General features: G+C 44.6%; 8 protein-coding genes, 8 long non-coding RNA genes and 1 other non-coding gene across 42 annotated transcripts in view; 7 read left to right on the top strand and 10 right to left on the bottom strand.

The window, feature by feature from the left end:
- TP23 (basic proline-rich protein) overlaps window positions 1–1,263 on the bottom strand; it is a 5,775-nt gene extending 4,512 nt beyond the window's left edge. The window contains 1 exon segment of the mRNA NM_001098580.1: window positions 1,183–1,263. Within this exon segment, the coding sequence (NP_001092050.1) occupies window positions 1,183–1,246 (64 nt within the window). The 5' untranslated portion in view covers window positions 1,247–1,263.
- Window positions 1,264–2,381: 1,118 nt separating this feature from the next.
- LOC110260742 (uncharacterized) lies at window positions 2,382–32,794 on the bottom strand. 9 transcript variants are annotated; one of them, XM_084956766.1, is made up of 4 exons: window positions 23,131–32,794; window positions 22,253–22,989; window positions 3,999–4,160; window positions 2,382–3,699 (listed from the first exon to the last, which is right to left on the bottom strand). In XM_084956766.1, exon 1 carries the CDS (start codon window positions 24,416–24,418, stop codon window positions 23,780–23,782), a length of 639 nt encoding a protein of 212 aa, XP_084812892.1. In that variant the 5' UTR covers window positions 24,419–32,794; the 3' UTR covers window positions 2,382–3,699; window positions 3,999–4,160; window positions 22,253–22,989; window positions 23,131–23,779. The 9 variants fall into 9 exon arrangements, with proteins under 9 accessions (XP_084812892.1, XP_084812888.1, XP_084812891.1 ...); XM_084956765.1 differs by lacking the exons at window positions 2,382–3,699; window positions 3,999–4,160 and adding an exon at window positions 18,549–20,101 and having other exon boundaries at window positions 23,131–23,259; window positions 23,536–32,794; XM_084956767.1 differs by lacking the exons at window positions 2,382–3,699; window positions 3,999–4,160 and adding an exon at window positions 18,549–19,990 and having other exon boundaries at window positions 23,131–23,259; window positions 23,536–32,794.
- Window positions 12,001–17,221, top strand: LOC146403418 (uncharacterized). The gene is made up of 4 exons (XM_084957819.1): window positions 12,001–12,213; window positions 14,077–15,732; window positions 16,502–16,658; window positions 17,143–17,221. The coding sequence occupies exons 1-4, from the start codon at window positions 12,150–12,152 to the stop codon at window positions 17,219–17,221; spliced, it is 1,956 nt and encodes a 651-aa protein (XP_084813945.1). The 5' UTR covers window positions 12,001–12,149.
- Window positions 32,795–35,597: 2,803 nt separating the features above from the next.
- On the bottom strand, window positions 35,598–43,462 carry SL44-1 (basic proline-rich protein). Its single transcript, XM_084957818.1, has 4 exons — window positions 43,355–43,462; window positions 41,327–41,426; window positions 36,943–39,391; window positions 35,598–35,692 (listed from the first exon to the last, which is right to left on the bottom strand). The coding sequence occupies exons 1-4, from the start codon at window positions 43,460–43,462 to the stop codon at window positions 35,686–35,688; spliced, it is 2,664 nt and encodes an 887-aa protein (XP_084813944.1). The 3' UTR covers window positions 35,598–35,685.
- A 6,760-nt stretch (window positions 43,463–50,222) lies between these two features.
- On the top strand, window positions 50,223–57,154 carry LOC110259110 (uncharacterized). Its single transcript, XM_085024877.1, has 4 exons — window positions 50,223–50,330; window positions 52,252–52,351; window positions 54,286–55,813; window positions 57,060–57,154. Exons 1-4 carry the CDS (start codon window positions 50,223–50,225, stop codon window positions 57,064–57,066), a joined length of 1,743 nt encoding a protein of 580 aa, XP_084881003.1. The 3' UTR covers window positions 57,067–57,154.
- Window positions 57,155–60,729: 3,575 nt separating this feature from the next.
- Window positions 60,730–68,872, bottom strand: LOC110260586 (uncharacterized). The gene is made up of 2 exons (XR_014803846.1): window positions 68,514–68,872; window positions 60,730–65,538 (listed from the first exon to the last, which is right to left on the bottom strand). It is a non-coding gene; the product is annotated as an uncharacterized LOC110260586 (long non-coding RNA).
- Window positions 68,873–68,926: 54 nt separating this feature from the next.
- On the top strand, window positions 68,927–216,323 carry LOC110260739 (uncharacterized). 13 transcript variants are annotated; one of them, XR_014803843.1, is made up of 13 exons: window positions 68,927–69,620; window positions 69,762–70,056; window positions 70,371–70,498; window positions 74,401–74,483; window positions 74,845–75,269; window positions 75,960–76,043; window positions 76,408–76,496; window positions 77,004–77,118; window positions 79,112–79,233; window positions 80,159–80,191; window positions 81,111–82,762; window positions 83,067–83,113; window positions 83,848–83,949. XR_014803843.1 is itself a non-coding variant. In XM_084956751.1 (12 exons), exons 11-12 carry the CDS (start codon window positions 81,132–81,134, stop codon window positions 83,852–83,854), a joined length of 1,638 nt encoding a protein of 545 aa, XP_084812877.1. In that variant the 5' UTR covers window positions 68,927–69,215; window positions 69,492–69,620; window positions 69,762–70,498; window positions 74,401–74,483; window positions 74,845–75,269; window positions 75,960–76,043; window positions 76,408–76,496; window positions 77,004–77,380; window positions 79,112–79,233; window positions 80,159–80,191; window positions 81,111–81,131; the 3' UTR covers window positions 83,855–83,949. The 13 variants fall into 13 exon arrangements, 10 of the variants coding, with proteins under 10 accessions (XP_084812877.1, XP_084812879.1, XP_084812878.1 ...); XM_084956751.1 differs by lacking the exon at window positions 83,067–83,113 and having other exon boundaries at window positions 68,927–69,215; window positions 69,492–69,620; window positions 69,762–70,498; window positions 77,004–77,380; XM_084956753.1 differs by lacking the exon at window positions 83,067–83,113 and having other exon boundaries at window positions 77,004–77,380.
- On the bottom strand, window positions 111,787–118,143 carry LOC146403417 (uncharacterized). Its single transcript, XM_085025124.1, has 4 exons — window positions 117,955–118,143; window positions 115,798–116,571; window positions 115,584–115,645; window positions 111,787–114,389 (listed from the first exon to the last, which is right to left on the bottom strand). Exons 1-3 carry the CDS (start codon window positions 118,022–118,024, stop codon window positions 115,623–115,625), a joined length of 867 nt encoding a protein of 288 aa, XP_084881250.1. The 5' UTR covers window positions 118,025–118,143; the 3' UTR covers window positions 111,787–114,389; window positions 115,584–115,622.
- On the bottom strand, window positions 151,410–151,543 carry LOC146403416 (small nucleolar RNA SNORA22). Its single transcript, XR_014804677.1, has one exon. It is a non-coding gene; the product is annotated as a small nucleolar RNA SNORA22 (small nucleolar RNA).
- A 56,631-nt stretch (window positions 216,324–272,954) lies between the features above and the next one.
- Window positions 272,955–526,905, top strand: ETV6 (ETS variant transcription factor 6). Of its 6 annotated transcripts, none has more exons than XM_005652587.4 (8): window positions 272,955–273,223; window positions 381,309–381,435; window positions 471,029–471,193; window positions 484,796–484,930; window positions 502,333–502,878; window positions 516,099–516,241; window positions 518,391–518,491; window positions 522,748–526,905. In XM_005652587.4, exons 1-8 carry the CDS (start codon window positions 273,191–273,193, stop codon window positions 522,851–522,853), a joined length of 1,356 nt encoding a protein of 451 aa, XP_005652644.1. In that variant the 5' UTR covers window positions 272,955–273,190; the 3' UTR covers window positions 522,854–526,905. The 6 variants fall into 6 exon arrangements, 4 of the variants coding, with proteins under 4 accessions (XP_005652644.1, XP_001924633.3, XP_084812869.1 ...); XM_001924598.7 differs by having other exon boundaries at window positions 381,306–381,435; XM_084956743.1 differs by having other exon boundaries at window positions 381,306–381,761.
- Window positions 303,128–310,272, bottom strand: LOC146403414 (uncharacterized). Its single transcript, XR_014803840.1, has 2 exons — window positions 306,742–310,272; window positions 303,128–303,252 (listed from the first exon to the last, which is right to left on the bottom strand). It is a non-coding gene; the product is annotated as an uncharacterized LOC146403414 (long non-coding RNA).
- LOC146403415 (uncharacterized) lies at window positions 303,239–308,460 on the top strand. The gene is made up of 2 exons (XR_014803838.1): window positions 303,239–304,424; window positions 306,755–308,460. It is a non-coding gene; the product is annotated as an uncharacterized LOC146403415 (long non-coding RNA).
- LOC146403413 (uncharacterized) lies at window positions 314,079–319,852 on the bottom strand. The gene is made up of 3 exons (XR_014803837.1): window positions 316,533–319,852; window positions 314,929–316,144; window positions 314,079–314,260 (listed from the first exon to the last, which is right to left on the bottom strand). It is a non-coding gene; the product is annotated as an uncharacterized LOC146403413 (long non-coding RNA).
- LOC146403412 (uncharacterized) lies at window positions 337,649–345,001 on the bottom strand. Its single transcript, XR_014803839.1, has 2 exons — window positions 344,937–345,001; window positions 337,649–341,605 (listed from the first exon to the last, which is right to left on the bottom strand). It is a non-coding gene; the product is annotated as an uncharacterized LOC146403412 (long non-coding RNA).
- On the top strand, window positions 388,532–393,503 carry LOC146403411 (uncharacterized). Its single transcript, XR_014803835.1, has 2 exons — window positions 388,532–390,453; window positions 390,908–393,503. It is a non-coding gene; the product is annotated as an uncharacterized LOC146403411 (long non-coding RNA).
- Window positions 391,099–397,506, bottom strand: LOC146403410 (uncharacterized). Its single transcript, XR_014803836.1, has 2 exons — window positions 393,724–397,506; window positions 391,099–393,611 (listed from the first exon to the last, which is right to left on the bottom strand). It is a non-coding gene; the product is annotated as an uncharacterized LOC146403410 (long non-coding RNA).
- LOC146403409 (uncharacterized) lies at window positions 433,923–438,595 on the top strand. The gene is made up of 2 exons (XR_014803841.1): window positions 433,923–435,397; window positions 435,971–438,595. It is a non-coding gene; the product is annotated as an uncharacterized LOC146403409 (long non-coding RNA).
- Window positions 526,906–576,716: the final 49,811 nt, after the last annotated feature.

Below are 576,716 nucleotides of genomic sequence, written 5' to 3'. Positions count from 1 at the left end.
TGAGGGAGCAGGCCACATACTCTGTGGCATCCAAGCTACACATCTCTGTTATGCACCTTAGGGCCCTGCTCGTGGGTCCCTGAGTCGCGGCTGGTAAAGAATGGCCTATAGCCTCTGGGATACTAACATTCATCCAGTCGTGACAAGACAGTGAAAACGACAAGACACTCTAGAACAGAGCAGTTGCTAAAGATAAAAACAGAAAGGAAGTCGATGGAGGATTTGAGGTGACCTATCTGGTAGGAGGCTGGGAAATCCTGCACTGTTGCCTTCAAGGAAGAAAAGCACAAGATAAAGCGCAAAATGCATGCCAGATGCCTTGGAAGATGCCCCAAGTACCTCGTCCACACACCCTTTGCAAGATGCCGTTGCAAAGGGAGGACGACGTGAAGGGGTGACGGGGTGGTTCTTATGCTGAGGGTCCACCACAGACTCCAAAGAGAGGAGGCCCTGGGTTTTCGTTTTGGTTTGGTTTTCCTGTCCCCCTGGTTTCCGGTCTACCCTCATGCTGGTTCAGGTAAAGTGCTGGGTGTTTCTGTGTCTTATTTTCCTGTCCTTCTGCTCTCCCTCCACATGAGACACTTGACCTACATTAACATGGCCTCACCCAGGTGGGGTGACCGGGAGTCAACACGCGGGTACCACCTTCCACAGCACTATGGAATGGGGCGTGTGAATGGGAGCAAATTGCAACCCCTGGGCCCTGGGATCTCTGTGTCTCTGTGGAGAGTGAGCTAGAGAGATTGAGGGTCCTGATCCCTTTCGCTTCAGTAAAAAGTCTGACCCGGGCGTCCCCTCCTGCGTGTGTGTGACCCCCTCTCGCGAGGCCACCTTCTCCCCCTGCCTGCTCTGATGACTGTAATGCCTTCCTGAGGACACTTCTCTGTATTGGTCGGGCCTCCCTGCAGTGCATCCCTCACAGTCGAGTCAGTGAGACGTGTGCAGAAATGCCAGTCTTCCCTTGTCAGTCTGTGGTTCAAGACTCTGTACGGGGTTCCAGGTACACTTTATGTAGCGTCAGCCAGGGTGTGAGGGGCCTTATCCTTGCCTTAAGCACCTGCAGCCCAGGCTTTCCACCTCCCCCGCCCCCTTCTCTACCAGCACCCTCACTCCCGTGGCATCTAACGAACCCCACGCAGAGTCTCAGCAACGCCCCCCCCCCCCCCGCTTCTTGGTGCTTACCAAAAAACGGGCTCCGAGCTGAGCTCAGGGCCAGCAAGGCCACTGAGAGCAGGATCGGCAGCATCTTGGAGGAAGTGCTGCGGTTGTTCTCAGCTCCGTCCTGGGAGAATCCAGGCAGCTTCCTTTATAAAGACCAGCAGGACAATGGTATCTTTGAGCTCCGTGCTGGGCGGACCTCATCACTGGATGGAAAGGTTAGAGCTGAGCTTTAGCCCAGCAGGATGGAGGGGGTAAGAGGGTGTCCGTGTGTCATTTCTCAAAGGTGCAGCATGTGACTTGAGCCCGAGTTGTGAAGGAACGGTGTCCAAGCCATCGGCGCAGACGTCAAAGATGTTCTGTCATCCTTTGACTGCCATCTGTTCCCTGAGACTGTTGCTCTGTCCTTCGTGGAGCTGTTGGTGTGTGGGCTGTGCATGTGTCTGTGTGTCTGTGTGTTGGCCGTGATCCTGTAGCCCAGACGACGCTGGTCAATATCTCTGGCCATGATCGTGGCCCAGGCTCCATCACTCATGGCCTGTCTGTCCATATGTATATGCTAGGTAGCAAAACGTCTTGCTGATACACACATCCTCTCTGTCTGTCTTTGAAACGTATGTGGAAAAGTGCTGTCGTGCACACACGGGTGGCGGAAGGCTGAGCCTCACTCAGCCTGCCCGGGCCCCCAGAGGTCGTCCGGGAGGCTCTCCCTCCACTTGGTGGTGTGGAACAAAGGTGACCCGATACTCTTCCTTCGTATAAACAGCCTTCGGTGTGCTGGTATTTACCGAAGGCAAAGGTAGACACAGAACACTCCGGGGACCTTCTGGGACAGCACCAAATGCATACACAGTTCCTTGAATGGATCATGTCATTGCATGTGTACAAGACTTTGTGCCGCTTCTTTTGTAAGAGTCCATGTCCCTCCTTCCTGCTAAGCAGTGTTTTCAACTCTTGTTCCCCACTGACTGTTCAGTGGCCATGCTTATGCCATCCTGCTGGACAAAGGGCTATTCCCTTCAAAACCTCCATGGCACTGTCTTGCCCTTCTCTTCTTCCGTCAGTTTCCTTGTTAGCAACTGTGTTCTCGGATCGTTGTTCATCACGGGGAATTTTCTCTGCAAAGTTCTGCCACTCGTTTCTCCCCATCCCCTATCTGAAACTTATTTGTTGATGTTACATCTCCTTCATCAGTCCTCCTGGTTTTAAGTCTCATATCTAAGTTTTTTGTTTTTTGTTTTGTTTTTTTTTTTTGCTATGCTTTTGGGAAGAGTTTTTAAATAGAGCATCCAAACTAGATCGAGGGTTTACTAGGTTTGTTGGCATTTCATTCTAAAATTTGGCAACTAGGTAAGTTTTCCTCGGCAAATGTTCTTCTGTGTTCTTGCTTTTGATGGCCGCACCTGAGGCATATGGAAGTTCCGAGGCTAGGGGTCGAATTGGAGCTGCAGCTGCTGGCCTACTCCACAGCCACAGCAACACCAGGCCTGGCCTGCAACCTTTCCCACAGCCTGCGACAGGGCCAGATCCTTAGCCCACTGAGAGAGGCCAGGGATCGAACCCACATCCTCAAGGACACTGTGTGGGTTTCTCAACTCAATGAGCCACCGCGGGAATGCCCCCTTAATTCTCTTCCTTACCTGCCTGCCTCTTCTCCATTGCTGGCTATTCTCCTCTTCCCAATATTATCCTCCTCAGCTTTTTTCCTTGGATCCTTGCGACTATACGTAGCCTCGGCTACCCGTTATTTCAGAACCGTGTAGGGCTTGTGTTAGTGGTCGGTTTGCAGCCGAGACAAGGGTCATTTTAGGGCAGAGTGTGTGTGTGTATGTGTGGGGGGAGGGTATCAGATGGAGGGCCATGTGGCTGGAAATGCTACACACTGTCCTGCTGGGCCAGTGTTACATGAGTGGGTCCTGGTCTCTGCATGTGCGTGTCAGAATGTGGGCCTTGCTGAAGGGCTGCCAGTAACATTTCAGGACGGCTTCCTCCAGATACCATTGCCCTGGCAAGGTGACCGGGCACATTGCTTCCTTCTCCTGGCGTAGCTACAGCTGTCGTCCCGAAAAGGGACAGCCGTTGGCAGTGTGGGAAAGCAGCATGGCCCCCGCTGGGCTTGTGCGAGGAAAGGAGTAGCTTCTTGGGCTTCACAGGTCCCATTACCGTTTTGGGAGGACTGTCTCTGGTTTCCTGAGACAGTTTTGTGGAAGAGGATGTGGAGAGGCCCCATCCTGCCCAGGTGGCTTCTGGTCACCCTTCAAGTGGGAAAGGAGGGTCAGCGGGAAGGAAGGGAAGGGAGTGGAGTGGCAGCAGACGTGGGTGGGGGCTGTGGAGGGGGCGGTCCTGCTGGAAGGCAGGCTTCCCTTTGGCGTGGTGAGGACTGGAAGACAGCAGAAAAGTCTTCAAAATATCACTCAGCTCAGGACCTTTCACTCCCCTTCTCCGATGTCAGCAGTGCAGGAAAGAGATTAGTGAGGTGCGACGGGATAAATATCAGCTCTGAACTCGGCAGGCACAACAAAAGCAGAGGAAATGGAAGAGCTGGAAGAGAAGGGTGTCAGTCAGGAAGGGTGGGGTGGATGCCGAGAGCAAGACTTGCAGCAGGAGCTTAGGCACCTGCCGATGAGCAGAAGCCCCCAGGCAGTGCCCTTGTCCTCTTGGAGGTGTGCTTGAGGTAGCGTGTCCCCATGAGAAATCCTGACTTCCTGTCTCTTTTAACACCTGCCCTCCCTCACTCTTTTCTCAGTTAACAACTGTTCATTCAGCTACTCTTTTCACAATCTGGGAGTCTCATCCCCACTCTCTCCTGCCCTTTGGCAAACCCAGTTGTTCAAATATACCCCAAATTTGAAACAAGTCCTTTCACAACGTCTTCCAGAAGAATCTGGTCCTGGTGATGACTCTTTCTCTCCTGAAGGACCATAGTGGCCGCCTAGTGAGTCTTGACCATGTTACGCCTCTACCTCATCCCATTCAGTCCTCTTCTCACAATCAGAATGATCCTTTAAAAAGATAAATTAGATCATATGACTTTTCTGCCAAAATACAGCATAGTTCTCCCCACTATACTTATGGCTCAATGTTTGTTTGTTTGTTTTTGCCTTTTAGGGCCACACCAGCAGCATATGGCAGCTCCCAGGCTAGGGACCACATGTGAGCGGTGGCTTCCGGCCTTCGCCACAGCCACAGCCACATTCACACAGGATTCTTAACCCCCTGAGCAAGGCCAGGGATGGATGCCGCGTCCTCACGGATGCTAGTCAGATTCATTGACCACTGAGTCACGACGGGAACTCCTTGATGTGTTTTACCTACTTCAGCTCTTTCAACAACGATTCTCCTTTTCTTTCTAAAGGAATCTTAAGTTCTCTGTGTGTGACAGTATGGGAAATCTTTTTAAACCTTATTATGCTCAAGTTTGCCAGGAACCCCCAAGGGGTAGGTATGTAAAAAAGGAGGAATGTTGAGAGATGGGATAAACTTGTGCTGAGAGAGTGAGTGAATTATACTTGATCTCTCTGGTCTAGGAAGTGTTCATGGGAACTGAAGGAACTGATGTGTCTGGTACATTAGTAACTAAGCACTCTGATGATGTAATGAGCAAATTAAAAGAGCAGTGGACTGTGTTATAAATTGTGTTAAGATGCATTTAATTAAGCTTTGATTGGATTTTGCTAAAATTTCTGGCTGCATTATTATAGTGGTGAATATACTTTATTTCTACTGCACAGCAGAAATTGTTAGAACATGGTACGTCAAGTATAATAAAAAGGTTTTTTTTAATTGTACAACAACTACAACTAATTGGGTGTCATGTTGATTGGCATCTAGTAAATAGATTAGGGCAGAAATCCTAGGAACTGATTGTGACATTATGTTTCCAAAAGATGGACACCTCCACCCCAGCTGTGCTCTCTCGTTCTCTCCAGCATAGCTGCTTTGGGGGAAGCCAGCTTCCTGTCAGTGGGAAGTCCAGGGAAAGGAAACCTAGCTGGTGTGTTGTGAGAACATTCGGCCTATAAAGAGGTCCATGCGCTGAGGAACTGAGGCACCACTAGCACCTGTGAGTGAGCATGGAAGCAGATCTCTCCCTGGATCTTGGGAGGACTACGGCCCTATGTGACAGGCTGGCTGCCACCTCCCGAGAGACCCTGAGCCATAACCACCCAGCCAAGTCACTCCTAGGAACGTAAGCCACAGAAACCATGAACCAGTAGATGCCGATTGGTTTAAGCTGCTCAATTTGGGGCAATTTATTGCACAGCAACAAATGAGCAGATCACCTTCTATAAATTAATATCTCACCTCTTTGAGAGGAACAACTCTTGCAGGAGACTCAAAGATACCAGTCTTTAAGGAAAACATACCCTTTCCTCAGCCTGGCTTATATTCTTAGAATCACCGTACAGGAGGAAGTTTTATTGTTCTTGTTTTAGTTTGAACTCTGATAGATGTTGCCAGCTCAGGAATGGATTATGTTTTATTTCTTCTACTGAATGAAAGGATATTGGGCTTCCAGCTCATTCTAGCACCAATATTTTCCATCAGGAGATTCCCATGATGGAGTTGCCTTGTGGCACAGCAGATTAAGTGTCTGGTATTGTTCTTGTAGCCCGAGAGTTGCTTATGTGGCACGGATTTGATCACTAGCCTGGGAATGCACCTGGAAGTCCCTAAAGTGTAGGCAAACATCTCATAGAAGAACATGTGATCCAATGTGCATAATCAGAAAGTAGGAGAACCCGTAACACTTGTCAACTATATTCAAGTTCCCAGAATCAGATGAATTGCACCTTTGGGGATAGGAAACTTGTAGATGTGAGCTGAAAGACAGAGCGTTTTGAGATAAGGCAGTTCCAGGAAAGATGGGATCATAAGGAGAAGAGTTTAGAATTCCTGCCCCATCCAAAATGGAATAAGATAACAATAGACGGGAAAAAAAAAAAAAAGAAAAAGCGGGGTGGTGATCAGTGCTTAAACTGTAGGAAAGGTGTCAATATGTCGGCCAGCCGGCCAACATCCTCATCTTGGTGGAAACTCCTTCAATACTTGTGGTCCCATGAAAGATTCTTGTCATAGTTTCCCTAACCCCAGGCAACTGGGGCTCATGTATTTCTGGGCCAATCACAATACTTAGCTTTTATCATAGTGATTGGCTATGGAATTGGCATATGATTAAACATATGTAGTCCTTGCTTTCCCAGTGGAAGTCTTCCATAGGAAAATATATGAATGGGTTGCTCAGATGAGGGACTGCATATGGAGTTGCTGGCAGTCCTTTTGGCAGCCATGTGGAAAGAACTAGAGGTGGATTAAAGCCTTTTGATAACATTTTTGAGCCACCAGTCCAGTCGTATTTGAGGTGCCTGTTATTTACATATTTCATTTCCCCTCTGTACTGAAGGAAATTTTAGTAGGGTTTCCTGCACACGGAGTCAGAGAATCTTGGAGGAAAAAAAAAAAAAAAAAAGAACACTGATTGGATAACACAAAATTTGAACTATTTCTGCCAGAAACAAATAGTATCAAACTTCCCAAAAAAGAAAGCAGCAGATTTTTGTTTTTATTTTCTTTTTTGTCTTTTCTAGGGCCGCTCCCATGGCATATGGAGGTTCCCAGGCTAGGGGTCAAATCGGAGCTGTAGCCACCGGCCTACACCAGAGCCACAGCAAGGCAGGATCCGAGCCCCATCTGCAACCTACACCACAGCTCACGGTAACGCCGGGTCCTTAACCCACTGAGCAAGGCCAGGGATCCAACCCGCAACCTGATGGTTCCTGGTCGGATTTGTTAACCACTGCGCCACAACGGGAACTCCAAGCAGCAGATATTTTGTGAAACAACTAAAATCATTCTGTCAAAATGCTGTTACTCTGTCACTGTACGCAGACGACATGATACTATACATAGAAAACGCTAAGGACTCAACCCCCAAACTACTTGAACTGATTAATAAATTCAGCAAAGTAGCAGGCTATAAGATTAACATTCAGAAGTCAGTCGCATTTCCGTATACCAGCAATGAAATCTCAGAAAAAGAATATCAAATACCTCGGAATACACCTGACCAAGGAGGTAAAGGACTTATATGCTGAGAACTATAAAACTATAATCAAAGAAATCAAAGAAGATGTAAAGAAATGGAAAGATATTCCATGTTCCTGGATTGGAAAAATCAATATTGTAAAAACGGCCATACTACCCAAAGCAATCTACAGATTCAATGCAATCTACAGATTCAATGCAATCCCTACCAAATTACCCATGACATTTTTCACAGAACTAGAACAAACAATCCAGAAACTTATGTGGAACAGCAAAAGACCCAGAATCGCCAAAGCAATCCTGAGAAACAGAAACCAAGCAGGAGGCATAACTCTCCCAGACGTCAAAAAATATCACAAAGCCACAGTCATCAAAACAGTGTGGTGCTGGTATCAAAACACACAGACCAGTGCAACAGAATATAGAACCTGGAAATAAACCCTGATGCCTATGGTCAATTAATCTTTGACAAGGGAGGCAAGAACATAAAATGGGAAAAAGAAAGTCTATTCAGCAAGCATTGCTGGGAAACCTGGACAGCTGCATGCAAAGCAATGAAACTAGAACACACCCTCACACCATGCACAAAAATAAACTCCAAATGGCTGAAAGACTTAAATATACGACAGGACACCATCAAACTCCTAGAAGAAAACATAGGCAAAACACTCTCGGACATCAACCTCATGAATATTTTCTCAGGTCAGTCTCCCAAAGCAATCGAAATAAGAGCAAAAATAAACCCATGAGACCTCATCAAACTGAAAAGCTTTTGCACAGCAAAGGAAACCCAAAAGAAAACAAAAAGACAACTTACAGAATGGGAGAAAATAGTTTCAAATGCTGCAATGGACAAGGGCTTAATCTCTAGAATATATAAGCAACTTATACAACTCAACAGCAAAAAAGCCAATCAACCAATGGAAAAATGGGCAAAAGACCTGAATAGGCTGTTCCCTAAGGAAGATATACAGACGGCCAGCAAACACATGAAAAAATGCTCAGCATCGCTGATTATAAGAGAAATGCAAAGCAAAACAACCATGAGATACCACCTCACACCAGTCAGAATGGCCATCATTAATAAGTCCACAAATAACAAGTGCTGGAGGGGTTGTGGAGAAAAGGGAACCCTCCTGCACTGTTGGTGGGAATGTCAACTGGTACAGCCACTATGGAGAACAGTTTGGAGATACCTTAGAAATCTATACATAGCACTTCCATATGACCCCACAATCCCACTCTTGGGCATCTATCCGGACAAAACTCGACTTAAAAGAGACACATGCACCCGCATGTTCATTGCAGCACTATTCACAATAGCCAGGACATGGAAACAACGCAAATGTCCATCAACAGATGATTGGATTAGGAAGATGTGGTGTATATATACACAATGGAATACTGCTCAGCCATAAAAAAGAATGACATAATGCCATTTGCAGCAACATGGATGGCACTAGAGAATCTCATACTGAGTGAAATGAGTCAGAAAGAGAAAGACAAATACCATATGATATCACTTATAACTGGAATCTAATATCCAGCACAAATGAACATCTCCACAGAAAAGAAAATCATGGACTTAGAGAAGAGACTTGTGGCTGCCTGATGGGAGGGGGAGGGAGTGGGAGGGATCGGGAGCTTGGGCTTATCAGACACAACTTAGAACAGATTTACAAGGAGATCCTGCTGAGTAGCATTGAGAACTATGTCTAGAAACTCATGCTGCAACAGAAGAAAGGGTGGGGGAAAAATGTATACATGAAAGGATAACTTGATCCCCTTGCTGTACAGTGGGGAAAAACAATAAATTTTGAAAAATGCTGTTACTTTCTTTTCTTGAAGCTGGACCATTGAATGCAAAAAGACATCCTCTTCTGCCTCTTTTTCTGTCACAAACCAATGTGAGTGATGAAAGCTAGGTATGAAATGTACATCTGACTACAAGTGTAAGGGGAAAACATAGGGGATCTTAAGCAAGAAGGTGATAAGACCTAATTTATAATTTTAAAGACGATTCTTGCAGTTCAGTGAAGAAATGATCTCGGATGTGGTAGAGGCAAGAACATTACCAGGACCAGCTGGAGGCGGTTACACTCCAACCAGGAGAAGAAGAACCATCTCCTGGACCAGATTGTTGTAGGAGAGGTTGCGGAAGGATTGATATTTGAGGTACATTTGAAGGTCCAGCCAACTTGACCTGCTAATGGAGGAGGGCAGTGGGGATGAGAGCACAAGAAAGACTCCCAGATTGTGAAAAGAGTAGCTGAATGAACAGTTGTTAACTGAGAAAAGAGTGAGGGAGGGCAGGTGTTAAAACAGACAGGAAGTCAGGATTTCTCATGGGGACACGCTACCTCAAGCACACCTCCAAGAGGGCAAGGGCACTGCCTGGGGGCTTCTGCTCATCGGCAGGTGCCTAAGCTCCTGCTGCAAGTCTTGCTCTCGGCATCCACCCCACCCTTCCTGACTGACACCCTTCTCTTCCAGCTCCTCCATTTCCTCTGCTTTTGTTGTGCCTGCCGAGTTCAGAGCTGATATTTATCCCGTCGCACCTCACTAATCTCTTTCCTGCACTGCTGACATCGGAGAAGGGGAGTGAAAGGTCCTGAGCTGAGTGATATTTTGAAGACTTTTCTGCTGTCTTCCAGTCCTCACCACGCCAAAGGGAAGCCTGCCTTCCAGCAGGACCGCCCCCTCCACAGCCCCCACCCACGTCTGCTGCCACTCCACTCCCTTCCCTTCCTTCCCGCTGACCCTCCTTTCCCACTTGAAGGGTGACCAGAAGCCACCTGGGCAGGATGGGGCCTCTCCACATCCTCTTCCACAAAACTGTCTCAGGAAACCAGAGACAGTCCTCCCAAAACGGTAATGGGACCTGTGAAGCCCAAGAAGCTACTCCTTTCCTCGCACAAGCCCAGCGGGGGCCATGCTGCTTTCCCACACTGCCAACGGCTGTCCCTTTTCGGGACGACAGCTGTAGCTACGCCAGGAGAAGGAAGCAATGTGCCCGGTCACCTTGCCAGGGCAATGGTATCTGGAGGAAGCCGTCCTGAAATGTTACTGGCAGCCCTTCAGCAAGGCCCACATTCTGACACGCACATGCAGAGACCAGGACCCACTCATGTAACACTGGCCCAGCAGGACAGTGTGTAGCATTTCCAGCCACATGGCCCTCCATCTGATACCCTCCCCCCACACATACACACACACACTCTGCCCTAAAATGACCCTTGTCTCGGCTGCAAACCGACCACTAACACAAGCCCTACACGGTTCTGAAATAACGGGTAGCCGAGGCTACGTATAGTCGCAAGGATCCAAGGAAAAAAGCTGAGGAGGATAATATTGGGAAGAGGAGAATAGCCAGCAATGGAGAAGAGGCAGGCAGGTAAGGAAGAGAATTAAGGGGGCATTCCCGCGGTGGCTCATTGAGTTGAGAAACCCACACAGTGTCCTTGAGGATGTGGGTTCGATCCCTGGCCTCTCTCAGTGGGCTAAGGATCTGGCCCTGTCGCAGGCTGTGGGAAAGGTTGCAGGCCAGGCCTGGTGTTGCTGTGGCTGTGGAGTAGGCCAGCAGCTGCAGCTCCAATTCGACCCCTAGCCTCGGAACTTCCATATGCCTCAGGTGCGGCCATCAAAAGCAAGAACACAGAAGAACATTTGCCGAGGAAAACTTACCTAGTTGCCAAATTTTAGAATGAAATGCCAACAAACCTAGTAAACCCTCGATCTAGTTTGGATGCTCTATTTAAAAACTCTTCCCAAAAGCATAGCAAAAAAAAAAAACAAAACAAAAAACAAAAAACTTAGATATGAGACTTAAAACCAGGAGGACTGATGAAGGAGATGTAACATCAACAAATAAGTTTCAGATAGGGGATGGGGAGAAACGAGTGGCAGAACTTTGCAGAGAAAATTCCCCGTGATGAACAACGATCCGAGAACACAGTTGCTAACAAGGAAACTGACGGAAGAAGAGAAGGGCAAGACAGTGCCATGGAGGTTTTGAAGGGAATAGCCCTTTGTCCAGCAGGATGGCATAAGCATGGCCACTGAAGAGTCAGTGGGGAACAAGAGTTGAAAACACTGCTTAGCAGGAAGGAGGGACATGGACTCTTACAAAAGAAGCGGCACAAAGTCTTGTACACATGCAATGACATGATCCATTCAAGGAACTGTGTATGCATTTGGTGCTGTCCCAGAAGGTCCCCGGAGTGTTCTGTGTCTACCTTTGCCTTCGGTAAATACCAGCACACCGAAGGCTGTTTATACGAAGGAAGAGTATCGGGTCACCTTTGTTCCACACCACCAAGTGGAGGGAGAGCCTCCCGGACGACCTCTGGGGGCCCGGGCAGGCTGAGTGAGGCTCAGCCTTCCGCCACCCGTGTGTGCACGACAGCACTTTTCCACATACGTTTCAAAGACAGACAGAGAGGATGTGTGTATCAGCAAGACGTTTTGCTACCTAGCATATACATATGGACAGACAGGCCATGAGTGATGGAGCCTGGGCCACGATCATGGCCAGAGATATTGACCAGCGTCGTCTGGGCTACAGGATCACGGCCAACACACAGACACACAGACACATGCACAGCCCACACACCAACAGCTCCACGAAGGACAGAGCAACAGTCTCAGGGAACAGATGGCAGTCAAAGGATGACAGAACAACTTTGACGTCTGCGCCGATGGCTTGGACACCGTTCCTTCACAACTCGGGCTCAAGTCACATGCTGCACCTTTGAGAAATGACACACGGACACCCTCTTACCCCCTCCATCCTGCTGGGCTAAAGCTCAGCTCTAACCTTTCCATCCAGTGATGAGGTCCGCCCAGCACGGAGCTCAAAGATACCATTGTCCTGCTGGTCTTTATAAAGGAAGCTGCCTGGATTCTCCCAGGACGGAGCTGAGAACAACCGCAGCACTTCCTCCAAGATGCTGCCGATCCTGCTCTCAGTGGCCTTGCTGGCCCTGAGCTCAGCTCGGAGCCCGTTTTTTGGTAAGCACCAAGAAGCGGGGGGGGGGGGGGGCGTTGCTGAGACTCTGCGTGGGGTTCGTTAGATGCCACGGGAGTGAGGGTGCTGGTAGAGAAGGGGGCGGGGGAGGTGGAAAGCCTGGGCTGCAGGTGCTTAAGGCAAGGATAAGGCCCCTCACACCCTGGCTGACGCTACATAAAGTGTACCTGGAACCCCGTACAGAGTCTTGAACCACAGACTGACAAGGGAAGACTGGCATTTCTGCACACGTCTCACTGACTCGACTGTGAGGGATGCACTGCAGGGAGGCCCGACCAATACAGAGAAGTGTCCTCAGGAAGGCATTACAGTCATCAGAGCAGGCAGGGGGAGAAGGTGGCCTCGCGAGAGGGGGTCACACACACGCAGGAGGGGACGCCCGGGTCAGACTTTTTACTGAAGCGAAAGGGATCAGGACCCTCAATCTCTCTAGCTCACTCTCCACAGAGACACAGAGATCCCAGGGCCCAGGGGTTGCAATTTGCTCCCATTCACACGCCCCATTCCATAGTGCTGTGGAAGGTGGTACCCGCGTGTTGACTCCCGGTCACCCCACCTGGGTGAGGCCATGTTAATGTAGGTCAAGTGTCTCATGTGGAGGGAGAGCAGAAGGACAGGAAAATAAGACACAGAAACACCCAGCACTTTACCTGAACCAGCATGAGGGTAGACCGGAAACCAGGGGGACAGGAAAACCAAACCAAAACGAAAACCCAGGGCCTCCTCTCTTTGGAGTCTGTGGTGGACCCTCAGCATAAGAACCACCCCGTCACCCCTTCACGTCGTCCTCCCTTTGCAACGGCATCTTGCAAAGGGTGTGTGGACGAGGTACTTGGGGCATCTTCCAAGGCATCTGGCATGCATTTTGCGCTTTATCTTGTGCTTTTCTTCCTTGAAGGCAACAGTGCAGGATTTCCCAGCCTCCTACCAGATAGGTCACCTCAAATCCTCCATCGACTTCCTTTCTGTTTTTATCTTTAGCAACTGCTCTGTTCTAGAGTGTCTTGTCGTTTTCACTGTCTTGTCACGACTGGATGAATGTTAGTATCCCAGAGGCTATAGGCCATTCTTTACCAGCCGCGACTCAGGGACCCACGAGCAGGGCCCTAAGGTGCATAACAGAGATGTGTAGCTTGGATGCCACAGAGTATGTGGCCTGCTCCCTCAGGCCAGAAATGACAGCTGAGGGAGGAGAGCAGAGGGAAGCAGCTCAAATTCTGCCTCCTCCAGTCTACTGAGCACCAAGCCTTCCAGTGTTCTCGTTGTCCCCAATGCCCCTCGGTGTACGTATATGGTTTATGGAAAAATGCAAAGAACTGGGGTCTGGGTGGCTTTTCTCTCTGCCTCTCCATTCAACTGTGTCCTTGTGCCAATGAAAATTGGCCACGGTTATTCAGCAAATCCTGTGTGGGCCGTCACGTTGTCTTTCGTTCTCTCTCTCAGTATTTGATCCACCTCGGCTTGGAGTATGAGGCTTCCACACAGGCACTCAAGTGACCAGGGTTGGAATCACAGTTGGCAGGCTATGTCCGTGACTCAACAAGTAACTGCCAATGTTTCACTGCGTTAGCTTTTCTTCTGTCCTTGGAGACCTCCCCTGGGAATTCTGAGACCTCCAACATCTCGCTTGCCCAATTTAAGGGACACGCTCTTTGCCAGAGCAAAGCTCTATTAAGACTCACTAAAGTAGTGTCTGCAGAGGATGGAGGCAGTGAGGAGGAAGGTTGTTGGTAGAAGAGAGGCAGGCTCAGCAGAAATGGACTAGCTGACAAGGTGTTCAGGGTTCAAAATGTGAGGGGGCGTGTACCACCTACAATGTGCCCTATTCCTGTGTCCGGTCTCTACAGATTTAGAGGATGCAAACTCAAACTCCGCTGAGAAGTTTCTGAGACCACCTCCTGGAGGCGGACCACCCAGACCCCCTCCTCCTGAGGAAAGCCAAGGTGAGGGACATCAGAAGAGACCACGACCACCTGGTGACGGACCGGAGCAGGGACCAGCCCCACCTGGTGCCAGACCCCCGCCCGGACCGCCCCCACCCGGACCACCGCCACCCGGACCAGCCCCACCTGGTGCCAGACCACCGCCCGGACCGCCCCCACCCGGACCACCCCCACCGGGACCAGCCCCACCTGGTGCCAGACCCCCGCCCGGACCACCGCCACCCGCTGGCGGACTCCAGCAGGGACCAGCCCCATCCCATGTTGGACCAAAGAAGAAACCACCTCCACCCGGTGCCGGACACCCTCCCAGACCACCCCCACCTGCTAACGAATCCCAGCCGGGACCCAGACCACCGCCGGGACCACCATCACCACCCGCTAACGATAGCCAGGAGGGATCACCCCCACCCGCTGACGGACCCCAGCAAGGACCAGCCCCATCCGGTGACAAACCAAAGAAGAAACCACCCCCACCCGCTGGCCCACCCCCACCACCACCACCCCAACCCGGACCACCGCCTCCTGGACCAGCCCCACCTGGTGCCAGACCCCCGCCCGGACCGCCCCCACCCGGACCACCGCCATCCGGACCAGCCCCACCTGGCGCCAGACCCCCGCCCGGACCGCCCCCACCCGGACCACCGCCACCCGGACCAGCCCCACCTGGTGCCAGACCCCCGCCGGGACCTCCACCACCAGGACCACCGCCACCCGGACCAGCCCCACCGGGTGCCAGACCCCCGCCCGGACCGCCCCCACCCGGACCACCGCCACCCGGACCAGCCCCACCTGGTGCCAGACCCCCGCCGGGACCTCCACCACCCGGACCACCGCCACCCGGACCTGCCCCACCTGGTGCCAGACCCCCGCCCGGACCGCCCCCACCCGGACCACCGCCACCCGGACCAGCCCCACCTGGCGCCAGACCCCCGCCCGGACCGCCCCCACCCGGACCACCGCCACCCGGACCAGCCCCACCTGGCGCTAGACCCCCGCCCGGACCGCCCCCACCCGGACCACCGCCACCTGGACCAGCCCCACCTGGTGCCAGACCCCCGCCGGGACCTCCACCACCCGGACCACCGCCACCCGGACCAGCCCCACCGGGTGCCAGACCCCCGCCCGGACCGCCCCCACCCGGACCACCGCCACCCGGACCAGCCCCACCTGGTGCCAGACCCCCGCCGGGACCTCCACCACCCGGACCAGCCCCACCGGGTGCCAGACCCCCGCCCGGACCGCCCCCACCAGGACCACCTCCACCCGGACCAGCCCCACCTGGTGCCAGACCCCCGCCGGGACCTCCACCACCCGGACCACCGCCACCCGGACCAGCCCCACCTGGCGCCAGACCCCCGCCCGGACCGCCCCCACCCGGACCACCGCCACCCGGACCCGCCCCACCTGGCGCCAGACCCCCGCCCGGACCGCCCCCACCCGGACCACCGCCACCCGGACCCGCCCCACCTGGTGCCAGACCCCCGCCACCCCCACCCCCACCCCCACCCCCACCCCCACCCCCACCCGCTGACGAACCCCAGCAGGGACCAGCCCCATCCGGTGACAAACCAAAGAAGAAACCACCCCGACCCGCTGGCCCACCCCCGCCACCACCACCCCCACCCGGACCACCGCCACCCGGACCAGCCCCACCTGGTGCCAGACCCCCGCCGGGACCTCCACCACCCGGACCACCGCCACCCGGACCCGCCCCACCTGGTGCCAGACCCCCGCCCGGACCGCCCCCACCCGGACCACCGCCACCCGGACCTGCCCCACCTGGTGCCAGACCCCCGCCCGGACCGCCCCCACCCGGACCGCCGCCACCCGGACCGGCCCCACCTGGTGCCAGACCCCCGCCGGGACCTCCACCACCCGGACCACCGCCACCCGGACCCGCCCCACCTGGTGCCAGACCCCCGCCCGGACCGCCCCCACCCGGACCACCCCCACCGGGACCAGCCCCACCTGGCGCCAGACCCCCGCCCGGACCGCCCCCACCCGGACCACCGCCACCCGGACCCGCCCCACCTGGTGCCAGACCCCCGCCACCCCCACCCCCACCCGCTGACGAACCCCAGCAGGGACCAGCCCCATCCGGTGACAAACCAAAGAAGAAACCACCCCCACCCGCTGGCCCACCCCCGCCACCACCACCCCCACCCGGACCACCGCCACCTGGACCAGCCCCACCTGGTGCCAGACCCCCGCCGGGACCTCCACCACCCGGACCACCGCCACCCGGACCCGCCCCACCTGGTGCCAGACCCCCGCCCGGACCGCCCCCACCCGGACCACCGCCACCCGGACCTGCCCCACCTGGCGCCAGACCCCCGCCCGGACCGCCCCCACCCGGACCGCCGCCACCCGGACCAGCCCCACCTGGTGCCAGACCTCCGCCCGGACCTCCCCCACCACCCCCAGGTCCCAGCCCACCAAGACCTCCACCAGGCCCGCCACCCCAGTGACCCGGAATTCAAGGACAGGTATGATCCAGTTCCCTTTCCTCCCCTGGCCCGAAGCCCTGCAGGTGCAGAACTCTTCAGTGTTTGTCTTGTTTTGGTCATGCCCATGGCATGTGGACGTTCCCTGTCCAGGCATTGAACCTGCCCTGGCAGCGGTCACCACAGCCACCGCACGGACATTGCTGGGTCTTTTACCTGCTAAGCCCGCAGGAAGCGCCTCAAACTTTTGGGTGTCCCTGAAGCAACTGGAACCACGCTGAACCTGCCTAGCCCCAGGCCCGAGTTTTCAGGATTTCCAGTCAGACATCCCGGCATAGAGTAGCAAGCCTTGGCAGGTTTCACATCCTATCCGAGGTGATTCTCCACGCTCAGAAGCAGACAAAAAGTGCCTTTCCCCAGTCATGACCTGTCTTACTCAAGTGCGCTGGGAACGAGCAAGGAGAGCTGTGCTCTGCCTTGGACCTCTCGTCCCCTCGTCCTCAGGCACACTGTCTTTCTGTCTCAGGTTTCACCTGACCAGGCCTCTCCGGTCCACTGTCACTGCGAAGCAATACTGGAAATACATACGGCTGGATGCTACCTAGTTTAAAAACCTTTCCAGCATGTGCTCAAGTTAAAACTAGTAAAGAGAAAGGCAAGAGGCCACCTCTCAGAGGCATAGCACATCCTCCCTCCCCACTTCCTTCCCGAAAGGGTACTCCGGTTCACGCTGTGGGACACCTCCCTGGACACATTTCTACCTATTTAAGTGCACACGCTTCTTTAGCCACACAGGAGAGCATACGTCTCCATTGCTAATTTCAAATAACGCATTTCTTAGAACTCTGCCAGGCAAGCTCATGGACCTCGGTGGAGCTATCGGGACCCTTGTTTTTGTTGTTGCGGTTTTGTTTTAGCACGGCACACCATCCATTACCTGGCTGTGCCGTGGTTCCTTTACACACCACCCCTACCAGGCTGGATTCATTGCTCGGCTCTTCTGGAATATACGGCAGGAACTGTTTTGTTCACACACCACACACGTATGCACATTATAGACAGCAATTCAGAGAGAGGCAGCCTAAGAAGGATCTGGCCAACAACAATGCAGAGCCCATTATCTGCTGGGTACCTTCAGGCCAGGAACGAAAAGGAACGAGGCAGGGAAGAGGAGGAGGAGGAAGAAGAGAAGGACAAATGTCGGGCTCTCGCCCGCTTCCCTTTAGTGAGTGGCCGGCGTTAGAAACCACCTGCCACACCTCTATGACCTTGCTTTTCTGTGTTCCAGAAAATGAGCGTGAAAACACCCGTCCTTCGGAGAGCCATGACATTGGAATGTGACGGTTGAGCTTCGATTACCAATAAAATCATCTGCATCCAGTTTCTAAGTGCCCCGTGTCATTCTGGGTGTTTGGGAGGCTGACATTCGAGGGCCAGGATCGTGGCATAGGAGCATCCAAGACCCCGTGTCACTCTTGCGTCCAGCAGGTTTCCTCCCGGACCGCATGTCTACAAAGCATTTCTGCTTCGTCCTTTGCTTGCGGAAAAGAATGTTTCTGTCCTTTTCTACCTGCCAGGGCCTCCTCCTCCTCCCCACTGACCACCGTATTCACAAGCCAGGGGCCTGTCCCTGCCCTTCCCTGGGTTCTGCAGCACCAGTGTACCTACGGTGTTATGACTTTCACACCTTTGACTGAGATTCTAGGAATTTTAGGGAAACAAGGAGAATAAGCCAACGTGAAGGAGCTGCACAGGCTGAGGAAATCCTTAAACTTGCTAAAGTAATTCACCCTGCCGCGAGGGGCACAAACGTGACGCGAGGTCCCGTTCCCTCCAGCCCACCGTACCCATCCCCCCTTTTGATCATGGCTGAGTGTTCACCCTCCCTCGTTTTCTCCCTCCCCGCTCTTTGGCAATCCTGAGTGCGTTTCATAAAGGAGGCACTTTTTGTATTCGAAAAAGCGAGGTGTCTGGATCAATCACAGCGGGCTAACCTGCTGTAAGAACAGACAGGGCAGACAGTCAGAAGGCCTCGTGGAGGGATCAGCACCATTAGCCACGACAGTGGCGCTGCAAGGGTCGGAGCCCCTCCCCGAAGGCCGCTCCAGTGTGTTGGCGGCTAGGGGTGCCGAGTCTGAATCAGTGAGGTTCTGAAATCCTGGAAGAGGGGAACCGCCCTCTCCGGATTCCGCAGTTCACCAGGCAGGCCGCGGTTAAAGGCCACTGGGGATTGATGCCATGCACGCCTCAGATGACCCCAGGGCCACCATCCACCTCAGAGCTTCGTAATTTTCACGATGACTAGGCAGTAAAGCAGCATACACCCAGACACCAGCCTGACTTTCACCCTTGGGCCTTCAGCCTTGTCTTGCCTGGTCCAGTACATTCCCGGACATGGAGCTGTCGGCTTGAGAAGATGATCAAGAAGCCAGATGCCACTGGGAAGCACGCTGACCGTCTCTCACAGCAGCCAGAGTGCCTGCTCTGTAGTCACCCTTATTCATTTTCACGTTGGTTACTGCGTAGTTCCCCTGGTGTCTGCTTTGCTTGTGTGCTCTGGCTATCACTCCTGTGTACCGCACATCTGAGAAACGTCTATCTTCTTCTGAATCTTGAACGTCTTTCACCTGAATCTCTACCTCTCACTCTGACTCTGCTGAATTCTAGTCAACTGAGGCTACACTTAGGCATTTCAGGGTCCTTCCTCCTCACGTGGCAGGTAATGTCCCTGAAGACACCAGGGCGGGTGGGTGTGCCTGGTTATGAGTCATCTGCTGCTCTGTCTTTATCTCCCCACGGGTCTCCAGTGGTTGGCCCCACAATGGCACCGAAGATGACTTTTGAGGCTCTAGCTGGTTCTGCTTGTCAGGCAACCTGTCACCATCCCATGGTGTGCCTCTGTCCAGTCTCTCTGCTTCGGCCATTTTCCAGGCCAGTTCATACCTCTCTCGTTCACCTGGGAAAAGACTGTGCCAACGGGGGCAGAGAGGGACCGTTGGTCCAATCGTCTTTGTTCAGTCATTTCCCATCCACTGCACAGCTTCTGGCTGGGCAAGCAGGTTCCTGCACAGGGTTTCAGCTGAAGGCCATCCACAGATAGCCTTGGCGTCATTCTTCCAAGCGTCTTGGACAGACTGATATTTCCTCTGGCAAACCTCAAAATCCTATAGGTGTGGGGTGTGGGCCAGGTGTAGTGGGAGCTTAACAGAGCCTAAAATGCATTTCTCTCCATCGCTTTCCCCTGAGGCATTCTTCTCTGTCCCTAGGCCCAGGGAATTTCTTTGTGACCGGAAACCCTTGCTCTTCAAGTATTTCTGAAGCTTCCAGGCCAAAAATAAACGTCCTCCTCTGTGTATTTTTGCAGCTTCGAATACCTTTGATCGTAAGAGAATTATGGTTGTAGCCGGTGAGTCCATAGTTCAGCTAAAAATGTGGAGCCGGTTGCCACGTCTGAATTACCAAGTGAGATGCACATGGGAGTTTCCCTAAGGAATGGAAAAAACTGGGCTCATCAGGACTGGGTGAGGCTACGGAACAAGGAGGAACCCAGGCCAGGATGGAGGGACTAAGAATTCCGATGACACAACAGGGAAAGGATGTTTGAAACTCAGATTACCTGCAATGCTCACAAGGAGCAAGTGCATCTGAGGAGGATCACATTCTGCACAGGGATTATGGAAGGGAAAAGTGACAAGCAGAGGTGTTATGGGAGCGCTCAGCTCTCAGGAAAAGGACAGCGCAAGTGGGGGACTGACGACAACAACAACAACTACTAAAATAAGAAGTTAGGTAAACTAAAGAGGCAGGAATGTTCTTCTCAGAAAAATATCCTCCTTTACCACACTCTTCTATCCTGGCAGCCTCCAGTCAGGTTCAGAGCTTTTGCGCCTATGGCCTGAACCCATCAGCTCACAGAAACTAGCAGTGCTTCTCAGATGTGTGGAAAACCCGTTGGAAGTGGGTTTTCTCCCAAATTCCGTCACAAGACTCCTGACTGAGACCATAAAGAAAAGGCACATGCCTCATGAGCTCTTCTTAGAGGCAGCATAGGTTAAAAGTAGAATATTTTAGAACGGAGGGCTTTCTCACGGACAGTCTCATACATGGGACGTACACGGAGTTGTTGTTGTTGTTGTTGTTGTTGTTGTTTTTTTAGGTCCACACCCGAGGCCTATGGAGGTTCCCAGGCTAGGGGTCAAACGGGAACTGTAGCTGCCGGCCTACACCACAGCCACAGCAACGCTGGATTCTCAACCCACTGAGCCAGGCCGGGGTCGAACCCGCGCCCCCATGAACGTTAGTCAGATTCGTTAACTGCAGAGCCACGACGGGAACGCCGGCGTGTACAGAGATTTTAACTGGAATTTGATTAGCAGTCTTAGGGCTTTGTCAGTATGTTCCCCGACAAGAACTACATTCCATCTTCCCCCTCCATGTCATCTCCTCTCCCCAGGGTCCCCAAGATCCCATGTTCTTCACTTTTCCTTTTAGGAGAGTCCATCTTTCCCCGACAGAAGTGAGCTGTGCTGCTCCGAGTCTTGTTATGACTCTTAAAGGGGAAACCTTAAGCTTTCGCGGGCTGCTAAGGCGGGCTGTCTGGGTCGTGAGGGCCATACCAAGCGGAGGGACAAGGTCCACGTCCAGGAATGTGGGTGCTCAAGGGACTTTTCTGAATCTTTCCTAAGGTTCACTGTGGCTACAGCTTCACTTTTGGAAAAATAATCTTGGATGCCGATAATGTGACTAACGACTTTTATCACAGACCCATAGGGTGATTCCACATGAAGGAACTCAAAAGCCTCCTGCCCTGGTTTTACAGATATGCCCCCAAACTACTGCACACTCCTCCTGTCAAGTGAGGGAACCTGATTTCCCTTTCCATTAATGCGGACTGGACTGGCTTCTATGGTTACCACAGGCCCAAAAGTACTGGGATGTGCTTTGTGACACACGGTTACGGAAAGATGGTGACTTCCATTTCTGCTTTGCTCTCTCACTCTGTCCCAGCATGGCTTGCTCCGGGGGGCAGCCAGCCCTGTGAGCCGGAAGCTCGCTGGTGTGCTGTGAGGGCATCGGGCCTATGAAGAGGTCCACGTGGTGAGGAACTGAGGACCACGCGCCACCGTGAGGGAGTGTGGAAGCAGGTCTTCCTCTGGCGGAACCTGAGAGGACAGCCCTAGAGGACGGCCTGACTGCCACCTCCTGCAAACCCTGAGCCACAGTCACCCATCCAATCCATTCCTGGACAGGGAACCCACCGAAATCATGAACCAATGGATGCTGATGGCTCAAGCTGCTAAATGTGGGGGTAGTTGCTGTACCGCAACAGACAAGCAAATCTCCCCTCGTTACTCTCTTGTCCTTTTCAAGGCAACACCACTTGGGAGAAACTCAAAGGGGAGAACTCCCTAAGGACAACGCATCTATTTCCGGAGGTTGGCCTCTACTCTTAGAGTCACCACATAGGATGTCAGGTGCTAGCGTTGTTGTTATCTATGATAGTTGTTGCCAACTCAGGAATGGATTATTTTTTTTACCCTCTTCTGACAAATGAAGGGTTATTTGGCTTCCCAGTTCACCCTACCACCAATGCTATCCGTCAAGAGGAGTCCATGGTCTGCAGAAATATACTTTACCGAACGAAGAACTTAAAATCCAAAGCTCCCAATCGGGAAGTAGGAGACCTCCTGTAATTTCAAGCACGCTCAAGTTCCCAGAAGCAGATGAATTGCATCCTTGCTCATAGGGAACTTGTAGATAGGATCTGAAAGACAGAACATTTTGAGTTAAACGAGTTCCAGGAAAGAAGGGCGCATGAGGAGAAGGGTTTAGAATCCTGGCTCCATCCAAAGTGGAACAAAATAATACAAGAGAGAACGGCAACAACAACAACAAGTGAAAGCGTGGGGGACTGTCAGTGCTGAAACCATAGGACATGTTGATTTGGGGGGCAGCCTGCCCACATCCTTGTCTCCGGGGAAAGTACTTCAAGATGTGGCATCCCATTAAAGCTCCCCATCATAGATGCCCAAACCCCAGGCCACCGAGCTTGGTATAGGTCTGGGCCCACCATAATACTTAGCTTTACTCCCAGGCATCGGCTGAGCAGCTGGCATTGACTGGAGCCTCCCTGGTCAGTGTCTTCCAGAGATTTCATATCTGAGTGAGCCGTGAAGATGCGGGGACGGCATACGGAGCTCATACGCAGTCATCCTGGTAGCCGCACGGGAAGACGGAGGCGTTAAAGCCTTCTCATAACACGGAGCCATTAAATCCACACATATTGGACCTCTCTGTTATGTGCATGTTCCCTTTCCCCTTTTCCGCATCAGCGAATTTTCGTTGGGGTTCTTGCCTCTGGAACCAAAATGTTCTGGGGGCAAGAAAAGATACAAATTGTGACCCACAACATTTGAGACACTCCTGCCAGACCCACAGAGTTTTGGACTTCCTTTGATAAGAAAGCACAGATTTTTGTCCACCAACTGATGGTCCTTCTGCCAAATTCTGTTACCTTGACTTTCTGAAGCTGGAGGAGGGGCTGCAACAGGAGTCCCCTTCTGCCCCTTTGGGAGCCTCTTTTTCTGTCACAGACCAATTGGACTGGAGCTGCTCTGAGTGGGTGCGGTTGGGGGTAGGAGGGCTGCAAAGGAGGGTAGATATCTCAGGCCATTTTCTTGCAAGCCGGCTTAGGGGGCACTTGGTGCTTTCTGCCACTTTCAGCGAGCAGAACGCACGAGGGTCTCCTGGTCAGAGCTTGGGAGCACCACTGACAACAGGTCCTAAGACCACGTAGGTGTATGATTCACTTTGCTGTAAACCCGCGAAGCTAGGGCGACACTGTAAATCACTCTTCCCCAATAAAGCAGTTTCAAAAAGTAATACGTCTTGAGGAAGAACAAAACGCAGAAACACTTGCCGGTTGTAGTAGGACGTGGGGAGGCCCGGCTCTCCCGGGCCGGGCCTAAAACGCGCCAGAAGAGGCATGGACACGGCTGGCTGGCGAGAGGGTCGGCCCTTCGGGTTCCGCCCCGGGGCTCGCGCCTCTGCCGCCGGCCGGGCGGTGGTGTGTGGCAGGCGGGGGTGCGCAACGTGTGCCGCCCTGCTTCTCCCGCCGGTGCCCCACGGGTCCAGCGGCCTCGGCCCTCCCCAAGGGGCAAGCCTCAGGCCTGGCCGCCTGGGCGCGCGGCTCGCCGGAGGCCCGCCCCGCGGCCCGGGCGGGGGAGGGGGCTTCGCGCGCCGCCCCGCGCCGCGCTCGGGGCGGGAGCGCGCCTTGCCCGTCCCAGGGCGGTTTCCCCCGCCGGGCTCGAGGGCCCTGCCTCAGGCGCCTGCCCGCTGGCGCCGTTTCCCGCTCCTGCGAGCGCCGGGGGATCCCCCTCACGGTGCGGGGGCTCCGCGGGCCGCGCTCTGGGGGTGGAGAGGGGAAGGGTGACCCTGGGGGTGGAGGCGGGGGTTGCCTCGTCGTGCTCCTTCGCGCGGCGTGTCGGGGGCACCGACTTGGCTGCGCCCGCGCCCTGGGTTCCCTTCACCGGGTTCGCGGGCGCGCGCACGAGGGATGGCGGCGGCGGCGGCGGCCCGGCGACGGGAAGGAGGCTCTGTGCGCCTCCAGGAAAGTGCCCAGGTGAGGCGGGCGGGTGTCCCTGAGGCTGCGCAAGCGTTTCCCCGTTGCCCACAAAGGCGAACGTTGGCCCCACTGGTACCCGAACTGCAGGCCACGGCCCAGCCACGAACTGGCATCTCCGGAAGTGCCTTGGTGGACCCGCTGGGGAGACGCTGTGTGGGGCGCGAGGCGCCTTTCTCATGAGAAAGCCTCCTCTAGCGAGCAGAGAGGGAGCCTTGGGTGTGGGACCCCCCAGCCGCTGCTCCTCTCAGGGGTGCGGTTGCCATGCGGACCACAGCCACAGCCTGTGCCCAGAACCCCTCACGTCTGCCCGAGGGGCACGGCGCCGAGACAGAAGTTAGAGAAAGAAAGTAGAAAGCGGAAAAGAATTTCTTTACAAAAAGACTTGTCCAAATTAGGCGAAGTGCATTTGTATCTCTAGAGGAAAGGGAGACCAGAGGGAGCAGTTTGAGGACAGAAAGCTGAAATTTCTTGTTTCACTTGGTGGATACCAAAGTCAGGCTTGGAAGTCTCTCAGTTCAAAGCGACAGTCAACAGCGTATGAAGTTTTGAACTAGATTTAAACATGCACTACTGGAGAATCAAGTTTAAGGGCAGTCTCTTTGGTGCAGTTAACTTTGTTTCGGCCACCTGCTGGCTCAGTTGGAGTTAGTTGTGTGACATAGTGTGTAAGAAGTTAAAATCATTCAAGGGAAGAGCACTGACTGACAAGCCCTGGAGGGAGGATGGTTCTAGCTCTGAAGGAGTGTTCCTCAGATCCCTTCCTGCCAGGCTATGCGGGTTGTCAGAGTTTCCCAGGGATGCTTGGGGATGGGCTCTGTGCCACCATGGAGGTGTCCCAGAGGAGATTTTCATCGCTGGCGGAGTGTCGGGGGCAGGGACCCGGCTGCGCCCGCGCCCTGTGTTCCCTTCACCGGGTTCGCGGGCGCGAAGACAGATGGAAGTGCCAGGTGCAACCCAAATATACTTTTGCTCCCCATGTTAACAACCTCCCTGGCAGGTTTCTTTTTAAATGCTGATTTCCTCGTGTCCATTGTAAATGTGTCTGTTAAGCCAGGAACTCTTCCCAAGTTTGTGAGAAAAGGGAGGGAGGAGTTAGCAGTGTGTCGTGATGGAGCAAGTATTGCCCCAGGAAACAAAGACACCAGAAGATGCTCTTAAAAAACAAACAAACAAACAAACAAACAAACAAACAAATAGACAGAGTGACTGTTTTCCCTTTCTTTTTAAAACTTGTAAGACGCATTGTCAGAGAATATTGTTGTCTGATATTTTGGGAATGCAGTCTGAACAGTTTTCATTTAGGAGCCTTTAATTTCTTAGCAATGTTATGTCTATGGTTCTTCCCTGTCGTCATAATTAGGAAGTGCTGAAGGCGATCTCTGCAGGGTTTTTCTGTATGCTACCTCAATACTCTTTGTCTTCTAGGGTAGATATTATTATTATGAATATCCTCATTTTATGGGTGAGGAACCTGAGGCTCTGAGAGTCGAAGGAGCTTGCTAAAAATGCAGTGCGAACAAAAAACAGAGAGGCTAGAAGCTGATGTCTGAAGGACTCCAAATTCCTGCTGGCTTTTTAACATATGGCATGCTGCCTCGTTCATGAAGTATGCTCAGGTTTTGTTCGAGAGTGGTGGGGGATCTAGGCAGGGAGAGACTTGGGCAGTGAATCAGAAACAGAAAATGGGGATGAGTGGGTTTGAGGGAGAAGGAACCTAGAAGCAAGCTTCCTTCCCTAGCAAAGAGGATCAGTTATTTTGGCCATCTTAAGGATTCTTCCCTTGGGTTGAGCACCTGCTTCACCTTTGCAGTCTTTCCTTGTTTCCCTCACATTTTCAGACTCTCAGGAAAAGGTCTGAAAATGATGAAAAGCACTGCGTTCTTGGTGTGGAATCCAGGGGAGGTGAGAAACAATGGAGCTTTTTGACTCGCAGCTGGCTTGTGCATGAAGATGTCATTGGCAAGGAGGTAGACAGCCTGGAGAGATCTGTTCCTGTCCCCGAATCAAAAAGCAAAGCAGAAACGTTTTCCAGGAAAGTGTTCCTGGAGGAAGCCTGCTAGAAGCATCCATGAGAAGGGGTCTCGGACGTTCCTGTGCTGTGTTCGTGGCCCTCACATCCCAGACTCGCAAACACCCAGAACGACACATGACGCTTAGAAACGGGAGGCTGGCTGATTGTTTTATTGGTAAATTGAAGATAGCTTGCCTCGTTCCAATGTCATGGCCTTCTGAAGGACAGGTGTCTCCCTACTCATTGTCTGAAACAAACAAAAAAGGAAGTTCAGAGCGGTTTGGCCGGTGGTTCCTTGTCCCTACCGGTAATTGGCAATTGAAGGGAGGTCGGTGAGAGCCCATCTTCTCTCTCTCTTCTTCTTCCTCCTCTCCATTCCTCCCTAATTCCTCTTTGTGTATGGTTTGTATGCAGCTAACAGAGAGTGGGCTCAAAATTGTTGCTTGCAAGATGAATGAAAAAGATTCTTCTGAAGTTCTTTAGCTCTTGAGTGCTGTGGATGATTCTTAGTACGTCTTTACAGAACTATTCACTGGAACCTATCCTATAGCAGCAAAAGCCTGCATCCAGCCTAAGTGTCCACTGATGGCGGTTTGCTTAAAGGGATCATGGCACAGCCAGGCGATGGGCTGGGGTAGACTTGAAAAGAAAAGGGAGAGGGGCCAACTTGATCCCTGTGGCTCTGGGATCACACGACATGGACGTGTTCTGCGAAATAAGTAATTTGAAGTGAGCAGCGTATAGGGCTGCATATGAAGTATGAGAGCACTTGTGGATCAAAGAGGAGGGTAGGTATTTATAGAGGCCTAAGCGCTTCCAAGGGTTGTTCACAAGACTTGACTGTGGTGGCTTTGGGGGAAGCTTGTGGGGAGGGAAGATGTGATCTGCCTTTGCAATTTGGCCTCATATCTTTGTTTTTGGTTCTCTTTTCTGTTCCCTTGAATGTAAATGAATGTAATAGGAAATATTTAAAAGACCTGGAAAACACCGACCAGGATGAAAGCTAAGGTGTCATTGGCAGCACCGCTGGACCTGATAGGCCTGGTCAGCTGGAAACCTGAGATGGGAAGGCACTGAGCCTGAGGAGGAGGAGGAGGAGGAGGAGGAGGAGAGGAGAGGACGAAAGGCAGACACTGCTCTACTTGCTCATTACCAGCCCACATGAAGAAGGTAGTCATCGGGGAAGAGGCAGTTTGGGGGCCATGGTTCTTACAGTCAGAATCGCCCTGGCCGGTCTGTCAAAAATATGCAGGCTTGCTCCTCTCTAGCAGGGAACGGAATAGAAGTCATTAGAACTGGTATCCAGGCCTGTGCAGTTTCAAGCTGTTTCTGGTTGATTCCGTGACACATTAAAGTTTCAGACCTGTAAGGCTTAGGGCCCTCGATCCTCCCTGTCACTGAGTTCCAGATTACCGGGGTGGCTGTCCTGGGCGGGCCTTTATGGTTTCCCCCCTGGGTGGGGGTGGTCTGTGGTGTTCTCAGGAGGAGGTGGAGGAGGATGGTGATGCTGATGATGGTGTGCTGGTGGGGTGGTCTCTGCTGAGCTCCATCACCTTGTGGGGGTGGTCCCTACGTTGGTCCATCACCTTGGTCTTCACCATTAGGTGGAGGTCTCTGCGGTGGTCCTCCAGGTCCTCCGGGAGGTGGGCTGGGAAACTGCTCCTGGGAGCTCTGATTTGAGTTGTGTACATCTGTTGTAAGGTATGGCACAGGAATAGAGGAACTAGGGGAAGGAAAGGGTGCCTCTCATTTTGGTCTCTGGTCACCCCATCAGGCAGTCTCTTCCTTTCGAACCTGCCTCTCCACTATCAACTTCCCTCCCACCCACAGCATTATTTGGCAGTACTCCTATTCATTCAGACACTAGAAATGTTGCATCTTAGTTCTTTGCTCTAGAGACAAACGAAATTGCCTTAAATTGGGCAAAAAAAGAAGTCATGGAATTCTTAGCTTTCCTAGAGGTTGTTTCCAAGGAAAGAAGAAAAGCAAAGAGATTATCAGTGTCAGTTATGATGGCCCTTACATTTGGAGACAGTGGCAGTGCTTGCCAACTATGACTCCAAGTCTGGCCACTTGAGTGCATCAGGGGAGCCCTCATGCTCCAAGACCGGATGAAGAAATACTAAGAGCAAGTGATGGCCTACACAGGATTCACTAAATAACTGTGGCCAGTGTTAATTAGATATGAGGACACATTTGAATGGAGCAGCACAAAAGAGGGAACCAGACCCCAGTTCTTTGCATTTTTCCATAAACCATATACGTATACCGAGGGGCATTGGGGACAACGAGAACACTGGAAGGCTTGGTGCTCAGTAGACTGGAGGAGGCAGAATTTGAGCTGCTTCCCTCTGCTCTCCTCCCTCAGCTGTCATTTCTGGCCTGAGGGAGCAGGCCACATACTCTGTGGCATCCAAGCCACACATCTCTGTTATGCACCTTAGGGCCCTGCTCGTGGGTCCCTGAGTCGCGGCTGGTAAAGAATGGCCTATAGCCTCTGGGATACTAACATTCATCCAGTCGTGACAAGACAGTGAAAACGACAAGACACTCTAGAACAGAGCAGTTGCTAAAGATAAAAACAGAAAGGAAGTCGATGGAGGATTTGAGGTGACCTATCTGGTAGGAGGCTGGGAAATCCTGCACTGTTGCCTTCAAGGAAGAAAAGCACAAGATAAAGCGCAAAATGCATGCCAGATGCCTTGGAAGATGCCCCAAGTACCTCGTCCACACACCCTTTGCAAGATGCCGTTGCAAAGGGAGGACGACGTGAAGGGGTGACGGGGTGGTTCTTATGCTGAGGGTCCACCACAGACTCCAAAGAGAGGAGGCCCTGGGTTTTCGTTTTGGTTTGGTTTTCCTGTCCCCCTGGTTTCCGGTCTACCCTCATGCTGGTTCAGGTAAAGTGCTGGGTGTTTCTGTGTCTTATTTTCCTGTCCTTCTGCTCTCCCTCCACATGAGACACTTGACCTACATTAACATGGCCTCACCCAGGTGGGGTGACCGGGAGTCAACACACGGGTACCACCTTCCACAGCACTATGGAATGGGGCGTGTGAATGGGAGCAAATTGCAACCCCTGGGCCCTGGGATCTCTGTGTCTCTGTGGAGAGTGAGCTAGAGAGATTGAGGGTCCTGATCCCTTTCGCTTCAGTAAAAAGTCTGACCCGGGCGTCCCCTCCTGCGTGTGTGTGACCCCCTCTCGCGAGGCCACCTTCTCCCCCTGCCTGCTCTGATGACTGTAATGCCTTCCTGAGGACACTTCTCTGTATTGGTCGGGCCTCCCTGCAGTGCATCCCTCACAGTCGAGTCAGTGAGACGTGTGCAGAAATGCCAGTCTTCCCTTGTCAGTCTGTGGTTCAAGACTCTGTACGGGGTTCCAGGTACACTTTATGTAGCGTCAGCCAGGGTGTGAGGGGCCTTATCCTTGCCTTAAGCACCTGCAGCCCAGGCTTTCCACCTCCCCCGCCCCCTTCTCTACCAGCACCCTCACTCCCGTGGCATCTAACGAACCCCACGCAGAGTCTCAGCAACGCCCCCCCCCCCCCCCGCTTCTTGGTGCTTACCAAAAAACGGGCTCCGAGCTGAGCTCAGGGCCAGCAAGGCCACTGAGAGCAGGATCGGCAGCATCTTGGAGGAAGTGCTGCGGTTGTTCTCAGCTCCGTCCTGGGAGAATCCAGGCAGCTTCCTTTATAAAGACCAGCAGGACAATGGTATCTTTGAGCTCCGTGCTGGGCGGACCTCATCACTGGATGGAAAGGTTAGAGCTGAGCTTTAGCCCAGCAGGATGGAGGGGGTAAGAGGGTGTCCGTGTGTCATTTCTCAAAGGTGCAGCATGTGACTTGAGCCCGAGTTGTGAAGGAACGGTGTCCAAGCCATCGGCGCAGACGTCAAAGTTGTTCTGTCATCCTTTGACTGCCATCTGTTCCCTGAGACTGTTGCTCTGTCCTTCGTGGAGCTGTTGGTGTGTGGGCTGTGCATGTGTCTGTGTGTCTGTGTGTTGGCCGTGATCCTGTAGCCCAGACGACGCTGGTCAATATCTCTGGCCATGATCGTGGCCCAGGCTCCATCACTCATGGCCTGTCTGTCCATATGTATATGCTAGGTAGCAAAACGTCTTGCTGATACACACATCCTCTCTGTCTGTCTTTGAAACGTATGTGGAAAAGTGCTGTCGTGCACACACGGGTGGCGGAAGGCTGAGCCTCACTCAGCCTGCCCGGGCCCCCAGAGGTCGTCCGGGAGGCTCTCCCTCCACTTGGTGGTGTGGAACAAAGGTGACCCGATACTCTTCCTTCGTATAAACAGCCTTCGGTGTGCTGGTATTTACCGAAGGCAAAGGTAGACACAGAACACTCCGGGGACCTTCTGGGACAGCACCAAATGCATACACAGTTCCTTGAATGGATCATGTCATTGCATGTGTACAAGACTTTGTGCCGCTTCTTTTGTAAGAGTCCATGTCCCTCCTTCCTGCTGGACAAAGGGCTATTCCCTTCAAAACCTCCATGGCATCGTCTTGCCCTTCTCTTCTTCCGTCAGTTTCCTTGTTAGCAACTGTGTTCTCGGATCGTTGTTCACCACGGGGAATTTTCTCTGCAAAGTTCTGCCACTCGTTTCTCCCCATCCCCTATCTGAAACTTATTTGCTGATGTTATATCACCTTCTCAACCCTCTCTGATTTAATGTAGAGTTTCATTTCCGTTTGGTTTGTGCTGTGCATTTTGGGAGGAGGTTTTTGGGGGGCGGGACTTGTTTTGTTTTGTATTTATGTGTTTTGTTTTGTTTTTGTCTTTTGTCTTTTTAGGGCTGCACCCAAGGCATATGGAGGAATCCCAGGCTAGGGATGGAATCAGAGCTCTAGCTGCCAGCCTACCCCATAGCCACAGCAATGCGGGATCCTAGCTGCGTCTGTGACCTACACCACAGCTCCCGGAAACGAGGGATCCTTAATCCACTGAGCAAGGCCATGCATCAATCCCACGTCCTCATGGATCCTGCTCAGGTTCGCTAACCACTGAGCCACGACGGGAACTCCTTTTTGGTGTTTTATGGCCACACCTGAGGCATAATAAATTTCCCAGCCTAGGGTTTGAATTGGAGGTGCAGCCACGGACACAGCAACACCAGATCCAAGCCGCCTCTGTGACCTACACCACAGCTCACAGCAACACCAGATCCTTAACCGAAATTATTCCAAAAAATCACAGAGGAAGGGACACTCCCAAACTCAGTCTATGAAGCCACCATCACCCTGATACCAAAACCAGACAAAGATACCACACCAAAAGAAAATTAATTACAGGCCAATGTCACTGAAGAACATAGGTGCAAAAATCCTCAACAAAATACTAGCAAACTACATCCAACAATACATTAAAAGGATTGTACATCATGATCAAGTGGGATTTATCCCAGGGATGCAAGGATTCTTCAATATTTGCCAATCAATCAGTGTGATACACCACATCAACAAATTGAAGAATAAAAACCATATGATCCTCTCAGTAGACGTGGAAAAAGCCTTTGACAAAATCCAACACCTATTTCTGATAAAAACCCTTCAGAGAGTGGGCATAGAGGGAACCTACCTCAACATATTAAAGGCCATATATAACAGTCCTAGGGCTACCATCATTCTCAAGGGTGCAAAGCTGAAAGAATTCCTGCTGAGATCAGGAACAGGACAAGGATGTCCGCTCTCACCACTACTATTCAACATGGTTTTGGAAGTCCTAACCATGGCAATCAGAGAAGTAAAAGAAATAAAAGGAATCCAAATTGGAAAGGAAGAAGTAAAACTATCGCTATTTGCCAATGACATGATACTATACCTAGAGAATCCTAAAGACTCTACCAGAAAACTGTTAGAGCTCATCAATGAATCTGGCAAAGTTGCAGGATACAAAATTAATACATGGAAATCAACTGCATTTCTATATGCTAATAATGAAAGATCAGAGAGAGAAATTAGGGAAGCCATCTCGTTTACCATCACATCCAAAAGAATAAAATACCGAGGAGTAAACCTACCTAAAGAGACAAAAGACCTGTGTTCTGAAAACTATAAGATACTGATGAAAGAAATCAAAGACGACACAAATAGATGGAAAGACATACCATCTCTTGGACTGGAAGAATCAATGTTATCAAAAGGACTATACTACCCAAGGCCATCTACAGATTCAGTGCAATTCCTATCACACTACCAAGGACATTTTTCACAGAACTCGAACAAAATCTTTTAAAATTTGTTTGGAAGCACAAAAAACCAAGACTAGCCAAAGACATCCTGAAAAAGAAACCTGGAGGTGGAGGCATCAGCCTCCCTGACGTCAGACTATGCTACAAAGCAAGAGTCATCAAAACCGTATGGGAAGGGTACAAAGACAGAAATACAGGTCAGTGGAACAGGATAGAAAGCCCAGAATTAAACCCACGCACCTACAGTCAACTAACCTATGACAAAAGAGGCAAGAATATGCAAATGGAGAAAAGACAGCCTATGCAATAAGTGGTGCTGGGAAACCTGGACAACCACAAGAAAAAGAGTGAAATTAGAACACTTCCTAACACCATACATAAAAATAAACTCAAAATTGATTAAACACCTAGCTATGACAAGTTACTATAAAACTCTTAGAGAAAGCCCTCCGTTCTAAAATATTCTACTTTTAACCTATGCTGCCTCTAAGAAGAGCTCATGAGGCATGTGCCTTTTCTTTATGGTCTCAGTCAGGAGTCTTGTGACGGAATTTGGGAGAAAACCCACTTCCAACGGGTTTTCCACACATCTGAGAAGCACTGCTAGTTTCTGTGAGCTGATGGGTTCAGGCCATAGGCGCAAAAGCTCTGAACCTGACTGGAGGCTGCCAGGATAGAAGAGTGTGGTAAAGGAGGATATTTTTCTGAGAAGAACGTTCCTGCCTCTTTAGTTTACTTTACTTTTTATTTTAGTAGTTGTTGTTGTTGTCGTCAGTCCCCCACTTGCGCTGTCCTTTTCCTGAGAGCTGAGCGCTCCCATAACACCTCTGCTTGTCACTTTTCCCTTCCATAATCCCTGTGCAGAATGTGATCCTCCTCAGATGCACTTGCTCCTTGTGAGCATTGCAGGTAATCTGAGTTTCAAACATCCTTTCCCTGTTGTGTCATCGGAATTCTTAGTCCCTCCATCCTGGCCTGGGTTCCTCCTTGTTCCGTAGCCTCACCCAGTCCTGATGAGCCCAGTTTTTTCCATTCCTTAGGGAAACTCCCATGTGCATCTCACTTGGTAATTCAGACGTGGCAACCGGCTCCACATTTTTAGCTGAACTATGGACTCACCGGCTACAACCATAATTCTCTTACGATCAAAGGTATTCGAAGCTGCAAAAATACACAGAGGAGGACGTTTATTTTTGGCCTGGAAGCTTCAGAAATACTTGAAGAGCAAGGGTTTCCGGTCACAAAGAAATTCCCTGGGCCTAGGGACAGAGAAGAATGCCTCAGGGGAAAGCGATGGAGAGAAATGCATTTTAGGCTCTGTTAAGCTCCCACTACACCTGGCCCACACCCCACACCTATAGGATTTTGAGGTTTGCCAGAGGAAATATCAGTCTGTCCAAGACGCTTGGAAGAATGACGCCAAGGCTATCTGTGGATGGCCTTCAGCTGAAACCCTGTGCAGGAACCTGCTTGCCCAGCCAGAAGCTGTGCAGTGGATGGGAAATGACTGAACAAAGACGATTGGACCAACGGTCCCTCTCTGCCCCCGTTGGCACAGTCTTTTCCCAGGTGAACGAGAGAGGTATGAACTGGCCTGGAAAATGGCCGAAGCAGAGAGACTGGACAGAGGCACACCATGGGATGGTGACAGGTTGCCTGACAAGCAGAACCAGCTAGAGCCTCAAAAGTCATCTTCGGTGCCATTGTGGGGCCAACCACTGGAGACCCGTGGGGAGATAAAGACAGAGCAGCAGATGACTCATAACCGGGCACACCCACCCGCCCTGGTGTCTTCAGGGACATTACCTGCCACGTGAGGAGGAAGGACCCTGAAATGCCTAAGTGTAGCCTCAGTTGACTAGAATTCAGCAGAGTCAGAGCGAGAGGTAGAGATTCAGGTGAAAGACGTTCAAGATTCAGAAGAAGATAGACGTTTCTCAGATGTGCGGTACACAGGAGTGATAGCCAGAGCACACAAGCAAAGCAGACACCAGGGGAACTACGCAGTAACCAACGTGAAAATGAATAAGGGTGACTACAGAGCAGGCACTCTGGCTGCTGTGAGAGACGGTCAGCGTGCTTCCCAGTGGCATCTGGCTTCTTGATCATCTTCTCAAGCCGACAGCTCCATGTCCGGGAATGTACTGGACCAGGCAAGACAAGGCTGAAGGCCCAAGGGTGAAAGTCAGGCTGGTGTCTGGGTGTATGCTGCTTTACTGCCTAGTCATCGTGAAAATTACGAAGCTCTGAGGTGGATGGTGGCCCTGGGGTCATCTGAGGCGTGCATGGCATCAATCCCCAGTGGCCTTTAACCGCGGCCTGCCTGGTGAACTGCGGAATCCGGAGAGGGCGGTTCCCCTCTTCCAGGATTTCAGAACCTCACTGATTCAGACTCGGCACCCCTAGCCGCCAACACACTGGAGCGGCCTTCGGGGAGGGGCTCCGACCCTTGCAGCGCCACTGTCGTGGCTAATGGTGCTGATCCCTCCACGAGGCCTTCTGACTGTCTGCCCTGTCTGTTCTTACAGCAGGTTAGCCCGCTGTGATTGATCCAGACACCTCGCTTTTTCGAATACAAAAAGTGCCTCCTTTATGAAACGCACTCAGGATTGCCAAAGAGTGGGGAGGGAGAAAACGAGGGAGGGTGAACACTCAGCCATGATCAAAAGGGGGGATGGGTACGGTGGGCTGGAGGGAACGGGACCTCGCGTCACGTTTGTGCCCCTCGCGGCAGGGTGAATTACTTTAGCAAGTTTAAGGATTTCCTCAGCCTGTGCAGCTCCTTCACGTTGGCTTATTCTCCTTGTTTCCCTAAAATTCCTAGAATCTCAGTCAAAGGTGTGAAAGTCATAACACCGTAGGTACACTGGTGCTGCAGAACCCAGGGAAGGGCAGGGACAGGCCCCTGGCTTGTGAATACGGTGGTCAGTGGGGAGGAGGAGGAGGCCCTGGCAGGTAGAAAAGGACAGAAACATTCTTTTCCGCAAGCAAAGGACGAAGCAGAAATGCTTTGTAGACATGCGGTCCGGGAGGAAACCTGCTGGACGCAAGAGTGACACGGGGTCTTGGATGCTCCTATGCCACGATCCTGGCCCTCGAATGTCAGCCTCCCAAACACCCAGAATGACACGGGGCACTTAGAAACTGGATGCAGATGATTTTATTGGTAATCGAAGCTCAACCGTCACATTCCAATGTCATGGCTCTCCGAAGGACGGGTGTTTTCACGCTCATTTTCTGGAACACAGAAAAGCAAGGTCATAGAGGTGTGGCAGGTGGTTTCTAACGCCGGCCACTCACTAAAGGGAAGCGGGCGAGAGCCCGACATTTGTCCTTCTCTTCTTCCTCCTCCTCCTCTTCCCTGCCTCGTTCCTTTTCGTTCCTGGCCTGAAGGTACCTAGCAGATAATGGGCTCTGCATTGTTGTTGGCCAGATCCTTCTTAGGCTGCCTCTCTCTGAATTGCTGTCTATAATGTGCATACGTGTGTGGTGTGTGAACAAAACAGTTCCTGCCGTATATTCCAGAAGAGCCGAGCAATGAATCCAGCCTGGTAGGGGTGGTGTGTAAAGGAACCACGGCACAGCCAGGTAATGGATGGTGTGCCGTGCTAAAACAAAACCGCAACAACAAAAACAAGGGTCCCGATAGCTCCACCGAGGTCCATGAGCTTGCCTGGCAGAGTTCTAAGAAATGCGTTATTTGAAATTAGCAATGGAGACGTATGCTCTCCTGTGTGGCTAAAGAAGCGTGTGCACTTAAATAGGTAGAAATGTGTCCAGGGAGGTGTCCCACAGCGTGAACCGGAGTACCCTTTCGGGAAGGAAGTGGGGAGGGAGGATGTGCTATGCCTCTGAGAGGTGGCCTCTTGCCTTTCTCTTTACTAGTTTTAACTTGAGCACATGCTGGAAAGGTTTTTAAACTAGCCGTTTTAAATCCAGCCGTATGTATTTCCAGTATTGCTTCGCAGTGACAGTGGACCGGAGAGGCCTGGTCAGGTGAAACCTGAGACAGAAAGACAGTGTGCCTGAGGACGAGGGGACGAGAGGTCCAAGGCAGAGCACAGCTCTCCTTGCTCGTTCCCAGCGCACTTGAGTAAGACAGGTCATGACTGGGGAAAGGCACTTTTTGTCTGCTTCTGAGCGTGGAGAATCACCTCGGATAGGATGTGAAACCTGCCAAGGCTTGCTACTCTATGCCGGGATGTCTGACTGGAAATCCTGAAAACTCGGGCCTGGGGCTAGGCAGGTTCAGCGTGGTTCCAGTTGCTTCAGGGACACCCAAAAGTTTGAGGCGCTTCCTGCGGGCTTAGCAGGTAAAAGACCCAGCAATGTCCGTGCGGTGGCTGTGGTGACCGCTGCCAGGGCAGGTTCAATGCCTGGACAGGGAACGTCCACATGCCATGGGCATGACCAAAACAAGACAAACACTGAAGAGTTCTGCACCTGCAGGGCTTCGGGCCAGGGGAGGAAAGGGAACTGGATCATACCTGTCCTTGAATTCCGGGTCACTGGGGTGGCGGGCCTGGTGGAGGTCTTGGTGGGCTGGGACCTGGGGGTGGTGGGGGAGGTCCGGGCGGAGGTCTGGCACCAGGTGGGGCTGGTCCGGGTGGCGGCGGTCCGGGTGGGGGCGGTCCGGGCGGGGGTCTGGCACCAGGTGGGGCAGGTCCGGGTGGCGGTGGTCCGGGTGGGGGCGGTCCGGGCGGGGGTCTGGCACCAGGTGGGGCGGGTCCGGGTGGCGGTGGTCCGGGTGGGGGTGGTGGTGGCGGGGGTGGGCCAGCGGGTGGGGGTGGTTTCTTCTTTGGTTTGTCACCGGATGGGGCTGGTCCCTGCTGGGGTTCGTCAGCGGGTGGGGGTGGGGGTGGCGGGGGTCTGGCACCAGGTGGGGCGGGTCCGGGTGGCGGTGGTCCGGGTGGGGGCGGTCCGGGCGGGGGTCTGGCGCCAGGTGGGGCGGGTCCGGGTGGCGGTGGTCCGGGTGGGGGCGGTCCGGGCGGGGGTCTGGCACCAGGTGGGGCGGGTCCGGGTGGCGGTGGTCCGGGTGGTGGAGGTCCCGGCGGGGGTCTGGCACCAGGTGGGGCCGGTCCGGGTGGCGGCGGTCCGGGTGGGGGCGGTCCGGGCGGGGGTCTGGCACCAGGTGGGGCAGGTCCGGGTGGCGGTGGTCCGGGTGGGGGCGGTCCGGGCGGGGGTCTGGCACCAGGTGGGGCGGGTCCGGGTGGCGGTGGTCCGGGTGGTGGAGGTCCCGGCGGGGGTCTGGCACCAGGTGGGGCTGGTCCGGGTGGCGGTGGTCCGGGTGGGGGTGGTGGTGGCGGGGGTGGGCCAGCGGGTGGGGGTGGTTTCTTCTTTGGTTTGTCACCGGATGGGGCTGGTCCCTGCTGGGGTTCGTCAGCGGGTGGGGGTGGGGGTGGGGGTGGGGGTGGGGGTGGGGGTGGCGGGGGTCTGGCACCAGGTGGGGCGGGTCCGGGTGGCGGTGGTCCGGGTGGGGGCGGTCCGGGCGGGGGTCTGGCGCCAGGTGGGGCGGGTCCGGGTGGCGGTGGTCCGGGTGGGGGCGGTCCGGGCGGGGGTCTGGCGCCAGGTGGGGCTGGTCCGGGTGGCGGTGGTCCGGGTGGTGGAGGTCCCGGCGGGGGTCTGGCACCAGGTGGGGCTGGTCCGGGTGGAGGTGGTCCTGGTGGGGGCGGTCCGGGCGGGGGTCTGGCACCCGGTGGGGCTGGTCCGGGTGGTGGAGGTCCCGGCGGGGGTCTGGCACCAGGTGGGGCTGGTCCGGGTGGCGGTGGTCCGGGTGGGGGCGGTCCGGGCGGGGGTCTGGCACCCGGTGGGGCTGGTCCGGGTGGCGGTGGTCCGGGTGGTGGAGGTCCCGGCGGGGGTCTGGCACCAGGTGGGGCTGGTCCAGGTGGCGGTGGTCCGGGTGGGGGCGGTCCGGGCGGGGGTCTAGCGCCAGGTGGGGCTGGTCCGGGTGGCGGTGGTCCGGGTGGGGGCGGTCCGGGCGGGGGTCTGGCGCCAGGTGGGGCTGGTCCGGGTGGCGGTGGTCCGGGTGGGGGCGGTCCGGGCGGGGGTCTGGCACCCGGTGGAGCTGGTCCGGGTGGCGGTGGTCCGGGTGGTGGAGGTCCCGGCGGGGGTCTGGCACCAGGTGGGGCTGGTCCGGGTGGCGGTGGTCCGGGTGGGGGCGGTCCGGGCGGGGGTCTGGCACCCGGTGGGGCTGGTCCGGGTGGCGGTGGTCCTGGTGGTGGAGGTCCCGGCGGGGGTCTGGCACCAGGTGGGGCTGGTCCGGGTGGCGGTGGTCCGGGTGGGGGCGGTCCGGGCGGGGGTCTGGCGCCAGGTGGGGCTGGTCCGGATGGCGGTGGTCCGGGTGGGGGCGGTCCGGGCGGGGGTCTGGCACCAGGTGGGGCTGGTCCAGGAGGCGGTGGTCCGGGTTGGGGTGGTGGTGGTGGGGGTGGGCCAGCGGGTGGGGGTGGTTTCTTCTTTGGTTTGTCACCGGATGGGGCTGGTCCTTGCTGGGGTCCGTCAGCGGGTGGGGGTGATCCCTCCTGGCTATCGTTAGCGGGTGGTGATGGTGGTCCCGGCGGTGGTCTGGGTCCCGGCTGGGATTCGTTAGCAGGTGGGGGTGGTCTGGGAGGGTGTCCGGCACCGGGTGGAGGTGGTTTCTTCTTTGGTCCAACATGGGATGGGGCTGGTCCCTGCTGGAGTCCGCCAGCGGGTGGCGGTGGTCCGGGCGGGGGTCTGGCACCAGGTGGGGCTGGTCCCGGTGGGGGTGGTCCGGGTGGGGGCGGTCCGGGCGGTGGTCTGGCACCAGGTGGGGCTGGTCCGGGTGGCGGTGGTCCGGGTGGGGGCGGTCCGGGCGGGGGTCTGGCACCAGGTGGGGCTGGTCCCTGCTCCGGTCCGTCACCAGGTGGTCGTGGTCTCTTCTGATGTCCCTCACCTTGGCTTTCCTCAGGAGGAGGGGGTCTGGGTGGTCCGCCTCCAGGAGGTGGTCTCAGAAACTTCTCAGCGGAGTTTGAGTTTGCATCCTCTAAATCTGTAGAGACCGGACACAGGAATAGGGCACATTGTAGGTGGTACACGCCCCCTCACATTTTGAACCCTGAACACCTTGTCAGCTAGTCCATTTCTGCTGAGCCTGCCTCTCTTCTACCAACAACCTTCCTCCTCACTGCCTCCATCCTCTGCAGACACTACTTTAGTGAGTCTTAATAGAGCTTTGCTCTGGCAAAGAGCGTGTCCCTTAAATTGGGCAAGCGAGATGTTGGAGGTCTCAGAATTCCCAGGGGAGGTCTCCAAGGACAGAAGAAAAGCTAACGCAGTGAAACATTGGCAGTTACTTGTTGAGTCACGGACATAGCCTGCCAACTGTGATTCCAACCCTGGTCACTTGAGTGCCTGTGTGGAAGCCTCATACTCCAAGCCGAGGTGGATCAAATACTGAGAGAGAGAACGAAAGACAACGTGACGGCCCACACAGGATTTGCTGAATAACCGTGGCCAATTTTCATTGGCACAAGGACACAGTTGAATGGAGAGGCAGAGAGAAAAGCCACCCAGACCCCAGTTCTTTGCATTTTTCCATAAACCATATACGTACACCGAGGGGCATTGGGGACAACGAGAACACTGGAAGGCTTGGTGCTCAGTAGACTGGAGGAGGCAGAATTTGAGCTGCTTCCCTCTGCTCTCCTCCCTCAGCTGTCATTTCTGGCCTGAGGGAGCAGGCCACATACTCTGTGGCATCCAAGCCACACATCTCTGTTATGCACCTTAGGGCCCTGCTCGTGGGTCCCTGAGTCGCGGCTGGTAAAGAATGGCCTATAGCCTCTGGGATACTAACATTCATCCAGTCGTGACAAGACAGTGAAAACGACAAGACACTCTAGAACAGAGCAGTTGCTAAAGATAAAAACAGAAAGGAAGTCGATGGAGGATTTGAGGTGACCTATCTGGTAGGAGGCTGGGAAATCCTGCACTGTTGCCTTCAAGGAAGAAAAGCACAAGATAAAGCGCAAAATGCATGCCAGATGCCTTGGAAGATGCCCCAAGTACCTCGTCCACACACCCTTTGCAAGATGCCGTTGCAAAGGGAGGACGACGTGAAGGGGTGACGGGGTGGTTCTTATGCTGAGGGTCCACCACAGACTCCAAAGAGAGGAGGCCCTGGGTTTTCGTTTTGGTTTGGTTTTCCTGTCCCCCTGGTTTCCGGTCTACCCTCATGCTGGTTCAGGTAAAGTGCTGGGTGTTTCTGTGTCTTATTTTCCTGTCCTTCTGCTCTCCCTCCACATGAGACACTTGACCTACATTAACATGGCCTCACCCAGGTGGGGTGACCGGGAGTCAACACGCGGGTACCACCTTCCACAGCACTATGGAATGGGGCGTGTGAATGGGAGCAAATTGCAACCCCTGGGCCCTGGGATCTCTGTGTCTCTGTGGAGAGTGAGCTAGAGAGATTGAGGGTCCTGATCCCTTTCGCTTCAGTAAAAAGTCTGACCCGGGCGTCCCCTCCTGCGTGTGTGTGACCCCCTCTCGCGAGGCCACCTTCTCCCCCTGCCTGCTCTGATGACTGTAATGCCTTCCTGAGGACACTTCTCTGTATTGGTCGGGCCTCCCTGCAGTGCATCCCTCACAGTCGAGTCAGTGAGACGTGTGCAGAAATGCCAGTCTTCCCTTGTCAGTCTGTGGTTCAAGACTCTGTACGGGGTTCCAGGTACACTTTATGTAGCGTCAGCCAGGGTGTGAGGGGCCTTATCCTTGCCTTAAGCACCTGCAGCCCAGGCTTTCCACCTCCCCCGCCCCCTTCTCTACCAGCACCCTCACTCCCGTGGCATCTAACGAACCCCACGCAGAGTCTCAGCAACGCCCCCCCCCCCCCCCCCGCTTCTTGGTGCTTACCAAAAAACGGGCTCCGAGCTGAGCTCAGGGCCAGCAAGGCCACTGAGAGCAGGATCGGCAGCATCTTGGAGGAAGTGCTGCGGTTGTTCTCAGCTCCGTCCTGGGAGAATCCAGGCAGCTTCCTTTATAAAGACCAGCAGGACAATGGTATCTTTGAGCTCCGTGCTGGGCGGACCTCATCACTGGATGGAAAGGTTAGAGCTGAGCTTTAGCCCAGCAGGATGGAGGGGGTAAGAGGGTGTCCGTGTGTCATTTCTCAAAGGTGCAGCATGTGACTTGAGCCCGAGTTGTGAAGGAACAGTGTCCAAGCCATCGGCGCAGACGTCAAAGTTGTTCTGTCATCCTTTGACTGCCATCTGTTCCCTGAGACTGTTGCTCTGTCCTTCGTGGAGCTGTTGGTGTGTGGGCTGTGCATGTGTCTGTGTGTCTGTGTGTTGGCCGTGATCCTGTAGCCCAGACGACGCTGGTCAATATCTCTGGCCATGATCGTGGCCCAGGCTCCATCACTCATGGCCTGTCTGTCCATATGTATATGCTAGGTAGCAAAACGTCTTGCTGATACACACATCCTCTCTGTCTGTCTTTGAAACGTATGTGGAAAAGTGCTGTCGTGCACACACGGGTGGCGGAAGGCTGAGCCTCACTCAGCCTGCCCGGGCCCCCAGAGGTCGTCCGGGAGGCTCTCCCTCCACTTGGTGGTGTGGAACAAAGGTGACCCGATACTCTTCCTTCGTATAAACAGCCTTCGGTGTGCTGGTATTTACCGAAGGCAAAGGTAGACACAGAACACTCCGGGGACCTTCTGGGACAGCACCAAATGCATACACAGTTCCTTGAATGGATCATGTCATTGCATGTGTACAAGACTTTGTGCCGCTTCTTTTGTAAGAGTCCATGTCCCTCCTTCCTGCTAAGCAGTGTTTTCAACTCTTGTTCCCCACTGACTGTTCAGTGGCCATGCTTATGCCATCCTGCTGGACAAAGGGCTATTCCCTTCAAAACCTCCATGGCACTGTCTTGCCCTTCTCTTCTTCCGTCAGTTTCCTTGTTAGCAACTGTGTTCTCGGATCGTTGTTCATCACGGGGAATTTTCTCTGCAAAGTTCTGCCACTCGTTTCTCCCCATCCCCTATCTGAAACTTATTTGTTGATGTTACATCTCCTTCATCAGTCCTCCTGGTTTTAAGTCTCATATCTAAGTTTTTTGTTTTTTGTTTTGTTTTTTTTTTTTGCTATGCTTTTGGGAAGAGTTTTTAAATAGAGCATCCAAACTAGATCGAGGGTTTACTAGGTTTGTTGGCATTTCATTCTAAAATTTGGCAACTAGGTAAGTTTTCCTCGGCAAATGTTCTTCTGTGTTCTTGCTTTTGATGGCCGCACCTGAGGCATATGGAAGTTCCGAGGCTAGGGGTCGAATTGGAGCTGCAGCTGCTGGCCTACTCCACAGCCACAGCAACACCAGGCCTGGCCTGCAACCTTTCCCACAGCCTGCGACAGGGCCAGATCCTTAGCCCACTGAGAGAGGCCAGGGATCGAACCCACATCCTCAAGGACACTGTGTGGGTTTCTCAACTCAATGAGCCACCGCGGGAATGCCCCCTTAATTCTCTTCCTTACCTGCCTGCCTCTTCTCCATTGCTGGCTATTCTCCTCTTCCCAATATTATCCTCCTCAGCTTTTTTCCTTGGATCCTTGCGACTATACGTAGCCTCGGCTACCCGTTATTTCAGAACCGTGTAGGGCTTGTGTTAGTGGTCGGTTTGCAGCCGAGACAAGGGTCATTTTAGGGCAGAGTGTGTGTGTGTATGTGTGGGGGGAGGGTATCAGATGGAGGGCCATGTGGCTGGAAATGCTACACACTGTCCTGCTGGGCCAGTGTTACATGAGTGGGTCCTGGTCTCTGCATGTGCGTGTCAGAATGTGGGCCTTGCTGAAGGGCTGCCAGTAACATTTCAGGACGGCTTCCTCCAGATACCATTGCCCTGGCAAGGTGACCGGGCACATTGCTTCCTTCTCCTGGCGTAGCTACAGCTGTCGTCCCGAAAAGGGACAGCCGTTGGCAGTGTGGGAAAGCAGCATGGCCCCCGCTGGGCTTGTGCGAGGAAAGGAGTAGCTTCTTGGGCTTCACAGGTCCCATTACCGTTTTGGGAGGACTGTCTCTGGTTTCCTGAGACAGTTTTGTGGAAGAGGATGTGGAGAGGCCCCATCCTGCCCAGGTGGCTTCTGGTCACCCTTCAAGTGGGAAAGGAGGGTCAGCGGGAAGGAAGGGAAGGGAGTGGAGTGGCAGCAGACGTGGGTGGGGGCTGTGGAGGGGGCGGTCCTGCTGGAAGGCAGGCTTCCCTTTGGCGTGGTGAGGACTGGAAGACAGCAGAAAAGTCTTCAAAATATCACTCAGCTCAGGACCTTTCACTCCCCTTCTCCGATGTCAGCAGTGCAGGAAAGAGATTAGTGAGGTGCGACGGGATAAATATCAGCTCTGAACTCGGCAGGCACAACAAAAGCAGAGGAAATGGAAGAGCTGGAAGAGAAGGGTGTCAGTCAGGAAGGGTGGGGTGGATGCCGAGAGCAAGACTTGCAGCAGGAGCTTAGGCACCTGCCGATGAGCAGAAGCCCCCAGGCAGTGCCCTTGTCCTCTTGGAGGTGTGCTTGAGGTAGCGTGTCCCCATGAGAAATCCTGACTTCCTGTCTCTTTTAACACCTGCCCTCCCTCACTCTTTTCTCAGTTAACAACTGTTCATTCAGCTACTCTTTTCACAATCTGGGAGTCTCATCCCCACTCTCTCCTGCCCTTTGGCAAACCCAGTTGTTCAAATATACCCCAAATTTGAAACAAGTCCTTTCACAACGTCTTCCAGAAGAATCTGGTCCTGGTGATGACTCTTTCTCTCCTGAAGGACCATAGTGGCCGCCTAGTGAGTCTTGACCATGTTACGCCTCTACCTCATCCCATTCAGTCCTCTTCTCACAATCAGAATGATCCTTTAAAAAGATAAATTAGATCATATGACTTTTCTGCCAAAATACAGCATAGTTCTCCCCACTATACTTATGGCTCAATGTTTGTTTGTTTGTTTTTGCCTTTTAGGGCCACACCAGCAGCATATGGCAGCTCCCAGGCTAGGGACCACATGTGAGCGGTGGCTTCCGGCCTTCGCCACAGCCACAGCCACATTCACACAGGATTCTTAACCCCCTGAGCAAGGCCAGGGATGGATGCCGCGTCCTCACGGATGCTAGTCAGATTCATTGACCACTGAGTCACGACGGGAACTCCTTGATGTGTTTTACCTACTTCAGCTCTTTCAACAACGATTCTCCTTTTCTTTCTAAAGGAATCTTAAGTTCTCTGTGTGTGACAGTATGGGAAATCTTTTTAAACCTTATTATGCTCAAGTTTGCCAGGAACCCCCAAGGGGTAGGTATGTAAAAAAGGAGGAATGTTGAGAGATGGGATAAACTTGTGCTGAGAGAGTGAGTGAATTATACTTGATCTCTCTGGTCTAGGAAGTGTTCATGGGAACTGAAGGAACTGATGTGTCTGGTACATTAGTAACTAAGCACTCTGATGATGTAATGAGCAAATTAAAAGAGCAGTGGACTGTGTTATAAATTGTGTTAAGATGCATTTAATTAAGCTTTGATTGGATTTTGCTAAAATTTCTGGCTGCATTATTATAGTGGTGAATATACTTTATTTCTACTGCACAGCAGAAATTGTTAGAACATGGTACGTCAAGTATAATAAAAAGGTTTTTTTTAATTGTACAACAACTACAACTAATTGGGTGTCATGTTGATTGGCATCTAGTAAATAGATTAGGGCAGAAATCCTAGGAACTGATTGTGACATTATGTTTCCAAAAGATGGACACCTCCACCCCAGCTGTGCTCTCTCGTTCTCTCCAGCATAGCTGCTTTGGGGGAAGCCAGCTTCCTGTCAGTGGGAAGTCCAGGGAAAGGAAACCTAGCTGGTGTGTTGTGAGAACATTCGGCCTATAAAGAGGTCCATGCGCTGAGGAACTGAGGCACCACTAGCACCTGTGAGTGAGCATGGAAGCAGATCTCTCCCTGGATCTTGGGAGGACTACGGCCCTATGTGACAGGCTGGCTGCCACCTCCCGAGAGACCCTGAGCCATAACCACCCAGCCAAGTCACTCCTAGGAACGTAAGCCACAGAAACCATGAACCAGTAGATGCCGATTGGTTTAAGCTGCTCAATTTGGGGCAATTTATTGCACAGCAACAAATGAGCAGATCACCTTCTATAAATTAATATCTCACCTCTTTGAGAGGAACAACTCTTGCAGGAGACTCAAAGATACCAGTCTTTAAGGAAAACATACCCTTTCCTCAGCCTGGCTTATATTCTTAGAATCACCGTACAGGAGGAAGTTTTATTGTTCTTGTTTTAGTTTGAACTCTGATAGATGTTGCCAGCTCAGGAATGGATTATGTTTTATTTCTTCTACTGAATGAAAGGATATTGGGCTTCCAGCTCATTCTAGCACCAATATTTTCCATCAGGAGATTCCCATGATGGAGTTGCCTTGTGGCACAGCAGATTAAGTGTCTGGTATTGTTCTTGTAGCCCGAGAGTTGCTTATGTGGCACGGATTTGATCACTAGCCTGGGAATGCACCTGGAAGTCCCTAAAGTGTAGGCAAACATCTCATAGAAGAACGTGTGATCCAATGTGCATAATCAGAAAGTAGGAGAACCCGTAACACTTGTCAACTATATTCAAGTTCCCAGAATCAGATGAATTGCACCTTTGGGGATAGGAAACTTGTAGATGTGAGCTGAAAGACAGAGCGTTTTGAGATAAGGCAGTTCCAGGAAAGATGGGATCATAAGGAGAAGAGTTTAGAATTCCTGCCCCATCCAAAATGGAATAAGATAACAATAGACGGGAAAAAAAAAAAAAAGAAAAAGCGGGGTGGTGATCAGTGCTTAAACTGTAGGAAAGGTGTCAATATGTCGGCCAGCCGGCCAACATCCTCATCTTGGTGGAAACTCCTTCAATACTTGTGGTCCCATGAAAGATTCTTGTCATAGTTTCCCTAACCCCAGGCAACTGGGGCTCATGTATTTCTGGGCCAATCACAATACTTAGCTTTTATCATAGTGATTGGCTATGGAATTGGCATATGATTAAACATATGTAGTCCTTGCTTTCCCAGTGGAAGTCTTCCATAGGAAAATATATGAATGGGTTGCTCAGATGAGGGACTGCATATGGAGTTGCTGGCAGTCCTTTTGGCAGCCACGTGGAAAGAACTAGAGGTGGATTAAAGCCTTTTGATAACATTTTTGAGCCACCAGTCCAGTCGTATTTGAGGTGCCTGTTATTTACATATTTCATTTCCCCTCTGTACTGAAGGAAATTTTAGTAGGGTTTCCTGCACACGGAGTCAGAGAATCTTGGAGGAAAAAAAAAAAAAAAAAAAGAACACTGATTGGATAACACAAAATTTGAAATATTTCTGCCAGAAACAAATAGTATCAAACTTCCCAAAAAAGAAAGCAGCAGATTTTTGTTTTTATTTTCTTTTTTGTCTTTTCTAGGGCCGCTCCCATGGCATATGGAGGTTCCCAGGCTAGGGGTCAAATCGGAGCTGTAGCCACCGGCCTACACCAGAGCCACAGCAAGGCAGGATCCGAGCCCCATCTGCAACCTACACCACAGCTCACGGTAACGCCGGGTCCTTAACCCACTGAGCAAGGCCAGGGATCCAACCCGCAACCTGATGGTTCCTGGTCGGATTTGTTAACCACTGCGCCACAACGGGAACTCCAAGCAGCAGATATTTTGTGAAACAACTAAAATCATTCTGTCAAAATGCTGTTACTCTGTCACTGTACGCAGACGACATGATACTATACATAGAAAACGCTAAGGACTCAACCCCCAAACTACTTGAACTGATTAATAAATTCAGCAAAGTAGCAGGCTATAAGATTAACATTCAGAAGTCAGTCGCATTTCCGTATACCAGCAATGAAATCTCAGAAAAAGAATATCAAATACCTCGGAATACACCTGACCAAGGAGGTAAAGGACTTATATGCTGAGAACTATAAAACTATAATCAAAGAAATCAAAGAAGATGTAAAGAAATGGAAAGATATTCCATGTTCCTGGATTGGAAAAATCAATATTGTAAAAACGGCCATACTACCCAAAGCAATCTACAGATTCAATGCAATCTACAGATTCAATGCAATCCCTACCAAATTACCCATGACATTTTTCATAGAACTAGAACAAACAATCCAGAAACTTATGTGGAACAGCAAAAGACCCAGAATCGCCAAAGCAATCCTGAGAAACAGAAACCAAGCAGGAGGCATAACTCTCCCAGACGTCAAAAAATATCACAAAGCCACAGTCATCAAAACAGTGTGGTGCTGGTATCAAAACACACAGACCAGTGCAACAGAATATAGAACCTGGAAATAAACCCTGATGCCTATGGTCAATTAATCTTTGACAAGGGAGGCAAGAACATAAAATGGGAAAAAGAAAGTCTATTCAGCAAGCATTGCTGGGAAACCTGGACAGCTGCATGCAAAGCAATGAAACTAGAACACACCCTCACACCATGCACAAAAATAAACTCCAAATGGCTGAAAGACTTAAATATACGACAGGACACCATCAAACTCCTAGAAGAAAACATAGGCAAAACACTCTCGGACATCAACCTCATGAATATTTTCTCAGGTCAGTCTCCCAAAGCAATCGAAATAAGAGCAAAAATAAACCCATGAGACCTCATCAAACTGAAAATCTTTTGCACAGCAAAGGAAACCCAAAAGAAAACAAAAAGACAACTTACAGAATGGGAGAAAATAGTTTCAAATGCTGCAATGGACAAGGGCTTAATCTCTAGAATATATAAGCAACTTATACAACTCAACAGCAAAAAAGCCAATCAACCAATGGAAAAATGGGCAAAAGACCTGAATAGGCTGTTCCCTAAGGAAGATATACAGACGGCCAGCAAACACATGAAAAAATGCTCAGCATCGCTGATTATAAGAGAAATGCAAAGCAAAACAACCATGAGATACCACCTCACACCAGTCAGAATGGCCATCATTAATAAGTCCACAAATAACAAGTGCTGGAGGGGTTGTGGAGAAAAGGGAACCCTCCTGCACTGTTGGTGGGAATGTCAACTGGTACAGCCACTATGGAGAACAGTTTGGAGATACCTTAGAAATCTATACATAGCACTTCCATATGACCCCACAATCCCACTCTTGGGCATCTATCCGGACAAAACTCGACTTAAAAGAGACACATGCACCCGCATGTTCATTGCAGCACTATTCACAATAGCCAGGACATGGAAACAACGCAAATGTCCATCAACAGATGATTGGATTAGGAAGATGTGGTGTATATATACACAATGGAATACTGCTCAGCCATAAAAAAGAATGACATAATGCCATTTGCAGCAACATGGATGGCACTAGAGAATCTCATACTGAGTGAAATGAGTCAGAAAGAGAAAGACAAATACCATATGATATCACTTATAACTGGAATCTAATATCCAGCACAAATGAACATCTCCACAGAAAAGAAAATCATGGACTTGGAGAAGAGACTTGTGGCTGCCTGATGGGAGGGGGAGGGAGTGGGAGGGATCGGGAGCTTGGGCTTATCAGACACAACTTAGAACAGATTTACAAGGAGATCCTGCTGAGTAGCATTGAGAACTATGTCTAGAAACTCATGCTGCAACAGAAGAAAGGGTGGGGGAAAAATGTATACATGAAAGGATAACTTGATCCCCTTGCTGTACAGTGGGGAAAAACAATAAATTTTGAAAAATGCTGTTACTTTCTTTTCTTGAAGCTGGACCATTGAATGCAAAAAGACATCCTCTTCTGCCTCTTTTTCTGTCACAAACCAATGTGAGTGATGAAAGCTAGGTATGAAATGTACATCTGACTACAAGTGTAAGGGGAAAACATAGGGGATCTTAAGCAAGAAGGTGATAAGACCTAATTTATAATTTTAAAGACGATTCTTGCAGTTCAGTGAAGAAATGATCTCGGATGTGGTAGAGGCAAGAACATTACCAGGACCAGCTGGAGGCGGTTACACTCCAACCAGGAGAAGAAGAACCATCTCCTGGACCAGATTGTTGTAGGAGAGGTTGCGGAAGGATTGATATTTGAGGTACATTTGAAGGTCCAGCCAACTTGACCTGCTAATGGAGGAGGGCAGTGGGGATGAGAGCACAAGAAAGACTCCCAGATTGTGAAAAGAGTAGCTGAATGAACAGTTGTTAACTGAGAAAAGAGTGAGGGAGGGCAGGTGTTAAAACAGACAGGAAGTCAGGATTTCTCATGGGGACACGCTACCTCAAGCACACCTCCAAGAGGGCAAGGGCACTGCCTGGGGGCTTCTGCTCATCGGCAGGTGCCTAAGCTCCTGCTGCAAGTCTTGCTCTCGGCATCCACCCCACCCTTCCTGACTGACACCCTTCTCTTCCAGCTCCTCCATTTCCTCTGCTTTTGTTGTGCCTGCCGAGTTCAGAGCTGATATTTATCCCGTCGCACCTCACTAATCTCTTTCCTGCACTGCTGACATCGGAGAAGGGGAGTGAAAGGTCCTGAGCTGAGTGATATTTTGAAGACTTTTCTGCTGTCTTCCAGTCCTCACCACACCAAAGGGAAGCCTGCCTTCCAGCAGGACCGCCCCCTCCACAGCCCCCACCCACGTCTGCTGCCACTCCACTCCCTTCCCTTCCTTCCCGCTGACCCTCCTTTCCCACTTGAAGGGTGACCAGAAGCCACCTGGGCAGGATGGGGCCTCTCCACATCCTCTTCCACAAAACTGTCTCAGGAAACCAAAGACAGTCCTCCCAAAACGGTAATGGGACCTGTGAAGCCCAAGAAGCTACTCCTTTCCTCGCACAAGCCCAGCTGGGGCCATGCTGCTTTCCCACACTGCCAACGGCTGTCCCTTTTCGGGACGACAGCCGTAGCTACGCCAGGAGAAGGAAGCAATGTGCCCGGTCACCTTGCCAGGGCAATGGTATCTGGAGGAAACCCCACCGTATCAGGAAGCCGTCCTGAAATGTTACTGGCAGCCCTTCAGCAAGGCCCACATTCTGACACGCACATGCAGAGACCAGGACCCACTCATGTAACACTGGCCCAGCAGGACAGTGTGTGGCATTTCCAGCCACATGGCCCTCCATCTGATACCCTCCCCCCACACATACACACACACACTCTGCCCTAAAATGACCCTTGTCTCGGCTGCAAACCGACCACTAACACAAGCCCTACACGGTTCTGAAATAACGGGTAGCCGAGGCTACGTATAGTCGCAAGGATCCAAGGAAAAAAGCTGAGGAGGATAATATTGGGAAGAGGAGAATAGCCAGCAATGGAGAAGAGGCAGGCAGGTAAGGAAGAGAATTAAGGGGGCATTCCCACGGTGGCTCATTGAGTTGAGAAACCCACACAGTGTCCTTGAGGATGTGGGTTCGATCCCTGGCCTCTCTCAGTGGGCTAAGGATCTGGCCCTGTCGCAGGCTGTGGGAAAGGTTGCAGATGCAGGCCAGGCCTGGTGTTGCTGTGGCTGTGGAGTAGGCCTCGGAACTTCCATATGCCTCAGGTGCGGCCATCAAAAGCAAGAACACAGAAGAACATTTGCCGAGGAAAACTTACCTAGTTGCCAAATTTTAGAATGAAATGTCAACAAACCTAGTAAACACTCGACCTAGTTTGGATGCTCTATTTAAAAACTCTTCCCAAAAGCATAGCAAAAAAAAAAAACAAAACAAAAAACAAAAAACTTAGATATGAGACTTAAAACCAGGAGGACTGATGAAGGAGATGTAACATCAACAAATAAGTTTCAGATAGGGGATGGGGAGAAACGAGTGGCAGAACTTTGCAGAGAAAATTCCCCGTGATGAACAACGATCCGAGAACACAGTTGCTAACAAGGAAACTGACGGAAGAAGAGAAGGGCAAGACAGTGCCATGGAGGTTTTGAAGGGAATAGCCCTTTGTCCAGCAGGATGGCATAAGCATGGCCACTGAACAGTCAGTGGGGAACAAGAGTTGAAAACACTGCTTAGCAGGAAGGAGGGACATGGACTCTTACAAAAGAAGCGGCACAAAGTCTTGTACACATGCAATGACATGATCCATTCAAGGAACTGTGTATGCATTTGGTGCTGTCCCAGAAGGTCCCCGGAGTGTTCTGTGTCTACCTTTGCCTTCGGTAAATACCAGCACACCGAAGGCTGTTTATACGAAGGAAGAGTATCGGGTCACCTTTGTTCCACACCACCAAGTGGAGGGAGAGCCTCCCGGACGACCTCTGGGGGCCCGGGCAGGCTGAGTGAGGCTCAGCCTTCCGCCACCCGTGTGTGCACGACAGCACTTTTCCACATACGTTTCAAAGACAGACAGAGAGGATGTGTGTATCAGCAAGACGTTTTGCTACCTAGCATATACATATGGACAGACAGGCCATGAGTGATGGAGCCTGGGCCACGATCATGGCCAGAGATATTGACCAGCGTCGTCTGGGCTACAGGATCACGGCCAACACACAGACACACAGACACATGCACAGCCCACACACCAACAGCTCCACGAAGGACAGAGCAACAGTCTCAGGGAACAGATGGCAGTCAAAGGATGACAGAACAACTTTGACGTCTGCGCCGATGGCTTGGACACTGTTCCTTCACAACTCGGGCTCAAGTCACATGCTGCACCTTTGAGAAATGACACACGGACACCCTCTTACCCCCTCCATCCTGCTGGGCTAAAGCTCAGCTCTAACCTTTCCATCCAGTGATGAGGTCCGCCCAGCACGGAGCTCAAAGATACCATTGTCCTGCTGGTCTTTATAAAGGAAGCTGCCTGGATTCTCCCAGGACGGAGCTGAGAACAACCGCAGCACTTCCTCCAAGATGCTGCCGATCCTGCTCTCAGTGGCCTTGCTGGCCCTGAGCTCAGCTCGGAGCCCGTTTTTTGGTAAGCACCAAGAAGCGGGGGGGGGGGGGGGGCGTTGCTGAGACTCTGCGTGGGGTTCGTTAGATGCCACGGGAGTGAGGGTGCTGGTAGAGAAGGGGGCGGGGGAGGTGGAAAGCCTGGGCTGCAGGTGCTTAAGGCAAGGATAAGGCCCCTCACACCCTGGCTGACGCTACATAAAGTGTACCTGGAACCCCGTACAGAGTCTTGAACCACAGACTGACAAGGGAAGACTGGCATTTCTGCACACGTCTCACTGACTCGACTGTGAGGGATGCACTGCAGGGAGGCCCGACCAATACAGAGAAGTGTCCTCAGGAAGGCATTACAGTCATCAGAGCAGGCAGGGGGAGAAGGTGGCCTCGCGAGAGGGGGTCACACACACGCAGGAGGGGACGCCCGGGTCAGACTTTTTACTGAAGCGAAAGGGATCAGGACCCTCAATCTCTCTAGCTCACTCTCCACAGAGACACAGAGATCCCAGGGCCCAGGGGTTGCAATTTGCTCCCATTCACACGCCCCATTCCATAGTGCTGTGGAAGGTGGTACCCGCGTGTTGACTCCCGGTCACCCCACCTGGGTGAGGCCATGTTAATGTAGGTCAAGTGTCTCATGTGGAGGGAGAGCAGAAGGACAGGAAAATAAGACACAGAAACACCCAGCACTTTACCTGAACCAGCATGAGGGTAGACCGGAAACCAGGGGGACAGGAAAACCAAACCAAAACGAAAACCCAGGGCCTCCTCTCTTTGGAGTCTGTGGTGGACCCTCAGCATAAGAACCACCCCGTCACCCCTTCACGTCGTCCTCCCTTTGCAACGGCATCTTGCAAAGGGTGTGTGGACGAGGTACTTGGGGCATCTTCCAAGGCATCTGGCATGCATTTTGCGCTTTATCTTGTGCTTTTCTTCCTTGAAGGCAACAGTGCAGGATTTCCCAGCCTCCTACCAGATAGGTCACCTCAAATCCTCCATCGACTTCCTTTCTGTTTTTATCTTTAGCAACTGCTCTGTTCTAGAGTGTCTTGTCGTTTTCACTGTCTTGTCACGACTGGATGAATGTTAGTATCCCAGAGGCTATAGGCCATTCTTTACCAGCCGCGACTCAGGGACCCACGAGCAGGGCCCTAAGGTGCATAACAGAGATGTGTAGCTTGGATGCCACAGAGTATGTGGCCTGCTCCCTCAGGCCAGAAATGACAGCTGAGGGAGGAGAGCAGAGGGAAGCAGCTCAAATTCTGCCTCCTCCAGTCTACTGAGCACCAAGCCTTCCAGTGTTCTCGTTGTCCCCAATGCCCCTCGGTGTACGTATATGGTTTATGGAAAAATGCAAAGAACTGGGGTCTGGGTGGCTTTTCTCTCTGCCTCTCCATTCAACTGTGTCCTTGTGCCAATGAAAATTGGCCACGGTTATTCAGCAAATCCTGTGTGGGCCGTCACGTTGTCTTTCGTTCTCTCTCTCAGTATTTGATCCACCTCGGCTTGGAGTATGAGGCTTCCACACAGGCACTCAAGTGACCAGGGTTGGAATCACAGTTGGCAGGCTATGTCCGTGACTCAACAAGTAACTGCCAATGTTTCACTGCGTTAGCTTTTCTTCTGTCCTTGGAGACCTCCCCTGGGAATTCTGAGACCTCCAACATCTCGCTTGCCCAATTTAAGGGACACGCTCTTTGCCAGAGCAAAGCTCTATTAAGACTCACTAAAGTAGTGTCTGCAGAGGATGGAGGCAGTGAGGAGGAAGGTTGTTGGTAGAAGAGAGGCAGGCTCAGCAGAAATGGACTAGCTGACAAGGTGTTCAGGGTTCAAAATGTGAGGGGGCGTGTACCACCTACAATGTGCCCTATTCCTGTGTCCGGTCTCTACAGATTTAGAGGATGCAAACTCAAACTCCGCTGAGAAGTTTCTGAGACCACCTCCTGGAGGCGGACCACCCAGACCCGCTCCTCCTGAGGAAAGCCAAGGTGAGGGACATCAGAAGAGACCACGACCGCCTGGTGACGGACCCGAGCAGGGACCAGCCCCACCTGGTGCCAGACCCCCGCCCGGACCGCCCCCACCCGGACCGCCGCCACCCGGACCCGCCCCACCTGGTGCCAGACCCCCGCCGGGACCTCCACCACCCGGACCACCGCCACCCGGACCAGCCCCACCGGGTGCCAGACCCCCGCCCGGACCACCCCCACCCGGACCACCGCCACCCGGACCAGCCCCACCTGGCGCTAGACCTCCACCCGGACCGCACCCACCCGGGCCACCGCCACCCGGACCAGCCCCACCTGGTGCCAGACCCCCGCCGGGACCTCCACCACCCGGACCAGCCCCACCGGGTGCCAGACCCCCGCCCGGACCGCCCCCACCCGGACCACCGCCTCCCGGACCAGCCCCACCTGGTGCCAGACCCCCGCCGGGACCTCCACCACCAGGACCACCGCCACCGGGACCCGCCCCATCTGGTGCCAGACCCCCGCCCGGACCGCCCCCACCCGGACCACCGCCACCCGGACCCGCCCCACCTGGCGCCAGACCCCCGCCCGGACCGCCCCCACCCGGACCACCGCCACCCGGACCCGCCCCACCTGGTGCCAGACCCCCGCCACCCCCACCCCCACCCCCACCCGCTGACGAACCCCAGCAGGGACCAGCCCCATCCGGTGACAAACCAAAGAAGAAACCACCCCCACCCGCTGGCCCACCCCCGCCACCACCACCCCCACCCGGACCACCGCCACCCGGACCAGCCCCACCTGGTGCCAGACCCCCGCCCGGACCGCCCCCACCCGGACCACCGCCACCCGGACCCGCCCCACCTGGTGCCAGACCCCCGCCCGGACCGCCCCCACCCGGACCACCGCCACCCGGACCGTCCCCACCTGGTGCCAGACCCCCGCCGGGACCTCCACCACCCGGACCACCGCCACCCGGACCCGCCCCACCTGGTGCCAGACCCCCGCCCGGACCGCCCCCACCCGAACCACCGCCACCCGGACCCGCCCCACCTGGTGCCAGACCCCCGCCACCCCCACCCCCACCCCCACCCCCACCCGCTGACGAACCCCAGCAGGGACCAGCCCCATCCGGTGACAAACCAAAGAAGAAACCACCCCCACCCGCTGGCCCACCCCCGCCACCACCACCCCCACCCGGACCACCGCCACCCGGACCAGCCCCACCTGGTGCCAGACCCCCGCCGGGACCTCCACCACCCGGACCACCGCCACCCGGACCCGCCCCACCTGGTGCCAGACCCCCGCCCGGACCGCCCCCACCCGGACCACCGCCACCCGGACCTGCCCCACCTGGCGCCAGACCCCCGCCCGGACCGCCCCCACCCGGACCGCCGCCACCCGGACCAGCCCCACCTGGTGCCAGACCTCCGCCCGGACCTCCCCCACCACCCCCAGGTCCCAGCCCACCAAGACCTCCACCAGGCCCGCCACCCCAGTGACCCGGAATTCAAGGACAGGTATGATCCAGTTCCCTTTCCTCCCCTGGCCCGAAGCCCTGCAGGTGCAGAACTCTTCAGTGTTTGTCTTGTTTTGGTCATGCCCATGGCATGTGGACGTTCCCTGTCCAGGCATTGAACCTGCCCTGGCAGCGGTCACCACAGCCACCGCACGGACATTGCTGGGTCTTTTACCTGCTAAGCCCGCAGGAAGCGCCTCAAACTTTTGGGTGTCCCTGAAGCAACTGGAACCACGCTGAACCTGCCTAGCCCCAGGCCCGAGTTTTCAGGATTTCCAGTCAGACATCCCGGCATAGAGTAGCAAGCCTTGGCAGGTTTCACATCCTATCCGAGGTGATTCTCCACGCTCAGAAGCAGACAAAAAGTGCCTTTCCCCAGTCATGACCTGTCTTACTCAAGTGCGCTGGGAACGAGCAAGGAGAGCTGTGCTCTGCCTTGGACCTCTCGTCCCCTCGTCCTCAGGCACACTGTCTTTCTGTCTCAGGTTTCACCTGACCAGGCCTCTCCGGTCCACTGTCACTGCGAAGCAATACTGGAAATACATACGGCTGGATGCTACCTAGTTTAAAAACCTTTCCAGCATGTGCTCAAGTTAAAACTAGTAAAGAGAAAGGCAAGAGGCCACCTCTCAGAGGCATAGCACATCCTCCCTCCCCACTTCCTTCCCGAAAGGGTACTCCGGTTCACGCTGTGGGACACCTCCCTGGACACATTTCTACCTATTTAAGTGCACACGCTTCTTTAGCCACACAGGAGAGCATACGTCTCCATTGCTAATTTCAAATAACGCATTTCTTAGAACTCTGCCAGGCAAGCTCATGGACCTCGGTGGAGCTATCGGGACCCTTGTTTTTGTTGTTGCGGTTTTGTTTTAGCACGGCACACCATCCATTACCTGGCTGTGCCGTGGTTCCTTTACACACCACCCCTACCAGGCTGGATTCATTGCTCGGCTCTTCTGGAATATACGGCAGGAACTGTTTTGTTCACACACCACACACGTATGCACATTATAGACAGCAATTCAGAGAGAGGCAGCCTAAGAAGGATCTGGCCAACAACAATGCAGAGCCCATTATCTGCTAGGTACCTTCAGGCCAGGAACGAAAAGGAACGAGGCAGGGAAGAGGAGGAGGAGGAAGAAGAGAAGGACAAATGTCGGGCTCTCGCCCGCTTCCCTTTAGTGAGTGGCCGGCGTTAGAAACCACCTGCCACACCTCTATGACCTTGCTTTTCTGTGTTCCAGAAAATGAGCGTGAAAACACCCGTCCTTCGGAGAGCCATGACATTGGAATGTGACGGTTGAGCTTCGATTACCAATAAAATCATCTGCATCCAGTTTCTAAGTGCCCCGTGTCATTCTGGGTGTTTGGGAGGCTGACATTCGAGGGCCAGGATCGTGGCATAGGAGCATCCAAGACCCCGTGTCACTCTTGCGTCCAGCAGGTTTCCTCCCGGACCGCATGTCTACAAAGCATTTCTGCTTCGTCCTTTGCTTGCGGAAAAGAATGTTTCTGTCCTTTTCTACCTGCCAGGGCCTCCTCCTCCTCCCCACTGACCACCGTATTCACAAGCCAGGGGCCTGTCCCTGCCCTTCCCTGGGTTCTGCAGCACCAGTGTACCTACGGTGTTATGACTTTCACACCTTTGACTGAGATTCTAGGAATTTTAGGGAAACAAGGAGAATAAGCCAACGTGAAGGAGCTGCACAGGCTGAGGAAATCCTTAAACTTGCTAAAGTAATTCACCCTGCCGCGAGGGGCACAAACGTGACGCGAGGTCCCGTTCCCTCCAGCCCACCGTACCCATCCCCCCTTTTGATCATGGCTGAGTGTTCACCCTCCCTCGTTTTCTCCCTCCCCACTCTTTGGCAATCCTGAGTGCGTTTCATAAAGGAGGCACTTTTTGTATTCGAAAAAGCGAGGTGTCTGGATCAATCACAGCGGGCTAACCTGCTGTAAGAACAGACAGGGCAGACAGTCAGAAGGCCTCGTGGAGGGATCAGCACCATTAGCCACGACAGTGGCGCTGCAAGGGTCGGAGCCCCTCCCCGAAGGCCGCTCCAGTGTGTTGGCGGCTAGGGGTGCCGAGTCTGAATCAGTGAGGTTCTGAAATCCTGGAAGAGGGGAACCGCCCTCTCCGGATTCCGCAGTTCACCAGGCAGGCCGCGGTTAAAGGCCACTGGGGATTGATGCCATGCACGCCTCAGATGACCCCAGGGCCACCATCCACCTCAGAGCTTCGTAATTTTCACGATGACTAGGCAGTAAAGCAGCATACACCCAGACACCAGCCTGACTTTCACCCTTGGGCCTTCAGCCTTGTCTTGCCTGGTCCAGTACATTCCCGGACATGGAGCTGTCGGCTTGAGAAGATGATCAAGAAGCCAGATGCCACTGGGAAGCACGCTGACCGTCTCTCACAGCAGCCAGAGTGCCTGCTCTGTAGTCACCCTTATTCATTTTCACGTTGGTTACTGCGTAGTTCCCCTGGTGTCTGCTTTGCTTGTGTGCTCTGGCTATCACTCCTGTGTACCGCACATCTGAGAAACGTCTATCTTCTTCTGAATCTTGAACGTCTTTCACCTGAATCTCTACCTCTCGCTCTGACTCTGCTGAATTCTAGTCAACTGAGGCTACACTTAGGCATTTCAGGGTCCTTCCTCCTCACGTGGCAGGTAATGTCCCTGAAGACACCAGGGCGGGTGGGTGTGCCCGGTTATGAGTCATCTGCTGCTCTGTCTTTATCTCCCCACGGGTCTCCAGTGGTTGGCCCCACAATGGCACCGAAGATGACTTTTGAGGCTCTAGCTGGTTCTGCTTGTCAGGCAACCTGTCACCATCCCATGGTGTGCCTCTGTCCAGTCTCTCTGCTTCGGCCATTTTCCAGGCCAGTTCATACCTCTCTCGTTCACCTGGGAAAAGACTGTGCCAACGGGGGCAGAGAGGGACCGTTGGTCCAATCGTCTTTGTTCAGTCATTTCCCATCCACTGCACAGCTTCTGGCTGGGCAAGCAGGTTCCTGCACAGGGTTTCAGCTGAAGGCCATCCACAGATAGCCTTGGCGTCATTCTTCCAAGCGTCTTGGACAGACTGATATTTCCTCTGGCAAACCTCAAAATCCTATAGGTGTGGGGTGTGGGCCAGGTGTAGTGGGAGCTTAACAGAGCCTAAAATGCATTTCTCTCCATCGCTTTCCCCTGAGGCATTCTTCTCTGTCCCTAGGCCCAGGGAATTTCTTTGTGACCGGAAACCCTTGCTCTTCAAGTATTTCTGAAGCTTCCAGGCCAAAAATAAACGTCCTCCTCTGTGTATTTTTGCAGCTTCGAATACCTTTGATCGTAAGAGAATTATGGTTGTAGCCGGTGAGTCCATAGTTCAGCTAAAAATGTGGAGCCGGTTGCCACGTCTGAATTACCAAGTGAGATGCACATGGGAGTTTCCCTAAGGAATGGAAAAAACTGGGCTCATCAGGACTGGGTGAGGCTACGGAACAAGGAGGAACCCAGGCCAGGATGGAGGGACTAAGAATTCCGATGACACAACAGGGAAAGGATGTTTGAAACTCAGATTACCTGCAATGCTCACAAGGAGCAAGTGCATCTGAGGAGGATCACATTCTGCACAGGGATTATGGAAGGGAAAAGTGACAAGCAGAGGTGTTATGGGAGCGCTCAGCTCTCAGGAAAAGGACAGCGCAAGTGGGGGACTGACGACAACAACAACAACTACTAAAATAAAAAGTAAAGTAAACTAAAGAGGCAGGAACGTTCTTCTCAGAAAAATATCCTCCTTTACCACACTCTTCTATCCTGGCAGCCTCCAGTCAGGTTCAGAGCTTTTGCGCCTATGGCCTGAACCCATCAGCTCACAGAAACTAGCAGTGCTTCTCAGATGTGTGGAAAACCCGTTGGAAGTGGGTTTTCTCCCAAATTCCGTCACAAGACTCCTGACTGAGACCATAAAGAAAAGGCACATGCCTCATGAGCTCTTCTTAGAGGCAGCATAGGTTAAAAGTAGAATATTTTAGAACGGAGGGCTTTCTCTAAGAGTTTTATAGTAACTTGTCATAGCTAGGTGTTTAATCAATTTTGAGTTTATTTTTATGTATGGTGTTAGGAAGTGTTCTAATTTCACTCTTTTTCTTGTGGTTGTCCAGGTTTCCCAGCACCACTTATTGCATAGGCTGTCTTTTCTCCATTTGCATATTCTTGCCTCTTTTGTCATAGGTTAGTTGACTGTAGGTGCGTGGGTTTAATTCTGGGCTTTCTATCCTGTTCCACTGACCTGTATTTCTGTCTTTGTACCCTTCCCATACGGTTTTGATGACTCTTGCTTTGTAGCATAGTCTGACGTCAGGGAGGCTGATGCCTCCACCTCCAGGTTTCTTTTTCAGGATGTCTTTGGCTAGTCTTGGTTTTTTGTGCTTCCAAACAAATTTTAAAAGATTTTGTTCGAGTTCTGTGAAAAATGTCCTTGGTAGTGTGATAGGAATTGCACTGAATCTGTAGATGGCCTTGGGTAGTATAGTCCTTTTGATAACATTGATTCTTCCAGTCCAAGAGATGGTATGTCTTTCCATCTATTTGTGTCGTCTTTGATTTCTTTCATCAGTATCTTATAGTTTTCAGAACACAGGTCTTTTGTCTCTTTAGGTAGGTTTACTCCTCGGTATTTTATTCTTTTGGATGTGATGGTAAACGAGATGGCTTCCCTAATTTCTCTCTCTGATCTTTCATTATTAGCATATAGAAATGCAGTTGATTTCCATGTATTAATTTTGTATCCTGCAACTTTGCCAGATTCATTGATGAGCTCTAACAGTTTTCTGGTAGAGTCTTTAGGATTCTCTAGGTATAGTATCATGTCATTGGCAAATAGCGATAGTTTTACTTCTTCCTTTCCAATTTGGATTCCTTTTATTTCTTTTACTTCTCTGATTGCCATGGTTAGGACTTCCAAAACCATGTTGAATAGTAGTGGTGAGAGCGGACATCCTTGTCCTGTTCCTGATCTCAGCAGGAATTCTTTCAGCTTTGCACCCTTGAGAATGATGGTAGCCCTAGGACTGTTATATATGGCCTTTAATATGTTGAGGTAGGTTCCCTCTATGCCCACTCTCTGAAGGGTTTTTATCAGAAATAGGTGTTGGATTTTGTCAAAGGCTTTTTCCACGTCTACTGAGAGGATCATATGGTTTTTATTCTTCAATTTGTTGATGTGGTGTATCACACTGATTGATTGGCAAATATTGAAGAATCCTTGCATCCCTGGGATAAATCCCACTTGATCATGATGTACAATCCTTTTAATGTATTGTTGGATGTAGTTTGCTAGTATTTTGTTGAGGATTTTTGCACCTATGTTCTTCAGTGACATTGGCCTGTAATTAATTTTCTTTTGGTGTGGTATCTTTGTCTGGTTTTGGTATCAGGGTGATGGTGGCTTCATAGACTGAGTTTGGGAGTGTCCCTTCCTCTGTGATTTTTTGGAATAATTTCGGTTAAGGATCTGGTGTTGCTGTGAGCTGTGGTGTAGGTCACAGAGGCGGCTTGGATCTGGTGTTGCTGTGTCCGTGGCTGCACCTCCAATTCAAACCCTAGGCTGGGAAATTTATTATGCCTCAGGTGTGGCCATAAAACACCAAAAAGGAGTTCCCGTCGTGGCTCAGTGGTTAGCGAACCTGAGCAGGATCCATGAGGACGTGGGATTGATGCATGGCCTTGCTCAGTGGATTAAGGATCCCTCGTTTCCGGGAGCTGTGGTGTAGGTCACAGACGCAGCTAGGATCCCGCATTGCTGTGGCTATGGGGTAGGCTGGCAGCTAGAGCTCTGATTCCATCCCTAGCCTGGGATTCCTCCATATGCCTTGGGTGCAGCCCTAAAAAGACAAAAGACAAAAACAAAACAAAACACATAAATACAAAACAAAACAAGTCCCGCCCCCCAAAAACCTCCTCCCAAAATGCACAGCACAAACCAAACGGAAATGAAACTCTACATTAAATCAGAGAGGGTTGAGAAGGTGATATAACATCAGCAAATAAGTTTCAGATAGGGGATGGGGAGAAACGAGTGGCAGAACTTTGCAGAGAAAATTCCCCGTGGTGAACAACGATCCGAGAACACAGTTGCTAACAAGGAAACTGACGGAAGAAGAGAAGGGCAAGACGATGCCATGGAGGTTTTGAAGGGAATAGCCCTTTGTCCAGCAGGAAGGAGGGACATGGACTCTTACAAAAGAAGCGGCACAAAGTCTTGTACACATGCAATGACATGATCCATTCAAGGAACTGTGTATGCATTTGGTGCTGTCCCAGAAGGTCCCCGGAGTGTTCTGTGTCTACCTTTGCCTTCGGTAAATACCAGCACACCGAAGGCTGTTTATACGAAGGAAGAGTATCGGGTCACCTTTGTTCCACACCACCAAGTGGAGGGAGAGCCTCCCGGACGACCTCTGGGGGCCCGGGCAGGCTGAGTGAGGCTCAGCCTTCCGCCACCCGTGTGTGCACGACAGCACTTTTCCACATACGTTTCAAAGACAGACAGAGAGGATGTGTGTATCAGCAAGACGTTTTGCTACCTAGCATATACATATGGACAGACAGGCCATGAGTGATGGAGCCTGGGCCACGATCATGGCCAGAGATATTGACCAGCGTCGTCTGGGCTACAGGATCACGGCCAACACACAGACACACAGACACATGCACAGCCCACACACCAACAGCTCCACGAAGGACAGAGCAACAGTCTCAGGGAACAGATGGCAGTCAAAGGATGACAGAACAACTTTGACGTCTGCGCCGATGGCTTGGACACCGTTCCTTCACAACTCGGGCTCAAGTCACATGCTGCACCTTTGAGAAATGACACACGGACACCCTCTTACCCCCTCCATCCTGCTGGGCTAAAGCTCAGCTCTAACCTTTCCATCCAGTGATGAGGTCCGCCCAGCACGGAGCTCAAAGATACCATTGTCCTGCTGGTCTTTATAAAGGAAGCTGCCTGGATTCTCCCAGGACGGAGCTGAGAACAACCGCAGCACTTCCTCCAAGATGCTGCCGATCCTGCTCTCAGTGGCCTTGCTGGCCCTGAGCTCAGCTCGGAGCCCGTTTTTTGGTAAGCACCAAGAAGCGGGGGGGGGGGGGGCGTTGCTGAGACTCTGCGTGGGGTTCGTTAGATGCCACGGGAGTGAGGGTGCTGGTAGAGAAGGGGGCGGGGGAGGTGGAAAGCCTGGGCTGCAGGTGCTTAAGGCAAGGATAAGGCCCCTCACACCCTGGCTGACGCTACATAAAGTGTACCTGGAACCCCGTACAGAGTCTTGAACCACAGACTGACAAGGGAAGACTGGCATTTCTGCACACGTCTCACTGACTCGACTGTGAGGGATGCACTGCAGGGAGGCCCGACCAATACAGAGAAGTGTCCTCAGGAAGGCATTACAGTCATCAGAGCAGGCAGGGGGAGAAGGTGGCCTCGCGAGAGGGGGTCACACACACGCAGGAGGGGACGCCCGGGTCAGACTTTTTACTGAAGCGAAAGGGATCAGGACCCTCAATCTCTCTAGCTCACTCTCCACAGAGACACAGAGATCCCAGGGCCCAGGGGTTGCAATTTGCTCCCATTCACACGCCCCATTCCATAGTGCTGTGGAAGGTGGTACCCGTGTGTTGACTCCCGGTCACCCCACCTGGGTGAGGCCATGTTAATGTAGGTCAAGTGTCTCATGTGGAGGGAGAGCAGAAGGACAGGAAAATAAGACACAGAAACACCCAGCACTTTACCTGAACCAGCATGAGGGTAGACCGGAAACCAGGGGGACAGGAAAACCAAACCAAAACGAAAACCCAGGGCCTCCTCTCTTTGGAGTCTGTGGTGGACCCTCAGCATAAGAACCACCCCGTCACCCCTTCACGTCGTCCTCCCTTTGCAACGGCATCTTGCAAAGGGTGTGTGGACGAGGTACTTGGGGCATCTTCCAAGGCATCTGGCATGCATTTTGCGCTTTATCTTGTGCTTTTCTTCCTTGAAGGCAACAGTGCAGGATTTCCCAGCCTCCTACCAGATAGGTCACCTCAAATCCTCCATCGACTTCCTTTCTGTTTTTATCTTTAGCAACTGCTCTGTTCTAGAGTGTCTTGTCGTTTTCACTGTCTTGTCACGACTGGATGAATGTTAGTATCCCAGAGGCTATAGGCCATTCTTTACCAGCCGCGACTCAGGGACCCACGAGCAGGGCCCTAAGGTGCATAACAGAGATGTGTGGCTTGGATGCCACAGAGTATGTGGCCTGCTCCCTCAGGCCAGAAATGACAGCTGAGGGAGGAGAGCAGAGGGAAGCAGCTCAAATTCTGCCTCCTCCAGTCTACTGAGCACCAAGCCTTCCAGTGTTCTCGTTGTCCCCAATGCCCCTCGGTATACGTATATGGTTTATGGAAAAATGCAAAGAACTGGGGTCTGGTTCCCTCTTTTGTGCTGCTCCATTCAAATGTGTCCTCATATCTAATTAACACTGGCCACAGTTATTTAGTGAATCCTGTGTAGGCCATCACTTGCTCTTAGTATTTCTTCATCCGGTCTTGGAGCATGAGGGCTCCCCTGATGCACTCAAGTGGCCAGACTTGGAGTCATAGTTGGCAAGCACTGCCACTGTCTCCAAATGTAAGGGCCATCATAACTGACACTGATAATCTCTTTGCTTTTCTTCTTTCCTTGGAAACAACCTCTAGGAAAGCTAAGAATTCCATGACTTCTTTTTTTGCCCAATTTAAGGCAATTTCGTTTGTCTCTAGAGCAAAGAACTAAGATGCAACATTTCTAGTGTCTGAATGAATAGGAGTACTGCCAAATAATGCTGTGGGTGGGAGGGAAGTTGATAGTGGAGAGGCAGGTTCGAAAGGAAGAGACTGCCTGATGGGGTGACCAGAGACCAAAATGAGAGGCACCCTTTCCTTCCCCTAGTTCCTCTATTCCTGTGCCATACCTTACAACAGATGTACACAACTCAAATCAGAGCTCCCAGGAGCAGTTTCCCAGCCCACCTCCCGGAGGACCTGGAGGACCACCGCAGAGACCTCCACCTAATGGTGAAGACCAAGGTGATGGACCAACGTAGGGACCACCCCCACAAGGTGATGGAGCTCAGCAGAGACCACCCCACCAGCACACCATCATCAGCATCACCATCCTCCTCCACCTCCTCCTGAGAACACCACAGACCACCCCCACCCAGGGGGGAAACCATAAAGGCCCGCCCAGGACAGCCACCCCGGTAATCTGGAACTCAGTGACAGGGAGGATCGAGGGCCCTAAGCCTTACAGGTCTGAAACTTTAATGTGTCACGGAATCAACCAGAAACAGCTTGAAACTGCACAGGCCTGGATACCAGTTCTAATGACTTCTATTCCGTTCCCTGCTAGAGAGGAGCAAGCCTGCATATTTTTGACAGACCGGCCAGGGCGATTCTGACTGTAAGAACCATGGCCCCCAAACTGCCTCTTCCCCGATGACTACCTTCTTCATGTGGGCTGGTAATGAGCAAGTAGAGCAGTGTCTGCCTTTCGTCCTCTCCTCTCCTCCTCCTCCTCCTCCTCCTCCTCCTCAGGCTCAGTGCCTTCCCATCTCAGGTTTCCAGCTGACCAGGCCTATCAGGTCCAGCGGTGCTGCCAATGACACCTTAGCTTTCATCCTGGTCGGTGTTTTCCAGGTCTTTTAAATATTTCCTATTACATTCATTTACATTCAAGGGAACAGAAAAGAGAACCAAAAACAAAGATATGAGGCCAAATTGCAAAGGCAGATCACATCTTCCCTCCCCACAAGCTTCCCCCAAAGCCACCACAGTCAAGTCTTGTGAACAACCCTTGGAAGCGCTTAGGCCTCTATAAATACCTACCCTCCTCTTTGATCCACAAGTGCTCTCATACTTCATATGCAGCCCTATACGCTGCTCACTTCAAATTACTTATTTCGCAGAACACGTCCATGTCGTGTGATCCCAGAGCCACAGGGATCAAGTTGGCCCCTCTCCCTTTTCTTTTCAAGTCTACCCCAGCCCATCGCCTGGCTGTGCCATGATCCCTTTAAGCAAACCGCCATCAGTGGACACTTAGGCTGGATGCAGGCTTTTGCTGCTATAGGATAGGTTCCAGTGAATAGTTCTGTAAAGACGTACTAAGAATCATCCACAGCACTCAAGAGCTAAAGAACTTCAGAAGAATCTTTTTCATTCATCTTGCAAGCAACAATTTTGAGCCCACTCTCTGTTAGCTGCATACAAACCATACACAAAGAGGAATTAGGGAGGAATGGAGAGGAGGAAGAAGAAGAGAGAGAGAAGATGGGCTCTCACCGACCTCCCTTCAATTGCCAATTACCGGTAGGGACAAGGAACCACCGGCCAAACCGCTCTGAACTTCCTTTTTTGTTTGTTTCAGACAATGAGTAGGGAGACACCTGTCCTTCAGAAGGCCATGACATTGGAACGAGGCAAGCTATCTTCAATTTACCAATAAAACAATCAGCCAGCCTCCCGTTTCTAAGCGTCATGTGTCGTTCTGGGTGTTTGCGAGTCTGGGATGTGAGGGCCACGAACACAGCACAGGAACGTCCGAGACCCCTTCTCATGGATGCTTCTAGCAGGCTTCCTCCAGGAACACTTTCCTGGAAAACGTTTCTGCTTTGCTTTTTGATTCGGGGACAGGAACAGATCTCTCCAGGCTGTCTACCTCCTTGCCAATGACATCTTTATGCACAAGCCAGCTGCGAGTCAAAAAGCTCCATTGTTTCTCACCTCCCCTGGATTCCACACCAAGAACGCAGTGCTTTTCATCATTTTCAGACCTTTTCCTGAGAGTCTGAAAATGTGAGGGAAACAAGGAAAGACTGCAAAGGTGAAGCAGGTGCTCAACCCAAGGGAAGAATCCTTAAGATGGCCAAAATAACTGATCCTCTTTGCTAGGGAAGGAAGCTTGCTTCTAGGTTCCTTCTCCCTCAAACCCACTCATCCCCATTTTCTGTTTCTGATTCACTGCCCAAGTCTCTCCCTGCCTAGATCCCCCACCACTCTCGAACAAAACCTGAGCATACTTCATGAACGAGGCAGCATGCCATATGTTAAAAAGCCAGCAGGAATTTGGAGTCCTTCAGACATCAGCTTCTAGCCTCTCTGTTTTTTGTTCGCACTGCATTTTTAGCAAGCTCCTTCGACTCTCAGAGCCTCAGGTTCCTCACCCATAAAATGAGGATATTCATAATAATAATATCTACCCTAGAAGACAAAGAGTATTGAGGTAGCATACAGAAAAACCCTGCAGAGATCGCCTTCAGCACTTCCTAATTATGACGACAGGGAAGAACCATAGACATAACATTGCTAAGAAATTAAAGGCTCCTAAATGAAAACTGTTCAGACTGCATTCCCAAAATATCAGACAACAATATTCTCTGACAATGCGTCTTACAAGTTTTAAAAAGAAAGGGAAAACAGTCACTCTGTCTATTTGTTTGTTTGTTTGTTTGTTTGTTTGTTTGTTTTTTAAGAGCATCTTCTGGTGTCTTTGTTTCCTGGGGCAATACTTGCTCCATCACGACACACTGCTAACTCCTCCCTCCCTTTTCTCACAAACTTGGGAAGAGTTCCTGGCTTAACAGACACATTTACAATGGACACGAGGAAATCAGCATTTAAAAAGAAACCTGCCAGGGAGGTTGTTAACATGGGGAGCAAAAGTATATTTGGGTTGCACCTGGCACTTCCATCTGTCTTCGCGCCCGCGAACCCGGTGAAGGGAACACAGGGCGCGGGCGCAGCCGGGTCCCTGCCCCCGACACTCCGCCAGCGATGAAAATCTCCTCTGGGACACCTCCATGGTGGCACAGAGCCCATCCCCAAGCATCCCTGGGAAACTCTGACAACCCGCATAGCCTGGCAGGAAGGGATCTGAGGAACACTCCTTCAGAGCTAGAACCATCCTCCCTCCAGGGCTTGTCAGTCAGTGCTCTTCCCTTGAATGATTTTAACTTCTTACACACTATGTCACACAACTAACTCCAACTGAGCCAGCAGGTGGCCGAAACAAAGTTAACTGCACCAAAGAGACTGCCCTTAAACTTGATTCTCCAGTAGTGCATGTTTAAATCTAGTTCAAAACTTCATACGCTGTTGACTGTCGCTTTGAACTGAGAGACTTCCAAGCCTGACTTTGGTATCCACCAAGTGAAACAAGAAATTTCAGCTTTCTGTCCTCAAACTGCTCCCTCTGGTCTCCCTTTCCTCTAGAGATACAAATGCACTTCGCCTAATTTGGACAAGTCTTTTTGTAAAGAAATTCTTTTCCGCTTTCTACTTTCTTTCTCTAACTTCTGTCTCGGCGCCGTGCCCCTCGGGCAGACGTGAGGGGTTCTGGGCACAGGCTGTGGCTGTGGTCCGCATGGCAACCGCACCCCTGAGAGGAGCAGCGGCTGGGGGGTCCCACACCCAAGGCTCCCTCTCTGCTCGCTAGAGGAGGCTTTCTCATGAGAAAGGCGCCTCGCGCCCCACACAGCGTCTCCCCAGCGGGTCCACCAAGGCACTTCCGGAGATGCCAGTTCGTGGCTGGGCCGTGGCCTGCAGTTCGGGTACCAGTGGGGCCAACGTTCGCCTTTGTGGGCAACGGGGAAACGCTTGCGCAGCCTCAGGGACACCCGCCCGCCTCACCTGGGCACTTTCCTGGAGGCGCACAGAGCCTCCTTCCCGTCGCCGGGCCGCCGCCGCCGCCGCCATCCCTCGTGCGCGCGCCCGCGAACCCGGTGAAGGGAACCCAGGGCGCGGGCGCAGCCAAGTCGGTGCCCCCGACACGCCGCGCGAAGGAGCACGACGAGGCAACCCCCGCCTCCACCCCCAGGGTCACCCTTCCCCTCTCCACCCCCAGAGCGCGGCCCGCGGAGCCCCCGCACCGTGAGGGGGATCCCCCGGCGCTCGCAGGAGCGGGAAACGGCGCCAGCGGGCAGGCGCCTGAGGCAGGGCCCTCGAGCCCGGCGGGGGAAACCGCCCTGGGACGGGCAAGGCGCGCTCCCGCCCCGAGCGCGGCGCGGGGCGGCGCGCGAAGCCCCCTCCCCCGCCCGGGCCGCGGGGCGGGCCTCCGGCGAGCCGCGCGCCCAGGCGGCCAGGCCTGAGGCTTGCCCCTTGGGGAGGGCCGAGGCCGCTGGACCCGTGGGGCACCGGCGGGAGAAGCAGGGCGGCACACGTTGCGCACCCCCGCCTGCCACACACCACCGCCCGGCCGGCGGCAGAGGCGCGAGCCCCGGGGCGGAACCCGAAGGGCCGACCCTCTCGCCAGCCAGCCGTGTCCATGCCTCTTCTGGCGCGTTTTAGGCCCGGCCCGGGAGAGCCGGGCCTCCCCACGTCCTACTACAACCGGCAAGTGTTTCTGCGTTTTGTTCTTCCTCAAGACGTATTACTTTTTGAAACTGCTTTATTGGGGAAGAGTGATTTACAGTGTCGCCCTAGCTTCGCGGGTTTACAGCAAAGTGAATCATACACCTACGTGGTCTTAGGACCTGTTGTCAGTGGTGCTCCCAAGCTCTGACCAGGAGACCCTCGTGCGTTCTGCTCGCTGAAAGTGGCAGAAAGCACCAAGTGCCCCCTAAGCCGGCTTGCAAGAAAATGGCCTGAGATATCTACCCTCCTTTGCAGCCCTCCTACCCCCAACCGCACCCACTCAGAGCAGCTCCAGTCCAATTGGTCTGTGACAGAAAAAGAGGCTCCCAAAGGGGCAGAAGGGGACTCCTGTTGCAGCCCCTCCTCCAGCTTCAGAAAGTCAAGGTAACAGAATTTGGCAGAAGGACCATCAGTTGGTGGACAAAAATCTGTGCTTTCTTATCAAAGGAAGTCCAAAACTCTGTGGGTCTGGCAGGAGTGTCTCAAATGTTGTGGGTCACAATTTGTATCTTTTCTTGCCCCCAGAACATTTTGGTTCCAGAGGCAAGAACCCCAACGAAAATTCGCTGATGCGGAAAAGGGGAAAGGGAACATGCACATAACAGAGAGGTCCAATATGTGTGGATTTAATGGCTCCGTGTTATGAGAAGGCTTTAACGCCTCCGTCTTCCCGTGCGGCTACCAGGATGACTGCGTATGAGCTCCGTATGCCGTCCCCGCATCTTCACGGCTCACTCAGATATGAAATCTCTGGAAGACACTGACCAGGGAGGCTCCAGTCAATGCCAGCTGCTCAGCCGATGCCTGGGAGTAAAGCTAAGTATTATGGTGGGCCCAGACCTATACCAAGCTCGGTGGCCTGGGGTTTGGGCATCTATGATGGGGAGCTTTAATGGGATGCCACATCTTGAAGTACTTTCCCCGGAGACAAGGATGTGGGCAGGCTGCCCCCCAAATCAACATGTCCTATGGTTTCAGCACTGACAGTCCCCCACGCTTTCACTTGTTGTTGTTGTTGCCGTTCTCTCTTGTATTATTTTGTTCCACTTTGGATGGAGCCAGGATTCTAAACCCTTCTCCTCATGCGCCCTTCTTTCCTGGAACTCGTTTAACTCAAAATGTTCTGTCTTTCAGATCCTATCTACAAGTTCCCTATGAGCAAGGATGCAATTCATCTGCTTCTGGGAACTTGAGCGTGCTTGAAATTACAGGAGGTCTCCTACTTCCCGATTGGGAGCTTTGGATTTTAAGTTCTTCGTTCGGTAAAGTATATTTCTGCAGACCATGGACTCCTCTTGACGGATAGCATTGGTGGTAGGGTGAACTGGGAAGCCAAATAACCCTTCATTTGTCAGAAGAGGGTAAAAAAAATAATCCATTCCTGAGTTGGCAACAACTATCATAGATAACAACAACGCTAGCACCTGACATCCTATGTGGTGACTCTAAGAGTAGAGGCCAACCTCCGGAAATAGATGCGTTGTCCTTAGGGAGTTCTCCCCTTTGAGTTTCTCCCAAGTGGTGTTGCCTTGAAAAGGACAAGAGAGTAACGAGGGGAGATTTGCTTGTCTGTTGCGGTACAGCAACTACCCCCACATTTAGCAGCTTGAGCCATCAGCATCCATTGGTTCATGATTTCGGTGGGTTCCCTGTCCAGGAATGGATTGGATGGGTGACTGTGGCTCAGGGTTTGCAGGAGGTGGCAGTCAGGCCGTCCTCTAGGGCTGTCCTCTCAGGTTCCGCCAGAGGAAGACCTGCTTCCACACTCCCTCACGGTGGCGCGTGGTCCTCAGTTCCTCACCACGTGGACCTCTTCATAGGCCCGATGCCCTCACAGCACACCAGCGAGCTTCCGGCTCACAGGGCCGGCTGCCCCCCGGAGCAAGCCATGCTGGGACAGAGTGAGAGAGCAAAGCAGAAATGGAAGTCACCATCTTTCCGTAACCGTGTGTCACAAAGCACATCCCAGTACTTTTGGGCCTGGGGTAACCATAGAAGCCAGTCCAGTCCGCATTAATGGAAAGGGAAATCAGGTTCCCTCACTTGACAGGAGGAGTGTGCAGTAGTTTGGGGGCATATCTGTAAAACCAGGGCAGGAGGCTTTTGAGTTCCTTCATGTGGAATCACCCTATGGGTCTGTGATAAAAGTCGTTAGTCACATTATCGGCATCCAAGATTATTTTTCCAAAAGTGAAGCTGTAGCCACAGTGAACCTTAGGAAAGATTCAGAAAAGTCCCTTGAGCACCCACATTCCTGGACGTGGACCTTGTCCCTCCGCTTGGTATGGCCCTCACGACCCAGACAGCCCGCCTTAGCAGCCCGCGAAAGCTTAAGGTTTCCCCTTTAAGAGTCATAACAAGACTCGGAGCAGCACAGCTCACTTCTGTCGGGGAAAGATGGACTCTCCTAAAAGGAAAAGTGAAGAACATGGGATCTTGGGGACCCTGTGGAGAGGAGATGACATGGAGGGGGAAGATGGAATGTAGTTCTTGTCGGGGAACATACTGACAAAGCCCTAAGACTGCTAATCAAATTCCAGTTAAAATCTCTGTACACGCCGGCGTTCCCGTCGTGGCTCTGCAGTTAACGAATCTGACTAACGTTCATGGGGGCGCGGGTTCGACCCCGGCCTGGCTCAGTGGGTTGAGAATCCAGCGTTGCTGTGGCTGTGGTGTAGGCCGGCAGCTACAGTTCCCGTTTGACCCCTAGCCTGGGAACCTCCATAGGCCTCGGGTGTGGACCTAAAAAAACAACAACAACAACAACAACAACAACAACTCCGTGTACGTCCCATGTATGAGACTGTCCGTGAGAAAGCCCTCCGTTCTAAAATATTCTACTTTTAACCTATGCTGCCTCTAAGAAGAGCTCATGAGGCATGTGCCTTTTCTTTATGGTCTCAGTCAGGAGTCTTGTGACGGAATTTGGGAGAAAACCCACTTCCAACGGGTTTTCCACACATTTGAGAAGCACTGCTAGTTTCTGTGAGGTGATAGGTTCAGGCCATAGGCGCAAAAGCTCTGAACCTGACTGGAGGCTGCCAGGATAGAAGAGTGTGGTAAAGGAGGATATTTTTCTGAGAAGAACGTTCCTGCCTCTTTAGTTTACTTTACTTTTTATTTTAGTAGTTGTTGTTGTTGTCGTCAGTCCCCCACTTGCGCTGTCCTTTTCCTGAGAGCTGAGCGCTCCCATAACACCTCTGCCTGTCACTTTTCCCTTCCATAATCCCTGTGCAGAATGTGATCCTCCTCAGATGCACTTGCTCCTTGTGAGCATTGCAGGTAATCTGAGTTTCAAACATCCTTTCCCTGTTGTGTCATCGGAATTCTCAGAATTTTTAAATAGAGCATCCAAATTAGGTTGACTGTTACATTTAATTCTAAAATTTGGCAACTAGCTAAGTTTTCCAACATAAATTTTCTTCTGTTTTGTTACTTTTGATGGCCGCACCTGAGGCATATGGAAGTTCCGAGGCCAAGGGTCGAATTGGAGCTGCAGCTGCTGGCCTACTCCACAGCCACAGCAACACCAGGCCTGGCCTGCATCTGCAACCTCTCCTGCAGCCTGGGGCAAGGCCAGATCCTTAGCCCACTGAGAGAGGCCAGGGATCGAACCCACATCCTCAAGGACACTGTGTGGGTTTCTCAACTCAATGAGCCACCGCGGGAATGCGCCCTTAATTCTCTTCCTTACCTGCCTGCCTCTTCTCTATTGCTGGCTATTTTCCTCTTCCCAGTATTATCCTCCTCAGCTTTTTTCGTTGGATCCTTGGGACTATACGTAGCCTCGGCTACCCGTTATTTCAGAACCGTGTAGGGCTTGTGTTAGTGGTCGGTTTGCAGCCGAGACAAGGGTCATTTTAGGGCAGAGTGTGTGTGTGTATGTGTGGGGGGAGGGTATCAGATGGAGGGCCATGTGGCTGGAAATGCCACACACTGTCCTGCTGGGCCAGTGTTACATGAGTGGGTCCTGGTCTCTGCATGTGCGTGTCAGAATGTGGGCCTTGCTGAAGGGCTGCCAGTAACATTTCAGGACGGCTTCCTGATACGGTGGGGTTTCCTCCAGATACCATTGCCCTGGCAAGGTGACCGGGCACATTGCTTCCTTCTCCTGGCGTAGCTACGGCTGTCGTCCCGAAAAGGGACAGCCGTTGGCAGTGTGGGAAAGCAGCATGGCCCCCGCTGGGCTTGTGCGAGGAAAGGAGTAGCTTCTTGGGCTTCACAGGTCCCATTACCGTTTTGGGAGGACTGTCTCTGGTTTCCTGAGACAGTTTTGTGGAAGAGGATGTGGAGAGGCCCCATCCTGCCCAGGTGGCTTCTGGTCGCCCTTCAAGTGGGAAAGGTGGGTCAGCGAGAAGGAAGGGAAGGGAGTGGAGTGGCAGCAGACGTGGGTGGGGCTGTGGAGGGGGCGGTCCTGCCTCAAGGCAGGCTTCCCTTTGGCGTGGTGAGGACTGGAAGACAGCAGAAAAGCCTTCACGATATCACTCAGCTCAGGACCTTTCACTCCCCTTCTCCGATGTCAGCAGTGCAGGAAAGAGATTAGTGAGCTGCAGTGGGATAAACATCAGCTCTGAACTCGGCAGGCACAACAAAAGCAGAGGAAATGGAGGAGCTGGAAGAGAAGGGTGTCAGTCAGGAAGGGTGGGGTGGATGCCGAGAGCAAGACTTGCAGCAGGAGCTTAGGCACCTGCCGATGAGCAGAAGCCCCCAGGCAGTGCCCTTGCCCTCTTGGAGGTGTGCTTGACGTAGCATGTCCCCATGAGAAATCCTGACTTCCTGTCTGTTTTAACACCTGCCCTCCCTCACTCTTTTCTCAGTTAACAACAGTTGGTTCAGTCTTAGTTCCAAGACAGGAAATTGTCCTTGAGCTCTCACCCCCACTGCCCCATGGCCATAGGCAGGTCCAGGTGTCTGGACCTTCAGAATTTACCCCAAATATGATATGAGTCCTTCTGCCATGTCTCCCACACCAATCTTCTCCGCTGGTCCTGGTAATGTTCTTGCCTCTACCTCATCCCATGTCAGATCTCATCTCAACAACCAGAATGATCTTTAAAAATATAAATTTACCTAAAGTACACCATATTTTTCCCCTTAAACTCGTGGCTCAATATAAATTTCATACCTCATCTCTTTAATAACCCGATCTCCTTTTCTTCGTGAGGAGTGTTTAAGCTCCATGAGTGCGACAAACTGTTGGATCTCCCTAAACCCTGTTATGCAGAAGTTTGCCAGAAAGCCCAAGAGGTCAGTATAAGATGAATATTGACATATTGGATAAACTTGTGCTGAGAGAGCAAGTGAATTATACTTGATCTCTCTGGTCTGGGAAGTGTTCATGTAAATTGAAAGAACTGATGTGTCTTTTGAATTAAATAAGTGCTTTGATGATGTAATGAGCAAATAAAAATAGTGATGTGTTATGTCATAAATTGTGTTAATACACAAACTCGATTAGCATTATTACAGTGGTCAAAATATTTTAATTTCATGTTGACTGGGTTCTAGTAAATACTTTGTGCAGAAATACTAAGGAAGTCATTTGTGACATTAGGTTACAATAAGATGGTGACTTCCATCCCAGCTTTGCTTTCTCACTCTGTTAAAGCATAGTTTACTCTATGGAAACCAGCTTCCTGTCATAAGGCAGCCCAGAGAGAAGGAACATAGTTATGTGTTGTGAAGACACTCAGCCTATCAAGAGGTCCATGTGATGAGGAACTGAGGACCACTAGCAACTTTGAGGGAGTGTGGAAACAGATCTTCCCCTGTCAACCTTGAGAGGACTACAGCCCTATGTAACAGTCTGACTGCTACCTCTTGAGAGACCCTGAGGCATAACCACCCAGCCAAGCCACTCCCGGACACTTAATCCACAGAAACCATGAACCAATAGATGTTGATTGGTTTAAGCTGCTAAACTTGGAACAATTTATTGCACAGCAACAAAAGAGCAGATCACCTGCTGTTAATTTCTTGCAATTTTGAAAGCAACAATTCCCTGCAAGACATTAAAAGAAACAACTCTTTAAGGTAACTCTTTTCCTCAACCTGGCTTATATGATTAGAGTCACAGTACTGGATGAAGTTTTAATGTTGTTATTTTTAACTATGATAAATGTTGCCGACTCAGGAGTTGATTATTTTTTATTTCTTCTAATAAATAAAAAAATATTGGGTTTCCAGTTCATTCTACCTCCAATATTATGCATCAAGAGGAGCCCATGATACGCTTATAAACATTTTTCAGAAGAACTTAAAACCCAAAGATCCTAGTCTGTAAGTAGTAAAATCCACACAATTTCCAATGAATTCAGGTTTCCAGAGTCCTTTAGTTATAGAGAACTGTAGATGCAATCTGAGAGATGTGACATTTTGAGATAAGGAAGTTCTAGGAAAGGAAAGGAACATAAGGAGAAATGTTTAGAATTCCTGCCCCATCCAAAATGGAATACAATAACGATAGAGAAAAAAAGTGGAGAGATGATCAGTGCTGAAACTATAGGACAGGTGTCAATATGTTGGCCAGCCTGCCAACATCCTCCTCTTGGTGGAAACTCCTTCAATACTTGTGGTCCCATAAAAACATGTAATCATAGTTACCCTAACCCCTGGCAACTGGGGTTGGTATATTTCTGGGCCAATCATAATACTTAGCTTTTATCATAGTAATTGGCTGAGGAATCGGTGTGTGATTAAACATAAGTAGTCCTTGTTTTTCAGGTGGAAGTCTTCCATAGGAAAATATAGAATGAGTTGCTCAGAGGAGGGGACAGCAGATGGAGCTGCTGGCAGTCATTTCAGCAGGTACATACAAGGAGCTACGGATGGATTAGAGTCTTTTGATAACATTTTTGAATGACTGATTCAGTCATATTTGAGGTCCCTGTTATTTGCACATTCCATGAACCATTTCTACTGAAGGAAATTTTTGTTGGCTTTCCTGAACATAGAACCAAAGGATCTTGGTAGAAAAAAAGAATGCTAATTTGAAAACAAAATTTGAGATATTTCTGCCAGAAACAAAGAATATTGAACTTCCCTCAACAAGAAAGCAATGCATATTTTGGAAACAACTGAGGGTTAATCTGTCAAATTGTGTTACTTGTACTGCTTTAAGCAGGAGGATTAGATGCAACAAAAATCATATTATGCCTTTTATCTGTCACAGATCAATGGGGTTGTTGAAAGCTGAGTTATGAAAAGAGCATTGAACCACAAGTGTAAGAAGAAAACATGGGAAATCTTAAGCAAAAAATGGTAGGATCCAATTTATATTTTTAAAGATCATTCTGGTTGTTGAGATGAGAACTGACATGGGATGAGGTAGAGGCAAGAATATTACCAGGACCAGCGGGGTAGGTGCTATAGTCCTCCAGGAAAGAAAAAATCATCACCTGGAGAAGATTGGTGTGGGAGACATGGCAGAGGGACTCATATCATATTTGGGGTAAATTCTGAAGGTCCAGACACCTGGACCTGCCTATGGCCATGGGGCAGTGGGGGTGAGAGCTCAAGGACAATTTCCTGTCTTGGAACAAGACTGAACCAACTGTTGTTAACTGAGAAAAGAGTGAGGGAGGGCAGGTGTTAAAACAGACAGGAAGTCAGGATTTCTCATGGGGACATGCTACGTCAAGCACACCTCCAAGAGGGCAAGGGCACTGCCTGGGGGCTTCTGCTCATCGGCAGGTGCCTAAGCTCCTGCTGCAAGTCTTGCTCTCGGCATCCACCCCACCCTTCCTGACTGACACCCTTCTCTTCCAGCTCCTCCATTTCCTCTGCTTTTGTTGTGCCTGCCGAGTTCAGAGCTGATGTTTATCCCACTGCAGCTCACTAATCTCTTTCCTGCACTGCTGACATCGGAGAAGGGGAGTGAAAGGTCCTGAGCTGAGTGATATCGTGAAGGCTTTTCTGCTGTCTTCCAGTCCTCACCACGCCAAAGGGAAGCCTGCCTTGAGGCAGGACCGCCCCCTCCACAGCCCCACCCACGTCTGCTGCCACTCCACTCCCTTCCCTTCCTTCTCGCTGACCCACCTTTCCCACTTGAAGGGCGACCAGAAGCCACCTGGGCAGGATGGGGCCTCTCCACATCCTCTTCCACAAAACTGTCTCAGGAAACCAGAGACAGTCCTCCCAAAACGGTAATGGGACCTGTGAAGCCCAAGAAGCTACTCCTTTCCTCGCACAAGCCCAGCGGGGGCCATGCTGCTTTCCCACACTGCCAACGGCTGTCCCTTTTCGGGATGACAGCCGTAGCTATGCCAGGAGAAGGAAGCAATGTGCCCGGTCACCTTGCCAGGGCAATGGTATCTGGAGGAAACCCCACCGTATCAGGAAGCCTTCCTGTTATATTACTGGCAACACTTCAGCAAGGCCCAGACCCTGACACTCGTATGCCTAGACCAGAATCCACTCACCAACACTGTCTTCAGCATTTCCAGCTACATGGCCTTCCCTCTGATACCCGAAACACACCACCCTAAAATTACCATTACCCTGTTCAAAGGTGCAATAGCACAAACCCTACACTAGTTCTAAAACAGTGGCAGCTGAGGCTATTGACTAGTCACAGTCTTCCCTTTAAAAGATGAGCAGGAAATTGCTAAATATAACAGAATAATCACCAACTGTAAAGTGGAAGGTAGGTGGCTAAGAAAGTGTTTGGAATCACAATATCTTGCTGCTAAATTTTAAAAATAAATGTCAGCAAAGCTAGTGAAGTGTACATAGGTCCTAATTAAATTGTCAAAGTTCCCCCCAAATGCATAGCAAAAAATTACATATAAAAGTTAGGGTTGACTGATTCAGGAGGAATGATTAAGGAGAGAAAAAATCCACAAATATGTTTAAGATAGAGAATGGGGAGCAATGAGTGTCAGAACATTGCTGACACAATTCCCAGTGATGAACACCAATCTGAGAAAACATTTTCTAACATGGGACTGGATTAAAAAAATAGAAGATCGAGTCAATATTGAAGAGACTTTCAGACTGTATCTTGGCTTACATAATAGTGGCCACTAAATTATAAGTGAGGGCGGGGTAGTTAAAAATAGTTCCTCGAAGAAATAAATCAAATGGAATGTTACAAAACATTCTAGAATAGAGAAACAGCATGGAAGAAATCATAGATACATAAAATATCATGATTCTTTCAAGTAACTCTATATTCATTTTATTCTGTCCTAGAAATTCCGTGGTAGATTCTGTGTCTACCTTTGCTTTTCACTAAATATTGTAATTCCTAAGGCTATTAATTAGAATAGAAAATTTTATTCTACAATACCAAGACTTCTCTATTAGAGCCAGAGAATCTTGGATGACTTCTGGGAGTCTGAGCAGCTGAGGCTCAACCTTCTGCCATCCATTGATACCCAGGTATGAGTTTTCCACATACATTTCAAAGATAGAGATGACATGTACATCATCAAGTATTTTACTACATATCATGTACGTGGGCATACAAATACCATGAATGATGGAGTTTAAGCCATAATCATGGCCTAAGATAATAACCACTTCACTTTGGCCTAGAGGAGCACTACACACACACACACACACACACACACACACACATGCAGAAATACGTAAACACATGAACACACAATTGAAAGCACAGAGAAACTCTCTCGGAACAAACTGAAAATCAAATGACGACAGAATAATTCTGATATCTGTGCTGGTTGCTTGGACACTGCCTTCAAAACTTTTGCCCAAGTCACATGCTGTACCTTTTAGAAATTACACACTAACAACATCTTATCCACTCCATCCTGTTGGGCAAAGTCCCAACTCTAAACTTGTCTATCAGGTGAGGAGGTCTGTCCTGTATGGAGCTCAAAGATACCATTGTTCTGCTGGTCTTTATAAAGGAAGCTGCCTGGATTCTCCCAGGACGGAGCTGAGAACAACTGCAGCGCTTCCTCCAAGATGCTGCCGATCCTGCTCTCAGTGGCCTTGCTGGCCCTGAGCTCAGCGCAGGGCCCTTTTTTTGGTAAGAACCAAGAAGGTAGAGGTTGCTGAGACTCTGCTTGGCATTTGTTAGATGCCACAGCAGTGAGGGTGCTGATAGAGAAGCAGGGGAAAGATGGAAAGCCTGGGCTGCAGATGCTTAAGACAAGGATAAGTTCATTTATATAATTTATGTGAGGGCCTCATACTTTATTTAAAGTATAACTGCAACACAGTAAAGAATTTTTAAACCACAATATTGACAGGGTAAGATTGGCATTTTTATAAAAGCCTCACTAACTACGTTATGAAGGATGCACTGCCGGGAGGCCAGACAAATACAGAGAAGTGTCCTCAGGAAGGCATTACAGTCATCAAAGCAGGCAGGGGGAGAAAGTGGCCTCACGAGAGGGGGTTGCACACATGCAGGAGGGGACGTCCAGGTCAGACTTTTTACTGAAGTGAAAGGGATCAGGACCCTCAATCTCTCTAGCTCACTCTCCATAGAGACACAGAGATCCCAGGGCCCAGTGGTTCATTTTGCTCCCACTTATTATTTCAAAGTGCTGTGGAAGGTGGTATCTGCTTGTTTATATCTGGTCACCTCCACCTTGAGAAACCATATTAATATAAAGTATATAATGAAGAAAGAGGGCAGAAGTACACAGAAATGTGACAGAGAAATACCCCAGCACTTTACCTAAGCTAGTAGGATTTGAGAGACACTAGGGAGGAAAAAAAAGGCCCTCCTCTCTTTTGAGTCTGTGGTGGACCCTCAGCATAGGAACCACCCCATCACCGCTTCACGTCGTCCTCCCTTTGCAATGGCATCACAGGCTGTGCGGACAAGGTACTTGGGGCAAAGACAGGGTGTGGTTAGAAGGCTCCCTGTCGCTGTCGAACAGTTGTGAGCCCTGAAAGACCTGGAACTTACTTTGCGCTTCATCTTGTGCTTCTTTTCCTTGAAGGCAGCAATGAAGGACCTCCCTACCCCCTATCAGGTAAGTCTCATTTAACTCTCCATCAACTTTCTTTCTTTTTAATCCTTAGCAACTTCTCTGTTCTCCAGTGTCTTATTATCATCACAGTCTTGTCAAGAAATGATTAATGTTAGTGCCCCCAAGATATAGGCAATCCTTTACCAACCTTGATTCTGGGAACCATGAGCAGGGCCCTAACGTGAATAACAGAGATGTGTAGCTTGGATGACACAGAGAATGCTGCCTGTTCCCTCAGGCCAGAAATGACAGCTGGAAGAGGGTGGCAGAGGGAAGTTGTCCTAATTCTGACTCCTCCAGCCTACTGAGCATCATCCCCTCAACTGTTTCATTCTTCCTCAGTATTCCTTTCTTTAATACATAGTTTGGAAAAATGGAAATAAACTTAATTCCGATTACATTTTCTCTGTGTTTCTCCACTCAACTTGTTCTTGTACCTAATTAAAATTGGCCACAATTATTTAGTGAACCCTGTGTGGGCCATCACTTTGTCTTTATTTTTCTCTCTTAGTATTTCTCACCTGGTCCCAGAGCCAAAGGGTCCTGCTTATGCACTCAAGTGTCCAGACTTGGAATCACGTTAGCAGGCTGTGTCAGTGTCCCAAAATATAACTGCCAACATAACTAATGCTGATTATCCCTTTGGTATTCTGTACTTGGAGACATCCTCTGGGAACTCTAAGATGTACAACATCTTTTTTCCCCAATTTAAGGTGCATGTTTGTCTCAAGAGCAAAGAACTGAGACTCACTATCACTAGTATATAGACTAGGAGGAGTACTGCAAAGGGAGCAGAGAGTTGGAAGGAAGTTGGCAATTGAGTGGCAGGTTCTAGAGGAAGGGACAGTCTGATATCAGAAATAAGAATGAAAAGGGAGTCTTCCATAATCAAGTTCCTCTGTTACTGTGCCATGCATTACAGATTTAGACAACTCAAACTCAGATGAGGTGTTTCCAAGACCACCTCCTGGAGGACCACCACCCAGACCCCCTCCTAATGGTGAAAACCAGAGTGATGAATCTCAGCAAAGACCTCCCCCACAAGGTGATGGACCCCAGCAGAGACCACCCCCACAAGGTGACAAACTTCAGCAAGGACCACCGCCACAAGGTGGCAGACCCCAGCAGAGGCCACCCCCACAAGGTGACGAATCTCAGCAAAGACCATCCTCACAAGGTGACGGACCTCAGCAAGGACCACCCCCACAAGGTGACAGACCTCAGCAAGGACCACCCCCACAAGGCAACGGACCTCAGCAAGGACCACCCCCACAAGGTGGCAGACCCCAGCAGAGGCCACCCCCACAAGGTGACAAACCTCAGCAAGGACCACCCTCACAAGGTGACGAACCTCAGCAAGGACCACCCTCACAAGGTGACGAACCTCAGCAAGGACCACCCTCACAAGGTGACGAACCTCAGCAAAGACCATCCTCACAAGGCGACGGACCTCAGCAAGGACCACCCTCACAAGGTGACGAACCTCAGCAAGGACCACCCTCACAAGGTGAAGAACCTCAGCAAAGACCATCCTCACAAGGCGACGGACCTCAGCAAGGACCACCCTCACAAGGCGACGAACCTCAGCAAGGACCACCCTCACAAGGCGACGAACCTCAGCAAGGACCACCCTCACAAGGTGGCAGACCCCAGCAGAGGCCACCCCCACAAGGTGACAAACCTCAGCAAGGACCACCCTCACAAGGTGACGAACCTCAGCAAGGACCACCCTCACAAGGTGACGAACCTCAGCAAGGACCACCCTCACAAGGTGACGAATCTCAGCAAAGACCATCCTCACAAGGCGACGGACCTCAGCAAGGACCACCCCCACAAGGCGACGAACCTCAGCAAGGACCACCCCCACAAGGCGACGAACCTCAGCAAGGACCACCGCCACAAGGTGGCAGACCCCAGCAAGGACCACCGCCACAAGGTGGCAGACCCCAGCAAGGACCACCCTCACAAGGTGACGAACCTCAGCAAGGACCACCCTCACAAGGTGACGAACCTCAGCAAGGACCATCCTCACAAGGCGACGGACCTCAGCAAGGACCATCCTCACAGGGTGATGGACCTCAGCAAGGACCGCCCCCACAAGGCGACGGACCCCAGCAAGGACCATCCTCACAGGGTGACGGACCCCAGCAGAGACCGCCCTCACAGGGTGACGGACCCCAGCAAGGACCGCCCCCACAGGGTGACGGACCCCAGCAGAGACCGCCCTCACAGGGTGATGGACCCCAGCAAGGACCGCCCCCACAGGGTGACGGACCCCAGCAAGGACCGCCCCCACAGGGTGACGGACCCCAGCGGAGACCACCCCCAAAAGGTGACGGACCCCAGCGGAGACCACCCCCACAAGGTGACGGACCCCAGCGGAGACCGCCCCCACAAGGTGACGGACCCCAGCGGAGACCACCCCCTCCAAGAGGACATCGTGTTCGCCGTTCTCCCCCACCTCCTCCTGGAGAACCCCAGGGACCACCGCCTCCAGGCCGGAGACCACAAAGACCTCCCCAAGGCCCACCTCCCCAGGGCCCACCACCCCAGTAATCTGGAATTCAATGACAGGTATGATCAAGCTCATCTTCTCTCAAAGGTCCTAAGTAGTACAGGTCTCAAACTTCAGTGTACTACTGATTCACCTGGAAATGATGAAATTGCACAATCTTGGACCCCAGTTCTAAAGATTTCTATTCAGATATTCTGAAATAGAGTCGCAATACCTTGTATTTTTAATATGCTATCCAAGGTGATTCTTCATTTTGAGAAACATAGCCCCCACCTTGTTCTCAATATTACCTGTCTTAAAGTGGGCTGTTAATGAGCAAGTAGAGTAGTGCTCTGCCTTGGTTTCTCCTCTCCTCCTCTTCAGGCACAGTGACTTCCTATCTCAAGTTTCTGCTTGACCAGGCCTTTCAGGTCAGTGTCGGTGCTAAATGATACTTTAACTTTTATGCTGCTAAATTTATCTTGCTTTTAAAATAGTGACTTTTGAATTAATATATGCTCCAAGAGGGAAAATAGCTAAAGTGAAAAGTATGAGGCTAACTTATAGGCATTCACATCCCACCTCCCCAGTTCCTTCCCCCAAAGCCACCACAGTTAACACTTTTGAACATCCTTTGGAAACATTTATGCCTTTATAAGTGTATAAATTCTTTTTTATCCACAAGTGATACTTTATTTGCAGATCTATGTATTTCTCATTTCAAATAACTTATTTCTTACCACAGAGGATCTATGTAGATCTAAATGGTCCTAGCTTTGTTTTCTTTTTAATTGTATCCTATTCCATTGTCTGGCTGTGCTGTATCAATGGACATTTAGGATGGTTTCAGTTTTCTGCTATTATGAAATAGATTGCAGTAACCATGTTTGTATATTTTTCTTTGAACACTTTAAATAACTGTGAGATAAACAACCTAAGAAGGATCTTTTTTATTCATCTTGTAAGCAACAATTTAGAAACCCATTATCTATAAAGTTCATAAAAATTATAAACCAAAAAAATTTGGAATGGAACAGGACAGAGAGGAGGAAGAGAGGGAGAAAAAATGGGCTCTCACCTGCTTCCATTCAGGAAGATTCTGTTATCTGCTGGGAAGAGATAACCACCTGCCAAGCCTCTCCATACTTTCTTTTTTATTTTTCAGAAAATGAATATGAAGATACCAGTTCTTCAGAAAGCCCTGACATTGGACCATGGCAGTCTATCTTCAATTTACCAATAAAATAATTTGCAAATTTGCATCCAATTTCTAAGTGCCATGTGCCATGCTGGGTGTTTGTGAGTCTAAAATTTGAGGGTCAATAACATAGCATAGGAGTACCCAAGACCCATTCTCATTGATGCCTCCAGCAGGCATCCTCCTGAACCACATTTCTAGAAAACATTTTTGCTTTGTTCTTTGCTTGGAAACAGGAATGTTGATCTCATTTTCTACCTGCTATTGCCTCCTCCTTCCCCCTGACATCTTTATTCACAAGCCAGATGCCTGTGCCTCCCCTTCCCTGGATTGTACAGCACTAATGCAAGGCTTTATAATTTTCATACCTTTTACTGAGATTCTAGTAATTTTAGAAAAATGAGGGAAATATGCAAATGTGAAGAAGTTGCTCAACACAAGGAAATCCTTAAAATTTCCAAAATAATTGATCCTGTTGCTAGAGAAATAAATGTGGTTCTAGGTGCCCCTTCCCTTGAACCCACTGTACCCATTTCCCATTTTTGATCATTGTTTGATTTCCCCCCTCCCAAGATCCCTCACTATTTTTTTAAATGGCCACACCTGCAGCAGATGGACGTTCCCAGGCTAGGGGACAAATCAGAGCTACAGGTGCAGGCCTAAGCCACAGCCACAGCAGTGCCAGATCTGAGCCACATTTGCAACCTGTGCGGCAGCGTGCAGCAATGCCAGATCCTCACTCTACTGGGCGAGGCCAGGGGTCAAAACCACATCCTCACAAACACTATGTCAGGTTCTTAACCCCCTGAGCCACAATGGGAACTCCTCCCTCACCATTCTTTAAGAATCCTGAGTGTATCTCATAAAGGAGGTAGCATGCTGTATTCTGAAAAATTTGGGAGTCCTTCAGACATGTTTAATTCCTAACTCTTTTTTTGTTGTTGTTACCTCTGGACTTTGAACACACGATTTTAACTCCCAAAGCCATAGTTTCCTCATCCATAAAATAAGGATAATAATAATACCTACCCTAAAGGACAAAAAGTAATGATTGTCACACATAAAACCTAGCAGAGATAGCCTTCGCCACTTTATAATAGTTATTCTAGAGAAGAACAGTAGACATGAAATTATAAGAAATTAATTGTTCCCATTTCAAAACTGTTCAGGAGTTCCTGCTGTGGCGCAGTGGGATCAGTGGTGTGTTGGGAGTGCTGGGCTGCAGTTTCAGTCCCTGGCCCAGCACGGTGGGTTAAGGATCCAGCATTGCCACAGCTGTGGCTTAGGTCATGACCACAGCTCAGATCTGATCCCAGGCCCAAGAACTCCATATGCTGTGGGGCAGCCAAAAATGAAAATACATAAAATGGTTCATATTTTTGTCAAAAGATGAAATTGCAATATTCTCTGACTATGTGTCTTCCAAATTTTAAAAAGAAGGGAAAAAAATCACATTGTAAATTTTTCAACATTTTCTGTCTTTCTAGTCTATTTACAAAAGCCTTATTATTTTTTCCTTTAAAGTGTGCCCAATATTCTGTTGTATACTATATACATTTACTGTTGAACTTTGTGAAATTTCAAATGCAAATCTTCTTAAACATCTACCAGATCAGAAATGTGCTAGTTAATATAATAAATCTTTTCCACATAATGCTAAAATTTGTCCACCACTCAAATTAAAGTATTTAGAATGAGAAAACAAGGGAAAACAACTAATTTATATATCAATTTCAGTAGCTGGATCTTGGACTAAAACAAATGAGACAAACTTCTGATAATTATAATCAAGAAAAAAACAAAAAACAATGCAAAATTAGGAAATGAAATGGTTAAATTAACCATAAATGCTTAGTTTTTTGTTTTTTTGTTTTTTTAGGAAGAGGGGATGGGCAGTCTCATCATGGCACAGCTGAAGTGAATCTGACTAGGAACTATGAGGTTGTGGGTTTGATCCCTGACCTCACTCAGTGGGTTAAGGATCCAGCATTGCCATGAGCTGTAGGTCACAGACGTGACTCAGATCTGATGTTGCTGTGGCTGTGGCGTAGGCCAGCAGCTATAGCTCCGATTGGACCCCTATCCTGGGAATCTCCATGTCCTGAGAATGTGACTCTAAAAAGCAAAAAAAAAGGGGGGGGATGAAGAGGGAAAATTGGAGAAAAGTAGTCAAAAATACAAACTTCCAGTTGAAGATAAATAAGTACTAGAGACGTAATCTAAACATAGTTAACCCTGCTATATGTAGAAAAGTTGTTAAAAGAGTAAATCTTAAGGGTTCTCACTACAAATGGCCACAAAGCAAGCCTCAGTAAACTGAAGAAAGCTGAAATTGTACAAGACATCTTTTCCAAGCACAATGCTATGAGACTAGAAATCAACTACAAGGGAAAATGTGCAAAAAACACAAACATGTGGAGGCTACATAATATGCTATTAAACAACCAGTGGATCACTGAAGAAATCAAAGAGGAAATAAAAAATACCTAGAGACAAATGAAAACAAAAACACTATGATCCAAAGCCTACAGAATGTAGCAAAAGCAGTTCTATGAGGGAAGCTTATAGCAATACAAGCATATCTCAGGAAGCAGGACGAATCTTTAATAAACTTAACATTGCACCCAAAGCAACTAGAGAAAAAAGAACAAACAAAGCTGAAAGTTAGCAGAAGGAAAGAAATCATGAAGATCAGAGCAGAACTAAGTGAAATAGAAACTAAAAAACAATAGAAATGATTAATGAAACTAAAAGCTGATTCTTTGAAAAGATAGACAAAACTGATAAACCTTTGCCAGACTCATCAAGAATAAAAGGAAAATTTCCCGTTGTAGCTCAGTGGAAATGAACCTGAATAGAATTCACGAGGATGTGGGTTCAGTCCCTGGCCTCACTCAATGGGTTAAGGATCTGGCATTGCTGTGAACTGCAGGTGGTTCTCAGATGCAGCTTAGATCTGGCATTGCTATGGCTGTGGTGTAGGCCAGCAGCTGCAGCTCCAATTCAACCCCTAGCCTGGGAACTTCATATGCCACGGATGCAGCCTAAAGGAAAAGAATAAAAGGTAAAGGGACCAAATCAATAAAATTAGAAATGAAAAGAAGTTACAACCAACACCACAGAGATACAGAGAACCATAAGGATTACTACAACCAACTATATGCCAATAAAATGGACAACATAGAAGAAATGGACAAATTCTTAGAAAGCTATAGTCTTCCAAGAGGAACCAGGAAGAAATAGAAAATATGAATGGACCAATAGCAAGTAGTGAAATTGGAACTGTGATTTAAAAACTTCCAGTAAACAAAAGTCAATGAGATCCTGCTGTATAGTGCTGGAAACTATATCTAGCCACTTATGATGGAGCATGATAATGAGAGAAAAACAATTTATATATGTATGCGTTACTGGGTCACCTTGCTGTACAATAGAAAATTGATGGAACACTGTAAACCAGCTATAATGGAAAAAATAAAAATCGTTATAAAAAAAAAAAAGTCAGGAGTTCCTGTCATGGTGCAGTGGAAACAAATCCGACTAGGAACCATGAGGTTGCAGGTTCGATCCCTGGCCTCTCTCAGTGGGTTAAGGATCCAGTGTTGCTGTGAGCTGTGGTGTAGGTCACAGATGCAGCTCGGATCTGGCATTGCTGTGGTTCTGGCATAGGCTGGAGGCTACAGCTCCGCTTAGACCCGTAGCCTGGGAACCTCCATGTGCCATGGGCGCAGCCCTAAAAAGACAAAAGGCAAAAAAAAAGTCAAGGACTGGATGGCTTCACAAGCAAATTCTATCAAACATTTTTAAGAGTTAACACTTATCCTTCTGAAGCTATTCCAAAAAATTGCGGAGGAAGGAACACACCCAGACTCATTCTATTTGTCTACCATCACCCTGATACAAAAACCAGACAAAGATACCACAAAAAAAGAGAAAATTATAGGCAAATATCACTGATGAACATAGATGCAAAAATCCTCAACAAAATACTAGCAAACTGAATGCAAAATATAATAAATGGATCATACACCATGATCCCCATGATCATGTGGGATTTATCCCAGGGATACAAGGATTTTTCAATATCCACAAATCAATCTGTGTGACACACCACATTAACAAATTGAAGAATAAAAACTGTGTGACCATCTCAATATATACAGAAAAAGCTGTTGACAAAATTCAACCATCCATTTATGATTTTTTAAAAAAGACTCTAGAAAGTAAGCATAGGAGTTCCTCTGTGGTGTAGTGGGTTAAGGATCCAGCATTGTCTCTGTCGCAGCACAGGTTCTATCCCCAGTCCACTGCAGGGGCTTAAGGATCCAGCATTGCCACAACTGTGGCTTGGATTCAGTCCCTAGCCCAGGAACTTCCATATGCCACAGGTGTGACCCCTCCCCCCGAAAAAAAAGAAGTGAGCATAGAGGGAACCTACCTCAACAGAATAAAAGCCATATGTGACAAACAATAGCTAATACTATATTCAGTGGTGAAAAGGTGAAAACATTTCCTCTAAGATCAGGAACAAGACAAGGATGTCCACTCTCATCACTTTTATTTAGCATAGTTTTGGAAGTCCTAGTCACAGCAATCAGAGAAGAAAAAGAAAAAAAGAATCCAAGTTGGAAAAGAAGTAAAACTGTCACTGTTTGCAGATTACACTTTTCTATACTTAGAAAATCCTAAAGACACTACCAGAAAGTTACTAGAGGTCATCAATGAATTTAGTAAAGTTGCAGGATACAAAGTTAATACACAGAAATCTGTTGCATTTCTGTACACTAACAATGAAAGATCAGAAAGAGAAATTAGGGAAACAATCCCATTTTCCCTCACATCAAAAAGAATAAAATACCTAGGAATAAATCTACTTGAAGAGGCAAAAGACCTATACTCTAAAAACTGTAAGATGCTGTTGAAAGAAATAGAAATGACACAAACAAATGGAAAGATATACCATGTTCTTGTATTGGAAGAATCAATATTGTCAAAATGACTATACTACCCTAGGCAATCTACAGATTCAATGCAATTCCAACCAAACTACCAATGGCATTTTTCACAGAACTAGAATTAAAAAAAATTAATTTGTACAGAAACGCAAAAGACCCCAAAGAGCTAAAGGAATCATGAGAAAGAAAAATGGAGCTGGAAGAATCAGGTTCTCTGACTTCAGACTATAATACAAAGCTATAGTAATCAAAACAGTGTGGTACTGGCACAAAAAACAGGAAATATAGATCAATGGTACATGATAGATAGTTCAGAAAGAAACCTATACACCTAAGATTTACTAATCTATGAAAAGGAGGCACTAGTATACAATGGAGAAAAGGCACTCTCTTCAATAAGCGGTTCTGGGAATACTGGACAGCTTGCATGTAAAAGAAGGAAATTAGAACATTCTCTAACACCATACACAAAAATAAACTCAAAATGGATTAAAGACCTAAATATAAGATTGGATACTATGAAACTCTTAGAAGAAAACATAGGCAAAACAGTCTTTGACATGAATTGCAGCAGTATTTCTCCTACAGTATTGGAAATAAAAACAAAAATAAATAAGTAGAACCTAATTAAACTTAAAGGATCTTGCACAGCAAAAGAAGCCATAAACAAAACAAAAAGACAACCTACAGAATGGAGAAAATATTTGCAAACAATGCGACTGACAAGGAATTAATCTCCAAAATGTACAAACAGCTCATACAGATCAACATCAAAAAAAAACAAAAAACAAAAAACTGATCCCCAAAATGGAGAGAAGATCTAAAAAGAAATTTCTCCAAAGACATACAGATGGCCAAAAAGGCACATGAAAAGATGTTCATCATTGCTAATTACTAGAGAAATGCAAATCAAAACTACAATAAAGTGTTACCTCAACACCTGTCAGAATAAGCATCATCAAAAAGGCTACAAACAATAAATGCTAGAGAGGGTGTAGAGAAAAAGTAATTAGAGAAAAAGTAATCCTGATACACTGTTAGTAAGAATGTAAATTCGTACAAGCCACTATGGAGAATGGTATGGAGCTTCCTTAAAAAACTGAAAATGGGAGTTCCTGTCATGGCTCAGCAGAAACAAACCCCATTAGTATCCAAGAGGATGTGGGTTTCATCCTCAGCCTTGCTCATTGGGTTAAGGGTCCAGCATTGCCATGAGCTTGATGTAGGTTACAGATGTGGCTTGGAACTGGCATTGCTGTGGCTGTGGTGGAGGCCAGAAGCTGCAGCTCCAATTCAACCCCTAGTCCAGGAATTTCCATATGCCATGGGTGTGGCCCTAAAAAGCAAAAACAGAAAACAAAAAACAAAAACCCTAAAAATAGAGAGTTATGGCTCAGTGGGTTAAGGATCTGGCATTTTCACTGCAGTGGCTCAGGTCACTGCTGTGGCATGGGTTTGATCCCTGGCGTGGGAACTTCCACATGCCAAAAAAAAAAAAAAAAAACCCTAAAAATAGCACTACCATATGAAACTTCAGTCCCACTCCTGGGCATATATCCAGAGAAAAACAGTTCGAAATGATACATGTACCCCAATGTTCATGGCAAGCACTATTCACAATAGCCAAGACATGGAAGTAACCTAAATGTCCATTAACAGAAGAATGGATAAAGATTTGATTTATAGATACAACGGAATATTATTCAGCCATAAAAATAATGAAATAATGTCATTTGTAGCAACATGGGTAGATCTAGTGATTATCATACTAAGTGAAGTAAGCCAGACAGAGAAAGACAAATATATTTCACTTGTATATGGAATTTAAAAACAGAAATAGATTCACAAACATAGAAAACAAACTTATAGTTACCAAAGGGGAGGGAGGAAAGGGATAAATTAGGAGATTGGGATTAAAATAAACATACTACTCTATATAAAATAGATAACCAACAAGCACCTATTGTATAGCACAAGGAACTATATACTCAATATCTTATAATAACCTATAATGGAAGAGAATGTAAAAATAGACTACATATATGTGTCTGTATGTTTAACTTAATCACTCACTGTACACATAAAACTAACAATATTGTGAATCAACTATATTTCAATTTTAAAACTTTAAAGTACAAACTTCCAGTGAAAGTTAAATAAGTGCTAGAGATATAATGTACAACATGGTGAGACTATAGTTACACTGCTGTATGATATACAGGAAAGTTGTTAAGAGTAAATCCTGAGAGTTCTCACCAGAAGGGTAAAAAATATTTTTTGTTTACCTTTTTATTGTGTCTATATGAAACGATGAATGCTAATTAAACTTATTGTGTTAATCATTTCATAATATATGTAAGTCAAACCATCATGCTGTACACCTTAAACTTAGGCAATGCTGGGGACAGGGTGAGAGTAAACCATACAATTAGCTAAATTTTGACAAAGGCAGTTACATGGAAAATTGATAGTCTTTTCATCAAATGGTGCTGAAACGAATGGAGATCCACATACTAAAAAGGAACACTGACACATCTTACAGTTTATACAAATAAATCAAAATAGGCTGTACACCTAAATGTAAAATATAAAACTGTGAAACTTCTTGAAAACTGTACAGATCTGTGTGACCTTGAATTAGACAAATATTTCTTACATGTAATACCAAAAGCATAATGAATTTTTAAAAATTAATAAACTGGTCTTTATTAACATTTAAAAAACTGAATGCCAAGAAGGACACTGTGCAAGAGAATAAAACAAGTCTTAGACTGAGAGAAAACATCTATAATTTCTGACAGAGGAATTATACCCAGAATGTATTTTAAAACTATCAAATTCAACAGTAAGGAAAAAAAAAACATAAAAAATCAGCAAAATTTCTGAATAGACACTTCACCAAAGAAGGCACTGAAAATTAAATAGCATGTAAAAATATGCTCAACATGATCAATCATTAGGGAAATGCAAATTAAAACCATAGTGAAATACCACTACACATCTATTACTATATATTTTTTTTGCTTTTTTTTTTTTTTTTTTTTTTTTTGCTTTTTAGGGCTACACCCACAGCATATGGCAGTTCCCAGGCTAGGGGTCAAATAGGAGCTACAGCTGCTGGCCTACACCACAGCTCATGGCAACACAAGATCCTTAACCCACTGAGCGAGGCCAGGGATCAAACCCGAAACCTCATGGTTCCTACTCGGATTCGTTTCTGCAGCTCCACGACAGGAACTCTGATTACAATATTTTTTTTAACTGTACTGGTAAGGTTGCAGAACTGGATCCTCTCATGCATTGCTGGTGGGAATGTAAAATGGTTAAAGCCATTTTGGAAAACAGTTGGACAGTTTCTTAGAAAGTTAAGTGTATACCAATCATATGACCCAGAGATTCCGTCTACCCTCAATATCAAACCCAGGAGAAAGGAAACTTACATTCACATAAAAATATCTACACAAATGTTTAGAGCAACTTTATTCCTAATTGCCCCAAACTGGAAGCAACCCAGGCATCTTTTAACTGATCAGTGGATAAAAAGCTATTGCACCTCCCTACCACAGAATACTACTCAGCAATAGACAGGAATGAACTGTTGAATCACATAACAACATGGATGACCTTTCATGTGTTTTGCTTAGTGAAAGAAGACAGACTCTCAAAGCTACCTATAGTATAATTTCTTTCATATGACACTTTGGAAAAGGCAAAACTATAGGAAGGAAAAGATCAATAGTTACCAGGGGTTGGTTGGGCAGGGGAAGCCATGTCTATAAAGGAGTGGCACCAGGGAGTTTTGGGACAGTGGCACTATTCTGTATGGAACTGTGGCAGTACATATCATTCTATGTGTCAAACACAGAACTGTACATCATGAAGTGAATTTTATTGTATGTAAATAAAAGCATAATCGACCAGGATGTGGACGGAATCTAAGATTAAATGCAAGTTGAGACAGATGAACCCTAGCTGAGTACAAGTGAATGACATAACACCAGGCTGATAGGGACAGGAACAAAGGTCCTGACCTAGGTAACCCTGACAGAGTTTTGAGCAGACAATGTGGAGGAAAAAGACAAAAGGTGTTACTACAAACATTGGACTGAAATTGAATATTTTCACAAGTGAGTCAGGATCTCTGAAACTAGTTTATTGGTATAGTAGAGTTGAACAAATATGCAAACATATTTTAGATGAGAACCAGGTTTCTCACTGTAGGTGAAAGAAAAAGGAAATGGAGAAGGCTAGAAAAATTTGAGGTGATGGACTGGAATTGGAGTTATCAATATGGACTCATGTTCTCACTTTGTGTATGTATATGTGTGTGTGTGTTGTCCTATGCTTATACAAATAGATATAGAAATAAACACAGTTGTGTTTATGCATGAGTTAGCACACATACATATATTTCCTAGCTCTATCCAGTAAGAGGGGCTAGAATCAGGAACAGGTTAATAGCCTTGAATACACCACTTGGTTTCTGAATGCCATTCTCTAGTAAGGGGAGCCAAGGGTCCTTGGAGAAATGGTTGATTTTGGATGTCAGAAAGTAAGAAACTGCTTAAAGGAAAAAGATATGGGGACTTTCAAAGGTACCTCAAGAATTCTCAATGGCCAATGAGACTTTAAACTACACAAAAGATAATGATAGTATTGGATTATAACTCAAAGAATAAAATACAATTTTTTTTTCCTTTTTGGGGCCACACCCACATATGGAAGTTCACAGGCTAGGGATAGAATCAGAGCTACAGCTACCAACCTACACTACAGCCACAGCAACTTGGGATCTGAGACATGTCTGCAAACTACACCACAGCTCACAGCAATGCCAGATCCCTGACCCACTGAACAAAGCCAGGGATCACACCTCATCCTCATGGTTACTAGTCATATTCATTTCCACTGCGCCACAACGGGAACTCCAAAAACATATTCTTGAGTCCATGCTGAGATAAATGAATGGATGAGTGAGCTACTAGAGAAACAGTCACTTTTCCTTGCAGAAAAATTCCAGTTAATAAATTAGAACACCATATTAGCACTTAACCATAGACAAAAATCCATCAATGTATAAATAGGATATATGCATAATCTCAAAGTATCTCCCATAAATACTTGATACTTATGACAGGAACAGCAGCAAGTTTAGAAAGTACTGGTAGACATCACCTTAGCTGAGTAATGAAGGTTAACATGACCAATAATACATATTGATATAAAGATCCCCTGATGTGATGCACTAAGAAAAGCACATCACCAAATGGAAGCTTCCCAATAATGCACAACCTCAATCCAATCATAAGCATACATCAGAAAACCCAAAACTGAGAAACGTTCTACAACCTGATCATTACTCTGTTATGTCAAGGTCATGAAAGACAAGAAAGACTGAGTGATGCATTGGAAGAACCTAACTGAGGAGCCACGATGACTAAATGCAGTGTGGAATCCTGGAAGAGATCCTGGAACAGAAAAAGGACATCAGTGGAAAAACCTGATGAAATCCAAGTAAGTTCTGTACTCTAGCTAGTAACACTGAGCTTAGGTTAATATCTTAGTGTTAGCAAATTATCTGCAGTTATGTAAGATACTATCCTGAGGGGAAGCTGGGTGAAGAGTGTACAAGAACTCTCTATACTGATTTTGCAACTTTTCTGTAAGACTAAAATAATCTTTTCAAAGTGACATTTAAAAAAAAACTACAACAAAAAAATGAATAACATTATGTAAAGTGCTATTTTGATATAAAATTTTCAATTAAATACATTATTGTATGATAATATAAATTACCAAATTTAAATCAAGAAGCTTAGAAAAAGTTAAATAGAAAATAACCATGAAAGAAATGGAAGTTATAGGAAAATAATGGCAACAACCTATCACTGTAACCTCTAACATCAATGGACATAGCACAATTTTTTTGGCTGCACCTGCAGCATGTGGAAGTTCCTGGGCTAGGGATTAAACCCACACCACAGCAGTGACCCAAGCTGCTGCAGTGACAATGCTGGATCCTTAACCTTCTGTGCCACAAGGGAACTCCAGCAAATTTTAATATCTAACTTTTTGTATCATTAAAAACAATTCTTATTTAAATTGTTCTAAAATGCAGATAAGACTCACAAGTTTCTAAGTTCATTCTGTGAGGGTCACAAAACAAAACATTTAGACCTGCAAAGATATTTCATTAGGAAAAATTCTCAGGAACATCTAAGTTCGTCAACACTGTTAAAAGAATAGTACATCATGTCGAGAGAGAATTGCAGGGATGATTCAGTATTAGGATACAATTCCTATTAGGAAATACGAGTATCGGGAAATATTCCTCTCCCCCTATTCCTGGTCCCATAATTTTTGCTGAGAAGTTCAAGGAAATAAGAAAAGAACTGCCTCACCTTAACAGCCACCATGTTGACTAACCCACAAGCTTCTCTAGACCTAGTCTCTGGTTTCTTTCCCATTGCAGTTGAAGCCTCCTTCCTCCTTTTACTTCTACTATGAATTCCAACCCATTTTGGCTAGTCAAGGATTTTGCTGCTGCAATTATGTCCTTGTTCTCCTGCTGCATCTTTGGTTTATTCTTCTCTACAAGATCAGTCCATTCAGCACAAACCCACTGTAATATCTCCCATTTTTACAAATCTCTCCCTAGACCCTTAATTTAGCCTCCTCTTCTACCACACTCTATGTCTGCCATCTTTATTGCAAAAATCCTTCAAAAATATAATTATTGCTTCCTATCATCTCACCTCCCATTTTCTCTTCCACACATTCCATAGAGGCTTTTGTACCCACCATTCCACTTTTTTAAAGAGTCATCCATGACCTCCATTCTACTAAATTCAGTGGTCAGTTCTCAGTCCTCATCTCACCCGACTCAGCAATTTGGCAACATTCATTAAACCCTTTTTTAGGGAACACTATTTTAACAGCTTCCGTGACCTCATGGTCTCTTCTAGGTTTTCTCCTGCAACCACAACCTTACCTCTATTTCAGTAAATGGGGTCTCTATTCATCTATTTGCTCGAATCAACTAGGAGTCATTCTTGACTCCTCTCTTCTTCACATATCACATTACATTTAGTCTAATAGTAAATTCTACTATTTTGAAATTCTACCTTCAAAATAAATCTGAAACACAACCATTTCTCATCACTTTCATTTCTACCTGCCCATCTAAGCAAGTTTAGTCCCTTAGTGATCCCACTCTTGCTCTAACGGTCAATTTCCCACCACAGTTGTTTTAAGACCACATTCCTCCTTCATTCCAAAATTTCCAGTGGATTACCACCATTTTTTTCCATCAGAAGAAGACCCAAATTTGTTACTATGGCCAACACCCTGCATGACTGGCTATATCTGAACTTACTGACTTTTCTACCTCATCCTATACTCCACTCTAGACTCTCTGACCTTCCTGGTATTGCTCCAATAGACCAAGCTTGTTGCTACCTTTTTCAATCATGCTTCCTCACTTTATTCAAATCCGCTCAAATTTCACTACTCTGAAGCCTTCTTTGAATACATAAATACTATCCATCTCCACCCGCTTAAAAATTTTTTTTCTTGTGATTGCCTTTTAAAAAGACACTTTTTAAGAGGAATTCTAGGTTTATGACAATACTAAGAGGAAGGTACAGAGATTTCCCATGTACTCCTGTCCCCACATATGCATAGCTTTTCCCATTATCAATATCACTCAGAGAGAGTACATTTATTACAACTGATGAACCCACATTGACACATCAAAATCATCCAAAGTCCATACTTTACCTTTAGGTTCACTCTTGGTTTTGTACATTCTGTGGGTTTGAACAAACGGATGATATACATCCATCCATCATTATAACATCGTACAGAGTATTTTCACTATCTTTGTGCTCTGCCTATTAACCTCCCTCTCTACCCTCGCATCCCTGGAAACCATTAATCTTTTTATTGTCTCCATAATTTTTCCTTTTTTAGAATATTATATAATTGGAATCATACAGTATAGAGCCTTTTCAAATTGACTTCTTTTACTTAAGCTGAATAAAACTGTTATAAAAGTCCATAATTGCCAAAACTTGGCAGCAACCAAGATGTCCCTCAGCAGGTGAGTGGCTAAACAAAATGTGGTATATCCAGACAAAGAAATATTATTCAGTGCTAAAAAGAAATTAGTTTTTAGGGAGTTCCCATTGTGGCGCAGTGGTTAACGAATCTGACTAGGAACCATGAGGTTTTGGGGTCAATCCCTGGCCTTGATCCTGGTCGAGGATCCAGGGTTGCCGTGAGCTGTGGTGTAGGTCGCAGACACGGCTCGGATCCCGCGTTGCTGTGGCTCTGGCGTAGGCCGGCGGCTACAGCTCCGATTCGACCCCTAGCCTGGGAACCTCCATATGCTGTGAGAGCAGCCCAAGAAATCACAAAAAGACAAAAAAAAAAAAAAAAAAGAGAGAGAGAGAAATTAGTTTTTAAGCCATGAAAATACATGGAGGAAATTTAAATGCATATTATTATGTAAAAGATTTTGTTTAGAGGTGAATCTTATAATCACCAAGGTCAGCACTACTCTGGTATCTAAAATCACCTGTTAATTACACTTAAATCTCCTTCCTTAAAAACCTTTTGTTTTTCTGGAGTTAATAATTATCTTTTTCTTTGTTTGTTTTGTTTTTTTTAAGCATCTAAGTCTTCCTGCAATATCCAACAGACCTGTAAAATCCCTCTCATTACAATTTTCGTCACCCTCAAACCTGTCAGATAATCTACTTTTGTCCTCGAATTCCCTTTTCTCCTTCTTAAGTAGGATGATGTACATCTTGGTTAAAATCTTTCTCTTTCTTGTTTTTCTTGTTTGTTGAAGTATATCCTACCACATCTTCTTACAAATGAGTGCATGAGAGGCAAAATATTTTAAGATCTTTCATGTGTGAAGATGATTTTAGTCTAGCTTCATGCTTAATTCATAGGTTAAAATTATTTTTACTCAGGATTTTTACAACCTGGTTTTTTACTTTCACTATTGCTCCACTGGCATCTTGATTCTCAGTTCTTTGCATATGACTGCTTTTCTCATTGAAACTTTAGGATAGTCTTTTTATCTTTAACATTTAATTGGATATATGTTGAGTGGGTCTTTTTTGCATCTATTGTACTGGGCACTCAGTATTCCAAGAAGAGTTCCTGTCATGAGTCCTGCACTTTAGAAGAAGCCCCACACAGGAGTTTCCACTGTGGTGCAGTGAATTAAGGATCCAGTGTTGTCACAGGCTGTGGCATAGGTCACAGGTGTGGGTTGGATTTGATCCCTGGCCTGGGAACTTCCATATGTTGTGGGTGCAGCTGAAAAAGAAAAAGAAAAAAGAAGAAGAAGAAACCCCACACAAACACAAAAACTAAAGGCTTTTTTTTCCCCTTTCGCTCTCATTATAAAATATTTTTAGGAAGATGGCAAAGTAGCAGGATGTAAGGCTATCTACTCCCACAAATACAATGAAAATACGATTGTATGTGGGACTATTCACACAGAAAATTTGCAAAAAACTGACAAAAGAACTCAAGGTTATGATAGAACAAGAAAAACATTACAAAGCCAGAAAGGACATAAGAAAGAAGAACAAGAGAAAAAAGAAACTAAAGGAAATGAGATGGGACCTGCTGTCCCAGGAGGGAGCTGGAAAGAGGAAGAGCTCCGGCACCCTGGGAAGTTCCCCCACTAGTGATGAGACCAGCCAAAATTAGAGGAGGAACTCTAGACAAATGATCTGAAGTGGTTAAGAAGAGACAGTCCTCCACAAACAGTCAATGCTACAGGCAATGAATGGGCAGCTGTAGGTGGGTGCAACCAGGTGTTGGAACTACAACTTTGGCCCTAGAGATCAGACCCAAAAAAGTAGCTGGGACTGGCTATGTGGGGAAAACACTGGGACTGGCCGTGTAGAAACAGCCTGGAGGAACTAGAGTATAAGGCGACCACAATGGAGAGCATTTAGGGGAGGCAACTCAGTCAGACTTAGAGGCTAGACACCATTGTTTGGGATGCTGGAAGAAAGGGATGGGATTCACCACTACAGCCTTGTTCCCTCCACCTTCTGCGGGCTTTTTCAAGCTGCAGGACACTGCCTGCCTCAGCTCGGGAACCACTTGGCTGTAGTGGCTGCCTAGCAATGACTGGGAAGTAGCCCCATGCTTAGGGTACAGACTTCTTGGAGCAGGTGGAGTAACCACCTGGCGGAATAACACAAGTTCCTGGTTCCTGCCAGTGGGGGCCCTGCGCCAGTGGAGCCCAACCTGCACAGAAGTTGCTGGCGGTGGTGGTGCTCAGCCCCTGAGCGATCAGGGAAAAAACAGGTGCTTTGGCTCCACCCAGAGGATCTGCACGGGCTCTGACCAGCAGGGCAGCACCAGAAAATCTGCTGGTGGCAGCACCCACTTCCTGCAAGTACAACGACCTGCTTGAGCAGGGAAAACACAGGAATCTCAGCTTCGCCCAGAGAGGCTGTGCCCTTTAGTGCCCATTCACTGCAGATCAGGGAGAACACAAGAACCTTGGCTCTGCTCAGAGAATCTACAGAGGCTCACATCAGCAGTGCAGTGCCAGAAAAACTGCTGGTGGCAGTGCCCACTTCCTGCAAAAGTCGTGACCTGCTTGAGCAGGGAAAACAGGCAAACACAGGTGTCTCAGCTCTGCCCAGAGAATCTGCAGAGGCTCGTGCCAGTATGGCAGCACCCATTCCCATGAGAGGGTTGCCAGTGCCCTCTCCTTGTTGATCAGGGAATATACAGGCACCTTGGCTCCACCCAGAGAATCTGCAGAAGCTCGGGCCAGCAAAGCAGTGCCAGAAAAGCTGCCAGCAGCAGCACTCATTTTCACAAGAGGGCTGCCAGTGCCCACTCTCTGATGGAGCTGTGGGCTGCCTAACCGCTGAAAAGCACAAGATACAGGACCCCTGCCAGTGGCCCTGTAAAGGCTCCCATTAGTGGCACTATTTCCTCAACAAGGGAACCAGGGGAGGCCCATTAACCCACATTTCAATCTGCAGGGCTACAGAGAACACTCCTACCAGCAGCAAGGCAGGGGGAGGGACCGTCAGAAACACACACCCTGCAGGTACAGAGAGAGTCTGTGAGCAACAATTAGGGAGAAGCCCCCAGCCCCTGAGGTTTTAGAGAGAGATCCCTAGAGTGGCCAAGCAAGGAGAGTGCTGGCAGAACAGTGGAACCTGCTCTTCTATCTACAGAGAATAGTCCCTAGAGCCTACCCAGCAAAGAGGTACACATGAACCACAACCACTCCTGAGAACTCCAGGACTGGGCACCTGCTTCAGCATCTACATACCAACTGACAAGGGGACAATAAACAGAAAGGTAGACACTATGAGACATCAAAGAAGCATCTTTCAGACAAAGGAACAAGACAAAAACACACAAAACCCACTAAATAATGAGGAGATAGGCAATTTACATGAAAAAGAATTCAGAGCGACAATGGTAAAGATGATCCAAGATCTTGGGAAAAGAGTGGAGACACAGATTGAGAACTTTAAAAAATGTTTAACAAAGAGCTAGAGGATTTGAAGAGCAAAGTGAATAGTGCAATAGCTGAAATGAAAAATAATCTAGAAGGAACCAATAGGAGGTTAACAGAAGCAGAAGAACGAATAAATGAGGTGGAAGACATAGTGGTAGAAATCACTGCTACAGAAAATAACAAAGAAAAAAGAATGAAAAAAACTGAGGAGAGTCTAAGAGACATCTGGGACAACATTAAATGTACCAGCATTTGCATTATAGGGGCTCTAGAAGGAGAAGAGTGAGAAAAAGGGCCAGAGAAAAATATTTGAAGAGATTGTAACTCAAAATTTCCCAAATATTGGAAAGGAAACACTCACTCAAGTGGAAGAAGCACAGAGAATTCCATACAAAATAAACCCCAGAAGAAATACAGCAAGACAAACTGACAAAAATTATGTTCAAAGAAAAAATTAAGAGCCACAAGGGATAAGCAACAAATCACACATAAGGGAATTCCCATAAGGATAACAGCTGATCTCTCAGGAGAAACTCTACAAGCCAGAAGGGAGTGGCAAAATGTATTTGAAGAGGAAGAACCTAGAACCAAGAATACTCTACCCAGCAAAGCTCTCATTCAGATTTGATGGAGAGATCAAAAGCTTCACAGACAAGCAAAAGCTAAGAGAATTCAGCACCTCCAAACCAGCTCTACATCAACTACTAAAGGAACTCCTCTAAGCAGAAAAGGAAAAGCCACAATTAGAAACAAGAATATTAAAAATGAAGAAGCTCACTGGTAAAGGCAAAGATAATTTAAAAGTAGGACATCACCCACTGACAAATATGATATCAAAACTAGCAAACAAGAGAACAGGAGAGGACAAATGCAGAACATTGAAAATGCACTTGAAATTAAGGAGACCAGCAAGACGAAACAATTCTGCATACATATAGATGGATATATCAAAATATAAGGGGAACCACTAGTCAAAATGACTGTAATGGTCACTTACATAAAAAAGAAAAACCTAGCCAAACATAACACTAAACATGGTGAGCAAATCACAAGAAAAGACAACAAAAAGGAGAAGGGGAAAAAAAAGACCCAAAATAGCAATCCAAAAAATTTTAAGTATATGACAAAAAATACATACTTATCCATAATAACATTGAATGTAAACAGGTTAAATGCTCCAACTAAAAGAAAAAGACTAGCTGAATGGATTTGAAAGCAAGACCCATATATATGCTGTCTACAGGAGACTTGCTGCAGATCTAAGAACACATACAAACACATACAAACTTAAAGTGAGGGGATGGAATGAGATATCACATGCAAATGGAAATTATAGAAAAGCAAGAGTAGCAATAATCATATCAGACAAAATAGATTTTAAAATAAAGAAGGTCACATGAGAGAAAGAAGGACATTACATAATGATCAAAGGATCAATACAAGAAGAAGAAATAACAATTTTAAATATATATGCACCAAACATAGGAGCAGCACAATACATAAGGCAACTACTAACAGCCATAAAAGGGGAAATTGACAGTAACACAATAAGAGTGGGGGACTTTAAAACCCACTTACAGCAATGGACAGATCATCCAGACATAAAATCAGCAAGGAAATACAGGCGTTAAATGATAAACTAGACCCAACAGACTTAACTGATATCTATAGACCTTTTCACCCCAAAGCAGCAGAATATACTTTCCTTTCAAGTGCACGTGGAACATTCTCCAGGACAGATCACATCTTGGGCCACAGATCAAGCCTTAATAAATTTTTAAAAATTGAAATTATTTCAAGCATTTTCTCCCATCACAATGTTATGCGACTAGAAATAAATTACAAGGGAAAAAAAGAAAAAAATACAAACTCCTGGAAGCTAAACAATATGCTACTAAACAATCAATGGATCATTGAAGAAATCAAAGAGAAAATTAAAAGATACATAGAGACAAATGACAATGAAGATACAACAATCTAAAACCTATGGAATGCAGCAAAAGCCATTCTGAGAGGGAGGTTTATAGCATTAAAATGTTATCTAAGGAAAGAAGGAAAAATGCAAATAAATAACCTAAACTTATACCTTAAACATCTAGAGAAGGAAGAACAAAGCCCAAAATTAGTAGAAGGAAAGAAATCATAAAGATTAGATCAGAAATTAATAACTTAGAGACAAAGAAAACAATAGAGATCAATGAACCCAAAAGTTGGTTCTTTGAAAAGATCAACGAAATCGATAAACCATTAGCCAGACTCATCAAGAAAAAAAAGGAGAGGGTTCAAATCAATAAAAATAGAAATGAAAAAGGAAAAGTTACAATTGACACTGCAGAAATACAAAGGATCATGAGACACTACTATGATCAACTGTATGCCAATAAAATTAACAACTTAAAAGAAATGGACAGATTCTTACAAAGGTACAACCTACCAGGACTGAACCATTAAGAAATAGAAAATATGAATAGATCAATCACAAGTACTTAAATTGAAAATGTGATTTTAAAACATCCAAAAAACAAAAGTCTAGGACCTGATGCCTTCACAATTGAGTTCTACCAAGCATTCCGAGAAGAGTTAAGACCTCTTCTTCTGAAACTTTTCCAGAAAATTGCAGAGGAAGGAGTACTCCCAAGGTCATTCTATGAAGCTACCATTACGCTGATACCAAAACCAGACAAAGATTCCACAAAAAAAGAAAATTATAGGCCAATACCACTGATGAGCATAGAAGCAAAAGACCTCAACAAAATATTAGCAAACCGCATACAAATATACATTAAAAAGATCATACAACATGATCAAGTAGGATTTATCTCAGGGATGCAAGGATTCTTCAATATCCACAAATCTATCAATGTGATACACCACATCAACAAACTGAAAATTAAAAACCGCATGATCATCTCAATATATGCAGGAAAAACTTTTGACAAAATTCAACACCCATTCCTGATAAAAACTCTCCAGAGAGTGGGCCTAGAGAGGAACTACCTCAATATAATAAAAGCTATTTATGACAAATCCACAGCTAACATCAGTCTCAGTGGTGAAAAACTGAAAGCATTTCCACTAAGATCAGGAACATGATAAGGATGTCCTCTTTCACCAATGTTATTCAACATAGTCTTGAAAGTCCTAGCCATGGCAATCAGAGAAGAAAAAGAAATAAAAGGAATCCAGATTGGAAAAGAGGACGTAAAACTATCACTGTTTGCAGATGACAAGATTCTATACCTAGAAAATCCTAAAGACACTACCAGAAAAGTGTTAGAGCTCATCGATGAATTTGGTAAAGTTGCAGGATACAAAATTAATACACAGAAATTGATTGCATTTCTATATACTAACATTGAAAGATCAGAAAGAGAAATTAGAGAAACGATCCTATTTACCATTGCATCAAAAAGGATAAAATATCTAAGAATGAATCTATCTAAAGAGAAAAAAAGACCTGTACTCTGAAAACTATAAGACACTGATGAAAGAAATCAAATTAGACACAAACAGATGTCAACAAATAACAAATTCTGGAGAGGATGTGGAGAAAAGGGAACCCTCCTACACTGTTGGTGGGAATGTAAATTGATACAAGCACTGCGGAAAACAGGATGTGGAAATACCTCAGAAAACTAAATACAGAACTACCATATGACACAACAATCCCACTCCTGGCCATATATCCAGACAAAAATTTCACTAAAAAAGATACATTCACCCATATGTTCATTGCAGCAATATTCACAATAGCCAAGACATGGAAACAACCTAAATGCCCGCTGACAGATGAATGGGTTAGAAAGATGTGGTACATATATACAATGGAATACTACTAGGCCATAAAGAGGACAGAATAATGCCATTTGCAGCAACATGGATGGAACTAGAGACTCTCATACTGAGTGAAGTAAGTCAGAAAAAGTCAGACACCATATGCTGTCATTTACATGTGGAGTCTAAAATATGGCACAAATGATCAATCTACAAAACAGAAAAGATCATGGACAGGTAGGACAAACTTGTGTTTGCCAGGGAGGAGGGAGAGGGATTGGGATGGATTGGGAATCTGGGGTTAGTAGATGAAAACTCTTGCATTTGGAGTGAATGGGCAATGAGATCCAGCTGTATAGCACAGAGAACTATATATTTAATCACTTGTAATGGAACATGATGGAAGATAATGTGAGAAAAAGAATATATATATATACATGTAAGACTGGGTCACTTTGCCATACAACAGAAATTGACAGAAAAGTATAAGTCAATCATAATAAAAAATGTTTAAATAAAAAATAAATACATTAAAAAAGGGAAAAAATATTTTTAGGAGTGCCTGTTGTGGCTCAGTGGTAATGAAACCAACTAGTATCCATGAGGACGTGGGTTCAATCCCTGACCTTGCCAAGGGGGTTAAGAATCTGCTGTTGCTGTTGCTGTGAGATGTGGTGTAGGTCACAGATATGGCTTGGATCCTGCATTCCTATAGCTGTTGTGTAGGCCAGCAGCTGCAGCTCTGATTTGACACCTAGCTTGGAAACTTCCATATGCCATAGGTTCAGCCCTAAAAAGAGGAAAGAAAGAAAGAAAGAAAGAAAGAAAGAAAGAAAGAAAGAAAGAAAGAAAGAAAGAAAGAAAGAAAGAAAGAAAGAAAGAAAGAAAGAAAGAAAGAGGAAGGAAGGAAGGAAGGAGAAAGAGAGAGAGAAAAGGAAGAAAGAAAATATTTTTAAAGTTCAGCAAGTAAATGAAGTTAATGAGGGGGGAACAGATTGTACCTGGGGCCCCCAAGGCCTGAGTATGCAGGATTGAGAAAAGTGTAAAGGTAAGAATAAGTTCACAGCTTCTGCCCTGGGGCACCAGACCAAAAAATGGCCACTTTCGCTTAAATTTAGTCACCCGAATGCAACCAAAAGCACATCTAGGCAGACAACTTCTCCCATCCCCCGCTGAAACTACACTCTCAGTCACTCCTATGCTAGTTTGGGGAGATGCACACAAATTCTGGAAATTCTATATCTGAATTGATACATGAGACAGGAGAACTTGCCCTGCAGGTGCCCACAGGAGCTCAACCAGGTCAATCCTGGTTCCAACCAGCTTCTAACCTACTGTTCCAGCAGTAAGCCTGCCCCTTCCCTCCTCCCAGCTTACAGGGACAAGGCCTGTCCAGGGGAACACATGACTCCCTTGGTCTCTATAGTCAAAAGAGTGATCTTCTGATGATACCATATATAGAAAACCCTAAGGACTCCACACAAAAACCACTTGAACTGATAAATGAATTCAGCAAAGTAGCAGGATACAATATTAACATTCAGAAATTGGTTGCATTTCTGTGTACTAACAATGAAATATTAGAAAAGGAATATGAAAAAATACCTTTTAAAATTTCGCTCCCCCAAAAAAATTAAATACCTAGGAATAAACCTAACCAAGGAGATGAAAAACTTATGTGATGAGAACTATAAAACATTAATCAGTGAAGTTAAAGAGGATTCAAAGAAATGGAAAGCTATTTCATGCTCCTGGATTGGAAGAATTAATATTGTTAAAATAGACAAACTGGAGTTCCCATCGTGGCGCAGTGGTTAACGAATCCGACTAGGAACCATGAGGTTGCGGGTTCGGTCCCTGCCCTTGCTCAGTGGGTTGACGATCCGGTGTTTCCGTGAGCTGTGGTGTAGGTCGCAGATGAGGGTCGGATCCTGCGTTGCTGTGGCTCTGGCGTAGGCCGGAGGCTATAGCTCCGATTTGACCCCTAGCCTGGGAACCTCCATTTGCCGCGGGAGCGGCCCAAAGAAATAGCAAAAAGACAATAAAATAAAATAGCCAAACTACCCAAAGCAATCTACAGATTCAATGCAATCCTTATCAAACTACCCATGACATTCTTCACAGAACTAGGACAAATAACCCAAAAATTTATATGGAACCATAAAAGAGCCAGAATTGCCAAAGCAATCCTGAGGGGGAAAAAAAGAAAAAACAAAGAGGGAGTTCCCATTGCAGTGTAACAGTTAACAAACCTGACTAGTGTCCATGAAGATGCAGGTTTGATCCCTGGCCTCGTTCAGTGGATTAAGGATCTGGCATTGCTGTGAGCTGTGGTGTAGCTCACAAACGAGGCTTGGATCTGGCACTTCTGTGACTGGGGTGTAGATCAGCAGCTACAGCTCCAATTTGACCCCTAGCCTGGAAACCTCCATATGCCATGGGTGCATCCCTAAAAAGACAAAAAACAAAAAACAAAAACCAGGGAGGAGGCATAACTCTCCCAGACTTCAGACAATATTACAAAGCTACAGTAATTGACAGCATAGTACTAGTACAAAAACAGACATATAGATCACTGGGACAGAATAGAGAGCCCAGAAATAAACCCAGATACCTATGATCAATTAATCTTTGACAAAGGTGGCAAGAATATAAAGTGGGAAAAAGTTCTTCAGCAAGTGGTGCTGGGAAACCTGGACAGCTGCATGTAAATCAGTGAATCTAGAACACACCCTCACATCATGCACAAAAATAAACTCAAAATGGCTTAAAGACTTAAATGTAAGACAAGACACCATAAAACTCCAAGAAGAGAACATAGGCGAAATATTCTCTGACATAACCCATACAAATGTCTTCTTAGGTCAGTTTTCCAAGGCAATATAAATAAAAACAAAAATAAATCAATGGGACCTAATCAAATTTACAAGCTTTTGCACAGCAAAGGAAACAAACAAACAAAAACAACCTACGGAATGGGAGAAAATAGTTGTAAGCAATGCAACTGACAAGAGCCTAATCTCCAAAATATGCAAACAACTCATACAACTCAACAACAACAATAACAAACACAATCAGAAAATTGGCAGAAGACCTTAATAGACATTTTTCCAAAGAAGACATACAGATGGTCAGTAGGCACATGAAAAATTCTCAACATTACTAAGTATTAGAGAATGCAAATCAAAGCTCTCAGGAGAACCCACCTCACACTGGTCAGAATGGCCATCATTAATAAGTCTACAAATATCAAATGCTGGAGAGGATGTGGAGAAAAGGGAACCCTCCTACACTGCTGTTGGGAATGTAAATTGGTACAGCCACTATGGAAAACAGAATGAAGATTCCTCAGAAAAGTGAATATAGAACTGCTATATGATCCAGCAATCCCACTCCTGGGTGTATAGCTGGATAAAAGTACAATTCAAAAAGATACGTGTACCTATATGTTCATTGCAGCACTATTCACAATAGCCAAACATGGAAACAACATAAATGTCCATCAACAGATGAATGGATTAGAAAGATGTGGTACATAGATACAATGGAATACTACTCAGCAATAAAAAAAATGGAATAATGCCATTTGCAGCAACATGGATGCAACAAGAGATTATCACACTAAGAGAAGTTAGGAAGAAAAAGACAAATACCATATGATATAACACTTATATGTGGAATTTAAAATATGGTTCAAATGAAACTAGCTACAAAATGGAAAAAGACTCATATAGAGAATAGACTTGTGGTTGCCAAGGGAGAGAGGGGAGAGTGGGAAGGACTGAGAGTTTGCATTTAGTAGATGTAAACTACCACATTTAGAATGGATAAGCAATGAGGTCCTACTGTATGGCATAGAGAACTACATCCAGTTTCTTGAGATAGACCATGATGGAAGATAATATGAGAAAGGGAATGTATGTGTGTGTGTGTGTGTGTGTGTGTGTGTGTGTGTGTAGGTATATATGTATATACACACATTCATATATATAAATATATGAATATAGTTGGGTCGCTTTGCTGTATAGCAGAAATTGGCACAACATTGTAAATCAACTATACTCTAATAAAAAATTTTTTAGGAATTCCCGTCATGGCTCAGCAGTAATGAACACAAGTAGTATCCACGAGAATGCAGGTTCAGTCCCTGACCTTGCTCAGTGGGTTAAGGATCCAGTGTTGCCAGTGAGCTATGGTGTAGGTCACAGACAAGGCTCAGATCTTGAGTTGCTGTGGCTGTGGTGTAGGCCGGCAACTGTAGCTCCCATCCAACCCCTAGCCTGGGAACTTCCATGTGTTGTGGGTGCGGCCCTAAAAAAAACACAAACAAACTAATAATTTAAAAAGGGCAATCTCCAGGAGTTCCCGTCATGGCTCAATGGTTAACGAATCTGACTAGGAACCATGAGGTTGCAGGTTTGATCCTTGGCCTTGCTCAGTGGGTTAAGGATCTGGTGTTGCCGTGAGCTGTGATGTACGTTGCAGACACAGCTCAGATCCCAAGTTCCTGTGGCTCTGGTGTAGGCCGGCGGCTACAGCTCGGATTAGACCCCTAGCCTGGGATCCATATGCCACGAGAGCAGCCCAAGAAATGGCAAAAAGACCAAAAAAAAAAAAAAATTTAAAAAGGGCAATCTCCAAGGAACACATTTCAGGAGTTGGGCAACATGGGAAACATGACCTGAACCTAGGGTCCAGCTCAGTTTGTAGCTTGTGAGTATTTAGAGCTGTGTATACAGGCTTCTCTTTTTCTTGCATTGGATGGGCCCTGCAAATGTTAAGTATGAGCTTATGGATAATAATTGGACACTTGCAACATGGAAAATCATCCTTAAGTTCTGGAAAATGTATCATAGTGTTTCACTGATAATTTCTTTCCGAATGTATTCTGTTTTCTTTGGAACTTGTGTTTGTTGATTTTTTTTCCTCGTCCATTGACCATCTCTCCACCTTTTTGTTCTGTTTTACAGGGGAGTTCCTTAACTTCATCTTCTAGTGAACTTATTATCAACTGAATTTACAATGGCTAATGCTTCTTTTTAGTTTCTGGTTGCCTCTTTATTTAACAGAATCCCATTCTTGTTTCAAGGATACAATATGCATTCTTATCCCTCAAAATATATTAATACAGTTGCTTGAAGGTTTCTTCTACTTCTCACATTGTCTGTTTCTTCTGAATTCTCCTCTTACTGTTTCTTTACCTGAGTCTTATTTGATAGAGAATTTCCTATCTCTACCTTGCTTTCTGTTCATACACCAGAGTTAGGCTCCAAGATGTTCAGAAAACTATATGGGTTTCAAGAATTTTATAGATTCATGTGCCTCACGTTTAATGGCTGACTGTTCTGGTAGCTATTTTGTTGACACCCATCTCCAGGTGCTATCTCTGAGATAGTTCTGAGTCTTCAGAAGAATCGTCCCACCTTCTGCTGGGCAAGCATAATCCTTGCTGCTGGCGGTTTGGAGCTGGCCGGGGTAAGAGGTTGGGCATCTCTCCATTTATTTTATAGGCTTTCACGTGATTGTCCTGTTTTTTTAAATTAGCATCTCGCTCATTTCTTCTTCTGTAACAGTTGTCCCTAGGTGCAGTACCTCTCTAGTTCAATTTTTCTAGAGAGTAAACCTGATCTCTGCTGCTGCAATAAGGGAGGATATGAACCTGTTTCCTATCACCTGTCATCACTCCTCCTATAATCTATAGTTCTTGAACCTTGCTAGGGTTCTTTAAGATCAACCGGCTTACTTCTATTTGGTGCCATTGTCCCTATCCCTAGACCATAGCTACTGGAGTATTATCTTTCTCCTCTGTTAGGTCAATAACAGTTCTGGCAGTTTTCAGTCTTTATATATTATGGCTTTTAATTGTACGATAAGTTTTATCAAAGATGATGTTTGCATTTCTGTTTCTTTTCTTACTGTTTTTGTTGGACGTTGGGAAGAAAGGGATAGATGTTTTTACTGTTAACCTCTAAGTCACTCTCAGTTATATTTTGGGAAAACAATTTACCAATAGGCTAAGAAATCAAAACAAAGACTGCAAAGGCTTATAAATCAAGGCTTCTGTTCCCATCATTCCACTAGGTACCACGGTACAAAGCTCTACGTCTTGCCAAGACCTCTACTGAGCTTCACACCTTTATCTATATGACATCTTCATTTAAATAATGTTAACTCAATATTTCCAAAACAAAATTAAGCTGGTGATCCTAACTCTCAAGACTACCATCCAACTACTCATGCAATACAAAATCTGTAGCTTTAGCTCTGTGTCATTCCATATAATATCTACCACCAATTTTTGTTCCCCTTGCCAATTTTCTTTTCTTTTCTTTCTGTCTTTTTAGGGATACACCCATGGCATATGGAAGTTCCCAGGCTAGAGGTCAAGTCAGAGCTATAGCTGCTGGCCTATGCCACAGCCACAGCCATGTGGGATCTGAGCTGCAATCTGCGACCTACCTACACCACAGCTCATGGCAACACGGGATCCTTAACACACTGAGCGAGGCCAGGGATCGAACCCACATCCTCAAGGATACTAGTTGGGTTCTTTACCACTGAACCACGACAGGAGCTCCCCTTTTTGCTAATTTTCTAAATATTTCTCAACTCCATCCACTTTTGTCTATCTCTAGCACCACCTTCATTCACCTGCACTCTACACTATCCTCCCTACTAGGTGACCCGTAACCATTTTCACTTTTCCTCCAAATCTTTTTACAAGCTCTAGTCTGCAGCCAGAGTAAGATTTCAAACTATATATATGATAATGTAATGTCTGCCCCAATAAAAACCTATTCTCTCTAGCCAAAGGATTAGAAAACAGCCTAGCAAGGCAAAAAACATTTAGCCAATAATCATTCTTCTACAGTCAAATGCCACAGAAAAAAGCTATGAGCCAGGTGGGGAGCCTAGACTTCCACACAAACCAGCCTGTAACAAGGCACCCAAACCTGTGCCTTGTTTGTAACATCAGAGATGGCTGGGAAGGAACTAGAACTTTCATCCCCTCATAGCAGTTTGAGGCACTTATTTTCTCCCCATGTCATAGTGTCAGTGGAGACAGATGAGAAGCCTCGATTTCCTCCCCCATCCAGCACCAAAGAAGCATCCCCTCCCTTCCACACTGGGGTGGTATCAATGGAGAATGCATGGAGAGAAATAACGAGCCACCCTTTTTCCTCCCTGACAGAGTGGTATCAGTGAAGGCCTAATGAAGACCAGAATGGAGCCAGAATTCCACCCCTTACCAGGCAATAATGGGGAACCCCTTCCCTGCTTGGGAGTTAACAGATGTTAAGGGAGAAACCTTTACTTTTATCCCCACCTGGCAGTAATTGAGTACCTCTACTTTTTACCTGCTGGAGTAGTGTCAGAAAAATCCAAGACAGAAGGTTTAAGTAAGCTCCAGGATCTCATAATACCTTAAAAAACCTGTCTCATTTGAAAATTATTCATCACACTAAGAATCAGGAAAATCTCAACTTGATCGAAAAAGACGATCAATAGATGCCAGAATAAAAAGTACAGAGACGTAAGAATTATCTGACAAAGAATTTCAAGCAGTCATAAAAAGGCCTCAATTAGCGATTACAAACATGCTTAAAACAACTGAAACAAATCTCAGCAACTTATATTTACATATAAATTACACACTTTATGTTAAATATTGTTTACTATTTTGTATAATTAATTTTGGATTCAAATTAACTTTGTACAATTAGTGATAGCATATAAAACATGAATGGAAATAACTCAGGTAAAGCACTCAGCTCCGTCCATGCCTGGCACAGACAAGCCTTCAGTGGTTAGCTGTTGTTACAGAGACAGAGACTAGGGGGAAGGGCTCCTTGGCATTTGCAGTGTGATACTCTCTTCAGTCCCCAATCAGCTGTATGATCACGAGGTAAACAACTGATACACTTTACAGTCATTCTGTTTTTCACTTTCAGAACAGTATTCAATAAATTACATAATATTCAACACTTTATTATAAAATAAGTTTTGTGTTAGACGATTTTGCCCAACTGTAGGCTAATGTAAGTGTTCTGAGTATGTTTAAGGGAGGGTAGGCTAAGCTATGATGTTTGATAGGTGAGGTGTATTAGATGTATTTTTGATTTAGAATATTTTTAACTTAAAATGGGTTTATTGGGACTGCAACTTCATTGTAAGTTGAGAAAGATCTGTATATACGATGCCTAAGTGACCTCATCTAAACATATAGCTTAAACTGCCACTTCCACCAGGATCAGTAGATACTAAGCAGACATGCTACAAAGTCCCCCTTCAAGCAATCCTGGGTTTGGCTGTACGCATCTCTGTTCTCAAAGCAGCCACTTAAACTGTACAGCTGATATTTGAAATGAAGTCTTTTTTCACTCTGGATAGATATTAATGACTGTCTCTTTTGAGCCCACTAACACTTTTTCTTGGCTAAATTTCACAAATCATTTCAGTGGTTCATAATAAAATTATGGGCTGAAATCTGCTTAAATTTTTTTAAAAAATGAGAAGAGAGATTGGAAAAATAGTCATTGGCAGAACAGAAAGTTTTACAGTCTTAAAAGTGATTAGTGGAGACCTTGAAACTAATTTCCTATTTAGAAGAAAAGCCCTAACTATTACATTTTAAATGGATAAGCAATGAGGTCCTACTGTTATAGCACAGGGAACTATATCCGTCTCCTGAGATAGACCCTGATGGAAGATAACATAGAACACACACACACACACACACACATGTGAATGACTAGGTCACTGCTGTACAGCAGAAAATGGTACAACATTTTACATCAACTATATTCAATAAAGCTTTAAAAAAAATTGGGAAAAAAAAAAAGAATAGAAGCCCTAAGACAAGTGACTTGATGGAGGTCAGGCTAAGAAACCTTCAAACCTGATGTGCTGTGGTACAAGCTCATCATAAGAGTAAGGGATTTATTGCATGTTGTATAAAAATCATTGAGAAACATGGAATATTTCTCCCTGAGACAAACTAATAAGTTAATAATTCTTTACATTAATGATCCTAAACATTTGTGTATTATTTGTTGAAATACATTAAGAAAAAAAGGAAATTTCAATTGATTTGGTATAAGTGACTCAGTTAATAAGAGGAAGCTGGGGTTCACAAGGTGCAGAGACACAAGGAGTAGAATCTATATCTCCTCACTCCCAAGTCTACACACTCCTCTAAATTTGTGCCATTTTAGTTTGTCATTTACACTATGGTACATACACACTGTGAAGTACAAGCATGTGAAACCAACAAATTTACATAAACTCATACATACCCTTTTGCAAAAAAAAAAAAAAAAATCTAGTGTAAATATAAAGAAAAAATGGGTAATTGTCTCCATTCGCCACGGAACCAAACCAGTTCTAGAGTAAGATGTCCTCTCCTGTGTGTGGTGTGGCTTCCCAAAGATGTTCACTTACTAATTCCCAGCGCCATTGAATACATTAAATTCCACAGCAAAGAGGGAATTAAAGTCATTAATCAATTGACCTTGAAATAGAGATTATGGTAGCTTATCCAGGTGGGGCTTGATGTGTCCTTAAATGTAAAAGAGGGAGGCAGTACTGTCAGTGTTGGTGACCTTTCGATGTAGTGTGATAATCAGTCACCATAGTTAGCTTTCAAGATGAAGAGGGCCAAGGAAATTGGGCAAGAAAATAGATTCTTCCAGAGAGCCTCAAGAAAGGAACCCAGCCCTGCCAATGCATCATTTTCAACATGGTGAGATGCCTCTTAGACTTCTGAGCCACAAAACTGTAAAAATAATAGGTTTATGACATTTTAAGCTACTAAGTTTGTGCTAATTTGTTACACCAGGAAAAGGCAAATCATAGGCTCATTACATGTTTTCCTAGTGGCTGTAAAATGTTGCTGCCTCATTATAAAGTATGTATCAGAAAAGAATAAAATGCTTATTGGTACTAAAACAAGGCAACTAAGCAACATGTTGCCTCATAAAATTAAAAAACCCTCTAAAAATTCAGTACAAATGAATATTTATTGAGCTCATAATTAAATGGGACATAGTTAAGAAATGCCCCTCTTCTGTCTGTGTATAATTCCTGCCACTCTGTTTTATCCTCAGGCACCTACATCCTATGTCTCACTAGTCTTTTACAATTATGTAACCTCCTATAAGGAAGTGGAAGGCTTGTTCAGAGTCTCAGAATCTTCTTAGAAAGTTGTGGTTAGTAGAGTGATGGTCACAGGTGATGAAGAATCTGCTTCATTTTCTAAACTAAAAAACAAACAAACCAAAAAAAAAATAAAACAAAAAACATGAGTTACTAAGAGAAAGAAAAGAACCTACAGGTGAAAAGATCAGGCTTATCTTTCCCATTTCCCACTGTGACCATGGGCCTGTGACTTAATTTAAGGTGTAAATTCCTAATTCTCCCTCCCTCTCTTGTGCATTAAGATATCTGCACACTGTCCAAGTATCCATTTTACTGCATGAAGAAATCGCTTTAAAAGTTTCCAAAAAAGCTAGGAGTGAGGCAGAATATTAAAACTGGGACCTCCTGATTCAGAGATCCAAGGCTTTAGTACTTAGGTAGAACTTCATTTTGCAAATGAGGTATATTCTTCAAAGAAGATATTTAGTGGAAAAAGAAGAATTTAAAGCCAGAGAGCCAACCTTTTCTTTTTTCTTAACAGGCCCTTCAGTCTCCACTAAAATACAGTTTATATTCTTCCAAATACTATCTGCAGTCCATCAATACATTTAGATGGTGCTGGAATACTGTAGATCTCAATAAATGTTAGCTATTATTTGTAAACATAAGAATCAGATTGTTTAGAAATTTGCTTTTGTAAATAAAGCCCAAGGGTCTTTCTTAGCAAAAAAATCCCAGGCATCCCCAAAACTATTGGGGTTTATAGGAAGAAAAGGCATTGAAATCTTATGACCTCTTGGCTAAGTAGCAGACAGAAAATTGAAAAATGACTGAGGCTTGAGAGAGGGATGGGCAAAGGTAGAGCCACTGCTTAATTCATTAAGTTTTTTAATCTCTTTACCTTCTGTTCAGTCTATATTCAAGTAAGATTTACACTTACCCTAGTCTTTATTCCAAAAGTTCTGTTTGAAATAAATAGTAATCAACTGGAAAAGGAAATTGTTAACCTCTTTCTTGCCAACCCATCCATCAACCCTACAGAGAGACGAAGGGATTTGTCCTCCTTAGAGAAGCCAAGTAGGCAGGACCCAGAGATCAGATTGGAGCAGACCTTGGGGCTGGAGCTATGAAGTTCTAGGAGATGCATCACTTTTCCACAAACTTCAAAGAACTTTTGACATAGTTTACTCAACCTCAGAGAATAAATCAGTGAAAGTATCCCCAAATGAATAAGTTACTATAGGGCATTCCTATGCAAAGAGCTATAAGCTAGTAAAGGGAGCAATTTGTGCATTTTTGAAGAGAGGAATCCTCACCTGAGACCTAAGTGGCTTCTTCCTTGGAGCTGAGGGCATTTAATTCCACATTATAGGCAACTCTAGGGAAACAAAATGGAGGACAGATGTGGTCACAAGCTTATGCTGGGAATCTAGTACACTGGAAAAAAGCAGGCTTTCCCTCAGAAATGCAAAAGATGGAGCCCATCAATTCCTGCCCAGGCCTCCTCTGAAGCTGGAAACCCTCACTTACCAGAAGTCTGTGTGTTCCCAAGATACATATCAGTGGTTGTTTCTGCATCTTCAATGAGGTCTTGTCCACTGGTCAAGTCTGATAGGTCAGTGGTTGACTCTAGACCAGTGGTCGAGTCTGATAGGTCAGTGGTCGACTCTAGACCAGTGGTCGAGTCTGATAGGTCAGTGGTCAAGTTTGATAAGTCAGTAGTCAACTCTAGACCAGTGGTCAAATCTGATAGGTTGGTGGTCGACTCTAGACCAGTGGTCAAGCCTGATAGGTCAGTGGTCGACTCTAGACCAGTGGTCAAGTCTGATAGGTCAGTGGTCAACTCTAGACCAGTGGTCAAGCCTGATAGGTCAGTGGCTGACTCTAGACCAGTGGTCAAGTCTGATAGGTCAGTGGTTGACTCTAGACCAGTGGTCGAGTCTGATAGGTCAGTGGTCAATTCTGATAAGTCAGTGGTCAACTCTAGACCAGTGGTCAAGTCTGATAGGTCAGTGGTTGACTCTAGACCAGTGGTCGAGTCTGATAGGTCAGTGGTCAATTCTGATAAGTCAGTGGTCGACTCTAGACCAGTGGTCAAGCCTGATAGGTCAGTGGTCAACTCTAGACCAGTGGTCAAGCCTGATAGGTCAGTGGTCGACTCTAGACCAGTGGTCAAGTCTAATAGGTCAGTGGTTGACTGTGGGTCAGTGGTCAACTCTGGATCAGTTGTAAATTCTAGGTTAGTGGTCAACTCTGGATCATTGGGCTCTAGGACAGTGGTCGACTCTAAGTCAGCGATGAATTCTAGAGGAGCCAAAAAACAAAAATCAGTTCAAGTACTTTCAAGTGAAAATATTTCCACTATCTTCACACCCTTCCATTCTCAGCTAGATCTTTTTACATGAAACAGAAAAGGGTATATTGAATTAAACTGGCCTCACCAAAAATCTCTATCCTACCAAGTGCTAGAATGTCCAGAAGACTAACTGCCCCCAACAGTATACTCACTGTCCTCTACGCCACCCTCCTTTGAGTGGAAGGAAAGTTTAGGAAGAAGCATTAGATATTATGCCTCTGAATGTGAGTCAGTCAGACTGCAATAGAATAAAAATTCCAAAAACTCCCCTCTATAATTCTTTCAGTTTCCTAAAAACTAAAAAAAAAAAAAAAGTAAGAGAGGGCAAGGAGCAATGAAAACAGCTATTTCCAAGGTGCATAAGCAAGAATGGGGAATCCTACAATTTTCATTTAATGGGCTCTGCCTAGCACTTCATTTTCCAGTCTGTCCCAGAGAATGCATAGTCCAGACATTTGGGGGCTTGTTAACCACAAAAGCATCCTAACCATTTAGGCAAAATGAGCCTACAACCTGGGTTTCCTTTAGCTGGAGACCCACAGTTCTTGTGGCTGCCTAGTTCAGTAGGCTGTGGGCACCCTGCCAATGAGGCCCTAATCTTTAGCTTTCTATGCTTTTGCTTTATCATTCATTCATATGCAGTAAAGAACCCAAACCCAGCATGTGGATGGACAGAGAGCTACCAGAGGCAAGCTGGGAGGAAGTGGAGGGAAAAGCCACCAGTTGAATGAAAATGAATGAACACCCCACCTCCTGAGAAATATGAGTTCTGGAAGGACTAGAAGAGAAAGAGCTTTGGGGGGAAACACCCCCTTTCTCAGGTTCGGGAGACACTGATTCCTTCCTCTCTCACTGTGCCACCCAAGTTTCCACTCAGACCCCCTGAGTCATCCTGTAGGTGACTGAGCCAGCTGTGAAAGCACTTTGAATCTTACTCTCCTGTCAAGTCAGCATACACCCAAGGACTGTTTTAACCTGAATCAGAGTCAAGCCTCTCTGGTCCGGATAGTGAAGGGGAGGGGACCAAAGGGGAACTTTAGGAGCCCTCTCATCCTCAACACTAATCCAGTCTGGCCCCTCCCGACCACCTATATGAAGTGGATTCAAGCACACAGCTCCTGTCTTAGCTGAGTCACTCAACTTCCTCAGAGCTCGGCCGCCCAAACCCACTTGAAGACCAATTGGATTTCCCCCATTTCACCTTATAACTCCTGTTTCTGTCTCTCTGCACGGGCCCACACACCACACCACACACGCGCACACACACACACACACACACACAGAATAGATTTTAGCCCTCTTCTCCAAAATACTTCCCCACATCCACTCACCCTGACGCAGTGCAGGGTAAGTCACAGTCAGGACGAAGCAGGTGGAGAGGAGCAGCGCCTTTCCAAGCATGATGCTGATGCTGGGGCTGGGAACACGGGAGGTTCGAAGAGGTGGGGAACTGGAGAGTGCTGGCCCCAGGCTCCGTTGGCCTTTTATGCAACCTCAGGCCCAGGTCCCTGAGGTCAGCATCCTAGAGGGTTGGAGGGAGAGAGAAAAAAAAAAAAAAAAAAAACAGATTCCCGCCCATAAGCCACAAGCACTGAGACTGGCCTGGGGCGAAGGAGGGAAAAGGGGAAAGGAGAGGGGTGGGGAAGCTGAAAGTTTGATGGAAACTTCGGATGAGGTCCTTGGCCACGTTAGAGGCCCTTGCCCCAGTACCTGTAGGGGCAGGGCTTATATATAGTTTCACCAGATCGCAGACACTCCCCTCCAGACCCAAAGCTGCAAATTTGTCCTCTAGGCTGGAGCCAAATAATCCTTTACTGAGCCCCTGAAATGCCACTGTGTGTCAGGATGCAGAACTGAGAATCCTGGTCGGAGCCTGCGGGCTACTTTGACAGTGAGGGAGAGAGAGCCCTACAGTATTCTAACTCCAGCTGGTCCCTGGAAGAGAATTGTACATCAGAATGATAATAACTAGTGCAGCTACTATCTCATTTGATTTTCACCACGATCCTATGCGGGAATTACTCCTATCCTCATTTTTCTGATGAAAACCTAGAGGCTAAAAGACTAAATGACCAGATTCACCTGAAGGTACTCACGCTCTGCAGGAATGCCCTTAACAGCAGGACCCCTTGGCTGTGTGGACCCGGACTTTCCCGGTCCTCTTGGCAGTGGTGTGAAGCTGCCATGCATCCTTGGCAAAAGCAGTGACTGAACCCTCCCAATAGATGCAAAGAAGGCTGTGAAGCTGGCTTACCTAAGTCGGCCTCGGCCCTCAATTAATAGTAGAGACCATTACCTGGAAAGGAGGTCTTTATCGCATGTAGACAACTCCCATCACAGGGTCAAACTCTCCTGAGGCCTTTAGATGTCAGTTTTCTTTATTTAAAAGGTCACAGCTGATTCCCGCTTCTCAGAAACTACAGGGTTTCACAATACCATTGAGAGAAACCTCTCAGTAATAGTAACAGCCAATATTTACTGAGTGCTTAATTATGTGCCATAGTTATATCTTTATCCTAATACAAAACCTAAGGCAATTGTATTATTCTCCTTTTCCAGATGAAGAAACCATGGCACAGAGAGGTTAGGGAACTTATGGAAGGTCACACAGTAAATGTTATTGAATCAGGAAGCAAACCTGTGGGAAGTCTGATCCTGGGGCCTATGCTATCAACCAACTATATCAGTTATGCCCCCCAGCCCTATTATCTCCCTGATGGGTTGGCTTTTTCCTTGGAAGTGTTGCACCACACAGGCTTCACCTTAAAGGCAGAGGAAACACACACACACACACATACAAATTTTGTTTTTCTAGAAACTAAACCTCCTGGGCAAGCCCTGAGCAATGAAGTATAACCAAACACAAAAGTCAGGAGCTTAGGAAGCAAGAAGCTTATGAAAAACACACAGGCAAATAACACCAGAAAACTATAGTCTCAAATCAGACAATAATGCAACGTCACCAGCGAGTGGAAAAAGGCGGGGGGGGGTGGTTATCTGCATCAGTGAGAGAATGTGAGAATATTATCATCAATGTGAGACTATTTCTTGTCCTGAAAAAAATGTGGGAATTAACTTCCAAATGTGCAAAGTAGAATCTCTACCTGGTCCCTGAGGTGAACAGGACTTAGGACTTAGTACTGAGGGGACAGAAATGACCGATTTTCTCTAGAAGCTTTTTTTCATACCTCTACCACCTAAAAATATAGACACTGCTTCTTTTTTTTTTTTTTTTTTTTTTTTTTTGCCTTTTTGCCTTTTTGCCTTTTCTAGGGCCGCTCCCATAGCATATGGAGGTTCCCAGGCTAGGGGTCTAATCCGAGCTGTAGACACCAGCCTACGCTAGAGCCACAGCAACACGGGATCTGAGCCGCATCTGCAACCTACATCACAGCTCACGGCAACGCCAGATCCTTAACCCACTGAGCAAGGCCAGGGATTGAACCCGCAACCTCATGGTTCCTAGTTGGATTCATTAACCACTGAGCCACGACAGGAACTCCTAGACACTGCTTTAGATGTTCTTCCAAACATCATGGTACCATTTTTATGTGCCTCAGTTTCCCCCAGAGTCAGTGAAAGATCAGCTGCCTGGGGACCACTATGTTGAAATATGTGAGCAGCATGGTCTCCCTTCATGAAAATATGTTATTCTTTCACTTGAATATAGTTAGGTCATTAATAACAGCAAGTCCCAAAGAGGAACTGAGTCTCTGCTAAGATGAGATCTAATAAAATTGTCAGGTTATAATTAATTACAGTGTCTTTTTTATTAATATGGGTTATTGTTCTTTTTTATATTATTAAAATATTTTGGCTTCTTAAAATTTTACATACACATCAAATGTCATAGAGTTCTAATCTCAAGGCTTGAAGATATATATATCAAATTGTATCCAACTCAATCAGATATCCAATGTCTTCTGTTAAAAACATAAGAGTAGGGGCTTCACATTGTGGCTCAGTGGTAACGAATCCAACTAGTAACCATGAGGATGCAAGTTCAATCCCTGGCCTTGATCAGTGGGTTAAGTGTCTGGTGTTGTCATGATCCATGGTGTATGTCACAGAAGCAGCTTGGATCCAGGGTTGCTGTGGCTGCGGCAGCTGCAGCTCCGATTCAGCTGGTAGCCTGGGAACTTTTCTATGCCACATGTGCAGCCCTAATTAAAAAAAAAAAAAAAAAAATATATATATATATATATATATATATAAATGTATACATATACGAGTAGTTTTTTCCTTAGATAACATCCCTAGTAAAGGGGAATTCACTTCACTGAGAAGAATAGTTCATCTCTGGACAGTTTTTCCTTTCAATAGAGTAAATGTCTTCCTGTGATTTCAAACTATTTGCCCCAGTTTTATTCTTGGGAGTCATATATATATATATAATTAGATCCCTTTTTCTCTCTTCGGAGGTCAAAAATAGTTATTGTTTTACTTTCAAATTTCCTCACTCTCCTAAAAAAAAAAATATTTTTTTCCTATATCATTCCCTCAAATTTCTCCAAAATTTAGCAGTGTTTGGCACATAGGAGATGATAAAAATATTTGTTAATATATTAATGATAGATGACTCCTAATCCTTAGTCTCTGATCTCATTTGTATATGGTCTTCTGAAAAGGAAATACTGTAATTGAAACAAATTATCACAGATTTGACTAAAGAAGGAAAAAAAGCCTATCACTATCTTCCTTCTGGAAAATATGATTATATTAAATTGATTTGTACATTAAATGCTAAATTAAATCCTAAAAGGTAAACCTGGCAGAAAGTTTAGGGAAAGCATACTGAAAGCATTTATTAAATGCAAAAGCCTTTGCATTTACTGTCTCCAGAATGAGATCAGTTTCTAGCAAATGAGTAGCATTTGGAGTGATATCCTGTCTCTGTCTCTCCCTAATTCCCACCCCCAACAGACAGGAGCCCTGAAGCACCTGAGCTGGAGCCAGGAAATTGACCCAGGGCAAGGTGTTTCTCCCATTTTTCATTCCAAACCCCAACAGTCATTTTTCCCTTAGGGGGCAATTTCCAGAGACCAAGACAAGTTTCTCCCTTGAGGAACAGAGTGCCCAGAATAGGATAAAGGTATTGTGACCTGGGCCACCTGACCTCACAGATCAGATACTGATAAGGGTTAGCCTCACCTTTTAGGGTCAGTCAAGCATTTTTCCGTCACTTGGTCAGAGAACCAGCAATCACACTAAGTACCTTGGACAATTCAAAAGAAACTTCAAAACTGATTCCTTCTTAAAAGTTATAACCATGGAGTAAGTTCATTCATTCATTTGTATTACAAAAGCTGTTTATAACAGGATACTTAAAAAAATCAATCCAGTGCCAGAGATGCAAAAACGCTATGTACTTAACACATGCTTGCAGAGTGACTGTGAAATGCAGTGACTAAAGCAGAAGAGGCACTAGATAAGAGGGCAAAATCACAGGATATCCACCAACAGCCGGGTGTATATCCTGGTTCTGCAATCAGGGGCAAGTTACTTAACTCACAATGACTCAGTTTTCTTTTTATGTAATGGAGGTGGAAATAGCTTTTACTTTGTTGGATTGCTGTAAGGATTAAATTAACGTATTCATGTAAAATGCCTAGACTAAGGAAAATCATAATAGAAATTAGCTATTATTATTATTAGGTGCTGAAGGTGAAAAAGGTCAAGGTCTCCAAAGAGATGATAATATTGTTTTAGGGTGGGAACATGAAGGAACATTACTCTGGAAATTTCCATGGGGATGATGGAACAAGTTGAAGTAAGAGTAAGATTCACCTGATTTAATAAACATATTTATGGGTTTATAGAAATAAAAAAAGGTAAACAGAAGTGACTCTAGGCAAAAGAAAGTAATGCTGAACTGGAAGAGACAAAAATATGCATAAAGAGCAATGTTTAAGGTGTCATGTCATGTGAACTATAATCAATTTGGGAACATAAAGAAAAAACATGTTAATTCCTAGATTATAAACCATTGAGGGCTGGAGCCATCTTAATCAACTTTGCATTTCCCACTCCTATGAACTATGTTATAGTTGCATAGCAGTTGCCAAATAAAAGATGATTCATCTGTATTGAACTGTAACAGGGTAGGTGGGAAAGCATCATCAAGTCTATCATTCAAGCATAGAATAGTGGCCAAAGACTTGAGTCTGAACTGTAAATCCAGGTTCTTGTGAAAACTCCATCTTGCCCAAGTTTCTTTAGCCTTCAAAATACAGGTGATGATAGTAATTATTTCATGGGGTCATTGGGAAAACTAAATGAACTCATCCAGGAGTTCTCTTGTGGTACAGCAAGTTAAGGATCACTGCAGTGGCTTGGGTCACTGCTCTGGCACAGGTTCGATCCCTAGCCTGGGAACTTCCACATGCTGTGGGTACAGCCAAAAAGAAAAAAACTCATCCATGTAAACTTGTGACTAGTGTATAGCAAATGACCAACAATTGGCAGCTGTCATTAATATAACTTGAAATCGACTTTGAAGAATGAATTAAAACTGTAAGAGTACCTACTCTCATTAAAGAGAAGTTCATGACGGTTGAACATAGAGTGTGAGAGGAACAGGATTGTAGGAGAGGAGAATGTGAGAAACCATCTGAAATGGCATTGGAGACCAGACCAAGGAAAGCTTCAAAAGAGCTGAGTCATTATTCTGCCAACAAAACGGAGTCATTAAGGTTGTTAAATCAAGAATGGTTCTGACAGAGTCATTCTTTAGGAAGACAAACCAAACCTGCACAGAAAGAAAGCAAGTCAGCTATGGCAAAGCACAGGCCAGAGCTACTGCTGGTTGAGGAGTGTGGAGGGCCTAGGCATGAAAGAAAGGGCACAGACACTAAAGACATTAAAAGATACAATTAAAGGGACTTGGGGGCTGATTGGTAGCACCTCCATCATGAAGTGTAGGCTTTCTAGGCTTTTAGTTCCTCTAGGACATGTATCCCCAGAGTCAGAATTCAATGCCAAAAATGAAAAGGAGACAGAAGAGGAGGATGAGAAAGATAATTCCTGAGACTTGGGTGGGAGTCTTGCCTGGTAGTGAACAAGCAAGGAAGAAAACATGCTATGGTGTGCCAACAGTGCATCACACTGGGCTTGAATGAAGTTTTGGGGCTCGTGTTTTCTCTGGCACAAGTATACATCCCCATGGAAAATTATGAGACTGACTGCAGTGTCTTCATCTATTAAAAATTTTGCCTCAAGATTAGACCCCTTGAAGTCTCTGGGGGGAGGGGGTGGTTCCATAGCTAATTGATAAGAATTAAAATAGTTATAACAATGATATATCACCTCATACAAATTAGGATTATCAAAAAACAAAACAAACAACGAGTGTTGCAAAGGATGTCAAGAAATCAGAGCTCATACGCAATACTGTGGGAATGTACAAGAGTGTAGCCATTATGGAAAACAGCGTGGAGATGCCTCCCAAAATTAAAAATGTAATTTCCATGTAATCTAGCAATCCCACTTCTGGGTGTATATCCAAAAGAATTCAAAGCAGGATCTCAAAGAGACATTTGCACACCCATTTTCATAGCAGCATTATTCATAATAGGTAAGAGATTGAAGCAAACATCCATCAACAGATGAATGGATAAAAAAATGTGGTTTAAAAATACAATGGAGGAGTTCCCGTCGTGGCGCAGTGGTTAACGAATCCGACTAGGAACCATGAGGTTGCGGGTTCGATCCCTGCCCTTGCTCAGTGGGTTAACGATCTGGCGTTGCCGTGAGCTGTGGTGTAGGTTGCAGACACGGCTCGGATCCCGCATTGCTGTGGCTCTGGTGTAGGCCGGTGGCTACAGCTCCGATTGGACCCCTAGCCTGGGAACCTCCATATGCCGTGGGAGCGGCCCAAGAAATAGCAACAACAACAACAACAACAACAACAAATACAAAAGACAAAAAAATAAAATAAAAAATAAATAAAAATAAAAATAAATAAATAAATAATAAAAATAAAAAACACTTATTAAAAAAAAAATACAATGGAATATTATTCAGCCTTAAAAAGGGAAGGAAATCCTGTTACAAGCTATAAACAAGGCCATATGGTTGAACAAGCAATGTCATGTGGATAAACCTTGATAGCATTATGCAAAATTAAATAAGCCAGTGACAGAAAGGCCAGTACTAAATGATTACACTTATGTGAAGTATCTGAAGTAGTCAAACTCAGAATTCCCATTGTGCCTGAGCAGGTTAGGAACCTGACTAGTATCCATGAGGATGTGAGTTTGCTCCCTGGCCTCACTCAGTGGGTTAATGATCCGGCATTGATGAAAGCTGAGATGGTCACAGATGCGGCTTGGATCTGGTGTTGCTGTGGCTGTGGTGTAGGCTGGCAGCTGCAGCTCCGATTCCACCCCTAACCCAGGAACTTCCATGTGCCACAGGCATAGCCCTAAAAAATAACAATAATAATAATGGCTAAATGACAATTACTATGTACCAGATACAATATAAAATATTTTACAAATTCTAAGTACTTTACAAATATTTACTTTTTCTTTTTTTTCCTTCTTAGGGCCACTCCTGCATCATATATAAGTGCCCAGGCTAGGGGTTGAATCAGAGCTGCAGCTGCCAGCCACAGACACAGACACAGCTGTAACAATGCCACAGCTTATAGCAACGCCAGATCCTTAATCAACTGAGCAGAATCAGGGATCAAACCCACATCCTCATGGATACTAGTTGGTTTCTTAACCTGCTGAGCCACAATGGGAACTCCAAAATTTACTCATCTTAATTCTCATAAAAATCACTGCATCCAATTTACAGATGTGGAAACTGAGGCACAGAGAATATAAGTAACTTGCCCAAAGCTACAGAGCTAGTAAAAGATTTAGGCAAGATTCAATCCAGGCAGTATGGCTCAGAGTTGGTTCCCATCTTTTCTCTATATAGGCTTGTCTTGGTGGCAAGGGTAATTACTCTGATAGTTCAGAATTAGTTCCTTCCTTATATCTCTGTCCCAACTATTTTGAAAGGTTCAGACAGCAGGGGCCAGACTTATACAACTTCATGACATTATGTTCCCTAATAATACCTAGTTAGGTGCTTTGCCCATTATTGTTGGAACTAATTGGTTCATACATTTAAAAAAAAACAGACATTGAAGCTTAGTAGAAACCTATCCATGTAAGACTTGAACCAGGAGATTTCATCCACTCTCCTCAATGACCTATATCTAAATAGTTGCTTTGGAGTTCCCACTGTGGTGCAGTGGGTTAAGGATCTGGCATCTCTGCAGCAGTGCATGGGTTAGATCCCTGGCCTGGGCACATCTATACAAGTGCAGCTAAATAAATGAATGAATGAATGAATGCATAGCTACTTCTTTACTAACACCAGACTGGGGCAGGTGCACCTGCAAAAAGTTGAAAAATGTAAATGAAAGAATTTAAATTTCCCCTCTTACATTTTGAGTTCCATAGGGAAAGTGCGGAAAAGGGTTTGAGTGTCTTTTTCTGACCTCTCCAAGAGACTTAATAGAAATGCACTATGGAATTTTATTCACCACTATTTTCCTTAAAGTTAGCCTCCTCTTAACCACCCCAAGACTCATGTAGGTAAAGCTGAATGGAGGTTAAATGATGGATAAAGAATGGAAGAGCCCATTATTAAATTTGAAAAATGTGAAGTCAGTCTGAAACAAAGTCAAAATCTTTTCCTTTAATCTAACTTTTTTTTTCATTTTTGGCTTTCCCGTGGCATGCGGAGCCAGGGATGAGATCCAATCCACAATTGCAACCTAAGCCACAGCTGCAGCAATGCTGGGTCCTTAACCCACTGTTCTGGGCTGGAGATCAAACACATGTCCCAGTGCTCCCAAGATGCCACCAAACCCATTGCATCCCAGCAGGAGCTCCTCAAAATCTTTTATATACAAAATTTTCTTTTCTCTGTTGATTACTGGAATTCCCTCCATCAGTATTGCCTCCTACCCTTTCCTTGTAAGAAGCACATTTAGAGACTTTCTCTTAAGAACGTGAGTATGTTCTATGAGGAAGAGCCTGAAATGATTGCTTCTCTCAATAGTGCTACAGACCCATTGACCACCTGACCTATCCACTACTTCTCCCTTAGAAAATCATACCACTGAATCCGACTAGGAACCATGAGGTTTCGGGTTCGATCCCTGGCCTTGCTCAGTGGGTTAAGGATCCGGCATTGCCATGAGCTGCGTTGTAGGTCACAGAAGCAGCTTGGATCCCGCATTTCTGTGGCTGTGGCATTGGCTGGCAATTACAGCTTCGATTCAACCCCTAGCCTGGGAACCTCCACATGCTGCAGGTGTGGCCCTGAAAAGACAAAAGACAAAAAAACAACAACAAAAAAAGCACACCACTGATGCTCCACCATCACTGCCATTAGTCAAACACTTCTGTTGAACCAACATTTAATTGAGTGAATATTAAGTACCAGAAGATGTACTGGGCATAGAGTTTGAAGGACCCTGTCTCCACCAGTCTTTTTTTAAGCCTTATATTTTTTGAATTTTTAACATATTTATTCAAATAAAAATAAGCACAAGAACATAATAAAGGAGTTCCCATCATGGCTCAGTGGTTAACGAATCCGACTAGGAACCATGAGGTGGTGAGTTCGATCCCTGGCCTTGCTCAGTGGATTAAGGATCCGACGTTGCCGTGAGCTGTGGTGTAGGTTGCAGACACGGCTTGGATCCTGCGTTGCTGTGGCTCTGGCGTAGGCCGGTGGCTATGGCTCCAATTGGACCCCTGGCCTGGGAATCTCCATATGCCGCAAGAGCGGCCCAAGAATTGGCAAAAAGACAACAACAACAACAAAAAAAAAAACCATAATAAAAATCTCCAACAATTCTTAAAAGTATCAAATTGAAAAGGAAAAATACCTCTGCTTCCTAACCCTGAAGCCAGGATTAACAGTTTCTTCTACATATTTCTTTTTTTAAAAAATTATTCTCAGCCATAAAAAAGGATGACATCATGCCATTTGCAGCAACATGGATGGAACTAGAGAATCTCATACTGAGTGAAATGAGCCAGAAAGACAAAGACAAATACCATATGATATCACTTATAACTGGAATCTAATATCCAGCACAAATGAACATCTCCTCAGAAAAGAAAATCATGGACTTGGAGAAGAGACTTGTGGCTGCCTGATGGGAGGGGGAGGGAGTGGGAGGGATCGGGAGCTTGGGCTTATCAGACACAACCTAGAATAGATTTACAAGCAGATCCTGCTGAATAGCATTGAGAACTATGTCTAGATACTCATGTCGCAACAGAAGAAAGGGTGGGGGAAAAAATTGTAACTGCAATGTAAACATGTAAGGATAACCTGACCCCCTTGCTGTACAGTGGGAAAATTAAAAAAAAAAATTATTGATTATTCTTGGTGCACAATACTCCTAGAGGATTAGTCCATTCACTTTTCGAGATATTCTAAATTCTATTTTTGGATCCAGTCATTTGACATGAATTTGATTCTTACTGTATTCCAGGCACTGCTTTTATTTTTAATTGAATGAAAGATTCTTTAAATCCTATAATGCTGAATTTTCAAAAGTTTTGCACACATGATTTTATATAGTCCCATAATATCCCTTTTTCTCTCTACCCCCATATTGCTCCTTCTACCTCCCCTTCTCCATTGGTAATCGCTAATTTGTTCTCTGTATCCGTGAGTCTGCTTCTTTCTTTTTCTTTTTCTTTTTCTTTTTTTTTGGGGGTGTGTGTGTGTGTGTGTGTGTGTTTATCTTTTTAGGGCACACCCAAGGCATATGGAGGTTCCCAGGCTAGGGGTCCAATTGGAACTGTAGCCACCGGCCTACACCACAGCCACAGCAATGCGAGATTGGAGCCACATCTGCAACCTACATCACAGCTCATGGCAACACCAGATCCTTAACCCACTGAGTGAGACCATGTTCCGAACCGGCATCCCCATGGAGCCACAACGGGAACGCCTCTGCTTCTTTCTTATTATGTTCACTAGTTTGTTATATTTTTTAATTCCATACATAAGTGATATCATACAGTATTTGTCTTTCTCTGTCTGACTTATTTCGCTAAGCGTAATGCCCTCCAAGTCCATCTACATTGCTGCAGATGGCAAAATTTCATTTCTTTTTATAGCTGAGTAGCAGTCCATTGTATGTATATATACCACAACTTCTTTATCCATTCATTTGTTGATGGACGATTCAGTTGCTTCAGTACTTGGCAATTGTTATGAACATTGGGGTGCATGTATCTTTTAGAATTAGTGTTTTCTTTTCCTTCAAATATAACCCAGGAGTGGAATTGCCAGGTCATGTGGTGGTTTTATTTTCAGTTTTTTGAGAAACCTCCATACTCTTTCCCTCAGTGGCTTAATCAATTTACTTTCCCTCCAACAGTGTAGCAGGATTCCCTTTTCTCCTCAGCACCAGATTTTAACCATTTGAGCAAACTTTCTGATTAACAATCCAGCATCCAGCATCCTCCCTACTTTAATACCTCCTGGAGTTTATTCATTTAACACACACTGATGAGTCATCTGTTCTTTGCAAAAAATTCTTTACTATTCAAAGGGCTCAAAACTATAGATACAAATAAATGAAGTATAAAGTATAATATGACAAGAGCCCTAAGAGAAATACAAGGTATTCTGGTGATACAGAGAAGATAACTCACTCAACTAATAATTGTTCATTAAGTCAACAGTTGTTGAGCAACTCAGTGAGTCAGGAACTATGCTAGATACAAGTGACACAAAGTCAGTAGTTACTGTGTCTGACTCTGAAGATATCTGTCTAATAGAAGTTCAGGAAGCCTTCCTAAAAGACATTGCATTTTAACTGGATCTTAAAAGATGAATAAGATTTCATCAAGGGGAAATGACGGGTACAACAGAGAGGATTATCAGAAAGAAAGAACAAGCCAAGTAAATACACATAGGGGAAGAGATAGAGTTGAGGATACATTCTGGGAACAGCAATTAGTCTAATTTGTCTGAGAGGTATGTTGCAGAAAATGTAGGTATTTGAGCCCACAGAATGGGTTGCCTACCTTGGCACAGTAAACCAAAGAGATATGACTCATTGATTGATAATAGTTAGTTATTGTAGGCTTTTTAGTACATTAAGCTGATCCATCTTATATTGTATGAAGATAGGCAGTGGGGAGGGGGAGTGTAAAGGAAAGAAGAGAAGAGGAGCATCACAGTAGCACAGGCAAGATACTGAGTAACAAGAATACCGTATGATCAGCAATTTATGTTTACATGGATGACATGAGGAGTGAGGGTCCAGGGAGGGGGAAAGACGACTCCAGATTGTAAAGGGTGAATTACTCCAGTGACATAGACAGGGGGTCAAACCAAGAGCCAGTTTCTGAGTGTTGTTAGGAGAGAAAGTTGGTGAGGAGAGGATTTGTGGGGAGGGGACAAGATGAGTTTGGCTAGTGGAAGTGGTGGTGTTTTAAGAGAATGATGAAAATATCCCTTAGGCAGCAAAAAACATGAGGCTGAAGTTCATGAGATTTGGGGTTATGATCGATCATGATTTTGCTTTCTGCATAGAGAAGTGTGATTCATTTGCTCTGAAGCGATGACTGTGACCAAATAGTGGATACAATTCCAAGATGGGTGGGGAAAGACAGGAGGACTAGAAGGAGTTAGGAACTAGGAAGTTCTTTCACTTGGGACAATGGAGGAAAAGCCAGCAAAGGAAGCAGAGAAGTAGAAAACCAGAATGTTACAGGGACACAGATGACAAGGAAGGAGAGTATTTCAAGGAGACAGCAAATGGCATCAGATACAGCCATGACAGGTCAAGAATAAAGGAAAATAAGGGAGTAAGCAGAGGAGCAAAAAGACCAAAAGAAAGTGAGGTAGTTTGGGGGGAAGGGCAGTTATCTGGGATTTAGGTAAGGAGTATTAAAAACAAAACAAGCCCCCAAAGGTGTTATTTACACTAATCCTCACATTACCAGACTAGTACGTAACTAAATTAACAGTTTCAGCTCTCCTAGAAATGGAATCTTTTTTTGGGGGGGGGGGGGCAGTTCCCGCGGCATATGGAGGTTCCCAGGCTAGGGGTCAGATCGGAGCTGTAGCCACCGGCCTACACCACAGCCACAGCAACACCAAATCTGGGCCGAATCTGTGACCTACATGCAGCTTAAATCATCGCCAGAACATTTAACCCACTGAGCAAGGCCAGGGATCAAACCCACATCTTCATGGATACTAGTCGGATTCTTAACCCACTGAGCCACAACAGGAACTCCCTCAATTCCTTTTTTTAATATCCTCACTCATGTTCTTCGTATGGTGGGAGATCAATAAAATAAATACTTACTGAGTCAATTAGTGAATAAATGAAGAAACTGACCTTTTCAAGCCAACTTTTTTTATATTCTCTGTTTTCAATGCAGTGAGCCCTCCTATAACAGCCACTCAGTGTGATTCAGCAGTAGGTGCCTCCAAACAAGAAAAGTGTATGTAGCAGAAGCCCAAAGGTCCAGGAAGCCAGAGTGAGAAAGGAAAAAAAAAAAAAAGAGCCCAGGAAATTCTAAAAAGTAACCTACTTTTCCATGCAAGAAAATATAGGTAGGTGATATGGATGGGGGTGAGAGGCCTGAATTCAAGCAGAAATCTAAAGTCACAACTCAAGCCACATTTTATTTGATTTTTTTTTTAAACATAAGGGATAGTCTCTATCTTTATTTTTTTATATTTTTTATACTTTTATAGAAGTATAGTTGATTCGAGCTGCATTTTAGATGAAACCTGCAGGAATTTTGCCTTGCCAACACTTTCTGTTTTTCACTAGTTAGGGAAATTTAATGGGAAATGGAGCAGCATGTTGCCTCTGGGAACTCTGACTAGTGATGAAACATCCTAGATGTTTGTTTATAGAAGTTGTTGTGTCTTGACCCTAGAAAAGCAAAAGCCAAGCTGGAGCATCCTGCCCTTTAATCAGCACAGACACTTATTTGAGCAGGCACAATGTGCGTTCCAGCTTCCCAAATGCACATGTAGAAAAACCATCCAAGAAAACTATCCAGTTTCTAACCCCTGAGTCAGTGTTATATGGCAATTCTAATAGTTCCTGCATTTATGTAGAATTTGACAAGTTATAGAAGAGTTCCCAAGCATTAACTTATTTGAGTCTCACAACAGCCCTGTGGGTGGGTGTTATTCCAATTTTATTGAATATCGTCAGGACTTGATACTGATTCTTTGGATGTGAGAAAAATGGGATTGATTCATGCTTCCTTTTAAAGAAGAGATATTGACTCTTTTGTCTCAATTAACGCCAACTTAATGTCCCGAAAACAGCAACCAAAACCAAAATAATAGGAAGTCAGAAAGGAAGGTTCTTGCAGTCAAGATAAAAGCAGCTATCTAGACCATCCAACCTTAATTTTTAAGATTGCTACATGAACCAAAACACCCTGCAGTTGTCATAATGGGGTCCCCATCTGTAAAACCTCATAGACCTGTAGAGTTTTAGAGTAGAAATAAACTTAGAGATCATTTGGCCCAATACCTTCATTTTAATGAGAGGAAACACAGATTCAGAAGGATTAGATAAGATTGTCTGGCTTCCAATTACAACACTGCCTCTTAGCAAATTCCTTAATATATCTATGCCTCAGTCTCCCCTTGTGTAAAATGGGAATAATAATACCTACCTCATAGGATTGTGGTGAAAATTTGGATAGTGCCTACACTTGGTAAGTACTGAATACTTAGTAAGCACTCAATAAACAGCCAATACTACAATCACCATATCTACCAAGCACACAGGAAAGAACTGGGACTAAAATCTGACTCTAAATTCGGTATTCTTTCCCCCACAGGACATTACTTCTGTGGGAGGAGATCTTCTGCCCCCTTTGAGGTGCCAAAGGCATTAAAAGTAAATTCTTGTTTAAATGCATAGTAGAAACTGAATTCAGAGAAAATGGATTCAGAGGCAGTGGACATCTAAGAAATTTGATATTAGATAGATATCCACTATCAACTTGAAGAAAGGCACAATCGGTTGATCTGGAATCTATTTGGATAGAGAGTTTCAGACAAATGAGCTACAGGAAAAAAAAAATGGTAACTTCAGTAATAGAGCTGGAGAATATATAATTTTCCCTCCTCTTTTCTAGTGGCTGGTTTCTCATTGTCCTTTATGTGAAAAGGGAGTGGAAGAGAGTATTTTTTTTAATTAAAAAGTCTGATATTTGAGAGTTATTACAAGCAAAGGAAAATAAACTTGCCCAGGGGTTAGAAGGAAGGGAGGGAGAAACAGGCAGAGCACAGAGGATTTTCAGGGCAATAAAACCACTCTCTATGATACAACAATGGTGAACATGTGTCATTATAAATTTGTCCAAATCCATAGAATGTGCACCACCAAGAGTGAGCCCTAATGTAGACTATAGACTCTGGATGATGATGTCTCAGTGTAGGTTCATGACTTATAACCAATGTACTGTTCTGATGGGACATGTTGATCATAGGAAAAGCTATACATATGCAGGAAAAGGGGGTTATGGGAAATTCTGTACCTTTTGCTCAATATGTCTGTGAACCCAAAACCTCTTTAAAAAGTAAAGTGTACTTACAGACAAAGACAAATACTGTATGATGATATTACTTATATCTGATATCTAAAAAAATACAGCAAACTAGTGAATATAACAAAAAAGAAACATATTCACAGATAGAGAGAGCAAACTAGTGGTTACCAGTGGGGAGAGGGAGAAAGAAATAGGGGTGGGGGGAAAGAGAGTTATTATGGGATTACATGAAATCATGTGCATGTGGAGTTCCCATTGTAGATCAGTGGAAACAAGCCAGACTGGTATCCAGGAGGATGGAGGTTCGATCCCTGGCCTCACTCAGTGGGTTAATAATCCAGCGTCACAGACACAGCTCAGATCCTGCATTGCTGTGGCTGTGGCTAGGGTGGCTTCTGCAGCTCCAATTCGACCCTTAGCCTGGGAACCTCCACATGCCACAGGTATGGCCCTAAAAAGCAAAAAAAGAAAGAAAAAGAAAAGAAAAGAAATCACATCTGTGAAACTTTTGAAAATGGTAAAGCATTATGGAATTTAAAGAATCTTTCATTCAATAATTTTTTTTAATTTTAAATAAAGTCTATTTAAATAAATAAGCAAACTTACATGTCTAAGTAAAGCATCGGCTGATTCCATCTCAAGGCTAAATGTCCCTGAGATAATGCATATGACCAAATAGGGTTGTTTCACTTGAGGGAGCCAGAGCAGCTAGACCCATTACTAGAGACCATTTCATCAGAGGATAAATCAGTCATGGCATTCCGGAAATTCTCTGCTACAGACACCTGTGAGATAGAATCACAGAATGTTAGATTATAAGAACGTGCTCCAGCTAAATCCTCTTTCTGTTCCCCAGAGCCTACCCATAGGCCTGGAAAAGAGTAGGTTTTCAAAGCTTAGTAAAGAACAGGGAGAAACATTCTGAGATAGAATATTCATGAGATTGGAGTCGCTGCTGTGGTGCAGTGGAAATGAATCCGACTAGCATCCATGAGGATGCAGGTTCGATCCTTGGCCTGGCTCAGTAGGTTAAGGATCCAGCGTTGCCATGAGCTGTGGTGTGTGGTGTAGGTGCAGATGAGACTTGGGTCTTGTGTTGCTGTGGCTGTGGTGTAGGCCTGCAGCTGTAGCTCCAATTGGACCCCTAGCCTGGGAATGTCCATGTGCTGTGGGTGCAGCCCTAAAAAGAAAAAAGAAAAAAAAGAATATTCATGAGATTAATATTGGTGTGATCATAAGATCCCATTTGTCCACTGTGGCTTTGGGGTCCTCTATGACTAACAGTCCAAGAGAATGAAATCAGATTCTGGAGCCTGCTGATCACAGATGCCAGTCAACTCCACCCACCCCAGGAAGTACTGGGCCTTGGTATCCATAGCCATTCCCCACATCCTGGGACTGCAAAAGATAGCAGGATAAAGGTCAAATTTTCCAGTTGTCCTCTGATCATAAAATGAATATTAGGACCAGAACCCAAGGGCACAAGGCTGCTGCTATAATCCCACTAAAGGAAAAATCTTACTGGAAGAAGAGGAAGAGCAGACTCCTTTAAACCAGTATTCGAACATGAAATTTACTTGCTAGTTTTTCTGTTGTTATTTTTTTTTTTCACTTCCTTGTCCATTGGATTCTCAAACAGGCTGTTGGTCATTCTCCCACTTATAATCGGAATTACCTTTCCATCTGTACTCCTCACTGGAGTGGACTTGAGACTCTTCTGACTGCTTCTCTTTGGATTTCTCAGTGGGTTCTTCCCTGAATTCTTTGCTACCTGGTTCAATGACTCTTCAATGAATTCCCAACTGAAATCTTGTTCCCATAGGTCACTGAATTCTCCACTAGTATGTCTCAATCTGTGGGTGGTATTTCATGCAGAAGACATTAAATAAAAAACAATCAAGCAAATGCAAGCAAGAGACCAAGCATTTCAGCAGTCAAAGACTAGGGTAGGTCTCTCTCCCATGCTCTCTCACTCTGAGAGAGGAGCAGAGGGCACGTCTGTGGTTCTCTACCGTCTGGACATGCTCTCTGTCTGCACTGTCCAACAATACCATAGCCATTAGTCACATGCGACTTTTGAGCGCTTGCATTTTTTTTTTTCTCCTTTCCTTTTTCGGCCTCACTGAGGCATATAGAAGTTCTCAGGCCAGGGATGAAACCTGAGCCGTAGCTGCAACCTTTGCCACAACTGCGGCAACACTGGATCCTTAACCCACTGTGCTATAGCAGGAACTCCTGAGCACTTGCATTTTTAATTTTATTTAGTTTTAATTATTTTAATTTATAAAGTTAACTACTGCTAATGGCTGCTGTACCAAACAGCACAGCCTTTGCCACATTGCTTATGTGGCAGAGAGATTTAATTCTTCTCAATTAAGGAACAGATGCCTTTCTCTGTTATTTATCCAGTCTCATTTTCCTTGTTAGGAATGGGAAGTTCCTCAGAAATAACTGAGAAGTTTGGATTTTACCAGCACAAACACACTCTGAATCACTCCCCTAAAACCATTCTCATGGTTCTGCTCGATCCACAGACCACACTGATTGCCATTTGTCCAAAATTCTTCTTCTTATTGTTGATACTAAAAAAGAATACCATGGAAGTACTCATGCCTAGTGCTGGAATAGAACATTTAACTTTATTCTGTTTCCCGATATTCTCACCATGTTATCTCATCAAGAGGAACAAAACTCATTAAAATTTATTAAAGGTGGCATGGGAGTTCTCTTGTGGTTCAGTGTGTTGAGGATCTGGCATTGTCATTGCTGTGGCTCAGGTTCCATCCCTGGCCTGGGAATCTCCATGTGCCATGCATACAGCCAATATATATATATATATATATATATATATATATATATTAAGGGTGGCAGATGAGTGATATGGGTATATGGGTATTTCTCACAGAGGCTTTACCTCCATCACAGCTGGATCTGGCTCTCAGCTCTCCTTCACCACCCAAGGCTAAGGTCAGAGACCCTCACTCACAAAGGAGTCTGGAACTCACCAACAACCAGAGTAAATTCAACCTCGGACGCCATCCCTGATTTTGCAACTTACTAACTATGACATTAAGCTTGTCTCCACAGGGGAAAAGAAGCACCTCTTTAAAGAGATGCTGTGCTGATTTCTAGAAAAAAAAGATGCAAATGTTACTTTCATTATTATTTTTTTTCAGAGCCCCAAACAGCCTCAGTGTGGAAGGCAAAAAATATCCTCACAGCTTCCCCTGCTGCAACTTCAATGACAGATTAAACGGTAATGTGTTCTAATCAAATTGTTACCTACATGCTCTTTTTCCAAGAGTTTTTTCTTTGTAACATACCCAAAGTGATCCTGGCAGGCTTTGTTTAATCAGAGTAGTCTGTGTCTAATGCATTAGAAATGCTCAAAAAAATAATTTCTTATAAGAATTAAATAATTGATAAGTTGAGAAACAAATCATAAATTTTAGCCAGACCCAGGTGAGGTAGGATTCATGCAGGTTTCCTTAAGGCAGGTAAGAAAGCTAGCAACCAGGAAACTGGACTGTACCTGGGACTTCCTGTTAACTTGATTCAAACACTTTGGAAATAAAACCAAGCATTACTGAAATGTTTAAAGTTGGTAGCAAGTTGACTGGCAGCAGAGGGCACCGTGAAAAGGCAGGGTTTGCAGGGCCTAGAGAAACTGAGTTACCTGGAGTTGGAACTGGACTCCTTTAGAGCAGAAGCAGGCATAAGATGGCCAGGGTCACCCTCTTTTTGGTGCACAGTCTTTGGTTTTCAGTGAGAAAACCATCATGAAACAAAGCAGAGAAGTACACAGAGGTCAGCTGTGCTAAGGTAAGGCAAAACCCAGGCCAGTCTCCCACTTTCTGGTCTCCTTAGGGTAGAAAGAGAATTGATAGATGATCCACTAAAATTCATTGGGACACACAGAACTAGAACAAACAATCCAAACATTTATATGGAACAGCAAAAGACCCAGAATCGCCAAAGCAATCCTGAGAAACAAAAACCAAGCAGGAGGCATAACTCTCCCAGACGTCAAGAAATACTACAAAGCCACAGTCATCAAAACAGCATGGTGCTGGTATCAAAACAGACAGACAGACCAATGGAACAGAATAGAGAATCCGGAAATAAACCCTGACACCTATGGTCAATTAATCTTTGACAAGGGAGGCAAGAACATAAAATGGGAAAAAGAAAGTCTATTCAGCAAGCATTGCTGGGAAACCTGGACAGCTGCATGCAAAGCAATGAAACTAGAACACACCCTCACACCATGCACAAAGATAAACTCCAAATGGCTGAAAGACTTAAATATACGACAGGACACCATCAAACTCCTAGAAGAAAACATAGGCAAAACACTCTCTGACATCAACCTCATGAATATTTTCTCAGGTCAGTCTCCCAAAGCAATCGAAATAAGAGCAAAAATAAACCCATGGGACCTCATCAAACTGAAAATCTTTTGCACAGCAAAGGAAACCCAAAAGAAAACAAAAAGACAACTTACAGAATGGGAGAAAATAGTTTCAAATGCTGCAATGGACAAGGGCTTAATCTCTAGAATATATAAGCAACTTATACAACCCAACAGCAAAAAAACCAATCAATCAATGGAAAAATGGGCAAAAGACCTGAATAGACATTTCTCCAAAGAAGATATACAGATGGCCAACAAACACATGAAAAAATGCTCAACATCGCTGATCATAAGAGAAATGCAAATCAAAACAACCATGAGATACCACCTCACACCAGTCAGAATGGCCCTCATTAATAAGTCCACAAATAACAAGTGCTGGAGGGGCTGTGGAGAAAAGGGAACCCTCCTGCACTGTTGGTGGGAATGTCAACTGGTACAGCCACTATGGAGAACAGTTTGGAGATACCTTAGAAATCTATACATAGAACTTCCATATGACCCCGCAGTCCCACTCTTGGGCATCTATCCGGACAAAACTCTACTTAAAAGAGACACATGCACCCGCATGTTCATTGCAGCACTATTCACAATAGCCAGGACATGGAAACAACCCAAATGTCCATCGACAGATGATTGGATTCGGAAGAGGTGGTATATATACACAATGGAATACTACTCAGCCATAAAAAAGAATGACATAATGCCATTTGCAGCAACATGGATGGAACTAGAGACTCTCATACTGAGTGAAATGAGCCAGAAAGACAAAGACAAATATCATATGATATCACTTATAACTGGAATCTAATATCCAGCACAAATGAACATCTCCTCAGAAAAGAAAATCATGGACTTGGAGAAGAGACTTGTGGCTGCCTGATGGGAGGGGGAGGGAGTGGGAGGGATCGGGAGCTTGGGCTTATCAGACACAACTTAGAATAGATTTACAAGGAGATCCTGCTGAATAGCATTGAGAACTATGTCTAGAAACTCATGTTGCAACAGAAGAAAGGGTGGGGGAAAAATGTAATTATAATGTATACATGTAAGGATAACCTGACCCCCTTGCTGTACAGTGGGCAAATAAAAAAATATATATTAAAAAAAAAATTCATTGGGACAGCCCCAGGGGCTGAATGAACAGGAGTCATTGAATATCGGGGACCAATCAAAGATTTCAAAACAGGTCAAGTATAATGACTTTTTATTAAAGTATTGACTGAAAGAAACACATACAACCTAAAAGCTGTGAGTTGAGTTTTTGATGGGAACTTACTGAGTACTACAGCCCAAAAGACAGCCTCTCAAATAGCTCCGAGGAACTGCTCTGAAGAGGAAAGGGAGGACCCAGGAGATATATAATATTAATATATATAAATTTTTTTGCTGGGAAAAAAAAAAGTGTGGTTGAGCATCAAAAGAGTACTGCTAATTGCAAAGAATAGTTAATGATTTTCGTGCTTTTCTGTAGGGGAAGATGTAGGAACATAGGGTCATCTAAAATTTTCCATAAAGGAGTTCCTGGCATGGCACAGTGGAAACAAATCCAACTAGGAACGATGTGGTTGCGGGTTCGATCCCTGGCCTCGCTTGGTGGGTTAAGGATCCAGCATTGCCATGAGTTGTGGTGTATGTCACAGATGCAGCTCGGGTCCTGGGTTTGCTGTGGCTGTGGCATAGGCTGGCAGCTGTCAGTCGGATTAGACCCCTAGCCTGGGAACGTCCATATGCCGCGGGTGCAGCCCTAAAATGACCAAAGACAAAAAAAAAAAAAAAAAAAAAAAAATCCGTAGAAGTGGATCCTAGCTATCTTGAGCTACTATATCCAAAGCACAGGATGCTTCCTATTTTTCTCCGTCTGGAAGTCCTCAGGGTGAATTGTTCTGGGTGACCTCAGTGGCTGATGTTTGCTTCTTGTAGAACTGGAATGGCGGGCAACATTCATTTCTTTACAAAAGGGGAAAGATTACAAGTTACTTAGAATTACATTAAATATAGCTTCACTTAATAAAAATGTTTTAAGTGTCTGCTGGGAATTAAGCAGAGATAACTGGTTTAGTAATTCAATGGAAGGATTTTTAAGAAAGGCAAGCACAAAACATCAGAGAAGAATGATGGAAACCAGAAGGAAAAAACCCAGTTATGGAAAAACATGAAATATATTCTGCAACTGCAAAGTATACTCTGAACACCTATAAGTGTTAGCAAAATCCAACTAGCTGTTTAGGTTATGTTTTGGCTTTAAAATTCATTTTCCTCCATTAAAAATAAACTAAGGGATGGAGGAGGTGAAGATGAGAGGAAGGTTGGAATGTTCATTCAGTAAAATCTAATGGAAGGAAAGGAAGAAGGGAAAAGAGAAAATCAGTGATAAACTAAGTCTCAGGGGAAAGACAGGATGCAAAGTAGCGAGTATGAAGAAACTCATGAGAAGTAACCAAACAAAGGAAATGTTCACATGTCCCTGTGCAACCCAGGCAGGATGAGGAAGCTAAGGTTAAGTAACTTATCTGAGGACACAGAGCTAGTCAATAGTAATTTCAAGGGCTAATGAAATACTCATTAACAACTTTGTTGTGTATTGGGGTTTTGTTGTTGTTTTTGTTTTTGTCTTTTGTCTTTTTAGGGCTGCACCCGAGGCATATGGAGATTCCCAAGCTAGGGGTCTAATCGGAGCTGTTACTGCCGGCCTACACCAGAGCCACAGCAACACCAGATCCGAGCCGCACCTGTGACCTCCACCACAGCTCACTGCAACACCGGATCCTTAACACACTGAGCAAGGCCAGGGATCGAACCCACAACTTCATGGTTCCTAGTTGGATTTGTTTCAACTGTGCCACGACAGGAACTCCTATTGTGTATTGTTTTGATAGGATTTCAAATCCACTTGTTTATGACTTAAGTGAACTGGTTTTAATCCACTTGTTTATGGCAAAGATAAAAAAAAAAGGGGGAGTTGATTTTAGGGGCAAAGTTGTTTTGCTCTAAGAGTGAAGTGAGCTGCATCAGGATGTCACTATCTCATCAATTCGTGATAAGTACTCAGAGCTCAGCTGCTGGGGGGCTGCCTTAGGGGCTTATCAATAAAAACACATGAAGCAACTCTGTAGAGGGGACATTTAGGCTACAAATATGGGGATTTTTTTTTTTTTTTTTTTTTGAGGACTGCATGAGAGTGTCCATCTGGGCAAAGCTACCTTTGATGATCTAGTCTTCAAACACCTTGAGGCATTAACTTCTGCCTTAGCAGAGGCAACTCTTTTACTGGCAGTGGCCGAAGCCATGCAGCAGCAGCCTGAGAAGATCACCTTGGCCACTAATATCAGTGTACTTTTTGTTCATTAGCAGCTGCTCTAACAACATGGGACTTTTCACTTGAGTTTCGCTGGCTACTGGATACCAGCTTGTGTTCAACTCGCCTGAAAACCAACCTTATAAAAAGTGTACACCTCATATAAATGTGGACTTTATTTCTATCACCTCCCCTAGCCTGGAATAGTAGTGTAATTAATCTACCATTTGTTTGGAGTATGTTATTTCTTTGTTGGCTTATGAAGAGATGTGATCCTATATGCCATTGGCTTACAAAACTATTGTAATTCCCACAATCAACCTGCGTTCAATAAACTGTTGGCCAAGGCCATTTCAGTCTGAGCATAATTTATTGCTCCACAAAACAAAACAAATTTCAGCAGATGGACTTATCAAAAGCTGACTCACAGCTCGTAAACCAGACGTGAGCCCAGCGTTCAACCTTCCAACAACTTTTCTTTACCCCAAATTCTTCCAACCAGTACTAAGGGAACTTAATGATGAATTTTCAGGAGAGAAAGAGAGAAAACCCACATAAACAAGTACATGACCCCAGTGATAAGAAGCAAGGCAGGGTCCTTGAGCATTCTCCCTTCATTTTCCACAAGTGCATCAATGAATAGGAGCAAGGAAAAAGAAAAGAAGTAGGAGAAGCCCAGGACTGCAACAGCGTCCTTGGCCAGGGGCCTTTAGGAACGTCATCTCCCTTAACTGAGCCAGGCCCACAAGGCTCAGACTAGATGCTACAGTCTTCTTATTCACTGAAACCAAACACAGGTATGGAATTTAAAAAAAAAAAAAAAAATGCATGTGATCCGAAACCGGAAAGCACATTTAAATAGCAAGAGCCTCTGGACATTCCTGGACACATGCACTGCACCCAAGTCATTGGGAGAGTAAGTGGGAAATGGACAACAAGAAGCAGAGAAGACCAACCGCCTCTCCCACAGATTATATTGGTCACTGCACATGCCCCAAGCTTCTTGGGGACTATTGGGACCTCTTCATGGTTTTCATTGCCCAGGTCTCACCTGACAGGTCCTTTGCTCCTGGACCTCGGCTAAGAGGCTCAGAAGCCTCCACACAGGCTCTGGGAGAGACTTGCAATCCTTCCCTTAGATTGTGCACAGGCACAGAGCACTCCCACCAGTTAAGGGAATCCAGGGAGTCACAGCGGCCATGGCCAACTGTTCCAACTACCTCACAGGTCCCCTCAATCCATTTCTCCTCCTGTTCCTTCAGCCATTCCACCCTGAGCAGAAGCACTTCCCAGGGGCTTCTCAAGCCTCTCTTGAGTGTAACCTGAGCCCAGACCACTTGCTCAGCACCTGCTGGTCACAGAGCCAACCCCTGGATCAGCAGTGTAGCTCAACTCTGGGCCCAGGGCCTCACCACCCCAGCTCCCACATGCCCCCTTCAAAGGCCAAGAAGCTGCTTCCAACCCGTCCAACCCACAATCTGTTCATCCTAGAGAACTTGGGGTTGGCATCATGAATTTGGCACACAGCTTGTCATTTATCTTTTTTATTGTTGTTATGTTTCTAAGACTAAATTCATAATCTCTATCAGGGGAGGGGAGGAGCACACTGTTACCCCTGTTTGTGTGTCCAGAGCTGTGAAGAATATATTGATGGTGATAATGAGGAGATGGAGGAGAAAAAAGAAGAGAAGATGCATTCCTTAGAATTTCTGGATACATTCCCACACCACCAGTTGAGTCAGGCTCTGTCCTAAGTACCAAAGAGACAAGATTCTCCTCTTTGATCCTCAGTGAGCTCCTGACCCAATGGGACAAGACTACAGTGTAGGACTGTGCATCTTAAGCTTAAAATGTCGAAGAAGAGGAGGAAAACACTTCAAGCAAGGACAGACAAAGACATGAAACCCTACATGTCCCTGGTGGTCTTTCATTCATTTGTTTAACAAAGAGCACCTTGTGTGCCTCATAGTCCAGGCCCCGTGGAAAGCACAGAGCCTACAGTGGTGCATAAGACATGATCACCGCCATTAGGGAGCATACAGTTGAGAAAGGAAGAGAAACAAGCAGGCAGTGAACTATAGTGCCATTTGTTTAAGGGGGAACCTGCACAAGGGACACCCTCCGTGACCTTGGAAGGATGCAAGGAAAGCATGAAGTCATGACAGCCCAAGGATGTGTGCTGCCCTGTGAAGGGGGTGGGTGTTATAAGGAGAAGTTCCTGGTAGAAGGAAAAGAAGGCAATCCTTTTTTCTCAATCTTTTTTTTTTTTCAAGAACTTTTGTCAAGGGATAAAATAGAATTTAAATTCATGAAGGAGTGACAGAGAAGACACAGAGGAAATAAAGAATTTTTTAAGTTGTGCTTTAAGGTTGCACTGGCAATACGTCATCCTGATTTTAAGAGCCATGTGGGCAACACCTATAATACAATAATCTGTAATGGGGGTGGAGGGACAGGGAAGCAAATGCAAAATGATGTATATAACTTGCCAAAGGCTATAAAGAAACAGTACCAAATTCCTCTTGTGTGACTCTACCTGTATACTAAGGGTTGTATAAAGAAGCCTTACAGGTAGTACTGGTGTAACAGGCCTGGAAGAAGTTAGTGGATATGCTATTTTATATATGGGCTCTTAGAAGATCTCTCTCAGAAAGGTTTTCAACAAAGTGAGGGAAGGAGATGTATGCATTCTGGAGAAAGTATTCTAGGCAGCAGGGACAGTAAGTACAAAGGCCCTCAGGTGACATGGGAGTGGACTTGGTTAATTGTTTTCACACTGTTGCCTGGTCTTCTCCCAATAAAGTACGAGTAAAATTAATAAACACTAGAGAGAAACTTGCATTAACACAAATGTATACACCAGACTTCGTGTATTCAAAAAATATTCATTGAGTACTTGTAAGAAACCAAGGCCTGTTCTAGGTGCTAGGGACGAAGCAAAGTCCAAAACAAAGTTTCTGGCCCTAAAGAAGCATTATCCTATAGAGGAGACAACTGACAAGTAAAAGGAATAGAAAGAAAAAAATGTATATACTTCATATGCTGTACCACACAAGTGCTAAGGAGAAAAGTGAGGCAGAGAAGTGAGACAGGACTCTGTGTGTTGGGGAAAGAGCCACAGACCTAGATGGATTCTGAAAGGGACATAGGTGAATCGAAAAGATACAGGGACACATCACTGATTTTCCTATTCTGGAACTTCTGCTTCAATATGGCTTGATCATGAGAAATAAAGATCATATCTCAGGGAGTTCCCTGGTGGCCTCATGATGAAGGATCTCATGTTGTCACTGCTGTGGCTCAGTCACTGCCATGGCTCGGGTTTGATCACTGGCCAGGGGAACTTCCACATATAGCAAGCACAGCCAAAAAAAAAAAAAAAAAAAAAAAAAAAAAAAAAAAAAAAAAAATCATCATTGCAAAACAGCAACATTTTTCAAATGGATTTAAGGTATGTTCCATGTTATTCCCTGATTTTCCATGGAGCCTCTGCCATGGACTCAAGGAAGGTCACTGCTGAAGTTTAGCTTAAGCAAAACAGAATTTAGGAATCAATCTGCTAGAAAAACGGCTAATATCTATGCTAACATCTGTTAAACACTTTCCTCTGTGCCAATCACTGTTCCAAGGGCTAGTATGAGTATATTTAATTCAAATCAACAAAACATATTTATCTACACAGCAGTTCCATAAAGTGGGTGATATTATTCCCAATGTATGAACACAATGAATGAAGAAAATGAAAAGCTCAACTACTTATTTGAGGCCACATAGTTAATGAGTAGCTGAGCCTGGAACACACAGACCCATGGGACTTGCCATCCAGGAGCAAGCTTGAGCCACCGTAACATTTGTCCTGCTTCCACAGACAGAACAGAGGAAATCCATACATAATGGATGGCACAGGAAAACAGGGATGATTTAGAATCACATGTTGTTAGGACTTGAAATTACTTCCAAAATCGTGTCAGATTAGAGACCCAAAAAGAAGGGTCCAGAGCCAGGTGTCAAGTGTTCAAATTCCTCAGCTGTCTTTTCAGTGCAACGTGTTTGTGTGTGCTGTTGTTCATGGCTATATATCTAGATCTACAAATCATTTATTTATTTAAAGAGCACACATAAACAAAATTCCTAGCAGGGTGTGCCTTGCCTTGAGTACCTAGGAAGCCAGATTTTTATAGACTGCATACTCATAAAAGCTCATTGTGTTACTGTTCTAATCTGGTGGATTGTTCCTCAAGGCCTCCAGCCCCGCTGCTCCTAGGTATCTGCAGTAGCACAGTTCAAATGCATCTGCTTAGGAGCAGAATCAAGGCAATGGAGTATCCTGGAAGCTCATCCTGCCAAGGCCTAGCTCCAAGGCACATGTACCCAGAACCGCCCACCCAGAAGAGTTCTGTCCTTTCCTTCTCCCCCAGTACAAGTATTTATTTTGAATTCTGTGCTAGGCTGGGTATGGTAGAGACGGGAAAGAAGAGTCAGACACGATCCTTGGAGAGGAAGGAAGCAGTTAAATGTTAACACAAAGGAGTAAGACCCAGAGTGATTAGAGCAAAGGGGGATCGAATACTCATGCAGTTATTGATGGATTTATTCAGTAACTATTTTTGAAGTAAGCTAAAGAAGGCGGCTAAGTGAAGCTGGTGGAAAAACTAGGACTCAGGGGAGTGACGAGGAGATGAAGGGAGCCGGGAGAAAGAAGAGTCAGAAAGGGTTGTGCAAGAACCTCACCAAGAAGCACCAAAAAGCTGAAACAAAGATAAGAAGAGACAGGAGAGACCCTGAAGAAACCGTGTTCCAGAAAGACTGAAGAAGCTGCAGAGGGTAAGAATGATGCTAAGCTTACACCATGGGTATCGTTATTCACAAAGACCCATTAGTGGCAGGAATCATCTCCATTTGACATTATTTCAAGTATTGATTTCCACTGGCTCACTACCAGCATTCACTGGTAACTCGTTCCTAGGTCTAGTAAGTCTCTATAGTCAAAACAGTAATACCTAAACCATTAATATGGCTGCTCTTCTATAGCTTGATTCAGCAACAAGTCCACTTTCACAAAATATTAATCATTCCTAAGGCTGGAAGCAGGGAAATAGAACACTAAATACTGCTCATCATTTTTTTCCCTCAACAAATATGCATTGGGCACTTACATTGTGCAAAATTAAGAAGAAAGAGTAATCTCTCTTCTTACCTTCTCCATCCTCATTTGAGAGGAAAAAAAAAAAAGGGAAGAGAAGAGCAGAGGACCCTAGGCCTTGATTTTGCAATCTAGTTTAGGAGGCAGATACCTATCGAAGCAGGAAAACGAAGAGAAAACAATGCTGAAAGTTCAGAAGGACAAGTGATTGAAATCAGGGATTGAGAAGCCTGTACTGGAGACAGTGGCATTTGGTATGAACATTGACAACTAGGAAATTAAAACAGAGAAAGGACCTTCTAGCCTGGAGCCATGTTGCACCAGACGGCTATTGTCAACCACTAAGAAAAGATTAAGCAAAGAGCCTTTGGGTGGGAGGGGTCTGAAGTGATATTTTACCCCAGGGGATTCCACTGGAAGGATAAGAAATCCTTATTCTTCCTTGAGGCCCTGCAATAGGAATTCTTTATGTAATTGCTTCCACTAACAGAAAGGAACAGTTTTGTTCTGGTTCTTCTGTCTACAATAAGGAAATTAGATTTTTTCGTTTTTTCTTTTAACTGTCTGACTCCAGGTCTCACCCTGACCCCACAATCCCCACTCAACCATCTTTTTCTGAGCATCTACTTCGTGCCAGGCAGGATGATGAACGATGCTCAGAAAAAGATGAAAATTACACACATTCTCCCTCTCCAGATTTCAAAGACTCATAAGAGGCATACAAAGAAATCACGGTACCTAAGATGCATGTCTGAGTTAAATCCATGGAGATAGAGTGTAAACTTAAGTAACCATACCTTGGGGGAAGGAAGATCTTGAGGCCAGCCTGGCCTGAGACACATCACAGACAGGGGATTTGCCAGTAAGGGGTGGGATAAACATTAAAGAGCAATTGGGGGGAATATTTGAAGCATATTAAAGGCCAAATGAGTTTAAAACAAAGTGGTGAGTTTGGTGAGTCGATAGCACACCTCTCAGGACTGGAGATTTGCTGAGAAGCTAGAGGGAGATGGGGTACCTTGAATGTCATGTTAGGGAGCCTGGGCTCCATCCTGTAATTGGGGGGCAAATCCTCCTTCCTTCAGATCCGCAGTGTGACTTGCTAAATAGGAATTTCTGGTCCCTACTTCAGAGTGTAGAATTAAACTGAGATTTACTCTATTTTAATTACTAAAGCAGAGAACAAAGAGATGTTACTACTCAAGAAATCATATTAATTCTAAATAAAAATTATGCAAAAGCACACATTGAAAAGTCAGCATTTAATAACTTACATCTAATAATTTTATTTTCAGCTTAAATCAGGATTTCTCAACCTTAGCATTATTGGTATTTGGGGAAAATTCTTTTGTTGTGGGGGCTCCTGTGACTACAGGATATATTATTCCTGGCTTCTACCAGCTCCATGCCGGCAGCCCCTCCCTAAATTGTGATGGCCAAAGATGATTTCAGACACAGACAAATGTCCCTGGGGGAGAAAACTTCCTTGACTGAGAACCAGTAGTTTAAATGGGAAAACTCATGTTTTAAAAACTGAACAGTAAAAATTTCTATATTGATTTGTGTTGAAGGAAAAGTGATAGTTCTGATATTACAAATTTGCTTCTAAAAACATAACATTTTCATGAGGAGCTAAAATAGAAAACAATTATATGTTTCAAAGTTAGCTATTGCTTATTCTTTCTGAATCGATTTCCCCAAATGAAAAAAAAATGGAAATGATAATACCCTTTACAACACTATGATGTCAAGTAAGATAACAAAACCTAATACATATCAAAAGGCTGAAATACATAACAGGTGCACAAAAAAAAAAAAAAAAAAAAAAAAAAGGTAGTTCAATTTTTTTCTTTCCTCATGGACCTATGGTGGCTTTTTCTGTTTTGTTTTCTTTGGTTGTCTCATGTTTTTTTCTTGTATGTCTCAGCATAACTTTGGTTCCATAGATTTATATTAAGACTATGTAAAGTGATATTCATGTCTAAAACAAACCAGAATCTAGATTTGGCTGTTTGTGGAAATTTCTTGCTTTTAATTTTAAGGGATACCTAAAGAGAGAGAGAAAAAGGGTGAGGGGTGAGGGCACACTAGGAAGGAGAGCATTTCTAGCTCCTGCTGCGGCCCTGACAGATAATTTTTTTAGAGAAGTTAGAAAAGAAACTAGAGGAACCACCTTCAGAAAAGACTGTAAAAGACTCAGGGTATGGGAGGTCCCATTGTGGCGCAGCGGAAACGAACCCAACTAGTATCCACGAGGATTAGGGTTCCATCCCTGGCCTTGCTCAGTGGGTTGGGGATCTGGCATTGCCGTGAGCTGTGGTATAGGTCACAGATGTGGCTCAGATCCCATGTTGCTGTGACTGTGGTATAGGCCGGCAGCTGTAGCTCAGATTCCACCTCTAGCTTGGAAATTTCCATATGCTGTTGGTTCTGCCCTAAAAAGCAAAAGGAAAAAAAAAAAAAAAAAAAAAAAAAAAGACTCAGGGTATAAAAAATGCTAAACTGACACCATGGATGACATTTTTCAAAAAGATCTTCCCACACTCTTCATTGGTAGAGGGACTTCCCTGCATGCAATGTAATTTGGAGTATAGCTTTCCCCCTGGGACACTGCTTACCTTCACTGGTCACTCATTCCCGGGTGCTATAAGCTTTCATAACTCTCCCACCCAAAATATTAATAACTAAACTTTAAGGATAAAAGGGCCCCACTATCCAAGGGAAAAAGGGTCCCAGTTTGGTTCAGTAACAAAGTCATGCTGTAATGGAGCTTTTATGTCTTTAGATCCAATCAATCTTCAAACGCCAGACTGACATATTAACTGTCTAGTGGGTTTTTCTACAAGGGCCTCAAATCTAGTAAGTTCAAAACAGGGCTCACCTTCTCTCCCCAGAACCTGGTCCACCTCCCGAGTCACCCATCTCAGTGATGATTCTAATTTCTCCTACTCCCTACTCATCTCTGCCACTCATCTCTACTCTGACCCCAAACTTGTCAAGTGTTACCTCTCCCTTTTTTCCCTTATCCCACAGATTGAATAAATTAAACTCTGTTGATTCTGTTTCTCAAGTGTCTTTTACATCTGTGTCTTCCTTCCATTCCCCTTTGACATGTTGTCATGTTTAACTAGCAGTACCCTCCTAGTTGCTTTCTTGCCTTCAATCCTGCCCCCTCCAATTTAGTGAACACAGTATAGATCTTTTTTCTAAAGACCACACATTCTTTTGCCTCCTTGTCCCACTTAAAACTTTTCCCTGGTTTCCCCATTGCCTTTGAATAAAGTCCATACTTTTAATGAAAATGCCTTGGCTACTTCCCCAGATGGATTTCTTGGCACCAACAGTCTTAAACCCTCTTGCACCAGGGTCACTGCACCTACCACCCATAAACGCACAAAGTAAACATCGGTCACATGGAAGTACTTTAAGTTCTCCCAAACACTACACTCTCCTTGCTTCTGCTCCTCCCCACCCCTAACCTTCCTGCAGCTTATTCTCTCCTGCTCTGTTAAGTTCGGTTTGGATAGCATTCCTGTTTATTGGGTAAAAATGGCCTGTCTATGTGCATATACTTCAGTACAATTAGTAAAATGCTAGAATTCATTTCTGTTTTTTCATATTCTAATAACACACTGCATATGAAGATGTATGCAATTTCTGCTCTGTTCTTTCATATTAGGATGAAATTAAGTTTGAAACAAGACTTCTGATTAAGTTTGTGTCAGTCCCAGATTTATGTTTCATCTCCATAATCTCAACTATAAATAAAGAGATTAACTTAAAACATTAAATCGACCAGTGATTTTACCAGCAAAATGGGTTGACTCAGGTGCAGCAAAGAAGTGCAATTTGGGACATGCAGCATGGTGACCCCATGCAAGCCCAGCAAAACGAAAGAGAAGAAATTATTTTATAGAGAAAGGGAATTTGGGAGTGTTATAAACACAAGGTTCATTGGAGGAAACTTTGAAGTAGAGTGGCTTTTCATTGGCTGAGTTGTGAGTGTCTCTCATCAGCGGCACTGTTGCCAGAAAAGGAGAAAATCTTCCTCCTTTTGGCAGTAGTAGTGTCACTTCCTGCCAGAGATTCGAGGTATATCTCTTCACTTGGGATTTGTATTGACCTTAAGTAGTATATGTATGACAGCTCTTTCTTTTGGCTTTCTGACTCTTTTTTTATTTATTTAGTTTTTATTTTATATTGGAGTATAGTTGATTTAGAATATTGTGTTAGGGAGTTCCCGTCGTGGTGCAGTGGTTAACGAATCCGACTAGGAACCATGAGGTTGTGGTTCAGTCCCTGCCCTTGCTCAGTAGGTTAATGATCTGGCGTTGCCGTGAGCTGTGGTGTAGGTTGCAGACACGGCTCGGATCCTGCGTTGCTGTGGCTCTGGCCTAGGCCAGAGGCTATAGCTCCGATTGGACCCCTAGCCTGGGAACCTCCATATGCCGCGGGAGCGGCCCAAGAAATAGCAAAAAGACAAAAAAAAAAAAAAAAGAATATTGTGCTACTTTCAAGTGTACAGCAATATATATCCATTCTTTTTCAGATTATTTTCCCATACAGGTTACCATAGAATGTTGAGTAGAGTTCCCTGTGCTATACAGTAGGTTCTTGTTGATTAACCATCTTATATATAGTCGTGTATGTATGTTAATCCCAAACTCCTAATTTACCCCCCATCACCTTTTTCCTTTGGTAACCATAAGTTTGTTTTCAAAGTCTGAGTTTGTACCATATAAATTAGTTCATTTGTATTATTTTTAGATGCCATATATAAGTGATATCATTTGTCCTGACTTCATTTTAATGTTTCCCTTTATTAATTCACAAAGTCAATAGGTTCATATTACTTTTTTTTAATTTTTTTTTTTTTTCATTTTCAGCCACACCTGCAGAATATGGAAGTTCCCAGGCCAGGGATCAAATACAAGCTGGAACTGTGACCTATACCACAGCTGTAGCAACACCAGATCCTTAACCCACTGCACCACAATTGGAACACCTGTATTTTTTTTCTTAAGTGGCCTAAAAGGAGTCCACAATAGCCTCTATTAGGACATCAGCAAGTTTTTAGTACAAATAGACAGTTCTGGCCACATCTATAAGTGTTTCCTTGTCCATTTCTTCACTACTTTTTACTTGTTCCACAAAAACTGAAGTGCCTTTTCCTTTGCAATTTTCAGTCCTCCTGTTATTCTTCTGGGATGAAGACCCTAATAATAAACACACAATCACAAAACTACCTCAGCACTAGAGTTCTTCAATTAGGTACAACTATAATTCATGACAAAGTAAAAAAAAAAAAAAATTAAGGGATACTCTGGATCAATCATACCCTTTAATATAGGTAAATATAATGTGCTAACTTTCTGAATACATTTAAAGAGGATGAAAATTCCCTTCAGTGCATGGGAAAAGAACAGAAATTGCTTTAGCACAGTGTCAAAGCCAAGGAAACTATAAAGCCATCTTAACCATTTTTAAACATAGATTTCAGTCGTGTTAAGTATACTCACATTGCTGTGCTATGGATCTCTAGAACTTTTTCATCCTACAACACTGAAACTGTATACCCACTAAGTATTAATCCCCCTCCCTCTCCCTAGCCCTTGGCAACTGTCTTTCTACTTTTTTTTCTGTGAGTTTGACAACTTTATGTACTTCCTTGTAAGTGAAATCGTATCACATTTGTCCTTTTGTGAATGTTTTATTTTAGCACAATGTCCTCAAGGTTCGTCCATACTGTACTATGTGACATAATTTCCTTCTTTTTAAGGTGGCATAATATTCCATTGAATGTATATACCACATTTTCTTTATCTACTCACCTGTCAGTGAACCTTTAGGTGCTTCCACCTCTTGGCTATTGTGAATAGTGCTGCAATGAACATGGGTGTGAAATATCGCTTTGAGATCCAACTTTGAATTGTTCTGGACATTGAGGGTTTTCAACTTTATATGTGTATTAGTTGGGCTTTTCTCTTTTCACTTAATGTTATATTTGTGCAATACAACCATATTGTTTTGATATAGCTTTAGATTATTCAGTTCCTTTGCTCTATGCTGTATGATATTTTATATTTTTTCCAAAATTCATTTTCCTATTGTAGTATTATAGGTATAAGATTTTTTTCCAGTTTGGGACTATTACAAACAGCCCACTAAGTACCTTCTTATTCAGTTTTCTTAGTGAATATGTGCAAGAGTTTTTCTAAGACAGATACCCTAGAGTAGAATTGCTGGGCCATCAATATGTATATATTCAATTGTACTAAATAATTAAAATTTAATTTTCAAAGAGATTGTACCAACTTAAGTTCTTACCACAAGTATATGAGAGTTTGCAGTGCTGCACACCCTCACCAGTATTTGGTGTGACCCCCTGTTAAATTTTTACTGACCTTGTGGGTGTGTGATAGTAACTTATTTTGCATTGTCCATTTTGCCTAGGAATCTCACAAGTCAAGAAAGGCCATCAGTCACTTCCATCTTGCCTATGATGTTTTTTAAAAAAATTTAGAAATGCCAAGCACAAAAATATTGTATCATGCTATTTACATAATTACATTTTTTTAAAAAAATAATCATTTTTTAATTTGTAAATAAATTGTCATTTACATTACAAGCAGTGTGATCCTCCAGGAATGGAATGCAAGTTTAAGGTCTTACAGGCAGTTCCTTGGTTGGCTAGCCAGTTAAGGATCCAGCTCAGTTTCAATCCTTGGCCCAGGAACTTCTGAATACACAAGCATGGCCAAAAGAAAACAAATAAATTAAGTAAGTCTTACAATGAACATCTTCAACCCCATTAGTGTATACCTATAACTATATGTATAAACCTCATTTAGAGATAACATCAAAAATCCTCTTAAAGCCCCGAGCTAAACCATCATACTGACCCTATCTATCTACCCCCTGACTCACCCACCATCCTGCTGGCCCCACCTTCACCTCCACTCCCAACTCTTTTGCTTGAGAAAACCATCTTTAATATCTGCTGGACTCATCAGCAGTTTAACACAGAGGAGGGATAGGATCTTATTTGCATTTCCCAAAGATAATTCTTGTGGCAGTGCAAAAGATGATTTGGAAAAGGAGAAGGAACAGACTCTCTCATCTATATATTAAAAAAAGAACATTCACAGAGGAACATGGGTGCATGTAGGGTGGGAACTGGCGGGGATGGACATGTTATGGGCTGATTATATCCCCGTAAGACCCAGATTTTTTCTTGTGCCATCTGCTGCTTTTCTGAGTCACTTGCCCTATAAATGTTACCCTGGAACCACCGCCCAAATTAGTCTCAGAGCAAGCGTCTGTTTCCTGGGGCAATCACTGTGTCACTTGGTCACCCTGGCTATGCCTGTTCCATAGAATGTGAGGACTAGATCGCTAAAAGGCATCCTAGAACCTAATCCAGTACTCACAGGAAGAAATTTAGGTCCAGAGAAGTTAAGTAACTCATCCAAGGCCAAAATAACTAATCACTGGCTGAGTTAGGACTCATATGCATCCCAGAACTCTGGGGCTCCTGGTTTATCACATAGTAACATAATGGCAGACCCCAAACTCAAGGGCCCCTGCTTCCCACTTCTGTTGTTTTTCTGACTGAGTCACACCAAAATTCATTAGTAGAAATGTGTATGGGATCACTGGTGGATACTGTTGGGTAATGTCCTAGTACTTTCAGTGCTTGCACAACAGCCAAGGCACAACACCCAGTTCTCAAACACAAACTAGATAAGTTATGCCCTGTGGACATCTACTCACCTGGGCAGTTCAGTCTGAGTTCACCTTTGTTCTTTTCTGCACAAAAGGACAGGAGGTCCAAGAATGTGTAGGCAAGCCTTAGTGAAAGCTTGTGTAATTGCACACAGCAACAAGCATGGGGTGAGGGGGGGAATAAAGTCAGTAGGTAGTGATAGAAAAAGAATAGTGGATTGTGAGGTTTTCAGAGAGGCTGACTTAAAGAAAGGAAATTCAATAGCAGATAGGTGCCCTTTCTGACTTAACTCTTTTTTTTTTTTTTTTTTTTGGTCTTTTTAGGGCCGCATCCGCAGCATATGGAGGTTCCCAGGCTAGAGGTCGAATCAGAGCTACAGCTGCTGGCCTGCACCACAGCCACAGCAACCCCAGATCCTTAACCCACTGAGCAAGGCCAAGGATCAAACCTGCATCCTCATGGATGCTATTCAGATTTGTTTTCGCTGAGCCACAGTGGGAACTCCTCTAACTTAATACTTTAAACAAAATAGATGTAGCCTGTCTGATGCAGAATTAGGTGGGTAACTAATGTTGGCTATGTGATGAGATAGCCCTGGCCAAAACCACATGCTTATCACACTTCCTAAGTTCCCAGAATTTACCACCATTATAAACAGTTTTTTGAGTGGGAAACCATTATCTCTAGAAACACCGATCTTTCCTTTCTATTAAAATGATGTGATACATTAATTAATTCATTAATATCCATGATTGTACTGCCTATTCATATGTGGATGCTGTGTGTTTGAGATAAATGACCATTAGTGCAACGTTTGGTTTAAGAATTTTATCAGACTTTATCTCTGTTGATCTCCAAATCAGCCCTTGAACCTGGATAACATCTTCCTCATTTTAAGATGAGAAAAGTGGAGTTCCCGTCGTGGCGCAGTGGTTAATGAATCCGACTAGGAACCATCAGGTTGCAGGTTCAATCCCTGGCCTTGCTCAGTGGGTTAAAGATCCGGCGTTGCCGTGAGCTGTGGTGTAGGTTGCAGACGCGCTCGGATCCTGTGGCTCTGGTGTAGGCCAGCAGCTACAGCTCCAATTCGACCCCTAGCCTGGGAACCTCCATGTGCCAGGGGAACGGCCCTGAAAAGGCAAAAAGACAAAAAAAAAAAAAAAAAAAAAAAAAAAAGATGAGAAAAGTGAGACTTAGAGAGATTAAGGGAATAGCCACAAGTCACACAGCCAGGAAACGGCAGAACTGTGATTTTAATCTATGTCTCCTGATCTCAAATAACATATTCTTTCCATTGCAAGTATTTGGTTTATCAGTGAAAACCTCTAAGATAAATGGGGCTCACATCTCAAAAAAAGAGACTAATACAAGATGTAACAGAGTATGAGACAAATAACAAACCCAGATTTAAAATACTTTTTTTTATTATTTTTTTCTTTCTTCTTTTTAGGGCCACACATGGAGCACATTCCCAGGCTAGGGGTCAAGTTGGAACTGCAGCTACGGGCTTACACCACAGCCACAGCAACAGCAGATCCAAGCCGCATCTGTGACCTACGCTGCAGCTTGCAGAAACACTGGATCTTTAACCCACAGAGTGAGGCCAGGGATGGAACCCGCATCCTCATGGATACTAGTTGGGTTCTTAACCCACTGAGCCACAAAGAGAACTCCCAGATTTAAAATACTTTAAAAAAAAAAATAACTCTTGTTTCAACGGCTGCCTAAATGTCACTGAGTGCACACTGTGCCTGTGGATTAAGCACTGTTTCTGGGAAATACAAACCCATAGCTCCATTTTTTAAAAAAAACCTATTAGTTTTAGGTTACAACACAGTGAGTTGATATTTTTGTACATTGTGAAATGATCACTACTATGAGTATAGCAACCTCTATCACCATACAAAATTACTACAATATTATTGACTATTCCCTATGCTGTACATTACATCCCTGTGAACTGTTTATTTTATAACTGGAAGAGTATACTTCTTAATCCCTTTCATCTATTTTACCCATCCTCCCTCCTCCTCTCCCCTCTGGCAACCACCAGTTTGTTCTCTGTGTCTATGAGTCTTTTTCTGTTTTGCTACGTTTGTTCATTAGCTTTGTTTTATTTTTTTAGATTCCACACATAATTGAAATCATAGAGTATTTGTCTTTCTCTGTCCAACTTATTTCACATAGCATATTCTCTAGGTCCATCCACATTGTCCCAAATGGCAAGATTTTATTTTTTAGGGCTGAGTAATATCCCATTGTTTATATCTACATATACTACATTTTCTTTATCCATATAGATCATTTATTAATGTTTAGCTAGTCTGCTTCCATATCTTGGCTACTGTGAATAATGCTGCAGTGAACACTGGGGTGCATATAACTTTCCAAATTAGTGTTTTTGTTCATTCCTGATAAATACTCAAAAGTGGAATTGCTGGATCATATGGTAATTCTATCTGTAATTTTTTGAGGAACCTCCATACTTTTTTACATAATGGCTACTCTGTTTACATTACCACTAACAGCACACGAGGTTTCCCTTTTCTCGACAGCCTCACCAACCCTTGTTATTTCTTGTCTTTTTGATAATAGCCATTCCGATAGGTATGAGGTGATATTTCATTGTGGTTTTAATTTGCATCTCCCTGATGATTAGTGATGTTGAGCATCTTATCATGTGACTGTTGGCTGTGGCTCCATATATTATGATATACCATGCATAGTATTTTAATTTTTTGTGGGGGGGGCTGCACCTGCTGCATATGGAAGTTTCCAGTCTAGGGGTTAAATCGGAGCTACAGCTGCCAGCCTACACCACAGCCGCAGCAACGCCATATCCGAGCTGTGTCTACAACCTACACCACAGCTCATGGCAACGCCAGATCCTTAACCCACTGCGCGAGGCCAGGGATCAAATCTGAAATCTCATGGTTACTAGTCGGGTTCACTACCGCTGAGCCACAATGAGAACTCCCCAGTGTAGTATTTTCAAAAGCCACAGTGGGGGGAGTTCCCGTCATGGCTCAGTGGTTAACAAACCTGACTAGTATCCATAAGGACACGAGTTCGATCCCTGGCCTTGCTCAGTGGGTTGGGAATCTAGTGTTGCCACGAGGCTGTGGTGTAGGTCACAGAAGCAGCTCAGACCCCACATTGCTGCGGCCGTGGCATAGACTGGAAACCACAGCTCCGATTCAACCCCTAGCTTGGGAACCTCCATATGCTGCAGGTATGCCCCCAAAAAGACAAAAATAAAAATAAATTTAAAAAAATAAAATACCACAGCAGGGGGTTTAAAAAGTTATTTAAGTGAATTCAGCAGTGTTTTTTCCCCCATTACTCAAAAAACCCATCCATCCCTTGCAGGTAGTTCTGTCTAAAACAAAACTGAAGAATTTCTTAATGAAGCAGAGGCTTGAATCCAAATCTTCCTTGTATTCTGTTGGTTTTAATACTAACTAGATAAATTTCAGCTAAAAATGAAAGGAAAAGAAACTGTTCTTTAAAGCTTAAACATTCAGTTTGCACTCACTCTTTCAAAGAGAATGAGGTAATGCCCTGAGAACAACACATTTCCGACTTCACCGACTTCTCTATCTGAAGGAAGCACAGGATCATCAAGACATCGTGGTAAAGTGCAGATCCTGATTCTGGGACTGGTGTGCGTGCCGAGGCATTTTAACAAACCCTACATTTTGCGTAGCAAAACCCTAGAGAACAACTGAATGCTCAGGTTTATATATACTGACAAATATTCCCCCCACCGCTACCAATAAAACAAATTGTGGGTTTTTTTGTTTGTTTGTTTGTTTTACTGTGGATCCAATCTGCATCTTTGACCTACACCACAGCTCATGGCAAAGCTGGATCCTTAACCCACTGAGTGAGGCCAGGGATCGAACTCGAGTCCTCATGGATACTAGTCAGGTTCATTAACTACTGAGCCACGACAGGAACTCCAAAACAAATAGTTAATCAGGCAAAGTTGAATTGATTTGCTCATAGCCACAAAGGACACACATAACTAGCTAGATTAAGTCCTATTTGTAGCTCAAAGCCAGGGGCAAATATTTATTTATGAAATATTTATGATGTTTTGGGGTTTGGTACAAGGTGAGTCTTTCAGTGTAAAGACTTGATTAGGATTTGGTGAAGATTATAATAATAATTAAGGATCAGTGGACAGCAAGGATTTCATAGAGGCCTGCGGAGTAAACAGCTGTTTGATGCCATCTACTGGAAAGCTGAAGAGTCTGATTTTGCAACTTTTATCTTCCTTGGGCAAGAGTTTCCTAGAACAGCAAAGACTTGGTGAAGACAGTGAATGGTAAAGTCTTATTAATAGTAAACTATGGGGAGTTATCACTGTGGCTTAGCAGGTTAAGAACCCGACATAGTATCCATGAGGATGCAGGTTCCATCCCTGGCCTTGCTCAGTGGGTTAAGGATCCCGCATTGCTGCAAGCTGTGCAAGTAGGTCACAGATGCATTGCTGTGGCTGTGGCCTAGGCCAGCAGAGCTCTAGCTCCAATTCTCCCCCTAGCCCAGGAACTTCCATATGCCCCAGGTGTAGCCCTAAAAAGAAAAAGAAAAACTTTAAAAAATAGTAAACTGTATGCGTAGATGGTTTCAATTTCTAGTAGAGATGTGCATATGCATATATTATGATACAATACACTGCCTCCACAATTTCTTGCAAGGAGCCAGGATGGGAATAAAGGAAGCAGGGACTCTCAGTGAGCAAGAGCTTTTGTGTCAGAGAATGCCATCTGCTGGCTCACGTGGATCTGGAAAAACATTCTAGGAGTGCCATGATTGGTTTTAACAGAATGACTAGGCTGCCACCTACTGACTCATTTTTTAACTTTTCAGGAGTTCCCGCTGGGGGGCAGCAGAAACGAATCCAACTAGGAACCGTTCGATCCTTGGCCTTCCTCAGTGGGTTAAGGATCCTGCGTTGCTGTGGCTGTGGTGTAGGCTGGCCTCTGTACCTCAGATTTGCCCCCCTAGCCTGGGAACCTCCATATGCCTTGGGTGTGGCCCTAAAAAAAAAAAAGCAAAAGAACTTTTCAAATATTTTACAGGATAATAGTTTACTTTCACACAACGCATGTATATCAAGCCCCACAGATATGAAGATGCTAGAAATAGAAAACTAGATAACACAAGATGAGGAAGGCATTCTTGAAGACAGGTGAGCACACAGAAGGGATCCTGGTGAGGTTAAGAAAAGTGCACTGTGCAGCTGAAAGGACGGAGATGGCAATTGACCAGGGGTGACTGGCATAGGGGGCAGTTAGGAAAGATTTATGGGGGCAAGGAACCCTAAGGTATCTCTTACATGGGAAGTGATGAGCAGGTATGAGGAGGGGCTGGGAGTCCCAAGCAGAAGGGTAGGGGAGGTGCAGACACTGACTGCCAAGTGATTAGTATGGCTGAACTGTGACGTGTAGAGACAGGAGCAAGAGAGAAAACTGGGGAGGGAGGCTGCACCAGATCCTGGAAGGCTTCCTTACTGTGGAGGTCATCCTGCCAGAAATGGCTGAAGAACCCCTGTTGTGTATTCAGCAGAGAAAATGCAGGGTAAGACTTCTGTTTACAAATACAACACAGGCATCAGTGCCCTTTCTTTAGAAGAAAGTGAAATTGGAATGCAGTGCATCAATTTGGAATTTTGGTTTTTTGTTGCAAGCCACATAAACCTATTCTACTCACATAAAGAAAAAGAGGGAATCTATTGGGAAGATATCAGGAGTTCACCAAGTTATCAAGAGGCTGGAAGAGCAGGCTTGGAAACTACTGCAAAGGCAGTTTGCAGGAAGCACAGTAATTGTCTCAGAGTTGGAACAGTTTGACCAAGAAGATTTGGCTGTGGTAGGACATCATGGCCATTGCTGACCTGAAATTAGCCCCAATCACCCCAGCTGAAGCACAGGATGGTCAGCCCTCAGCCATCTGCCTTGATTGCTCAGTCACTATGAAGGATAGCTGGCCTCTTTGACTTCATCAACAGAGTATTAGTTAGAGTATCTGTTCGGCTGAAGCAACAAAGACCAAATTCAACAGTGACTTGAAACAAGGCTGACATTTTTTCTCCTTCATATAAAGGTCCAGATTGGTTTGGCAGCTCTCCTCTGTGAACCCAGAACTGTTCTAAGCCTCCCTCAGTATTTTTCCTCTGCAATCCTCCACACATAGTTTCTATTTCATAACCCAAGATAGTTGCCGCAGTTCCCATCATCACTTTTTTCCATTCCAGCCACAGGAGGAAGAAAAAAAAAAAGAGAGAGAGAGATGGTATGCTTTTTCCTTTTAAGAGCCCAACCTGGATGTTGTGTATCTCACTTCCACTTAAAAGCCATCGTCCATAGCTTGGTGACATGGCCACATCTAGTTGCAGAAGAAGCTGACAAATGTCATCAGGATTCTGTGTGGCCATGGGGTCAGTGATTCCCAAAATAGGAAGAGAGGAGCCAGATCCTGGAAAAGTCAGATGTCCAACACAGGCAGGTAGATTAGGTGGAAGGACAAGGAAGTATACATGAGGATGAGAGCACGTGCTGTAAAATACGAAGCAGTTCAGTTCTTTAGGATGTGGAGCCTGACTGAATGCAGGGGCAAGAGAAGGGGAGGAGCAACAGAGGCATCTCAATTTTCTGACTTGGAGGATGGCATTGATCTTCGAGCCATCACTCAAATAAGGACTATAACACAAAGTATACATGTTAACATCAGAGTCTGTGTGACATCCCAGCAGAGATGCCAATAGTTGGTTGGGCTTATGGTTCTTGACCCAAAAGAGATGAATTTGATAACTGTCAGCATAGTGGTAGTAGTAGAAGTTGTGGAAGAGAATTACATCACCAGGGGAGATCATGAAGCTTGAAACTAAAGAACAGCTAAGGCAGAACCTTAAATTAACCCATGAGCACAGATCCAAACTAAAGCAAACTCATTAACCAGCCCCAGAGCTGTAAGGAAAGTTTTCAAATTATAGTGCCCATGACAACAGCTAGATGAGGCACCTTCCAGTCTATCCCTGGCTCCTAACCCATATTTCAAAGCTACACATTTAACAACCACTCACGGGATGTTAATCCAAAATGTTCTCTAAATGATGGCTGGAGTGAGCGTGTCAGCAGAGTAGGTTATTATGGACAAAATGCAATTCAAGGTGTCAATGGGGAGCCTGGGCCATTTTTTTCTCCCACCGAAATGACAAACCATTATTAACTAGAAACTTCTTTGTTTGATAGGCATTTCCTTCTTTGAGTTCCCACCCTTTTTAAATTATTGAAGTATAGTTGATTTACAGTGCTGCATTAGTTTCAGGTGTACAGCAAATATATATATATTCTTTTCAGAATCTTTTCCATTATAAGTTATTACAAGATATTGAGTAGAGTTCCTTATGCACTACAGTAGGTCATTGTTGGTTATCTATTTTATATAGAGTAGTATGTATCCATTATAACCAAACTCCTAATTTATCCCTCTTCCCCTTTCCCTTTTGGCAACCATAAGTTTATTTTTCTATGTCTGTGAGTCCATTTCTGTTTTGTAAATAAGTTTATTTGTATCATATTTTAGATTCCATACATTAGTGATATGCAATATTTGTCTTTGTCTGCCTTACTTCACTTAATATGGTAAATCTCAAGGTCCATCCATGTAGCTGCAAATAGCATTATTTCATTCTTTGTTATGGCTTAATAATATTCCATTGTATATATACATATACGTGTGTGTGTATGTATGTATGTATGTGTGACATCTTTTTTTTTTTTAATTTTTGGCCACACCAGATCCTTAACCTGCTGAGCCACAAGGGAATTCCTATATAACATCTTCTTAAACCAATTGTCTGTCAGTGGACACTTAGGTTGACTCTATGTCTTTGCTGCTGTTAACAGTGCTCCTAGGAAGAGGGCCCTACCTTCTCAGAGAAATATCCCATGAATCTCCCAATGTCTCAGCAGGTGCATTTTCCAAACCCTTTCCTATCCAAGAGGAAAGGAAGAGGGAGTCCCAAAGGAGAGATGAGGGTTATAGATAAAATTATCCTGTAAGAACTCACTGCTTTACAATTTACAGTTTATTCAGCTACTTCTGTCTAAAACTCTCTGTGGAATCTGAGAAACTTGTATACAGTGGTCATCACAGTGAACTGGAACAATTTTGCTTCTTAAATATTTAATCAGCAACATGTGGGGTCCTCATAAGTTTCACCATCATGAAGGTTGTTCAACAGGTCAGAGTCCTTTTGTGTGACTAAAATGAACTGTTCCCATTTTTTATTTCCAAATATCCAGCCTGAGCATGTTTCTCATCTTTTCTCTCTGCTTCCTTTTCTTCTTCTTGTAAAACTATAGCTACAGTCTCAATGAAACACTACAGAGAGACATAGTTTTTAGCCATATGAAGAGTAATTAGCATATAAATTGACTATCCCAGTAAAGCTTTGGGAGAATACAGAATTTCTGTGCTCTGATCCACCCTATTCATTAATTTTTAAAGACAAGTTTATTGAGTTATAATTTCTTTTTTTTTTTTTTTTGTCTTTTTTTTTCCAGCTATTTCTTGGGCCGCTCCCGCGGCATATGGAGGTTCCCAGGCTAGGGGTCAAATCGGAGCTGTAGCCACCGGCCTACGCCAGAGCCACAACAACGCGGGATCCGAGCCGCGTCTGCAACCTACACCACAGCTCACGGCAACGCCGGATCGTTAACCCACTGAGCAAGGGCAGGGACCGAACCCGCAACCTCATGGTTCCTAGTCAGATTCGTTAACCACTGCGCCACGATGGGAACTCCTATAATTTCTATACAATAACATTTACCTTTTTAAAGTATGCAGCTTGCTGAGTTTGGGCATTTTAATACAGTTGTTTAATCACCATTACCATTAAGATATAGAACAATTTGGAGTTTCTGCTGTGGCACAGTGGGTTAAGAATTCAACTGCAGCTGCTCAGGTCACCACAGAGATACAGGTTTGATCCCCAACCTCAGCACAGCTGCTATGTAGCTCACAGCTGTGGCTCAGATTCAATCCCTGGCCTGGAAACTTCTATGTGCCCTGGGTGCAGCCATTTAAAAAAAAAAAAAAAAAAAAAAAAAAAAAGATGCGAAAAAATTGGATCACCCCAAAGAGTTTCCTTGTTTTCAAAGTCAGTCCCCACCACCCACTCCCAACTCCTGGCTCCCATTCATCTGATTTCTGTGTTTAGTTTTGCCTTTTCTGGAATGTCACAGAACTGGAATCAGCAGTACTTAGTCTCTGTGCCTGACTGCTTTCCCTTAAGGAAATGCTCTTGAGAGTTATCCGTGTTGTTGCAGAGCTCTGCCATTGTTCCTTTTTATTTCCGAGCGGTGTGCCACTGTATGGATATACCACAATTTGTTCATCCTTTGATCGATGGGCCATCCAGGTTGTTCCGAGTTGGGGGCTGTTATGAATGAATCTGCTGTAAACATTTTCATGTGGGCCTTGCTGTCCATTTATGTTTTATTTCCTTTGGGAATGGTGTTGTTGGGTCATGTGAACAATTTTATGCTTAACTTTATAAGTAACAACAAAACTGTTTTCCAAACTGTCTCTACCATTTTGTATTCTCCCGAGAAATCCGTAAAAGCTGCAGTTTCTCCACTTCCTCTGCAGCCCTTGGTATTGTCTTCTTTATTGTAGTCATTCTAGTGAGGATATAATGGCATCTCCTCTGGCTTGAACTTTTTTTTTTTTTTTTTTTTTTTTTTTTGTCATTTGTCTTTTTAGGGCCGCACTCGTGGCATATAGAGGTTCCCAGGCTAGGGGTCCAATCAGAGCTATAGCCACAGCAATGCCAGATCCAAGCCACGTCTGTGATCTACACCACAGCTCACGACAACACAAGATCCTTAACCCCTTGAGCTAGGCCAGGGATCAAAGCCACAACCTCATGGTTCCTAGTTGAATTTGTTTCGACATCCGCTGCGCCATGATGGAACTCCATGGCTTTAACTTTTATGTCCTTGGTGACTAATAACCCCTGTATCTTTTCATGTACTTATTTATGACTTTTATATAAGTGCCTGCTCAAAATTTTTCCCCACTTTTTTAATTAGATTGTTTGTCTTATTAAGTTGTAAGAGTTCTTCATATATTATGGATAGTAGTCCTTTTTTTCAGATATGTGTTTTACAGATATTTTTTCCCAGTCTATAACATCTTTTCCTTTGTCTCAATAATGGCATTCCAAGTTTTTATTTTGATGAAGTCTGATTATCTTTTTTTTCTTTTGTAGTTCATGGTTTATTTTTCGTACTCCATTTAAGAATTTAAAGGGTGGGCATTCCTGTCGTGGCTCAGAGGAAACAAATCTGACTAGGAACCATGAGGTTTCGGGTTTGATCCCTGGCCTCACTCAGTGAGTTGAAGATCCAGCACTGCCACGAACTGTGGTGTAGGTCGAAGACAAGCCTTGGATCTGACATTGCTATGGCTGCGGCATAGGCTGGTGGCTACAGCTCCGATTTGGTCCCTAGTCTGGGAAGTTCCATATGCTGCAAGTGCAGCCCCAAAAAGCAAAAAAAAAAAAAAAAAAAAGAATTTAAAGGAGAACTTAAATCTTTTGTGTTTGTTGTTAAATAAAGCTGGGGAGTTGAATTCGTGGCCTAGTGGTTACAACTCTGGTCTTGGAACTGAGATGCCACATCAAAGCCACTGTATGCCATGGCCCAAGTAAGTTAATTAATTAATCAGTAATAATAAAATAAAATAAAACTAGGAGTTCCCTTGTGGTACAGTGCGTTAAGGATCCAGCATTGTCACTGCAGTGGCTCAGGTTGCTGCTATGGTGTGTTTCATTCCTGGCCTGGGAACTTTCACATGCTGCAGGCACAGCCAAAAAAAATTTTTTAATTAAAAAATAAAATAAAGCTATAGTAATCAATATAGTATAGTGTTGACATAAGTGTAAAAATATAGATCAATTAAACAGAATAAAGTCCATTTGATTTTTGCTGTTATCACATCTAAAATATTAATCATTGTTCAGTCTCTTTACACAGTCAGTGTTCACATTTCTCCAATTCTCTTAAGATATTTTCTCTGGAGTTCCTGTCATGGCTCAGAGGAAACAAATCTGACTATGAGGCATGAGGTTGCAGGTTTGATCCCTGGCCTTGCTCAGTGGGTTAAGGATCTGGTGTTGCCGTGAGCTGTGGTGTAGGTCACAGATGCAGCTCGGATCTGGTGTTGTTGTGGCTCTGGCATAGGCCAGCAGCTATAGTTCTCATAAAGCCTCTAGCCTGGGAACCTCCATGTGCTGTGGGTGCAGCCCTAAAGACAAAAGACAAAAAAAAAAAAAATTAAAATTAAAAAAAGATATTTTTTTCTACTTGTTTGTTTGAATTGTGATCAGAATAAGATCCAGACTTTGTGATGAAATGATACATCTCCCAAGTCTTTTTTTAACTATAGCCCCTGCCTCTTCATCTGTTTTTTCTTGCTTCTTAATTTCGGTTGAAGAAGCTGGTTGCCTGTCCTGTAGAATTGCCCCATAGTCTGGATATTACTGAGCTACATCCCTGCACTGCCATTTAATGCATTCTTCTATCCAATTTCCTGGGAATTGGTGGTTATATCCAGAGGCTTGATTGGGTTCTGGGTCGATTTTTTGTTTGTTTGTTTTGCAAGACTACATCATAGGCAGCAGTGCATTCTTGTTTCAAGAGCCACTTAAAGTCTGTTTTTCTCTCTGTTTTGATGTTATCAGTCTGTGGGAACCATGACCTGGACCCTTAAGGGTGCACTCTCATGCCAATTCCTTCATTGTGCTTGCTCACCAGACCATCACAGGGTAATGAGCATCTACCGTAGAGGTGGGAGTCGAAGATGTGGAAATAGGTAACGCAGAGATTAGCCCAGTAGTTTGCCAATCAGCTGGGGAGCAAACTAGGGTGGGAGATTCAAGAAAGCTATTATGGTTCCACCTAAGTGTTGAAATCGAAGAATCTCAATGTAGTTTGAAACCAAAGAGGGAAGGGGTCACTAGCCTTCTTCACCTGGCCATGTATTAGTACAAGAAAACCTTTGACATTATTTCATATCCATGATTTTTCCAATAAATCAATAGAGCAATAAAGCACCAAGTGAGCTACTAAATATCTCAGCTGCAGATAGTTTGGTTGCAATATGGTTTAGAAGAAGGACATGAAGAAAAGAAAGGAGCATTTTAATAGACAGCAAACTCAATATTGTCAATAATCAACATCTTTTTACCTTCTGTACCTGTTTCTTGCCACAATAGCTAGTGTAATCCTAGGCTATCTTAGCAGAATTACCATGTCTAGACATTAAAAGATAATGATTCTGCTGTGTTGTGCACTGGTCAAGTCATTCCATGAGAACAAGAGGGAGATACAGGAGTTCCTGTTGTGGCTCAGCAGCTTATGAACTCAACCAGAATCCATAAGGATTCTGGTTTGATCCCTGGCCTCACTCAGTGGTTTTTACATTTTTAAGGGTTGTTAAGGAAAAAAGACTTAAACAAAAATGAATATGCAGCAAAGACTATATAGGACCTTGAAAGTCTAAAATATTTACTTCCTGACCTCTTATTGAAAAAGTGTGTGGACTGCTGCTTTATATAGTTCATCTTGCTTTATGAGATAATGAATACATGTTCCTAAAATTGAATTTTATACTTGAAAACAAGATATTCTCCACAGAATTTAAAATTGTAAAGTAAAAATAACATATAAGGAAGCAGAAGTTTCATATATAGAAAAACAGAGAGAGAGAAATGTATATTTTGAAACTTCAGATAAAATGGAGAATTTCCTGTTGACTTAGTCAGTCAATAAAAATTCATTGGGAAGAATTTGTGAGAACTTGAAAGTTCACCTTGGGTGGTCTAACTGAAAGAATCCAAGCAGTCTTGAATTTTTGTGGCAAAATAAACATATGTTTAAACTTGCAAAATTGTACACTGTAAATTATAAATCATATTCTCCTAAACATCAAGCTTTATTGCTCATAAATTTTTCAGTTTCGCTTTACTTCCCTTTATGATAACTAGAGAAAAATACTCTTTAAACTGAATGTTAGTAGTGGAGCAGATAATGGCTCAACAATTTAGTAAATGTGAAGCCACGTTCCATCATCTTGTTAACAATTAAAGTTACATTTATACAGAACCCGGTAATTTCTCCATGTAGAAACAATTGCTTCACCTCCTCTACAGACCCCCCCTAGAGTTTACATTGTGCCATGTTCTGTAATCTTTACCAAGAATTAAGGCTTGGATATTTTTGCAGTTGATTTCCTTTGGTAATTAACTTTATTGTGTCTAGTTTTCTTAAGAGGCAAGGTTACAGGAATTGCCATGTAAATGAATATGTAAGTTGGTAACTTGAGCTTAGTCAAGGATACTATGTTTTTAATAGGACAGCAGTCAAGTTGATTGGTTATATACAGGTGGTTATAAGCAAAATATATTAGTCATGGAGAAGGAAGTAAAATTGATTTAAAAAAAAAAAAAAAAGGCAGAGACCCTGCTTTATCCCTTCCATCCAAGGAATTTGGCTTTAAACACTCATGTTAATGAAGACTTCCTTTATGAGGCATTTCCTTACCTCTCTGCCATCTGTTTTTGAAGTTAGAATTAATTGCTTCTTTTCTTATACCCCATTATACCTAGTTCAAGTGTCTGTTCTAAAACAAATCCAGGCAGTTGTTTTACGTCTCTGCTTCTGTCTGCTAGACTGTAGGCTTTTTAGGAAAAGACTATACCTCATCTATCTTTCTGGTCCCCTTGTCAAATACAGTGCCATCTACAGAGCACTTTCAACAAACATTTATAGATGAATAAATACAGGAATGATTTAGATTCTTGGGCAATGGCAAAGTCTAGTGGGAGTGGCCAGGAGTCTTTTAGGACAAGAAAAAATGAAGAGAAATAAGAGGATGCTGGATATTGAAAGTCCAGGACTCACCCCTCTTCCTCAATTGTTTCTCAATATTGAGAGACTCAATATCCAAGACTCACTAGCCAAGTGGAAGGGGGAGCAAAGATGGCTTTCTGTTCTCAATATCCATTCTCCTCGCCTTCCAAGATCATGGAGTCCTCAATTCTTTGCCTGGATCTATGGCCACCCAGAAGGGAGACTGCATTTCTCAGTCTCCTTTGCAGTTGTGTGTAGTCATGTGACTGATGTCTGGTCAATGGGGTGCAGGCATAAGCAGTTTCCTGGTCTCTTGGTTTTCCCTCATTATCTGGCCTAGATCCAAAGGTTGAGGGCTACAGCATAGGGATGGTGGGGCAGGGAGTCCAAAGGAGGCTGAGATCCTGAGGACTTTGTGGCTCAGAGCAGCCACAGGAGCCTTGGGCTATATGTAAACCCTGAACTACTGCCCGAGGAAGAAATAAACGTCTGTTCCTTGAAGCCACTGTTGCTTTAGGTTTTCTACTTGATATTGGTCTCAGCCAAAGCTATTCCTAAACAGTACAGGGCTCAGTGTTGATAATCTAGAGAGCCTACTCTCCTGCAGGTATTCCAGTATACTGTCTTAAAAACAAACAAGGTGGTATTTTAAGGAGTTCTACCTCTTCTCCTACCCTGACCTAGGCGTCAGGACTCACTGGGTAAAGCTGGGTCTGCAGCATTCATTATGAGGAAACTTTCCCAGTTTTCCAGAACAATAGGAGAGAGAGTTGGGGGTGGGAAAGTAGAGAGAAAGGAAAGAGAGAGGACAAAACGGAGAGACCGAGAATAATGATGATTACTATCAGGCTTCTCTCCACTGCCTTACTCTCCTCCAACGTGAGAGCAGACTGCAAAGAAGGGGGGAAGGCTGAGACTTTGACCATAACTGAGGAAAACTGCAAAACAATAAGAGCTCAAAGGAACAGTAAAAAAAAAAAAAAAAAAAAAAAAAAAAAAAAGAGGGGACAGTCTCGTAATTTTACAGATGAAGTGAGGTCCTGGAAGAAGAAATCACATCTGACCACACAGCTCTAAAGATCAAAGCCAACACTGGATCCTCAGACATTGTTTACTGCTCTACACTGTGTTCCCGTCAGTTCTTCATAGATTGTTAAATATGGAAGAATGCTTAGTCCAACTTCCTCACTTTAAAAGTGAGGAAAAGATATATGAGAGAGGACAAATAATTTGCCCATGGTCATAGAATTAGCTTTTTACTAACTCAAGACCCTCTTCCCTAGTCATTGCATCACATACAGCAAGGGTGGGATAAGCTCAAATATTAATCCAGCATAAATGTGCATATTCAGGGGAGCAGTGAAGGTAAGAAACACAGCAAACATGAAAACACCCTCCCAGGGAGGACTCAGTTTATGTTGGTCCATGAACGGTTAACAGTTTTTAATATCTAACACTTTTCTTCCTGCTCTAACTAGCAGCCAAAGTTATTTTGCAAAACTATCTCCAAATCCCCAAGAGGGATACATGTGTAATTATGTTTTCAATTTGCAAATGTTTTATCTTTGAACTCCTAAACGGTAACAGCGTTAATCTTTGTCTTTAAACTGCTCCGTTGAGTGAGTTATGGTAAGTTTCTGCATAGGTCCCTCTCCTTCTGTGACTACACAGAACTTCTGTTAGCAGGTCATATGGCTCCTAGGACTGAACCCTTCAAGGAACTATCAATTTCCTTATGTAAATAACAGGGACTTTCATTCTTGATGGAAACAGGGTAGAAGGAACCAAGATCAAGAAATACTTTTGGAAAAGATGAAGTCATTCTAACCCTGTGAATAAAATCCAGTGACATTTTTAGTAACTTGTACAGGCACAGGGGGAGTCATAGAGAAGGGGGCTCATAGTGGGGTGCGAGGGGGAGAGCAGGAGTGGGAGGCAAGAGTGAGGTGAGGTGTGGGTCGGCACCAGGATGCACACAAGGTAGTCTGGGAAGCGCTGAGGACAAGGCCACGCTGTGACTCAGCATGTGCTCTCACCCTGGGGTACATTCACCTGGTAGCTCTCATCTGTCGGAACAGTGCCCGCCGATGCCCTTGAAAACATCCCCATGTGCCTACCGCATTCTTAATGAGGCCAAACACATCGGTCATGCAGCTCACAGACAAACCAGAATGTCTATAGCTCTGGACACAGTCACAAACTCATTGTACTTTGCACAGGAAGCTCAGCACAAATGCTCAAATGTCATCCTCTGAAGGTCAGCCTCAAGTACACAGGAGCAGGCTAGGAACACAGACAGCTCAGCTGAGCACAGGAATATCAAAGAAGAAAGCCACACAGTGGCTTCCCTCTATTCTGAGTCAGCAGCTTTGGCCCTGTGCAGACTGCTCTTGATAAGAAATGGAGTCACTTCAGACCTTCCTGTTGGAAGTAGGGTCTGGGATTGAGGAGAGTAAAGGAGGTCAAAGGAATCCTTCATGATGCAAACTAGACCAGCCTGGACTCTGAGATCCTCTGCCTCCCAAGCACCTTTCCTCCAGGCACATGGAAATGCTCATAAGCCCCCACACGCCTCCCTGCTCCCAAAGTAGTCCTTTTGCCTGGAGCATACTTTCCCATACCACACACAGCCACATATTCAGCAGTAAAGGTTGGAATGGTTTTAGAGATCCTGGGCTCCAAGCCCTCCTGTCCTTCCATCAAAGCCCACTCCAAACACCACCTCCTCTGAAAAGAATTTGAGGTCCCTCTGTCTCAAGACATTGGCACTTTGGCGCTCCCTTATGGTATTTGTTGCATGCTGTCTTGTGTTACAGTCATTCTAGTGCGTATTTTTCACACTACAAGATCAGGTCAAAAACTACAAACCTTAAAATATTTGGGTGTCCTCCAAATTAAACAATAACATTTGTAGTTTCTACAGTTAAAGCTTTTGTGCATTGGAAGGAAAACATATCATTCTTTTAAACAAAACGAAACAAAACAAAACTTTGTTTCTCTGCTTTTCTGGTTTCCCAAGTGTCTGCTTCACCTGTCCAGTGGGTATTTACACAGCCAAACTTGATCCAGAGCACATGGCAGACTGAGCATTTTCAGGAAAGAGACACACCTACTCCTGTCTGTAAGCCCTCAAAAATTAATCAGGGAGCTCAGAACATAGTAAGAACACAGTAAATGCATGGTGAGATGAAGAGAACCAGCATTATGTCAATGATGAGAGAGAAATAAGTTTAAAGGGTCCCATCCAAGTCTTCCTAGCGCCCCACAGAGATCACAAAGCTTCCCTAACACAGGAAATAGCATGACTCGATAAACCAGCACGCACAATACACAGCCTCCTACCCTTCCTCTCTCTGAAGTTCTTGGTGTCTTTGGCAGGGAGCCACCTGCCTCCAGCCCTCTTTGGGAAAGTGTTCATGTGACAATGACATTAATGTTGCACAGACTAACACATCTTTGGATTTTTCTGGAGGCCACTGCTGCTGCTACTGCTGCTGCTTCTGCTGGAATCCACTTAGCGAAAGCCTTGGGAATGCAGTTTCTTAAATGACTTGCATCACTTTCCACATCCTCCATCAGAAATCAGAAGGTATTCAGCTCTGTTTCCTGTGCTCATGACAGCAGTAAGAGCAGGGAGCGGTATGCTCCTAGGTGGCTGCTAGGCTGGGGCTGCTGCGGCTGCAGGGATCCAGAGCAGCAGCAGCAGCAGCAGCAGGAGGGAAGCCTTGCCTCCTCCCCAGCTCCTTCCTGCCCTGTCCCCACAGCAGCAACACCTGGACAGCCTTCTACTAGTTGGTAACAGATTTCTGCTTCTTAAGGCTGCAGCCCGAGAGACTAAAAACCATTGTCTGGGATTTGAGATTAAAGTGCCCACAGAAGACAAAACATGCTAAGGGAGTTCAGCTGAGCCAGTCTTTCAAGGTCATGGGACCACGAGGGCATGGTTGTTTGCAGTGCATGGCATTCTCTGTGACTTCGGAACTCAGGGGTATGCTACCTGGCTGAGTCAGTTGCAAAAATATTGGATCCTAGTGTCTGAACATATCATTTAAGGATATTAACTTACTCAATTGCTTTAAGAGCTTCCCATCTGGCTTCAAGTTTGCTACCTTCCCTGAGGCCGTATGTAATCCCCACTTACTCCTAAAACATTCACTGTTGCAGATGAGTGGGGCTGCTGGTTCCTTTAGGCACTCACTTAAAAGAAACATTTTTTATGACCTTATGATCATATTTAATCATTGACAAATGATTCTCAAAACTTGTTTTTTAAAGTGCTCTTTTGGAGTTTCCTGGTGGCTTAGCAGTTAAGGATCTGGAATTGTCACTGTTGTGACAGGAATTGATCCCTGGCCCAGGAACCTCTGCATGCCATGGGCTGGACCAAAAATAAATAAAGTGCTCTATTCTGTGAGAGAAGCTAGGAAGTGATGATTAGGGCCATGACGTTTTCAATGACAAGGGTGGGCCTGATGTGTACAGTGAGCATGGCAGGCACCCTGAGTAAATGCACAGTAGCCACTGTCCTCAGTTATAGGTGAAGCTACCAGACTGAATAGAGTCCCCCCGGACTGCACCTGGAATCTGTGGCTGTGATTTTAATTGGGGATGAGGTCTTTGCAGATGTAATCAAGGCAAGATGAGTCACACTGGGAGAATATCTGTGGCAGCGGAGGCAGAGGCTGGAGTGGTGCATCTGCCTGCCCAGGAACCGAGGACTGGCAAACACCAGAACAGGGAGCAAGGCAATGGAACTGTTTCTGACTCAGGCCCCAGAGGGAACAGCCCTGCCAACACCTTGATCTCAGACTTCTAGCCTCTAGAGCCATGAGGGAATACATTTCTGCTGTTTTAAGCCACCCCATTGGTGGCATAGAAGCAGTCCCAGCAGACTAAAACAGCATGGCTTGGGGAATTCAGTTGCTGCCCATTCCATGAGGCCCGTTCAAAGAACCATTGATTTCATCAGCCCCCATTTCCCTGGTCACCTCTAGTGTGACAGTGTCCATCACAAACTACTGATTCTACTTAGTGTTTGAAATCAGTCTTACCAGCATCATACCAAAATGCATACCTGTATCTTCAAGGGCATCTTCTAATCGATCTGGTCAAAAGTTTTCAAAATACAACTTCAATCTCTGAATCCCTTAAAGGTGTCTGAAGGAAGGAGGAAGCTAAAGGATGCCCGCCGTGAGAGAGAACGGAGCGGGCAATGAGTCGAACATTGACACGCAGAAACTCTTCCCTATGTGTCTTATTTTATGAAACAGATTTTAACTTCGATTTTTTATTATTAAAATTTCCAAAAATACATGAAAATAGAGAGTACCCAATACATGTACCCAATACATGCCAAATTTAAATGAATTAACCCTGAGGGTTTTGCCTTACTTGTTTGCGTTTTATTTTTCTTATTTTTTTTTTCTTTTTAGGGCCTCACCTGCAGCATATGGAGGTTCCCAGGCTAGAGGCCCAACTGGAGCTATAACCGCCAGCCTACGCCACAGCCACAGCAACGCCAGACTGGAGCCGCATCTGTGACCTACACCAAGGCTCACAGCAATGCCAGATCCTTAATCTGCTGAGCAAGGCCAGAGATTGAACCCGAGTCCTCATGGATACTAGTCAGGGGTTGTTAACCGCTGAGCCACGATAGGAACTCGTATTTTTCTTACAGCAATCTATTTGAAATAAGACTTCCACTACTCATTCTTTAAAAATGCTGGATTAGATAACTCACTTCCAATATAGATTACAGTATTCTAGCTCCAACTGCCTCATTATGAATTTAATCTATTGAAAGGAAATTGTCAGGTCTGGGCACCAGTCTTTGTATTATCAGAGATTCCATTGTTTTTGACCCAAGGTAACTCTCTTTTCAAGTGATTGCATTGAGTTCCTATCTCATTATTTTCTCACATTTAATATCCTCCTCCTCAGAAATTCAGTGCCCTTTATTATGATGCTCAAAATGATGTAACATCTCCCCATAGTAGGCTGCTACTTGATGTCCCCAAGAAACCACCCACACTGTGATGCCCTTGTGTGGTCCCCTCTCAAGGTCACAGTAAGCTTCACCAAGTAATTGGTTTTGGCAACTGGACGCTAGCATGCATGATGCAATGGATTTTTGATAAGCTTGCATGTGGGACTTGTCCCTTGGAACTCTCCTTGTTGAAACCCAGCCCTCAGCTGGGAGGAAGCCCAAGCAGCCACATAAAGAGCCCCTTGTTGAAGAAGGCTGTGAGCCATGACTGACATCATCAGCTAAGCTCCAAGCCAACAACAAGCACCAACCCCCAGCCACAGAAACAAATCCATTTACATCTTCCAGTGACCCCAGTGCTCTAACTGATACCACATGAAGCAGTACTGCCCAGTCAACCTCCAAGATCATGTGATGTTTTAAGCCACTACCTTGTTATACTGCTATTTTGTTAGTAGTAATAGATAATTAAAAAACACCCTAACTTCTTTGCCACATCATCCTCTTCACTCTTCCTAAACCCCCCAAAAAACACAAAAATCTCTTATAGTTCAAAACACATTTATTAAGTGTCTAGCACATGGCAGAAACTATTCTAGATACTGGAACCACAATGGCAAATAAGTCTATTCCTGTCTTCTGGATGGGTTACTTGGTAGGAGAGACAGGCATGTAAATAAATAAAGCAGAGAGTCACACATGTGGTAATAAATGTGTATACAAGAAATAGGACCGGTAGAAAGAAGTAATTAACTACTGAGAAAGGGTGTCAAGAGGGTTCCCTGGTGGCCTAGTGATTAGGACTTTGCACTTTCAACACTGCAGCACAGGATTAATCTCTGGTCTGGGAACTGAGATCCCACATCAAGATGATTTGAGGTGTGACCACTAGATGGAACCCATAAACCCTTGTCCATGCTTATGCTTTACAGGGAGAGGCAGTGCTGCAAAGAAATGCCACTAAGCATAGGTGCAGTCAATATTTTTTTATTCTCCTCTTTATTAAATCCCAAGGGCAATTCTGTGTGATTTTCTGTGTTACCTGAAGCAAAACTTATTTATTTATTTTGCTTTTTCAGGGCTGCACCTGCAGCATGTGGAAGTTCCCAGGCTAGGAATTGAATCGGAGCTACAGCTGCTGGCCTACGCCACAGCCACAGCAATGCAGATCCAAGCTGAGTCTACAATCCATGCTGCGCTCTCCGCAACACCAGATCCTTAACCCACTAAGTGAGGCTGGCGATCAAACCCACATCCCCATGGACACTAGTGAGGTTCGTCACCCCTGAGCCACAACGGGAACTCCCTGAGGTGAAGCTCATTTAGAGTTTTACATATTTTTAGCCAAATGTGTTCAAATGAATATTGTTTTGAGAGGAAGGGGGTATTAGTCACTGATGTCAAAGGCATTCAAGGATGTTAAAGAGAAATAGTTTTTTAGAATCTGAAGATAAAGTTTCTATAAGATTGATCAAAATTGATCAAAATCTTTATTGATTGATAAGGATTAAAAAAATCAAGCTATAAGCAAGATAGAAAAAGTATCATTTTTGCATCATTTTGTATGCTAATAGAAAATGCTCTATGTTCTGTTAATACTTGAACACAGACGTATCAAATGCTATAGTATAACTGATTCCTTATTAAGTGTTTACAAGTCACATGTATAAGAAGTGACATACAATGTGCTCCCGGAATAATCCCTTTCTTTTACCCCTGACCTTTCCGCTGAATATTTCTAAACTCTTTATAAACTGACTTCAGCCCCCGTGGGAGATGGGTAATTCCCTTCTACTGTGAACCTTTAGCAGTCAGACACGCTGTCTTTGGAAAGAACACATCTAGATACTTAAGAATGTTGACTAATAATGATGAGATTCAGGTGCAAAGTCATTCAGCTGCAACACACACTTAATGAGAAAATGGCATTTGGCAGGAATTTTCATTCCTTTATTCCTCCCAACTTCTTTTTCAGTAGCCATTTTTGATGATATTTCATAGATAGTAAAACAGAATCTTAGAGATGTTAAGTGATTTATACTAATAACACAAGTGGCAAAGCCAGAAATCATACCTCGGTCTTGATTTCAAGCCCAGTTCTGTCCAATGTGGGAAGTGAAGGGGCTAAATACCTCTCAACACAGAAGGCAGAGCCTTCACACATGAGTAATCAGGAAGCTGTGAAAGTTTCCTCCGTCCTGGTTCCCCCTTCTCACAATCATTATTCTTTCTTCACCAGCAAAGAAGAGCACACACAGTTGTTTGTCAGCCTCAAAGGAGGAAGAAATTGTGTAAAAGCATTGATGAATAGCAACGCAAGGAAGGGACCACAATTGCTGAAAGGTACATTCAGTATCCCCAACCCAAACCAAAGAAGGGAAAAATGTCAGTGATGACAGTGTTTTAAAGGAACGGTGCAGACAGTGAAATCTCTGAGTTACATGGGGTAAGAATTTTCTTTAAGTTGTTTTCTTCTTGCCCACAAACTAGTGCAGGTTGTCCAATTCAGCCAATCCTTATTGAGGCAGCTAGATCTGACACTTGCTTAGGAAGCTCTCCCTTCACTTAAGAGAGCCAAGCACAGGGACATGAAGGTCAAGAAGAATATCTGAATTTTTCTTAAAAGCCGCATAAGGTGGACATCTTTCTTCCTTCCTTCCTGCAGCTCAGGAAACATAACTGAAGTAAGAACTCCACCTGTCAGCCCATCTAACTTTCCTAGAAAACTCAGGGTGTTGTCCTCTAAGTACAAGTCTCTCATGAGTTCCTGTAAGTAATAGGCAAGTTTGGTTCAAGCTTCCCATCTGCTGACCTGGAGGTAGAAGAGAGAGTTGGGTTGTTACACGCCACTTTCCTAATAACCTCCCAGCCCCATCCACTTCCAAGGATGGCAGATAAGACCCAGTCTTGGCAGGTGCTTTTATTGTGGCAAGTCTGAACCAAAAGAGAAGCTTTGTTGCAATATTTCCTTTCTTTCCCTGTGATGGCTCTGCTCAGAACAATGGGTGCAGCCTGTTGCAGAAAGCAGCCATCCCCTCCCTCAGTGCTTCTGGCCTACTGGGTTTACTGCTGGCTCAGTGGGAGGAAATTCCTTCCTGACAATTGCCATATGCCTCTAGAGACCCAGGAGGCTTCACCCTGGTTTGCAGTGTCACTGTAGAGGCCATTCTTATCCAGAGCAGGGCTGAAAGCTTGCTTTGTTGTTGTTGTTTTGTTACAAGCTACATTCACTCTGTAACAGTGAATTGCACCAGTTAATTATATCCTCCATTTAAAAAAGATGCCCTCTAAAACATTTAAAGCATGTTGCTTTATTGCTGGCCTGAGATGATTGGCATAGGTAGCTAGGCTGAATTTAATTTAAGGATTTTCCTGTGTCAACAGCTGAGAATAACAGTCTCACTTCTCTAACTCAGGAGGAGACTTTAATTAAAGTGAGAAACAGCCATTACCCCAAGGAGCCCGCCTTTTCTCCTGTCTTTACCCCCGGGTCCTTTGCACCTCTCCCTTCCCCTGCACTCCCCTAGGAAGAAGGGGGACAGAAAGGAAATGTTATGTTGCAGAAGGACAGAGAAGACCTGCTCAGGCAAACAGAAAGATGGGTTCCAGGCTTTACAAAACACTTATACAGGGCTTACGTGGTTTCCCTTTAAAAGCAGTGACATTTAGAAAGTTAGCAAGGCAATCTATATTTTTCCAATTTTATTTATTTACTAAGTTACCTACAAGGATTTGCTTGTTTAATTTTTGTCGAATTACTTTGTGCATTTAGTAAAAGGATACAGGGTGGAATCTTCCAGCCACCTCGGTCCACCAGCCACCAGCTCCAGTTTTCTTGAACACCCTTCCAGAGATATGGTTGTGTGTGTGTACTCATTGTTTATATGAAATTCAAATTTAATTGAGAATTCTGTATTTTATCTGGCAATCTTACACTGAGTGTCACTGCTTCTAGCCCTCTCTGGAACAGAGCTAGAATAAATACATATAATTTAAAAATTATATCACATAGAAATGTAATAGACACACAATATACAAATAGCATAATATATAATTTATAAATAATACATATAAGACATTAACTCATGTTTGTATGCATATTATTTCTATATTCTGTTATACAGATATAGATACATCTGTTTTTATATTATAATGTATATATAACATTATAATATATAAACTGTATTGACCCATGCTTATATACATATCTATTATTTTTCCATATCTATGTGATTATATATATATTATACATAGGTATGAACTCATATTTAGCTTTAAATATATTTTAATGTATTTAAAATTAAACACGAGTTCCTACTGATATGCTATATATATTTATAACTTAAATATAAACAAGCATATGAAATGTTAAATATGAGTTCATGCTGATGTCCCTGGCTTTAATCCAGTATCATAGTGTTCCTTCTAGTGTTCCCCCTGGCTTATCTGTAACTTTCCTCTCAGAGAGTGAAAAACCTGGCCCCACTGTCCACCATCCATTTACTCACATGTCCATTACGACTTATTTTACATGTAAAGCAGTTTCAGAACTGCTCACTCATAACCCCATGAGAAACAGATTTCCCAACTGGAGTACAATTTACATACAGCTCCTTTTGCCTTTAGCCTCACAATTCCAAGTCCAAACAGCAGTTTCCAAAGCCGCTTAGATGAGCTCCTTCTCCCCACCCTCTTCATGGCTTTATGTCATCCACTTGTAATACAGTTAGATTCATCCCCCAAAGTCTGCTTTCCATGCTGGGATCTCTACATAAAGAGTCACTCTGTGATGTGCAGTTCTCTGGATTTTTGATAAATGCAGAGTCATTTATGCACCATCCCAGAATCACACAGAACAGTTCCATCACCTGAAAACTCCCTCCCATGAATCCTCTTTGTGATCAACCACTGTCCCCCTCTAGCAACCCCTGACATCTGATTTCCATTCCTATGGTGTCGTCTTTTCTAAAATGTCATATTAATGGAATCATACAATATGTAGCCTTTGGGGTCTGGCTTCCCTCGCTTAGCAAAATGAATTTAAAATCCATCCACGTTGTTGTATGAATCTATAAATACCTCATTCTTTTCCATAGCTGAATGGTATTCCATTATATGGAGGTACCATAACTTGTTTATCCATTCACCTGTTGAAGGCCATCATGGTTGCTTCCTGGTTTGGAGATTATGATTACAGCTGCAGTAAACACTTGCATATGGTTTTTTGTGTGAATATAAGTTTTCAGGTCCCTTGGGTAAATCTCTAGAAATGGGATTGCTGGGAATTTGTGTGTTTTTGCCCTGTTACAGTGACAAAGGTGCCAGGACAGTCTGAAGATGTAATGTTGAGTGTGTAAGGCACCACTTAGGCACAGGAGGAGAGAGCAGATCTTGCATGTTTGGAAAATCCAGGCCTCAACAAGCTTCCTTAAACAGAAGAGGGCGATGAGCAAGCTTTTTGTTTAAGGGTCAAAAAAAGAATCTCCCAGGTGAGCAGCAGTGTATTAAAGACAATCCATAAGCAAAGTCATGAATCCTGAATCATTTTAGTACCACTCTATAGGAAATATAATAATTCAATTTGGTTTTATTCATTCTGGTTCCCTTTACAAACCCCTGCCTCCTAATCAGTGGGGATAGTCGAGTAAGAGTCTGGTTTAAAGCTCAGTTTACTAGTTACATAATCCCTTTAGAAAATTCTCCGTTATAAATAGTTCTGGGAGAGGGGCAAAGAGCCCCTGGTCTCCTAGCAGTCCTTGACTTGTGCTGGCTGATATCAGCTTCTGTCCAGGGCATTGACCCTTGTCCCTTTGGTCACTGAATACCCTGCATCTGTCAGGTGCTGAGATCTGTGCCTATCAAACTTGTGACCTGTGTTCTTTTGGCTTGATTAATTCTACCTGTGTCTGATCCACACTGCAGGGGGATTTAGGGCAGTGCAGGGAAATGAAACCTCAGGATCTCCCTCTGCCTGATCATGCTGGATCAACAAGTCTGCTTTGCATGGCGGTACCTCAGCTCAGCACAGGGCAGCTTGGAAAGCAGCATCCTCAAACAGGAGGAAGTGAGGATGGGAGAAGTGAAAATGGGCAAGTGGCTGATGATGGGAGGCTGGAGACCACCCTACTTTGGTGACATCATTCTATGCAATTGCGTCCCACCTCTGTGGACCAAAGCTAGGAAAGAGGAAACCAAACTACAACTGCTGCTCTCATGCAACTCCCCAACCCTACTGGTCTTCCCCTAATCCCAACAGAGTAGGAAAAGATCTGGCTTTCCCCTTCCTTTTATTGCCAGACCATCCGTAGGTAAAACTCAGTGGTTTATTCCAGGGTAGACAATTAGGGCTCCAAATGTCACACTTTGAAGATGCGCTGGAGTGAGGATTATTTTGTTCTCATGTTAGATGGCAAAGCCCTGTGTTTCGGATGACATTATAGCTGTGCTGAAAGAATATTACTATACATTGACATGATCAGACTAAGCTCTCATCACAGTTTATTTCCAATGCACAGAAAAGCAGTGGCCAAAAAGAAATTAAAATTTTGAAATGAAATGTCTTATCTAACAGAATTCTATCACACACACAAAGGTCCCTGAAGCTGGGACTGCCATCAAAGTAAGATTCTGAGTGACACATTTGTTAACCAAGGAAGGAAAGCCATTCACCAACAGCAAATTAATTAAATCATGTTTGTTTGTAAAAGCCAAAGAAATGTGTCCAGAGAAAATAAACTTCTCAAGACTATTAGCCTTTTGGTGACAACAGTTGCTGGCAGAGTTGAGGATGTTGGAAGCAACATCAATAGTCAATTTTAAAACAAGGCGAACAATCTGAGTGCTTTTCCTTGGCCCTGGATGAGTCAACAGATGTTACAAATACTGCTCAGTTATTTATTTGAGGAGTCAATGCGGGGGATGGAAACACTGAGAATTACTCTCTGTGAATAGTCTGCATAGAAGAAGTCACACAAGGTGCCCTATGGCCCTGTGCTGCTTCTCCTCTAACATGCACACAAGTCAACCAATGGTGATGCAGATTTTGATTCAGCAGATCGGAGGTTCTGCTTTCCTAACAAAAGGGCCACAGGATGTCAGTAGATTTCCTCTCCTGGACCACATTTCCATGCACCAAGCTGGAGCGTTATTAAATTAGGACTTTTGCAGCTTAAAGCTATGCCCATGGCTCGGGCTAAGAAACACAGGGAAGTAAAAAGTAAGTCTATCACCTAATGCCTAAAGGCACTTTGCATATGATTCTAACTTCTCTTTTTTAATTGAAGTACAGTTGACTGCAGTATTTTGTTAGTTCAGGTGGACAACACATTGATTCAGCATTTAAATATATTATGGAATGATCACCCAATAAGTCTAGTAATGATCACCATACAAAGTTGATACAATTTTTTTTTTTGTCTTTTTGCCTTTTCTAGGGCCACTCCCTAGGCACATGGAGGTTCCCAGGCTAGGGGTCTAATCGGAGCTAGACCACAGCCACAGCAACATGGGATCCGAGCCGCATCTGCGACCTACACCACAGCTCACTGGCAACCCCCGATCCTTAACCCACTGAGCAAGGCCAGGGATTGAACCCGCAACCTCATGGTTCCTAGTCAGATTCATTAACCACTGAGCCACGATGGGAACTCCAAAGTTATTATAATTTTATTGACTGTATTCCTTATGCAGAATATTACTTCCCTGTGACTTATTTTATAACTGAGAGTTAGTACCTCTTAATCCCCTTCACCTGTTTCACCCATCGCCCCACTCCTCTCCCCTCTTCCCACCACCTGCTTGCTCAACTCTGTATCTATGAGTGTTACTGCCTTATTTGTTCATTTTTTTTGTTTTTTAGATTCCACGTATAAGTGAAAATCATACAATATTTGTCTTTGATTTATTTCACTTAGCATAATACCCTCTAGATCTGTCCATGTTGTCACAAATGGTAAGATTTCACTCTTTTTTTATGGCTGAGTAATAGTCTCATACCTTCTCACCTATTTGCCTATCAACAATGATTTGTTTCCGTATCTTGGCTGTTATAAACAATGCTGGGTTCTAACTTTAAATGAGTGGAGATATTACAATGTGTTAAGGTTTTAGGGGAGTCATACACAACATATCTTTTCCCTGTCTGAATTCAAAACTAAGATATAAGAGCAAGGCATATAGAGATCAGAATACCACATTTAATACTGATAAAGCTATTTAAGGAAGTTGCCTAGTGTGCATGCTAATGGGCTTCTGAATTGAATGAAATTAATTAAGTTTCTAAAGTAACAGGCAAGACCCAAAGAGACAGAGCCTGGGCCACAGGCTGACTGAATGGCCAAGAGTTGGTGAGAACACATACTCTGCAGACAGCACATCCCCCAAAGAGAGGGAGAGCTACTCAATCCTTAGTGATTTAGAGAGAACTTCGCAGGAGGTGAAGAATTAGAACACTTGTTTGCTATCACAAGATAATGCCCTCATCTATTAATACTCTTAACCTGAGGTTTTGCTAACATATCTTCTACAAAGAGATTTGCTTAAAAAAAAAAAAGTACAAATAGAGCAGGGCCAGCTAGAGACCCCTTGCCCAGTCCACCTTTATGGCCAGACTCTGGAGCCCCTCCCTCTTTTTCACTCTTCCAGTGCCTCATTGGAGAGTGCCCTCCACTGTCTCTTTATCTGGAGAGAGCTATGTGCATCCTCATGAAATCCCCATGCATCATATTCCTTTCACCCACCACCCCAGGGACAATTCGATTTACAACAATCGGGAGAATTTCCCAATTCTCCTTCAGGTGAGTCACTTCTTTGAAAAGGTAGAAGTCCTCAAATTGACAGAACATTGTAAATCAACTATAATCATAAAAATTTTTTAAATAAAAAAATTAAAGAAAAATAAAAACAAACAGAAAAAAAGGTAGGAGTTCCCGTTATGGCTCAGCGGCAACAAACCCAACTAGTATTCATGAGGATGCAGGTTCAATCTCTGGCCTCAGTCAGGGGTTCAGAATCTGGTGTTGCCATGAGCTGTGGTGTTGTTGCAGACGTGGCTCAGATCCTGCGTTGCTGTGACTGTGGTATAGGATTCAACACCTAGACTTGGAACTTCCATATGCCACAAATACGGTCCTAAAAAACAGAAGAGAAAAAAAATTGAAGAAAAAAAGAAAAGGTAGTTCACTGCATGTGAATACATCACTGAACCAATCTAGAGTTGAGCTCTCTTTTCTATACAACACGGAGGTGCCAAGTAAATGCTTCTTACACATTCCCTTCAACTTCTGAAGTTCAGTGATTGACTTACTGTGGTTTTAAATACTTAAGAAAAAGCAGAGCTGTTGTGTTAATGACCTTAGCAAGCTTTCTTAATTTGTTTAATCATTTAATCCAAATGATTGACAGATTATTTAATCTAAATCAAAACATCATACAAAGGTCTGTACACAAAATCAGTGGAATAATAACTCAACTATTTAAAATTGAAAATTTGATGGGTGGTTGTATTGTTTTGAGCTACAAATGGCTTTACTAAATGAGACAACATTCAAATCTATTTAATTTAGAGCTCCAGTGTAGTAGCATATAAAAAAAGAGCTTAGAGCAAGTCAACCATAATCATTTCTTTGTTAATTTGAATGCTGAATAGCCAGTTCTATTCTAATAGCATGCAGCTGGGGTTTTTTTAGGACAAAGATGCTTAATCACAACCATTAATATGTGCTTACTGACATAATTTATCTGCAATCATTCCTCAATTACTATATTTTATTTAAATATCCACAGTGTCTCCAAGATTTTCGTAAGACACTGGGGAGACACATTCTTAGAATTTAGTTGGAGTCCTGTGCTCTAACCTTGTGTTTGCTGCTTTTTTGCAGTTCTACAAGGATTTGTTGGATTGCATGCCTATTATATGCCTTTCTATTCCAGTTTGTTTTTGTTTTGTTTTTTTTTTTGTAGGGCCGCACCCATGCATATGGAAGTTCCCGGGCTAGGGGTTGAATCAGAGCTACAGTTGCTGACCTACACCACAGCCACAGCAATGCGCGATCTGAGCTTATGGCAACGCTAGATCCCTGACCCACTGAGCAAGGCCAGGGATCAAACTCGAATCCTCATGGATACTAGTTGGATTCATTTCCACTGCACCATAGCAAAAACTCCCCCAGTTTTATTTATCTGTTTATTTTGGTGGAACCCAGCTAGATAGAGGTTTAACTCCAGAGGTTAAGTTGATGCAGCTAAATATATGCATTCAGAAAAAGGAAGTTAAAATCTTGTTACTGGATAATATCTCTTTTCTTGGGGAAGTAGGAACCAAGTTTACTTGCTGAGATTGTCAGAGTTGTGAGAAACATGAAAATTATCTAGCATTCCAGTATTTTATAGATGAAGATACTACAGACCAGAAAGCGTCAGAGATAATAGAACCAGAGAACTCAGGATATTTCTTAAGAAAAATAGTAGTTGGTATGGGAAGAGGCAAGAATAACACGTTTCTGTAAGATAAGTAAGAAGAGCAGAGATGAACAAAAGAAGATGGATAATTGATTGGCTCACGATAGAATGTCCTAGACCTAGAAGGATTGGTAAATGTCAACTAATTCAAATACTTTAACAGGTGAAGAAACAGGGCCAGAAGTTTAAGTGCTTTATCTAGGGTCACACAGGTAGTCAATGTCAAGAGAGCTCTTAGAATCTCAGTGTATCCCACTCATAGCACCCCATTTTATTCATTTCTCACTATGAAATTATCTCAAAGAATCTGCCTTTATTTAAAAAGAAGTGAGCATGTGTAGAATCTCAGAAAATATTAGCACATGAAGCAGATAGAGGATCAATTTCCCCTCTGATAGTGATTTCCTGAAGAGAATTGAGAGGATTTTGGTTCTGTTAAAATTACCTGTTCCTGGAGTTCCTGTTGTGGCTCAGTGGAAACGAATCCAACTAGTATCCATGAGGACGTGGGTTCAATCCCTGGCCTCACTCAGTAGGTTAAAGATCCGGTGTTGCCATGAGCTGTGGTGTAGGTCACAGTTGCTGCTGGGGTCTGGTGATGCTGTGGCTGGCAGCTGTAGCTCCGATTCAAACCCTAGCCTGGGAACATTCACATATTTTGGGTGCAGCCCTAAAAAGCAAAAAAAATTTATTAGATCCTGATATTAAAATTATATTGCTAAAAATTTATATTCTTAATGAAGATTTCATCACTTGGAAAGAATGAAAAAGATTGAGGAGTATTCTAATTAAAATGAAAAGTAAGTCTAGGATAGAGTTACTGCTGTGGCAAATGAAATCGGCAGCATCTTTAAAGCACTAGGACACAGATTCAATCCCCAGCCTGGTACGGTGGATTAAGGATCCAGCATTGCAACTGATCCCTGGCCCAGGAACTCCAATGCTGCAAGGCAGCCAAAATAAAAGGAAAAAAAAAGTAAGTCTAGGAGTTCCATGGTGGCATAGCCAATTAAGGATCCGGCATTGTCACTGGCTCAGGTATTGCCAAAAAGAAAAAAAATATGTATTTTTAATTAAAAAAAAAGTCTGTCTAACATATTCTTTTAAGATAGATTAGCTAATTGTGGCCAAAGGAATTTATTTCTACCCAGTACTGCTGATACAATGTGGTTTTGTTTCATGCCTGTGGTCAGTCTTTGAAGTGTATAGTTTACCCACACCTACCTCTATGGTTTTTCTTGAGAACTATTTTAGCTTCCTGAGAAGGCATTTTTCATATCTTGCTTCAACCAGTATGGTAACTTTAGATAATCATTAGTTGAATCATCACCAAAGTGGTACAGCAGGCCCTAAAACATTTGAGGATAAAAGACTGTGGTCTCAAATTTGAGAAATATAAAATAATGAATGCATCCACTAACTGTATGTTTTGCCTTCCCTCTACCAGCCAACATTCAGTGAAAAAATATTGGGGGCAACATATTATGCTAGAAATTGAAAATACAGGAATAATAGAGCTTAGCATCTACTAAGAAAGACAGAGAAAGAAATATAGTAGGCTGTGATACGTGATAAGAAACATGGTCAAGTCTGGGTTGGAAGTCAGAGAATGCTTTTTAAAGGAGCCAGCAGTGGAGGGTAGGGGGATGCACTAAGGGTTTGGGATGGAAATGCTATAAAATTTGGTTGTGATGATTGTTTTACAACTATAAGTGTAATAAAATTCATTGAGTAATTAAAATAAATAAATAAATAAATAAATAAAGGAGCCAAAAAAAGAGTTAAACCTTGAGTTAACATTCATCTTGTGTGACTTCCAAGATCCAATGGCTTTTTGTCACTAAACACATATTTACTTAGTAACTGTAGACACTATTTGGATCATTAAGAAAAGTGAAGAAAATATGGAGGTAGCATGTTTTGGTTTAAGATTATGAAGCACATCTCAGAACATAAACCTCTTTTCCTCATTCACTATTTATTGCTCTACTCAACAAACTTTAATGAGCAGATGAGAGTCACTGAAAACTAGCAATTAATGACTATATAAACACTTGAGAGTGCAGTTACAGTATTTAAAAATCCTTAAGAGCCCTTTATAGGTCAGACATGTCCCAAGTCATCTTGTTTACATTATGAATTCGCCTGGCAAACTTTGTTTTCATAGGCAATGCAGTGGTGAGGTTCAGGTCAGCCTATGAGAAAACAATTACAAATGAATGGGACTGAATGAGGTTGTACTTTAAACGGAAAGACACTAACAGCATTTGGCCTTGCATTTTTGGTCATATTTGGCCTCATATGCTGCACATTATAGAAAATGTGTAATTAGTTAATTTTTTTTTGTTTGGTCATAAACACTCTGATCTTTGGTTACTCAAAAAACAGAATCCCCCTCCCCCAATCATATTAGAGGAGAAAAGGAATAAAAATTATTCCAGGTAAAAGGGCCCTAAAAAAATGCCAAATTGTGAATAATGATTTTCTTGGGATTGTGGGTCATTTTATTCTGTTGTATATTTATATGTGTTGTTGTTGTTGATTTGCAATGTTATATTAGTTTCAGATATACAGCAAAGTGATTCAGATATATATATTCCAGATTCTTTTTCCTTACAGGTTATTACAAAATATTGAGTGTAGTTCTCTGTCCTCTATCCGCACCTGCGGCATAGGGAAGGTCCCAGGCTAGGGGTCTAATCGGAGCTGTAGCCGCCAGCCTACGCCAGGGCCACAGCAACGCCAGATCCAAGCCATGTCTTCGACCTACAGCACAGCTCAGGGCAACACTGGATCCTTACTCGCTGAGGGAGGCCAGGGATCAAACCTGAAACCTCATGGTTCCTAGTCTGATTTGTTAGCCACTGAGCCACAATGGGAACTCCCAACGGGCCCTCGTTGATCATCTATTTTATGTAGAATAGTGTGTATCTGTTAATCCCAACTCCTAATTTATCTTTACCCCCCCTTTCCTTTTGGTAATGATAGTTTGTTTTCTCTATCTGTGGGTATATTTCTGTTTTGTATGTAAATTCATTTGTATCTCTTTTTTTAGATTCCACTTTTAAGTATATCATATGGCATTTGTCTTTCTCTGTCTGACTTCACTTACTATGATGATTACTAGGTCAGTCTGTACAGCTGCAAATGGCATTTCTTCTTATGGCTGAGTAACATTCCATTGTATATATGTACCACATCTTCTTTATCCACGCACCTGTCAATGGACATTTCCGTTGTTTCCATATCTTGACCATGGTAAATATTGCTGCAATGAACATTAGCATGCATTTATCTTTTCAAGTTATGTTTTTCTACAGATATATGCTCACGAGTGGAATTACAAGATCATATGGTAGCTCTATTTTTTAGTTTTCTGAGGAATCTGCATACCATTTTCCATGATGGCTGCACCAGTTTACCTTCCCACCAACAATGTAGAGGGATTCCTTTTTCTCCACACCCTCTGCAGCATGTGTTATTTGTAGACTTTTTAATGATGGCCGTTTGAACTAGTATGAGGTGATACTTCATTCTAACTGGTAGTTTTGATTTACATTTCTCTAATAGTTTGTGATGTTGAGCATCTTTTCATGTACCTTTTGTCTATCTGGATGTCTTCTTTGGAGAACTGTTGCCTATTTTTTGGTATTTCCAAGTGCTGTATAATTAGCACGCCATGTGTAGAACTAAACAAAGTGGAGTCACTTATGTCAAGGAAGAAATGGAGAAAGTCAGTGCAGGCACATAAAGGAAACCTAACCTAGCTTTAGAGGAATTTACAGTTCTTCTCAGAAATCAATAGGGGACATCAACCAGTCCCCAAGTGCCAAATCTGTTTATGCCATCTCTGAACTTCCCTGTTCCCTTGACTCAGCTACCCTGACCCAAATAAAAAAGAAGGCCACTAGGAAACCAACAAGCTGAAAATGCCAAATAACTGCCATAGTTATCCCTTAAAAATCCTTTAGTCTGTGAGCAACTCAGAACTGCCTTCCAGCCTGGAGTTTCCTGGCTTTCTGGTCAAAAGCTTTCAATAAAATCACCTTTTTACTTTGGTTTGCTCATTATGCAGTTTGGTGTTTGATGCTTGCCTCTTTAAAAACTTGAAATAAAATTATTAAAGACAGTAGCATAAAATCTGAGCTGGACTTCCAAGAGTGTTAATAATACTTACAGAGCAAAGGCTTTTATAAGCAGCTTGGCATGGACCATATTTCATTTCAATTTCTTCATTATGCTGGCTGCACTTAGCCCTGAATCAGAGTGCCTAATAACCAAAATCAGGAGACTAAAAAGCAAGAGTAAGCAGAGACCAATGAGATAGACAGGGTCATAGAGAACTAATAATGGGTCTAGAAACTCTGAGTTAGATGGCAGTGGAAAGGGAAGTGGGAGCAGAGAGAAGCTGAATTACCATAATGTTAGGGTATTGTATAAAGAACTACAGACAATATAGCAAGATTGATAGAGCGGCTTATCAGAGTAGATTTTTATTGCTTATTGAGGCCTTTGCGTCCTGTTCCCCGGTTCCGTGGCCAATGAGATTATTTTGTTCTTTGCTTTTTATATGTCCTTACAATACAGACCTTCAACTGAGACAACCCTAAGATCCATCTGCTTGCAACCTACAACAAGTTAATGGCATAGACAAACATTTAGTTTGTATCCAATAAAGAAACAAATAAAATTCTGATAAGCAGCCTAGAAGATCAATCTCTGTGTTTAACATTATTTCCTTAAGGACTGAGCCCTAGAGTGAAAACTGGCAGGTCAAAGCGTAAAGAACTTTTCGAATACTACCAAACAGTTTTTCACTGATTACCTTAATTACTATTAGGTTGATTATTTTTATATTATTTTTCTATCTTGTAATTTCTTACTATGCATTTTCTGTTTCTATTTTGGGTCTCCACGGCTGACACTCTCTTTTGGCAGACTCAACTTTCATTTGCATCGTGTTTCTCCCTCACTTGACTCTACCATTAGAGTACTTACAAAGCAAAAGCTAAATTTTGATTTCCACTCTCCCTTGTTGATGTGAGAATTCCTCTAGTGCATTCTCCCAATTTTGCCTTCTTCTTACTCAAACTGCCAGGAAATGCAGTAGTCATATTGAAAACAAAAAGATAAAAGCCACAGGCTAAGAATGTATAAGCCAAAAGGCTTATGCTTTGGACATTGGTGATGTTTGGAGCCAATATATGAGCTCTGAACTTATTCCCATGGGACTTCTTGTTACTTGACTAAAACACTTGTTTTACTTGTTAAGCCAGTGTAGTAGGTTTTTCTGTTTCTTATAGCTAAAATAATTTTGACTATTATACCTATTTTTTTCATGACTGCTTTCATATTGCAGATGTCTGTCATATTTGCTGTAAATATTTTTCCTATTAGTTGTTTGTCTTTTAGTTTGTTGTTGTTGTTTGGCTGCACCCAAGACATGTGGAAGTTCCTGGGCCAGGGGTCAAACCCATGCCACAGCAGTGACGCGAGCTGCTGCAGTGACCACACCAGATCCTTAATCCACTACACCACAAGAGAATTCCTCCTTTACTTTGTTTTTAATATTTCTCAATGAACATATGTTTTTATGTTTATGCTATAAACGTACCCATTTTTCTGTGACTTATTCAGTTGAAAGTTGAGAAATGTAGTTAATGATTTTGAAAATTATTGAAGAAATAAAACAACATATAGTCTATCGACTATAGAACAGAAAACAATAAATAAAAATGACATGTACATAACATAGTATACAACATGTATATTAATAATAATGAAAATGGGTTCTAATTGTGGCTCAGCAGGTTAAGAATCCAGCATTGCCATAAGCTGCGATGTAGGTTGCAGCTGCGGCTCACATCCAGTGTTGCTACGACTGTGGTGTAGGGATGGGAAACTGTATATGCCACGGGTGTGGCTATTAAAAAAAAAAAAAAAAAAGGAGGAGGAGTTCCCGTCGTGGTGCAGTGGTTAACAAATCCAACTAGGAACCATGAGGTTGCCAGTTTGATCCCTGGCCTTGCTCAGTGGGTTAAGGATCTGGTTGTGAGCTGTGGTGCAGGTCACAGACGTGGCTTGGATGTGGCGTTGCTGTGACTGTGGTGTAGGCTGGTGGCTATGGCTCTGGTTAGACCCCTACCCCTCCATATGCCTCGGGAAGTGGCCCTAGAAAAGGAAAAAAGACAGAAAAAAAAAAAGGAAAGAAAGAAAATGCATTCAACTTCTTTTATTTTTGGCTATGTCCATTACATATGGAAGTTCCTAAGCCAGGGATTGAATCCAAGCCGCAGCTGTGACCTATGCCACGGCTGCAGCAATGACAAATCCTTAACCTGCTGCATCACAGAGGGAAATCTGCATTCAACTTCTTAAACTTACCTGTAAAAAGACAGTTGTTCTCAAATCTGTTAAACACACACCCATATATATATACCCATATATTCACAATCATGCTGTTCATAAACATACTCAGGCCAAAATGACTAAAAATTTGAAAGCAAAAAGATAGGCAAAGATATACTAAGAAATCAAAATAAAAAGGAAAACAAGGATTGATCTTGGCCAAATATAACTTGAAGTAAAAAATAATAAGTAGATTCAAATCCACCATTTTATAGATAAACGTGCATCATGATATGAATCATGTGGTTTTACTCATAAACATTACATAGTCATACAGAGAGCAAAACACAATAGGAACACAAGAAGAAAATTACAGAAACAAATATACTGGGGTGGTTAACATAATTTACTCTGACATTAAAATAAGCAATACATAAATATTAAGAGAGCTGCAATATAATTAACATGTTTGATTTAATCAATACTTACAAAATTATTTATGCTCCATAACAGTATGCCCTCTTTTTTGGAGTGCCTGAAATATTTATAATCATTTAATATGTTGCCAGAAGATAAGTTGGAGAAATCATGCATTGAACAGAATGTTGCATGTTCTCTCAGTATAAAGCAAGATAAATTTATTTTAAAATTTAAATGTTCCATAAACTATCTTTCAAGTGAAAGAGGAAATCCATTGCATGTATATTTCACATTTTGCATATTCATTCATCACTTGATGGACATTTGGGTTATTTCCACTTTGGTGCTTGAAAAAAATTATGTGTAATGCTGCTATGAACATTTGTGCTCAAGTTTTTGTGTGAACATGTGTTTTCATCTCTCTTGGGTACCCATTCAGGATTGGAATTACTGCGTCATATGGTAACTGTATGTTTAATTTTTTGAGGAACAGGCAAACAGTTTTCCAAAGCAACTGCACCATTTTACATGCCAACTAGGAAAGTATGAGAGTTCCAATTCCTCTATCTCCTCCCCAACACTTGTTATTGGCCATCTTTTTAATTATACAGGTATCCTGGGGGGGGGGGGTGAAGTGATATCTCATTTCCTTCATGACTAATGATGTTGAGCTCTTTTCATATACTTATTGGTGATTTATATATCTTTGGAGAAATGTCTATTTAAATTTGTTGCCTATTTTTACTTGGATTATCTACCTTTTTATTATTGAGCTTTGAGTTTTTATATATTCTGGATACAAGTCTCATCATATTTGTAAATGCTTTCTCCCATCATGTGGGTTTTTTTTTTTTTTTCACTTTCTTGATGGTGTCCTCTGAAGGATGAGAGTTTTTTTTAATTTATTTTCTTGAAGTACAATTGATTTACAATGTTGTGGTTTTTTCCTGCTGTAAAGTTCAGTTATACATATGTGTATCTATATAGTCTTTTTCATATTCTTTTCTATAATGGTTTATCACAGGATATTGAAATGTTGAATATAGTTCCCTGTGCTATGCAGTAGGACCTTGTTGTTTATCTATTCTGTATATAATAGTCTGCATCTGCTAATCCTAAACTCCCAATCCTTCCCTTCCCCACCTCTTTTCCCTTGGCAATCATGGTCTGTTCTCTATGTCTGTAAGTCTGGTTTTGTTTCATAGATAAGTTCATTTGTATCATTTTAGATTCCACATGTAAGTGTTATCATATGGTATTTGTCTTTCTCTTTCTGGCTTACTCTACTTGGTATAATAATCTCTAGGCCCATCCATGTTGCTGCAAATGGCATTATTTCATTCCTTTTTTATGGTACATTTTATATATGTACCACATCTTTGTCCATTTATCTGTTGGTGGACATTTAGGTTGTTTCTATGTCTTGGCTATTATAAATAGTGCTGTAATTATAGTTCTTTGGTGGCCTAGCATTTATGAATCTGGTATTGTCACTGCTGTGGCTCAGGTCACTGCTGTGGTGTGGGTTTGATCCCTGGCCTGGGAATTTATGTATGCCATGGGTGTGGCCAAAAAATAATGCTGCGATTAATATTGGGGTGCATGTATCTTATCAAACTATGGTTTTCTCTGGATATATGCCCAGGAATGGGATTGCAGGATCATATGGTAGCTCTATTTTTAGTTTTCTGAGGAACCTCCATACTATCTTCCATTGTGGCTACACCAATTTGCATTCCTGCCAACAGTATAGGAGGATTCCTTTTTCTCCACATCCTCTCCAGCATTTATTATTTGTAGACTTTTTGATGATGACCATTCTGACCAGTGTAAGGTGATACCTCACTGCAGTTGTGATTTGTATTTCTCTAATAATTTGTGATGTTGAGCACCTTTTCATGTGCCATCTGTATGTCCAGAAACATTTTTATTGTATTTATTTTTTTATTTTTATTTATGTAAGTATATTTTTATTTTTATTTATTTATTTATTTATATTTTTTATTTATATATAGATAGATAGTTTTGCTTTGTTTTGTTTTTTGCTATTTAGGCCCACACTCTCGGGATATGGAGGCTCCCAGGCTAGCGGTCATACCAGAGCTACAGCTGCCAGCCTACACCACAGCAACAGCAACTCAGATCTAAGCTGTATCTGTGACCTACAACACAGCTCAAGGCAATGCTGGATCTTTAACCCATTAAGCGAGGCCAGGGATTCAACCCACAACCTCATGGTTCCTAGTAGGATTCGTTTCCATTGCACCACGATGGGAACTCCTATAAATGTTTTTATTTTTAATGAGTTCAACTGTGTTGCTGTTGTCGCTTGCACTTTTGGTGTCATATCTAAGAAGGCTTTCTATTACCAAGGGTACAAATATTTACCACTATGTTTCCTCCTGAGAATTTTATAGTTTTATCTTTTTTTTATATAGCCCACACCTGTGGCATATGGAAATGCTAGGAGTCTAATCGGAGCTGCAGCTGCAGACCTATGCCACAGCCATGGCAACACCAGATCCGAGCTGCATTTGTGACCTATGCCACAGCTTGCAGCAATGCCAGATCCTTAACCCAGTGAGTGAGACCAGGACCCAAACCTACACCCTCAGTTTTAATTATTATACTTATGTTTATGTTCCATTTTGAGTCAATTTTTATATATAGTGTGAGGTGAGTCCAACTTGATTCTTTTGTTTTGTTTTGTTTTGTTTTGTTTTGTTTTGTTTTGTTTTGTTTTTTGTCTTTTTAGGGCTGCACCGGTAGCCATGTGGAAGTTCCCAGGCTAGGGATTGAATCAGAACTACAGCAGCCAGCCTACACCACAGACACAGCCACACAGAATCCACATCTGCAACCTCCTCCACAGCTCATGGCAATGCCAGATCCTTAATCCACTGAGCAAGGCCAGGGATCGAACCCACAACCTCATGATTCCTAGTCGGATTCATTTTTGCTGTGCTGCAACAGGAACTCAGAAATATATATATATATATATATATATATATATATATATATATATTTACCACAACTTCTTTATCCATTCATCAGTCAATGGACCCTTAGGTTTTTTTCATGTATTGGCTATTGTGAATAATGCTGCAGTGAACACAGGGATAGAGATATCTCTGAGATCGTTTTTATTTCCTTTGTATATATATACAGAAGTATAATTTCTGGATCACATAGTAGTTCTATTTTAATTTTTTGAGGAATCTCCATACTGTTTGATGGCGACTGTATTACCAGTTTACATTCCCACCATGGTGCAAAAACGTTTCCATGTATCTACATCCTGGTCAACTCTTGTCTTTATGATGATAGCCATTCTAACAGGCATGAGGTAATATCTCGTTGTGATTTTGATTTGCATTGAGTAGGATCTTTTCTGTCCTGCAGAGTGGAAAGTGACCAAGGATGTCCCAGAAGAGTTGTACAAAATAGGCATTAGGACAAATATTGTCTTATTCTTGCTCCATTCCTTGCAAATCTCTGCTTTTATTTTAAATCATAAGTATGGCCTTTCACTCATCAAAGTAGTAAGATCTTCAATTGTTTTGATAAAATTATATAGAAGAGTATCAAAGTAGTAAGTGTTCGGTCTTTGGGATAGAATTAGAATTGTCCTCTTGACTTGCTTTGGGTTTAGATCAAAAACTGTCAAATATCTCCACCATAATCCATTCTCAAGCCCATGACACACATTCTTACTATTACGTGACACTCTGTCCCACTGAGTTCTCCTTCAGTCTGAGAATCCTTGATGGTATAGAACTTCAAGAAGCCACTACCAATTGATTAGAACTGGAGAATAGAGAAATCTATTTGCCACCCTTGTTCTAAGAGCTATTCAAGTCAACCTAGTTTAGGTAAAGGATATTCTTCTTAGAACTCAAACTAGCTCACCATAGTTCTGAACTAGTGTTAGAAGTTGAAATCATAGCCTTTTAAAAAGTGTTACTTGCTGAGTTCCTTGGGGCACAGGGGGTTAAGGACTCAGTATCGTCACTGTAGCACCTTGGGTCACTGCTGTGGTACAAGTTCAAAAACTGGACTGGGAACTTCCACGTGCTGCAGGTGTGGCCAAAAAAAAAAAAAAAAGGTTTTGCTTGTTTTACTTGTTTTCACTTTGCTTTCAAGACTCATAGGCTGGGAAGTGATTGTTCCAAGGCAGCATTTGGGTTTTAGCAGGAGATTTGAAAAATTACGACCTTTATTCTTCCCATCTTCCAACAGAGAAAAAAATAAATGAACAAAAGGAAAGGAGGCAAAAAGCAGAGTAAATACCAAAGGAATAATTAATAAATTAAGAAAGAATAAAAGAGTTAATGTATGAATCTTTGAAATCTGTGGCTAGTTCTTTTAAAGACTAAGAAATTAGGTAAATTTCCGGTGACCTTTTTCATAAAAGTAAGAACATGCCAATATAAAATATTAGGAACAAGAAAAAAGTGTAACCAAGATAAGGACATTTTAACATTATAAATGAATTCAATGTATAAATTTAATAATTTGAAAGGACGATTAAAGTAGATGATTTTCAAGGATAATATGAATGACTAAAATCAACTTATGAATAAACTACAAAGATCAAAATAAATCAGTAACACTTAAAAAATGAGCATCTCTAAGGATATCTCAGAAAATGTTGTGACGCACAATACAGGTCATGAATGTTCTACAACCAAACAAATCCAATACCATACATTAGGAATGTAAGGGTAGTTGAGCACTTGAAAATGTTCAAATATAATTGATCAGTTCCACAAATCAAAGGAGAAAATTTATATAATCATTGTTACAGGTGATGAAAATTCATTTGACAAAATTCAACTTATATTACTGATAAGCAATTCTCCCAAGTTTCTATCTTGAAAGTTTTCAAGTCTTGAGAAGTTAAAAAGGAAAAGTATAATGCATATCCACATGTTCCACACCTAAATTCATATATTGTGATATTTTTCATGTTTGATTATCCTCTCTATGTATATAATCATTACAGATATATATAAATCTAAAAATGAAAGATGTATAGATATATACATTTTCTATTTGCTAAGTAATTTGAAATTATCTTCAACATTGTGACACTTCACCTCTAAATACTTCAGCATATATATCCTAAGAATAAGGACTTTTCTAGTAAAGCCAATACTGTGACCACACCCAAGAAAAATTATTCATGCCATAAAGTTTTTAATCATCAATTCATATTCAAATTTTCTGCCCAACTATGAGTCCATCAAGATTCAAGTATCCTATTTGGTTATTTTTTAGGTGCCTCCTAATAAACACTTAAGTAACCACTAAAATAAGCATCTGTTTTCTAATTTTAACAATTGCTATCTCAAACCAAGAGCCAACATCATTCAGATGGATTAAGAATTTAAGAATAAATAATCCATTCATAAATACTGGAGGAACTATGAGTGAAGATGTACAGAAAACCCATAAAATCCCAGAATAGGGAAAGATTTTCTTTCTTTTTACAGCTACACCTTTGCATATATGGAAGTTTCTGGCTAGGGGCTGAATCTGAGCTGCAGCTGCCGGCCTATACCACAGCCACAACAACTACAGGTATGAACCATATCTTTGAGCTGCACCGGCAGCTTGCAGCAACTCTGGATCTTTAACCCACTGAATGAGGCCAAGGATTGAACCCACATCCTCACAGATACTTGTCAGGTTCTTAACACACTGAGCTACAACAGGAACTCCTATTCTATTTTTTAAGCTTTGTTTTTACCAGCTTGTTTTAGAAAAATATGAGGTAGAGTACATGCAGAGAGAAAGAAGGTGGTGTTTAAAGGGCCTTGAAGGAGTTCCTGCCATGGCTCAGCGGTAATGAACCCAACTAGTATCTATGCGGATGCAGGTTCGATCCTTGGCCTTGCCCAGTGGGTTAAGGATCTGGTATTGCCGTGAGCTGTGGTGTAGGTTGCAGACACTTCTTGGATCCTGAGTTGCCGTGGCTGTGGCGTAGGCTGGCAGCTGCAGCCTCAATTCAACCCCTAGCCTAGGAACTTCATATGCCGCATGTGTGGCCCTAAAAAGCAAAAAAAGAAAAAGAAAGAAAGAAAAAGAAAAAGGCTTTGTAGTTTGTTGTCCACGTGGAGATTGCCTTATGGGAAAAGACAGGGCATCTCTAAGGATGTCTCAGAAAATGTTGTGACACACAATACAGATCATCCCTGATATAAAAAAGGATCCTATGTGTAACTTTGACAGAAATTGACCCAGTGCCTGCAGCTACCTTAAAACTGACCAACAGTTTCATAAGGATACAAAAGCATGATATAGGAAAATATTTACCGTCAGGTCAGGGAATAGATAACATGATTAATCAGAGTCTAGTTAACTTGAGTTGCCATCAACAGCAATATGGTATATCCATTATTTATTTTTATAAGATCCTGAAAAAGTAAAATGTGCACATAGTAAAATTTTAAACTGTCTTATATTTCACCTTAGATTTAATGAAACACAATATTATCCTGATATCCATGGTTAAATAACCTTAGAGGGAATACGGTTTTTTATCCAGAGGTTGGTATGTCTTCTAAAAGGATGAGGGAAGAGAGTCAGACTCTGGCTCTGATGAAACTGCCACCTTACTGATCCATTTCGTAGAGACGTACCTGGCCCACGCTGTAGGAAGGCTGATAGTATCTGATTAACTTTCTCTTGACTGGCTTCACCCTTTAATTATGTTTTCTGCACACTCTCCCTCCTGCCAAGTTAGACAGTAGAATGGAAGGAATCTGGATTTTAGAGTTAGAAGGACTGGGTTAAATTTCTGGGTTTGACAGTTTCTACGTGGTGTTGGCAAGCTACTTCCTTGAGCTTTTGTGCCCTCCTCCATAAAAATGGAGATAACAATGGCCCCTTTGCAGGTTTGTGGTAACCATTAAAGCTTCTGGCACTGTAAACACCATAGAATGAATTCCCTCCCTCCCTTCTTTCCCTTCCTATCTGTCTATCGATCAATCGATTGATTGATCAATCTATTTATTTTATGTATCTATTGGTCTATTTGTCTATCCCTCTCCCAGATATCAGCCCTTGGATGTACCCAAGTCCTCCAGGTTTGTAATGTCATTTTGCCTCTTAGGATTTAATAAGAATTGGAATACTACTCAGCCATAAAAAAGAATGAAATAATGCCACTTGCAGCAACATGGATGAAACTAGAGATTCTCATACTAAATGAAGTAAGTCAGAAAGAGAGATAAATACCATATGAAATATACCGAATCTAAAATGTGGCACAAATGAACCTATCTACAAAACAGAAACAGACCCAAGGACAAGGAGAACAGACTTGTGCTTGCCAAGGGAGAAGGGGGCAGGAGTGGGAAGGACTAGGAATTTGGGCTAGTAGATGCAAACTATGACATTAAGAATGAATAGTCAACAAGGTCCTATTGCATAGCACAGGGAACTATATCCAATGTCTTGGGATAAACCATAAAGGAAAGGAATACTAGTTCACTTAGTTGTACAACAGATATTAGCACAACATTGTAAATCAACTATACTTTAATTTTTTAAAAAAGGTTTAATAAGAATTGATTCGCAGCCCAGTGGCATTCATGTGGGATGCTTTACAGCCCTCCCGGTATCTCTGGAAGCCTTTGTTGAACCTGTTTCCTGATCCCACTGAATTCTTACTCTCCACTCTGCATTTCACCTTCTGGGCTATGTGTTCTTCCTTTGAGACAATTTGTCACTCTAATACACAGCACCACAAACCCCTCTCCTCCAAAATACTCCTGGTTAAAGCTGTGTGTGCATCAGAGTTCCCACTGTGGCTCAGTGGAAACAAATCTGACTAGTAGTATCCATGAGGATGCAGGTTTGATGCCTGGCCTTGCTCAGTGGGTTAAGGGTCTGGCATTGCCGTAAGCTGTAGTATAGGTCACAGATGCAGCTTGGATTTGACGTGGCTATGGCTGTGGCATAGGCCGGCAGCTACAGCTCCGATTCAACCCCTATCCTGGGAACCTCCATGTGTGGCAGGTGGGGCCCTAAAAAGACAAAAAAAAGAAAGAGAGAGAGAAAGAAAGGGAGAGGAAGGGAGGGAGGAAGGAAGGAAAAGAAAAAAAAAAGAAAAGCTGTATGTGCATCTCACAAAGTCTTGTGGCCTACACCACAGCTCACAGCAATGTCAGCTCGTCACCCCCCTGAGCAAGGCCAGGGATCAAACCTGCATCCTCATGGATACAAGTCAGATTTGTTTCCACTGAGCCATCTTCACAAAGTCTTATGGCACAAAAGAGGAGCTCACTAGCCCAACAACCTGTACAATGAATGCCGAGGCTAGGCCTCTGTGTAGTATGACTACAGGTCATAGGGAATGTGGACTGTGAGCCAAACTCGAAACTCTAGTTTGTCACTCATCAGCTTCGACCTTGGTGTTGAGAGGGTCAGGTCGCCTTGTCTTGGCTGAGTGTGCCAAATCATAGCACTTCCTGATCCTCTGACCCTGAACTGTTCCATAGCCAGTCACATAGCGGTGAACTAGATCAAGGCACCCACAGAGTGGCTACTTGAGTGAGTTGGGGAGAAGGGCTGGCCTGTTTGCTGCTGGCTATAAAAGGTCCTGAGGCTTTGCCCGTTGGTTCCTCACAGGCTGCATAACCTACTGTGTGCGCAGCTGGGTAGCTGCATCCCTTGGGACTTAGGGGAGGGGCATTGAGCTGGTGGAGCCCATGAGTCAGCTGCTTACTGTGCTATAAGTAATGGGCCACCTTGCTTGTTCCCTTCAGTCTGTCTACTTTCCCTCCAGGGAAGTGATGGTGGGTCCATTCGGCTGAGGCTTAAGTTACTCTTTGCCATTCGCTTTTCCCTGATACCTAGTTAAATTACTTTAACTTCCCTGTGCCTCAGTTTTTAGATTTTTAAATGGGGAAAATAATACTAGTACTTCTTCACTCTTAGTCCTTAGCTGCAGAGATCTATGTATGCGGGGCCAAAATATATTTTTTAATATAAAATGTTAGAGTGTTTTTTTCCTTTCTTGTCTCTAAGGGGCTGATTGGCTATCAGCTAAGGGATCTTGTTGACCTAATTTGAGAGGAGGGGTAAATATTCTGGGTGTACATGAAGAATTAAAGAAGCCTTGAGGATTTCCCGCCATGGTGCAACAGGATCGATGATGTCTCTGCAGTGACAGGGACTCAAGTTTGATCCCAGCCCAGCTCAGTGGGTGAAGGATCCAGTGTGACTGCAACTGTGGGCGTGGCTGTGGCATACACCGAAATTTCGGCTCAGGTTCAGTCCCTGGCCAGGGAACTTCATATGCTGCAGGGTGGCCAAAAAAGAAAAAAAATAAAAATAAAAAAAGAAGAAGAAAAGAAGCTTTCAGTAGGGAGGGGTATATCTACACAAGATAGGAACTACTTGCAGGGGTGGAAGGTGTTGCAGAAGCTGCTGGAGGCCAGTGGGGCAGTTGAGGAGAAGGAAGTCGACAGAGGAAAGCAAGTGGGGACTAGCGTTCCTGGAGGGAAGAGACCAAGAAATTCAAGTTGCTTACAAGGTGCAGGAAACTTTGGGGAGAGGAGGTGCCTAAAGAGGGATTTTTCGAAGTTTTGACATGTGTCATGCGTGCATTTCTCCAGTTCCTGCGTCTGAGAAAAACTTCCATAAAAACACTAATTTTGAAAGGCGTTTTGGAGTGAAATTTGAATTTCTTTTGTCTGTGTTTGTGTTTTTGTCCAGGACTGTCACATGTGGAGCTCCCAAGCCAGGGATCAAACCCAAGCCACAACAGTGACATTGCCGGATCCCTAACCACTAGGCCACAGGGGAACTCCCAATTTGTATTTCTTTTGAATGCTGAGGATGGCATTAATGAGAGCCAGTTAATGTCCACGTTACGTATTATTTATAACTATAATTATTGAAAGATTTTTGTACATGTGCATAATATTTAAAACTCACCCATATACATACAGATGTAATATATAATATCTGGGGATGCATTGACCATATATCATTTGAGACATGTGACATATAATTTGAATCATGTTATATTTAACAAAAACGTGTGTGTGCATGTGTGTGTATATAAAAGCATTACACTCAAGGTAGGTCAAACACATGTGCAACCTCCCATGTGAAAGTGAAACAATGACTCTTGGAGAGAAATTAAATGGGTTTTGGGGGGTTTTTAAAGCAAGTCTAGAATCAGGTTTGTGGATGTGTAAAGCTCTCTGGGGCTCCTTTGATGCCAAGGAAGAAAGATCTCTTTATAAAGATAAGAAAACATAGCATCTCCACAGGTAAAGTAGGCGCAAGGGGAGATGGATGATATTAAATAATGGGGGAGTTCCCTTCATGGCTCAGCAGGGAGGATGCACATTTGTTCCCTGGCCTTGCTCAGTGGGTTAAGGATCTGGCGTTGCCGAGAACTTCGTAGGCCAGAGGCTACAGCTCTGATTCAGCCCCTAGCCTGGGAACCTCCTTATGCTGTGGGTACGGCCCTAAAAAGACAATAAAGAATAATGGGGGGAGTTCCCGTCGTGGCACAGTGGTTAACGAATCTGACTAGGAACTATGAGGTTGTGGGTTCGGTCCCTGCCCTTGCTCAGTGGGTTCGGTCCCTGCCCTTGCTCAGTGGGTTAACGATCCGGTGTTGCCGTGATCTGTGGTGTAGGTTGCAGACACGGCTCGGATCCCGCGTTGCTGTGGCTCTGGCGTAGGCCAGTGGCTGCGGCTCCGATTCAACCCCTAGCCTGGGAACCTCCATATGCCGCAGGAGCGGCCCAAAGAAATAGCAAAAAGACAAAAAAAATAAATAAATAAAAATTAAAAATAAATTAAAAAATTAAAAAAAAAAAAGAATAATGGGGAAGAGCCAGTAAGTTGCCCAGTAACAGAGAGGGCTGTGTGTGGACCAGGCTTTACATTTTCCAGTAACTGGACACTATCTGATTGAATTGGTTTTGTTAGCTCTGCATCACCCTGCATGGAGAATTCAGCTGTTCACTTAGACTAAATATTTTTCTCATAGCTTAGTGAAATTAGACTAGAGAGTTAGACCTCAGAGACTATGTCACATTTTGCAATATGCATCATCTCACCATCTTGCCTTCTGTCTCCTTCAACTTCCTCTTCTCCTTAACCTCCCTGCTCTTTCCCTGGTACAAATTCCTCCCTTTGTTTTATGTGTAGTAGTTTGGACACAGATTTTTGTAGTAATATGGCCCTGGGATCTCAGTCCTTGCCCTGGGGCAATTCAAGCGTTTTCTTCCAGTCAAATTCCTCCCCTCACATGGGATTCTTGCGAATTAAAGTTTTCTTGTTAACCTCACGCAATTGATTGTGCAGTAAATTCTTCTAGTGGCATAATATTTTGATATTTAACTGTGGGTTTTTTTTTAATTCCTTTTACTTATCTCTTTTCCCCCTACTATTAAAGGAGTGTTAGGACTTTTTAAAGAAACAGTGGATGCAAACTATCACAGTTAGAATGGATAAGTAACGCGGTCCTACTGTACAGCGCAGGGAACAATATCCAATCTCTTGTGATAGAACGTGGTGGAAGATAGTATGGGAAAAAGAAAGTCTATGTATGTATGACTGGTCACTTTACTGCACAGCAGAAATTGGCACAACACGGTAAATCAACTATATTTTAATAAAATTTTTTAATAAAAAATATATTGTTTCTTTAAAAAAGTCCTTATCACTTTTTCCCCTATCATTTAAGGAGTGTTAGGACTTTTTAAAGATACAGAGATGATACAGAGAAAACAATTACCTCCTTAACAGCTATGATCTTAAATATTATTTTGTAAAGTCTATAGCAGAGAAGTTTCGTAAAAGCCATGCTTTCAATTACAGAAGCTGTAACTGAAAGAGAAACATAGTTTTTTGTTTTTTTTTTTTAATTCCCAAATTCTGGCTTTAGGTATCCAGAGCCAACACCTGGGAGACCAACAAATTTATACCATAACCACAAAGAAGTATGTGCAGTCAGAGGAGTCAGAAGGAGATAAGAGCTTGATCAGAGGCAGGAAAGCCAGGATTGTGGGGATGTGCTCAGGGCTCCTTGTGGCGCCTCGGGCTGCTACTCCCTCCTCCAAGGTCAGGTCTCTGCAGAAAAGCAAAATACTTAGATAAGAATGCGGCATTTGAGAGCAAATAGGACCATTGCCTGTTTCATAGATAACCTCAGTGACTATAAACCTCAGGGCTTTCCTTGGCAGGAGAAGGATGGCAGTGATCAGGGCAAGCATCAGGGCAGGACAGTTCTCCCAGGGTCTCCTCTACCCACCTGGCACAAGAAAGAGCCAGAGCAGGATTCACCAGGCTCCCTGAGAGCGTGGGGGCCAAGCTGAGTACACCAGGTACATCTTTATGATTAGGACAAGGAAGACACAGAATGTAGATGTGACAACTGGGGGCCATGGCAGGGCTCAGCAGGAACAGAGAGCAACGCTCAAGGCCCAAAGGAATGAGTTACCGACGTCAGCACAGGCAGAGACACGATGGTCCAAACTCACACGCCTCTGCTGCCACAATTTCCCACGAGCATCCCCCAAACTTAGAGGCCAGCCAGGAACAAAAGAACTAGAACAGTAGGGTTGATTGGGTTAATTTGAGTTACTCATAAGAATCTGGGTTTTAAACTGAGTCAATTATCAGGATACCAGTGAAGGCAAAGGCTAAGCTGGGTTGTGTTATAGAGAAATCATTGCATTTTTAATGTAAGCCATCTTGTGATAATACAAAGTTTGTACTCCCAAATTATTTGGGAAAAGTCTCTGGCAGCAGCCATTAAAACAAAAACACACAGACCTTTTGATTCAGAAATCCAAGTTTTAAGAATCTATCCTTTAAAAGTAAAAGAACCAGGATGTAAAGACATGCATATAAAGATTTTTAATTTATTTTTTTATTTTTGTTATGGCAGCGTTCGCGGCATATGGAAGTTCTAGGGCCAGGGACTGAATATGAGCCACATCTGCAACCTACACTGGTAGCAGCTGCAGCAGGGCTGGATCCTTTTAACCCACTGAGCTCAGTCAGAGATTGAACCCTCATCTGCCTAGCAACCAGAGCCGCTGCAGTCAGATTCCCAACCCACTGTGCTACTGTGGGAACTCCTGTAAAAAGATTTTTATTTTGACAATATCTGTAGTGCCAAAATACTGGAAATAGCTTGAATATGTATCAGTAGAGGATGCGGTAAATAAAGAACTGTATATCCATTGTCTGAAATATTAAGTTGAAATATATGCTGAAATATTAATATGCTGATGTATTATTAAATGAAAAAGCAAGTTACAGTATGAATGTATACATTAATCTCATTTTTGCAAAAAGAGAGAGAGGTCCTTATATGTGTTATTATAAAAAGGTAGGAGATACATCAAACTGTTACCATTAGCTCTTTAAAGGATAGTGTTGGAAGGAGGAAAGAGCACTCATTTTTTATGTACTTCAGTATTGTTTGACTTGAAGCAAGGAGCATGTTCTAATTTTATAATTATTTCAAACAATAAAATTAAAACATGGCAAAATGGATATGAGAAGTAAAAAAAAAAAAATTCCCTCAGTTTAGCAATGTTTCAAATGATCCTCTTGAAAACCTCTATTAAAAAAAAAGAGTACGATTTTGAAAGATCAGACTTTCACTTCTCTCTTGCCTGTCTTCCCTTTTAACTCTGCCATGAAATATGGTGAAATGGGGGAGGGTTGTCTTAAAATAAATCATTCGCATTGTGAAATATACTGAAGAATTAAGATGATCTGGTCTGCTTCTGAGTTCTAATTTCCACGGTCTGCTTTAGGTTTGGAGATTCCCCCTTTCCCTGCTAACATCCCTCACCTGTGACATTCTCGCCTCCACTCTCTCCGTGCCTTAAGGCCCACGTCTTCCTGGTTCCCGTCCTACCCTCATTCCATCCTCAGACCCCTTTCCCTCTAACCTTTATGGCCACCCCTCTCCAGGCTTCCTCATCCCTTTACTCGCTGGACGCAGGAAACAGCGTCACTTCATTTTGAGAAGCCGTAGTCTATCGGCCGAGCACCAGTGGGAGCACCTGGAATCCATACCAAGTTATACGATGTTTTTCAGGAAAATCATTTCATCCCCAGAAATGGGGCGAAGGAAGTAATTTTAGCAAGGAGGGAAAGGAAAGAAGAACATGAATTAGAATTAGAATTTTTTTTTCCAAAAAATCGTGGTCCTTTATTAAAACACGGAGGGAGGAGCTTGAGTACAGGTGCTTCCTAGTGATGGAAGAGAGAGGGCAGGGCTCCGCCATTCACTTCCGGGAGAGGGGACCGCCCCCCTCTTCCCCGCCCCCACCCCAGAGAGGGCACCTAGCAGGCGATGGAGTCCAAAGCCCTGGGGGTCCTGCCGGACAAAGTCGTCCTTCCTTCAGGGGATAGAAGCCCTCTCTCTCCAGCTTCAGGACCAAAGAGAAGCAGTAGCCGGTAAGCATGAGAAAGGATCAGAATGGGGAGAGGAGCTGATGGAAGAGTCTGTGAAGCTAGAAGGAGAAAGAAGAAACAAGACTACCAGAAAAAAAGGAGTTCCTGGTGGCTCAGGGAGTTAAGGATCCTGTGTTGTCACTGCAGTGGCTCGGATGCTGCTGTGGCACAAGTTCCATCCCTGGCCTGGCAGATTCCGTGTGGGTAGATGTGTAAAGAGAGGAAGGAAGGAAAGAAAAGAGATTGGTGACTATGATTAATTTGTTCACTACTCTGTCCACCTCTGGCCTTCTTTCTTGTGTTAAAGTGCACCTCACTGAGCTCAGGATGTGGTCTTCAAGTTTCATAACCGTGGAAAATAAACCTGGGGTTCCTAAATTGGAGCTTTTGGGGGATGGGAGGGTCCATCAGATAGAAATAAATATATTTTCCACTTCATGATGCATAGTTCATATTCAAACAGTCATTCTTACCTAGCTAATTTTTATTTTTTTTTATTTATTTATTTTTTTTTTTTGCCTTTTTTCAGGGCCACACCCGCGGTTGGCATGTGGAGGTTCCCAGGCTAGGGGTCCAATCCGAGCTACAGCTGCCGGCCTACACCAGGGCCACAGCAACATCAGAACCGAGTTGCATCTGTAATCTACACCACAGCTCACAGCAAGGCCGGATCCTTAACGCACTGAGTAAGACCAGGGATCGAAACCGGAATCTCATGGCTCCTAGTCAGATTCATTTCCACTACGCCATGATAGGAACTCCCAGAATATTTTTTGATGTAATGACAAGCAATGGAAGAAGGAGGTCTCCCTGATTTTGTGCCCAACCAAGTAATCTCATAACCAAGTAAATGTTGGTAAATGTTTTCTGGCAAAATATTAGCAGTTTGTGGGAAGCCTTGGCTTGAACCAGGGCCAAATGAGGCAGGCAGTCTTACAGTCAACGGTGGGCTTGGTACTACTATTGGGATCCTTTTTCATGGTGAAACTATCCCTGGAGGTGTTCGACTCCCTTCAAGAACTGATGATGTAAAGCAAATGACCTATTTAATGCTTCATCCTCTGACTCCTGCTCAGATTCTGAAGCAGCCCCTAGGACCTGAACCAGACAACTCATGAGGAAGTAAGTAAACCACTCCCACTGGCCACCCTACTCCCCTAGACAGAAGTGAGAGTAAGTTCAAAATTGTGTGGAAGTATTTGCTGCAAAGGCCTTTGGCCTCTTCCTGCCCATGTTAGGCAACTCAGGCACACATTCTCAGTGTCCCGGCAAGAAACTCTCATAAGAGCGGGAAGAAGGCCAGAGAAGGCCAAAGCCTACAGACAGAGGCTTTGTAGCAAAGCTCCGGGGGAGGGAGAGAAATGAAGCAATTGCCCTGGGCATACTGGGCAAGTGACTCAGCACGCCTGCAGGAGAGAAGCAGCTTGCAATTCCAGAGGAGTTAAGGTTGGTGCTACCATGGGGTTGGTGAAGAGGAAAAAGGAAGGTTCACTTCTCAAGAAAAAGCACATGGTCTGGTGTGCAAAGATGGAATTGGGGCCTTCTCCATCCAGGAATTTCCGGTTTCTCTGTACACGCCTAGGGTTAAAGTCTGTGAAAAAGCAAATGCCCAGCAGGTGGCAGCACCAGATAACAGCAGTGAAAACAAGGCTGTAAGTCAGTTCCTTTGGCATACTTTGCCCTGTAACTTTCTTGGGTGGGATTCCATTTAGCTATCAGTGGGTTTATCTTTGCACTCCCAGCACCTAACACTGTGCCTGGCACATGCTGGATGTATTTGTTGATTGAGTGGATCAATTAATGAATGGATGAATTTTTCAAAATTTTCTAATTCCCGTAAATTAGAAAAAAGTCATCAAAGTGGTCCTATTCCCTTCTTCTTATTCCATCACTACTATTGTTATGTTAATTAAAAACTTAATTAGTTTTAGTAATAATAATAAAGCACCATACTAGATTAATTCTCTACTCACCCTTATGCCAACCTACCTCCTTATTCTCTACTTAATTAAATTTTCCCTCTTTCGGAAGCTTTAAATGATCATGACGTTTAAAAAAAAGAAAAAAGAAAAAAAAAAAAAACTGAGGCATTCCTGCCATGGCACGGTGGGTTAAATATCCGACTGCAGCAGCTTGGGTCACTGCAGAGGTGTAGGTTCAATATCCAGCCCGGTGCAGTGGGTTGCAAGAATCTGGCATCACCACAGCTGCAGGTAGGTCACAGATATGGTGTAGGTGGAAGCTGCAGCTTGGATTCAATCCCTGGCCCAGCAGTTTCCATATGGTGCAGGTGCAGCCATAAAAACAACAAACAAACCAAACCTGAGATTAGAGACATAGCTAAAATTCCAGGTTTAAAAGAACTCATTCTTTGATTAGCTGTATTTTTTTAAGCCAATCACCTGTTTGCCAGTTGTGCTTGCTTTTTGTTTGTTTGTTTGTTTGTCTTTTGTCTTTTAGGGCCCAACCCACGGCATAGGGAGGTTCCCAGGCTAGGGGTGGAATTGGAGCTGTAGCTGCTGGCCTATACCAGAGTCACAGCAGTGTGGGATTTGAGCTGCATCTGGGATCTACACCACAGCTCAAGGCAATGCCAGATCCTTAACCCACAGGGCAAGGCTGGGAATCGAACCTGCATCCTCATGGATACTCGGCCAGTTCATTAACCACTGAGCCACAATCGGAACGCCACTTACTTTAAGTTTTACTCTTAAAAACCTTTCCTTTCATTGGCCCTCTCCAAAATACGATATTGTGCTCTGTGACCTGTGCTTTCCTAGAATCCTTGCTTACTAATAATAATTTGAAGTAATAAAAATAAGGATTAAATAATCTATAGTGAGACCCCTCTGTGCTGTATTGGGTTAGGGTGATGACTGTGTGTCACCCCGAGATAGAATAAAAAATATTCTCACCTTTTTCTTTGCCAGGTACACAAAATGGTCACATTGGGCACCAAAAGAAAAACTTGCATGCCTACCTCTCAGAATGAGAGGGCTAACCAAACTTTCTCTAAAAGCTAATAAGGAGTTCCTGTTGTGACTCACTGGTAATGAACCCAACTAGTATCCATGAGGACACATGTTCAATCCCTGGCCTCACTCAGTGGGTTAAGAATATGACGTTGCCATGAGCTGTGGTGTAGGTCACAGATGCAGGTCGGATCCCATGTGGCTGTGGCTCTGGCCTAGGCCTGCAGCTGTAGCTCTGATTCGACCCCTGGTCTAGGAACCTCCATATGCCATGGGTGCAGCCCTAAAAAGCAAAGAAAAAAAGAACACTAATGACAAAATCTTTGCTAATAAAATAGTGACAGCAACAGTGAGGGACAGTTTATGCATTTATCTGAGTGTTATGTTGTTTATTTTCATACCCCGGCACCTCACGCAGCGTCTGGCCTATACTAAGGCCTCAATAAATATTTACTGCATGTGTGGAGACTATCAGGACATATCTCCCTGAGCAAAGGTGCTTGAATCAGGGCCATGTTCTCAGCAGAAGAAAAAAATAGTAGCACAGATCATGGGAGCCATCATTCAACAGACTCGAAAGAGTGGGCCCAGCACCAAAAACGTCAGATAACATCATCTGGAAATGATGACACTCTTGCTTATCTCTCTCATCGTAGGAACTCCTATCCTCACCCTGTTCAACTTTGTTACACCTAATTATCTGGCTGTTGCTTTCATACCTTTATTATATATTAAATGCATCTTCCCTGAGCTCAAAGAGCCCATTTAAGTCCTTTCTATCTGTAGGGGGTGAGTTCTAAGATAGCATTAGTCTCCCTAACTCTAGAGGAATAATACTGTACCCTAAAGACAATTATCTTAAATAGTGATGGTCGCCAGGGTCAGGCTCCTATTCTCTTCCCATCCTGCAAGCTCTCCCTAGGCAGTCTCATCCCCACCCATTACTTCTATACCAGGAATCCAGATCTTTACCTTTAATTTCGGTTTGTCTCTTGAACGCCAGGTTCAGACATACAGCTAATTCACACATACATACTCTAAATCTCTATCTAGACGCACCATAGCTACCTTAAATACATCATATCGGAGCTCAAATTCAGGAATTTCTGGTTGAAGATGGTAGATTGAGTGTATCCATTTATCCTTTTTCAGAAAAATCATTCAAATCAAAGTAAAGAAATAATGGCGTTCCCGTCGTGGCTCAGCGGTTAAGGAACCTGACTAGCATCCATGAGGACGCAGGTTTGATCCCTAGTCTCACTCAGTGGGTTAAAGATTCGGCATTGCTGTGGTGTAGGTTGCAGGTGTCGCTGTGGCTGTGGCGTAGGCCGGTGGCTACAGCTCCGATTGGACCCCTAGCCTGGGAACCTCTATATGCCGCGGGTGCGGCCCTAAAAAGACAAAAAGACTAAATAAATAAATAAAATTATAGGAAAGAAATAAGAAAGCATGACCCTCCCAACCCCACCCAACAAGAGCATGGGAGAGAAGTAGAAGAGTGAAGATTTCAACAAAGTTCTGGAAGCAGGAGGTAGATGGAGAGGGAAGTATGCTCAGGAAGAACATTGCAGCCTAGGACACCTGAGATGGAGACCACAGCCAAGGACAGGCTTAATGCATCTGCCTGAAAGAAACCCAGTCTCCTCACAGACTCCAAACTCTACAGAAGGCAAGGGAATTTGAAAGGAAAACAAACGCAAGTACTTCAGTATCTTCAGAAATATATCGGGACGGTGATTGCTCCATAAAACAAAAGCAGGGGCAAAGATGAGGGCCAACCCTTTCTCCACCAACTCCTACCTCAGTGAATGCCACCATCAGCCACCCAATTTCCTAAAGGCAGGAAGTGGGAAAGTGATTCTTTATTCTTCTCTGCTCCTTAACCCTCATCCCATAAACTAAGGGTTGATTCTGTCTCCTAAATAGTTCTCTTCTCCCACAGCCATGGTCTCTCATAGATTTTTCTTGTGTCTTCCCTGGATTCTCTCACTAGCTTTATTTTTGTTCTTCCTAACTCTGGTTTGAAGTCTTCTCAAATGCTTCTCCAGAAATTCAGAATTCCTAATCAGCCAGCATCTAGGCTACTGCCCTTCCACCACTGAGTGCTCTATGGTTATCTTGAGTAATTTCTAACTATCTGCCAGCCCCACATTTTCACAACTTCGTGCTTTGTTCGCTGTCTCCCACTCATGTGAACTTACTTTTGGTTCTTCCTCCAGACAAGTCTCGTCTTTAAAATGTGCTGTTCTTCCGGTTGGAACCCCTGTTCTCTTGATGGCGTGGGAACTCCGTTCAGGCTCAGCTCAAGTGTTACTTCCCCTAAGGAAGTCCCCTCACTTCCCTGGACTGATGTGTGAATCTAGTCCTTCTCTGTCCTGTGTATCTCATCTGCCTCCACTACAGACATTTTGTGTTAAATTGTAATTGTGTGTTTCCTGTTTCCCCAGCAGACGGTAGGCTCTTTGGAGGCAGGAACCAATCCTGCTAAAAAGGATTCCTTGCACACGTGTCACATGACTGATCATAATCACAGCAGAAGGAAACTCAAGAAATCACCCATATAGTCCCTGCCCTTGGGACCAATGAGGTATGGTCATTTTTGTTTTATTAGTTGAGGCAACTGAATCACAGAGATTAAGTGATTTTATTTAAGGTTGTAAGGCTGGAGCATACTGCTTTGTAGGTGTGATGGAATAGAGGTGGGAGGACAGTGGTGGTCTCTCAGTTTCCTACCATCTTGTGGAGTGATTCTCCTGCCACGTAATGACACCGCTTACCAATCTATTATCACTTGCTAAAGAAATTTAATTGGAAAAAAGAAAATGTAAATAAAAGCCATTGCCCAAACTAAAGGGATTGCTTTCTTTAAAATAATTGGCATTCCGTGTCGTGGCACAGGGGAAATGAATCCAACTAGGAACCATGAGGTTTCGGGTTTGATCTCTGACCTCGCTCAGTGGGTTAAGGATCCAGCGTTGCCGTGAGCTGTGGTGTAGGTGGCAGAGGAGGCTCGGGTCTGACGTAGTTGTGGCTGTGGGGTAGGCCGGCAGCTATAGCTCCAATTAGATCCCTAGCCTAGGAACCTCCATATGCCACAGGTGTGGCCCTAAAAAGCAAAAATAACTAACTAAATAAATATTAAAGAAATAAGATAATGACAATTATTAAATGATTTTTTAACATTTTATTGAAGTATAGCTGATTTATAGCATTGTGAACATATTATATGATGTTTTCAAGCCTAGCCTCTTTGAGACAGGAAGGTAATTACCCTTTGATATCACCTATTTAGTCATTAGGCATTATGTCCCATATGTAATTTTCCATTACAACCAACTAACAAGCAAATGCTTCCCCTAGTTCTGTTCTTCCCGTAGTTGTCTTACTGCAACATCTGGCATATATGCCAAAGGCGGCAGATGGGCCAAATATTAGCCATGTGCCAGCCAGCCAAAGCTGTTCTGGTCCTTACCTGAGTGCATGCTTAAGTGACCTGCCATCGCCTTACCCTATTCTTGGGAGTTTGCAAGTTTCTTCGCTCCAGGAAAAGGTCTGTTTTCTCCTTCTTTTCTGTCTCCCTTGGTGCCCTGTCAAAGTGGTGCAATCCTGATACATACTCCAGAGAGACTTGCTGATTTGATAAAGAAGATAAAAAGGAACCTGCAACACTCTCAGTGAGTTTTAGACATTTTCTTACCCATTTCCTCCTCTTAGATATTGTTATTTGGTCACAATAATTCCTTCTCAGTCTACGTTGTTTTATCCTTTTAGGCCTCCATTCAAATGATGGAAATTTCCTAGATTCTGCCTCCCAACCTCCTCTCTGAATTCATCTTCTCTGAGCAATCTTATCCATTTAGTTTCATCATGACCTCAATGCTGATGACTCCCAAATCTACAGGGTTTTTTTGTTTTGTTTTGTCTTGTTTTGTTTTGTTTTGGTCTTTTTGTCTTTTTAGGGCTGCACCCGAGGCATATGGAGGTTCCCAGGCTAGGGGTCCAATCGGAGCTGTAGCTGCCAGCCTACGCCACAGCCACAGCAACGAGGGATCCGAGCTGCATCTGTGACCTACATCACAGCTCACAGCAATGCCAGATCCTTAACCCACTGAACGAGGCCAGGGATCAAACCTGCGTCCTCATGGATGCTAGTCAGGTTCAGTAACCATTGAGCCATGACAGGAACTCCCAAATTTACAGTTTTTAAATCGACTTCTCCTAAGAACAAAAGACCCCAGTTTCTTAGGACCTCTTGTACAATGCCACACAGACATCCTGATACACCTTAAAAAAATAAGATGTCTAAACTAAAATTCATCGCTTTGCCCAAACCCATTTCTCCATCTGTTAAAGGCATCACCAATCCTCTAGCCCAGAACTTTGTCACAACTGATATTCCTCAGTCTTCCTTGGGAAAGCTAAGAGGGTGCCATGATGCACAAGGAGTTCCCCCTGGCCGTGTCTGTAATACCTTTTTTTACCGCCGACCATGATTTTTTAGTGGGATCCTCCAAAAACAGCACCCCATATGTAAGGTCCAATGATTGGTCCAGGAAAAAGATATGTGACTCAAGTTCCTCCATCAGTGTCCATCTCTGGAAAAGTTCAAACTGACCCAGGAAAACCCTATTCTTCTTCAGCCCCTTAGCTAGAAGAACCAGCTATTGTGAGGCTCCTCAAGCATGGAAGTGCTGCTCATAGTAGAAAAGAATAAAGACTATCTTCAAAGAGAGGATATGGAGGAAAAATGACAGCTGAGGCCTTGACTCAGTTGACCCTCCCTGGCTCTATGTCTGTGCTTCCTAAAGTTATGTAGTAAATCGAATTTTACAAATAAATTCCCCTATTTTTTTCTGTTTTTGTTTCTTTTTTTTTACTTTTTAGATAAATCGAGTCTTTATCATTTACAAAACCCAAACATAAATCTTTTCATGCGATCCTTCTTCCCCTGAGCACACAGGAAAGCATTTAATCAAGCATTTAATCAGTTGCCAAATCATGTGGGTTCTACCTCTTAACACCCTTGAGATGTATCTCATTTTCTTCACCTGGTTCAGATCTTAGGTTACATAATGGCTTCTTTACTATATTCCCAGACTGCAGTCTCACCTCCTCTAAACATCTTCCAATTTCTGTCAAAGAACTTTCTAGAAAAAAGTTCTAAGAGAACGCTCATACCAAATGGGCCAGCCTTCTCCTCAACAACCTTCAGTGGCTCCCTAGGATGCACAGAATAAAAAAGAAGCTGCTCAAACAGGCTCAAATACCCTGTGATTTGGCAATGTCTTTCTTTTCTGCTTCATCTCTCCTAGTAGACCCTTCCACCAAACATGACCACTCACCTACTGCTAAATATTTTCTGAACTTTCCTGCCTCTGTTCTTGTCATTTTCTCTCCATTAATCGGAGATAGAAATCCTACCTAGTCTTAAAATGTCGCCTTCTTCATAAAATCTAAAACCTCTCAGATGCAGAAAACTCTATTTTCTTGGCTTCTACAGGACTTATATCTCTACCAAAGAACGTTTGCTTTGTGCTATAATTTTCATACATATTATTTTCATTTTTAGATTATAAGGTTCCTCAAGGACAGGAACTTTTCTGTGTTAACCATTAGTACTAAAAGATTCCAGAACCATCCTAAAATGTGCATTTTTGGCATATGGATTATTTTGAGCAAAAGGCAATTGAAAACCAGTCGATGAAGGAAAAGCTTTCTACTTTCTCCCAGCTGCCTAGAAGTAGAGTCCATTTTTTCCCCTTTCATAAAGGAAATTTCCATTTGTAAAGGTGTCTTATATGAGGAAGAGAGCTACTCCCAGAGACGGCTCATCACCTGAGAGCCTCTTGCGTGTTAACAAGGTAACCCTTGTTTACCAGACATTTCTTCCCCTCACCTTTCTACAGCTTGCCTCCTCCATCCAGAAGCTCAAAACCCCCTTTCCTTTGTTTAGCCTAAGATGATATGTATACAAGCCTCAATCGTCTGGCCTCCTCCTTGAGCTTTTATTTCTTTGGAAACTCCTGTGCATAGGTACATAATGAAGCCTGCTTTTCTTGTTCTCTTGTTAATCTGTTTCTTATCAATTTGGTGGGAGCAGTGAGCAGCCAGTAAACCTAGGAGGGTAGAGGAAAAAAAGTCTCTCCTCCCTTGTATTACTCAACAAAGTATTTTGTACCTGGTATTCACCAAACAACTGCGATGCTCTAGATATGACATGTAGATTTGGCCAGAGGGATTGTTTCTCCTCGAACCATTTCCAGTTTTAATTCAGTATTGGAATGAATGCTTCCCATGGAATCTGAGAGACAGTTATTATGACAGTCTAGATAATTACATCAATTTCTATTCCACCATTCTCATGGATGCCTTCTGTAAGTTTAAATTAAGTTCCGTAAGGACACTAGATATCTGAGCGTATCCTATTAAGAAAAAACAAATTTTTATCTTCCTGTTTCCTTCCTCCTTCCTTCTTCTCTTCCTTTCTTTTCCTCTTCTTTCTTTCTGGGACAATCAAAATGCAAGCTATGGCTTGGGTGTAATTATAGGTGCTAAACCAAAGTCAGCTTTTATTTACAACTCCTTTGCCAAGTCAGCAGTCCATCTCCTCTTCTCTGATGTGTGCAGACTGCGCCCAAACCAGTCTGAGTCATGTTATTTGTAAGCCATTAAAATGGGGCATCTGATAGCATCTGCTCCCTTTCTCTGGTTCAAATCATGAATGGAGCTCCTCTCCCTTCCCTTAGTCACCAGCTTTTGAATATTTACAATCTGTGAGAATACAAAGAAATGGATTTTGAACTCTAAATGGTCTATAGTTGAAGCGAGGAAGCCACAAGGGAAAAACTGGAGTGGACCCCTAATAATAATGAATTTTCTGTGAGTGAGAGTGAGCTATGAAAGGTGAGAGGGCAGAAGAATGAGGATGAATGACTAAAAGCCAAGAAAGCTTACAAAGAAAGCTAAACATTTGCTTTCGGATGAATAGGAAGGAAAGAAAGAGCCTTGTGCCTTTCACATAGTAGGTACTCAACAGCTGCTTGTATAAGGATCTGCACAAGGCTTAAAAGAGGGCTTTTTTCCTTTGAGTTGAGAAAAAATAAGAAAATTATTCTTTTGAACAGGCCACAGTAATTTTTTTTTTTTTTTTTTTTGTCTTTTTGCCTTTTCTAGGGCCGCTCCCTCGGCATATGGAGGTTCCTAGACTAGGGGTCTAATCGGAGCTGTAGCCACCAGCCTATGCCAAAGCCACAGTCAGGATCTGAGCTGCATCTGTGACCTACTCCACAGTTCACGGCAATGCCGGATCTTTAACCCACTGAGCAAGGCCAGGAATCGAACTCTCAACCTCATGGTTCCTAGTCAGATTCGTTTCCGCTGCGCCACAATGGGAACTCCAGGCCACACTAATTTTAAGACCATGGGATGATAAATGTAAATGATTTGACCGGCACTTGGCTCTCTGCATGTAAGTCTATACAAACTGAGTTTTACAGAGTCTTTGTTTCCCCGTATTTACAGCCTGCATCTTGATCTACATTTTTGCAGGGGAGCTGTATTGAGAACACTTGTTTTCACACTACCTAATCCTGGTTTTTCAACCAGGCAGTGCCACGAGTCAGCCCCAGTTTTGCTCGGTTAGCACAGTTAGCAAGAACCAAAACAAACCTGATCAACTGGATTGTAAGTCCTGAGCCTGGTTGGCCAAGAAGAATAGGCAGATGTTGCTGATACAGAATCGAAGAGTATGCAGGCAGCTGATCCAACACAGAATCAAAGAGTTGGGATGTTGTACTGGAAATTGCATCAGATTTGCTGTCAAGACATGAGTCTGAATCTCCATTCTCTAGTGTGGACTTTGAGCAAATCACTCAATTTCCCTATGATGCTGTTTCCTGTGACCTCAAACAGAAGACTCTATTTCTCTCAGATTCAAGTTCCTGTGAAAAAATTGAAATATAAAGGTATTGTGAGGATAAAATGAGATCACGTATGTCAAAGTCTTTTATAATGTGTTATATAATTGTAAAGTATTATGAATTTTAGGTTACGGTCTTAAAAACATGATTAAGCAATTGTTTCTATTAGTTTCCAAAAGCAGGTGAGTCATATACAGTTTATGTGTAGATAAGATGCGCCATTCACTAATTCAACACTAATTCAAATGTTTATTAATGGCGTACTCTGCGCCAAGAGTGTTTTAAGTGCTGGAGTTGTAAAAAGAACAAGTAAAAATTCCTGTCCCCATGGGCAAAAAGATAATAAACAAACTAGTGAAAACAAAGGAGGGCTGCAAAAATTCACTTGTGGAGTTGCTGTCGTGGCTCAGTGGTTAACAAATCTGACTAGGAACCGTGGGCCATGAGTTTGCAGGTTCGATCCCTGGCCTCGCTCAGTGGGTTAAGGATCTGGCATTGCCGTGAGCTGTAGTGTAAGTTGAAGATGCGGCTCAGATCCCTTGTTGCTGTGGCTGTGATGTAGGCCATCGGCTACAGCTCCAATTAGACCCCTAGCCTGGGAACCTCCATGTGCTGCAGGTGTGGCTCTAAAAAGTCCCAAAAAAAAAAATTTGCTTGTGTAAGATTTGGGGTCCCAGAGTTCCCGTTGTGGCGCAGCAGAGACGAATCCGACTAGGAACCATGAGGTTGAGTGTTTGATCCCTGCTGTCCTTCAGTGGCTTAAGGATCCTGCGTTGCTGTGGCTGTGGCATAGGCCGGCGACTGCAACTCCAATTAGACCCCTAGCCTGGGAACCTCCATATGCCATGGGTGCGCCCCTGAAAAAGCAAAAAAGAAAAGATTTGGGGTTCCATTATTGTGAAGTTAATGTAAACTAATATTTTTCAGTTGATAATATAATGAAACAAACTATATACACAATCGATAGACAATGAACTGAGAAAATCCCAATTATCAGGAGGAGGTCTCTTCTAAATTCCTCCCTCCCTCCACTCTGCCCCTAAGAATTTCAGCTGGTTAGCAACTGAGAACGGAGCCTGGGAGCCAAGTGCTTTATAGCTGAGGTTAATATACGTAGCACGATAGGATGTGTCAGAGAGAAACGTAAGACGGGAGGGAAATGGAGAGGACCATGGTTGGTGGGCACAGAGGATGGTCAGGAAGACTCACCAGGAAGGTAACATCTGAGCACAGGCCTGAAGGAGATGAGGGAACCACGGTGGGGAGAGCTGGGGGGATCACAGGCTCATCAGAAGGAACAATGAATGCAAGATCCTGAGTTGGGAGCACACCTGGTGTGCCCCAGAGATGGCACGTAAGGTCGTAGTGGAGCAAATGGGGTGTGGAAGGGGGGCAAGTCAAAGGTAGGATCAGAGGGAACTGAGCCACATATTTGGAGCTGTGAAAGACACTGGATTTTTTTTTCTTTCTTTCTGTTTTTCTTTTTAGGGCTGTACCTGGGCTTATGGAAGTTCCCAGGCCAGGGGCCAAATCAGAGCTGCAGCTGAATTTTATACCACAGCCACAGAAACTCGGCATCCAAGCCTCATCTGCGACCTACACCGCAGCTTGTGACAACCCTGGATCCTTAACCCACTGAGCAATGCCAGGGGTCAAAACCACATCCTCACGGACACTATGTAAGGTCCTTAGCCCACGGAGCCACAACAGGAACTCCCACATGGGATTTTATTTTGGGTGAGATAGTAAACCATTGAAAGATGTTGAGCAGAAGAGTAACATGATCTGAATGTTCAAATGGGAGCACACAGGCCACTGTGTTGAGAACAGATTACAGGAACTAAAGGAAGAGGCAGAGAGAGCAGTGGAAAACTATTGAAATAACCCAGAAGAGAGATACAATGACCTGGACCAGAGTGGAACCAATGCTCATTGGAAGTGGTTGAACTCGGGATGTATTTTTGGAGGTAAAACCAATAGGATTTGCTGACAAATTGGATATGGATATAAGAGAAAGGCGGGTATACAGAAAGATTAAAGTTTTTAGCCTGAACAAAACTGACTTTTACTGAAATAGGGATAGTGGGGATGAGTGGGCTTAGTTTGAGAAATCAACCATCATTTATGTCCTCTTCTGATTCTAAGTGAGGGAGTTAGGATTTTTGTTGTTTCTTTTTTGGCCCCACCCAAGGCATATGGAAGTTCCCACCAGGGATCAAATCGAAGCCAGAGCTGTGACCTAGGCCTCAGCTGCAGCAATACTGGATCCTTAACCCACTGCACCAGGCCAGGGATCCAGCCCGCACCACCCCAGAAACAATGCTGGATCTTAACCCGCTGTGCCATAACAGGAACTCTGGGAGTTACGATTTAGTAAGTAAAGATGGAGAAAGAATATGGCCAATTAAAATGAACATGGTCAGCAAGAATTGACACAACATTGTAAATCAACTATAATTTTTAAAAATTAAAAAAAAAAAAGAATCAAAAATGAAAATGGCATTCCAAGAGTAGGTTGAAGCTACAGGTGCAAAACCAGGAGAGCAGGTGATGGGCCCATCTAGCAAGCTTGCCAGAAAGGGACAGAGAGGAGGAATGGGTTGAGGAGTTGAGAGGGGCCAGGGAGATGGGGTCACACAAGGCAATTGCTTGCGTCTGGCTACTGGTAGGAGTGACAGGTGAAAAATTGGTGGTGGGCAGTACCATTTTGTTAATAGTCATAAGATGTGTGAGGGAAGAGCAAGCAAGAATCCAGGTAAAAAGAGAATTAAATCTGTAGTTCAGGGATGGGGAGGAACTGACTTCACATCTTGGGATAAAGGAGTAGATTTTGAGCTATCATCCCCGTAGCATGAAAATCAATATATTTTTTAGGTGAGCTTTCTTTTGGCTCACTGCCCCATCCTGTCTATTTTTTTTTTTTTTTTTTTTTTTGTAGTTCTGTCGGTTCTGCTTCCAAAGTATTTCTTGGATCTGTCCACTTCTGCCGGTTTTCACTGCTAATGCTCTATTCCAGATCGCTAAAATCTCATTGCATTATGATTGCAACAGCCTCCTAAATGTTTCTCCACTTTTATCCTTGTCCCTCTTTAATCTATTTACCACCTGAGATCCAGGGGAACTTACTTACTAAAATGTCAATCGGATCACAATAGTCACCTTAAGAGTCCTCAGTGACTCCCCATTGCACTTAGAATAAATTAGAATAATAAACCTAGCACATTTGTGACACCATGGATGCCAGGCACCCCACGAAGAGCATTACATATAGTAATTTGCTTAACACTCACCCGTCTGAGGCAGGTACTGTTATTATAGTTTATATTTATCAAACAAGGAAACTGAAGCACTGAGAGGTAATTTTTTCAAAAGGCCTGTCTTAACCTGTTTTCCCAGAAAGCAAAGGCTGCAGTAAATGCATATGTACCACAACTTAATTAGGGAGTGCAATCACAGGAAGCAGGAGTGAGTCAGGTAAGGAGGGACAGCTAATACAATGTGACACGTTACCTCTGTGGGTGCCACTGCAGGGTATCAAGTCCAACAGATTGCTTGATCTTGCCTGATCCACTCTGAGAAACTGTATGAATAAAGGTATGTCAGGACACTCCATCAGGGTGGAAGAGGGGAAGGATGTTTTCACTGGCACCTCTATCTCTTGGGTCAGACATTTACCCCATGGGACATTAATTAGCTCCGTCGCACTCATGCCTACAAGCCAGTCTTAGCACTAACAGGAAAGCACCTGATTACAAGATGGAAGGTGCTCAGTGTGGGCACAGGAAAGATGCTATCAGATTGGTGTACCTGAAGTCTCTCAAGGCCCAGGCAGAGCTGCCTGCCACATTTGTGGCTGGAGCAAAACAAGCACCCGATGGGTACCAGAATATTCCACCTGAAAATATGCCTCTTTGGCATAAGGATTATTTTGAGCTAAAGGCAACTGAGAAGGAGCAGATGCGGGAAAAGCGCTTTACTTCCTGCAAACTGCCTAAAAATAGAGGATACATTTCCCTTTTCATAAAGGAAATTTACATATGTAAGGAAATTTCCATTTATAAAAGTGTCTCAAATCTGAAAAAGAGTTACTTCCAGGGACAACTCTAATCTGCATAACAAGACGTCCCTTATTTACCCAACATGTCTTCCTCTCATTTTCCCATAACCTGTCTCTCCTCCTCAGAAGCCTCAAACCCCTTTTCCTTTGCTCAGCCTAGGATACTATATAGCCTCAATCATATGGCTCTTTCCTTGAGTTTTCCTTTCTTTTTGAATTCTGCTGCATATGTGTGTATTTAATAAACCTGGGTGGGTTTTTCTTCTTCTTCTTCTTGCTTATCTAGTTCTTATCAGTTTGATTCAGAGGTCTAACCCTTGAATCTAGAAGAGTAGAGAGAAAAAAGTTTTTCCTCCTGTATAGTTTTGGCAACCACAAAGATACCTGGGAAACCCCGCTTGCATAGAGTCTGAAGCTGAGGTCTTGGGCCTTCTGACAAAGCTGGGAAAAGGTAAAAATTCTTAGAAAAGTCATCTTCCCTGATTTCTGTCTACAGGGTCTAGTTAATGGGAAGTGGTAAAAGTCTGGTTTCTTTTTTCACATTTAGATTAGTAGGAGAAAAATCATTGTAAGAATTAGCTCTTTGGTTTATGACTCTTGTAAATTTGGTTTGGAGTACTCATTGTTTATTGATCCTTAGCCTCCCAGGAAGAGTCATTATTTTCCTTTGTTTCTGTCTTTTGCATTGTTTGTCAGGAGGAGGAAAATCATAAAATATTCTCCTTCCATTTCCTTCTGTGGCTTGAGAGCTTGACTTGCAACCTGTAGAGGGTACTCTTATTCATCTCAACAGCTTATGGGGAGGGAGGGGGAGTAGAGGTTGTCAGATCTGCATCTGGTGACAGTTGTCAGGTTAAGAAACCTGACACACAAATGCATAAGGAACACTGTTTGTCTGACCATACCAGCTCTCATGGGAGTTTGTCTCGGTGAGAAGTCTCGGTCCATAAGGGGTCTTTTCATTTTCTTGTTCAGGGAAAAGCCCCATCCCAATATAACCTATCTAGTGTGACAGATTAGCATCTCTGTCATGGAAGGCAGCTCGCTTTTGGGGGAGACCAGAATTTCCTTAAGGCTGGGACAATGAAGGTCTCTGATTTCTTAAGCTATCTTTGCGAGTAATTCTTGATCCCGGAGGCATAGGAATGGCAATGGGCGTTGTCACCTGCCTCTTTTTCACCCTCTTTGGGGATGCCTTTTGTATTCATTCGTGTTAATGTCTTAAAAAAGATTATTGGTTTAGAATCATATTGGAATAGGTATACCTTTGGAATTTGAACTTTATATCTAAAAAGTTTTGTTTTGTTTTGTTTTAAAGGGCTGCACCTGAGGCATATGGAAGTTCCCAGGCTAGGAGGCGAAATCGGGAACTATAGCTGCCGGCCTACACCACAGCCACAGCCACACGGGATCCAAGCCACGTCTGTGACCTACACCACAGCTCACGGCAACACTGGATCCTTAATCCACTGATCAAGGCCAGGGATCAAACCCGCATCCTCATGGATCCTAGTTGGAATCATTAACTGCTGAGCCATGGAGGGAACTCCCTCTAAAAGGATTTTTTAGTTGAAATACAATATTTAGTTTTCTGAGAAACCTCCACGTTGTTTTCCATAGTGGTTGCACCAGTGTACATTCCCACCAAAAGTGTAAGAAGACTCCTTTTCTCTATACCCTCTCTAGAATTTATTATTTGTAGACTTTTGGATAATGGCTATTCTGGCTGGTATAAGGTGGTACCTCACAGTAGTTTTGATTTGTAGTTCTCAAATAATTAGTGATCTTGGTCATCTTTTCATGTGTTCTTTGGACATCTGTATGTCTTCTTTGGAAAAATGTCCATTTAGATCTGCCCATTTTTTTTATTGGATTGTTTGATATTGAGCTGCAGGAGGTATTTGTATATTTTGGAGATTAATCCCTTGTCAGTTGTTTCATTTGCAAATATTTTCTCCCATTCTGTAGGTTGTCTTTTTGTTTTGTTTATGGTTTCCTTTGCTGTGCAAAAACTTTTAATTAGGTGCCATTTGTTTGTTTGTTTGTTTATTTTGTCATTACTCTAGGAGGTAAAAAATAGATCAAAATAGAACTAAAAATAGAACTACCATACAATCCAGCAATCCCACTCCTGGGCATCTATTCAGAGAAAACCAAGTTCAAAAACATACATGCACCCCTATGTTCACTGCAACACTATTTACAGTAGCCAAGACATGGAAGTGACCTAAATGTCCATCAACAGAGGAATGGATAAAGAAGATGTGGTATATATATACAATGGAATATTATTCAGCCATAGAAAGAACAAAATAATGCCATTTTCAGCAACATGGATGAACCTAGAAACTATCATACTAAGTGAATTAGACAGTGAAAGACAAATATATGATATCATCTATATGTGGAATCTAAAAAAAACAAAAAAGAATACAAATGAACTTATTTGCGGAACAGAAGCAGACTCACAGACTTTGAAAAACTTATGGTTACCAAAGGGGACAGGTTGGGGGCGTGGGAGGGATGGAGTGTGGGTTTGGGATTGGCACACATGCACACTGAGATATATGGAACAGTTGGCCAAAGGGGACCTGCTGTATAGCACAGAGAACTCTGCCCAGCATTCTGTGATAATTTATGTGGGAAAGAATCAGAACAGATAGGTTTATATGTATGACTGGGTCACTTTGTTGTATAGCAGAAATTATCACAGCCTTGTAAATTAACTATACTGCAATAAAACTTAAAAAAAAGAAACAGATTCTTGCTGTGGCTCAATGGAAACAAATCTGACTAATATCCATGAGGAAGCAGGTTCGATCCCTGGCCTCCCTCTGTGGCTTAAGGATCCGGCGATACTGTGAGCTGTGGTGTAGGTTGCAGATGCAGCTTGGATCTGGCATTGCTGTGTCTGTGGTGCAGGCCAGCAGCTATAGCTCCAATTCACCCTCTAGCTTGGGAACCTCCCTGTGCTGCAAGTGCAGCCTTAAAAAGACCAAAAAAGAAAGAAAGAAATACAATTAACTTACAACCCTGCATTATTTTTTGTTGTAAAACAGTCATCTGATATATGTATATAAGGCAAAGTGCTTCCCACAGTAAGTTTAGTTAAAATCCATTACCACACAGTTAGAATTTTTTCTTCTTGTGATGAGAACTTTTAAGATATATTCTTTTATCAAGTTTCGAATATGCAATATATATTGTTAACTATAGTCACTGTGCTGTACATTGCATTCTCCAGGCCTTACTTATCTTCTACGTGTAAGTTTGTACCTTTTAACCACATGCATCCATTTTACCCCCTCTCTCTACTTTCCACCTCTGGCAGCCATCACTCTGTTCTGTGTATCTTTGAGGTCTTTTAACATTTTTGATTTTTTTTTTTTTAAGATTTCACATTTAAGTAAAATCATACAATATTTTAGTTGGCTAAAAGCCAAAAAGTCTTAGTTGAATAGGTACCCTTAACTTGTTTACCTGCCGGGAACACAGATCCAAATATCATATATAAACTAGTAAGTTTTGTATTATTGTGTTTAACTCACAGATAAAATTTTTAAATGGATGCTATAAGATCTCTATATGTCTGTCTGAATATTTATCTGTGTCTATGTATGTTTTGTTTATGTGATATTTTTCTACCTCTGGATGGTATTGCCAAAATTCATAAACGAGCTCTATTTTAATTCGTTTAGAAAGAAACCCTTGTATAAGTATTCCTAAAACTGTCAGAAAAAAATAGGAACTAACCCCAATTTTTCTTTCTTTCTTTTTTCTTTTTATGGCCCCACCTGTGGCATATGGAAGTTCCCAGGCCAGAAGTGAAATTGGAGCTGAAGCTGAGACCTACACCAAAGCCACAGCAATGCTGGATCTGAGCCACATTAGCATCCTACACCACAACTTGCAGCAATGCCAGACAGATCCTTAACCTACTGAGCTAGGCCAGGGATCAAACCTGCATCCTTACAGAGACTATGTCGGGTTCTTAACTTGCTGAGCCACAATGAGAACTCCATTTTCAGGTATTTAAAACTTTACAGTTATACTAAGTTAAATGATGGACTTTCATTGAATATGTGTATCATTTCTGAATAAGATGAAACACCAAAAACATTAATTGTTAAACTTAAGTTTAATTTTATCTTCTTTGGCCTCATTACAGACACAGTAAAGATTTTTGGGTCTGTTAATAAACATATTATTTTATCATATTGAAAAATTTTACTGTGAAGAAACAGATACTTCTAAAATTATAAAATTGGTACATTAATAGATTTTCTAATCCATCTACAGAATGCTGATATATATATAACACACAGTTCACAATTGCTTATTTCCTTGTTTTCACTGGAAATTAGTTACCAAAAGGGTTAAGAATTCTAATCAACATGTAAATGAGCTATTAGGAATGATAAAAATGAAGGAAAAAAATTCCTCTTGTAGAGTAATACAAGAAAAATCAGGGAAGATGTGAGAGATGAAGGATGCCTTTTTGAGAAAGAAAAGAGGAGAGTAATTTTGTTCTAAAGTAGTTTAAGGTTATTTAATGGTAGTTTCAGATGGGAAAGAGGAAAAGAAAGGAAATTGTGCAAGGAAAAGAGAAAATCTTTTCTCATGTGGTCAAACTGGCTAAAATGAAACATATTCATCATAAGGTTTTTTTAAGGAATTTTAAGGATTTTTCTGGTGGTGCAGTATGTTTTCATTGCTGTGGCTTAGGTTTATCCCTGGCTCAGGAACTTGCCCATGCCTCTGGTGAGGCCAAAAAATAAGTAAAATAAATTATAATATTAATAGTGATCAAGACAGTGTGGTATTGGTACCAAAACAGACATACAGACCAATGGAATAGAAGAAAGAACACAGAAATAAACCCAGACACCTATGGTCAATTAATTTTTGACACAGGAGGCAAGAACATAAAATGGGGAAAAGACAGTCTTTTCATCAAGTATTGCTGGGAAAGCTGGACAGCTGCATGCAAATCAATGAAGCTGGAACACACCATCACACCATGCACAAAAATAAACTCAAAATGGCTTAAATATAAAAGACAACATCAAAGTCCTGGAAGAGAACATAGACAAAACATTCTCTGACATCAACCTTACAAATGTTTTCTCAGGTCAGACTCCCAAAGCAATAGAAATAAAAGCAAAAATAAACCAATGGGACCTAATCAAACTGACAAGCTTTTGCACAGCAAAGGAAACCAAAAAGAAAACAAAAAGACAACTTACAGAATGGGAGAAAATAGTTTCAAATGATGCATCTCACAAGTGCTGAATCTCTAAAATATACAAACAGCTTATACAATTCAACAGCAAAAAAGCCAATCAATCAATGGAAAAATGGGCAAAAGACCTGAATAGATATTTCTCCAAGGAAGATATACAGATTGTCAACAAGCACTTGAAACAATGCTCAACATCCCTAATTATCAGAGAAATGCAAATCAAGACTACCATGAGAGACCACCTCACACCAGTCAGAATGGCCATCATTAATAAGTGCACAAATAACAAATGCTGGAGAAGCTGTGGAGAAGAGGGAACCCTCTTGCATTGTTGGTGGGAATGTAAGCTGGTACAACCACTATGGAGAACAGTATGGAGGTACCTTAGAAAACTATACATAGAACTACCATATGACCCCACAATCCCACTCTTGGGCATATATCCGGACAAAACTTCCTTTAAAACAGACACATGCACCCACATGTTTACTGCAGCTCTATTCACAATAGCCAAGACATGGAAACAACCCAAATGTCCATCGACAGATAATTGGATGAGGAAGATGTGGTATATATACACAATGGAATACTACTCAGCCATAAAAAAGAACAAAATAATGCCATTTGTGGTAACATGGATGGAACTAGAGACTCTCATGCTGAGTGAAGTAAGTCAGAAAGAGAAAGACAAATACCATATGATATCACTCATATCTGGAATCTAATATAGGGCATAAATGAACCTTTCCACAGAGAAGAAAATCATGGACTTGGAGAATGGACTTGTGGTTGCCAAGGGGGGGAGGGGTGGCATGGATTGGGAACTTGGGGTTAATAGATGTAGACTATTGCCTCTGGAATGGATTAGCAATGAGATCCTGCTGTGTAGCACTGGGAACCATGTCTAGTCACTTACGATGGAGCATGATAATGTGAGGAAAAAATGTATACATGTATGTGTAACTGGATCACCTTGCTGTACAGTAGAAAATTGACAAAACACTGTAAACCAGCTATAATGGAAAAAAATAAAAATCGTCATATTAAAAATAAATAAATAAGTAAATAATAGTCCATTAGTTCCCACCCCCCAAAAAATATTAATAGTGTACTAATATAGAACTAAAGTTTGGATTACTGGTCTCTTCTTAAGAAGATTATTGTAAAAAGTTTTTCTTTACATGTTGAGTAATCTGCCTAGAAAACAAAGATTCTGCAAATAATCTCCTGTGCTTTGTGTTGTCTTTATTATGTTTTTAATTACTTAAGAATTAAACCTAGCGACTAGTATCCATGAGGATGCAAGTTTGATCCCTGGCTTTGTTCAATGGGTTAAGGATCTGGCATTGTGGAAAGCTGTGGTATAGGTGACAGACACGGTTGGGATCCTGCCTTGTTGTGGCTGTGACGTAGGCCTAGAAACTGCCATACATCATGGGAGTGGCTCTATAAGACCAAAAAAAAAAAAAAAAAAAAAAAAAAAAAAAAAAAAAGAGTCTTCTTAATATTGAAAGTGCTAAGGTTTGGTTTTTTTTTTTTTTACATTCATGTGACCTGTAATTGCCTTTGAAATCTTTTATTGTCGCTTTGGTTAAATAGATAACTAAGTATTATTTCACAGTGACTTGTGATTTTGTTTCATTAGGTGTTCAAACCTTTTGATATTTTTGAAAAATTTCCCCAAATCAAATTCTAAATGGAGTCTTTTTTGCCTTAAGGAAACTTCAAGTTTCCCCAGAGGGCACCTGGAAAAATCTCAAAGGATTTGTTCTCTCACTTGGTAAGACAGAGATCTTAAACTAATTAGGTTTGTTGGAAATGTTAAACTTCATCTGAAACAGTGTCAATGAAAAAGTGATTCTGAACCTTCTTTAGGTTGTAGTTGTATGGATGTATGTTCTTAATATAAATGTTTCAAAAATTGTATAAAGTTCCTAAAAATTTGTATTTTTGCTCTCCATGATTTGTCCTTGTTTAATGTTATCAGTCATAATTCCAGTTATTATAAAAGGTTGAGTCACACACAGCCTATATGCATGTCACACACATATTATAAAATGTTGTATGTCACAGCTTACACGTCTGAAGCAACCAAATTGACGGGTCAGTTGTGCTATAATGAACTTGCATCACATTTTTAACCATGGCTGTGGTAAAGTGTGTCATTCACACAAGTGTTAATGTTTCACACTTATTTAACTTTCTGAAAGCAGTTGCAATCAACTACAGGTGAAAATGCTTCAGGTCAGCATTTTTGCTGATTCGCCGAAACGACTCTGACAGATACTCTAGAGTACAGGTTTTATAAAACATATACCCTTAAAAATCGTGCCACTGGATTGGGCCAAACCTCCCAAAACTCTAGTGGAGATTGCACTGATGGTGGCTGTTAACTTGCTCTCCAGGGCTTGAAGGATGCCGGCTTCACCTACACCCTACTCACCTAACAGACCTTCCTACATTCTTGCCCCAGGCCCCAGCTAGTGATTATTCTTTTCGACGGGGCTGTGAGGGGCGTGCCCATCTGCTGGTTTCCGTGGTAACTAATGAGCCAACCTGAGGTCAGTTCCCCCTATAACTGGCAATCTTCCCTTCCCCACCAGGAGTAAAGACGCTGCCTTGTCCTGCTTGCTGTCTGCTGTGCCGTGGGGGTGTTGCTTGACCTTGCTCCAGGACCTTGCTTCAGACGTGTAAGCTCCCTCTATCCTTTAAACCATGTCTTTGCTGCTGACTAGGCTGTTGATTCAGTCTTAAAGCTGGGCGAGTACAGGCCTTGTAGGCCTGCAGGGTGCAGCCCAATAGAGAACCTGATGAATTTACAGAATTGCTAACCCCAAAGCAAGCAACGTAGGAATTAACTTCATGGGACTGAATGAACTGATAAGGGTGATTCTAATTTTTATGGCCTTTTTGTTTGAAACATCGCTAGCTCTTATAATGTTTTATTTTTCAGATTTAAGGAACCCTTTTTCTCTTTTAAGCTGTTTGTAACTTATAGAAATATGTTAACATATACTTTTGTGAATAAAGATGAAATATTTACTTCTCTACCTAATTCCTCTAGAATTTAGAAGATCTTATTGAGTATTCTTAGTTTCATGGTAATGTAATTGGTTGCATAAGTTCAATAAGAATCTGTGGTCCTTGTTAACAGGACACAGTTTGAAACATTGGTTATATAACTAAGGTTTTGACTGGAAGGTCATATCTGAGAATGATGTTCATAAAATCGGGTGTGACCAGAGAGTTTTAAGGAACTAAAGTTCACTGTATGGAGCCAACGCTTACAAAGCCCTCTTGGAATATCCACCTGATGCTTGGCTTACAGGGTTCCTGGCTTTATAGGTGAATGAGATTTCTTTCTGACAGAGCCCAGCAACCTTAAAATATACTGCGAACCTCGAGAAAGGAGGAATCCGCCCTATAGATATTGCAGGTAAAGACTGATGGTCAGTCCTTGGCTTGGCTTCTTCACCCTCAAGGGGCTTTTAAAAATCTAATCTGAGTTTCCTTATTTAAAGTTCCAGTAAAGCAAACTTGAAAGACCTAAATGACCAATTACTTATTTTTGCTGCACTTGTGTAAATAATCAGGCCAAGTTCAATGAGACTCAGTTTATTTTGAAAATTAGTCTGACTTTGATTATCTTTGAAATCGGAGTGATTTTTAGAGGGAAAAATCCAGTTTCAATGAAAAAATATAGCACCATTCCTATAGATTGTTGAATTCTAGCCCTGTTTTCTCTTTGTGCTTTTTCACCTCTTAGTAAATCGACTCCTGCTGTTTTGTACCTTTTGTCAGTAATTAACATTTCCAGTTTTTCTCTCAACGTTCTGACTTGACACTACTGAGAACTAAAACCGGACTGCCCAGATTCTCAGGAGGACTATCCAAATGGGCTCTACAAGTTAATGCAGAATGTTTCCATGCTTTGCTCCAAAAAATATCCCTCGCTAGGACACTGACATATGCACCGTCACCAAAGACATTTGAACTGCAAACCCGGAAAGGGAAGTGAGGTTGTCAAAGCCATCTTCTCTCTATCATCTAAAGATGCTTTCAGTCCTACATCTAGTAATCTTTTTGACCAACTTTCCTCTGGTCCCCCAAACTGGGTTTATAATTCGCTCCACCCATGAACTTCTGTCTTTTTGCTCATTTTGTTTCACAGAAATGCCTTTTCTTGGAGGAAAAAAAAAAGACTTCAAAGGGCAGAATGAGGGATACCAGAATATACCATCTCAGAATATGCCTGTTTGGCATATAAATTATTTTGAGCTAAATGTGGTTAAGAACCAGCTAATGCAGGAAAAGCTCTTCACCTCCCCCTAATTACCTAAAAATAGAGGATACATTTTCACTTTTGTAAAGGAAATTCACATTTAAAAAGGAAACTTCCACTTGTAAAAGTGTCTCGCAACAGAGACAAAGCTATAGCCAGAGACAGCTCTTTTCACCTGAGAGGTTCTTATCTGCATAATGAGATAACCCTTACTTACCTATAGTTCCTCCCTCCCCCTTGCCTCCTCCACCCAGAAGCCCAGCCTCTTTCCTTTTGTTTAGCCTAAAATGATACATTAGCCTTAATCTGGCTGCCTCTTTGGGTGTTCATTTTATTGCAAATCTCTATGTCTGTGTATGTTACCAAATCTGTGTTTTAATTCTCTTTCTAATCTGTTTCTTATAACTTTAATTGGAAAGCCCAGCGAGGGAACCTAGAAAGGTAGAGGAGAAAAGAGATTTTCCTTCCTTTCATAGCCCAAGACCCTGGAGATAAATGAAGCCAGGGGATCTGAAGTGGTTCACAAGAAATGGTGGATGAATAGAAATAGTCAGTAATAAACCTGGGATTCTAGCTCTGGCAGCCTGGCCTCAAAAAGCCATCCATTTCATTGAACTTGAAGTAATTTTATTAATTTTTTGGTAACTTCGTTCTTTGTCAGTCTCTCAGAAATCCTCTTGAGGAAAGGACAATCTCTCTCTAATCCACCATTATATCCTCAACATGGAAGCATGTCATTGTAACATTACGGAGTTACTACTGAGTTTCTAAATGGCAAAATGATAAGTACTGATATGTGAAGGTAATAGACAGAAAGGAAATGAGATGGATGAGCTAGCTTGCTCAAAATTTTTCATAGCTCTAGGAGTCTGAACAATGGAGGAAACCATTAAGGAGAAGGGAAGGAAGTGAAATCGGAAATTCTTAGGAAGGTCAAGAAAGGAAGTGTAGAGCATCTGGCACATTGTATGACATACAGAAAGTTATGTAAAGTGGGTTTTTAAAACTGTGACTCTATAAATGGGTTATAAAAATCCAGGAATCTCACACAATTTTATATAAAAACATGTTTCTTTATATTCACGTGCTAATTTCTAGGCAGTGGTTTCTCTCATATTTGGAAATGAATCCAAACCCTCCACATGGGTAGAAAACACTGATTGATTAAAGCAACTATAGATAATCTAGATGCCCTTCCTCAGTTTTCTTTCTTTCTTTCTTTTTTGTGGCCCTCACTCGCAGCACACGGAAGTTCCCAGGCTAGGGGTCGAATTGGAGCTGCAGCTGTGGGCCTATGCCACAACCACAGCAAGGCAGGATCCACGCTGTGTCTGTGACCTACACCACAGCTCATGGCAACACCAGATCCCCAACCCAATGAGCAGAGGCCAGGGATCAAATCCACATCCTCATGGATACTGGTCGGATTCATTTCTACTGTGCCACAATGGGAACTCTGTTCCTCAGTTTTAAAATGAAGAAATCAAGGCCCCAGTGTGTTTTAGGACCTACTGAAGTTCAAACAATAAATTAGGTGACAAGAGGGGCTGGGGCTCTTGTCTCTCAATTTCCAACTCTGTATTCTTTGCTGTGCCTCCAAATATTGTGTGAAGGGGGAAAAAAAAAAGAAAAGTTTAATTGCTTGGAAAAAAGAAGAGGAAATCCAAAAAGATCCATCACAAGTTAAAAGCAATAGACCTATAAGGCTGGAGGAGCCTCAGGGTACACCTAACATTTCCCTGATTTTAGGAAAAACACCTCCAAATATTCTGGAATGTTGATTTTTTTTCAACATAGCTAAAGAAAGTGAAAGAAAGGACCTGATTAATCATTTAGCCATTCAGTTGAGAAACAAGAAAAACTAGATTATGCAAAACATAAGTATGAATATATATCAAAGATGTCCACGAAAACATTTTTTTTTAAAGGCTAATAAAGGCAGGAGTTCTCTGGTGGCACAGAGGGTTAAGGATCAGGTATTGTCATGGCTGTGGCTCTGGTTACTGCTGTGCACAAGTTTGATCCCTGGTCCGTGGACTTCTGCATGCCACAGGTGTGGCAAAAAAAAAAGATGGGGGAAAAAGAATAATAAAGATTCAAACTGACTATCTGTCAAAGCCTCGTGCTCGTCTGTGACACAAAGTGAAAGAGCAACAGGTTGTGCTTTCTCACACTAAGATAACAAAGCCTTATGAAAGTTTGATCATCTTTCCCAATGTGATCTCAGGATAAATTCAGTAAATGAAATCCATGTTCCTCAGTCCTCCTGGTAGGCAGTTAATCAACTTTTGCTCAGAGAACATCAGACCGTTTGGAGACCTGAGTTCAAATCTTGGATTTGCCACTAATTCATGGACTTAGACAAGTCAACTTCTCTGGTTCTTAATATTTTTGATTGTGAGAGTGAGAAAAAAAAGTTGATCTTGGACAGTGTTTTTCTGACTTTTTTAATATGATTTTTTGATTAATACAGTAAGATATGTTTTGTTATCTGCATGAATAAAATATAGGCCTATAACTGAAACGAAAGTTCAGAATACTGACTCTTAGTATATTCAAGGCACGCTGATATTTTCTATTAGATTAGGTCCTATTTCTTTTTTTAAAATTTAGGTTATGACCCATTAAATTGATTTCATGACGTACACATGGGTCACAAACTACAATTTAAAAAACGTGAAAAACATTAAGGTCACTAGAAGCATATTTATATTCTAATAAACTCTCTACAAGAACCACAAGTCAGGAGCTCCCGTTGTGGCTCAGCAGAAACAAATCTGACTAGTATCCATGAGGATGCAGGTTCGATCCCTGGCTTCACTCAGTGGGTTAAGGATCTGGTGTTGCCAGTGAGTTGTGGTATGGATTGCAGATGTGGCTTGGATCCCCAGTTGCTATGGCTCTGGAATAGGCCAGTGGCTACAGCTCTGACTCAACCCCTAGCCTGGGAACCTCCATATGCTGCACATGCAGCCCTAAAAACAAACAAAAAACACCATAGATCAATAATAAAGTTGATTTACTTAAATTTTCTATTTCTCCTTCCCCCTATGTTGGAAGTGATAATGGATAGTAATAAAGAATTACAGGGAGCAAAGGGAAAGTAGATTTGAACATCCATGAAAGGAAATTTACCAAAAAATAATTTAACATCGACCATTGAGAAAAAGAGATTTACAACTCAATTGATATTTTCAAAAGACTTGCCATGAACTGCTTAAATTTTAAGAGGGCCTTAAGAGAATGTCTGAAAGACAGAGGGGGTAGAAAAGAGGGGAAAGAGGAGGAAAAGGGGAAAATGTCCTGAGGCCTCTGATCTTTACTTTGGTCCTAGGCTCAGCACATGTGAGAAACACCCTCTACACATGTGAAAAATGATCTTCTGAGCTGTGTTCGGGGCCCCCACTGCTAGAACACTCCTTTTAAGTTTCAAATCTGATCATAAGACTGCTTAAAATTCTCCAGGGATGGAGGTCCTTCAGGATAACATGCTCTCCTCCACATGGCACACAAGTCATTGCTAATCTGATCTTCCCCCCTTTTCCTAATACCATCCACACCCCCAGTGCGAGCACACCATCACCAGTTACATCAAGTCCTTGGGGTTCTCCAACGTCCTTTTCAAGCCTCTCTCTCCAGCTCTTATCTCTTTCTAGAACACCCTTCCCTCTGCTTATCTCCTCAGGCCCTTCAGGTCTCAACTTATGTATCTTCTCTGCTGCTGCCCACCTGGTCTGTCCTCTAAGTCACTGTTTACCCCAATCGCAGATGCTAACACCATGTGTTAACACACAATTGATCATCTTCCCCCTGGGCCATGGTTTCCTTGAGAAACAAGGGTCATGTCTATTCTACTCATGGGTGAACAGTGCCCAACACATAGAAATTTCATAAATATTTGTTAGTTTAATGAACATGAATGTTGAAGGACTTTCCTATATTCCATTTCTTCCAGATGCTGAGAGTAACTGAAAGTTCTGAAATTCAGTTATCATGCTTGCCAGTCAAGTGTAATCAGATTAAGTAGTTCATCTATCAGTCTTGCAACAAATCTTTAGCTAAATCTTCAAGTTAAGTGTGAGTGTTCTCCGGTTAAAAAAAGATGATAGCGATTAAGCAGAATGGGAACATAAGCAACCAGTCAAGAGAATGGTGTGGTCCAATTTTTTGGAATTAAAAGTGGAAAGAACTCAAAGCCACAGTGTAGAGTTATCAGATTCTATAAATTTTAATATTTCAACTGCATTCCCTTTGTTAGTGGAAGACAGATAAACATGACTAGTGGCAAAAATCTTATGTGTGAAAGAAAGCAAAACACCTCTAAAGCTCTTAGCTTTATTCCTACTTTGGTATAGGAATAGGATTTTTACTAAGATAACAGTTCTTTGGTGTGAGGAGTAGGTAACTTGAGATCAGGAGAATTCATTGTTAAATATGCTCAATAAAACAAGACAGGAAAACAAGAGGAACAAAGATTATGAATGTTAGCCCGAAGTGGGAAAAGAAAAATATCTGACCTTAGAAAACGAACAGAGCTGAGCCCAATGGAAGCTCAAAATAAAGAGATAAAAAATATCATGATTTTAGAGCGGCCAGGCAGATCCTTCTGGAATTGAGGTCGTTTTATTATTTTTTTTTTTCCTTTTATAATAGCTGTACCTGTGGCATATGGAAGTTCCCAGGCCAGGGGCCAAATTGGAACTGCAGCTGCTGGCCTGTACTACAGCCACAGCCATGCAGGATCTGAGCCACATCTGCGACCTGTGCTGCAGTTTGCAGCAATGCCAGATCCTTAACACACTGAGCAAGGCCAGGGATGGAACCTGCATCCTCATGGCCACTATGTCAGATTCTTAACCCACTTAGCCACAGTGGGAACTCCTGAAGTCATTTTAGATTTGGTGTTTTAACAGGAAACACAAATAGGCAGCTGGGAAGTAAATAAATAAAATTGCTAATAAAAAGCAGGTAAGGGAATATAAGGGCCCAGGGAAATGGTTTAAATCTCCTTGCTTCTATGACACATGGGATATCTCAATTAGATGATGATTTCATTTCCTAAAGAACAAAGGAAATGAATAAATTAAATGCATTTATTGCTCATTGGGCATCAGACTTTTTTTTTTCTTTTTCTTCAAAGTATTTCTCAGTGATTCAAATTCTGGTTCTTGGGAAACTCTTTGGGAAAGTCTATGAGTACATGAAGAAATATAACCAGTAAAATTACATGAATTCATGAGGATAATTCAAGATACTGATATGATTAAACTTTCATTTTTGTGTGTTTTTATCCTAAAAATTACTGATTGTTGTCTGTTAATGGTAAAACTGCGATTTTTTAATTTTTTTCTTTTCTTTCTTTTTTTTTTTTTTTTTGTCTTTTTGCCATTTCTTGGGCCGCTCTCGCGGCATATGGAGGTTCCCAGGCTAGGGGTCTAATCGGAGCTGTAGCCACCAGCCTACGCCAGAGCCACAGCAACGCAGGACCCAAGCCGTGTCTGCAACCTACACCACAGCTCACGGCAACGCCGGATCGTTAACTCACTGAGCAAGGGCAGGGACCGAACCCGCAACCTCATGGTTCCTAGTCGGATTCGTTAACCACTGCGCCACGATGGGAACTCCTATTTTTTTATTTTCTTTACTTATTTATATTATCAAAAGCTTCCACAGGGAATTCCTGTGGCTCAGCTGGTTAAGGATCTGGCATTATCACTGCAGTTGCTCGGGGTGCTGCTGACCTGCAGCTTCTATCCCTGGCCTAGGAACTTCTGAATGTTTTAGGTAAAGCCAAAGCAAAAAAAAAAAAAAAAAAAAAAAAAACCAAAAACAAAAAAGCTTCTACAATGATAATTTCTCTATTGTAATGGAGAAAAATTCCCCTTCCATTCCACCCGTCTCCCCAGTTCCCCCCAAATTCTGAATAGGATAGCATTTTAAAATTTGGTTTATTTGATCAGTTGTGGTAGAAATATGAAAATTTTGATCTCATTAACTCAAATCACTACTAAAATAATCTCTAGGAAATTAGACAATTTAGCAGAACATCAAATCCAGACTCAGAACCAGAACCTAGGGCCCTGTTTCAGTAATAGAGGTGGCTTTTATAACCTTTCCTTCTGGACAGGGGTAAACTTTTAGTTTGACAATAAGTGATCAAGGATGGTTAGGAGATTTTTATTTTAATGGATTTAGTCGTTGATTTTATTCTTAGCAATTTCTTTGACTGAAAGAGCAGAAACTAACTCAGCTCAGATTTTTGTTGTTGTTGTTGTTGTTGTTGTCTTTTTGTGGTCACACCAGCGGCATATGGAGGTTCCCAGGTTAGGGGTATAATCAGAGCTGTTGCTCCTGGCCTACACCACAGCCACGCCAGATCCTTAAACCACTGAGCAAGGCCAGGGGTTGAACCTACAATCTCATGGTTCCTAGTCAGATTCAGTTCCGCTGAGCCATGACAGGAACTCTTTTTTTTTTTTTTTTAAGGTGAATTTATTTCTATGGACAGAACTCCGAAAACACCATTTAGTCCAGCTCATGAGGGCTGAAGATGGTAACTGGCAAACTGCCAGTCTGAGAGTCCTAGAACCCTATAGCCTCTCTTCTTTGCTCTTTTCTGAATATCTGCTCTATTCTTATCTTTGCAAACCAGATCCTTTCACTTATTCAGTATTTCAGCTTTTCTATGATTTTGGCCTGCACATGACTTTTTGTAGGTCATAAAACTGACTCCTAGTACAACACAACATAACAGATGGGCTCCCCTCAGCTAACACAAACTCTGAGAGAGACAATTCCAGGGTGATTCCAAGAGGAGCTGCTGATTGTCTCAGTTTGGGTGAGGTGAACCTGCCTCCCTGTTCCAACCTGCCAAGGAAGAGGAACCAGGATGCATTGTATCAATATGTCCACCTAGGCTCACCTCTTTCACTGAGGTTTTTCTGGGGGTCATTTCCAAAGAATGGGACTTTGTGCTACCATGTATCCAAAATATATTTATTATACTTTACTAAGCAACTTCGTTTTTTCGGTTTTTTGTTTTGTTTTTTGACATTTACATGAATAAAGATATCTTAAAGTAAAAAATATAACATTAGAAATATTCGCAAGGTGAAAATAAATTAACACTAGATATATCCAAATTAAGAAACTCTGTAGGAGTTCCCGTCGTGGCGCAGTGGTTAACGAATCCGACTAGGAACCATCAGGTTGCGGGTTCGGTCCCTGCCCTTGCTCAGTGGGTTAACGATCCGGCGTTGCTGTGAGCTGTGGTGTAGGTTGCAAACGCGGCTCGGATCCCGCGTTGCTGTGGCTCTGGCGTAGGCCGGTGGCTACAGCTCCGATTCGACCCCTAGCCTGGGAACCTCCATATGCCGCGGGAGCGGCCCAAGAAATAGCAACAAAAACAAAACAAAACAAAAAAAAAAAGACAAAAAAAAGAAAGTCTGTAGATCTGATTCTCAGGATATTGAAGATCTTATTATATTTTTAATTAGGTAATTTGTAGATCTGATTCTCAAGATATTTAAGATCTTACTATATTTTTAATTAAAAGTTAAAATTCTGGGCATTTGAATAAACGTTTTCGCTCTTCTGATTGTGTTACTGTGAATTTTAAAATAGCTCTGAATGTTTTTTTCCTCAAAATATAATTCCTTGGTGTAGAGATGTGAAATACTAAGCAACTTTGGATGAATCATTATATTTAGTAATGGCATGGAGAAGTTACTGTAGAGTTCTTCCTTGCCTCTCCCAACCTGGTCACCAAGTGTCCCATTGTTCCTTGCTTTGACGGCCAAGAGCCCCAACCCCAGGCTTTCCCTCACAAGTAATAACCCAACTCCAAAAGCCTCTGCACTCTTTATCCCCATCCGCAGTCTCATTTCTATTTCAGCCTGCTCTTTCCTTGCTAAAACACAACTAATTCATACTAAAGTACTTATGACTGATAAAGTGACTTTACAGGAGACCATTCATCCTCTCAGTGACTTCATTTACTTATCTCTCAAGTGGCAGAGGTTTGATTAAATGACTCAAGTTTTTTTCTATCATAACTTTCTAACTTCCTAAGATAAAAGTTGAAGATCACCCCTCCAAAGTTATTTGCATATTTAAAGAGCATTCTAAATAGTAATGTAGTTATCATCCATTTAGTGTTACATGCCAGACACTCTTCTAAGAGCTTTACCTATAATAATTATCTTTAATCCTTACAGCAACACAGGTAAAAGAGTGTGTTACTTGGGTTATATTAAGAGGAGTAACAAATGAAAGCTGAAAATATATACCTTAAACAAAATCAAAGCTTATTTCTCACTCATAGCTTTCTTCAACTTGGTGATTCAAGAAACTAGCCTTTTTTTTTTTTTTTTTTTTTTTCTTTTTGGCTCTGCTGTTTCCTAGATCCTGTCTGATTTCAGCTGTGGAAGGTAAAAAGAGTACAGACAAGTCACCCACATCTTAAAAGAGTCTGGCCCAGAAGTGACATGCCTTACTCCCACTTGTACTATATTGGTGAGAACTTTTCTCAAGGCAACAGCTGGATGAAAAGAAATTGAGAAATATTGTCTCAAATGGGACAATCAGTTCTCAAAAATACTAATGTTTTTCATCACTCCTGCATACACATTTTTTTCATACTTTAACATCTCTTTGATAGAAATACATTGTTCAATCAGAACAAGAACAAATCTTCAACATAAATTTATATTAAGCATTTTTTTTCTGTCTTAGTAGTACATAAAATTGTATATTTGACAACCAGTGAAATCTTAGGTTAGATGAAATTTGGTGTATAATATGGGAGAGGGAACAGATAGCTTGGCCCTTCCTCCATCTGCCATTCTTTTCACCAATTATCCATGAATACCCATCCTTCTTTTACTCAAGAACACATACAGTGGAATCCAGTTCAAGCATACAGCTCAAAGTCCAGCATCTCTTTGGTGATGTGAGGTCTTCCAGTCTAAAGCTCTTCTTAGAATAGCTTTATACACACATGTAGAGAAGTTATTTGTATTTCTCCTTTTATGATGATAAAACAGAGTCAAGATGATCATAATAAAAACTCATTAAAAGGAGAATTGGGAATATATAGCATTCACTGGTCTCTTGTAGTAATGGATTGTGCTTTTTAAGTTATCATAGACATAATTTTAAAAATACTTGGCCAATGCATAGCATGGGTCTCTGTCTTTCCAGCACCCAGCATTTGTTTCTTTGCCATCTGCTGCCAAAATCTTCAGCCAAATATGCTACTTTAGGTTTTTATTACAGCAGTATCTCCTTTAAAGCACCAATTCCTACAGTAAATAATAGACTCCAGAATGTGTGCATTAATGTAATAGAGCTTTATTTATCATTCATTTAACCACCTACAGTAATAGTTCCCAGTTGGTGGGCAGCTTTCCTCCATACTGTAATTCAAGGAACTAGTCCTCTTCCATCTTGTGGTTCAGTCTTCCCCTAGGGCCTCATCTTCAAATGAATCCATCTAGTGGAAGGAGAAAGATGACAGAGAGAGTACATCTGCTTATTAAACCTTGACCCCAGAATGCCACATATTGCTTCTGCTCCCATTCCAGTAGTTGATATTAGAAGGAAGGCCATGCCAGGTGCAGGAGGAATGCAGAAATAGAGTACTTGTCTGGGTAGCTGCTTCCAGTGACAACTCAAATTCTCTGAAGGGCAAGCATAAACTTTGACAGACAGCTAATTTATTCTGACATAGGGGATAACATTCAATCTTGAATCACAGCAATTTTTTAGCAGGAGAAAAATTTAAATATTATTGTGGAGTTCCTCACAGGGTACCTCAGATCATAACATATCACCACCTTCTCTGTCTTCTAAGTCTGTGTCTGTGTGTTATTTTAAAATAGTAGGTGAAATATCTACGGACACACAGACTAAAAATAAGAGATGGAAAAAGATATTCCATGCAAATGGAAACCGAAAGAAAGCTGGAGTAGCTATATTTGTATCAGACAAAATACGCTTTTAAAACAAAGGCTGTAATAAGAGACAATGGTGTTATATAATGATAAGAGACAATGGTGTTATATAATGATAAAGGGGCTAATCCCAAAAGAAGATATAATATTTGTGTACCCAACATTGGAGCACTTAGATATATAAAGCAAATATTAAGAAACCTAAAGGGAGAAATAATAACACAATAATAGTAGGGGACTTTAATATCCTGCTTACATCAATGGATAGATTATGAAAGGGAAAATCAATCAATTATCATTGGCCATAAAGAACACATTTTAACAGATGAACTTAACAGATATTTACTCAACATTCCATCCAAAAGCAATAGAAGACACAGTCTCAAGTGTATATGAAACATTTTCCAAGAAAGACTACATGTTAGGCCACATAACAATAGAGGATCAAAACCATATCAAGTATCTTTTCCAAACCACAGTTGTATGAAACCAGAAATAAATTACACAATTAAAACTGGAAAATTTACAAATGTGAAGATTAAACAACACACTATTGAGCAACAAATGGGTCAAAGAAGAAATCAAAATAATCAAAATGTATCTTGAGATAAATGGAAATTGAATGCAATATACCAAAATGTATGGGCTACAATTCTAAGAGGCAGTTCTAAGAGGAACATTCATAGCAGTATATGCCCACCTCAAGAAACAAAAGTCTCAAATAGTAACTGTACTCCTCAAGGAATGCAGAAAAAAAAAAAAAAATGAAACCAGTTAATAAAAGAAGGAAACAACCAAGATTAGAGCTAGAATAAAGGAAATAGTAAGAAGACAATAGAAAAAAGTTAGTGAAACTAAGAATTGATTCTTTGTAAAGATAAACAAAATTGACAAACCTTTAGCTAGACTTACTGAGAAAAATAGTTAAAATCATAAATGAAAGAGGAGATATTACATCTGATATCACAGAAATACAAAGAATGAAACAAGACTACTTTAGTCCTATGCCAACAAATTTGAAAACCTAGAAGAAATGGATAAATTCCTAGAAACATACAACCTACCAAGGTTGAATTGTGATAAAATAGAAAATCTAAACAGACTGATTACTAGTAAAATTGAATCAGTAATCAAAAACCTTCCAAGAGACAAAATTCCAGGACCAGATAGCTTCACTCTGAATTCTACCAAGCGAAGAATTAATATCAATCCTTCTCCAATTCTTCCAAAAATAAAAGAGGGATGAACTCTTCAAAACTCATTTTACAAGGCCAGCATTACCCTGATACCAAAACCAGACGAGGATGTCAGAAAAAGGAGAAAATTACAGTCCAGAATCACCAATGAATTTGGATGCAAAAATCCTCAACAAACTATTAGAAAACTGAATTCAACAATACTTTCAGGGGATCATACACCATAATTGAGAGGGATCTTTTCCAGTGATGCCATTACGGTTCAACATCCACAAATCAGTCAATGTGATATACCATATTAATGAAATTAAGTATAAAAATCATATAATTTCAATAGATGCAGAAAAAGCATTTGACAAAATTTAACAAGGATTTATGATAAAACCTCTCAGCAAAATGGGTATAAAGGGAACATAACTCAGCATAATAAAGGCCATGTATAGCAAATCCACAGACAAGATTATATTCAATGGTGAAAAGCAGAAAGCTTTCCCTCTGAGATCAGGGACATGACAAGGAGCCTGTTCAGTTCCTTCAGTGTGACAAAATATTGGAAGTCCTAGCCAAAGCAATTAAGAAAAAGTTATCCAATTGAAAAGGAAGAAATAAAACATTATTTGCAGATGACATATTGCATATAGAAAACCCTAAAAACACCTTAAAAAACTGTTAGAACTAATAAATTCAGTAAAATTGCAGGATACCAAGAATTTGTTGGATTTCTACACACTAATAACAAACTATCAGAGAAATTAAGAAAACCTATTTATAGTTGCATCAAAAGAATAAAATACTTAAGAATAAATTAAACCAAGGAGATGAAAGACCTATATATTGAAAACTGCAAGACATTAATGAAAGACATTGAAGGAGACAAAAATAAAAGATATTCTGTGTTCATAGATTGGAAGAATTAATACTGTTAAAATTTCATTGCTACCCAAAGCAATCCAAAAACTCAATGCAATCCCTATCAAAATTCCAATGGCATTTTTCACAGAAATAGAACAAACAATCCTAAAATTAGTATGGAATCACAAAAGACCCCAAATAGGCAAAGCAATCTTGAGAAAGAAGAACAAAGCTGAAGGCTTCCCACGCCTTCTTTTCAAACTATATTACAAAGCATTAGTAATTAAAGCAGTATGGTGTTGGTATAAAAACAGACACATAGATCAGTGGAACAGAATAGAGGGCCAAGAGTTCATGTCATGGCTCAGTGATTAACAAACCTGACTTGCAACCATGAGGTTGCAGGTTTGATCCCTGGCCTCACTCAGTGGGTTCAGAATCTGGTGTTGCTGTGAGCTGTGGTGTAGGTTGCAGATGTGGCTTGGATTCTGTGTTCCTGTGGCTCTGGCATAGGCTGGTGGCTACAGCTCCGATTAGACTCCCTAGCCTGGGAACCTCCATATGCCATGTGTGCGGCCCTAGAAATGACAAAAAACCACAAAAAATAAATAAACAAAAATAAAAGCAGAATAGCCCAGAAATAATCGTCCACCTATATGGTCAATTAATTTGCAATGAAGGAACTAAGAATATAGAGTGGGGAAAGGACAGTCTCTTCAGTAAATAGTTTTGCAAAAACTGGACCACATGTTAAACAGTACACAAAAATCAGCTCAAAATGGATTAAAGACTTGAATGTAAGACCTGAAACTATAAAACTGATAGAAGAAAATATAGGTGGTAATCTCCTTAGCATAATTCTTGGTGATAAGTTTTTGAATCTGACCCCAAAAACAAAGGCAATAAAGTAAAAATGAATAAATTGGGCTACATCAAACTAAAAATCTGCATAGCAAAGAAATCCATTTTTAAAAAAATGAAAAGGCAACCTACTGAATAGGAGAAGCTATTTGGAAATCATATATTTAATAAGGTACAAATATCCAAAATATATAAAGAATTCATACAACTCAATCACAGAAAAAAGCCCAAACAATTTGATTAAAAATGTGCAGAGGATCTGAATAGATATTTTTCTAAAAAAGACATAGATGGCCAACACATACATGAAAAGATGTTCAATGTCATTAATCAGGGAAATGCAAATCAAAACTACAGTGAGATATCACCTCATACCTCTTAGAATGGAAACTAACAAAAAGACAAATAGGTAGCAAATGTTGGTGAGATCTGGACAAAAGGAACTCCTCATTTATGTAAATTGGTACAGCCACTATGGAAAACTGTATGGAGAGTCCTCAAAATATTAAAAATAGAACTACCATACAATCTAGCTATTCTATTTCCGGATTTTTGCTTTTTAGGGCTGCACCTAGGCATATGGAGTTTCCCAGGCTAGGGGTCAAATCGGAGCTACAGCTGCCACCTATACCACAGCCACAGCAATGCCAGATCCGAGCCAAGTCTGCAACCTATACCACAGCTCATGGCAACACTGGATCCTTAACCCCCTGAGTTAGGCCAGGGATCAAACCCACAACCTCATGGATCCTCGTCAGATTCATTAACTGCTGTGCCACCACAGGAGCTCCTACTTCTGGATTTTTGTTGTTGTTGTTGTTGTTGCTATTTCTTGGGCCGCTCCCACGGCATATGGAGATTCCCAGGCTAGGGGTCCAATCGGAGCTGTAGCCACCGGCCTACACCAAAGCCACAGCAACGCGGGATCCGAGCCACGTCTGCAACCTACACCACAGCTCACGGCAACGCCAGATCGTTAACCCACTGAGCAAGGGCAGGGACTGAACCCGCAACCTCATGGTTCCTAGTCGGATTCGTTAACCACCGTGCCATGACGGGAACTCCTGGATATTTATTTTAAGAAAACTAAAATACTAACTCAAAAAAATACATGTGCCCCCATTTTCTTTGTGGTATTATTTGTAATAGCCAAGATATGGAAATAACCCATGTGTCCACTGATGGATGAATGGTTAAAGATGATGTGGTATATATACAATGGAATATTATTCAGCCATAAAAAATGATTTTTTACTCTTTGCAACAATATGGATGGACCTCAAGGGCATTCTGCTAAGTGAGATAAGTCAGATAAGATAAACACCATATGATCTGTCTAATCTATGGAATATAAAAACAAGGAGTTCCCATCATAGCTCAACAGTAACGAACCCAACTAGTATCCATGAGGATGCCGGTTGGATCCCTGGCCTTGCTCAGTGGGTTAAGGATGTGGCATTGCTATGAGCTGTGGTGTAGGTCCGCAGTTGCAGCTAGCCTGGGAACTTCCATATGCTGCAGATGTGGCCCTAAAAAGCAAGGAAACAATCAAAACACACCAAGAACATAGATAGAGATTACAGATTGGTGATTGCCAGAGGCATGGGTGGGGTTTGACAGAAACTAATGAATTGTTTTTCTTTTTTAGTGTGGCTTAAATGAATTTAATTTAAAAATTATAAATTTTTTTCTTTTGTCTTTTTAGGGCCGCACCTGTGGCATATGGAAGTTCCCAGTCTAGGAGTTGAATCGGAGCTGTAGCTGCTGGCCTACACCACAGCTGTAGCAACATGGGATCCAACCCAAATCTGTGACCTATACCACAGCTCACAGCAACACCAATCCTTAACCCACTTAGCAAGGCCAGGGATCGAACCCATGTCCTCATGGATCCTAGTCGGGCTCATTAACCACTGAGCCATGATGGGCGCTCCTAAAAATTTTAAAATTTAAAAAGCTAGGCTTTGTGGGAAGCGAGAATTGATGAAAGATTTTTTTTCACCCAGGATGAGAAAGTTAGATAGATGATAGATAGATAGAATGAATTACTAAGGAGTTCATCACAGGGTGCCTCAGATCATGTCACTAATCATGAACTCCATTTTTTAAGTCTATGCTTATGTGTTATTTCGAAATATTAGATGAAATATCTATGATAAAGGTGGAATCAAAAGCAACAATAGGTGGTATAATTTTTTGAAGTAGCCAGCAGTGGTAAAAATAACCATTTAGTAGGAGTTCTCTTGTGGCACAGTGGGTTAAGGATCTCACGTCTTCACTGCAGTGGCTTAAGTTGCTGCTATGGTACGTATTCCCTGGCCTGGGAATTTCCATATGCCATGAGCACAACCAAAAAAAATAACTGTATATTAGAAGTAGTCAGCGGAGTTCCTGTCGTGGTGCAGTGGTTAACGAATCCGACTAGGAACCATGAGGTTGCGGGTTCGATCCCTGACCTTGCTCAGTGTGTTAAGGATCCGGCATTGCCGTGAGTTGTGGTGTAGCTCGCAGACACGGCTCGGATCCCGTGTTGCTGTGGCTCTGGTGTAGGCCAGTGGCTACAGCTCTGGTTAGACCCCTAGCCTGGGAACCTCCATATGTCGTGGGAGCGGCCCTAGAAAAGACAAAAAAAAAAAAAGAAATAGTCAGCTTTTTTTTTTTTTTTCAGTCGTTCTATATGCCAGTCACTGTGTTGAATACTTTTCAAGCATATTTTAACTCAGCAGATGTTTAACCTCCCTGAGCTTCTAAACCCAACATGATTAAACACCTGCTGAATTATATAACACCCATACATGCCTCATTCCAAGGCCTTATTCTTAACCAGACACCAATTATTTTTCCCTGTTGTAATTTACAAACCCTTAAGATTCCTTGAAGAGATACTTGAGAAGTATTGAATTAGATGTTGATGATGACTGTTGGTAACAATATAATCATAAAAATAAATGAATTATCTGAATCTACATGCCAGTTCTTGATTAAAAGTTTATCAAATGATTCAGAACATTCAAACCATGGTACATATGTTTTATGCAGTCAAAAATTTTAAAGTTAAAGATACATACAGAGAACTTGCACTTTGAGCATTTCCCAGGTCTATAATGTGTATACTTTCTGCTGCAGAAATTCTAACTTGCTAAGTGCTTTTCCTCCTTATTAAAATCATTGGCCCTTGAGCCTTATTTTCTTTCTAATCTTATGGGTCATTTAAAGCATCATAGTTCCACTGAAACACCAAAAGATGAAGATTTTCAAGGTCCAGTTATGGGGTGGATTTCAGGGATCCTACTCTTAAAGGACCAAAGGGGGACAAGAGAAAGAATGCCAGCCAGCTAGGGTTTAAGCAAATAAAAGGTGACAGTTCGTGGATGCAAGACAGAGAGAAACTCTGACGGAAAAGTCCCAGACCAAGGAAGGCTGGCCCGCGGGAAAGGGCCAAAGGCTTTCTGTGCAGGAAATCTCTAAGGAAGATGTGAAATGCAATAAAGCAGGATCTCCTGAATATTGTTCAGCTCTACTATCTTGAGGCAATGCTTCCATTTTTTTTTTCTTAACTGCTAGTTTCCATTCCGTTCCTGTGCTTCCGAACCTCAAATCTGTCTTTGATTGTTCAGCTTCCTCCTTGTTAGAGTAGTCTGTAACATGACATTACATAGAATATATAGAAGGACCAAAATGTTGCCTCCAGACAAAGAAACAGAGGAGGGAACCTTATGTTGCACAGAGGCTTCCTATTCCAAGACCGGTCTGCACAGCACAGGGTCAGCTGCCATAGTACAGTATGTGTGCTCAGCTGATTGATGCTGAGTCTGGGAGTAAAATGTGGTCACTTTATGGTAGAAGCAGGGGAAGACATTGTACCTTCTTCTGACAACAAACTCCAGAGTGTTCACTTGGGAGACTAATAGCCATTTAACCAAATACAAATGGCAGGGAAACCATTTAGGGATCTCACATGAAGCTCTAGTTTGTTTTAAAACATTATTACTGAAGGGTCATGAAGTTTTAGACTTGCAAGGGACTTAAGAATCCCATCTCATCTCCAGGTCACAAATAGACAGCCTAAGGCCAAATCTGGCACACAGATGGAATGTGTTTTATGTGGTTCATAATTTGAATTAGTTGCCAACATTTAAAATAAGGAGGGTTCAGGATTAAAAAAAAAAATCTAGATTCCTAATCACCCTTGAAAAATCAGAAGATTTAGCAACACTGAATGGCCAGTATTTCCCCATGACTGTGACTAGGGTTCATGGCAATTATGTCCTTGGGACATGGCTGGCAGTTCTGAGTTTGCAACCCTTGCAAGACCATCCTGTTCATTTATTTCTTTTTCTTTTTCTTTTTTCTTTTGGCTTAGAAAGCAGCATGAGGAAGAACCTGCACCCCACCAGTGACAATGCTGGATCCTTAACTTCTAGGCAACCGGGAAGCTCCCAATCAGTTCTTTTCTTACAGCTAAGGAAGTGAGGCCAGGAGAAGTCAAGTAACTCATCCGTCCACGCTACTTTTTCTACCGTAATACTTATGTTGATGCTCTTTCTATATACTCTATCCCTAAGATTTTTCCCAGAGAGGTTTGGCAAGTGAGCATACAGTCTGAGGGGGAGACAAAGATGATATCAGCCAGAGGATAAGTTAGGGGCTCACTAACTGGAACTCAAGAGACATGCAAAGGAAGTGATCAGTGGGAGTGAAGGGAGAGCAAGGTGGGGAATACGCACAAATAAGAACATACCTGAAGAGATGAGGGAGAGTGAGGAGAAAGAGCAAAGGAGGCAAAGAATTCATCTGCTCCTACAAAGATGTTCACATTCCCAGAAAAGGAGCACTTGACAGAAGAAAGGAGGCTGCCGCAAACCAATGCCAAAGTCAAAACTCATCAGAAAAAAAGAATTAGAAATTATAAGAGTTCTCCTCCAGATTTATTTGAAAAAAAAAAAAGTGTGAAGAAAAACAGAGGAGCCTTCTCAGGGTTGCCTGAGAAATTAACAGAAGGAGATCAAAACAATTATCTGAAAGACTAAAGCTCTGCAAGGAAAAAAAAAAAAAAAGAGTTGATATTTAAGGTCAGCAAAATTTTGCTTAGGAGAAAAATGAACCAAGGCTGTCTCCCAGGGCTCTTGTCCTTAAAAGGCTGGAAGATCTCAGGACTGGTACTTCCGCAAGACTACAGAAGTTGTACCAAATGGTACTGTGTGAATTCACTGTGAAGATTAAGAGAGAGAAGTAGCAGAATGATATTTGAGCTGCTGACATAGGCAGCTGATAAACATTAAAAAGAAATAATAGGATATGCGTGTAATTAGCATGTGAAAGTCAGAAGGCTTCAGTGGTGGTCTTGGCCCTGCCACTCATGGGCTGGGTCAGTTTGTGCCAAGTGCTTCAATTGTCTAAGGCTCAATTTCCCCTGTTATGAAGTGAGGGGCTCAGGCTGATTCTCAAAGCCTTATCCCTAGATCAGCAGCATGGAAGGACTTGTGAGGAAGACAAACTCTTAGGTCTTATCCCAGACTTATTGAGGCTCTGCCATCTGTGTTGGAACAAGCCCTCTGACTGAGAAACCTGTAAAGTTTGACATCCCCTGAGAAAGCCACCACCAGATGATCTCTATATGCCTTATAGCTGTAAACAGACTAATTCTAAGGGAAAGAGGAAAGAGCTAGGTTACCCAGTAGCTGGCATAAAAAATTATTTTAGGAATTCCCATCATGGCTCAGTGGTAACAAACCCAACTAGTATCCATAAGGATGCAGGTTCGATCCCTGGCCTCACTCAGTGGGTTAAGGATTGGACTTTGCTGTGAGCTCTGTTGTAGGTCACAAATGTGGCTTGGATCCCATGTTGCCGTGGCTGTGGCCGGCAACTGCAGTTCTGATTCGACTTGTAGCCTGGGAACTTCCATAGGCAGTGGGTGCAGCCTTAAAAAGACCTCCCCCCCCCCAAAAAAAAAAAGATTTGTTTTTTTCTTTTTTTTAAGATATTCAATAGGACAGGATGTTATTTGTTTGCAATGAGGCAAGTGTTTTGTTAACCATTCCGTTTTATGAGATGTGAGTACACCATGCACAGGCCAGGAGCTTTCCAACCATGAAACAAAGTGAGCTGAAGCAAAATGGGAGACCATGGATGGCAAGACCAGGACAGTCACATGCATCAGCAGTATGCCCCCTAGGAGGGTACATACATCTATACACAGACTCAGTGTTCCGACAATGAGGAAAGACAGATTCCTCCCTTTCAATGTTGAAGTTCTCCATTAAACATATACACTTAATGAACTACTTTATAATGAGTAATTTTATGTTAATGGTGCTTATGCCTGCAAAAATGAAATTGTAAGGCTCATTAGAAGTTTTAGTGGTGTCAGGGCTCAAAGGTTTTGAGCTGTACCAAAAAGCAAAACAAAAGCCAAGAACACACACAAGGAAAGAAAAGCAAAATAAACAAGAAAGCCAATCCCATAATCAGCTTCTCTCTGACCAGCACGGTTGAAGATGAACAAGATGGTGCAACTAAGTTTGGCTCACTTTCCATAGCATCCTGGTTTGGTCTTTCTTCTTTGCTTTCAAGGACCTGCTCTTTAATTGCTTTTCTTTTCAATTATTTATGTATGTTAATTCATTGACTCTTAATGCTTATGTGTGAATAAACTTCATGATGTGCTATGTCAGTCAGGCATTTTCATTGTGTTTTTTTCATAATGAATTCTAGAATAAAAGGTTCTGGCATCTGTGCAGGGAGCTACAAGTGTCCCCTAGTAAGTAGGGAAATTTTTGAATGGAGCAGAAAACCTCCAAAGTCAGTAAGGAGAGCTCTGAAAAGGGATCTAATTTAGTGATTGTCTTTGTGAAATTTGGGAGCAGTGGTGGGAGCGGGGGAGGTAGAGTGGTGATCAGATCAGGAACCTGTAGCAAAAAGAATAGGGACTCCATTGGCCTCTTTGCCAAAGAACTTTCTCCCACAGGGAGGAAAATCTGCAGGTTGGCTACGCAAGAAGACTTCCATCAGTAGTCAAGAAATTTGTATGGCGTCTCTTCCAGGACTGGAGACTTCTTGCTCTACAGGTGAGACCTTTTCCATCCTTTCTGCTTCTCTGCCCCCAGATCTTTGTGTGCATGAGTAGAGATCAGCTCCTTTCCCATTCCCCTAAATCATAATCCATTTTCTGTCCCAGGAGCCAGGGTTGTTGTGTTGATTGTGTGAGTTGTACCCTATACAAAAGGGCTCACTTAAGTGGCAGCATGCAGAAGGGGTGGATAGAGGTTGAAATCTAGCTCAGGCTCCCCTCACCAAATCCTGTGTTGGGGGAAGGTGCCTTTTCCTAACTCACACAAAGGTACCGTATGAGCTAGCCACAGCCATGCCACATCTGACACTATAATATTCTTTTTTTTTTTTGTCTTTTTTTTTGCTATTTCTTTGGGCCGCTCCCGCGGCATATGGAGGTTCCCAGGCTAGGGGTCAAATCGGAGCTGTAGCCCATGGCCTACGCCAGAGCCACAGCAACGTGGGATCCGAGCTGCATCTGCAACCTACACCACAGCTCACGGCAATGCCAGATCGTTAACCCACTGAGCAAGGGCAGGGACCGAACCCGCAACCTCATGGTTCCTAGTCAGATTCATTAACCACTGCGCCACGACGGGAACTCCTGACACTATAATATTATTATTATTTTTTTTGTCTTTTTTTTTGTTGTTGTTATTGTTGTTGTTGTTGTTGTTGCTATTTCTTGGGCCGCTCCCGCGGCATATGGAGGTTCCCAGGCTAGGGGTCTAATTGGAGCTGTAGCCACTGGCCTATGCCAGAGCCACAGCAACGCGGGATCCAAGCCGTGTCTGCAACCTACACCACAGCTCACGGCAACGCCGGATTGCTAACCCACTGAGCAAGGGCAGGGACCGAACCCGCAACCTCATGGTTCCTAGTCGGATTCGTTAACCACTGCGCTACAACGGGAACTCCTACTATAATATTCTTAAAGAAAGTCCTCTTAGACTCCATAGATGAAGCCAGGCTTCTGATTCCCTTGGTAAAACATACTGACCAGTGTCCATGGCACACTCATGTCAGCAGCTGGCAGACCCACTATACTGGATACTTCACACCCTCCACTTATGTTATATATATATCGAACATCACTATTGACTGGTTTCTACCAGTATTACTTGTTTTAACTATCTAAATTATTTAAAAACTGGAAAAGAAAAAACTAATGACAATGTGAAAAAGCAGAGAGTTGTGGTTTTTGTGAAAACTAAGTGCAATACTTTGCAAAGATTGGAAAGGGTCGAATATTAGAAATAGCTGTTGATTTAGTTGTGGGGAGGCAGTTATAAAAAGTTGAAAAAGGAAAATGTGAAATCCACCATTCTGCATTTGAGTTACTTTATATGGGATTTGCAATTCTTGATTCACTTTAAAGAAACTCAAGCACGAAATTATAGAACATGAATTATGGGTATAGTTCATGAGAGAAGGATATCACTGCAACCTTCAGACCCATATTACCAAAAAAATAATAATAACAATTTTTTTCTAAACTTTGCCCTTATATTGAAAAACTTATATTTATGTGGTTTTTTTAATTGAAGTATACTTGGTCTACAATATTATATTAGGTTTGGGTGTATAACATAGTGATTCAGTACTTTTACATTTTATGCTATATTAAAAGTTATTACAAGATAATGGCTATAAGTCCCTGTGTTATACAATATATACTTGTTGCTTATCTATTTCATACATAGTCATTTGTTTCTCTTAATCCAAATACCCTAAGGCCTCCCTTTCCCTCTTCCTACTCATAATCACTAGTTTGTTCTCTGTATCTGTGAGTCTATTTCTGTCATGCTATAGACTTTGATTTGTATTATTTTTTAGATTCCATATATAAGTAATAGCATTCAGTATTTGTCTTTAAATGATTTCACTAAGCATAATATTCTCTATCCATCCACGTTGCATCAAATGACAGAAATTCACACTTGTTTTATGGCCGAGTAATAGATCATTGCATGTATACCATATATTCTTTTTAAATTTTTTTTCATTGATGTATAGTTGATATACACTGTCATGTTAGTTTCAAGTATACAATACAGTGATTCAGATATATATATATATATATGTATATATATATTTTTTTCAGGTTATTTTCCCTTTTTGGTTACTACAAAACATTGAGTATATTTCTCTGTGCTATGTAGTAGGTTCTTGTTGGTTATATATTTTATATATAGTAGTGTGTATATGTTCATCCCAAACTCCTAATTTGTCCCTCTCCTCCCCCTTTTCCTTTTTTGTAACTGTAAGTTTGTTTTCTATGTCTGTATACCACATCTTCTTTATCCATTTGTCTGTTAATGGACACTCAGGTTGCTTCCATGTCTTGATTATTGTAGTTTTCTGGTATATTCTGAAGACTGGGAGGGTGATACTTCCAGCTTTTTTCTTTAGATTGCTTTGGCAATTTAGGGTCTTTTGTGATTTCACATAAATTTTAGGATTGTTTTTTCTGGTTCTTTGAGAAAAGATGTCATGGATAGAGATTTCATTAAAACTGTAGATTGCTTTGGATGGTATGGCCATTTTAACAGTATTAATTCTCTCCAATGCAAGAAAACAGGATATCTTTACATTTCTTTGCATAGTCCTCAATTTCCATCATCAATGTGGTTTTTTTTTTTTTTTTTTTTTTTTTTTTTCCCACTGTACAGCAAGGGGGTCAGGTTATCCTTACATGTATACATTGCAGTTACAGTTTTTTCCCCCACCCTTTCTTCTGTTGCGACATGAGTATCTAGACATAGTTCTCAATGCTATTCAGCAGGATCTCCTTGTAAATCTATTCTAGGTTGTGTCTGATAAGCCCAAGCTCCCGATCCCTCCCACTTCCTCCCCCTCCCATCAGGCAACCACAAGTCTCTTCTCCAAGTCCATGATTTTCTTTTCTGAGGAGATGTTCATTTGTGCTGGATATTAGATTCCAGTTATAAGTGATATCATATGGTATTTGCCTTTGTCTTTCTGGCTCATTTCACTCAGGATGAGATTCTCTAGTTCCATCCATGTTGCTGCAAATGGCATTATGTCGTTCTTTTTTATGGCTGAGTAATATTCCATTGTGTATATATACACCACATCTTCCGAATCCAATCCTCTGTCGATGGACATTTGGATTGTTTCCATGTCCTGGCTATTGTGAATAGTGCTGCAATGAACATGCGGGTGCATGTGTCTCTTTTAAGTAGAGCTTTGTCCGGATAGATGCCCAAGAGTGGGATTGCAGGGTCATATGGAAGTTCTATGTATAGATTTCTAAGGTATCTCCAAACTGTTCTCCATAGTGGCTGTACCAGTTTACATTCCCACCAGCAGTGCAGGAGGGTTCCCTTTTCTCCACAGCCCCTCCAGCACTTGCCATTTCCATCATCAATGTTTTATAGTTTTCAGTGTATAGGTCTTTCACCTCCTTGATTAAGTTTATTCCTAAGTATTTTATTCTTTTTGATGCCATTTTAAACAAGATTTTAAAGTATTTTCACTTCTCTGTTAATTCATTATTAGTTTATAGAAAAGTAGCAGACTTGTGTATATTAATCTTGTACCCTGATCCTTTTTATATATTGCTGGATTCAGTTTGTTAACATTTTGCTGAGGATTTGTACAATTATAGTCATCAACGATATTGGTCTGTAATTTTGTTGGTTTTTTTTAACAGTGTTTATGCCTGATTTTGGTATCAGAATAATGATGGCCTTGTAGAATGAATTTACGAATGTTCTATGCTCTTCAATTTTTTGAAATAATTTGAGAAGGATAGGTACTAGTTCTTCTTTATATGTTTGGTAGAATTCCCCTGTAAAGCTGTCTGGTTCTAGATTTTTGTTTGCTAGGAGTTTGGTTTTTTTTTTTTCCCAATTACAAATTCAATTTCACTACTAGTGATCAGTCTCTTCAAATTGTCTGTTTTTTGTTTGTTTGTTTGTTTGTTTGTTTAGGACCACACCCGCAGGATATGGGGTTGAATCAGAGCTGTAGTCATTGGCCTATGCCATAGCAATGCCAGATCCAAGCTGCATCTGAGACCTATACCACAGCTCATGGCAAAGTCAGATCCTTAACCCACCGAGCAAGGACAGGGATCAAACCTGCATCTTCATGGATACTAGTCAGATTTGTTTCCGCTGAGCCACGATGGGAACTCCTGTCTGTTTTTTCTTCATTCAGGTGTGGCTGGTTGTATGTGTCTAGAAATTTGGCCATTTCTTCCAGGTTGTCCAATTTGTTGGCATATAACTATTCATAGAATTGTCTTATAATTGTTTGTATCTGTGTGGTATTGGTTGTTACTTCTCTTTCGTTTCTTATTTTGTTTATTTGATTCCTCTCTTCTCTTCTTGGTGAGCCTGGCTAAAATTTTATCAGTGTTGCTTGTCTTTTCAAAAAACTAGCTCTTGGAGTTCCTGTTGTGGCACAGTGGTTAACGAATCCGACTAGGAACCATGAGGTTGCAGGTTCGATCCCTGGCCTTGCTCAGTGGGTTAAAGATCCGGCATTGCCATGACCTGTGCTATAGCTCGCAGATGCGGCTCGGATCCCACGTTGCTGTGGCTCTGGTGTAGGCCAGTGGCAACAGCTCCGATTAGACCTCTAGCCTGGAAACCTCCATATGCTGTGAGAGTGGCCCTAGAAAAGGCAAAAAGACAAAACAAACAAACAAAAAGCAATAATAATAATAAAAAAAAAACCTAGCTCTTGGTTTCACTAATCTTTTCTATTGTTTTCTTGATTTCTATTTTATTTATTTCCTTTCTGATCTTTATTTTTGCCTTCATTCTGTTGACTTTAGGCTTCGTTTGTTCTTCTAATCCTTTAGGTGGTAGGTTAGGTTGTTTATTTGAGATTTTTCTAGTTTCTTGAGGAAGGTTTATATCACTGTAAACCTCCCTCTTAGAACTGCTTTTGCTGCATAGCATGGAATTTGTGATATTGTATTTGCATTTTCACTTGTCTCAAGGTATTTTCTGATTTCCTCTTAGATTTTTCATTCACCCATTTGTTTTTCAGTAGTATGCTGTTTAGTCTCCACATATTTGTGTTTTTCCCAATTTTCATTCCATAATTCATTTCCAATTTCACACTGTTGTAGTCAGAAAAATTTTGATTTAATTTCTTAAATATGTTGAGACTCCCTTTGTGGCCTAGCATGTGATATACCCTGGAGAACATTCCATGTGAACTTGAATGTGTATTCTGCTGTGTTTAGATATAATTTTATGTAGACATCTATTAAGTTCAGGTGGTCTGTTGTGTCATTGAATACCACTGTTGCCATATTCTGTCTGGATGATTTGTCCATTGATGTAAGTGGGGTATTAAACTATTACTGTATTACTGTTAATTTCTCCTTTTGTCTGTTAGTATTTGCTTTGTATATTTAGGCACTCCTATATTGTGTGCATATATGTTAACAATTGTTACAGCCTCTTCTCATATTGATCCCTTTATCCTTATATAATGCCCTTCTTTGTCTTTTGTTATAGTGTGTTTTAAGGTGTATATTGTCTGATATGAATACTGCTTTCTTGTCATTTTCATTTGCTGGAAATATCTTTCCATTACCTCACTTTCAGTCTGCATTGCATCTTTACCTCTGAAGTGCATCTCTTGTAGGCGTATGTAGAAGGGTCCATTGGCATTTAAAGCAATTAATTATTGCTGGGTATCTACTTACTGCCATTTTATTACTTGTTTTCTAGTTGTTTTGTAGTTCTTCCCTGTTTATTTCTTTTTGTTTCTTCTTATGTAGTTTGATGATTGTCTTTAGTAGTATGCTTGTGTTTCATTTTTGTGTGGCAATTGTAGGTTTTTGATTGTGGTTACAGTGAATTTCATATATGTTGACCTATACATCCACTTGTTTTAAACTGGTAGTTATTTAAGTTCAAATGCATTCTAAAAGACCTACATTTTTTTTCCTCCCCTCTACCCCAATTTGTGGGTTTGATGTCATATTTTATATCTTCATGCTTATCACAACTGTTTATTGTAATTATAGTTGCTTTTACAATTTTTTGTCTTTAATATTTGTACTGGCTTATTTAAGTGGTTGATCTTTAGTCCTTACTGTATATTTGCCTTTCATAGTGGGATTTTTCCTTTCCTATAGATTCTTACTTCTGTTCCACTTGCAGAAGATTCTTTAACATTTCTTTTAGGGTGAGTTTAGTATTGATGAACTCTTAGTTTTTGCTCATCTGAGAAGTTCCTTATCGCTCCTATTTTAAATGATCATTTTGCTGGGTAGAGTAGCTTAAGTTGCAGGTCTTTCCCTTTTACTACTTTGAATATATCATGCCACTCCCTTCTGGCCTGAAATGTTTCTGCAGAGAAATTAGCTGATAGCCTTATGGGGATTCCATTGTATATGATTTTTTGTTTTCTCTTGCTGACTTTACAATACTCTCTTTATCTTTAACTTTGCCATTTTGATTATGGTATGTCTTGGTCTGGGTCTGTTTGGGTTCATCTGGATTGCTGGCCTCTGTGTTTCCTGGATAACTGTTTCTTTCTTCAGATTTGGGAAGTTTTCAGCCATAATTTCCTCAAATACATTTTTTAACTCCTTTTTTTTTTTTTTTTTTTTGTCTTTTGTTGTTGTTGTTGTTGCTATTTCTTGGGCCGCTCCCGCGGCATATGGAGGTTCCCAGGCTAGGGGTTGAATCGGAGCTGTAGCCACCGGCCTACACCAGAGCCACAGCAATACGGGATCCGAGCCGCGTCTGCAACCTACACCACAGCTCATGGCAACGCCGGATCGTTAACCCACTGAGCAAGGGCAGGGACCGAACCCACAACCTCATGGTTCCTAGTCGGATTCGTTAACCACTGCGCCACGACGGGAACTCCCTTTTTTTTTTTTTGTCTTAACTCCTTTTTTTCTCTCTCTCTCTCTCTTCTCCTACTAGGTCTCCCTAATACAAAGTTGGAAAACCTAATGTTTTTCAGAGATCACTTAAATTTTTTCACTTTTTAAATTTGTTTTTCTTTTTTTCTGATTGGGTGATTTCCATTATTCTATCTTCCAGATCACTTATGCATTATCCTTTGCCACTTAGTCTGCTATTCATTCCTTCTAGAGTGTTTTTTATTTCAACTATTGAATTTTTCATTTCTGATTGGATATTTTAAAATACTTTCTAGATCCTTATTGAAGTGTTCACTATGTACTGTAATTATTTGCCCTAATTCATTTAACATTTTTATTATGAATGCTTTGAATTCTTTACTGGGTAAGTTTTTTTATTTCTCTTTATTTCTCTTTCATTATTTACTTTTTCAGGGCTTTTCTGTTGCTCTTTCAATTCCTCTGCCTTTTCTTTTTTCTTTTTTTTTTTTTTTTATAATTTTTTTTATTTTCCCACTGTACAGCAAGGGGGTCAGGTTATCCTTACATGTATACATTACAATTACATTTTCCCCCCACCATTTGTTCTGTTGCAACATGAGTTGCCTTTTCATTTTGCTTAACTTTCTCTGTTTCAGTGAATTTAGGTGAAACAGTTACCTCTTATGGTCTTGGTGGGGTGATCCTATGTGGGAGCTTCCCCATTCAGACTGCATGTGCCCAGTGCCTTTGGTGGGAGAGCTGGATTTGCCATAGATACAAGTCATGTTTTTTTCCTTAGTGTGTGCTGGCAGCTTTCATCCTGGTAGGGGGTGGGCCTGTAGATGGAGGGGCTAGAGCTGGTGCCAAGTGTGAGGTAGGACTTCCTCTCTGCTCTGTGGCTGTCACTGCCCTAATGGAGGTGGGAGTCTGGTTCCAAGTTGCTAGAGCAGAAAGTTCCTGAAGTTTGGGCCAAACTGGCTCTGATCCCTGTAAGTGTGTTTTTCCCTTTCCCCACACCTGGACACTTGCCCCAGAGGGGAGGAATGCTGAAGCAAGTGGGGCCCATGTGGGATCTTGGCTCCCGCTGTCCACAGAGGTCTAAGGTTCTGCCTGTGCAGGTGCCCATTTGCTGCACAAATACAGCCTCAGGTATAAGTCTCCTTTGTCTCTCACAGCTGATCATGCCCTCAGCCTCCACCTCCCCTGCCCAGCTGAAGAATCACTTCATAGAGCCGGTGAGGCCTACATGGATTCTCGGCATGTTTTGTGAGGTGGGCTGTGGTGGACGGGCTGTTATCTGAGATCTGGGCTGCTTCTGAGGCACTGCCAGTGTTAGCACCAAGAATGGGTGTCACTGCCCCACTCAGGCTCCTCCTCAGGACTAGGTTGCTTTCATGTCCCACAGTTGAGTCTTTTCCCCGGTGCCCCAAATCCATTGCCATGCTGTGACATGGAATGAGTTGGGCCAGAGCATTTGCTCAGCTTGGATGGGGTGCACCATGAGGAGGTTATGGGAAACCCAGTAGTCACCAGAGAAGAACTTTCTACACCCTGTTTTGGGGCAAGCCAGCACATGAGCACTCCTTGCAAGTGGAATCCAGGCTTCTCACTGCCTTTTGTTAATCTCAGTGGTTCTCCAATCAGATAAGCAGACTGTCTCCCCTGGGTAAGACCCCAGGACTATGGCATCCAATCTAATACCCAGGTTGGGTGTCCTCACATGTAGTCTACCTTTTCCTCTCAATCCCCTCCCAGGGGCACAGGTCCTGACTTGATCACTTCTTTCTTTCCTTCTTTATTACAGTCTTGCTTATAAAGAAGTCCTTCTACCAGTTTTCAGTTATTTTTTGATGAGAATTATTCCACATGTAGATGTATTTTTGATGTGTTCATGTGGGGAGGTGAGCTTCCCATCCTTTTACTCCACAATCTTGATCTGAACCCCATATATATATGTACATATAGTGTTTGTTTTTTTTTTTTTTTTGGCCTTTTTGTCTTTTTGGGCCACACCCATGGCATATGGAGGTCCCCAGGCTAGGGGTCAAATTGGAGCTGTCAGCCTATTCCACAGCCACAGCAATGCGGAATCCGAGCCACATCTGTGACCTACACCACAGCTCATGGCAACACTGGATCCTTAACCCACTGAACGAGGCCAGGGATCAAACCTGCATCCTCATGCATGCTAGTCGGGTTTGTTACCCACTGAGCCGTGACGGGAACTCATATTTTAAGGTAAACCATATGCTTAAGAAATCTATGTGCCATTTTAATCATTATTTCCTATTAATCAAACATCAACCAATACCAAGTTCAAATCATGTCACATAAGAAGGCATCTATAGGATTATTTTAGTGTTTAATGAGATTTGTATATAGTAGCTCTTCACCCTTTGAGCTGCCTTTCCATGAAATTTTAAGTATACAGTACGATATCTATCTTTGCTAACAGTATTTTTAAATTTAAAAAAAATTTTAAATTGCTAACAGTGTTTTTGACAACACAGCAGTAATGTATCACATGAGAAAAGAGGCATCTTCAATAACAGCCTTACAATCACATCTATACCAATCTGAAATATAGGCATTCTTTTGAATCTAATTTAAGTTTATGAAATATGCTTTACCACAGATTAGAACAAGACACACATTTTATCTGGCAACCACAAATCAATTTTGGTATCTCTGCTGGGAATTTTATAAAAATTGCCCTTTAGGTTCAAACTGACTAAAAGACAGCTGGGCATTACAAACTCTGAACTTTTTCTTAGGAGGATGATTTAATGTGAGTTTAATTTTTCATTAAGGGAGGAAGGAAGAAGACTGGAAAATAAGTTTTATCTCACCATTTCCCAACCATTTGGAATCAAAGAATCATGCAATTTGGAACTAAGGGGAAACTTAGAGGTCATCAGGTTATGCTTTTATCTCATGGCGGAAATATTTTCTTCACATCATATGGTCCCTCTTCTCTTTTATTACAATAAAAAATGAGATGTTCCCCACACTAGGAAGGAATATGCTTCTTTATTGAAAAATTCAATCTAGGAATTTCTTTCTTATTGTGAGTTTTATTCTGTCATTTTATTGCCTCCAATATTGGCTATTAGTTCTGAAATTTGCAATTTGAACATTTTTATCTTTGCAAAGTTTGAGGGAACTGGGTACATTTATCCTGGAGAAAATAAAATGTGTGTGTGTGTGTGTGTGTGTGTGTGTGTGTGTCCTAGATGAATTGTGGATAAAAGTAATAAGCTCAATATAGAGAAAAACTACCTATGTATTAGTTTAGCAGTTAAGCAATGTGGAGGCTTACCTTAAATAATAATAAACTTTGGAGTTCTCTTGTGGAGCAACAGATTAAGGATCGAATGTTTTCACTGCAGCTGCTTGGGTTACTGCTGTGATGCAGGTTCAGTCCTTGGCCCTGGAACTTCCACATGCTATGGGCATGGCCAAAAAGAAAAAAACAAAACAAAACAAAAAAACAGTAAACTCACCTGTTCCAGAAGAGAGCAGTGGTTATCTATTGGAAAGTCTTCAGGGTGGGTTTCTCAGATAGAAGGTCAGGATAAGAGACCTCTAAAATTTCTTCTGAAATTCTATAAGTCTTTAATGTTCTTGACATCGTCCATGACTTTTTAATGCCATAAAATACTTGGTTTCTTCAAATATCCTTAATATGCTAGAGCTGCCTTTACACTGTTTTAAGTTGACTCACTATGAAAGCATATTGATGTAATAAATATCCTTGCAATTTTGTATCCCAGATTTGTATATTTATCATTTTCCTATACACCCGAATGTACTACAACATTGTAAAGCAACTATACTTAAGTTAAAAAATAATTTTAAAAAATTTAGTGGCAGAATCTGGAAGCCATTTGAATATCTGTATTTACCATATTTCTTCCAAATAGTTACATGTTTGGCTGCTGAATTATTTAAATGTTTGATTTAGATAGCACTAAATGCACTAATTGCAATGCATCAAAAAGACCAAATATGTTTATATCCCTGAGTTTAAATACTTGAGAAAAAAACTAGAAGGTCACCTTGGGAAGATGATAGCGAATCACTAATTATGTTGCGAACTGGTAAATAAAGAGAAAGAATCAAGCATTTATCATGCCTTTCCAACATGGACTGTACCAGTGAGCAATCAATAATTCATCAACTGGAAATACTGGCACAGGTGGACAAGTTGAAGCTTGCAGGGAAACCCAAGAGGCCAATCATATCCTGATGCCCAAATGAGGCTGCTTCAAAGGGATCTGGTAAAGGTGACCTCTGCATCTAAACATCACCATCTCTGACTGCAACAAATTTCGGAAAGCAGTGGTCACTACTTCACTTCTGCCTTCCAGATTTCATTCAGGCTTTCTTACTGCCAGCTCTAACTCAGAACCACAGGGGAAAAGGAATTAGGAAAATAGCAGCACAATTTAGTGTAGTCCACTTATTCCCAATTTGGCAGCTATACATCTTCTTTTCACCACTTCCAAATACATGTAATAGGAAAATCATGCTTCTGCTTAAGATGTAACTAACTGCCCCTCGTACAGCTCAAAAGGCACTGATCTTCTCCCCCAAAAGGATCCACACATGAGATCCATCTTTCCATGATGTCCATTTATCTTACTGCTGGATCTTGCTCAGCCTTTAATATCCTGTAACTTAAGTTCTAATAAGGTTAATATTTTTATGTTAGATGGGAGAGGAATAGGAGAGGAAAGAAAGAAATTGGTGTGTGTGCGTATGTGTGTGTGTGCGTGTGTGTGCACGTGTTGCAAACAGTGGCAATACCTTTCCTCCCCCCCCAAATGTATATATTCACATCAAAGAGAAAATACACCCAAGACTACCACCATCTTCATTTCTGCAATTGGTGACCTGGTCATAGTTGGTATTTATTAACCTCCTTTTCCCATTATGCAGTCAGTATTCTCTGCTCTTAGGAAGCACCTCAGCTCACCTGGAGGGTTACCCAAACCTCCCATTCCTGAAGGATCTGTACAGTCTTGCTGTATTGGGTTGTTGTAGTTTTCTATCGACTTTGTCATAGTACATAGGAATATAAAGAGGGGTCCCCGAGGATCTGTTGAATTCCAGAGTTACTAATCATGCTCCCATCGTATAGAAGCAACCTGGTTTTCCCTTGAGGATCAGGATCAATCATGCTAGCTAATATATTAAGCCATTTTTTTTTCCCCCTGATTGGTTCAGTGGCGTGAGAAGCTCCAAATGGCCAGGTTACAGTCTCAGCTTCCAGTTTGTGGTGTCCCCAGTGAAAACACACTTCCTTTGGCAACTAAGATCTCTAAATCAGGAGAGCACACAGTTCAGGGGATGGGAAAAAGTTCTTCCTAGTGGACCACTGAAATTAGAAATAAGAGGAGCCAGTCCCATTTTCACCCCTTGATTTTCGGAAATGAGAGAAGAGACACCATATGGTGGCTGCTTGCTCAATGTATATACTGTATTCTGGGAGAATTTACTTCAGCCCTGCAAAGTGTTGACACCCAGCTGGCACCACAACTGAGTCTTCAAAGGGCCGTCCCACTCTCCTGTCAGGCCAATGGCTTCAAAATGATGGGGAACATGATAAGCCCAGTGAATTGCATGAGCTCGAGTGTATCACTGTCATTTATTTGGTAGGAAATCAGTTTCCAGTACAGAAACAATGCTGTATGGAATACTCTGAGGAGGAATAGAGTCTTTTGTAAATCCACAAACAGTGATTTTTTTTCCCAGAAGTATTGCAGACCAAAAAAAGGCAAATCCATATTCAGTTCTGACCACTGGAGTGATTTATCATAGTCACTGTCCTTTAAGGCTACTCCTGAGAGGGGCAGTATTGCCACAGTTGTCCACTCTCAAGTCATGCCAGCCTGACTTGATCAGGCCTAAACTTTTTCTTCTTGAGTGTAGTGGACATAAAGAATTTCCTACGAGGCTGTAGATGTGGGCTGAGAGAAAAGAAGCAGTTTAACAGGAATGAGAGCCAGAGCACTCTGAGCCAGTGGCTTATAACTTGCTTGTGCCTTTAGGACCTGCTTGTGCCCGAACTCATATATGTTGCTTCCACTCGTGTTGGAGGACTGCTCTGCATGCCCAATATAATGGCTTATTGGATCAAACAACACCTAGTTCAAAATGGGCAGTTCAGCTTCTGTGACAACTTGGTGGCCCAAAGTCAAGCTTTTAGTTGCTTCTAGGGTCCAGGAGCAAACAAGAAACTTTTTTTGTTTTGTTTTGTTTTGTTTTGTTTTGTTTGGCTTTTTAGGGCTGCACTTATGGCATATGGAGGTTCCCAGGCTAGGGGTCAAATTGGAGCTACAGATGCCAGCCTACACCACAGCCACAGCAACGCCAGATGCGAGCCGTGTCTGCAACCTACACCACAGCTCACAACAACGCCAGATCCTTAGCCCACTGAGTGAGGCCAGGGATCCAACCTTGCAACTTCATGATTACTAGTCTGGATTCGTTTCTGCTGAGTCACCACGGGAACTCCAAGAAGCTATTTCTTAAAAGGAGAGTGTTTATCTTTAGATGATGGCATAGCTTTGTTGCCAAATCTTAAAGGTCTGCAGTGTAATTCACATATAAGATTCTGGTGAGGGCCCCCTACCACATCTCTTTCTGTCATGGGCATTTCAAATATCATTGGATCTTCTGAATCAAGGGGTTCAAGGGACAGAGGAGTGATCACATAGCTTGGACCTGTTGTAGAGTCTTCTCTTATACCAGGTCCCCCTGAAAAATGGAGGCCACCAGAAGTCACGCATCTTTCTCTGGAGTGGGAAAGGCTAGGTCCAGCAACTTATTCTTCATCTTAAAAGAGATGTCTTGACCATGTGCCAGATCAGAGGAGGCAGACACTAAGGTGGAGTACCATTAAGGTTTTGTGAAATTTATTTCTCACCCTGTGGATAATTGCTCTTTCCTGCTCATGTCCAGTCAACATGCCATCATTTCTGTAATGGACCAAAACAGTATTTTGTTTAATGGAGAAGTAATCAATGTTTTTTTAGACTAGACGATGATAGAAGGCAGTAGAGTTGATAAAGGCTTGAGACTGGGCAGTAAAGTGTATTGCCAGTCTTATCATTTGAAAGCTGCTTTTTGTAGTCTTTACTATGAGAGATGAGAGATAAGAGAAAATGTATTCACCAGATCAAGAGCTGCATACTAGCTATCAAGGATGTATTGATTTGCTCTAATAAAGAAACCTCATTTGGAATAGTAGATGCATTTGGAATCATGACCGGATTAAGTTCACCATCACCGGCCATTGTTCTCCAACACTTTGACCTTATTCACAGGCCAGCAGGTGAAGTGAATGGGAATGTATCAGAAATCACCTCTTCTCCATCCTTTAAGGTTTCTGATGGTGGCAGTATGCTCTGTAATTCCTCCAAGAATGCTATATCCTTTGGTTTACTATTTTGGCAAGTAGAAGTTATGTTATGGACTTCTTTCTTGGAGTTCCCGTCGTGGCTAAGTGGAACTGAATCTGACTAGCATCCATGAGGATGCAGGTTTGATCCCTGGCCTCGCTCAGTGGGTTAAGGATCTGGCATTGCCCTGAGCTGTGGTGTAGGTCGAAGACCTGGCTTGGATCCCACGTTGCTATGGCTGTGGCGTAAGCCAGCAGCTACAGCTCCGACTGGACCCGTAGCCTGGGAACCTCCATATGCCGAGGGCATGGCCCTAAAAAGACAAAAAATAAAATAAAATAAAGGAACTTTTTTCTGGGCCTTTCAATCAAGAATCCCTCACATCATAATTTGGGGAACAATGTGGATTTTCTGCCATTTGCTGAATATGTAAATTCCAACTCTGCATTTCAGAATTGGGAAAACAATCATGAAGTAGTTTTGATTATCCACCAAGCACACTATGAATTGGGCCCAAGCCAAAACTCCACCTATTGGGTTTCTAGGAATCGTCAATTCCAAGCCAGTGTGCAGTAATTGTGCCCAATTCTGGTTGTTTCCCCTTCCCTGATGTACAGCCACACTGGTATGTAGTCACAGCAGCCTTGAGAAAGGGTAGGTAGAAGATTTACACGACACATTTTTGGCTGCATAACAGCTTTCTTTGTCAAGGAGACCTGCCTCCCCTTAAGGGGTTCTGCATTTTACATAATCTGGACTGAATTAAATTTAGTAATCATTGAGGATCCAGAACTGTCTGTTATTGAGATTCAAGTCAGAATCTTTTATTCTAGACCTAGAGTTTTTGTTGTGCATGCAAATCAAGTAAGACTTTAATAGGATGTCTATTTATTTTGGTCCTAGGGAGATCACAACAAATTAGCCAGTACCAAAGATTAAACCATTCTGATTATCACTTTACCTCTGCTCTCCCTTATGACAACTACCTTTTCCTTGTCTCTCGTAGTTAAGATAGTTAAGTGATGTCACTTGACACCTGTTCCTCTACAATCCCATTATCCCCAAATAATTCTATGAGCACAGTCTAATAGCAACATTACTGGCTTGTATAGAATGTCTGCTACAGAACTCTATAGGGATGCTGGTGTGTGATTCATCAATGCATTTCTTAAAGCCTTGTTGAAGGGAGTGTCTTCTGAAATCCTCCAGGTCATAATTAGAGGACAGCTGCACAGTTCTTACATAAGAAATCCACTCCAGCATTACAGTTCCTTGTCTTTTAGATACCTTTCATTTATACAGTGTGAGATGGATTTATGAAAGGTGATTTCCAGGTAGTACTTGACAGAAAACAAACAGTTTCACAGTTTACGTGGGTGGGTCAAGTTTTGAGTAATATAGGACAAAGCCCAAGGATAGAAATGGGAGTGATGAAGTAAGGGATTTGAGCCAAGACTTAGTAGTGATTATAGAGGTACTATAGTAGTTTGGTAGTGGAAAAAGGGAGGTGGCAATAATCCAAGTTGAAGCACTGCTACTTGTGGAAAGATAAAGCAGAACTTGTGAACAAAACAAAAAAGATTTGTGAAAAGGCAATATATATGGCATAAAAGAGAACAGCATGTCAAAAATTATTTTGAGGTTCATTAACTTGGAGCTTGGTAATATGGTGGCATTAGTAAGAGACATGGGGAAGCCATAGGGAGAAGGCATATGGAATACAATAGTTTGAAGGTCTTATGGGAAAAGGTGTGATAGAGAATTAAAAAATTCTAAAACTATAATGCCTCGAGGGGGCTATGGGAAGCTAATCATTTTGTGTAGTGACTTTGTAACGTGGCAACTGGAACTACACTCCCAGAACTCCCTTCTCTGTATTTTTCCAGTTAGGGTGGGCCACCGGAGAGTCTGGTGTGATTTGGAAGGTAGAAATGAAGCAACAGACATTTCGTAGCTCGCCCAGGTTGTCATTCATCTGTTGCTTCACTCATTGGTGTATGGCAGTGGCTGAGCCAGCATCTGCTTCACCTTTGCCATAATCCTCCTTCAGCTTCTGCAGCTCCTGAGTCAGAGCATGTGTGTGTGTGTGTTTAGTTCCATGACAAAGGGCCCTGGCTTGTGAGGACACCCAGGCCATCAAGGTTAGAGGCGATAAGAACTGACATGGGTTTTCGTTCATCCTCATGGGCTCATGCTTTTGAGTTCTACATTTTTCTTGATTTCATCCACTTGACATACACCTGCTCTTCCTGACTGCCTGCCATATATATTTCCTTTTCTAATTACCATTTAGAGCCACAGAATCACTGGATGCATATACACCATGCACACCACACACACACACACACACACACACACGCGCGCGCGCGCACACGCGCACACACACACGATTCTGCTTTGTTGATTGCACCCTGACTGATATAATAAAGACAATATATAGTTTAAAGCAGTGACTCAAGATTTTAAAACCTGTGTCTTATTTGGATAAACATAAACATTTTTCCTCTTTTTTCCCCACCCCACTAGTTATGACAGACCCCTTTTAAAGAAACATGGCCAGGGGAGTTCCTGTCGTGGCTCAGTGGTTAACAAATCTGACTAGGAACCATGAGGTTGCAGCTTCAATCCCTGGCCTCGCTCAGTGGGTTAAGGATCCGGTGTTGCCATGAGCTGCGGTGTAGGTTATAGACGTGGCTTGGATCCTGCGTTGCTGTGGCTCTGGTGTAGGCCGGCAGCTACCTCTCTGATTAGACCCCTAGCCTGGGAACCTCCATATGCCGTGAGTGCGGCCCTAGAAATGGCAAAAAGACAAAATAAATAAATAAAAGAAGCATGACCATTAGGTCAAGGAATTCTGTTATGGCAGAGATAACATGGATAGTGTTTTTGCAGTTTATATTTTTCAAATATTATTATTTTCATTGTAAAAACATAACATTATACTTTGATTATCACTATATGCTTTTTAATTCAGCAGTGAACTTCCACATGTTCTTAACTGTTCATTCTTCCCTACTTCTTGCCCCTCCTCATCACTCTTTTGGAGGATAAAGACTAGACATTCAGGTTCCTCTTCCAGTTTGTGCGTAGAAGGTCACAAGAGACCATAATTCATTCCCTAATGCCTAAGACAAACTAAATAATCTACATAATTATAGCAAAAAAGATGAGAGTACAAAGAATGAATTAAATTTCAGAAAATCACAATTCTTAAGTTTGCTGATAGAGCACTAGGCTAAGGATCCAGTGTTGTCACTGCTGTGGTGCAAGTTCAGTTCCTGGCCCAGGAAATTTTATATATCATGGGTGGAGCTGAAAAAAAAAAAAAAAGGAAAGAAAGAAAAAAGAAAATAATAATCCAAATGAAAGAAAAAATCCATGGTGGTTCTCACCCCTGGCTGAAGTGTATACACTTCAGTCCTTTTCCTATGGAAAAGGACTTTACCATAGATATCAGAAAGGAGATATCGGCCTAACTTTTAATAAATTATAATGACATCATGTGGACTGATGTGACAGATTGGAATCCAGAGGAATCACAGGCACAGAGCAAAACTATACCACCTCACGATTCTTTCCCACTGACATTCATTAACTACTAGAATAGAGCCAAAAACAGAAGGTCAGTGAAGAAGAGCTCAGATACATTTTCAGAGATACATTGGGCTTTCAGTAAGAAAGACCATAGAGGGTGGGAGGGCTGATAGGAAACCCATGGCACTCCAGGCATTCAGCTAAGAAAAACAGAGGATCGGAGCAGGAGAGAAAGGAGAGCCCACTCCAAGGTTAGAAACTAATAAAGGCATCAAGCAAGTCATAACATCTGAGATTAACCAGGACAATACTTGCTTGTAGGAAAAGTTCTGATTCTGCCTTCAATATATTTGAAGCCCATGTTGAATTAAATCAAACAAAAAAATTACAACAAAGCCCACACCTAGCTCAACTATAGATTATATCAACTCCATTGTAATTCTAGTGGCTTTATAGGAGAATGTGTGTGGCCCATTTTGGAGAAAAAGATCATTCAACTCATCATCTACTGTATTTTTACATAAAATATACCTATCTTTACAAAAAATATCCAGCACACAGTAAAAAATAACAAGACACATACAGAAAAGAGCAAGAAAATGTAACCCATGGTCAAGAAAGAAAATCAATTGAAGTTAACAAAGAACACCCCCCCCTTTTTTTGCTTCTTAGGGCTGCACCTTTGGCATGTGGAGGTTTCCAGGCTAGGGACTGAATTGGAGCTACGGCCATAGCCATGCCAGGTCCAAGCAAAGTCTGAGACCTATGCCACAGCTCACAGCAATGCTGGATCCTCAACCCACTGAATGATTCCAGGGGTCGAACCCCCAACCTCATGGTTACTATTCACATTTATTTCTGCTGCACCACAATGGGAACTCCAAGAAAACTCCATATTTTAGAATTATCACAGTATAAGAAAAATGGTAAAGGACTTAAAAGGTAAAACCCATGTATAACCCATGATATGGGCTACTTCAGAAAAGGGATGGAGAATATTAAAAAAAAGTGGAAATACTAAAAATTAAAAAATACAGTATCAAAAGAACTAGATGGACTTAACATTACGTTGGATAATGCAGAGGAAAAAAACTTGGAAAAGATATAAATAGAAATTATCCAAATTGAAAGTCAAAAAGAAAAAAAGACAAATAGAACAGGCTATTTGGGATCTATGGAACAATGCCATGTCGTCTAACACTTGTATCTTTGGAGTTAAAAAAAAAGAGAGAGAGAATGGGCAGCAATAATATTCAAAGATAAAATAGATGAGAATTTTCCCAAAATAATGAAAGATACCAACTTCTAGGTCCAGGAACTATATAGTCAACATCAAGGATAAATACAAAAAAATAATTTTTTTGCATAAATACAAAGAAACTAACCAACCAAAACCACATCCTAGTCACACACACAAAAATTCTTTTTTGCCATGCCCATAGAATATGGAAGATCCTGGGCCAGTGATTGACTGTGACATAGCAGTGATCCCAAGCCACTGCAGTGACAGCATTGCATCTTTAACCCACTGCACCACAAGGGAACTCCCTAGTCAAAATTTTGAAAAATAAATTCAGAGAGCCGATCTTAAAGGTAGCCAGGGCAGGGGGCGGGGGGTGGGGGAGACATTACACACAGGGAGCTAACATATGAACTACAAATGACTTTTAATCGAAAGTAATGGAGACAGAGATGGAAGGACATGTTGAGAATGCCAAAAGAAAAAAAAAATCTGTCAACCTAAAATTCTATATACAGTGAAAATTATCCTTCAAAAATGGATGTGAAATAAAGACATTCTGACACAAAGTTGAGAGAGTTTATCTCCAACAAATGCCAAAGAAGTTCTTGAGGCCAAAGAGGAAATGATACTAGATCTGCAAGAAGGAATAAAATGTACCAGAAAGGATAAATAGTGGGGCAGATTAAAAAGAGACCTATGTTTCTGTGCCTTCATTATACGCATATTTTTACAATTTTTAAAATATCAACCCCCTTTATAATGTATAGGGGTTTTATAACATATGTAGTAATAAAATATAGGACAATATTACAAAGGATGGGAGAGAGATAAATGAAGTTATGCTGTTTTAAGTTTCTTGTCTATTTATAAGATAGAATAATATTATTTGCAGATAGACTGTGATAATGAAAGATGCAAATTGTCATTTCTAGAGCAACCACTACATTTAACATAAGAAGAAATACTAGAAAGAGCACCTAGGAATTGAAATGGAAATAAAAACAAAACAAAACAAAATGATATTACTGCAAAGAAGTCAGGAAACAAGGAATGGAGAAACAATAGATAAATAGGCATGAATGAATGAAAATAACTTCCTTCAACCACTATTACTGAGTGGTTTTCAAAATTAGTTTTGCTTCAGATTTATTATTTTTTATGAATTCAGCATACAACAATAAGGTAAAATATATAGCTATATGTGAAGCTTATACTGCAGTTAAATCATTTTGACATAATTAACACTGGATCATGAATAATATCAAGCTGCTTTATATACTTCCCATGCTGTCAAAAGTGACAAGAAGCTGGGTTTCCATTCTAACACAAATTCGCAGCAGTTATATTTTTCTGAACTCCAAATACAGTTCCAACAGTGGTTTTTGGATTTTGATGCAAGTGAATCCATTTCATGTTTAAAATACACTTCACTGTGCCACTGAGGCACTTCCACCTAACTTCCACTTGGAAGTGTTTAAAGTGCAATATAATGGCAAGCTAAAGGGGAAATATCAAGAGAATTTATAGAATTCTAATATAATTGTATAAATGCCTTATAAGTGATAAATGTGCTCAAGTAAAACCATATGCTCATGAATTGATATATTTGGCAGCATCCTATCTGTTTGAAAAGATATTTCCCAATGAACCATGTAAAATCTCGTGACAGATCAGCAGTAACAAATAACCATTTACAATCAATTTTGATGATAGAAACTGTGTACTTTAACCTGGGGTTTAAGTAAGTGAAATGATATCCTTCTGTAAGAGTTCCATTCCTCTCATTGTTAGTCTGGCATTACAACTGTTATTGTTACACCTTACATTTTATTAAGAAAAAAATTGTGAATATTTGTTTTCTCTCCAGTTATGTCAGTATCTACATACTGTGCTCAGTTTTGTCGTAGAACACAAAGCCTAAAATATTTACTATCCACCGCTGGCTAAATGCAACTTTTGCCACAGCTGCTACCGTGTGTTTTGTTTTAGAACCACATACACTCTCATTTAAACCACTTTTGAGGGTTACTTGGAGAAAGTACAAATGAGATAGAAGGGAAGTTGAGAGTTAATTCCGTCCTGAGGTTAAATAATCGTAGCTAACTTTAATTGAAAAGGTAGTATATGTAGCAAGCACTCTGATAATTAAGCACTTTGAATATATTGGCACATTTTCAATACTCAGGAGAATCTCATGAGAAAGGTACTTTCCCCCACGCCACCCCACCCCCATTTTACCGAAGCTGAGAGAGCACGTTGCCAGAGATCATATTGATAAGGGATACAGAGATTTATAAGGGCTTAACCTAGCAATGGGACATCAGAACCAATGCTTCCAACATCAGTGTAAGGACCAAAGGCAGATAAATGTGTGTGGGGGTTGGGCTGGGGGACAGCAGGTGGTCCAAGGCTGAGTGTTGGTTTGGACACGAGCTTTCTGGGAAAGGATAGGACTACGACGTGGCAAGGACTGCCCAGGTCCTTGGAAACTCACGAATCCCATTATGCCAAACTTCCCAGCTACTGGACTCTTCTATTCCAACCCTTTAGTAAATTCTGGTTTAAAGTGTTCTTCGAATGAGCGTGTGAAAAATTCTGAACACAATTTATTATGTGGAGAGAGGAAGGGAAGTTGGTAGGAAAGGTCCGTAGGATGGGGCAGCTTGGGAAATCTGTCCTGGTATACCTGTATATATACTACATAACACGCATTATATTTATACAGATGTACTTACCTATCTGTAATTTAATACACATCCATACATCAAACCTATACGTATGATAAGGGTTTAGAATTTAGGCATAATGCTCTCAACTTTCTGCAGTGGACGCTTGCAAACATTTTCAGAGACTATAAATAACAATAGAAACAGTAGAGTGATCAGAGTACGTGCACTCAAGGCTAGAACCCTCAGCCCGACTGGCTCGAAACCTCCTCTAAGTGTTTTTTGTTGTTTCTTTTTTTTCCACCAAATATTCCTCCCCCGGCAGGATCCCGGGGGCATCCTATCCGCCAATGACGGTTTCAGAGCTGTGGTCCCGGGGAGGGGTATTATCTCCAGGCACGCGTCCTGTCAACTCTGTAGTCGAGTCACCTATTTCGGTTGGTAGCGGCCGCTATTTCTTTAAAAGGACAGCGGATTTCGAAACCGGGAGGAAGGGGGGGGTGGTCAGGAAAAGGAACTCAACTGCCTTTGATAACTGCCCGGCAGCCTTCCCTTCTCCACAACGCATGCGGGGCTGGGGCAGCGCCCGCGGCGGCCGCATCCCCGGCAAGCGCGCCTCCCCTTTTCGGGGCGCCCACCTTCGCGGGGATTCCCCGGCCCACGGGGCTCGGCGTCTGCGGGCGGCCTCCCGGCTTTGTCTCCAGCGTCGCGCTCCGGCGCTCGCTCGCTAGCCCCTTTTCCCCGGTGCGGGCTGTAACCCGATCTCCCATTTCCTGGTGGATTCTCTTAAAGAGGCCGCGGTCGAGAAGCAGAACAAAGGCTATTGTTTTATTTCCTCCTTCGGATTCCGCGTCCTTACCGGAATGCCCTTTCCTATATAATTATTTTCATTGCGTCTCCGCTCGGCGGGGAAAAAATACAAAAAAACCCTTGTGCCTTCCAAAGTATCCGAGAGACGGAGCTCGGGGAGGGGGGGCGCTTAATAAAACCTGTTTTGAGGTTTCTGGGGCCCCGATGGAACCTTTCTTGGCGTGTCTTCCACGAGCCTGGCGCGGCCCGGCCCAGCCTGGGAAGCCCAGCGCTGGCCGGAGGGGGCTGCGCCGCCCGCCTCGTTAGCCACCGCGGCCTCACGCGGCCCCGCTCCCCCGGGATCCTCCGCCCGCGCCCCCGCCGCCGCCGCCGCCCCTCCCCCAGCGCGGCTTTTATTTCCCCGATGCCGGCCTGTAACCCGAGCTTTTATTTCCTGGTGGCTCCTTTAAGAGGCAGAGCTCAGTGCTGGGAATTCACGTCAGTTTCTGCACTGAAACTCTCAAGATCAATGAGCAAAGAGCTTTCTCAGTTCTGCCTTTCAGTTTCTCTCTTCCAGGAAGGAAAACATTCGAGAGAACTAGCGAGGGAGAGCGGCGGGAGGGCGGGGGGCGGGGGCGCCGGCCCGGGTGGGAGGAGAGAGCGGGAGGCCGGCCGGGCTGCGCCCCGGGTCGCCGTGCCGCGCCGCGACCTGCAGACCCCGCCGCCGCGCCGCCCGGCTCCCACGCCCCCGCCGCCCCGCGCGGCGACTCCGCCGGCGCCCCGCCCCGCCCCGCGCGCTCGCGGCCCCCCGGGGCGGCCGCCGGGAGAGATGCTGCAAGAAACTTCTTAAATGACCGCGTCCGGCTGGCCGTGGAGCGTTTCTGGGTTGGGGAGAGGAAAGGAAAGTGGAAAAAAACTGAGAACTTCCTGATCTCTCTCGCTGTGAGACATGTCTGAGACTCCTGCTCAGTGTAGCATTAAGGTAAAGATCTTCTCCCCCTCCCTCTCCGGGGTGGAAAACCTTGAGCTGCACTGGCCCGGCCAGTCCTGCTGGGCTCTCCAGTTCCGAGGGGGCTGCTGCAGTCGCTCTGTTCGCAGGAAATTATTTGGGGCGCCGGGGAAGGAGATGCAGCTCGCGGCGGCTGCCGTACCCTTTAGCGTAACCTTGCTACTCCCCCCTCCCGCCGAGCCCCCTGCCGGCTCCTGCGCCCCCACCCCACCCCCTTTCTTTTTGACGGTGAAATGCCCGTCACCATCGGTCAGGAGGATCCCGAGTGGTGTCTAGGACCGTAAAACAGCCCCGTAATTAGTGCTCTTTTTAAAAAACCTGCTCCCTGCTCCTACTCCCAACATGTGACCAAAATGTAACTTTTGTTCCCGAGGGGTGGTCTCCTTAGAAAAAAAGTTCTCCAGCCCCATTGGGGTTGGAATCATTTCTTTAAAAAAAAAAGAAAGAAAGAAAGGCTCCCGGAGTCTGATCAGACAGATTCCTCCCCCCACCCCCAACCCCGATTGTAATTGCAAGCGCTTGTGGAAGAGACAGTCGTGGTGTCAGCTTTTCCTGGGCATTGCACAATGAATTTCTTTCTTTTTGTTTGTTTGTTTGTTTCTTTTTTTAAACCAAGGTGAATAAAGTTGCTGAATGGTTGTTTTACTCGGATGCATCTGAAAGTTGAGCAATCCCAAAGTAAAAAACTCCTGCGATGCAGGGAGAGAGAATTATTTAAGTGACCAGGAAAAATGACCTTCCCGGTTTGACAGTGCAGAGAGGATATCTAAGCGTAGAAATCTCCCGGCTTTCTGGCCATGGTTTGCAGTATTGTAAGTGCAGGAGGGTGGAGGATGTTTGCAAACACAGTACTTAGCTTCCAAGTGGTTGTATTTGTGCATTTATATATGTGTATGTGTGTGTCTATAAAGGCTAGTGGTGCTGCGGTTTGTTGCTTCTAAAAAGTTGCCGTAAAGTTTGCCACCGTGAGGAGGCAGAATGATTTATCCATCTCCCCCAGTTATTTTTGCCATTGCTGCTTTTGTTGTACACTTTCATTTCACTGTCCCATGTACCCAGATGGAAAAGCCTTGCTGCTTCTGTGAGAGGCTGAAGCTGCTGAAGTTTGTTTGTTTGTGGCTTGGCCCATTTAAGATGCATTTATTGAGTGGACCCTGCAGCAACAAGGAACAAATAACTGGTTTTCTTCATTGGTGGGGAATTCGAGAAACCTGTCCTGTTTTAACATTGCTTTTCTGCAGAATCTGTTTAGCGGGAACACAGTATTTTATCATATTTGCTTATTAGGCTTTCACAATTATACTCAGGTTTTAGTGGGTTTTTTTTAATCAGGGAGGATTCTCATGGGTTTGAAGTAGGGTTAATGTGAACTTGAAAAGGTGGGTTGGGTTTAATTGTTTTTACCTGGCAAAAAACACCCAGGGGAACTTTCGGGTTTCTGTGTTTGTACCTATCTGGGGGGAGGCAGCAGTTAAGTCTGTGGTAGAGGGGGTGTTGGGGTAAAAAACTTAAGTAGGTTGATACTTCAATTTCTTTTGCTGTGTAAACTCTATTCTAGGAGTCTGGGAAAGTTCAAGAAAGTCCTACCATACAGCCAAGCTAGTTTATCTGATAAGTCATAACCCAAGCAGTGGTAACTAAGTGATGGGGTATTAAATCAGTAAATTTTATATGGTTCGATGGCAGTAAACTTGAGCTCCGGAGAACTTGGACCAGCTATAGGACAGTAATTTTAGGGTGAAAAACAACAAAAAGCAAGCCTGTGACTTTTCTTGATACCTCTTCTAAAGCAATTGCGTGTGCCTGCCTTTCTGAGGGGCTTATGTGTGGGTGCTGCAGGCACCCCGCCGTGGAAGAAGATTCCAGCAGCCCTTCCCTTGCACACGTGGATGGAACCAGTCCCAAATGGCGCACTCTTTTAAATGTGACATAAGCATTGCCGCCATAGTTGGCATATCTTTTTTTTTCCCCTTATTTACCCTCTCACTTCTTTTCAGGAGCCTCTTTCCTTGACTGTGTATTTCTCTGCAATTAGAATAGACTTAATGTTCTTTACCAGTAATGGAAGTATTGCTTTTATTTGGGATTGTTCTTTACGGAACCAGCACGTGACTGTTTGCTTAGACTGTGTTGAGGTTTAAATGCACATATGGGAAGTGCATTTCTCCGCCGAGTTTGTTTAGTTTGCAGTGTTCCAATAAGAAGTGCTGGAGATCAAGGACTGGGATTATTTTAGCTGGTCTGAAAATGTTCTGGTGGTGTGTGCAGTGTCTCTCTTGTCCTTGGATGTGGTACAGTGACTGCGTAATAAAAGATGTTTGCTGGGGGCCCACAAGCAAGTACTGGAATTGCTTCTTGAGTCCAGTAAACAAGAAACTTTCCTGTGGAGCAGGGAATGAATGTCAGGAGCTTTCAAGGATGAGCGGATAGGTCTGACATCCTGAAGAAGTGTGACATGGAAGGAGATTTCTTGGGGTAGCAGGGTTTCAGCCCAGTCCTGAAACCTTCCTCCCTGGCTTTCATGGCTTACGAGCAGCTGGTCAGCAGGCAGTAAATTCCTCCACAGCTGGTGTGATGGAGCACAGAGGAGTCTGACCAGAGGCAGCCACCGAGGGAAGTACTTTGTTTACTTCTGAGCAGCGTCAGTGCTGCCAGAAGAGAGAAGTGGACGAGTTAGGTGGAATTTCCAGGGCGAAAGTTTCTGAATCAGTCAGTCAGTGACACCTTCGCAGGTATCACTTGTGTGGTGGTGGTTGACGCTGAATGCCTGATGTTGGTCTTTATATTTCTTTTGCACTTTATAAGTGTGTTCCCGTTACTGCAGGGAAGTTAATATTGGGCACAGGTTGCCAGCAGGAGATAGGTTGACTAGCCCAGGGTCACCCAACTTATGGCTGAGCCCCACTGTCTGTCTGCCCTGGACACTCTCATCAGGAGAGATGAAATGCTTCGATTCCTGACCATTTGGGGTTGTTTGAATGTAAGGTCAGGGTCCCCTAACTGTGTACAAAGTCAAATTATTTCTTTTTTAGAGGATTGCATGGCTGACTGCTGGCCGTGGGAGGAAGGAAGAGGCTGTCTTTTCCATCAGCAGCCTTCACCTTCAAGTCACCTGTTCAGTTTTAAGTTCAGCCAAGTCGCAGTGGAAAGTAGTTATGGCCCAGCAGACTGAGTCCTTTGGGAGGCTTGGTGGGCGAGGGCTAGCCATGGTACTACAGAAAATAGTCACATGATCTTTCTGGTCCTCCTTCCTCTGTCCTCCGTCCTGGTTGACTTTCTTAGCGGAACGAAATCTCTTCCTATTTTTAAAAATTTTTTTTATTATAGTTGATTTACAGTGTTCTGTCAATTTCTTCTATACAGCAAAGTGACCAAGTCATATATACGTACATGTATATGCATACACACACACACACACACACATACACATTCTTTTTCTCCTGTTATCTTCTGTCATGTGCTATCAGATGAATGGATTTAGAAGAAATGTCTTATTTTGCTGCTCTCTGGGACACTCTGGGTGTCCCCTCTTGGATTCTGAGCTCGTTGCATTAGGTGGTCATTCCCTTTGTGTCCTTGTCCCCACCCTGGCACCTGGCTCAGAAATGCGTCTCCTTGATGTTTGCCGATGTGCCGTGAGGCACGAGTGGTGGTCAGTGCCCTTTCCTCTCTCTGACCTGGGTGCTCAGAGCATCCACAGGCCCAAGAGAAGTGGTTAATACGGAGGCCTGAAGCATTCCCTTGGGTGTCTGTCCAAAATTACTATCAGTAGAGCTTTGGGCCAATAATAATGTTTTATTATTTTGATACTGCATTTGTGTCTAAACAAAAGGAACTGAGTTGAAAATACGAGAAAGGGGCTTGAGGGATCCCCAGGCTCACGAGTAGTTGCATCAGAGGACTTTGAGACTTTCACAGCCGACAGACCACCTGGGCCAGCATCTGGTCTTGAGCAAGAGGCCGCCCAGACAGCTTAGTGGTTTGCTTCAGCTGACCGGTGACCGAGCCAGGTTAGAGCAACACAACCGTCCTGGTTCTCGGGGCCCCTGCCCCACACTGGCTGGGTTCATGGTGCAGCCCTATAAAAGGCCAAGGAAATTTGATACAATAGATTGCACTCTCTGGCGCTTCCTAGCCTGGTCCATTTTAATCTCAAGCCAGCTGGTCTGAGGGCATGGAGGTATGTGCCAAGGAAGATGGTATGTGGGGGCGCCCTGGGTCGAGAGGGTGTATTGTTAGATGAGAAGAGGAAGTTGGAGGAGGAGGGGTGAGGGGAGAAGGGCTTGGTGGACTTGTAATTTGCACCACTTTCCACAGCAACAGCAATCTTTTTTTTTTTTTAATTGTGATTAAAAGCATGTAGCATTAAATTTACCATCTTACCCATTTTTAAGTTGAGTGATGTTGAGTCACACTGTTGAGCAGCTGATCTCTAACACTTTTTCGTCTTGCTAACACTGAAACTCTGTACTCACTAAACACTAATTTCCCCTCTCCCCTCCTCCCAGCCCTCAGTCACCACCTTTCTATTTTCTGTTTCTGTGATTTTCACTACTTTAAATAGTTCCTATGAGTAGAATCATACTATCTTTATTTTGCTCAGTATCATAGCCTGGAGGCTTATTCGTGTTGTAGCATGTGACAGGATTCTCCCCTTTTCAAGGCTGCATACTATTCCATTTTTGGTATGTGCCACCTTATCTGTTCAACTGTTGGCAGCTCTCTGGGTTACTTCCATCTCACAGCTGTTGTGAATAATGCTGTGGTGAACATGGGTGTGCAGATATCTCTTTGAGATCCTGCTTTGTGTTCTTTGGATATGTCCCCAAAAGTGGGAAGGAGGGGAGCAGCAGTACATTTTTATAGTGTGTGAGCGCCTCGTACTTCTGCTTTAGGCTAAGGGCACTGGGCCTGTTATCAGAATGTTTTCTGAGGAATTCTTGAGGGAACCCTTCCTTGGCTATTTTATCCAGGGGCATCAAACACCTTCATTTATACTTGGTAGGCTCCCTGTTTCAAATGACATCAGCTGAAAACATGGCAGCTGGTCCTAGAGAAATAGTTGCCCTCTTCAGCACAGGTGAGTCAAGGGAAAAAAAAAATACCCCAGACATGGGCACCAGGGGAAGATGGAACTCAAATTCTATGAATCTGAGCTGAGCTGCAGTTGCTCACACTGAGGAAGGCTGGGGGTGGCAGGGGGTGGTGGGTTGGTGTTGGGACTCAGTTGCAGAGCAGGTGCTTTGTGTTTCAGACTTTGAAAAGCTGCCCTTTGGTGTGGATTTGAATCCGTATCAAATGAAGCCCCCTAGGGTGTGGGGTATACAAATGACATATCTGTATGAATGCTACTTTAGGAGAAGCACTGGCATTTGTTTTCTGGCAGAGTCCTACCCTGCCGTATTTGTTGTGAGACATGGGGAAGAAACCAGTCTCTATGTGTGTTTGTTGAATAGAAGGCGTGAGTCGACGCAGGGTTCCTACGCCCAAAGGAGCCCCACTTAGAGACTGTTTGCTGCCAAACCTAGTATCTGGGGATAGAAAGACTAAAGTAGTGAGAAGTCAATATTATGTAGCCGATTAAAATCAACACGTTTTCATTGATTTCTGAACACACCACCAGCCTAAGAACGTATGGCTTTCTGGGGTGTTACAGGCTGAGCCTCGGTGAACAGGCAGAAGTGGCTTGAGTCCACACCACAGGTTGGCTAGGCAGTGCCTGTGATGGTGCAAAATGGTACCAGATGTATCTTATTTGCCCTGTTAATTTGCTTCGACAAGCTTTTCTTCTGAAATAGTGGAAACGTACAGTTCACCCTGGTCTTTGTCTATATGACCTGGGACCGAGGGAAGCAGGGAGGGGAAGGCTATAGCCTGCGTTTGTTAGCACCCCCCCCCCGCCCCCCAGCATGGGCTCCCCCAGTCCGGTGGACTAAGTGGCTGGAAAACTGTGGAACAGCTGCCGTTTGGGAGCTTTACTGAGTCTGCGGAATTCACGGGGCTTGAGTGCCGCTTTGATGATGGTCGTGGCTTCTGCATTTCTTTCTCCTCCTACATCATAACCACCATGGTTTATTGACTTGCGCCTTGTGCTGGTCCTCGAGCCACAAGTTTGACCCACCTTATCTTTTTTTTTTTTTTTTTGTCTTTTTTTTGCCATTTCTTGGGCCGCTCCCGCCGCATATGGAGGTTCCCAGGCTAGGGGTCCAATCGAAGCTGTAGCCACCGGCCTACGCCAGAGCCACAGTAACGCGGGATCCGAGCCGCGTCTGCAACCTACACCACAGCTCACAGCAACGCCAGATCCTTAACCCACTGAGCAAGGGCAGGGACTGAACCCGCAACCTCATGGTTCCTAGTCAGATTCGTGAACCACTGCGCCACAACGGGAACTCCAACCCACCTTATCTTATGTGCTCTTAACAAGTCCCTCAGGGAGGTGGGTTTTCTCCCCATTTTACACACGAGCCTAAAGCCCAGAGCAGTTAAGCCATGTGTTGGCCGAAGATCCCACGGGCCTGAGTCCGCATCTCGGACCACCGTTCTAAGGCATTTTCCCTGGGGCCGGTCTTAAGGGTGGTCACCCCTGTGAAGACGGCTAGGAAGCCGAGAGCGCGGGGGCGCTGGTGGAGCTTCACATGGGCTAAGACGAGAGGCAGGAGTGGAGCTGGCAGAGATGTTCCTCTCCGCCCTGGTCCCCTCCCAGGGTGGGTGGTTCCCGACCATCCCTCTCGTGGCGGGTCACCAGAGGGCCACGCTGCACCACTCATCTCTGGATGGATGGCCAGATCTTCCCTTTTCACACCAATGCCTGATGTTCTCTGGTGATATTTGGTGTCTCAGTGGGTTTCATTTGGGCCCTTTTCATGTTTTTCTCAGACACCTTCCTTTTCCGCCAGTGCCTCCTTCCACATCATCAGGTGGGCAACAGGCCTGGGCCGTGATCTCTCATCCTGCCCACACCTGGGTCACAACCTGGTCAGTCTCTTCTCCTTCCATGGCTTTTTCCAAAAAAAATTTTTTCCCGCATTTAAAATGTTTTACGCAATCCACGACCATACTGCTTTTTTTTGTCTTTATTTAGGTCCACACCTGCGGCATATAGACATTCCCAGGCTAGGGGTAGAATCAGAGCTGCAACTGCCGGCCTACACCACAGCAATGCAGGATCCGAGCCACGTGTGTGACCTGTACCACAGCTCATGACAATGCTGGATCCTTAACCCACTGTGCGAGGCCAGAGATTGAATCTGCTTCCGCATGGATGCGAGTCAGATTCGTTTCTGCTGATATGCGACGGGAACTCCCCACGCTGCTTTTTAAAAACCATGCCTCGTGACCGTCTTTAATACCATGTGATGTCTAGGAATCTGTTTGGTGCCTTTTCAGGTATTGCCTGATTGTCTCCCTGCCACCAAAAGGACTCACTTTGTTCCCTTGTGCTCTCCTGCTAGCCTGACCCGACAGGCCTTGTTCTCATTTCCTTGGGGCCCTCTGACTTTATAAAGGTCTGGATGTGAACGGCTTTAAGGAAGCATGACTTTAGGACAGATAGAAGGAAGGAGGCAGACTGGGAGATGAAAGGAGAGAAAGCGTGACCCTAAATTCTCCCGAGCAGCTGAGGAAACTGAGTCCCGTGACATTTAAAGAGCCTATCTGAGAGCACAGTGTTCTTCGTTAGCTGCGTCAGCGTCAGGTATTTTGTCCCAGGGCCATGTCCCCTAACAGGGCGGCCCAGGAAAGGGGGTGAAAATCAGCCAAGAACCCAGAAAGCATAGCTGCATCACGAGAACTCACATGAAGAGTGTGAAACCCCTTTGTCTGGCACCACCCAATGACTGACAATATTAAGGACTGTCTCCATGACCTTCAAGACAAACTTTATTTATTTTTCTTTGGAGGGCCACACCTGTGGCAAATGGAAGTTCCCAGCCTCAGGGCGGATTCAGAGCTACAGCTGCCAGCCAACGCCACAGCCTCAGCCACGCCAGATCCGAGCTGCATCTGCGACTTGCACCGCAGCGCATGGCAACGCCAGATCCTTAACCCACTTAGTGAAGCCAGGGAGCAAACCTGCGTCCTCATGGATACCAGTGGGGTTCTTAACCTGCTGAGCCACAACGGGAATGCCTCAAGACAGACCTTAAGTTAGGAGATTTAGGAAGTGAGGAAATAATGTGCTGCAGTTTGAAATGCTTGTTCAACAAAAATGGTTTACATAGAAATAAAGTTCTGGAGTTCCCGTCGTGGCGCAGTGGTTAACAAATCTGACTAGGAACCATGAGGTTGCGGGTTCGGTCCTTGCCCTTGCTCAGTGGGTTAACGATCCGGCGTTGCCGTGAGCTGTGGTGTAGGTTGCAGACACGGCTCGGATCCTGCGTTGCTGTGGCTCTGGCGTAGGCCGGTGGCTACAGCTCCGATTCAACCCCTAGCCTGGGAACCTCCATATGCCGTGGGAGCGGCCCAAGAAATAGCAACAATAACAACAACAACAACAAAAGACAAAAAGACCAAAAAAAAAAAAAAAAAATTCTTATGTTTTAAAAAGGCCACACTTCAGTTATCTGTACATATGACTTATGACAATAATGCTCTGCTCCCCAGGGAGGCCAGGAAGGAGCTACCCCATGAATCTGCATGCTCACCAGACCTCGTGAGCTCCTCGGGGGTATTTTCCCTTTGTCTGTGGGTGTCAGACACATGGAAAACAATCTTTTTTTCCTGAATGACCTGAGAAGGACCTACGGCCCCGTGGGTGTGAGCACCGTGGGTGCACGTGCTCAGTGATGCAATGTTGCCACCGTGTTGTTCCAGTCGTTGCAGCTGCAGAGTTTGATGTGGGTTTTATTCTGCCTGATGCTGGTCTTTGGTTCTTATCTGTCAAGTTGATTTCCCTAAAGGGAATCGAAAGTTCCTGGGAAGAGGGGCCTGGTCATTGCTACACTGTGGAGTGCCTCTAGGCGCAGGACAGACCCTGGGGCATACAGACCTGAGTGTGAAGCCTGCTCTTGAACTTGAACTTCTTCGTCTTAAGCTTGAACCTGTTAAGTCATCTGAGGTGGTAGTAAAAAAACTTGTCTCTGGGGCTGTTGGAATATGTCAGTTTTCCTAGTGCAGTGCCTTTTATCGTTAAAAACAAACAAACCCAAAACACTTAGTTCGCCCTTGTAAAAATCCACCCATCACAGGCACCTAGAGGGGTTAGGGATTTTCTAGTCCTGTGCCTACATTATACAGTCAAGAAAGCAGAGGCCAGAGATGTTACAGACTTGCTCCAGCGCCCGTGGCTGGTTGAAGGCACCGCCTGAACTAAACTTCAGGCCTCCCAAGCTGGCCGACTCCCAGCCAGGGCTCTTGTCACTGTCCCCTTGAGTTTCTCACAGGCCTGGGATCGCTCAGGCAGCTCTCAGCAAAGCTCTGACTTTGACTTTCATTGAATGCAAGCCTCAACAACAGGAGAGACGGGCCAACTGCAATTACATGGTGGAAACAGATGCCTTTTGCGTCTTGAACTTGAGGGAAGAGCTCAGACGGTTCTGAATAAGTTTCCAGAGATGAAAGAAGAGAGAAAAAAAACCCTAAGCCTGGAAGTACTGTGCAGGGACTCTGACGAGCATTATTACTCAGCCCTCAAGTATTCGAACCTCTTCAGGGATCTGCTTGTTCATACAGTCGCTTATTATTTGTGACCGGGGCGAGCCTTGAGAGGGAGCATCAGTTCTTCCGTCTGCTTTTGTGTAACCGGCAGCTCCATGTCTGTCTGATCACACAGGAGACACTGTTTGCTGTGGGTGGTGAATTTCCAGTTTCAGGAGTCAGGAGTAGATGGCTCTTCATGGATGTTTGTACGGAAGAGTTCGAAAAAGCCACATGTGTTGCTGTGGGGTGTGAGGGAACCTTCGTTTTTAGTAGATGTTAAAGGGCTGAAGTATCTGTTTGCAGCAACTGTAATTCGCTTTGCTGTTAAATGTTAAGTGAGAAGATGAAACGGAGCCTGGATAATGACCCCCCCCTTCCATTTGTTTAAAGTTTTATGGAAGAATGGTTGATTTACAGTGCTATGATAATTTCTCCTGTGCCAGAAAGTGATTCAGTTACACATATACACACACATCCTTTCTTTTCTTTTTTTTCCTTTTTTTTTTTTTTTTTTTTAATAGTGCCGCACCTGTGGCATATGGAAGTTCCCGGGCTAGGGGTTGAATAGGAGCTACAGCTGCCAGCTACACCACAGTCCACAGCAACACCGGATTCTTAACCCACTGAACAAGGTCAGGGATCAAACCCATGTCGTCATGGATGCTAGTGGGGTTCCTTACCACTGAGCCACGATGGGAACTCCCCACATCCTTTCTTTTCCAGATTCTTTTCCTATATAGATGATCCCAGACTACTGGGTAGAGTTCCCTGTGCTATACAGCAGGTCCCTATTGGCCAACCCTTCCATATACCACAGTGCGCGTGTGCTAATCCCAAACCCCCAGTCCTCCCCCCTACCTGTCCCCGTTGGTAATCATAAGTTTGTTCTCAAAGTCTGTGAGTCTGTTTCTGTTTGGCAGATAAGTTCATTTGTATTCTTTTTTTTTAAGATTCCACACATAAGTGATAACATATGATGTCTGTCTTTCACTAACTTCACTTAACATGATAATCTTTAGGTCCATCCATGTTGCTGAAAATGGCATTATTTTGTTCTTCTTTGTGGCTGAGTGATAGTCCATTGTATATAAGTACCACATCTTCTTTATCCATTTATCTGTTGATGGACGTTGAGGTTGCTTCCATGTCTCGGCTATTGTAAAAATAGCCCGTTTGAGGAACGGTGGAGAGAAAGCGGCTTCCTCCGCCAACCCCTGGAAGCAGGTGTGGGCACTTTTTCAGGCTGGTGAGGCATCTAGGTTTAGGGATAGACCGTTCCTCTGCCTTCACTGTGGAAAACACATGAAAGTTGGTGATTTTCTTCTTGGCAGTCTGGTACCCTCTTATGTGGCCAGGTGTCTTTATCTTTGTGAAGATGTCTCTTTATCATGAGGTCAGTAATCCCTGCTTCCGTCACATCCCCTGTGCGTCAGGAAGGGGAGATGCCAACTCTCAAGTATTTCCCGGAAGAAACGAACTACAGATAGAAATCAGCCTTGTAATGAAAAACAGAATCAATCCCCAAAGGACAGCCTGTTTGTCTCTGAAGTCACCCATGTCCCTCACACTTCCCCTGGGTCCCTGGGGAGAGCATGGGCTAGGTGCGCAGTGGTGGCCTCAGTGTGCCCGCCCTGCTGTGATGTGGCCAGGGCCCTGCTGGGGTCCCCGATGGAGGATCCAGGTCAGGAGACAATCTGGAATCAGTGTGGTCTGGAGCGTAATAATTCATATTTGGATAAACAGATCCGCTGCTGGTGTGGGCAGGAGGAGCTGTAGCAGAGGCTTTATAAAAGGGAGCGAGTGTTGGCTAAGCCCTTTTCTGGACTGCTTGGGGGAGCACAGACATGAGAAGGCAACTTTTTTCCATGTTACTGCCTTCATTCATTATTGCTTCTAGACCATATATCTTTCCCAGACACTCTCCTGGAGCATCACATTGGCCTCTGGCCAGAGCAAGCCACACAGTAGCGTCCGTCTCTGGACTTGGACACCTGATCCAGCTCTATCTTTTCATATATAAAATCGTGATCACAGGCTGGGCACCCCAAGGAATGGCAGGGAGTTGTCTTTTTTTTTTTCTTTTTTGTCTTTCTAGGGCTGCATCTGCGGCTTACGGAAGTTCCTAGGCTAGGGGTCGAATCAGAGCGATAGCTGCTGGCCTACACCAGAGCCATAGCAACACAGGATTCGAGCCGTGTCTGCAACCTACACCACAGCTTACGGCAATGCCGGATCCTTAACCCACTGAGCAAGGCCAGGGATCAAACCTGCAACCTCACGGATGCTCGTCAGATTTGTTAATCACGACTGGAATTCCGTATTGTCTTTCTTTGGGTTTCTGTGTGTGCTCTGGCGTCCATCGTCATGCCCCAGAGTTGGCACATCTGGTTTTGGGAAATAGGTAATCTGAAGGACTTGGAAGCCTGGTGCATTTTGTAGTTGCGTTTTGACTTGAGATCTGGGAGATCTAAAAAATCTCATGTCATGACTGGTGTTACTTGACTGGTGTTTTGCAGGGTTGAGACTGTGGCTCTCCTCACGGTTTTGACAATCAGGGCCCATGACGGGTGGGGACGGAAGGTCACTGTGCACCTTTTGATCTGGCCTGTATTTGCAGCGAGGTGACCTGGGTGGGAGCGTTGTCCTTCAGGGATGAAATCTGAGTGCCGTCGATCCCAGGTCTTCGTGTGTCTCCTCTTCTCCCGGACTGAAGACCTGAGTGACCCGGTCTGGCTGACTCCATCTCAAATCCCCTGGACAGCTGCCAGCTCCGCACTTGACTTTGTGCCCCTGAGCCTGCCCTTGGTCTGCTGACTCGCACACTTCAGCGTGAGGTGGAAGGAGAGACTGTACCCGTGGGCAAAAGTTGGAGTCTTTGCCCTCAGCAGAGAAACAAAGGCTCCCTTTCTGCAGTTGGCATTCTGCTTTTTTTTTTTTTTTTTTTTTTGTATCTCTGAGGCTCTGTGCTCTTGGCGAGGCCGTGGGTTAGTGGTGAGGGCACACTGCTTGGCGGCTGAAGTCAGCTGCAGGTCAGACACGGTTTCTGAACACAGTGGAATTCAGGGGGAATGTTGGCACACAGGAAGGCCGGAGTGATGATCCCCCAATCTTTTTCAGCTTTGCTGCCAGGGCATCTTTAACGATCACCCAGGCCAGGGGAGAGCTGGGCACAGCAACCTGGGTGTTTGGTTACCTCTCAAGTAGGGCACCTATTAGAACCACCCATCTTCCATGCTCCCACCCTCCCTGGCACCGTGGCTTTGCTAAGCTCCGTCCCCTAGAGCATGAGCAAAGAACCGCTGACATCAACGGCAGGAACTATCTTTCCCCGTTTTCTGGGTGTAAGGTCGTGGGCTCTGTTTGGAGATATGTGGGCCAAGGCCTCCGAGGGAAAAGAACCTTAAAAACACAAGAGAGGAAAACAGGCAGGAAGCCATGCAGCCCCCACTGAAAAGGCCTTGTTCCTCCAGCAGAGGGAGGAGGTGGGTCCCCGCACCCAAGTCACTGTTAACCTCAGCCGGCTCTTCTGAGAATTTGTCTGTCTTGAACAATTTGGTAAAATGGCCAGATGGAGCTCCTGTAAGCTAGGGGGAATGCCTGCGTGTGCGTTCGTGGTCAGCCCCGGTGTTGAACAGTCTGATTTCAGGGAAAGATGGTTCCATGTACATTTCCATTTCAGCTGTGGTATTTCAAGGTTTACTGTGGATGGGGTGTGGGTGGATGAGAAGGTAATCCTCTTGCCTCTTGGTTAATTTTATCTAGGTTATGGGTGAAAGTGGGTTCACAGCATCTCCTGTTTATTACTTAGGTACGTTTTAGGATGACCTGCAAAGCCTAGTCTGGGCAAATCTCGTTGTCCTGCCCTGATGCACATGGTCGTGGACTCAGGCTTAATGCCAAATGGATGATTAGAATCTGTGTCACAGCTCCGGCTGTGATTTTTCTTGGGGTCTTGTACACGTAAGTTTCTCCTCTCGCAGTCCTCTGGGACTCCGCGTGGGGCTGCGCTGACAGGGTTGTGCCACCCTGGGGAAGTTCTGGCTGCGCACCTCCCCAGGCAGGTGAGGTGAGTGCTAGCGCAGCTGGCCACACCTTGGGCAGGTGACAGTACTTAGCACCTCAGGGGTTTCTGTTACACCATTTGCCAGAAAGGTAATCTCTCTGCTGGTCGTCTGTCCCCAGGACACACATGTCAGGCTTTGGGGGAGAAGTCACCATTTCAAGTTCACTCTTTGTTGCTTCTGCATGCATGAATGGCCTCATAATTGAAGTGCATTGAACTCTTGCTCCACAATCCAAAGCCTGGAAAGTAGCTTCTTTGGGTCAAGGAAACGTTCCGAGGTAAAATAATTGAAGGCTCAAGCTTAAAAACCAACACTGGAGGTTAGAATTAGCAGGTTTTAGAGGGAAGAAGTGAGAGGCTGGCTGACACCAGACCTTTTTACACTATTTTTAGTTCTGGTCAGGATGGTATGGTGTGGCTTATGCTTTTTGAGGCATCATTCTGCTTTTATTCAAGGGATTTGTTCTTGTGACTGTGTTTGCATCTATGTACAGGTATCGCATGCTCATGGGATAGTATGTTACAGAAATTATGGGGGAATCTGCTTTTCAGCTTATGGAGTGAAAGATTGCATGAAACCCAGCCTCATGGCAAAGAGACCTTACATATAGATATAAAATATGTCTCCTTGGAGGGTTGGCTGTCTGATGGGCTATAAACAGATTGTTAAACAATAATGTGAGGGGTTGTTAACAAGCTGTTTCTAAGAGCATCTCCCTGGTCTGGTGTGAAAAGGTAACGTGTACATATTGCAGCTATGAAACAGTTTGCCTGTGGTGTTTATATGTTGGTATTGTGTGTGTGTGCGCATGCATTTTCAGCGGTGAATGAGCTGAAAAGATAATTTTTTCAGCTGAAGTATAGTTGATTCACAATACTGTGTTTCGGGTATACAGCAAAGTGATTGGGTCATACATATGTATGTATATATCTATGGTTTTGTTTTTTTTACTTCTTTTCCATTATAGTTAATTACAAGATAGTGACTATAGTTCCCTGGGCTATACAGTAAATCCTTGTCATTTATCTACTTTGTAGGTGGTGATGGGTCCGTTAATCACCCCACCCGCGTTCCCCTTTGGTAACCATGTTTGTTTTCTATGTCTGAGAGTCTCTTTCTGTTTTGTAAATACGTTTTTGTGCCGTGTTTTAGATTCCACCTATAAGTGATAGTATAACATTTGTCTTTGTCTTAACTTTACTTAGTAGGACAATCTCTAGGTCCATCTATGTTGCTGCAAATGGCATTATTTCATTCTTTTTTATGGCTGAGTAATTGTATATTGTGTATTTATATAGCACATTTTCTTTAGACATTCATCTGTTGATGGGCATTTAGCTTGCTTCCATGTCTTGGTTATTATAAATAGTGCTGTGTTGGACCCTGGGGTGCATGTATCTTGAAAAGATAATTTTAAATGTTGGTTTATTTGCTCTTATGCCAGTGTCCGCATTCTATGCTGGGCTATGTTCTTACTGTTTTTTTAAGCGGACATAAATGAAGAGATGTTTGATCTGCATAGGGTATGAATCAACCAAACTTCAGAAAGCCTTAGGAGTTGCTGCTGTGGTGCAGTGGGTTAAGAATCCGGCTGAAGCAGCTTGGGTCGCTGTGGAGGTGCAGGTTTGATCCTCGCCCTGTCACAGTGGGTTGAAGGTTCTGGCATTGCTACAGCTGTGGCTCTGATTCAGTCCCCGGCCTGGGAACTTACATATGCCACAGGTGTAGCCATTAAAAAAAAAAAAGGCTTTAATATGTTTGTGATAATACCCTAAGTATATAATAACTGCTTTAAGGAATTAGAATACTTGGATAAATAGGGAAATCACTTCCCTTAAGCAAACTGGCATTCAGGTTCTTAGGTTCAGTGAAGCAGGGTTCCTCTCATGTGTCCAATCTTATTTGAACTTCTTGTCACGTTCAGGTGACATAGCTGAAAATTGGTCCATGCCAGTTTTGGCCACTCTTGGATTTTAATGAGGACTCTATCTTGTTACTGGGATGCCACGCTGCTACTGTGTTCGCAGCTGCTGTGTTGAAAACAGGTGTCTCTTCTAATCCCCCGACTGGATCGGTTTGCTAGCCTGGCACAGCCTTATTATTATTGTTATTTATTTATTTATTCTTGTCTCACGTAGGTCAGATAACTGCCAGGAGCTGCTGGCGAGCAGGATTAATGGGAGAGAAGATGGCAGCTTTTCTTGGTGGAGGTTTCTGTTAAAAGAATCCACCTGAGAGTCTTAGACCATAAAGACAGAGCTACGCGGAACTGTCTGGGATCCGAATCACAGGGGAGAGCAGCCAGAAGCAGGATAGTAATCATAGTTCTGCCAAATCACCTCTCGCTCCTTCTTCAAAGGCCGACGTGGCCACAGGAGCCGTCCAAGGCAGGGCAGCGAGCGGTGACCCTTCTCTGGTCCACGGCACATGCACGGGCTCATCCGCCGTTGCTTCTTCAGGCCACTGTATCCTGAGCTCCTGGAGGGTGGGTGTGCGGTATTGTCAGCCTGCCTGGCTGTCTGGTGCAGAGTCCACACCCCGTGACCCTCTCACTGTCCTTTCTTTTCCATTCTGACCAGCACTGCCTTCCCCCTGGCCCCAGAAATTGAGCACACCTGGCCCTTTTTTTTTCTTTTCTTTTTTTTTTTTTTTTTTTTTGGCTTTTTGCCTTTTCTCGGGCCGCTCCTCAGCAAGTCGGTATCCGAGCCGCGTCGGCGACCTACACCACAGCTCACGGCAACACCGGATCCTTAACCCACTGAGGAAGGCCAGGGATTGAACCCACAACCTCATGGTTCCTAGTTGGATTCGTTAACCACTGAGCCACGACGGGAACTCCTTTTTCTCTCCCCCCCCCCCCGCCCCGGCTCTTTCTGACACTGCCATTCAGGGTGAAACCCAGCTCTTTATTGCAGCATCGAGGCCCTGGACAGGCTGCCTTTCTGAAATCTTCACCCTCCCACGCCCCTTTGTATTCCAACCAATACCTTCTCTTCTCGCCAACCACAGAATGAACTTTCGTGCCTGAAATCTTGCCCCGATCCGTTTTCTGCCCAGTAGCCAACTTGTCATCTGAAGCCAGTTTCTTAAGCCTTCTCTGGTGCTGTTGGGCACAGCGTCCTATAATACCATTGAACATGCCCCCGTTACTGGCAGTGATCCTGTTATAGCTTAATTGTGTGCCATCCTCTAGCTAGAGTGAAAGTACGCTGAGAGCAAGCGGTTGATGGATTGGTTTTATATTTCCAGTGCCCAGGGCAGGGCCTGGCACAGAGAAGATCCAGTATGTTAGTTGAATCAAATTTTTTTAAAATCAGCAAGTATTTTAAAAAAAATTTTATTGAAATATAGTTAGTTGATGTATACGGTTGTGTTTTAGGTGTACAGCTAAGTGATTCAGTTGTACATACGTATGTATGTATTTTTTTATTTTAAAATTTATTTCCATTTTTTCTTCTTTTTAGGGCTGTACCTGCTGCAAATGGATGTTCCCAGACTAGGGGTCACATGGGAGCTGCAGCTGCTGGCCTTCCTCATGGCCGCAGCAACTCGGGATCCAAGCCGCATCTGCGACCTCCATTACAGCTTGTGGCAACACCACTGAGTGAGGCCAAGGATTGAACCCACATGCTCATGGATACTAGTCGGGCTTTTAATCCACCAGGCCACAACAGGAACTCCTATATGTGTATATATCTTCTTTTGCAGATTCTTCTCCATTATATGTTATTACAAATTATTAAGTGGAGTTCCTTGTGCTGTGGAGTAGGTCCTTGCTAGTTATCTATTTTATGTATAGTAGTGTATATATTTTAATGCCAAACTCGTAAAATTTATCCCTCCCCCCGGCCTTTCTCTCTTAGTAACGGTAAGTTTGTTTTCTATGTCTGCGAGTCTGTTTCTGTTTTGTAAATAAGTTCATTTGTATCATTTTTTTTAGATTGCACATGTAAGTGTAGGTCAGCAAGTATTTATTAGGATTCTATTATGAGCTCGGTGGATATTGGGCCCTGTGCTGTGTAAGAGAGTATAAGTTGAAAACTTCACCCACTTTTGAAGTCCTGAGCAAATACCCCTTGAAGACAGAGGAAGGAAGGAAGGAAGGAAGGAAGGTAGGTAGAGACCTCATGTCTCTTGCAGCGTCAGGACCGCATAGCAGGGCCAAGTGATACCCAAGCTCCCCTAAGAGATCTAAGGCCCCCCCCCCCGCCCCCGGTGACCTAAGGCCCATCCATAAGTCCTAAGGCCCACCCATGAGACCAGAGGGCCCCCCCCCATGAGACTAAGGACCCCCACGAGACCTAAGGCCCCCATGTGACCTAAGTTCCCCCATGAGACAAGAGCCCCCACCACAAGACCTAAGCCCCCCCCATATAACCTAAGGCCCCCCACGAGACCTAAATCCTGCCTATGAGACCTAAGCCTCTTCCATGAGACCAAGACCCCCCCACGAGACCTGAATCTTGAACAGACACGTGCATACACGGCGCCTGCTCGCTCTTTCCCTCTTGATTGCCCATCTTGCAGCGAGGAACAGAGGCAGCTGGAGACTAGAGAACCTCTAGGCCGGGCTGCAGAAGGGAGCCTGGACAGCTCCGTCCTCTTTTCTTGGCCCAGGATGCATCCCGGGTCATCAGCTGGTGGCTGTTTGCTGTGGCCATAGGCAGTCCTGAGATTGCTGGGTGCGATCCTTTGGGAGCCAGTGGTCTGTCACCACGGTGTGGGGCTGGCCGCTCCTCACCTCACCCATCTGCTCCCTGGCTGGTGGAGGTGACCCAAGAGCAGAGCAGTACCTGAGCCTTCTGCGAAGGCTGGGATTGCCTTTCCAGGAGCAGGGAGGCATCTGACCTTTCCCCTGGTCAGCTCTCCAATCTTCTGTTCCAGATCCCATGCTGTCTTCCACACTTGTCTCAGGGCTGAGCTCTATTTAACTCCCAGAAGGTTGCCCAGGGTCTAAGCCTGAGTGTACCTCCAGGACTAGAAAACTGGCCCCAAGTCCCGACTTAGAACAGTCTGACAGTCTCAGCCTTCCTTCCTTCCTCCCTCCCTCCCTTCCTTCCTTTGTTATCTTTTTAGGGCCACACCCACAGCATATGGAGGTTCCCAGGCTAGGGGTCCAATTGGAGCTGTAGCCTGCAGCCTACACCACAGCCAGAGCAACACCAGATCCTTAATCCTCTGAATGCGGCCAAGGATCAGACCCGTGTCCTCATGGATGCTAGTTGGGTTCTTCACCCGCTGAGTCACAACGGGAACTCCAGCCTCAGCATTTCTGTTTACAGTGGACATCTCAATGCTCTGTGCTTAAAGAGGAGACTGTTAGGAGAGTGTAGAGTTAGGAACAATCTGACGAGTGTGAGAGGGACCCATCTGGAGAAGCCAGGTATTTTCAGGTACAGACAGACACACCTGAGCCTTCCATGCAAGCCCAGGTATTCATTTTCTGCCTTTGCTTATTGCCTTTGACGTATAGCTGGGATTCAGGGCTTTCCAGGGGCAACGTTCAACTTCTCCAGCCCAGCCAGACCTCAGCAAGTGTTCTTTCACAGTTCCCCCAAACTGTCACCTGCCAGGTTTTCCTGACCCCCTGCCTTTCCCCGAGCTGCCTTGCAGCATCCTGTCCGCCTTCCTGATCTTGGTCTCTTCCTGGCTGCAGGTGGGGCTGTCTCTCTGCTGCTTTGCCCTAGGCCCTTCTGTCCCCGCAGGGCACCCAGGATTGGTTTCCCTTGCCTCCCAGGCAGGCTTACCAGCAGTTGTGTGGCAAGTCAGCAGCTGTTAACAGGAATGCCCAGCGAAGCCACACTGGGGAGCAGCAGAGCATAGGTCCGTGTGCATCCAGTGAAAAGGCACGTTTATGAAGCTGCCGAGGTGGGGGTGGCCACAAAGGGTGTGCCTTTTTCAGAACACTCAGCGCATACGCCTCAAACTTGGACCACGTGGTGCTGTCCTGTTTCCTTCCTCCCACCGTTGCTACCCTTGCTCACCTCTCCACGGCCAAGGCTGTTGATGGAAAGGCCATTTCCTTCTCGTCCACTTCCTTTCTCTTCCCTCCAGTCTGACAAGACCCAAGGGTAAGCTTACTCTTCGGGAACACGGGAACCTGGGCTTAGCACTGGTGGGAGCTTGGGTTCCTGAAAATCAGTGGGAACAATCTAATCTTGGGACTGTCTCCCTTTCAGTCCTGCGAGGAATTTCAATCCTAGTTCTAGCCACCTGCTTAAGGACAAACTTTAGAACCTCTGTGACTATTTTAGGGCAGTCATTGTTTTCACTTGAAGTTGCTGAAAGATTGACCTGCCCAGGAGGAAAATTTCAGGACTCGTTCTTTAATGGGCTGTTGAAATAGAAATGAGATAACAAATATCCATGCAATGGCGTGGGGTGGGCAACCCCCCTCTCCCCGCCGCCCCAAGCAGGAGTTGTCATCTTTTCCAAACCCTAAAAATTGTGACATTGAAGGACTTCTCGTTGTTTGTCGCGTATGTGGCAAGTCTTACAAAAGGGTACGCTGTTCGTTTTTTCAACAAACTAGCTCTTGTCAAAAATAAAATTGCACGAGATCAGGCCTGTTGAGGAGTAGCCTTCGTCCCAGCGAGCGTTCCAGGGTGGCCAAGGTGACACTCCGTGACCAAAGACACCAGACTGTGGGTCTTCGCTGTACTTCCTCCAGTTTTAGGACCCTTGGCTGGTCTTGAGGAGTAGTGAGTATGTTTGTCTTTTTTCTGGATGAACGTTGCAGGGACAATTAAGCCTTCTTCTGCCTCAGGGCAGAATCCGATCCCACGCTGAGATCAGGAAGAAGCTTTCCCCATAGGATCAGATTGCACGGTTGCCCAGCCAGGTGTGCTACCTCTGCTAAATACAGAGAACCCGCACAGGCCTCCTTACTGGCCATCTCAGAGCAGGAAGTTGGATCCTTGGCCAGCAGCCTGATTCCCTTGGCACATCCTGCTCTCGAAGATGGCAGGCAGCCGCCCTGGTGCTCTTGGACTTGGCTTTCCTCCAGCTGTGCTGTGCTGGGTCTTTAGACCCCTACAACCCTTTGCAATTCTCACTTTGCAGGAGGTTTGAACGTGTGTCTCAGCATCCACCCACCCACCCAATGCATACACGTGGACGCACGTACCCTCATCTTTAAAAGAGTTTTGCATGAATTTGCTTCCCCTTTCCTGGGCTTTGCTTTGGTCCGACACCACATCCAACCCATATGCATTCCCGGAACATCAAAATGCCATTCGCAGCGCACAGTCGAATTTTTTAAGGCTTGCAGGTGCCAGTCTCAAGCTTGTGTTGTACATGACTTTGAAGTCTGATCTAAAGAAGGTGGGAGCTGGGGAGAGATGGCCTTTTTTTTTTTCGGTCAGGTCCCAGCTGAGGCCCTCTAGTGAGGCAGGATAGTGACCCTCACTTCCCAGGCTGGCCTGCCTGCATTTTTTCCCCTTTGCATCCCTATCTTCCGTGGTGCAGCACTTCCTTCCGTCTCTATTATTGGCTTACTTAGCTCTGCCGTTCAGTCTCCCGGCTCCCTCCTCCTCTTCCCTCAGTCTTTCTTTTCCCTGTTATTTTGGGGGAGTGCTTCCCATGTTCTATTCAAAGGGGAACCTTCTTTATTCTAAAGTAAATTTGTTTCTCCTTCCATTTCGTCATGCATTCATTCATATTCCCAGAGTAGAAACCCTCGCCCTCCAGCCTGTAACGTCTGGCTCGTCACCCTTTACAACAGGATATGCTGACCCGGACGTGCTGAGGCGAGAGCTCCAAAAACAGGTTTGCTCCATCCTGAGACTGGGGGCTCAGATGCCCTGATGGCCACTCGCTCATCTTAATAGCATCTCTTGCCCTATTTTAGCTTTTTGATGATTCTGCCCCAAACGTGTTCTTTCCCCCAATTACTTAGTTATTATTTTTAAAAATTGAAGTACAGTTAATGTACAGTTGTATATGTTACAGATGCACGGTACAGTGATGCACCATTTTCTTTTTTGTTTTTGCTTTTTAGGGCCACACCCACGGCATATGGAAATTCCCAGGCCAAATTGGAGCCACACCATATCCGAGCTGTGTCTGCGACCTACGCCACAGCTCACAGCAATGCCAGCTCCCTGACCCACTGAGCGAGGCCAGGGATCCAAACCCCCTCCTCATGGATCCTGGTCGGATTCACTTCTGCTGCGCCACAATGCGGAACTCCCTGATTCACCATTTTTAAAAGTTATATTCCATCTATAGCTGTTATAAAATATTTGCTGTATTCCCCATGTTGTACAGTATATCCTTGTTGCTTATTTTATAGCCTAATAGCTTACATCTCTATCTCTGTCTTGCCCCTCCCCTCATTCCTTTCCCCACTGGGAACTGCTCATTTGTTCTCTCTCTGTGAGCCTACTTTTTTTGTTGTATTCACTAGTTTGTTGTATTTTTTAGATTTCACGTACAAGCAACAACATATGGCATTGGTCTTTCTCTGTCTTGACATATTTCATTTAGCATAAGGCCCTCCAAGTCCATCCCTGCTGTTGCAAATGGCAAAATTTCATTCCTTTTTTATGGCTTTGTAGTATTCCATTGTATATCTGTACCAAATTTTCTTTATCCATTCATCTCTTGATGGACATTTAGGTGGCTTCCATGTCTTGCTTATTGTGAATAGTCCTATGCTATGAACATTGGGCTGCACGTGTCCTTTTGAATGAGTGTTTTTGTTTTTTTCAGATATATACCCACGAGTGGAATTGCAGGGTCCTATGGTAGTTCTATTTTTAGTATTTTGAGAAACCTCTATACTTTTTTTTTTTTTTTTTTTTTTTTGCATAGTGGCTGCATCAAACTTACATTCGCCCCAATGGGGTAGGAGGATTCCCTTTTCTCCACACCTTCTCCAGCATTTGTTATTTGTGTTCTTTTTAGTGGTGGCCATTCTGACAGCTGTGAGGCGATAGCTCATTGGCTCAAATTATTATTTTTGTACCTAATTGTTCACCTTGATTTGTTTTGTAGCTTATTGTTTCCTTGTTCCCTTTTAAAAGTTTTCTTGTTCTTTGGGGTACACTGGTATTCCTTCCTGTTAAAGGTTATTATACCAGTTTTCATCACTTAAATTTGCTAAATGCATAATAGTGCGTATTTGGTACTTACACCAGGCATGCGCTTTGAAAATAGGGGGAAAAAGGAGATTTTTGGTAGCTTTTGATACAGTGATAGTTCCAAATTTATAATAATTGAGTTCATGTGATTCTTACGGCATAGAAGCTTGAAAATTACTCTTTTTGTAATTTGTGTGGCTCCCATTCAGTTTGGATAAGAAAGCCAGTTTAAATGTACATGTGTTCAGAGAATGGCTTTAGAAGTGAGAATTATTGCCTTAATTTCAGTAACTCATAATTTCTGTATATTAAACATTTTAATGTCAGTGATACATTACTCTGGTGTTAGCCTATTGGAAATCATTTTCTCATTTTATAGTAGAGTTTATAGTGTGTGATGTATATATAAGTAGTGAAACTGCATTTCCTCAAATAGGCTTTCCTAGTTAGGCTTTTACTGGAGTAGCCATAGTCTTTGACATTTTATTACTGCCTGTTTGTAAGGTTTTTCGGCATAAGGGTAGTTTCAACATACCCTGTTCTGGGAATAGAGAGAAAAAGTTAAGGGAATTCTGTTTGAGTCATACCCAACCAAAGAGCAGCATCATTTTAGGAATTCAAGCAGAGAAGTTCTCACTCTTCTAAAAATAGTGGGGGGAAGATTTAGGAGGTGGCTTATGGGATCACTTTTAAGACCAGGCCAGATATACATACTAATTCCCTCTTTGTAACTGAGAAGTCAAGCTTGCATATATGGTTTGGTGAGGAGGTGAAATTTCAGTTCACCTAAAGCAGGACACTGCCATAAGTATTACCTGTTGAAACTTGCCTTGTAGGGTTTAAACATGTCCTCTTCAGGATTTTAGTCATTTCTAATAAAGCCACTGGCATTTTATTAAAAAATCATGTATATTTTTGGAGAGGGCAAGGTGAGGGAGTGGGAATTGTGGATTGTTTTTGCTTTTCCTTATCTGTCTTCTAAGAAGTGATGGGAAAGGGCGTTCCCATTGTGGCTCAGTGGTAATGAACCCAACTAGTGTCCATGAGGATGCAGGTTCGATCCCTGGCCTCACTCAGTGGGTTAAGGATCTGGCGTTGCTGTGAGCCGCAGGGTAGGTCACAGACGTGGCTCAGATCTAGTCTATATTGCTGTGGCCTATTGGTGTAGGCCGGCAGCTGTAGCTCCCATTCAATCCCTAGCCAGGGAGCTTCCATATGCCGCAGGTGCAGCCCTAAAAAAAAAGAGAAGTGATGGGAATGGAAGGACCGAAACCTCAAAAGTTATTGTGGCTTTCTCCTCAGGACAGGGGTTCCCTCGTCCACCCCGAACACTTGCATCTCCGTGGTCCTAAAAAAGAGGAGAGGAAAAAGGCGATGGTTCTTTTCAAACTTGGTTTTAGCCTCTGCTGCAATTCCAAAACAATGAAGACTCACCAAGACTTGGGAGTCCACTGGGGTTTAGTGGGTGGGGCAGAAAACAGGGATTCTGGCTCAAGACGGCTGCTATAGCGTGAGCGCTGATGAAGAGAGTGTGGGTTGGAAGTTACTTATTAGACCCGTTCGTTATACCTTGGCTGGTATTCAGAGCTTGGGTCTCCCTGTCACCATGACGAAGGATGGGAGCCAGCAGCATCGTGGCCTGTCCAATCCATTCTGACTGCCGAGCCCTTGTTATTTAGAAGATTGTCATTGGAATCAGAGTTTAGACCCTCAGAGCCATGGCTTGGAGGAGATTCAGGCAAGGCTCAAACTAGAACCCCAGACTTCTGACGCCCTGCCAGCTTACTGACCTCCAGCTTGTGTTTGGTTTTCTTTCTGGCGTGTTTTCACAATAACAGAAACGTTCAAGTCAAATCACTCTACTAAGTGGGAAAATTTTTTTTTTAGGTCAACCAGGGGAATGGAGTGAATAGATTTACTTTTCAGTTGGGTGTGTTTGGTCATGTGAAGAAAACCACACACTCAGAAAGTCTTCGTGTTAGGATTTTTTTTAACTCAAAATGATTAAAGGGCGGTGGAGTAGGGAACAGACCTTCTACATAGCACACTGTCTACACCTCCGTTCGGTTACCTGCACTCCTGTTGGGTGTTTTGGGGCTCATTTGAAGGTGAGAGGTTGGTTCTGGCCCCCTGACCACCCCGTCTCCTTCTGCTAAGGAAATATCCTCATGAGTTTTTTTTTTTTTTCTTTTACAATGTGCTTAGACTGTGAAAAGGCACCAACTTCCAGCCCAAACTGAATCGCCTCCGAGATCCTATTAAACAGCGAATGCCCCGCACACCACTGTATGAAAATGTTTTTCTAGGATGAGCTCAAAGCATTTCATCCTCCAAATGAAATCTATCTGCTCGCACTTAGATTGTTCGAAGGCAGATGGTAGGCAATTGAAACAGAGAGGCAAGCTGGCAAAAGGAAAAAGTAAAACCACAAATATCTGTACATGAAGGTGATCTACGCGCTTGCCAAACCCCCTCCTAACTTCGTTAACACGGCAGTATAGCAATTAAGTAACATGGGAACTCAGACTCAGATGGCTAATACGATTGTCCTCCGTTAATGGGGTGAGACAAAGCTGGCCTGTGACTTACAGTGCTGTTCACCCAAAGGCAGAGCTCCCGGCGAGTTTAAGAGGAGTCAGCAGAATAGCCCATAAACTGTGCTGCCCAGGGCCCCCTTACTGAAACCTCACTGATGCTCACCCCATGTGATGGGCATCACCAGTGTGAAATGTGTGCTTTTCCACGTCACCATGTCTTAAGGAAAGGGACCCCCCCGCTCCCCCGCCCAGCCGCCGCAGTATGGAGCTTCAGACTGGAGGTGAAATGCCCTTGTGGGGAGGGATGGAAGGTGCTAAGCAGAATCGCCCAGAACAGCGGAAGCCCCCGTGGTGTTTGCTTTGTGGGAAACCCCAGGTTTCCCCGGGGATGAATGTCATTGCCATCTCACTGCTGGGGAAGGCCACGAAGGACAGGACGCCTTTGCGAAACGCTCTCGCTTTGCTCTAACCTTGAACTTGAACATTTGGGGACAGCCGGGAAGGGAGAGTGTTTGAACTGCGGAAGCTGGGTTCTTGTGTTTGGTTGTCCTACAGGGTGTTCCGTGTTCTGGGGGTGGCAGGCCTGAGTGTTCTGAGGGTGAGGGGACGAAAGGGGCCATCCAGACCTTGAAGGGGCAGCTCTCCAAGAAGGGGGGGCGGGGAGAGCTGCGTGGGGGTGGAGGAGGGGGGCGCAGGATGCGAGGAGAGTTCCCTCTGCCAGAAGCAGTCTGGGGATGTCTGCAAGGAGGAAACTAGATGGCTCTGGAGAGAGCGGGCTGCTGTAGGAGGGTGGAGGGACGAGGTCATTGCCAAAGAGATTAAAGAAAGGCTGTTCTGAGCGTCCAAAGGAAACCAGTGTCAGGACCGTAAACCTTTCTCAACCTCAGTCACTGAGGGATGACCCAGAAGAGTTCTATGTCTGAAAACGCAGCAAAGCCGGGTCCAAACCTTGACCCTTGTAGTCGTACAAAGTTCCCCTAGGAGGTGTTCAGGGAGCACGATGAGGGGCAAAGTATGCTGGATAAACCAACAAATGCATTCCCTCACAGGTCAGCACTTCGTCCTCCCAAGCCCTCCACCTGTTATTATAGCTGTCGGTGTTCTGGGTATGTCGGTGAATCTCTTACACAAGGGCGCTGGTCTCCTTTTATTACTGGATTACCTTTTCAGGTGTTTTCGTGCCTAATAGTCTAACATTTGATGCAGGCCCACAATGGCCAGTGCCTGTTGTTAGAACCTTTCCTTTCCCTGTAGCCCAGGCAGACTCTGCCCCGTGGTCTCCAGACCAAGGTTTGGCAGTGATTCTCGGCTGTTGTGGGCGCAGTTCACTAATAAAACCCAGGGCCGGAGTGGCTGTGTCATTGGAATTTGGTGGGAGCAGGTGTTGGTTTTTATTCCTCCGCCCATGCACATGTATCCCAGAGAATTTTTTCTCAGAAACAGTGCCCCCTGCCCACCCCCTCCCCCATACCCCATTCCTCCCCAGGGTACAAGGTAACAGAAGCACACGGGTGATGCGTTACCTGGTGTGCACCTTGAGGCCAGCAGACCACCCAGCCGGGACAATGTGTGGAATCCAGCACACAATCCAACAAAAAATAAAAGGCCTGAGCTCGCGTGGCCAGATCGTTAGCTTCCTTCCTTTTTTCGCCTAGATTTTTGGGAAGTCCTCGCTTGCAAGTTGCCTAGGCCCTGGGACACATCGATATAAAATGCCAGAGGATGTCAGATGGGCGTGGGGAGGCAGAGGGAAAGCGGGAATTCTGGGCCAGAGAGCAGCTGGCCGGCCAGTGACCCAGGAAGAAAAGCTCAGGCTTTTCAAGGGGAGGGGGCGAGGAGGAATATTTTCTTTCATGAGCAATTTTCATTAAGTCGCACCATAGCTCCACATTGGAGAATTCCAGAAGCCTTTGGTCATGGTGGTGCCTGTCTTCACAGGTTTACAGTCTAAAGAGGTGACAGTGTTTTTCATGTCATGAAGATGTGCAGAAAACAGCCAGATAGGATGGAAACACCCTTGGCTCGGCACCATCTATGTGCCCTGTGGCTCAGGGCTTAGGGGATTTTGGGGGTTTTGTTTTTGGTGTTTTCCCCACAATGACCCGGTTGTGCAACCCGGCATTTGGAAGCCAGCTGCTTCCTGCTCCTCTTTTCCAGGAGAGCATGAATGTTCATCTTGGGGAGTGACGATGGAGGCGACGGGGCGGGCCGGGTTGCGGCTCGGGCCACTGCCCTCTCAGTGCTCCCGTGACCTCCGGGGGGCCAGGAATGGGGCCCTGGGCCTCAGAGGCTTGTGGCAGTGCCCTTGCCTCACTGAGGGTGACAGAGAGCCTGATGATCCCACAAGAGCCACAGCCCTCCTAATGTTGGAGAGAAGCTGCAGCCCCTCGATCGCCACTTACTGAAGTCATTGAATGCATTCTGGGCTGTTTAGGTTCCGCCGGGCCTCCTCCAGTTCCTGGGGCGGGCCTCGCCTCTCTGTGTGCACGTATTTATAGTTACAGACCTAGCAAGTAGCCGCCTCCAACCTGTGGAAGTTTATGATCACAAGGAACAAGAACTCAGGAATGCTTTCTTCAGGGCTCCTGTTACCCCAAAGCACCTATAGCTCCTGAGTGTTTGTTTATTTGCTCTGTGTGTGTGTGTGTGTGTGTGTGTGTGTGTGTGTGTTTAATTATAGTTGATTTACAGTGTTTTGTCAATTTCTGCTGTACGGCAAGGTGATCCAGTTATACATATATACATTCTTTTTCTCACGTTATCTTCCATCATGTTCCATCACGTTCCATCGCATGTTCCCTGTGCTGTACAGCAGGACCTCATTGCTTGTCCACTCCAGATGCAAGTGTTTGCCTCTACTAACCCCACAGTCCCAGTCCCTCCCACTCCTTCCCCTCCCGATCCTGCGTGTTTTTACCTTGATCTCGAATTACCCAGGAAGCGTGCAGAAAGGACCTGGTGGAGATAGACCACCATGTCGGTGTACTTCTGCTACAAAGGGCAAAAATAATGCGAGCGATCAAACAAACAAACAAAAAAACATTGGAAGTCCTTTAGTCAGAATCATATATATATTTGAAAACTATCACGTGTCCCTGAGCTGGGGCATCGATACAGTTCAGTCCTCTAAAGTAAGTGCCTATGGTACATTCAGAGCAAATGTTTAAGTTCAGACATGGGCTCCTCCTCCCCCTCCCTCCTCCCCTCGAGAAAAAAGTAGTTAAGGGGGAGCTACAGATACTTAGAAATTGTTAACTGCGGCTCTACTGTAAAGAAGAAGCCATTGAAGGCAAGTCGAAGGTTCCCACCTCATTCCTTGCCCTGTGTTTCTGGCCACACAGTCTGTGGGCACCTTGTGATTGTTCACGTCACTCCTGTCCCGTGTTAGTGACGGAGCTGCCCAGTGAAGTGACGGAGCACACAAGCTTTCTGTCTTTTTCTTGGTCTGCTCTCAGCTTGGCAATGCAGGGAGCACTGCCCTGCCTGCCTCTCCCTGCCCCCCCGATCCCCCATGGTCCTGCTTTCCTCAACTCAGTCCCTCCCGACGCCCTTGGGTGAATGCCCAGCTGACCCTGAGAAGGCTCCCACTCCCACCCCCACCCCCACCCACCACGATGGGGCTCTGCCTGCCTCCTGGCCCGGCCCCGGCCTCTTTTCCAGAGACTTGCTTTACCCACGCCGGTTCCTCAGAGGTCTCTGCAGGTACCACCCACCCCTCTCCTGGCCTTTGCACATGCCATTCCTTTTCCGGAAACACTCCTTCCAAACTTCTTCTCCCGACTGACTGTGCATCCTCTGATCTGATTTTCCTGGCCACCCCCACCCTCTGAGTCTGGATGCGACGTCCCTCCCAGGTACTTCATGTACCCATTTTGAAACTTCCATCACCTGGTCTAATAATTGCCTATTTATATCCATCACATGACAGGAAGCCTGTGGAATCAGGGCCCGCCCTCATTTTTGTGTCTGTGACCACAGTGTTGGGCCTTGAGTTGGTGCCCTTTATGTGTTTGGTGACTGACGGGAGGTGTGGAAAACATCAGGGTCTTTGATTAATACTGCGCGTGGTTCAGGGTCTGATGCTGCACCAACCCCACCCCTTCCTGTCCATCAGGCTCAGCAGGACTGTTGACTGAGCGCATCTCCAGTGTTGTCAGAGGTAGTCAGGTTGTTACCAGTTGGCTTAAGCAGAAAACACCATGGAGTTTTTTATTTTATCTATTTTTATTTTACAGCCTCACTGGAGGCACATGGAAGCTCCCTGGCCAGGGTTCAAATATGAGCTGCTGCAACCGTGGCAGTGCCGGATCCCTTAACCCACTGCGCTGGCCTGGGGATGGAACTCACATCTCCAAAGTAACCGGAGCCACTACAGTTGGATTCTTAACCCACGGTGCCACAGCAGCAACTCCATGATGGAGTTTTTTATTTTTAGTTGTAAATTCCGAATCTTGAGTTACACATGAGCTGCAGGGGTTTGGTTTTTTTTTTTTTTTTTTTTTTTTTTTTTTTTTTTTTGCTATTTCTTTGGGCCACTCCCACGGCATATGGAGGTTCCCAGGCTAGGGGTCCAATCGGAGCTGCAGCCACCAGCCTAAGCCAGAGCCATAGCAACACAGGATCTGAGCCGCGTCTGCAACCTACACCACAGCTCACGGCAACGCCGGATCGTTAACCCACTGAGCAAGGGCAAGGACCGAACCCGCAACCTCGTGGTTCCTAGTCGGATTCGTTAACCACTGCGCCACGACGGGAACTCCGGGTTTGGTTTTTAAGTTGACTTTCTGCTTACTGTAAAATCCAAACCAAATCAACGGAAGGACGGTCTCCCTTATCATTTACTCCTTCCTGCAAAGACGCGGCGGTTCTCCGGACGTTCCTGTAAGACAGGAAAAGCCATCACAGATCAATTCTAGTGGCTGCCTCTGGAAAAAGAGAGGCAGATAGATGGGTCTGGCTTTTGAGGAACTTTGCCTCTCGCTCTTCCCTCCTCCTCCCTCTGCCAGTAATTACAAAGCTGAGCTGAACTGCTGCTGAGAATCCAAATTCTTTCCTGGCTCCGAATAAGAGAAGAGAGCACAAGCAGCCAGACTCTTTGGAGGTGCACACACATGCACACGTACACACATGCATATACATGCACATACACACACACACTCTATCATTGGCCTGAAATGATGGCCCTACATGAAGGCCTGTTTTTGTTTTCTACGCAGTTGGACAGCTCTGTGCCATTTATCTGAATCTTTCTTGGTTTATTGGGAGGTAGCTAAGATAACATGGGCTAGAGTCCGATAACTTGGCTTAAGTGGACAAGTATACCTGAGCTGGATGTTCTGGATCCTATTGGAATGACCGTGACAGGGGAGACAGGCCTCTGGTCAACAGGCTGCTGTGTAATGGGGTCAAGTTAGTGCTGCTTACTCTGTAACATTAGGGGACAAATCATTTATCCTCTTTAAACTTGCAATTTCTCACTGTAAAGGCACCTACCTAAGGCTTCTCAGAGTATCTCCTGAGCTAGGGTTTGTCAAGTCTCACCTGTTCATCCTTGAGGTCTCAGATGTAGGTTCCCCTACCGCCCCGGCAGAGGTTTGTGCCCCATCTCTCCACAGTCCCTTGTACAGGCGGCTGTGACACTTGGCTCCTCGCCATGGCATCCTTTGCTTTAGCACCTCACCTGTGCCAGACTCTTCCGGGTGAAGAGTACCCATCTCTGTAATCCAGGGCCTACAGGGTGTCCAGCACACAGCACTTGATGTGTGTTTGCTGCTGCATAAATTAAAGAACAAGGCTTGAAGTTGCCCTTGTGGCTCAGCAGGTTAAGAATGTGACTAGTATCCATGAGAATGTGGGTTCGATCCCTGGCCTCGCTCAGTGGGTTAAGGATCCAGCATTGCCATTGAGCTGCTATGTAGCTTGAAGATGCGGCTCAGATCTGGTGTTGCTGTGGTGTGGGCCAGCAGCTGCAGCACCGATTTGACCCCTAGCCTGGGAACTTCCATATGCCGTGGGTGTGGCCCTAAAAAGATGAAACAAACAAACAAAAAAACCAAGACTTATGCATGACCAAGTATCACACATATCATATTATGATTATAAGAACTTTGGGCAAGAAAGTCAAACAAAGTGGGAAAGTGCTTTGAGGCCCTAAAAGACTGAAGGAGAGCTTGGGTATCCAGGTTTACAATTATAAGGCTGCAGATGTATGACTTTACTCTGGATGCTGAAGTTTGATCAGACATCAAGGTAAAGAAACCCCTTGAGGTCAGGGAGGAAGAGTACCTTTGTGTTTAATCTGGAGGCTAGCACATGGTTTCATGCACCAACAGAACTCACAGATACAGGGCACTGGCAAGGAGAGGCTCATCTTGGCTTTTGATGCCATGGTCTACACAACTCACACGCTGGCATCTTCTTCCTCTGGTTTCCTCTCATCGCACAGAAAGAAGTATGTTTCTCTTCTTGGAGTGCCTTTTTTCTGCTCTGACCACAACTCTTTTTTTGTTGTCCATGTAAGCTAGAGAATTAATAAGAGTTATTAATACCATTTGAGCTGAACGTGTTCTTGTCCACTGCGGGGTGTGTAGGTGTGCGCGGTTGTGTATGTAAAATCGTCAACATAGTCTGGATGTGCGGGGGAAAAAAGGGGTAAGCCCTTTTGGGGAAAGCTCGTGTCTCGAAGGATTACTTAGTCTCTCTACCCGCCTCTTTGGCTCTCAGCATTGAAGTCATAGTAAGGCCAGATAGTGGTTTGAAAAGAACAGCCGATCAGCAGTGTGTACAGTGTTCTAGGTAGAGTACGTTCTTAGTGCTTGGATGGATGGATGGATGGTTGGATGGATGGATGGTTGCATTTTTAAGGGCATTCCTTTTTGAAGAAAGCTTGGCAGTTCTCCCCAGAGCTCCCTTCCGTTCCTCCCCCAGTTTCCGCCATAGAACGAGTTCCTCTTCTCTTTGCGGGGCTGCTTCACAGTTCACTTGGGGCTCGTTAAACGATCTTGATGTCTGTCCGGTCTATCAATAAATCCTTTTTTAAGTGGGGCCATTATGGTATTTGACTGTATTTATTTTTGTTGTTCTCTCATTCTCCTGTCCTCTCACGGGGAACTGGCACATGTAGGAAGAATTTCCCTCCTTGTGACGTTCTGTGATTTGTGTCTTTCGTAGACCATTGTCTGTCTCCGGGTATCAGAGCCAGAGGAACGCACAGTCCCTTACTTTCAAACAGGCTTGTTCTAGGGTCCATGCACGATCTTGGGGAGGGACCACGCTCCCTGGCATCCGTCATTGTGACATCCTCTGGGTCTCACACAGCTTCTCCTCTTACACCTCTTCTCACATTTACAAATCTCTTCTCATTGATTTCGTTTGCCTTTGACATCATCCTGGTGTCGTGGGATGAGCCCTTGGCTGGCAAAGAATTTGAGCTGAGTCTTTGGGTAAGACGCTCCACATTTCTGGTTGGGAGTTTTCTCCTCTGTAAAAGTTGATCGTTCTCCGGCTCTAAGGGTGCTTTGACCTCTGAACACCTCAGGGATGCAGGATTTCAATCTTTCATATCTTACGCTTTCTGGGAGCATTTTGTTCAGCTATGTGAGTGATTCAAAAAACGCTGTGTTCCAGACTTTGAAAAACTTAGAGTTTCCAAAGGAGAGAGGTTGGGGGGTGGGGGATGGAAATACTGTAAAACTGGATTGTGATGATCATTGTACAGCTATAAATGTAATAAATTCATTGAATAATTTAAAAACTATGTGGGAGGGAAAAACATAAAAAATAACTAGTGTCATAGTAAAAAAAAAAACAAACCTGTGTTCCTGTGAGAAACAAAGGAAACTACCCTCACCCCTCTGTGTGGTTGCTGCTAGAAATAAAAACCAGTGTATTTCAGCTCTATTGATAAAAATCTAGACGCCAGCTTGCAAAGTGGGTCCATGCCTATTATTTGTCATCATCAGTGATTACATTTTTCTTCTTTTTTTTTTTTGTTTTGTTTTTTGTCTTTTTCTTTTGAGGGCTGCACCTGAGGCATATGGAGGTTCCCAGGCTAGGGGTCCAATTGGAGTCCCAGCCGCCGGCCTACGCTGGAACCACAGCAACGCCAGATCCGAGCCGCATCTGCGACCTATACCACAGCTCATGGCAACACCGGATCCTTAACCCACTGATCAAGGCCAGGGATCAAACCTGCAACCTCATGGTTCCTAGTCGGATTCGTTAACCACTGCACCACGACGGGAGCTCCCCATTTTTTCTTATTTCTAAACCACTTCTGATGCTGCAATATCTTCCTTTGTTGTTGTTATTTTGGCCTCACATTTGTGCCTTATTTATTTATTTATTTGTTTATTTTCTTTTTGATCGCACCGGAGGCATACAGATGTTCCCGGGCTAGGGACTGAGACCTCATCACAGCTGTAACCAGAGCCATAGCAGTGACAATGCCAGGTCCTTAACCCTGCTGAGCCACAAGGGAACTCTGTTTTCCTTTGCTTTTGATCATGAAGCCCTCTGCCCCTTAGTGATGATGCTATAGCTACCTTCATCCCCAAAGGTCCATGTTCCATGGCCAGCTAGGACAGGGACTGCATCGGGCCAAGCACCTCTCATACATATCATTTGACTCTGCTGAGCACATTGATTTTCTTGCAGCCAGGGTTTAACTCCCTCCATTGAAGACTCATGGGCGGGGGAAGAACAGAGAGCAGAGTGTGTCTTAACGTGGTGGACTGTCCTTATTTCACCTTCCGGCAGCAAAGCTCTCCACGTGGAAACTAATTAGAGCATTTCCCCAAGGGTGTCGCTGATCTACTTCTCCTCCTGGCTGTCCTCTGAACACTCCCGTGATCTCCTAGACAGTCGTGCCGCGTGGCAGGACCTGGCTGTCCAGCGGCCACCCGCTCTCGCCATCTTTCTGCCTGTTTCCCTACCGAGAAGATAGAGTCACCTGTTCCTTCAAGTGACTCGCAGACTTTTTCTTTCGGGCTTGTTGTTCAAGAAGGTTTTTTTCTGCCTCTGTGATGCTCCTTACGTTCCGCTTTTCAAACTCTTTCCTTTTGGATCCCAGGGTGAAGGAGGAAAATGGGCAGCATCTCTAATACCATATATAGGTGATCAGGAGGTTTCCAGGTCTTCCAGCTCTGATCCACATTTGCTCGTGGCCCAGGGATGAGCTGACCTTTTCTCTGGAAGCCTGCCAGCTCCAGCTTTTCTTCTCTGCATCCCACTGAGTTTAGACGTAATGTATTTATAATGTGGCCGGTGTGCTCGCCACGTGGATGGAGGTTCAGGATGGTCTTTGTCACTCCAAGGCGCCCTAAGCCACGCGCATCTGGGTTCCATAGCAGCCGAAGCACCCTCCAGTCCATTGGGTTCTTTTGGTTTTGAGGATAATTTTGTCTGGCTCCTGTATTGAGTAGCAGACCCAGTTCTCCCTTTTCTTTGTGTTACAGTGTGGGTTCTATGGCCTGAGATAGTAACTTACATAGTTAAGGTGAGCTGTTAATACTTTGTAGCTTGTTTTATGCCCCTTTCTGTGTGGTGGGTTTCTGGTATTTTTTTCTTTTCACACATCATAAACCACAAAGTCCAGTGGCTTGCAGGGGGATGATGCAGAAAATCAAAAGATAAGACTGAAGTTCATAGCAAAGCTCCCCACTCTCTAAGTATGATGTACATTTTCATCCCTGGCTACAGCCTTCAGACCACAGTTCAGTGAGCAAATCTATACAGCAGTTTTTTTTTTTTTTACATGTTGATTATCAAGGCTAGCAATTGTAATGTAAAGATGCTGCCTTGATGAGATTCAGTAATCCCGACTAGACATAAACTCATGAAATTTGTTTGAATTTCTACCAGACCACTTTCATTTCATGTTTCACAAATAACAGACTTAGCCCCACGTTTCGTATTGATGCCTCCATTGTAAATAAGATGTTTAAATTATAATGCAACTAAAGTAAAATAAATATGTCAAAGGAACACTAAAAAATGAATATACTCATCCTTTCTTGAGAAAATCATTTATTAGTTCATGTATTGATCCATTTTTAGCCATGGTGTATCTACCACTAGATTGTATTACTTTCTAATTTATATATAGGTTCAGAATACTCAGAATAGAAAGAGGCAAGTGAGCAGGAACTTTCATTTCAGACTTCTTTTTAAGTCTGGCTATTACTTTCCGTAACGCTCATGTCTCAAAGAACCGAGGGCAAACCGTGAGCCTGAGTGTAAAGTTTGTCTTCCTAGAAATGTCATCAGAATGTAAACTCAGACTGCCCAGAGGAAAATTCCCTCAAGAATTGTTACTTTTTTTTTTTTCTTGAGGTTACTGGTTTTCTTGTGGGATTCTATATCACAGAATGTACTTTGCAAAGCTGCCTCCCAAACGTCTGTGCTTCGTTCCTCTTTTGGAAGAGGCATTTCATTAATTGCTGTGCAAACATGTGCCTAAAGAATGCCTGACCTTCCTAAACACTGTGTTGCCAAATTAATTGATAATTAATTCCACGGATGCATATTGCCACATGCACAGAGGATAAGGATGCTCATTTGTCACAGACATTGACAGCTGAGTCAGAGTGCTTCAAGGGAGTTGCCCCTACGTTTTAGGACTAGCCTGACCAATTCATTTTATTTATTTTCTTTTTCATATTTGCCCAAGATGAATGTAACCATCATGTATATATCTAAAGTTCTTCCAGTAAGTACAAAATAATTGTAAATGATAAAATTTGTTTTTCTTTAGTGGTAGATAAATCAGTGCGTCATAAGTGGTTTCATGCTTTGACTCATTGCTAATTTGATAAACTAAATGAGCATCTAATTTTATTTGGCTTCAAAAAATTCTTTGTGGTTTTTTTTTTTTTCCCCCTTTGTTATTTTACTCAGGCGTTCTCCACCCCAAGGTCAAATGAGTATTCGGTTAAATATAGGGAAGACTACCTGTTTCATTTTTCCATTTAAGATTTTTATTAGAGAAATTGTCACACATATTCTGAAGTATAAAGGACAGTATAATGAGTTTTGTTTTGTTTTGTTTTGTTTTTTGCTTTTTTAGGGCTGTATCCATGGCATGTGGAGATTGCCAGGCTAGAGGTCAAATCAGAGCTACAGCTACCGGCCTACACCACAGCCACAGCAACACGGGAGCCAAGCCACATGTGCGACCTACACCACAGCTCACAGCAACGCAGGATCCTTAACCCACTGAGTGAGGCCAGGGATCGAACCCGCAACCTTATGGTTCCTAGTCAGGTTTGTTTCCGCTGAGCCACAACAGGAACTCCAGTATAATGAATTATATCTGCGCATCACTGGGTTTCAGCACTGATCAATACATGACTAATCTCGTCAACTTATCTCCTACCAGACTCTTCTCACCTCTTTCCCTCCCTATTATTTTGAAGTACAAATTCTCCCATATTGCCATCCATAAATACTGAAGTATGTATCTTTAAGTGACTTAAAAAAATGTCATTATCACACCTGCCAAAGCTAACGGCAATTCTTTCATGTTATCTAATTGATAGCTATAGTTCAAATATGATACCCAATATTTTAGACAGTGAGGATACAGCCTAGAAAAGTAAGGCCTGGAAGTTGCCGTTGTAGCTCCAATTTGACCCCTAGCCTGGGCACTTTCATATGCTGGGGATGAAGCCCTAAAAAGAAAAAAAAGGAAAAAAGAAAAAGGGCCTAGAAGGTTTGAATACCTGGGAGTCAAGATTCTAGTGTGAGAAGATGGACATGAAATGGGTAAAATGAAAACGAGATATTTCTGCAAGTGCTGGGTGGGGGATGGGACAGAGAGTGGCTCAGGCGGAAGGGGGACTGCTCCAGGTGGGTGGTGGTGGCAATTGGGGGGTTCAGGGGGAGTGCGGTGGAGGCGTCCTGGGAACTGAGACCTATGGGGAACAGAAGCTAGGAACAGCTTTCAGGCAGAGGGTTTGCCAGTCAGTGCACTAGGAGTCTGTTGGGCCTGTGGCCTGTCATTCAACCACGTGGACTTTTTCACCATGAATGCTGGCTTTAGTCACTATCTTCTGTAATGTGTAACTTTTCAGTGCCTCACTTCCCAGCAAGGCAAATAGAAAGAACCATCCAGGCTACACTGGTAATGAACTTTGTGATAATTTTTGGCTGGTTTGTCAGTTATGCTTAATTGCCTCTGGACATTCTAAGAAAAAAAAGGAAACTGAAAATTCAGGCTACTGAAAGACCCTTTGAAAGATAGAAGCTCCTAAGGACACGGATCCTTATCTCTAATAATAGAGCTCTAATTTCTGCAGGGCAGGTTCCCTCTTGAGATTTTGGGCACTTCCTGATTCTGGGTAAAATAAAAGTGACAACTTTTTTTTTTTCTTGTGACTTTTTAATACTTCTCCTTCTTCTTTGGGTAAAAACCAGGAAGTGGGAAATGCATGTATAGAAACCGACAATACACACACACACACACACACACACACACACACACACACACACACACGTACACACGTACACACGTATTTTCATGTGCATGGGAATATATATGTAGTTACCAGGAGGGAAGGAATGCATAGAGAAATGGTTTTTGTCGAATTTGATTTAAATGTCATAGCAAGTTAGAGTACATTCTTGTCTTAATTGTTTCTGTAATAAAGATACAATGGGGTATTATGTTTATATGATTGAACAAAAGGGGATGATTCTAGCGTTTTTATTCTCGGCTATTAAAAGAAGAGTTTGAAAGAAGCATTCTTTACATATACATACAAAGAGTTTGCCAGCCTTTCTTCAAACACAGCCAACCACAGTCAGACTAAACATTGGTAGACATTTCATTTAGTCCACAGAGGAGACATTTGTTGATTCACATAGTTTCTTTGCACAAGGAAAGCTTCAAGGTTAGTACTCATCACTGAATTTAACCCAAAGTAAAATTCCATTGTGTGGTAAAATAGCGTAAAATGTTAAAATGTTACCTTCGATTGAACCTAGAAAATTCTATCACCTTCACTCCTGAGAAAGGTTCTGGTATTTTTGGTTTAACCGTCAGCTACATTAAAGTCTGGGGCTAGTTTTGCAGTGTATGGAATTATTACTCCTCCTCATGTATCTTCTTCATCTCCCAGACACCAGTTGGCCTTATGTTCCCCGGGCATGGTTCCATGTTCCTTTCCAGGAGGTAGGGTACAGGAGGTGGGTTAGAGAGTTTATGGTAGATTCCGTTTGTCTTTATTTACTCAGCCACTCTTCCAGGGCCTGGAGCTGTTACAGCAAAGCAGGAAATTATTGTTTACCTCTGTCAAGAATTCACCATTCTCTCTTCTGTGAACTCACATGCCCTTCGGAGACCGTTCTGCACACCTCGATTGTCCGGAGGGGCCTGGGTTCTCTTTGGAGTGGTACGGAGGTTGCATGACAACAGCTTAGCCTGCTGTGACTCTTGGTGCTCTGCAGTATCTGTTTTCTTAAAATTTAAGTTTGCTTGGCAATTTTTTTCTTCTACATAAGAAACTGGGTAGACACATCCCTGGGAGTTCGACATTCATTTAGTCAAGTTCATGGAGTACGAGAAATCAACAGATTAAGTGAGCTAATAATGCATGTGAAGGACTTGGCACAGTTACAGTCAAAGTAGGGCTTCGTGAGCATTGGTGTGTTATTGTTAAATAGCCATCATTTATTAGGTTCCTGCCTTTAAGACACGTTTGGAGTTCTCTTCTGGTACAGTTGGTTAAGGATCTGGTGTTGTCTGAGTTCCCATCGTGGCTCAGTGATGAATGAATCTGACTAGGAACCATGAGGTTGCGGGTTCAATCCCTGCCCTTGCTCAGTGGGTTAAGGATCCGGCGTTGCCCTGAGCTGTGGTGTAGGTTGCAGATGTGGCTCGGATCTGGCGTGGCTGTGGCTGTGGCTGTGGTGTAGGCCGGCGGCTATGGCTCTGATTAGACCCCCAGCATGGGAACCTCCATATGCCGCAGGTGCGGCCTCAGGAAAGGCAAAAAGACAAAAAAAAAAAAAAAAAAGGATCTGGTGTTGTCACTACAGTGGCTTGGGCTGTTGCTGTGGCGTGGGTTTGATCTCTGGCCCAGGAACTTTTGCATGCCGTGGGCGTGGCCAAAAAAAAAGACACTTTCAAGCCTTGTAGGTAAAGGAAAGCACATGAGGGAGTTCCCATTGTGGCTCAGAGGGTAAAGAACCTGACATAGTGTCTCTGAGAATGGGGGTTCGATTCCTGGCCTCACTCAGTGGGTTAAGGATCTGTAGTTGCCGCAAGCTGCAGGGTAGTCCACAGATGTGGCTCAGATCTGGTGTTGCTATGGTGTAGGCCTCGGTTGCAGCTCCAGTTCAACTGCTAGCCTGGCAACTTCCATATGCTGCAGATGCAGCCATAAAAAGAAGAAAGAAAGAAAGAAAAGCACAGGAGCTGCAGTCTTTACCTTCAAGGAATTTGTAGCTTAATTGAGATAAGACATATGTACCTGAAGATTTAACTAGCATCAAAAAGTAGTATGTAATCGGAGTTCCCGTCGTGGCGCAGTGGAAACGAATCCGCCTAGGAACCATAAGGTTGCGGGTTCGATCCCTGGCCTCACTCAACAGGTTAAGGATATGGTGTTGCCGTGAGCTGTGGTATAGGTCGCAGACGTGGCTTGGATCCCGCATTGCTGTGGCTCTGGCAAAGGCTGGTGGCAACAGCTCCGATTAGACCCCTAACCTGGGAACCTTCATATGCCTTGGGTGCGGCCCTAAAAAAAAAAAAAAAAGGACAAAACAAAAAAGTAGTATGTAATCAATGCCAAGTACAAATGTCTGCTAAAGGAGTTCGGGAGAAGGAGTTCATTGCAGTAGAACTAGAATAATTTTCATGATGACAGCAGGCAGTAGTGAGTACGTACCATGTACTCGCTACTGTTCAAGTGTTTTACAGGTATTCACTTGCTTAGTCTTCATGTGAGATGGGCATTTCTCTTATTCCTGTTTGACACATCAGGAAACTGAGGCAAGGTTTGCTGACTGGCTCAGGGTCATGGGCCAAGGAGATGGTGGAGCCCCGGCTAGATTCTGGGCTGCCTGACTCCAGACCCACAGCCTTATCCATCCCGGGGGTCCTTATCCCCCCTGAGGAAGGGGCAGCTTTTGGGCAAAGGACAAGGAAGAGGGCAAGAGGAGGTTTCCGGGACATTTTTAAAAGGACTTCAGGGCCAGTTAAATTAAAGGTCTTTGGACTTTAGGAAAAGCAGTTGGAGAACCAGTGCATGGACTTATCAAGACTGTAACACAATCCCCCTGCACCCTGGCAGGGCAGATCTCACTGTGGACATGGGGTGTGTTGCATGGCAACTACGGCGATTTGTGTCTGGTGTTCTGATAGTTTCAGCCTCAGTCTTGTGGCTGTCCAGTGCTTTGTTTGGTTTCCCATCAGCCCTTTTTCCCTTGACCTTGATGGATCCGTAACTACCAGTTCTCATCATCAGGCCGTCTGAGCTCACTGTCCCACTTGTCTTCCCGACAATGGGCACAGGGCCTACGTGGCGGAGGGCACCCTGCCCTCAGACGTGGCAGAAGGGAATGCCAGGTGGTGTCAGTCCCCTCTGGGACCCCCTGACTCTTCTCTGGATTTGGGGCCAAAGAAGACAAAACTGCATTTCAGAGCAACCTTGGAAACTCAGGAGGAGATGGTGGTGCCTGTAGAACCTTCCAGAATAAGTGCAGCCCCAGCTGCTCCTCCAGCCTGGCTCTGGGCCCCCAGGGGCTAGTTCGAAGTGTTCTTTTGATCACCTGGTCAGCACCACGTGTACTTAGGGAGAAAGGTTAGGGGGAGTGGCCACACTTTCTCCTCCATGCTGATGAATCTAGGATTTCAGTACAGGCTCCAAAGAAAGTCTCAGTGGGCGTAGCACAAAGAAGCAAACCAGCTTAACATGAGGTGACATGGGGCTCCTGGAAATGTGGGAAGGCCCGGGAGCTGGGAGCAAAGGTTGCTTACCTCATCTATAACTCGTTAGACAAAGAAGATAGGTGTTTAAGAAATGTTTTGGCACGATCTCACCAAGATTATTTCCTGGGAAGGAGGCCCAGGACTCAGACAGGCAGGGAAAGGGGGGGGGGGTTGGCTGGGGGGGCTGTGGACGACCATTCTAAAGTATGGAAGCTTGGGAGTTCCTGTCGTGGCGCAGTGGTTAACGAATCCGACTAGGAACCATGAGGTTGCGGGTTCGGTCCCTGCCCTTGCTCAGTGGGTTAACGATCTGGCGTTGCCATGAGCTGTGGTGTAGGTTGCAGACGTGGCTCGGATCCCGCGTTGCTGTGGCTCTGGCGTAGGCTAGTGGCTACAGCTCCGATTGGACCCCTAGCCTGGGAACCTCCATATGCCGCGGGAGCGGCCCAAGAAATAGCAAAAAGACAAAAAAAAAAAAAAAAAAAAAGAAAGTATGGAAGCTTGGTATGGACATTTGGCAAGTACCATCATACAGTTTGGGGCTGTTAAAGGTCCTGCCCCCCAAAAACCAAAATAAATAGAGGCCGGGACCTGCCTGAAACTGAGAGACCAACCGGCTGCGGTGGGAGCCAGAGGGTACAAACATTGACTCTGCTCATTGGCCATACATTTTACTTTCCTGTTGTATTTGATTTTAAATCATGGCTATCTCTTCTCCAGTCTCCTCCCGGAAGATAACTTGATTGTTTGCAGTCATCCTGGCATAAAAATGTCCACAGTCATGCTAACGGGCAGGCTTAGGTGAGCAGAGAAAATCTGCTTTTCCGATGTCTCGCTGCCTAGTGTTTTAGAAAAGAAGGACATTAACTGCCAGCAACTGCCCTTTCAGGGTAGGGGTTTGGTTGGAGGGAGTTTGGAGGAGCAGGCGTTCTCTGCCATGTCTTTGTGGACATTGGATGCATTTCAGGGTCCTGGCTTGACCGTGTTTCCCCCTGGGCGCGTCCTCTCCAGAATCATGTGTCTCCCACTGGGAGACTCTTTCCTCTCCTCCGTCTATTTCTCAGACATCTGCTGTGCCCTTTCTCCAGGGCACACGGTCCCAGCGATCCCAGGAGAGCTTCGTCTGCTTCGTCTAAACTTCTGGCAGATGATAGAACTGCTCGATTTTCATCCACACCCACTGTGATGTTCTTGCCAGAAGCCCCTCGTCCTCAAGGTCACAAGCAGGAGTTCATGATGCTGTTTAAAAACGGTCAGGATAGGCGGCGATGAGATGAGTGCCGGGCCCCGAGGGCTGCATGGTGCCCAGGTAACAGAGTGTATCTGATGTTCTTGGGAGCCTGAGTTTCTCCCACAAGTGCCAGCCCCGTGGCGTGACACTGGGAGATGTGCGGAGGCAGATTTCTTGCCTCTTTTCTGTGGGTGAGCTAGAACAGGCCGGCTGATGGGTGTCAGCTCGTGCAGAAGGGGCGTGAGCTGGCCTCTCAACCCCTCCTCACTCCTTTCCAGGATACCCGTGCATGTTGCAGTGGTTCGACTGCCCTGTTAGGATGTTCCTGTAATTTCATTTTTTTTTTGTTTTGGTAATGGACTTTATATGCGAAGAATTGAATTAATCGTAATCCTTACGTCATGATACACTATCTCTTTTTTTCTTTTCCACTGTAGTGTGTCCTAGGACATTGACTAATTCTCTGTGCCATACCATAGGACCTTGTTGATGATTCCCTCCCTATATAACAGCTGACATCTGCTAACCTCAGCCTTCCTCCCCCAACCCCCTCCCCCTTGGCAACCCCAAGTTTGTTCCCTATGTCTGTGAGGCTGTTTCTGTTTCATAGATAGATTCTTTTGTATGACACATTATCATTACATTTTGTTTGTTTGTTTACTTATTTATTTTTGTCTTGGTAGGGCTGCACCCATGGCATATGGAGGTTCCCAGGCTAGGGGTCTAATCAGAGCTGTAGCCGCCCGCCTGCACCACAGCCACAGCCATGCCAGATCCAAGCCGTGTCTGCCACCTACACCACAGCTCACGGCAGTGCCGGATCCTTAACCCGAGCTCAGGGATCGAACCTGTGGATGCTAGTCAGGCTCGTTAACCACTGAGCCACGACGAGAACTCCCTGTCTTTATATTTTAACTTGTTTAAAGTAATATAATAAGTCACCATCACCCCATTTCCCCCAAACAAAAGCCAGAACCTTGAAAATAACTTACCTGGGACTGGATGCCGATCCTGCCACATCTTAGTCCCTTTTTCCTCCTCTCCCCCAAGGTAACCCATCACCTGGATCCCATGCGCATCACTCCATCACTTTCTCTATGCTCTCTCTCACCTGAGTCCCAAAATGGACCACTAACAACACATACACCTAAAAGTATGTATCGCTACAGACGTGTATTCCATTTTAGGCGCCTTTTAAATTTATGAAAAGGGTATCCCACCGTATCTAATCTTCGAGGACCTGTTACTTAATATTTTTGCCACCGTTCACATACATTGCTCCATTGTCACTGTCGTTCACTTGCTTTGTCTGTTACATAATGTTCTGTTGTGTGATGATACACTGTTTACTCACTAACTCCCCCCTTGATGGGCAGTCAGGTTAGGGCTGGGATTTTGGCTACTGCAAACGTGATTATTTTTGTACGTATAATTAGTTGTCCATGTGGAGGGGATTACTTCGTGTATCTGACTTCATTTCTTGGAAGCCAGCAGTGCTCTGAGCTGGAGGAACATCTGTGGGAAGAGAAATCACCAGTGCTTTTTATTTCTGTTTGCTATGGAGAAGTAGCACGCAAACTTCGTGTGAGACAAGACGCCGTCTTATTTTTACGTTCTTCTTCCTACCATCTTCCCAGTCCTACCTGGTGCCCAGAATGATTCTGGGCACCCTACAAATGCTTTCTTGACAAGTGGCTTTGACACAGTCAATGCTTGCTGACTTTGTCTTATTTTAAACTCTTTGAAGATGAAAGCCTGTCCCCTCTGAGACTACTTTTTTTGTGTGTTTTGTGTGTGTGCTGCCATGTATCTAATCAAGGCCATTCTTTGCATTATTTTATTCAGCACCTATCATGTACCAGGCAGGCACCACCTTACTAGGGCATGGTCCTTGCTGGTAAAGAACATCCTATCTCATGGGGAGAGGATGTGTCCACACTGAGAATTTTCATGCGTTTTGATGTGTGCTGTCACACGTAGGTCATAGAGGAAAGGGGCTTTTCTCTCCTTGGGAGAGGAGACTTCTGGGGGCGGGAGGGGGAGAACACACTGGATCTGATGTTTGGAAAATGAGCTCACAGGATAGATCAGGGAGCGGGGTGGGGCAGGCTTTCAGAGAAGTCCAAGGGAGGCCTGGAGAGAGCATGGCACCCTCTGGCCCCGGCAACAGTTGGTGTTGACTGGAACCTGCACTGCCTGCAGTGAGGTGGAGGCGGGTGAGAAATGAAACGTGCTCGTGTTTGGGGAGTCTCTTCAGTTTCGAGGATTGCAGACAAAGTCATTTTTCACCCACTCCCAACCTCAAGCCCCCAGTCATCTGGGTCTTTGGTCCTCACTGGCATCCCTCACCTTTTCCCGTCATGGCCTGTCCAGTTGGCTAAGAGGGCAGTCCTGACCACGTGTCTGAAGCGGAGATGATTCCAATGACCTCTGGGTCCTGCTCAGCTAGTTTGCTTGGACCATTACCTGGGATTGAGGACCATTCTCAGGTCACGGGGTAGCCTTTCTCTCCAGGGACTAGACCAAGATAACTCCATCAGAGAGGGGGCAAGTATATGCTTGGGGGTCAGCCTCCTCCTTCTGGTGTCTTCGGGCCCCAGGACGCTTTCCCTGCCCTGTCCCTGGCAGCTTTCACATGCTTGCTTTCTAGTGATGAAGCCCTGGGCTTCCTTGCAGACACCCCGAGCATCTGTTCTCAGAGATGCTGGCTAGCAGAGGGAGCGGTGATGACACAACACCTTTGGCTGTGCCAAGGCATAAAATAGTGTTAAATTTTGGACGATCTGGGAGGAGGCTTTCTTTTTAGGTTTGCCTAATTAGAGATCTGATTTCTTTGTATTCCGGTACTTACCTAGCACAGTGGTTAAGAGCCCAGATTTTTTTAAGAAATGATTTTTATTTTTTTCCATTATAGTTGGTTTACAGTGTTCTGTCAGGTTTCTACGGTACAGCAAAGTGGCCCAGTCACATCTACATACACACATTCTTTTTCTCACATTATCCTCCATCATGCTCCATCAGAAGTGACTAGATAGAGTTCCCAGAGCTATCTAGCAGGATCTCATTGTTTATCTATTCCAAAGGCGATAGAAGAACACAGATTTTCCTGTTTGATGGATCTGCCTCTGTTTGAACTTCACCTCTGCCCCTTTTCAGCTCTGTGACCTCTGGCATCTTATTTGACCTCTGAGGCTCCGTTTCCGCAGCTGAAAAATGGGCCACTAATATTTAGCTCCCACACTGGGTTATCGTGAGGATTATGTGAGATGCAGTGCCCTTAAGTGATTGGACAGTGTTTTGTTTTGTTTTTTTATGGAGTGATTTGAATTTTGGAGCTGTATGTTCCTTTACTAAGACTCAGTCCATCCTTTAAGCTGTGTGAGTTAGTTGGCCATCTTGAAACCAAATGGACTGTTTTCTGTAATGCGTGATAGATTTTTAATATCCCTCACTGCTGAGGACAATCACATACAGACCATGCGGGCACGTTTGCCTGAACGTGGCTGTCTCTCACTTTCTAAACAGTGCTTGAAACTTTCCCGGTGAAAACTCTGTTTTCCACCTGGTTATTGTCTCTGTGTTTGTGACAGCCTTCTCTCTGCTCTCATCTATTTAGACGTGCAGCGTCGTGATCATTTATCCACATGTACTTTGGTGTGTGTTTGTCCCATCTCTCTCTTTGGAAGATATATTCCGGCTGGTCCACAGAATAAGACGTTCTTTTCCTTCCCTGCAGCAAATGCTCTCTTTCCCTCTCCTCAAGAACCTAGGAGACAGTTCTGCCCGCCATTCACTTTGTGTCCCTGTATCACTGTGCTTTACTTCCCTGGGGTTAAAAAAATAAAATGGGAGGAGGGGGAGTGCCCATCGTGGCACAGCGGAAACGAATCCGACTGGTAACCATGAGGTTGCGGGTTCAATCCCTGGCCTCTCTCAGTGGGTGAAGGATCCCACGTTTCCGTGAGCTGTGGTGTAGGTCACAGACGCATCTCGGATCCTGCATGGCTGTGGCTGTAGCTAGGCCGGCAGCTGTAGCTCCGATTCAATGCCTAGCCTAGGAACCTCCCTATGCTGCGGGTATGGCCCTAAAAAAAAAAAAAAAAAAAAAGGGCAAAACAAATAGTAAATAAGGATCTAAAAAAAAAAAAAAGATAAAAATGGGGAGATGGTTATGTAAAGATGGGGAATAGCCTGTAGCATACAGCATCGGTAACCTCTGTGTACTGGATTTCACTGAACTGTATCAAAAGATACTGAAGACAGGCCCATTTGAGACATTTCATTTTCTGGTGTTTTCCTACATGTCCAACTGACCCATCGTGAGCTGAAGGTACAGTGTCCTCTCTTTTCAGGATGTTACCGAATCCCACCCCAATTCAAAGGAAGGTCTTGTGATCAGAACTCATTCTGATAAAGGGAGATGGGGGTTTCTCCACCATATGGGAGTTAAGTATGGAAGTGGGGGATGTGGACGCCAGGGGTGGAAGCGTGGAGAGAGGCACCTGAGGACTAGTGATGAGAGGAGGAGAAGAGCAGCCGAAGGGGCCCTGCTCTTTCAAGCCACTCGGTCTCCTTCATGGAACTGGAGCATTCTTTCTGTGGACACTGGGGTTGCCCTGCTTCTCTCTGCTTTCAGAAGCACGTTTAGGTTAAAGGCAACGCTAGGACCAGACTTGGCCTCTGGAAGGCTCATCCAGGGCGTTTCATTCCATGTCACCCTCTTTCTCTTGCACTCTGCATTGGCTGACTTGCCCACTCGTCCATGGGTATTAGCCAGTGAACCTCAAGCCTCCAGTAAGAATAGATGTTTCTGTGAAAACCTCTTTTTAAAAAAATGTGTAGTTGATTTACAGTGTTGTGTTAGTTTCGGGCGTACAGTAAAGTGATTTGGTTATATATATATTCTTTTTCAGATTCTTTTCTCTTATAGGTTATTGCAAAATAGTATAGTTCTCTGTGCTCTATAGTAGGTCCTTGTTGGTTATCTGTTTTATATTCTGTAGTGTGTATTGTTAACGCCAACCGCCTGATTTATCCTGATTTTCCCCTCTCTGGTAACCGCAAGTTTTTTTTTTTTTTCCTATGTCTGCCGGGCTATTTCTGTTTTGTATATAAGTACCTCTGTATCTTTTTTCTTTTTTCCTTTTGTAGCCACACCTGTGGCATATGGATGTTCCCAAGCCAGGGGTGGAATCTGAGCCGCAGCTGTGGCAGCGTTGGATCCTTTAATGCACTGTTCCAGGCTGGGGATTGAACCTGTGCCTCTGCTGTGACCTGAGCCCTCTTAACCCACTGTGCCACAGCGGGAACTCTTATCTTTTTCTTAACCCGCTGTGCCACAGCAGGAGCTCTTATCTTTTTCTCTTTTAGATTTCACATGAAAATGCACTTTTAACCCCCCCCCTTTTTTTTCAATAAGGGCACATTACTTTTATAATCAGAAGAGAAAAAAAGCTCTCTTTTAAGGAGTTGACTAGAAGGGAAGTCAGAGCTCTCTCCCTAGCCCTTTTTGCACTGCATGTGGTGGTGGGCCACTAAGTATTGGGGTCCAGCACGACCACCTGCCCACCTAACTCTGCTGCTTGGGGACCCCTCAGGCCAACCTTTTTAAAATAGTACCTAAAACCCTTCCAGGCCAACCTTTTTAAAATAGTACCTACCCAACCCCCTCCACCCAACACCCTCCACACAACCCTTTGGTTCCCCTTCCTGCTTCGTTTTTCTGTTTAGCACCTGTCACTCTCAGACATTGATTCTTGTTATTTTTTACTTAATATTTTTCTCTTTCCACGAATCCCTAGGCTCCAGGGGAACAGGGGTTTTCATCTCTTTTGTTCACTGCTGTATCCCTTGCACCCAGAGCAGTGCCTAGAACACAGTAGGCAAATATTTGTTGAAACAATGAAGGTATGAACTTTGGGCAACCTTCTGTGCCTTCGTTTGTTGGTGAATTAGGGATTTAAAATAAAGGCTACCTCATTGAGTTGCATTGAGCATTAAGGGAATTCACCCACAGAGAACACTCAGAACCAGTCTGGCACACAGTAAATGCTCAGTCAAGAGTCTCTGTTAGTATAGTACTTGCTAAATGTTTGACTTCTTCACAAGACTGCAAACTCCCTGAGGACAGAGACTGTTTTTAACATTATCTTTTAATTCCTTGTAGCGATATGGAAAACACATGATTGCTATTGTAAGACAGATAAATAAATTATAGAGAAATTGTAGGCAATACTCAAGGTACCTGTTTGTTACCTTTGAGTACTCAAGGTACCTGTTTGTTACCTTTGAACAAGTAGGTTTGCATGCTGTCTCTGCCCCCCACCCCTCAGCTGCAGTTGGTGAATTTGGGTGGAAGCGTATGATTACAATCTGCCTTAGCTCATCACTTGAGAGGTGGAGCCAGTAATTTAATTTCACTGCCGTGACTTGGCTGAAATTTCTTGGGGATTGACAGCCCCCAAGAAGCCGTGGCAGAAACTTGGTGGTGAATGTCACCCCACCCTGTAAGATCCACAGCAGTTACTTGAGATCTTGTCCGTTCAGAGTTGGGACTTCACAGAAATGCCTCCTTGGCAAGGGGGATGCTGAGCCGAGGCTGCAGGCCATTGAACAGGCAGATGCAGGAAAGATGAAAGGGAAGGTTGAGAGAAATCAATCCCTCCTGTCTGTTCTCTAGAAAGAGCTTGAAGTTGGTGCAAAAATTCTGCTTTTAAACTCGAGCCCGTCATCTGAATTCTGTGGGCCATGCGGTTTAGACTAGATCATCTCCAAGGAACCACCTTACTGGTTCAATGACTTGATTCCTGTGCAGATTGTTTTAGAAGGCTCCTGGCTACCAAAGATTTTAAGGGCAGAGGTTTAAATGGAAGTACTGATCAAATGGGAGGGATGTTACCATAGGAACATCAGGTAAGTGGCTTGATGGCAGACAGTGTCCTTTTGAAAAGGACCCGGGAAATTCTGGTATTTAACTAGAAAATGAACTCAGACCCCAGATCTTTTACACAAGGTTCTTCTGATCTCCCGGCTCGGGTCCGTTTATTTAACATGAACCCAGTCGCGTTTGGCTGGCCAACCTGGGCATCTGATCTGTGGGCCTTTCCCATAATTAGGTCCCCAGAGATTTCAATCATGCCCATAAGGTAATGCAATTTGGCAAGAGGACTGGGACCTTGACAGAATCTCTTGCCCAATTTGGTTTCCAGAAAGGCTGCCTTACCTAATTTGAAAATAAATTGAAAACAAAACCTGTGGTTGTTACTTGTTTGGTGCAGTGCCACAGGAAACTGTAAATTTTTTTTCCATCTCCCCCGCCCCCGCCCTGTGGAGAAAGTCGTTGGTACCATTCACTTCTAAGTGTCTTGGTTTATTGTCCCCTCCCGCCTTAGTGTTCTTAAAAACTACATCACCCCAGCAATGGTTAAATCATAGGAATCTGTGTGTATCTTTATGTGTGTGCGTGTGCGTTTTGTACTATGTGTATCTGCCAGCATTCCCAAGCTCCCTGTGAATACTAGTTTTCTATTGTTGCATAATGCAGTAGCTTTTTTAGGGCTGCACCCATGGCATGTGGAGGTTCCCAGGCTAGAGGTCAAATTGGAGCTGCGGCTGCCGGCCTACACCACAGCCACAGCAACGCCAGATCCGAGCTGCATCTGCGACCTACATGGCAGCCCACGGCAATGCCAGGTCCTTAACCCCAGGATCGAACCCGCATCCTCGTGGATACTAGTTGAGTTCGTTACCACTGAGCCACAACAAGAACTCCACAACACACTTTTTCTATCTCTCAGTTTTTGCAGGTCAGGAATCTGGACGCAGCTTATCTGGGTCATCTGCTCAGAGTATCACAAGGCTGCCATTCATGTGTCAGCCTGGGCTGTGGTCTCATCTGAGGCTTGACCTGGGAAGAATCTGCTTTTGTTGGCCAGTTTTTACCTTGTGGTTGTAGGACAGCGGGTGTCAGCTTCTTGTTAGCTGTTGGCTAGAGGTTGCCCTCAGCTCCTTATCGTGTGGGCTGCCTCACAGCCGTACCCCACACGTGGCAACTTGTCCCTTCAAAACAAGCAAAGGAGGAGTTTAATGTTTCCCTGTACTTGAAATTTCTTGATAGATGTAACCTCAGTTTTTCCCCTCCTATCCTTGTAAGGGATAGAACCAAGTAGGAAGAACCAGAAAGCTCCTGAAAGTTGCAGAGCAGCCAGTGGTTGCATTGCAATGAGTACCATTTGATGAATAATAAAGACTAACATTTACTAAGCACTTACCACAAACCAAATATGTGCAGAGCTTCACCCCACTGCGTGCTCGTTCAGTTCTCAGCACAACCTTCTGAGTTAGGTGGTACCATTACTAAACTATTTGACAGGTAGGGAACTTGAGGGTTAGGAGTTCTCCAACCTGCCCGAGGTTGACAGACAGAAAGTTCCCAGGTGTGAACATAGGCAGGCAGATTCCAGAAGCCCACTACCATCCGACTCTGAAGATCCTTCCAGTAGAACATAATGCTACCTATGCTCAGAATGCTTCCTCTCCTTTATCAGGTACTTAAATCACTGCAGTGTTGCAAAGGGATACTTATAATAGGTTGTTTCTTTAGAAATGCACTCATTAAGTGGAGGGACAATGTCCTTGCTTTTCTACTTGAACTAGGCCTTCTCATTTTCCTGAAGACATATGGAACAAATCGAAGGAAACCAGAATTTAGTGGGATTTGCATGTATTAATAACACTTCTGCTGCATACACCAAAAAAACCAAACCCTACAGACAGATTCCTTGAGTTGGTAGAACACAGCTTGTTCATATTAATTCATCTAAAACATTCTTTCTAATTCAGCATTTTGTACTTTATTATTCCCATAAAATACCAATAATCTGGAAAAGGCAGAGTAGGTCTACATGTTTCACTCTGTAGAACCATTTATGTGGATGGCTCTTGTTGGGAGAAGGGCAAAAATTGACTGGAGTATTAGAAACTGAAGTTTTAGAGCAAAAATATGTAGTTGTGTGTATGTGTTTTTTCTGTATTTCTAGAAACCTAGAGCATTATCCTGCAAGATATCATACAAGGTATAAATACTGAGGGGAAATAAAATACAAAGGTTTTGTTGATGATTGAGTTTTTTTTTTTTTTTTTTTTTTTTTTTGAGTGGCAGAATGTAGCAGCTTCAGATAGGGGTCAAGAGGAGAGAAAAGTGTTTACTGGGTCAGATCCAGCCAAATATCCAAAATATTGTGGCTCCCCTCCGCACTTCCATGTCATATAGCATGCATTGTGTGTGTGTGTGTGTACATTTAATATAATATAATATATTATAATATAATATATATTATATATTTAATATTTAATGTAACACGGAGGGTGGCAGAGTCCTCCAGCTGGAAGGACCTGGGACATCCCGAGTGTCCCGTCTTCACTTGCTGCTGGGGACGTACAGGGGTAGATGGACCAAGGTCAGCATCCTTCCTCCATTCAGTGTTTCTGAATTTGCCTTCCCAGAACTCTTCTTGGAAAGCTTCCTTGAACCGACCGTTACTCTTTTTCCTAGCCTGCATTTGTATCTCTTTTTATAAACCTCAACCCGGTGCTGTGGCTGTTTGAGTAGATGTCTCATTCTTCCTAGGATGCTCCAGGCTGTTTTTCATCAACTTTGATATATTTCAGCACCTACCTAGCGTGCGCCCTGGAACAGTGAAGGTGCTCACTATGTACTGATTGCATTGAGTGAAAGGTGTTGAATACATTCTGTATATTCTTTCCTACTGTAGGAGTCAGGGCTTCTAAGCACTAGTGCTAAAATTTCCATTTTAAGGCTCCAGGGACAATCCCCTCATTCCTGTAATCTGAGAGTGGGTCAGCAAATTCAAATTGACTGCCTGAGTCTCCTTCATGTGCCTGTGTTTAAGTTTTAATTATTTTGGCTTTTAGCCACTGTGTCCCCCCACCCCCTTAAAAATGTGGTAAAATATAATAACATAAAATTTACCACTTTAACCATTTTTATGTGTACAATTCAGCATCACTAGCTACATTCATATTGTTATGCAACAGTGTCCACTCTTCATCTCCAGAATTTTTTTTGTCTTCTCCAACTGAAACTTGGTACCCAGCTGAATAGGAATTCTCCTTGCATGCGCACACGAGTGCGCGCTCATGCGCGTGCGCGCGCGCGCGCACACACACACACACACACACACACACACACACACACACACAAAGACCACTCAGCCATAAAAAAGAATGAAATAATGCCATTTACAGCATTAAATGGCTGGACCTAGAAATTATCATACTAAATGAAGTAAGTCAGAGAAAGACAAATACCATATGATATCACTTATAGGTAGAATTTAAACTATGATGCAAATGAACTTATTTACAAAACAGAAAGACTCACAGACATAGAAAACAAACTTATGTTTGCCAAAGGGGAAAGGGGCTAGAGGAGATAAATTAAGAATTGGGGATTAACCGATACAAATTGCTATACAGAGAAAAGATAAGTGGTAAAGTCCTACCGTAGAGCACGGGGAACTATATTCAATATCCTGCAATAAACCATAATGGAAAAAATACGAAAAAGAATATGTATATATAACTGAATCACTTTGCTAAACACCAGAGACTAACACATTATAAATCAACTATACTTTAATAAAAATACAACATACATACATAAATAAAAATAATGCCCCCCAACTCTCTAGTAACCACCATTCTATTTTTTGTCTTTAAGAATTTAACCACTCCGGGTACCGCATACAATATTTGTCCTTTTGTGACTGACTTATTTCACTTAGCATTATGTTTCAAGGTTCATCTATGTCGTATCAGAATTTCATTCATTTAAGGCAGCTATTGTCTTTTAAGACTCAAGAGTTCCACTCTTTCTAGGTTTTGTAGCCAGCGGTGGATTTTTCTTTCAGAACCATACTTGGCCTTTTCCTGGAATGACATTTCCAAGGGCAAGCCCTGTTCTTCCTGGGTGGTATTCTTCTGGGGAGCAGAGTAGCAGAGCCGAGGCAATTAATATTAGAGCAACACGTGAACATCTCCTGTGTGTCAGAGGCTCTACTTCTGACCAGTGGATGAGGCCAAAGATAGCTCAGTCTTTTGAAGGAGACAATTGTATACTCTGCTAACTATATCGTACTGTGTGCTAGAGCTAGAAAAGGGACCAGAAGGGATCTTCTCATCTGTTGAAGACTGTGATTGAAATTTAAGAAAGCTTCCAAGAAGAGGGGGTATTTCAGATGGGCCTTGAAGGATGAATAGGTGTTCAAGGTAGAGAAAGAAGGGAGGGCATTCCACAAACAGCCTGAACTAAGGCGCATGAAAACTCGGGGTTTGTTGGAAGGGTAGCAGTGGGCTGTGGATATGGAAAGCAGAGGGTGGCGAATGATGGGGGCTTAGAGGAGTTGGAACACCGTGCTGAGGAGTTCATGGGAACAGATCACTTGGAGGTGTCATGCAGTGAGACTGACCCAAATCGATTTGTGGGTTGACTGGGTGATGGCTAGATCAGAGGAAGAGAGATGGGATTGGAAAGCAGCATGTATGGCGGAGAGTGGGAGGCAAAGTGGTTGCACCGTCTTTGGCAGGAGGTGCTGAGGGTGTGAGCCAGGGCAGCCAGACAAGAGTTTGCTCATGGTCAGTAGTGTTCACTGGGTTTGTTGACGTCAGAGATCATGGGCCCACCCCCACCTGGCTTGCTTTCTTAATATTCTGAAGTTCTTATTTCAATTCCAGTTTTGTGTCTGTATTTTCTATCAGATCTTTTGTTAGTGTAACCAGAGTGGCAGGAAGGGATTGGTGTGTAAAGGACAACTGGACAGGTTCCTACCTTCAGGCTTTCCACTCAGTCATGCACGTTTGGGGGTAGTTTTCCGTAGTTTTCCACGTGCTGAGTGATGTGGTTCCAATACATCTTTCATGTGGAAAGATACGGTTGTTAAGATTGTATATGATAGACATAGACGAGTCGGAATATAATTGCGGTTAGAGCAGATCAGCCACGCTACATTAGGAACGCACTCTCCTCTCCCGGTGATCTCTTGGTAGCAGAAGAACTCGCTTTCTTAAAATGAGTAAAACACGTTGAAGAACAAAGCTGAGAAATCCTTGGGGCAGCCATCAGCATGTCTCCATGGTCCACAGAGAACTCAGCTCTGGGAGTTCCCTGGTGGCCTAGAGGTTAAGGATCCAGCATTGTCACTGCTGTGGCGTGGGTTCGATTCCTGGCCTGGGAACTTCAGGCATGCCATGGGCTCGGCCAAAAAAAAAAAAAAGAAAGAAAGAAAGAAAAAGAACTCAGCTCTTCCCAAGTGTTTTGACAGGCAGCTTAACAGAAAAAGACGTCATTCTTGCCCAAAGGTAGTTTGTATACTGTGTTGTAAGATGTTTAGAAATTACTGTGGAGCATTAGAAAAAACAGAATTCAGTTGGTCCTCTTAACGAGTGCGCTGTAAGGAGGGCCCCACACATTCAGAAAGGGAAACTACTACTTGGTACAAGTTATTCAAAGAAGAGCATCTCCAGAAGTCATTAGTTGACGAAAAGCTGATTGAGGAAAAAGTGCTGAAATATACTAAAAATAAGATGAGTTTCAAGGAAAATAACCCTTTTGCTAACCTTTGCATTAGTCAGTTCCTTTTTAGAGTATTTTTTCCTGTTTTAGTCACCGCTTTAAAAGTGTGTATAAATATAGAAGACCAAGAGGAGTATGATTAACATAATTTAAGATGTAGGGCATGGGTTTTAAAAGGAAAGGTTAGAGAAATTTGGGGACTACAATGGGCTGACTTAGTTATCTTCAATATAAAAAGAGTAAGAGACTACTTATGGGCAAGCCAGTGGGAATGATACCAAGAAGTTTGTTTTTTTCACTTTTAGAAACTTTATTGGACGTTCCTGGTGTGGCTCAGTGGTTAACGAATCCAACTAGGAACGATGAGGTGGCGGGTTTGATCCCTGGCCTTGCTCAGTGGGTTAAGGATCCAGCGTTGCCGTGAGCTGTGGTGTAGGTTGCAGACGCGGCTCGGATCCCGAGTTGCTGTGGCTCTGGCGTGGGCTGGTGGCTACAGCTCTGATTCAACCCCTGGCCTGGAAACTTCCATATGTGTGGGAGCGGCCCTAGAAAAGGCAAAAAGACCAAACAAACAAACAAAAACAAAAACAAAAAACTTTATTGAACTGTGGTTGATTTGCAAGGTTGTGCTAATTACCATTGTACAACCAAGTGATTCAGTTATACATATATACACATCTATTCTCTTTCAGATTCTTTTCCCATTTAGATTATCACAGAATATTAGATACCAAGAAGTTGAAAATACACCCTCTGCCCTCGTGAGGATTTAACCAGTGGCCAGGTTTTCACTGTGCAGTTGACTATTGGATTTTTTTTTTTTAATTCCCAATATGAAGCATGAAGGGGAAGGAGGACACGCATGTTAATTATGGGAGTTATTTTGAATGGTTCACAGAGCCCAGCAGAACGCCTCGTAACCACCCACTGGGAGATGTGGAGTTTCCTTCCTGGAGGCTAAGGAGGCTGAGCTGGAGAGCTTCCTGAGGGATCTGGCGAGTATGTAATTCCTTTCCATTTTAAGACTGGAAGGAAAGTGTAGGGAGAGATGGGTCATTGACTGCCCTGTGAGTATAAGTGTCAACACCCAAAGTAAATGGGTGTTTCGAAGGTGTTGAACGTGAGAAAAGAAAGGCTCTCCTGTTCATCCCAGAGGATAGCCAGGCTTTCCTTAGTTTTTCCTCAGTCTTTTTGTGTCCTTCTTTTTTCTTTCTTTCTTTTCTTTTTCTTTTTTTTTTTTTCTTTTTAGGACTGCAGCTGCAGCATATGGAGGTTCCCAGGCTAGGGGGTCAAATCAAAGCTAAAGCTGCTGGCCTACAGCACAGCCGAAGCAATGTGGGATCTGAGCCTCCTCTGCAACCCACACCACAGCTCACGGCAACGCCAGATCCTTAACCCACTGAGCGAGGCCCGGGATCGAACCTGTGTCCTCATGGATACTAGTCAGATTCATTTCCTCTATGCCACCACGGGAACTCCTGTGTCCTTCTTAATGATGATTACACCTTGCAAATATTCCTTCCCCCCTCCCCCATTCTTTTGTCTGTTTCTCTCTTACAAGGGAGGTACCAGGAGGACAGGGACTCTGTTTTGTTCTTTTCTGTTTTTCTAGCCTCAAGCACAAAGTTGGCACATAGTAGGTACTTAAGAATAGCTGTTGAACGAACGAACGAGTGAGGCCGCCAGGGGGAGAAGTGGGGTACCAAGGGTGAGAAAAGTGCACAAAACCGGTCAGTGGGTAATGGACTCCTGGAAGGGATGCTTGCCTGGGGTTCAAGAGAAGGGGGGGAGGTGAGAGTGGAAGGAAAGGGAATTCTCAGGGCCTTTCCTCCTGTTGTTTGTTGCCTCTGCTTTAGGTAAGAGTGTGCTAAAAACAGGAGACACAGAGTGTCCTAAAAAGCACTTGGGCTCGTTCTCAGACACGCTAAGTCTGGGAAGCCGTCGACAGTGCCCTGCTGCTGCATAAAGTTTGTTCTTTTTTTTTTTTTTTCTAAAACAGCCAAAGGCTCTCTAAAAACCTAGTTTTCCCTGTTTGTAAGTCATCTGGGAGAGAGAGAGAGAGAGAGAGAGAGAGAGAGAGAGAGAGAGGGAGAGAGGGAGAGAGAGAGAGAGAGAGTGTGTGTGTGTGTGTGTGTGTGTGTGTGTGTGTGTGTGTCAAGCATCTGACTCCTGTATTTACATTCTCTGCCCCGGCCTTCAGATTTTTTTCTGAGCGACTCCAGATTAGATTATCGGTGTTGGGCTAATGGAGCAATTTTGCGGCAAACAGCCTCTGTGCCTTGGACTGTTTGACTCGTCTCGCCTTGTGTAACCAAAAACGTATCTTGATTTGGTCTGGTCTGGTCTGTCATAGTCTGACTTAAGGACATGAGGTCCCAGACCTTAGGAGGGCTCACTTCAAACATTTGCCTATTAACAGAAGGGCGAAACAATAAAATTAAACAAAACAAGAAAAAATCATCTCTTCAAAAACAAAAGTCCCACCCACACCCAAATAATTCACTTTACAAAGTGTCCTGGGATGATGGCTGTTTCCCCAGGAAATTTTTTTTGAACCACTGGGTTCTGCTAGAAGCATATTCCACGGGGAACATTAGAGGCCACAGAGACAATTCTCACCCCCGTCAGCCCATCACACCCTCATCATCTCTGTACTCGATTCAGCCCAGAAGTCAGACTGCAGGTCAGCTTAGCTGCCTGCGTTTAAGTGCTTTAAAAATTTTTTTAGGAGTTCCCATTGTGGTGCAGAGGAAACGAGTCCAACTAGGAACCATGACGTTGTGGGTTCGAGCCCTGGTCTCACTCAGTGGGTTAAGGATCCGGAGTTACCGTAAACTGTGGTGTAGGTCACAGATACAGCTCGGATCTGGTGGTGGTGTGCCTGTGGCGTAAGCTGGCAGCTGTAGCTCCGACTGGACCCCTAGCCTGGAAACCTCCATATGCCATGGGTGAGGCACTAAAAAGACAAAAAAAAAAAAAAATTTTTTTTTTATTTTAACTGCAGTTGATAAACAGTATTGTCTTTCAGGTGTACAGCTTCAGATTCTTTTCCATTATAGACTATGACAAGATACTGACTATAGCTCCCTGTGCTATGCAGTAAATCCTTAAATCCTTGTTTTTTATCTATTTTTATATATAGTGGTATGTATCTGTTAATCCCAGACTCCTAATATGTCCCCCTCCCCTTTGGTTACCTTAACTTAGTTTTCTATGTCTGTGAGTCTGTTTCTATTTTGTAAATAAGTGATTTGTGTATATTTTTTTCAGATTCCACATATAACTGATAGCATAATATTTGTCTTCTCTCTTTCTGACTTAATATGATAATCTCTAGGTCCATCCATGTTGCTGGCAGAATGGCAATATTTCATTCTTTTTTATGGCTGAGTAATATTCCATTGGGTACATATACCACCTCTTCTTTATCCATTCATCTGTCAGTGGACATTTAGGTTGCTTCCGTGTCTTGGCTATTGTGAATAGGGCTGCTATGGACATTGGGTGCGTGTATCTTCTTAAATTAGATATCTTTTCATCTTTTCCAGATAAATGCTCAGGAGTGGGATGGCCGGATCATAGGATGGTTCTGTTTTTAGTTTTTGGAGAAAACTCCATACTGTTTTCCATAGTGGTTGCACCAATTTATGTTACCACCAACAGTGAATGAGGGTTCCCTTTTCTCCACACCCTCTCCAGCATCTATTATTTGCTTTCTTTTGGATAAGGGCCATTCTGACTGGTGTCAAGTGCTTTTAATAACCACAGAAGCACAGTGGAATGACTACATGCCTATGGGTTTTTCCAGAATCATTCTGAGAGCTTTACGTAGCGCAGGGGATCCCATGTTTTGGAGCCATCCCTGAGCGGCTGTGGCTTTACCCATCTTGGAGGGCCTTGGGCTGCAGTGGCTCGGAGGTCCACTGCCAAGCCCTCTTTAGGACAGTATGATAAGGAGCAAATGTTCCTTCTGCCGATTGGCCTGTGTCTGAGCTCTTGGAAAGAGAATAACAGTGCCTTTCATTTGTCAAGCAGCTTCTAAAATATTTGCTTTTGTTATCTCGTTCCATCCTGATAATAACCGTGTGAGAAAAGCAGGGTGGCGTTCTTATTGTCCTTGTACACAGGCGGGGAAGCTCATGCCCCAGGAGCTGAAGTCTCGCCCGGTTTGGTAATGGGCAGAGCAGGGACCAGACTCCCTGTCTTTTCCCCGTGAAAGTGGATGTAGTGCAAGAAGGGCCCTTGTGAAGGGTCGAGAAGACAAAGAGTAGAGAGACTGATGGTGTTGAACTTTAGCTTTTAGAGGCTAATGAATATTCATTCTTCCCATGAGTGAAATAGGGAATCAGAGCCACCTGGTTTTTCTCCCTATTGGGTGGAGAGGCCTTCTTATCCTCAAGGCTCCCTGGGTCTCACCTCCATGGGCACCGTTTTCTGATGACTTAAAGTTAAGAGCTGGGGAAGCAGCAGGGCCAACTGGATTGTCTTTTGAGGGCAGGACAGATGAGAGCATGTCTTCGGTGAACCGAGCTCAGAGGAGTTCTTCAATTGACAGGTGGTGAGGATGGGCAGCAGGGGGTGGGGGGGGTGCGTCCCTAGAAGGCCTGTTCCCTGCAGCCCAGCTGCCCTCAGGGCTGGACCATTCTGAGCCAGGGGTCTCGAGAACCACTGTGGCCCTGGCTGCATCTCTTTGCTTTCTGATGGGGCGCGTGTTTTACCTCTCGAATTCTATCAGTGGAATCGGGTGAAGTCTTGACTTCGTTGGACACGGGGGCCTGCACGTTGGTATCTCTTGTTTGGGGAACTCTTTGCGCTACCATGTCAGGTAGGCTGGACCGGCTCCTGTGTGTGTTTGCAAAGGAAGACAAACCTGTGTTTTGTAGAAAGGGCCTATTGTTCCCTGGTAATCGCTGGTGGCCAACTTCTCCGGGCTCCACTGGCTGCCTCTGCAGAGGGAGCCAGGGTCAGAATGCTAATCAGCGCCTTGCACATACAGCAGCGATCCAGCCTCAGGGACTGTCAGAAAGTAAACAAAAGTGTGCAGTTTTAGATTCCAGAAGAAGAGCGGGAGTGGAAAAGAGGCCAGAGTGGAAAAAAGAATGCACGGACGAGGAAAAGCAGAAATTCTCATTCCTGGCTTCTCGAAACAAAATCAAGAAACCCTCTGGTGGGCTGGCTTTCTCCCCAGGGGTGCCGTGGTGGGCAGCTCACCCCCTAGCACTGGTCTCCTGGGCTCCAAGCCTCGATATTGCCCTGGGTGAGCTGGACAGAGGCGTTTTGATTCCATGTATGCTGTGCATTTCCAACAGTCCCTTTCCTGCCCTCCGTTTATTCTCTCAAGTTCCAAACGGCAGGCTGGTGTTGGGAATCCTGCCGTCTTGAAGGAGCACTTTCTTCCAAATGGGAGAAACGAGGCGATTGTTGGAACCAGCGCGTAGGTCTTGGTGGTGGGTATGCATGATGGTCGCAGTTCGGCTTCACCCCTGACCGTGGATGTTCCTTCCCTGAGTGTGAGGAGAGAATTATTTTCCACTCCTGGACTGCCTTCTGGCCTCCTTCCTGTAAATGTATAGAGTCTAATCTGGACCTTTCTTTGATTCAGTGCCTGTGTTCGTAAACTCTGTGGCCATACATGGCAGGTGCACAAAATTGCATCTCCTAGAGGGCATCGTGGTGGAAACCGCATCGGCCGTGGAGTAAGGAGGGACCCGGTTCTAGTTCTCACCCTGCCAGTGACCTGACATGTCCCCTTACGGGGCCATAGTCGCCTGTTTCACAGATGAGGTTGGACTAGATTGGGGCTACGGGAATTTTCATCTCAGCCTTCTCTCCTAAATTATAGCCCATTAAGTGACCTTTGAGCAGGAGCTGTCTATAAGCTATTTGAAGTCTCTGCAGTCCTCGCTCAGCAGCTGTGTTTATGATTCTCCCTGCCTGATCCTCTAGAGTTTGGCGAGTAGAGAAATCATCTCCATCCAGCTCTGTGGTGAGCAGAGACCCAATCTGCACTCCTTCTCCAGAGTTAAGTCTTGGCTCCACTGGGAGAGAGAGCGCCCATCACCACACACAGCCTTGATCTCCTTTAACCGGAACTGGAATGAGCCAGACCTGGGGTTCATGAGACAAAGGGGGGACAGGCTGCGTTCAGGGTTGAGGAGTCCTGATGGGAAAAATTAACAGTGTGTGGACTTAGGGAATCGAAGACACGTAAAGCACACCTGCTGCTGGCTCTCTGGGGGAGGCTTGGTGCCTTCCTAGTACCGACTGGACTCGGAGGAAACTGGCCGAAAGACTGGACATTGGGAAGTTCCCCTCGTGGCGCAGTGGTCATGAACCACAGTATCCATGAGGTCACGGGTTCAATCCCTGGCCTCGCTTGGTGGGTGAAGGATCCAGCGTTGCTGCGAGCTGTGCTGTAGGTTGCAGACATGGCTTGGATCTGGTGTGGCTGTGGTTGTGGCCAGCAGCCACAGCTCCGATTCAACTCCTAGCCTGGGAACTTCCATGTGCCACAGGTGTGGCCCTAAAAAGACAAAAAAAAAAAAAAAGAGAGAGAGAGAGAGACTGGACATTGGCTTGGGAACTTGGCTAGAAGCGCCACAGTGCCACAGTATGTTTCGTTAAGGACACTTGGGGCTGAGTGTCCCACGTGCCTGGGAAGTGTGCTCCCAGTCTGGGCATCTCAGCTGATCAGGGCTCCCCGCTCGCTGGTGTGCACTGCCGTCCACAAGCCTTGCTGTGTTATCCTTACTGACACAGGTACTATTTGTAGCAGACCACCAAGTGGGATGGGCATTGTTTCCTTGCAGGCACGTAAAAATCCCACACGTGCCCCTGCTCGCCTTCTGATCCCTCAAGCCGGTTACGGAGCTATTCATGCCTTCCGTGCAGCTGAAGCCCAGCGCCACCCAAGCAGTTCTGCTGTTCCGCTGGTTTATTTTTCTTACCCTTGCCCCCACCCACCTTGGTGTTCTGTCTTCGGTGTTTATTGAGTTACTCATTCAGCCAGACCTGTGGGGATAATGAAGAGATGTAAGAAACTGCCCCAGGACTTCGGGGACTTAAAACCCATTTGAGAAGAAAGGGCTAAGCACATGAAGGAGTCATCTAGCAACACGAGCCCTTGGACGGAGGAGATAAAAATGAGCCAAGAAGGGGATTTCTGTGCAGGAGTGGTCAGTAGGCTGGACTGAGTTGGCAGTCTCACTACATGGCCTAGACGCTTAGTCTCTCCCCTTATTATTATTATTTTTTAATTTTTTTGGCTCTTTCCACAGCTGTGGCATGCAGAAGTTCTCAGGCCAGGGATCGAATCCATGCCACAGCAGTGACCTGAGCCACAGCAGTGACAATGCCAGATCCTTAATTGCTAGACCACTAGGGAACTCCTTTATTTTATATAATATTCGATATATACACAAGAAGATATGCGTTACAAAGCATAGTGATAAAATGAATCTCGCTGTCTTCCCACCTGAGTTAGCCACCATCTTGAATTTGGTGGGTTTTATTCCTTTGCCACCTCTGTGTTTTGTTTTGTTTTGTTTTTTAACTTTTTCAAACATCTCCGTAGAACTCATGTGTTTTCATTGGCAGTCTCATAATTTTCTGTGAAACGGCACCTCTGGAGGCAACAAGGACTTACATTATGGTTAATTTTATGTGTCAACCTGGCTGAGATATTGGCCAAACATTATTCTGGATGTTTCTGTGAAGGTGTTTATGGATGAGATTAACATTTGAAATCATGGACTTGAGTAGAGCAGGTTGCCCTTCAGGATGGGGGTGGGCCTCTTCCAATCAGTTGAAGGCCTGACGAGCACAAAAGACTAACCTCTCCCCTCCTGGGAGGAAGGAATGCAGCAGCCAGCCTTTGGCCTTGAATTCTAGCCTCGGCTCCTGTCTGGGTCTCCAGCCCTCTTTGTAGATTTTGGACTCGTCAGCCTCTGAACCTATGACCCAGTGCCTCAGAAGAAGTCTCTTCCTGTGTCTCTACACACGTCACTGGCTTGGTTTCTCTGGAAAGCCCTGACGAAGACAGCACATCACATTTCACATGCCACCTAGGTAGCTGTACAGAATTGAGCAGCGTGCTCTTAGGTCAAGAGATCAGCAGTGTGTTAGTCACAGGCTGGGAAAGCGTGTGGCTAATTCTGGTCTAGGCTGTGGGAGAGAAACCTGGCTTTTCTGTAGAAACAAAGCTAACCGTCTCTTTGAGGAGTACTCCTTTCTCCCTTTCAGTCCTGTACCTCCTTTCGAGGTGCTCTGGCTTTTTCTGGTCACTCAGCTACTTTCTCCTCCGCACCTCCGTCCCCTTAGAGCCATCCTTCCCAGCGCATGTGCAGTCCTACCTGTGTGTTCCCATGCATTCCATGAGGAATCTTGTTCTGCTTGTCACCAGGAAAGACACCCGCCCAAGGGTGGGGGCTGTGGTCAGTCTGTATTTCTCATGTGTGTCCAGTGCCAGATTATCAGTCGAGGTGCCTCTCAACCTGTTGAGCCCACGTTATCCTCTCCCAACAGCAGCGCCAGGCGGTAGCTGCGGTCATCGTGCTGCTTGCCCTGCAGGGGGAAATGGCAAAGAAAGTTGTTGAAATGGGTTTGGATCCAGATAGTGTGGTCTCAGAGGTCCCGTTCTTCACCCTTTTTATTTATGGGTTGATGTTAACATTCTTTTAATTACAGTTGATTTACAGTGTTTTGTCAATTTCTGCTGTATAGCAAAGTGACCCCGTTATACATATATGTACATTCTTTTTCTCACATTATCTCCCGTCCTGTTCCATCACAAGTCCTCACACCTTTTAAACACATTGTAAACTGGGAAGTGCTCTGCAGATGTGATACGGCTGTGGTCAAAACATGCCCACTGCCTTGGAGCCCTGTGGTCTGCAGGCTGAGGGCTTGGGTGTGGGAAGAGCTGATCCAGGCTCATGAGGTCCTTGGGAGGAATGTATTTCTCTTCCTGGAAAAGCTCTGGTTCTTTAACAGGAGCCTTCCCGTGGCCTCAATTCCTGAGCCCCAAGGAAGAGGCCTTTAGGAAGGATGGTTAGGGGCGAGGAGGTTTTGAGCCTCCTCGAGGTCACACCAAGAAAGCCACTCCTACTTGGTGTTTGAACAGGTCCCGAGGGAGTACCTGTTGTGGCTCAGTGGTAATGAACCCGACTAGTATCCATGAGGACACAGGTTCGATCTCTGGCCTTGCTCAGTGGGTTAAGGATCCTGCATGGCTGCAAGCTGCAGTGTAGGTCGCAGACAAGGCTCGGATCCTGTGTTGCTATGACTGTGGTGTAGGCTGGCAGCTGTAGCTCTGATTCGACCCCTAGCCTGGGAACTTCCACGTGCCGTAGGTGCAACTCTAAAAAGAAAAAAAAAAAAAAAAAACCACCCCTCCTTTTTTCTGCATCTCTCCTGGTTCCCTCTCTGTTGTACTCTCTTGTTGACCCTGGGATATAGAGATACTATTTCTGGTCCCAGATTCCTTTTTCAAAGGAAAGAGAATGTTTGTGTACACCTCTGTTTTCTGCGGGAGATCCGTGCTGCTCCCTCTGCTTCCCAAACATTTCTCCTGAAAGCGTTTTCAAATCATCAATCATGCAAGGTAACAATGGTTTCTGGATCTTTTTAGGGGCATGTTCTTAAGTACTCAAAATGAGTAAAAGTCATGATTTATATGTCATTTCCTTGTTTTCTTCAACAGCATTATGCTTGAATCAGTAAGTATTTCGGTCAACATTTTTTGAGGAAGACTTGTGTGATGTTTCCCAACCTACCCCTCCCCCGAGGGTGGACTTGCATCACTGAATCACTTTTCTCTACCTTTTTTTTTTTTTTTTTCCGCTTTCTGTCTCCTGTTTTGTCAAGGCTCCAGCAAACTCCAGCCCTTTTGCGGTGTTTTTCAGTCCTGAAATTTTAGCGTGGCTTCTGTGATTGTGTTAATTTCCCAGCATTATTTCCCAGCCCGTCAAGGAAGCCTCGTAAAAACAAAGCACTTTGTTAAATCCTCAGGTGGAGGTTTAAGCCCTGGTAAACACAGACGCCACTATCTCACTTTTCAGTAATCCCAGAAGTCAGAGGACAGAGATGTTATCAGCTGTAGGCAAAGTGAAGTGCATTCCTTTTACTGCCTTTGTTCCCTGTTTCATCTACCCAGTCTGTTTTAAGGGACAACAGTGCTGCAAAAGCATGCCATACGTGGTTAGAGTTTGAGCATTTTAACCTGCTCTGAAACTTGAGATGAAACGCCAACTGTACGAGTGGCCTGTGTGGCGTAAAGGACCTCAGTATCCACCCTTTGGCTTCCTAGAAAGGTGACCTCTCGGAGGTGTATCACCTCATCATTGATGGAGAGAACATCACGAGTGGTGCCATCTATGTGGGTCAAGGGCTCTCCAGAGAGACAGAACCAATAGGGTGTGTGTGTGAGTTCGGGGGCGGGGCTTGGGGAGAGCATCTATGAATATGTATTTGTGTTCAGGAAGTGGCCTTGAAGAGGTGGGGGCTGGAAAGACCAAAATCTCTAGGGCCAGACCAGGAGAAGCATTGCTGTTGCAGCTCAAGTCCGAAGGCAGTATGAAGGCAGAATTCCCTCTTCCTGGAGGACCTCAGTCTGTTTGCAATTAAGGGCTTCAACTGATGAGATGAGACCCACCACAGTTTAGAGGATAATCTGCTTTGCTCAGGGTCCACTGACGTCAATATCAAGCTCATCGAACACGTCACCACGGCATCTAGACTGGTATTTGACCACATATTTGGGTTCCATGGCCTGGCCATGTTATACGTGAAAGTCACCCTCTCACCCAGCTCGCAGGGCTTTTGTAGGCGTCAGCTATGAACCGGCACGTCCTGAAGGTGTGTGTGCGGAGGCGGCAGCTGAGCTTCCATGCTGCTTGCACTCACTCTGCTTGCATTTATCTCCTGCGTTTTTCTTCCCTCCCCTCCCTCTTATACTTTCGCTCCTGTTTCGGACCCTTCTCTTCCCCCCACCCCCCTGCCATCCCTCCACCCAGGTGAGGCCACTTGTGAAGTGAGAGAAACCTGGTAATGAGAACAACCCAGGGTGGGATGAATTGATGATGGAGAGAGAACAGATCCTCAGAAGTCATTCAGACTGGAGTCCGTCTCACCTTTTTATAATCGCAAGTGAACATACCTCTGAGCCTCTGGTCCCTTATTTCTAAGATGAGGATCCAAAGATGTATTGGATGCAGTTCTTTTGATGATTAAATGACCGCACGGATCCAGGGGCATTTCCCGCGCTTTCGCATGTTTGCCCATCTCAGAGTGTCTTTTCTAGATTGAAAACATTCCTCATTTTGAACTCCTCCAGGCCTCGTGTGCCTAGACTTCCTGTTCAGGGTAACTGTTTTACAAGGATTGTGAACCATTATTTCCATGAAATCTCCTAGTGCATGTTGCGGTTTGTTAGTCTCCTTTGCTGTTTCTCAAATGTGCCGACCATCCTCTGACCTCAGGGCCTTTTCACATGCTGCTTCCCCACTCATAGCTCTTCCCTCAGACAATTGCGTGCCGCCTTCTTGCTCTTTCAGCTACTGCTCAAATGTCACCTCCTCAGAAGGGTGTTTCCTGACTATAATATACTCTCACCTTCTATTGTACTTACCTTGCTTTATTTTTTTTTTCCTGGTACTTTCTGAAACAAATATTTATTTTCCATCCACCTGTCTTACTAGTGGTTCTCAACCTTGGATGTTCATTATCATCACCATGGGAGGTTTTCGTTTTTAAACAATCTAATGCCATACCGTACTCTAGAACAGTTAAATCAGAGACTCTGGGAAGAGGCCCAGGCATCAGTATTTTATGAAACATTCCAGGTGATTGCCGTGTGCGGCCAAGGTTGAGAACCAGTGCTCTAGTCTAGAACCTTCCTAGGGAGAACGTGGACCAGTGGTGTCAGCATCAGCTAGAAGCATGTTAGAAATGCGGGTGCTTGGCCCCAATCCCAGACCCCCTGAGTCCAGGTCTGCTATTTGGCAAGATCCCCAAATAATTCAGGTGACACTGAAGTTTTGGGGATGCACTGTGTTAGAAGGTAAGCTAGTGTCCTCACCTGGTGGCATTCCTAGTTCCAGAACAGTGGCTCATACATAGTGAGCACTCACTGGATATTTACTGAGTAGATGATGGATTAAAGTTAGAGATAAGAGGAAGGAGGTGATAAGGGAGAGGGGACAGAGAAAAAGAGAAGGAAGACAGAGAAGAAAGCATCTCTGCCTCTTCCATGTTCCCAGACAGGTGTCACCAGGGCTCTTCTTCCCAGCTCTCTGCTCCCAGTGAAAACTTCACCAGTCTCACGCTTACCATGCCACGGGCTTGCATCCAGCTCGCTGTGCTTTGCAAGGTGATGGCTGACTAATCAAAGATATTGTGATAATGAATAGCCTAACTCCCCAGCCCTGCTGCTTCTCTTCAAGCATAGATTTGATTAGGAGCCTGCTGAAACCAATGAACCAATCAAGTCATAATTCCGTAAGACTTTCTGGACTACCTACTAGATGTGTGGCTTAACAGGGCTCAGGAGGCTAAGAATCAACAATAGAAAAGATGCGACTTCCAGTCCAGCAGTAGAGATAGGCATTGAGTGGATAGTTGTAACTTGAGGCAAGCAATGGCCAATGCTGGAAGACACGCATTTACATATAGACAGAATATCGTGGAAGGTCAGGAGTAAGTGATTATTTCAGATTGAGGATTGGAGCAGACTTCCTGGTGGAGAGAACAGGGGACACTTGAGTTGGGACGTTTGAGAGGCTGGAACACAGGGTCCGCTTATGAGATGGGCAATAGCGAAGGCAGCTAGGTAGTGAAGGTGTTGGATCACTAAAGAGTGTGGATGTTGGCTGGAGGAAAGAGACCTTGGCAGCAGCAGAACCAGTGCAGAGACGATTCCAGATGCGGTCCGAGATATATGCCACGGCCCTGCTCTTGGGCAGTGGCAGGAGGACATAGCATATACACATAGCTTAGAAAGGCTTTCCCAAGGTGGAAGAAGTCGTCAACCTTTGTTATTCAGTGCAACCCAGGAGGAGTCCTTGGGGTAACGAAACGATAATTTCCTGGGCCTGTACTTTGAAGACCCTACAACGTGAGATAATTACAAGTCATTTCTCTCATTGAACAAGAGACCGGATGAGATGGAGGTGAGCACCCTCCTTGTCTTAGAGCTTCCTGCTGTGATAGATCCTAGTGATGGTTTATCTTGACTATTTTATTGCGAAGATTAAGACGATGAGGCTGAGATAGAAGAGGACCCTAGAGCCAGGACTGGAGCTCAGCCCACCATTGTTGGACATGCATTGATTGCCAGGCGCACTGTAGACACATCACCTACGTTTTTTCCCTTCATCCTCACAGCAAGCCTATGAAGCAGGTCATGCTATTTTCATTTTATTTATTATTATTTTTACTATTTTTTTAACGGTCGCACCTGTGGCATATGGCTGTTCCCAGGCTAGGGGTCGAATCGGAGTGATAGCTGCTGGCCCACGCCACAACCACCGCAACACCAGATCCAAGTCACATCTACGACCTACACTGCAGCTTATGGCCATACCAGATCCTTAATCCATTGAGCAAGGCCAGGGACTGAACCCTCATCTTCATGGAGAACTATGTCCTTAACCTGCTGAGCCACAATAGAAACTCCTATTTTTTATTTTTTAATAGAGATGGAATTGATGTCAAACATTGTATTTGTTTTAGGTATACAACCTTTTACCCTTTTCTCTCCCCACCCCCCAACCATCAATTTGTTCTCCGTACCTATAAGTTAGGGGTTTTTTTTAGAGTCTCATTTAGTGAGACCATATAATATTTGTCTTTCCCTGTCTGGGTTTATTTCAGTCATTTTCATTTTAAAGAGAAAGCCAAGACTCCAAGGGTAAGTAACTCACCCCAGTGAGTTAAAATGGTCCAGGGGTTGACTGACAGCTTCTAAGGGTCATCCATGCCATGTGGGTCTGTCCCACCTGGGCTGTGTTCTTTACGGCTGTGCCCGCTGGCTCCTGGGCCAGCACTCTCTCCATGCCCAATGCTGAGTTGATCTTTTAAAGGAAGGTCAGATGTTGTTTTTCTTATTTTTGGACAAAGGTTTGTTTTCTCCGATTATCATAAATTGGGGATTTGTGACAGCTGATTCTCCGACTTTGGTCATAGTTACACAACATGACGTTTGGAAACCCTTAAAAGGCTTTGAGTTCCTTAAAAAAATCTGAAGTGTCAGAGGGGAAAACGAACGCAAATCAGAAAATTTCTATTAGGTTTCTTCAAATAATCAATCAATATTCAGCATTTCTTTCTTTGCACAGATAAGAGAGCCCAGGGCGGAATGGTGAGCTTTGACTTAGCTGTATCGGCCCTGCAGTCTTGGCAAAAGGGACTCTGCTGAGCGCTCTGGGTCTGATACTGAAAAACTGAGGAAAGCAGCCGCCCGCTTGGTGCCCTTGTGTTTAAGACCATTTGGGCCAATGATGTGGGGATGAGGCAGGTCAGTGCTGTGATCTGCTGACGGTATTAATTTATGCCACCCAGATGTGTCGACCTGATGAACGGGCTCCATCCAGACCTCTTCGTTCTCCACGCTGACATTTATTTTAGTGTTGGGTGCGAGTTGGTTTTTGGGTGAAATCGGTGGACACGGGCAGAGCAGAGCTGTGCCCCCCCCCCCCCCAAATACACAATCCCTGTTGTAATCTGTTCTGGGAAGGCTCATGCAGACCAGCCTATCTTGGGCATCCCTTTTCTCCATCTCTGAAATCAGGGATCCCGTCAGGAAGATCGCTCTTTTTCCTTCCAGCTCGAAAATCCTTAGATTTCTTATTTACACAGTGAGTGAAATGGCCATGCCCACGGCTACATCAGGCTTGGTTATTTCTTCCCATATCGAGTGATTCAACACCACATGTGTGTCATCCAGTTCTGAGAACACCGTGGTGGCCTGAAAGCAGTTGCGTGCTGTCCATAACTGCCCAGCCCCTTGGCCCCGTCTCAGGAGCAGGTGTGGATTTCTTCTCTCTCATATCTGGAATAGTTCCGTGGATTTTGATTCCAGGGGTGAAGGGCGGATGTAGTATGCAGTAGACTCTCACCTGATCAGGTGCTTCAGCAGGTGGAGCAGGGGCTTCTGGCCTTCAGGGCACACAGGTGAGGGCTTCCCCTGGGCCACAGGGAAAACCTTGACTTGGCCTGTCCTGCTCTTCTGGTCCTAGCACTGCAGCATCTGCTCAACTTCACTTTCTTCCTTTTGCCAAGAAGCGGGCACCCCGCTCTGCTTTCCTGAGAAAGGTTGAACCTGGAGCCCAGAGTACCCCATCCCCAGCCTTTATGATGATTGTCAGGGTCCCTTATCTCATCACCTGTTAGGAGGCGTGGGCCATGCTGAGTGACACATCGCCCATAAAACATAGCTGCTTCCTGTTAATCGCATGGTCCCGGAGGAGAGGCTGTGCCTGAGGATTCAGACAGACTGGAGGGCTAGGCAGGGGTGCCCTGAAGTATTTACTTATGCTAAAGAGAGAACACAGCTGTTTTCCCCAGAGTATGGTACTCTGATTATTCTGGTGGGTGGTGAGTGTGTGCGCGCAAGTGCAGACAGATGTGCACGCTGAGGAGTCAGGAACATCCATTTCTAGCTCTCATGTCTGAGAACATCGATAAAAGCCTCAACTTCACCTGCCGGCAGGTGATCATAAGACCGCTCCAGAAGCCTGCAAGGAAGCAGTGTCTTTGTCTTCTGACTCCTTTTGAAAAAAACTTGCCCCAGGCCACTTCTTAGCGGACACACAGCGCCTCTCCTGTAGTTTGACTGTCACTGATGAGCATCAGGAAGTTGGCGCCCTGAGAGTCCCACCTGTCTTCCTGGGCATGGTGGTATCTGTCCCCCTCCTGTTGACTGCCACCACCAGTGCTGTGCTTCCAGCCGAGAAGGAACAGCCTGGACGTGGAGTTCTCACAGTCTAGCCGCCCTCACCTCCTGCACATTTCTCCCAAGTTGAGGAGAAAAGAACACACAAATGAAAGGCCAGCTTTTCAGGTGAGACTCTCTAAAACACTAGGGGAACGTCAGACTTTGAATCAGGGAGTAAGAAAGCAAGGCCCATAATCAGAGATTTGAGATGGATGGTGGGAGTTGCCCAGAAATCGTGCTCCAAAGGGGACCAGTCCTTGATGTGTATGTTGGAGAAGCTCTTTCTGGTGTCAGGGTCACTGGTGGTGTTGCCCCATGCCTCTCAGCCTGTGCGCCCCCTTAGTGGACCAGCTCCTCCTTTGGAGGGTGGCCATTCTTCTGCAGATCACCCCTGCCAGCCCGAAGCCTCACCTGCTGGCTGCCCTCACCCACTTCCCCAGCACTGCTTCCCAGACTTACTAGGTGCTTAGCAGTGACTCTTTTTTTTTTTTTTTTTTTTTTTTTTTAAAGGATAGTTGATTTACTGACTAGGAACCATGAAGTTGCAGGTTTGATCGCCGGCCTTGCTCAGTTAAGGATCTGGTGTTGCCCTGAGCTGTGGTGTAGGTCGCAGATGTGGCTCGGATCTGGTGTTGCTGTAGCTGTGGCATAGACCAGCAGCTGTGGCTCCAATTTGACCCCTAGCCTGGGAACCTCCCTATGCTGAGGGTGCAGCCCTAAAAAGCAAAAAAAAAAAAAAAAAAGTATAGTTGATATACAGTGTTTCTTCATTTTCTGTTGTACAGCAACGTGACCAAGTCACACACAGTTTCCTGTGCTGTACCATAGGGCCCCACTGCCCATCCATTCCAAGGGTAACAGTTTGCATCCCCAAACTCCTCATCCAACACGTTCCCTCCCCACGCCCCGCTGGCAGCCACAAGTCTGCTCTCCTTGGCCATGGTCTGTTTTTGTTTTGTAGATAGGATCATCTCTTGCAGTGACTGAGGTTCAAGTGCTTGGCGGGACTGGCTACTTAATTTATGAGGCCCAGGGTAAAAGGCAGACGCAAGGGCCCTTGTTCAAAAATTGCGAAGGGTTTCAGGATGGCCTCAGCAGTGCCTTCCCACAGTGGGGGCAGACCCGAAAGCACGGGGCCTCCGACTGCAGGCAAGAAGCCAGCCTGGTGCTCGGTGTCGTGGTTGGGAGTTAGCAGGAGCTGCTCTGGGGCTCCGTGGCTCTTAAGCCCAGTCACCATGAGGGCCTTTGGCAGATCCCTGCCCTATGATTCAGACGGAGTCATTCAGACAGGAACTGCCCGGGGTCCGGGCGCCCCTCTCTTTCCTGAAGTGGTTGGGGCCAGGCAGGATGGAGCTGTTTAGTGTTTCATCCAGGCTGGCGGGGCAGTCCGTGTGGTTTCCCTGGCATCTCCAGAACTGGCAGCAGACCAGACGGAGTCCAGGATCTTCAGGCTCTCCGAGGGCTGGCCAGGCTGCTGTCCTGTCGGTGAGCCCTATGGTAAGGGAGCTGCACGGGCCCCAGGGAGCCACTTCCCTGGAGTCTGGGATCCATCTGCTCCAGGTAGGAGGCCTGCCTTTCAAATTAGGAAGCCCTGCCCGGGTGTCCAGCATCATGTGGATGCTCTTTGGGGAAGAAAATAGGGTCCTTGCCCCCAATCATTTTGCAGTCTCTTTGGGCACTGCGTGTGAAACATCCCAACAAGCTTGGGACCTGTGGAAGATACTGATGTGTAGGACTGGCCTGTGAGGGAGACAGTAAGCTCTGGGCATACGGGAGGGAAGAGATTTTCGTTCCTGAAGGGCCAGCTTTTGTAGCATTTCCTACACTGAGACGACGTCACCCAGCAGGGGTGGTGAGGAAGGATCGGCCGGCAAGTGATGCAGCAGAAGCCCACGTGCAATTTCCCCAGATGCAGAAGAAAGGTAGGCTTGTCTCTAGCCAACGTGCAGAGGCCTCGGTGCTTCTCTTCTTTGAGAGGTTCTCTCGCAGAGGCACAGGGAGCGGCCTGGCTCTCGAGGCTCAGGGAGGAGAACGGCAAGTGCAGGCCCGAACATCTGGCCAGGATGGAGCTGGGGTGGGAGGTGGGAGGGATGAGACAGGAGCAGACCCTGTGAACAGCGTCTCTTGCCCCTCCCTCCCTCTGCCTTCACACCGGACCATCCAGCTGCTTCCCTCCCTGAAATGGGCAGCGGCTGTGTGTGGACACTGAGGGCGAGGAGTGGGTTCATGGGCACCTCGGCATGCTGGCTGGCCCCGCGTCCTCCAGGGAGTGAAGGCATCTCTTGCGACCTCCTCTTGTGCTGTGGCCTCAGGCTTCTGTGGCACGGGGCGTGCTGGGGCTCCCACCCGTCTGGAGCTGTGAACGAGATCAGTGGGAGCTGATCTATTAGAGCTGATGGAAGTGGGGAGAGGAGGTAGGTGTCTGAAGAGCCGGTGAGGGGTTCTGAGGGTGCTCCTGGCACATTCAGGTACGGCCTTCATCTTTCAAAGCCACACAGTGCAATTAGCACGATCATCCCCCAAATGAGCGTTGAGCGCACTGTCCCAGACGGAGTTCTATGAGGAAGTAAAAACATCTTAGCGAGGCTGGCATTTTTTTCCCCCTTTTTTAATTGAAGTATAGTTGATTTACAATGTTGTATGTGTTTTTTGTTTTGTTTTGGTTTGGTTTGGTTTTGGTTTTGGTTTTTTTGTCTTTTTGCCATTTCTTGGGCCGCTCCTGGGGCACATGGAGATTCCCAGGCTAGGGGTCGAATCGGAGCTGTAGCCACCAGCCTACACCAGAGCCACAGCAACGCAGGATCTGAGCCGCGTCTGCAACCTATACCACAGCTCACAGCAACGCCGGATCCTTAACCCACTGAGCAAGGCCAGGGATCAAACCCGAAACCTCGTGGTTCCTAGTCGGATTCATTAACCACTGCGCCATGACGGGAATTCCTGTATGTGTTTTTTTAGGTTTTATCGAAGTATGGTTGATTTGCAAGGTTGTGATAATTTCTGCTGTACAAGAAAGTGCTTGGGTTATACATAGACACACATCCATTTCTCTTTCAGATTCTTTTCCCACACAGATGATCACAGAATACTGAGTAGGGATCCCTGTGCTTTACAGCAGGTCCCTGTTGGCCAGTCGTTCCATGGACCCCAGTGTGCATATGCCCATCCCAAACCCCCAGTTTGTCCCTCCACATCCCCACCTTGTCCCCTTTGGTAACCACAGGTAGAATATTGCGTTAATTTCAGACGTATAGAAAAGTGATCAATTTTATATATGTGTGTGTGTGTATACATATGTACATATTATATATGTATACATATAAGAATGTGTGTTGTTTCCAGATTTTTTTCCATTATGGCTTATTACAAGATATTGAGTATAGTTCGCTGTGCCCTACAGTTTGGGATTAACAGAGGCTGACCTGTGTAGTGGAAAGAGCAGTAGGTTTTGGGGTCAGGAAAGACAGCTCTGTATTCAAATCTTAGCTCTGGCACTTCCTAACTCTGGAACTGAAATTCTTGGAGCCCTGGTTTTCCCTATAAAATCAGGGTAAGAATTCCTTGCTAAGTTGTCTTAAACAACAAAGAGTTCCCGTCGTGGCTCAGCAGAAACGAATCTGACTAGCATCCACGAGGATGCAGGCTGGACCCCTGGCCTCACTCAGTGGGTTAAGGATCCGGCGTTGCCATGAGCTGTGGTGTAGGTCGCAGATGCACCTCAGATCGATCTGGCGTTGCTGTGGCTGTGGTGTAGGCCAGCAGCTGCAGTTCCAGTTGGATCCCTAGCCTGGGAACCTCCGTATACTGCAGGTTTGGATCTAAAAAAAAATTAAGTGATAATGTTTATAAGATATCCAGTAGATACAGATAGGTGCTTAATTTGTGTTAGGTTTCTTGTTTTTCTTATGGGAGTGAAGACCTGTGTGTTCAGTTAGGACATGGAAAGTTAGGAAGGAGGGAAAAGTCAACTGTTATAAATGAAAATAGGATCTCTAGAGATGTGACCAGGTCTCTGAGCTTTTCCACCTGTGATCAAAATTGTCCATGACCTTGGCATTTGTAAGAGCTGTAATTTAAGGCCATAAGGTATCACAGGCTACTTCTGTAGAAACTCTAGAATTGCAACGTTATGCTTCTGATTACTTGTCCATGGGGCTAATGCCACAAAGTTAGGCTGGCTTGACTGCGTGTGATAATTAGGAGCAGGGAGGGCCTGGAAAATCAGGGCCTGCAGCTAATCCCTCTGTCTCGTTTTAGCCAATAACAATTCTTCTCCCACCAAGTCTTCCTCAGAGCTGCTAACGAGGAGAAAAATTGACTGGTTTGAGTTTCCTCACCTCTCTTTCTCCCCTGCTTATCCTCAGTAGAGGTGCTAATGAACAGTGAAATGGCCCAAAGGTGGGCTGTTCCCAGGAGGAAAAGCCAAAGGCTTAGATCATCCACCCACTGGCTGAGTGGTTTGAGTCCTCAGATGAACTCTCCGAGAAAGGACAACCCTACCTGCCGTCCCTTGTCCAAAGCTATGTTAACACATAGACTCTGAGTTCCCATCATGGCACAGGGGTTAACGAATCTGACTAGGAACCATGAGGTTGTGGGTTCGATCCCTGGCCCTGATCAGTGAGTTAAGGATCCGTCGTTGCTGTGAGCTGTGATGTAGGTTGCAGACGAGGCTCGGATCCCCAGTTGCTGTGGCCCTGGTGTAGGCCAGTGGCTACAGCTCCGATTCGACCCCTGGCCTGGGAACCTCCATATGCCGCAGGAGCGGCCCAAGAAATGGCAAAAAAAAAAAGACAAAACAAAAACAAAACACATAGACACAAAGCTTTCCTTTCCAAGTGCCATTCTTAATCTGGTGGTAGGTGTTTCGGGACACTGCTCACTGTGGTTGAGTTGCTGAGAAGGAGTTAAACCATCTTCAGAAGAGCCAGGGATTCTCACCCCCTCCTCGCCTCTCTGTTACAATATGGAATCGCCGAAACCACCCAGTCGACTTCTCGGAAGATAATGACCATTGAGGATGCTCTCCCAAGCCCCAACTGCAGGCTACTCCCTGAACAGAGAGAAGTGGGCAGGCTAAATATTTTGACCTTTGCCCATTGCCAAGGTGAGGCCAGTCCTAGCGAGAGAGAGGTATTTTATTATCTGCCTTAATTTAGCCACTATCTAGAGAAGTACTATAGCGTAATGAGTTCTGTGGTGCTCAAATTTTGGGGTTCATTGCCGTTACCTAGACAACCTTTAAAAACAATCTGCTGGGTCCTTCTCCTAGAGTTTCTGATGCACCAGGTCTGCTTGGGACCAAGAATTTGCAAATCTGAGAAGTTTCAAGGGACCACACCTTGAGAAGCAAAGGTGTCATGGTTAAGAAGAGGAGCTCTGGACTTCCCGTTGTGGCTCAGCATGTTAAGGACCCGATCTGTCTCTGTGAGGATGTGGGTTTGATCGCTGGCCTCACTCAGGGGGTTAGGGATCTGGCATTGTCGCCAGCTGCGGTGTAGTTTGCATATGCAGCTCGGATCTGGTGTTGCCGTGGCTATGGCATGGGCCGGCAGCTGCACCTCCCATTCAGCCCCTAGCCTGGGATCTTCAGTATGCCACAGGTGTGGCCACAAAAGTGTGTGTGGGGGGAGAAGGTGAGCTCTGGAATCAGACACCTTGGTTTGACACCTGCCCCCACCCCCGACATCTCTCACCTGCTGGTTGTGTGAGTGGGTAGTTGGGGCTGGCGTAACATCTCAGCACCCACATCTCTGCACCTGTAAAATGGGAATATTGTGTAGGGTTGGAGCCTTAAATGAATTGACACACAGTAAGTCCTTAGATTATGGCCTGAGTGTTCAATGCAGTCCTAGCGCAATGCAATTATAGGTCCTTATAACAATGACTAGAGTGGCCAACACGACTGAGCACTTAACTGTGCGCCAGAGCCCAAGCACTTTACAGGCACGATCCCACTGAATACCCACCAGTCTCCTGCCTTTCTCCCTTCCTGCCTTCTGTTATCCCTTCCCCTCCTGCCTGCCTCCCATTCTCTCTTGCTCTCCGCAATCAATATTGTAACAGCATTAATAAAATTCTCAAGGAAACAGGAAATGCACCTTCCTTGTCATCACCGTGACCTCCGGGGGATGGCTGGCTGAGGACCTCCCCCGTCTTCGTCTCGGCGTCCCCGTGTGGCACCAGGCATGCAGTGGGAGTTTGTGAGCATTCATGTCACGAATCCTGTCATCCTGGATTCAAATCAAACTGGATTTAGCCCTCAGAGCTCCCTTCTGCTGCTTCCTCCTGTCCAGCTTCTGGACGGACACATTGGCGAGTTAAGCCTCTGCCCTTTCTTCCCCCAAATGCAGCCTCCCACATGCCCGGGCAAGGTGGTATCGCCAGCTGTCTACAGAGCTTTCAGTTCACCAGCTGCTACCCAGACTGTCACCATTCTTAAAACAGGTCCTCCTAGAATTCCCACTGTGGCTCAACGGTAATGAATCCAACTAGTATCCATGAGGACATGGGTTCGATCCCTGGCCTTGCTTAGTGGTGTTCCCATGAGCTGTGGTGTAGGTCGCAGACCTAGGTCGGATCCCACATTGCTGTGGCTGTGGTGTAGGCCGGCCGCTACAGCTCCCATTCGACCCCTAGCCTGGGAACCTCCATATGCCACAGGCACAGCCCTAAACAGACCGAACAAACAAATAAAAAAACCCAGGTCCTCCCTGGGACGAGGCGAGGCACTGAGAGCCTCCAGGAAGCATGCAGACCCCTGGTCGGGAGTGGTGGGGGTGGGGGTTCCACATGCCCAGGGGTCCATAGAGAGAGAGAGCTGGCCTGGAGCTACCCTGTGCTCCCTGACCCAGCGGAGCTGGTCTGCAGCAGCCCCCTCCCCGTCCCATGCCGTGTGTCAGCCTGGAGTCAGCCTGGCTCTTGGTCTTGCAGGGAAGTGGGTAGCCGGCTCTTGCCCAGTGAGAGTTGGTTTAAACTCGCCACTCAGCTGCAGCTGCCTCCAGATCACCAGCGGGTCAACTGCCCGAGTCTCCAGTTACTCCTGCAGCTCAGGTTTCCCCTCGGCCAGGTCCTGAGGACCCGCGAGTTTTGCGCGGTCGCTGTGGGCAGGGCTTATGGCCAGTTTGAAGATTTCGGCGTTACAGCCTTCTTCGCAGGCGGCCTCTAAAGAGGGAGGCAACCTCAGGATCGGGAAGGAAGTTTCCTTTCACGCAAAGCGAATCCTTGGATCCTTAGTATTTGGAGCCGGTCACGTGGAGTGGATCTGAGCCAGGCAGCACCAGGGACGTTTCTTCCCGGGGAGACTCTGTATATGTGATGTTTCAGGGGTCCGTTTTCTCATTGTTTCACTTGGCTTGACCCAAACCGGGTGTTGCATGACCACCACCATGTGCCAGGCACTCGCTTTACTGTGCCCTGGTGGGGTGGGGAGCAGGACCCAGGGGTGGGCAACACCTGCCCTCGAGGAAGCCTTTGTTTCCGCTCTGGCTGTCTGTAGAGGGTTGAGTTGCTACAGAAACAACGAGTTGGGGGAGGGGGCCCTGAGCAATAACCACAACAGCAGGAAGAGTCTTCCTGGGAAAACTGTTCAGACAACTCCTTCAGGTATTCATAGTAGCTCCATGGCTAGGTGTGGGGTCCACGCACACAAGACCTACCCTCCCAGACTGCTTTTGATGGGGTGGTTTGCGTGAGCATGAGCTGTGTAGGGGAGCCGCTCCTTGTCAGGGGACACAAGGCTACTCCAGCATCTGCACAGGAGGGCCTCCTCCTCCTCCTGATCTTGGGTTCTCCGCCTGGGACCTTGATCGTCCACCTGGGAAGACCAGAGTCTTATGACTGTGCATTTCTCCTGTCGTTCACTGGCTACTGCCACCTGCTTCTCTGCCCATTTAACCCATCAGATTCCCCTTCCATCAGGGCACATCTTTTCTCCCAGATTCAGTCCCTGCCAGGAATCGGCCGAGAGCTCTCATGACTTTCCTTCCTTTCTCCCTGTCTCTCTTTCGCTCCCTCCCACTCCCTTCCTTCCTTCCTTCCTTTCTTCACCTCGTCTGGTGCTATGTCCTTAACATCTCATGCTGGGACTACGTGTGGAACGGATTGGACCGAATTCCAAGTCTGAGTGGCAGGAAACCTCTTTTGTTTTGCGTCGTACATTGCCTAACATGAGAAAACGTACTGACAAGGACTTGGCAATCCTGAGGGTTTCTTTGGAGTGACATTTGCCTTAATAAGTGTTGACCTATTTTGTAACAAGCTAGGATGAGCTTTCCCTTTTACCTCCTATTTCAACAAAGTTCTGTGCTTTAAAGGTCCATCTCCAAGGCACTGTCTGTTTTTTTTTTGTTTTGTTTTTTTTTTTTTTCATTTCAGAATAAGGTTTACAGAATTATGGCTTCCTCCGCGTTGTCCCATGAGGCTCCCATATACTTCTTCTCTTAGCATCTGGTACGCTGTATCCTTTTGAGTGTGTATTACCTTCCCCTATGATCATCTTCAGTTGCCTCCAGGGGAGGCAGGAATCGTGCCTTACTGTTGCTAGGTATAGCTGTGGATCCCCAGTGGCTCTCATTGGCACATAGTATGTACCCAGGAAATGTTTGTGGACTCGAGAAGTCGACTCGAGAGAAATGCACTCAAGAAATGATCACATGAATGGATACCTTGGCATCTGAGCATTCTTAAGGGCATTCCAAGTGGCAGAAGCATCTGTTTGGAAGAAGGGGCACAGGGAGCTGAAGGGACGGAGTGGGGATCAGCTGTATCTGGGACTCAGAGTAGTTTCCTCCGGAAACATGACCGGATACGACTGGATGTGGGGGAGACGATCCACCTGTTCAGTACCTTGGACCTTAGTTGTGCACACGGCCCATACAGTGGGTGGGAATCATGAAAACAACGGGATTCTTCAAAATTGGGGAGAGAATGTGTGAACACACATGATTAAAAGTATGAATCAGTTCAGGCTGGAGAGGGGAAGACAAAGCCTCCTGTGTGCCAGACATTGTGTAAGAATGAGGTGGGAGCCTTCCACACACACACACACACACAAGGCTTGGTTTATTCTGCACAGCCTTCCAGGACAGGCGTCTTTATCTCCAGGGTACAGACAAGGAACCGGAGATTCAGGGCCCGGGTCATTTATGCAGAGTCCCATGGCTAGTAAATGTCAGTGCCGGGATTTGAACTTGTGGCCAGGAAAGAGGCCTTGTCTTGTTCGTGGAGGACGGGCAGGCCATGCACAGGCAGGGGGAGAAGGACACTGGGAAGGGCCCCGAGGAGTGGGCCTTCCCTTGCGTATAAATAATACAAATAAACCACCCTCCCTGCCCCCACATGACAAGCTGCTGAATGTGGAGTGTGTCTGACTCTCCCAGCAGGGAGCCTGGTACGGCCAGAACCTCCTATGACACAGACGTGCCTGCACCCCCTGGGCCTGTGGTGCCGTTTGCACTCATGGGCCAGCCAACTGCATGTGGCCTGGAAGTGCTTTTGTGACACAGGCTCCCCATCTTTTATGGCCCTCTCTTAGTTGTATATCCCCATGTGCCTCATCCCCCTCATCCGTGTCCCACATGAAGTCATTTGAAAGGAATAATCATTCTAAAGACTCAGGATAAATAAGGACTAAGAAGACCTGAGCAAGAACAGCCTCCAGCATGCGGGTGGAGGTGGGAGGAGGGCCGACTTTCCAGTTCAGAGGCTTGATTAAAAGTGTGGGGAATGCCTGATTGACATCATTATGAAACGTGAAGAGACTGGCATAGCAAATGTTCTGTAGCATCACATGCCCGGGGAAGAAGCCCAGGGACCCGCTAGTGCTCACGGGTGTGCGCAGTGCTCCGAGCAGGTGCCCCTTTGACCCGCCACAGGGCAGGAGAAAGTGGCTCTATTTCTAGTTACGAGACTTGGTGAGCTGTGACTCAGTCAGTGGGACTTTTATGTAAAGGCTTCTGTTGCCCGTTCATTCCCCCTACAAGCTGGGTGTTCATTCATCCCAGAGAAGCAAGTTTGGGATGGATCATACCCTAGTGAACACTAGCATGTCTCACAAGAGAACAGTCTGTGCCTTACGAAATTAGATTCCTATTGCTTGTGGTGCTGGAGGAGATGGGGCAAGTCTGGAGGCTACCTGGAAATGCCCTTCAAAGGTACCATTGTGACACTAGTTTGACTGTTGGATACGATCCTAGACATTTATAATGAAAAGAAATCATTTAAACTTAGGTATTGTTGGAGTTCCTGTCGTGGTGCAGTGGTTAACGAATCCGACTAGGAACCATGAGGTTGCAGATTCGATCCCTGGCCTTGCTCAGTGGGTTGATGATCCGGCGTTGCCGTGAGCTGTGGTGTAGGTCGCAGATGCGGCTCGGATCCCGCATTGCTGTGGCTCTGGCGTAGGCTGGCAGCTACAGCTCCGATGAGACCCCTAGCCTGGGAATCTCCATATGCCATGGGAGCGGCCCAAGAAAAAGGCAAAAAGACAAAAAAAATAAAAAAAATACACTTAGGTATTGTTTATTAAATGTTTGAACCACTTTAAAAGGTTTTTTTTAAGTGAAGCCTTTTTACCTAGTAACCAACACCTGTACCTGACTTTTTCAAACCTGTAGCCACATGCCTGGTTGTTCCACAGTTGTTATCGATGTTTATGTACGTTTTCCCATTCTCCTTCTAGCATCGTCTAATATCGAAACAATGTGTGGTGTCATAGGTAGGGATCTATGGTCCACAGAGCACTTTGCCTACATCACCTCTGCTATTTTTCACGGCTCTGACATTCTGAGGAACTGACCTGCTGTTACTTAAGGTTCTGTTTCTGAATTGAGTTCGGCTCAAGTGTAAGAAACCATAGCAGTCGACACAGACTCGCTTTGGCCTTATCTCTGCTTCCTGCTCGGGCAGGTAAGAGCTGCTACAGGAAGGAACAGTTGCCAAATTGGCCAGGTGTGCCAGTTCATGGCCCAGAAGGGGCAGCTGTCAGTTGAACTTTGCCCATGTTGTCCGGATTTTATCTGATCTCTGGATGTGCTCAGGAGCGGACTCCTGTGGGTGGGAGCCTTAGGATCAAAGACCTTTTCAAAGGCTTCGTGCCTTTCCCTGCAGACGCCTTCTGCCATCTTGGAACAGGTGGGGGTGGGCTTGCAGAGGGGTAGCTCTGGGTCCTTGCCTGAAGAAATGGACTCTCCCAGCATCTCAGAGGGTTGCCCGGTGGCCACCTTTACAGCGACTACAAAGGAGATGTGACCACAAAGGAGATGTGACCGGAACAGCTAGTTTCCCATTCCGACTTGCTGAGCTTCTTTGCAGTTGAAGGATTCCCTCCTTAACCCTGAGGCAAGCTCCAGAGGACTGACTCACACCACGGGTTAAATAGGGGCCTTTGACCTCTCGATTCATAACATCTTGACCTTGGTTAGATACCATCTTGACCTTTAGAAAGAACTGTGCCTGGGGCTATGGTTTTATTGATTCTCTTTGCCCCAAAGTAATTGGTGTCTTTCACGACTTTTTTTTGTACCTCACACACCTGAAGTTGAAGGTCATCTTTTTCATACGGAAAAAAATAATCATTTTCCCTGTGGTGTGCCGGTTGTGAGGGTTCAGGCAGGAAGACTAGTTGACCTGGGTTCTACCCCTAGGTTTTTTTTGCTGATTCGCAAAGACATTTAATTTCTCTCTCCCACTTTTTCTAGATCTGCAAAATAGAAAGGGGAGTTCACGAACATTTATGTGGTACCAGGGGATTTTTTTTTTTTTTTTTTTTTTTTCCTGTGCAAGTGAAAATTAGTATCGATGCAGCCACAGGGCTTGCTACCAGCTCCAAGGGGTGTATTTCACTGTCTCTGGAAAGAGACCAGCAGTAATGCCAGAAGCAGGGTGTTTGCCTCTAACCTTACTTTTGATACCTCTTCCCTTCCCATCCTTAAAAACACACGCCACCATTTAAGGGGCCAGGAGCAGACCCACAGCAAAGCCTGTGGCCTGCACATGCCTTCGTAGGCCTTTGGGATTGTGGTGGGGAAACCTTATTCCCTCTCTTGCTTCCTGATACCTTGGCCTTTGGGAGGTGTCTGGAAGGCCAAGTGGCAGAAAAGCAGCACAACCTGCTTGACAAGTCTCGTATAAACAGAGGAAGTCCAGGAAGGCACCTCGTCTGGAATTGCTAAACTCATAGAGGCCAATTGTAGTATGTACAAAGCTCCAGGTCACTACGGCCCCTGAGAGCTCCCAGGAGGCCCACCTGCAGGCAGGACCGGGGGTTCTAGGGACTGAAGGTCCGTCCATCATAGCCCATGGGGAGAGTTGCGTTCAGTGTCTGTGGACCCTGTGGCGAGATGGCACCGTTACCTGGACGGACCACTGGGTGGACATCCGGCAGGGTTCCTGCTCTGCTTCCCATGACCCTTCCTCTCCAGCCCTCTAGCCTCTATCCTACGGGTGCAGAGAATGGTAGCAGCAGCTCTCGCCCCTCAAGTACATGGCGGGATGTGTGTGTTTGGTTTGATTTCCCCCTTTTGGTTTGGAGGGTCCAACAGTCCACCCATGGGGTGGAAGTGGACCGAGAGAAAGCCTTTCCCTGGGGCCCTCAGTGGGCTGCCCTTTGCCCTTCCCTAGAGAATGACGTTGTAATGTGCAAATCGTGCTTCTAGGAGATTAGAGAGGTGGAAGGATGCCTTTTGCAAATGTGTGTAGAGGGCAGCTTTAAGCTGTTCTTTGAGTGGGGGAACCCAGTGACACGCTCCCCGGTGTATCCCCCTCCTGACTCACATCCTTTCTCCCCATTCTAGGCCAGGTGCCTCCCATGTGTTTGGTGACCCAGAAAAGGGGAAAGCAAGGCTGCCTTTTGTGGCACTGCTCTTTGTGATTGGGAAGTACCGCCTGGGAGAAATGATGTCAGTATGAGGCTTTATGTTAGGGTGACTCTTCCTCTGCTGCAATAAGAGAAGTCAGAAATAAGTCCAGTAACCAGGTGTTTTTTTTTTTATCATTTTTTAAAAAGTTTTTTATGGACGTATAGTTAATTGACAGGGTTGTGGTGCTGCTGTACAGCAGAGCGATGCAGCCACACCTGTACACACGTCCGTTCTCATTCAGGTTCTTTTCCCTCAAGATGATCACAGAACATTGGGCAGAGTTCCCTGGGCCAGTCATTCCACACACCTCAGGGTGCCTATGCTGATCCCAAGTCCCCAGGCCATCCCCACCCCCAGGGGTCCCCCTTGTCAACCATGGATTTCACAAGCCAGGTTTTTTTTTTCCCTTCCTTTTTTTTTTTTAAATCTTTTCCGGTCACCCTGTGGCATTGGAGTTCCTGGGCCAGGGACCAGATCCGAGCCACAGTTGTGACAATGCCATTTCCTTCACCCACGGTGCTAGACGTGGGATCAAACCTGCATCCCAGCACTCCCAAGATGCTGCCGATGGCACAATGGGAACTCCTCAAAAACCGGTTTTTGATCTTTGAGTTCCTGTGGTAAGTAGAATGAGACTATGTTCTCCTTCTTCCGTGTTAAATTTTCAGCACCTATCACAGTGTTTAATAACCACAGGAAAAAAATCTTTTTTTAACTACAGCTAGGTGGCCGAATGAATGGGTACCCCTTACAAGCAAGTATTTACCTTTTCTAATCAGATGGTTTTCCGCTCGCCCCAGACTACACATATCAAGAATTTAGGATGCTCATGGAGAAAAAGGAGGGCTTTGTGTTTTTGTCCATAGCACTTCTATCTGACAGCAAGAGCTGGCCAAACTTTAGAAGTCTTTTTGGAGGTTTTGAAATTCCCCACTGTTATTCTTAAGAAGAAGAGAGAGAGAATAGTTTTTTTTTTTTTTTTTCTTCTACCTTCTTGGCCAATAAGGAAAAGCAAATTTCAGAAAAACATGGGACGGAACAGGAAGTGTTTAGAGGTTTAGTCATACTTGTTAGGTATGAAAAAGCCCCACTGCATTCTCATATTGTTTCTTTTATGGACTTAACACTTCCTACTTTGAGAATACCTTCCTCCCCAAGGGCTCGGGCCCTTTACAGTCATTAATCTTCATTCCGCTGCTTTTCTGAGAGACTCGAAATGTTAACTGCCATTTTGCCCGTGTCACACCAGCTCCGACACTCAGCCGAGTGTATCTTATCTGTGCGGGTCCATTAGCTCCGTGGAGAATGTGGCCCCACTCAGGGCCACAGGGGGACCAATGTGGCCTGGTTTCGCCCTTGAAATGGCACCTCCCAGGAATCACCTCCATCCCAGCCCAGCCGAGAGGGTGCATCATCCAGGAGGGCGGGTCACCCTGGCAAGGAGACTCCCTCCCACCTCATGGTCCTGACCTTCAGCCCGGCCGGCCGCCAGAGATGTGACCCCGATGATGCTGTGTGCTCAGTGCAGTCACATCTCTGGTGCCACTTGGTAGGAGATTCAGAACACACAGCCATGAAATTAGAGCAATTTGAAATAAAGAGGGGATAGCTTTCGGTCTGCAAGGTCAAAAATTTCTGGCTTCTTGGTTGTGTGTTTGGGGTCTTTTTTTTTTTTTTTTCCTGCTACCCTTTTTCATGGTGAAAACGAAAACAAGAACTGATCACTACCTGATTTCTGAAACAAGAAGTGTGATTGCAGATACTTCTGTTGGCCTCAGATTTTTTTCATCTGAAAAATGCGGATGCTGGTCTCGATTTCTCGGGCCCCGTTCTGCGCACACCCAACCGTGAGGAAAGAAGCAGGAAGTAGGAAGCAGGAGGGTGAAGAGAAAACAGACTCTGTCTCCTCCAAAGCTCTACACACAAAGGAGACCGTCTCCTTTTTAAAAATCCCTCCACATACCCAGGGCATTTCCACCTGTCGCCTTCTGCCCTCTCACCCTGTGTTGTTTGTCCTTTTTAAGTGCCAGGGAGGGCGCGGACAACTGCCCTGGGTTTCTGGGTGTGCCTCACACACAGACACACCTTCCCCTTTCTGTCCCTAGAGGACCTGGAACAACCCTTGCTGTTAGGACGCCCTGATCCTGGGCCTAAATCCATTATCCCGGATGTCTCTTTTCTATTTAAATTGCCCGCCTCCAGGTTTGCAATCACTTTATGAAACACTTGAACTTTCAAAAACTTTCTAATAGATCTTTTACTATCTTGCCTGAGCCCGTGGTGCTACTTTTCATTTTGCCGGGGGTCCCTGCTCTTGATTCAGGGGAGAACACGTTGCATCAAGGCTTAGGAATCCAACCTCCTTAGATTGAAATTCTAGCCCACTTGTTGTGGGACACTGGATAAACAAGTTCTTGCAACTCATTGGTTTCTTCATTTATGAAACAGAAAGGTATCCTATCCTAAGTGTCTGGTACATAGAAGGTGCAGAATAGACTTGATCGACCTCTTTATCTTCCTTTTGCTCTCCCCCCACACACCCCCACTGCTGGAATCTGCCTGTCGACACATCACTTCATTTTCCTTCTTTCCCTTCTGTTTAAATACAGCAGGTCCCCTCTCTAACAACCCACACGGGGCTTCACTGCCCCTGAATGTTTATGGAACCAGTTGGGAAAGAGGTGTCATTAGCAAGAACCAGTTACCTCAATGCAAGAAATGTAATGTGCTCATTACTAGAGCAGGGCGGGCACTTCCCACACCCCCAACCCCAGGCTTAATAATATTGAAGAGTTGATCTGTAAATCCACATGCAGCTTATGCTGAGAGAGGGTCCCCTGCCCTCATGCTGGGAGCAGACTGCAGGGAAAGCGCCGCCCAGCAGACCACTGGGCATTCCTGCTGTGACCTCTCCCGTGCTCATCCAAAGAAGCAAAGGCGTGTTTCCTCGTTAGGCAGAGTGTGGCTACTAGTGTTACAGAAAGTATCTTGAAATCTCTCTCCTCCAGTATCTCCCCAACTCAGAGAGATGGATGGATTAGCTGATGGACCCAAGATGTGCTGACCTGGCAGTGGCAACTTCTGCTTATTGCAGCATCTTTATACGATTTGAGTCTTTTTTTGAGTCTTTTGATTTCTCCTTTCCCATTTTTTTTTTCTGCTTGAAAACAGATGATAGGCAAAGGCATTTGAAAGTGGCTTAATCTCTCTAATGGATAATAGTTTTACATGACTGTTGTGTCTTCTACAGCACAGTCCTCCGTGTAAAATGATGGGATATCTTGAGCCCAGCACATATGGAGCCACCAAGCCAGCTCAGAAATGACCACATCTGTATGTGTGTACCTGTCTGGCCCAAAGATTTACTGCCACGCTGGTGCATGTTCTTGTCATTGACATGCATTAAGCTTTTCACATGCTAGGATCTTTGCTGAGCCAGTCTTGTTATTACTGAGTTTAATAGAGGTAAAAACTGAGGCTTGGGGAGTTTAAGTAACTGGTCCAGAGTCACGCAGTCCGTGCAAGAGCCAGGATTCAAAACAGGCCTGAGTATCTCCAAGCCATCGCTCCCCACCACTGCCCTATGTGCTGAAAATATTTTTAGAACTGACTGAAGAAACCTAAGGGAAAGGAATGCCTGGTCCCTAGATTTTAATGTCTTGTGATAATGATGTGAAACCTTTCATCTCTAAAATGTCATTGAAATGCAAGTTGCAAGGCTCTGTTCTTTCTCTTCTACTTAGGACGAAGGGGCAAGTGTCTGGGTAATTGATGGCGCGTGTCCCAAATGTGGCCCCTTGTGACAACACTAGTTCCTGCTTCTGCTTCTGTGCCTCGTACCTACCTTCCTTCCTTCCTTATTTGCTGCCTTGTCCACCCACTGCTCTGTTGGCATTTGTAGGCTCGCCAGCATGCACATGGCCATTTCTAAAATACCTTCACCCCAACATCAGCACTGAGTCATTGCTTGAAGAAGCCTCAGGCTTCTTGATGCCCAGGTGAGTTCGAGCTAAGGGAGATCGGGGTTGGTGCATCACGTAGTGTGACTGCTAGAGTAGTACGAATGGGGCAGAGCCCTACCAGCCCCCAGATATCCTCATAAATTTGGCTTCTTCACAATTTCAAAAGTAGTCACTTTAAAGACAAAACATTTACCTGAATTGCACGCCCTTTGCCTGATGTCAGGAAGAAAGGACCTAGGTTTTTGCTGGCTGTAGGCTCTGGGTTCAAAGACTGGTTTGTCACTTATTAACATTATGCAAGTTATGCAACATTGCGGAATCTCAATTTCTTTAGCCTGTATTATCATTATTATTTTGTCTTTTTTAGGGCCACACTGCTGGCACATGGAAGTTCCCAGGCTAGGAGTCGAATCTGATCTGCAGCTCCCTGCATACGCCACAGCCATGCTGAATCTGAGCCGTGTCTACAACCTACACCACAGCTCACGGCAACACTGGATCCTTAACCCACTGAGCAGGGCCAGGGATCAAACCTGAGTCTTCATGGATACAAGTCCAGTTTGTTACTGCTGTGCCACCATGGGAACGCCCCCAATTTCTTTAGTCTTTAAAAGGGGGATTTAAATGCCATGCTTATTTGATTGCTGGGAAAGTTAAGTGAAATATTCTATGTGTCTGTTGCATAAGGGTTGACGGTAAATAATATTTCCTTTTCCTTTCCCCTTTAAACTTTAAGCTCCTTAAAGAAGATAGCTTTTGGGGGGTTTGTTTGTCTGTGTTTTTACTCATCTCCATATTCTTAACATCTAGCAACATCAGACATATATTTGTTGAATCAAAAAACATTCAGGAAGGTCTGCAGGACTTTTGTTCACCCACTCACCAGTTATTAGTTGCACTTCTGCCGTGTATCAGGCACCGTGCTTGGGGGAACACAGTCAATGGCACAGCATAGTCTATGTCCCCGTTCTTTTGTAGTCAAGCTGGGAGAGAGACATTACACAGGGAATTAGAGTAGTGGACAGCTTTAATCCCCGAGGTGGGAATTAAATTTTGGAAATAGCTACCATCATTTGGCATCAAGCCTGATGAGCAAGGTTTCCAAGCCATACTTGTAACAGTTTTTGGTCTGATCCAAGAAGCAGCGGTAAACTGTTACCTATAGTTGGTTCTGAAAGTCCCCAAAGAGGTGTCTCAAAAGTGTTTTGAGAAGGAGTTCTCGTCGTGGCTCAGTGGTTAATGAATCCAACTAGGAACCATGAGGTTGTGGGTTCAATCCCTGGCCTTGCTCAGTGGGTTAAGGATCTGGCATTGCCGTGAGCTGTGGTGTAGGTCATAGACGCAGCTCGGATCCCACATTGCTGTGGCTGTGGCTCTGGCGTAGGCCGGGGGCTACAGCTCTGATTGGACCCCTAGCCTGGGAATCTCCATATGCCGCGGGAGCAGCCCTAGAAAAGGCAAAAAGACCAAAAAATAAAAATAAAAAATAAAGCGTTTTTGAGGAGTGATGGCGTCATTGGACTAAGCATAAGCACATGATAAAATATCTCCCGCAAGAGGCAGCAGAGTGGATGAGATGGGAGCTCTGTCTGAGGAACTTGGAGCGGTTGTGAATAAGGCCTAGAAACAAGTCACATTAACTGGATAATAGGGCAGGGAGCGTGTCTCCTAGAGAGGAGAAGTAAGGGGGGGAAGGGCAGTCAGTGCCAGAGGCTTGTAGCAAGAGTTTTATATAGACAATTGGACTTAAAACTTTGTCCAAAAGTCACTAGGTGGCCCTAGGGGAAAACACGGGATGCAAGATGAGTTTGTGTTGGCATCGAGAAAGGCACTGAGTAAGCTTGACTAATGAGGCTCATTTGTTCATTCAGTAAATACATAACGAGGGCTGCCATGGGCCACCAGGCGCTGCTCTGGGTGCAGGGGACGTGGTGGGGAGCAGGAGGAAACCCAGATCCACAGTCAAGGGCAAGGTCTGCCAAGGAGGGACTTGGCCTGGGACCTGGAGAGAGGCAGGACAGGAAGCCCTGAATGGGACCCCACAGCAGAGTCTCTAAATAAGGAGGAAATGCTAAAACACGGGGTCAGGAGGGCAGAGTTCAAAACCCATGATCAGTGAGAGCAAGTTTTCTAAACACCCGTGTTGAACTAGAAAGTGTGTATTGACAGTGGTTTGAAATGGGTAGGATTTGTATTTAGGTCTTAGGATGCCCAGGGCCACGCAGAGGTTTCTACTTTATCAGTGTTTGTCCTGTGCTGTAGATGTCGATCCCTCGAGGCCAGTCAGGAAATTAGATGGACGGAGTTTTCTAGTCCGAACTGAGGAAGACTCTATTTGCTCTTCTCTTCCCAACGATCTGATATCAGATGTCCATACATGAAAGGTTACAATGCAGGGAAACAACGCATATTCCTTTTTTTAAGCTCTGGGTGAAAGGAGTGGGCAGGAAATCAGTGTTTGTTTTCGGACCTCAGTCTAAAAGAAATGGGAGCCATTGCCTAAGAATAATATCATCATGGTTTACATGGCCTTTTTACTGATTTTAACTCAATTGATTTGCTTAGAATGTCATTCATCAGTGAGCACACTTGTCTCCATTCATACATAGGAAGCTAAGACTCAGGTCTGCCCCTCTGCTCTTTTTGTAGTCTTAGAGGGAACGGTCAGTGTGGAGGAACGGTGGAGTATTTGTTGAGGGATATACTTATGTTGTTTTCTCGTCTGGAAAGTAAGGGAATGCAGAAACGGATGGTTAGCATTGGCGAAAGAATACATGCAAGTTTCACCAAAACTGTACAGTTAGTCTTGGTAAGGCTGCGTATATGGAGGGAGGAGCTGTGCCTTATCAAAGGTCCCTAAGGCACATCCTTCCTTTGAAGAAGATGCTTCCGGTAGAATGGCAGTCACAGCTTAGGGAGCCTGTGTTCCTTTTGAAAAACTGCTGTACCCACTGCATGGAGTCAAGTCAGGCAGGCCAGACCCAGACTTTCTCTCAAGAGATGTTGAATCATGGCTTTTACTCCGTATAAAGCTTTTCTCCTGCTCTAAGTCTGTTTTCTCCTATTTACAAGCATCGTCCCCCTGATAAGGGCAAAGTATCTTTTGAGAAGTCTAAATTTCTCTTTTATGGGTCAGAATTCTAGGTGGTGGAAATAATTAGTATGAAGCCATGTGCCCCCGAGCTTCAGGCGTTGCAGCTGGGTTATATTTCTGGGCATCGCCTAAGGATTGTGGCCAAGTTCGGGAGTGATCCGTCTGAGGAAAGGTTGCAAGGAACAGTGATGATTCTTGTTAGGGAGGAGAGCTGAAACTCTGCAGAGCAGCGTCCTGAACCAACTCGTTTTTCAGCTCCCAGGGAAATGGGTTAGGTAGTTAAAGGGAGAAAGAGGAAGAGAGACATATTGATGGAGAAGAAGAAAGCAAAAGACTTGACCTGATGGAGACAAAACTCCTCTATACTCCTTTTTTTTTTTTTTTTGGTCTTTTTAGGGCTGCACCCATGGCATATGGAAGTTCCCAGGCTAGGGATTAAATTGGAGCTGCAGCTGCAAGCCTACACCACAGCCACAGCAACACCAGATCCAAGCCGCATCTGCAGCCTACATCACAGCTCATAGCAATGCCAGATTCTTAACCCACTGAGCAGGGCCAAGGATCGAACCTGTATCTTCATGGATACTAGTCAAGTTCGTTACTACTGAGCTGCTATGGGAACTGCCCCCTTTTTTCTTTAATTGAAGTATGGTCAATTTACAATGTTCTGTTAATTTCTGGTATACAGTAAAGTGATTCAATTATACATACACATCCCTTTTTTTTAAAATTATTTTTAATTTTTTTATGGCTGCACCTGTGGCCTATGGACGTTCTCTGGGCCAGGGATTGAATCTGAGCCATAGCTGTGGCAACACTGAATACTTTCACCCACTCTGCTGGGCTGGGGGATGGAACCCACACCTCTGCAGCGACCCCAGCTGCTGCATGCAGTTGGATTCTTAACCTATGGCACCATGGTGGGAACTCCTATACAATCTTCTCTGTATTCTTTTCCATTATGATTCATCACAGAACACTGAATATAGTTGCCTGTGCTCTATGGTAGCACCTTATTGTCCAACTCCTCTGTGTGTTTTTCTGTTGAGTAGTCAGTGCCCGTGGTCTCTGAGTACCAGGCCAAGAAGGACCTCCGGCCCCTTCATCCTTCTCTATAAATGGCTTTCAGTCTGGAGGATGCTAATGACTGGAGAAATGAAGGGAGAGGAATATAGGTCATCTGTAGCCTTTGTCCTTCCAGAGCTTAGGATGTTTCTGAAAGGATGTGCGATGGTGTCCCCACCTTGTGGCCCCCCTGCTTGTCTCTGTGTGGTATCCATTGCCGCAGGATCTGGACAGTATGGTCACCAGCAGCTACTTGAGGCTGTGAGCACTGCAAGTGGCTAGTGCAGCAGAGAAACTGAATTCTTTATCTATATAATTTTAATGAATTTGAATTTGAAAATGTACTCGATTCAGTTGTCACAAGTCTTTTAAAATATGTTTGGAACAATGTTGGGTCTGTGAATTTACCTTTTCGGCTGTAAATGTTGTGAACACTGAAGTCAGATCAAGTATTTGTTGTGAAAATATAGTGTCTGATTTGAACTGGAATGTAAACTAGACAGTATATTTTAAAGACTTAGCATGAAGAAAAGTAATATATCTCAATAACTTTATATCTTTATTATATGTTGAAAGAATAGTTTAGATATATTGGGTTAAATATATTACTTAATTTTACCTTTTCTTCTGCATCAACTAGAAAACGTTAAATTACACATGTGCCTGTATCCTATTTCTGTCAAACGGCGCTAGTCTAGACAATGCCTGATAGGATCCATGGGAAGTGTGCTTAGGACCTTCTAGGGGAAGTCACTAGACTTCATAAGTGGCAGACACATTTTCCCAGTTGTGATACTGTGGTCTTTTATATGGATGGGTTTATAATAATTGAGAGTTGGAAAATAGGTTTTAACAAGGGTAAGTTCATTGAGAAGATAGCTTTGGTTGTGTTTATCAGAATGGTTTGCAAATACGTTTGAGAAACCACTGATGCTCATGAGAACAAAGAACTCTCTCCTGCATCAAGCGCTTTGTCATTTGTGTCTGCCCAGTCCACTCACCTTTTCTTCAGGCAGAAATCTTGATGATTGGCAGCATAGATTCGGTTGGCTCGTGGCAAGGAATATAAAGTAATACAACGCAAGAGGAATTTCATAGCGACGAAGGAAATATTAGCCCTTTTCTAGCTCCTGTGTCAACTCTACAAGCTCCAGGTGATTTTTCAGAGTCCTTATTTCAACGTTTTGGTTAAACTTTCTAGAGCCTTCTGTGATAGTTTTCTGTTGTTGGCAGCTCCGTGTTAGAACCCTTGACACTCCTCGTGAGGCTTGGCTGGTGATGCCACAGTGTGCTTTCACAGCTTGGCTGGCAAGTTGCTTCCTAAAGATGCAATGAGAATTACTACCCACTCTGGGACTTTTACCACCTGAGTGAATTTTAGATAAGAAAGCCATCTTCGTGCCATAATTTTGTCACTGTTTTAGGATTGTGTTTTGCTTAAAGGAAGAAGAGATAAAATACTAATAACATCAAGATGCTTGGAAACTGTTGAAATTTTGTCTTATTGGAAGAACTTTGGTTTCCAGTAACTTTTTTGGAGAATTTTTTTTTTTAAATAAAAGAATGAATAAATAAATCAGCTCTGGTCTTAAGTGAGCTCCTCTTCCCCTGAAGGGCCATTTTAACACGGACTTTATCGTGATGACCAAGAGGTTACCCCCCCGAACCCCGCTTTTATGGCCACACCTGTGGCATATGGAAGTTCCCAGCCGAGGGGTCAAATTGAAGCTGCAGCTGCCAGCCACTGCCACAGCCATGCCAGATCTTTAACCCACTGAGTGAGGCCAGGAATAGAACCTGTATCCTCATGGACACAATGTTGGGTTCTTAACCCACTGAGCCACAACAGGAACCCCTTTAAAAAATACTATAATAAAAAAAAAATTAAAAAAAAATAAAAAATACTATAGGCAGGGAGTTCCTGTTGTGGTTCAGGGGGTTGCGAACCTGACTAGTATCCATAAGGATGCAGGTTCAATCTCTGGCCTCTCTCAGTGAGTGAAGGATCTGGTGTGGCTGTGGCTGTGGCAGAAGCTGGCAGCTGCAGCTCTGGTTCAGCCCCTAATCTGGGAACTTCGATATGCTGTAGGTGCAGCCCCCAAAAGAACAACAACAAAAAAGTGAAAAAAAGCACCATAGGCAGAAGGTAACTTGGGAGGAAGATGGCATTTTTGGCTTTAGGACTGCTAGCTCCCTCCAGAGCAGTTCTGGGACTCATCCAAGAATCTTGTTAACCCTTCCACCTCGGTTCCTACATCTGTCCAGTAGGTTTTGTGCTGTTGCTGGTGACATGCCTCCTAGGGGCATTAGGAGGGCAGAACGGGTATGGAAGGGCTTGCTTTCAACTCTCTTGGTAAAGACCCTAGCAGGCTCAAGATTTCTACTGGTTAGGCTCCAAGATTGTACTAAGAAACCAGCTGCTTGAGGGGTTAAGACGTTTCTCCAGGAGTTCTCCGGTGGCCTGGCAGTTAAGGAGTCGACTGTGTCACTGCAGTGGCTCAGATTCGATTCCTGGCCTCAGAACTTTCTCAGGTCGCAGGTGCAGCCAAAAAAATTTTTAAAAGACGTTTCTCCTGATTATAGTCAGGTGACAGTTTATGTGCAAAAATAAAGACCTAATCACTAGTAGCAAGGTTACTTTGGGGGGGGGGCGGAACATGTTCCCCACACCATTTTAGAGTGGTGCACAGGCACCCCGAGGGCCATTGTGGGGTCAGTGCCCCCCACCTTGGGAATAGTGGCTCCCAGACTCTAAGCTACTGGATGTGGGTTCATTCTTTTATTAATATTATTATTATTTAAATTTTTTCTGGCTGTACCCATGGTATATGAAAATTTCTGGGCCAGAGATTGGATCCAAGCCACAGCTATGGCAATGCTGGATCCTTCAACCCCCTGCACCGGGCTAGGGATAGAACCCACACCTCCACAGCGACATGAGCTGCTGCCATCAGATTCTTAACTCACAGCACCACAGTGAGAACCCCTGGGTTCACTCTTAAGCTGGAGGAAGGGGGTCTGGGACCTGAGCACCTGAAGACAGACCCTTCTGGATGAGAGGCGGGAGGAAGGGCAGGCAGGAGTGGAACGGGTTTTCTTTCCCTCGTTGCTCCCCATCATCACCCTTGTCTTGCTGCTGCTACACGCTTCAAGTGCAGCCGGTGCTGCTGGGAACATGAGGCCCCTGTGGCGCTCCAGAAAGAGAAGCTGAGCAGCCTCTGCAGGGGTGGGGATGGGGGGGAACTCCAGAGCTAGTTGGGAGGGAAGAGGAACCTCCGCAGACACACCTGTCTGGGGCCCTTGTTCTATGCGGGTCAGGGAGACATCATGCAGGAACTGGCTGTATTACACTATTGCCTCTGTTTCGTGGTTAAAGGCAGAACAGCAGCAGTTTACTCAGGAGGAAAGGACAATTAGCAGATGGTTAATAAGGCTTCTGAAAAACGATTGTGAAACATAATCATTTCACGTGTGTCTGGATTTACTTACTCATGTCCTGATGTAAGGTACTGATTCTCAGTCTTCCCTCTCTGCATATTGGAGTCCCATGAAGCGCTTTAGAAATGTTGATACCTGGTTGTTTACTTGGATACTGGGATTTTTTTTTTTCCGCCCTTAAAGCCTCGTTAGGGGATTCTGACATGCAGCCTAGATTCAGGATACCTGATTGAAAATGTGTGTTTCCCAAATTGTTGGAAGATCCCGAGTCCCTGAAGTAGGTGGAAATGCAAGCATATTTTTCACGTACTATCGAGCACAACAGTTGTTATGAAGACACAGGGTCTTGTGTAAAATAAACGATCAGTTAGTCTCAACAACAGGGCTACAAGGGTGCCGTGTATGAGTTTATTCTTTCAAGCTGCTAAACGTTGTGTTAATTACTGCTGTCATCACGGGTGCACGCGCACACACGCGCCTCTGTTTTACTCTCATTCCTGTCATTAAGTTTGTAGAACGCTGCTGGTGCTGATGGCGTTTTCATAGGAATATTCACCTTGCGAGCCGAACTTGTTTTGAGTGATCAGGAGTTGAAAAAGAAAAACCCTCAGGTCTTTCTAACTGTGACCACAATGAAGAGGAAGATGCCTTTCCTGAGTTCATTTAAGGAGTGATGTGTCTAAAAATCACAGAATTTCTATGGTTTCTGACAGTATATGAAAAATTACTTGCCAAGATGGTTATGACTTCTGGAAAAGCTTTTCTAAAGTGGAGATGTAGGTGTGTGAGTTAATCAATGTTCAAGGTTGTTTATAGGTTACTTCTGAGTTACAGAGGCTGCAGGGGGTGTGGAGGGGATAAATTCTGCCCTAATTCTTGCGTCAGTAGAGTGAAGTCATTGTCCACCTTCAGTCATGGTTTCAATTAAGTTAATCTCCCATTCTACAACATAGGCAAGTTGAATTCTTTTTTTTTTTTTTTTTTTTTTTTTTTTGCCTTTCCTAGGGCTGCTCCCGCGGTATATGGAGGTTCCCAGGCTAGGGGTCGAATCGGAGCTGTAGTCACCGGCCTACACCAGAGCCACAGCAATGCGGAATCTGAGCCGCGTCTGCAACCTACACCACAGCTCACGGCAACGCCGGATCCTTAACCCACTGAGCAAGGCCAGGGATCGAACCCGCACTCTCATGGTTCCTAGTCAGATTCGTTAACCACTGCGCCACGACGGGAAGTCCGACAAGTTGAATTCTTAAAGCGCACATAAAAAGTAATGCTTTATTTGGAACTTTTCAGATTTTCTCACCATAATCACGCCTTGCATTTGCGGAGAGCCTTTGCTTCAGAAAATTCATAATACCTCATAGACTGCATCTTACTTATCTTTAAAATAACTGTGTGTCGGTAAGGTTGGGTATTGCATTGCCAGTTTCTCAGGCAGCAAGCACCGAGGAGATGCTGACTTCTTTCTTTTATGGTGCTTTTTAAGGATAGTGTTCTTTTGGGGGGTTGTTGAAAATTATTTTGGTAGTAAACATTTTACAGAGATACATAAATCTTTTTCCAGACCTAATTTGCACTTGTTACTCTAGATATAGTTTTCAGGGCTTTTTCTAGTTCTACTTATTTCTCAGCCTGAGGCAACCCGGGAATTATCTGATAGATGCAGAGCAAGGGAATTAGTTCGGTTTGACCCTGGTGGGGGTTGTAACCCAGCCTTCTTCATGATGGAGGTGGGTGGAGTATATACTGGTTCCTTGGAAATGGGTGGCTTCCAGTTAGGACCTGGCAGGGACTTCATGCAGACTTCAGTGGGGCTATTTTAAAGTCTGTCTTTGGCATTTCTCTGGATGACCCTCATTTGAACTAGAATGTACATCTTGCTCTGGCATCCAGTTTTTAAAACCAAACACTTTTCATTCAGCATGTTGTCATTTTCTTTCTTTCTTTCTTTCTTTTTTTTTTTTCTGTCTGTCTTTTTAAGACCACATCCGAGGCATATGGAGGTTCCCAGGCTAGTGGTCGAATTGGAGCTGTCGCCACTGGCCTATACCACAGCCACATTAACGCCAGATCCGAGCCACGTCCAAGCTTGCGTCAATACCGGATCCTTAACCCACTGAGCGAGGCCAGGGATTGAACCTGCATCCTCATGGATACTAGTCAGATTCATTTCCACTGAGCCAGAACAAGTACTCCATGTGATCCATTTAAGTCGACATTTTTGTGAAGGTAAATCACAGGGCAAAAAAAAATCCATTCCGTTTTAAAGAAGGTCTGAGTTGCCTCCCCTCCAGCCACCCCTAGCAAGCTGCTGAGGGTGTGCATTTAAGCTGGAGCATCTCTTTCTCTCTCTCTTCCTTTTCCAAGGTTTTCAGGGACAGTCACTCCCAAAGAAATGAAGATGGGCTAAGCCCAGGGTGATGCTGGAACAGAATGGGGGATACTGCTGAGGGACTCGGGGAAGGTCTATGAGGCATAAGACGGCAGGTGGAAAGGGAAGGAGGAATAAATGGTTGATGTACATCCCTTTGAGGCTCCACGGAAGCCTGACCCCCATCCTTTCCTCTGTTCAGATGCTAAGGTCCCTTGAGCCCCCCAGGAGCTGGCTCCTGGGGGTGCCATGAGTGCAGCAGGGGAGCCATGGCAGGTGGGACATGCCTGGGAGACATCACTCCTTTGCGGGGAGAAATTGAGACGAGCCCTTTAATGGTGCCCTTGATACAACTAACTGGTAACTCTTGCAGTTCATTACTCATTAGCCCCAGGCAGGGACACTGCAGACTGGCTAATTGTAATAGCCACATCATTAAAGGGAATGGCATTAATGGAGGAGAAAGCAGCTAATCAAGAGCCGAACTTGGCCACACTTTGTTGTGCCTGGGATATAAACTGCTGTTCTTCTGAGTACCTGCTTCTTCTGCTGTTAGAATAAGGAAGAAAGAATTCAGTGACCCTTTTGCAAAGGGTTGAACAAAAGCTTTGTGAGTACCTGTAGATAAACCCCACAGCAACACTGTATTTTTCCTAGAGGTGATACCAGCTGCCTCTGTATAAAGTCACCCCCCCCCCTTTTTTTTAACCCCCTTTCTTTTTTTAAGGCCACTCCTATGGCATATGGAAGTTTCCAGGCTAGGGGTCGAATTGGAGCTGCCGCTGTTGGCCTGTGTCACAGCCACCATAACGCAGGATCTGAGCCATGTCTGTGACCTGCATCACAGCTCAGGATAATGCCAGATCCTTAACCCACTGGGCCAAGCCAGGGGTTGAACCTGCATTCTCATGGATACTAGTCCGGTTCTTAATCCACTGAGTCACAAGGGGAACTTTCTTATTCTGAAGTGACCCACAATCAGTAGGACATGTGCTTTCCTGGGGTTTCCAGGAGTGGCGCTGTTTGTTGCTGATCTAATCCAGTCTTGGTATTGGTCCCCAATCTCCACCTTGGGCGAGAGCAGTCATCTACATCATGTCAGGGATTGGGGTGTAACCTGGGCTGTGGAGTGGCATGCGTTTCATTTTCCCAGCCAGGTCTAAAGCCCATGACCTTGCCTGCATCAGCACTGGCTTCCAGCCAAATGAGCTGAGCATCCTTCCAGCCTAGACCTCCCTGGAAACCACAACCTGGCATGCAAAGGAATCACAGCTTGAGATTCTGCTTACTATTCATGTCAAAAATATTTAAGAAATTCAGAAGAAAAGAAAAAAAAAGAGAAATTCTTAGCTATCTCTGGGCTGGAAAAGATCTTAATTAAAATGTCTGTACATGAGAACAATAAAGAAATCTATTTGAGGTTTTTGCTTTGGCGCCTGTCTTCAAAAGGGTTGTTGCGAGTTGTCGATGCTAGTGCTTTTTCAGATTATTTTGGGGAGAACCCTCAGATCATGTGAAGGGGCCTCAGGGGACCAACGGATAGGGAAGGGGATTGTGGTGATCCTGTTTTGTTTGGATCTGTTCTGCCCACACTGTAATTAAAACGCTCTGACTTGCTGGGAGATACAAGATTGAATAGAAGCAGCATCTCGGAAAGGCACCTTCAGGTTTTATATACGTTCCTTCCCACCACAGGACCCCCTTTCAGAGTCACCTTTCGACCTCAGCTTAAATCAGCTTTAGGGGGAAAACAGTAAATCAGAGGCACATTTCTAGCGCACAGGTGTCTGTGGCTGGCCCTGCCCTCTGAGATGCTCGGGGAAGCCTTAACCCTTCTGACACTGGCCCTTCCGTATTTGAAGACATCTTCGAGGATCCCACAGTTACACCCTCAGTGCCTCCATCATCCCTTCTTCTTTGAAAGGGAGGGTGCATCATCAGACCGCTGGACAAGCCTTGTTGGACAGTGGCCCCTGTGATTTCTCCTTCTCAGTCCAGAGATCTGCCCCCTAACAGGCCCCGAATAAATGACGGGGCCTTTCCTCCTCACTGCTCCTGTGTGTCTCGCCTGTACATTTAGATTTTGCTGCTCTCGGATAAATGGAAAGGCGCGGAGTAAGGCACATGGTTTTTGTGGTTGTCGAAGAAATTGTTAGTGACAAAGATGGGCTTCCTCAAAAATTCCCTGAGATGAGGTTTCTGTCCAGAGTGAACTGCTCATGGGCACGATATCGCTGTAGATGCCCTGGAGGCCTCTCTGATTGCGTCCTGCGGTAATAGGGGTCCTGGGATAGAGTCTAGAGCTCAGGGGTCGCGCCGGAGAACGTCCTTCGTCCGCTGCATTTAGTCCCCTTCTTTCAGCTGAATGCACTTCCTCCTTCCATCTGGGCTTCCAGTAGGAGAAGGAACATGCTTACAAAAAGTCGGCACCCTGGCTGGGGGCCCTCTGTGGAGTGACCTTCGGGACCCCTGCTGGAATTCTGTGAGGGGTCACAGCCCAAAGCAAGGAAATAAATAGTCCAAAGCCACACCTGTTGTCTTCAGCTTGGATTTACCTCATGGGATTCCCCTGAAGTGGTGAAGCCCTTGCAGACAGGCTGGCCCCCCTTAACTTTCTTACCCGCCACGCCAGCTCCTGAGCTGGTGACTTCAATAGATTGCTCAAGCCCTGCAATCTTCAGATCAGTTTCCTCATGGGGAAGGGGGGGGTGGGCATGATGCCTTCCTTGCAGGGTTACTGTGAGTCCGAAAGAAAACACAGGCTTTGGGGGAAGCACATTCCAAGTGCTGCCTTAATGCTAGTTATTCTCCCCGGTTGTTGCAAAGACTGTGTTTTCCAGCCAAGATTGGGACATAGGTTCAAGGGGTGTAAGTATTGATGGATGAGTATCCATGTCTACTTATGGGTAAAATGATACAGCAGTTTTAATATTAGAGCCATCTTGGAAATTCTAGGACTTAGAGTGGTGAAATTCATAATGCTTAGGAAAGGCCTTGGCTCCTAGGGGACGCTTGATGAATGCTGAAATGTTTCAGAACAGTCATGGGGAAAAAAAAAAAAAAAACTTAGTAATCTTTTACAGTGATGCTGATTGCAGGACCTCTTGCTCATGCTTCTTTTTCTTTATCCAATTGTGCATCAATAACTTAGTTCTGGAGTTCCCATCGTGGCGCAGTGGTTAATGAATCCAACTAGGAACCATGAGGTTGTGGGTTCGGTCCCTGCCCTTGCTCAGTGGGTTAAGGATCCAGCGTTGCCATGAGCTGTGGTGTAGGTTGCAGACGCGGCTCGGATTCCGCGTTGCTGTGGCTCTGGCGTAGGCAGGTGGCTACAGCTCCGATTCAACCACTAGCCTGGGAACCTCCATATGCCGCAGGAGCGGCCCAAGCAATAGCAAAAAAAATAAATAAATAAAAAATAAATAACTTAGTTCTGGGCAAAAGGAAGACTTAAGGTGCTGTGGCTTTGCTGTATCTGTTTGACAGATGCAATACATTGTCTTCAGATTTTAGCATATCGTAGGTCAGGAAGGGGAGGAAAGGACTGTTTCAGTTCGAAGTATGTAGGAATTTACATAGTTTAGGTACCAAACCCATCTTTTTCAGTGTCCAAAGCAAGAGCACTCCTTGGACAGGTAAAGCCAGGCTCCCAGGAAGATTCACACAGAGTGTGAGTGTGGTTTGTGAGGTGCACCCTCCCCTGCTCTCCCCCCTTCCCGGCTTAATGGGTGTCTGGGTGACCAAGGGAGGATGTTCTGGGGACCAGGAGTGTAAGTCCCACCCATCCTAGTTTTCACTGGTACTCCCCCCACCCCACCCCCTTTTTTTAACCCTCTGAGATGACTGCAAGCATGTTAAAACCCAAAGACCAGTCGGGGTGTAAAAATCTAATGACTTAGCATCCACAGGGATATTTCTCTCAGGAGTGGAGCTGGACCTTAAGGAAAATTGACTCAGGCCACTGGTTTAGATGTCTTTTGGAGCCTCTAAGATGGAAAGATAGTGTCACAGCCTCACTGCTATGATTTGCCAGACCTGGTTTTCTACTTCAGAATTCTTAGTTGAATTCCTCAGATCCTAAGCTATATTCTCAACCCAGATCCTAAAGTATACTGTTTCTTTCTGGAAAGATGCCGGTGATATCATGGACTGTGGCTGTGTGTACAGTTTAGCAAAGAAGAGTGACGTTTGTATCTTTTCTCAGGATAAGATGATCTCACTAAACTTGATGAATAAAATATTCCGTGTAGTCTTTCAAGTGAAAGAAATTGGCATGCACGAGTATGTTAGTGCAGGTCCTTGTGTATGCTGGTTGCATCCATGACACCTAAAACACTGCAGCTCAAAATTCAGTCTTGTTCAGGAGTTCCCACTGTGGCACAGTGGGTTTAGGGTCTGGTATTAACTCTGTGGTGGCAAAGGTTCCATCTCCAGCCTGACACAGTAGGTTAAAGAATCTGGCATTGCTGCAGCTGTGGCGTGGCTTGCAGCTCGACTTGGATTTGATCCCTGGCCTGGGAACTTCCATGTGCTGCAGGTACAGCCCTATAAAAAAAAAAAAAATTCAGTCTTGTTCAGTGTTTTGATGATGCATTGCTTTCACTTGTTAATAATGAAGGCCAAACGACCGCTCTGAATTATCTTACAGCCAGAGAGTATAGTTAAATAACTGTGTATTCAGACTTCAGTTTAGTAAATCTCAATAGTTTCCCATAGGAGAGAGATTTCTTCTTTCAATCTGTAGAAGATGACTGTGGTACAAGCATCATCTTTCCCAGGCAGCTTTCCTCAAAAGATACAGGGTGGAAAAGAGATCCTGACCTCCCAATATTGAACATTATCAGCATGCCACTCTGTCTCCGATGAATTTAACTCTAAACCGTCTTTTTGCAAGTACAATTGTCTGTCGGTATGATCTGATGGGATCTGGTCCCAAGACCCCTGAGGATACCAAAATCTATGGAGGCTTAACTCCCTGATATAAAATGTCACAGTATTTGCATATCATCTATGCACACCCTCCCTCCGAAGCATCTCTGGATCACTTCTAATACCCAATACAATGTAAATGCTATATAAATAGTTGCCAGCATGTGGCAAGTTCAAGTTTGCTTTTTGGAACTTTCCGAAAAAAATGTTTCCCCCAAATGTCTTCACTCCGTGGTTGGTTGAACCCACCCAGATATGGGTGGACTGCACAGCCAAACTTTATTTCTGTTTTTCTCAGTTCCAGAAATGGTTTAACTTTATTTGCAGAAGGTTCACATTTCAGTTTCTCCGGGCTGCAGGGTTTTCAAAAACTTATTAATGGCGTAAAAACAAATGCATAAATGCACTAGGGGATCCCTGTGATTGATAGAAACTCCCAATTGAATAATTTTGAAAAGGAAAGACTTTTTTTGGGCCACACCCACAGTGTGTGGAAGTTGCTGGGCCAGGGATCAAACCCAAGCTATCACTGTGACAACACTGGATCCTTAACCACTAGGCCACCAGGGAACTCCAAGACTCTTCTTTTGGTAATAAGAATATTCAGTTTTTAACTCTTTTCTAAAAGGCAGGAATGGAGTGGGGGCAGGGAGAGGCGAAACACCATTCTCCTCCTGAACACAAAGCCTATAAGCTTGGTTTATGTGAAAGTCACAGGTTTTAAGCAGTTGGTTCAAAAATGAGCAGAATTAGATGGGTTCCCTCTGGCCTTTTCTGGTTGGGGAGGAGTGAGGAGAGGGGAGATAGAGCTCCCTTTGGTTTCCACAATGTGCTTGCAGCCTCCCCACTCCATATTCCATTTCATTTTTTTTTTTTTTCGGCTTTCTATAATGGTGAGTAACATTTACATTTCATCCGTTGCCCAAAACTATTTTTAGCCTTATTTTCTCTTTCCAGAGCTTTGTGCTGCTCTTCCAGCCCCCACCCCCCACCCCACTCCCTTCTCAGAGATATCACAACTGGCCTGAGAAGTGGCAGGGCTCCCTTTTGTTCTGCCCATAGGTTTCAGAGGTTGTGCGGGCACGTGGGAAAGCAGCATGTTTTCCTTCTGCAGCATCCAAACAATAATGTAACCACATCACGGCATGTGTCGTCACACCATTGACCTCCACAGGCAGTGTATCCTCCTCCGCCACTCGAAGGCATTAACATCACTGTCTGCAGCATTTTAATTTAATTAGAGCAGTGGTTATAGTCCTCTTGGGGAAATCGTTATTCCCCTCTGTCATGTTAAACTAAAACACCTCTGGTTTTCATCCGGCTGACAACGTGCTCTAGAGGTAAATGCCCCGTAAGCTGGTACTCCCCTTCCCTTCCTTGGGCTGAGACTAGAGACGCAGTTCTGAGAATAAAGAAGTTTCCTTTATTTGGGGATGTTCATCTCTTTAAGCCTCTCTGTCTGGGTGTCTCCATCAAAGAGAGCAGTATGTTATTTTTTGTCTTTTTAGGGCCACACCTGCAAGATATGGCAGTTTCCAAGCTAGGGGTCCAGCCAGAGCCACAGCTGCAGCAACGTGGGATCTGAGCCACGTCTGCGACCTACACCACAGCTCATGGCAATGCTGGATCCTTAACCCACTGAGCGAGGCCAGGGATTCAATCCATGTCCTCGTGGATACTGGTCTGGTTCATTATTGCTGAGCCATAATGTGAACTCCCAAAGATGACGCTATTTATTTCATGTTTCTAATGGCTGACAGTCTGGGGATTGTGCCACAGTGGATATTAGGTGCATGGTTACAGCAGTAGATTTAAGAATGAGGACCAGGAGTTCCCATTGTGGCTTAGCAGTCATGGACCCGACTAATATCCATGAGGACTCGGGTTCGATCCTTGGCCTGACTCTGTGGGTTAAAGATCTAGCATTGCGTGAGCTATGGTGTAGGTTGCAGATGCGGCTTGGATCCTGCGTGGCTGTGGCTGTGTAGCTCCTCCCATTCAACCCCTAACCTGGGAACCTCCTTGTGCCGCAGATGCAGCCAAAAAAAAAAAAAAAAAAGAATGCGAACCATGTCAGTCACCCCAGAGAGGAACAAAAAGAGAGATAAAGGAGATGCGTCTGTGGTGTGGGGTCCCCAGGTGTGAGTTTGGTTCTCCTTGGACAGGAGCCCACACACTGGGCAGCATCCTTTCTGGGGTCCCCTTTCCCACTGCTGGCCACAAACCCAGGGTCACTGTAGGTGTGTGGCCACTAGCATATTGTTTGAGGGCCCAAAAGCACATTTTGCTTTTTCCCCCTTTAGTCAAAGTACCTACCGTTTCTTTTGTTTCGCACAAATCTCGTCCTTGAAACTTTTTTTTTAATTACTCAATGAATTTATCACATCTGTAGTTATATCATGATCATCACAATTTCACAGGATTTCCATCCCAGAGCCCAAGCACATCCCGCACCCCCCAAAACTGTCTCCTCTGGAGACCATAAGTTTTTCAAAGTCTGTGAGTCAGCCTCTGTTCTGCAAAGAAGTTCAGTCTGTCCTTTTTTTCAGATTCCACATGTCAGCGAACCTTTTGAAAAGAGCCTCCATCCCAGGCTTAAGGTGTTGCTCTATTGCTGAGTGAAAACCATCACCAAGAGTACACGGCCCTCGAGGTCCACAATCCCTTAGTCTCGGGCCTTCTTTTTAGGGGTGTCATCATGACATAGTGTGGCGGTTTTCATCTCGAATTGTTTGGGCACGAGGGGTCCGGCCGTGCCGTGTGGACTCAGGGTGGCAATAAGGACAGGGGACCAGGCACAAATGGAAACACACAGGGGGCTGCTCCAAAGAAAGGACAACAAAAAGAAGGCCCAACACGATAATGTAGCAAGTCAGAGTGTATACATTTTCAAGGTGACACCTCGCTCGACCCTTTTCTCAGCAGGCTTCGCGATCGACTTCCCAAGAAACAAAGTCAAATCTGCTGTGAGGGCTGGGTTCCTCCCACCTCGATGGAGCCGGTGAGGGTGAGGAGCTGGGCTTGAGGTGGCCTCTCTCACGCGTCCGGACCAGTTACAGGATCTTGTCAGTTTCTCCTGGCTTTAAGAGAAAGTCACTGTCTTACGAAATGCCACCTTCTTTTTTTCTCGCGCTCGCGCCATGCCATTTGAAAGCTCTGGCTGCACGATGTTTTCTTCATCAACAGTTTCACTTCTGCAAAAACCCCAACAAAACAGAAAGCTATTTCTGGGAATAAAGTTAACGGTAGATAAGATAGCTAGACGTATATTGGTGGGGAGTTAGTTGAGGGTTGAAGCCTATGGAGAATTTTTTACACTAGAAAAACAGACTATGTTTAACTGTTTAAAAAAAAAAAAAGCCTATCTCACCTTGAAAACCCCCAAACATATTTTGTATGTTTCCCATATGTGTGTTTGTCTTTGCCTTTTTCACCTCAAAACCCCCAAACCAAACACCAAAAATATAACTCATCCTTAAGTTAGAGTTGCCCCAAATATGTGTGATGTTTGGTGAAGTTCACAAAAGGTGAAGTGGAAGGTGTTGCCTCTGGGCTACCTTTCATAGGACACCTTGATTGATCCAGAGGTGAAATTTAAATCGAGGGTGTCTGCCCTTCAGTAAGAAATTCACTAGGAGGGAGTTCCTGTGGTGGCGCAGTGGAAATGAATCTGACTAGAACCATGAGGTTGCAGGTTCGATCCCTGGCCTCGCTGCTCAATGGGTTAAGGATCCAGTGTTGCCATGAGCTGTGGTGTAGGTCGCAGATACAGCTCGGATCTGGCATTGCTGTGGCTCTGGCGTAGGCTGGCAGCTGCAGCTCCGATTTGACCCCTAGCTTGGGAACCTCCATATGCCGCAGGTAAAAGCATAAAACAACAACAACAACAAAAAAAAAAATTCACTAGGAAACTTTAAGAAGTGCGTTTAAACAGAAGTGTTTCAAATGCCCTAGTTGCCAGTAGAGGATGCCTCAGGAACGGTATAGTGATTCCATTCGGAAATTACAAAAAAAGTATGTATATATTCATTTAAAATTGAAACTTCCTACCACAACCACCAAACTTTCCAGGTTATAAGCAGAAGAGAAGCTTCATTTTGGTCCAGGGCTGGGGGACTCCCCTGCTTCCCTTTGCACAGTTGATAGAGTCTAAAATGTTAGAGAACTCTTTCCAAAACGTAAACACCCCCTTCGCTTTATTTTAATCTGTTTTTTTTTTTTTTCTTCTGCTCTTGATTTTTGTTTTCATAATGGCAACTTACGGATCTCCTACCACCACCCACCACCCCACCACCACCTTATTTTTGGACCGTGTGTGTCCCACTTTACTTTGCCCAGTTAAACCACAGAAACGAATGGAAGTTATGTTTCTGTGTGGACTGCAAGTCAAACCAGTTGGTATGTCGAGCTGCGATGTAAATTGCCCTCCTCTTCCAGCTGAACACAATGGTTGGTTTCTTGCCATCATTTGCCACATTTTAACTGAAAACGAATAATAATCCTCCCATCTCATCCACTTGATTTAATTGCTCTAACAAACGCTGTGTGCTTGAATTTAAACAGAGGTGGTGTCAAGTCTTCTTGTCCCCCTTTCCTTTGTCGGTTGAGTAAAGATCTTCAATTAAACAGTACTTCCTTAAATGAGGATTATTCTGTGAGTGGGCCCTGAAATGCTTCAGAAGGAAAGGAAATAGTCATTCTAAGATAGAGAAATGGGGGAGACAAGGAAATGCCTGTTGATGTGGCAGATAACTCCCTGCTGGGAAGGGGAAAAAAATGAAACGCTGGAGGTGTTTGGTAGTGGTGGTTGTGTAAAGAGACAGAGTAGGTGAGAGAAAACTCTTGCTTGTGGATTTATTAACTAAATCTAGAACTTAGAAGCCATCATTTGGGCTCACCTCTGACTGGATCTGAGTATGGACTCCTACGTTGATTGGAAGCTTGGGGATATTGCCAGAGAAGAGGAAACATGGTTTTAGTGTAAAAATTTAGAGGAATTTTTGAGAGAGGAGCTCTTTAAAGCCACGCTTTTGGACGTATAGTTTCATTCCCTTGGTCTTGCCTCTTTTACTGGAACAAACCACTCGTACAGAGAGGGGAAAAAATGGACACCTCTTGACCCGAGGGCAGAGGACAAGCCCCATTTTAAACCTTGCCAGCGTTTCGTGATCAATTCCCAGTGCTGGCGATGGGAAACACAGCTGTCTAGGGAGGCAGCCAGCGCCCCCGCCCCGCGGCCCTCCTGCCCCTTGCGCGGATGTCACATCTCCGTTCCAGGCTTTCATTGTCTTTCCCCCCCTCCCTTCTCGCTGCCCTTCTTTTTAACAGCAGGAACGAATTTCATATACGCCCCCCGAGAGCCCGGTGCCCAGCTACGCTTCCTCGACGCCGCTTCATGTGCCAGTGCCCCGAGCGCTCAGGATGGAGGAAGACGCGATCCGCCTGCCCGCGCACCTGCGTGAGTGTTCGCGCCTCCGCGATGGGAGGGGGATGGCCCGCCGGACAGATGGACCGACCGATAGACAGCAGGGCGGAAGGCCTGACCCCGCGGGGCGGGGAGGCCGGGCTGCAGGCTGGGCTGGGGCGCGCTCCAAGGTGGTTTTCCCATGGCTTCCAGAAGAAGCTTCGGCGTTGTGCTCCCTCACCCAACCCCACATGGCTGGGAAAAGCTTGAGATTCCAGGCCCTCGTTTCTCTGGGTGTTCATTTCGTCTGGCTGTGACCTGTCACCCTCCCAAATCTGGACATGGCACTGTAGGGCTGACTGAATCGCCGAAGAGAGGAGGTGAATTGGGGGGGGGGAAGTTCGTCTTCTGAAGTCCACGCTTCCTCCCCTTCAGTATTTTCCTGGCCCCTGAATTCTGCACCATTTTCTGGCTCAGACTCATCCCCGCTTTGCTTTTTGCCCTGTGCTCGCCCTTCCTTTACAGGGCCGCCCCTCCTCTTCCCTGCGGGCTGCTCTGTTCCTTCGTTTTGTGGCCACGCAGGGCCTTTCTCCTCCCTGCCTTTCTTCTCCACCCCCTCTCTTGTGTCTGCGTTGCCTCCCCAGTTTCAGTCACTTTGTAGTATTTCCATCTCTCTCTCCCAAGTCATCTCTGCCCCTTCCTCTGCCACCTCCCTTTAGCTATAGCTGGGCAGGGCATTGGGGTCCCAAGGTCCAAAGCCCCTGCCCCCGCCTGTCCTTTCCTTTTTGTCTTTCTTTCCTGAGCTGCCACCCTGCCCAGGGGATGCAGCGTGCGGGGCGCAGCTGCAGAGAATGAATCACCTGAGTCCCACCTGGTTGCTGTGGCTAAGAAAATGCCAAGTTCTGTGGCTGGACTATCCTCAGGGCAGAAGGCTAGGTTATGGAGAACCCTGGGGGTCACCTTGGCCCTTCATTAGTGGATTCCTCGCAACTGTTGAATGGTGGCCTGGCTGTACTCGCCATCTCTTTTTGGCATGATCCTGCTCCTCGGCTTACTCTGCTCCTACCCCCCCCCCTGCGTTCCCCCCCAAACCAGAAGGTTGCTTGCTGAAACTGGGGAACAACAAGAGGCAGGGTCTTCAGGCTTTGCTTTTCTCTGTCTCTGTGCTAATTCAGTGAGGCAGATGCCTGTGAGCTTGAGAGGCCCATTGCTGGTGTATTCCCAGGATGCTAGCTGGGATTTTTGCAGAGAGTTGAGGCCATGAGAACCCTTCCCCTCCCCCACTTTGCTGGGTCCATCGGTATTTACAGAGTTGGTAGCTGCTACATCAGCACATCCCAGCTTCTGTCTACCATCTTCTCCACCATGAGCATTGGGGCTGTGAAAATGGCAGGGTCGTGACCGCGGGTATGGTTGTCCTCGGTGAGCTTGAGGCTTGTGGCACCATTGGAGCAGACAGACTGGGAAAGAGACCACAGCCGCGTAGGAACCTCTTTGCCTCCAGAAGCTGTCCTGTGACCAGTATTTTCACGTCAGACAGTTCACTTCAGGACAGGCCATGCAGACAAAGCACTCCTGCTACCTAATCTCATTCATTTATTCATTCAACAAACAGTCACTGATCACCTGAGCTGTTCCAGACGTCCTTCTGGATGCTAGGATACAGAAATGAACAAAGCAGACCCAACTCCTTGCCCTTACGGAGCTTGAAGTCTCCACAAAGAGAGAGAGAAAAAAAAAAATTATGAACATCTGTCCCAAATAGGCTGAGCTTTCTTTCATCGCTTTTTATTCCTATACTTTGATACCCCCCCCAAGAAGATCCTAACTCCATTTCGCCTTTGGATGTCTTTACCTATGTAAGCTATTTCCCATAGGACGGCTTCGCCATAAAAAATTAATCGTGGTAAAATGAACTAACAAACACAGCCAACTCGTGGCCGGCAGGAGATCTTAATTCTTAACTAGTTCTGCTGTTCGACTAGCTGTTTGACTGTGAGTCAGTCATCATAATCCTCAGTTTTCCTACCACACAAAATCGTGATTGGACAAGAGGATGTTTAACAGCCCCTGTCACTTGAAAATCTTGTGCTCTAACCTAAGACATCATTTTCCCTACATGGAACTGTTTCTTCCACAGCAAGACTTTAATTTTTTTTTTTTTTTTTTTCCCTTGAGGAGACCGTTTCCTCCTGGAGTCACAGCTGTGCTGTGTACCACTGTCTTGCCGGACCCTGCCGTGTGCCTCACACACGATCAGAATAGCTACTGTTTATTGTGAGATGACTCTGTACCAGACCCTGTGTGATAAGGTCTTTGTGTACATTATTTTATTTCATTTTTTATTTTTAAAGTTTTATCGGCGTATAGTTGATTTACACAGTGGTGATCACTTCTGCCGTACAACCAAGTGATTCAGTTTTACATCTACACACATCCATTCTCTTTCAGAGTCTTTTCCCACGTAGATTATCGTAGAGTTTGGGGTAGCGTTCTCTGGGTGGTTCAATTCTCACAACAATGCTTGAAGATATTCTTTTTATAGGCGGGTCACACATGAGGAATTTAGGGCTGAGAGAATTTAAGTAACCTGCCAAGGTCCCCCAGTCTGTAAGAGATAGAGTCAGGATTCAGACTCGGTTCTGTCTGATTCCAGAGGCCAGGCTTTTCTCTATTAGGCCACAGTATACATGTGTTTAATATGCACTTTTTGGATGGATGAATGCATGCAGGATCGACACGTAGCCAGTATTCGCTGATGTGGCTAGAGGATTGGTTTCTGGCTGGAATCTATTCTAATTGGTGAATCAATTGTTGCATAGTTGGCATACCTCCCTTGGATGGATGGATGGATGGATGGATGGATGGATGGACGGGTGGACCAAGAGATGGATACCCATATAGAGAATGATCAGATAGAGAACTGGAGTGCATTACTGCCAGCCTTAAACATAATTAGTTGTTAGATTATGGATTCTGGTCAGGGTAATGATTTTGCCTGAATGCCATGCTCTGGCAAACAATGATTTGAATGATGATTTTGCCCGGGCAGCCTGGCTTTAGAGACCGCCTTGGAATCTGCATCAGCCCTGTTGTGACACCAGTGGTTCCCACATCTGGAATGAATCCTCTGAGAAGTGGAGGTTCCCAGGCTCTTGCTGTTTGTCCTCAGCGGGGGCTTTCCACGGGAGGCTGTGCCGCCCTCCTCCCTCTCCTGTTCCAGGACGCCGCTGCCCGTCGTGCTGTTTGAGAAACATCTCCCGGAGCCCCCAGGACGGTTGAGGCTGTGCGGTACACTGGAGGATGCATCCCAGCTGGGTTTCCAAACCTAAAAGAAAATAAATAAGCTAACAAGGGAATTGGGTTATTGCTGTTTTAATCTGGGATTCCAGACAATTCCCAGTGGAATGCTCATGGAAAGTACAGGGAAGCATCTGAAAGCCAAGACAGCAGCAGGACATTTATGGTATTGCTAGGTTGAAAGCATTTTTAGCTGCTTGTTTTAAAGAGAAACTCACCAGACTGATATGCCTCAGAGTAGCTTCTTTTCACCCTTTATCCTTATTGATCTGCAGATGAACCCTTTCTCTCTTAACTCTTCCTTGTTCTCCTTTCATTCTTAAGTCCATACGTATCCTTTCCTGGTTAGGGGGAAAGGTGGGGATTGTCGTATTTAAGGTTCTCAGGCCTGTGAGTTTCTCACTGTTTTGTTCTGAAAAGCCAGAGCTCTACCCAAACTGAAGAGACAGGCATGATGAGTTTGTAAGCTACGGAGAAGCAGAAAGTAATGCCCTTTGCTCTGACTTGCTTGTGATTTAAAAAAGTGATAAATGAAGCAAAGCATTGAGTGATCATTCTAGAGGACTTGAAAGGGACAGGCAGGGGCATTTGGGGCTGAAGAGAGCCAAGGAGAGAAGGGCCAACCCTGACCCATCCTGGTCTGTCCTCCTCACGTCTCTCCAGGGGGCCTCGACTGTTCCCTGGACTCCCTGCGAGGAGAGCAAACATTAAGTATGCTTATTGAGAAGATAGAAAGGTCTTTTTTTTCCCCCTTTTTCCATATAGGGTACTAATTTTTTTGTTTTTAAGCTTGAAGGATAGAAGAGCCAAAATACAATACTGATAGCTAGCAGGTGAAAACGAAAAATTCCATTCTTTAAAGGGAACATGAACCTTTTTATCAGACCTGGAAAAACCCAGGAGCCTAGACCCCAAGAGCACCTGGCCAAGATGCCTCTTGATTCTCTGAGCAGTGAAGGGCCTCACTGAACCTTCATGGTATGAAGGAGAGACTTTCTCTAGTTTAGCTGCCCAGGGAACACTTTTTCTAAATTCATGGTGGTGCCAAGGGGGCATAGCCTCCAATTATGATGCCTAGGGTTGCCCGTATGATCACAATGAGTATATTTCAGATGTATGGTACAGAATTTAATTCCCTAAATGCCTTTTCTTTATTAAATTCCTCTTACTCATTTCACATTTAGTCGACACAATTGCTTCTAATCACAGGCTGACATTATGCCATTTGCCCAAAGCCTTTGTATTCTGTGGTGCCTGTTCGGTCCTCTAAAATTCCTGTGAATTGATACTTAAAAATTGGAACCCAGGACTCATTCATCACATTTAATAGGGTTACGGTTTATGAGGTTGTGGGTTAATAAATAGCCGTAATAGCCGCTCAGAGTTTTCTAGAGTCAGAACACCAGAAATAGTCCCTCAGCGCTCCTTCGTTTTCTTGCAAATCTCTCAGAATTCTAACATTACTACTCCTACTTGTGTGTGTTTAATAATTTCATTTAATGCCTGCCTTTGGAAACGTTACCTCGCTGCTCACCCACTTGGCAATTTTGCACTCTCAGCAGAGTAACTGAGTTTAAAGACAGTCACGTGACAAGCCGAGCTCTGTCAGAGCTGGGAGGGTGAGAAGAGATGTAGTGCCTAGGAAGAGGCAAAAAGTGGGAATTAAGTATACTCATAGTTGGTGTTTTATATTCTTATAAGTAACAGAATGCATTTGTCTATATGGTCGCATTTAATCGTGCAGCAGTTCTTGAAGGAGGCGTTACTCATCCTCTTTTGTGGGTGAGGTGATCGTGGCTCACAGAGTTACGCTGAATCGTCCATATTCACATGGCACTTGAAGAATCTGATACTGTTTCAGAAGTCACCATTTAGCTTTCTTTTTCCTTATTTTTGGCTGTGCTGGTGGCATTCGGAGGTTCTTGGGTCGGGGATCGAACCTGTGCTCTAGCATGACCCGAGCCGCAGCATGACAACTCCAAATCCTTAGCTGCTAGGCCACCAGGGAACTCCTCCGTTAGGCTTTCTCAATGGCAGAGTCTCATGAAGTTGAAAATAGAGGCCCTGCCAACTGCTGGCATCTGGGCAGCCGGGGGTGCAGGGGTGGGTGCAGGGCTCCAGTGATGCACTTACACTTGACCATTCATCGGTGCTGATCCTCCAGCAGGCAGGCTTCCTGTGGAAGGAGCAAGAGCATGTGGCCATAGAAGAACCAGGCTGGGTTTGCTCCCTGTTTCTCCCACTTACCCTCTTCACTCTTGTGAGCTCAGGTTAAAGACCAGGGTAGCTCTGCAGTCAGGGCCGTGCTGGCCGCAAAGGGCTTACCCAGGCATGACCGGGGACCAGGGCCCGCTGCTCTTCTGGAGTTTCCAGTTGAAAACACCCAGCAGTAGGAAGAACTTGAGTGGGTCTGCATCCCGGGGCTGCCTCTGTTAGAGAGCTGAGTTCCCCTTCAGAGATTTAGGTTTCATAATACACCTACTCCTGATGAGGGGTTTTTTGGGTTTTTTTTTTAACATTTATCCATAAATATTTCTTATGTTTTTCTAAGAACAAGGATATCCTCTTATATAATCACAATATGATTATAAAAATCCAGGAGAAAATGTTTGAAATATAATTAAAATATAATAATTTCAGATGTACAATGTGATGATATGTATATATCATGAAATGATCATTGTAGTAAATCTAGTTAAGAGCCTTCATCATAGAGTTACAAGTTTTTCTCTTGTGACAAGAACTTTCAAGATCTACTCTTAGCAATTTTTTTGGTTTTGTTTGGTTCTGTGTGTTGTTTTAATTTTTAATTTTTTTTTCTTTTGACAGCCACACCTGCAGCATATGGAAGGTCCCAGGCTGGGGATCGAATCAGAGCTGCAGCTGAGGCCTACACCACAGCTCATGGCAACACCAGATCCTTAACCCACTGAGCGAGGCCAGGGATCAAACCTACATCCTCATGGAGACTGTGTGAAGATGTCATGTCCCTCTGAGCGACAGTGGGATCTCCTGTGTTTTTTGAATTTTTAATTGAAATATAGTTGGTGAAGGTCCCTTGTAAGTTTCAGAGCTAATTTATGGGTGGCACTTAGCACAGTGCCTGGTGAATGGCAGCGAGGGCCCACAAGGGCTTTATGTCAGTTTCCACAGCTGGAGAATCGCCTGTTTAGAGGGTACATCTTTGCTTTCAAGGGCCAAGAGCATTGTGGATATACTTGCTTGTTTCATTAAAGGAGGGACCTGGAGTTCTGTCTATATGTCTTGAGAATGATTTTTCTAAGTCACAGTGGAAATAAGGTTTGTTTTCTGCCTCTGTTTTCCGGGAGCTTGGTTCTGCTCTAGGGCATTCCGTCCTGGGGCCTTCACCCCCCACACGGAGTCTCTGCCTCTGTCTGGAACTGTCATCTTCCCTGGCCTTGCTGAATCTATCCTCTCCTTCTTTGCCCACCCCCACCCTCCTCCTCAGACCCGGAAAACCCTCCCCATCCTCGGCCGTTATCAGTGCCCTCCCCCCCAAAAAATGGCCTCGCCTCGCAGGGCTGCCTGTGACCTGCTGTGACATCGCCAGCAGAGTTGAGGCAAGGACACGAGGAAGGGGACTTCACTCTCCGTATCTTGACACAGCAGTCATGGCTTCTCACAAAGGTGGCCAGCCACCAGCATTTTCTCTTTTGTTCCCCTCAAGCCTTCCTTTGGGGGCCTTCCCTTTTTACTTTCAAATGCTTGAAGGCTTTCGGCTTTTCCAGCTGCACAGGGCCCTGGGTAGCTGCTTCAAAGAGCTTGAAGAGAAAAAACAGGCCACAACAGAGCAGCCAGGATGCTTTGGAAGGGAAATTTCCTTTTTGGGTTTGCTGTCTGCAGGAATTTCCGATGCAGGCAGACGTTAATTCCTAGCTTCATGCTTCCTGATAAGGAAGCAGCTTCAATAAATGTGGCTATTTATAGATGTCTTTAAAAAAAAAAAGAAAAGAAAAGAAACAACTATATAACCAGAGGTCTATTGACCTCTTCTTTCACTTCGCATTTCATGCCGTGTGCATTTAAGGCCGCTGCTCTGGCAAAGTCTCTGACAAAGTGGCTCTCATGCTGTTGGGGGTAGGGGGCTGGGGGAAGGGGCCCTCACGTTCCTTGGAATTCTGGACATCTGGAAGCCACTGGCAATGGCTTGTCCCCCTCCCTGGTGCTGTGGGTTCTTTACATGAGCCTGGAGATGCCCGGCTCCATTCCAAGCCAGTACTGGAAGTTTATGACAGATGAAGCGAGAGAGCCATTTAAGAAGAAAAGCTGGTAGGAACCAGTCCCTTCTATGAATAGACTTGAACAACAGGAAATAAGAAATATGTCCACGTCGTCTGTATCCGCTCTCCTGTCTTCGCTTGGATTTTCCCCACCGTCAGGACCGCCGTGGTCTTTCTCCCGGGGTATCAGGGTTCTGCAGATCGAGGGCACCCTGACCGTTAGTTCTATGGGCAGCCTGACTTAGGTCTGCAGAACACTTGCTGGCTAGTGTGACCAAGATGCCACATGATGGTGGCTGGAACTGTGCTTTCCTGGGATTCCCTCCCCCCCCAGCCCCCCCTCCACACACACACACCTCTTCTTCATTATCACGGAGCATATTGATGGGGCTGAGTCTATACAAATTGAATCAAATGCTCATTCTCAAATAGTTCCTCCCATTTGCTCCAGGCCTGAGTTGCACATCGCTCAGACTCTTGGAGTTTCTGACAGGACCGCCTCTGCGCGCTTCATCTTTACCGTTTCCAGAGGTAAATGGTACCAAGGATTTTCGGGGGTTGCTGATTTCACTGTTGCCATCAGAGGATTCTCATTCTGTTGCCTCAACCATCCATGTGTGATGGGGGGTGGGGCACGGTACTTTCTGGTCTCTTCTGAAACAAGGTGGGGCAGGATTTGAGATTGAAACAATCCCTGCCTCTGGCCACATGCTGACTGTAAATTCCCAAGAATAATTAGTCACCCTGCCCCGATTTTGACTGCTTCCATCTTGGGTAGGTGGACTCAACCCCATTCTTCAGAAATTACTCCCTATTTTTGTTTCCTCTAGATCTTGGATGGAAATAGCCTCAGATGGGGCGCTAAGATTCAGTAATCGCAATGCAGACTGCAGATGTGGATGCTGGATAAAGAGCTCTGGGGGGTGTGGTGGATGCAGATCGGATGCCTGGGAGGAAATCTCTAACCCATGCAGGGCTGTGCAGGCACACTTTGTCTCATCAGTGCAGCCAGGGCTGAGTTCTCTACTCTGGGGTGGGGGCACTGAGGTGGTGCGCTTTAAAGAGGAGGGCGAACGTTTGCAAGGGGATAGGTAACAATCACTTGTTCTAAAAAGGTTCCTAGGTGTTGAGGGGTGTCCCGTAGTGCTATCTGAAGAAATATTACAGGGCTGTCAGGCATTTCTGAAGCTCCTCTTTAGAAGTAACAGTTTAATTATCCATTTGTTTTCTAAGAGTGGCTTACCTTTGCAGGTTGGTTTCTTTTTTGGTCATTATACCCCACCTTCTAGTTCATGGAAGCTTTGCTTCTACTTAGGAATAATTCTGAGATCCTCTGCGTAAAAGTTGTCACTCCTGAGAATCTTGGTTGTGATAATGTGTGGAATAAAAAATCTTGTCATGGAGTTCCCATTGTGGTTCGGTAGGTTAAGAGCCTGACGTAGTCTCCATGGGGGTTGCAGGTTTGATCCCTGGCCTCGCTCAGTGTGTTAGGGATTTGGCATTTCCTCAAGTTTCCGCGTAGACCACAGATGTGGCTCAGATCTGGTGTGGCTGTGGCATAGGCCAGCAGCTGCAGCTTCAATTCAACCCCTAGCCTGAGAACTTCCATATGCCATAGGTACGACCCTAAAAAGAAAAAAAGAAAAAGAAAAAGAAATCATTGTCACTGCTGTTTATTGAGGACTTTCTTAGTGCCAGGAACTTTATATGTTTATTATTCTGAATAATCACTAATGCTGCAAGGTAGACGTTCTGTTTGGTTTATACTTCAGGCTCAGAGTGGTAAGTCAGTTGCCAGAGTCACACACAGAGAAAGCAGAGAAGCCACAACTTGAACCCAGATCAAATTCCATAACCCAGAATTTTTTTTTTTTACTTTATGTTGCTTCATTTTTTTTTTTTTTCCTTAAGGCTGCACCAGTGGTATATGGAGGTTCCCAGGCTAGGGGTCTAATCGAAGCTGTAGCCAAGGGCCTATGCCACAGCCACAGCAATGTCAGATCCAAGCCGTGTCTGCGACCTACATCACAGCTGATGGCAACGCCGGATCCTTAACCCACTGAGCGAGGCCAGGGATCGAACCCGCAACCTCATGGTTCCTAGTCGGATTCGTTTCCACTGCGCCACGACAGGAACTCCTCATGTTGCTTCTTAAAGGCGTTAGAAATTTATGACCGTCATCTCCCTCTAGCTGTTTGTTAGAAGGAGAAAACCCAAGCTAACAGGTTGATTTCTGTTTTAATACAAGCAAAACTTAAAAACACTACAAACCAGAAAGGCCAAAGGAGTAAAACCAGAGACCTACCCTAAATTATCTTTTGAATTTAGAGGAAGATAAATTTTCAAATTCGATCTTCCTTGTAGACGCACCTCTGCAACTTATTTTCAGGTTTCTGTATAAAAGCAGGAGTTTTAAGAGACAAGATAAAACGAGTAAAAAGAGGTTCCCGTTGTTGACGAGTTCCCATCTTTTTAAAGGAGATGATTATCTGCCTCCCAGATTGACATGAAACGGTGGGAACGATGACGTACTCGTATTGTCGGGTCCACAGAGCAAAGCATTTCACTTCCTGTCGATCCGACCTGCCTGGGAAAAATCGTCTGCCGCATTGGTGCCTCGGTTGACGCGCATGACCTATGTGCCAGGAACACCTGCTGCAGGGCCGTGGAGCAGGGGTGGCCTTGTCTGGGGTCAGTAGAGGGTCGGGTCCTCTCTGACACCTCAGTCTTCCTCCCAAGGTTGTAGTTTCCTCGGCTGGAAAGCCAAGTAGCCTGAGTGTATGATTCCCCAGACTCTTCCCAGCTCAGACAGTTTACTTACTGCTCTCTAATTCCAGAAGAGAAATATAAGGCCTGTCAGCAGTGGAGCATTATCTCTCAGTGCTAAGGATAATGGTTATTCCCTTGATTTCTAGCACTCAGCATCACATTTTGGCGCAGATGGTGGTATTTTAATGCTGCGGGAAATTGTCCCCGACTTTTGCTGTGATTGTTTGTGAGGCTGCCCTCCTGCAGGGAAAGACTGGAAATTCAGCCCCCGACCGGATGCTGTTGGATGCTTCCCTGTGCTGCCCAGGATTGGAGACATGGTGCATGCTTTTGTGGGCTGGGAACTAGAGCCAGCTCCTGGCCTTGCTGGTCTCCCGAAGGCAGCCTCAGCCCCTGGCATCGGACCCTGGTTCCCAGGACCCCACAGCCAAACCGCAGGCCTGCTCCCCTGTTGTCCAAGCCACCCCCACCCTCTACCCCATCTGGCCTGAGAGTCATCTGTGAGTTTGGCCCTTTGCCCAGGGCATTAAGGCACAGGTGTAACTTCTGGTAACTACCTCCTTGACCCCAAGTGCATGATTTGTGGGAATCCCCTCTGCAGCTTGGGGCATGTTTGCCTTTCCTGTAACCTGTACAAATGACAGTGTGCATTTCGCTCCCTCTCGAGGTGGTGTCCACTGGGGTTTCAGGCTTGACAGAGCCGGCTGATCTGCATGAAGAGGCCACACTCCCCTCCTCCAGCCGGCCCCGTAGCCCATGCACAATTCATACCGCATTAATGAATGATGGGGGGCAGGGGAGAGAAAAAAGCCCCGCTGGCAAGGGAATGAAGGCTTTCAGCTTCTAAAGTGAAAGCTTTGAGGCTGAGCTTCTCAGTACATTTCCATCCAGCCCAGCCAGCAGGTAGAATCCGAGACACTTATTCCGTGCCCTGGGCCTGAGAACTCACACCCAAGAACCTCCTTCTCAACCGAGGCCTGGAACCAGTTACTCGAACCATCTCGTCCTTGCCACCGGCTGCGGAAAGGGGGGGTGTCAAGTTAGGGAGGAAAGACTTGCCCAAAGCAGCAGTGATGCACAAACAAAGCTGATGAGGGGTGGCGTTTTGCCTCCCAAGGAGCTCTTGGGTCGCCAACCTCAGGAACTGTTTGTAGGGAAACAAATCATGAGCCAGTGATTCGGTGCCAGTGCTCTTGAGGAAGTGAAATTCCGCTTCCTCCTCGTGAGCCTGACTTCGGGAAGCAGCCCTCTGCCAGGGCAGGTTCCCAGACCTGTTGTTCCGATGGCTCAGAAGGTTGATGTGTTTGGGGCCTGTTGGCCTCTTCGATGGCAGCCCGGTGGCCCCTTGGCTTTTTCATTCTGATTCCTTCCACACCGGGGTTCTCACAGTGCTGACCTCCCCCACTTACTCTTTTTCACTTCTCCTGTGACGTGGGGGTGAAGCCGCCTCACGAAATCCCCGCCCCGGACAGACAGACAGTTCATATTCCCCTGTTGACGATGCCGCCCAGTGCTTGGTGGGGGGGCTCTTGCTGGTCTGACCGTCTGGCCGTGATTCAGCTCTTCACCCAGATACCTGGGGTTTTCAGTAAAGGTCTTTTAGGACGCAGCAATAGCCATTCCCTGAGAGAGAGATCCCCCACTTGAGAATTGTGGGTCACACTTGTCCTTTTAAAGCACCTTGAGTTCCCTGATCCTGCAGAGAGGAACCTAAACAGACATAAAATGTGTTTGGAGCTTAGAAAAGAAAAAAAAAAATGTTTCTCTTTGAGTCTTCGGTGAAGAAAAATTTTACTTTAAATAAATCCAAAATGGGTGCATGTGTGTGGGGGGGGGTATTGGGGGGGTTGGTTTGGACTGTCTCCTTGTGTGTATGTGTGTGTGTGTGTCTGTGATGGGGTGGGGGGTTTTGTTCAGACTCTCTCCTAGTGTGTGTGTGTGGTATTGGGGGGGGTTGGTTTGGACTGTCTCTGTGTGTATATGTGTGTGTGTATGTGTGTGTCTGTGATGGGGTGGGGGGTTTTGTTCAGACTCTCTCCGTGTGTGTGTCCGTGTCATGTTGGGGAGATTGGTTTGGACTGTCTTCTGTGTGTGTGTGTGTGTGTGGTGTTGGGGGGGGTGTTCATTCAGACTGTCTCCTAGCTACTCCTCTAGATATCTGTCTCAGGGAGCTTCGGGGATGACTCCTGTCACCCCGAGTGACCCAGGGAACAAAGTTGAAGAAATACAGCTGGGTATTGTGGCCTTGGCATTGTACACCCGGCTGTGTAGCCATCTCTCATCTGGTGCTTCTTTGTTGGCTGAAGGAGTATTGAGATTCAGAAAGTGGCTGGCTTCTAAACTTTGATTGTCCAGACAGCACTACCCTGGGTCCAGGACAGAGGGCTTATAGTTGTCTGTGAAAAGGGTCCGTGTTGTGCTTCAGCAGTGTGTGGTCACCCAGTTGCAGTGATACAAGAGAACCCTGAACTTGAATATCTCCATGATGAACTACCGTGGTGCCTGAAATTCTCCTAAGATATATTCCTTTTGGCTCAGGCATCGCTTCTTTTTCTTTCTTTCTTTCTTTCTTTTTTTTTTTCCATGACCTTATCCCATGACATGTGCAAGTTCCCGGGATCAAACACTCACCAGAGCAATGACCCAAGCCACAGCAGTGTCAATGCCGGAGCCTTAACCTGCTGAGCCACAAGAGAACTCCCAGGCATTGTTTCCACCTAATTTTACTTTTTTTTTTTTTTTTTTTTTTTTTTTTTTTTTTTTTGCATTTTTAGGGCTGCCCCTGTGGTGTATGGAAGTTTCTAAGTTAGGGATTGAATCGGAGCTACAGCTGCCAGCCTACGCCACAGCCACAGCAGTGCAGGATCCCAGCCGCATCTGCAACTTACACCACAGCTCTTGGCAATGCCAGATCCTTAACCCACTCAGCAAGACCAGGGCTTGAACCTGCATCCTCGTGGATACTAGTCAGGTTCATTACTGCTGAGCCACAATGGGATCTTCTCTACTTTTTAAAGGAGTTAAAAAATAGTTATGCTAGCAGATAATACCTTGGATAGAGATCATTAATACCTTGAGTCCCTGATATCTTAATGAAAATTGGTTTATCAAATCTCTAGCATCTTTTGAAATGGCAGATCCATGGCCAGCATGGAAGGTCAAGGGAGGGATCTGACTTGGAAATAAACTCCGCGATTTTGCTTGGGGCTGGCCTTTTCCATGGAGAGGAGACAGACATAAGACTAGATGGAAAATCCAGACCCCTTGATGTAGACAAAACATTGTGAGCTTGGACCTGGGAGACCAAGACGAATAATCTGATACTTGCTGTGCCTGGCTGTTGGTCTCCAGATGTTGCCAGAATCGGTGTTGGCCAAACAAAGTTGGACGTCTCTAGCTCGCTGTCAGCTTGAGAATGTGTAAGCCATCCGCATTTTCTTGAGAAGAGTGCCGAATCTGGGAGTGGACATCTGCATCCTTGAGTCTTTCGGCTGTTCTTACCAAAAATGTCTACCTCAGGGATGACTCAGTGTGTGATTGCACGTGTATAAGGCACCTGTGTTGGGTGTTTTTTTTTTTGTTTTGTTTTGTTTTTTGTAAGAAATAGATTTATTAGGGTAGGACGTTTGTGAGCGATATAAGCGGGCAAGCACGGAAGCTCAGCCCCCGGGACCTGTTAATCAAGTGGAAGTGATCCAGCAAATCCTGGCTTGTGTGGAAATGGTGGGAGCTGGCAGGGATGGGTGGCTTTCTGCGAGGAGTGGGCATGTTGATTGGAGAGAAAGATTCTTCGGCATTCTCCGTATGGAGCCATAACTTCCATTTATTGAGTGCTTATGGGAGGCACTTCTCACATGTGTGCTATCATTTAGTCCTTACGACAGACCTATGAACTGAGTTTTATTATCCTCACTTTCCTGATGAAAGGTCAGGTTTAAAGAGGTTCAGGAACTTGGCCCACGTCACAGAGCGGGTAGGTGGCCGGGCAGGGCCCTCAGACGCTCCAGTCCACACCTTTCCTCCCAGGCTGAGCCAAAGACCTATTCCCCAGCCCGTTCTCTTGAAGAACGCGAAAGATTGTGTTGGATCCCCCTCTGCGATCCAACTGTGGTTAAAACCTCATAAATTTTAGAAAAACAGAATAACTCCCTAAAAGAAGATCGTAAATCCACTCTATAGAAACCATCCACCACAACCCCAAACCTCAGGGTGAATATATTCAGATTTCAGTGGGCTATAGGATTCTTGCTATCCCTTAAATATCACTCTGTTTCCTGGTAAACAGTATCCCTTACCGAGTCTTGGCACATGGATCGTGTAATAAGATCAGACCCCATCGCTCTGCCATTCAAGTTCCGTCTTAAGTCCAGGGTGAAAATCCAGAGCTGCCTTCGTTCCTCCTCTGTCTCTCGGCCTCTTTGTCCCACTGCCTACGATCCAGTTTGAAGTTCGGCACCACTCCCTCTTTTTGTGCTTTAGATTTCTTTTTCTCAACTTTTTTTTTGTTTGTTTTTTCTTTTTTTTAATGAAGTGATTTGAAATGGAAAATTAAGAACTTAACTGAGAGTCTGGCAGTTTTCTGCTAATGCCTCTGTACTAGGAAGCTTCATAAAATATTATATATTATTATTCACTTCAGCACAGCTGCTCTGGGCTCTCACCCACTTAGTCATTCACAGTATGTCTGAGAGATTAATTTTTATAAGGCTGTGGTTTGGGATATTTTTCTCCCCCTGCACGTTTTACTTAAAATCCTCACCGGGAAAGTTTGTGGGGAAAAAAAATCCACCACCCCTGATAGAAGGTAATTTGGCAATATACATGCTTTCGGAACTATAATTGGCTGTTTTATTTTTTGTGCACGCTCTTTGTTTGGAATACTGCAATCTTTCTACCAGAAATCTCAAATGTAGGGAGGGGGGGATTGAGGACAAGAATGGGAGCTTGCAGGGCTGGTGTGTGTGGCAGGCAAGTTTTTGGAGATGCCCCTTTCTTGATGAAAGCCTCTCTTGGAGCGTTCAAGCCCTTGGTGTGACCCAAGGTGGGCAGGGGGGCACATGGGCTCAGGAGCACAAGGAAGAGGGAGGCAGAGGCGGGCCAGGGTCCGTGTCGGTGGGGTCCCCACCCCCAGAGTGAGAACCGCACTGTTTATCCCAGCCTCCCAGCAGCAGCCAGCAGGCCAGGGGTGTTTTCAGGACTCAGCTGCCAAAGTTTCTTGAAACAGCTCTGCTCAAAGGCATATGCTGGGCTCACTTCTGAGGGAAATTTCCTTTTTGGGGAAGTTGAAGCAAAGGAATTTCCTGTGTGGGCAGACAGAGCTTCCTGACTTGAAGGCTTCTTGGAAGGGAAACAGTTTCATAATGAAATGACAAATTAAAGACATACCAGCCGGGTTCACTTCAAAACAGCTATTGAGCGTGCAGGCAAAGCCCTATTCTACTCCCTCACAGAACAAAAATAAATCCCATCCTGACAGGTTTCTGTATGCGGGATTAGATCCGTCCCCCACACCTTCCCTCGCAGCCTGCTTCATCTCCCGTCCTCCCACCCCCGCCATTAGCTGCCACCGTCTCTGTCTTCACAGCCCCGGAGCCACCAGCAGGGAGGCCGGGCGCATCTCTCTCTCTCTTGCTGCCTTTCTTTCTGGCTTGGCCCAGTCCTGACCCCCACGGAGGCCCGAGAAGGTTCTGTTACGAGCCCCATGCTGCCAAGCCCCACAGAAAGGACCTCTTTCCTTCCCCGGTGGACACAAAGCAATGATTGAAGATGTCTTCGGCAATGGGCTTAAAAAAAAAAAAAAGAAAGAAAAGAAAAAGCAGCCATTTCCTCAGGCTGGCCTTTAAGATCATGCAGGCAGTAAATATGAGTGCTCTTCTGGTCTGGGGAGCTGAGTCCAAAGTCTGGTTTGTTGAAGAAAAGAAGGCTCTGTGTTGGACCGACGATGTTCTTATACCTGAACGTATCATTTTATGCAGTTTAGACAGCTCGCATTTTTTAAATGGACTTGAAGACGCCTGATGAATTAAACTTCTCTTTTTATGGAACAGACCAGGAGAAGCAATGATGGCAGTTATCATTTGGGGTCAATATCAATTAGGCTTGAGCTAAGGGAGGAGAAAAGGCACAGGTTTGGGGATCGGATGTCCAAGGGCCAGCTCTAACTATGTACCACTGGCATCGTCACCAGGGACGAGTGGCTTCACCTCTCAGCCTCAGTTTCCTCATCTCTAAAATGGGCACAGCAGCGCCTTTTCCACAGTATGGTGAGGAAACTCGATTATGACTTCCAAAGCACTTTGTATGCGCCTCTAAAGCCTTGGCCAAATAGCTCTTGCTATTTAGTCACTATTGGGATTGAAATACAGTATTCGATTGAAACAGCAGGAGTGTAGGATTCGGAGATCAGTTTGGCAGATGTTTATTGGAGGTTTTCTCTGTGTGCAGTGTGCTTGGGCTCTGGGGCGAGGGCAATAAATGAAGTGTGAGGTTTAGAGAGGCCACATGGTGTAGCAGAAAGAATCTCGGACTTAGGGTCAGGAGGCCAGGGTTCAAGCCCGGCTGTTACTCAATAGCTCTGTGGCTGGGAGTGAGCTCTTTAACCTTTATGAGCCTCAGTTATTCATCTGTAAAATTGGGGGAAGTCAAACTCTATGACTTTAATAAGTTCTGTTCAACTCTGACATTGTTTAATCAATTTTAAGAGCCTTTTCTGCTGCTCATAGGATTGATTCAGAAGAGTAAGGAGGAAATAGTCCCTGTATGACAGCTTGTCTGATGAAGAAGCTTGCATCAAAAAGCTAGATATTTTTAATTAGTGTGTCTGATATGAACAGGAAAAGAATGGTGCTTGCCAGATATGTCAGCAGTGGCAGTTTGTTTTGGGGTGTTTCTCAGTGAATGCTGACTTGAAAATGACGAGGGTCGCGGCAGTTTCTTCAAGCGAACTTCTCTCAGAATTTTGGTTTACCTTCTCCCAGCTGCTCCAAGGGATATTCGGCATGTTTCCAAATGGTTATTTTATTTTGGTGGCCACACCGGTAGCATGCGGAAGTTTCCAGGCCAGGGCTTGAACCCGCACCACAGCTATAACCAGAGCCACAGCAGTGACAATACCATAAACTTAACCCACTGAGCCTCAAGGGAACCTCCTCTAAATGGTCATTTATTTAAGCCATTCCCATCGTGGACATCTTGTCCAAATAGGCTTCCAGGATAAAGGCCATGATGTTGACTGGGTCCTGCCAATGAGCTTTCATTACGTGCTGATACACAATTTTAGGACTGCCGTATTATTCTTCCTCTAATTACCTATTTGTATGAATAAAGGACTGTTAAAAATTTTGCCTCTGAACAATCTTCTCAGCACCCATGTTCGATTTGACAAAATACAAGGGCTGGAAAAATTAGATAGCATGTAGAAGATCACAGTTCTCCAAGTCGAGCGCTGAGTGAAAACGGCAGCTGGTGTTACTGGGTGTGTCCTGTGTGTTACAGGTGCTTCGGTAAATCGCCCCATTAGTGTTTTTCTCCCAACAAGTCTGAAAGGTAGGCGATCTTGTCTTCACTTTTCAGATACAGAAACTAGGGCTTTGAAACATTAAGCAGTTTGCTCCAGGATACAGAGCTGATTGGTGATCAAGTCAGAATTTGAACGTGGATCTGTCTGTTCGGGAACCTGTGTTCTTCAGAGCATCTCATCTGTATTGTCCATTGTTATGAAATTGACCTCGGTGCCTAGAAGTGGCGTCAAACCTGTCCTGGGGCCTCAAAAAGAAACAAAATGAACCTCTAAGTCAACACACTCTGGTAGTGGCAGAAAAGCCTGCAGTTTTCCATTGTGGAAGATAATATACCTGGGCATAAAGTGAACAAACGTGGCCTGCCCCTTGCCTCTGGAAAGGAACCCGTTTGGGTTCATCCTGGGGCCAAGTTGGCCCAGAACCTCCCTGGCCAGCTCTGGCCACGCCTTGCAAAAGAGGACAGAAATCTGCTGGTCCTGTTTCAGATGAGTACAAAAAGTGCCCAGTGTCATTCTGCCTTCTTTTCCTTGTGAAATTCCTTGGAAATATTGTTGGTGACCGTCTGGGCTTCTCCAGAAGAAAATTCACATCTTGCTCTGTTCAGTAACCATTGGTTGGAAGAGCCACTGTGCTCAGTGCTAGGGAACACAAAGATGAATACGGTAGGAACTCATCTCAGAAAGCAAAACCTTGGATAATCATTCAACAAAACCAGGGATCACTGAGCTCCTATGGTGTCAGTAAGTGGTAATTACAAGAGAAATAAATATCTAAAAAACTTCCATCCGAAGACATCTTTTAAATTTTTACAGAAAGTGTATTTTTGGGGGATGTTCCTGTTGTGGCTCAGCGGTTAACGAACCTGACTAGCATCCATGAGGACACGGGTTCCATCCCTGGCCTTGCTCAGTGGGTTAAGGATCCTGCGTTGCTGTGAGCTGCAGTGTAGGTGGCAGACGCGGCTTGGATCCGGCGTGGCTGTAGCTCCGATTCGACCTCTAGCCTGGGAACCTCCATATGCCACAGGTACGGCACTGAAAAAGGCAACAACAACAACAAAAAGGAAAGTACATTTTTTGGTCTTGATTCTATGTTTGATTTTATTAACTTTTCTCTGTACAAGTAAGCTTCTAGTGTGTACCCTATTGTTTAAGCCCAAAGTTGTGTTATTTTTTGATTATTTGACTCTAATGAGAATAGCTCTAGGATTTCTCCTCCTCTTTCCCATTGTTAATCTCACTTTTCTTCCCTGAAGAATACAGACGTTCAAAATAATTTTTCAATAAAGGCCAAAATATTTTTTTTAAATTCACTTATATTTAAAACACAGGTAATATCCTGGAGAAAAATCTGAGAAAAACATGCAGGGTTTTTGTTTTTTTGTTTTTTTGTTTTTTTTCACACCATCAAATGGAACCTAATATCCCAAAGCTAAAGGCTGATTCTTTTTTTTTTTTAATTTTTTTATTATAGTTGATTTACAATGTTCTGTCAATTTCTGTTGGATAGCAAAGTGACCTAGTTATCTTGACCTAGTTATCTATCTACCTACATATCTATCTACACATACACATTCTTTTTCTCATATTGTCTTCTACCAGAAAAACATGCAATTTTGATGGTACCTAATTGTAAAAGACCCACCGTCCTAAGCTATTTTTTGGCAGATGTTGCAAAGCACTCTGTAGGTGTCATTTGGGGTTCGTAGGAAGGAGAGAAATGGCTTCACTTCTCCTGTAGAGAAATGTGATCTTCTCATTTGAATCTTTCTTTGACCTCTACCTGCCAGTGGGGTCTTTTGAAAACACTCCCTTTCTTCATTACTCTATATTCTCCATTTGGGCTTAAGAGGGAGAAAAAGAAAGTACTGTTGAAATGCAGCGACCAGATCTGCACTTTAAGAGGCTCTTTTGCTTCTCTGGTGAGGAAGTTGGGGGACCTGGAAGTGATTGATTGATTGATTGTTTGGTTTGGACCTGAGCAGCAGGGAGGCAGGGCAGGTTTGGGATAAGAGCTGGCGGGCCGTCTCCTGCATCCCAACCCCGTGATTCCGTGGATGGTTTCCTTACCCGGCAGCATCGCAAGGGGACAGTCCATTAAGGGGAAGATCAGATTAACGGAGGAGTTGCAGGGGCTGAAGAGGTGCTTTAGGGAGCAGAATGACTTGACAGGTGGATGAAATTCAGTCTCCTTCCCATTCCCATTTTTTTTTTTCTAAAAAGGAAGTTGCTAATTAGTTATTTTGAGTGACATCTTCTCTTTCATTTTGCCTGCTCTTCAGATCAGCAGTGTGTCAGTGGGCAGCTGTGGGGAGAAGGAACAGCATCTGCTGGGCCTTGAGACCCCTAAGTGGACCCCCACGTCTTGGACGTTGGGAGTTGACAGTATCTTCCCACGTCCTTAACAGCTTCACTGACCACTGAGACTCCAAGTGACCGAGGCAGTAGCCCAGGGTCAGGGTCAGGTCTGGGCAGGGAAGCTCCGCCTCCGTTGTTTACCTCACCCTCTCTGGAGCTGGAGTTGCCTCTGCCCATCTTAAAGGAAACCAGAGAACTTGACGTCTCTGTGTGGTCCAGGCCCAGCTTGAAGCCTGAGCTTCTGAACCTGAACATGGCAGTTCCAGCCTCCCTTCTGTGACTCCTGGGAATTCCCAACAGAGAGGGTCATATCTAGTCACTCTCAACTTGAGGGACCCCAACGCTGCCTCCCTTTAACTGCCCACTAAGAACCTTAAGATTTAGAGGAAATTAAAATAGACCTTCTAGAAAGAATGGTATGGAGGTCTCAGGCACAAATGTAGCACTTTTTGACACTAGAGAAAGAAAGCTTTTTTGACATCTGTGAATAAAGAATAAGCAATGGCTCTGTTCCATCCTCCTGGCTAATCCAGGGCATTTGCACCAGACCCAGAGTGATTCTGACAGGCTTTAACTGATGACCAACATCGGTCTGTTTGTCTTTCCATTAGGGACTGATTGTGACAGCATTGCCATCGAGCCGCCACATATAGGAAAGAACTCAGTTTCCGAAAATGTAGGGATTACGTCCTAGTAATGTTTAACATTTCACAGCTCACAGAAATGGGCTACATCCTGCGTAAACAGTGCCTTGCTGATGATCGATAAGTGTTACTGATCATGATCCAGTGGCGACCCCCGCCACATTTTACTTTGGGCTCTTTGGCAAGTCATGTAATAACTGGGTCTGTAACTCCAACCTAGGGAGCAGTCACTGTCTGCAAACTTGGTTATGTTAAAATCTCGAGACACCCTTTCCTTACCTCACTTCTTATCTCTGAGTGTTTATGTTTCTGATGACATTTAAAAGTCAATCTCCCAAACACTTTAGAGCTAAATCCTAGCAGAGACGAACTTTAAACTGGTGCGAGTGGGGGAGGGTAGAGTAATCCTTCTGGGAGTCAGAATGAGACACTCTTGTGTCTGGACTGGTGGCAGGTTTGTATGTTACCAGAGTGATCTCCATGGTGACAGATCAACATGGCGCCATTGACAGCTCTGCACTCAGAGCTTAGGGTTCCCATGAGAAAGTGGGTCCTCACGGCAGATGGGAAGAAATCAGGAAATACGGACGCACGCTCCCCTTCCTTGCAGAGTTCTGCTCCTGAAGTTTCAGTGCATATAACCAGTGACATGGCCTGCTTAACCACTCAGGTACCCCCGAGTGAACCAAGACTCTTCAGAGAATGCTTGGATTTCAGCTAAACTCGTACAAAGTTTAAACAGGCTTTCACAGCAAACGTGTTGCAGCAGAATGAAAGTGTGACCTGGCCTCAGGAACCCTGGCCTGAAGACCCCGCTCTGACTCTATTCGCAGGTCCTTACTTTCTAGATTCCCAAATTTCCCCCAGTTCTAATAGTCAGTCATCCAACTATACTGAGAGCACCTAGTACAATACATTGGCAGGCAAAAAAGATAGCCAAGTAAATATGCAGAGTGCCATCCGCACGGACACCAGAGCTAGGATGACACGGGGATCTGGAGCACCCAACATGTAGAAGGTGGGATTCATGTCTCTTAGATTCATCTCTGAAAGTAACACCCAAAATCTGGAGTCCAGGCAGCCAACAGAAGAGTTTATCTTCCTGGAGCCTTGGTTACCAAAGGTTATTTAGTTGGAAGAAAGAATCAACAATCACTCATTTATTTTAAACCCCTAGAGAACACTTGTGAATTCGGAAGAACATTTATATAATTTGATAATTTCATGAGCCTCTTTCCTGGAGATCTCATGACTCAGTGATCACAGGAGTCAGAGCAGGGAAGGTAGTTTTCCGTGGTCAGGTCTGGGTGGTAGTTGGGCTTTGGTAGCCTCTGCAGTGAGATTCTTTGTGGCCAGGACCACAGAGTGGCTGGGCAATAGGTGATTTGGGTGATGGTTTCTGTCATTATATGTTGAAGGGGCACCAATTTTTCCCCCAGAGGGGATTTCGTTTCTAAGGAATTTCTCCCTAGGGCTCTGGGAGAATTAAACCCATCATGAGACAAGGAAGCAACTGCCTATTTCCTTTATGAGGCACCTAATAAACCTGATATTAACTCAAGCAGGCCAGCAGCTCCCTTCTGGGGAACAAGTCAGGACATTTCTTTACCGCACTTTGCAAGGTTAAGAAGAACAACCAATAACAGTAGCACCCGGTTTACACTTGTCTTGTGATTCTCTCTGGTCTATCTTTAACCACCAGAAGTCTAAATGTTTATTTTAGATGCATCATGTTGGAAGAACGTATAGATTGCCCACATCAAAAGGCTGCCTCCAAGACCAGCTTTAGGAAAGTCCATGATCAAGATTTAAGTGTGTGGGAGTTCCTGTCGTGGCTCAGGGGTTAACGAACCCAACAAGGAACCATGAGCTTGCGGGTTTGATCCCTGGCCTCGCTCAGTGGGTTAAGGATCCGGCATTGCCGTGAGCTGTGGTGTAGGTCACAGATGTGACTTGGATCCCGCATTGCTGTGGCTGTGGTGTAGGCCAGCAGCTGTAGCTCCGATTGGACTCTTAGCTTGGGAACCTCCAGGTGCCACAGGTGCAGCCCTAAAAAAAAAAAAATTTAAGTGTGAAAAATCTTGATCTTATTTCCCTTGTCATGTCTCTGTCCTACGTTTACTTTGTTGACATAAAAAGAATTTTTGTCTAGTTCAGCAAGAGCTAAAAGAGCCATATATATATCCATATATACATGTGAGTGTGTGTTATGTATATGGGTGTGTATATGTATGTTTATTAGTCAAGATCTTTTTGCCTAAGAATCAGCTGTGCTGAGTCCGATCTATTGAAAGTACAAAAATTCTTGAAGTGATACCAGAATGGACAAGAGGGAGAATTAGAATTTTAGAGCAGTTTTGTGCTCTGTAATTCTTGTTCCAAACATTGCTGTCTGGGGAGTTCCACTGGTGGTGAAGCAAGTTAAGGATCCGGCATTGTCACTGCTGTGGCGTCGGTTCCATCCCTGGCCTAGGAACTTGCACATGCCGTGGGTGAAGCCCAAAAAAAAAAAAAAGCACGCACACAAGACCCTATGGTTTGAGAGCTTGGCTTTTACTGATTGAGAGTAAAGGAAGATGTTGGGATCTGGAAGGGTGAAACCCAGGTTCCAGGACTGTGAACCACAGAATGTGGCAGCAGAAACTATGGCAGAGACGGAGAGGCTGATGGCATTCCACCGTCTCCCTCACACAGGTTCTAATCCCTGCAAGGTAATCGTAGAGGAAAGCTTAGCCATCACAGCAAATATTTATCAAACTGCTTCTGCGGCAGGCCCCTGGGATGAGGTTATCCTATGAGTAAAACAGGCACTCTTCTTTTTATTTCTTAGTAAAAGGTCTTTCCAAAAGGTTGTGCCCACAAAATATTCCCCGAGCACCCCATGTGCCAGGCAGATGCTAAGCATTGCCGGAACCATGGTGAGCAAGAGCCAAGGGTCTTCCGTGTTAATCCCTGGGATTTACAACCTAGAGGGGAGACGCCCTCTCTGCCATATGCATACACAAGACACCGTCACTGCCCTGTTACAAGTCCTCGACATGTCACTCCCCATGTCGAGTCTTTCTACATTTCTAAACACCCCTGTTGTGGGAGCTGCTGAAGGACCGGGGCACCTGAAAAACTACCACATAAGCATCACATCCAGGAGATGCTTGGTGCGCTGTTCCTGGGGCATCTCTGCACTCAGTGTGTGTTCTTACATCTGCCTGATGTGCTGATCTGTCTCTGCTGCTTGCAGTTCTTCAGGTCTGTCCAAGCTAGTATGATTTATTTTCCACTAATGTTTCTGGAGGTTGGGGAACTGTTTAATCCACTTTCTGCCACAGCTGTGCAGCACCAAGTACCAAGCCTGCTAACCGTGTCTTATGTTGATGCTGAAGGGGTGGTTATTAGCAGCACTGGCTCGGCAAACCAGTGTACCAGTGATGGAGTTGTCTGGGCTCAGCCTGGGAGCTCAGGACCATGCCCAGGAAGTAATGGGGTAATGGAAATTGGTTTCTCATATGAAAGTGAATCTCCAGTGAGGCGGAGACAGGCATGCCAGGACTAAGCTGTCACTGTAGCAGCACTGAAAAGTCCCCAGTGTGGGGACCCGACTTCTACCTTAGATTGAGCACTAAAAAAATTTTTTTTAACTGCTGAAGCGTGTTTATTTATTTATAAATTTCTTTATTGAGGTATAATTGCTGTACAATATTATATGTTTCAAGTGTACAACATAGTGATTCGCAGTTCCTAAAGATTATAGTCCATTTATAGTTATTATAAAATATTAGCTATATCCTGTGTGCTGTATAATATATATCCTTGTAGCTTATTTATTACTGCATAGTAGTTTATACCTTTTAATCCCCTACCCTCATCTCAACCTTCCCCGATATCCTCTTTCCATAGGTAACCACTGATTTGTTCCCTATATCTGTGACCTGTTTCTTTTTTGTTTTATTTGCTAGTTTGTTTTCAGATTCCACGTAAAAGTGATACTATGCAGTATTTGTCTTTGACTTATTTCACTTAGCTTAATAACCTCCCAGTCCATCCCTGTTGTTGCGAATAGCAAAATTTCATTCATTTTTATGACTGAGTAGTATTCCTGTGTGTGTGTATTTGCATGTATCTATTCATTTGTTGATCCATTTATCTGTTGATGGATGCTTAAGTTGCTTCCATATCTTGGCTGTTATTAAGTAGTGCTGCTATGAACATTGAGGTGCATATATCTTTTCAAATTAGTGTTTTGATTTTTTTTAGTTATATACCCAGGAGTGGAACTGCTGGGTCATCTGGTATTGCTGTTTTTAATTTTTTGAGAAACTTCCGTACTGTTTTCCACAGTGGCTGCACCAATTTATGTTTCCACCAACAGTGCACCCGGGTTCCCTTTTCTCCACATCCTTGCCAGCATTTGTTATTTGTGTTCTTTTTGATGATGGCCATATTGACAGGTGTGAGATGATAGCTTGTGGTTTTGATTTGCATTTTTCAGATGATCAGTGATGTTGAGCATCTTTTCATGTGTTTGAGCATGAAAATAACTCATAAAAGAACAGTACATATACTAGAAATAATAAAATACCAATTTGCATTTTTTTAAGTGGCAGGGATTTTTTTAATGTTAATTCTCAATTTAGATGAGTTGTAGAGAGATGAAGACATTTATTTGTACCTGACACAGCTCATTACTCCAGACTCTCAGCAGCTCACAGAAGAAGCCTCCCCATTACAAGTGAAAGGACAAAACACCAGCAGTGACATGAGAACAAAAATATAACTCAGGGAGCCTGACGTTTGTAGAAACACTTTGACAATATGGATAAAGAACCTTTAAACGGTTTTGCTCTTTGACTCCATGATTTCTTTTCTAAAAACCCATCACTAGGAAATGATTTCAGACGCTAACAGAGGTTCTTAATACATGGATGAGCAGAGCAGCAGGCATCAACAGGAATCACTTCATTAAATTAGGGCAGGCAATTAGGCTGGAATATTATACAGCAATTAAAAATGATGTCCTCGAAATGCTCATCTAATGCATTTGAGAAGTCAGGATACACACCTTGCTCCTGAAAATCATCTTCCCTGCCCTCCCATTCTTTTTCTTTTTCTCTTTTCTTTCTTTTCTTTTTTGGCCACCCTGCAGCATATAGAGTTCCTGGGCCAGGGATCAGATCCGAGCTACAGTTGCGAACAACATTGCAGCTGTATCAACTCCAGATCCTTTTAACCCACTGGGCCAGGTCGGGGATAGAACCTGTGTGCTTGATGCTGCAGAGATGCCATTGATCCCATTGTGCTATAGCAAGAGCTCCCTCCCTCCCTTTTTCAGTCTATAAACATAGGCCAGAAAGAAATGCAGGGAAGTAGTTATTGTGGTTATCTCTAGGTAAAAGTGGGAAGAACTTTTTTCTCCTTTATTTTATTTTATTTTTTTTCTTTTTCTTTCCAGCCTTGTTTAGGATTATTGTTCACAGAAGCCGATGGAGTAGCGGTCACTTCTGTCTCCAGCTGGCCGCATTGCACCTAGATTAATTGGGTTAAAGTGCAAATCCGGGCTTGTGTTCTTCATCATCCCCCTCCCTCCTACCCTAAAAAGCCCTCAGGAGCTTCCCAGTGCACAGAGCATGCGTGCAGCCTCTCTCAAGGCCGGGCAGGCTCTGGGCCCCGCTCATGGCTTTATTTTGTATACTCACCTCTTGGCTCTTTGTCCAGCTACCCCCGACCTTTTTCCACATCCTGTACAGATCACGTTCTCTCTCCTCTTCCTTCTGGCTGCACACTCTTCTCTACATGGAGCCCTTGCCCACCTCCACCACCCACCCCTAACTTAGGCAAATTCGGTATAATTCCAGAAGGTCCTTTAGGCCTCCGCTTAAGTCGCCTGCTCAGGCCGGCCTTCACGGGGGACTCACCAGCACCCCCACTGTGCTCCCAGCATGCTGTCACCTTCCCTTCCTGGAACATGGGTGCCCGGTCTGTCCTCCCTGCTGAACCGCAGGGTCCACGAGGGCTGGGACCATGCCACCTGGATCCCCACCGTTTTGCCAGAACACAGGGCTCGGGTCCCCATAGATGCTTCGTAAGTCCTGCTGAATGGCTGAATCTCCTCTCGTTGGACTGGAACTTCTCAGGAGCTCCACGTCCAGTACATGCATAGCCCTGCAGACCGGAATGTCACAGAGTCTGATTTTCCTCGTCCCTCAGAGGAAGACCACAATGCCTGTCATAGGCAGGGGGTGTGAGCTTACCGGGGTCATTGTCTGGTGCATGGCAGGCACTCAGCAAATGGTGCCGTCATCCTGGGCAGTGGGCCTGTCACACACCTTCTTTTGAGCTCACCCTGTCCATCAGTGTCACTTGAGAGGTTTCCCCAGAAGAAACATTTTTTCACCCCAGAAAATGCGGTCTGGTCGGTGCTCCTCCTGAACCCCAAGGCAGTGTTAGATTTTTGGGGTGCAGCGCAGCACCCAACACCCCACGTGTGTTGGGGTTGCGTCAACAGAACCGGACGGAGGCTCTGAGACACACTGTGTGCCCACCAGCCACCCTCCCCTCATGGGTGCCAATCACTGAGCTCCGCCTGCATCTGTGCATGATGCCTGCTTGGAAGAAGAGGAAGATAGATGCCCTCAGGGAAGCTCTTGGTTTTCCTTTTAAAAAACACAATTCTTTCAAGCACCTTTAAACCAGCCCCATTGTGTACTCTGGGCTTGAATTGCACAGTATAAAAACCAAGCTCTTTCTCTGGGCTTGAAGCCTTGTATGTGGGTGATTTCAGGTAAGAAGGTGTGAGAGGCTCAGACACATCATTGTTTGATAAAATGGATTGTTGAAGTAGTGCGGCCCCAGGGCTGCCCCTTTGGTGTCCTGTCCTAGTCATCGCCATTGTCGCACTGTCAGCCCTGGGCTGGTAGTTATCTCCCCCACAACCCAAACCAGATTTATGTTGGAAGTCGATATTAGTGTGGTTTCTGACTTTCCCGTACTGAGCCCTAGATGGTTCAGAACTGGAACCAGTCCTTTGCTCGGTGTTTTCACAGATTTAGGCTTCAAGCAAGCATGGAAATGGGCCTGTCGGCAGCTCTCTGTGTACCTGCCCCCAAGCATCTCTGTTGGTGTGTGTGTGCTTGCCTGAGGTCCTCCTTCAAAACTCAGCGTTTTACCCCTTCAGAAGCGATTTGCTGTCTCCCAGCTTGTACTTTTAACGGGTCTCAGAAGATCATTGCAAAAGAACCTTCCCCAGAACTTGGGACCAAATCTGCCGAGTTCCCATCTTCAAGCCTGCTTTTAACTTCTCCTGTGACGTGCTTATTTCTGATCTAAAACTGTAGTTGAAAGCTAGTCTTGGTAATTGTTCACATCAAGAGAAGAGCAAATATTCCTCAAAAATAAGAATTCAGGTGCTAAAAATAGCCTCCACACGAAGGCCCACTTTCTTTTCCACCCAGGAAATCAGGACAGAAGCACTGCCAGGCTGGAAATGGCATAGTTCAAGGGATGTGGCCATTTGGCTGCCTGCTATTTTTCCTCTTCTCTCTCTCTCTCTTTTTTTTTTTTAATTTCACTTTTTATGGCTGCACCTGTGGCATATGGAGGTTCCCAGGCTAGGGGTCCAATTGGAGCTACAGCTGCCGGCCTTCGCCACAGCCATAGCCACAGCCACACAGGATCCAAGCCGCATCTGCAACCTACACCACAGCTCACAGCAGTGCCGGATCCTTAATCCACTGAGCAAGGCCAGAGATCACATCTGCTTCCTCAGAGATGCTAGTTGGATTCATGACTGCTGAGCCACAATAAGAACTCCTCTTTTTCCCTTTTCTGCCAGAAGGAAAATATATAATATCATGTTGAAGAATTTTCCTCAGAGTTGTTACAGTAATCACTGAAATAACCATAGGTGCTTATTGGTATGATACTCTGAAAACCTGGAGCTTTAGAGTGATTTGTGTTTAAAATTTTCCGGATAGCCAGGTTTTTACTCAAAACCTGTTTGCATGGCAGTTCCCCCTGTGATAGTTCAGTACATCATGAGAATCCTTCATGGACATAAAATGTATACAGAGAATTGTGGGAAGTGACCAGTTATCCTCTTCTGGGTTCGCCTGGTGTGCTGGATAATTAAATGAGTGGGTAAAGTCTGTATAAAAGAAAGTCTCATGTGGGAGTTCCCTTGTGGCACAGCAGGTTAAGGATCACTACAGCGGCTCGAGTCACCACTGTGGGGCAGGTTTGATCCCTGGCCCGGGAACTTCTATAGGCTGCGGACACAGCCAATAACAACAAAAACCCATGCCAAAACAAAACCAAGGGAATACATTCTTATGCATTATCAAACCAATGACATGCCTTTAAAAAAAATTTCTGTTCCCATGTTTTTAACATTACAAGTGTTCTACCTTCAGCCTTCTCTGCTTTTACTTACGGAGATGTCCCCAAACAAAAAGATTGATTAGGAATCACTCCTTTTCTCTCTCCTTGGCACAGAGGAGGCTTTCAATAAATATGTGCTGAATGAATGCAATAGTGGGTGAGTCATGCTTTATCACACCATTGATTAATGGACGTGTAACTGTTATCTCCTCTAGTGTAATAGATGTCGCTGACTTTTTTTTTTTTTTTTTTTTTTTTTAAGCTGGGATTTTTCTCTGTCACTGGGATGCCAGCTTTATGTCCGAGGAAGTTTTTAGTTGTAGCAGCCTGTGTCCTTTTTTTTTCTACAAGAACAAATACTCAGCCAAATTCATGCTACAATAGAACACTGATTGGTGTGTACCCATTCTTGTCTGCAGATAAACAACCACACACAAAAAAGTTAGGTATAATTTAATCAAAAACTTTATTGGAAACATATTAGGTAAATCTTTGGCTCAACTGAAAAAAAAAATAGTGGCAGAAACCAAGGCAGGCTTAGTAGCCAGGAGCTCAGCCAAGATCCTGCCCTGGGCACAGGCCTCTTAGCATGCCACCATGACATGGCTGCCAGGGGACACGTGAATTTATGAGGCTGATGGCACTGCGTGAATACTCTCTCACCATCCTGGGAATTGGTCACTCCCTTCAGATTCAGAAACCAGGCCAAGTGCCTCTGGTTGGCCCAGGCTATGTTCCAAGGAACAGGTAAGAAAGCCCTGCCCGTCCTGGAGTTTCCCCAAACAGGAAGGGTGTGTGGACGCTGAGCAGACAGAAGTGTCGAGGTCTAGCGTACAGTTGTAAAGTATTGCATGGCCATGGGTTTTGTCTCGCTTCATGTCCCATGGACCCCTGATTCATGGCAAAGTTAAGGAGTTCCACATTTGCATTTCCCAGGTCAGCACAGTGCTGTCAGTGGCCTGTCTTCTCTATCCGCTCTGCTCCACTTCCATGTGTAAGGTGCTACCAAATTAGGCCATTCCTAACGAGCTTTTCTTTCCGCGTTCCCGAGCATGCTGGGAAGCTGGCCTCTCCCAGGAAGCAATGGCAAAGCCCTCCTGCATGAAGAAGATGGGCTTGGCTTTTTAACCCGGGCAATTCTGTAGACGTGTGTATTTACTTCTTTAAAATTGGCTGTTGGAGTTCCCGCTATGGCACAACAGGATCAGCAGCCTCTCTGGAGCGCTGGGATGCGGGTTCGATCCCCAGCCTGGCATAGTGTGTTAAGGATCCAGCATTGCCACAGCTGCGGCGTAGGTCACAACTGTGGCTCAGATCTGATTCCTAGTCTGGGAGAAAAGATTTTTGAAAACGGCTCTTAATAATTTTTCCTACACGCCAGTGAGTCTAAGAGCTATGAAGGACCTCAGAGATGACATTTTTTTCAATTTGTCACCCAAGTCACAAATGTCTCTCCAGCATCCCAGGGGGAGCAGGACATTCATCTTCTGCCTGAATATATTCAGTGAGGTGCACGTCCCTGCCCTTTCCTCCCCATCCTGTTCTTGGACATCTCCAGATGAGATGAGGCTTTTCTGAAATTTCCCTCGCTGTCACTTTGCTCTTTGGTGCTAGTTTCATCACGTGGGACCACATGGGACATGTTTCTGCTATATTAATTCTAGAAACAGACAAAACATAAGAATTGGGTATGGATTTGATTCCTCCCTTTGCCATTTACCAGCTAGGTGAATTTTAGGCAGTTATATACTCCTTTTGGGAATGCTAGTTCTTCATTGATTAAATGAGAAAAGTAATACCTACTTTGCAGGGATTAAAATATAACAGGACCTTCCCCTGTGCCTGCCCTTAGCAGATCCTTCATAAATGTTAACCATCCTCATTATTATTTTATTTTATTTTTGGCTGTGCCCGCAGCATGTGGAAGTTCCTGGGCCAGGGATGGAACCCACACCACAGCAGTGACAACACGGGGTCCTCAACCATTAGGCCACTAGGGAACTCACCATTCTCCCTATTATTGGTAGTACATTTGAAGATGACTCTTCTGTCCCTTCAGGCTTCTGTTTTCTGTGTGAAACCTTTTCTCACATGAGATGACCCTCCTGAGTAACCTCGCATCCTCATCTTCCTCCCAAGCTCTCTTCTGTCCCTGTTCTCCTGATTTTATTAATGTTTGAGTGACAGTGTGGTCTGCACACTTCTGGGCTAATGGCATGGGACTATTACTTCCTCTATCAGTATTTTTCTTCCAGTACAAATTAATTGCTGAGTGAATAAATATCAATTATTTTATCACTGTGATGTAAGGTTATGTTGGCACTTTGGTATCTCTGTTATACTCATGTTGATCCTTGTTAATCAGACTACAGCCAAAGTTGAAGTTCTCTTCATTTAGATTTTGTGAGGTTTTTTTTTTCTTAACATGTGCCTTTACACTTAATCCTGTTAAACTGCATTTAAATTGGCTGAGGTAATTTTGATCTTATGTCTTCATCCCTCTCTAGAATTGCTTCTTTTCTACTACTACGTGAGTAGTCCCTATGTTAATTATTTGGAAGAAAAAAAGATTGAATGGGATAGTCAGTGAAAGAGCCCTGTGGCATTCCACTAGAGACTGCCTTCCAGGTAGGCACTGATGATCTTTATAATTGACAAGTATTTTGTGGTTATGTAGTGTTTTATGGCATATACATATCTTTTTATATGCCATTACCATATATGCCATGAATGGCACATCATTCTTGCAAATATGTGCAATGGTACTACATTCTAATTTAACCCATAAGAAAATGCCAAGACAGACTATCAAACAATTTGCTGAAATCATGATGTACTCCTTGGCTTTCCTGAAAAATCTGTCCCAAGTACCCTCTTTCACTTTGCTAATCTACTCGTGGTGAATCTGAAGCCTCCTAGTTAGGCTTATGGAAAGTATCTTCTTGGGTCGGTGGTAATAAACAGATGGTTAGCCAATTTATATATTCTTGGCGCTTTCAAGAGAGAAAAAGAAGAATCGTAGCTTTGTCTTAGAGGAGTTTTTAAACTGGCAAACCAGCCAAAACACAGATGAAATCTATTGAGTGAGAGAAAATGTGTTTTATTCTTTTACTCATGACTGTAAGTATATGAGTATATTTGGGTGTTTTCTCCCATTGAACACTTATGATACTAAGGTTTTGTATTTTATTTTTCATTTTAAAATGGACTCTCTGGAATATCTACTAATGTGATGGAAAAACAGTGATTTGAGGATATGGGGAAAGGCTTGGCCTCAAGTCATTGTTGGATGTTTATGGTAACAAGTTCAGGAGGAGACAGCTTTTCTTGCTTACATGCTGTTTCTAACTATCTTTTCAGAAAATTCTCTTCAAATTCTCTTACAACTATAATACTAAAAGAATATGCCACCTTGGTTTGTATGTGTATAAAATGATATCTAGATAAAACGCAGGTACATTGACACAAGAAACACAATTAAGTTATTGCCCTGTGTAAGAAAAATATGGGACATATAAATATATATTAAAAATAACTACTGATCTACTGACTGGCTGAGGAAGGAGGTTGGAGCTAGTCTTTGAGGGGTTAAGGGTATGCCCTGCTAAGCAGTTTAGATTTTACCCTGGAAGTCATAGGGTACCATTCAGGGAATTTAAATAGAAGAGAGAGAGGAAATGACCAGTTTTGTGTCAGAGGATGGGACGAGGTAAAACCTGTGTTGTTTTTTTCTTACTGATCAAGGTGAGAGAAAAAAATGCAAGACTAAGGCATCATCAGGGGGATGGAGTGAAATATTTAAGTGATATTAAGTAGATTAGCCAGGTTTAGTGACAGCTCAGATTAGGAGGCTAAGAGAAAGATGCAGAAAAAAGGACTTTGGGGGAGCCCATTGTCTCAGGTAGCAAGATGTGAAGATCCCCTCAAATGGAGCTCCCTGAAAGGTGGGAAACCACAGAGACCAAAGATAGAATTTCAGGAGGGAAAGAATGATTGCAGGTAACCATATGCTGTAGAGAAGTCAGGTGAAATGAGGACTGAGGGTGTCCTCGGCTTTTACAAATAGGGAAATCATTAATGAGCCAGGCAAAACGATTTTGGAGGTGGGGGGGAGGGAGTTCCCATTGTGGCGAAGTGGAAACGCATCTGACTAGGAATCATGAGGTTGCGGGTTCAATCCCTGGCATCGCTTAGTGGGTTCAGGATCTGTTGTTGCCGTGAGCTGCAGTGTAGGTCGCAGACGCAGCTCGGATCTGGCATTACTGTGGCTCTGGCGTAGGCCAGTGGCTATAGCTCTGATTCATCCCCTAGCCTGGGAACCTCCATCTGGCATGGGTGCGGCCCTAAAAGGACAAAAGCCAAAAAAAAAAAAAAAAAATTTTTTTTTTTTTGAGGTCAGGAGAGGCAGGTAGAACCCTTATCTGTGGGTTGAAATGTGGAAGAATGTGATTAGAGGTGTCTCTTTGATTGACCATGGGTTGGAATGGATGAGAGAGGAGCCAGAGGACGACAGTGTTTAAAGGGAGGGTTTTGTTTGATGTTTTGTTTGTTTCATGGACGATATTGGTCATGACTAATTGTTGGTGAGAGCCGAGAGTCCAAAATATAGGAGGAGGAGCTCCTATTGTGGCTTAGTGGTAACAAACCAGACTAGTATCCTTGAGGATGTGGGTTCGATCCCTGGCCTCAGTGGGGTAAGCGTTGCCGTGAGCTGTGGTGTAGGTCACAGATACGGCTCGGATCTGGCATTGCTGTGGTGTAGGCTGGCAGCTATAGCTCCGATTAGACCCCTAGCCTGGGAACCTCCATATGTCACGTGTGCGGCTGTAAAAAGCAAAAAAAGAAAAACAAAACAAAACAAAAACAGTAATTTAGGAAACTGGTTCTTGCAGAAGTGGGGAAAAAAAAACAAGATACAAAATAAAAATGGAGCTAGGTATTCTTTAGTGTTCAATAGGCGGATGGATATTCATTCCATTGAAACTAGAAGAAAAGTGTGTGTAAATATAGGATAATTGTTGAGAGCAGGCTTAATAATTGATGGGAATTCCCCACCAAAATTCCTTTTTTTTTTTTTTCCTGAAAAGGCATAGATGGAGGGGGTGGTGGTGAAGGAAATGAGAGGGTAGCCAGTTGAGCCAGGGAAAGATTGACAGGTCGGGCATGGGAGCCCATGGGTCTGTGTTGGTACCCGTCTGTCTATCTGTCTGTCTGTGTTTGTCCCCTGTGCTGTTCCACACCCGAAGTGCCAGAGGGGAGGCGGGGCATGGTGAGACTCACTTTCTCAGTAAACACTGAGTAGCTGCTGTGGCAGAGGCAGCAGTTAACAAAATAGAGAGGTGGGTGAGTAGGCCACGTGGCTTTCCATGTGAAATGTATTCCAAGCACACAGAGCAGGAAAGGCCTTGAGGGAATGCGTTTGGTGTGTTCAAAGAAACGCAGAGAAGCATGTGTGTCTGAAGTGAGGTGCGGTGGGTGAGGGACAGCCGGGTTCGGAAGGAGAACTGGGAGCTAGAGCATGTGGGAGGGCCGTGTTGGCCATTGTCATGGGTCTGGCCGGTATTTTTGCCAGTGAGAATTTTAAGCAGAGGAGTGATGTGGTGTGGCTTTGATTTTTACAGCATCATTCTGGTTGCTTTTGGGGTCAGAGGAGGGAGAGAGGGGTGTGAAAGCAGAGAGGCCTGTTAGGAGCTGGTTCACAGTAAGTCTGGCAAGACATCATGGCAAGTCAGACCAAGCATGTTTCTACCTCAGGGCCTTTGCACTTGCTGTTCTCTGGATCTGAGATGCTCTCCTCCCAGATATTTCCATGGTTCACATCCTCCCCTCCTTCATTTGTCTGCTTAGGTACGAGGCCTTCATAGTAGCCCTCACCTCTTCCACACACATACCCAGTACCACCTCCAGCATAATAATTCGTAGGAGTAAAAGCAGCACTAACATTGTTTTTTTCTTTACGTTTTCCTCCTTTTTTGGAAAGATCGTTATACATCACGCTTCACATATCTTCCTTTGCAGAAGTGGAAGACGGCCACTCAGCCCCGGGGCTGGTTTCTTGGCTCCTTGCATGGCAAACAGCCTTGCATTCAGTTGGTGCCAGTCTTTGCATCTTTTTTTAGTCCCGTCGCTCACACTCTTCAGAATCCTCCAGCTTAAACCCTTGAGTAACTCTGGACATTGGAGTTAGCTGGGAACTTGAGAACTAGCTGAAGGATACTGCCAATAGCATGCCTTATGTGCTTGGCATCTAATTTTGGCACTTGTTTTCGCAGGTTTGATTGCATAATTCAGCCATTGGCTACAAAAAGTGACCATGTATCTGGGGGGGAAAGGAGGATTTGGAAGCCAAAGATGAAAGCTGTTCTAGGGAATCAGGAGATGGGTCAGGATCCTTGTTTTAAGACTGTACCTGCATTTCCAATGCTCTTGGGATTATTATAGGCCTTGTGCATTGACCATCACTTCCTTTCGGGCGTATGTTATGATACTGTTATTTGTGGTCCTTTCCTACCAAGTCTCCATTTTTATTCTTTTTTTCATGCCCCAATCCCTTGTTTTGGGATAGTTTCTCTCCTACAAAGTCTGTATTAACTAAGTATAACTTAATTTGTTTTCCCACTTCCCCTAATTAAAGACACGTTAGAGAGCCTGCTCTTCAGAACTTTTAGTAAGTATGAAATAACTGAAAGTAGCATGTATAATTGGCACCATTCCAAAGTAAAGCAAAGAATTTTTAGATTTAGTCCTTACAACCCTCTTTGTGGGTCAAGAGTAGGATTTCTATGTGTAGATAGATAATAGCAGAAATGCTTTTGAAGTCCTGTGTCTATTTGGGGGTATACAATTTTCATGATTTATTTTACTTCTATTTAAATGTTGTCATGAAATGATGAGCTTTAGTGTAGGGTGGCCCTATGTTCAGACTTTAAAAAAAAGATAAATGGACAGCTTTAAGAATCTACTGCAGTAAATATTGTATAGTACATTAAACAATTAGATAATCCAGGGGTGGTATAATTCTATATACCTTTTCATATTTAGTGGTACAAGTGAACTGTTAAAGACAAGAATTTTAGCAAGCCATTGAAGGAAAAACCTCTTTCAGGACTGAACTGAGAGCCCTCTGTTGCTGACAGAATCTTCCCTTGACTTCAGGCTTGAGACAAACTGAGGAGCGGGTCAGTATAAAAACCACTGGATTCCTTCTGGTAGGACAAATGGTAGCAACGGGATAGATAAGAAGGAGCTGGCTCGTGCCAGTTAGGATTGTGGGGGCAAGTCCAAAGCAAGCGGCATGGTCAGGAGGCTAGAAATCTACTCAGATGTTGCATCTCCGGTCCAGGAGCTGTAGATCAGAACCGCAGGCTGGAAACTCAGGCTAGAGGTGGAATAGTTGATACATTCTTCAAAATCCCTGTTTTCCAAACAGGTTCTTCGGTTACTTTCCTCAAACAGGGATTTCTGATGTTTATGAATGCACAAATATGACGCCTCTTAAGAACTCTTAGTTCATTTCTAGAGAAAGATTTGACAGTTGTTTGTTGGGTTGTTAACATGTGGAATTGAAGTTGTAAGCAAATAGAGCATTGTCATCAAGAGTCAGAACATCTGGTCTAGCCCTGAACAAGTGCTTGATCTTGGGCAAGACTCTTGGAGAAGAGAGAAGCATGGAGAGCATTGAACTGTGTGATTTCTAAAGACCCTCCCACCATGAAATACACAGATTCTTTGCATTTATCGTGCATGCCTTTTGTTTCATTTTGCAGCATCTGGGGTCAGTGAGAGCCATCAGGAGCGTTGTGATCTTGGAGGATTGGTTCATATCATGAGAGCAGATGCCAGCCGCCTCCAGTACTCTCCCTGGGCAGATGACCCACTCCCTATTAAAAACCCCAAGTATTTACATCACTGATAAAACACCTGCACAATTGATAACTGTTGCCAGTGATCTAACGCTGAAATTACCAAATGGCACTGCCGGAGGAGACCCTAAGGTATTATCTAGTCCAGTTATGACCTCCAGACCCCAAAGAGTTGGAACAGAATAATGGGGGTGCATCCATGAGCCAGTGTTAATATTCCAAATGCCCCATGGTAATCCTATATTTGAGGACAAAATTGTAAGGTTAGTCAAGCTAGGGAGGCATGAGGTTGTTCTGCTTTGGGCTGGGATTATGTATATGAGAGTAAATCAGGTATTCCTTGTAACTGCTCTTGGGTTGCCAAAATCTTTGAGAAACAGTTTCTGTAGCGATGTCGTGCAGTACAATTAGCCACTGGCCACATGTGACTGTCGAGCACCTGAAACATGGCTGATCCTTCTTGAGTTCCAAGTGTGAAATGCACTCCAAACTTCAGAAACTTAGCATAAAAACGGGAGTTTCCATTACACCTCAGTGGTAACGAACCCGACTCGTATCCATGAGGACGAGGGTTCAATCCCTGGCCTCACTCAGTGGGTTAGGGATCCGGTATTGCCCTGAGCTGTGGTGTAGGTCGAAGATATGGTTCAAATCCCACATTACTGTGGCTGTGGGGTAGGCTGGTGGCTGCAGCTCCAATTTGACCCCTAGCCTGGAACTTCCATATGCAGTGTTTGCAGTCCTAAGTGGGGGGGGGGATCTTCAGCAAAAAAAGTGAAATGCTTTTTTATATTGATTACATGTTTAAATGATAATATTTTAGATATTCCCTGCATTAAATGAAATACTTTATTTAAAACAATATCAACTATTTTTTTTTACTTCTTCTTACTGTGGGGACTACTAAATCATGGAAAATTACGTTATGTGTCTCACATTTCTATTGGAAGCGCTGGTCTGTAGTGAGCTTCTGGGTGGTGAGAAGGCTGGGACGAGTTCTTCAATTTTGCCCATGTGCAAAGTGAGATCAGAGAGGTTGGCCGCATGTTCAAGGTCACGCAGCAAGTAGGTAGCTAAGCTAGGATTAGGCCAGTATGTTTTCCATTATTGAAAACAGTCCGAGGGATCACAGTAATTTGTTTTACCTGGAGTCTGTAAAATTGCTGCTTTGCATAAAAGCCAAGACTCTTATGTAGATCATTAGCAGTTTTCCAAAGGACAAGCCCTCAGTTGTATCCCTCCAGTATCAAATCCAACCAAAAACAAATTAAAGAGAAAAGAAGGAAGAAAAGGGAAAATAAGAAAGCTTTCATTTCAAGGACCCAGTGAGAAATCCCAGTTTTCCTTCTTGAGCAGATTTCTTTCACCCCAACACCCTGGCATGGAACATTAATTGCTAAAGAAAACCGCAGTGAGAAAACATTTACAAGGCGTCCAGCCCTCATTCATCATGCTTTTGCCTTCAACGCAGCAAGAATCCCTTCAACAAATACCCATTAAGAGATTAAGGCTGACCAAGAATAAATTGTTTTGGTCCCCAGGCGGTTCATTTGACATCATTTCCTCAGGATTAAGGACCCCAACCGTATGTGTTTAGCACAGGTCTCTGCTAATACAGCATAGTGTTCCTCTGAAAAGCTCTTAAATATTTTTTTTTAAATATTCAACTAGTAAGATGTTAATATGACTGATAATCTTAGTAACATTTCATCCACAAATGGCGTCTTTTTTCCCCCTCCACAGTGTGTAACAAAACCCCACAATTGTACCTTTAAAAAAAAAAATGGTAAAAAGGGGTTCTGTGCAGTGTGGCGCCATCCTGGGCACTCACTAGAGGAATTATCATTGGATGAAAGGGAAACTTCGCATCTTGTGTCCTTGGTCCTGGTTCCTTCTCCCCTGAGGTGTCATTTCTCCTCTGATAACTTTATTTGGTTTTTATGGTTATCAGTATTGTGATGTATGGCATTTAAACAGCTAACAGTTCTGCAGGGTTTGCTGCAAAATCTGCTGTGCCCCTGAGTCGGCTGTTCCCACTCCTAAGTTCCTGCTTGCCAGAGGCAAAGATTTTCAAATGTTTTAACAGATTCTCTCAGTTACCTCCAATTCTTAAATCACATACTCATGTTGCTATTTATGTTTTACTTCTAGACATTGTCTAATGTTATCCCATTGTGGAAGATGACAGTTTATGCTTTGTGTTCCCCACCCCAGGCTCTCCTACAGAAGCGTCCCAATAGTCATAATTTTGGATGGATCAGTATTTAGTGTTTACATAAATGCTGTGTGCGTCTGACTCGGGTACTCTGTTGAGATTACTTTTCCTTTCCTGTAACTTTTAGTTTTCCCTGGGGTTAATAACGAGGGTGTTCTTACCGTGTGCTTACTGTTGTATGCACCACTTAGTTTTGTTTTTTTTTTCGTTGTTTTTGTTTTTTGTCTTTTTGCCTTTTCTAGGGCTGCTCCCGTGGCATATGGAGGTTCCCAGGCTAGAGGTCTAATTGGAGCTGTAGCTGCCAGCCTACACCAGAGCCACAGCAACGCGGGATCCAAGCCGTGTCTGCAACCCACAGCACAGCTCACAGCAACGCCGCCGGGTCCTTAACCCACTGAGTAAGGCCAGGGACCGAACCCGCACCCTCATGGTTCCTAGCTGGATTCTTTAACCACTGTGCCACGACAGGAACTCCCACTACTTAGTTTTTATGTGCTTATTGCTAATTCAAGCTCTGCCACGGCTTCTCTCAGAAATTCGGGTGCAATAGGTGTTGCAAATCCTGAAGCGGGGTCTTTGAGAACCTGCCACCTGCTCTGGTCTTGGCTTCGCTTGGTGCCCCCCTGCCAGCTGGACCTTCCTTCCCTTTACCTCTTCTTCGATTCCATTTCCTGAATGCCCTGCTTTTTCCTGTTTGAGTTTATTCCCTGCTTTAATGGAAAATCATTTCCAGTAGTTTCTTGGAAGGGGAGGGTGGCCAGTAAATTTTTTGAGACCTTGCCTGTCTGAAAATATCTTTATTTTTCCCCATCCTTGATCATTTACTGAGTTTACAATTCCAGGCAGTAAATAATTTCCCCTCAGAATTTTGAAGGCCTTGCTCCTTGGCCTGGTGCTACCGTTGAGAAGAGCATACCATTCTGATTCTTAAGCCTGTGTGTGTACTTTTTTTGATGGCTGTTTGTCCCCTGAGGACATTTTATTCTCCAAGTTCTAAAATTTCCCTGTCAGGTGCCTTGGTGTGTGTCTGTGTTCATTTGTTCATGTCATTTCAATCTGCATATTCATTTCCTTCAATTCTGGGAAATTTCCTCTTCTGTTCGCATAGGTCTCTCCCTGGAACTCCCATTGTTAGGATGTTGTTGGTTCTGTAATTTTCTCTCTTTTTTTTTTTTTTTTTTTTTTTCTCTCTTATTTTCTACATGCTTCTGTTTTGAGCTCTTCTTTGGGAGATTCCTGCCCTTTATTTCCTAATACTTCTAACGAGTGTTTATTCCTCCCATCATTCCTTTAATACACAACCAGCTTTGTTGTTGTCATTGTTCTGGACATGTTCCTTGTGATGGCATCTTATTCCTGTTTCAGAGTTGCAGGATCCTCTTTTATTGAAACATAAGAACTCCTATACTTTTTTTCTCTTTCTTGCATTGTGTTGGTTTTTTTTTTTTTTTTTTTTTTTTTTTTTGCCTTTTTCTGTTTGCTTGTATGCTTTGGTTTGGCTTTGGTTTGCTCTCTGCCTTCTATGCTCAAACATCAGGTGAGCTCGTTTGTCTGCTCATACTAAAGAGTTAATGGTGCACTGGTTGGAGGTTCTACATCCATGGGTGGGCTTGTCCATGAGTTACCAGCCTGGGCATTTCCTTGAGATACCCGTGGTATGAATAGCTCCAGGTCTCTTATCTTCAGGCTGCTCAGATTCCCTGGAGACGATGACACTTTGGTAGCCATGCTCGAGAGTATAATCCAGCTGCCAGCGCCCTGGGAGTGCAGTGGGAGAAGAGGGGAGGGGAGGGTCTCAGTGGTCAGCATATACATATCCCTTTAATCTTCCGTGTATAAACCTTCAGTTAATTTCACTTAGGCATTTTGGTTATCAACTCTTTTGGATGCCACTGTATTTTACTGACTGCAGCAGCAGAACTTTTTTTTTTTTTTTTTCATTTTTTTAAAAAGTGTTACTGAGGTATAGTTGATTTACAATGTTGGGATACTTTCTGCTGTACAACAAAGTGATTCCATTATACAGGTACACACATCCATTCTTTTGCCTTATAAAGGTTATCACAGAATATTGGGTAGAGTTCCCTGCACTATATAGCAGGTCCCGACTGGCCAGTCATTCCACATCCCACAGTGCAGCACATGAACGTCTAACCTCCTGCCGTGGTAGAAAAGGGGCAGTAACACAACAGTCAGGATTCCATGTGTAGCCAGTGCCACCAGTTCCAGAGTTCTGCGCTGTAAATCTGATTATTTCAGAGCTTTCCTTGCAATGAGTTTAGAATTCCCCTTTCTTGGCTCTGCTAAGTAAGTTACATTGGTCTATCTGCATTCAAGTTTCTGGCTTGTTGTTCCGTTTTATTCTCCCACCCGCCTCCCCGCCCTCCTCTTGCCCTTATCTCCTCTTCCTGGTGTCTTTGTCCTTGTGCCTTCAACATTCTTTGCTGTTATTTTAGAGGAGTTTGGGGGAAAGGAGCAGAGCTAAAATTAACTTCCTCAAACTCTGATAAATTCTGACAACCTCTTTGCCAAAGGGAGATTGTCTAAAATATATGTGTTTTTGAATATATCACACTAAACTTTCCCAGGAAGAAAATTCTTTGCCAGTCGAAATCATTATTACTATTGATATTTTTTTTAACCTTGGCAAGTATAACTTGTATCACTGATGTTACCTGTGTAGAATTCTTGTAAGGTGTTATTTAAAGGACAGGTAATTATATCTTTGTATTCCTGTGTTCAATTGATGGAAACAAATTGTCACATCTCTGTTGTAAGAAATCAAAGGGATAATTTGGGTAAAACTCAGATTTTTGTTTTGTTTCTATACTAGCACCCTTTAATTCAGTAAAGAAATCAATATAGGAATTAATAATAAGCTAGTTAGTATGTGTAAAGCTCTCAGAACTATGACTAGCACGTAGTACCATGTAAATGTTAATTGCTACTGTTATTTTTATATCCTCTTTTTTATCTTTTTTCTTCTTTTTCTTTTTTGGCCATCCTGTGGCATATGGAGTTCCTGGGCCAGGGATTAAATCCGAGCCACCATTGAAACCTGTGCTGTAGCTATGGCAACACCATATTCTTTAACCCACCATGGCGGGTCTGGGATCAAATCTGCATCCTGGTGCTCCAGAGATGGGAGTGGGAACTCCTGTGTACTCCTATTGTTTTTATAATACTTGTGCATTTTCCAAGAGTTATAGCCAGTGGTCCTTAAAGCTAGCTACACGACAGATTGACCTGATAATCTCTCACAAAAGATTCCATTTCCCACCTCAGACATTCTTAATCAGAATTTCAGGTGTAGATTCCAATACCTAACAAAATAGGACTCAGTCTTCTGGGGAAGAGATAAGTAGGACATTTCAAGGACCATTCTGGGGAAAGGAGGGGTCAGCACATCACTGATGGAACTCACCATGTGGAGGGTTGATTAAGAAGACTGCACTATGAAGCAGAGAAGCCAGTTCTGAGCTGAGATGAGAAATAAAGTGTGTAAATACAACAAATAAATAAATTATACTCTGTATATTGTATATAGATATACTTTTATACAGTATAAAATTACTTTATATAAAAAATATATAATCAATAATATATATTTATGTTATATTAATATAGTATATTATATAGTATATAATTAATATAGTATTGATATATAATGATATAACATTATATAATATATAACATAAATTAATATATGATAATATAGATATACTTTACTGTGTAAATATATATAAATACATATGTTTATACAGTTTAAGTACACTCACGCGCACATAGTTTGGAAACCCAAGTGTTGTGCCTGGCCCTCCTTCTGTACAGAACATTTAAGTGATGTGCTGCCCCCTTTCTTTATGCTGTTTTGCCCCTTTGCTTAAATTAGATTTTACCTGAAGAGAATTCATAGAAGCAGTTCGTGTGGATAGATGTGTGTTTTTTCCTGCTGTCCCAGTGGCAGACCTTTCTGAAGTGTTGGCCAGAGCCAGCTGAGCATTTGCTTTAGACGAAACCTATCCTCCTGGAGGGGACCCACACGATTCTGATGGGTTCCATTTAAATTAGTCCTTGTTCAGATTCTGGTTTCATCTGCTAATGGGGTTCAATTTTCATTCCTCTGCTGTAAAACCAAATAACCCTTATTTGCGGCTAAGGGAGAGAAAAAGGAGGAAATAAAAAAAGCATTATGTTTTATTTCCATCTAAGTAACTCAGCCAGCTCTACACAGTTATTTTATTTGAGAATTAATAGCGACCTTTTGTTTAACTTAAGCAAATAGTGTTGGGAGAATAATTTGTGGACTCATAGACTTATAGACTTCTGTATTATATAATTATAGAATAATTAATGGAAATCATAGTTGGAGGCTGGGGCTGGGTGGAGATGCAAAAGTGCAAAATAACCAAATTCACATCCACTAATATTTTTACATTATAAAAATTTTGATGTTTGACACTAAGGACTATTCCTTTAAAAGCTTTAAAAAAAATGTATCGTGCAATTCTGTCTTCTGGTGTTGGAACAGTGCAGAATAATATCAGAGCTTTCAGTAGATAAAATACTCATAGCTAACACTTCCTTCATGCTGGCTACGTGCCAGGCACTGGCCTGAGCTCTGTGCTTCAGCTCTCTTGAATCTTCACCACAGCCCTTTGGGAAGGCTCTAGTCAGATGATGAAACTGAGGCACAGGAAGCTAACTCTGCTCACGTGACCACTTTGCTGTAGTGCTTTGGGCTGCTCACCCCAGGTGCCTGGTCCAGAGGCTGCCATGCTCCAGGCTGGGCTGGGCAGTGCTGGATAAGGTGTTTTAGACATAAGTCAGAGGAAGCCAATTCATACCCACTCTTCCTTGCACATGCTGTCTCCATCCAAAACCAGCAGTCACTCTCTCAAGGGATTCTTAGGACAGGTGACCTCAGAGAGCTCAAGGAAATTACTCAAGGTCACGCTGAAGGACAGTGGCAGCCAGGATTCAGTCCAAGTCAGATTCCAAAGCCAGTGGAATGGCTCCCTGCCTCTGTTAATACCTCTTGCCCTGGTTTGCTTCTCAGGAGGCGGGAAAGCAAGCCTGGGATGAGTAACTACTTCATCTCACAATGACCTTGTGTAGCACGTGGTATGACTCATTAGTCGATTTCCCAGGCATCAACCTGGCCGCACGGTAAATAAAGCACAGGGAGGAAGGCACCGTCCTCCTTTTGTGTCTGGAAGAAACAACACTCTTTGGCAGCGGCGCCAGAGAACTGTGCCCACTAGCTCTGGCTTTTTCTTTCTCCCCTTTTCTTTTTGTCCTTTAGCAAAAAGATATGACTGCTGAGATCATCCCAGAGAAATCTAGAATAAATACCATGAGAAAATGGTCCCTCTGGAAGGCATCTCATTCTCCCGCTGTTTGTAATTGTGAAAAGCTCAGCAACTGGGCAGCTGGATGGGGATAAATATAGCCCACAGCACTGACGCCCGCTGAATCCTGCTTTCTTAGAAGCACAATGGGAACCCTCAGAAGTCAGGAAGGATCAGTAAAGCCCAGTCAGTCACTCAGCCTCCTTCCCTCCCTCTCTTTCTCTGTCCATCCTAGACCTCAGTGTGGGTATGAGACTAGAAGCAGCTCCAAGATGCCTTATGATAGCTCTTGGACCTGGACGCTGGCTGAGCTCAAAGACAAGGGAGATGCTGCCTATAAAACTGGTTCCCGTCTGACCTTTAAGCCCAGGATGATTTTGACCATGCTGGTCCGGGGATCCCGGGAGCACCTTCTCTCTCCACTGCTTGGGTACAAGCGAGTTTTACAGTGTGAGCTCCAGACATCTGGCACCTTGCTGCTGCCCGGGTGCTTAGATACCTTATTCTAACCAGAATCAGCTGTCTAAAGCCTGAGAATTAAAAATAGCCTCCGGGTACTAGCTGCGTAGAATTGATGGAGAAGATATGGGATGAGCAGAGAGGTCAGCGTTACTCAGGGCCCCTGCTTCTCATACCTGTGGGTTTCATTGCTCTCAAGTGTTTAATCTCTTGAGATTGTTTTAGTTTTATGCTATACCCTTGCCCATGTGTTAGGGCTACGCGAGATAAAACAGTCATCTTAGATTTGTGGGCATTGGTATCATTAGGAGTCTGGATTTTGGCAGGAGAGAGCCATTATTTTACTTGGTGGCTCGCAGAAACAGATTGTGCCTTGTTATCGTCCCATGCAGGCTTTCTTTGGATGCATACATTTATTTGTTTTCTCTTTCCCATTTGGTGGTAAATACTTCAAAGGAAAGAACCACGTCTTCGGTGTTCATTGTAACTGCCCACAACACATAATAAATCACCTTGCACATCTTGTGTTTTGTGCCTGTCCAAATAACCAAAACACCCTTTTGTTAATGTCCAAGGCCCTCCTCTAGAAAATGGCATAAATACTGTGTTATTTGCCTCATCTTCCATTGCTTAACTCTGTGTTTACAAGTCATCTAAGTGTGTATTTCTTTCTTTCATTGGATATGAGCTGCATCTATGCTTTTTTTTTTTCATTAATTTCTATGATTGCTTCCTTCAAATTGAACCTCCGAGGGTAATATTTGTAAAAAATAAAGCAGGAGCAGTTAAATTTAAAATATAAATTTAAACCTGGATAAATTGCAGAAGCCCTGAAATTGAAGAGCAGGGATGTTGTCAGTCCTCTGGTGGCTGGAGTGCCCCAGGGCAGGGTTTCCTTGCAAAACGTCTTGCCTGCCATACCCATCCTTGGAACCAGAGCCCTGTTCGCAGAAGGGCACCAGCTGTTTTGGCCTTGGTAGTGACTCACGGAGGAGGGGCACTTTCCAAAGAAATCAGGCCACCACCTGGGGACTTCACAGAGCCGGAGTGAGCCTCTTGAGTTAGAATCAGGAGCCATTGCTGGTTGTACAGAGTTGCTTTCCTAAAAACCATTCCCTTAGTACAGTGCCCAGCATAGAGTAAGGAACCCAATACATACTGGTGAAGATTGGAAGAGGCCCCCACCCTTGTCCGGGAGCCTAGCTTCAGAAAGCCCAGGAAAACCACATGGTGAATTTGATCTGAGTGGCCACAGCAAATCTATCTCAACCACTGACACTCCAATGACGTCAGCCGCATTCTTCAGATTTGTCCCTTTGCCTCTGACAAGTCAAGTGCACATACCTCAGCCTCCAGTTCAGCTACTGTAAAGGAGAAAAGCACATTGCCAGTGAAACTCACGCAAAAAAGGACTCATGATACATTTGAGACAAGACGGCAGATTGCGTTTGAGGCGTTTGTGCACAGAGCACGAGGGAGAGGAGAAAAGCCCACTGACTAAATCATCTTCTGGCCCTTGGCCAAGATTCCCATTCACCTGTTATGTTTCATATTCATCTTGGCTCCGTTTTGTGCCAGTCCTGTAATGTTTATCATTTTCTCTAGCCTGACAACAAACAGCCCACAAGCCAGGTGGTGTTATCCTCGGTCTAGAGATGAGGATACAGGACGTCATGAATGAGATGACGGGTCCAGGCTCATTGAGCTAGCAAATGGCAGAGTGAGGATTTCAGCCGAGGCCTTTTGGTTTGCAGCCTAATGAGGTAGGAATGAAAGGGTGGGAACAATGTCCAGCCCTCCCAGAGTGAACACGGGCATTAAAGGTCCTGATTGACTTAAAGGCAGCACTGATTCTTCTATGTCAGGTACCATCGAAACAGAGTTCTCACCCACCACAGACACAGAGGCTATGGGCTGACAGATTTTCCTTCTCCCTCTTTCTCTTACTTTTGTTTTAAGCAGTCAAATAGCCCTAAGGATAATGTCTTAGAAGGGCTTTATCTCCCTAAGAAGCATTCAGATGTCTTTTCCGCAGTGAAAGAACCTCTCTCCTGTAAGAACCTAGAAACCATTTGTTGATCCTCCAGCTAGTCCAACTCATGCCATACATACAGCTGAGTTTTTGAAAAGGCCATTCACTCTATCAGAATGAGTATTTTTATTCATACAACGTACCTAGCACTCGTCCAGGCACTGGGAACAGAGACATGAAAGGATGTTCTGTTTCAGAAACTCAGATTCCAAACCTCGGCTCTGCCCACAGAGTCAGGGCAGTTGGGGAAGTTTCCATATCAGACAGTGGGAGGAAGGCCAGGATTGACGGTCACTGGTGAAGGTGGCAGGCAGGCCGGCTGTTGGCAGTTGGGGTGTAGATCAACTTTGGAAACATGGGCTCCAGGAGCAGAGAGGAGAAAGTTGGCCATAGAAGCTGGGATTCGGTGTGAAGCCAAGATGAGGGACCCCGTGACAGCAAAGACTTCTTTCTGGATGACAGAGCTATCCCCAAGGAAGCCAGCAGTTGGGATGCTGATTCCTTGAACCACTGATCCCAAGCTTCCTCGTGATAAAGGGCAGGATTAGGCCTGGAGTCTGGGTGGAGCTGAATTTACAGGGGGAGTGGTTAAGCACGCCCAGCTGGAAAGATTATAGGGCCAAGGGGGGCAGACCACCAAGCATCTCACTACAGCTAACACACACGTCAAGTAAGTGGAACTTGGAGTTCCCATCATGGGTCAGCAGTTAATGAACCAGATTAGGATCCTAGAGGATGCAGGTTTGATCCCTGGCCTCACTCAGTGGGTTAAGGATCTGGTGTTGCCATGACCTGTGGTATAGGTCTCAGATGCAGCTTGGAGCCCGTGTTGCTGTGGCTATGGCAGCTGCAGCGCCTATTGGACCCCTAGCCTGGGAACCTCAATATGCCATGGGTGTGGCCCTAAAAAAGAAAACAATTCATTAATTAATTTTTTAAAAAAAGTAAGGGGGACACATGTTATGCACAGGAAAAAAAAAATGGCCATCCCAAGGTTGCATGATTTTAAGGAAAGGATTTTGGGTCTATGGGTCTCGTAAAGTACAAGATCATTTGAGTACGTATGACAGAAGATAGTTTTCTGTGGTCTATTTATTAGTTTATTTACAGTAGAAACCAAACAACATTCCCTAGTTTTTATTACCACACAAGGATAAGATTTCAGAAGATGCTCTTTGCAAAAATACCTGAAAACTCTTATGTGTCCAGCACAGTCCTCTGGACAAATAAGAGGACTTGTCCTCAAAGAACTCACCTCTGGGGACAACAGATAACTAACCAAGAAAGAAGACTATTGGGTGATGGGGGATTCGTTTCATGTCATCGGCTCACAGAGGAGAAGCACGTGAGTTAGGAAAGGAGACAGTGTTTAAGGCGAGTCGTGAAGGAAAGTAACGGCAAAGACGCGTCAGAGAAACGCAGACAGACATGAAGAGGAGTGGTTGGTTCTAGAAAGTACCAGAAGCTGGTGGCTGGAGGGAAGGGGAATGGTAGAAAATAAAACTGGGGAGTTCCGTTGTGGCTTAGTGGGTTATGAACCCAACTAGTATCCATGAGGATGCAGGTTCCATCCCTGGCCTCGCTCAGTGGCTTAAGGATCTGCCATTGCCATGAGCTACAGTATAGGTCGCAGATGCAGCTCCAGTGTAGGGCTGTGGCATGGCCCAGTAGCTGTAGCTCTGATTGGACTCCTAGCCTGGGAACTTCCATATGCCGCAGGTGTGGCCATTTAAAAAAGAAGAAAGAAAGAAAAGAAAAAGAGAAAAAAAAAAAAAAATAGGCCTCAAGGGCCTGCTGTGCTTCGTGAAAGAAAGACATTTCCACCCAGAACCTGTGGGCTGCCATTGGAGGATTTTAGGCAGGGAAGTGGCCTGCTCCTTTTTGTGTTTGGAAAGAATACTTTGCAAACTGTGTGAAGGACGGATTACAAGACAGGAGCCAGAAGGCCAGTTAGGAGGGAAAATGATGCTGATGCTTCTCAAGCACTCACACTTTTCTCTGACCATGTATCGTCGCTTCCAAAAGTGTGAACTCAGCTACAGAGAAGCAAGGCCAATGTGACCTACTGGCGTGTGAGCCATTCAGGATGGGGGGTATACTGGTGCTGAGACGTGGGAGCCTTCCAAGTATCTGGAAGGATCCTGAAATGAGGAACTAAGTTATATTAGGGCACATCTGTAAGGAAATTGCAAAAATGTTTAAAACCTAAATCACTTTGTTGCCAGGCTATTTATAAGGACCAACATTTTACCCCAGTGAAATGTGGCAAACAAAGGGCTTTGAGGTGGGTACCCGCCCCCCTCCCCCACCCACCCAAAGCCCGGCCTGTCTTCACTTTGAGTTGCAAATGAAAATTCAGAAGTTGCATCGTATTTACATTCTCACACATTGCAGATCTCTAGAGTCCATCTTGCTAGTATCTGTTTTCCTTTGAGGTAGACGTTAATGCAGTCACACTTTCTTCTCCTGACAGTATCTGCTCCTCCCCACCCCATCTGAGGTAGCTTTCCCTCCAACCGTTTCTTGTTGTTCTTACCCAAGACCCAGTATCTGCCAAAACAAATGTATGTGAGTGATAAAGGCTGAGAGGAATGTCTGTTGGACCACAGGAAATTTCCTGTTCAGGAAGAGATCTTGGGAACTTCCTGCGGAGGAGTGCATTGTGGGACTGTTGGCTGCTGGCCCTTGACCACAGCTGCAATTAACTAAAGGCGGAGGGGGTGGGTGGAGAGGAAGAAGAGGAGACAGCTACCCACAGACATTTTTATCCATGTAGCCTGAGGAGAGAATGGGCTAATACAGGTTTAAAACTTTCCAAGAGAACTCCTTTATTCGCACCCATCTTTCACAGCATCCCAGATGTTTCATTAGGGTTCCCCCCAAACAAGCACAGTCCTGTTATCCACGTGTGTCCTCCTGTCCCCCAGTCCCAAATAAATCTGCATGAAGTGTCTACCTCCTTTTCAGCCCCCACCAACTCGTTGGAATCCCCCGATCAGCCCTAGGACCCCCTCATGGCTCCTGGTGTCCACGTCTTGGAGCTGGTGATGTTTGTCCGTCCCCAGTATGGAAGAGAAAGGAGGAACTTGGCTCTTTGGCTCAGAAAATATTCACGAAATGGTACAGAGGAGTTCCTTTGTGGCTCAGCAGAAACGAACCTGACTAGTATCCATGAGGATGCGGGTTCGATCCCTGGCCTCCATCAGGGTTAAGGATATGGCAGTGCCAACAGCTATAGTGTAGGTCACAGAGGTAGGTGGCTTGGTTCTGGCGTGGATGTGGCCGTGGTGTAGGCCAGCAGCTGCAACTCCGATTCAACCCCTAGCCTGGGAACATCCATATGCCGCAGGTGCAGCCCATAAAAAAAAGGAAAAAAAGAAATGCTATGGAATGATAGTGAAAGACTGGACCCAATACATCCAGTTTATGAGCACAACCAAAACCAACAGAAGAAGCCCACATCCTTGCTCCACAACCATTCAAGTGTGACATCCCAATGACCCCTCCCAGCCAGACGCCCCAGCCCCCTGAGCTGGCTGCACGGCCAAGCAGGACCCCGTGGGCAGGGCACTTCAGTAGGGAGGTAGAAGGGCAGACCTTGGAGCTTAGAGGCTGACAGCACCGTGACGAGCTCCCTAACCCTGAGCTGTCCAAAGGACCAGTCCCTTTATGTCTCTGCATTTCAGCTTCTTTGTCTAACCTGGGGAATCAACAGTTTAAAAAAAAAAAAAAAAAGAAATGTTCTCCTCTCTCAGGATTGGTGAGGATTCCATCAAGTAATGTACAGAAGAGGGCCTCAGATGCTGGGAGGGTTAGATAGACTTTGCCTGCAGGCTCTCATTCATCATTACAGATTGGAAATTACTCAGGTGTGGTCCTGGCTGGAGTCTGAGGAAAGGCCTCTTAGAGAGGCCTCAGCTCCTGTGATGGGGGTTTCAGGAAATTTTTCTTAGCACTTCTGCTTTGCATCCAGGTGAGTGTTACTTCTCTGCAGCCTCCCTGCACCACGGTGGGAAGTCCATCTGGGCAGTTTCACAATACTCAAAGTCACAGGCTGCTGGTGGGCTAGGTCCTCAGGGAGCTCCAGCCGGGGTGGGGGAACAGCGTGACCCTCCAATGACCGAAGAGTAGCCCAGGCCATTTTCTGGGACATGGAGAAGTATCCTGCCCTCTGTGCATCTCCCATCTCACCGTCCACCCCTCTCACAGCCCCCGACAAGCTCAGTGCCTGTTGCTGTCCAGAGCCGGTCGCCTAAGGGAACTCACTGTTGTGTTCTGCTTGCTTGTGTGTCTGCCTCTCCTGCGGAAGAGTGACTCTCTGAGGACAAGAGCTGTGTCTGCCACATGCTGTGTGCTTCACAAAGGCGTGTGAAGTTGAGTCCACTTGATTTTAAGGGAAGGTTTCAGGGAGGCTTTAGTGATGGGACTAAAACATCACACCATACCATCCAGGCGGAATATCCTTTGTTATTATGAAAACTATGTGTCTGTGTGCCCTGCTGACTCTCTCTCTCTCTTGTCCTCACTTGTCAATTGGCCTACATGCTGCATTGTCACCTTTTTAGTTTCCATTTTCATGGCTCCCTTTCTTCAGAAATTGTATTTTGTTTTTCTTCTCTCTCTTTCTCCCCCCTCCCCCCTTTTTTTTTGGTTTCATTTTTGTTGTTGTTTTGGGTTCACCTCTTTCGTACTCTAGAAGCTTGAAATGCAGGACTACTTTTGCAACAGGTCTGTGAATAAGAGGCCATGGTATTGACCCTTGATAGAATGAGCCCCCAGAACTATCTTGAAACATGAGTTTCAAATTTTTAAATATTCTTCAAGAGTGTGTGGCCAGATGTTCATCAGAAACAATTGCCAAGCAAGAGTATTGTGCAGCGGACATTGTCAAAGTGTTGAGTCGGCCGTGCAAAGTCATACAAACATCATGGTTTTAAAAATAAGAGCAAAAAAAGAAAAAACAAAAACAAGCTATACTCATTGAAAAGTTGTCTGCATCATGTGATGAGTGATTATTATTTTTTTTTTTACATTATTCTGAGGAGCCTCTTCACATCAAAATGGCAAATACATGAACAGAAAAACATGAATTGATTGGAAGAGAGCAAAACAAACCTCTCCACTGACCTTTCTTTAAAAAACTCTGATCCTGGCCTTTAGAAGAAAAAGACGAAACTTTTTTTTTTAAAGTTATCTGATTTAAGAGTCCCTGTTGTGGCTCAGTAGGTTAAGGGTAGGTCGCAGATGTGGCTTGAATCCGGTGTTGCCTTGGTTGTGGCGTAGGCTGGCAGCTTCAGCTCCGACTCAACCCCTAGCCTGGGAAATTCCATATGCCCCAGGTGCAGCTCTTAAAAATAATAATAATAAAGTCGTCAGAGTTGGTTCAAGAGGCCACTCTCTGTGTATGGCTGAGAGCAATTAGACCAATTTTCTGCATTTCAGAAACGTTCCTTACAGTTGGAGAAATAAAAGCCTGTTTTATGAATCTTGAGGTAACTAAAACATTCAGGTGTGTAATCAGAAATGCCTCCTTTTCACAGCTGGCGCACTGTTTAATTCAGCTTGCGTAGGCAGAGACCGGGAAATAGAATGGTCATGCCAGGGAGAGACCGAGTTATTCTGTAGGTAACATACTATCATCCAGGCATTTGCTGTAGGAAAAATTCTGTGACTGTGAAGCTAGTAAATACCATCTTATATTTATATGCTACCTTACAGTTAACCAGTATTTTTTGCAGGGGGGTGGTGTCTCTTTTTTTTTTAAGGGCTGCACCCACAGCATATGGAGGTTCCCAGGCTGGAGGTCTAATCAGAGCTGCCAGCCTATGCCAGAGCCACAGCCATGCCAGATCCGAGCCATGTCTGCGACCTACACCACAACTCATGGCAACGTTGGATCCTGAACCCACTGAGCGAGGCCAGGGATCGAACCCGCGCCCTCATGGCTCCTAGTCGGATTCGTTTCCGCTGTGCCATGCAGGGAACTCCTACAGTTAACCAGTAGTAATGTATGACTTGACCTATCTCATTTCATCATCCCAGTGCTCCTTGTTGCGCGGATGGAGAAATAAAGAGGTTGAGGATGGAGGTTGGCCAGCAGAACCCCCACTGTCCTTAGAGCTTTTCCCTCCAAGTTCAGTCTGGCCGAGGGTGAAGCCGCTGGCCAGAGGTGAAAGCCCACCTGTGCCAGTTAGTAAGCCATTTTCTGACAGACTCAAGGCCAGAGGAAGTAAAAGAACATCTTTGTTCCCTTCCATTCCTTCCCGTGCTGTCTGGCCCTCAGACCGCCCCCTCCCACCCCTGCTCGCACCCACCCACCCCGTCGGCCCACACTGCCTCAGCCACCTCTGCCGTTTCGGCCGAAGCATACGCTTTGTTTGTGCACTGAGGGCTTCCTCACAGGAAATTTCCTGTGATGGAAACTCTGGGGAAACTTCCTGTTGGTTAGGACACTGCAGGGGGCTGATAACACGAACCACTCAAACCTCAGCTCCCGAGGAGGCTGGGAAGGTCCGTCTCCACTTCTCAGAATCTGAGAGGGCAAGAAAGTGCAAGTGTGCGGAAACCTCAGGCGTCTCACTTGGGCAGCATTTTCCAGAGGCGAGAAGCTGCAGCTGGGCTCAGCAAGCGCTTCGAGAAGGTCCGCTCTCACAGTTCAGTGGACTGCTCGCATCTCTACAGAGACGGCTGCCTGCAGGGACCTTCTGTCTGATAGCTTTGCGAGGAGGGCTCGAGAACTATCTCGAGGTTCTGGATCTGACTCTTTCCAATCATGCTAAACTACCCTTCAGTGTTATGAGTTCCTGGGTACTGCAAACACTCTTTAGCTCTCACACATAGACTGGGATTTTTTTTTTTTTTTTTGGTTTTTAGGGCCACTCCCGTGGCATATGGAGGTTCCCAGGCTAGGGGGCTAGGGGTCCAATTGGAGCTACAGCTGCCGGCCTGCACCACAGCCACAGCAACGCAGGATCCAAGCTGAGTCTGTGACCTACACCACAGCTTGTGGCAATACCAGATCCTTAACCCACTGAGCGAGGCCAGGGATTCAACCCGCAACCTCATGGCTCCAAGTCGGATTCCTTTCTGCTGTGCCCCAATGGGAACTCCTGGATTGGGAATTGTAATCGGTCCGTGTCATTGACAGACATAGTTGACTAGGTATGTGACGTGGTTCACTTCACACCAGGTGTGAATCATCTGGGGTATATGTTGAGCCATAGCACAAAGTCTCCAATAGGCTTTACATTCATTTACCTGGACATCTGCTGGATTATTTTGTGGTTTGTCAGCATTTGGGCAAAGTTAATTAGTCCTAATTCAGCCCTTGGGCTTGAACTTGACTTTGAATATCTCCATTATTGAGAATTCTGTAGGTTCCCTTAGCAAGTCTCATAGTCCAGCCCAACACAGTGGGTTAAGGATCGGGCATTGCCACAGCTGAGGCTTAGGTTGTGACTACAGCTCAGATCTGATCCCTGGCCCAGAAATTCCATATGCTGTGGGACCGCCAAAAATGAGAAGAGAAAAAAAAGTTCGGTCTCCAGATTAGGCTCAATTTTCCCTGGTGACCTGGAAACACATTACTGCTTGCCCTGCCCTTGTCATATAATAAAACTATTTGGCCCCTTCTCCTCTTTCTAGCTATTTCCATATGGGTTGGACAGCTACTGGATGGCTGTCTCCTAATCATTTGATTTGCCCCAAGCCAAGCTCATTTCTCTACAAGTTTCTTAATAGGTATTGTTTCCTTGTTTAGGAGGTAAGGTGACCTTCCTTTCTAAAATGATCAGGGGTCAATGGAAGCTTCTGTAAGTCCCACCTCCCCAAATTTCTGCCACAAGCTGGGATTCTTTCTTGCTTTCTTTACAGGAAATGATCATTCCAGCATCAGAATAAATCAATGAACTGGATGATTTATAGATGGGGTTTTGTGGTTCTTTTCTTGGTCTACATTGCAAATTAGGGAAGCAGGAAAAAAATTACAATTAACCAGGAAGAAATTTATTGCCTGATAAGAAGTCTGCCTACTAGACTCCTAGAAGACAGAGACCATTGTTTATCTTTGTTATTTTAAAGTTTGTGGCACATAGTCTCAGGATACATTTGTTGAATGAATGAAACATAAAAATTAAAAGGGAGCGGGGTTTTGGACTTCGCTTGTTTCTAGAATGCATAAAAGTAGTGAACTTTTCCACCTTATTTGTAAGGATAAGCTGTCCTCAGGAATTGAGTATTAATTTTCAATAGCGAATTATCATTGATGAGTGATGCTGCATGTACTTACAAAAGCGAGGGAAAATATCTTTGTAAAAATGACTTGGGATAAGCCTTAAATGTAAAAAATGCAAAATTATGATTTAGTCTGGGACACTTGGAAAAAGAAGAGTAGGGCCTATTTGCAATATAACTCACTTTTGGTTTTATAATTGATTTCATACTATAGGCTGGGATTAACTGGAATATATTATAAATAGAGACTTTCATTATAAACACTAGCAGAATTTGTCTACATAAGAATAGTTGCCATTTTCTATGTATTCTTTTTTTTTCCTTGGCTTTTTAGGGCTGCACTTGCAGCATATGAGAATTCCCAGGCTAGGGGTCTACTAGGGGTCCAATCGGAGCTACTGCTGCCAGCCTTTCAGCAGATAATTTATTGGTGACTGCTGTCTATTATGAGGTGCTAGGTATACATCAGTGACCAGGACAACACAGCCCCTGCATTCATGTTGCTTACAGTGGAGCAGGGGAGAATAATGCTTATCTAGGACCTAACACCAGCCGTATATTCTGTTTCCCACACAGCAGTCAGCGTAATCTGTTATAAAATAGAAATCACACTGTGTCATTTCATGGCTGCAAAACCTCCGCTGGTTTCCAGTTACATTTAGAAACATTCTGAGTATGAACCACCAGGTCCTGTATGATCTGGACCTTGTAAACCCTGTAAGCCTCTCCAGCATCATTATCTATCACCTTTTTGTTCTGCCCCATCCTCTCAGCCATAAGTGGTCTTCTTGCTATTAGAACACTCTGACCCTGCTCCCACCTCAGGGCCTTTGCACTTGCTGTCTTTCTGCCTAGAAGGCTGTTCTCCAGATATGACTGTGGCACTGCCTTTGCTCAACTATGACCTCAGAGAAGCTTCTGTGATTGCTTTATCCGAAATGGCATCCTCCTTCATGCCCCATCCCCTTTACCCTTCACTGTTACCTTTGAAGCACTTTTCACCCCTTGATTTGTTTGTTTGTTTTTAAACTGGATTGTGTGTCTTAGGTGTCTATTCAAAATGGCACTTGGCAGTTCTGTGTGAACAGGTGGGGCTTGATGCCTTGTAGGTCCAACTGCAGTGGTCCAATTGGATGGGAATCTGGAGTCTCTGGGAGAATCCAGAAGTCTTTCTTTGGGCAAGTGAATTTGCCCCCTTAAAAGTCATGTGGTCTTGGAGTTCCCATTGTGGCACAGCAGAGACGAGTCTGACTGGGAGCCATGGGGTTGTGGGTTCGACCCATGGCCTTTCTCAGTGGTTGGGGATCCGGCATTGCCATGAGCTCTGGTGTGGGTCGCAGATGCGGCTTGGATCCCATGTTGCTGTGGCTGTAGCGTAGGCCAGCAGCTGTAGCTCCAATTGGACCCTTAGCCTAGGAGCCTCCATATGCCGCTGGTGTAGCCCTGAAAAGAAAAAAGAAAAAAGAAAAAAAAAAGTCGTGTGGCCTCTTATAAAGAGCCAAACTGGGAAGGGGCTTGAGCTTTTATCCCTCATTATGCAGATTCTCACAGAATTCCTGTGTTCTCTGCCTTGCTCCCTCCTGGACCTTCTCATCCTCTGACTCAGCCTGATTCAAGCCAGTAAATGCTCTGTTCTGTCATCTTCCAGAAGGAGCAGCTGCTGGGCCGGCAGGGGATGGGGTACAGACATGCCACAGAGCCTCCGCTGTTTCCTCCTGCCTTCAGAGGGACTTGGAAGTTCTAGTTTTATAAGGTTTGGGGAGGTTTTTCGGGAAAACCAGCATGTTTCTTATCAGTGTCTCCTCCCGCAAACAGGTGGGATTGGGCTGCACCAATTGTCCATCTGCTTTCCATCCTCCAAATTTTTTTTCAGGACTGCACCTGCGGCATATGGAAGTTCCCAGGCTAGGGGCTGAATCAGAGCTGGAGCCGCTGGCCCTTCGCTACAGCCACAGCAATGCCAGATCTGAGCCGCATCTGCAACCTACACCGCAGCTCATGGCAGCGCCAAATCCTTAACCCACTGAGAGAGGCCTGGGATCAAACCCGCATCCTCATGGATACTAGTCGGGTTCATTAACTGCTGAGCCATGACAGGAACTCCCATCCTCCAAAATTGTGTGTTTCCCTCAACTGCTGTTGCTTCTTCTCCCATTCTGTACCTTTTTCATTCCTCTGCTGTGATTCAGAGGGACCTTGGGCAGGGGCAGGGACAGACACATTGTGATTCCGCAGGTTACACTTGAGGGTAAGTGCATCGTTGTGGTCCTAGAGGAGGCTTTGAGAGCACAAAGCATGGTGACTTTCCTCGTCTATGACGCACATCTAAGAGGGGACTTAAAAGCTCAACAGGAATTAATCAGGTAAAGAAGGAACAGGATAATTTCTGGGAAGGGAAACAGAGTGTGCGAAAGCCCTGAGCCCAGGAGAGGGTTTAGTCTTCAAGGGATGGAAAGACCAGCCAACTGACATTTGGTGGCATGTTATAGACCAGAGAGACATGTAATAGACCTGCAAGCGGGGAAGCTGGTGCGGTAGAGGGAGGCAAAGTCACGTTAAGGATTTGGGTCTTTATCCTAAAATCAGGGAGCCCCCATGACTGTGTAGACTCAGTAGCCTCAGATCTCACAATATCTTGGTTCTGAACCTTTTGTAAACCGGACTCCATACATTTTATTTATCTCATAGACTTGTGAGCATTATACACCACCATGTAGTCCCTCTTCTACTAGGGGCCACCATAATCTTTGAAGACAATGACATGTCACTGTAGCCCCTCAGTAGCACAGCATAGTCATGATGTCAAGTTGAGGAGTAATGTTTGAAGTCAGATAAGGGAAAGGGGTACACACTTCTCACAGACTGAGAAAACAAATTTATGATTACCAAAGTGGATAGCGGGGGTGGGGGGTTAAATCAGGAGTTTGGGATTAGCATATACCTGTTACTCTCTATAAAAGAGGGACACGATGAGAACCTGCTGTGTAGCACAGAAACGTTACTCAAAATCTTGTAATAGCCTAGAATGAAAAAGCATCTGAAAAGATCAACTTTGCTATGCACTTGAAACTAATATAACATTGTAAATTTACTATACCTCAATTTAAAAAAAAAAAAAGAGAGAAGATAAGAAAGAAAGAAACAATTGAGAGGCATTGTTCTGAGACCCAAACGTCTCATGAAGAGAAAGTTTCAATTGTCGACACCTCAGACTAAGGGAGACTTGGAAGATGTTGGAAAGGGTTAAAGGATAAGAATTTGGTAGCATTCCCGTTATATGGCAAAACAAATGCTGGAAGAAGCCTAAGAAGCTTATCGGTTAAGCAGACACCGAAGAAAGATGGGCTGCTCTTTGTCCTGCGAAATCGATTGATGGTTGATAATGAAGCAGTCGTCTTCAGTTTTCATGTAAAAACGTTTCCTGACAGTAAGCCTGACAATGTGCTAAACGCTATGGACAATAGACTGTAAAGTATGAAAGAGGAGATTCTTGTCCTCAGGGACCTCTTAAGCTTTCATTTATTTTTATTTGAGTTGTAATATATTGACTATTTTAAAGAATTGGCCAGAGAGTTGCACCTTCAGTACAGGAATAAATTGGCAAATTTCAAGCCTCTGAACTTTGACACACATGTACATGGTGTTCACCCTGCCAGCCCCACAGCAGCTGATGAGCTCAGCTCTGCCAGCTCATCCTTTGAGCCTGGGAATCAGCCTTCACTCAAGACCTGACATTCCTGAGCATGCTGAACATTTCTTAAAACAATGACTTGGAATAGTCACTTGATAGGTGACCGACACCCCCCCCCCTGCCCCCGCCACGAGTCAAGTCAGTAAACAGAATTGGCACATTGGCCAATGGTCTTGGTTTTCTAAAATTCATTCTGGGCTTTAAGGATGCAGGCAGAGTCTGGGGCCCACCAATTGCAAACCTCCAGGTCAGCTTAGGCGGCGCAGTTATCTATAAATAGACAGTCTGGTTCACGTGCAACTGATGTAATTGTATTGCTTTTTGCAGCTCAGCAGAAGTAACTTGCAGTTGTAGCTTGTCATCGAACTAGGCATCTACTTCACTTTGATCTTAAAGAATTTCAAAGAAAATAAATGCACAACTCAGAGTAGGAGGATTTTGATAGCATCATTTCAGACATCACGTTTTAGGAAGCACATGCAGAAATGCGTAGTAGTATGGCAAATAGGTAGCGCGAAGACACGTACAGATTCACAAGGACTTTCAATGAACACATGTGTGGCCAGACTTCTGCTTAGGGAACAGTGGCTCTGGGCAGAGGTCTCTCAGTTTGCAGGGCTCATTAGTCAAGAGGCTATTGGGTTGACAGCTGTGCTGTGAAACCTCAGAAATGAAAGTGTTTTTTGTTTTTTTTTTTCATTTCTGAACCTGTTGAAAGGTGGAGGAGAAAGGGGGAAAAAAGGCAGTTTCATAATAAAATAATATGTAAAGACTAACCAAATAACCCACTTTAGGTTTTACTCACTACCAGGCTGGAACCTATATTTAAAGAGGAAAGGCTTTACCTAAATGCATCTATGTAAACTAACTACCTTCCCAGAGAAACAGGATGCACCTGTCCAGAGGTGTGTTTGTTACTTGAGCAATGGCTGTTTAATTGAGGACTCACATATTTTATTTCTTTGGGGCGGGGGGAGAATGGTAGGTGGTGTTCTATGTAACCTTTTCTTTTGTCCCAAGAAGTTTTGCAAAAATAGGCATTACTTCTTGAACCAGTTATTTGACCTACATTTGTGGTACCTTAGCACATTCTTTTAAAGTAATAGGAGTATATATATTTCTCCGTCCTACCCTGCAGCCCCTTCCCCCATGATCAGCAGCAACAGACCCACCTATAAATCAACGAAAGGATCATGAAAGAGAAACATAAAATTCACCTGAAAAAGAACACCTCTGAGGCATCCCTGGAATTTTCAGGAAATACCATCTTTTTATCAGCAAAGTTAGTTGTTCTCAAACATTTGATAACAAGGATGGTATATGTCATTCGGTCCAAAACCTCACCTATGGGATTGGTCTCCACAAACCCATTGTTGTCATATAAACAGCTCTAGCTTTAATGTGAATTTTATATTTTTCTCCACAATTGCAGTCACACCACCTCCGCCTACCCCCAAAGGAGAAAAGCAGTTTCCTGCTGTGGGGCAGTGGGTTAAGGATCTAGCATTGCCGCAGCTGTGGCATAGGTTGCAGCTGCGGCTTAGATTCCATCCCTGGCCCAGGAACTTCCATGTGCCTCGGGTGTGGCCATTAAACAAAAAGAAGAAAGAAAAATTACCTGACAAAGTACACTAGAAAACTACATTGAAGGGGATAATAGTAGGCAACAAAGGACTAAGAGAATAATAGTAGAAGAGGGAGTTCCCATTGTGGCTCATGGGTAATGGACCCTACAAGTAACCATGAGGGTGTGGGTTCGATCCCTGGCCTCACTCAGTGGGTTAAGGATCCAACGTTGCTGTGAGCTGTGGTGTAGGTCGCAAACGCAGCTCTTCTCTGGTGTTGCTGTGGTGTAGGCCTGCGGCTACAGCTCCGATTCGACCCTTAGCCTGGGAATCTCCATATGCTGCTAGTGCAGCTCAAGAAAAGGCAAAAAGACAAAAAAAAAAAAAAAAAAAGAAAGAAAGAAAGAAAAAAAAAAAAGAAAAAGAGAGGCTGAAGACAAAGAGGTGGTGGGATGTGTTATGCTCAACAAAGAGGAAGGAAAGGATAAGAAGGAGAAAAAAAGTACAGTAAAATGCGAAGGAAAGACTCAAGATGAGGAGTTCCCATTGTGGCGCAGTGGTTAACGAATCCGACTAGGAACATGAGGTTGCGGGTTCGATCCCTGGCCTTGCTCAGTGGGTTAAGGATCCGGCATTGCCGCGAGATGTGGTGTGGGTCGCAGAAGAGTTTTGGATCCTTCGTTGCTGTGGCTGTGGCATAGGACAGCGGCTACAGCTCCTATTAAACCCCTAGCCTGGGAACCTCCATATGCTGTGGGAGCAGCCCTAGAAAAGGCAAAAAGACAAAAAAAAAAAAAAAAAGACTCAAGATGAATATAGGAAAGAACCTGAAGTGATGTGAAAGAAAAGGAGATAAGAAGAGGTAGGAGGGGAAGAATGAAAATAAACTATTTTTTATTGATAATGATATTCTATTCTAAGAAGAGGAGAATGATACAGATAATCCAAAATAATGGGTCATTTCCAAACCATCACTGTGTTTTCACTTAGTGTACATTTTTATAATTAAACTGAACTATTTGTGTATATGTGTTGTTTTGAATTTTTATTTTTTTTATTTTTTATTTTTTTTTGTAAAATAGAGAAGCCACGAAGATGCATAGTTGATTGAGCAGCACCACATCTTTGTCTTTGATCTAGTTCCTTCCTGCATCCTCCTTTGGGCTGGGGGAGGGTATCAGTATCTGCAAATGTCCCTTAGTCTATACAGAGGGCATATCCCCACCTACCTGCCATAAAACTCTAATCTTGATGGTTGCTTGGAATCTGGGGAGAATCGAGAGCATTTTACTTAAAAATGTCTGTGAACTGACCCTGAGCATGGATGGTGAACCCCAACCCCCTTTTCCCCTGAGTCCTTCTGGATGGTGGTATTCCAGAGTGAGAATTCACAGAGGTTGAGAGGACCACAGTAGCACTACATGTCAAATAGAAAACCTTGAATGTATACTCATAAAAAAAACACTGCTTTACACCAGAAAGAGCATGGAAGACTAATAATCCAAATGCATTTTCGAAGACCTAGAAAGAGCTGGGTGCAAGTGTGGAGGGTGCATGTGTGAGCACCTATGTCTTTGTCGGTGGCTCTGCAGCTCAGAACCAAGCCTCTGTGTGCCATGATCCATGATTTCTTAAAAAATTTAAGTATGAATTAGTATAAGAAAAGCCACACTAAAACAGAAATACCTGTTGTGTCTTGAGGTTCTAGTTGGCAAGATCCAATCTAAAGCATGGATGTCTATAACCATTAGCTAGATCCACGTGTCATATTTTACTCTGTTCCTGAATAAGATTAATCTGGAAAGCTGGATTGAGTACATCGTTAATAATAATCCACACCTTCTGGAAGATTCAAAATTATTGCTTTTTTTTTTTCCTGCTGCTTTTGGAACTTTAGAGTAGGATTCCTGGGCTTACATAGACATTGCAGGTCATCTGGTCTACCCCCTCCCAGTGTGGGTGTTCCACCTGTGGCTTTGCTGAGTGGTGACCATCCACCTTCTGCCTGGACACTTCTAAGGGTGAGACCTCAGTGTCTCACAGGCAGTCTTGCCATTTTGAAACAACACCAATCGTTAGAAAGTTCTTCGAACTCTTAGATGCATGACATTTATTAAAACAAAGCCTCATGCCACCACCATAGCAGTGATACAGCAAATAATTGGTCCTCTGTGTTTTTTTGTTCTCCAGCTCTTATCTCCCAGGTATTGTTTATAACAGGATCTCAACCTCAACTAGTCTTTCTGCTTTTACCTCATGCTCTTCTGGTATCTAGATTATGGGACTCATTTAGAATCTAACTAAAAATGAGAAATCCTCTGTTTCCATAAATATAGCCCTTGGCAGTCAATAGGAAAGGGAAAGACAATTTCGCAAAGCCTGGTAATCATTCCAAGAAGTAGTGTCTTTTGGAACATTTTCTGGTGACCCTGCCACTGGGGTCATCTGCTTTTCTGTCCATTTTTCACAGTTTCCAGAAAAGACTTTCTGCCTTTGGAAAACCTCTTGGTCCTTCCTTCAGTGCCTGGATTTCTACCCTTGAACATGGATTTTTGTTTTAAAAAGCCCAGAGACCAGGGAGATGGCTCATTAAGCTCTGGGTGGTCATTTCACTCGAACATTAATCATTTTTAGATCTCTTCCTGGAAGCGTATTTTAATGGATGGGGGGATGAGGGGTGAGAGGAAACAGGGATGTGTAGATCACGACACAAGTTTCGGGGAGAGGGAGAGAAGGGAAGAAAGAAGAAAAGAAAGGCAACTTTTCTGAGTCCTGCTGGGGACCCAGCACTTTCACACATGTAATTTTCACAGCAATCCGTGTGAGTTGAGATCCACTTTTTACAGATTAGGAAATGAAGACAGGAAATGAAGTGTCCTGCTGGGGTCATATGCTAGCTAGTCTGGGCCAGGGCTGGGACTTAAAACCAGAGCTGCCTGACCCAAAGCCTGCACTGCTTCTCATTCCACCATATCCTGTCATTGAAGGGAAAAGGGCAAAGAACTGGGGAGCCAAGGTGGAATTTGCCTGCTTCAGAATTGTGCATAAGGCTCCCCCTGTCTGAAAGCATCCCTTTGAAATCAGATGCACGCACGTGGCAGTAGCAGTGTCCTAATGCTGACGAATTCTAAGCCTTGGCTTTACCGAAAGTTTATGTAACACTCTAAAATGTTTTATGTGGAATGAGGTATTTGTTCATCAGGAACCTTTCTCTGCTTGCTCAGAATACTTTTTATCCTTCCCTTATCCATTTTTATTAGCCATTTCCCCCTTTTGGGAAATGTCTTCACACTCCTCATGGGAATCTTGCCTTCTTACCAGAAGGCTGGGGAGCATAAGCTCTCAGGTCCCTTCCACCACTAGTTCCTTGCAATATTTGGGCTGGGTGCTGTTAGGCTAAATCACAGGAAGCAGACTGCCTTTTTTGTGCACAGGCCCCTTGAGGGAGGTTACATTCTCGGGTACCCCCCCCCCCCGCATTAGTCACTGCCAGCGGTATGGCAGACCTCCTTAGAGCCACTCCTCTCACCAACACACCTTCCCTCAAGTGCATTTAAGGCTTGTTTGGGATTATTTCCTGCCTCTCAGTCCAGCACTTTGGGGAGAGGACTGGGGGTGCACTGTCCCTGGTGGCTTTCCTCATGGCCCCAGCATGGGCCACCGTCAGCCAGTGGGAGGGTTTCTTGTGAGAGGCAGGTCTGTCCTACCCACCTTGGTATTCTTTCAGAGCAGCCACAAAACCACGCTTTCTCTATTAAGTACACATTCCTGAGACTGTAACAAAAGGCTGAGAGCAGCAGGGGAGCGTACTGCTCCAAGGGCTGAAGATTTAAAGGGTTTCATTTCTTCCTTGCTGGAGACTGTATTGTTTGAATGCAGTTTGGAAGCCGCTTCTCCACCACAAGGGGAAATAGAAACCTGCCCTAAAGCTGCACAGGGACCCCGACTGGTCTTTATCCTCATAGCTTAGTGATTTCCTGCTACATGATTGAGCGGCAGGGCGCCCTGACATCCATGAGGCCCCAGGAAGCCCTGTATGAATGTCCTCCCTTTGCTGAGTGGCTGCTCAGCCAGGCCAGTTCCCTTCAGCCAGAGCCCTGAGCCACAGCTAAGCTGCCCTCCCGGGATGGGGGTGGGAGAGCCTCATTGTTTTAGAAGAGATACAGGAAATCAGAGATTTCCATCCTCCCCAGTTGGGGAGAATTGAATTCTACAGAGAAAGTAGCCAGCTTTGAACAGAAAGCCCCCTCCCCTCACCCCTCCCCTCCGCATCCCATCCCCCAGGGCACCCCATCTTACTGAACTGCACTTGGGGGAAACCTGCTTCCCTGCCTGATGGGATGGGCACCGTGACCGTGGGCTTGGCTGTGCTGCCAAGCTCTTGCTTTTTCAGTAGCAGAGTTAATGTGGCCATGACTCAGAATGATGGGACCCCAGATGCTAAGGAAGTGAACTAACTCCTTTTCAGCTCACAGTGGACTCATAGTCGACAGAATAGGTTTCATGTTCTAATGAAACCGCGCAGAAACTCTGTCCTTGGTGGCCGAGTAGCATGTGGGGTGACTCTCCCTCCCTCCCTCTCTCCTGCACTGCCTCCTCTCTTTTTCTTCAAGCCAGAGCCGAGAACTCTTTTCCAGCCCAAATTCCTTTAAGCAAAGGGTCCTTCCACACGTGACCTTGAATAGATTTCTTCTCGTGATATGCCTATCCTGAGCTGCATTCTGTTCCTTGGATCTAGGAAAGGCTGGAGAAATCTTCCACTCCATTTAAGGAGAGCCTGTATGGGTAGTGGATAGGACCTCAGGCACAGAATAAAGAACAGCTTACAATTATATAGCACTTTTCCTTCCAGGGAGTACCAAGCACTTCCTTGTAAATCCTGCCCTATTCTCGCAGAGCATGAGTTACTTCCTAGAAATGATTTAGGCTCTTTTGGAAAATGCATTGATTCTTTTAACCATCATGAACCCTGTTACAGTAAAACCTCTATTATCTGATCTTCTGTGAATTTGTAAAGCTATTATTAACTGGCACATTGCATATTTCACCAGTGCAATGACAGCTGATGTTTATGATAGTGACCCTGAACTTCAGATCTGAATTTTACCCACTCAGGAATCAAAGGAAGATTAAATTGTATTCAGGAGAGTTTGTCGTGTCTATTTTATTGTATTCAAATCTTTCTGAAGGGAGTCCAAGTGTATGTCCACTGTAACTTCCCAGAGGGGTGCCTATTTAAAATACTTTCTCTTTTCCAGGCATTGTAAACCAAACTCTGTTTTTGGTTTTTTTTGTTTGTTTGTTTCTTTTTTTTTTTTTTTAAGGATTCTAATATTTTGGGTCCAAACTACAGATGATTACATCTCAAATCCGACCGGGAAACAAAATTTCTTCTTCAGGGCAGGTATGAAATACCATAACTGTGCTCACCCCAGGTGGACACATCACCCAAGATACTCCCCACCGTTACTCTTTGAAATCTTAGCCCTGCTCTCCTAGGTGTTCTGAGTCTGCCAGGGTTTGACACTGTCCTTCAGAGACTGACAGTAGTTTAGCCTCCACGCGGCAGTGGCTCAGATCCATGGCCCCCCTTGGGCTCTGTACCTCTGTCTCAGGCTTTGTTGTGAGATGTGGTTTGTATCATTTTCCTTCAGGGAAACCTTATATAGTAAGACAGGTGCAATAGACAATGAGGAGACTTTAAAAAATTAGAAGTCCACAAGCATCTAGGAAAGGGGTTAAAAACGACTGGTAGGCACCCCAGAGCACCCCACCGCTGCCTCTGCCTTCCATCCAGTGGGATGTCAGCTGCCTCCAGGTTAGCCCTGGTCCAGGGGCAGGAACCTCAGTGCTGCTTCTGCAGGTTCAGCTCAGAGAGCCTAGAGCTAGTGCCCCCAAAAAGCTCAGGAGGAAGGAAACAGAGGACCTAAAATAACAGAAAAGGAGGTACCCCACTCTCCGGTGGTCCATCAGTCCACATACTTGGTTAGAGAAGTCAAAGCCTACCACAGACAGGGTATCTGCTTACCATTGCATGCTGCCATATTGTAATGTCCAAGAACCTTCAAGTCCATTGTCTCAGGTGATCTCACAGCAGCCTGGCAAGGTGGACCTGATAGAGTCATTCCTGTGTTATAGAGGCGGAAACAGTGACACCTTAGCTAAATCCTATCCAAACAAGGCTGGTGACAAAGCCAGACCAAAGCACAAGGCCTCTGATTCCTTATCCATGATTCCCTGATGCCCATAATCCCCTGATGGGATAAGGTCACCCTTTAAGGTGACTAGTCACCTAGTGCCAGGTTGTAAACAGGTGGATCACTTAGAGGACATTGACCCATGGGGCCACCTCCGCTTTTATTCAATGCATTAGATGAAGCCAGAGACCTCACCTCTAATGCTGGCCCTGCTTCAAGCTAGTGGGGCAGCTCTGAGCAAGGCAGCCGGCCTCCTTCCCTTCTGGATGCTCAGCTGGAAATAAGAGCAAGGTCCGTACCACTGACCCACCTGGCTGTTGTGAAGGCCAGATGAGGCATAAACTTTGAAAGCCTTTTGTTGCCAGACTTAAGGTCATGTGCCCATTTTCCACGATTTAGCTCAGAGGAAAAGAACAACCAGGTACAGGGCTTGGTAGGTGTGATGACTTAGATTTGAGGATATTTGTGGGACAAGGCACAAGAAAGAAATTTACTTGACTGGGAGCAGAGAACAATATGCTGAGTATGTTAGAAATGTGGTAGGATGCGAAACTCAAAAATGATGCAAAAAGCAGTCGGTCACAATTTTCTGCCACCCCCCCCCCTTTTTTTTTTGCTAGTCACCACCTCTGGGGATGATCTTCCTGGGGTGGTAATTTAGAAAAGCCCTCGCCAAAAAGATGACCCTTGAGAGATAAACTTAGTATCTTTTTAAGCATACACAGTTCACTGGGCCAAGAAGAGAAGCAGCTTGTCCCAGGCAGAGGGGGGTGGCCTGTGCAAAGTCCAGAGAAGGCAGCGCCTCTGGGAATTGTGAGCATGTCCATGTGGCTGGAGCTGGGTCAGCCAGAGGGCAACCTGGTGAGTTAGGCAGGCGCCGAGGAGGCCCTGGAAGCTTCTGAAATTTTTTTTTTTTTTGTCTTCTTTTTAGGGCTGTACCCGCGGCATATGGAGGTTTCCAGGCTAGGGGTCCGATCAGAGCTGTAGCCGCCTGCCTACACCAGAGCCACAGCCACACCAGATCTGAGCGCATCTGTGACCTACACCACAGCTTATGGCAACACCAGATCCTTAACCCACTGAGCAAGGCCACGGATCGAACCCACAACCTTATGGTTCCTAGTTGGATTTGTTTCCGCTGCACCATGATGGGAACTCTGTTTTTCTTTTCTTTTTTTTTTTTTTTTTTTTTTGCTTATGAAAATATTTAAGCAAAGCAGTAACACAGCTTTATGTTTTAAAAAGATCACAGCCTCAAACTCAGTGCTCAGCTACCTGACCCTTTTAGGTTTATTGGGTGGAGGGCAGATCGCAAGGTGTGCAGAGATGAATGGACAGGGCACCAGAAGTCTCCCTGGCCTCCCCAGTCCCTACCAGCATGAGCCCTTGATCAGCCAGCTTTTTCTGTCTAAGGCAAAGGAGGGAGGGGTGCCAGGGAGCCCAGAGCTGGTCCCCCCCCCCCCGCCCTGTGACACCTCTGCTCTGACTAGAATCCCCCAAAAGCTAAATCCAGTGGACATGCCTTGGTCCTCCTCATCTTGCCTTTCTTCAGCATGTGATGAGTCTAACCACCTCCTAAGACTCACTCTCTCTTGCCCTGCAAGGTCCCATTCTCCCCTTTTTGTCCCCAGCTTCAAGAGTATGCCTTTTTAAAACAGTTTGCTCCTTATATGTTTTCCTGAAATACTCCAGTGGCTTCAACAATCCCCAGTATAATGATGCTTCCCAAAGACCTTTCATATCTTATCTAGATTTTTCTCCGAAGCACCAGATGCATGTGTACAATTCCATAATACTGGACCTCTTCACCTAGCTAGCCCACAGTCACCTCCCATGAAACAAAATGAAATATACTTTCTCCCCATCCGCCCTCTGAGGGCTGGAATGAATGGGTACCACTCTCTGGCGGCAGGAATCAGGAGCCTGGATTTTGTCCTTGACTGCTTCCTGCCCATTGAGATCATTGCCAAGTTCTGCCAATCCTACCTCCATCGTATCCTGAGCCCGTCCTTTCTCCATTCCTTCTGCTTTCATTCAGGCTGACAACATCTGTCATCTCCATTTCTACAACAGCCTTCGGACCCATCTCCTTGAACCAGCCTGGCCCTGTTCTAATTCATCCTCCACTCCGCAGCTGGAGTGGCTGCTGGAAAACAAGATCTGATTATGTTACTCCCTTGTTTAAAATCCTTCAATGACTCCACGTAGCCTGGGGATAAAGTCTAAACTCCTTAGTACAACAGACAAGGCCTTTTCTAATAATGGCGAACATTTATCAAGTTGCCTGGTGCTTGCCAGGCACTGTTCTAAGAGCATTATACATGTCTCAGCCTCCCTAGTGCTCGCCACTCCTCAGTGTGAGTCCTATTACTCTCCCAGTTTTACAGTTGAGGAAACCAAGGCACAGAAAGGTGAGTCTCTTTCCCAAGATCACACAGCTCATAATTTGGGGAGCCGAGATTAAAGGAAGCCTGGCTCTAGGGCCACACCATGTTACACCATCTTTTCTTCACAGGGCATAGCTTCTCATTCATCAAAAATATGTATTGAGGAGTTTCCCTCATAGCTCAGCAGAAACAAATCTGACTAGCATCCATGAGGACACAGTTTTGATCCCTGGCCTCGCTCAGTGGGTTAAGGATCTGGTATTGCCACGAGCTGTGGTGTAGGTCACAGACTCAGCTTGGATCCTGCATTGCTGTGGCTGTGGTGCAGGCCGGCAGCTGTAGCTCCAATTGGACCCCTAGACCCCTAGCCTGGGAACCTCCATATGCCACGGGTGTAGCCCAAGAAATAAAATATGTATTGAGCACCTACAGTGTGCCAGAAACTGCTCAAAGCATCAGGGATATAGCAGTAATCAGAAGAGTGCCTTTGCTGCTGTCTTAGATCCTTGTAACTAATTACAGTAAAGATCAAAATGTGTTTAATCAGGAGTCTACCTTGGAGTCATAACAAAGGCTTTTCGCAAGTATATTCAGAAACTGTCAAGATAAAGTAACTTTAATGATAGTACTATTTGCTTCATTTAGATAGTTTTCCAGAGTATAAAATGGCATTTAAAAAAAAAAAATTGGAGTTCCCACTGTGCCACAGTCTGCAGATCTGACTGCAGATCTGACTGCAACGGCTCAGGTCCCTGTGGAGGCACAGGTTCGATTCCCAGCCAAGCAGAGTGGGTTAAGGATCCAGAGTTGCCACAGTTGTGGCATAAGTCACAGCTGCACCTCAGATTTGATCCCTGGCGCTGGAACTTTCACATGCCTTCCATGGCATGTAGAAGTTCCCCGGCCAGGGATCGGACCTGCACAACAGCAGTGACCCAAGGCACTGTGATGACAATACTGGATCCTTAAGCACACTGAGAACTGCACCACAAGAGAACTGCTTCAAAGATTTTTAAGTGTGTATATTCTTTGATCCAGTGAATGCCAAAAAGATAAATAAAGCAAATGAAACAACTGTTTACATTCTAGTGAATAAAATGAATAATAAACAAGGTAAATAGTAAGATACGTAGATTAGATAGTAAGAGGAGGACTTGAAAGAAATGAGCATGACTTGGGAAAAGAATACTCCAGCTAAAGGAACAGCAAGTACAAAGGCCCTGAGGTAGGAATGTGCCTGGTATGTGTGAAGAACAGCAAAGGGGTGGATGGGGTCGGGGATGGGAAGAAGCAGGTTCAGACACGGGTTAGATCATGGGGGCCCAAAAGGTCATTTTAAGGACTTTGACCTTAACTCTGAGAGAGAGGGAGACCCCTGGGGGATTTTTGACCAGAGAAGTGAAATCTTGTGAATGGGTCCTTCTGGCTGGTATGAGAAGAGACTATAGGGGAACAAGGGTGGAAGCTGGGGGAGCAGTTAGGGACCAGTAACAATAATCCAGGTGAGGGGTGACAGTGGCTGGGACTGAAGTGGCAGCAGCAGAGGTGGTGAGAGTGGTCAGATTCTGGATACATTTTAAGGGAGGATTTGCCACCCAATTGGATGACTGCAAAGTATGGCGCGTTGGCGGCTGAAGAGTGGACCTGATGTGCTCTGAGATGGTCCAGGCTGGGAGCAGCGGACTTGGACCAGGGAATAGCAGGAGGGCAGTGTGGACACGTTAAGTCGAACATACCTTTTAAGCATCAACATGGAGCAGCTTTTTCGCTCCCTCCTCTCACGTAAACACACGCTTCCGTGCATCTCATGTCTTGTCCTGCCGATCTGCTCAGAGTTTCCCAGGCTGGTTTTGCTCTTTCGCATGCCCAGATTCTTGTATCTGCCGTTCCCTCTGTCAGGAAAGCTATCACCCCATCCTGCCCTGGTCCTGCACTAATGCACGGACTCGTCAATATCACTTTGCATTCTTTTCTTCCCTACCAGCTGTCAGCATCCCTGTGTCCTCCGGGCACCCTGCACCTGATCCAAGATACAGTGCATAAGGAGTGCCTCATGGGTTAGATGGCTGGGTGAGGGGGTGAATAGGTGGGCAGATGGACAGATGAGCCCTCAGCACAGTGAGGCAAACCGTGTTTTGATGGTAATGATGGGAATTCCCCTGGAGCAGAGCCAGGTGACATGATCGCCCCAGACTGAAATGAAAGAAACAGCAGATGTCAGGAAGTTTTTCTGTTAATCCTGATGTCCACGCTAGAACACTCTGGCGTGGGCCCCCCTTTCCCGCACCCTCTCCCCAGTTCTGGCTCCTGATGTTGCTAAATCCCCAGCCTCAGTAACATATACCCTCTACTTTACACGTCCAGGTCTGTAGGGGAAATTTTGTTGAGAAACCAGAAGTGTGTTTAACCTAATGCTAGGCTGCAAGCTTGCTTCCCTCGGGCCCCCAGCTCTGCCAAAGCCATCAGACCTCATTATTTAGGAAGCTGCCGTGGCCAGGCATTGCTAATTTGGGCATCACTAATTCGGATGCCTACTCAGGCACATGAGCAATGACTGCAAAGTGCTTTTGTCAGTGAATTGCAAGCGAAGAGAAGAGAAGCGGGCAAGGGAAAGGGAAGGTGATAGAATGTTTGAGCTTTGTTTCATTTCCAGAAAGGACAGTCATTGCTTCCTGGAAGCGGCATTTGGCAAGACGCACAGAGAATGGGAAAGATTTATTCCCCTTTGCCAAAGCTCAATAAGTCAGCTTGAGTGTCTCAAATCAATACAGTTCTTGCAATGTGTCCAAGGGCTGCATTAAAAAAAGCCATTTTTAAAAAATGGTCATTATGTGGTGGCATCCTCTTGATGGGACCAGCATGTCAGGGTTGAATCGGGTCTTTCAAAGCAACCCAACCCTAATGAGAGAGGAGGCTCTTAAAAAGCAGGAAGGCTGAGTTGGAGCTGACAGCAAACCGGTCACACCTGCAGAGCGTCTGGCGCCACACACCTTGCTGCTTCATGAGGCTCCTTCTGAGACACACAGCTGACTTGCTCCTCCTAGGGCTTTTGTGGGAAATCTGTGACTAACACAGAACTCCGTCTTTCTTTGAGCTGCAGTTTGTCACTGAGCCTGGGAAAGACTCACTTGAGATCTTCACTGTGATGGAGGATTTATGAGATGTCTAGCCTGCAGGCTGCGCCACTCACGTCTTTGTGAGTTTTTCAAAACTCTAGTTTTGACATCTGACTGTCTTGACTTTTGCGTGTGAGGAGGTGTGGAAAGACAGTGAAAGCTCAGCTGTCTCTACCTCTGGTGTCCTTGTCATTGTTTTAGTCCCCACTGGAAATTCCTTCCCTGTGGAAGTTCCATCTTCCCTGGGATAGTTTCTTTGTCCTTTCCCTAAGAGAGGCCATGTGTTCCCTCCTTTGATGTCTCATGCCCACTGGGGCTCTCAGACATTGTGTCACATGTACCCCTCTGAGTTCTGTGTCTGTGCTTCCAGCACTTGGGGCTGTAACCCACTTTGGTGTGGTCAGAGACCCCTCATGTTCATTCTCACGCTCCTCTTGCTTCTCATCATACAACCCAGCAACAGTTCACAGAGAGACCCAAGAAGATCTTTCTCATGAGATACCAGAGGGATGCTATCCTTGCAAACAGGAAGTATTCTAGGACAGAGTCTGGGAAGATGGCATGGGCAGCAGCCTAGTTTCAATTCTCCGAGGACCTCCAGGTAAGAGCAGAGCAACTCCATAGCAAAACCTGAAACCCATGAACAGTGATAAAACTAGGTAACAAGATATCTCCGGGATACAATGGGGCTTTTAATGGACATCAATAGGAAGAGCCCCAAAGAGTGAGTCCTGGAACACATGGAGGATGAGTCTTAGAGGAAGAGCTGAAAGTGGAGGTCCTTTTACTGATTCCAAGAGTGGCGAGTACAGGTAACCTAGAGGGAGCCCTACAGAACCTAGAGCATTCTAGCCACTAGGAACTCTGGAGCTGACCAACCAAATCCTCCTCCAGGACAGCCCTGCACTGAGAAGCTGCCCAGAGTCTGGAATCAAATTGAACAGGATAAGAACAACAGAAACTTAGGGGAGAAAAGGTCCCCAGAGGGGAACAGAACCAGGAACTTGGAGCAGTCAAGCTGCCCTGTATTTAACACGACATGAATGCGATGGAAAAGAGCTTTGTAAAGTTAGAACGGCGCTGTTTCTAAAAGTTCAGGGAAACTAATTTCACGGGGAAACAAGCAACAGCAAGGGAGTGAGGCCAAATCCCATACAAAGGTTTTATAAGATAAAAGAAAATAAGGAGCAGAATAGCATTTCTGAAGAAAGCATGCCCAAAAGACATGGCTTTGGAACAATTCAGAACTATGACCTAGGTCCAGATGGGCTGAAAGACCTGAAGAAACTGGTAGAACACAGAGAGAAAAGAAACAACATAAAAGTGAAATTAGGAGTGGGATGGACTAGGAGTTTGGGGTTGGGGGATGCAAACTATTACATTGAGACTGGATAAGCAACAAGGTCCTACTGTATAGCACGGGGATCTGTATCCAGTCTCTCGAGATAGAACGTGATGGAAGAGAATATAAGTAAAAGAATGTATGTATATGTATGACTGGGTCACTGTGCTGTACAGCAGAAATTGGTACAATGTTGCAAATCAGCTATAAGTTTTAAAAAATTAGGAAGACTTAGAAGAGAGACAGAACTCACAAAGAATTAAAAATGAAAAAAGCGTAAATGAGTAAGAATCTAAGATGACCGTATACAAAAGGTAATTTTTAAGAGAAATACAAGGAGAAAAACTGGAACGTGTTCAAAGTAAAAAAGGAATGAAAAAGAACTTTTAAAAATTCAAGAGAAAGTGACAAATATTGAAGAGAGGCAACGGAATTTCAATATGCGGATGATGGGAGCCTGTGAGGATGAAAAACAAAGCAGGCTTGGGTCTGCGTTATGCTAATCTCTGCCTCTGTCCTCATATGACCATCACCTCTTCCCTGTCTCTCATGAGGACACTTGTCATTAGATTTAGGGTCCCCAGATAATCCAGGATGATCTCAGCTCAAGATCCTTAATTACATCTGCCAAGATCTTTTTTCAAACAAGGCCACACTCACAGGTTCCAGGGATTAGAACATAGGCATGTCTTTTGGGGTCCACATTTCAACACTCTCTAGTCACTGGGCTAGCAGGTGATAGAAAGAGGATTTGAATCTCATTTTATAATAAAGCAGCGAAAGGAAAATGTGTATATTCCCAGCAAATTAACAACTCCTGCCAAGAAACAAAAGTAGACAGCACACTTTATAAATAGCAGGACGGGGGAGTTCCCATTGTGGCTCAGTGGGTTAAGAGCCCCAATGGGACTAGTATCCATGAGGATGTGGGTTCAATCTCCGGCCTCACTCAGTGGGTTAAGGATCCAGTGTTGCTACAAAACTGTGGCGTAGGTCACAGTTGCGGCTGGGATCTGGCCTGGCTGTGGCTGTGGTGCAGGCCAGCAGCTGCAGCTCCGACTCAATGCCTAGCCTGGGAACATTTCGTAGTTCAAAATAAATAAATAGCAGGACAGTAGGAGGTCAGCCTGTGGTCACCTAGAGACCCTGCCAGGGCTCCTGCGCTGCGCAGCTCCGGGGAGGTTCATGTACCCTCTGGGAGTAAATGTTACTGGTGCCTTGGGCGGGGCGCCTCTCACTCTGTTTGGGAGGCTGGGAGAGACACGGGCCTCCTTCCCCAGCTCCGAAGGCTCTGTTGTAGCATCACACTGTGTCTGGTGCAGAACTAAAAGCTCCTTTGAAGAATCAGAAGCCATAACCAGCTTCAAGCCAAAAACGAGTGCGTCTTCTCCCTTTGGGCGCCTCCAGCATCCTGCCGCCAGGCTGCAGTGGACACCCCCCAGCCTTAAAATGTGAGGGTTGCTCACTCATTCCTTCCGACTTCTTCCTCCAGCTACCGAACCAAGCTGAGATGTGAACAATTATATTGTTGGCTGTGTTCCTCTGCCCACTGTCCCCTTCCCAGAGTCTCCCAGGGAGTGAATAATAAACAACTTCAGGTGGGATGACAGAGCCAAAGAGAAAGATGTTTTGTGGCCAGGAAGGCTCTCTCAAGGCCCCTTTGCCAGGGAGGGTCCCCCCTTTAGCCCCTGAGCCAGCCAGCCCTGCAGCTCCCAGCATGGGGAGTCTCAGCCCAGCCGGGGGCCAGGGGGGTGAAGCGGAAGGTGTTTGTTGGCTATCTCTTGCTGCGTGTCTGCTGCTCTGTTGGGTGGCAAGGGCTTGGTTTTGTTTTACATTTTCCTGATTCCAAGTGACCATCTTAAGCCTGGCAATCAGGCTTTGAAAGCTCCTTTAAAGAGTCAGAAGCCATAACCAGAAGGGAATTGATAACCTATACAACTCTGATACTGGGGAATATAACTGGTGAGAAAAAAACAAAAATAACAACAACAAAAAAACTACAACTTTTTTTAACAAATTCATCTAAAGAAGTAGATTCACGTTTTCCTATGAAGACTCTCAGTAAAGAGGGGACGAGGAAAGGAGAGGAATCTTGACACATGTACATGCACACGTGTGTGTACACACACGCATGCACACTCATGCATGCACACACACAACACAGCTGTCTTTAAATAGGAGCCGCTTCTCCAACTTTATGTTTTTCATTTCACGAAGCGTCTACAACACCCTCCAAGTGATTTCATCCTGCCTGTGTTCATGGTCCGTCTGCCCCTCGTTGCTGAAATCAGCATCTGCTCAAGCAGCCTGGCAAAGCAGAGTTGATTCAGCACGGAAAGGCAACCACCAGGGCCTTCAAAAACCCTGGAATCCCTCCCCAAAGAGTCAGGGAAAAGGAGACGGATGGGGGGAGAGTGTGGAATTCTCCTTCAGGGAAGACAGTTTCCAGAAAAGCATTGTTTTACGAGTGTGTTAGGTAGCTTGGACCCCTGGTCCAATCTGGACCCTGGACGAGTTTGCTGAGGCAAGAGGATCCAGTGACAGACTCTCCATCCTGAGGAAAGGCAGCCTGCTTCTTGAAGTTTCTGGGAATAAAGAGAACCAGGGACAGAAGGGAGCAGGCACAGGAGAGCCCTGTGCTGCCAGGGGCTGCCAGGGACAGGGCGCCAGCGCATCCAGGAGGAGAATGAGTTCTGCTCAGGTTACACTCTGCAAAGGAATGTTCTGCAGACTGGCGGGCATGGGAGGTGATCCTGTGTGGATTAAAAGAGCCAACGTGGGCAGATAGGATATTCCTTCTCCTTTATCCAGACACCCGCAGTGGATCGCCTGTGTTCTGTGTATCCTGCAAATCCAACGAGATCCTTACATTCTCTGTACCCCCTCCACTTCCACGGAGGGTTAAAAAAACCTTCTTGCACCAGTTTTCTACAACCAGTTTCGATTTGCTTGCTAAATCTATTTGAGGAACGTTTCAACTCTCTCTTAATATCTATTTTCCTGCTTTTTTTTTTTTCATCTTCAAATTGGGCTTCTTTGTGTGCATAAATATCAGTAAAGCTGAAAATAAAAACGTATCTCTGCCTGCCCTGCAATATGAGAAATTCTGCCCTTAATCGCCTCCTTCCTTTAGAATTTCGCCTTCGCATCGTCTCTCTCCACATGTGGCCCGGTTGCCTCGCTGTTCATAAATTAAGATAATTTGCAGCGATTAACCTTTACTAGGATGAATAAAAACTTGCAATGTTAGCAGTGGCATCTAAAATACCTGAAGAAGGGACATTCCATATTCAAGGTCAGGTGTGTGCATTTCACAAGGCAATGATACCCAAGTTGGTTTTCATCATTTCATTGCCCACCCCAGCCCCCCCATTTGGGAGTAAGAGGAGGGCACACCGCCTGCCTCTCTCTTCTTTTCTGCAGAATATCAAGAGAGAGGTATGTGTGTTTCTCTCCTCAAACCTCATTTGCTTTCTGCATTATATCACTAGTACTAAACTGATTTGCATGCACGAAGCAAAAAAATTCTAAACTGAGATTCTCCCAGGTTTACAGGTAACTTTGAGCTAGTCAATGAACTTTGAAATTGCAGGTGAATATCGGTGCAACTGTGCCAATGCGTTTCCAGGGTCAGCTCTCACTGAATTCTCTGAGGGGTCTGTTACCTCCCGAACTTAGTCTGACCTCCCTCTGTTATCACCATCTCCACCCTCTCTCTTTTCAATGTAACTTTTGTTAAAAAGTTGGTATGATGGGAGTGCCCATTGTGGCTCAGTGGTTAACGAACCCAACTGGCATCCACGAGGACGCGGGTTCAATCCCTGGCCTCCCTCAGTGGGCCAAGGATCTGTTGTTGCGTGCACTGTGGTATAGGTCACAGACACAGCTCAGATCCCGAGTTGCTGTGACTGTGGTGTAGGCTGACAGCTGCAGTTCTGATTCAGCCCCTAGCCTGGGAACCTCCCTGTGCCACAGGTGCAGCTCTAAAAAGACAAAAAAAAAAAAAAAAGTTGGTATTATGTTCATCATGAATTTTTTGCATTTATGTTGCTTTTAAAATAATGTGTTACACTATTATTATTTTTGCAATCACTGACACCATTGGTGCTACCTTAAGTTTTGTGCCCGAGGTAAGTGCCTCATTTGCCTCACCCTAGTCCCAGACTTAAGTGGGCTTCAGATCCGTCTTCCTTCCTCCAGCGCCTCACCTGCTCCAGGCCTTTCTCTTCGTCTCCTCCTAAGCTGTTTTCCCAACCTGCACACCAATGGTGCCAGCCCCCTCCTAAAGCCCTGGACTAGGCTCATAATTCTTCCAGAACCTTCACATGGCTCACAAGAACCCTTGCTCCAGCTTCTGAGGTTCCAGTGAGCTGTAGAAAGTATTTCAGTCTCCTGGAGACGTGTGACCAAAGTGCAACAGATCTGTTGTCCAGTTTCTGCCCTACCCAACCCCAAAAATGCATTGAGAACCTCCCTGTCCCGACCACGGTGCAGAGTCTTCATACGGGTTATCTCACTTCGTATTTAAATTTGCCCTGGGAGATAAGTACCACTCTTGGCCCCATTTTATTTTATCTTATTTGTCTTTTTAGGGCCCCACCAGCGGCACATGGAAGTTTCCAGGCTAGGGGTCGAATTGGAGCTGTAGCTGCCAGTCTACACCAGAGCCACAGCAATGCAGGATCCGAGTCGCATCTACAACCTACACCTCAGCTCGTGGCAATGCCGGATCCTTAACCCACTGAGCAAGGCCCAGGATCGAACCCGAGTTCTCATGGATGCTAGTCAGATTCGTTAACCGCTGAGCCACAAGAGAAACTCCTTTGGCCCCATTTTACTGCTGGGGAAACTGAGGTTCAGGGAGTAACTTACCCAAGGCTACTGATCAGGTGGCAGAACCAGTGTTTGAATTCAGGACTATCTGACTCCAAAACCCAAGTTTCTATCTTAAGAGTCTTCCATGCCTCTCACCACATCTGCCCAAAGATAGAAATAAGGAGGGATCCTCTGCGTGATGTTTGGGACAGTGAGTAGCCAGCCCTGGGCCAGTTTTGCTGTCAGCAGTTTTGCTGATAAAACCCCTTGGTGGATGAAATTGAGTGAAAGCCAGAAAAATCCACAACATGAAGTTGACAAGTAAAAATGTCTCCAGGGACCTGAATCGGACTTTGGATCTAAACATGAACCTACAGCGTTCTTGCTCTTGGAGTTTTGGCCGAAAAGGCATGAGCGTAACCTTCCAACCTCCTCTTGGAAACTGAGTGCTGAGATAACAGGGTACCCTTGAGGACAAAAATAGGAAATGTTTTGGAACTTCCAATTCCCTAGTGACAGAATGTGCATGCCGAGTGCAGTTTGATCAAATAGCACATCCAAGGTTAGAGGCAACCCCAGAGGAAGAGAATGCCCAAGTTTATCCATCCAGGACCTGGATGGGGCCCGAAAGGTGGCGGGGGGCGGGGGGGGGCTCAGGACTCAGCCCATGGGGAAGGGGAAGGAATCAGAAAAGACCCCTGGAAAGTGTTCTGGGAAGCAGCAGTTGAACTCTGATGATAACTTTGTTTTACTCGGGAAGGTTTATTTATCCTAAGGGAAACATTATCCCCAGCACACCCTTTGCAGAGATCAGAAAGGGCTCTGAGTTTTCAACCTGCAGCTAAACCAGACCTGCCACAAGGAGTTGAGTTTATGGTTAATTATTCCTAATTCCTTTGCATTTTTACAGTGCTTCTTTTTTTTTTTTTTTTTTTTTTTTTTTGGTCTTTTTAGGGCTGCACCTGTGGTATATGGAGGTTCCCAGGCCAGGGGTCCAGTTGGAGCCGTAGCCGCTGGCCTGTGCCACAGGCACAGCCATGCCAGATCCGAGCTGTGTCTACAACCCACACCACGGCCCCCGGCAACTCCAGATCCTTAACCCACTGAGAGAGACCAGGGATCAAACCTGCATCCTCATGGATGTTAGTCAGGTCCATTTCCGCTGAGCCATGATGGGAACTCCCTACAGTGTATTTTTGAATGCAAGGGGCCCTTATATCCTTTATTTCCTTTGACCCAGAGGAAGTTCACTAGATAAGTACAGAAAATCGGGAGCTGGAGGACTGGTCCGAGGCCCATTGTGACCTTGGGAAAGTCCCTCAACCTCTCTGAACTTTACTTTCTGTATTTCTGCTTAGATGGTGGTGCCTGCCTTAGCTCCCTCACAGAGTAGCTGCTTGGGATGGCATAGATGCAGCAGCTGGTAATGGCAAGAACTGCACAGATCTGAAGTGTCCTGCCCAGTTAGACTAGTGTTGGTGGGAGAAGGGGGGAGTGACAGGCTGCAGAGGTGGCCCACAGATGGAATAATAGCATTAGGGATCTTGACCATACAGTCTGGCAGTACCAGGGACCATCACGCGCCAAGCCTGATGGGAGATTCCTGAGCAAGCACCTTCAGCCACACGTGCGTGTCTTTTAACTCTTTATTACATGTGCCTAATCAGTAGCCGTTTTCTCTCCCAAAAGGTAGAAGCGCAGTGAGGGGCACTGCTATTTTGAACTCAGGTCTAACAAAGGAGGAGGCATTGGTTGGCCAAGTAGAAAGGTTGGGAAATTTCAATGAGAATGAAAACATCATTTTGGGATTGGGAAAGGTTGAAAGGCATGAGCAGATGTGTTTTCTTGGCCTGAAGAAGGCACATGTCTTAAACTGACAGGAAAGGTACCTGTGGTCTCTGGTCTGAAAGGGGCTAAAACACAAGAGAACAAGATGTATATAGTGGAGGAAAGAACAACTTACTGAAAATGAAATTCTGACATATCAGCTGCACAGGGCATGAGAAGGGAGGAAGAAAACTAAAGCATCTGATGAGGTTGATGAGGGGATGTTCTCTGATGAGCTCAATTTTTAAATCTTTTTCAATGCAAAGGTACCACATTCTTACTGGAGAAAACTGGAAGATAAAAAATGAGGAGACAGGAAACATCACCCGTAATTCTGTTGAGTGACAGGTGTTAATATTTCTATGCTTCGTTTTAATATTTTTCATAAGTTGTTTAAGATAATACATGTGTACTATTTGGTGATTTTCTATATGAATCGATACTTATAAATATTATGTTACTGGGTACATAAATTTTCTACCAGAGATGTTGTTTATAGTTAACCATCTCCTTATTGGATGCTCCCAGTTTCTCACTATTAAAAATAATACCGGAGTTCCTGTCATGGCTCAGTGGTTAACAAATCCGACTAGGAACCATGAAGTTGCAGGTTTGATCCCTGGCCTCGCTCAGTGGGTTCAGGATCCAGTGTTGCCGTGAGCTGTGGTGTAGGTCGCAGACGCGGCTCGGATCCCACGTTGCTGTGGCTCTGGCGTAGGCTTGGCAGCTAAAGCTCCAATTCGACCCCTAGCCTGGGAACCTCCATATGCCACAGGTGCAGCCCTAGAAAAGGCAAAAAGACAAAAAATAATAATACCCCAATGTACATTTCTCACTATTAAAAATATACTGCAATGTACTTCTTTGTGCATGAATGATTTCTCTGTATCCTAAATTATTTCCTTAAGGTAGATTCTCAGAAGTTAGCATTGACAGGGTTCTTAAATTCTCACCAGCTTATTTACCAGAAAGACCATCCCAGTTTATCCTCCCACTGTTTTGTGTGTTCCAGTCCAAAGTGCTCAGATTTTTAAAAGATGTATATAGTGGAGGAAAGAACAACTTACTGAAAATAACAATACAAAAGAAAGATTTTTGGATCAGGAGCTCAAGCCTGTGGAAGATGGTTAAGAAAACCGTGCTTCGAGGGGCAGTGTTAGCATGCAGATTGCGTTGGGTCGCAAAGAGAAAACAAAACCAGTCAACTTCTCTCTTTCTTTCCTCTCTTCCATCAAGGAGGAGGATTGTCAGACTGAAACGAGTAGTACAAACATTGACAGAAGGGAATTGAAGCCCAAGATGGGTGAACTGATTGTAAGAGCGAATCTAAGTTGTTGTAAATACATTGAAGATTCTTGGCCCTGACAAGTGACATCCCAGAATGGAGAAGTTCCAAAAGTGAAAGGCCACTGACAGTGATGCCTAAGGGTTGTAGGAAATGGAAGAGGTACTAAAAGAAAGAACATGAACCATTGTTTACCTGATACTCGGCATAGAAAAGGGGGAAAGTGTGTCTGTATAGATTAAAAGCAACTAACCTGATAGAACCTTTAGATGAAATTGAGGACAGATTTTCAAACATATATGTTGAGAGCCCTTAGGAACAAGTTATCCCTTTGGTTGCTATAAATTTGGTAGTTATTATATTTCTGGACATCAGAAAGCATTTTATTTGAATCTTGGATGGTTCTTTTTATGGCTGAACTGGGAAGATATAGTCCAAAGACTGAAGTATTTGCATGAATTGATAATTGAACACCTGTACGCCAAAGGAGCCAATAACTTGATCAGTATCCCTCTGAGAGGAGGTGGCTGATGTGTCACCAGCACTCTTACCTTAGCCTTCACCTAATCAGCACTTTGTCAGTAACCTGTTGAGATGACAGATGCTTGTCAAAACCACAGATGACATGAAGCTTCAGAGTATGGATGATGCTAGATTTGGGTCAGAATCTGGAGGGACAGCCGCAGGCTGGAATGATGGTGGAGAATAGCCAGATGAAATCTAATACTGATTAACGTACATTCTCACTGTCGGGTTCCAAGCAGTAGCTACACATATGGCAGGTGGGGAGATTGTAGCAGCGATCATGGTAATAACTGGTAAGTGCTTGCGCTATGCCAAATACTGTCCTATGTATTGTATACCATCATTTCATTTATGTAAGTTTTCTTGATGCTAGCTTTATGTCCTCTGCAAATTTGACAAACATGCCATCTGTATTCGGTGGTCCTTGCGTCAACAAGTTGAAAGTTGTCCCCATTCTCCAGTTGAGGCAAGTGAGACACAGAGAGGTTAGGTAACTTGCCTGAGATCACACAGCTGGGCCACAGTGTTTCCGTGCTGGTGCGCTGTGCCTCCGTGCTTAACCACTGTGAAAGTTCACACAATCACTGAACTTTCCTCACTCGCTCTCTCTCCCTCTCTCTCTTTTTAAATCCTGAATTTAATTTGATGTCCTGCCAGAACACCAACTGAGCTTAGGCAGAGAGGCAGAGAGTTAATAATGGACTTTGAGCTAGACCAACTGGGTTAAAAGGTTGGCTCTTCCATTGGGTGTGTGACTTTGGCCCAGTCGCTTAACTTAATACTTCAGTTTTCTCTTCCATAAATAAGGATAGTGAATGTTTCCATTGTACGTGATTGCTGTGGGGATGCAATGAGTTAAGTACAGAAAGCTTTTAGAACAGTGTCTGGTACACAGTCAGTGCTTATGTTTGCTGTTACAGACATTCCTGGGTATCTATCTGCATGGGGGAGTGGTTCCAGGACCCCCTGAGATACCAACACCCACAGATGCTCCAGTCTTTTATGTAAAATCATCTAGTATTTGCATATAACCTGTACACATCCTCCCATGTACTTGAAATCATCTCTAGATTACTTATAACACAGCACAATGTAAATGCTATGTAATTTGTTGTGAGTACCATGTAAACGATATGTAAATAGCTGCCAGGGCCCAGCAAATTCAAGTTTTGCTTTTTGGAACTTTCTGGAATTTTTTTTTTCTAAATATTTTTGATCTGCAGTTGGTTAAATCCATGGATGCAGAAGCCTCTATACAAAGGGCTACCGTAGAAGCCATATGGTGGGGTGTTAAGAACTGGGGCTGTGGAACCAGTCCGCCTGGTTTTCAGTCCCAGTGCCACCATGCTCATTGATTTGCTGTTTGCTCCTCTATGAATATAGTTGTCAGCTGTAGAAGCATATATAGAAACATATTGTCCAGGAAAAAAAAAAAAAAAGGTTCTACTCCTGCTGTGGTACCGTGTTTAGGAATGGGAGCCAAATAGGATCCCTGGAGGAGGCAGGCAGGCTGATGAGGGGCTAAATAAAAGGAATACAGAACTTCTGTTTGCACTCATGAAGGATGTTTAATCTGAAGGCAAGATGACTAAGCAAGGAAGTGATAACTTTTCTCACTGTATCAAGGGTTACGGAATTGTTCTGTGTCATCGAATCCAGTTATGAGACAACATGGGAGGGTGGAAAGAGTCAGGGAACCTGGGGCAGCTTGATTCTGGGCATACCCTTAACCTTTCCAGCTTCAGTTTCCTAGTGAGTAAGATGGGGTGGGGGTTGTCGTCTGTCTTTTATGAGTCTGTGCTCCGAGCCACAGAATCTGCAGCCAGTTGCTGTGTGTACAGAACGTAGGGTGTCTCGGGTGAATGTCTGCTGCAGCAAAAGAGCTTGAGTTGAGTATTATGCAAACCAGTACAATCATCTGATGACTCTGAGCCCCGCACCCCCTACCCCGTTTCCTCATCTGATAAGCTGAGATGAGACGAGGATGGGCGGCACGGGGCTTTTTGGAGAATTGCATGAGGTAACATCTGTGAAAGCACCTTCTTAAAACGTTATGTTCACGACGGCCATTGCCCGGTTATATCTTTTCCAAGAATTAGAATATAAGAAAACACTCTTAAGCACGAAGCTCTGTTTAAAGTAATTTAATCTGTTTTCTGTGATTCCGAGGAGCCTTCAGGAAGTTACAAAATATCAGGGTCATTGTCGCGAGTGTGCAGTAGCTCTGTAAAAAAAAAAATTAAAAAAAAACAACAACAAAAAACCACAGGTCCTGACTGCTTGGATTCTTTGGGTTTTAGGATTCAAATTAAATGGGAGCATTTTGACTGCATTAAACCCAGAAGGGAAGAGAGATCCCATCATCAGCTCCTCGCTTTACAGATGAATCCACTGAACCAAATAGAAACAGAGTGGCCTGCCCAGAATCCCATAGTAATTAATGGCAGATCTGGGATCAAAATCCAGGCTCTCGCCTCCCAACATGTTGTCCATGATTAGTTTAAACCTAACTCTTTGAGTCTGAAATGAGGCTCAGAATGTACTGGTGCATGTGGCTGCTCCTTTGAACAGGGAATTGGAGAACTCTCAGAAGGAAGTTGAAGGGTCTGGGGATGTCACTGAAGGGTACAGCTCCATGAACTTGACTTGACCCACTTGGGAAAAAAAAGTGCAGTGGAATTCTTAGTCACTTGCTTAATCATGGCAGTTCACGTCTCCTGAACACAGTTCTCTCAGATCTGCTCTGGAATTAATTGGCATTAAAAATTCAGATCTTAGGGTGGCTTTCCCAGGCTTGTTCTGTGCACAGGGAGTAGCATAACAACATAGGTGCCAAATAACACCTATGTTATTTTTCTTTTTTTCTTTTTACGAATGATCATTAACATCTATGTTCTGCAACTTTGTTAACATTGCAAGAGAAACTGTAAAACAAGTTAGATGTGGTGTCTTCCTCCCTCCTCCTGCCCTCTGTTCTGTTACACTAGTAGCTATGAGACACTTGGAAGCTCCGGATCAGTGTCTACACAGCAAGCGCCCCTAAACAAGTAGCCAGGGACGGTGATGGCAGTGGCTTAGTCCTGGATGTGTTTTTTTAAAAAAAAAGCAGAGTCCCGCCTATATGTCCCTTCTCCTGTGCGTAGCTTTCTCCAGGATCTATAGATTTTTTTTAAACTTGATTTTTAGCCTGTTGATAACTTGAGAAATCTCCAAGGATCAAAGTCTTAGATGGGCAGGATTCATTTCGCTCAGTCTTTTCTGAATCCCTAATAGATGTTGAAAATGAGCCTGTATTCTGAGTCTGCATGGGAACTAAGTGGGTCAGCAGAATGTGGTGGATCAGAGCAGAGACTCCAAAACCGGAAGGCCTGGGTTCGGATCTTAGCTCCTCCTGCACTATGGCCACCTGACTTTGGGTAAATCCCTTAAATGCCTGGGGCCTCAGTTTCCTCAACTGAAACCCTAGCTCACAGGGTTGCTGTGAGCATGCTGTTAAGTGAAGTGACCTTTCGAAAGTGCTCAGAATAGTGCTGGGTGATAGGAGTCAGTTTAGCAAATGAGGTTAAGTGAATTAAATGGTCCTGATTAAATGGGAGTGGCCTCTGGGTCCCAGGCTGGAATACCCGGGCCCCAGAGTCCTAAAACTTGAGGAAAAGGGGCTTCTCTCCCTCCAGGAGAATTGCAGAGTCGCCTCCTCCACTGGAACCTTTTTGATTCTACTGAATTAAAAAGGAAGTAGCAGTGGGACATGAACACCAAAGTTTATCAAGCCTGTTTCCAGCCCAGTGAACCTGTCCATGTTCTCTCTCTGGAAGAGCAGTGATCCTGATAAATTGATGGCATGGCCTCCAGCCGGTGGCTTGGTCTGTCAGGGTCACTTTTGTAAAACTGCTACGATCACCGAGGTATTCCTTGAACCGACTGTGACTCGACGGGTCCCCGTCACCTGCAAGCCCAGAGCATTCACACCGCTCCCTGGTGAGGGGGTTTCCACCTGCTGGCTCTGCTTGCTCTGGGGGCCGGGCTGTGGGAGCGCTTAATGGGAAGTGAAAAGAGAAACAGTTGTTCTTAACGGGCAGGGCTGTTTGGAGTGTGTGACTCTTCTTGTATTTAGGGAAAAGATGACTCATGAGTATTTTCTTCCATAGAATACAAAGAACCTCAAATTACTACTTGCCTCCCCCACCCCCTTCTCACCCACCTCCCTCGTTTCAGTGGCTCCTCTGCAGAAACTTCAGCATTTTACTCTCATTTCCCCTCCTGAGCGGGATTCAGTTCTGTATTTGCTTTGGCATTCGCATTTCCAATAAGCTACCCCTTCCTTTTTCCTGTTTCTGATGGAGCATCTTCTGCTCTGTGGTCCTCCCACTACCAGGCACTTCCTTCAGCCAAGCTGGACGGGACCTCCCATTTGTCCTCTAGTGGCTGGCTGTGCTCTTGCCCCTCAAGCGAAGGAGAAGGAGGGAAGTGTCCCCAATAACTAATCACTGTGCTCTTCCGGTTCAAAGGTCACAATAGGAAGTCAACTTTAAGTTTGGGTTTTTTTTTTCTTTCGCCAGCTCCAAAGTTGAGATTTTGCTGAGCCACTCTCATGCCCACTGTCATCACCTCACTGTGATCCCAGATATGCGTTTTCAAAGTCACTGGAAGGAGTTGGGACACCTCCTGTATCCAGTGTATCCAAGGACCATTTTTTTTTTTAGCTTTTTTTAAAATTATGTTTTAAAGGTTACTTCCATTTGCAGTTACTACAGGGTATTGGCTCTATTCCCTGTGTCGTACAATACATCCTTGAGCCAGTCTTACACTCAATGGCTTGTACCTCCCAACCCCCACCCATATATATATATATATATATAGCCCCTCTCTCCCCACCCCCACCGGTAACCACTGGTTTGTGCCCTATACCTGGGAGTCTGCTTCTTTTTTGTTATATTCACTAATGTGTTGTATGTTTTCGGTTTTACATATAAGTGCTATCATACAGGATTTGTCTTTCTCTGACTTATTTCACTTAGCATAATGCCCTCCGAGTCCATACATGTCCAAGGACCATTTTTAATAGGCATTGCTTCATAACTCAGTCTAGCGTCCAAAACAAAACCTTGCCTGTGACTGTGTTTATTCTAAAGATCACAGAGCAGGAACATAGTATATGTTATTCATTTAAAATGCTCCTTTTCCCCCATGTGAAAGAAAAAAAAAAAAAGATCATAAAACTTAAAAACCAAGAGAAAAAAAAAAAAAACCTCTCAATGCCCATCTGTAATTATTTCAGTGCCCAGAGTTCTTTACTGGTGATCTACTCAGTGGACCTGTTTCAAAGGGACCGCCAGAGAGTTCTAGGAAGCCAGCTACCATTCTTTAAAGCTAGACTTTGCAAAGGAGCTGTGGCAGGAAGGGGGAACCCCCTTCCAGGGCCCGAGCCTGGGCTCTTGTCTAACAGGAAGTGAATTGTTCGAGGAGACTCACGTGCTGACAAAGCAAAAGACTTTATTGGGAAGGGGCGCCCCGGGTGGAGAGCAGCAGGGCCAGGGAACCAGGAGAACTGCTCTCCCATATGGCTTGCAGCCTCTAGTCTTATGGGAAGGAGGTTAGTTTTGGGGTTGTTTCTGGCCAGTCGTCTTGCTCAGCCCATTCTTGTCCTGGCCCCAGGGTCCTTCGTGATAGCGCATGCACCTCTCAGCCAAGATGGATTCTGGTGCCAGGGATCCTGGGAAGTTGCTCATCTCCTCCCTCCTGTTGGCCCCTCCCAAATCCTCCCCTTTAGTCTTTAGGGCAGCACCGTGCTCCTTATCAGGGTCTCCTGTTGCAAGTCAGCTCCTGTAAGCAGCTATTATCATGCCTGGCCTAGGTGGGTGGTTTCATTCGGTGGTCCCCAACAGAGCCACCTAGAAGACAGAGCCTATAGTCATGCCCAGAGGCCCTGGACCCCCCTCAAGGGCATCTGAGCGATTCCATTGTTCTGTCCTCCCAAGAGGGAAAGCAGCCCAGCCAAACAGACCAGGCAGTTCTTTGTCATGCCTGATGCAAGGATGAAAGGTGCTTCTTTCCAGGATCAAACTGAAGGACACTGTTGGAGCACATTCATAGCATGTCCTTAGCAAGCTAAGTAACTAAATAGACTGAAGCTCCTCTTAACAAACACTGATTCTGTTGTATTTAAACTATTAATTTATGTAATATGATTTTGGAGAATAAAGCACTATTGAGTACCTAGCTTCTCCTAACCCCTCAGTTCTTGAATGTTTGATTTCAGAATTCCTTTCAAGGTTTTAAAAGCATTGACAACCCCAAAGAGTTTGGCCCATGTGGCTTATATATGTCATATTTACCACACTGGAAATTAAAACTGAAATTTTAAAATATATTTGTTAACCTACCGAAAAATAATAAGCCTCATATACGTTAACATAAATATATGTTTATGGATATAGCTTCCAAAACCAAAAAAAAGTGAGAAGAGAGGCATTGTTTTACATTTTTGCAAATCTCTTTCATGTCTGGCATCATGGAAAATAGCTGGATTCTCATATCTGCTGTAACTTCACATCCCGTGTAGCCTCTAGAAAATTCCAGTTACGCTCATGAAAGAAACGAGACTAGAAAAGGGCACCTACCCTCTTAATGATGTTATGAAAAGAGTTTTGACTTCAGAGATGCCCTGAAAAAGTCTTGGGAATCCTGTTGGGGGTTCCCTGGCTCACCCTTTGAGAACCCCTATTCTGAACCCCTTGAATGACCTGTCAAAGATTTCCCGTAACTGCAAAATAAAATAAAAACAGAGATGCACAGTCAGGCTTCCAGACAGAGACCCAGGCTGAGCCACCCTCAGTGGCCGCCTTCCCTTTAACCCAGTCCTGGTCCTACTCAGAGCCCAAGTCCTGCCCTCACCCCCCACCCCCATGGCCCGGAAGTTCTAACACTGGCAAGTACAATAAAGAGGCCAGAGACCTTTTCTCCTTACCTTGCCCTCTCATTCCCAGAGCCTAGCCTGGTAGTTTCCCAGAGGTGGAGTGAATTGCTCTTCCTGGAAGAAGTTTCAGGGAACACTTCATTATTTGGCAACCCGGGAAGGTCAAGCCCTGCCTTGGAACATTCTCCCTTGGAAAGGACGCTGGGCTACGATCAGATCAGCTCCGATTCTCAAGCCGCCCCCTCCCCCGCCAAAGCACAGGGACCTTTGTCCTGACTCTGGGCCCCCTTGGGTGCTTCAGCTCACCTTAGGGCCGCACCTTCAGGGCAGACCGGGAATGCAAATGCCCCTGGGGCAGGGAAGCACAGGGCTATAAGACCTGCGGTTCCTTAAAGACATAAAAGGGCATTTTCCTGTTTTGCTTCTAAATAAAAAGTTCTTTGCTCTCACACGTTGGCACTCCTGAGCCCTGCGTCTTAGCTGGGCTTCAGAGTTGAACACAGGGGCTCTTCGGATATGGAGACTCAATGTGGTGACCCGTTCGGCAAGTCTTTTCCCTGTATCCCAACTGCCTAACTGACAAGGCCTTTTTTCTCTCTCTTCTTTCTGTCTTGCTCTCTCTCCAACAGGCTTGCAGCCAATGTACTGGAGCAGGGATGACGTAGCCCAGTGGCTCAAGTGGGCTGAAAATGAGTTTTCTTTAAGGCCAATTGACAGCAACACGTTTGAGATGAATGGCAAAGCTCTCCTGCTCCTGACCAAAGAGGACTTTCGCTACCGGTCTCCTCATTCAGGTGAGAGTCTGGACTCGGGACACAGGCTCAGCCTGCCAAGTCTGGTAGCGAGCTCTGGTCTTGGCGCCCACTCATCCGCCCAAGAGATTTCCACAGCTGGTCCACGAATGACGCAAGGATGATGACCTTGCTTGGTGGAGGATGGGCCCTGCTGACAGAGGCCAGCTTGAGGGGAGAAGAGGAAGAAGTCCCAGGTCCAGGGGAAACTTGTAAGGGTAGGAGAAGTAACCCAGTTGCAACCTACAGATCCTGGGACGTAAGGGATCCAGTTGTTCCACCAGATAAGGAGGAAAAGGCATTCTGGCCCTTTCTCTCTGCCTCGCTTCCAACTCTGAAAGCTTTAAAAAGAGACGCTTGAGAGTGCATGTATGTTGCAGACTGCTCGGCTGAAAACAAAGATAGGAAAGGACAGGGAATGAGAGCTGATGAGGTGGGAGGTTTAGAAAGGAAAGAAGAAACCAGGGAACAGGAGAGAAGGGCTGGAAAAGGTGGAGATCCTAGTAGCCCAGGTGAGTTTACAGATTTCCTTTGCAAGTACTGAATTTTTTGAAGTAAGGCGTCTTGCAGTTTGTAGAAACCCTGAAAAGTACAAGTAGCAGTTTCCTCCAGCCCATCTAACCAGAGAGATTTATAACTGGAAGGGGCTCCTAAAACCATGTGGAGAGGTTTTCCTCATTACAGAGCTTCTGTCCCTATAAAGTTTTTTTGGTTTTTGTTTGTTTTTTGGGTTTTTTGGCTTTTGTTTTTTTTTGTTGTTTTTTGGGGTTTTGTTTTTTTTATCTTTCTAGGGCTGTACCCACAGCATATGTAGATTCCTAGGCTAGGTGTTGAATTTAGAGCTGCAGCTGCCAGCTGACACCACAGCCACAGCAACACGGGATCCGAGCCGCGTCTGTGACCTCCACTACAGCTCATGGCAACACCTGATCCTTAACCCACTGAGCAAGGCCAGGGATCGAACCCGCATCCTCACGGATGCCAGTCAGATTCGTTAACCATTGAGCCACGACAGGAACTCCCAAGGTATATTGTTGATGCAGATGAGATGTCAAGTCTACTTTCCAATTCCATTTCTCACCCTTTATGGAAATATAGAAGTAGGGATTTGGGAACTCCACGTGTCCACAGGGACCTCAGTTGTCTCAAGGACAGTTACGCAAGTACCACCAGACCCTCCCTCTGTCGAGTCTCATTGGGGTCCCCCAACTTTGCTGTCACTGGCAGAGCCCTTTCTTCCTTGACTAAGGGCAAAGATCCTGCAGAAGGTCTGGCAGAGTCCCCAACTACGTTCACCTTTATTTACTCCTGGAGGCCAGCCAGGGGTTAATAAACCAGCCAACCGTCGTGAGGAAACGACCCCGTCACGGGGGGGTGAGATAAGGCTATGGAACCATATCTCCCCGGCTTTTCCCAATTGTGGCAAAACCGTTTCTATGAGGAAACGATAAAGAGGAAGTTTCCCCCCCCCCCCAAAGTATAGATGTGAATGGAAACTTCCAAACTTCACATGACCAAACACCAGATCCTTGTTAAGGTTGTAAAAGGAACACAGACACACCTGAAACATTGTGTCTTCAATCATGGATTCTCACTGTAGTCTCAGAATAAGAAACCTGTACAATAGTGATGGAAATACATAAAACTGACCTAAAAGGAACCTCAAGAGTTCCTTTTAATTCAGTGCAAAAATACTTCCCTTTTCTGTTCCAGTGGAAACTCAAAGATTATAGTCAGAGAGGCAAAGTTACCTCTCTGGCAGAGAAGAACACTGCCGTTTCAGTGTTGCAGAAAAATCATTTGTGGAAGGTGAACAAAGGAAAGCCCAGGGATGTGTTTTAACCTGAGTCACCTTAGCCCTTGGGCACTCTTTCCTCCCAGGGTCTTTGTAAATCTACGCCATCCCTCTCTCTCCTTCTTGTGGCTGATTTACTTTCCTCTCTAGGGACCTCTCACCTTTACATGTGAAACTGGGTTCTCTCTGCTCCACGCTGAAAGTGAAGGTACCCAGAAGCCTGTCGGGATGCCCTTGCCACTTGGAAGCATCTTTGGGGAGTGGGCCACATGGGAGGCTGGGCAGGAGCCTGCCGGCCACTTGGAAGCAAGATCACACTGAGCCTAGAGGCAAAGGGGGCCGGAGGAGGGAGAGCAGAGGCGGGCAGGACTCAGGAAAGGAGGAGTGGGGTCAGGACTTAAAGGATGCAACTGAGTGGGTGACGTTGAAAAAGAGACCTTCTGGGTGATTGGAGCAGCATTAGCCTAGTGTGTTTGGGTGGCGGTGAGAAAGGCCACCTGGGAATGGACAAGGCGGGAGGCAGGAAGGCCCGCAAAGGCTGGTGACTCGTCTGGAATAAGGTGTCGAAGCCATGATTCAGAGGGGGCGGTAGAAATTCCTTCTGTGAGTGTCCCCTGCAGCTCCCCACCAGAGGGATAGAAAGGAGGGGTAGGAGAAGTCATTTCCAGCTGGGTTGTCAAGTGAGGCTCAAAGGTACGGTGACAGAGGCAGACTTGGCAAGTTTGAAAGGTGAGCGAGATGGGAGTAAGGAAAGGTGGTGCGGGGGGAGCTCAGAGAGGAGGCGACACAAGCGGGAACCTCGTTGGAAACATCCTTCATCAGCACTGCCCCCTCCCCCACTTGTCTGAGTGCCTCTTCATGTCTAAATTCTGATCTTTTCTCCTGGAATGCCTTCCCCAACTCCCATCCCTGCATCCCTGATTCTCCCCTTCTCTTGCCTCCGCCTCTCCCACCTCAGTCTGGGTGAGGGACGGGTCCTCTTTTATCTCAGAGCCTTTCCTAAATCTGTCATGGCCACACACACACACACACACACACACACACACACACACATACGCATGCTCACTCACACTGCATTTTGCGTGACCGTTTCCTATTCCATAGCCTCTGCCAGAGTTGAAAGTTCACTTTGGACAGGGCCGTGTCCTGGTAAGCTGCCATGTCCCCAGCACCTAGCCCAGGGCGTGGCATCTAATTGGCACCTAATAAATAATAGTTGAATTGTGACCCAACATGAGAGACCCTTAAAGCCCAGGGTGAAGAGTTTGGATGTTATTCGTGGGCAGTGGGAAACCATGGAAAGGTTCTGATCAGGAGAATGATATCATTGGGGCTCTCCCTTCAGAGTAGACATTTGTGGAGTTCCCACTGTGGCTCAGCGTGTTACAAACCCAGCTAGTATCCATGAGGGTGCAGGTTTGATCCCTGATCTCCCTCATTGGGTTAAGGATCCAGCGTTTCCATCATTTCCACAATGAGCCGCGGCTCGGATCAGGCGTTGCTGTGGCTGTGGTGTAGGCCAGCAGCTGCAGTTCCCATTCAACCCTAGCCTGGGAATTTTCATATGCCATAGGTGTGGCCCTAAAAAGCAAAAAAAAAAAAAAAAAGCAAAAAAAAATAGACATTTGCCATCAGTGCATAGGATGGATTCACTGGGTCACTAAAAGGGAAGCTGAGTAGAACAGTGCAATTCTCTGACTCAAGACAGTGAAGTCCAGACCTGGATCACTGACACCGAAATCATAGCACTTCAGGCACAAAATGGTTAGCCTGGCACTTTGGCCAAGCAATGCCAGGACATCCAGGAAGATGTGTCCTCTTCTGCAGAAATCAGAGACTGGAGCCAGCCCAGAGCTGGGACTAAGAGATTTAAGTATCGTGCCCATTACAGTGAGCTGAGAATAAAGATAAATTTATGCTGTAGGCAGTTTAATTAAGGCATCAACCAGAAAGCCATGGACAGAAATTCAAGGTGATACCTGCCGGTAGAGGCTGTAAGAAAACTTATCACAAACAGAGGAGTATTGTCAGAGGGATTGGAAGATAGACCTAAGAAGCAGTTGAGAAGCCCTTTCTCACAATGAAGGCATGATATATACCTGCTCACACACTCCTTGGGTAGAGACATGGTATAAATAGAAAATCATGTTTCTCTCTCAGATGGAACAGTTGGCAATGCTTCTCTGACATGGGCTTTCTGCTTTGGCATTTGCTGTAGCGGGTGTCCCAGTCCCTGGTCCTCCACATGGCTCTTCCACACATCACATCACTTCGTTGGCCTTTATTTTCCTGGTCTGTAAAATGGGATTTTCAACATGGGGATCCTAAGCTCCCTTCAACTCCAAACAGTTCAGCGCAACTTCTGCCACTGAAAGTGTTAAGCTCTGAGTAAATATGACAACTTCCCACCCTCCAGGCAGTGAATAAATACTTTGATCTCCTTCAACCTCCATGCCTTATCAAACCTAGACCTCACCCAATTTTGTCCTGTCTTTCCTAAAATCTTTTTTTGCTGCCTAATTCAAAGCAGCAGCAGCTTCTCAGCAGTCGTGGGGCTGCTAGAATGAAACAGAAGTGTCTGGCGGGAGTTCCCATTGTGGCTCAGCGGAAACGAATCTGACTAGTATCCATGAGGACGCAAGTTCAATCCCTGGCCTCACTCAGTGGGTTAAGGATCCAGCATTGCCATGAGCTGTGGTGTAGGTCATAGACAAGGCTTGGATCTCTCATTGCTGTGGCTGTCGTGTAGGCCGGCAGCTGCAGCTCTGATTTGACCCCTACCTGGGAACCTCCATACTGCTGGTGTGGCCCTAAGGAAAAAAAAGTGTCTGGTGACATGTCACCATGAATGGATGTTTATGGCTTCCTCCTGGCCACGTTTCCTGCCTGGATCACCCAGCGTTATGCTCTCTGTATATGGAAATAACATTCCTTGACACAGCTCATCCCAAATGTAGAGAGGAGAGAATGGAAGCTCAGTGAATTGTAATTATTGAACTATTAAGATACCTTAAGTCAAGTACGGTAGCCCTTCTGAACGCCACGTTCTTCCACCAGTCTCCCAACTACACTTCTCCTGTCCCCTTCCAGGACAAAGGAACACCTTGAATAAAGCAGGAACATTCAGAATGTCCTTTAAATATCATCTCCAAACAGAAGCCGTCAAGGTTTCGCATATAAATGGGACCTGTTCTTTGAAACAATCTCCCTATCAGAGGATACAGCAGGATGACAAATTCATAACATTTGCAAAGTTAAGGAAGAAATGTAAAGGAATTGCCATTTTATAAAACCTTACCTGGATGTGTTTATTTTACCTAGTCCTTGAGCTCCTAGATACCACATTCAGTGGTCTGGGATGATTTCAATTCAAAGGAATTTCATTGAATTTCCTGAATTCAGTGAATGTCTTGCAGTGGATAACTCCGATGTGTTACTTGACCCTTTGAGACTCTGAGAAAGCACATAAATAAGAAGGAACAGACAAATTGGCATGGCTATTAACTCTTATATAGAATTACCCATTGCAAGACATTTAGGTGGCATGAATTAATGCATTATTTAAATAAGCAAAATAAACCCATGTTAATTGAATTCATGTTAGATTTTCTACCAATGCTTTTTTTTAAAAAAAAAAAAGGAAAAACAAGTGTATTTTCAAAGTTCTTTCAATTTAATTCAGCAAAAAATGTGTTGGCGTTTTACTAAGGAAATCAGTTTTTGATACCATAAAGCATTTCTTCCCTCTCCAACCCACCAGCATCTTTGTCTTCGGAAACATGCTTTGCTTGTGACCTTCAAATATAGTAAAACTTCCTTCAAAGATTAAACTGAAAATACTGGTCTTTACAGATACTTCCTTAGAAACCAACTTACCTATTAATTTCAGTTAAGCAGTGGTAGGTGGTTTGCTGGATTGAGTGGTTGTGTCAACTAGCTGTCATAGAATCAAGTCACAGAATGCGAAGGTATGGGTCATAGAAGGGAAATTTTAGCCATGAAGTGTGGAAGTTCCAGCAGACACGACCCTTGACTAAATTCACCCAGAGTTGCTTCTTTCTTCTTCTTCTTCTTTTTTTTTTTTTTTTTTTTTTTTTGTCTTTTTGCCTTTTCTAGGACCTCTCCGAAGCATATGTAGGTTCCCAGGCTAGGGGTCTAATAGGAGCTGTAGCCGCCAGCCTACACCAGAACCACAGCAACGCAGGATCCAAGCCACGTCTGCGACCTGCACCACAGCTCACGGCAACGCCGGATCCTTAACCCACTGAGCAAGGCCAGGGATCAAACCCGCAACCTCATGATTCCTAGTCAGATTTGTTAACCACTGAGCCACAGTGGGAACTCCTGCTTCTTTCTTCTCTTGCTGTGTCATTGAGCAAACAGACAAAAAGTAAGTGTGTTACACACCAGAGAAATCCTGAATTTCTTAGCACCTCGCGTGTCCCACTGGTGAAATGGTGGTGATAACTGATCCCTCTGCTGTGCAGAGTGAGATTATAACGTGTAAAACATGCAGGACTTCCTCTAGTGCATATTTAAAGTGCATACTTAGGTCACACTATTTTTATTTTATATATATATATATATATTTTTTTTTTTTTGGCTGCACCCACAGCACACAAAATTTCCAGGGCCAGGGATCGAACCCACACCACAGCAGTGAAAACACCGGATCCCTAACCCACTGAGCCACAGGAGAGCTCCTGCAATATTTTTATTTCCTCTTGCGCTTATTCTATGGTTTATCCTAAATTATACTCTATATCTAGCTAAAGACAGTTGACTTACTAGCCATCTTTTCTAACTGATTTATTCTCGTCTTAAATGTAATATTCAAATTTCCCCACAGCCCACTCCCTTTTTTTCTCAGGATCTCTACCTGTAAGACATAGACAGCAATTATGTTTCAACTATTTGTCCCTAAGTAAAAAGTAGTTTATTTTTATTGTCCCAGAGGCATTCTGTATGCAGGGTAAGGTGTGTAATTCAATCAGCCTACAGAAATGGACGGGAATGTTGGAAACTTAGATGGAGCAGAGTTGGAAAGCCAAGCCGTCCCATGATGGGAATGGGCCTGTCATGCCACCAGGGATCCTCCAGGCGTGTGTCTGCGTTGGGGTTTTCACTGTTGAATTTATGATGAACTTAAAGGGACCCAGACCTTGAACTTCATTTTGAACCTGTCACAGGCAGAAAGGACAGGCAGAATTTTCTGACACCTCTGAGAAGTATGCCTAGCACACCATGTGTGCTTTTTTTTTTTTTTTTTTTTAAGACTTGGTCAGAAGGAAACTAAAATCTCTGAATAAAAACAGAAGAGAGAGAAAGAGAAAAGAGAACAGTGTGCAAATAGAAGAACGTGTTACTTCAGAGAATCCTCACAGACACCTATGTACCTAGTAAATCATTGCCGAAAAATGCAAATGCGAATAATGTCAAGATTCTGCTTTAAACCTGCTGAACCCAAGAAGTTCAATGTTGTGAAACCGTGGGGGAGAGGCTCTGGGTCGCATTGTCGATGACACTATGCCTTGCTCCCAGCCTTCCGGAGGACATGCAAAGTAGAATAAGAACTTTGCAACTAACCTCACCCGTATTTCCCAGATCACACCAGTTCAGGAAAATGTCCCAAGGAAACAATCCAAGAGGGAGACAAAGAAGATCCCCTTCGCAATTCCATGTGTGATTGGCAAAACTGGAAATGCCCCAGCCACCCCAAGTAGGGGACTTGCCAAACAAACATAGAGAATATCCACACGGAGGACACTACAGCTTTATGGTCATTCACTGAGAGTCACTTGTTTTCTTCAGTGCAGGGCCATGCAGATCACACTCCGGACTTGAAATGCTCTTTTAAAGACAGGTAGACCCCATTCAGAGTCTGAAGCAGAGATTAGCATGGCGTGGTGCGGAAGTGAGAAGTAGGATATGGAGCAGTCGGCACGTAGGCACAGCGGTGGTGTCATAAACTGGTGGCCAGCAGGGCCAAGGGGGTGATTCACGGAAGTTAGAAGGCGCAGAGTCTCTGAGTCTTGGTGACTGCTTAGCTTTGGATGAGAAGGACAGAGGGGTTAAGGCTGAGACCCAGGTTTCTGGCCCCATCAGCCAGCCATGTATTGAACCAGGAAACACCATGTGGGTTATAAAGGCTTTTATGTCAAACACCTAATGTGTGGGGTGCCTGGGTGACATGCATCAGGAGGAAGGAGGATGTGGGAGCTTCTGAAGTTGAGAAGAGAGGCTCACCTGGAGTCGATGTAGCACAGATGAGCTGCCTGTAGCCATGGGAGGGGATGACATAGATTACGCAGGGAGAAAGATTGCCCTGGGAGCCTTCACGTAGTAGGAGAAGGAAGGAGGGAGAGCAGAGAAGTGGGAAGAAAACCAGGAGAATGAAAACCAGGGAATGTCTGGAGCTGTGGAGTGGTCTCAACAAGGAGGTAGTGACCAGTGGTGATGATGTCGCTGAGAGGCAGACAGGTCCCCAGGTACCTTTGCCCTTTGGGTTTGACAACAGGGAGGTGACCCAGCAAGAGCACTTGGGACAGGTTGGAGCTGCAGGGCCCTGGGCAGTGGACAGAGAGGGGGTGGCCATAACAGAGCTGGACAGCTCCTGGCGGGGAGGGAGGGTTTGGCTGCAATGTGGGGAGAGATGGGAGCAGCACCTGGAGGAGAAGATGAGGACAGAGAGAGAGAGAGAGTGTGTGTGTGTGACAGAGAGAGACAAGAAAATCTTGAGTCTACTCAAATACTAAAGGGAAGAAACTCATAGAAAGAAGTTGAAGATGAACTAGAAGGAGAGAGACTGAACAGATGTGTCTTATGAGATGATGTCAGCTGGAAGGAGAAAGTTCCATTCATATGAATATGACTTTCTGAAACTTAGTCGTGTGCTTTAAAAACAAAAGTATTGAAGCAAAGCAAAGAGTTTCCAGGTGGTTGTTTTTTTTTTCCACGACATGTCTGTTGCTAATTATCATAATCACAAGAGGTACCATCTCCTGAGCTCATGTGACAGCCAACGTGGGGCTGGTGCTTGAACACATCATCTCATTTAATCCTCTCAACAGCCCCGCCAAGTCTGGGCATCATGCTCATTTGAAACAAAAGGATATTTAATTTAGCCTTGAACTAAACTTGAAAGAGAAAAAAGGGTCGGCTTCAGGGCATGCCGCTGATAAATAGAGGAACCAGGCTTCAAACCTGGGACTTGCTGGCCCCAGAGCCCAAGTTCTTTCCTCTAAAAGTAAAGCAGTTTAGATAAGTTGAACCCCCTAAATAGTGTCTTTATGTTCAGGGTCTTCCAAGACTAGTAAAAATGCTAAGGCAACCTGTGATGGTTTTGTTCACTCTCTACTGTTCGTTTGAAACAAATGGCAAATGAAATAATAGAATTGAGGATTCTCAGAGTAGACGGCTGGCTTTTCACATTAAGATCACGAATAAAAAATTGTGTGTGTGTGTTTAGCTTGGGGGTGTGTGTGGGTGTGTGGGTGTGTGCCTGTGCCTGTGCCTGTATCTAGGAGCTTATCTAGGGCTTATGGGACCTGAAGTTTATAATTTGAGGATGCATATGTAGTTCTAGGGCTCCTCTCCTGGGACTATGCACATGAAGGCCCCTGAAACTCACTAGCTTCATGGCAGATCTACTTCTCCACATGCACATGGGTGTGTGAACTATGTGTGTATGCACATGTGCACGAAGATAGAGGGGGGAACCAAGCAAAAGCTATTGTCCTGTGAACAATAGCCTTGGTTCCATGGCTTAGTACAATAGAAGCATCTTTTCCAGTTGATACTAGTGACTTGTTTGCTGGGAAGGCAGAGAATATTTATCAAGGATCGAAAGTACCAAGAGTTTCTTGAACAGTGCCTTTGAATTCAAGCCAGTGGTCATTAGCCAAGATATACAGTGCCATGGCTCATGCTCTCTATAGAGCAGCAAATAAATATAACTTATTTTTAAAGATCTTATTTCAGAGATCTTTTTGTTAACTTCACTTTAGAGATGTGATCTCCTCTCACTATGAAGATTTTAGGAATGTGGCAAGAGGGAGGTCCCTGGGGGCCTAGCAGTTAAGGATTCAGCATTGTCACTGCTGTGGCTCGGGTTTGATTCCTGGCCCGGGAACATCTGCGTGCCTCAGTCGTGCCCCCGCCCCCAAAAAAGGCATGTATAGCAAGAGAACAGCCTGAGTGTTGGAGGAATTGGGGGCCAGTGGAGATGGAAGGGGGGGACTTTTATTTATTTAGGAAGCTGTTGTAGATGGGACACACATTCTGTGCTGCTCCAGAAGCCAAAATTAAGAACCAGTATAGATGAGGTTGCAGAAGAGGCCAGATTCCAACTCAACAGTAGAACTTTCTGTCGACTAGAGCAGTCCAAACGTGGTTTCGCGTATGTTGTGGCCCGCTGCCCATCACGGAAGTGCTCAGCCAAAGCTACTTCTTGGCAGGGGAAGGGGAGGCAGGGGCCCTTTTACTGCACACAAGTTCAAGTCCCTCCAAGAAACCTATAGCCTCCTTCTAAGACGCCAAGCCATTACCAGGCACACTGTTACTGCCAGTCACACACAGCCGGCATGCACGGCAGCTTGGTTTTTCCCCCAGAGTAGTGATGTGTGTGTTCTGAGCCAGCCACGGTCCCCCACTGAGCTCCTGGTTGCTGAGGAAACGTGTCTGTGAATGAGCTGATCCAATTGTGGCCGTGCCCTATGGTCTTAGAATTGAGTTTTTTCTTGGCCCGGAACCTGGCCATTAGCCAGCTGTCACAGGTGGTACATGTCACTGTTAACTTGCTGGTTCTGGGGGTTTAGGTAAGGAACTGGCCAAGGTCTGCCTGATCGGCCCCTCCCTCGCTCTCCTGCTCCCCCAAGGAACCTCCTCGGCCTGGCTCCCTATTTCAGCTTTGGGATAAGAGGCTGAGGAGCGGCAGCACCAAAGGCCTGGGAAAGGATGGGGCAGAGCACATGGTGGTGTCTAGGCCAGGGTGAAGCATCCGGAGAGGCCGAGATGGAGGAATGGCCTCAGTCAGCCTTGACCTTCATGAAGGGGGAAGGTCACCTTGACCATGACCCAGACCCTCCTCTTCTGTTCTCCTTGGGAGACCTCCTTCAGGGTCGAAGGTCTGTCCTAAACCACTTTCATGATGTCCCTGGTGACAGTAGTGGTCACACAGCTGGCATCTGCAGAGTTCTCACTGTTTGCCCGATGCCGTGGTGAGCTCGTTCCATGGTCACCTCGTCACATCCTTCCAAGCGTCCTGGGAGGCAGGTGCTGCTGCCATCACCGTTTTACAGACAGGTGCTGAGGCCTGGGGAAGGGAAAGGGCCCCCGCTCTGTGGTCTCCCTGTCTCTGTACACGTAGAGAAGTGGAAACGGAGAGGCAAGTAGCCGGGCCACCACATGCAAGGCTCCTCTAGCCCCTGGGGTGACCTCCAGGGAGGGGCTGGGTGTGGCATGTGCTGTGCACCAGACCCAGATCTCAGCCTCCTCTTCCAAGGGAGATATTTGCATGTCACAGAGACGTTCAAGGAGCTGCTCAAGGTCGTCTGGTGCAGAGGAGCTGCCCACCCCCAGCCCCAGCCAGCAGCCTGTGCCTTCCCCACACACCAGCAGTCCAACACCCTCACAGACTCTAAATCTGTATTTCCTGGCCTCCCCTTCCAACACGGGTACACTCATCACTGACCATTTTTGTTAGTGATAGTAATTATCAGGAACCCATTTCCTCCGTGTTTTCATTCTCTCTTTGGCTACTACAGAAATAAAGCATTGCTCAGACCCACAGGATAGAACCCCAGCATCGGGAGGCCGAGCACATTTAGAAAAGTTCAGGAAGACGTTTGCCCTAAACCAGAAGAAACAAAGTGTTGATTAGGGACTTATTTTTGTAAGTGATTAAAATACGAATCATTAAAATAGGCCCGTATTTCAGGCTCTGTATCCTCGTCTCATCAGAGAGAGTGTCACCATGACGACTGGGTTTGAGTTATGACAGCTCCACACGCTGTCACTCGTGTGTCATGATGCCACCTTACACAGAACGTTTTGGGGGGTTGGGGGGGTTGTTTTTTCTTGTGTCTTTTTAGGGCTGTACCTGTGGCCCATGGAAGTCCCCGGGCGAGGGGTCAAATCGGAGCTACAGCTGCTGGCCTACGCACAACCACAGCAATGCAGGATCTGAGCCTCGTCTGCGACCTACACCGAAGCTCACGGCAATGTCAGATCCTTCACCCACTGAGCCACAACGGGAACTTCACACAGAGCGTTTTTAAGTCTGGTTCCGAACACCTCTGCATCCCCTCACCTGTCCCACTAAAAGGAAATACCCAAGCGGCATAGGGTCTTCAGCTCCTAAGTCTTTCGCTTTGTTTGATCACAGCAGTGGCAGTGAGTTATGTGAATAATGAGCAGAATTCAAAGGCAGGGGAAGGGACAAAGTCAAAGACACAAGGAGACCTCAGGAATCACTTGGGACAGGGTATCATGGAACTTTATTTGGTGCAAGTAGACATGGTGCAGAAGTTTGCAGAAAGAAAGGCATTCCCTCGGAGTGTTTCTCAGGTTTCAGGCTGAGTTGCAAAGAAAAAAAAAAAATAAATTAGCAATAGCCCAAGATATGCAGTTAAATTAAGTTGTTAATTAAAGTATCTGTTAAAAATGGCTAAAATTAGAGACAAAAGCCCATTGTTTGGTACAATTGTTGACTGCATAGCTGTCTGTGGAAGGGCGTGGGGGGACAGTCAGAAAAGCCTGTGGTATTTTAAAGATTCATCACCCACCCCCTAAGGGGTTTGGAGGCACCCACCTGCATTTTGGAACTTGGATCTAAGTCAAAGGGGAGGGACAAGACCATGACAGGTTTTTTTTGCTAATTGACTACTCAGTGGACCCTTCAAATACCAAATATATCGCAACAGAAGGCCTCCTGCTCAGACCAGCCCCCACCATCCTCTGCGAGGGGCTGACATCTAAAGACGGTTTTCTAGAGATTGTGGAACCTTGACGCAATGCCTGTGTGTATTTTTAGAGGGGAACATCCCAGAATAAGCCTGTCTCTTAGAGGGTGTCTTCAATAGTCAGCACCTCTGACCGGCTGTGAAGTTTTTTCATATTTATTCTTTTCCTGCCTGGGATTGGGGTGGATTAGAAAAGCATGTTTTTCCTCTCTCAGGAAGATTTCTGTGATGACTCCATAAGTTGTCATCAAAACATTAAAACCTTTTCTCCTTCTTGACTTTGTAATGCTTCTTTGATTAATCTGAAATGCAAACCAAGTAGATACGAAAAGGATATTTTTTTTTATTAAAATAGTAGCAATTAGTTGGGACAATGTAAGTTTCCTATGAAGTCTGGTACATCCCTGTGATGGGCTATTATTATGTAGCTACTATAGCAGCTGAATCATGTGGAGGGAAAAAAGAAACTATGATAAGCCTGATTCTAATTATGTAACTACGTAATACTGTAAGTAGTATTTACAAGGATTGGGTCTCTTAGGGATAGGATTATAGGTAGTTTTTTGTTTTCTTTCTAGCTTCCTGCAATTTTTATACGTTCTTTTGTATATGACTTTCATAATCAAAAAAGTTAAAAAAAAAAAAAAGCCTGCTTTTTTGGTGGCTCTGACCTTCTGCGTTTCAGTGTCACATCCTGTCCCCTATAAGCTCCACGTGGGTAGGTGGCAGGCCTGTCTTCCTCACCATCGTGTCCTTGGGACTCTGTCCAGGTGCAGAGTTAATGCTCAGCCCATGGTTGCTGAATGCACTGTTCCCATTTCTCTTTGTCTCTTTCCTTTTTCTTTCTAGGTGATGTGCTCTACGAACTCCTTCAGCATATTCTGAAGCAGAGGAAACCTCGGATTCTTTTTTCACCGTTCTTCCACCCCGGAAACTCGATACACACGCAGCCAGAAGTCATACTGCACCAGAACCACGAAGAAGGTACCAAGGAAACCTCTCTCCTTGCCTGAGACATAGCCACATCCCAGAGGCCCCACTGTTCCTCTGACGCCTTCGTTATTCTTATTTCCGTGATCCATTTTTCATTCAACAAACATTTGTTGAGTACTATGTATGAGACCCTGGGGCAAATGCTGATATGACTAAGGTCTACCCTTGATTCTCTGCAGCTCATAATCTGGGGAAGGGTGGCAGGGGGGAATGGGATAGATATACCTGTAAGTATCAAAAAATAACAGTAAGAGGTACCATAAAGAGCCAGTGGAAGGGGAGTTTACAGCCAGGTACAGGCAGCAGGTTCAGCTTCCTGAAGGAGGTGGTTCCGGAGGATTCCTTGAAGGCTGAGTCCTTGAAGGATTCTGATAAGCAGGGATGAAGTGGAGAAGGCTCCCGGAGGACACAGGATAGAGTGCATCCTTGGAATGGAGAGTAAGCAGATCACTTGGGTTGTAGAGCTTATTTTTCTCCCCCCACCCCCTTTGCTGATGAAAAACCCCAAACAGACCCTAAATAGAGAGAATAACTAAAGCCATGAGCCATCCCCCTGCTTCAACAATGGTCAGGGGAGAGGGGAGGTGGTCACTGAAGATTTTTAAGCAGGAGTAACATAAGCTGGAGGAAGAAAGGAGACCCAAACCCTCTGACCTCTGCCTTGGCCCAAGGGTCTCCTCTTCATGCACCAAAGGGGGTGTCTGGCAGTGTGCTTATCCCAAGTGCTTAGCTCAGGTGTCACAGGCACGGCTCTGCTCTAGTGAGCATCAGTGGTCCTAAGATCAGGGGTAAAAAACACAACAAAAGACCTGAGTCAAATTGTGGCCCTGGATGTAGTTCCACGTGGGTGTCTGGGTATAGAAATAGGGTATAAAAACCCTACTTTGGGAGTTTCTCGGTGGCACAGTGGGATCGGTGCCATCTCTGCAGCACCAGCATGCAGATTCAGTCCCCGCCAGGCACAGTGGTTAAAGGATTCAGCTTTCACAGCTGCAGCACGGGATGCAGCTACAGCTCAGATCTGATCCTTGGCCTGGGAATTCCACATGCCAGGAGGTGGCCAAACAAGAAAGAAAGAGAAAAAAAAAACCTACTTTGCTCCTTGTTCTGTTGAATAGCAGTGCATCATGCTATTGGTTCACATCTTTCTGCCCAGGTTGGGAGCTCGAAGTCATTCTTTTAAACTTGTCCTTAGGACCAGATGATGAGGGGCCTCAAACCCTGGGGTGCTTCCGGGGCCTCTCCTTAATTGGATCGCTCATTCCCCAGAGCAGGACTTTTTGTTTTGTTTTGTTGATGGCAAATTCAAAAATGAGAAGTGATTTGCTCTCTTAGTTAACCCCCCGCCCCCAGCCGACACAGTCTGACTCCAGCACCCCGACAGACACCTCTTCCCCCTGCTGAGCATGTCACAGCTGCTGGCCTCACTTCCGTGACAGAGTCAGCGAGCAAGCATCCTGCAGGCCAGGCACCCACCGCTCCCCTCATCCCATTCTGCCCTGGCTGTCCCCTTGCAGCCGCCCCCACCCCAGTCTGGGCTCTCATGTCCTTTCCTCTCCCTGCCCCCTGTGTTTCCCGCTTTCGAAGTAGCCACCTGCTACTCCAGGGAAAGCAGAGGTGGGTTTACTGAAGTTTGACATGAAGGCAGGAATCAGATGGACGAGGCTGCCTCTTCAGACACAAAAGGAGTGTAACAGGGTGTTGTTTTTTCTCTCGTTCTCATTATTAAAAAAAAAAAAAAAATCCTTGGAGTTCTCTGATAGCTCCGATCAAGCATTGTCACTGCTGTGGCTCAGGTCACAACTGTGGTGTGGGTCCGATCCCCAGCCTGGGAACGTCCCCATGCCATGGGCATAGCCTAAAAAAAAATCCCATTTGGAATTTCTGTTCCCCTTTTCCTTGGCTGTGATTGGAGGCTTCTGGTCTTGCTTCGTGGCAGCTCCTTCCCCCTCTCGCCTGGACCTGCCCTGACTCCTGTGTGTTTGTTGTTATTCTCATTGGCAGGAACTACTCGATAGAGAATGCTAGCTGCTCTCAGAGCCCCTCTCCAGCTGGGTAAATGCAAATGTGCCACGGCAAATGCCCTAATGAGCTGTGCTCTTGAGTCTTATGTTGTTGACAAGTGAGCTCAGTAGGTAAAAGGACAGAGCTAATGAGGCCAAGGTCAAGGGCTGCATCACCCTGTGGGACAGTCAGCTCTGGTCTAGACCTGCTCTTAAAAGTAGCGTGTTCTTGGAGTTCTCATTGTGGCTCAGCGGGCTAAGGACCCAGCGTTGTCTCTGTGAGGATGCCAGTTCCATCCCTGGCATTGTTCAGTTGGTTAAGGATTTGGCATCACTCCAAGCTGCGGTGTAGATTGCAGATGCGGCTCAGAGCCAGGCTTGCTGTGGCTGTGGCGTAGGCCGGCAGCTGCAGCTCTGATTCAAGCCCTGGCCCGGAAACGTCCATAAACCGCAGGTGCAGCCCTAAAAAGAAATAAAAAGTAACATATTCTCAGAGACAGTTCCGTAAAGCTGGCAGCCAGGAAATACAGTCCAGTCCATGCCCTGCTCCTTCACCTGCTCTCATGTGAGCACCTGGACACACAGAAGGGAGCAGAGCTCTCTGTCAGGTGTATCACGTGAGGAGCACTGTGTCAGGCACAGAAGTCATGTGAAGAGGCTGCCGACCCCCAGACCTCCAGGTAGACGGGTGCCCTTGGTGACCAAGGGACCACCTCGAGAGGTGAATAGATCAGTACTAGTTCCCCACCCCCAACCATCTTCCCCTTCTTCTCCACCAAAAAGAAAACATATCCTGGAGTTCCCGTTGTGGCTCAGGGGGTTAAAACCCAACTAATATCCATGAGGATGCAGGTTTGATCCTCAGGCTCATCCAGTGGGTTAAGGATCCAGCATTGCCACGAGCTGTGATGTAGGTCACAGGTGTGGCTTGGATCTGGCATTGCTGTGGCTGCGGTGTAGGCTGGCAGCTGCAGCTCCAATTCCACCCTTAGCCTGGGAACTTACAAATGCCACAGGTACAGCCTTTAAGGGGGGGGGGGAGGGAAAGAAAGAAAGAAAAGAGAGAAAGAAAACATATCCAGGCCAACATGAGCAGTCTCTAGAATCAGTACTTATATTGTGAATAATAACGCCTTAACATGGGTGTATGTTAAGGTACAGAAAGATCTGATCCACGGGTGGGGGAGTTTGTAAAGGGACGTTGTAAGCATCCAATATTACATCCCCAGTGATTGATGTTACATAATCAGGGATACAGTACATTGTAAAAGTATGTTGCTCTCGACTTGGCACCGAGCTCAGAATCTCGGAATGGGAGGAGAACGGGGCATTCCAGAGAGGGCCGGGCTGGCACAGGGAGGCGGGCGGAGTGACGTGCAAGCACAAAGCGTCATTCAGCACCCCCCACCCCACCCCCCGTGACTTCACCTCATCACCGCCGCTGACTTAACCAATTCAAACATTCATGATTTCACAATGGGAATTTATGTCACAGGACAAATGTATCTTGTTTCATCTCGCAACAGTGCCCGCAAACATCCCGCCTGAGTGCTTGACATTGAAATCTTGCCTTCTGTCCTGGCAGCCACGTGGCAGTGCCAGAAGCTGGGGGTGGGGGCGGGGGGTCTGTGTTAGCTCAGAGGTTCTTCCAGGCTCTAATGGGAGAGGACAATGATCATAGTTGAACCCTTTATTTTTTTAAGATTTTATTTTTTCTATTATAGCTGATTTACAATGTTCTGTCAATTTCTGCTGTACAGCAAAGTGACCCAGTCATACACACACACACATACACACTCTCACACTTGCTTTTCTTTTCACATTATCCTCCATCATGTTCCATTACAAGTGATCAGATAGAGATAGAGTTCCCTGTGTTATACAGCACAATCTCATTGCTGATCCCCTCCAAATGCAATAGTTTGCACCTACTAACCCCAAACCCCCAGTCCCTCCCACCCCCTCCCCCTTGGCAACCACAGTCTGTTCTCCATGTCCATGAGTTTGTTTCTTTTCTGTAGATGGGTTTATTTGTGCCATATATTAGATTGCAGATATAAGTGATATCATATGGTATTTGTCTTTCTCTTTCTGACTTACTTCACTTAGTATGGGAGTCTCTATTTTGTCAACATTCGTTACCTCTCCGATGTACACACTTCTGAAAGGATGTCAGGCCTTGGGCATTGGGCGAATGGCCCAGGATTCAGATAGCCACCCAGGTCTAAAAGAAATAGCATTTCCACTCTTCCCTTACTTAGTTATAGGAAGGGAATGCAATATTATGTAATTAAAGTAGCCTTATAATTTTTGATCCATACCAAGACATTTAAGCTGGTGAAATGGGACTCTAGTAAGTGAACTAGGACAATAGACATGAACCAGGACCCTCCCTGACAAACTGGAACACGTGGTCAGCTCAGATAACATGTTTTAAGGAATGGGATCGGAATGTCAAGAGACCAGGTTCTAATCCTCCGTTCTGCCAAAGCAGTCTGAAGGGTTCACTTTCTCATTTCTCTGGCCCTTGGTCACCCTGGTTATAAGACAGGGGATTCGACCAAATGGTCTCAGATCTCAGAGCTCTCAAATCCTAATATTCTTTCCAAAGTCTGAGTCTCCCCGGGTGGTAGGAAGATGAGTGAGACATGTCCTCTACCTTGACATCATGGGCAACTGAAATCCAGAAAAGCATAGCAGTGTCCCACCTGATGGTGCTCAGAAAGGTTGAACATCTGTTCTCATTTATCTCACTTTACCACGAACTGCTGGTACTGTTACACCTCTCAGTAGTCAAACCAAGAATAGCATCGTTCACGGGTTTCAGAGGAAAAATCTCAGTTTAAATAGATTCCTTTTCTTTGATTGTTGGTGACCTTTTTTATTGGCGTGAGATGAGTTAGACCTTAGATAGCTATGTAGGAAGGACACTCCTTCTTTTACCAAAACCAGGAAGCTGAATATGTTTAGAAGCTTCAGACCAGCAAAGGGCTATAAAATAAATGTGTATTTTATCACATGCACTTGTGCTATTATAACTCCTTTTGATAGTAATTCCTTGGGTTCCAAAATCAGTGACTTGCGGCTGCTATGGGATATTTAAAAGAAAAGCTTTGTCCAACGTTATATTCGATTGCCACAGGTCCTTGGTGTTAGAACTTCTTGAATAGTGATTTCCTGAAAGCTCATTAAGTGATAGACAACACACTGTAGGCCAGGCTGGTGTCAGAGTGCGGTCAGCTCTGCGGAGTCACCCCGGTCGGGCTGGACATGAGCAAGTCTCCAGGGAGGAGGGATAGGATCTGTGCTTCTCAGATGTTCTCATCGCACGACCTCTTTGGGGATAATTTCAGCCCTTCGGTCCTGCTGTCTCCTGGGCCCCACCTTGGAGACTGGGAGGAGATTTTTCATCCCTTGTATCTGAAACTTTCACACATGCTATGCTGTGAGTGTGTCTGCAGTGGGGAACACAGTTCTTTGGTGCACGATCTGCTCTGGGGCTGCTCTTTGTCACTAGGTAGATACGGCACCTGGAAGCGAGGATGAGAAATTCCAGGTGTCCAAATACAGTTCTCAATTCGTTACAACTATCCCATGGTTATGGCCCAGGCAGTAGAGAGAAATCATTTCTTCATGGAGGGTGGGAAGGGTGGCCTATATTCTGGGATGGCCTACAGAAGTTTTATTTATATGATTGCTTCACTGGAGGAAACGCTACCCCTTCTCCCTCCCACCTCCATCACCCCTCTCCTCCAAATTCAAGCGTCCAAAGACTCCTTTGGAGGAAGGAAATCTTATACAATTTTAGTGAGATAATTAAAGGAGGTGAGGTGTATGCATCTACTTCATAATAACAAAATAATAGCCAACATTTACTGGGACCTCGTTGTATTCCAGGCCCTGTTCTAAGTTTTCACGTGTTTAATTCATTTGATCTTCCAAAGCACCCTATAAAGAAGGAATGTTATTTTCACTTTTTAGAAGGGGAAATTGAGGCTACGAGGGGTAAAGTAGCATGCCACCAAATCACATAGCTACGAAGTGGCAAAGCTCAGACTTAGCCCCGGGTCTGCTTGGCTCCAAGGCCTGTGTTCATTCCACTGCAGCTTCATGAACAAGCCGACCAAAGTAACATTTTTTAATTGTGTATGTTTGCAGGCACCTTGAAAATAGGGCAAATGATTCAACAATGAGGAGAATTCTGGAGATTAGGATGCCAGGATCGGTCCCCTGCCTAGGGTGCAAAATCCTGGCAGGTCCCCACACTCCCAAGAGCCTAATGTTTCTGCTTCATAGTATAGATCTTCCTAAACTTAGGATGGGGTATGCCCCCAAAATCCCATCATAAGCTGAAAATATCCCAAGTTGAAAATGCATTGAATACCCTTAACCTATGGAACAGCACAACTTAGCCCAGCCAACCTTAAACTTGCTTAGAACACTTACCTTAACTTGCAGCTGGGCAGAATCATCTAATGAAAACCCTATTTTTATAATCGAGTGTGAAATATCTCATGTCATATGCTGCATACTATACTGAAAGTGAAAAACAGAATGGTTGTCTGGGTGCACAGTGGCATTAGCCAGGCACCTTTGTGACCACGTGGCTGGCGGGGAGCTGTGCTCACGGCCACTGCCCGACATCCCCAGGGAGTGTTGTCCTGCATGTCGCCAGCCCCGGGGAAAGATCAAAATGAAAAGTGTGAAGTATCATTTCTACCTGATGCATATCACTTTCGTACCTTGCTAAAGTCGGAAAAAAATGTTAAGCCCAACCATTGTAAGTCGAGGACCATCTGTACCCGAAACTGCCAAATTTAAGCCCAAAAAAAGTCAGAGATAACTTTCGAGACCCCAGTGTATGTCTTCAGTTAATGACATTAAAAAGTCATACTAGGAGTTCCTGTCATGGCGCAGTGGTTGACAAATCCGACTAGGAACCACGAGGTTGCAGGTTCAATCCCTGGTCTTGCTCAGTGGGTTAAGGATCCGGCATTGCCATGCGCTGTGGTGTGGGTCGTGGGTCGCAGACGCGGCTCGGATCCCGCGTTGCTGTGGCCGTGGTGTAGGCCAGTGGCTACAGCTCTGATTAGACCCCTAGCCTGGGAGCCTCCATATGCCGTGGAAGTGGCCCAAAAAGACAAAAAAAAAAAAAAAAAAAAAGGAAAGAAAAAGTCATACTAAAGTGGACTGAATTGACCCATTTGGATCACTGATTGCCTCAGGATGAGTGGATTTAAGCAGGACGAACATCTGCCAGCCTGGGAGAAGTGTGGGTTCTGAGTCAGGCTCTGGCCTCTGAGAGCAGAGGTGCAGGCGCTCATCCTGCTCGGCCAGCCCTGCGAGTGGGGGCGCCCTGAGAGCTGCATCGCCCCCCATCCAGGGCAGTGCTGAGCAGGCACCAAGTAGATTAGGCTTTCAGCAGCTCTGGCCACATCCTATTATCCGTTGTTGAAAAAACCATCCCGATTTTCTAGGCTTTCTGGAATCGTGTTTGTGACGGGTTTAACATCTTTGCTCTATGTGTTAAGCATGTGAGGCAGGTGGAGCCAGAGAGCCCTGGATCCAGACCACCTGGGCTCAAATCACCAGCTGTGTGACTTTTCAGGCAAATTCTTTAACTTCCTGTGTCTCCATTTGCGTCTGTGAAAGAATGAAAATAGCAGCGCCTGGTGGACATGATCCGTGTAAGAGGGTCAAATTGATACAGGAAATGAATGCCCTCAGAACAGCATCTCTTCCACAGCAAGCACTTGATAAATGCTACCACGATTATTATTATTTGCTATTCTTACCACTATTTCATTGGGTTTTTTCTTTTCTTTCTATGGCTGCACCCACAGCATATGAAAGTTCCTGGGCCAGGGGTCGAATCGGAGCTGTAGCTACAACCTACACCACAATAACACCAGATCCCTTAACCCACTGCACCGGGCAGGGGATTGAACCTGCACTTTTGCAGTGAGCTGCTGCAGTCAAGTTCTTAACCCACTGCACCACAGCGGGAACTCCTTTTTTTTTAAGCTTAAAAAAGTTGAATTGTAATAAAATACACATGACAGTTATCATCATAACCGTTTTTAGGTGTACAATTCAGTACTATTAGGTTGATTCACATCATTGCGTAGTTGATGGTGTTTGCCTACCTCCAATTCCAGTTTTCTTAACCATTCCTTTTATTGCAACAGCACGTGCTTTGTGCAAACACCAGATTTATGCATCTGGACATAGGAGAGGCCTGTTGACTACCCAGGCCATTATCCTAGGACTTCTTCATGGATTAAACAGGCACCATCGGTAGCATTATTTCTGTGGGAGAATACATTTAAAGTGCCAATCTTAGAGTTCCCTTGTGGCTTAGTGAGTTAAGGATTGGCGTTGTCACTGCTGTGGCTCTGGTTACAGCCATGGCCTCGGTTCCATCCCTGGCCTGTGAACTTCTATATGCCACTGGATACAAAAAAAAAAAAAAAAAAAACTCACAGTATTGTTAATAAATTAATATTTAAAAAGTAAATAGGGCGTTCCCATCATGGCACAGCGGAAACGAATCTGGCTAGTAACCATGAGGACGCAGGTTCCATCCCTGGCCTCGCTCAGTTGGTTGAGGATCCAGCATTGCTGTGAGCTGTGATGTAGTTCACAGATGTGGCTAGGATCTGGTGTGGCTGTGGCTATGGTGTAAGCCAGTGGCTACAGCTCCGATTGGACCCGTGGGTGCAGCCCTCAAAAAAATAAAAAAATAAATAAAAAATAAAATTCCAACCGTGATTCAGGACACAGCCTGCTTTGAACATGGGCAGTGCCTTACTTTGTCGCACCTGCAGTACCTGGCACCTGGTGGGTTCTCCATGCCCATCTGTTAATATGGCTCACACTTAATCTCCTCTCGCCCTTCAGAACTCTAAGCCTTTTGTGCCTCTTGACTCTGGCAGGAGGTGAAGAGGTCCCTCAAAAACTTCCCATTGTCCCTGGCAGCAGAGCCTGCAGGTACTAGTCAACCCTGCCCCCCACACCAGGCCTCCCTCCCCTCTTCTCTCGCTGCCTTTCCTCTCCAGGGCCTCTTCTCCCTGCTTGGCCTCCTGGACATCAGGGTCTAGGGCAGCACAACCTTTTCATCCTCTGACCCTGGCGCCCGGTGCCGCGTTTGGTTGTGTTGGGACCATGTGGAGACACCAGGCAGGATCATCAGCCTCCTTCCGGGAGGACCTATTCGGCTTCCCACCCCCAGCCGCCTCCTCTAGTTGGTGGCGCCCACCCTTAGCCCGGGGACTAGCTTGCTCAATTGAGCCAGAAGCTTGGGGGACAGGAGATCCCCCATCCACATGAATAATTCCCCCCGAGGTAACCAGGAAGTCTTCAAGAAATTTTCTCTTACCCCTCAGGAAATGCCATTTGGTTCCTTTGAGATATGGGGGCCGGAGGCCATTTAAGTTCACCCTCCAGAGAAGGAAGCCCTCAGCTGATGTCATGTCATCTCCATCTCGTCTTCTCGCTCTGTCCCTTCTCCACACGCCTCTCCCTCATCTTTGCGCTGCCCTGGCCCCCTCCCTGTGAATGCTTCTCAGGGTTTACCTCCAAAGGGCTAACTGGCTCATCTGAAACCTGATCCCTTGACTTCTTCATTCTCTTCTTGTGTGGGGATTTCTTGAGACTGTGATGAACAGAGCTAGCATCCAGCCAGGAGCAGAAACCTCACCTGTGGCTGGTGTAGACCCACCCACACCCTCAGCCCTGGACCACCAACAGAGGTGGCTCATTGGAGGCCATCCCACCCACAGGGATAAAGATTAGGCCTCAGCATCCCCGCAGGTCACCTGTTCTGTTCCGTGTCGCCCCTTTCACCAAATGCTTATAAAATTCTGGGAGCTTCCATAGGATTTATTGTTTATGACCTCAGACGTCTGTGAATCATACATGCCGAACGAGGGCAGTTTTCATCTCAGGCCCTACAAGGGAATTCAGTGAGCTGGAAACACTGAAATGGGCAGGCAAAGGGTTAGCCGAAAGTCTTGGCTCAACCTCTTGGAAGGGCAGTAGGAGGGCCGCGTTGGGGTTGCCGCAGATTGGGTGGCTTGAAGACATGCATTATCTCACAGAGCTGGAGGCTGGAAGTCCCACCCCAATGTATGGGCAGGATCAGTGCCTTCCGAGGCTGTGAAGGGAAAAAGTCCATGCTGTCTCTCTGCCTGCTTCCCAGTGGTTTGCTGGCCATCCTTGGCTTGTAGATCTCACATGGTTTACCCTCTGTGTGCTCTTCATTTAGCACCTGTAGCTTCGTGTTGCGTGTTGATGTGTCTGCCTTCTCCACTCAACCATGAGACCTTGAGAGCAAGAACCACATATCCGTACTCTTTTCCAGATTCTGCATCAAACACATTACGCCACACACAGTCTGCATCACTGCAAGTTCTTTGCCTCCTTTTAGATCGTAATGACTGTGGCAAAAGCTTCCCTTCCAATCACGTGGTGTGTGTGTGTGTCCATGTCCAAGGTCCCCTTTTCATTAAGGGCACAGCCAGACCGGAGCCCACCCTGCTCCATCATGACTTTATCTTCCCTAATGACATCTGCCGTGATCCTTTTTCTAAATAAGGTGACATTCTGAGGTATGGGGGGGGGGCGCGTAAACATACAGATTTTGGAGTGGGGGGACACAAGTCGTATCAGGGGGTGACAGAACCCGAGTATGTATATGAAATCTGTTTTGAATTCCATCTCAAAACTCGGAGCAGGAGTTCCGTTTCGGCTCATCAGTTAATGAATCCAACTAGCATCCATGAGATTGCGGGTTCGATCACTGGCCTCGTTCAGTGGGTTAAGGATCTGACGTTGCCGTGAGCTGTGGTGTAGACCAGCAGCCACAGTTCCAATTTGACCCCTAGCCTAGGAACCTCCATATGCTGCAGGTGCGGACCTAAAAAGCAAAAAAAGAAAAGCCTCGAGCCTTTCATTTTCGTATAGGTCTTTATATCATTCATTGTTCCTACTAAACTGTCTGGGAAATGGTCTCTTTGGTGTTGCGGGGGCACATGGATCACTGAGGATGATGAGTGAGAATTACCTGCTCCCCCCCCACCACTTTCATCTCCCTAACTTCTCTTATCATCATCCATGGGCTTAGAGAAAGCATGAATGGGGAAATGTGATCCTGGGGTGTGAGACAAACTTGATCTTAGCCTGTGCTCTGCCCTGGAAATTTCCTAGTCAAACCCCAAGACTTTAACCAAAGGCAGAGTTTTGTTTTTTAGGGTCTACTAGTTAATCATTATATATTGTGATTAAATTGGGTCCAAAAAAAATTTTTTTTTGCTTTTGACTATTTAGGGCTGCACCTGTGGCAAAGAGAAGTTCTCAGGTTAGGAGTGGAATCAGAGCTGCAGCTGCCGGCCTACACCCCAGCCACAGCAACGCAGGATCTGAGCCACATCTGTGACCTACACCATAGCTCATGGCAACACCAGATCTCCGACCCACTGAGCAAGGCCAGGGATCGAACCCACATCCTCATGGATACTAGTCGGATATGTCTGCTCCGCCACAACGGGAACTCCAATTGGGTCAAATGTGGGTGAATTTTGGAGACACTTTTCTAATGAGAAAAGAAGCTGAGAAAAGAAATCAGCCCTTTTTTGTGACCATCACATTCACAGTCCTAATTTGTGGGGGACTCTTTGGTAGTGAGAAGAAGGACTCTTTGGTATCTAAAAGAGGTCTACAGAGAGAAGGGTTTGGGATCAGAAAGTACTTTCAGCCAGAATGAGGTCCCAACCAGACCTGGGTCTTCCCACTGACCGATTACTTGCGGCTTTTCCTCTCTCTTCCTTGTGTGTTTCTCTCCCATATCAAGACCTTCAGACCAAGGGCAATGTGGATTATTTCCCAGTTTTCCAGCTGGGCCGTTCACCAAGAACAAACCCAGACATCAAGGCCAGACCAAAAAAAAAAAAAAACTTCTTGTTTTAGACAGAAGACTCCTACATCTGGGGGATTTAATGCACCCACTGTCCTCTCAGTGCACTTCCTGTGTCCGGAGCTTCTCTGCCTGCCGCCTCTGGTCTCATAAGTTTCCATACCCCGCTGCCAACTTATAATAACAGAGGCAGCAGGGCAGCAACGTCAGAATCCACTCCAAACGTGGGCACGTGCTTTGCAACCTGAAACAAAGCTTGGAAGGGCTCAAGGCAGACCTTTCGGCCTTGACAGTGGTTGTGCCCAGACCACCAGGAGCCTGGAATTAAATACCCTTAGATCCAGTTCTCTGCCATTAATGTTATCAGCTTCATCAAGTACTTCCTCTTTCAGTGGTGTCTGCCGAGAAATAAATAAATCAAGCTCCTCCGAGTCCTGTTCCTGCCCAGATCCTGAGTCAGAAGTAAGATCTGAGCTGGATTGTCCAGAGCACTATCTCCCTCCGTCATTGTTCCCAAAATCTAGGCAGGAACAGAGAGTGAAATTTCTCCAGGACATTACATCAGTTCCTCTTTTCCCCTTAGCATGAAAGTTCTTCCTCTCGCAGCCCTCCCCGACTTCCTAAGGCTTGTCCTGAGTGCACACCCATCCACTGAGCCTTGAAACCCAGGACATCAAAGAAAGCCTGCAGGTAACCAGACGACTGGCCACCGCCTGTGTCCGTTTGGAAATTTGTAAGACAGGAAATGGATTCGGGAAATGGGATTTTGAAATACATCGTCTTCATCATCCTTGAGTGTTTTTAAACCTGAATAAGTTTAATGAAAGGGAGACGTTCTGTAAATGGCATTTAGAAGAAAATATATGAAACTTCAAAATGCAGCTGTCTTAAATATGGCTTCCCGTGATCATATTCGGTGACAAATGAGACGTGAACCATGGACAAAAGATAAATTCATTTTTGTGGAGGGCAGAATTGATCCATATTAGCTCTGAAAAGAAAACGTGCCTCATCCCTGAGAGATCACAGATCATGTCTATCATACTAATTATCGCAGCTATTAAATAAGTTAATTCCACGGGCCCAATCGGTACCCTGTAAGTATTTACTTGCACTGAGGTTAAAGTGAGGAAGTTGGTACTTGTCATCCCAACCTGTATCTTGCAAGGTTGAGTACTTTAAATCCCTTTATAAAATTATAATCAGAGATCCTTCACATCTCCTGAAAACGAATAGCACCTCAGTATCATCAGCTATTTTATGAATGTGCACATTTTTCCAACAGTCTCATAAGAGTTTTTATAGTTGATTTGAATCACAACCCAAGCAAGTCTGTCTGTACTTTGCAGATGGTTTGATGTGTCTCTTAAGTCTTTCTTTTTTCTTTTTAGGGCCGCACCCTCAGCACATGGAAGTTCACAGGCTAGGTAGCAATCAGAGCTGCAGCTTCCAGCCTACACCACAGCCACAGCAATGCCAGATCCTTAACCCACTGAGCGGGGCCAGGGATCAAACCCACATCCTCATGGTTACTAGTCAGGTTAGTTTCCACTGAGTCACAGTGGGAACTCCTCTTAAGTATTTTTTAATCTATATATAGGTCTCCATTTCTATCTTTCTAGTGCGTATGCTTGCACACTCTCTCTCTCTTTGCTAGCTGCTTAAGAAAGAAGGTGGCCATGTTAATGTAACTTTTCCCCTGTATATGGTATAACCTTTTTTCCCCCCTCTGGTTGCTTTCAAGATTTTCTCTTTATCTTTGGTTTTTAGCAGTTTGACTGTGTGCCTGGATGTAGCTTTCACTGTATTTATCTTGCATGGGATTTACTGAGCTTCTTGGATCAGTATGTGTATTTGTGGTTGTTGTTGCTACAAATTTGAGGACAATTGGCCATTATTTCTTCAATTTTTTTCCCCATTCTTTCTGTTTTCTCCTGTTTAACAATGTTACTATGATTGTGCAGGAAAATCATCTTAAATGTTTTCTTAGAGGAGCACACAAGTATTTGGGGCAGGATATCAAAATCTTTAATTTGCTTCAAAATAACTTAGTTAAAACATATGCATTAGGTAGGGGGGATAAAAAAAACTCTCCTCTATCCAAAAAAAAAAAAAAAAAAGTTTTCTCCTTCTTGAACTCCAATTATATTTCTTTTAGACCATTTAATATTATTCCATAGATCACTGACGATCTGTTTTTGTTTTTGATTATTTGTTTTCAAATTTACTAGTCCTTTCTTTTCTCATTTCCAATCTACTGTTAAGTCCATTCAGTTCAGTATTTCATTTCATGTACTGTATTTTTCAGCTATAAAATCTTTTTGTATACTTTCCATTTTTTTCTGATAGTTTCCTTCCGTTATCACTTATTATGACCATCATTTTAAGTGTTTGAACTTATTTATAACAAGTACTTTAAAGTTCTTTTTTGCTCATGCCAACATCTCAGAGTCTATTTCTGTTGACTGCCTTGAATATGGGTCACAATTTTCTGTTTCTTCATATGTCTAAAAAAATCATTATTGGATACTGAATATTATAGATAACACTTTGTAGAGATTCTGGGTCAAGTTATATTCCTCTGAAGAGTTTTCATTCTAATGCTAGCAGACAGGTAAATGACTAGCCAATCACTTTGAATTTGTGGAGGCTTCGCCTTATATTTGGTTAGGGAAGATCTAGTTCCATTTTGCCTTTAGCCCTTAGCAAATCCCTTTGTCCCAGAGTATAGTCCTCACTCCTAAGGTGTGGCTATTCTTGGGTAATAAACACCCTGAGGTATTTACAGAGCCTTCCTTGCCAGAAGTCAAACTCTGAACTCTATCTCCAGTACTGTGGCCAGCATCTGAGATTTCTGCTCATATCTTGAACAATACAGCTATTGCCTTTCACTGAGCTCTTTGGAGTTCCCCCTGCATGTGTGTTGTTCAGGAGCACATGATAAGGATTTGTGAGAACTTTATCTACTCCCTCTGAGGCTCCCTCCTTTATGGAATTTGTTTTCTCAATTTTTTTACCCTTTTGGCAGCTTTATACTCTACTCCCTGACATCTCAAGCGGCTTTCTGTTCATTTTCTAGCTGTCCCATGCTACATGAACTGGGGCAGACCCTCAGGGTGAAAGCTGTATAAATTTGGCTCTCACTCTGGGCAGTTCCCTTCTTTCAAGAGCGAAGTCCCCTTCAGTTTTCTCCAGTACCCTCACCTAACTTCCATAAGTATATTTTATCCAGATTCTATCATTTCTATATGTAAGAAAGTCTGATACAAGTCACTCTGTCATTAACTGGAATCCTCTTCTCCTTTGTAAGCATAGTGATTGCATACTGTAAATACTTCATCTTGCTTTGCTTAGCTTTTTAAAAAATGAATTTTGGTCAATTGTGATAGATTTTCAATGTTAATTTCGGCAGCCCAGCAAAGTGGTTCAATTAGACATAAATATACATTCTTTTTCATATTTGTTTCCATTGTGGTTTATCACAGGATACTGAATATAGATCCCTGTGCTCTACAGTAGGACCTTGTTTACCCATTCTATATATACTTTGTATCCGCTAATCCCAAATTCCCAATCTGTCCCCTCCTGCTTTGGTTATCTAACTGTAGAGCCTGGAGACCAGTCTTTAGCAGAATCTTGAGATACTTCTCATTCCATTTTATAGCTGTGTAGACCTCCTTCATTTAGAAACATGCTGACATTTCTTAAACCAGACTCCTACTGATAGCTATTCCAGTGGTGAAGCGCTTTAAAATTCCTGGCAGGATGTTATACAGTGGTTACAAAATAAGCCCTTTACCTTCAAGTAGACGCTCTTTTAATGCTCATGAACAATATTTCTTTTGTTCATGGTCTCATATAATCGGTGAGATCTAGTGGAGTCCCCATTTTCCTATTAACGCTGTATAAAATTTTAAGAAACCATCTCCCTTGCCTCTGTGTTCTAACCCTATCAGACTCCCAGGTCCCCTGTATGTGTTCTTTGTTAGATAGCATCATGATGGATAAGGAAGATATCTATGACTTGCTTTATTCAGAACCATGGACAAATCTTTGACCAGAACAGGGACCTGCAAGTATGCACATCCTTTCAGGTGGGAGAGCTCTGGGAACAGGTGTTCCAGAGATGCCTCATCAAGATGAGTATGGTACCCTGGAGAAAGCTCCATTCTTGAAGGCAGGTTTCTTTTCTTCCGATCCTTAGCAGAGACTCCTACAGCCACGTATGTGCTGGTCCTGCCTTCAGTCCAGCCCACGGAACTACTGCTGCTGCTGACCTGTATACATGTCCGATGTTGTCCTTGCTCAGATGTCTCCAGCCTGAAAGTTCAGGGGGGATGGGGTGGAAGTATTGTCAGGGTTGTCCATCCCTCCTCCTTCTCACTTAACGCTACCTGTCTGACCCCCTTTTTAGGGACCATACACATAGAAGGTGACCCTAAATCTTCTTTCAAGTACAAGGTTGTCATTTTATAAATTCAGCCCATTGTTCATGCTTAGAGCAAGGTTTGGCTTTTTTGTTTTTTGTTTTAGAGCTGCACCCACGGCATATGGAGGTTTCCAGGCTAGGTTTTGATGAGACTTTCCTACCAGTTTCTACATAGCAATAAGGCAGATATTATAATAGATACATAGGTTCTAGAATCTGACTGGAGGCTGGGTAACGTTGGTAACTTGCTCAACTTTTTTTTTTTTTTCTTTTTAGGGCCACACCACAGCATATGGAAGTTCCTGGGCCAGGGGTTGAATCGGAGCTGCAGCTGCCAGGCACAGCCACAGCCACGCCAGATCCAAGGCAAGTCTGTGACCTACACCACAGCTCACAGCAACGCCAGATCCTTAACCTACAGAGCGAAGCCAGGGATCAAACCCACATCCTCATGAATACTAGTCAGGTTTGTTACCACCCTGCCACACCGGGAACTCCCAGTTGTTTAACTTCTTTATCTTTCCATTTTCTCTCCTGTGAAATAGAAGTAGCAGTAGTATTTCCTCCTTAGGCATGTTGTCCCTTTTAAACAATATAATCCAGCTTATAGGATATATAGTCGTTGCGTTATTATCATTGTCATTATCATTAATACCAACCACTCCTGGAGGCAGAGACTCTGCCAACTGGGTTATGAAAAGGTAAAGCAGTGAAAGCAACTAGAGGGAGACCCTAAAGGACCCTGAAAGCCACATCGAAGAGTCAAACAACAAAAAGATCATGAATGTTTGGCTTCCTTGTGTTTCTAAGCCACTGGAAGGTGATTACGGGAGTGTTTGTAGATATTCTTAGCTTCTCTGGCAGCAGGAAAGGAATTTCAAGTATGTGTACTTTAACTTTTGAAGCAGTGACAAAGACCTCGAATCCTTGGAAGAATGGTGCCCCTGCTTCCCATCGCCCTCCACAGTTGCCACTTTTAGGACCACAGTGAGGTCCTTCTCCTGACCGTCCAGCCGGGTCTCTGATTGTCCTTCCCTCTGCTCCACAGATAACTGTGTCCAGAGGACCCCGAGGCCGTCGGTGGAGAACGTACACCACAACCCTCCCACCATTGAACTGTTGCACCGTTCCAGATCGCCCATCACGACAAACCACCGGCCTTCTCCGGACCCTGAGCAGCGGCCCCTCCGGTCCCCCCTGGACAACATGATCCGCCGCCTCTCCCCAGCCGAGAGGGCCCAGGGACCGAGGCTCCACCAGGAGAACAACCACCAGGAGCCCTACCCCCTGTCAGTGTCTCCCATGGAGAATAATCACTGCCCACCGTCCTCTGAGCCCCACCAGAAGCCCTCCAGCCCCCGGCAGGAGAGCACGCGGGTGATCCAGCTGATGCCGAGTCCCATCATGCACCCCCTGATCCTGAACCCCCGGCACTCCGTGGATTTCAAGCAGTCCCGGCTCTCGGAGGACGGGCTGCACCGGGAAGGGAAACCCATCAACCTCTCCCATCGGGAAGACCTGGCGTATATGAACCACATCATGGTCTCCGTCTCCCCGCCTGAGGAACACGCCATGCCCATCGGGAGGATAGCAGGTAAGCGTGCACTGCCCTTGCCACCCGCCAGCCCCATGCTCTCCTCAGAGCCTGGCAGCCGCCTCCCCCTCTCGCAATGAGGCGCCCTCAACGGCTCTGCGAGGGCAAGTGGAGGCTTCTGCCTACTGAAGGCGAAATCCCTAATGGGCTCGTTAATGAGGCCCTGGGATGGAGGACTTAATGAGCCTCAGAAGTGTTAAGAAACACGTGTCCTCCGTCCAGCTTACAAGGAGAGTCACATCGGTATCGCGGCTGAGCGAAAACATTGAAAATAAAAGGTTTATGAGCATGTTAATGGCCCTGTCCCAAAGTTTCCAGCAGCTAATTAATGAGCAGGCACAGCATAAAGAACCTTTGATTCAGGCCTGTAATTCCATCCTATGGGCAGGAATTCCATGCAGCCTTCACCTGGGGAGGGAGTGGGAGAGAAAAGCAGGATGAGGGTGTTGGAGGCAGGTGTTGCTGGGTCTATTGGGCAGAGGAAACCACTCCCGAATTCTTTTCCTTTTATGACGACAGGCCCAGATTTGCTTCCCTAAGACGAGAAACCAGTGGAAACCGGTGAAAAAAAAATCACCACATTGTGTTTTTGCTGGCCCGCCCATAATTTACATGAAGTCATTCTCCAGAAGCTAAATCCTGTAACCTCTTGGCAATGTTAGCTCTTTTCCTAGAGCTCCTCTCCATTCACGAGACTTTTTTTTTTGGCGCACCTACTGTGCACAAACACATCAGAAAGTAGGGAGTGTGGAGCTGGTTTCACACAATTATTTCGAGGGATTTAAAATTTGCTGGGAGAGACAGGTGTGAAAACCGCTGGGATATAAGGCAGAAGGAAATAAGCCCTCTGCCCTGCTCAGTCAAGGCACAAGCATTTGTCGAGTACCTACTGTGTGCTGGGACGATTCAGTGCTATGGAAGCAATGCAGAGAGAAGGACCCTTTTGACTGGAGAACTGAGGAAGGGAGGTAGTTCAATGCTGAAGATGATTATGGGCCAACCGTGGGAGGGAGACATGGACACAGAAGAGGAGTCAGAACTGTTCAGGGAAAGGTGAGACGTACCCCTTCATCCTTGAGACCATGCTCCAGGACAGAGCTCCCGCTGAAGCCAAGGATGGAGCAGTGCTCACAATAGCATGACAACCCAGGTCCCGCAGGCTGCTTTTAACTACCTCTGCCTTGGCTCATTGTCTCCCCCCCCCCTTTTTTTTTCCAATCTTCCTAGGGCCACACCCATGGTATATGGAGGTTCCCAGGCTAGGGGTCAAATCGGAGCTACAGCTGCCCACCTACACCACAGCCACGCCACATCTGAGTCACGTCTGCGACCTAGACCACAGCAATACCGGATCCTTAACCCACTGAGCGAGGCCGGGAATCGAACCTGCATCCTCATGGATACTAGTCAGATTCGTTCCCACTGAGCCACGATGGGAACTCCTCAATGTCCCTTTTTTAAGTCATTTGTTTCTAAGATTTCCTTTAGCCCCCAGGGCACCTCCAGTGTCACCTTGATTTTATCATTCTAAATAATTTACATCAGGGACATTGAATCAAGAAAATGGCCAAGAACTGTGATGTATAGGCTTCAAAACCTGTGAAAAATGAAATGATCTATGCTTAGAATGTGATTCACAGTCATCCCACAGGGTTGGGAGTGAAAAATGGGTGGGGCGAGCCTAAAATAAGGTTAGTCATGAGCCGATGGCTGTAGGTCTGGGTGATGGATACACAGGCGTTCACATTATTGTTCTGTCTACCCTTACACACATGGAAGGTTTTTTGGTAATTGAAAAAAAAAAAAAAAAAAACTATGAATAGAAAGAACAGGGGATAACGCAACAAAGAGCTTATTAGGCAAAGCATGTGAATTTCCCCAGATAATTGATAATTGGAGAAAGAGGATGGGGTCAGTATATTCCTGGGAATAACACAGATGACCTGTCTTGGGCTTTCCTTCTCGTCTGTCCACACCCTTCTTGTCTTGTTTCTTCCGTGGTCTGGATGGCAGTGCTGGACACTGTGCGGATACTTTCTACTTGTTTCTAATCCTCAGCACAGCTCTTCAGGGCAGCTTGTTGCCATCTTCCTTTTATATGGAAAGGTCATTTACGGGGGAAACCTCAGAGGAAGCTGAGCGCTGGAGAAGCAGAGGTCACACAGGGCTGGGTGACAAGGCCACAGACCAGCCCTTGCTGCCCCGCTGGCTGCTGTCTCCTGAGCTGCCCTTGTAGTATCTGCCTTTTTCATCACGGTCTGGCTGGTCCGCCTCCCCTGTGATGCTGTCTGCACCGCAGACTTTTTAGCCACCCGAGATAAGCCCCATATATTAAGTTCATTGTTTTAGACGTAGAGCTGTTTTCTCCCTTGTTTGTTACGTCTGTACATTTTTTTAACATGAGTCTCTTAAAATTGTGCTATTCTATTGGTATAGTCAAAAGTTTAATAATCTCCATATGTCTGTATTCCCTAATTTAACCAAATCCAGATTTGCTAATGTAACCGAAAGGCACTGTTTTTCCTCTCAAGGATGAGACGAGGTTGGGGAGTCCATGATATAACATTTAGTCTTGACCCTGGAACCCTCTGAACAGAGCCCATCACAATTGCAGGCTTCTTGGTTTCAAGTGGGATACCCTGGTGTCTCCACCCCGAGCCTTTCAGTGTCTTTCTGGACGACTCAGATCCTTGTAGAACTGATGCTGCGTGTACTGGAGTCCAATGCACTGAAAGATTCTTAGGTACGATGTCAAGTTCTGTAAAAGCTGTTCAGATCCCTGTAAAGCAGCTTCTAGATGGCAAAACTTAGTTCCTTCAGCCTTTCACGTGAGCACAGAAAGCACTAAAGGCGCTGCACTGTGTCACACAGCATGTCACTCTGAAGAAGACTGTCACCGGAGGTATGCATAAGAACACTAATCACGGATGTGGCTTAAAAAGGTACCCGTTCTGATACAGTTTGTGCAGGGACTCCTGGATGTATGGCTCTGGATACCTGCTGTGTTTAGGGCACTGCGCTGCGCTCACGGCGGTGGGGTGTTCGCAGAGACGTCAGACACCGTCTTTGTTGTCAGGGAGCTGAAGACAGTTAGCTCCGAGTGCAGTCCATCTTCCAAGGACCCCCGTGAAGTGCTGTAGGAGGTCAGCGCAGGGGTGTTAGGAAGGCTTCATGGAGGGGCTGGCTTTTAGTTGGGCCTAGATGAGTGCTTTGAATGTGGACAAGCGGAGACTAGAGGAAAAGAGGTCATTCCAGATGGAGAAAACTCCAGAGCAAGAAAAGGCCTGGTGTATTTGTTCTATTTCACATAGAAATGTAAACTTAAGAATCCAGGTCCATTAAAAATCCATATTTTGGAGTTCCTGTTGGGGCTCAGTGGTCATGAATCTGACTAGTATCCATGATGATGCCTCGCTCAGTGGGTTAAGGATCTGGTTTTGCCAGGACCCCTAGTCTGGGAACCTCCATGTGCCCCTGGTACAGCCCCAAATAAATAAATAAATAAATAGATAATTCCATCATATTTCATCATTTTTTTTCCATATTTTAATATCTCTAAAATTGGGCGGTGTCATACAATTAAAGAGATTCCATGCAAAGTGATGATAGGTATTTACCTGGTGGAAAAACTAAAATATTCGATAAAGGAAATCTAGGAAGTAGTTGACAGAACACAAACCACAAATTAGATCCATTGAAATAGCACATGGAGCTGATTTTGAAAGGTGTCGCTTATGTTTTCAAAGTATAAAAAGGACTGTTATTGAGTTTAACAAGTTGGAGTGGCTGGTGTTTATGGCAGAGAATTTAACACAGGACAGAGTGGGTTCTGGTTGTTTATTGACTCGTCAGTGGTCTGTGCAACAGTGGGCAAGTTGCTTCTTTCTGTGCTATGTTCTGCTTCGTATCCTCAGGAAAGGGTTGCTTGGCGGCAGGGGGATAGGCGAGCATCTGTCACCTTTTAACATTTTCTCAGCCCACCTTAGCTGGCCTGTGTCTTGCTAAGGTGTTTCATAGCCAAAGAATGTTAGAGGCAGTGAGCATCGTACTTGGAAGGTTAGCACAGGTGATGCTGTGTTTTCAGAGTTTATTGAAAATCATTCTTAGAACTCCACGATTTCAAAGCTACAAAGGTCTTTCACAGACGAAGCAACTGAGCTTCAGGCCCATGAAGAGTCCAGCCCGGAGCTTCATCCAGCATTCTTTCCAACACATTCGTTTCCTTCGGACCCAGGGACTGGAAACGCTGGCCTGTGGGCCAAATCAGCCACCGCCTGTTTTTGTAAATCAAGTTTTATGGTCACATGGCCACACCCATTCACGTCCTTCTGTCTGTGGCTGCTTTGGGGCAGGGCTGAGGTGCGGCCGAGATTGGATGGCCAGCAGAGCCTCAAATATTTACCCACTGGCCTTTTAGAGGAAAGGTCCACTTGCTCTCTGTTCTGCGGAGCTGCGTTTGTGTTCAGGATGCTTGGACTCATAGGCATAACGCAGGAGGCAGAGGTAGAAAACACTGTCCCTTCGCTCAAGGAATTACTTGCACTTCAGAGAGTGAGGGGAGCCTAAGACGTGTGCAGGCAACAGGGACAAGTGATAAAAGGAGGCAGCTAAGTTCTAGACTGCAGACTGCTTGCCGACCCGCCCAGAGTAGTTATAACACCATCATTAACATAAATAAAATACAGCTGAGGAAAGAAATTGTAGCTTGGTATACCTGGACGATGTCGTTAAATCATTCACGCATTTATTCAAAAATCATCACGTGTCTCTCTGTGCCAGGCATGTTCCTAGCATCTCTAAATGCCAGATGGTGTGTCTTTGCAGGGTTAAGGCAATAGCGCTCTTACTTTATGCGATCAGAAAAACTAAGCCCTGCTTTGGTTTTACCTAGAGACAGCTCCGTTTTAAACGAAAAAGTTTAAGTCATTTTTGGCTTTCGCTTCCAGTTCTTCAATTCCCTTAAAACCTGAGTTGCCAGAGTCTTCCCGTCTGCTAGTCCCTTCCTTGGCCTTAATCCAAAAGTCTGCTAAGGAGGCAAAATTCTTTGGCACACTGGTTCATAATCCCTTCGTGGCCCCTCATCTGCTGCACAAAAGTGGGGGCTTTAGCGGTCTGTACACACCTGGTTGTTCAGAGTCCATAACCCACGCAAAGAGAATATTTCTTTTCTTGCGCCTAGCTCACAACTTTTGCTTAAGTCTCTTGATTTGCTTTGCAAACTTGAACGGCTTCATGGTCTGTGAGGGTATCATTGGTGAGTTGATTCTGCGGCAGGTGAGACTAGAATGATCCCATCCCCACTCCCAGCTCCGGTGACCCCGATGTCCAGCCCTCAGATGGACTTGTTTCGGCTCCTTAAAGGGACATTTTAATATATGTGTGTTATCTCCCAAGGCTGCATTTTTAACAGTAACAAAAACATTCTCATCAGAAGTTCCTATGTGGTGCAGCAGATTAAGGAGCCAGCATTGCTGCGACACAGGTTCAATCCCTGGCCCCGGAGAACTTCCACATGCCACAGTTACAGTGAAAGAAGGGAGGGAGGGAGAAAGTGAGAGAAAGAGGAGTTCCTATTGTGGCTCCGCAGAAATGAACCCAACTAGTATCCATGAGGTTGCTAGCTTGATCCTTGGCCTCGCTCAGGGGATTGAGGATCCAGCGTTGCTGTGAGCTGTGGTGTAGGCGCAGATTTGGCATTGCTGTGGCTGTGGTGTACGCCACCAGTGGCAACTCCAGTTCATCCCCTAGTCTGGGAACCTCCATATGCCGCAGGTGCAGCCCTAAAAAGAAAAAAAAAAAAAAAGCAGGGAGGGAGACAAAAAGATTCTATCACCAAAGAGATAGAGTTGTGTGGCTTACCTGTCACCTGGCTAGAGCAGTGTACTTTCTTGGTTGGGCTTGATTGACTGGATGAGTCCTGTATGCACAGAAATGCAAGCCTGGGAGCCTCTCATCTGACTTCAGAGGAAGGAACCTAAGCCGGAGGAGACTCCAGGGCTGGCAGACGGAGGCTCATCCTCAGGGGCTTTAGCGGGGAGTCCCACAGCACCCCTCTCTCTTGTCGTTGCCATCTCTGCTTCTTCCCCTGTGGTATCTGTGGGGAGTGTCTCAAATGAGGCACATGGACTTTTCTAAATGAGCCTCCGGAACAGGCCTGAGGGGGGAAAAGGCGTCGTAAAGGAGAAGCCCACGTGGCTTACACTAAAATGATAAGGACAGTCTCGTCCCTGGGCCTTTGGAATAAGGTGTGGGCATGTGCATGCATGTGTGCACCCTGCACTCATGCACGCGCGCGCACACACACACACGTGTAAATGCTGTGTTTGGGGAAGAGAAAGGACGGGGTTATAGGGGCCCCCTCTGCATAAGCCAAAGGGGCTTGGGGCTTTAGGAGCAGCTAGCAGAGCTCTGTCCTTCCACACTCTCCGCTGTAGCCCCCAGACCCAGCCCTCCTATAGCTCCCGGCTTGGGGTTTTCACCCACAGCCAGTGGGGGGAGCGGGAGGGTGCCTGGGGCAGCAGGTGGACCTGTGGCAAAGAGCTTTGCATGTAAATATACAGCACCTGCAGGGTAATGTCTAAGTGTGGGCGCCCTGCTCATTTTTCTTTGCTCTGCTCCAGGGCTGCAGAGAGGAGAGCGCAGAAGGTACAGCCAGCACCACTGCCCACTGGAGCGGGCACAGGCACTGACCCAGAAGGCCTGGGTCTGGGCGTTTGTTCCAAGGGATGCAGGGCTGCACGTGCAGCCCTTCTGAGAACCCTAGTTTCCTTATTTCCTTGGAGACTCACCTCCTGAAGCTTTGCCCGCTGTCCACATATGGAGGCGATGGGTGACACCATCAGAAAGGGCAGAGTCCTTCACTCCAGCAGGGGTAGCCCAGGTGGCCTGACCTCACACACTGCCCAAGTCACTGCACTTCATTTACATTGTGAACGACTGGGAAATCAAAGAGCCCTAAAAGAGAAGTTTCAGGACAGTCTTTTTTTCAGGGGAGGGGGGGCTATACCCACAGCATGTGGAGGTTCCCAGGCTAGGGGTCGAGTCGGAGCTACAACTGTCAGCCTACGCCACAGCCACAACACCACCAGATCCGAGATGCGTCTGTGACCTCCCCCACAGCTCACAGCAATGCCAAATCCTTAACCCTCTGAGCCAGGCCAGGGATTGAACCTGTGTCCTCATGGATGCTAGTCAGGTTCCTTACCACTGAGCCACAACTGGAACTCCTGGGCAGCCTTTTTAAAAAACAAACAAAACAAAAGCCAAAAAACACTACCAGCGCAGTAGCTAGGTGGAAAATAATAGAGGAGGCTTGAGGCAACTGGAAATCGCGGTTCGTTTCAGGCCAGGCTTTTCTGTCACACGGCAGCCCCTGGATGCAAATTCCCAGGCTGCCCCCACATCTGAGCCAGCAGGCTCTTCCTGGGCTCCAGCTGGGGCCTGCTCTCAGCTGGAAGGCATGAGTGCTGATCCCAGCCCTTCCCAGCTCCACACCTCCTGCAAGCCAGAGGTGGAAAGGGTTAGCCGTGTTTGCAGCCATGGTCCTTCTGCCCCAGTGAAGCCAGGGAGCTTGGATCGGTACCCTCCGCCTGGGCTTCTCCCTCTCCCAGCGTGCCGCCGCTGTGCACAGATGGCTTCTGTTTTCCTCCACCCCAGCCAAGCACAAGCAATTGCCCATGGTAAACCCATCACCTCTGTGTATGAACACAGGGTTGGCTGCACTGGATTTATCAGCTTTCTGCTTCTAGATAATGGCTGATCTAGCATTGAGGAGGACAAAAAAATAGAAAAAAACTAAGCTGCAGATAGGCCTCCTGCATGTTGTAAAACCTGTGCTTCTATAAGCAGGGTTTCTCAAGCTTGATGCTCTTGAGATTTGGGCAAGTAATTTTTCTCTTTTTTTTTCCCCCCTTTTTAGGGCTCCACTGCTTGCATATGGAGGTTCCCAGGCTAGGGGTTGAATCGGAGCTGTAGCTGCCAGCCTACACCACAGCCACAGCAATGCCAGATCTGAGCCACGTCTTTGACCTACACCACAGCTCAAGGTCCTTAACCCACTGATTGAGGCCAGGGATCGAACCTGCATCCTCATGGATGCTAGTCAGGTTCTTAACCTACTGAGCCACAGCAGGAACTCCAAATAATTCTTTATGCAGAGGTGGGGGGACAGGTGGTTCTTTTGTGCATTGTCAGATTTTTAAAGGCATCCTGGTCTCTGCCCGCTACATGCGCATAGCATCCCCCACCCCAGCTGTAACAATGCAAATTGTCTCCAAACATTGTTCAGGACCCCCGAGGAAGCAAGGCTGCCTCTATTTTAGAACCATTGCTATAAAGCAGAGAAGCAACTTTCTGTTTTTCATGTTACTTACCTGTTTTGTTGCTGAACCCAAAATCAGTGTATTTGTTTCTCACAATAAATTTCAAGCAATGAAACAGGAACACTAGGCCTCTCCTTGTTGGTGATTATATCCACAGAACTCTGGTTTTACAGACCTTCATTTAAAATTCCATTTGGGCAGTTAAAACAACATAAAATTACTTTCTTAGACACTTTCCCAAAATTTAAATTAACCACTGTCATAAAACATTCCCTTGTCAATAACTTGACTTGCCCACTCAGATTTTTTAAACATCAGTTTTGTCTAGCATGGTGTTTTTGTTTTTTTTTTTTCCATTAGAAACCATGTTGGTTATATGTGAAATGCCCATCTTTTTACAGTCTCTCCACAACAAGCTTGTACAGTGAGTCTCTGGTAAGAGACAGGCGTGGGAGGGAAAATATTTCTCCCTGACCACAGGAAAGGATTTTTCACAATGGCTTTTAACTGTGGAAATCCAGGGTACCTCACCCAGCAGGAAAGAGCGAGAACTCTCTTTCTGCAACTGGAAAATAGCCTTTTACTTGAGCGAAAGCCTTTCTTAAACTTCCTCTTATGTCCACATCATGGACATTTGTTTAAAATTCCCATATTCCCTGATAGAGAAAGACTTTTAGTTTAGGAGAAATTTATCTAAAATTAATTAAGACTTTGGGATATAAATTTTTTTTCATATGCATGTTGAAATGTTTTGTCATGGGATAAACTTTTGCGTAGAGAGTTTGGTGCATGTTACTCTTTAGTATTAAGCAGTTTTATTGATGATCAAAGAGTATTTTATCTGTGTAGACATGATGGATTTTGACAAAGCTGAGAAATTATTGGTGGGCCATGGCACCAACCTCCAGAGGATCTAGGGAACTTAAAAGGATCTGCCTTTTATTTAAATACATCTTAAAAACAATAAGTCATATGGCTTGAACTTCGATTGTTTAAAAAAAAAAAAGGAAAAAAGTTGTATGGTCAGAGAGTTATTTTTAGCATCTGGCATAATTTTTAACTAAAGAAACAAAAAAAATCAATAGCGTTATAAAAGCCAGTTATGCTCTGAATTTGAAACAACTGCTTTATGCCACAAAATTCCTGTCGCTACCTCCGTGAACTGAGTAATGCGGTACATCTTGAATGTCAACATATTTTTATTTCTCAGCTAATGTTAGCTTTGCTGGGTTAGATGTCATTTAAAATGATCAACTGGCAGCTTGTGTGGGGTTACTTTCCCATTTATGAAAGGGAAACGTTTGCAAGATAACAAGGTCCTTGCACCTCATACGTAGAATCTGTTCTCTAGTAAACCCCTGACCTTCCTTCACCAACCAAACACAGCTCATTTTCGGTCAATGGTTTACAAAGGTCTCGGTTTGATGTCTCTAAAGAACCAGCAGGGTAGTCCCGCCAGCGCTGGTTAAGCCTTCCTTGGAGAAATGGTCTGGTTTGCATTTCGCCATTTTATGAGAAATAGAATGTATGAGGCAGTAAAAGAGAAGCAACAGAAAACAATAAAAGTGAAAATCCTTATGCAGATGAGGATAGAACATTCCCTTTGACATTTTAGCTCCAAGAAGTCCTAGAGGTGAGGGGACTGCCAATAGATTGCTTACCTTCACATGGGCAAAATCCTTCCTGCAGTCACCCATCCCAGTACTAAGCAGGCCCAACCCTGCTTCGCTTCCAAGATCAGGCAAGATCCAGTGCCTGCAGGGTGGTGTGGCCATCGTCCTTTGGCCATAGACCACGAGTTCTTTCTATGCAACTGCAGAAGACAACCAGATAGGTTTATTATAATTAGGCTTATTATTATACTATTAAAATGAATACACACTCTCAAGAATCACATCCCAAATCCAGATGAATCCAAAAGGTGTCATCAGGAGTTCCCGTTGTGGCTCAGCAATAACGAACCCATCTAATATCCATGAGGATGCAGGTTCAATCTCTGGCATCCCTCAGTGGGTTAAGAATCCAGCATTGCCATGAGCTGTGGTGTAGGTTGCAGACAAGGCTCAGATCCCGTGTTGCTGCAACTGTAGTGCAGATTCCACCCCTAGGCCTGGGAACTTCCATATGCTGAGGGTGTGGCCTTAAAAAGAAAAATAAAGGGGGAGGGGGTGTCATCGAGCATCTTGATGGTAAAAATGATTTGTAACCCTGTCAGGAAACATGGAGAAGTTATTCACAAAGTCATTCACAAACTGCCTTTGCTCCTCCTAGTTGGCTGGTAGTTTGTGTGATAAGATTTGCTTTTGTCAGATGGTTTCCACTTGGAAGAGACTGCGGGAAATTAAAATGTATCTGCCATTTGATGGCAAGGCAAAAAACTGGACAATTAAACTGCAACCCACTTCTCTATTTTCCATCTGTAATAAAAACGATGTAAGACAAGGAGGCAGCAGAGAGGGCGAAAGACACTGCCTACTTCACTGCTTTGCCTAGAGTCATCCTCTTAGAAGCGCCTTATAAATGAGCTCGGTGATTCTCAGTCTGCAGTAGTGTGGCAGACTTCTCAAGGTACTTGCAGATGCTGTGCCTTGTCCCCTCTGCTGTCTTTTGCTCTTCAGCACCCCCTCTGGTGATCAAGAGCACAGCAGCAGGCTGGGGTGGTTATGCAAAGGGCAGGCCAGCTCCTGCTTCTGTGAGAGTGGGATTCAAACTCCAGGAGGACCAATCATCGTTTGAAGGAGACCACCACCACTGGTCTTTTTCTGAAACACAAGAAATCACATCCCATTCATTTTTCAACACAGATAATCAGGGGGGGAAAGGATACAGTAAGGGATCCTAAAGATTTATGGTCATTTTAAATTTAAGGCTAATTCCTTCAAAGATTAAGAAAATGCCAGTCCTGTCCACCGTTCAGAGAGAAAGCTGGATTTCTCATAGGACACACTAAACAGGGTTAAACTGTGCTCTGGCAAGTCCTAAGATTTTATAGATATACACCTGTTACCTAGCTTCTCTGAGACTAGAAAGCGCATCGTGACGTGTGACGCCAGCATCGTCACCCATGAGCTATGCCCTTTGAGCAAATGGCCAAACCCTCTAAGCCCCAGCTTCCTCATCCATAAAATAATTATAGCCACAGCTCCGGCCTCACCAGGTGGCAGAAGGGTCAGATGCAGTTGTGCTGGTGGGACACAGCACAGTGCCTGCAAATAGCACCCAATCAATGCCGTCAGTGTTTTCATTCGTTTCTCACATCATCCCTTTACAATAACCCCATAAAGACTAAGTGTGGGAGTTCCTCTTTGCTAAAGGAGGAAACAGACCCTCAGGAAGATTTGAGAAACTTGCCCCAGGTGACCTGCCTCAATTCCCCTTGTAAACAGGCACCAAAGGAGAGGGTGTTTCCTTCTCTGGGAGGCGAATGCAGTGACGCTAAGACAGTCCGAGTAGGGACTACACATTCCCTGCCCAGGTCGGCCAGCCTCACCCAACATAAGGAAGTCAGCACATTGCGGTGCCAGAGCCCCAGCATTCAAATCCCAGTGACCTCGGGCATTAAGGATTAGAAAGGATGCAGCACGTAGAGTGAGGCGTAGAAAGAATGCTTGTGGAGTTCCTGTAGTGGCTCAGCGGTAACAAACCTAACTCACATCCATGAGGTTGCAGGTTCCATCCCTGGCCTTGCTCAGTGGGCTAAGGACGCAGCGTTGCCATGAGCTCTGAGGTAGGTCACAGATGCAGCTCGGATCCCACGTTGCTGTGGCTGTGGCGTAGGCCGGCAGCTGTAGTTCTCTTTTGACCCCTAGCCTGGGAACTTCCACATGCCACAGGTGCAGCCCTAAAAAAGAAAAAATAAAATGCTTGTAAAGTGCAGAACATGTACACAGTGGTCAGCATTTAATCACTATGACCAGCCATGCTATCACTGTTGCTTCTGGTACCTATCAAAGCTCCCAGAAGCAACAGTGAACTGAACTCCTGGGATCCAGGCTGCATTAATTAGACCTAGAAAGTCCACACCCGTCTCCATCTTCTGTCCAGGTAATGCACATGCAAGCCACAGTCCATGATGACACGAATCCAGAAAGCACTAGAGAAGTCTGTGGCTTCTCTCTGAATTTTCCAACCCATGTGGCCCCAAGCCAAGCCTAGCACAGACCCTGGGCTATACTAAGAAAGATCTGTCGCCTGACCGAATAATCCAACTTCAAGGGGTTTTTTGCACCGGGTTCCTTTCTAACCTGAGTCCATTATAATAAAACAATTTTTTAAAACCTCCAAAGCAGCAATAATGAGAATATCTGCATTCTTCGTAAAAACCACGCTGGCCACGGTTCCCACAGTCATCGTCTCCAAACCACGTGGATTTTCTTGTCCCACATTTTTTCATGCATCAGACTTCTTTTTCTGCCATTTTCTAGCCGAACTCAATCGTCACATCTTTATCCATTCCGTACCACCCTCCAAAACCAAAGTCACCTTTAGCCCCACCGTTGACACCCTGCCACTCCCTTTGCAACAGGGGGACACTCTCTACCAGCCTGTCTTCAGCCGCCTTTGCAGTTAGAGCTTGTTCTGTCTCTCACGTGGGCTCTGCTCAAGTTCAAGTCATTGGTCGTGACCATGGAGCTGTCACATCCTCTCTCCAGGTTGCTAAGTCCTCATCTGTTGGGGGCAGATGCTGGGCTTGGACAGTCTCAAAGTCCTCCACAGGTCAAGGTCACCATCGCACAGGCCTCTCTGCACCTTGGTCTCCTCACTGTAAAACGAGGAAGTTAGACAATCAAACCAAAGTAAGCAAATGCAGTCATTTGATTATTTTCCGATTTTTTTTTTGCTCATGGTACTTCAGCAAGACACCTTGTCAACGTGTTTTCTCGCCCTTTTCCTCTGTAGACTGTAGACTGCTTTGGGATTACGTCTATCAGTTGCTTTCTGACAGCCGGTACGAAAACTTCATCCGATGGGAGGACAAAGAATCCAAAATATTCCGGATAGTGGATCCCAATGGACTGGCTCGACTGTGGGGAAACCATAAGGTAAAAGGGCCGCAGATATGTGTCCTGTAAACAAGGGCCAAGTCCCGCCTTCATCCCTGGGTTGGAGGATAATTGTCTTCTGCTTCCTAAGTCTGGCAGTAATTAGCTAGTTTATTCTTCACTGGACAAACAATTAGACAGTTTGCAAAGGGAAGGAAATAATTAAAGATGCCCCTTTCCATTTGGCCCTTGTGCCAGGTGCCAGTTAACTCAGCACATCCCTGCCTGATAGGGCTCGTTAGGAGGAACCATCACTCCCTCCCGTGGCCTGGCCCTGCCGCCCACGCCAGCATTAAGAACTGGGTACCAGGGATGCCCTGCAGGACTCTGTGACCCACAGGGGCTTTGGAAGTATCGCTTCTGTTCTGCTCCGTTAGAAAGCCCTGTGGCTGCCAAAGCCCCATTCTACATGGAAAATACTTATCCTGACTTGAAAACATCTCCTTTAAAAGCAAACAGTGCAAGAAGTCTGACTGCCCCAGAATTTTCCACATAGAGGGAAGGGAATCAAATTTAAAGATATCGTTGGAGTTCCCGTTGTGGTTCAACAGGTTAAGAACCCATCTAGTAAGTGTCCATGAGGATGTGGGTTCAATCCCTGGCCTCGGTCAGTGGGTTAAGGATCCAGCATTGCCTCAAGGTGCAGCATAGGCTGTGGATGCGGCTCAAATCCAGCATTACTGTGGCTATGGCTGCAGCCTACGGCTCCAATTCGACCCCTAGCCTGGGAACTTCCATATGCCACAGGTGCAGCCCTAAAAAGACAACATATATATATATATATAGTCTTTTGTAAGTTATGAAAACTGAATGTGCATAGATATAAAATGTAAAACAACCTAAACATCCACTGATGAACGAATAGGTCTAGAAACCATGCTATATCCATGCAATGGAATAGTATTCAGCCTTAAAAAAGGCGATTCTGCAGCATAGCGTCCTCAAGGTCCAGCCATGTCAAGTGAAATAAGCCAGTCACAGGAAGCAACTCTCCTGGGGAGAGGCAGAAAAGCAGCATTACTAATCAATCATTAAACAAGATGAGTTAAGTTCTAGAAATCCGATGTTCAACACTACCTATGGTTAACGCTGCTGTATTATGCACCTAAAAATTTGTTAAGACGGTAGATCTCATGTTCAGTGTTCTTACCACAATAAAATAAAATAGAGCAAAGCGGTCCCCTGCCAAAAAACATTTTTAATAGATAAATCTGTATTGCGACTTTTTTTTTTAAGTGAGGAGTTCCCTGGTGGCACAGTGGGTTAAGGACCTGGCATTGTCACTGCAGCAGCTCAGGTCACTGCTGTGGCCCAGGTTCAATCCCTGACCTGGGAACTTCCCCCTGCTGAGTAACCAAGACCCAAGCCTACCCACAGACAGATAGATGTGAGGCCAAGTTGGCCAGGCACCCTGAAGTCTCACCTCCAGACGGGGAGGGCACAAAGAGGGTACAGCCCAGCTCTGCCCTGGCTGCAGCCTCCATGGTCCGCAGCCCATGCTCTTGCCCCACTGAGGAGGACCTACCAGAGGCTATGACCAAATATGGCCAGGTCCCACTGACACGCTCCATCGCGTGAGTCACTGAGAAAAATCGCTCTGCAACAACTCCCACAGTGTGCCCTGGCCCCGGGGCCTGGAGCCACTGGATTCTTGCTTCCACAACAGAAATTTAAACCAAAAAAAAAAAAATCTCTTCCTTAAAAATGACAAGCCAGAAACACAAGTTGGACAAAGGTCATGGTTTTAAAAAAAGGAAAAAAAAAGAAATTCTCTGCAGGTCAGAAGGTGAAGGATGCCCCCCAGAATGGGGAGGGAGGGGTGGTCTGCAGGAAATTCCTCAGGCACAGCAGAGCGCAGTCCTGGGAGAGGAAGTCCAGAGGCCACCGTGGGTGTGCTTTGTTAGCGGGAGCTCCAGCCTCCTGACCAAGGCTGAGTCACCTCGGGAGAAACCTGGGCCTTGGCGTCGGTGAAAACGCAGCACAGTGGGCCTGGAAGGGAGCAGGTTAGCAGGGAGCTTTCCCCACTGGCAGGGCCCCAGGAGCAGCTGAAGAGCTGCATTTTAATAGCTCCTCCAGCACCTTTTCTGAGGTTCATTTCATTGTGTCTTTGTGCTTTTTTTTTCTCTCTCTTCCTCCTTTGAACAAACAGAACAGAACAAACATGACCTATGAGAAAATGTCCAGAGCCCTGCGCCACTACTACAAACTAAACATTATCAGGAAGGAGCCAGGACAAAGGCTTTTGTTCAGGTAGCACTTCCTTTTTCTGCTTTCCTTCTTTGGGGAGGATATTGTTTTCTTCAAATAAGAGGGAGGAGGGAGATGGTTCAGATTGCTACCTGCCTATCTGATCCTCAGCACCATTGCTGCTACACACTGGATACCAGATGCTGGTTTGTTACACTGAAAAAAAAAAAAATTAACTTATATTCATCCCAAAGACAAAACTACGAATAAACACACCTTTAAAATAAAGCAATGCTCAGATTGTATTATCTGGCCTTTATATCCACTGTTAAAGGGAACAATCAGTAACGAACAGCAAAGCAAGGACCCCAACTCCCTTGAGACTTGGAAAATGAAAGCGAGGTAGGAGCATCATTATTATATTATTATCATGCTTCCCTGACACTGTAGGCTGATGTCTAGACTGCATGATTGACTCCTAGATGAATTCAACAATCTCTATCTCTGGTCCGCTCTCCTGCCTCCTGCATTCATGATACACACTGCCAGCTGCCCTGCACCGCCAGGGACTTGAGACAGACCTGGGCATATATGTATATTGCTTTAACATTTGCTTTTTTAACACATACATGCCCAGGTCTGTCTCAAGTCTACTGCCCTTTACGAGGCAGTTCAAAAGTCTGAAAGCTATTGCATTAGACGCTCCTCTTTCCAAAATCCCGCACAGCTAATGAGTTCTGACAGGTTAACCTACCTCATAGATTGTGATTCCAAGTTCTGTGCCAGAGAGGAGAAACAATAAAAGAGGAAGGAGAAGGGAGCTAAAGGACCAATCAGAAGAGGGGGACGTAGCCCTCTGACCCTGGTGTGATTGACGTGGTGAGACCACATGAAGCTCGGGAGAAGGTGGGGTCACAAGCACAACCATAGGTTCTGGGTGTTGGCAGGTGGGACAGAAGAGAGTCACGGAGGGGGCTAGAGATGTGGGTCTGGGTAGAAGATGACAGGATGACACTGAGGAGCTGAGGAGCTTACTGGGCTAAGTGCAGTGAACCTGGGCTTTAGCACTGCGAAGGCGTGATAACTTAGGAGCAGTAAGAACAGTCGAAAAAAGGCTTGTCAAGAAGTTCCCATCAAACAAGGCTTGTCAAGGAGTTCCCATCGTGGCACAGTGGAAACAAATCCCACTAGGAACCATGAGGTTGTGGGTTTGATCCCTGGCCTCGCTCAGTGGGTTAAGGATCCGGCGTTGCCCTGAGCTATGGTGTAGGTAGCAGACACGGCTCGGATCCCGCATTGCTGCAGCTCTGATTAGACCCCTAGCCTGGGAACCTCCATATGCCACAGGGGCAGCCTTAAGAAGACAGAAGACAAAAGACAAAGGAAAAAAAAAAAAAAAAAGGCTTGTCAAGAGATGGAAAGAGAATGAAGTGAAATTTGAAAAGGACCCACCTTTCTCTGGCTTTGTTGCTGCCTTCCCTTCATCCCTCACCCTATAACCTTAGTCCTTGGTTCCTCTTCTTTTGCTGTATACTTTTTTCCTGGGTGACCTGATCCCATTACACAGCTTCAGCTGTCACCTCCATGGTTGGGCTCTCGAATCTCTACATGCAGCTCTGACATCTCACTGAAATTCCAAATCTTCATTTCCAAGAGCTTCTTCTAGGACACATCCACTTAGATATCACATTCGTGTCTTGGCCATGAAATGTTCAAGACAGGCCTTCTTTTCCCAACTGGAAATCTACCCACCCCCAGAATTCTTGTTACATCACCAAAAGCATCACCATTGTTTTCAGCAACCAGCCTTGATGCAGGAGTTATCTTTGACTCTTCCCACATCCAAGTCATCCTTGTGCCAGATTGTCCATTGGCTCTTTAGGACCCTTCCCACTCCAGCCTATGTTGCAGGGGCTAGAAGCCTGGGTACCACATTTCCCAAGATTTCTTACCAGCAGCTTCCAGGTTGGAATCTACCAATGGCAGACACTCTTGTGAGACTTGGAAAATGAAAGCAAGGCAGGAGCATTATTATTATACTATCATCTTGCCTCCCTGACACTGTAGCTGATGTCTAGACTGCATGATTGACTCCTAGATGAATTCAACAATCTCTACCTCTGGTCCACTCTCCTGCCTCCTGCATTCATGATACACACTGCCAGCTGCCCTGCACCACCAGTCCCTATGCCAGACATGCATATTGCTTTAACATTTGCTTTTTTAACACATACATGCCCAGGTCTATCTCAAGTCTACTGCCCTTTACAAGGCCTTCTTCAGCTGCTCAAACACACTCAGTTATCTTCTTCCAGCATTTCTTGGCTTCCCCTGGCCCTAAACCACATCATGACTTACACTTTAATAGTTTTACATGTGAAGTCCTTCCCACAAGGAGGTCATAAGCTCCTAGAAAGTAGAAGATTATATTTTATCTAATTCTGTTTTATACCTTATGGAGACTTTTGATAAATGTTTCTGGACAGACCCGGTGTGGAATATCAGAAGCTTAATATGGAAAAACAGAAGTGGTCAAAAGCAGATAGGGCTGGTTTAGAGGGTCACATATAGCACATCTGCAGCCTTGGCCTCGAGGGGATTGTTAGTGACTTCAGATGTTGAGGGAGAAGTTTCGGCTATAGGATAAAAGTGGAGGATAGGCTACAGATGCTACAGATCATACTGCTTGAAAAGGTCAGCAATAATGGTCAGAAAAGACAAATAGTCATAGGTAAAAAGCTTCCTAGGCTTCCAATTGTGATTTTCAACAGGTAAAAGGAAAGAATAGTACTTTTGGTGAGGAGAGATGAGTCATTTTTGAGGAAATGCATGTTGGAAGCCAGACTTGCTCCCAAATGAAGGCTCCTGGCTTTAAAAACCCAGTGTGTAATCAAGTCAAGTGTTCAATCATAGGAACCCTTGACAAGATCTGCAGGTGTCAAGGAGAGATTTCAGTATGGCCAGGTGCTGTCAGCCCATTGATGATGAGACAGAGCTCAGAGAATGAGAAGGGCTCAGAGTGAAAGGAATCAAGAGGGTTCTGAATAAGGCAAAGCAAAAGGTTTGGAGGATGGCGGGAGATGAGGCTTATATAAGGAAAAACATGACTGGCCAGACTGGAGTGGAGGGTTTGCACTGGTCAAGAGTGAAAAATAGGAGTTCCCGTCGTGGCGCAGTGGTTAACGAATCCGACTAGGAACCATGAGGTTGCGGGTTCGATCTCTGCCCTTGCTCAGTGGGTTGACGATCCGGCGTTGCCGTGAGCTGTGGTGTGGGTTGCAGACGTGGCTCGGATCCCGAGTTGCTGTGGCTCTCGCATAGGCTGGCAGCTACAGCTCCGATTAGACCCCTAGCCTGGGAACCTCCATATGCCGCGGGAGCGGCCCAAGAAATAGCAAAAAGACAAAAAAAAAAAAAAAAAAGAGTGAAAAACAAGCGTTTCCTGGGTTGACAGAACAGAGGACCCCGATGGGCAGGCCAGAGAGGGGATCCTAGACTTGATAAGTGATCATCATAGGCTTTTGAACCTGGAGTGATGAGAGAAAAGCCATGTTTTACAAGAGGTCATCTGGTGCACGGCAGAGTATATGGGAAGGGAATTGCATGCAGACTGTGGAAAGGGCCTTTGCATCATAAGGGCAGACAGTGCACCAGGCTAGCTTCCAGAACACCATGGGAACCACGGTCAAAACCTAGCACTGATGTTATTTCCGAAAGCACCCAATGAACAAGAAGTTGAGGCTTGGTGTATGCACCTGGCTGCAAAGGAAGACACACAAAGGGGATGAATGGCTAGATTTGGAAGTGGATCAGTGATAACATTGAAAAAGATTCTTTCATTTGACCTTTCTAATTTCCAAAAGCTCCACTATCTTGCCGTATTACCCGAAATTTCCATTCAGTGTTTAATTGTATCCTTTGAGCTAAAGCCAACTTTTGAATGCCATTCCTTGGGCTCACAGTCTGGGATGGAAATGGATATACTGCCCTCATGGGTCTTTATAAAATCTAACCCTTTGAAAATTGGAAACACAGATAAGTGAGCCATCCCAGCGTCCCCTCATGTTCATGTGGGAATCCACTACATGACTCCACCTTCCGCACAGTCATCCTAGACTTTTTATAGTTATTTTTTGCCATTTTTTCAGGAAGTCAGAGGAAGGGGTATCTTTTTCTATTTTGTGCTAAGTTAGCATTAATGATCAGGGTCAGTAGCTTTCCAGCTACTGTGCGAAGGCACCAGGACCTCTCTTTTGAGAGTTCAAGGTGAAGACAACTTTAGGATACTGTAATCTCTCACTCCATTTTCTCTTCCAAAGGTTTATGAAAACCCCGGATGAAATCATGAGTGGCCGAACAGACCGTCTGGAGCACCTTGAGTCCCAGGAGCTGGATGAACAAATATACCAAGAAGATGAGTGTTGAAGGAACCAAGTCCCCGTCTCAGCAGGCGGGCAGGCCGAGGGCGCCCTGCCTGCCAGGATGGCTGGGGCATGATGGAGCAGAAGAAAAGAGACCCAGCCGTGGCAGTGACACTTAGGGACTCCGGAGCACCTTAGACAAACCACTCAGCAAAGGCGGTGCTGAAATTCTGGCCGAGGGCACCAGCCTGGGACTCATGTTCATGGTTCCTTCTCCTTTGGAATCTCCTCCGTCTGTAATTCCTCCCCTCCACCTCTGCCTATTGTTAGTTTCATGGTGTTTTTGTTTTTGTTTTTTAAGATCATGCAGTTTGACTTTTCATCATTCATATAGGGGAAGACATCCGAGGTTGTTTTCCTATGGAAATATATATCTATTATATATATATTTTTTGCAGATCTCACAAAGTGCAGAAACCCAACTGGTCAGGAGAGAGAACACTTGCAAAAGTGTTCAGGTTGCTCTTGATCCTACCATGTGGATCAGGTTTGTTCCTGTGGCTGTTGGGTCTTGGCTGGAAAAAAAAGAAAAAAAAAATGCTTTTAAAAAAGATAAAGTGAAAAGGAGAGCTCTCTTCTTCCCCCTCTGGTTCCCTTTCCCTCCCGGCCTCCCCCCGCCACCCCCACCCTCCCTCACCGCCTGCTGTTGAACTTCAGATGCCTTTCAGCAGAGTTCAGCCTCTTGGAGAGTCTTGGGAATAGCTGGTACCTAAACGGAAATCAGTGGCCTGGGTACTTCAGAGCCAGCACCACGACATCAAACCCACATCCCAGCATTTGGCTGCCCATCGGAGGGAAGCCAAAAACATCACAGATGCTGCCGCCCTCCGGAAAGATAAATGCTAGTCCAGCAGGCCGCCCCTGACATGGCTGTGAGAACTGCGAGGCTTGGAGGTTCCATGGAGCGTAAGATAAGCCTGGAAGGCTGTCCAGGCCATTTGGAAGCCCCAGCATCTGGGGATTCATTTGTAAGTCCTGCAAAGTGGAAAACACACTGCTGGTCCAGACACTTAGGTGAAAAATCTTCTGCAGTGGGAAGCTGTCGTATTCCAGAGCAGGTTACAGTTATGGAAGCTCATTTCTGCTCCATTGCAGAGACCATCTTGCAGTCAGTTTCATGCCCTTGCCTGATTTTATTTTCCAATTCTTAGGCTTTTTTTTTTTTTCTTTTAAGTTTCCTGGTCCCCGCAGGACATGGGGCACTGGAGAGGGAGGCTCCTGGCATGTGCAGTCTCAGTCGCTACCAGTGTTTGCCAAGCCTGGGCAGACAGGAAATTCCTCAGATACATGATTTTTTTTTTTCCCTCTTTCCTTCCTTCATAGTTGTGTTTCAGAATGGACCCGTGTGTGGCTCTTTTTCACCTTAAAATAAGGTCAATGGTATAAAATGAGGAAGATGGCACCTCTTTGTGCTTTGGACCATAACATCTTTTTAGAAAGCTGTTGTAGATTTTTTTTTTTTTCCCTTTTCCAGCCATTTAAATTAACTCCTCTAGCACAGGCTCAGAATCCAATAGTGAGAGTACAGTCTTTTTTCCTCAAAAAGATTAGACCTGCCTCACAAAGCACTCACCCCCTCCTTGTTTCTCTCTGCTTCCTCTGTTCAGTTGGGTGAGCATCTCATGGTCCCCCAGGGTACACATGTTGGGCTGTCAGCAGCTCTTCCAGAGAAAGCCACCAGACCCCAAGGCATGGCCTCAAGCCATTTCTGATAGAGTCAGCCAGGCAGGGGTAGCAGGCATGTGGGCAGGAGGAGTTCTCCCCCACCCCACCCACACCTTCCACACTGACAAGGACACGAGCCTGAAGGGAGGGAGGACAAACAGATAGATTTGATTATCGGTCATGGACACTGGAAACATTCCTGCCTTTCATCAGACCACAGATAGACACACAGAGGTGGCCAGCCCCCTCCCGGTGTGAACACACTCCCTCCACGTTACCTTCCAGAAGGATGGGCTTGCTGCAGCTAGGTCAGGGACCTTCTGTGTGAGGCTAGAGGGTCCCCTGAGGAAGGGTTTGGGCTCAGCCTCCCTGAATGGGGGTGAAGTTCAGCTGGATCCCATTGGGCTCCTCTCAAGAGCGTTCAACAGCACACACTGACTCTGTTCTGGCCTCTAAGAGGACGGATGTTGGCTCTCAGATGGAGAGGTGAAGCCAGATACCTGGTGTGCTGTGAAAATCATTGAGTTTGAGAGCTGGAGTAAAAGGGCAGATCGTTACTGGGCTCTTATGTGACATGAAATCAGAGACCCAGGCTGGATGTTGCTCTTCCCTAAGATGAGAGCATCCCATTCCGTTCACCCAGGTGTAAGGACTTAGGCTCTTATTGTCCAAAGAATCTTACAGTTGAATGATGAAGGGGAAATTCCCCTTGGCCCCAGGATTTCTGTATTTAAAGTGCTATCCTATAAGAATCTGTAAGACATAGGATGGCACCTTCAGCCCCTTGAAGCAGACATAGAAGATGCTAATTCTGCCAGCATCTTGATTGCCCATCAGGTATTACCAGTTACTGGTTTTCCGTCAGTTCCCTTAATGGCAAAAGTTCTTCTCATTGGTTCTTTGAGAGAATACCTGGGCCATGCTGTCACCAGGGAGACAATGTTTACACCCTGCAGACCTGAAAGATCCCAGGTTCAACTTAGCCATCTTTGATGGAGCACCTGCCAGACCACCCTGAGGGATTCAGAAGAATTGGGTGCAATTCTCACCCTCCTAGGGTTTATCTTCTATCTGAGGAGTCTTATCTAGCATGAAATTTCTCCCTTCAACACCAAGAACTAGGGGTTGTGACAATTTCACTTGGGACCAGATTAAAAGTACATCCACGATCTGAATAGTGGGCTTTCCCCTGCTGCCCTCATGGGAGTTCTTGGCTTGCAGAATCAGCAATTGGGAAAGGAAAAGGCAGAAGGGCACTGCAGTGGGGCAGAGTTGCCTCCAGCTGTGTCTGGGGTGGACACTCTCACTTGAATCTTAAATTCTCTAGCACCTTCTTTTCCTTGCACCTCAAGGTAGCCAGGGTGCCTCCCCTCCATCAGAAGAAAGCAGTAGCGATTGGCTGGACTGGCTATGTGGAAGTAACGCTATGTCTAAGATCTCTCTGTCCCAAAGCAACTTTGTCTTGCCCAAGGTAGCATCACCAGTGTTCTAAGTCCTCTGTGGGGTAGGGGTGTCCCCAAAGGAAAAGAGTAACAACTGATGGATTTTCTCCTTTTAACAGTATGTTTGGGACCCTCTGGTCTGCTGTCCTCTTACATTGAAACCTTGTCCAAATAAGAATGTAGATTTCACAGATGCTCACGTGGCTCTGACAGCATGTACCTAGATGCCTAAGTAACCATCTCTACCTTTCACTGCCTAGGCTCCAACTCTAAACACATTTTTGAAACATTAACTCCCTTTTGCAGAAGGGAAAGCTGAGTATCAGAGAGGTCATGGGACTTGCTCTGGGAGCAGATAGCATGCCTGGGACAGAATTAGGATGGGGATCCAGCCTGGCCATACCCCCATTTGACTCACTCCCACCCAAGAAGCTGAAGACAAAACGATTTGGGGAAATACACACAGAACAAAGGGCAGTTTCTTTGCCCAAGCATTCGGTGCTAGTTAGTTTTCACTCAGCCTGTTCCTCTCCTAAGCAGTAATGAAGGAGCATGGGTTGGGGGGGAAGGGGGCGGTGACAATAGTCCATGCCTGCCTAAAAACCACCGAAGACTAACCTGATACTCTTTTGGCCCCATCTGCATCAACACTAAACAACTGCAAACTCCTTGAATCTTTCACACATGCAAAGTGAACATTCTTGAAGATTTCTCTTTGTGACTGCAACCACCTGCAAACCAGAATGAATCTAGATTTTTTTTTTTTAATTTCTAATCTCTCGTTGTTTATGAGGTGTGGGGTTTATAAGGGACTGAATCAAATGAATGTAACAAAAAAGAAAAACAAACAAAAAAAAATGCCTTTTCTCAGGGCCAGTGAGTTGCAAATAATTTTTAAAGAAAAGCCTATAATTGCATCATCTCAATAAATTTTTTTATAAAAAAAAAAGTCCAATTCTCTGTTTTTAATAATATGGAGTCAGACAGGCAAGGTCGTCCAATGAGGTAAATCCTGCCTGCACTTAATTATGGTATAAAGTGCAGTCATGGGTTTTCACTGGCAGGAAGCCTCTGTCACGGAGCAGTCTGCAGGCCATCTTGACTCAAGCATCACCAGAAAGATCAGAGCAAATAGTTCAAACCTGAGCCACAAGTGGAGAAATATGCCAGAAGGAATCCCAGTCCGAGATGCTTGCATTCCATGCTGTACCAAAGATTTACCAGTTTGCTGAGGACAGATATGACTCCAAGAGTTAACAGACCCTAGGTCCTGCCACATTAGAACTAAATTCTATGGATATCATGGATGCACCTGTGTGGATGATGAGGGCATGAAGGTGGGTCGAGCCTGTGACCACATCCAGGGCTAAAATGCCCTGCAGTTTCATCCGTCACACAGCTCAGAGCTGCCCCGGAGCACGGAATGTCTCAGCCACACCAACCACAGGAGCCACCTGGCCATACCATCTATGGAGTCGACCAGAACTATCTACCTACCATCAGCGGTGGGTAGAAACTAAGAGAAGAATGGGGAAAATGCAGCAATTTACATTGCTTGTGAGCAATTCCAGCGTAGGTTTGGGAAGCAGAAGTTTAGAATCAGTGGTCTCAGTATTGTCAGATTATCTCTGATTTTAGTTGTCCCAGGTACTCTGTCTCCCCTGACCTTGAATTGCTGAGATTTGACCCCATATTCTCTAGTGTCAGAGCCCAGTAGCAAGTAATAAGGGTCTAGATAGTTCCTGACATGCTAATAATGCTTCTGAAGCTACTATTTCTATAACCAGCATCAGCACCAGCTTGGAATTGCTAGAAATACACAAATGATCAATTCCAACCCCATAAACTGAATCAAAAACTTTGGGAATACAGCTTAGTAATCTCTCTTACCAAGCTCTCTGGGTGATGATTCTGATGTACACTAAAGACCTGGAGCCACTGCTAGCATCAATTTATTCACTGTAGTATGAAAAAGAAGATGTGGCCATTTAAAGTAAGTATACAGAGTAATTGATGACAATTAATTTAAATTAATAGTACTTTCAATAATGCTGCATTTTCCCCCAAATGATACTATGTGGACACAGAATGGCATATCAAAGTCCTTTTGCTTCTTCCAAAGTTTGCAGGCAGTGCGTTTGCTATAAAATGATCTGTTTCAAAGGGTAACTAAGAGCTGACCTGCCCTTGCAAATTAGAACACAGCAATATATTCCCTTCTATCCACTTACCTGCCTAACCAGCCTAATCTAAAAAGAAAAGGATCATTCTCGTGTATTGACTGAACTTGGCTGTCTGTCCCTGGAATTATTAAAGCAGAGCCCAGAGGACCACTTAGCCAGGGTTTTTGCAAGAGACTCCAGAACCACGGGACCAGATGGGGGCTTCTCAAACATGAAAGTGCTATGAATCTCCTGGGGATCTGGGTACAAAGCAGGTTTTGCCAGTGACATCACCATCTTAGGAAATAGGGGCAGAAGATCTGGTTTTCTACCCTACTCTCTAGGTGACCCTTGAGATTTGGCAGTTTTAAGGAAAGTTCCTGGGCAATGCTGCCACGGCTGCTGGTCCTCAGACCATACTTTGAGTAGCAAGAAACCGATCATCTGCCTTCAAGCCCCGAGATGCTGACCCTGGTGCAACACTGAGCTAGCCTCTCTCTTTAGTGTATTCCGTTCCCAATTCTTCCCCTAGAATTGTACCCAGGGCCAACCCTGCTCTGCAAGAAGTTTGCTTGTTCTCCTTCTAGGGCAGCAACAGGAGTAAACGCCATGATTGAAAGTCTCTTCACCAAGTAAAGGAACAACTGTTCATGTGCTGGACCTTAACACAGGGGCTCATAACCAGGTTTCATGGTCACCATCCTTATGGGAGGGAATGAGAGTTCCTGGCATCACTGCCTCTCTTTTAGCCTAGAAAGACCAACCTTGATTTGTGTGCGCAGATAGAAAGCTAATGATGCCATGCTTATTCCAAAAGACAATAGTATAGATAAGCAGATCTTCCATCCAAAATGCCTAAGATGTTGACATTAAAAGCAGACAATCCGGGGGGGGGGGGGGAGAAAGAAAAAGAGTTCTCACTGTGGCTCAGTGGTAATGAATCCGACTAGCATCCATGAGAACACAGGATCGATCCCTGGCCTCGTTCAGTGGGTTAAGGATCCAGCACTGCTGTGAGCTGTGATATGGGTTGCAGACATGATACAGATCTAGCATTGCCATATGGCTGTGGCATAGCTCCAATTCAGCCCCTAGCCTGGGAACTTCCATATGCCACAGGTGCAGCCCTGAAAAAAAAAAAAAAAAAGACAAGCTGGAGTTCCCGCTGTGGGGCCGTGGGTTAAGAATCCATCATTGTCACAGCTGTGGTGTAAGTAGCAGCTGCTGCTTGGATTCGATCCCTGGCCCAGGAACTTCCATATGCCTCGGGTGCAGCCAAAAATAATAATAATAAAAGCAGACACTCCTGAGGCAGTGTCTTCACTGTCAGTACTTATAGATTCACGTTTGTTTTTAAGGATCTCATTCCTGCTAGATTGACGAGGTAGATCTCGGCTAGTAAAAACCACCACACAAATTCTGCTGAATCATGGAGTTTCTGTCATGGCTCAGTGGTTAACAAATCAAACTAGTATCCATGAGAACATGGGTTCGATCCCTGGCCTCTCTCTGTGGGTTAAGGATCTAGCGTTGCTGTGAGCTGTGGTGTAGGCCAGCAGCTACAGTTCTAACTTGACCCCTAGCCTGGGAACGTCCATAAGTGGAGAGTGTCGCCCCAAAAAGACAAAAAAAAAAAAAAAAATTCTGCCAAATCTCTTTCAAAGCCATAGAAGACTACTGTCTCTCTCCCCAAACCCTTTCAGCAATGTTCTTCTAGAATCCTCCGAAGGTTCCTGGGCCTCTCCTCTCCACCAGAGTTTGGGTAATGAGATCCCCTGTCAGACCACCTGCCGTGGCCTGGGAGCACCACAAACTGCTTCCTTGGGGTCCCAACTACAGGTACTTCTGTAAATGCAACTAGATGCCCCTCTGCCATGGATCGCTCATCGCCCTGTCCCTGCTAAATCTCTCAGAGAGGGAGGAAAGTATTTTACGCACTTTTTATGGCCAAGCCCTGGCAGGGTGCCTGGCACGTGTGTATGTGCAAACGTGATTTGAAGGAGGGAATGGAGTCAGAGTTCACTTGAGTGAGACCAAATTTTCTTAGCTAGGACACCAAAAACACAACCCATAAAAGGTTAAAAGAAGCTGACAAATTGGACTTCATCAAAATTAAAACTTGCTCTTCAAAAGATACCATGACGAAAATGCAAAGACCAGCTACAGACTGGGAGAAAATGTGACTCTTAGGTACAAAGGGAGAAATTCATCTCATGCACTGAAGAGATCTTGGCATTTTTACTTGATCTGAAGCTGCCATCTAGAAAGACAGTTATCTTTCCATTCATGACGAGGTACCATTAGTCACGAACACATAAAAGAGAGCTATACATCTGAAATGAAACCATCTTCAAAGTGTGTTTTACGATTATTTCTTCTGTCTGTCATGTTGGCCAAACACTGCACTGTTCTGTAGTTCATATTCCTGATTCCTTTTCCTTTTGTGAATCCCTGAAGCAGGCAGTCTCTTGGGAGGTTTGTTAAAAGGTTTTAAAATGAGTTAATAAAATAAGGAGTTCCCACCGTGGCTCAGTGGTTAACGAACCTGACTGGCATCCATGAGGATGCAGTTTTGATCCCTGGCCTCGCTCAGTGGGTTAACAGCCGGCGTTGCTGTGAACTGTGGTGCAGGTCACAGACACGGCTTGGATCCTTCTTTGCTGTGCCCCTGGCATAGGCCGGCAGCTAAAGCTCCGATTGGACCCCCAGCCTCTAAGAGAAAGGAACCTCCATATGCCGCGGGTGTGGCCCTAAAAAGAGAGAAAGACCAAAAAAAAAAAAAAAAGAGTTAATAAAATAAATCTGTCATTCCTGGTAAATAGCATTATGCACTGAATATTTTGATCACAGAACTTCGATCTATTGCCAACCATAGGCAAAGCGATCTTTTTAGACAGGGACCCTTGGGGCTAGAGGAACAGCCTGAAACATCAAGAAGTGACCTGCTGGGTGGGGAGCAAAACTGCCATCCGAGATAAGGTGGTACCAGCATGGAAGCTAGTTTTGTCCACCTGAGGACTCTGTCTCCTTGGGCTTCCATGCCCAGCCTTCCTTTTGTGAGTTACAACAGGAGTCCTGTATAGAGACCTGGGTTCACTGGTACCGAGTTTCTCATTCAGTCCATTCTGAGTGTGTATCCTTCATGCAGACTGGTCCCCAACATAGCTGGCTGGAGAGAGTGTTTAAACAACTGAGGTCAGAATGCCTGTATCCAATCTCACACTTCTTCTCACCAGCTAGCTGACCTCAGGCAATCGACCTGCTGACAACCTCTCAGTGCCTCCACATCCTCAACTGTAAAATGGGGATGATGGTAATGATAGCACCGGACTCAGATGGATGCCTACAAGGAGTAGGTGAAGTATCAGGAAAGGGCTTAGAAAAGTACACGGGACATTTACATTATTACCTGTTATTATTGTTTGTTTTTAAATGATTTTCATTTTTTTTCCATTATAGCTGGTTTATACTGTTCTGTCAATTTTCTACTGTACAGCAAAGTGACCCGGTCACACATACACATATACATTCTTTTTCTCACATTATCCTCCATCAAGCTCCATCCTAAGTGACAAGATATAGTTCCCAGTGCTGTACAGCAGAATCTCATGGCTTATCCTTTCCAAAGGCAAGAGTTTGCATTTTTTTTTTTTTTTTGTCTTTTTGCCTTTTCTAGGGCCGTTCCCATGGCATATGGAGGTTCCCAGGCTAGGGAGGTTCCCAGGCTAGGGGTCTAATCCGAGCTGCAGCCACCAGCCTACACTAGAGCCACAGCAACTCGGGATCCGAGCCGTGTCTGCAACTTACACCACAGCTCACAGCAACGCCGGATCCTTAACCCACTGAGCAAGGGCAGGGACCGAACCCGCAACCTCATGGTTCCTAGTCGGATTCGTTAACCACTGCGCCACGACGGGAATTCCAAGAGTTTGCATCTCTTAACCCCAGATTCCCAGTCCAGGCACCAATGAACCTTTCCACAGAAGAGAAACTCATGGACTTGGAGAACAGAGTATTATTATTGCTACACTTTCCTCTGGATCTACGGAGCCACCAACAGTGGCTTCATCCAGAGCAGCTCTGCTTTTATCAGTCCTACATCTTGGGATTCCCCAAAAAGACACCTTCTGAGAAAAGTTTCCACTGCTTTTGTTTCATTTTGTTTGGGTTTGGACACCATGGAACGAGTACAACCCCACCACTTTAAAGGTGAGGGCTCAGAGCCCAGCCAGGTGAGCCGCCCACACCCCCGGGGCAGGGGAGGTCTGAGCCAGAGGCCCCAGCCTGGCATCCTCCGTTCTCAGCCTCACGGAGCCCCTGAGCACTCGGAGATGTTTACTCATGGTGATGGACCCAGCTCAGGGGAAATACTGGCTTCATTTGGGTTTACTGAGAGTATTTTGATCCCGTTTTGTTCTAGTTCAGTAGCTTTAGGAAATGTGTAGGTTTTGTTCTGTTTAAAATGACTCTGTGAGGTTCCTTGTTTGTGTTTTCTCCTCTTTATGAAGGAAGTCCTGGCTCGGCCCAGGTGTGCACAAAATGACACTTATTTGGGTTCCGTTTGGGGGCTGGGAAATTAAAGCAATACTCTTGAGGAGGGCCCCGAACACAAGGAAGGCACATCACACAGCATCTGGACTTTCTGGAAATGGACAAGTCCAGCCGTGAGACAGCCTGACCATCTTGCCCACAGCTGGACTCCTGCTTTCCTGTTAGACAAGGGAAATGCGCACAGGACCAAGTTGAGAATCACCTCTTTCCAGAGAGGTGTGGAACAATAGGAAGAACAGCATCTGTACTGGGTTCCAATCCCATCCAACCCCTGGACCGAGTGACTCGCTCAAAGTTTGAGCCACATTTCCTCAAATCACCATTGAAATGATTCAATGAAGAAAACATGTAACAATCTTAGCACATCCACGCTAGTTCCCTTCCCTCTTTCCTTCATGGCAAATCTCCCCTCACCCCCAACCCATGTACACACTGCCCTCCCAGCACTCAATTTCTGTCATTCTGATTCTATAGAATTCCAAGTGGGAAAATCACCCAGTGACCTTGAGTTTCTAGTCAACCAAATTGTCATATTACCTCCTCAAGATACACATGGTCCTTAGTCAAGTCCTTGACCAAAATGAGGCAGATTACCTTGCAAGGCAACCTGGGAAGTCAGACATCCTTCCTCTGCCAGCCTCCCCAAGGAGAAGCCTCCGCACAGAACTGGAAGTCTGCCAGCCCCTCCCCTCCCCATCCCCTTCCTCCCAGTAAAAGCCTGCAGAGGCCATTTGCATTGGCTTGGAGCTGGTTAGTCAAATCAGCAGATAAATGCAAACTCTCCAAGGAATCACAAATCTGCTTTGGGCAATTCAGTTTGGAGCTCTTCCTTTTTCTTTCTCTAGTAGCCCCCAATCCAGTTCCCTGCCTGAGGAAAACCCTAGAGAACATGGAAAACTCCAGTGATGGCTTTCCCTAAATCCATCCCCTTCCCCCCCCCCCAATAGAAAGGAAAATGTGGGTTTTGGTTAGCCTACTTGGGTGTAATCTGGGTTGTAGACACTCAAATAAATCTCCCTTGTTGGTTGGTTCTTCATTCTCTCCCTCTGCTCCCAGCACTCATGATCACAGTCACCTTTAAATATTGCCCCAGGGCTGTTGACGACATGCATGGCACCTGGTTACATGCAAGGGAAAGCCACCCTTTAGGACTACTGAGTCCTTTCCCATGAAGGGTGTGGATTCAGACTCATCCAACATGAGTATAGGAAGAAGTGCAATTTCAGGGACTCTAGCTCCTTAACCTGCCACTGAGATATTCACCATAAAGAATGCCTAGTTCCAGGGAAACAACTTAGATGTCCATCGACAGATGAATGGATGAAGAAGATGGGATATGTATATACAGTGGAATATTACTCAGCCATAAAAGAGAATGAAATAATGCCATTTGCAGCAACATGGATGGATCTAGAGATTATCATACTAAGTGAAGTAAGTCAGACAAAGACAAATACTACATGGTGTCACTTATATGTGGAGTCTAAAATATGACGCAAACTTATCTATGAAACAGACTCAGACATAGAGAATGGACTTGTGGTTGCCAAGAGGGGAGAGGTGGATTGGGAGTTTAGGACTTGCAGATGCAAACTATTATATATAAAAGGTATAAACAAGAAATCCCTATTGTATAGCACAGGGAACTATATTTTTCAGCATCCTATAATAAATCATAATGGAAAAGAAAAAGAAATAAAGGAAAAAAAGAATACCCAGTTCAGTTCTATGCTTACCTACAAAGGCATCTTCCATTTCAGACACATAAGGTGGCTTAATCAGCAGTCAAACAGGATTACACCAATGTGAAATAATTATACAGTATCATGATGTAGTGGCTCCTTTAGCTTCCCACCCTTTATAATTGTGGGTGCCAACCTTTGGATGGGCTTGTACTTGCCAAACACATCCTCTACCAAGTACTCTACAGAGGAACCCTGTTCCGGGGAGACCACTCGGCCACAGCGCAGTTCTAACAGGTCCAGCCCAATGGCCTCAGGCCAGTCAACTTCATATTATTTTGAAACATCTGCTCTTTGTTTTTTGAACATTTTTGAAGGAGCTCCAGGTGTCCCAGATGGTGGTGTGCAGCTTCTGAGATGGATCAGTAAGCTTCTCCAAAAAAGTTAACATCAGGATGGTCTGGTGAAAAGAGCACAGGCTTTGGAATCAGAAAGAGCTGAGTGTAGAACCTGGCTCTACCCTGGTAGCAATGGAACCTTGTAAAAATTAGTCATTTTCTTTGAGTAGCCATTTCCCTTTCTACAGTTCTGAGGGTTTCTTTTAAAAGTCATATTGTTTGTAAAGTCACATTGCAGATGTTCAATAAATGATACACATTATTGTTAAACTGGGTGGGTCCTTTCTCCACAAAGTGGGTAGATAGGTGGATATGGAATCTTCTATCCAAAAATCTTATCTTCCGCTCCTCAAATCTTACCTAAATTCTCTTTATTTTTTATTGTTTTTTCCATTCATGAATCAAGAAAAAAATCATAAGAAGCAATTTCATTATAGAGCCTGTTCTAGGTCTATCTTTTTTCCAAATAAATTGACCTCTTTCCCAACTAGTAACGAATACAGTGAAGCTGTGAATCATTTCTGAATCCCACGTAAAAATCTTTATACCTACATAGTACTTACAAGGAGTGCTTGCACACACACTATCTATAAATCCTTAACCCCATGAAAAATATTTTCTTCTCATTTTAAAGAAAGGGAAACTGAGACTCAAGACGGCGAGTTACTTGGTAAAGTTCCCATCAATAGAAGCAGGAGAGCTTGGTTTCAAACCAAGACCTTCCCATTCCTTTTTCCATGATCTATCACATTATCCAGGATGGGAAAATCTAAAAACCACTGCCAGCCTTTGAAACAAATGTCTCTTGATTTGGCTACTAGGAAATAGGGCTGTTAAGTAGTTAACACAGGACAAGTAAGTTCTAGCTGCAGGGAAGAGTTGGATGTGGTCATGATCTAGAATTTGGAGTCCTGAGAGCTGGGTAAAGGTGCCTTGGGTGTCCACTAAGGCAGCAAGGAATAGGAGGAGAGCCTGGGGATGTGGGATACCAAAGAAAGGAAATATATCCAAAAAAGACAGGGAAAAATACTAGAGGCAAACTTCCTCTAAGCCATCATTTCACCCTGGGTCAGCCCCACTTCTTGTTTCCCGCGCTGACTCCACAAAATTTTTCCAACTTTTTCCACAGCCTTTTCTCTGAAAGTAGAGGGTAGGGTGAATGGATTAAGGACGAAAACTGATGAACTCAGCAGGCAGAGGTGAGGTCAAGGCCAGGAGCAGAGCTGTGTGGATCATGAGGAAGCTGAAGTGGGTAAAAGCCCAAATCAAGAATATAAGCACGGAGTGTCTTTGAAGAGCAAGAACAGGCAGCTGGATATGGGGTGAGAATCAGGAGCTAGACGTAGCTTCTAAAAGTGAGGATGATCAAAACCAGAAGTGTCAGAGGATAATGAGAGAAGAGGGTAGTGCATGTGTGTTTGTATGTCCTCAAATGTGATGGTGTACAAGTGATAAAACCTGCTGTAGCAGTTCCAACAGCCCCCCACCACCACCACCACTGGGCAGTGTTTATATGTCACTAAAAGTGCAGTTCAAGTCATAGGAACATAGACTATTAGAACTGGAAGTAATTTTACATCATTTCATGTAAATTGCAGCTCAAAGGAATTGGTGAATGACCTGGAGTCAGGAAGCTACACCGTGGCATAACTAGCACGCTTCTGTATGGTTCACCGGCTTTGGCACAAAGAGTCTGGAAAACACCTCAATGAGGAATCAAAGGCGAAGAATAAAAGCCAAAAACAGTCCTCAAAAGCTACCAACCAACAGCATAAACATGAAGGCAAAAAGAAGAGAGGAACAATTTCTGGAAAGCACACATTCAGATGGGAAAAGTTCATCCTTGAGAAGATAATTCAGTCTTAGGGAAAACAGATACTGAAAGCAGAAAAGCCATAAGATCACATTTCAGAAGGAAATGAAGAAAAACACAAAACTTTTTGTTTTATGGACAGCTTGATGCCAAGGTGTTATAATAAAGTACATGCCATAAACATTTGATTTTGTGTGAAGAAATACAAGGAACTGGTTTGTGTGGGAGGAAAGAGGCTTGGATGCTCACTGCAATTTAAATGTAAAAAGAGGATGAATAAACCTAGTTTATTAGGTGAAAGCTTGCAATTCAGTGTTCCAATAAAGTGGCTTCCTGTAGGCTTCTCAGCAATTTATAAATACACCTGAACAGTTCCAGAAACAAGGACTCCACTGAGGCTATAAACTAGGCCTTGGTTTTCACTTTTGTCCAAGGAACTATTAAGTAGACTAGTACCTAAGATTGTGAAACTTTGAATGAATTGAAGTTAGAGCAAACGTTATAGCATCACAGTGTGGGGTTTGTAACATACAGAAATGTTATCCATATGGCAACTAAGGCATGACTGATAGCAGGGAAGGTGATAAAAATGGACCTGTATGGTTATCAGGTTCTTACATTTTACACGAAGCAATAGAGTAGTAACTCTAGGATTCTAAAAAGTTATGAATGAGCATTGTAATGGTTAAGCAATCACTTAAAATGCAAATAAGCTAATAGATGAATCGAAATGGAATTGTTTAAAAATATTTATTTAACCACCCCAGAAAGAAAAAAAAAAAAAAAAAAAAAAACAAGAAGTAATAGAGCAGATGGGACAAATAGAAAACAAAGAATAGAATGTAGACCTATAGGCAATCAAATTGATAATTATGCTAAATGTAAAAGGACTAAACACTCCAAATAAAAGACAGATTGTCAGAATAGATAAAAAGGCAAGACCTAAATACATGCTGTCTATGAGAAAGACACTTTCAATATAGAACATGGGTATGTAAAAAATAATTGGATAGAAAGTATGCCATGCAGGGAGTTCCCGTCGTGGCGCAGTGGTTAACAAATCCGACTAGGAACCATGAGGTTGTGGGTTCGGTCTCTGCCCTTGCTCAGTGGGTTGACGATCCGGCGTTGCCGTGAGCTGTGGTGTAAGTTGCAGACGCGGCTTGGATCCCGCGTTGCTGTGCCTCTGGCGTAGGCCAGTGGCTACGGCTCCAATTAGACCCCTAGCCTGGGAATCTCCATATGCCATGGGAGCAGCCTAAGAAATAGCAAAAAGACAAAAAAAAAAAAAAAAAAAAAAAAAAAAAAAAAAGTATGCCATGCAAATAGCAAGTATAAGAAGGCTGAAGTGACTATGTTAATATTAAACAAAGGAGACGTCAGGGCAAGTAGTATTACTGGAGAAAAGCAAAATGGGAACCTCTGGAAATAGGCATTCGTTTGCTGACTATAGAACCTAAAGGATCCAAAAAAAAAAAGTCGAAGGGAAGGTAAGATATAGTATATACAACACTTCCCAAAATTTCCTTGAAATAATTTCTTCTTGAAAATAATTTAAGACAACTTGGTTGAAGCACACTCAACTTCCTAGGTTCTCACTGAGAAAAATAAAAGACTCTTTACTTAGAAGATAAACTTGGGAACACTGAGCCTGGTATACCCTCCAGCTTTAGATATAATGAATAAGAAATAGCCAGTTATTTGCTTAACAAGTATGTGTTAAGTTCTCACCATGTGCCAGGCACTGGGCTAAGCATTGGGTAGTAATGTAAACAGTCCCTGCCCTCAGGTTGATAAAGCAAATAAATGAACCAACAAGTCACAAACCAGCTATAAGTTGAGATAATTGTTATCAAGACAATACTCACAACAAGCCTATAAATACTAAATCCTGGAAAGGGTGTGGAGAAAAGGGAACCCTCTTACATTGTTGGTGGAAATGCACATTGGTGCAACCACTATGGAAAACAGCATGAAGATTCCTCAAAAAAAACTAAAAACAGAATTACTGTACGATCCAGCAATCCCACTCCTGATCCAGAGAAAACCATAATTCAAAAAGATACATGCACCCCAATGTTCATTGCAGCACTATTTACAATAGCCAAGATATGGAAGCAAGCTAAATGTTCACCAACAGATAAATGGATAAAGAAGAGGTGGTATATATACACAATGGAATATTACTCAGCCATAAAAAGAATTAAATAATGCCATTTGTAGCAACATGGATAGCCCTAGAAACTATCATACTAAGTAAAGATAGACAGTGAAAAACAAACATCTTATGGTATCACCTATAAACAAACATCTTATGGTATCACCTATATATGGAATCTAAAAGAAGAATATAAATGAACTTATTTGCAGAACAGAAACAGACTCACAGACTTTGAAAATGTTATGGTTACCAAAGGGGACAGGTGGAGGGTGGGGTTGAGAGGCATGGACTGGAGTTTGGGACTGGCATATGTGCACACTGAGATATATGAAACAATTGGCCAAAAGGAACCTGCTGTACCACAGAGAGAACTCTGCCCAGTATTCTGTGATAATCTATGTGGGAAAAGAATCTGAGAGAGAATGGATATGTGTATATGTATGACTGGGTCACTTTGTTGTACAGCAGAAATTATCACAACCTTGTCAATTAACTAAACTTCAGTAAAACTTAAAAAAAGAGAAAAATCTGGCAATGCTGATTCAGAGAAGAAGAGAGGGGAAACCTGTCTGAGATAGGATGATCAGAGATGGGCTTCAGCAAAGGTGACATTTAGGAAAAGTCTGCTTGGGGGTGGGGGAGGGGGAGGTCAGGGGAAGAGCATATGCAAAGACACTCAGGGAACAAAGAGTTTCAAAGTTGTTGGGGTTTTTTTGTCTTTTTGCCATTTCTTGGGCCGCTCCCGTGGCATATGGAGGTTCCCAGGCGAGGGGTCAAATGGGAGCTGTAGCCTCTGGCCTATGCCACAGCCACAGCAACGCAGGATCCTTAACCTGCTGAAGGACAGCAGGGATCAAACCCGCAACCTCATGGTTCCTAGTCAGATTCGTCTCTGCTGCGCCACAACAGGAACTCTGGGACCCCAAATCTTACACAAGTAAATTTTTTTTTTGTGGACTTTTTAGGGCCGCGCCTGCAGCATATGGAGTTTCCCAGGCTAGGGGTCTAATCGGAGCTGTAGACGATGACCTACATCACAGCCACAGCAACGAGGGATCCAAGCCGCATCTTCAACTTACACTACAGCTCACGGCAATGCCAGATCCTTAACCCACTGAGCAAGGGCAGGGATTGAACCCGCAACCTCATGGTTCCTAGTCAGATTCATTAACCACTGCGCCATGACGGGAACTCCGAGTTTCAAAGTTTTTAAGGAACTGAGTCAGAGTGGCTGAAGCCCAGAGTAAGGAAGACAGGGACTAAATCTTATAGAAGAGTTCTACTAAAATTTCAAGGACAATTATATTAAATTAGCCATAAAGTAGAAAAAAAAAGTAATACTTCCTAACTCAAAGGACTAACATAACCTTGATACCAAAACCATATAAAGATGATACAAAAACAGAAATTATGGAACGGTTTCACTCAGATATAATAAAAATCCCAAATCCAAAAAAATAATAACAACACTCATTTTGGGGCCCTGGAAAGTATTATGAAATAGCCAAAGCATCACACTTTGAAAATTGGCGAAACAATTCACTGTTGCTTTTCATAATAACTGAAAATCTTACATCTGACAGAGTTGCCAACAAATTTATGATGGCAGCACTTATGGTCATGGAGACACTCGGTTTTCAGATTTTATACTGCAGGAGAGAACTTGCCCTACACAAATTTGTAAAGAGGTACATTTTGCCTTTGGAACCTAGTCTGCACTTTGCCTACCCTCAGCCCGTGATCTCACCTTGAGTGGTCCTACGACATCTCCCTCCGGGGAAAGGCTTTGGGGTTGGGGTAGGCTATTCACTAGCTGTGTAAGCTCTCTGTAAAATAATGGTAATGCCCAATTCCTTTAGTTGTTGTGATATGGCTCAATGAAATACTGCATGGTAGATGTCTACTAGAGCACTTGGAAAATAGCAGGAATTCAGTCATTTATTTCTTTTTGTAGAATGTTTTAGAATTGCTGATCTTTCAGGAGCACAGAGAGGGATGACAGGAAATAGTGCTCCTGATAGAAAATCCCAATCACTTACACACAGAGCAAGTCAAGGAGATTATGGAGCATATGTTGAGGAGAAAGTATTGAAATAAAGGCTTAATTTTATGTATTCCCAAACAGTTTGAATTGCTTTTGGTCAGAACTTTTTCTCTCCTATAAACGATCTCTTTTACAAATCTTAGCTGCTCATATCCAACAAGTAGTCTCATTAAATCCCTTCTCTTAACGACTCAATAAAATGTAAGCGATGAAATGAATCAAATGTAAACATATTTCTTTCAAAGGACATCTGTGCCATTCCTGAGTCCATCTAAGGGAGTATCATTGAGTCCACACTAAAGCCATCTAAGGATCTTGACATCACGCCAGATCCTTAACCCCCTGCATCAGAAGGGAACTCCTGAAAAAATAAAAAATCCCTTTTAAAAATAACCAACTATAATGAAACAAATAAAAATCATTTTTAAAAAATGGAACTCCTATATCTTGAGAGTCCAAAGTTCAGAGTCAGACAGCTAGCATCCAAAAGCAGAACCAGATTTCCCTACTCAAAAGGAGGGTTTCTGTTTTCTTCACAACTCAGTAAAAAAACGATGTTCTGTGAACCCTCCATGCCTAGCTCTCTATGTCCAATTCTGTAGTGAAGGGGAAATAAGAGAGTGGCTCGGAAAGATCTGACATGGCGAAGGCATTCATCATGAGTGTCCATTATTGAGGCAAGGTGTATAGCACCTCAGAAGAAGCTATCACCCCACTTCTTCTTATAGCTCTTTCCACTATATTTGGCGCTCCATGAAAGAACACCAGGTCTTTTCTGTCTAAATACAGAAGACTATTTTTAAAAACACAACCAGAAACTAAATTGAAATTAGCTCTCATTGATAGTGATTGGTTGACTGACTGACTTCTTGAGTATACTGGTTCCCTATAATGATTTTTTGAATTCTCATTTGATGTCTACTATTTATGTATTTCTTGGCTGTTCCCCATCCTATCCCAAATTTCTTGTTCTAGAAAGGCAGAACCATGATTTTCTTTCCTTTCTCTCCTTTTTTTTTTTTTTTTTTTTTTTTTTTTTTTTTTTTTTACCATGCATAGCATGCTGAAGTTCCAGGCTGGGGACTGAACCCATGCCACAGCAGTGACCTGAGCCATACAATGACAATGCAGAATCCTTAACCTGCTGAGGTACCAGGGAACTCCGGAACCATAATTGACTCCTGTCATCTATGCTTATTGCTCTTGTATCTGGGAAATATTCCCAGGGATGAATGATTAAGACTTACCTGTCTTCCTAGGAGGTCTGGAGAATGAACTGGGGCAGAAAGCTGATCTGGCCATCTAAACAAAGAAGTCTGAAAGTGGAGTGGCAAATTCAGATCTGAGCCAGGCAAATCAACAGCCAAGAACTGGGATGAAGGGGCATGACAGAGGGGGAAGTGCCTCAAGATTAGAAAGCTGGATGGGGCTCCCTAAAGATTTAGGACCTTCCAGAGTTCCTGTTATGGCTCATCAGTAATGAATCCAACTATTATCCATGAGGACACACATTCAATCCCTGGCCCCAGTCAGTGGGTTAAGGATCCAGCACTGCTGTGAGCTGTAGTGTAAGTTACAGACGCAACTTCAACCCAGCATTGCTATGGCTGTGTTGCAGGCCAGCAGCTGCAGCTCCAATTCAACCCCAGCCTAGGAACTTACACATGAGAAAGAAAAAAAAAAAAAAAAAAAAGATTTAGGCTCTTTCATACCACCATAGGATGACTGCTGTGGTCCTATTTCTAAGGCAATCCTGCCTCGTTGGAAGAAGGGAACAGTGGATAGTTTGAGAAAATGGGAAAATAAATTAGCACCAACAAAGTGAATAGATCTCATTAGACACAAGACTATCTCTTAATGAAACAATAAATATTGGACAGATTGAAAAGATCAAATGTAACACATTGCTTTTAAAGATTAGATGTAACACACTCAGATTGATCAAGGAATGACAAGAGTCCCTTGGGCTTTCCATTGGCAAGATTCACCTGTGTGGTACCTAAGAAAAGGCAAAGGGTTGACAATGCATTCTAAACAGTTTTGACCTCTTTCTGGTTGCATCTCATCCAGTCAAGTTGCCAAGCCATTTGTCAGACTGACTGGCTTAGCAATGACCAGAGTAAGTCCTACTAGCTTGCTAGAACCTATATCCCCACAGCCATCTTTGCTGCTCCTTGTCATAAACTATATCCTTTATCCCCCTTTAAGAACAGAGGTAGAGTAACAGGTATAAATGCTATGATGGAATCTGGCTCAAGCAGTAATAATCTATCCAGCTTTGAGTAAGCAACATCTGTGCCTGGGCTGGCCAGTCTCTATTTCTATAACTGATCTAGGGCTTTTACTGTGAGTCACCTAATGGAATCTTCTTTTAGACTCCTCCTTGCTTCTCTATTTGCTCCTGGGTTCTGACTCCTGGCAACAAATCTTCCTTTGGGGGTAAACCCCAGCTTCTGCCAACCTTAACCCTTGCCAATGGGCCAAAAGTCACAGCCCAGCTACTCAGAGACTCAGCCCAGATTCCACCTAAGCCCTCAGCTGAGACACTCCCCAGGCAACTAAAAATATATATATAATGAACTGAATCTAAATGCAGCCCCTATGAAGTTCTTTGCAATAACTTCAATTTCCAGTAAGTATGCAAAGGCTTTGCTCTTTCACACAAATCACCAATTAAAGCTTAGCTGTCAGGGTAACCAGCCCATTCTCACCTTTGCCTAGATGTAAATCTCTTATAGAGAGAGACTCTAGGAAGTAGAAGGTCAGAGAATGTGTTTTGTAGTCTTCTAGAAAGGAAACATATACCCCCTAGGTCAAATAGGGAAATAACTCAAGGAGAATATTCTTACTCCCTTTCCTAACTCATATTTGTAACATTCTCTACTGGATTCCCTGCAGCCCTGGTGAAATCTGAAGCAACAATATTTACTCAGCCATAAAACAGAACCAAACATTGCCATTCATAGCAACATGGACGCAACTTGCAACTATCATACTAAGTCAGAAGGAGAAAGGCTAATGCTATATGACATCATTTATATGTGGAATCTTAAATATGGCACAAATAAACCTATCTACAGAACAGAAACAGACTCACAGACATGGAGAACAGACTTGTGGTTGCCAAGGGGGAGGGGACAGGGAGAGGGAGTGAGATGGACTGGGCATTTGGGGTTAATAGATGCAAACTATGACACAACCTATAAGCAACATGGTCCTACTATAAAGCACAGGGAACTATATCCAATCTCCTGGGATAGACAATGATGGAAGATAATATAAGAAATGTATGTATATGTATGACTGGGTCACTCTGCTGTACAGCAGAAACTGGCATAACATTGTAAATCAACTATAACTTTTTAAAGAATGTTTAAGGCATTAAAATTATAAACGTAAACTATCGCTCTTCTACTATTATATATAATTTATTAAAAAGGAATATTTAGCAAAATCTCTAACCTTATTGTATTTTCAATATTTTAGAGTTCAAAATTCTGTTTAATCCAGAAATAATTGATTTGTCAGGTATATTGGTGATAGGAAGTATAAAAAGTTTCAAGTCCTGAATAACACTTTTGTTTTTAACATTTTTTTATTTTTCAAGAACCCTTTTAAGTTCCCTGCAAAATTGAGAAGATACAAAGATTTCCCACATACCCTCTGCCTCTACACATCCATAGCCTCCTATTACCAAGAGTCCCCAGGGGAATGGTACATATGTCACAACCGATGAATTTACACTGACACTTCATTGTCAGCTAAAGTATATCGCTTACATTGTGATTCACTCTTGGTGTTGTACATTCTATTGATTGTGGACAAATACATAAGGACATTATAATATCACAAAGAAGAGTTTCACTGCCCTAAAATCTCTGTGCTCTGCCTATTCATCCCTTCCTCCTCCTAACCCCTGGCAATCACTCATCTTTTTACTGTCTCCATAGTTTTGTCTTTTCCAGAATGTTATGTAGTTGAAATCGTACATTACATAGCCTTTTCAGCTTGGTTTCTTTTCCCTAGTAATATGTGTCTAAGGTTTTGCCATATCTTTTCATGGCTTGATAAATCATTTGTTTTCAGTGGTCATGTTCCATTCTCTGAAACTATTTATTTATGCATTCATCTACTGGAGAATATCTTGGTTGTTTCCAAGTTTTGGCCATTATGAGCAAAGCTGCTCTAAATGTCTGTATGCAAGTTTTGGGGTGGACGTAAATTTTTAATTCATTTGGGTAAATACCATGGAGCATGACTGCTGGATCATATAATAAGACTATGTTTAGTTTTGTAAGAAACTGCCAATCTGTTGTGCAAAGTAGCTGTACCATTTTGCATGTACACATTCCTTCAGCAATGAGGGAGCATTCTTATTGCTCTGTATCCTCATCAACATTGAGTTGTTAGTGGTCTGGATTCCAGCCATTCTAATGGGTGTGGGGTAATATTATTATTTTAATTTGTATTTCCCTAATGATACATGCTGTGGAACATCTTTTTATGTGCTTGTCTTATGTGTATCTTCTTTGGTGAAGTATCAGTTACAGTCTCTCTGGCCCATTTTTTATTTGAGTAGTTTTCTTTCTGTCTGTCTGTCTTTTTAGGGCTGCACCTGAGGCATATGAAGATTCCCAAGCTAGGGGTCCAATCAGAGCTGTAGCTTGTGGCCTACGCCACAGTCACAGCAACGCGGGATCCATGCATCTGTAACCTACACCACAGTTCATGGCAATGCTGGATCCTTAACCCACTGAGCAAGGCCAGGGATCAAACCTGTATCTTCATGGATACTGGTCGGATTTGTTTCTGCAGAGCCATGATGGAAACTCCTGGCAGTTTTCTTATTGTTGAGTTTTAAGAGTTCTTTGTGTATTTAAGGAACAGTCCTTTGTGTATTTAGGCAATAGTCCTTTGTGTATTTAGGAAACTGTCCTTTATCAGCTGTATCTTTGCAAATATTTTCTTTTTTTTTTTTTCCTTTTTTAAAAAAATTTTTGTCTTTTTAGGACCATACCTGTGGCACATGGAAGTTCCCAGGCTAGGGGTCCAACTGGAGCTGCAGCTGCAAGCTACACTGCATCTTGCAGCAACACTGGATCCTCAACCCACTGAAGGAGGCCAGAGACTGAACCCACGTCCTCATGTATACTAGTTGGGTTTGTTACCACTGAGCCACAGCAGGAACCCCATCTTTTGCGAATATTTTCTCCTAGTCTGGGGATTGTCTTTTTGCTTTTTTGACAGTGTCGTTCACAAAACAGAATTTAATTTTAAGCAGCCCAAATATCAATTCTTCTTTTCATGGACTGTGCTTTTGGTGGTGTATCTAAAAAGTCATTACCAAACCCAAGGTCATCCCATGTTAGATTTTCTCCATTGTCATCTACTAGATGTTTTATAGTTTTGCACCTTACATTTAGGTATGTGATCCATTTCGAGGTTATTTTTGTAAAGCATGTAAGAGCCATGTTTAGATTTTTTTTTTTAGTTAGTTTTTTTTTTTTTTTTTGCATGTGGATGTCCAATTGTTCTAGCACCATTTGTTGAAAAGATTATCTTTGCTCCATTACAAAGTTTTGCTCCTTTGTAAAAAATCAGTTGACTATATTATGGGGGTCATTTCTGTTTCATCAACCTATTTGTCTGTTTTTTAGCAGTACTGCACTGTTTCTATTGCTTTGGGTTCATAGTAAGTCTTAAAGTCAGTTACTATAAGTCTTCCAACTTTGTACTTCTTCAATATATGTTGGCTGAGTGACTTTTTAAAATTCATCAAAGTCTTTTTTGGGATAGAAGCTTTACCACTGTTATAGTTCCTTGGCTTATTAAACATTTATATATTTTAATTTTTTGCTGACTCAAGAACGTGTGTTATCCTTCACCCAAGATGACTCCAGATCACATTATACAGGGGTGATTCTGCTATTTCTATAACCTCTACTCTGTTTCTCATCCCTTCAGTTCCCATACAGCCCCTCTTTTTCATACCTAATACCATCTAATTATGTGGGAATAAATTGAGGTTTCCATAGAAACAATGTTTATACCCAATTTTAGGACAAATGGTCTGAGGGTTGCTGAGAGGAACTTTGTATTCTTTCTGTGGAGTGAATTATTCACCCACAGAAAGCTCTAGATTCAGAAGCCTGATCTGGGCTGCTGCAGAACCCTAAATCTTTGTCTCAGGATGTGAGGCAATATTCTGATGCAACTATAATAATGACAACCATAATGAGCAGGTAAATACTAACTTCATCTTTCTTTTCCAAAAACTCTGGGGATTTTTTCTTATCCTTTCCCTCTTCTCCCACTTCATTTTTACAAAAATAAGCAACCTGAGCCTTTTCAGAAACTTTAAAACTGTATTAAAGATGCCATTATTAGTCATCACCAAAACCTGCATCCAACAGTGACACATCCCTCCCTAAATCCCCCATCCACGACACCTGCAGGTTACTTTTCAATGTTTCTTTGCATCTAAAGATACAGAAGAACTGTAGCTTGGGAAGAATTACACAGTTCAGGGATTAGAATTGGTCTAATGAAAGTTGATAAGACCTATTTGCCTGGGGTCATTGAGTTGTAGCCAAGCCAGCTCAATGCATCCAGTTTCTAGCTTATCACTTTTCACCTTTCAGCAACAGTAGGCACTGGAGAGACAGCTGAGTCCACAAAGCCAGTATTGTTAACTGTGATTAAAAGAAGTGTGGGATTCGCTTTCTCCAACACAAGGGGGAAAACCGAAGCTGATGCAACTAAGAGGAGGGCAAGAGGCGTCCTGGCCAGTGTCACCTCACCTGGAGAGGGAATGCAGAGAAGGCTGGGGTTTCCATTGTACAGTGTTTGGGAAATGCTAGAAGAACAGGGCTCTCATTGTTCCACTTCCAGCATTTAACTACCCAAGATGAGAGGTTTCTTTCCTCTTAGTACCTATAGTCCAGAGTTGCTGGGAGGGGTAATCAGACCATACTGTAACATCCTTTGAACTCCCTGGAGAGCTTAAACAACAGTAAAGCATGTGGGATCCTTATCAATACTAGCTCTCTTAGTCCTCCTCTCCTATGTCATCTGGACAGAGCCACTCAACTTGGTTCATCCATTCATTCTTTGCCACTGCTGTGTTTCAAGTCCATTAAAAAGCTCATTCCCAGAAGTAGAAAAATAACCTAAAAACCCTTGTCAGCCTCCCAAGAGTTAAAGCACAACCTGGGGGTTTTAGTGTGAACCCAGTCTCTTTGCAAATACCAGATCGATGACAGTACACATAGATTTTGCAAACTTAAGACCGTCAAAAAAGGTCTTGCTCTTCAGGCAGCATTACTGCACCTACTTTCACCTTCACCCAGAAGGAAAAACACTTTTTTTTTCTTCTCTAGATTCTCTACATTCTTTTCCTTCATTAACTTCAAATCAGGAGTTTTATTATTTCCACATCAGAAATGAGGCTTTACAAAAGTTTTCTACAGATTTTAAGGACATTAATAGAAAAAGCAAATATGAATGGAAATCTTACTTTTTTCTTTTTGAACAAAATCTAATTCCTTTCCAAGAAGATCTGAACAGTTCAGGTATGTGGAAGAATATGATCTTATTTCCAAATGTACCATGTTGGATTTAACCTTCAATTACAAGCAGCAATTCTGCGTGATGATTAAGTATCAGAGCAATACAGCAACGGATCCCATTTGCTAGTAAATAAAACATTTTTTTTTACTGCAATGTGCTCCCTTCTGAAAATATTCCCCTGACCCTCTTAAAAAGGTAATAATTACACTAATGTCTAGATAAGTTTTTTTTCTAACTTTTGCTCTATACTTCTTGAAATATCTACTATCTGGTCAATAAATCTAAAGTTCAGGGACTTACATCTTAGTTTTCTAAAAAGGCATCAATCAAAAACTTATAATAAGAATAGATGGATATTTCCTTAACAACATTACAAATGCATATACACACACATACATACATACAAGTGTAAACACATAACATATATGTGTATACCCATATAGTCTCTGATAAATTCATAAATAAAACAAGGCTGTCAGCTATCGCTAATTCTGTATAAAATTTCTTTGTAATTATTATTCAAATCAATTAGACAAGAAGAAAAAAACAAGTTTAACCTTTGGTGATACAATGGTATTTTCTAGGAGAAGCCACAAAAATTCACTATAAATGAGAATTTATATATATTAGGATATATATATATGATTACTTTAAATGAGAAATTTACATACAAAATTTAAATTTAAAAAGCAAAGTCTTTGGGTATATAGATAATATTTACTTAGAATTTACATTGGAAGAAAAGATCCCACTTACAATAGAAACAAAAGATAAAACACCTAGGAATCACTATTTAAAAATTAGCAAAAAAATTATAAAATGCTACTGAAGGAATCCCTCCAATAATTTAAGTAAAAAATAGTGTGTGTTCTTAAATAGGAAGACTCAATATTATAAAGATGTCAATTCTTCCCAAATTAATCTAAAAGTGTATGTCATCCTCCCAAAAATATAATTTTTTTTTTGAAATAGACAAAATGATTCTAAAGTTCATTTGGAGAATAAACATGCAAGAGTTTCCAGGATATCTCCGGGGGAAATAGTGAAAGAAGTCTAGTCTACCAAATTTTAGCTAATTAAAACATTACGGTACTGGTTCATAAATACATCAATAGAAACACTAGAAAATCAAAAAAGCAGGAGTTCCCATTGTTGTGCAGGAGAACCAAATCTGACTAGGAACCATGAGGTTGCGGGTTCAATCCTTGGCTTCACTCAGTGGTTTTAGGATCTTGTGTTGTTGTGTGCTGTGGTGTAGTTTGCTAACATGGCTCAGATCCTGTGTTGCTGTGGCTGTGGTGTAGGCCAGCAGCTATAGCTCTGATTGGACCCCTAGCCTGGGAACCTGCATATGCCACAGATGTGACCCGAAAAAAAAAATCAAGAAATTGATTCAGATTCATACAGGAATTTTGTATAAGATAAAGGTAGAATTTTAAATCCATGAAGACAAAATGCTTATTCAATAACTAGTGTTAAGACAACCAAGTTGTCATCTCACAAAAAATTATACCCATATTCCAAAATTAATAAGATAAAAAGCCAAATGAATCAAAGATTGAAATGTAAGAAAAAAAATTAAGCCATTAAATCATTAGAAGAAAACAAGGGAAATTGTTTTTATAAACTTGAAGTGAGGAAAGCCATTCCTAGTATTCCCATCAGTATGAGTTTTTTGTCCATCATCTCTATTATCCACTTCTTTTTTTCTTTTTTTGTCTTTTTGCCATTTCTTGGGCCACTCCCATGGCATATGGAGGTTCCCAGGCTAGGGGTCTAATTGGAGCTGTAGCTGCCAGCCTACGCCAGAGCCACAGCAACGTGGGATCCGAGCCGCGTCTGCGACCTACACCACAGCTCACGGCAACACTGGATCCTTAACCCACTGAGCAAGGCCAGGGACCGAACCCGAAACCTCACGGTTCCTAGTTGGATTCGTTAACCACTGCGCCACGACGGGAACTCCCTATTATCCACTTCTTTACTTCTTCCCTGGTAAATAAAACTCCAATTCTCTTCAGGGGGGCAATAGGCTCAACACTTGAACATGGGTCATGATGGCGGTCTTGTTCTCCCAGCCTCCCTTATAGCAATGATAATTGTGTGACTTGGATTTGGTCATTGAGACTTGAGGAAGTGGAAGTCTACTGGGAAAAGTTCGTACTTTCCCAATAAAAACACAAATGTACTGGCACTTATGTCCTTTGAAGGGCTAGTGCTAAAGTCATCTTAGGACCAGGATGGAAAGACTAAGAAAGTAAAATAAGAGACATTGGTCCTGAAATGGTTGAAGAGCTGAATCAAAGCTAACAGTCACCTATCCCTAGGCTTCGCACTAAGACACACAGACACACACACACAGACACACACCCTATTGACTTGAGCCACTGTTTTTAGACTTTGGTTTCTTGTAGTTGTGTGATACTGCAATCCTAAGTGACATGCTAATGATGTGATGAAACTCAAACTTTAAAGTAAAGCCTCATCAATTTAACAAACAAATATTAAAATTCTTTGCAAAATAAAAATACCAAAAAGGAAAAAAACAATGAAATACTTTAATTTTGCATTATAGTCAAACAAAGGGTTACTATCTATGCAATAAAGAGGTCAATGAATAAAAATTAGAAAGACCATTGTCCACTAGGAAAATGGGCAAGATACAGAAACAGTGTCCATTAAAAAAAGGAATACCAATAGTCTTGATCATATGAAAAGTCCTTCAATTTAACTCACAATAAAATAAATAATAGAAATTTAATAATAACAGGAAAAGGATTTCTATTTCAAGAGTGTAACACAGAAACCCTGGGTGAGTTTCCAGACTGCTGGCCTGACTTGTGGACGTAGGACTTGCCAGAGTTGTGGCTCCAGAGCTGTGAGGCAATCATCAAGATGGCGGAGTAGGAAGACCCTGAGCTGATCTTTCATGGGCACACCAAAATTACCACTATGACAGAGTAACTACTGATGAGAAAAACTGGAAGCCTGGCAGAAAAATCTTCTACAACTAAAGATATAAAGAAGGAAACACAATGAGACTGGTAGGAGGGGCAGAGATAAAAGTCAAATCCCACATCCCTGAGTGGGTGACCCACAAACATCCTAATTGTAAATAGGATAATTACAATTACAGAAGTTCTCTCCAAGGAAAGAAGGAGTCAAGCCCCACATTAGGCTCCTGCACTGGGAAAAAAAGCTCCAGAATGGTTGGTTTTAAGGCCAGTGAGGCTCACTTTCAGGGGAGCCAGAGGGCTACGGAAAATAGAAACTCACTCTTAAAGAGTGAGGAATGGGAGTTCCCATCATGGCACAGTGGTTAATGAATCTAAGAACCATGATGTTGCTGGTTCGATCCCTGGCCTTGCTCAGTGGGTTAAGGATCTGGTGTTGCCGCGAGCTGTGGTGTAGGTTGCAGATGCGGCTCAGATCCCGCGTTGCTGTGGCTCTGGCGTAGGCCGGTGGCTACAGCTCCAATTTGACCCCGAGCCAGGGAATCTCCATATGCCGCGGAAGCCGTCCTAGAAAAGGCAAAAAGACAAAGAAAAAAGAAAAAAAAGAGTGAGGAATGCATTTGAAATTAAGAGATAAGCAACTTATAATCATACATATATGATATTATATATAGTATATTTATATATACGAAAAAGAAAGGAACTCAAACATAATACTAAAGACAGTCATCAAATTACAGGAGAACAAAAGAAAAAAGCAACCATAAACTATGAAAATAACAACCTAAAACAATTAACAAAATGGCAGTAAGTACAACATATCAATAATCACTTTAAATATAAATAGACTAAGTGCTCCAATCAAAAGACAGAGTGGGAGTTCCCATTGTGGCTCAGCGGGTGAAGAACCCAACATAGTGTCTGTGAGGGTGTGAGTTCAATCCCTGGCCTCACTCAGTGGTTTAAGGAGCCAGCATGGTCTCAAGTTGCAGCATAGGTTGCAGATGCGGTTCAGATCTGGCATAGCTGTTGCTGTAGTGTAGGCTGACAGCTGCAGCTCCAATTCAACCTCTAGCCTGGGAACTTCCACATGCTGCAGGTGTCACCATAAAAGGGGAAAAAAATGAACAAATGACATAGAGTGACTTTATATATACAAAAACAAGATATATATATATACATATATATACACTGCCTAGAAGAGACTCACTTCAAATCTAAAAAACACACAGACTGAAAGTGAGGAAATGGAAAAAATTATTCCATGAAAATGGAAATCAAAAGAAAGCCAGGGTAGCAATACTTATATCAGACAAAATAGACTAAAACAAAGACTGTAACAAATGACAAATAAAGACACTACATAATTATTAAGGAATCAATCCACCAAGATATAACAACTGTAAATATATATGCAACTAACCTAGAAACACTTAAATATATGAAGCAAATATTAACAGACATGTAGGAAGAAATTGACAGTAGCACAGTAATACTACGGGACTTTAACACCCCACCTACCTCAATGGAGAGATTATCTAGAAAGAAAATCAGTAAGGAAACACTGGCCTTAAATGACACATTAGACTAGAAGGACTTAACAGATATATATATAGAACATTTCGCCCAGAAGCAGCAGAATGCATATTCTTTTCAAGTTCACCTAGAACATTCTCCAGGATAAATGACATACTAGGCCAAAAAAAGAAGTCTCAATAAACTTAAGAAAATTGAAATCATATCAATCATGCTTTACAACCAAAGCACTATGATGCTAGAAATTAATTACAAGGAAAAAACTGCAAAACATAACAAACACATGGAGGCTAAATATTGTTATTAACCAACCAATAAATTACTCAATCAAAGAAGAAATTTAAAACAAATGAAAATGTAAGTACAATGATCCAAAAATCAGTAGGACATAGCAAAAGCAGTTCTAATAGGAAGTTTATAGCTATATAAGCTTACATCAAGAAAAAAGAAAAATCTCAAATAATCTAAATTTATACCTAAAGGAACTAAAGAAAAAACAAAACCCGAAGTTGATAGAAGGAAGTAAATCATAAAGATCAGAGCAAAAATAAATGAAATAGAGACCAAAAAACAATAGAAAAGATCAATGAAACTAATAGTTGGTTCTTTGAAAAGACAAACAAAATTGATGGATTTTTAGCCAGACTCATAAAAAAGAGAACCCAAATAAATATATCAGAAATAAGAAGTTACAAACAACACTACAGAAATACAAAATGATAACAGAGATTGCTGTATACAATTATGTGCCAATAAAATGGACAACACAGAAGAAATAAACAAATTCCTAAAAATGTACATCTCCAAGGACTGAACAAGGAATAAATAAGAATATGAACACAGAAATAGCAGAAAAGAAATTGAATCAGTAATTTTAAAAAAAACACCCAACAAACAAAATCCAGGACCAGAGGGCTTCACAGGTGAATTTGATCTAACATTTAGAGGCCAGTTAACAACAATCCTTCTCAACCTTTTCTGAAAAATTGCACAAGAAGGAATACTTCTGATTTCATTCTATGAGGCCAACATCACCCTGATACCAAAACCAGAGAAAGATATCGCCAAAAAAAAAAAAAAAAAAGAAATAGGCCAATATCACTGATGAACATACATATTAAAATCTTCAACAAAATATTAACAAACTGAATCCAGTAAAAGGATCATACACCATGAGCATGTGGGATTTATCCCAGGGATGTAAGGATGTTGCAATATCCACAACTCAATATGATACACCCTATTAATAAACTGAATAAAAACCATATGATCATCTCAATAGATGCAGAAAAAGCTTCTGACAAAATTCAACATCCATTTAAGATAAAAGCTTTCCACAAAGTGGGTATAGAAGGAACATACCTCAACACAGGCCATATATGATAAGCCCATACGTACATACTCAATGTTGAAAAGCTGAAAGTACTTCCTCCTCTAATTTCAGGAACAAAACAAGTAAGTCCACTTTCACCATTTTTATTAAACATAGTATTGGAAATCCTAGCCACAGCAATCAAGAAATAAAAGGAATAGCCATGCAATAAGAAATAAAAGGAATCCAATTTGGAAAGGAAGGACTACAACAGTCACTGTTTGCAGATGACATAATACTATACACAGAAAATCATGAAGGTGCCAGCAAAAAACTACTAGAGTTCATCAATGAATGTGGTAAAGTTGCAGGATACAAAAAATATACAGAAATCTGCTGCAATTCTATATATTAACAATGAACTATCAGAGAAATTAAGAAAACAATCCCATTTGTAATTGTATTGAAAAGAATAAAATACTTAGGAATAAATCTAATGAAGGAGGTAAAAGACCCATACTCATAAAACTATAATACACTGATGAAAGAAATTGAAAATGGCACAAAAAATGGAAATATATACCATGTTCATGGATTGGAAGGGCTGATATTGTTAAAATGACTATATTACCCAAGGCCATCTACAGATTCAATGCAATCCTTATCAAAATACCAATGGCATTTTTTCACAGAACTTGGAAAAAATCTGAAATTTGTATGGAGGAGTTCCCGTCGTGGCACAGTATTTAGCAAATCCAACTAAGAACCATGAGGTTCTGGGTTTGATCCTTGGCCTCACCCAGTGCTTTAAGGATCTGGCATTGCTGTAGGCTGTGGTGTAGGTCACAGACGTGGCTCGTATCCCATGTTGTGGTGGCTCTGGCCATTGGCCGGCTGCTACAGCTCCGATTTGACCCCTGGCCTGGGAACCTCCATATGCCGCAGGTGTGGCTCTAGAAAAGACCAGAAAAAAAAAAATTGTATGGAAACATAAAAACAAACTTGAGAAAGAAGAAGGCTAGAGATTTCACACTCCCTGACTTCAGACTACACAAAGCTACAATCAAAACATATAGACTTGACATAAAAGCTGACACATAAATCAGTTGAACAGAACCGAAAGCTTAGAAATAAGCCATGCTTATATGGATACTTCATCTATGACAAAGGAGGTGAGAATATACAATGGGGGATAAAGGTCTTCAATAAATGGTGTTGGGAAAACCAGAGAACTACATGCAAAAGAATTAAACTAGACTACTCTATCATAACATGTACAAAAATAAATTCAAAATGGATTATAAGGATATAAATGTAAGACCAGAAACCATAAAACTTCTGGAAAGAAAACATAGGCAGTACACTCTTTGACAGCATTCTTAATTTTTTTTTTTTTGACATGTCTCTTCAGGCAAGGAAAACAAAAGCAAAGAAAATGGGACATCAAACTAAAAAGCTTTTGAAACTGCAAAGGAAACTATCAACAAAATTAAAAAGGCCACCTACTGAATGGGAGAAGATATTTGCAAATGATACATCTGATAAAGGGCTAATAACCAAAATATACAAATAACTTATACAACTCAATGCCAAAAAAAGAACCCAATTATAAATGGGCAGAGATTCTGAATGGACATTTTACTAAAGAAAATAAACAGGTGGCCAACAGGGACAAGAAAAAATGCTCACATTCACTAATCATCAGGGAAATGCAAATCAAAACCATAATGAGATATCACCACACCTGTCAGAATGGCTATTAGCAAAAAGATGATAAATACCAAGTGTTGGTCAGGACATGGAGAAAAGGGAAGCCTCATATACTCTTGGTGAGAATGTAAATTGATGCAGCCACTGTGGAAAACAGTATGGATGATCCTCAAAAAGTAAAAATATAACTATCACATGATCCAGGAATTCCATTCCTGGGTTTTGTCTGAAGAAAACAAAAACACTCATTAGAAGAGATACATGCACCCCTATGTTTGCTGTAGCATTATTCACAATAGCCAAGATATGAAAGCAACCCATGTGCCTATCAGTAGATTAATGGATAAAAAATTCTCTCTCTCTCTCTCTCTCTCTCTCTCTCACACACACACACACACACACAGGAATATTATTTAGGCATAAAAATGAAATCTTGCCATTCGTGACAACACAGATGGACATAGAAATCATACCAAGTAAAATAAGTCAGACAAAGACAAATATTGTATGATTTCACTTATATGTGGAATCTAAAAACAAATGAATAAACAGAACAGAAATAGTTATAGAGAACAACCAGGTGGTTGCCAGAGGAGAGGTGTGTGGGCAGGGTAGTGGGGAGAAAGAGATGAGAGTAATTAAGAGATACAAAGTTGCAGTAGCAGAATAAATGAGTCATGGTTGTGAAATTTACAGTGCAGGCAATATAGTCAATAATTATGTAATATTGTTGTATGGTGACATGTCATAACTAGACCTATCCTCGACTAGTTATGTGTACAGTACTACCAAATCATTATGTTATGTAACAGGACCTAACATAGTGTTGTAGATAAATTATACTTCAAAAACAATTACATGAACAATCCAACTCATAGAAAAAGAGATCAGATTTGTGGTTACCAGAGGCATGGTTGAGGGTAGGGGCACTAGATGAAGGCAGTTAAAAGGTACAAACTTCCAGTTGTGACATAAAGTTAATACTTAAGATGTAATGTACAATAAGATAAATATAATTAACCCTGCTGTATGTCAGATATGAAAGAGTAAATCCTAAGAGTTCTCTCATTACAGAAAAAATTAATTTCCGTTTTTAAAATTTTGAATCTTTATGAGATGGATGTTCACTAAGTTAACTGTAATAATCATTTCATGATGTATATAAGTCAAATTTTATGCTGTACATCTTAGATAGTGCTATATGTCAATCATCTCAAAACTGAACAAAAATTTGTTAAAAAATAATAAATAATAAAATAATTTAAACAAGAGTAACATGTTATACTTAATTTATTTGGCAGGGATTTAAAACTAAATTTGACAAAACACCGTATTTTTGAGGAGACTCATTCTCAGGTATTTCTATTAGGAGGGAAAATCGGATTAACTCCCATGGAGTGCAATTTGTCAATGTTACAAAATTTACCAATGCCACCCAGCAATTGCTACCTATTTATAAAACTAAACTATTGAAGACAATTTTTTTTTTTTTTTTTGGTCTTTTTGCTATTTCTTGGGCTGCTCCTGCAGCATATGGAGGTTCCCAGGCTAGGGGTCCAATTGGAGCTGTAGCCACCGGCCTACACCAGAGCCTCAGCAACGCAGGATCCGAGCCGCGTCTGCAACCTACACCACAGCTCACGGCAACACCAGATCGTTAATCCACTGAGCAAGGGCAGGGACCGAACCCGCAACCTCATGGTTCCTAGACGGATTCGTTAACCACTGAGCAACGACGGGAACTCCTGAAGACAATTTAAATGTCCATTGAGAGGACTAATTAAACTATGAAATATTTATATAGTTAAATGGTACCCATCCATATAAAGGAATGAAGAAGCTCTATATGTGTAGGTGAAGCATCTTCAAGATACACTGTTAAGTGAAAAAAATTTAAAATGAAGAATATATGCTATAAATATTATATATATATTTTTTTGCTTTTTAGGGCTGCACCCATGGCATATGAAAGTTCCCAAGCTAGGGGTCAAGTTGGAGCTGCAGCTGCTGGCCTACATCACAGCCACAGCAACGCGGGATCCAAGCCACATCTGTTACCTACACCACAGTTCATGGCAACACCAGATCCTTAACCCACTGAGAGAGGCCAGGATCAAATCCTCATCTTCATGGATATTAGTCAGGTTCATAACCTGCTGAACCACAATGGGAACTCCCCTAAAAGTATACTTTAAATACATGGTTTTATATTCATAAGAAATTTTTTTTTTTTTTTTTGATAGAACACAAGAAACTGGTAATGGTCGTTGTCTCTGAGAAGTGGAACGGAACAGCTGGGTTCCAGCGACCTATTAGGCTGAAGTTTATCAGCATGAAACCGCATCCATTTTATCACGCCCCCACATTATGTGGGCTCAAGAAGTTGGCTAGGGCACAGCACAGGGGAGGGGGGAAGACTTATCTCTGGTCATTGATGTCTAGAGCTCCAGTTGTGAAGAACCAATTGGCAGCATGTGATTCTTAAGGGCCCTTCTCTGACCCATTTCAAGACTCTTCACTCCCCTCCCTGGCACCCAAGCTGCAGTGACTCATTGTTAACCAGGATACCTACAAGCCATCTCTCCAAATGACTGGAGCTTCCTCGCAACATGGCAGCCTCAGAGTAATTAGACCTCCCATGTGGTAACTTAGGGCTCTAAGAACAAGGGTTCCAACAAGAAAGGTAGCTGCTGCATGGCCTTAATAGTGACTAGCCTCAGAAATTACATTCACCACCCTCCTTTGGTTGAAGCAGTTACAAGCCTGCTCAGATTCAAGGAGCAGGGAAATAAAAATTGAAGCACGTCGGAGTTCCCGTCATGGTGCAGTGGTTAACGAATCCGACTGGGAACCATGAGGTTGTGGGATTGATCTCTGGCCTCACTCAGTGGGTTAAGGATCCCGTGTTGCCATGAGCTGTGGTGTAGGTCGAAGGTGTGGCTCGGCTCTGGCATTACTGTGGCTCTGGCTTGGACTGGCAGTTACAGCTCCCATTAGAGTCCTAGCCTGGGAACCTCCACATGCTGTAGGTGTGGCCCTAGAAAAAAACAAAAAGACACCAAAATAAATAAATAAAGAGCTGACTTAAAAGGCAAAAATGAAAGGCACAAAGAGCTTAGCAGTTGTGTGGAAAATATGTACATGCCTAGACAAAGTTCCTATAGATTGCTGTGGTTATGGCCCCCAAAAGTAGAAGGCCCCAGAAAATGCTGGACAGCTTAAAAAAAAAAAAATTGAAGCACATCAATTGGATAACAGGTTATCTCTAGGGAGTAGAATTTAGGGATTTTTTTTTTCTTTTTAGGGTCACCGCTGAGGCACATGGAAGTTCCAGGGCTAGGGATCAAATCAGAGCTGCAGCTGTCAGCCTACACCACAGCCACAGTAATGCCAGATCTGAGCTGCATCTGCTACCTACGCCACAGCATGTGGCAACACCAGATCCGTAACCCTGAGTGAGGCCAGGGATCGAACCTGCATGTTCACAGACACTATATTGGGTCTGAATTTAGGGAAATTTTAATTTTCTTCTTCTTTTTTTTTTTTTTTTTGGCCTATCTTTATTTCCTAATTTTTTTAAAAAGAAGCAAATACTGCCTATCTTACAAAATAAATGTTTTAGAGAAATTGTGCTTCTCTGTTAAAAGCCTCATGTGTAGAACAGCAAAAGCATGTTTCCCGTGCACTTTCCTTATGAGTCTGAAGTAGTGACAGTTCACAGATCCCTCTGTACATAATGTCCATAAATTCTCTGTACATAAGGCTGCCATCACCTAAGAAGCATTATGGTTCCATGTGACCATTTGAGTGAATACATTTTATTCAGTGTAGCACGTTTGTTTTGCAGAATCAGGTTTTGCAGGCACAGAAAGACACTGCATCCAGGGACTTTACCTGGACCTTACCCAGCTGTGTGACACAGCTCAGCAGGACCTACATCCTGCATCCTTGTCATATGGGTGTGGAGCAAGCCCAAGACAAGGCACTGGTCTGCCTTTGTCCTCTTGCCTGTCTATCAGACCTTTAGAAGCAGCTTTCAGAGATCCCCCCGTGCCGCAATGGGATTGGTGGCATCTTGGGAGAACTGGGACACAGGTTCCATCCCAGGCCTGGCACCGTGGGTTAAGAATCCAGCATTGCCAAAAGCCTAGGTGGCAACTGTGGATCAGATCTGATCCCTGACCCAGCAACTCCATATGCTGCAGGGGGACCAAAACAAAACAAAACAAAAAAAGGAAAAGAAAAAAGAAGCAGTTTTCTCCTTCTGTCTCCATCTCTCCTTCTACATTTCTTCTTCCACACATGCACCTTCCCCAGATGTTTTGTCTTTAATCTATTACCTCTCCAGCCCTCTCTACTCTCTCCTTGTCTCCCACACCACACCCACCTTCATAAGGACTAGACAAATACCTCCCCTGAGGGCAGGTTAGGCAGGTGTGGGTGGAGGGGGGAAAGGGGAAACAATCTCAATCCACAAAACAGATCTGCTGGGCTCTGTCACCTTCTCGTAGCCACCTGTTTGGGGTGGTGTTTTACTTTGTTTTGTGTTCTCCTATCACTGTTTTATTTCATCAGGGGTCTTACTTGAGACTAATTTCCTTTTTGATTGTGGTAACATATACACACCATGAAATGTGTCCTTTTAACCATTTTGAAGTGTACAGTTCAGTGGCATTAAGTACATTCACATTGTAGGGCAATCAAGACCAACTTCCATCTCTGGAAGTCTTTTCTTTATCCAAAATTGAAACTCTGTGCCCATTAAACCCAGACTCCGTGTACGCCACTCCCTGATCCTGGCAGCTACTCTTTCTACTTTCAGTATCTAGGAACCTGACTACACTAGCTATTTCAGAGAAGTGGATCATGCAGGTATTGTCCTGTTTGTGTCTGGTTTATTTCATTTAGCATAATGGCCTCAGAGTTGATCCACAGCATAGCAGGTGTCAGAATGCCTTTCCGTCTCCAGGTCCAATCATATTCCATTGTTTACACATACCATACTTGGTTTGTCCATTCATCTGTCAGTGGACACTTGTGTTCTCAGCTATCACATTTTTTCCCAAAGTGAGGTGGGCCTTTCCCTCCCCTCACCCTGCGGAAAGGACACCCTCCCCTCCCCAGCTCCTTCATTCCTGGCCTGCAGGCTCCCTGCTCCCCTCAGGAGCACATCAGGATTGGATTCTGTGGCCTCCTCTCACCTCTCCTTATACTCTCCAAAATGACAGAATCTATTTCATGGCCTTAAATACCTTCTAGGGCTGATGACTTTGGGCTTATCTGTCCAAACAAGGCTTCTCTCAGGGCCCAGACTATTCCCACCTCCATACCTCACAGCTCTACCTATACATATCTCTTTTAATTTTTTTTAAAGTATAGTTGATTTACAGTGTTGTATCAATTTCTGCTGTACAGTGTAGTGACCCAGTCATACATGTATATATACATTCTTTTTCTCATATATCTTGATGTTCTATCCCAAGAGATTGGATATCATTCCCTGTGCTGTACAGCAGGATCTCATTGCTTATCCATTCTAAATGGAATAGTTTGCATCTACCAATCCCAAATTCCCTGTCCATCCCACTGCTTCCCCCTCCCCCTTGGCAACCACAAGTCTATTCTCTATGTCTGTGAGTCTGTTTCTGTTTTGTACATAGGTTCACTTGTGCCATATTTTAGATTCCACATATAAGTAACATATTATGGTATTTGTCTTTCTGACTTACTTCACTTAGTATGAGAATCTCTAGTTGCATCCAAGTTGCTGCAAACAGCATTATTTTGTTCTTTTTATGGCTGAGTAGTATTCCAATGGATACACGTACCATGTCTTAATCCATTCATCTGTTGATGGGCTTTTCATTGTTTTCATGTCTTGGCTATTATGAATAGTGCTACAATAAATATAGGGGTACAAGTATCTTTTTTTGTGGGGTTTTTTTGGAGGGGCGGGGGCTGCACTTGCAGCATATGAAAGTTCCCAGGCTAGGGGTTGAATCAGAGCTGCAGCTGCTGGCCTATGTCACAGCCACATGGGATCTCAGGCACATCTGCAACCTATACCACAGCTCATGGCAACACCAGATCCTTAACCCAATGAGTGAGGCCAGGGCTTGAACCCACATCCTCATGGATACTAGTCACGTTCATTACCACTGAGCCACAACAGGAACACCCATGGGTGCATGTATTTTTTTGAATTATAATTTTGTCTGGATATATGCCCGAGATTGGAATTGCTGGATCATATGGTAGGTCTTTAGTTTTCTGAGGAACATCTATACTGTTTTCCACAGTGGTTGTATAAATTTACATTTCCACCAACAATGAAGGAAGGTTCCCTTTTCTCCATACCCTTTCCAGAATTTCTCATTTGTAGATTATTAATGATGGCCATTCTGACTGGTGTGAGGTGGCACCTGACCTGATCTTCAGGTCTCAGTATAAATATCACCTCCCCAGGGAGTCCTCCCCTGACCAATCTATCAAAAGGGAGCCACCCGTACTATTCTCCAATTTATCCTCTTATCGTTTCCTTAGCAACACTTTAAAATTGTTTTCATTTTATCTATTCATTTACTTTGTTTTTCTACTCCCCCTGTAGAAAATTACCTCCATGAAGGCAAGAAACATGCCCTACCTCTAGTATCTGGCATAGGATCTGATTGGATAAATTACATCCTAATCTGAATGCAAATCTTGATGTGCGACTCTCTAGGCAGTTTTTCATGTTGTGTTATTCTTTAGAGTGAGCACAACCAACCTTGGTTAAAGGTTAAAGCAGTATGACAACAGGTGCTCCCTACTGTGTGACATAGCTCAAGCCCCACCCCCAAATACCAAGGCAGTTCCCTATTTATACTGGAGGAAGCAGAGAACAGGAAAAATACACATATAAACTGATTCAGGGGGTGAGGAAAATATTCTTTTTTTTAATGTGTCAATAAATCTTTCTTAGATAATAGAAAGGAAACCTTATCTTGATGAGCTTTGAGGAGTGGGGGTCAAATGCCAATTTTCATTTGAATCTTATTAGCTTAATACTTAATTGTTATGATGACCACTAAAATGGTAATAGTACATTTTTTATTATTTGTTAGGAGAGTTGGAACACAAGATGATGAAATGCTGACAGGTAAAATATCCTCAACTGTGTTCTCAAGACATTTTCAGTTATAACTAAACCATAATATCTCATCAAAAAAGATCTGCAGTTAGGGTAGTGCTGGTGACAAAATGTTTGCTGGTTGTTTGATTTGGAAAGAAATTTCTACTTTACTACCTTAGAATTCAATCCATGTCACCCCTATAATCCATCCTGTCCAAAATCACAGTGACTTATTTCAAGCACTATTGGACACCTATCTGAAAGGAGAGGTATGTACTCTGCTGATGCTAAAATCTGAAATCACACAATCTTCTCTCCTACTTTCACTGGGACAGAGGATCAAGTCCTACCTTGAGGGGAAAAGAAAGATCAAATGACTCCTCAATATCCCTCCCAGCTATAAGATTCAATAATTAAGTGATTCATGATGTGCTGAAGGAAATTAGCTTGGGAGATAGGGTGGCAGTAAACTGAAACTCTCATAAGCTTGGCCATAATTACTGAGCTGCTAATCTATAATTAGCATCCCAGAAAAAGGAAAACCCAGAGGAAAGAGAAAATGCCAAGCTTTATATCAGCAGAAACCAGGAGGGATAAGATTCTACTTATAAAATCAAAAATTTAACACTCACTATATAACTGGCACAATGCTTGAAATGAGGGGCAGATACATTTTTTTTAATGTTTATGTTTAAAGAGTAGTAGAGGTGGACTCAAAAGTAAACAATTGCAGCACAGTCTGGTGAGGGCTATTGAAGAGGTCAAAGATGCAAAATTCTATAGGATCCTAGATTGATGAGTAGCTCTACTGAAAAAGACAAGAAAGACTTTATCAAGGAGATGATATTTGAACTGTGCTTTGAAGGATGATTAGAAGTTTTCTCATGGACAAGGGAAAGGAGATTCCAAAAAGGAACTGAAAACAAAAGTGTAGAGACATGAGAGAGACAGGAAAGGAAAAAGGAAATATTTGGAGTAAGTAGAGCGGGGTACATAGCAACGAGAGACAGAAATCATTGCAGACAGGGAACTGATCATTAAAGATTTTGTACACCACACTAAAAGCTTATATTTTTCCTGCAAACAATGTGCATGAGTACCCATCAATAATCACTTTAAATGTCAATAAACCAAATGCCTCAAACAAAAGACATAGAGTGGCTGACTGAACATTTTTTCAGCCCATTTATATGCTGCTTACAAGACACTCACTTCAGAGCTAAAGACACAAAATGACTGAAAGTGAGTAGATGGAAAGATATTTCATGCAAATGGAAAAATAAGAAAATGGTGATAGCAATACCCATTCAAGACAAAGTAGACTTTAAAACAAAGCCTAGGAGGGAGTTCCTATTGTGGCTCAGCAGAAATGAATTTATCTAGTACCCATGAGGATATAGGTTTGATCCCCGGCCTCGCTCAGCTGGTCAGGGACCCAGCATTGCCATGATGTAAGTCACAGATGCAGCTCAGATCCCACGTTGCTGTGGCTCTGGTATAGGTTGGCAGCTATAGCTCTGATCTGACCCCTAGCCTGGGAACTTCCACATACCATGGTTGCAGTGCTAAAAAGCAAAAATAAACAAATAAATAAATAATAAAACAAAGCCTAGGAGTCCTCTGGTGGCCTAGTGGGTTAAGGATCTAGTGCTATCACTGCTCTGGAGTGGGTTTGATCCCTGGCCCAGGAACTTCTGTATGTCATGCACCTGGCCAAAATAAATAAGTAAAACAAAGCCTAAACAAAAGGCAAAAAAAAGCACATTATGTAATGATAAAGGGACTGATATAAGAAAATATAACACTTATTAACATATATGCACCTACTTTAGGAGGACCTAACTATATAAAGCACAGGAAGAAATTGACAATAATAATAATAGGGAACTTTAACACACATTTCCCCACTTACATCAATGGCTATTTCATCCAGATGGAAAATCGATAAGGAAATAGTGTCTTAAATGGCACATTAGACCAGTTGCATTTAATAGCTACCTATAGAACATTCCATGCAAAAACAGCAGAATACACATTCCTTTCAATTTACATGGAATATTCTCCAGGATAGCCCATATACTAGGGCACAATCAAATCTCAACAAATTTAAGAGAATAGAAATCACATTAAGCATTTTTTTTCTGACCACAATAGCATGAAAGTTGAAATCAACTACAGAAAAACAGGAAAAAAACAAACACATGGAGACTAAACAACATGCTACTAAAAACAAAACCTCAAACAGTGTAACCAATCATCTAAAGGAATTAGTAAAAGAAGAAGAGATAAAGCCCAAAGTCAGAAAAAGGGAGGAAATATTAAAAATTAGAGAAGAAATAAATAAAAGAGACCAAAAAAAATGAAAAGACTGATGAAACCAAAAGTGAGTTTTTTGATAAGATAAACAAAATTTATAAATTTTTAGGTAGATTCTTTGAGGAAAAAAAAATGACAGAGAACCCAGGTAAACAAAGAAGTGAAAGAGGAGAAATTACAGCTGATATCAGAGATATAAAAAAAATTATAAGAATACTATGATGCCAACAAATTGGACAATCTAGAAGAAACAGACAAATGTCTAGAAGCATACAAACTTCCAAGACTGAATCAAGAAGAAACAGACAATTTGAACAGACCAATCACTAGTAGTCAAATTGAATTAATAATCAAAAAACTCCCAGCAAACAAAAGTCCAGGGCCAGACATCCTCACGGGGAAATTCTACCAAGCAAATAAAGAATTATTACCTATATTTTTCAAACTAATCGGAAAATTGAAAAGGGGGGAACATTCCCAAATTCATTCTCCAAGTCCACCATTACCCTAACACCAAAACCAGACAAAGCCACTACAGTAAAGGAAATTACAGTTCAATATCTCTGTTGAGTATAGATACAAAAATCCTCAACAGAATATTAGCAAACCAAATTCAATAATATAGATAAAAAGGGTCATACCTAATGGGCAAGAGGAATTTATTATAAGAATGCAAGATGGTTCATTATCTGCAAGTCTATCAATGTGATACACCACATTAACAAAAGGAAGGATAAGTCATATGATCATCTCAATAATAGACTCAGAAAAAGCATTTGAGACAAGGGGGGCAGACACCAGAAGTAAGAGAGGCTATAGCTGTATTATCTATAAAAAGGTCACCACACCAAAAAGCTATAAAAATGAAAAGACAGAGAACTATAACTCAGATGAGGGAGAAAGGAAAAACCCCAGAAAATCAGCTAAGCAATGAGGAGATTCTCAGCCTCCAGGAAAAAGACTTTAGACTGTCGATGCTGAAGATGATGCAAGACATTGGAAATAAACTGGAGGCAAAGATGGATAACTTATAGGAAACACTGACCAAAGAGATACAAGATATAAAACTTAAACAAGAAGAGATGCAAAATACAATAACTGAAATAAAAAACTCACTAGAAGCAGCTAACAGCAGAATAACAGGCAGAAGAATGAATAAGCGAGGTGGAGGACAGATTAGAAGAAATTACGGATGCAGAACAGAAAAGAGAAAAAAGATTGAAAAAAAAATGAAGAGAGTCTCAGGGAACTCTGGGACAATGTTAAACGCACCAACATCCGTATTATAGGGGTGCCAGAAGGAGAAGTGAGAGAGAAGGGGACAGAAAAAATATTCCAAGAGATAATAGCCGAAAATTTCCCTAACATGAGAAAGGAACCACTCACTCAAATCCAGGAGGCACAACGAGTACCATATAAAATAAACCCAAGGAGGAACACACCGAAACACATAATAATCAAACTGACCAAAATTAAAGACAAAGAGAAAATCTTGAAAGCAGCTAGGGAAAAGAAACAAGTACATACAAGGGAACCCCAATAAGGTTATCGGCAGATTTTTCAGCAGAAACTCTGCAGTCCAGAAGGGAGTGGCATGATATACTTAACGTGATGAAAGGAAAAAACCTCCAACCAAGAATACTCTACCCAGCAAGGCTCTCATTCGGATTTGAAGGAGAAATCAAAACCTTCTCAAATAAGCAAAAGCTGAGAGAATTCAGCAACACTAAACCAGCCTTACAACAAATACTAAAGGAACTTCTCTAGGCAGGAAAGAAAAGATCAGCAACAGGAAACAAAAATTCCACAAATGACAAGGCTCACCAGTAAAGATACGAAATCATCCATGCACAATTATACCATCAAAATCAGAAATCATGAGAAGAGATGGGTACAAATGCGGGACACCAGAGATGAACTTGCAATTAAGAGAACAACAACTTAAAACAATCTCATATACATATAGACTCTTATATCAAAACTTCAGAATAACTGCAAACCAAAACTCTACAATTGATACACAAACAAGGAATCTCTGGAGAAGAAATACACCTCATAGTAAATAAGTGCATAATCCACCATGAAGGGGGTCATTTGACATCATTCTTGGAATGCTGAAGTCTTCTTAGATCTGATTCTGATTTCCTCTCCATCAAAGAACTTGTGATAATTATAATTAAATAATGCCACTGTACAATTAAATAATACAGTTCCACAATTGTATGATTAATAACCATTTCTCTCCATGGTACAATGTAAAGTCTATAATGTCTTGTTTATCACATCACCTAGAATGGTGTAATGCCTTTATTGAAGAATCAATGAGATGGAACAAATTGTGAGGATATATTTATATAGTTACACTGTTTTTTTAACCAACTTATGCATTTTATATTTTACTTATTTTCAGAGGGTGTATTATTTTTGTTATGCTTACCAGTTGTTATTCTTTTTACTATGCTATATAAAATATTTAATGGTATATAAGGCTTTCTTCTTTATAAATTTTAGTTGCATAATATAACAATTTAATATAATGCTAATTTTTAAAGAAAAATTGAAATGTAATAGATAAAATTAAGTAGTAAAGATGAAAGCCATAAAATTGAGATAAAGTATAGAATAAATTTCCTATTTGTCTCAGCATATTTTCCATTCCACTTCTCCAGTGGGAGTCAATCTGTTTCTTAAGATCCATGTTGTAATAATCTGTGTGAATGTAATTGTGTGTAAACGTATGTATTTTATTCTGTAAAAAAATAAAGAAAAAAAAAGAAAAAGCATTTGACAAAACTCAAGATTAATATAAAAAATCTGTTGCTTTTCTATACACTAATAATAAACTATCAGAAAGAGAAAGCAAGAATACAATCTTGTTTACAACTGAATCAAAAAGAAAAAAATAGGGGTTCCTGTCATGGCACAGTGGTTAATGAATCCAACTAGGAATGATGAGGTTTCAGGTTCCGTCCCTGGCCTTGCTCAGTGGGTTAAGGATCCGGCATTGCTGTGAACTATGGTGTAGGTCACAGACGTGGCTCGGATCCCACATTGCTGTGACTGTGGCATAGGCCAGCATCTACAGCTCTGATTATACCCCTAGCCTGGGAACCTCCATATGCCAAGGGAGCAGCCCTAGAAAAGGCAAAAAGACAAAAAAAAAAAAAAAAGAAGAAGAAGAAGAAGAAAATACCTAGGAATAAACTTAATCAAGGAGGTGAAAGACCTATGCTTTGAAAACTATAAAACATTATGAATAAACTGAAAATATACAAAGAACTGGAAAGATCATGTTCATAGATTAGAAAAATTAATATTGTTAAAATATACTACCAAAGCAATCTACAGATTTAATGCAATCCCTATCAAAACACTCATGACATTTTTGACAGAACTAGAACAAATAATTCTAAAAATTATGTGGAAACCTAAGACTCCAAATAGCCAAAATAATCTTGAGGAAAAAAAGAACGCAACTGGAGGTATTACACTCCCTGACTTTGGGCCATACTACAAAGCTAATCAAAACAGTGTGGTGCTGGTACAAAAAATAGACACATAAATCGATAGAACAGAATAGAGAACCCAGAAATAAACACATGCAATCATGGTCAATTAATCTAAAAAGAAGGAGGCAGGAATATACAATGGAGAAAAAATCATCTCTTTAACAAATGGTGCTGGGAAAACTCCACAGCTATATGCAGAAAAATGAATTAGAACATTTTCTTACACCACATACAAAAATAAGCTCAAAATGGATTAAATGCCTAAATGTAAGACCAGTAAACATAACATAAAACTCCTAGAAGAAAACATAAGCTGTATACTCTTCAACAGAAATCATAGCAACATTTTTGGATCAGCTTCCAAAGCAAAGGAAACAAAAGCAAAAAAAAAAAAAAAAAAAAAAAAGTTTTTGCACAGCAAAGGAAACCATTGACAAAACAAAAAGACAAACTATGAGAGAAGATATCTGCAAGTGAATGAGCAACAAGAGGTTAATATCTAAAATGTATAAGAAGCTCATACAACTCAGTATCAAAGAAACAATCCTATTTTAAAATAGGCAGAAGATTTGAAAATACATTTTTCCAAAGAGGATATAGAGATGGCCAGCAGGCACATGAAAAGATGCTCAATATCACAATCAAAGAAATTCAAGTCAAAACTAAAATGAGATATCACCTCACATGTCCAAATGGTTAGTATAAAAAAGAACACAAATAATAAATGTTGGCAAGGATATGGAGAAAAGATAACCTTAATACACTGTGGGTTCTAATGTAAACTGGTGCAGCCACTATGGAAAACACTATGGAGGTTCCTCAAAAAAACTAAAAGTAGAACTACATATGATCCAGCAATTCCACCCCAAGGTATATACCCAGGAAAATGAAAACACTAATTTGAAAAGATACATGCAAGCCAACATTCATCACAGCATTATTTACAATAGCCAAGATATGGAAGCAACCTAAGTGTCCATCCACAGATGAGAGAAATGAATAGATAAAAACTATGTGAGATTCTATACACACATGCACACACACACACAGGACTGTTAGTCATTAAAAAATGAAATGTTGTCATTTGCAACAATATGGATGGGCCTGGAGGGTATTATGCACAGAGAAATAAATCAGAGAAAAATACTGTACATTATCATTTGAATGTGAAATCTACAAAATAAAACTAATGAATGTGTATAATAAAACAAAACAGACTCACAAATATAAAGAATAAACTAGTGGTTACCAGTGAAGAGAGGAAGTGGGGAGGGGTAAGACAGAGGGGATTAAGAGGTTAAAAACTACTACGTATAAAATAAACTCCAAAAATATATTGTACAGTACAGGAAATATAATCCAATATTTTATAATAGTTTTAAATGAAGTATAATGTATAAAAATATTGAATCACTATGTTGTACACCTGAAATGAATATAACATTGTAAATCAGCTATACCCCAATTGAAAAAAAAAAAAAAAAAAAAAAAACAGAAAGCCCTGCCTTAGGACATGAAAAGATACTGAACTTCACCATAATGACCATTTCTCACCTATCAAGATGGCAAAAATTCAAATGCTTGAGAACACAATCAGTTGCTGAGGTTGTAGGAAAACAGATGGTCATATATTGCAAATAGAAAAGAAAAACAGTATAACCAATATGGAGGGGAATTTGGTAATTTCCAATAAAACAATATACATTTATTTTTGATCAATCACAACTTTAGAAATTTACCCTGAAGATCTATTTCAACAAAAACAAAGTAATATACATATAAGGTTACGCAACTGCATCATCATTCATAATAACAAAATACTGGAAGTAGCCTAAATATTTATTCAGAGGCACCTGATTCAATAAACTATGGTGGATCCCTGCAATAGAATATTATGCAGCACTGGAAAAGAATGTGAATGATCTCTGTGAGTTGATATTAATGATTTCCAGAATATATTGTGAAGTGAATAAAGCCAGATTCAGAAGTATATAGTTCACCCTTTGTTTAAGAATGAAGGGGAAATAAAAATGAGTATTCATATTTGCTTATTTTTTTAAAACAGAAACACAAAAATATAACCCAGAAATAAATGCAAATGGTTACCAAGAGAGAGTGGATGAGAATGGGATAGAAGGCATAAGAATTTAAGATGATAGGCATAGAAAAATTTTTAAGTAAAGCCTAAAATTGAATGCAAATATCAAAAATTAACCTTACAGACAAGGAACGGACGTCCCTTCTCAGCACTGGTTTTCCATATCATACTGGAAGTTCTAGCTAATGCAATAGGACAAGAAAAGGAAATAAAGGGTATATGTATTTGAAAGGAAAAAATAAAACATTGTTCACAGATGACATGATCATCCATGTAGAAAATCTGAAGGACTCAACCAAAAACTTGTGGAACTAACCAGGGGTTATAGCAACGTTGCAGGACACAAGGTTAACATTAAAAAGTTGATCGGGAGTTCCCGTCGTGGCGCAGTGGTTAACGAATCTGACTAGGAACCATGAGGTTGCGGGTTCGGTCCCTGCCCTTGCTCAGTGGGTTAACGATCCGGCGTTGCCATGAGCTGTGGTGTAGGTTGCAGACGCAGCTCGGATCCCGTGTTGCTGTGGCTCTGGTGTAGGCCAGTGGCTACAGCTCCGATTGGACCCCTAGCCTGGGAACCTCCATATGCCGTGGGAGCGGCCCAAAGAAATAGCAAAAAGACAAAAAATAAATAAAAATAAAAAAATTGATCGCTTTTCTACATAAAAGCAATGAACAAGTAGGTTTTGGTATTACAAACACATTGCCCATTTATATTAGTACATACCCAAAAAAGAAATTCTTGGGTGGATCAGTGGAACAGAATAGAGAGCCCAGAAACTGACCCACATAATATAGTCAATTGATCTTTAAAAGCAGCAGAGGCAATAAAATGGACCAACGACAGTTTTTTCAACAAATGGTGAACAACTGAACATTTGCATGCAAAAAAAAACTTTACATACTTCATGAAAAAATTAATTCAAAATAGATCACAGATAGAAATGCTAAATGCAAAACTAAAGAACTCTTAGAAGATAATGGGAGAAAAATCTGATGACCTTAGACGTGGTGATGACTTTTTGACACATCACCAAAGGCATGAGACATGAAAAATGAATAAGCTAGACTTCATTAATATTAAAAATTATGCTGTGAAAAATAATGTCAAGAAGATGAGACGACAAATCACAGACTGGGAGAAAATATTTGCAAGAGAAACATCTAATAACTCATTCAAAATATACAAAGAACTTTTAATTAAACAATAGAAAAATAACTTGATTTTTTAATTGGCCTGAGGACTTGAACAGACACCTCAAAGAAGATGTACAGATGGCAAGTAAGCAAAGGAAAAAATATTCAACATCAATATATCATGAAGGAATTGCATATTAAAAACAGTAATGAGATGACAGTCCACGTTTATTAGAAGAGACAAAATCCAAAACACTGATAACACCAAACCCTGGCAAGGATGTAGAGCAGAAGCAACTCCCATTCACTGATAGTGGGAATGAACAATGGTACAGCCACTTTGGAAGACAGTTTGGCAATTTCTTACAAAACTAAACACAGCCTTAACATAAGGACAGAGATGACCAATAAATGCTAAAACCACTGGATAACTTCTGTTGGTGGTTGTCACCTTTGTTAATATTCACATCATCTCAAAGTATTACCCACAGATTGTTTAATAATTTCAAAGGGCGTGGGGAAGAACTACTTTCACAATTGAAAGATTATGATTGATGCTTCCTCTCCCTCCTCTAAGGTTTTCTTTTTCTAGGATGCTAAACAAGCTAACTCTCTGCAGACTTTGTACTGTATCAGCTCAGCTAAGCTGGACCACATTCCCCAGAATTCTCTTCCTAAATACTCTGGAGTAGACCTGATCACAAGAGAAACTTGGGAGTTATTTAGAAGGTGGTCATGAAAGCAGCATAGTCAATGAAGTGCCATTTCAGGGGCTTGGAATATGACTGGGTTAGGGTCCATTCAAGCCATCTGCTCCTCCTCTAGTCCTCACAGCTTCCATTTCTAGGATGTGAGTCCAGTGATCTGGCTTAGGAACAGAAACACAAGATTAGTTTGGTTTTTAAAATCTTCCTCCTTAACTTCTCTCATCCTACCATAGCTTGTCCTGGAAACCATGGGAAAAAAAAAAAATACCACTATTAGATACCTCAACCTCACCCACATGTGGGATGTGGGGATTACATAAAGCTCCTGTGTGTGTTGGCATGAAGAAAGAACCTCATTTGAATATCTGTGACATCAATGGAACAGACACTAATTAGACAGATGGACAGTGGCATTTTTAGTATAACATGCCCTGTAAGCCTGCACAAAAAAAATCACTCAGCCCACCATGATGTTAGTGACTCACGGGTGTTAATAGTGACAGTTCATAACTCTGCGAATGCAGCCAATTTCTGCTTATCCACAAATAGATTATTACTTTGCCAAGTATTTGCACAGCAATCTGTTCCAGCCTAGGCTACCACAGTCGAGCCCAGTTTGGGTGGAGTTAGGGCTGTGAAAGGGAACGTGGAGAGCAAGGGCAGCAGAATAAGGAGTGAAGGCTAAGGGAGTATTTTTACTCCAACATGTGGCTGATTATAGTCTAAGGTGAAATGTTAGTCACCTGTGCCATCAAATATTTACTGAGTATTTCATGTGATTGGGACACTATGCAGGCCATGGTTTCAAAGCTCTAAGATATGATCCCTACTCTAGGAATCTCACACTAGGGTTTCATGATACAAACCATAAACAGAAAAACATGTGTATCAATATTCATCTAGATGCTCAAGTGTGCAATGCAACCAGTAGAGAGTAATTATTCACTATGCAGATGTGAGAGATGAAGCATAGGGCTGAGTGAATTCTCCAGGGAGGAAGCAACAGGAACAAGAAATATTTATTAAGCATCTGCCTACTAACAGCTACCATTTGGAGGCATTTAATAAATGCCAAGTGCTTTATCTGAGCTTCCTCTTTTAATTTTTGCAACCCCCATGTGATAAAGTGAATTTTTATTTTCTTATAATAGTTAACCAAATGTGGTCTCAGATAAACATAACCCCCAAGGTCATACAATCTGTAAACAGATCAGAACTCACATAGAGGTTGGCCTGACTCAAGAGTTCATGCTCTTTCTGTTTCATGTTCTGGACTCATTCTTCCCTATCTTTCTACCCCAGCAATGTGTCATATATGTCATGTGTAACCCCCATGGCCTCTGCCTTCAAAGAGAAAGTCATGCACTCAAGATGGTGGGGGACAAGAACAAGCCAAATAAGAGGTTATTGAGTGGACAAGTGTCTGGCAGAGAACATTCGTGCTGGGGGAAGGGAACTTGAGGGGGGTGATGGTGCCCTTCTTAAAGGCATTAGGTCCCTCTAGCTCCCTCCACAGGGAACCAGTGCTCACAGACAAATTCTTTTTTTTTTTTTTTTTTTTTTTTTTTTTTTTTTTTTTTTTTTTTTTTTTGTCTTTTGTCTTTTGTTGTTGTTGTTGCTATTTCTTGGGCCGCTCCCGCGGCATATGGAGGTTCCCAGGCTAGGGGATGAATCGGAGCTGTAGCCACCGGCCTACGCCAGAGCCACAGCAACGCGGGATCCGAGCCGCGTCTGCAACCTTCACCACAGCTCACGGCAACGCCGGATCGTTAACCCACTGAGCAAGGGCAGGGACCGAACCCGCGACCTCATGGTTCCTAGTCGGATTCGTTAACCACTGCGCCACGACGGGAACTCCAACAGACAAATTCTGATGCTGCATAATGGGGCACCCCAATTATGCCTCAGCAGACATATAGACCATGAGTGGCCTGACTGGGCTGGTAGATTACAGATATAAGATGTAGCTCTCATTCTCAAAGCCAAGTCTTCCATCTAATTGATGGTAGCTCTCCAGAGACAGAGAACAGTCCCCAGGACTATAATGGGTCTAACTAGTGTCAATATGTGCAGAGAAACTCTAGGGACAGCAGAGAGATGGAGTGAACCAACAGTTGGCCACTTCCCAGCCTTCACTTTGAAGTCTTTGCCTCAGGAAAGGAGTGACTTGGGAAAAGTGGTGTAACGTCCCAGTGAAAGGTGACTAATAAATGGCAGGAGTTCAATAAATTTAAAAATTTTTGTCTTAGGCTAAAACAAACCCTCTCCCTCCCCCCCCACCATAATTTTCTTCTGTATAATTTTCTAGCAGTGCTTGGCAGGTTTGTGCGTCACCAACACATAGTCATTAGCTGTAGAAATGACAGAGAATGATACTTAGAGTTCAGAGGGAAGAGAACTGGCCAAGAAAAACCCTGGGGAATGCCAACCTGTAAGGCTGTGATGTGAAGTAGAGGAGCCTGTGAACCCAATGTGATCATGGACGTACATAAAGAACCAGGACTTTAGTATCCAGGTGTCCTGGGACTTCCAAAGGGTCAGAGGTGGCAGGAAAATCTAGGAAGATGACAAATAAAAAATGACCTTTATGGAACACTTCTACACTATTGGTGGGCATGTAAATTGGTGCAACCACTATGAAAAACAGTAATGGAGCTTCCTTAAACTAAAAATAGAGTTACCGAATGATCCAGCAAACTACCATATGATCTAGCAATCCCATTCCTGGGCCAGAAAAGAGGAAAACTCTAATTCAAAAAGAAACATGCACCCCAACATTCATAACAGCACTATTTACAATAGCCAAGACATGGAAGCAACCTAAATGCCCATCCAAAGAAGAACGGATAAAGAAGTGTAGTAAATATACACAGTGGAATATTACTCAGCCATAAAAAGAATGAAATACTGCCATCTGAAGCAACATGGATGGACCTAGAGATTTATCATACTGAGTAAAGTCAGACAGAGAAAGACAAATATATGACAGCACTTTTACGTGGAATCCAAAGAAATAATACAAATGAATTTATTTACAAAACAGAAAGACAGAAAAAAAATTTATGGTTCCCAAAGGGTAAAGGTGGGGGGATAAGTCAGGCATATGGGATTAACGGATTTATACCACCATATATAAAATAGATAAACAACAAGGATTTAACAATATAGCGGAGGGAACTATTTTCAATATTTTATAATAACAATATAAAAGAATATGAATATATGTGTGTGACTATATATGAATATATATATAAATGTATATATACATATGAATATATATATATAAACTGAATCACTTTACTGTACACCTGAAACTAATGACATTCCAAATCAACTATACTTCAACAAAAATTATTGGTCCTTACATTTGGTACATAGATTGCATTTGACCTTAGCCTAAGAGTTTCGGTAGAGTGATGAGGTTTGGAAGACAAATTGAAGTGAAATAAAGAGCAGAAGGAGTGAGGAAGCAGAGACCAAAAGGAGAAGTGAGTTTTCAGAGGAGTTTGAATATGCTAGCAGGAGAATCAAGGGAGAATATAATCAAGTGTAATGAGAGGTTCAGGGGAAAGATCCAGCGGGGAATGAGAAGTGATAATGGGGTGGAGGAGCTGACAGACAGACATTAATAGGCATTACACAGATAGAGCCTAGAACCGTCCTCCTCAGCCAGACTCAAGGTTTTCTCAAAAATTCCTATCAACTGAAATTGTTTTCTTTGATCACCCTTCTTGACCTCTTCAAGGACAAAAGGCCATCTCTGCTGGCTGCCAGCTAATCTGTTTACCCCCACAAAAATCACAGACACAATTTACTGTGTAGGGTTTCCTCATTCTTCACTCACATCTAAATCCTCTCCTCAGCTTGAGAACACAGGAGGAAACAATTCACGTGCAAAATAATCCACTTGCAGACTAACTTAATGTAGTTTAGTGTTTGAGAAGGGAAAGAAGGGCAGAAGATGCTGGATCAAACAGCAATGATGATGAAGCA

The sequence above is a fragment of the Sus scrofa genome, chromosome 5 (genome assembly GCF_054392235.1).
Source record: "Sus scrofa isolate SSC_HxYL_T2T_F1_AM1 chromosome 5, Sscrofa_HxYL_maternal_Yorkshire_Landrace_v2.0, whole genome shotgun sequence".
Taxonomy (NCBI): Eukaryota; Metazoa; Chordata; class Mammalia; order Artiodactyla; family Suidae; genus Sus; species Sus scrofa.
The sequence above is the reverse complement of the archived record's forward strand: the minus strand, read 5'-3'. Positions and strand labels throughout refer to the sequence as shown.

Excerpts from the sequence above, each read along its gene's own strand:
- LOC146403418 (XM_084957819.1), top strand. The coding sequence starts at position 12,150 with ATGCTGCCGATCCTGCTCTCAGTGGCCTTGCTGGCCCTGAGCTCAGCT. Across the intron at positions 12,214-14,076 it reads AGCTCGGAGCCCGTTTTTTG|ATTTAGAGGATGCAAACTCA; the intron begins GTAAGCACCAAG and ends CGGTCTCTACAG. Across the intron at positions 15,733-16,501 it reads GCAGGGACCAGCCCCATCCG|ACCCCCGCCCGGACCGCCCC; the intron begins GTGACAAACCAA and ends ACCTGGCGCCAG.
- LOC110260742 (XM_084956766.1), bottom strand. The coding sequence starts at position 24,418 with ATGAGAAAGGCGCCTCGCGCCCCACACAGCGTCTCCCCAGCGGGTCCA.
- SL44-1 (XM_084957818.1), bottom strand. The coding sequence starts at position 43,462 with ATGGGACCTGTGAAGCCCAAGAAGCTACTCCTTTCCTCGCACAAGCCC. Across the intron at positions 41,427-43,354 it reads CCCTTTTCGGGACGACAGCT|GACGGAGCTGAGAACAACCG; the intron begins GTAGCTACGCCA and ends GGATTCTCCCAG. Across the intron at positions 39,392-41,326 it reads AGCTCGGAGCCCGTTTTTTG|ACCCCCTCCTCCTGAGGAAA; the intron begins GTAAGCACCAAG and ends CGGACCACCCAG.
- LOC110259110 (XM_085024877.1), top strand. The coding sequence starts at position 50,223 with ATGGGACCTGTGAAGCCCAAGAAGCTACTCCTTTCCTCGCACAAGCCC. Across the intron at positions 50,331-52,251 it reads CCCTTTTCGGGACGACAGCC|GACGGAGCTGAGAACAACCG; the intron begins GTAGCTACGCCA and ends GGATTCTCCCAG. Across the intron at positions 52,352-54,285 it reads AGCTCGGAGCCCGTTTTTTG|ACCCGCTCCTCCTGAGGAAA; the intron begins GTAAGCACCAAG and ends CGGACCACCCAG.
- LOC110260739 (XM_084956746.1), top strand. The coding sequence starts at position 76,435 with ATGAAAAGAGCATTGAACCACAAGTGTAAGAAGAAAACATGGGAAATC. Across the intron at positions 79,234-80,158 it reads AGCGCAGGGCCCTTTTTTTG|GCAGCAATGAAGGACCTCCC; the intron begins GTAAGAACCAAG and ends TTTTCCTTGAAG. Across the intron at positions 80,192-81,110 it reads ACCTCCCTACCCCCTATCAG|ATTTAGACAACTCAAACTCA; the intron begins GTAAGTCTCATT and ends CATGCATTACAG.
- LOC146403417 (XM_085025124.1), bottom strand. The coding sequence starts at position 118,024 with ATGCTTGGAAAGGCGCTGCTCCTCTCCACCTGCTTCGTCCTGACTGTG. Across the intron at positions 116,572-117,954 it reads TTACCCTGCACTGCGTCAGG|AATTCATCGCTGACTTAGAG; the intron begins GTGAGTGGATGT and ends TGGCTCCTCTAG. Across the intron at positions 115,646-115,797 it reads TGGGAACACACAGACTTCTG|AGTTGCCTATAATGTGGAAT; the intron begins GTAAGTGAGGGT and ends TTGTTTCCCTAG.
- ETV6 (XM_084956743.1), top strand. The coding sequence starts at position 381,584 with ATGGCTTCCAGAAGAAGCTTCGGCGTTGTGCTCCCTCACCCAACCCCA. Across the intron at positions 381,762-471,028 it reads TGAATCGCCGAAGAGAGGAG|GCTTGCAGCCAATGTACTGG; the intron begins GTGAATTGGGGG and ends TCTCTCCAACAG. Across the intron at positions 502,879-516,098 it reads GCCCATCGGGAGGATAGCAG|ACTGTAGACTGCTTTGGGAT; the intron begins GTAAGCGTGCAC and ends TTTCCTCTGTAG.